Here is a 421,456-nt window from a genome sequence, read left to right on the forward strand (position 1 = left end):
ATTTTTTTTAAATAAATTAAATGCCAAACGTATTTTTTTCTATGTCATATTTGTCTACAAAACCTCAATCCAGGTATTAACTATATTTCCAGGCTTGGAGCGGGCCTGCTCATAGCACGCAAAGTTTTCCATCAAAGTTTACCAAATTTTCAGAAAACTTTACAGCATACAAGAGAAGTGTAAAACAAAAAGTTGAAGCTAAAATGTTGAAAATTTGATAAAATATGGACAATACAAGCAATTCATTTTTCACTGCGCATGCGCGAAGGTTAGCAATTTATAACTTGCATAATCTGAAACCCAACTAGATTCTTCAGCTAGGAAAAAAAAAATCCAGTTCAATATCTTAAAAATTCATAGTTATCAGTAATCTAATGAGCCGAATTTCAACAATTCTTGGATCGGCGACGAGGGATTGTTCGCAAATAATTTTTTTTTTTTTTTTTTTTTTTGTCATGAATCACATCGAACTATTGTAGCAAATGTTGCAAACTTTCGAACGACCCCTCACCACTCATCGTTTATCCAAGAATTGTTGAAATTCGGGCCATTAGATCGGTGGTAACTTTCTGAATTTTTGAGATATTGAACTGGAATTTTTTTCTGAGCTGAAGAATCTAGTTGGATTTCAGATTATGTAAGTTATAAATTTCTATCTTTCGCGCATGCGCAGTGAAAAATTAATTGCTTGTAATGTTCATATTTTATTAAATTTTCAACATTTTAACTTCAACTTTTAGTATTACACTTCTCTTGTATGCTGTAAAGTTTTTTGAAAGTTTGATGGAAAACTTTGCGTGCTATGAGCCAAAAACCTTGAAATAAAATTCCTAGTTTTGAAAAAAATGCTCATACCTTCGTGAACATCAGTGATACTTTCTCGAAAGTATGTAAAATAATTGCACATAGTAAACTGAAATTGGCAGCTTATTCTCAGCTATTTACGATGAATGATAATCAAAAAACATTTTTGATTTCCTCAACTTGTGACTGACTCCTGAAACTTGAGGGTGATATAACTTTTAATGGAAAATGACAGCTGGATCATATTTCTTTATGTGACAAAAGTTACAAAGCAATTGTTTTTTTATTTTTCGAGAAATCCTTCAAAATGTGAATTTTTGAAAGTGTCCCAATACTGTTGGTCATGTAGTGTATAATGTTAGATTAGAATGGATTTGAAATATACTATTTGATGTCTCTTTAAGCACTTTTATTATACTTATTCCAAGAAAATGTAAGTATTCCTGTAGTTTTCAAAATTCCAAGAAAATGACACCACAAACGAAGAAAAGTGCGGTTTTAGTCATTTCAAACCAAACTTTCCCAATATGAAACCTATGTGCACGTTATAACACTCAAAGTTATGATTGAAAGCTAGATAATGATAAGAGAAATTGAGTCGCACTTTTCTTCGTTTGTGGTGTCATTTTCTTGGAATTTTTGAAAACTACAGGAATACTTACTAAATTGTCCTTTCTGACCCAAAAAAGTTATTTTGTCCTTTTGAGTGCATTATGAAAAGTGCTTAGTATGTTTAAAAAAATTCTGTTATTTGTTTACTTGGCGAAACATTTTAAACTGCAGAAGAAAAAAAAACGCTTCACTCGCTAAAGGGCAGGATTACGGTAGCGTGGTTGCTTGGCGCGTTAAGCGATGAACTATACAATTGGAGGATTATTTTGAGTTTTAAAGCAACTGTGAATCTAATTTAATGTTTTGGCGAATAGTTTTAAATTGAAAAGAAACTTTAATAGGTTTTTTTTTTTTTGAAAGGTGTGTACCCCCCAATGTCACATGGGGGTGGCGGTTAGATTTGTATTTATTCAAAGGACTTCCTTTAAATTCTTAACACGTGCATCTATGGTTACTGCTAGTTCATTATAATTTAAAAGGGGAGAAAATCCTCCGAACATTATTAAAGATCGTCTAAAACTGCGTCTTTTAAAACAAAATATTCCGAGGGACAACCCCCGAAGCCCTCTATTTGTAGCGAATATGTTTAGATTGTTAGTTACTTAAATCTTGATCTAATCATGACTCCCTTCTAAACCATAAGCCGAATGCAATCTCTATCTCTATGTACTTGCACATGCATTTGAAAAAATTAAAGGACCACCAAATTCCCCGCCCCCCTCAAACACACATCACAATTGTTCTCCCTCGCAACGGCCCCAATTAAATTACTTTTTATACTTGTTTTAGTTTTCTAATCATAGAAGAATCTTTGTAATGTTTTAATTTTTATTTTATATTTTCTTTTAAAGTTATTTTCCTATATTTCAGTTAATGTGTAAATTGCGCATTATTATGTTTAAAAAATGCATTTTTATAAATAGAACTGAAACATACACCCTGTCTTTGGTTCAAGAACGAACAATATTAATGTTTCAGGAAGCTAATGTTGTTGATTTTGCTGAATGTTTCTCAATTGGTGGAGGGGGGGGGGGACGCTAATCCTAAAGTTTTCTAGAGGCTCTATACCGCACAGGTACGCCACTGTAACTGCTCATTGTTAAATTTTAAAGTTTCATAGCCACTGGATAAACACGAAAAAAAGTTATAAGGCTATAGTTCAAAGAGTTTCTTGTCGTGGAAAGATTTATTCTTCTTTTAAATTGCTTTTAAAATTCATACAGAATTCGATAATGTATTTTAAGATGATTTTAAACTTCAGTTTTTAACTAAATGAAAATATTTTGTATCTTTTTATTTCCTTTAAGTATCGTATAACACTACATTATAAACCAACAATTTAGTAACAAAAGAATTTAAAGAGATAAGTAAATAAATAAAAAATATTTAATAATAATAATAGTAAGTGGCAAAAAATTTACAATCTGATTACAAAAAAATAATTATTATAAATATTTCACAACTTTTTCTACACTTATAGTATGCTACCCCTAGATGCTGTATTCACAACTGCACCATTTTCCACCTTAGAACTAAACCACTAAAAAAAGGAGGGGGGGGGGAGAGATTTCTTAATTTAATTTAAAAAATTAAACGTTGTCATAAATTTCCTTGAATGTTCATACAATGTTTTGGAGTAATTAAGTTAATTTCCAAAAACAAAGAAGTGGCCACTATACAGAAGCATAAAATGGCTCATTACTATAAAAGTTTGCTCAAGATTAAGTTTTGCTACTGGGTTACTGCCATTACTTGAGAATTTTTCAAGATTTTTTGCTTGAAATTATCTTAGTAAAACATCACACCACGTTCACATGTACCCCCCTTTCCCCTACATTTAACGAGGTTAAGACAATGACGTTTCTTTAAAACATCTCATAATTTTTTTCATTTATTTATTAAATCATTTATTAATTTACTGTTCATTTATTTGAAAAATTCGTTCTATTAACATTCTACTTGAACAAAATATTGTATTTTTTGTTTCTTCTGGAACTATCTGGGAGTGCTTGCTTTAATTTACACTCTGCAACAATTGAAAAGTACACAGCCACAATCACGTACATAAATAAATTATTTCCCCTCTGAAACAAAAATTAAAAGTCCCCACAATAAACATATGAAAATGGCGATTTGGTTGTTCTGTAAACAATCAAACCCAACCAGCTCTCTTTTATAATTAATTTAGTTTATCGACTTCTCCTTCCACTTTATCTCAGTTGTTTATTTTTCCTTGTCGCATCACATTTTTATCATTATCTCTCAACAAATATCTTTATTTTTGTTGCTTTTAAAAATAACTTTCTGTAGCTTGTCAGAAGATTTCATCTGCGCTTTATTTCTTCTACATTTTTTCTTGGACATATTTTGTCCTCGCTCATAATTAGAATTTTAATTTCATTTCATGTTTGTTTCATTTTTTCATTTTCATTTCTTTTCCATTGAACAAAGTTTTTTTTCCTTATCTATTGGCACGTTTTTGAAAATTATATCAATGACAGAACAGCCTTAAAATGCTTATTGTGACCAGATTTTTAAAATGAAAATCGGCAGTGACTTTTTTTTTCAGAGGTTCAATTTGTGTCATCGAAGTGAAGAATTTCAGGTCTCAAATAATAAATAATTTTTAGGTTCCTGCTCCTCCAGCAGTATACATATTTTCTCTTTTCACTGAAATTGTTTTCAAATATGAAATAAAAGCAAAACAATAGTTCAGATGTTTCCATAATGAATTTATTTCAAAAACTAACTCAATGGTTTCAACTAGATAATCTTACGGTACATAATACGCTTTGTCTTGACACCTAAGTAGGTGTTAAAAGCAATCATTCATTAGCAAATTTTTATTTCTTCAAAAAATGCAAAAATTTTAAGCATAAATACAAAAGGAAATCTTGTCTTGTGATTTTTATAACAGAAACTACCAACTATATTCAACCTTTTTGTCAATACTATGAGTCAAATTTTCCACTCCTTTTTATTTTCTCTTTTAATGAAGGTGTTTTACGTTTCTGGCAAATTTTAGGTTTTTCTAAACACAGACAGATCAGCAGGGCAAAAAATCGCGTGTTCTTTGAGCCAGAACATGTGGAAACAGTTCAGTGGTCTAACTAGGCCAGTGTTCGGGAACAACCTTCGCCTGACGCCCTTTTAAAAATGTAGGAGATCGAAGCAAAGAATGTCTTTGGCAAAAGATTTGAGTATATGATTAAAAGACAATGACGAATATATAGCCTGGCTTGATTACTGAAGAGGCTCAGGAAGTTTGAGCTTTCTCTCAGAATTTTCCGGGGGATATAAAAGAGACTTAAAAACTTTGAATAATATTTCTAATTTCTGTGCTATTAAATGCTCTCCTCCCCCTAATTCTCTTCTTGAGAGATTATCAAAACGAGCGGCGAAAAACCTCCTTCAGTAACTTTTTGTACTTGAAATTGGTAAATCTTAGCGATTTTGCTCCAGTCCAGTGAAAGGATTCAAGAGCTAGTTGTAGAATTGCAATGCCACTGCAAAAAGGAATACAAAATAAAAATTTCTCTGCTAGTGAAGGAATGGGGCTTAAACTTGAATCTCAATTCTGCTGGGCCACTTTTAGAAAAAGTAATATTTGCAACCAATAGCGCAGCCAGAAATACCTTCTGGAATCTGGAGGGTTTTTTTTTTTTTTTGACTAAAAATACCTTCTGGAGGGGGTTTTTTGATCAAAAATATCTTCTGAAGGGTGTTTTTTCATCAAAAATACCTTGTAGAGGGGAATTTTTGATCAAAACAGTGTTTTCATATGTATAAACTACTTATCAGAAATCGCATTTATGTTCAAAACAATGCCTCTGTGGTGTGTTTTTTACCCCCCCCCCCCCCTTAGCTGAGCAACTGGTAGCTATAGTTAGTTTGCTTTTATTATGTGTATAATTTCGGGGAAAAACTCCAAACAAAAAGTAGGGGCTATAAAATGAGACTGCGCTTCTTCTGACTTCAGAGGTTAATCGGACCCTGCGAATAACCGAACGTCGAATAAACATCTGAACCTCCCTGCGAACCAAAAACACAGAGCAGCCATGTTAGCTGAAGAGGCCCCGTTTGTAAAAAGAAGTACTTTCTCGAAATCCGCCCCTTCTAAGCCATTCATTGTCCCCGCCCGCCGCCCCTTCCTGGGGGAAGAACATTTCGCGTGCTCACAAGCTCCCCCTCGCATTTTCTTTTTTCCTTCTAGAGATTCGTTTTTTTTCCTCCCTGTCGGGTCGGAGGAATGAGGAATCTCCACTTTTTTATTATTTATTTATGAGTATCCAGTGGCAAAGATGAGTATCAGATCGAGATTGGCGCAGGAGCTGGGAAAGGCCTCTCTCCAAAGAGTGCTGAAGGTGAGAGCCGTGTTTTAAAGGGAAACGAAAACACGTGAAAAGGAGACTGGATTTTAGTTTTGAAGTGCTTTTTGCTGGAATTGAATTTTCTCGACTTCGCCTTTTTAAATTCAATTTTGTCCCTACTTAAACTTCCATTTATTTTTGAATCAAGTCTCCGTCTGATCTTCAGAAATAAAATAATGTTTGAGGCTAAAATATGTCAAATAATGTAAACGAAAAAAAAAAAAAAAACTTCGTTATTCAGAAGGTCAAAAGCATTTTAGTTTGACTTTGGATTGATTTTTGTTGATACCTCTGAAATTCATAATTGAATATCACGAATACACCTAACCTAATTTTGATATCTTAAAATCTTTTAAAAATACTTTAAATAGTTCTACTTTTGGTTATTGACAGGCTTTTTTTAGTTTTTGCGTTTAGTTTATTGCTGAGATCAGTGGCGTAGCGAGAAAAAAAAACCTTGGGGGGGGGGGAGGTTAATTTTTTCTGAAGTTTAAAGTAAAGCTATGCCCTCAAGTTTATATATATATATATATATATATATATATATATATATATATGTGTGTGTGTGTGTGTGTGTGTTTATATAGTAAAGCACCGTTTATACGTTTTTGAAGGGACTATATGAAAAACATAACTGATAAAAACGTACAAAAGAGAAACGTATAAACGGTGCTTCACTGTATATATATATATATATATATATATATAATAAAAGTGAAAAATATTGAAAAGACCACACCAAAAGCCCATAGATGCGCAACGCAGCAAAACTAAAAAGCAAATATAAAATTAAGCAAACAGAATTTCAAATAATAAACAAATTATAAATAATTAATGATGATGAAAAGGAAAAATGCAAACAGCTATTAAGTAGGAAAAGATAAAGAGTGAATCCAGAGCTCATCAGCCGTGGAGGATTCATTAATTATGGTCAAAAGACCAAAATTTTAACCATGAACTAAAAGAGAATGTTTAAGCTCCAGTACATGCAATATAGAGTAACAATGGGCAAAAGCACCATTTGCTAAACTAAAAACAATAAACTAGAGCTCAAACCTAAAACTAAAAGCAGGGGGTTTCGCCTCGACTAATTCGGAAAACAAGTTCCGATAATTAGCCATCCACGGGACAGTACCTGCCTATAACAAAATTGTCTTACCTTGAAATCCATGTAAACAAAGCCGATTCCATTGTTCAACCTGATAAAATTCCATTCCAGTTGTCAACATAACAATAAAATAAAGATAAAAACATATCCAGAGGACCAATCCATAGACATACCGAGTCGCCTGTTTCCCACGTGTAAAAATTCATCCACCCCGGTGATTCATAAAAAATGGTTTGTCACGGTTGTATCATACATTTACACAGTTAAACAGTTTCAAAAGAAGCGAAATGCTCATCGAAGGCTATACTTAAGCAAATGTTTTCAACTATAGATTTTTAGGGAAGTTATTATTAAAAAGTAAGTTTTTGAGTACTGAAATTTTTTGCTTAAATGCAGAAATGGTATTGCAAATTCTTTTTATTCTGATAGCTTGCGAAACAATGATGCCAATAAAAACCTTTTTACTTAAGCAGGAGGAAAAATCCTGTAAGCTGTTAATTGTGAAATTAAATTCGTGTCTTTTATCATAGATTGTAGTGGAACAATTTGAGTCAATTTGTATGTTGATATCCAGGAAATTAAAGCTATTTTGATTAGAACTAGTCTTTTTGAGCGTTAATGAACTATGATAGATAGTTTTGCTAAGTTCAGAAAAATTAGGAAAATTTATACACAAAAGGTCATCGATGTATCTGCAACAAAGAGGTGTAGAGGAAGGATTGTCAATTAAATATTTCTCTCATAATATAAAAGAAAAAGGTTGGCCAATGAAGAGCTAAAATTAGCTCCCATTGCAATGCCATTAATATGTAGAAAACATGAATTACCATTTTTGAAAAAATTATTGAAAATACAAAATTTAAAAAGACCAAGAAAAATCAATTCATTAAAATTAAGGGAATCCTTGACCGAATTAAAAAGTTCTGACACAGAGGAAAAAAGTTCAATGAGTGGGATATTGGTGAAGAGGTTTTCAAAATCAAAAGTTTCTAAGTTATATATATCAAGCATATTAAGTAAATTGATCACTTCAACACTATTATTAACAATCCAAAACCAATTCATTTGTTGAAGTTTAAGTTGTTCTAGAATTTTTTTGAGAAACTGTTCAAGCTTTACACTCAGATTTTTTCCGATGGTGTTGGTGGCAGAGCATATAAAACGAAATCCAACAGGTGTTTTATGAAATTTTGGAATTGCATATATGTAAGGTAAGTTAACAGAATCAGGACGTGGCAATTTAAAAAGTTTGTAAGCAGCAGCAAATTTTTTTGATGATGGAGGATTCATTAAGTTTGGAGGAAACATAAGTGGTGGTTTTTTCTAGTTCATTTTTCAAAATATTAGCATATAATTTTTTGCAGCAGATAGAGTAATTAGAACTGGCTTTATCAACAACAGTAAAGACAAAGGCTTTTTTAAACTCATTAATGGCATTATTTTCATCAGCAGAGAGATGGAAGTATGAAGATTCTGTGTTGACAATATCACGTAAACGTGATTTCAATTCAATTAAAAAGTGGTGTCTATATTCAAGAAATGCATTAAGTGGAACATTAAAACTATAGGAGATTTTTCTTAAAAAATATTCAACTTCAAATGTAAGCTTATTATAAGCTATCAGGAAATTAATACGAAAATTAGGCCGATATTTAGTACCCAAACTAAAAAGTTTAATGAGTTTTTTTGTTTTGTAAAAAATTTAAATCACCGGTCAGAATATGACCAAGATCAGAGTTGAAGAAGATGGAATTGGAGAAATTAGCACAATTGCAATCAAAGTCTAAATATTTATCAAAGTTTTTAGCAACTTCTTGATAGTTTAGAATTTTTTTCGAGAAAGGAGGATTGAATTTGTAGCTGAAGACAATTTGTAGATCCTTGATGGGAAAAAAAATCCCATCAAGGGATTTTCCCATCAAGGGGTACACTGTTGTACAATTGTACGGGGAACGATAGGTCCCGATGCAATGAATGAATTGGCTAAACTTCGTTCATTGCATCTGGAAAAATCTTTTTTATTTATTTATTTTTTAAATAAAAAAAAACTCTAGAAGGTATTTCTGGCTGCGCTAGTGTGCCAGATCATATATATATATATATATATATATATATATATATATATATATATATATATATATATATATATACAAAAAATATGAGGTTTTCATTCACTGGTCGGTACCCTACCCCTAATTAGGAAGTATGTAGCGTCATATTGGATGACTTTACCCCAACCATCTCTCGAGGATCTCAAAAAAAAAAAAATAGTTCATTTCATCCACTACAGGTCAAATAATTTTTCATTTTTGTATTTACCCTATGCAAGTCACGACCACTTACTTTTTTATTCGTCCCCTTTTCTGCGAATTAGGAATCTTTATAAGATGAAAGATCCGACATCCTAATCTAAAGGAGAGAAAAGGAGAATAAGAAAAACGTAATACAAATTCATCTGCGGTCATGTCTCGGAGATAAGTTTCTTTTTCTCCTTACCTCCCGAAATGAGGTTAATCTCTGAAAGAAGGATTTCCGCGGAACAGAGCTTTTTCTTGTTAAGACCTTACTTATGTTTTACGGATCCGAAATCTTATTCATTTTCTGTTATTTTTCGTGGAAACCGGTTCGTAATTTTTACGCCTATTGTGATACCGTAACAAATACGAATTTTAGCGGTATTTTATTATGAGTTAAGCAGAAATTTTACATTTAAGTTATAAGAAGTAGAATAAACTTATATTAGTATAATAGTTTAATCTACTTCTTTCCTTTTTTATAATTTTCATCCCTTATTTTATTTGCATATTTTTGGGAAGAACGGTGGCTGGAGCTTATCAGGATCGACTTCGCGCCCTCATACTCACACACAATGTATGTGTGTGCAGGGGCCGTGCACAGAAATTTTGGGGCCCGCCACAAATGACTTTTCCGCCCCCCCCCCATATTGTTTAATCCTATATTTCCCAATTAGTTTTTCAAATAGTGGGCCCCCTTCGGGCCAACTTGGGCTCCTTCAGACTCGGGCTAACAGGTGTCTTCTCCCCCTCCCCCGTGCACGCCCCTGTCTGTGTGATTAAAGAACTTGTACAGAAACTTGTACAGAGAGAGTTTAAGCTTAAAGCGAAATAAAAACTATTATCTTTATTTTGTAAAATGGACACACTCACACACAGTATGCAAAAATGTGTGTGTGGGTGTTTCTTTTTGTAAAACAAAAAAAGGAAGTTTTCATTTACCTTCCAGCTTTTACTCTCCCTCTGTACAAGTTTCTTACCGTACACAATTACACATGCTTTATAATAAACAGTAAAGCGTCATTTATGCAGCCTTTAAGGGATTGGAGTGAAATCAAACGACGTATAAAATCGAAACGTTAATTTTATTTTTACAAGTTTGACACCAGTAATGCAGCTTCATACAGATGCAGCAGTTTTAAGGTTCTTATCAAGTTATTATGCACGAGCTAACAAACATTATTCTGTAATAGTTCTATGCTAAAAACAATAATCGAATTTTGAAACACAACTATTATAAAAGTGTTACAATTCATGCATATTTATTGTATGACCTGAATACTTATTTTTCAGGGTATATGTTTTTTCGTTTTGTATCCTTAATTTGATCTTCCTTATCCTTACCTGAACAGTTTACCGCTGAATAGAAACCAAGAAAGTTAGTCAAACAGTAAATTTTCAACCTCTGAGGAAGAGAAAACGACGTATACAACCGATATTTCCCGAAATGTAACCGATGCATGTTTGCAATAAAAAGAATGGAAATGAATCGGAACTTTATGAAAACGATGTGCAAATATAAAGGGCACATAATCGGAAGAGGTATAAACGATGATTTACTATAATTAAAAGCATACAATAAGAGTCAAAAACGAAAATTCAAAATCTTTTTCCTCCAACAACATATATATTATTATTATTATTATTATTATTGTTATTACATCCATTATTATATTTTCCTTCTTTCAAAAATTCTCAAATTTTCCGCCGGAGTCATTACAGAACCCTCATTGGACTAATTTGATTCAAACAAACAAACAAAAAAAAATCTCCAAGTTCCAAGTCCTGTGGTTATTTGACAATGTTTTTCTTCACTGTTGTCCTTTGTAAAAAATTTCGGAGATTCAAAGCACTTTATTAAAAGATAAAATAGAAATGTTTGAACAAAGTGTCGAGAGTAAGCGATTAACAAAAGTAGAAGCAGCGGAAATGGAATTTTTCGATTTAACTGACCAACCTGCCACGGAAATAATAATAATAACAATAATAATAATAATAATATTAATAATAATAATAATACTGCAGCTGTGGGAACTACGTTTAAATCTTTTATTTTTGTTTTCACAGGTGTAGCTGTGTTATGCATGTTTACTGCCATTAAACATTTAAACTTGTTACTTTTTCATTTATTTGCGTAATTAGATCAAATTTTCAATAGTAAAAACGTTCTAGTAACTTTTTATGTCTTTTCATTTAAACGTCACTTTATATAATTCGCATAAACGCGCGGTGATTTCACCGTACATATGAGGCAGTGAGAAGCAAGAATCAAAGGGATGTAAGTGGCAAAGTTAAAAATTTGGGAGATAGCTAGTACACATGTTAGGTGAACTTCTCCTCTGTCTTGGGGCTAGAGATGGTGTACTAGTAGCCCTGGTAGGTTCCGCCATACAGCATGATTTAGAAAAAGTTTTCAATGAAAGCCTACCAAGGACCGCAACGTTAAACGCGTTTTACTCAAAACTTGAAAATGTCCACTTACATCCCTCTGCTTTTCACTGACTCATATATTGTCCCAATAAAATGCATACACTCACACTTTGAATGGCAACAATTATTATGATACAGAAAAGTTTCAAAAATAACGTGAAGAAATCGGCTCCATTTAACGAATCTGTAAAATGGGGTTGATCCGTACATTTCGTTTCATTTCCAGCTGTTGGCTGATCCCGATATAATGTGACCATTAGTTCACAAATATCAATTACACACCGAACTGTGAGAAAAATAAACATTAATTCAATATACTTAAATCCCGTTACAACGAACTTCAATGTAATGACTATTGCAGCTGGACTGAACATTAATTTCATTAAAACGATTATTTCATTCATTGATATTCGCTGTCGTGAGATTTTACTGTACTGTGTTTCGCTGACAAAACATCGGCACAATATTCTTCTTAATTTTATTTTTCCCACTACATCTCAGAGGCTCTGACTATGTCTGCCGACAGGGGGCGCCGACTTGCAAAAATGTTTGAGGGGGCCGGACTTCACCGACGGGGGGGGGGGTCGGTAGGGCATGGAATTTTCCACGGTGGAAGGGGGCTGGGGATCCCTCCACCAGAAACTGTTCCTATATTTGTACCTTGAAAATGCCAATTAACAAATTTTCTGATGTGCGTAATTTGCATGAACCAGAAAAACATGACATGGTGTTTTCAAGACACAGGAATCTAAAAATTACTATGAAAATTTTCTGGTTCAATTACACCATGTCCCTTGTCTTAAGGACATTTTTACAGTTCAATTTCTGGGGAGCTGTGCAGTGGGGATTGCTTGTAGCTGTTAGTCTAGATCTAAAACCAACTTTTGAAGTCCAGCAAACTTCCCCCTCATATTAGACGCTACGTACTCTAAGCAATCCTCTTAGATCCAGCAAAGGCAAGTCTAGGCGTACAAGAACATCTTTTAGTAGTGTCTTTGCCTTGATATATAAAACTTCATAAATGCCTACAAATTCCTAAAAACTTAACAATTCTCATTGACGTTCAAGCAAAACGAAACTCTTCCTCAAGTAAAGCACAGGCCGTTTCCTTTAAAAAAGTCACACCCACACACAAATTACTGGGGGGGGGGGGGCGAACATTCTCAAGCCCCATGGAGTCGGCAAGGTCGGCGCTAGTGTCTGTCGAAATGACTCACTGATTCATCCAAACATCAAGGAAAATTCCTAAAACATGAATTTCTTAGAAAATATTCGTTACTGTTCCTTTTTTCTGTAGGGAAAAAAATGAATGTCCAAAGGGGATGCAACTGAACAAACAGTGGCGGCGCTAGGCGTCGGCGACGTCGGCAACTGCCGACGGCCTCGCGCAGATAGGGACTCGCAAAATTCTCAGAAGTAAATTCTCAGAAGTTTTAAGATATTTCCATGTTTTCGATTGAAGCTCTCATTAAATATAACAGACGCAAAAGTAATCAAAATTGTGCGTGCAGGAGAGACTGCACAGAGTCAGCCTTAGCAAATGTTTGGCCCAATTCTGCCGGGGCCTGAATGAAAACTATTCATTGGCAACAGCTAATTGATCAGCTAACTCTCCCCCCCCTTTCTTTTTTCTCTTCTTTTCAGTTCTTTTCTTTTTTCTTTTGTTTCCTAAGTTCATCTAAAAGTAAGAAAATATCCAAAATGCTGCTCCTCCGAAGTCTTCCCCCTCCACACACACACACACCGAAAGCATTATGGAGCAACTGAAATTTTGTTTCCAAATCTTAAACTTCGCGATATTTCCAGCTTAAAGCTACCAAATGCTCAACAACGTCGAAAATCGCTTAAAATTGCGTTTATTTAGCTTGAATTTCAAAAATTACCGAGCGTAATATTACAAAATATGGCAATACAATCGCATTTTTAAGGATTGAATTTCAGAAAATATTCGGGCAAGGGTCCCCATATCGCCTTTCTTTTATATCATAAGCAATTAGGCTTTTTAAACTTCATTAACAGAAAGTTCAAGTGGAATGGCTCCTGAATATAAAATATTCCTAAGTTTTTAGGACCATAATTTTCAAAAATTTTCGAGGGATCTCCCTTCCTTCCGGTAAAATCTTCAAAGTTTGTCTAAAATTCCGTTTTTGAAACTTCAATTACGAGAATTTGCAGGAAATTGATTTTGACTTTTTTTTTTTTTTAAGAATCGATCTGGGACAGTCTCTGACCCTAAAGTCAATAAATATGGCCTATAATTGCATTTTTAAAGCTTCAATTTCTAGAAATTTCCACCGAGACCCCCTGTACCTTTTTTACCTTAACATCAGCAAAGAAAGCACAAAATGGCGTTTTTAAACTACAAATTTCGAAATCTTTCCGGGGGAGAACCCCCAGACCCCCCTTGCTATCAGATAATTTTTTCCACAGTCAAAGTGCCGGTTCCTCCCTCCACCACGAAAAAAACTTTTTGACTGTGCTACTAATCACGGAATGTTTTTGTCCCAGCAATTAAGTGAATTGGGAACCCTAAGTGCCAATAGTTAGTACAAAAACTAATTCTATGAATTCAATTATTTGTCTCACAATATTTTATGATTAAAAGGGCCTCGCAAAACTGCATCGCCGACGTTTACTTTTGCTCTCGCGCCGCCACTGTGAACAAACAATGAAAGTGATGGATGTCCAAATGAGACTTGTTTATGGCGGCCCGAAGTACCGCTTGTCTTCAAAGCGATCGTTTCAGACAAATCCCACTCCCGTCTGCTGCGAACCGGTCTAATAATAAATGCATGTGTGATAACAACAACAAACTACCTAATCCTCGGCTGCCAGAGAGTTTGGACAATGAATACCTGTATCGTTAATGACCCCAATAAAAGGGTCTTTTCGGTCTCTCTTTTTCCTCGGTCAATCTTCTCGTTTCCCGCCCTCAACGCCAAAACCATTCCCCAGAAAGGAATTGAAAAAAAAAAAAAAAAGAAGAAGAAAAAGGTTCAAGTGAGCGTTCATCCGCGAATGGATTGACAACGGAGATTTGTCAAAGACTGGCTTTCCGGAGGCAGAAACGGTGGCGCTCAGAAACGCCATTTGCTTACAGGTGTGCTGGATGAAGTCGTCTTCGTAGATTTCAATTTTTCGTTTAAACGAAAATAATTTATCCGCTTAATCACCGGTGCATAATGCTTATAACTCAAATTATGTTCGATATTAATTTTCCTTCCATCAATGATGCATTTTTCTTTGCTTAGTAAATCTATTTATCCTAGTAGCCTTTATTCAAAACCTACAAGCTCCAGTATTCAAAAAGACTATTTTCCAGACATTGATATTGTACGTTGTGCCAGAGGAAAAATTTCCACGGACACAAAAACTAACCGTGATTCTAAAAGTGTAAAAACAAGCCGTACAACATCATTGAGTTTTCCAGCCAAAACTGCCATTTTTTTATTATCGTTCCATGGAACAAGACAAAAACTGCGCCCTCTATAAATTAAAGTTGAAGTTATGAATTAAAGTAGAAGTAATTAAAATAAAAATAGAACCAAACAGGTATTAAACTCGATTCTGATTGTGACACTGATCTTTATGACAAAAGAAGCGACTGCTTTTAATAAGGAACCTAAACAGTCTCCTAAAATTAAACTCAGCAATAATAATGTTCCTGTGGAAACGGTAGATAACATTTTAATTAACTTCAACTTTAAAGAAAGCTGTATTCAACTTCTACAGCCATTTTATGACTCTCTTTCCGACGAATTGTATTGGACTAACAGGAGATTAGACTGAACATTATTATTATTAGTGGCTTTGAACGAAAATTGGATTTTTGTACAAATAGTTTTCGATTTTTTGTTGTTGACGGACATCAAAGATCGGCATCGTACTGATACGCTTACTCGCGGTCGGTACTGTATAAGTAAATTATTTGTTAATAACATAATATTGGTTCTGTGAAGATTTTGTCATACTTTCAAGTAAGTTTCTGTTTCCGACAGAGGCAAAATGGGACGAAACCTTCCACCTGTCAGTAATCTCTCGTGTTGCAACAAGAGGTGAGATTTTCTTTTTCTGTTAGATCTAGTTTGACCTACTTATGAGTAAAAGGTGGGATCCCTCCAACACTGCACTTTTTGTTGTGTAAAAAATTAAGCCTAATGCATAATTTAAATTTATACACAAACTTAAAATGTTGTGCTAAAAACTAGAAGAAAGCATTGAGCGTACTTTCTACCCGACTGCGCCTGCGCGACGCAAAAGGGGGGGGGGGTAATGTGAATATGAGTGTGTATGTATGTTTTTTCCAATGTGGCGTTATAGAGGCTAAACGCCTTGGCCAATTTTAATGATTCTACGTCATTGATTTGTCTTAACCTCAGGAGTGTCCCTAAACACATGACAGTAATCAAAATTCACCATATCAGCAACCAGTCGCCATATTGCTCGGGATCGTCTCGCACGCTACCTGCGTGCGATAAGTGTGCGACAAATGTAGGGAAAGATTTTGCTGCCTGAATATTTTGTTCACTAAGTCTACGAATTCGATTTTCATCTCTAACATGTTGCATTTGTTTTATTTTTGTAATTCATGGGACGGAGTTTCGCGACGTGCACTTTCTTGACGGGCTTTTTTAGTTTTGCGAGAAAGATTTGACTGACGGTCGTTTCCGAGCTGAATTATACAGGCTGTTTATATAGGTAATTGACTTCAGTTCGCGCATTTTTGCTAAAAATCAAGCACATGTAGCTTTAAGTCTACTTAGGTTCCTAGAAAGACTAATAATGAGTAGTTATCACCGCAAGTTACTTAATAATCCTCACGATATAAACTCTCTCAATAAAATGACAAGATTTCGAAATTTACCGTTTTAAAATTATAATAACTAAGTCAAGAAAAATTAACTAAAAAGTGTAAAATAAAAAGTAATTATTAAATAAAAATAAAAAACCCGACTGATGCGTAAAAACCAAAAAAACTAAAAAGAAAAATATATCAGCCCAGTAGCTTAGAATGTTATTAAGTACTACTTAATAACTACACTATTGAAATAGTTTTATAATCGATACACATACATAAGACAAATCGTAAATTCAAAAGCAGAATGGATCAACTGACGGCCCCCTTCAAATTTTACGGGGTTCCTTGATTGGTCTAAAAGGAATGAATCCCGCCTGTTGATGCTTCGGTTCTGCTTTTGAATTTATGATTTGTCTTATGCGTGTATCGATTATAAAATTATTTCAATGGTGTAGTTATTCAGTAGTGTTTAATAACATTCTAAACTACTGGGCTTATCTATTTGTCTTTTTAGTGGTTTTGGTTTTTACGCAGTCGGTTTTTTTTTTTTTTTTTTTTTTTGTTTATTTATTGAAATTAAACGAGGAAAGAAGACGAAGAATAGAAATAAGAAAAAAGAAATGCCAAACATTTCTTCAGAACAAAATTTTTTCCTCTGAGAAAACTTACGAAGTGGAACCAGTAAGGAACAGAACAATTTGAAAAGGTTATTTCGACCTTGTCGAAATTCGTGGCAAAACTTAAAAGTTTCTCAAATAGGAAAATTTCTCCTGTAACTGATTTCAAGCGTACCCCGGATGCATAGTTAACGGACTGCACTTTGATTTTAGCCATAAGGCAGAGAAGCGATCATTTTAACGAGCTATACCAGAATTTAACGGGTCTCTTCTACTGCAAAAAAAAAACAGGTTAACTCCAAAACGAGAGAGCAGCGAATAGTTTCGACCAACTGAATGAATCTCTGTGGACTGAATGACGCTACGGCAAAACACCAGGGGTGGAAAACTACTATATTTTCAAGTTAAATCACTAAACGGAAAGAACGCCGGGCGAGGGGGTGGATGTTTCAGCACAATCTCGATTCCATCTCGTCTCAGTGAGTGCCAAAATTATAGAATAGGAGTTGCTTGTCGACGCCATTCTTCACAGTTGAAAAGGTGGGGATGGAGGGAGGGGGAGGGGAGACAACTGATGCCTCTTGATTCCCCGAAATCGTTGCAGATTGTGGGCAATAAAAAAATCTCGCCTGTGGGAGTCTCTTTGTGGATTTGCGAATTGCATATAATAATAACACTGGAGCGAGAGTGATGGAATGAAGGTGAAATGGAACAGTTAAATTTCAGTGTGTTTGTGTGTGTGTGTGGCCACCAAGGGGTCAAGGCTCTAGGGTCTGGTCGATTACAAAGTGGCCGTCTTGAGGAAGTCGGGGTCTAGCGGTTTAAAGTTCGGTCTCACTTTCAATTTGGCAAAAAATAAAAAAATGATATATTTTTTGTGACGTTTTCAATGTTCTTTGATCCCCAGAACTGTGACATGTCCCAAGGGAGGAGGATTTGAAGATATATCTCCCGCCCCCCCTGAAACTTAGAAATTTTCTTACGTGAATCGCAGAAAGAGACTGAAACTAACCACATACTCCTTCTCCCGAAATTAAATTACATCTCCGAAATTTTTTTTTCTGGCTGCGCCATTGCTTCAGAGAACGTTAAAACGACAATTTTGCTCAAAACGTGAAAAATGGGTCTTTGTAAAGTGTAGAAGTAGCGTGACAACCTCTCTCCAGCCCTAAAACTTGCTAAATTTATAGTATAGCACTCCGAATCCGACCCCCAAGAGTTCCGACTATAGGCTGAAATGAACTTCTTCGGGACTAAAATTTTTTTCGGGAAACACAACCCATGCTAGGGAAAATAATGTATTTTCCATGATATATTTTCTCCCAAATATATTTTCCATAGAATTTTAGGGCACCGCGGAAAACAGTTTATAGACCACAATTCTAGGCAGATAACAATTTTTCTCTAACCAATTTGTTTTTCGATGCAAGTAACTCACCAGACCCTCAGTCCAGGGTGGCTTGTTTGCTGTTTGGGGATGAGGCTTTTGGTTATCAGATCGTAAACCTACTAAAAAGCGACGATAATTTTACAACTCTTCTTATCTTCTTCCCAGATAACTACTTCTGCCGTAAATGGGCTTTTTGTCCACGAGTTAAGTGCAGCAATTGGAGAAATTATTGATACAGCATCCATTTAACAAGCCATCACTTGCTCTTATCGTTCTCAAATCCAGTTCAATAGATTTGCTCATTCAATTCTTCCGGGGGCCTTGTAAGAACATTTAGGTGTCTAATCAGAATATTGCTATTTTAGCATTTTTAGCTGGGGCGGCCACGAGCAGTTGCGGATGCAAGGGGAAAGGGGTAATGGGGGTCATGACCCCCCAAACCCACGGTAATATTTGAATGTTCGCTTGAAAAAATAAAAAAACATGTCGAAACCATGAGAAAAAGTAAACGTCTTTTTGAATTCATTTTTTAGAGCATTAAAAAATTAAAAAGTGACGGATACAAAGAGGGGCGGGGGCACGGGAGTCATGACCCCCCCCCCTACTCAATCTGCGACAATACTTTTTAATCTGTTGTAAGGCTCATTGCATTTGAGTAGTGAAAATGATTGCTTGAAAAGAAAAGAAAAGAAAACCTGGTCGAATCCACAAAAAAGAGTAATAAATAATATTGTAATTCTCTTTTTTTGGAGGTATTACATATAATTTGCTCGGTAAAATGTTCTTAAAATTGGAATAGAAAAAGAACACAATCGAATTTTCGAAAAATCGCTTCGAGGTGCTCGCTCCTATGCTACGAACTAATTCTGAACTAATTTCATGAAAATCGGTCGAACGGTCTAGGCGCTATGCGTGTAACAGACATCCAGACTTTCAACTTTATTATTAGTAAAGAGTAATTTTAATTAATAATAGTTTAAGTATTTAATTTATAATAGTTAAAATTAATTAAGTTTGCAACCAACTGGCCACGAGGAACTGCAAAATGTACCATTGAAATTTTTATAGGAGCTGGTGATTTTATAGGATTTTTGGTTCATTTGATCGGGTTCTCGTTTTAGAGGGGGGGGGGGGTATTTTGAAGCATTTGAGAGGGGGTGCCATCGTCTTTGGGGGATGGACTTATTTTATGCTTTATAATGAAAAGTTTATGCATAGTTCACGAAATTTGGCGCTAAACGTTTCAATGCATCAACCAGCCCGTAGCTGACCCCGATTTTGTAACAGTCCTATAAAATATTGATTCGTTTACATTTTTTATCAGGACAATAAATAACGTTCCCAGATGATGTATAAAGGTTTTTGAATAATATCGCTCGTGTGGTCCGTAGGTTATAGGTTGCTTGTAAATTATCACTGTCAATTTGTTCTTAAGTTGTGTAAATAAAATTGATGATAAATATTTGTTTGCAGAAACTAAAACTATAAAATACTACTCAGTGACAAGCAGTTACAAGAATCCAAGCTTCAGAATTGCGAAAGTACAGTTTATTAATCAATAGCTTTATTCCAAAGGTATATTGATAATGCCGCTTTTTAGCTCATTACATATTATAATGGGAAAAATCAACAAAGTAATACATACATGCATATTTATATTATGCTTCTGACATCTCCACCCCTTTTTCGATCCCTCTAATGACGTGTCTGATTGCTTTGTAAAATCCTTCGTATCCCTGTTGCAGAATCGTTAATTAAATCACACTTTCTGAGAGAGTTTTTCTGCGATAGAGAAATGATGGACTGAACAGGAAACGCTTATTTTTTGGTTGCTTGGTTATTCGGATGCTTGAGTGGTTTTCAACTGGTCTATTCAGAGTGAACTTTGCAGGAAATGTAGCTGACTCCTCGCCCAGGCATTTTGGCGGAAATCGCTTTTTCAGATGCATCAGAATGAGCGACGACTGCATCTCAAATCTTCTTCGTCGCTCGATGTCGAGATAATGCTGAGAATAAATTCGTTTCCACAAAGTTTCAAGCGAGTAACGTATCGATTAATTATCACCTTGACACTTGACAAAATTACATTATTTTGTGGAATAGTTAATAATTTTATTATTTTAAAAGAGTAAACTATAAAAATAATTCTTTTTGTTGAATATATTCCAAATTCAAAAGGTTTTTATACTTTTAGAAAAATGCCGTGTATTTCATTTGTTCATTTGTTTGACTTTGGGAGCAATTGTGGTTAAACGTGAAGTTATCACCATCTTAACCATTATTGCTCTACATGCACGTCGTCCATATCATACTATGTTGAAGTTAGGACGAGGCAGTATAATTTGGCTTCTGATAATTTGAACTCAAGAGGACGTAGAATTAAACAAATCCAGTTCTTAAATAATGGAAAGCCCGCTATTTCGGGCGTCATAATATATTACACTCAACGGTCCTCTGTACCTACCACTATTTGCGGTTTCAGCGGTTGACTGGGTCCCTGAAAGCTCTATTTTATTTTTTATTATTATTATTTTTTTAATCCAGGCGACAAGCCGAGCAATCCCTGGTTCAGTACCCCCCTGGGGTAGTGATTCACTTGGAGGATTTTGTAACTACGACCACGACACACTTAACTTGAACTAGTCACCATTAGTGAACACGGGTTATTCTGAGTTTACATTGGGTTTATACCCTTTCCCCTTTGGTAGGATACAATCATTCTAGTCTGAATGAACTAAGCTTATTCTATAAAAATCATCAAGGCCGTAACCAGAATTTTGTTTCGGGGAGGGTTTTACCAAACACGTCCGTCGAACGGCCTTGAAAATCGTGATGATCACCTAATCCCCACCCACGCGAATTAAATTATAAAATATACCAAAAAACATCAAAACGTAGCGAATCAAGTAAACATCAAAACGTAGCGAATCAAGTAAAAACATATTTATAACAGAAATAAAAAGATGCTTAATCGTTGCACATCAGTATTTCAGTATAAAATTTATGTATACACACAATTTTATACACACAAAACCACCCATAAAAGCGAGAAGCGATCAAAACTCAATAAGCGCTACTTTTTAAAATCCCACCCAAACCCAGCCAAGGCACCATGCTGAATCAAGTTTACAACCTTACCTTGTTTGTCAAGAAAAGGATTCAGTACACAACAAATACCACTTTTTGAAAGGGAGTCCATCTCTCTTCCGCCCTAAACAATCGTTTTTCGGGGGACAATCCTACCTCTACCCTCTACTCCCACAGTAGGCATGAAGTTGCTTTCTACTCCGTGTCTACGTTTAGCATAGCAGCAGACACAGGCAATAGACATCGACGTGGCTTCCGCTAAGGGACTTTTCGCTGGGGATCGGAAGCACAAATAAAAATGAAAAAAACCGAGGTGATTTGAAACTGCAGACGCCCTTTGCACGGCTACTCTTTCAGTCCTTAATTGGATCACCTGATTTTAAAAAAAAAAAAAAATCTCAACAGAACACGTGATTTAAGATTGTGATCTTTGTCCTTTGGGAAAAAATGACTTTAAGTATTTATACATTGCACTCATAGGTATTGACAAAAAGAAACTATTCATAACCTTAAAAAATATTCTAAGTCTACATTTCTATTCAAAAAGTGCTGTCAGGCCTGTCGGTTGAACCTTTTCCGGCCAGCAAGGAACAAAAAAATGGAGAGGAGGGGAGAAAAAAGAAGAAACTAATTTGTATTCTTTTCTGACAAATTCAAATCACATTTTTTGCCACCCAGATTGAGATGAACTTTTAAACTAGTATGTTGTGGCCATCACGAAACTGTCTTCTGTTCAGAGCTCTTCAACCTACGGCCCGCGGGTCCGGATCCGGGACGCGAACAGATTATTTCCGGATCGCGGGAAGCTTACAAACTTTTTTTATTTTTTCGGAACAGAGACAGTCTCTTTGGCAATATAATTGAGACATTTTTAATTACAATCAATTATTTAAAATCTTTTTACCGTTAATTTTAATTGTTTTTCAATCATTTTTCACTGTTTTAACTACGAGTGCAGCACTCATCTCTCTTTTTGCTCTTTCCGAGAACAAATCTCTTTTCTCCGCGCCACATTCTCCCATTAGTCCCCTGGCATTGGGCATTTATTGGCCTCAGGGAAAACATGTGCTCACTCCTGTCTTCACCAGTATTTAATTAGTGGTCAGCTCAGCCTGAGAGGGAGGCTGACACCAGATTTAAATGTTCATTGCCAAACTTTAATGCTATATACTGAATTTTGCGGGAAAAAAAACTTGATAACAGAAATCGAAAGTCTCCCACAAATAGCTTTGATGACTTAGACCGTGCATCAGACGAAATTCAACTCTTTCAAAACCCTTTTAAGTGTGATGTTGACAAGGTGTCTTCTGAAATGCAACTGGAAGTCATTAAATTAATAACTAATGACTTACTCAAGACGACTTTCCAGGAATGCCACCCCAAGGAAGACAACCTGCTTCCATTTTACAGTTCTCTACCAGAAAAAGACATTAAGAACTTAAAAAATCATGCTAGAGCTATGTTTTCTTTCTTTCTTTCTTTCTTTCTTTTTTTTTTTTTAAATTTTTTTTTGCATCCATTCACAAATGTGAACAGGTTGTTTTAAAAATTGAAGTACATTAAATCAGACGAACATTCAAAATCCTTCTTAATGATCGGAACTACTAAGTTTGTCCCTGAATGGACTGAAAATTTATTAAACAAATGTAATCTTCCTATTATTTTTTGAACTTTTTAAAATATTTTAAAAGCTTTACACAGGTGTTGTGTTCTTATTTATTTCCAAGTTTTTAATCATCATTAATTCAATAAAAAAAAAGTTGTACATTGCAATAATTTTGTCTTGTATCACTCACTCATTAGCCTTTTTAAAAGAAACTTCCACTTTATTTTGTAACAAAGAACACTTTTTATTACAGTTTTCTGTACTATTCTAAATTTTACAAGACCCCCTATCGTTATGCTATTAGAGATTTACGGGCACTTAAAATATAATTTAATTTAGCTAATTGCAAATATGTACAGTGGACGCCGGTTAATTGAATCAGTGGTTAATTGAATCAGCCGCTTTAATGAATCAAATTGACAAAAACAGAATAAAATCCAGCTTAATTGAATTATCCGCTTTATTGAATCAGCCGCTTTATGGAATCAAAGCTGTTGAGAACAAACGTGATTCATATAAGCGGCGGCCACTGTATAAGGAAACATAATAAGTCAAGCAAGCCCAGAAATTTTCAAAATCACCACTGAGCGCTTAACTAAAATACATATAGAAAAATATATTCGCGATGTATGGGTGGACAGGGGGGGGGGGGGCTAGCACTAAATAGACCATCTGAGCTAAAATATTGTTGGACCGGCCCGCCTCGTCTCCAAAAATTTACAATGTGGCCCGCGAGTGAAAATAGCTGGAGACCTATCTTACGAATTCTCTTGGATGGAACCAACGCATAATCGCTTAGGTAACTACAAAATTCTGCTTTTCGCAAAGCAGAAAGATTTCGGTAATTGCGAAATTGATGATCTTAATTCAGTGCCGTTAAATTTTTGGCGCCGTCGCCTGCGCGAGGAATGTTTTTCCTTTGAATACGAAAGCAAAAATATACAAATATCTATTTACTATTTGCACAGGGTTACCAAAATAAAATTACTCACGTAAAAATTTGACGACCGTGCCAATTTCGAATTATCGATTCAATATCCCAGCAAAAGCAGAATCAAAGAGCGAAAATTGAAAATCATTTTAAAAGCCTTGCTTGAATTAATAACAAACATTTTAATTGTCAACAAATAGACATGGCAACAGATAAAAGTTTTAAATCATTCCGTTTTTTTTTTCGATAATTTGTCGACAATTAAGTCGCGTGTACTATTAATAAAGCTGTTTGAAAACAATAGCAAAAATCAGCCCCCTTTGGAGCGATTAATGCCAAAATAGAATCAGCGTCTGTTGTCGTATAGATTGTTCTCATTTATTCCAAATTATTCTAAAACGTTGTATATTACTTTTTGAGATGTAGCACTCGCAATGAACAAGAAAGAACGTTCGATTACATCACTCGCTTTCGAGTTATTGTCGTTAAAATCAAATATTCTCTTGTACCTTTTAAGGTCTACATGTTCATCAATTTTTGTTTTATTCCATTAATTACTTCTCGAGATATAGCAGTCACGTAACTAGAAAAAAACGATCGATTGCGCAGCCCCCGTTTGAGCTATTGGCACACAAATTGAATCAGCAACTGTACCCTTTATAGGTTCATCATATGGACTAAATTTTGTTTGATTCCGCCTGTTACTTCTTGAGATACAGCAGACACGCATAACGGAGAAAACGTTCGATTACTTCACCCTCTTGGAGGAATTGGTGCTCAAAACTAATGGGCACCAATGTTTGGAAGCATTCCTCCTAGCGTTTTGAAAGATTTAAGTCTTAAAGACGCGATTGTAGATATCTTAGGTATTGTTATTACGTTAAGGAATGGGTTCATTGATTTTTCTCCGGTAATTTTTCGAAGTTAAAATTTCAAAAATGCAATTTTAGACAACCTTCGATCATGTTAGGGGTGAGGGGTTTAAAAGCATTCCTCCGAAGAATTACTACAAAATTGAAATTCTAGAACGCAAATTTAGAACGCCCCTTTCTACGGAAAAGAAAAAGAATTGGATATATCTCTATGTTTTAGTTGCTTTAGGTAAAAAAGATGTAACATCCCCTCCCATCCCTTTCCCTCAAGCGTGTGTACACCATATACGTAATAAAAGGTAAGTTAAAAAATCAACCGCCCCCTCCTTGAGAAATTTCTGGATCCGTCCTGCCATACATAGACACAGACAGACATTTTCCAAAAAATGGTTAAAATGGACTCAACACACATTAAAACGTGTAAATCGGTCAAAATTCGAAATTCAAAATTTTTTACGAGTCCCAAACTCCTATAGAAGAAAGTAAACGACCTGATGTGTGCATCACATGACTTCCTTTTACTCCAATTTAATGTCATTTCCCCATTATTGGCAATTTTAGTGTGATTCATAAGTTTACTCTCTAAATATCACCAACAATGGTCAAATTGAAACCAAATTTTACTTTAAAAAAAAATCGCCAAATTTTTCGCCAAGTTGGCGAAAAAACTTGGCGACCAAAAGACTGACGATATATAGCCAAGTGTCCGCCAAATTATAACACCATTTGAGTTTACATCGAAATTAACAATGATTTCCCCCCAAAAAGGGGCAAAGCCCCCCTTTAGAAACACCCGAATGCAACCAAAAAGGGAGGTGCACAACTAGACCCCACTAGGAATTTACGTAAACAGTTTCAACTTTCTAGGACATACCGTTCTTGAGTTATGCGACATACATACGCACATACGCGCATCCGCACATACATACGTACATACGGACGTCACGAGAAAAGTCGTTGTAATTAAGTCGGGGAATGTCAAAATGGATATTTCGGGTGTTTATACGTTCTTCGGCACCTATCCGCGTGTGGTCGGGTTGAAAAAAAAACTGAACATTAATTCGGCGGTGAGCAAAATGGAAATTAAGGCCGAATTTTGAGTGAAAATTTTTTCGCGAATACAATACTTCCTTTTTTTGGAAAAGGAAGTAAAAAGAAACACTTCGATGTTAGTAATGTCAATCTCGATTGCGAAAACTGATTTGAATTCGCCAGAAACGAATTAATTTTTTTTTTTTTTTTTACTTTCTTGAATACCAATTTTCGAATTTCGATTGGCATTTCACGATTTGATGTGTGCCGACTTCATTAAAACATATTTGGAAAATGTCGAAATCCCCTAGTTATTATTTTTAAAGTTTCATTTCCATATCGTGAAATTTTTTAACAATTATTTTTGCACACTAAGCATATTTGAATCAAAACACTTTTGGCTAATTTTTGAACTCTAAAACATTTTACACATTGCATACTTTTTTGAGAGTCTTGAACTTTTCAACCTTTTCTACATGTTTTCATTTTTAGCTCCCCTCTTTTTCACTTATTTTCCCGTTTTTTAAGACTGCTAATGATACCCTCCCCCCTCCCTCCTCCGAAAAAAATCAGTCTTAACCCTCTATCCCATGCCAGCTACGATTTCGTTACCACCAAATATGCCGACACTTTCCAAACTCGCGAGCGCAAATTGCACGATTCACATTCAATTACAAGCAAGAGCGAAACAATTTCCTAATAAATATCCCTCCGCATTTGCTCCTCCGCGCTAATGGAGATTTTTCAGCAACACCTCACCACTTCTGCGAATGACTCCGCGGCTACAGTTACAAATACCGTTCACGAGACACTGAATAAACAGTTTTCCGTTTGGCAAAAAGAAAAGCATCGTTCAAGCAGTATCTCAAACACGTTATCGACGCGAAACGAGTGCGCTCCGGAGCTCCGAGGGAAAGAGATCTATCTAAAGGAGGATAAAGGCTTATTTATTTACACTGCCGATTTCCACGAAATTCCAACAGGATTAAAGGCTCCAAACTGATTTGAATGTATCTGTGGCGGAGCATAATTTACTGCTGCAAAAGTTGTTTAAGAAACCGAATAGCAAGCGTCTAGATTAAATAATGAAAGTGAATGTAAATATTTTCACACTTCCTTTAAAAAGAAACTTGCAATGTCTGAGTAAATACTTCGCTTGTAGCCTATGATGAGCATGATAAGTAGGCTTGCCAGACGTCCCGGTTTTCGGAAAAAATTCCTTAGTCCCGTCCGGTTTATTTCACGTCCCGAAAAGGATAAACTTGATTACAGATGACCAAAAAAGTCTAAAAATAATTAGCTGTGAAGTATTTTAAATCATAATTGTCAACTCAGAGCCAGACAGACGTAAGTCCAAAAATTGAGATTTTCAGTTTTTTACTGCATTGTTCGTTAAATCTTCGAACCATGCATACGTAATTCTTGAAAAAAAAAAAAAAAAAACCCTCCGCAATTATTTACCAGTGTTAAACGAGCGCGCGTTCTATTCTTTGCATGCGCAAGACATGTTCTCCTGTCTTCTGTAAAGTAGCAATTATGTGACTTACGTTAGTTTGAGTTAGAGATACGTAACTTTGACCTGTAAAATTAATATCGGATTACTCTGTGAAGATTTTTACAACAAGATTAAAAACAAAAACGACTTTCAAAAAAGTTCTAACCAATGCAAAGAACATGTAAATATTGTTCGAATTCTCATTCCTCGTTCAACGTTTTTCTTCTTACTAAAGTAAATAAAATATTTAAAGGTATCTGCATGTATTATTTATTACAGCTGGTTTAGGCTTACAATTGATAACTATTTATTCTCAGCATTGAGAATGAACTACCCTCTAAACTCTCTAAAAACCTTCCCAGGCAGGGGCGCGCCGTCCCTATGTGCGAGGTCGTGTGACGCACGACGGCGCCAGATTTAAAAAGGCTCCGAGCTCTACCAATTAAAAATGCTTCAAAAATGGGGAGAATCTCTCTTACCAAAAAAACAAAAATGATTTTTTTTTTTCCCATTAAATCCAGAGCCTGATCAAGCCAAAGTGATGCCCAGGCCCTGGCAGAATTTAGAGCTCCACTTACAACAAAATTTCCACACTTTTCAAGTGGAAGCTTCCAAAAAAAGAAGGAAGAAATTTACCCTATTTTTGGTATCCCTAAAATTGTGGTGCCCAGGTCCATGGACCTGCCGGACCGTGCGTTTACCAGGCCCTGATTATACCCAACTGTGGCGGTGAAATTACACTGCTCATTAAAACAAGCAATCCGCTCGCTGCCTATCCAAAAGGAAAAATTAATGCTTTGTTGTGTCTAAATATGCTATGCAAAAGCGCAATCTTTTACAGTGAAAACACATGATGCTAATTATTGTACACATTAGCAGTTTTCTTCCTAATGTGGAGCAGTGAATGCTATTTCGGTATGTCTATAGTACACAAGTCTGCATATGAGGGGCAAGAAATTCATTCCCCATTTTGGTTTTGAATACTGTAAGCCCATTTGCATATATTTATTTGTGCGTCATATTCATTTATTGTGGACATCAATTTTGGTTAACTTTTTTGTTCCAAAAAGTAGCGAGTTGACCATAATTACTGGATCCCCCACCTCTCTTTTTTCTTTCGTTATTTGCGCATTGAAAGAGCTATGGACAATGAATTTGTTTTATTTATTATATTCAATGTCTTCTTAATGATTCCGTATTTTAGAAATATTGGTTTTACCGGAAAGGATTTCAGTTTCAGATTTTAGGGTGGAATACCCTCTATACTTCAATTTAGAAATATAATGAGTAGTACCCTGTTGTCATGTTTTAACAGGCATAAAAGCGTTTAAGTATTCATCAATTAGAGATTAGAGAGATATTTAGAGCGGCGCTAACTTTGACGTTTAAAATATTTTCTTTCACCAAAACACATTAGCATATCAGAGGAACTACTGGAATTTGAAATAAATTCGAGATATGAAGTAAAAACATACACTGAAATCTAAAATTTAGGACACATTTTTACACAATGGTTTTTTTTTTCTTAAATAAATTAAATGCCAAACTTTTTTCCCCATTTCATATTTGTCTAAAAAACCTGTTTCCGGGTGTTAACTATATTTTCGCCGGACGCCACTGCATAAAGGCGCTCAAAAGACATTTGCACGACGGCGCCGATCAGGGCATCCAGGGGTGTGTACCATTTTGAATACTCGCTACGTTACGCTTTTCTTACTTCTGTAACTCAGAGAGTAGGAAGGACGTAAGTCGCATTATGACAATTTTACAGGGGAGAGGAAAAACTTTTCTCTGGCGCATGTAAAGGATGGGATGAGCGCTCATTTTCAGAAATTGAGAAGGATTTTTTTTTTTTAAATGAATTACGTTCACATGACTCAGTGCGGAATAGGTTTCTACATACAATGCACCGATAAACAGAAAACTGATGAACAGATTTTTGGACTTACGTCCGTCTGGCTCTGAGGTACAGATTTTTGCTTTTCAAACCACGGCCTTTTTGCTGAGCTGCCAGGGGTAATTTCATTCTGTAGTGAACCGTTTTCTTTGTTTATGCTTAGAGTTATCATTTTTAGATTTAATTTTCTTGAAAATACACAGATTGATAGGCTCAAATTCCGACAGAATGACACGCTTTTAAGGTTTACTCTTTACTGAATGTGTTTTGCCCATTTCTCCAAAATGCATGTATACATGTGGGTGTGCTGTTGGACAAAACTAATTTCTATTTCTCCTCCAGGAGTGTCTTCGCTCCCTAAAAATGCCATTGTGCTTTTGTTCACTTGTATTTCAGTACTTTGCTATTAAACCAAGAAGTATTCAATAAGGCTGTTGATATTGCTAAGTTTTAACATTTATTTAATGTTTGATACATGGTGCAGTTTCGGCCAATGCACGTCATAAGTCGTGATCCAGGTTTATTTCTTGTAATTTTCTTATGCAACAATTTCTTTTCCGCTTATCAGTAATCATTACCAATTTGGTAGTTTGAATTCGAATTGATACACATGAATTTGTTAGTAATTTTGTTCTGTGACTGAACGACGCTCCAATCCTTGTACTTATCTTTACCCCTCGTAAAATTCCATTTTATCCCATTAAGGGTAGTTTAATTACCCTCAGGTTGGTGGTGGGGGAACCGCTGTTCAATGGTGTTGAAATTTGTCGAGAAGTCTTTGAACCGACATAATTAAGCTGATAACAGTCCAAAATTGCAATTAACTACCGTGACAAAAAAAAAAAAAATATAAGCGAAAACCTGTCATGTGACAATAAAGTAAGAGGGAAGCTGTTCATGCGATTCCAAAAGGAAGTAAATAGGCTCTCTACTGGAATATTTACTTTGAGATTGGACCGATGGATAAAGGGCAACGTAAACAGTCACCACCGGCCACAATGTAACTAAATAAAAAAAAAAAAAAAAAATGTGGATAAAAAAATCACTTGTCAATCGCCATCCGATCTGTCCTACTCGTGCTGACCTTATAGTGTACTAATAGCAATCGGTAATTAGCAAAATTTGTTCCTCCAAAATTAATAGGCAGTTTTTATGAATCACTTATTTAAAAAAATACCGTCAACTTCCGATAACTCGAAGTCACAAGGGACCGGCTAAACCTTCGAGTCATGGGAAGTTTCCACAGCTTTCTGAAGAGTTTGGGACTCAATGAAAATTTCCAGATAAAGGAATATCCAGTTATATTAGGCTTAGATCTATCGAAAGTTAACTGCATTGCTTAGATTAATTATTTTATTTCGGAATCTTCATTTCAGCAAATTTATAAAGTATCGTTTAGCACTTAGAGTTAAAAAAAAGTGGCTACTATTGATATGGTTACTGCTTGGCGTGGCCAGTGCCACAAGCGACTAAAGACTTTCCCCAGTTTTGCCCTTTACCGGTGGATGTTTACGTGACCCTGACGGAGTTAGGAATATGCGCAGAGGCACCTGGAACAGTTCGTGCACATAATGGAGTTACGCTTCCGCAATCAATAGAAAGGACCCCTCATTCACTCGTGCTGTTCACTTTTCAAAGAAATACTTTCCGACCGGTTTTTGGAGTTGACACTTCAAATCGCCCTTTTCAACTACAAGTCGGAAGTAGCGCAATATCCAATTAAGTTCAATAACTTGTTAAAAGATAATTCGAAAATAAAGAGAAAACTTCAGAACAAAACGCTTTACGAATGAAGCCAACGCCAAGAATTAAGCAAACGCACTGAATACAACACACGCAAAGTATGCAGGGGCGCCCCGACGCAAGGTCGGTCACGGGTGGTCACTGAAAAATTCCTTATTTGGCAAATTCTGTCATACGATTCGGAAAATTTATCATAATTCGACAAAATTTGGAGTTCTATTCGGCAAATTGAGACTTTCCTTCCTCCCAAAAGTTTAAGTTCGGGGCGCCCCTGAAAGTATGTACTTAAGTACTTACGGTAAAACGCACACGCAAAAGTAACTAACGAGAACAGAAATTAGAAATAAGGGTTAGAAACAGAAGTAGTTACAACAAGGGTTTTGTCCTTTGCTAAAGTCGCATTAGACGAAAATTAGGTAAATTAACCAACCACTTAAGCTAGATTGAAGTAAAAAACTTTCCTTTAAGGAGGGGAAAAAAATTTCTCTGGTCAGCAATCAGAGATAGCAGTCATCAATTAACTGTATCAACACAAGAAAATATAGTCATGAACGAAATAATTTTCTCGATCCGTTAAACAATGTAACCAAATTGAAAATCAATCATTTTGGTTCTTAAAACATTCTGAGGATTTGTCGGCCCAGTGGTTCTTTAGGCTATCATAGTTTAAATTAGAGCAATGTTTTAAGGTAAAACAGGGGTGAGTATCCCCCTAAGTGCAATGGCGGAATCCCCCCCCCCCTAAAGAAAAAAAAATCTCAACTCTCTTTCCCTTTTCTATTTTTTATCACTTTTTTATTTTATTTATTTTTTAAATATTATTTATTTATTTATTTATAATAATAATAATAATAATTATTATTTTATTATAAACGTTCTGTGCTACGCCAATGACATACAAACACACACACACAAACTAAATGTAAACAGAATAAAACAAAATCAAATAAAATAAATAATTTAAATTAAAAAAAAAATATTTTTTTAATTCCCCCCCCCCCCCAAAATGATGGCGCAACTCCATCCCCCTCCTGTGGGCACCCAAAATAAAATACTAGCTTTTATTTGAAGAAGGCTAGAAATTAAAGTGCAGTCCAAAGACGAAAAAAAAAAAAAAAAAAAACATTTTTTCACAGAACATTTAATGAATAAAAGCAATTATTTAATTACTGGTGAAAATTTGTTCTAAAATGCGAAAGGAACTTCTGCCTATTATTTACACATCAGATTTTAAGCATACGTCCCTTTTGTAAAAATTAAGAAAGCCTCAACGTTGGAGGATAAAATTTAATTGGATAGTTTCACCAAAAAAAAAAAGGCATTTTCATTCCCTTTATACTTTATTAATCAATCTCCAATTTACTCAACGCTTAAAGGGAATTTGCATTGTGCTGTTTAAAAAGAAAATGAAAGAGATGGGATTTTTAAAAAGAAAATCATAGAAGATTTCTTTTGTAAAAGAAACCATAAAAAGGGCTTAGAACGCGCACGCTTCTTTATGAGCGACTAAGAATTAGAATAAAATGGTTTCGTGCTTCCTAGCTGAGGGCAGAACGTTTTAATTCTATTAATCAAGGAATTCCTTTTATTGGAATCTCTTGGAAGAAATAGCACCCGAAATAATGCTAGAGATTTGTCTCGTGAATTTACTTATTTGACCTTCGTGGTGTGTGCTTAGATCTAAGGATGTGTGCGGCTGTGCGGGGGGGGGGGGGGGGGGCTTTCTGTGCTAAGTTGAAAATGATTTAGAACGGGTGTTCCTTCTTCAAGGTTTTAAACCTTTTCGATTTGCGGTAGCCTTTGAAGATATTTCCTCCCGCGCGGCATCCTAGTCTAAATCTGACATTACATTGAAACCATGGACACATTTGGTGGCACCTACTTTGGGGTTACTTTGGACATGTATCTTAACTTCGCGCCACGAACAACTTAGTCTTTTTTTAGTACATTTGACTTCAAACGAAGCTGCAGAAGGAGGAGGTTCAGTTGGCATGGTTATGACTAGCGATTGCAATCCTGGTATACCGGTGTACCAATATTTCGAGTTACTTTACAATTTCGCAATGCTGGTATTTGCCGAGGTAAAATTCTGGTATTTTCGGTATTAGCTAAAATAATTAATATATTTTGATTAAACAGTTTTCAATTCAACTTATTAGCCGCCTTTGACTACAACTGTAAGAGTTAGAATTGAAGCGCATTGCTGTCCAACCAAAGCTAAAGGACCAACAGGAGTGTTTTGACCCTAATCTACCCATCACCCATCTGATTCTGCTTGTACTCCATACTCAAGGAGAGAGATGATTTATTTAAATCATAGTGTAAGCATTGGCAAGAGATAAAATGGAGGGAGTGAAGACTTTCTTTCGTGAAACAAAGACCCCAAGTAACGTGATAGATTTTCAAGCGAAAGATTGGAAGAAATCAGGCTTTCTTCGCTAATTTCACGCAAAACGTGTCAACCATTCGTCGTTGTTGAGTCACTCGACTTGCGATCTTTGCATCAAATTTTGCTACGCCAGTCATTGGACTTGCTCCCTCCATTCACTAATTCCTGCTCTAAGAGTGTAAGTACTCTGTGCATTAGTGTTCAGCCTTCAACCAGTTTCCTGAAAGGAGCCACGATAACATAAAACTCCTTAAAGATTACACACATCTTTTTAAAAATGAAACATGGCGCACTTTCTTGCGGGCAAAAGGTCATTTTAGGGTTTTCAGGGAATGGGAAGGGGGGACCACAGGGGCACCCCAAAAGAGGGGGTGAGGTGCAAACTTTGCCTTCAAAAGATTTAGAGAGGTGTTTTCAGGGTAATTTTTCTCTTTTTGAGGGGGGGGGGGAGAGGTCTTTGTGCTAGTTATTGCTCTTGGGGAACGGGCACTCGAAGTGGGGGGGGGGGACAACCGGTACATACTTAAAAACACATTTCAGAGGGAGAAAAAAAATTACCTACACAAATGTTTGATTTCATTTTGTTTTCTCAAATTTCGGGGTTTGTTGCAATCGACCCCCCTTGATTCCCCAACTGACGGGACAGACTCTGTTCACATGTTCCCTTACCTTTCAAGTGAATATGGAAGTCCGTGATGTTTTAATTCAGACTAGATAACTATTATGTTCATGGAACTGAAAACAAGTGTACCTACCCTAGATCAATTGAAGCATGACAATGAAACAATTTATTCTAATTTTCAAAAGGAAACAGACTTTTAAATTGACTTACAAATTTAGGTAGCTCCCCCCTATTAAAATTCCGACAGTAAAGACAGTACAGTTCCGACAACTGTAATTGCATGCTTGCAACTAAACAAAGCACACAATAGTTTCGGTGTACATAAATTTTTTACATTCATAAATAGTTTATATTGCACTATCGCATGAAATTTAAAAAATAGTGCAAGAACTTTTCTTCGAAAAGTATCACTTTTTGAGCCAAAACTTAATATGGGGATGATTGGAGTAAATGGGGCCCTTTTTTAGAACAGTTCGTTTTTGAAGCCTTACACAAAAATTTTGAGACAAATTTTTTTTACACTTTTTGACTTATTTTATCTTGGACATTATAAAAAGTCAAAAGTTCATCTTTATTTTCTAAAATAATGCTTTAAATATTTTTTATGACTACATTTTCTAAAAAACCAAATGGGTGTCTCACTTGCACCATAAGAGGAGTTAATCCTGCCGGGCCACCCGTCTTTTATTGAAATTAAAATCAAGCATATCTCAAAAGGGGGATACTTGATTAAGTATATAAATAAAGTATATAAATTTTTAGCATGAATTATGTTTTTGTAAATGCATCCATTTATGAAATATTTGCTGTCTTTTAAATCAGTGCGACGGAAAATTTTAAAACAAAAAACGGCTCTCCTCTGATATGCACCCCTCTTGGCGAGATTTTAATTTTTCGCTCGATACGAAAATCGCCAATAAGGCGATAACTTGGCAACCCTGGTTTTGCAACTTGAACGCTGGAAAGTAGTTTCTCGAAGTTTGTCTTTTTGCACGTGTATGTGTGGTAGGAGGTAGGTGCTCATATGTTTCGCTCTTAGGGAGATTTTAAGTTGAATACTCTAAAATAAAGTTTCAATTCAAACTTTATTTTAGAGTATTCTTTTTCTTGTTGTTTTTTAATGTTAATTTAGTTGAATTTTCTATTTTAATTATGAGTTCGGTTTGTGATGTTGTCCAAATGTATCAATTGAAATTTTTGAATGAATCTTCTTTTTCTTTTTCGTCAGGTCGTCCAACGTTTGGACGTACCGGAGTCCTAAATAGATTTTTTATATTTAAACTAATTGAAAATAAAGAGGTTTTTTTAGAATTTTTAAGGGAAATTGGTTTACTTAAGAATGAAATGTTATGTTCTAGATGTAATTCTGTTATGAAAATTAAAAAAACTAAAAAATGTTCAGATGGGTTAATTTTTTTTTGTAGAAAGGTTATTGGGGGTGTTGTTTGTGGAAAAGAAGCAACGATCAGGAGTGGGTCATGGTTTAGTTCTAGCAAGTTGAAAATAGAGGAGATTTTTTTGATAACATATGAGATTTTAATTGGGACCAAAACTGCTGATATTGAAAGTCAATATTTTTTTTCATCACAAACTTTAGCCGATTGGCGAAATTATATTAATGAAGAAATATTAAATTACATTGAATTAAAATCCGAACAAATATTCCTAAGAGCGGAACATATGTGCACTGCCTCACGTGAGGAAGTAAAAGAAAAGTAAAAAAGGTAAGTGAACATATTTTGAATTATTGTGTTTTTAGTGTGTTTCTGGTAGTTTGTATTTTGGTCTGGTTGGCATTTTTGTAGCACAAAAATGGTGTTAATTTCACATAAAATCTGTGACTTTATTGTATACTGAACGGAGGAGATCTGTGACTTATATCCGACTGTGATGTATATTAAAAGTCGGAGGGATAACGGACCGAGCGGCAGCGAGGTCCTGGCGAGCCCGAGGGCTCGTATCCCGGAGAAACAACGGAAAAAAATTAATGCATTAATTTCATTAAATAATTAATGACATAATTTGAATTTTTCCTGTTGGCGCTAAAAAAGCATCGCTAAGAACGATGTATGACATATGACGTCATACATAGTTTTCTTGGCGACGCTTTTTTGGCGCCAACAGGAAAAAGTCGCCAAGAGGGGGGTATATCAGATTTGTTCCCAAAAAACAAAACAATTACATCTGTGAAATTTATTTCAAGCCTGTAGACATCAATTTTACTTTTACATGTAAAGGTGTCTTGCATAAATATAATACAGTTGATTAAGATCAATTTTGATAAATTAGCCAAAGTTGTAAGTTGAAAACGAAATTGGAAACACTAAATGACTGCGTCTATTCAAAGTTGGCTAAGAGCGAGAACCATTATCCCTTCATCCTCAGTAATAATTCCAACATTATCAGCACCAGGTCGATAAAAATTCTAATAAAAGTTTTTCAACGGTATTGATTTCCTTCACAACTAAAGTAAGAAAACGTATTTATTTTCTCTTTCAGATGAAAAAAAAAGAAGCAAACACACAAATGTATTTTGATAAAAAATAATGGTTATGCTGCTCAAAACAATCACACACAATGTAACTAAATATTCATTACTAACACTATTACATTTCTAGCAGGTGCAAAGTAGTATATTGATCTGATAACCTAAACACAGAAATTTGTTTCCTTTCCTGAAGCCGAAAAATTGTTTCTGAAACATATGGCGCTTTCTAAACCTTCATGCTTTAAATGTGATGCGAAATTCATTTTAAAATATGCATTTAAAAGGCCAATTTTGAAGTGTAAATAAGGAACTCGTTATTACAGCGTAAAGTTTGGCGTAACAACATCCGGGTCAGCGAGTGAGTGACGCGGCCATCTGTGTTCTGTCTGTGTGCAGCCGCCATTGCTGCGAAAAGGGAGAATTTGACAGTGGATTCGTTGGTGAGGACGACTGTGAGCGTCACAAAAGCTTCCCAGATAGGTATTAATTTTCGGATTTCCAACGATCGGATGGATTAGTGTTTGTGCAAGGATGTGATCTGCCATTGGGTGCGCCATGGATTATCGTGAAAGAGTGCCGCATGGATAATCGTCGATATATTTGTCGGTGAATTGTGGATAAGCTATGGAGGCAAAGCAACGAAACGCGGGGACTGGCAACAGACGCCGTCGTGACCGCGCAGCGCGAATGCAAAAACGGCAACAACGGCAGTGTGCTGCTGCCGAAGAGGCCAGTGAAAATGATGAATCGCCTCCTGTGAGACAAAAAAGGCCTCCCACCCGTAAAAAACGAATCAAAGAACCCATATACCAAGAGGATATCGTCGATGGATTTGCTTTCATGTGCTTCAAAACCTACGAGGACTTAGAGGTAAGTCAATCCCCACCCCACCCCTTCCACGTATCAGATCTTTTTCTCTGCAATTTCTGTGCCCTCTACAATCCAGATCAAATTTTCGCATTTTAAGCATTCGTCTTGGAGGCGAGAACGATATAAAGGCATTCGAGATGTGCGATTTATCGAAAGTTATTGTTTGGGTTTTTTATCCTTTGATCTAGTGCCCTTCGATTTGTTAATGATCGTAACGCAAAAGTTTCTGTACTAATTTAAAAGTTTCTGTACTAACTTGAAAATTATCCTTTGTTTTATGTTATTTAAAAAAAATCATCATAAAATTCAAAAATATTTTTTCTTGTGAACTTGGTTTCCTAGATTTTTATTTTGTTTGTTAAAAAAATAAATAAATAAAATTGAATTTTTGTTCTACTTGAAACGATTTTAAAAAATCGTCTGATAAATTAAAACCCTTCTAAGAATTCCAAGGGAGGAGAGAAAAATAGGAGAAATAGTTTTGAAGCTAGTATTTACATTTTCAGCAAATTCCTTAACTATGTTTGGATTTAAAACATCTAAACTTGTCTTCTGATTTTTTCCATATTTAGAAAGATGAATAAATAGAGAGAGTTAAAGTAGTATTAACAAAATCGTCTGTGAATCTCAAGTCTTCAATCAGTGGAAGGTAAAAATAATTATCAAGAGAGGTATTTAAAACAGGTTCATTCTTCTGTCCTTTTAAAGCTGTAATGATTTTCGTTTTTAAATCAAAATGTATCAACATAGTACTGTTTTATCCTGTCTTTTCAAATCTGGTCATGATCTTATCTTTAATAAAAACGTAAGCAACATTCTAAAGTATAATTAATCCTTTGTTCTATGTTATAACACTGTCAATTTGTAGCCATTGCTTTTCTGTTATCGACAAATGTTTGTAACAATAAGGGATAATGTTCGAAAGTAGTGTTTATTTTTAAAATTTTGAAGAGAGCAATTCTTTATTAATATCTTTATTTGAAAAAATATGCATTTATGTAATTAAATGGTGTTATTTTTCTGTATTGTGATTGATTAGTTTTGAACAAAACATTAGCATGTGAAGTTTATTTTTGAAGTTTGAAACATGATTTTCTTAACCACGAGTAGTGGAAAAAAAAAAGAGTAAAATTTTAGCATGATCTAACAATATTTAGAGGTAGCTGATGGAAAAGTTGGTAAAGATTCATACATTGCACATGCACATTATGTCTGAAAGCAGAAAGAAGACTTAATTTTTACAAAAACTGATGTACTAATTTTAAAATAACTGGGCAATATGGCAAATACATTGCTTGAAATAATTGTTCAATTTAAAATAGTTTATTATGCTAATCTTAATTTTTGTAATCTTTTGACCTTTGAACTCCTTTTAAATAAATATTTTAATACACAGCTCAAACTTTTTATTGTTTTTATAGTATATAGAACCATATGTGGTGTGCTGAAATATTGCTATCATTTTTTAATGATTTATAATTGCACAGTATTGTTTTAAATTATGAAATGAGTTTTTTCCCTTTCAGTCTATGAGATTCAGTAAACTGACAGCTGCGAGTAAATAAATTATATAACTCATTTTTTCATAATTATCTTAATGCAAACCAAAGCTGCAGTAAAAGCTGGTTAATCAAAATAAAATTTATAGGTTTTTGTTACATTTTGTTATTAGGAGTAACAGATAATACAAATATTATAATGGTGAACTTATGATATTTTGAGAGTTCAACTGTGTATGATTTTATAAAATAATCCATTAACTAGAAAAGTTACATATCACATAAAAATAGTACAGGATTAGTACATATTTTTTGTATACTTATAATTTAGAGTAGAAGAAATAACGAACAAAGGCCTTTGTGCTGGAAATTAAATGAATCAACTAACCAACGTTTTGAAACAAATATACTCCAACACACATCCAAACATATGCCTTTGATTGTATTGATTATCAGAAACAAAAAACATTCAATAAAATTATAGAATAAGTACTTAGTTTAAAAAAAATTACAATAACTAATACTTAATTAAAACAATAGAAAGCACAAGAATTACTTTTCTCATAATTAAAAGTATAAGCAGCGTTATAAAATTATCACTATAGAACAAATTATGTTCAATATAGTTCGATCTTACAGAGGAAGAAAGAAAAAAACTTTATTTTTTCATTTATTAAATCTGAAATTACTGTTACCTTTGCTTGGAATTATTTTACACATAATAGGATTATAGTCAATCAAAAAAAAAGGTGCAATAAGAGGGGTCAAGATCACCTCCCCCTGGACCCTCCCATTGTGTGCACCACTGCTGTGTATTCGTTCAAGATATTAGCTTAATGCAGTGGTGCTCAGCCTACAGCCAGTGGTGTTCCCATAGGGTATACTCCATATATGCCGTATACTCTCAAACATTTTTCAGACGCATAGCGTATACCCTCAAGTTTCAGAAATTTTCACATTGTGACATATTATGTATATAATCCCATATACGTATTGTGCATAATGGATTACTGGGAGCATGCCCCCAGAAACATTGATGGGAACTTCACTGCCTATGCCCCGTGGGCTATATGTGGCCAGCAAAGCAGACCCATAGGAGACCGTACGGCCCTTTGATGTGTTCAATCTGATGCATTAAATTTTTGGATTACTTCTAAACTGAAACCATCCTAGATTGTTTGTCAGCAGTCGTCGGCAAGTCATGACCAATTAAGTATCTTCTCATTTTGCAAGTATCTTCTCATTTCGCCAATACACTTGCTTATTCTTTCCTGATCTAGGTTTCCTAAATACAGTAGAAGACCGTTATAACGCAATTCTCTATAAACCGCACTACTTTTCAGAAGTAAACAATAGGTTTTGAAGTTAAAAAAAATCCCTCTGTTTTGCTTTGCAAAAATAAGAATTGTTAAGCAAATTAAATTTTGAAAGTTTTTTATCTTTCCATCTCATTCCAAAGCTTTTAAATTGAAAATTAGTACTCATAGTAAACAGAAAATACCATATGGCTCTTGAAAATGCAGCTGTTATGCAAACCATGAAGCTAGCAGAAGTGCAGGATTTTGATTGTGAAACATATTTATTTGTGAATAACTAATTGTAATAATGGTGCTTTAACATTCATTGCAGATAAAACTCATTCTGAAGTGCTAATATATAGATATATTCTGAATATTAGTTTCAAAATTTGAAATGATCTATATAATGCAAAAACCTGTATAACGCAAAAGCTCTGGTCCCAAGGTGTGCGTTATAACGGTCTTCTACTGTACAGGTCATTACTCACAATTTCTTACAATTGGTTTGTGGGAAACTTAAATTTTTTATAAATAAAACTGGTATCAAGCAGTGGCATAGCCAAGAGGGGATTGAGGGGGGGGGGTCATACCCATACTCCAGTGTGGCAATAAAATGATGAGTGCATACACAATGATATTTCACAGTACAAAACTTCAGTTTAATACTACACGGTTGTGATATTACACGAATTTTATGGAATTTCATTTTTGTTTAATAAACTGAAAATGTATGATAATAACTCTTATAATTTTTTACTTTGTTTTATGAAACTTTTAAGAAAAATTGTCTGGCTTCATAAATTTGGTTCTCCTGTATAAAACTAACTTTATTAAATACATTTTGTCATCAGTGCTCTGAGAACAAAAAGATGAAAATTATTTATTTTTTTTCAAATACATTGTAAGAAAATAATATTACGATTGAACAGATGGCACAAAGCGCAATTTAGCGAAGTGCCAAATACCATGTAATTCTGAATGTACTTAGTAGACTTACTACTCTTAGTTTTTTCAACATACTTACTGTGTTTCTTTCAAATTAATATGTATCACCTATTAAGATAAGATTTTACTTTTGCTTTGCACTGGTAGTACCAAGCACATTGTTTCTAATTTTTCATTAGAATTTAAGTATTGGGAAATTGGAAGCATGCTCTAAAATTAAGTTAATGTTTATAATAACCAACTGATATATTATATATGATCAAGTGTTAAATCATAGAATCTTCCAATATTAAAGTATTTAGATATATGTTAATAGTAATGTAAAGAACTAAACCTTCCTAAAATGCAAAATGTTTCACTTTTTGATGACTTTGTAAAAGTAATATCATAAATTCTTACTTACTAGTCGATCATTTCGTTTTTATTTTTAGAGAAAGAAGGATTTAACAATGTCACAAGTTAAAATATGTTGACAGATTAATGCATCTGTTTAAAAAACTGAAATATATACCTAAAATACAATTTTAAAACAAATTACTTAAGGATGCCCATTAGTTGCACATCCACTCTTGTAAATATAAATAACATCATTATTGTTATAAGTTTCAAAGCTAGAAATATTGGAAGAATGTTTAATACAGCATATTTATTGCTTCATTTTCTAAATCTTAAGTTTTTTTAACACAATTATAAACTAAATATTATTGTAAAATGTAACTTTCAGTAGATACATTTTTAATTAACATTTTATTCTGGCTCCTAGGGTTCAATACACAAATTTTAAAATTAAATATAAGTTTATTATGATTTATAATAAGGTACAATTTTGAATTTAAAAGACAGTATCTTATATGATAATATTGGTAAACAGAAATTCGCAACAAAAGCTTTCAGGCAGAAGCGGCCAAATCACAGCTCATGATTCGCTTTGCCCAAGGGGTCTGAACCCTTGGTCAAAAGTTTATTGTTCTATAATGATGATTTTGCTTTGTTGCTCTCTATTTTTATTTATGAGAAAAGTAAATACATTCATTCTTCTGCTTTCTGGTATTGCAATCAAGTGTCATAGGTAATAAAATTAATTTATTAATAACAATGCTAAGTAATTATTCAATTAAAATTTTTTCCTTTTTAATTTCCAACAATCGATAAAATCAAAAGAATATGTTTGGATTCGGGGTGTTGGAGTATGGTATGATATCAGAATGGGGGACCTTCATTTCTGGACCCCCCCCCCCCCCCTTTGAAAAATTCCTGTGTGTGCCACTGTACATGAAGAAAAAATATGAAAATTTCCCACTTTTTGGAGGGTACAAATTTCCTGCCAAAAATAAAAAACAATGTTTCAATGCAAGTTTTATCACCAAATACATTGTTCAGCATAAAATACATTCATGTACTGTACTTTTCAAAACAAATTCCCATTTTATTCATTTTGTAAAAGGTATAAGTTGTTGTCTTAACTATTTCACTTTGAACCAAATTTCCGTACTTTCAATATGGGGAGAAATTAGAAAACAATTCTTTTTCTTTGTGTAAAAGATTTTCTCTTGCTATTTTGATTGCTTGAAATAACCTTTTTCAGTATGATTTTCCTTTTCCAAATCAATTCCTTGGGGGTATTTGGCAGGGTTTGTTGATTTAAATCAGTTTGATTATTATTTGATCAGCTTGATTGTTATTTTTGTTTTCCAGTCAAAACAAAAAGCGGGTGTAAGCACAGATACACAAAAATCATAAAATCTTAAAAGCTAGGTAAAATCTGTAGGCTCCAGACAAATAATTTTTTTCAGAGTTTATGAAAAATTTAGTATAATAAAATAATATTGCTGTGCAAGAACTAATCGTCAAGGTATTTCCTTTTCAGTCAGACTTGTCCGACCCTCAAGGCAAGGGCGGATACAGGCTCCACCCACCTTAAAAAAAATCAAAATTGCATACAAAAAGTCATTGAAATAACCATTTTTAAATTTAAAAAAAAAAAGAAATTTTCAGTTTTAGAATGTGTTGTCACCCTAAATTTTCAGAAACAGCAACCCAAGATTTTCGAAAAATTCAGATCACACATGGTCATGCTTAAGAATGTAATCTCATGTACAGCAATTTCTTTGAACTTAATTTTAATTAAAATAAATTTAATTAAAATAATGATAATTAAAATAAATCTTTTGGTTTGACCTCTGAGATTGATCTAGAAATAAATTGTGGAGGAATAGTTATGATATTTCTTGTTCCAAGGGTGAACTTCGAATTTATGCTGAAAAAAAGTTTTAATCCTGTTCCAATTTACATAGCGACTTTAAATAAAAAAAAGTATTTTAGATACAAGTTGAAAAACGAAAAATGAGTTGAAAAATGAAAAATTTGTTGATATTTGTAGAAGAACCTGAAAGTTATAGATCTGGGCCTGTGAAGTGAAGGATTGTTTAGAATAAAAGTTGTGGATAAACATTAACTAACTGATGTAACTAAAAGTTATTGCACATTTATTATAATTAAACATTAAGATTAGCTTCTTACCAAGGTCACTGCTCTTTTTTATAGTTTATGTACACTGATATCTCCATAAAGAATGTTAATTTCATTCATATATCTGATTATGACATCTATCTTGTATGCAGAAAAAAACTATTAAAGCATCACTGAAAAATGCAACAAGAATCCAATTAAAGATTAAATATTTTATAAATGTAATTTAGACACTGATAAATACTCACTCACTGATTCTTTTCAGTTGTAGAATTTGCAGTGGACGAGGATGCCCTGGGCCAGTAAAGGCCGTTCTAAGGGCCCAGAGCATCAACATTTGGGAGGCACCAAATCTGTAATTTAAGTTTTTAAAAAACGGAGTGAACTCAAATCTCACAAAAGTAAATGTTTAGTTCAGAGGAAAAAAACCTACTTAAAATTGGAAATCCCAAAGCCTCTATAGGCCATATGTTATATTTTATTACATTGTAAATGTTTTATAACAGATATTTTTATATTTATGTCCTATTGCTACCGGGCAAAAGTTTAACAAATTAAAAAGATTTTTGTATTTCATAATGCAATGTAAAACATTAGCACATTTAGCATGGATGCGGTAAATAAAGTCTTAGAACCTCCGTCCAAAGAGCTGATGGCGCCGGGGGGGGGGGGGGGGAGTTTCCTGCCTCCCTTATACACACAGAAAAATCAAGTTAGGTATAACTTCAATGCATTATATACGTATACTTATTTTTTTTTTAATGAACAGAACAATCTCAGGACTATGCATAATACAAATGAGGCAGTGAGAAGCAAAGGAATGCAAGTGGACATTTTCAAGTTTTGAGTAAAACGCATTCAAAGTTTAGCTCCTAGGTAGGCTTTCATTGATTTTTTTTAAAAATTCATGCTGTATAGCAGTAACTACAAGGGCTACTAGTACCATCTCTTGCCCCAAGACAGAGGAGAGGTTCACCTACCATGTGTACTGGTTATCTACAAATTTTTAATTTTGCCACTTACATCCCTTTGCTTCTCACTGCCTCAAATTAAAACACAAGCAATGCATATGTTTTGGATATTTGTGAAACATTAATGCCGTAAAAACTTTTCGAAAAATAGAAATGTTGAAAATCCAAATATTTATCTAGTAAAATGTTATCCCACTAGATAAAAATCAAACACATAAAACTGAGTTCGTTATTCATATTGATCAAACTAAGAACACGAATAGATAATTTGCTGACTATAAATAGAAAAAGTATTTATCAAAGTAAATTACATCAAAATTAAATTTTGATCTGGACTCATCCAGTGATTCCTTTCAAGAATTTTTTGGTTTTACTTGTACCAACTTAATAAAGGATGTTTTTTTCAGAGCTAGAGAACTTTAGGTTCAAATAAAAAACAGTTAAATGTTGTTAATTGCCATGAATGTTGCTTTATTCGAAAGATGATTCTTTGCTATTTTTATTTAAATATGATTTTTGGCATATGGCCACCTCGGCTGGCTCGGAGAAAGTCCAATTTTCTCACTTTTTGCAGCAATAGAGTCCATATGTCAGTAATAAGGTGGCGAATGTTCTCTTCCAAGGCGTCAATCATCTGTGGCTTATCGGTGCAGACCAGAGACTCACATAGCCCCACAAAAAGTAGTCCAGCTGTGTTAAATCGCATTATCTTGCAGGTCAATTCACTGGTTCATTATGCGAAATTATCCATTCACCGAACGTTTCTTTCAATAAATCAATTGTGGCATGTTGCACCGCCTTGTTGTCTATTCAAGATGAAATGGTAAACCGAACTGAACACAAAACAAGTGACAGCTATCAAAATGACACACATATCAAAGAGTGTTGCCAACTTAAAGTTCTATACCTCTAAAAAAACTCTTTACCAGCTTTCATACATGTTATAAACAAAGATGTTATTCTTTTGAATCAAATACTTATGAGTTTTCGGGATAAGCCCACAAATACTCAACAACATCGAAAATTGCTCATAATAGCGTTTTTGGAGCTCTAATTTCGAAAAATCACTGGCCCTAATATTACAAAATAATATCTTGCAAATTGCGTTTTATGACTTGAGTTTAAGAAAATATTCGTGCAAGAGTCCCTATGCCGCTTTTCTTTTAATATCACAAACGGATTTTTTAAACGACACTTACAAAAAATTTAAGTTGAATAGCCCTTGAATGTAAAACATTGCTTCAATTTTTTAAACCATAATTTTGAATGATTTTCCTGGGAAATGCTCCAGATCCTCCTATCCATAAAATCTTTGTCTAAAGTTGTTTTTTTTTTGAAACGCTAATTTCGAAAACTCGCAGGGGGAGAAGGAATTGATTTAATCTATTTAAAAAAATAATCGATCGGAAAGTCTCTGAGCCTCTACTGTAACATGAATAAATGTGGCCTATAATCGCGTTTTTAAGGCTAAATTTGCGTTAAACCCTTAATGTCAAACATTTCTGAACAGTGGTGTTTCGAAACACCCATCCCTCCCACAAAGTTGCAGCATATAGCCTAAACTTCAGTTTTAAAATTTCAATGTAAAAAAAAAATTGTTAGGAGCAACCTACAATCTTTGCTCTTTTATCTAACGTGATCGTTTGGAGTTCTCCAAGAACTACCTCAATTCATCCTTACAGTTTTCGATTTCAAAGGGTTTCCAAGAGAATGTTTCTAAAGTGGGAGATTTTTCTCTCCTATTATATCTCCAAAAGTAGCCTCATAAAGTTTTTAAAGTTCTACATTCAATAAATTTCCAGGGGAGTGGCCCCTCATATCTTTCAATAAGATCACCACCGATAGTTACAAATTTAGCTTTTCGAAAATTGCACTGGACAGTCCAGCTCTCCCTTTCTGAAAATGGACTAAAATTGACGTCAGTTTCAAAAAACATTCTGGAGGATGTTATCTCCTCTTTTATCTGTTGTTATCAAAATAGTCTAAAATTGCTTTTCACACTTCAATATCTTAAAATTTTCGGGAAGTTTTTGGTTCCCCTAGTGTCATCAAAGTTATCTTAAATTTGACTTCAGTTTTGAAAAAATTCAGTTGAAAATCTCTAATCCCTTTCCCTTAATTTTACCAAAAATTATCCAAACTTGCTGTTTTTACGTCAGTTTTCAAATGTTTTCTGGGAGAGGCTTTTGAACCCCTCTTCCTTCTTGAACTTCTTTCTCCTGACTGAAACTGAGTTTTGAAGAATTTAATTTCTGATCGACCTTCCTATTACTAACATCACTAAAGACCAGGGTTTGAAAATATCGTGATATTTTGATATATGTCCGATATTCTCAATCAGTCTTTAAAATAATAAATACATCCGCAGGGTTGGCAAGGTTTTGGACACTACCGTAAAAACCCTGTTTTTTACCGTTTTGTTCAAAACTGTCCGAAAGTGTCAAACTATATTTTTAAAAAATTTGTATTTTGTGAAAAAACATTCAAAACAGAATAAAATGCATTAAATTAAAGTAATGCTTTGTATTGAACATTTATTCAATAAGAACATTTAACTTATTTCTGCAACTGATTTTAATCTAGTTACATATAAATTGAATTCTTGATTACAATTTATATTTGTATGCATGAGTTTATTTTATTTTTTATTTATTATTTTTTTGATAATAGTAACCAAATTTCCCTATGTTTATGCATGTGTCCAAATAAAAGCAGGATTGGCAAGGTTTTCACCATCCAGTTCAAAACCCTTGTTTCCGAAAGTGTCCAAAACAATTTTTTGAGAAACTATATTTTGTGAGAAAATATCAAAAACAGAACAAATTGTGCCAAAACTATTTTTTGGACTGGACCTTTGATTTTTTTAAAGGTCATCAAAAGTGATTTTCGTAGTCAAAAATGGGACTTTTAGACCTTTTCATTTTGGCCGAAATCTATTTGAGTTACATTTATGACAGTTAATTTAACGCTTTGATGTTAAAGTGCATAAGTGATAAAGTGCATAAGTCTTACATGCTGAGTTACGTAGCTGTAAGTTAATAATTAAAATAATGGCAACAGGTTCAAGTTCAAGGCCAAGTGTAAAAATTTTACTCATTTCAAAGGGTCATCAAAGTGAAAAAGGTCTCAAAGGGTCAACTCACGTAGAAGACGGAAACACAAAATGAAATACGGCAAAAACTAATCACTGGAACCATGCTAAAAAGAATATGTAACTGTTGCTGTGTGTTTGTGTACCCTTTATAGATTACATCCCCTCAAAAATCGGAAAAATGACAAAAGACATTTTTAGACCCCTTTAAACCAAAAGGGGATGGAATTAAAAATAAAATTTCCTGGCCAATTGAATATTCCATTGAAGTACTGTACATGTTATACATATTGTGTTTTGTATTTGGTTTGTAAAAAAGATACAGGTCTTTGAAATTAAGCAATTTTGCTAGCCAATTCACACACTAAAACAGAAATAAACAGTGTGAAAACTTCATGGTACCTTCTTAAATTACGTATGTTGTGCCCTATATAATACATTATACTGAAAAAAAAAAGTAATTTTCTAAATAATTATTTTAATTTGATAACTTAGAAATATTTGGACATGAATGAGTAGTTTATACTGTATGGAACCTGTATGGATTGACCCTTTTGTGAAATTACGAGAATTCAAAGAACTAGATAAACGACTAAATGATGCAAAAGTCAGTAAAACTAACATTTATTTCAATTAAAAAAAATGTACATTTCAGCATGAACTTCATAAGCATGCTTTTGAGAAAATGAAACACAAAAGAAATGATTAGTTTTGCTAAACTTACAAAATAAAAAGAAGTAACTAATGAAATTTTACCTTGGTTCAAGTTACTCTGGTAACAAAAATATGCTGATACCAATGATTAAAATTTAGTAGCATCTAAAAGACACTTCAATATGTTACGTAAAAAAAATTGAGTAAATTTATAGCTTTCCCTCATCTTCAAAAAAACATCTGAAACAATTTCGTCACTAAGAAATTCATAAACAGTTACTAAATTAGAACAGATAGTTATAGATAGTTTTTCAATCTGAATCATTTTTACTCTTACTTTTTCATTAAAAGAGCTAGAAGAGTGATTTAAAATATGAAGTAAATTGACAAAATTTCAATCTTTGTTAATATCTCAGATTCAAAAAAAGATCCGAATAAATTTTACTTTGCTCTTTCTCAATAGAGATTTTTTTAGAGAATGCGGAAATATTTATTTTTTAAGTGTACGTTTGTAACTTATGAAGTAATTGAGTCACAAACTGGCACCAATGAACTCTGAAAATTTAGGCTTAGCGTAAGCATCAACTTCTAATTCCAATAACAAAGGAACAAACAGTTTTTAAACTTCCATGCCTTGCATTACCTCATAGATATGCATGGTTTTCCTAAATAAAAATTTTCATTAAAATCTGTGACATGTCAACCACAGCTGATTTGCTCATTTCGCATGGAATGACCCATAATTACAGTTCATTAATATCTATATTTATGCATTGCGAACATTGCAATAAAAACAAATTGATTAGATTACACCCCTTTAGGTTTAGCAGTTTTGGGCAGTTAAAGACAGTTTTGGACGGTAAAAACCACCTGTCCTGTCCTAAACCAGTTTTGTACAATCCAAAACCCAACCCTCCCTCAAATCAGTCTTTATTTTCTTATATTGTTATTACAATATGTAGACTAAAAATTTAAGGTTTCTCTCATTACTTATATATAATATTTCATTTAACATTTTTATCCATTTTAATGGAGTTAATTTAGCATTAGCTGTTTTCCTTATTTTTCTTCTGTTAGCTACTTTTTCACAGTTTTATGATTCAGAAATAAAAAATATGCATTAGTTGCTGCACAGTCATAAGACATTTTCCTTTTTTCAGACCAACATTTTTTATTTAACTAGGCACTTTTTATATGGATTAAAACTGTTACATTTCTAATAATTTTAAGAACATAAAATAAGTTAAAGTAAGATAAAACAACGTTAGAAGAAGCACAAATTTGTAAATTACAGCAGACACGTGTTTCGGCGTTACAGGGAACGCCTTTTTCAATGCAAAAAATAATGAGCTTATGGATGAAAAGACATCCGAGAAAAGGGTATTTATTTATCTCATAAAATAAGTTGTTTAAATGATGTATTAATACATCATAAAAATATAGTACATAACATTTTGGTTATTTTTAATAAAAAATAAACAATATTACTATGATAAATGAACTATAACTTAAAGAAGTTGGACCCGCCAGTTACACCTAGCTGTCATGAAAGGCTTTAAAAAACCCTTTGAACAGTAATGATACATCAAATATGCAAGATACAAAAAATGTTTACAACCATACAAGCAGGAAGCAGGAAAGACACTGATTTCAAATAGTATTTGAAGCATTGTAAAAATCTATTTCGAAGATATGTTTTATATTTTCTTTCTGTCTATGCAGACCGTTTAACAGAAAAGAAATTCTAATTGGGGTCAGCAAATGGTATAATGGCAGGGTTGGCAAGGTTTTTACACTACAGTAAAAACCCTGGTTTTTACCGTCCTGTCTAAAACCCTTGTGTCCAAAACTGTCCGAAAGTGTCCAAAACTATTTTTTTTAGAAAAATTGTATTCTGTGAGAAAACATCAAAAACAATAAAATGTATCATAGTAACGTTTTATATTGAACATTTATTCAATGTGAACATTCAACTTATTTATGCAGCTCATTTTAATCTAGCTACATAGAAGTTGAATTCTTGATTAAAATTTCAATCTGTATGCATGAGTTAATTTAGTTTTTTTCACTGATATTAGTAACCGAATTTCCCTATGTTTATGCATGTGTGCAAATGAAAGCAGGATTGGCAAGGTTTATACCATGCTGTTCAAAACTCTCGTGTCCAAAAGTGTCCAAAACTACTTTTTGAGAAACTATATTTTGTGAGAAAATATCAAAAACAGAAGAAAATATGTCAAAATTATTTTTTTGACTGTTTAATATATTTATTCAATGTGAACATTCAAGTACAACTATATAAGTAACTTATTTATGGAGCTGATTTTAATCTAGCTACGTAGAAATTAAATTCTTCATTACAAATTTCAATTTGTATGCAGGAGTTCTTTTTTTTTCATAAAGCAAGTTTTTCGAAATTTATGCATGTGTGCAAAAGAAAGTGTTCAAAATATAGTGCAATAATTGACTTAAATGCAGTAAATTAGTTTTTTATAGTTACAGAATTTTTATTATATTAAAAATGTGAACTAAAAAAAGAATAGCACAAATTTTATAACCTAAGTGTTTAATCATCAACTTCATGTTCTTTAATCTATGATTTAAAAAAGAATTTTTGTTAAAACATGATGAAAAATTTATTTGCAAACACCATTAAAAAAAATCAGGCTTTTTTTTTTTTTTTTTTTGCTCCTCAATATTGCACATTTAATAACATACCTTTAAGTTATATGGAATTATTATGGAATTGAAATTAGTTGTCTTGGTAGTGTTGTGAATTATCTTTCATAACTCTACCAACTGTTACATAAGGAAATTTTTTTTAAGTAAGATATTTTTTAAATGAACATTTTGGAGAAAAATATTATCAAATACTCATTAGTTAAAGCTCATTAATATCTATATTTATGCATTACAAATATTGCAGTAAATATGAATTGATTACATTACACCGCTTTAGCTTTAGAATAGTTTTGAACAGTTTTAGACAGTTTTGGACGGTAAGAACCACCTGTCCGGTCCTACACTAGTTTTGGACAGTCCAAAACCCAACCCTGTATAATGGTAATGACATTTTAAGCAGTGTTAAATGCCTGTTAATTTATTTTTTAGGTGACTAATACATAATTTATTCAAAAAAAGAAAAGTAGAGGACACTTTTCTGAGGTGCTTTGATAATTGGGGGAAGAAATTGCACATTTCTAGAGAATAGCCGTAGTTGGAAGAAAAAAAAATATTTTGAAGGGGCACACTTTTTTATAGGGTAGTTATCGTAGTTGATGAATGAGAATTTTTTTAGGCGGAAGAAATCCGATTTAGATTCTTATGCCAGTTTACACTCAAAAAGCAAGCATTTATTTCTTAATAGGTGGTTTAAACCCAATTTACATTGAATATGCATCTGGGAACAGTGTTCCCCCAACTGTGATTTTGTTACGTTTGTTTGAAACTACGCGATTGCTCTGAATGAAATCAAATAAAACCGTTTCATCTTAAAAACTAAACACCCTGGTTGTCAGTACGATTAATAAACTTCAATGATTGCATTTCAGTATTATATGCATAGAGCGTGACTTGAAAGCCTAAGTATGATTGGTGACTAAATTAATGCAATATGACATATCTATATACTAATATTATAAAGAGAGAGAAAGAGAGGGTATTTTTGTACGTTTATATGTTCCGGGTAATCTCCGGAACCATTGTAAGTAGTTGAAAAATTCTTTCACTATATCAAAGGTGCCATCTCAAATTATGCTTATATATATATATATATATATATATATATATATATATATATATATATATTATTTATGGAAGTACATGAATTAATTTTGAAAATAATTTTTTGGCAACAAGGGGAAAAACACGATTTTTTTTTGTTGATATGAGATGTATATTTATTTTAATGAGCTTATTAGTTTTAATTCTTTTTTTTTCTTTTTGAAAGCTGTTAAAGATTTTTTTTAATGGAAAAAAATGCATTAGTAGCTGCTTTGTTTAAAAGGTGCTGCTACTTGATTTGTTCGTTTATTTATTTTTTACGCATCTAATTCTTTAGATGACCAAGGCAGATTTTATTTCTAGATGTCAGCTTTAAAAAAAAAAAAGGTTTGAAATAATTTGCGATTTTAGCTTATTTCGAGAATATCGATCATATTCTAGAAAGTCGATATTGGTATACGACGGGAAAGTAGGCTCGTTTAGTTCTGAACGGAACTTCTTGTTACTAGTGTATACCAAGTTTCTACCAGCAATAAAACAGAAATATGTGTGATTAATAAGTGTGTTTTGCAACTCTTGTACGACTTGCATTGATCGTATACAAGGGGGGGGGGGGAAGCAGAGCCTGTACGTTGAGAGCTCCTGACATAGAACATAAAGTCTAACTTTAGCACTTATGCTTTTTTTATTTGTGAAATCTCTGAGAACTAAATAATCGGCTGAATCACTGAGGACCAATCTACTTGCCATCACGTGACTCCCCATTCTTACGTGCTTGCACTACTATATTACTCTTATGTAGTATCGGGGCTACCGTGACAAAAAGTGCTCGTGTACCAATCGTTCTGTTTTGATTCCGTTTTTGAATCCCTCTCTTAATATTTTATGCTTTTGTATGTGTTTCTGTATGTATCAAAATTGTTCCAGCGAGTGCTTGATCACTAGTGACCTGTTCTGTCCCCCCCAACCCCACCAATCACCACATCCGGTTAAACCCTCACCAGTGTTGATGGGGTTTAAATAGATACCCTCCCCCCAAGTCTTGTTTTTAGAATTTCTGACGGTTGAGATGGAGGAATGGGCCCCAAAACTATGCGCCTGAATTAAACAGTTGATCAAACGACGATGTTTCGGGCCGAAGAGGTCAGGATGACAGTGGCGTGAATCCTCCCCCCCCTTTCGGTTCGTGCAAAATTGGTTTTCTTAAAACCCGTTCGTTCACTACACTTGACTCGTTTCTCTCGCTTCGGGAATATGAAAGGATGAACGGTTGAGAATCTCGGTTATGCGTGGCTGATTAAGAGGATATCCGGATGCCAGACCGGACTATTGTGCCCAGAACCAGCCAAGATTGGTTTTTCTTGCCCGCCGTCGCAGACGTAAAGCAACAAATTTAAAAACTCTTAAATTATATTCAGCGGTTTGTTTCAACACTGGCCAACTTGGAACAACAAAAAATGAGGCCTCGTCACGAGACCCTCTCCCCTCGAAACTTTTGTAGAAGATTATGTATGCTTCTACAAAATATTGTCCGGATTAAGAAGAGCTTACAAAATATTGTAAGCCCTTCTTAATCCGGATACTATTGAACCGGGCTTCGCTTAATCCGGACAGCCATTTTAGACATACTGCATAAATTAGTAGCGAGTTAAATGCATTTTTATATGCCGTATTTTGTAATTTTCACTTATGCAGTTTTGTGTTTCTTTATTTACAATTCAAAATAGATTTTTACTGTGTGCAGTCGTTTGTTAATGTACCTTGGCTCTTGGCTCAATTTATAGTTCTTTTTGTTTAATGCTTTACTTTCATTAATTCGGGCGACCTGAATCACCCATTAGTTTGGATTATTAATAAGATTCTGCTATACCTTATGTTTACGTATAATGTAAAGAAAAAAGGGAAAAACAGATGGTGAATATTAAGAATCTAAAACCTGGTTAAAAATTTCTTGAAGAGTGTACGAACCAGGGCTTAATTTCCAGGGGCTCGAAAATATTCGATATTTTGATACATATCCGGTATTTTTAATCAGCACAAACAGAAACTAAAGTAATATAAATAGTAAATCGCTCATTATTTTCTTATATTATTAGAACAATATTTCGACTTATGAAACAAATGAAACCTTAATGGTAAGGTTAACAAATGAAACCTTAATTTTATCTAATATTTCATTTAGTTAAGCTGTTTTTCATTTTGTTCTGTTTGTTACTTTTACACATTTATATGATTCAGAAATAAAATACGCATTAGTTGGTGCACAGTCATAAGTCCTTTTCTTCTTCTTTTTTTTGACCAACATTTAATATTTAACTAGGTACTTTTAATATGAATTAAAATTGTTATATTACTAATACTTTTGTGAATCTATACCAGCAGTTCCCAAACTTTTAAGGCCACACAACCCTTAGTAAGTTGTTTTTACTTTAAGGAACCCCTATTTTGTTTATGATTAAAAGACAAAGCGTTAACGAACTAGAGGTCAAATGTAAAAGACGAAAAGTGATCAGCATTCGATCACTTTCTTATGCATAGAAGAAACTATTGATTACGCGAAAGTTTTCGTTTTTTGACAGATTAACACGTTTTAAGGTATGCTGAATCTATCTTAACCATTTTAGGAAAATATCTGTCCTTCTGTTTGTGTTCAGCATGTATTTGACCGATTTCTTGAGAGCGATTTAACTCAACAAGTAATGCATGGAATTGAAAGAAACTTGGTATAAATGTGCAATTCCATGTGAGCTGGCGTTGATTAGTTTCGGCACTTATCTCTTCAGAGGTTGACCTAATTGAACGATTTCCAATTTTAGCGTGATTGGTGATTGCTGTCTATCAAACAAAAGCACAAGGATTCACATAAATATTGGAAATCGTTTAGAGATGGCACATAGTATGTTTTAGTTCATTTTTAGCTCTCTTTTTTATTACATTCATTTTTTAAAAATGTGTTTTATTTATTCATTTATTTATATTATTATTTTTTATTAGAAAAGTCCTGACTTTGAATGACATACGCACCCTCAAACTAAATAAACAAAATAAAATATAAACATAAGATAAAATAAATAGTTTAAATTGAAAATAAAAAAAATAATATACTTAAAAAATACACCTCAAAAATTTCGATGGCATAAGTTGCGCCATAACCGCTCCCCCCCCCCTGTGGGCACCCCTGGAAAAACGAAACAAGCAAATTGAGCAAAGCTTTCATACAAATTAGCGTTCCACTTTGCAAAAGTAACGTGACTCTTTTGAAGAACAGAAATGATTTAAAATACCATTTTTGATGTGTAGTGTTTTTAGCTTCTTGCCATGTTCATGTGTGAGTAGAAATGTTTTTATGTGTGGATTAGCAAAAATACCCAGCGTTGCCAGAGTCAGTAAAAATTGTGAAGAAACAATCACTTCTTTCATTCGTTTATTTTTTGTTATAACTGAAGAACTCAAAACACACCGCTTTGACGTGATTAAAAATCGAGCTTATTCCTTACCCATAACACTAAAATAGCAATAAGTATGGATAACGAAATAGTATTCAGTTAGAAACGAAAGCAAGATATGTAAGTAAATAACAATTTGAAGAATTTCCAAAATATGAACTAACAAAAACAAAGATCACCAAAAAAAAAAAAAAAAAACCCTTGAGCAATATTCATGTAATTAAATAGTACACACACACGCTCTCTGCAATGTTTTTTCTAAGCGTGCAAAAGTAAAATTTCCAAATATTGAAATGACTTTAAATTCATGTTTGCTTCCGAAGAAGCCTTGATTCGAAATTTTCATTATGATTACTATTAATATTGCTGTTGTAAGGCAACACATTTTTGTAACAATGGGGGAGGGGGGATTTTATATTTAATCATTACTGTTTTCCATCATAACCTTTTTATATTAAGTTTTTTTAGCAATAAATTATAGCCTATGTTGCTTCCTGATAATGTAGCTATCTGTGGTGAAAAAGTGGTTAAAATCGTCCAGTAGTTTTGAAGTTTACCCCGGACATCTTTACATACAGAAGTAGCCATTTTTACTTTCTTCTATATCTAATATATAGAAGAAAGTATTGGATTCGTGCAAATTTTCGAATTTCGAAGGATTCGAACGTTTTGAGGTGTGCTGAGTCCATTTCGACTATTTTTGGAAAATGTCTGTCTGTCTGTATGTGTGTGTGTATGTGTGTGTGTGTGTGTGTGTGTGTATGTGTGTCACGTCTGTGTGTGACCAGTTTTTTGTGGCCGCTCTACAGCAAAAACTACCGCGTGAAATCGAACGAAACTTGGTACACATATGTGCCCCTATGTGAACTTGTGCCCATTGGTTTTTGGCGCGAATTCCTCCAAGGGGGGTGGAGCAATGGGACGTTTTTTGAGTTACGCGTGATTGCTATTCCTCAGGAAGTAACTGGCGGAATCAAACAAAATTTGGTCCATATGTTGCCATTAACAGGAACAGGTGCTGATTCAATTTTGGTGTCAATAACTCAAACGGGGGTTGTGCTATAGAACGTTTTTCGTCGTCAATTGTGACTGCTGTATCTCAAGAAATAATGAACGGAATGAAAGAAAAATTTATCGGCAAATAGCCCTTAGTAGGTAAAAGAGCTGATTTTGTTTTGGTGTCAACAGCTAAAAAGGGGGTAGCGCAAACGCCCGTTCTTTTTTTTTCCATTGTGAGTGCCCTATCTCAAGAAGTAATGCTACGTTCTGGTTGAAATTTGGAATATATGTGAATCCATATGTAAACAGGCTTTGGTTCAATTTTGGCGCCAATCGTGCCAAGAGGTGCTGATTTATTTTTATTATCATTATTTTTTAGCGAATAAAAATAGTTTTATTAATGCAACAATAAGAAAGATAAATCGTAATAGATTGTCGTCTGCGTATTTCTCGTGATTTTAATTGTATGGAAATGATCGGAAATATTATCTCAATGATTTAAAATTTTTAACTGTTGCCATCTTATGTTAGTTTACAAATAAAATATTTGTAATTAATTAAAGCAAGGCTTTTAAAATAACTTTCAATTTTCGCTCTTTGCTTTGCTTTTGCAATAATTCAGACATTGGGATAGTGGTCAAGTTTTTGCATGTGTAATTTCGTTTTTGTTGGGAATATTGCTTCCTCGTCAAGCATGGGAAGGGATCAGAAAAAAAAAAAAGAAAAATATAGAAGAAAGTTTCGTGATGGCCACAACACACTAGTTGTATATAGATTTGTAATTTTAACGTAACTCCGAATGAAGGGAAATTTTTTTTAAATGTGTTATCAGATCATTTATTTGTCAGTGCACTGGCCTCTGTCTGATAAGTTTAAATAACAACTCATCAGCTTTGATTGCGTTCCCATTACATTCCCAGATTAGAGAGCGCGTCTAAGTATTTCCTTTGTTTGCGAATCCAGTGGGGGACGTCTCCAAATCCACCATTTCTTCAAGAGAGCATTGAGCAATACACTTTGATGAAGCCTGTGTGGCGATATTAAATTGTAGAAATTTGCAGGTGTGGACTAGCCGTCCGGCCCATCGGCCCTATGCGCCCTCCTGCCTATGTACCCTTGCGCCCTCAAACCTGAGCACCTTTTTACTTCCTTTTACAAAAAAGGAAGTATTGTATTCGCGAAAAAATTTTCACTCAAAAATCGCCCTTAATTTCCATTTTGCTCACCCCCAAATGAATGTTGACTTTTTTTTTCGATTCGACCACATGCGGAAAAGTGCCTAAGAATGTATAGACACGCGAAATATCCATTTTGACCATCACCGAGGTAATTACAACGACTTTTCTCGTGACGTCTGTATGTATGTGCGTATGTGCGTATGTATCTCGCATAACTCAAAAATGGTATGTCCTAGAAAGTTGAAATTTGGTACATAGACTCGTAGTGGGGTCTAGTTGTGCACCTCCCCTTTTGGTTGCTTTCGGATGTTCCTAAGGGGGTCTTTTGCACCTTTTTGGGGGGAAATCATTGTTAATATCAATGCAAACTTAAGTGGTGTTATAATTTGGTAAACACTTGGTGACGTATCGCCAAGCTTTTGGTCGCCAAGTTTTTTCGCCAACTTGGCGACGATTTTTTTTTCTTCTAAGAGCGAACATCCGGATCTGATTAGCTATTTGGCCTATAAAACCCTCCTTAGGGCCCTCTAGTTTCTGGGGCCCTCGAAAATATTAGACTATGTAGAGAATTATACCAAAATATGACTTCGTTTTTTTTACTTCCTTTTACAAAAAAGGAAGTATTGTATTCGCGACAAAATTTTTACTCAAAAATCGACCTTAATTTCCATTTTACTCACTCTTGAATGAATATTGAGATTTTAGTTAAAACGAGTTTTCTCGTGACGTCTGTATGTACGTTAGTATGTATGTGCGTATTTATGTCGCATAACTCAAGAACGGTATGTCCTAGAAAGTTGAAATTTGGTACGGAGACTCCTAGTGGAGTCTAGTTGTGCACCTCCCTTTTTGGTAGCATTCGGGTGTTTCTAAAGGGATCTTTTGACCCTTTTTGGGGGGGGGGGGAATCATTGCTAATTTCGGTGTAAACTCATGCGGTGTTATAATTTGGTGGACATTTGGCGATATATCGCCTGTCTTCTTCGCCAAAAAACTTGGCGATTTTTTTTTTAATTTTTCTATTTGGCCACTGTTGGTGAAAGAGAGGGTAAACTATTGAATCACATTAAAATTGCCAGTAATGGGGAAATGACATTAAATTGGAGTAAAAGGAAGTCATGTGATTCACACATCAGCTCGTTTTTTTTAATTTAAAAGGCTTGATTAAAACTCGGACAAAAGTTTTTGAGAAGGGAAAAAGCTGCAATACAGCAACTTTTGTGCATTTCTACGTTCCAAAATTTCGCATTTGATGTAGTACAGTGGCCGCCGCTTATATAAATCACGTTTGATCTAAGAAATTTTGTTTCCAAAAGCAGCTGATTCATTAAAACGGCTAACTCAATAAAGCTGGATTTTGTTCTGTTTTGACGATTTGATTCATTAAAGTGGTTGATTCAGTTATCCGGCGTCCACTGTAATTAGTTTTTCATAATTTTGTCAAAAATTTCGACACTTGCGTAATTTTGCTCTGTTTACCGAAATAAACATTCTACAATTCATTAAACGTTGTAAATAGTACACTCATAATATATAGGCTCTAGTGAATTCCTTCAAGTTCTAGTCTCCTTCCCAGACTATTATACGGGAGGAGACCTGAGTCAGGGTTCGTACTCTCCTGGAAAACCGGGAAAACCTGGAATTGTGAGGGAAAATGACATTGTTAAAAATTTCAGGGAATTTTCTAAATTTGCCCTAAAACTTTTTTCCCCCAATTTTTTCTCAGGGAATTTTGTTTTATGAGGTGTAATCTCCATTTTTGTCGATGTTTCCTGAAAAAAATTGTAAAAATTTTGAGAGCTGGCACTAAAAAAAGTGATGACCCCAAAAAACTTCTGCTGTCGCCATTTTTGACCCTCAATAGTTCCCAAGAAAAAACTTCCTCGGGTGAACAGGAATTATGCACAAACTCAACAGGGGAGAGGACTGCTTCGGAAGCACAAGCCTGAAAATGGGAGGCTTGATTGGAGAAAGTAGTTTTTTGATCAGTAAGTCTTTTCTGCTACGTGTGGAACGTAGTTGCCATTTTTGGCCATTCACAAGGTGGAAGTAGACACGGTCCTTAGATGCCTAAGTTTACAAAAACAAAGCTGAATTGGATGTTTCCTTTAAACTGCAAACAAATGAAATTAACACAAAATGTGCTGCAAATTATTATTATTATTATTTTTGGTTATTTAAACAGAGAGAGAGAGATTATTTTGCTCAAAATGTTTTGTGCCATATACTAATCAAGAAATATAAAGATGAAGGTGTTTGTTTGTACCGGATGGCCAGCGGGGGTCTGCACCTCGAAGCTCGAATTCTAAATTTCTAATTAGTTTTTTCATAATTAACTAATTAAGCTAAAATTTCACGTTTTTTTGCCTAGTTAGGGGGTAAAAAATCCCCCCCATCCCCTAACATTATATCGTTGGAAAGAGCTTTCCTTTCCGAACAAGATGATGTTCGTTTCATTTCTCTCAATTAATTAGAACAGGAGATATAAGCGATTCTAATTGCGATCCTAATTGAGCTAATTTTCAAGGCTAAAGATTTTTGTTTCTGCAGTGACGTCATCTTCGGTTTACGGTTGCGGTTCAAGCAGAAGCAGTGAATTCTTGATTTGTTTATTGCGCTGTTGTCATTTTTGTTAAGCTCATTGTGCGAATGTTAATTGATTTTCTTTTTAATTTGAAAGTCGCTTGGTGACAAGCGACTTTCAAATTAAAAAGAAAATTTGTTCAATTAAAAAAAGAATTGTTCAAACGGTGAGTGTATAAACAATGTAGTAGCGGATTATTTGTTTATTTCGCGAAATATTTTAGATTTCAAAGAATTGCATTTAGGTTTTTCAAAGGGAAGGGTGTTTACGCATTCTAGTTAAAAAATATTATTACTGATTATTTGACATCAGACGGGGGGGGGGGGAGTTTTTTTTTCTTATCTCAGACGATAACTTTTCTATAGTTAAATTTTCCATACGGGGTGTAGGATTTCCTTTTTGTCCTAGAGATATCGAGTTTTTTAATTGTGTTGTTTTTCTGCTGGGTAGTTGAATCCTTTTTCGTACAGGATATGGGATTTCCTTTTTGTCCCAGATATACCGTGAATTTTAATCGCAATTGCTTATCGGCCATACCTCGTTTCGCTCGCTAATTGGATGGGTTTCTGCAATGCGTCACTTCCGCCGGACGTTTCGCTGTATCTATTTTATGTTACATATTTGCGTACTTAAGGAAAATACGAAAAAGATTAATATTGATTACTTAATACCGTTGCCAAATTTATTTAAACTGCCGTCGTAGGCGTCAAACTTGGCGTAAAAACAATGGGGAGGGGGAGTGGATTTTTTTTATTCAACGAACTTCCTGTAAATTCTTAGCACGTGCATCGCCGTGCGGGTACAGCTAGTAAAGTATTGTAAACCAAAAGCAGATGCTCAAAGTTGCGCAATTGCAGCAAAGCGCTAATATTAAGCAAGACACGTGAGATTGAAGAAACGCGAAAATAACTTGAAAGTACTCCGTTTTCAACAAGTTGTAAACGAATTAAAACAATTTTGAACAAAATGTTTAAAAAAAAAACCCTTAGTGTTGAGAAAGGGAGAGAAAAAAATTAAATCTAAGAGGAAAAGTTTCAGTTCTTCCGCATTGCTACTTTGAACAATTTTAATTATGTTGATAATATTGCTATTACTTACCCTTCATTTTGAGTGAAGCAAGTAACCTGGAAGTTTCTGAAAAAACAACCTGGAAAAGTCAGATAATTTTTTTTAAACCACAAGTGTATGAACCCTGTTAGTGTTGACTTGAATCTCGCTCTAATTTTTGCCTCGGATACCATGTCTTTTAATGTTGTAAAAAGATGAAAATTCAAAATTAATCTCATCTTCGCAAAAAAAAAAAAAAAAAAAAAAAAAAAACGGACCCCTTACATTATCGTTGTCTGTAAGGATTCATACAGCTTTCTCCGGAGGCTGTTGGAAATCGTCCAACAGATTAGTTTGAAATAAACATGTCACTTGCGACATTTCCGTTTAACTGCCGGTTCCATTTCTTTTTTTTTTCAACCCAGGGTTGTTGGACGTGTTGGAAAGCTCTTTTTATTAAATACGTCATCCTTTTGTACACATTCAACAATGTTAAATTTCACAAATTATGGGATGACGTACGAGAAAATTTAACAATACTCCACACTGATAAACAATTTTGATATATACAGAAGAAAATAATTTTGTTCAATAAGAAAGAATATATATAAATATTTACATTAAGATAAATAAAAATAAATAAATAAATAAAAATAGATGAAAGCAAAAGAAAATAAAGTGAAACAAAAAAAAAAATAATAATAATAATAATAATAAAAATCAATAAATAAATAATAAAAATAATAATTTTAAAAAATTAATTAAAATGCTTAATACCTATATATTTAAAAAAAAAAAGTAAGTAAAAAAAATTTATCCAAAGAGAAAATGTTCGTGGTCAATTAGAAATGAAATAAGATCTGTAATTTTCTTTTTTGCTGCAGGAAACGAATAATAGTTTTTAAGTCTTGAGTCCAATTGCCAGAAGAACGAAGATGGAATGAAGAAGTGTGAATGCAATGTTGTATGTAATGTTGAGGATTTCCAATTGATTTGCATCTGCAGAGGTCACTATTTCTAATATGGAATCTTTTCAAGTATGAAGGGAAAGGGCCATGGCCAGTAAAGAAAAAAATTTCATGTCTATTTAAATTCAAAGGAGTAAGTTTAACTTTCGGACGGATTTTGTAGATTAGTCTTCCTGTTATGTCTTGTTCCCATCGTTCTTGCCAATCATTCAGTAGATCTTGTAATAATTTATGCTTTGCAAAACTTCTTGGAAATGGCAAAGGATGCTGTTTTGTTGGTACTAAGAGTCCATTTGCTGTTTGGTTTGCGAGAAAATCGGCTCTATTGTTTCCAGCTGAGGTTGAATGACCTTTAATCCAAGAAATTTTGATATTATCATGATTTATTAGTTGTTGTTGGATTTCAGCTATTAAAGAGTTTGTTGGGTTTAGATTACCAATTGATTTAATGACTGATTGGCTGTCACTGTACATAATTGATGGTAAGTTATTGTGGGTTACAGCATGATCTATTGCTTCTTTTATTGCTAACGCTTCTGCTTGAAAAATAGAGTTGGAGACATTTAGAAGAAATGTGGTTTCGTCAGTTGGAGTTGTGTTATTTAAAATAAGGAAAGCTGCCGTTGTAGCTTGTTTTGTTTTCGAGCCATCTGTGAAGTAACGGAAGGAAGAAATATTAGTGCTTGAATTTTCCAAATTTGGTGAGTTTATTTGTAATGAAGATGTTAAGGAAACACTGGGATGAAATAAAATTGTTTTGATTTTCTTTTCAAAGGAAGACGCTCGAAGAATTCCAAAACATGTGACAACGTCCTTATTAAGTCTGAGTAATGTTCCCATTTTTGCTTCGTAGGAAATTTGAATATCTAAAGGAGGTATACCGGTGATTATTTGTAAAGAACTATTTGCTGTTGTTGCATAAGCTCCTGTTAAATGTAATAACAAAGGACGTTGTAATTTCAAAAGATTTAAATTCAATCTTGTAGTTGGATTGCTTGCCCAAATTGGAGATGCATAAGCTATTATTCTGAGAAAAACAGAATCATATAAGCGAGCTCTGAAACGAATATTGTAGCCCCAATATTTTCCTGCCAGGCGTCTTAAATGTTGTAAATAATTGGTTGATTTGGTCTTTAGGTGTTGTATATGTGGTAAGAATGAAAGGTTTTCATCAAGAATGATTCCTAGATACTTTAAAGTCCTTACTCTTTTAATTTTTTCAGTCCCATATTTAATATTTTGATTCTTAGTTTTTCTTCTAAAAAGTAATAAACTTGATTTATCTGTTGAGACTTTCAAATTATAATAATCTGCCCATTTTTTGAATTGTATTAAAGCTGAGTTTGCTTCATCTCCCATGCTCTTTATTGTTTCTTTAACAACGCCAATCACAAAGTCATCTGCGAATGCTTGAATAAAAACTCCTCTTGGCATTGAAGTGTGTAGAATATCTTCTGCTATTAATGACCACAAAAACGGACCGCTGCAAGATCCTTGTGGGACGCCTATCATTTGATTATGAATTACAAATTCATTATTAGAATCCATTATTAATTTTCTGTTTTCAAGCAGACTGTGAAGGAATTTTTTCAAAATATTAGGACACTGTAATTGAGAAATTTTGTTATGGAGTTGTGGATGTGGAATGCTATCAAAAGCTCTTTGAATGTCTAAGGAAATTATTAATTTATGACCTGTTATATTATAATCAAGAAGATTTTCCCAAATATTTTGTAAAGCATCCTCTGTTGAATATCCTTTTTTGAAACCAAATTGATTTTTTGGAGAAAAATTTTGGTAATAAAATTGAACTCTTTTAACAACTATTCTTTCTAAAAGTTTTCCTAATGTTGGTAAAAGTGTTATAGGACGATATGAAAAAACATCTTTAATATCTTTACCTTGTTTGAGAAATAAAATCAATTTTCCAATTTTAAAAACATCTGGAAAATAAGAAAGCTTGAGGCATTTGTTATAAAAGCAATGTAGTAGTTGTGGTAGTTTTTCAAAGATTAGTTTAACTATTGCGTAATCTATTGAATCTAATCCGGGGGCTTTTTTACTATTACAAGAATTCAAAGAATTTTTAATTTCTTCAATTGAAATTTCTGGTTCAACATTTGAAAGATCATTAAAAGATGAATATGTAGTTGTTGAGATCTGGCAGTTAGATAACGGATTTCTTTGCGGTATTGGATAAAGTTCATTTAAAATGAATTCCAAATTTTCTTTTTGCGTAGCTCCGTCATTAAAAATTGGCAAAGTAGTTGGACGCTTAATTTTTTCAAAACAGGATTTATAAGCTTTACCAAATGGATCAGATGCTTGCTTGCAAAAATTGCGCCAACTTTCTGTCTTTTGTTTTTTGATGTTTCGGAAATATTGGGCTCTGGCTTTTTTGTATTCAATTTTGACTCTCACATTTTCTTCTGGTGTTGGCTGCTTCTTCAATTTTCTTTTTAATCTATTAAGATTTGTTTTTTCTTTTTGTAGATCATTATTCCACCATTTTACTTCAAATTTGTTTGAAATATCTTTAATTTTAAACGAATTGTTGCAACAATTCTGAATAGTAGTAATAAAATTATTTGAGAATTTATTAAGTTCAAATGGTGTTAAAATATTCTGGCAAGAATTAATGAATGGTGTTAATTTTTCTGAAATCTCTTTTTCAAAGTTTTTAATTCCTTTAGATGTGTTTTTATAGCGTTTAATTGCATAAGTCGAAAGCTCTTTTTGAAATTTAAGTGAAATAAATTTATGGTCACTTAGGGAATCTACATCATCTATAACATTCCACTGGTAATTATCATTTTGAATTAAATTTCCTTTAATAAATGTTAAGTCAGGCCAGCCATTTCCATTTTCATGTTCAAAAGTTGGTGAGTCATATGAACTATTTATTAATTGCAAGTCATTTGCTTGGTAAAAATTTATTACTCTTCTTCCTCTTGGATCTTCACCAGCATATCCCCAAGATTTACTTCTACTATTGAAATCACCCATAATTATAATATTTTTATTTGAAATATTTCTCAAAAGACTTTCGAGATTACGTAGAGGGATTCTAACATCTTCTGTTGGTGTTATATAAACTGAAATAATAACAATTGAATCTTCCTTGAAATCAGCTGATATTGCTATATGGTTTTCTTTTTGGTCTATTTGAGAAACTATTATATTTGAGTCAGTACTTATAACAGCAGCTTTTTTACTTAAAGAATAAAAAATTTTCCAATTACTAGGTTGTTCTGGTATTTGATCGTTTTTTAAATATGGTTCTTGAATAAGGAAAAACTTCGGTAACATTTGAGTAGATAAAAGTTTTAAAGAACTAGTAGCGATTCTTCTTTTGCCTAAATTTATTTGAATACAATTCAAAGAGTTAAAAGAATACTTTGAGAACTGAATATTAGAAGAAGGAAAAATTGTAGATGAAGTAAACAAATTCGGATGAGACAAATGATGAAGAGAGGAAGGAAAGTTAATAGAAAACACAGTATTATTCGTCATAATTGATATTCGATTTCAACTTTTGAAGAACAGAAAGATAATATGGACAAGATGAGTCAGAAGCAGGGTGATCAATCAAATATAAAGGAGAAGAGCTTGGAAGAGATTTAACGCAATTTGCGCATTTCGTGAAATTGCTTTTGCATTCATGTTGAGGGTGATTTCCAGAACAGAAAGTGCATTTTTGCAAATTACTTTGGCATTTGCTAGACAAGTGTCCAAATGCTTGGCAAAAATAACACCTTTTTACATTAATATATTCTCTCAATTTGTAAGTTTCCCATTCATTTTGTAAAAATTTGCATTTCATGAGTATGTTAAATGTGAAAGGTTCGCACTCTATTACGAAATTCTGTCGACCGTTTCTTGTTTTGTAATTGAAATTAATTTTGAAGTTTAAATTTTTTCCTGTATTTTCAAAAATAATGTGGTTTATGTGTTCAGTTGTTGTTTCTTTAGGTAATCCTTGAATTAAAATCTTTGGGTTTATTGTAGTTGTAGTTTTAATTCTCGTATTAAGCTGTATGTTAGGTATTGTTAAGAGAGCTTTTTGTAGTTTTTCTTTGTGTATTTTATTGTAAAGATCTATAGCCAGACCTCCATTCCTAATAACACGTAACTTGTGAATACATATGTTGTCGCTTGCTGGATTGTATTCTTTTTTCAAAAGTAATTTTAAATCGAAAGAAGAAGTATTTTCACGAAGAGGGTAGACTAAGACGGTATATAATTTTGGATTTTTCTTCATTACATCAGCATACGAATGTTTATATAAAGGAGAAGCCGTTTGATTATCGGTAGGTTTCAATTCTGTAAACGTTTTAGAAAAACTATTAAGTGAATGAACAGGAGAAAATTTAGTGTTGTCATTTTGAAGATGAGCTTTTAGAGGTGTATCAAGCTCACTCTGTGTTGGAGAAGTGTCGACTACTTCGTAAATTTCATTTTGAAAGTCTAATCCATCAGAGGAATGCGTAGGGAAAATAACATGATTAGTATTCTGAAGGTTGAAAATATTATCTTCTTCAATTCCTACCTGGTTTTCTGCATCTTTGTAAGTTGAGGTAGTTTTCATAGTAGTGTACAATAGGTTTGTGGTAGTTCGATCTTCTTGAGTTCCTACGTCTTTATACTGTTTTTTAATTTTTAAAGTGTCAAAGTCAGATATAGCAACTCCTTTCAAGGAAAAATCTTCATTTCCTGTCAGTTTAGTAATAAGTGAAGAAGGTGACAAATTATTATTTTGTGCTATAGATGAAATAAGATCTTGACAGGAAATATTATCCGAGGCAATAATTCTTGACTGCAGAATTGTTAATATATTTATAATAAAAGATCTGCATTCTTCCTTAAAGAAGTATCTCTTGTTTGCATTAGTTTTGGCATTAATAATATATTTAATACAATCAATTAATTCATTAGAAGTGTGTTTAATAGTTGGTCTCAAAACTACTTTATCTGCTGGCTGAATGCCAAACAAATCTGCTATATTTCTTTGAGAAGATGTTTCATTCACATTATCACACGAGGAATCATTTTCTGAAGATGTTAAATCAATTGCATGAATTTTCGTCTCATTAACAGTAGGTACTAGTGCTGCAGTTGAAATTAATGGCGATTTCTGAAATTCAAAATCACTTTCCATTGTTGTACTTTAAATTTGTTTTCATTAAATACTGCAATTGCATAAGCTAAGGCAAAAGCAGAAATATCGCCAACAATGAAAAGAAAAATCCGCCAATCTTTGGAATGAAGTATTTCAATTTGAAATGTTCATACAGAAGTAAAAATATGAAAGTTCGTTATGTGAAAAAACAGTTAAGACACATTAAAGTTTCACAAAGTAAATTTGTGAGTCCAGAAGCTTAATGCAAAAGTCAATTTCAAATGATATTAGCACATTTGACATGAAGCTAAGTCATTGTAAGTTTAAATTTATCGATCATATAATATCATACAAACTTCAATGTGTTTTTTCCAAAATTACATACTTTCTTTAAAATTGAGCAAAATTCATAGAAAAAGATACCTGCATGTTCCTCATTGAAAGCTTCATCAGATTACATCAGAAAAAAATATAATTAACAAAAATTTACTGCTAATATCATTAAAGTTGGAAAGCTCTGTCGTCAGGGCCGCCCGGGGCTGGAGTCCTTTCTCAGTTTAGTCGCCGGACCCCTCGTTTCCGACTAGGCTGAAATATGCAACATTCAAACAGCGTCCGCACATCACGTTCGAAACGTAAAGCGGACAGAGTAACGTTTTCCAAAAAGGGAGAAGCATTCATACTTTGCGGAACGCGAAAAAGGCACATGTCTGTCTCTCACCCAATAGAGAGAGCGCGCTCATCTCGTGGAGACCAATGAAATGCGACGCCCAACTCTACGGACCGTCAGAGCCGTCAGATATCAGGCTTCTCGTCCCGTCAACGGGTCCCGTACAATACGGCTTGCTGTCATGGCAACGCCGGTTGAAAACTGGTTTTAGGGAGAAAAGCATACGTCGGTGACGGATGTACGGACGTAGTGTGAATGTTGCGATACCCTCTCGCTCGTCGGCCTTGTCTACCGGTTAAAGGGTATTGTAGTATTAGAAACATAAATTATAGCAGTGAAACATCGGTACGGTATAGAATTGGTTTGGATGACTTTCTTGTATCTTCGCGCTAAGATCCTCTTGTATTACTGTAAATACAAATGGCAAATATTTTTTGCAACTCTAAAAATTTTATAATCGTTTTTTGCATGCTCGTATTCATGCAATGTTTTTGACATTTCGTGTTTGCATTCACGGCGAGATTTTCTTTTTCTCAGTTGTTTTAGTTTATGGAAACAAAAAACATCGACATCGATGTCGCACCTTCAATGGGAAGAGCTGCTGATTAATCTTCGGCAGTAATCGCTTCAAGGGGATTGCCTAACGAAGCGTACTCGGTCGTTTGTGTAATAGCAATAAACGGTTAGGCGAAAGTTCTTAAACATCACTATTCCTATTGCTGCAACAAAAATGTTTTTAAACGGAATTGATATGCAAGTGTCAATGAGATTATTATTTTGAATAAGTACATCATGTCTCAAAGTCGAATGCATTAATGGTTTTGTTGACGTGCGGGTTAAAAATCAAATGCAGCTGCATCAGGAAAGGTAACACAGTCCACACAGTAAAAATAATACTCCACGCAGAAGGAAAAATAACATGCTTAGCCAACGTCTATCTACCTGGGTTGGAAAATGCTCAAGGCCATTGATGCCTCTTTCATCATGGATACGATGACCTTCAGTTATAAGAAAATCCGGCCGCAACAAATCGTGGGGCGCTCTTTTGAAAGTGCACTTTCTTGATTTACGTGGAGAGTTTCCTTGCTATACTTTTCAGACATTTGTACCCGTACAAATATGATTATATTACAAAAAAGGGAAAAAATGTTCGAACTGAAATCGTATTTTCACGGATTATAATGGATTTATAAACAAGGGGTTAGTTAACCTTGATTCCCGATCCGTTTCAAACCATAACTTTGTCAAACTTAACCATAAGTTGACCTTTTGGTTTGTTACACCGTAAGTTCAGAATGTGCAGATGAGATGAGGTCGAAAAGCATTTAAGTACTTTTTCTTTCAAAGCAAGTTTATAAGTCTGAGGTGTTTTTTTAAATTTTATGTTGGTCGCTTCAGCTCAACAAGGTCAGCAACATACATCAAGTCGTTGAACAGTTACTGTCATCGCTCTTAACGGGTTAAAGCAACATCTGAATGAAATGATTCATTTAGTTAATCTCACAAACGTAATCGTTTGCTTCTTCACATCCATATATTAGTGGCCATGAAGTGTCCCGCCGTTCCGCCAACACTAAATTTCTTTCCTCACTGTTTTTCCATTTTTAATCTTACCTATTGTTGTGATATTATTATTTGTCAGAGAAAAAAGGAAACTTTGTCCGTAACTAGCGTTATCACATTTGGAGGTTTGAAATGACTATCAAAAATTTTTCTTGCGATGAACTCATTCGGCGCATAGTTCGCTCAAAACGGGAAGCATCCCCTGTCTGTCCAGCGTCTCAGTTTGATTTCTACGATGCTATCAAATAAATAACAGGTCTGAGGCGGGGGGACTCTCAGAATACTCACCTCAGTTGTTGTTTTGTGCCAAACAACAGCATATTTACACAAAGAAAGCACAAGGACAGGAGAGAGAAAGTACATTCATACCCTAGTCCAGGGGCGGCAAATAGGGGGAGCAGGAGGGGGCGGTTGCACCTCCAAATATTTTGCACAAAATATTAAGAAATCGGGAAATTCAATTCACATAACACGCGAATCAGTGATCATATGCAATAATTAAAAAAAAAAATCTGCAGACGACCTTTAGTAAAAGTTGATGAAATTCGAGACCTGTCCAGACACGAGCAACTGTTTTTCGCTATTAGGGTAATAACTTAGAAATTCATGAATCATTTTCAGAACTTCCAGAATAAAAAACAGATGGAGAAGAAGTTTGTTTCAACTGAAGAAGAAATTTCCTCATATGGGTTAAATGCCTCATACTTTTAAGTTCCGAGTTAAGATGATGCTTCTACTTCTAATGTGAAAGGGCAGTGCACAGGTGTGACTGTCCCGATTTTTACGAGAAGTTCCTTGGTATTTTGAGTTCATTGTTTCGCTTATATTTTAAATGTACGTTCAGTTAGTGAGTGAACATCGATTCCTTCTGTTAAGAGGCATATTTGAGCAATTCAATACATTGTATACTTTCATGGGAACTTCTTACAAAAGACACGCTATTTTTGAAAAAAATTCGTGCATCAACAAATACTTTTGTTGGGTTTACTTTTGTATTTCTTTAACTGAGAGGTACAAAATGGTATTCAAAAGTTAAAGCTAGAACTCTTGATTGATCTCCTATTATAAGAGTTCCTTGTTAATTTGGAATTATTAGACCCATTTAAAAAAATATTTAAAAAAGTGACAAAAATTCACATGATGATGCAAAGTCCTATGTTTGGCTCAATATTTTGTATCAAATAATAGATTCATTCAGTTATTAATGAAGTTAACACAAGATTTAGTGATAAATCTAAGTTCAATATTATATGTGCAGGTTATTGAACAAGATAAATAAAATATTTCAGTTACATGTAAAAGTTGTTGAACGAAGCAAAAAGAATTGTTTTGTGAAGAGCCAGTGTACTTCAATGATGAAAAATGAAGGCTAGAGCACAAAACTTGCGTGGTTTTTTTAAAGAGAAAATTTTTAAAGATGCATTTTCTAACATAACTTTGTAGCTTCAATTATTTTACACCGATTCCAATCAACTCAGCTAACTGTGAAAGATCATTTTCGTGTCTCAGAAGGTTAGAGATTTTTTTTCTTTTGGTGCATGATGGGACAAACAAGACTTTCATCTTCAGTTATACTGCCAAGAGCATGCCACTGGACATTGACGGAATATAGTACCAAGATTTCCTTTTTTCTGGATTCCAAGAATCGAACATTAAAAATTTACTTTAGAAATGGCAGTATCAAGATCTTTTCTGTTACAGTTTACTATAAAATAAATTAAAAGCGTGGAAATTAAAATTTGAATTTTTTTAATGACCTTACTTAAAAAAAATGAACTGGTATTTTATTCCATATTGAGAAAATTCATGTTTAAAAAATTCGACCCCCCAAATGAAATGTTGAAATGCCGCCCCTGCCCTAGTCGGGATTTGAACCCGGAACCTCCCCATGGCAATCCAACTTCTTTAACCACTAGATTAGGCGTTCGGCATTTTTTAATTTTAATGATACCTTATTTGTTTAGAAATTTTAATTTTGGAAATTTGATCATTTGGTTGACCCTATTATGGAATTGCCAGATTACGAATACTTTTTTCGCTCTTCTGTGACATCTTAACCACCAAGGCTTAACTCGTTTACAATCATTCTTCCAAAAATATTTTCTTGGACACACACTCAGCATTCTTCAACTATGAATCAACCTAGAATTTAACGATCGTGCATGAGCTAACCTTTTTCTCAGCCGAATTTCAAACATAACGTTCTTTTTTTATCTGCTGTATATTTGCATCCATCGTGGCTACTAAACACGACTCACATTTCTAGTGCTTTTTGTTGGCGGTATATTAGAGCTAGTTATGACTTTCTAAACCTCTTTAGCCCCCTGGCGTCACGCGTTATTACCCTCCACTATCCTAAACAATGCTCTACGCAAATAAAAACAAAATTTCTCTCTTGGAATCTCAGAAGTCGAGTTATTTTCGCTTTTCCTTTTTATGTAGGAACTGTGTGGGAAGTGAGGTTTTCTTTTTTTTAATTTGTTTTTGCTGTTTTTTATTTTGGCTTTCAACGTAACGTGGTTCTCTTTTTCTGTGACCTGTTAGTTTTCTTACCTTTCTTTTTCTTTCCATTTTTTTTTTTTTTTTGTTATCGCTTTAAAAAAAGGTCTTGCAGATACAAATGTTTTATTTTCCGTTGTTAGTAGCAAGTTTTTAAGTTACATTCGCGGATTCGTTAATCCTTGTAGTTTGTTTCTTGAACTAACTATATTGTTTAAAACAAATAACCTATTAAAAAGTTATTTAAAAAATCAGAAAAGCTGAAAAAATTAAATTTAAAAAAAAGAGAACAATTTTCGAAACTTGTATTTATTGTTCATTTTATGTTATTTTGTTCATAAAATTCAGTTTTTTAATTTTAAACTTTTTTGATTTTTGTGAGTTTCAGTTACGTTAACGAATGCGTACATTTATTGTTGTTGTAGACAAAAAAAAAAAAAAAAAAAAATTCTTGTAATACTTGTCTGTTTTATCCAGCATTTCTTGGGCATTCAGTAAATGTTCCAAGTTCATGAGAGTACAGTTATGAAAAATCCGTAGTAGTTCTTAAATTGTCTTAAAACTTAAATTCTTATAGGTCCATATTTTTTCGTAGAGCAGCGGTTCAGATGGAGCAAGCAACGTTGTTCAACTTCTGCATAAAATGGGTGTTCAAGCACCGTTAATTAGTTTTTACTTTCTACTAACTGGTTAATAATCCTCAGTCAAACAGATGTGTTTGGTATTGTAAATGAATCCTTCTCAAACCTTCTCCGCTCGATCACTGAGAAAAATTACGGTACATCCTACATCCTAGAGTTTTGTATATACAAATGGACAGAAACATTTGATCATACCGAAGAAATAAAAACAGCGTCGTAACCGTACATTTAATAAGTCGATTAGTAAGTTTTCATCTATGTTTCATTCGAACCCATAGCGTTTCATTTTCACCAACACTTTCCGCAAGAAAAATTGATGGCAAATATTTACACAGACTTCGGCGCGGCGGTTTCTCGGAGAATAAAGAATTGCTTCACTATGCAAATCTGTTCTCCATTTATATGTGCAGATGTTCGTCCTCTGCCAGATTCGGAATCGATGATCAAAAACCATTAAGTATTTAAAACAAATCGATGTTTGGGAAATAGTTATGAAAAGGTGTCATGTTGACATTAATCTTCTGGCTATCGGTTATTATGATTCGTGTTATCCGCAATTACATTTTCAAACGTATCTTTTCTCTCGTTTTCCAAGCGAAATGGGAATTTAATGTTCCAGTCTAATCGCTAATTGCTTGCGTGATGACGTCAAGCGATGTTAAATTTTTTTCGGACGTCGAAAGATGTAACGGACCTCACTGTCAGTTTATTATTTTTTGCTGTCGCAATTAAATGAATTGCCGTGTATGTTTCTTAAAACTATTGTCATTATAATTAGACTACTGTTTGCTCGTAACTGTTTATTTTTTTTTTCATTGAAATAAGGGAGATAACTTTTGTGCATTTTGTGATATCAATTATTGTCTACGAAATTTCAAAGGATGTCGTCTACACAAGTGATTCTCAACTACGGGCCGTAAACTAATAGTGGTCAGCGAACCGCAAGTGAAAATTAATCTATATCATTTTATAGTTATAAGAAGAACATTATTAAAGAAAACTTTTGGATTTGTCGAATTTCACCTAATATAACTGTTGTGAAAATATTATTTCTATCGTATGTAATCCGCTTAGGATTCAGAAGGGTTCCAAGTGGTCCTCAGAAGTGAAAAGGTTGAGAACCACTGGTCTACACAGGGCCGCCGAGAGCCAAGGAGGACCTCTTGTCAGTTTGATAGCCAGGCCACCTGCTCCCATAAAACTTATTAAATTGTATAACCTCCGATTCTGAGCTGGGCTACCCTGGGCCCGGTCCTGTACTCGGCTAACATGGCCTCTCGTCGGCCATGGGTCTACACAGACAAATCTAGGACAATGTTTACTTTAGTACGCAAGCAATGAATACGAAAAACAACGTCATTGTGGCTCTAATTGCAAAAAAAAATTAGACAATTGTTCAAAAAAAAAAAAAAAACATCTTCTCCAGACGCAATGAACTCGGGAGAGAAGTTTCTCCTCCTTTAATAAATTAATTTTAGGTCTTTTGTTTTAATATAAAATCATTTTGCAGCTCAAAATAACTCTGGCTATTACCGCAGCTTAGGAAACAGCGTGACGCTGCTATCATAGATTCTTGAGAAAGTCTGCAGACTATTTCTTAATTAGGAGAAACAAAATCTGGGAAATGAAATACCTACAGAGTACAGCTTACAACCTTGTTTTTCTGGACTAATTCAGACCAAGGGCAATCCGGGTAGTTAGGTATTAAGCAAAACAAATCCTTAAATAAGCAACCTCGCCTCTTACTACGATTGGAAAAAACCACGCTTTGTAATAAAAATACATACTAGAATCATTTAAAAGACATTATGTAAAAAAAATTGTTTTGACATTTTTTAATGTTCTGACAAATTAATTAGTCCACTGTCTTATGGTTCATACTCTTGTGTTGTTTGAATAAAGCTCGGTCAATCTTACGCTTTATCATTATAGCTCTTTTGCAGTGGTGTTTGTTAGATTAGTATAATTTATTGTACAATCTGTGCAGGAGTTGTACGTTTAATTAAATTAAAAAGCGAATGTTCGGCGTACTTGTACGTACTTCTTAGCTGTTATATTTAAAAACTAGCCGCCTGCGGCGACCAGCTGGTCCGCCTTTTTACGCCATTCGCCTTTTTGTGCCAGAGTTGCCGCCTTCGGCGGCTGCTTAAACAAATTTCGTGGCGGTATCAATCAATCTATATCTATGTACATCATTAGTAGTTTGAATAAAATATTTTCTAGATCTATCTCCAGTTCCGTCGTTTGGAATATTTTTAAAGGAGGGGGAGACACAAACGACGTACTCTTCATGCAAATTTTGTCGAAAAATAAACAAAAAGCACTTCCACTTTTATGTGAAAGCATTGTTTTTTCAAAGTCATGGTGTTTGTCGGGGGGGGGGGGGGGGGCACTGACACCCCGTTGAAATTCCTTAAATGACGGGCATGCCTCTTTCTTGCTGTCCATCTGCTATATCGAACTCTATATTTGTCTATCTATCAATCTATACGATCTGCGCATGTCTACCTCCTGACAGTACAATCTTTTTTTATTTATATAAGTATTAATTTGAATTTTAAATAATCTTTTTTTATTTATATAAGTATTAATTTGAAAATAAAAACATTTTTTGTCCACTCAACCTCTATCTATCTCTGTATCTACCTAACCTAACCGCCAATTCGTAACAGAAACGAAGATCATGCAAAAAATTGCGGGCTTTATTTATTTAATCAAAGTAGCCCTCAAAAATAAAGGCACTATGTTCTCCGTAATGTCCAAAAAGTAGCTCTTGCAAAAAAAAAAAAAAAAAAAAAAAAAAAAGGTGAAGAGGAGGAAAACGATTTCAGTTGGATCACGTGATGAGTTAAGCTCGGAATCAGCCGGCAAGCGAACAGCTCGCGTTGTGTTCTGCCATTAAAAAAATTGTAAAAAAAAAACTATTGCGTATTTTTCAAAACTTTTTTCTTCTGAAGGGGGCGGAATGTTTTTACTATTACCGACTAAAATTTTAGAATTGAGGGTTCAATATTTGTCGCAGGATAGGTTTCGAAAAAAACTAAACCCAGAAAAAAATGTAAAATAAAGGTTTTTTCAAAAATCTATAAAAAATACAAAAATTGCTCTATCTTCAAAATTTTTTCATTCATCATATTTAAAATTAAATTTCCTACACAATAGTACAAAAAATATCCGTCTGGCGCGATTGGTTCAGGATCTGTGAGGTCAAAAGTACTAAAAAGTGCTAAAAATTACATAAAACATTAAATAACTTTTTTTCTAATTAAAATATCAAAAATCGAAGCCCGAGGTGCACATTTTCAGCAAAAACTGCACCTGTGTACCAAATTTCATCTTTCTAGGCCTTACCGTTTTCCCAGGATGCGCGCCACAAACACACACACACACACACACACACACAAACATCTTGTTTTATTATATGTATAGATTACCTATGTAGACATATATATTTTTTTCAAGCTAAAAATTTGGTCTGGAGTTCCGAATGTACGAGGTTCTACTGTACATGAATGTGTTAAAATTAATGAGCGGAAGGGGGGGGGGGTCATTTCAGACTAAAAGCGATTTGATTTTAGATTTGTCATTTTTTAAATAAAACCTACTTTAGCATACCAAAGCTTTCTATATCATTTTGAAACATTTTATCCTGCGTTTTACTTGTAACTTTTAAGCGTTAAATGAAGCTTAACTTTATTTGCTGTGGGTATTTTAAAACATTGATTAACCTTGTAAACTATTAAATATTTACCTGCGTTGCCGCTTGCAAAAAAATTCTGCTGCTGGGGCTCTTAGCTCATGGCTACTAACGAAAATGTGGGCAAAATGTGTTTCGATTGTTGATCGGCACACCTAAATCCTCTCGGGCGCTTTATCTTCTGTTAATGGTAGTAGAAGGGCTCATTAACTGAAACATTTGCAAACTTTTTCACTTCGATTATTAAACTCGATTTACTGCTCCAAGAACCTGTTCGAGGAGCTCTTCTTGTGTGATTTACCGAAATCAGACATTGACGATTTGCTTTTGCTGTTATGGCTTTAGTCTGTAATTTATCGATCAGTTAACGGTAATTTTTTTTTAATGCTCGTTTAATCTTTTAATTGCCCATCGGAAAAGTTATTTTTAAGCGTTGAGATTGGTGAATGTCGCGTGCTGAGCTGTGCACGTAATTTTACGACGACAAACCGGTTTCCCGAATTGGTTGGGCAAAAATAACGCGACGTCGTTGATGGCGAATAATAACGTTTACGAGCGGTTATACTTGACAACAAATTGAGTTGTTGAATTTTTTGGAATTATTAATTATGAGAACGTTTTTTGGTTTCTTTAAATGGCGATAAAAAACAGGTTTTGAGTGTTCGCAAAAATAGAACCTTTTGAAAATATTGAATATAAGCTTGTATTACTTTCCTCTGTAATCCGTCGAAACTCGCTGAAGGGTTTAAAAGAAAACACATTCTTTTCACATTTCATTGCAGAATTACTAAACGTGTGAAAAAAGCTTATCGAGCTTAAGCAGATAAAAAATCACTTTGTAGCATTAGTTGTGTGCATTGTGTGTGTAGTTTTGATTTTTGCCATTTGCTCTCCTTAGTTTTTCTTTTTTTTGTCTTCAGCGTGTTTCAATTTGAATGCTTAGAGATGGGTAGATTTATTGATTAAGCAGTTCTAATATATTTTGTTTGTTTATATACAGTAAGTAGTCTCTCGAAAGTTCGAGGTTCCGCTTAATCCGAGGTGCCTCATTTATATTTTAAGTTATACTTTTATTAGCTAAAAATTTGATTTACATGAAAATTTGAAAATATAAATCTTTTGCCGCTGTAAAACTAATGAAGAACGTGCAGTAAATAAAATGCATTGAGAAGTTTGTTTTAACAACACTCCCTTAAGTGGCGCGAAATTTTTTTTTAGATTAAGAGATGCATCGAGATTATAACTGCATACGTTAAGTTGACATTGATTTGTCACAAATAACGTGTTAACATTCCTTTTGGAGTATCCGATTGTAATCAAAAAAGGAGGTGCGAAACTTGACGCCACTTAGTTGCACATGCGGGGAAATTGAAACCTTCCAATTACTAACCGTTTTTGTGTAATCCAAGATACATACATACGCACAGACGCTTATTGATACAGACGTCATGACAAAACTCGTCGAAGTGGATTCGTGTGCAGTCAAAATGCCTGATGTGGTTGCCTTGTACACAAAAATGCGTTCCTGATATCGAGGAAAAATTAAGTCAAAATTCGTTTTGACACAATCGGAAGAAAATTAGTTGAAATTTAAGTGATAAATTTTTCGTGAAGACAATAGTTCATTTTCTTTATACAAGGGTAAAAGGTGCTCCTTATGTCCTCCGAAAAGTGCAAATTTTTAATCTGGAAGAATTTTACGGATGAACTACGAGTTTTTAGTAATCCGAAGTGAGGGGAACCCCAGTTTTATATATATATATATATATATATATATATATATATATATATATATACCTCGGATTTTCGAGACTCCGCTGTATTACCATAACGGGATGGACAGTATGGTTAATAACCAAGGGATTGGGGAGGGGGGGTTTACCCAATGGTGGTTACCCCATCTCTGCGCTCCTGGTCGTATGTTGTAAAATGCAAGTTCCTATTTCAAATCAATGCCGCCAGGCGTGCTCTATCAGGGGTTGTGTAGTCGGGGCTCCCAAAAATGGTCCGTTTTTCTTGCCAAAGTTCAAATTTCAGGGTAAAGTCCGTTTTAGACCGCTTTTTAACATTTTGGTACAATTAGCCCGCATTTATATTAATTTTACTTAAAAATAATTTGTTGGAAATTTATTTTTTAATTAAAATTACTCTGTAAGATCGTTAGTTACATGCTTCCATGCTTGCTTGTTGCCCCTTACCGCTCCACTACAAATGATTGTGTAAATAATATAATTCAATGGATAAAAAGACTTCTCCCTTGTCACGTGGTATCCGATGATTCTAGTTCGCTGTTTTCGGCAGAATATATATTCAGATCATAGCATTATATTGTAAAAGTAGCGGTTTTTAAAATGTTAGAATAACTAAAATGACAACAGACAAGTGAAGCAAGTCATGTAAAGGACACTAAGACTATTTTGCACATTAAAATGCACGCCCAAGTTAAGGATGTCTGGTTTTGTTTCCTTTAGAAGCGCGTGGATTGATTACCGATCACCCCCGCGTAAAATGGAATTCTGCGATCTAGGAGGCGTGGCGAAGTGCCTCGTCGTGAAAAACGAACTTTACATAAGGCGGTAATGAATTGTATCATTTAAAATCATTATTGTGGTTAATTAATGAATTATCTTCACGGATTTAGCAGCAGGCAGCTAATTTGTCTGTTGGTGCTTCCCTGGGTTTAACTGTAAACGGTCCTCCCAAGGTCCTCTTTTTTATCTTAACTTCTCCTCTTTAGTCCCCTTTTTGGATTGAAAGTGGTCCCCTTTTACTCTTCTATAGTTAAAATGTGTTGGGAGCCCTGTGTAAAGCAAAAAAAAAAAAAAAAGTAATTTCGAAAGCTATGCTAAGAAGGGACCAGTATTTACACATTTTAAAAATTACATCTATTTACATCTTTGGTTGGAAGCCCAGCAAAAAAGTTTGCTGTCGTGTACGTTTTTGCTGTTTAGACTAGTGGCCTTTTGAAAAAGTTTTTCCGCGTTATTTTCCCGAAGTCCAATGTGGATAAATTCGCAGTTTGCGAATAGTATGCTGTCAGTGAAGTAAAAATGAGAAACACATTCGAAAATAACTGAAGCAAAAAACATGTTTTACAATAATGGTTTGTACTTCAAGTTTTAAAACATGAATTGATGTTTTATTTTCTTGTATAAAATAAAATAGACGTACTTGCGATGGATTCACCATTTTGGAAAATATCGTAGACTGATATTCCATTTTCCGGTTTTATAATTAACGGTGAGTTTTGAGTACTGATATTTCAAGACGAATTTAGAAAAATCGCTAAATCACTCGGAGTATAAAACTTGAAGTATAAAGAAGTATAAAACTTGAAAATTTAACTGAGCGAAAAATGTTTATGACTTGTGGTTCGAATTTTGTTTTAAAAACAATCTTGTTTTCTTCGCCCCCCCCCCCCTTTGTATTGTGTTTGTTTCCATCAAAGGCAAGTTTGGGAAAGCCAAGAACTTTTCGGAAAAATGGAAAAATAGAAATAATCTTGATGTTTGCTTTTTCTCTTAATAAAATCTCCTCACCCTCCCTTCCCCCAGAATGCTGTTTTTTAATCTGTTTGAAATTCGTCACATACTGTAGCGATTTTGATTCGGTTGGCTGTGCGTCAATGATTTGAGTCAGATTAGCTGTTGCGCTTGTTGTAATTTATTTATCTAATTTGCCGGGGGGGGGGGGAATCAACAGCTTTTGCGGAGTCCAAAGAAATGGCCGAGACAAGAGAAAGCGACGGAACGTCCTTTTGTGCAACGGCAATAGATTTTTTCCCTCTACCTTTCCGACCTGAAAAAATATTCCGCCGTGGAGGCCCTTGACCTACAGCGCAGTCGCTGCAACCGCCATTCCAAGGACATTCTTCGGTTGCTGTTGGCTACGCGCGCTTCTCAGGATCTTGTAATATGGTCTTAAGTTACGTTTTCGGTTTTTTAATGGATCTGTTGCTGGTTCGATTGTAAACTTATTTTATATGGAAACTATTTGAAACAGCATTTCTTAGCCATTTCACTCAGTCTGGCATTTCAGCCAGAAAGCCATTGGATTTCATGTACATGAAAGCAGGGTTGGCAAAAACCCTGGTTTTTTTAAAAAAGCCCATGGACCCAGGGTTTTTTGGGCTTTTTTAAATAAAACCCAAAAAACCCAACTAAAGTTATGTTTTTTTAAAAGAAATGTGGGGTTTTTGTCTTTTTTTAGGGAAAACGTGGGGTACTTGTAGCACATTGTAACGTAAGTATATGGGCAAAGCATAAAAATTGTCTTAGGGTTAAAAAAGCTGGAAAATTCAGCGTTTTCTGAAGAAAAGTATATAAGACGATGAAACCCAATAATGGTGAAGTTTCAGATTTTTTAGTTTCCATGATTACCAATAGTTAAGGCAAAGTTACTTCTCGAGTGATAAAATCTATTGTTAGTATGCTCGTTTTTAATTACTACATTTTTTTTTCTTTTGCATTTTACTTTATTGTATTTCATTTTGTTATACAAAACTACTGTAGAACCTCAAGTAGTTTAAATCCCTTTTTACTGAATTCCGGCTTAATCAAGACATTTCTTTGAATTTTATGTTGCCTGTTTTTCTATTTCTGTGTACAGAATCAGGAATATTAAACTTTTTGGTAAGAAAAAGAAAATACTCTACATCCTATTCTGTTTTGTTTGTAAAACCTGTTAATTTCTAAAAAATATACCTTGTGTATGTTTATTCGAGATTTGTGACGTGTTGGTTTGCAGAAAATAATTCACACGAAAGCCTTTTGGCTAGAATAGTTTCCTCTGTACAATCTACAAATATTGAGAAAATCAGACGTGACAGGACTTAGTCAAGATAATTTGAGTTATTTATTGACCAGTTAAAGAAAAAAGTTAAATATATTTATTTAAAATTTTTGAAGTACTTTTTTAATGCCGTTAAAAGTTAAGAAATACTATTAAAGTTCAAAATTCATTTTTTATGTCCATTTTCTGTGTTGAAGAACAAATAAAAAAGAATTTTAAATTGTAAAAGTATTTAAATTAATTAATCTTTTAAAAAACTTCTCAGAAAATTTTTAAAAACCCAAAAGCGGGTTAAATAATGGTTTTTTTTAGATGGGTTTTTTCAAAAAAACCCACTAGGTCCAACCCAATTGGGTCCAATCCGGCCAACCCTGCATGAAAGAACTTATGACCACCCTTCTAAGTTCTTGCTGCACTCGTGCTGTATTTAGTTTTGTGGTAAAGGACTGTCCTTCCAACTTATTACTTGTATGTTACATGTGCACTTTGATTGGCTTGGAACGAGAACGTTGCGGTCTCTATTCCGGGTACTGCTGCCTGTAGCTGTGTGAAGTTTTGTCTACTTATTTTGAAAATAGAATAGAGTAGAAAACTAATAAATTGCCTTTGCCGGCATTGGACTTTTTACTTTCTTTTTAAATGAAGAAAAAAAGCTAGTTGTACAAAGTTAGCCAACTTTGGTTCAAAGTTGTCCTGTAGTCTTAATGACTGTAATTGGTTTTATAGCACTTGCCATCAGTGCGAAACGAGAAATTTTTCATTTGGCGTATTAAAATTTTCGAAATTATAAAGTTCGAAAAGCGCAATTTTAAGCCCTTGCATGTGTATTGTTGCTTCATGGGATGTAATGACTGCCCTACCACCCCCTTGGCTAATCCACTGCTTGCCATAGACATTTTGATGAATTTTGTCTGCTGCAATAATGATTATAGGAGCTCATTTCCTCTTGTTTTGGTCACCCCCCCCGCCCCCCCCCCCCCGTTTTTTTTCCGTTCTCGATTGACTGATTCTGGCTTCTGGGTCACTACATTTGACACTTTTACAGTACCAGTCGTCGTATCATACTGATACCCTCGCCCCCATGCTGATTTATACAAATAAAAAGCAACTGTTGAGTTTTCTTCTAAAGGAACCGTTTAAGGTGCTATCAAGAGAGAGTTAGTCAATTTTTACCATTTTTCTCAAACCAGCGTGTTTAATTTACTTGACCAGCAATTCAATTTTTGATTGCGAAAAAAGTTTAATTTGGCAAAAAAATGATTCAATTTAAATACGTTATCGCGTGACAATCAGGTGTTGACTTTTTTTTTTCGTCTGCTATTTTCGAAGCTGTCGATGTTCCAAAAGAACATGTGGGCAGATATAGACGTAAGTCTTTTCTTATGGCGAAAACTGGGATGCACTTGAGCGTGCTAGATTCTAATCCTCTCTCTGCTTTGATAGACGGTAAAATGTTGTTTTAATGTGGTTACCAGCCATTGGTACAAGAAAGCTTGTTTTCAGCTTACAGTTTGCTCCATTTGGATAGCGAATTCGCTTAGTAGTTTCATGATGAGTGTTTTTGCTTATTATTATTTTTTTTTCTTCCTATTTTAGTAGCAAAAGCGACTTTTGGGCTGTTGACATGCCTCTATCTCTTATCTGATGCTAATTCAAAACATATTTATTTACGCGCACGGACATGAAGTAATCACGAAGTGTAAAGCATTAAAATGTAAACCAATGCTCCTCCCCTTCATGTTTTAATCTGACAAAGAGAATTTGATCTATCACCGTTCTCCAACCTTTTTTTATTCAAGGGTTAACATTGTAAATTTTTGGGGGCAAGGCAAGCCAACTATCCAATAATATTCCAGTTTAGAAAATTTAGTTAGCGCTAGCTCCCTCCCCTCCACACAAATTTCCTTTTAATCAAGAACCCAGTGGTGATTTTTGAGATTTTCTTGGCTCTATTAATTAAATTTTTTAAAACTTAAAAGGAAATATACTGTTGAATTCCGTTCGATAAAGTTCAAGAGATCGCAACTTTTCTTCGTTGTAATGGGAATTTCATTGTTATGGAATTTAAGCAAAATGGCAATTTTAGCGTTACTGAACATTTATTTCGTTGAAACAGATATTTTTCGTTGTGTTAGTATCCTCTGTGTAATGAGATTTTCCCGTATTTTCTTACGAAACTTTTTTTTTTTTTAGTTGGTGAGCTTCCAACGGGCCTTACAAAATCTAATCGCTGGCCGTCGGTTGAAGACGCAGCCCTTCGCTTCAGAGCTGGAAGTAACATGGTTATGCATGACAAGGGGGGGGGGGCGCAAAGTAGGACATTGTGACAAGGAGGGGGTCAAAATATTGAAGAAAAATGACATCATTTGTGAGAAGAAAAGGTCTTTTTTTTCCTAATTTCTTTAGGGTGAACTTATCTGCAATTTTCGCAATCGTGATTTCATTGACGAAATGGTTTTAAGTCGACGTTGCAATGACTTTGAAATTTTTCTCCGCAAAGAAAACGAAACTTTTCCCTTTCAACCTTTACGCACACTGTGTATTTCCCCATCTACGGTAAAGACATCTCATTAAAACATTCCATCGCTCCGTTCTGCCTACTACCTTGTTGCCGACACGCTTGGCTCGCTTCTTTTTTTCTCCTCCCTTCTCTTTCTAACCTTTGTCTTCCGCTCGAATTAGTTTTTGTTTGTTTATTTATCTTCTCATTGTGTTACAAACGAAGACAAGCTGTGGTTTGGGGGGAAAAAAAACTTTTTTTTTTGCTTTTAAAGTTCATATTGTTCGTGCGGAAAGATATTGTTACCCTTTGAGTGTTTCTATTTTCTTGTTATTTTTATGGCGGCACTACATCGCTTTTTGTGTTGTATTTACTGATTTGACGGCTGTTTTTTAATTTTAAAGTTATTGTAACATTTGGTGTGTTGTGTTCCTGGGAAAAGGGGGAATGTACCGTGTTGTCTCAGCCCTTTCATCTGGCGACCCTTGCTCAATTTGGTCCTTCATTGTGAAATTTTATTATATTTCAAATATCGTGCAAAATGCGATCGTTTAGCTATTGGTTCGGAAAAGCTCTACGTTTCATCAATATGGAACTTATAAAACTAAATGCCCTCTTTTCAAAATTGCAATCGTCATAAACGTTACGGGGCTTTTTTAGTTGCCTTTCAATAAGGCATTTGCTGCTGTCAAATAATTTAGTCTGCCCACGGTTGCTATGTAATTGGCAGGCGTCCCGTTTAGACAAGTCTATCTGAATGATGTGGAAAAGTAAAAAATTAGTGAGCCTAATATATTCATACATTTCCACCTGTAAACAGGATGTTAGTCTTTCCATCTCATCGGTTGTCAGACTGTAGACGGGAGTTCGCAGTTAAGGCCGATAAACTAGATTTGTAAGTTTTGGTACTAATGGCGTAGCTTGGGTCTTAAAGCAGGGAACGCTGAGAAAATAAACACGAACATGGACACAGGTTTTGTAATGAAAATAATATAAAATGTCTTTCTAAGTACTAGGTATTAGATTTGGATGCATTAGGTTGAGCATTTTGTGACTCCCAAGAAAAACGAAACAATGAATCGGAAACAATGAGCGTTAAAACCCTGAAGTCGGCGTATGAACAGAGAGCAGGGTTGTAGGCTTTAATTTCGTGGCTTCTCAAAGATGCTCATAACAGGTTTTCCCTAGTGGGAAATTCGTCAACAAACGCCTTTCACCAGCAGCTTCAATAGGGAAGTTGCAACCTATTAAATGTTCATATTTTGACTATTGGATATTGTTAATTGACCCTCAAAACTAAAAAATTCACCATCGCCGAATTTGAAAGCACCGTGATTGATTTTTAATGAATTTTTAAAAATCCACGCGCAAAAGTGCGCTTTTCTGAAACGTCACGAGCTTACGTCACAGGGCACTAATGGGCAGCCTTCCGCCGAAGATTCCTTGTTTTCGCTACGGACATTTTGAGCGCGCTGATATTTTTATTTTTTAGAAATTCAATAATCCTTTTGAACACACTATAGAGGCCGGATTCGTTAAAGCACAATCTAATAATCTTCCTCAAGTAACATCAATTATGATATTCGAATATTTCTTAGAGGATGAGAGGTTTAATGTTCCAGAAACGCGAGGAATTAAATGCGAGGAGGTAAGCCTTACGTTTCGTCTTCGAAGTCAACTGCACGTCCTTCAGCTTCTCACGCGGCGGAAGAGCGTGAGACGTCACTTCCTGTGCCATTTGACGTCACAATCGCTTGAACTTTAAAGATTAATTAAAAAAAAAAAAAAAAACTACTTATCGTATCGCAAAATTTTTTTCACCTATGATGTTCATACATGTTACTCTATCATATAAAAATAAAATTGAAAAATCGAAAACTTCCCTATTGCTTGTTTCAATATTTGTTTGGGTTTCCGAACTTAAGTTCCTCTTCTGTGACCTTTACCAAATTTATTAGCTCTTACCTCCAAATAATATTTTTTTTTGTCTCTCTAAAATTCTTACAAAGCATGTAAATACAAGTATATTTTGTAATTCTTCCTTTTAGCATCTACTAAGTTATTTATTATAGTTATTAATAAAGTAAATGCTCATCACACGTATCATAGAGGTCTGATAATGGGTAGAGCGAACATTGCAGTATATTCAATAACGAAAATTGAGGGGGAATTTCTGCATATATCACATTCACGTTGAGGGGAGAAAGTTTTCCATATTTGGCGTAGAGGTGGAGAATATTTTCTTTATTTGGCTAGTGTTTTTGAAATTAAAATTGTTATACGCATATACGCAGCGATGAAATCGCTGACAAGTTTTACTGCTTTGGGAAAAGGGAGGAGGGGGGGGTTGTCTTGTAACGTGAGTGAAACCTGTTTTGTGGAAGAGAAAATTTGTGTTGGTTACCTCAATGGCGAAGCCCTCTATATGATAATCTTTTTCACTAGCGGATGTAACATGACGCTATTGCGAACCCCCCTCCCCCGCTGCTATAGAGGCCCCCAAGGGATTCGAAAATGCAAATAGTAAAAGTTTTACATCTTTTCTGTGATGATAAACGAAGGGACTCCTAAGTTGCATTGTGGCGGGCTCCCAATCCTGTAAACCCGCCACTGCTTTATGCACAATATTATTGACATATGTAGCAATTTGTTGTAAAAATATACGCATGGTGATTTTATGCGTCACTGTTTCAACTAAAAATGGAATCAAAAAATCGAAAAACTCCAAGAAAACAAGATTTTCTGTTCGTTTTGGCGATCTCGCGTTGTCTTCCCACGTTCGTGATCGGAAAATTTTGTGCAATCACTTTGCAATGCAAGCATTTTTTTTCCTCCGCCATTTCGCATGCTGCGGCCTGGAATATTTATAATGCTTCTGTTGTTCGCTGAAAGGTCACTTTTCAAACGATTGTCGGTCGTAGGAAAGATCAGTGATTCAAGACGATGGTCGAAACATCGTGGTGGGTTGTGATTTTGCTACGCTTTCACAACAGGTGCGGCACATTCTACCTCACTGTTGGTTCCATAGACTTTACGGTTGGTGTTGGTACATATAGAAGACAATGTTGGTAAAAAAACCGTTTTTTTGGTTTAAACCGGGTTTTTTTTGGTTTAAATACTATTTGCGAGAAAAACAATTAATTTTCGGAAGGTAATTAAGGATCCATGTAATTAACAGTTATTCAATAGTCACATTATACCTAATTTCTTGATTAATTAAAGAGATTAGAACAAAATCTTGTAACTAAATTAAATAACTAAAATAGCTTTCTGCAGGAAAATATTGATTGAAATGTTTGACTTGATTAACATATTAGTATGCATGTATATATAGACCCTTTATGATACAAAATACTGGCTTCATTTTTGATTTCATCAAATGAAAGCCAGATTAGGTCTTTTTTTCTACCAGAATTAGACATTCTTTTTAAAACAATATGAGTAAGTAACTTTTGTAAACTGCACAGGTTAGCTAAGGCAAAGCAAATACAAAATCCCAATTCCAATGAACAAAAGGGGGGAAAAAACTAAGAATTATCTGGACCCAATAGTCATAAAGCAGCATAGGTGTATAGCCAATCAAAATCTTTTGAGCACACAGAATCCAAAAAAAAAAAAAAAAAAACACACACACCAATGGAGAGTAGTTTATATGTGAATATTTATATATTTCTCAATCAATTTTTACTCATACATTAGCATTTTGTTCTGGGAATTTAAAAATTTGACTTTTAATCTTCCTACATTATAATATAAGGAACTATTATGTATCATAATATGAAGTAGAAACTTTTTTTTTAATTTGATTCAAAAAATATTATTTGAATTTTAAAAAACATTATTAATTTTTTACTTGCAGAACAAATCTTAATTTTTAGGTGCAAACAATTAAGTTAGACTGTTGATTACCTTACAAGTCAAAGTTAAAATTCCAGGAAAGTGAAAATACAGTGGCTCCCAAAAGTCTTCGTACACCTACAACTTTCAACGAAATAGGCCCCAATCAATTGGTTAGAATTAATATTTCGGAATGGGTATTTAATTATAAAATCTATGATCAATTTTTAACAAAACTACATGAAAAGTTTAAAAAAAATATTGAAACTTAATTTTTTTAAAATCAAAAATCAAAAAGTGCCGGAAATTTTATCTCACAAAAGTCTTCGTACACTTTATGAAATGTCTATATATTATTGAATAATCTAACTTTTGATTAAGTTATTAATTAGTAGAATATCATACAGTATTCATAACACCTTTTAAACATCTGGGAATAGATTTCATTCTTTTTCTTTCTTTTTTTTTGCGTAATTTCTGAGTCAGTGTTCTACCACACTTCGAGTCTTACTGTTTCTAGCTCTATTTTCGTTTTAAAGCCCTATTTTTCTAATCTAGCTTTCAGATATCTCTAAATACGTTACATTAAGTTAAAATCTGGAGATTTAGGGGGTATTTTCTAAACTTTAGGACAATTTTCGTGGCACTAGATGCAAATGTTGAAAACCGTGTGCTTCTTATCGTTGTCTTGATAAAAAACAAAGTTGTTTCCAATAACCAAATTTTTGGCTAAGAGTTCAAAATTGGTTTTTAAAATATTTAAAGGAACAGCATGATTCATTATTTCATCAAAAAATTACAAACTACCGAGTCCTGATGCTGATATGCACCCTCACACTAGAGCACCTCCACCGTCCTGATTAGCTGATCCAAATAAGTTCTTAAGATTAAGTGCCTAATTTTTTCTTCTACTTACAGTTATACAACAATTTAACCAAAAATGTTGAATTAATTTTTATCTGTAAGTAAGACGTGATTCTAAAACGTTTTTAGCTTATTTATAATTGATTTTGCGACGAAAAGCGTAAGCTTTCTGTTTTTCGCACGACCAAGAAAATTTCTGCGGGAAGAGGTCCCATTTAATCCAGCTAATCAGAGAACTTGGCGAACAATTTTAGGTGAAAATTAAGTGTAATATGTTTCATTTAACTCTGCAGAAACGTTTACAGCACTCAGATGTGTATTTTTCATATTTTTTTTTACTTTAAATCTCCGATCACGTTTTGTCAACTTTGCCGGTTGACCTTTTCTTACCTTGTTTTCGGTCCGATTCCTTTCTTTAAAGCATTTTATCAAGCACTTTACAATACAAACGAATAAAATAACTAATTTAGAGACATTTCACACCAATTTACCATTACTGTGGGAAAAAAATTCAAATTTTGAATGGTGTTTGCGGTTTTTTACGAATACCAGCCATTTTACACTAATAAGCACAATATTAAGGAATAAATAAACAAAACATTAAAGCCAAATGACTTAAAAGGGTCAACACAATGCAAAAATATTAATAAAACGGCATTTGATAATTTTAATCATGAATTTATTCGAAAATATTTGAGTGTACGATGACTTTTGTGGCGTGTTATTTCTCTGTATCTTCGTTTTCTGACCCATTTCAAAAAGAAGATCCGTCAATATTTTGAAAAAACCAATAGGTTGTATTTAGAATGATATAAGAATGATGTGAAAAAATATTGGACTTCATATTCGAATTCAGTTTCGCGTTATTTTGATTTTACTAAAAAATTTCAAAGTGTACGAACACTTTTGGGAGCCACTGTAAATGGGCAAAAATGTCACACCCCTGCAACAGGAGTGAGCAATATAATGGATTGCATCTACAACAAAAGATTAAATCTTAACTAATCATGCAAATTAAGCATAATGATGGAAGCTGACTGAAATCTGCTTTATGGCACATATATGAAATAAAAAAAATATTTTTTTTCGATTAAAGCTTGTAACACATTTTGAAGAAGCAACTTTGCAATTTTAGTATTAATCTCTGCAACTTAGCTAGGAACTAGGAACTTTAGCTGGAATTTTACATTTTTCAATATGTGTGGGGAAATCAATGTAAACCTGTAAAATGGATTTTTTTTGGGCTTTAAAAAAAAACAAAAACATTTTTTAAAAAAACCAATTGGTTTAAACCAAACAACCCTGAAGAGAGAGAAAAATGGTGATATCTGGTAATTTGAATGGGGTAGAAGTGACATTTAAAGTGCTGAAGCGGATACAATCGCTTGATTCGTGCACTGATTATTCACAAAGTGGGACCCATTGGATACCCGAATAATAAGATAAACACTGCAAATACAGTGAAAACTCGTTACAGCGAACTTCAAGCGACCGCAAAATTTGTTCGTTGTAACGGGAATTTCGTTGTACTGGAAGCAAAGTGATGGAAACATGAATCGGGACTAAAATTTATTTGGTTTAAACAGATATTTCGTGGTCTTACTATTCATTGTAACGGGATTTCACTGTAGATGTTTTGTACATTTCACTGTCATGCTGAAATTCGTCATCGAAGCGTTTTGATCTGTTTACTTGTCGGAGGAACCTGCACGCGATGAGTAAGCGATTTCTTTCTCCTACCTTCTAAAGAAGGTGAAAGGAAAAAAAAAAAGAGGAGAAAAGACTAAGATATACAAAACGGAATTTCTCCCTCTTCCCCGTACGCTCTCTTGAATTTTTTGTCAAGTTTTTCTCATACGCTCTGTTCGCAACCTGCTCCATCGAGATTGAGCTCTTACTTCCCTTGTCGAAGGTCATACGGGAGTGGAATGTCTTTTTTGCGGAATGAATTACCCTGTTAGAAATAAAAGACAATAGAAAAGATCAACCGTTATATTTAACTTCCTGGGAGGTCATTCCAAGCTCGTCAGCTTGCGAGATCCGAGCTTCGATTAACCGAGGTTTCTGTTAACCGAGCCGATAATGAAATCTAAATTTTAAAACGAAATTTAATTTAACATTAACTGAAGAGTTTTCAATGTGAAAATAAGAATATTTTCTAGAAGTTTGCTTCTTTAAATGCATTTTTCAATATTTCACTTGCCATTGTAAAAAATAAAAAACTTTTCTTTTTCAACTTACTACAAGTTATTTTCTATTTTTAATTGTAAAACATTGCTTTTTACATGATCATTTTTATCTTTTAAAAATATTCTAGTATATTTCAGTTAATACTTTTTAAAAATATGAGATACTGAGAGGTTTTTCATACCAAGTTTCTATCAACCGAGATTTCCGACATCCGAGGCACTAGCGGTCCCAATTAGCTCGGATAATCGAGGTTCTGCTGTAGCAGTTTTTTTTTTCTTCTGGAAGGAATCTTCGATATTAAGTCGCGAACTAAAGATTAACACTCTCACTGGCATGGCAAACGGTCACTTTATAAAAAAAATCGTATCGCAGAAACGGACATTTTAAAATTTTATTTTCGTATCAGAGGCGCCGTGCTTGAAGCAAGCTTTCATGTGTAGGCTGGAGCATGGGTAGAGTTTTCATATACATGTGCTAGAATCAATTCTTCAAAAATACTTTGTTGAATGCCAGATTGAAGTAGTGTTAAGCAATGGGAACCGGTTAAAACTGTTTTTCTAAGACCCCTTAAGTATAGTTAAAACTATCCGAAATGAGTTTTTGATGTTTTTTGGACCAGAAAACCAGTGAATAAATAAATATATAAATATATAACATGAGATACAGTTTAAATACAAATTCAAATAAAATTTAAAGAAAAAATACAAAGTTGTACTGTAATGTCAGCTCAAAGCTGCTAGAAACAAAAACAGTGCAAACATATTCATGAAAATACAAGCAATAACATGGATATAAAAAGGTAGCATGTTTTAGGACCTTCCCTCTTGCTAAACAGAAAGGGCCTTTTGAAATAAGGGATTGATCTTCCCCTTGGTTAAAGTATCAATCCCTGGTTCACGTTTTTCATTTTGGTATTGTTTCCGTGTTCTTGCTTTTTGCAATTTCCTTTTTATTGCTTGTATTTTCATGAATATATATATATATATATAATATTGGGGGGGGGGTTGTTTTTTTAAAATATATTTTTAAAAATTAGTTCTTGCATTGAGTACAACACTCCCCCCCCCTCCATCCAAAAGATTCTCTCTCCCTCCCTCCCTTCCCCCCCTCTCTCTCACACACACACAGATGTTAATGTTCGTGCTCTTAAAACGTCATATTCTATGAAAAAAGCCTCTCACCTTTGAACATGTATCTCTAATACAGATCTCGGTCAAAATTATCCCTGTTAAATGGAAAAAAAAGGTGTTTTTTATTTTTACCAACCCTGTTGAGGACGCATATAATGGTCGCCGTGTCACCAACCAAGGAGTTTTAGAGTTAATAAAAAGAAATGACTTTGAATCATTCGCGTGATACTTTTTGCTGATAAACCTGCAGTCACCTGATTTTATTTTTGTCCCGACATGGAAAATCGTTTGCTCTCCTGCATGTTAAACACCTTCGACGATGCCCCTCAACACGAGACAAACTTGTTCCATCGAGGACTTACTCTCAGCTGCTCGTAAAACAGCTGCCCCGACATAATATCTTACAGCTGGTGGCGCGCGCAGCTCTTACATCTGCTCCACAATCGAATGCTTCGCACCATTAATCTTACTAATACCTTGATTTGATCAGTCAGGTGTAAGTCTCAAATTTCCACAAATCGTAGCATTTTCTTGGACATATGTCTGAATCTCTGTTTTACACTCATACAAGGAGCAGCAACTATTTTCTTACCGTAAGCAGTAAACAATAAAAAAGAACCGTAAAATATATTGTTACGAATTCTGTAAATAGTAATTATTGTAGTAACATAACCTGTAAATAGTTTCCCGTAATGAATATACAACCCCTTAACATATGGCTAAAGTATACAACCCCCTATTCTTTTTTTCTTATTTCATTCACTTATTTTATCAATGAAAGTGTAGTTGTAGAACGTTGTAGCCTTTTCTGGAATATTTGAGAGATTTCTTTCGGTGTATATAAGCCGTTAGCGCTGGATAAACAGTTGAGTTTCAATTGAGAATTCGTTAGTGTATTGGCTCTGTTTATAGCGAGGCATTTCGCTGTGTTGTTTTCGTATTTGGAAGTAAATACGTGTGTAAACGTTGAGTTTACGGTGTTGTGTGATAATTGCTTAATTGCTGATGAATAATTTAGCAGTTGTTAACGATTTCTCCTGTACATAGTGTAAATAAATTTCCTGTGCTTTATCAAGAACTGTGTCTTCATTTCAAGAAAGTGGAAGTCGCACCGAATCCGTTACAATTTGGCGCCCAACGTGGGGCTTCTTCTGGACTTTCTTGGAGTAAGTGTGACTTTGGACATTTTTTTTCATAAAGACTGTTTGAATTTATAGACTTTGTTTTTATGGTGATTACTCGCGCAATGGATGACCAATTAAAACAACTTCTGGAAGCAATTAATGCTGCGAAAAGCGACTTGGCTGAAAGTTTGGCTGCTAATCAAGAACAATTAAAAAATGATATGGCGACTAATCAAGAACAATTAAAAAATGATATGGCGGCTAATCAAGAACAATTAAAAAATGATATGGCGGCTAATCAAGAACAATTAAAAAGTGATTTGACTGCAAGTTTTACTGCAAATCAAGAACAATTAAAAAATGACATTGCGGTTAATCAAGAACAATTGAAAAGTGATATAATGGTACTGAAAAATGATTTAGCTTCTAACCAAGAGGAGATTAAAAACGACCTTACTTCGTTAAAGACTGTGATGGAAAATAAATTTAATGAGATAGAGCGTCGAGTTGATGCTTTTGATGAAAAATTTGAAACAGTAGAAAACCGTATCGCAACAGTTGAAAATCATGTGGATGAGAAAATTAAAAACTTGGAAAGGAGATTGGCGATCGCGGAAAGCAGCTCTGTACAGTTTGGCGCTCCCACATCGGTTGCTCGACCGTCCATTAAACTTGCCACATTTGATGGGAAAACTTCGTGGCAGGTTTACAAAACTCAATTCATGATAGTGGCGGAAGCGAACGGATGGGACTCTGCTACCAAGGCCTGCCATCTTGCAGCATCCCTGAGAGGTGACGCAGCGGACATTCTTCAGACACTTCCGGACAGCCAGCGCCTGGATTTCACCGCCCTCATATCTGCGTTGGAGCTTCGCTTCGGTGAGAAGTGCCAGAAAGATTTCAGCCGACTCCAGTTAAAGTCCCGTTTCCAGAAAACCGGGGAAACCCTGCAAGAGCTAGCGGCGGACGTCGAGAGACTGTCTCATCTTGCTTTTTGCGACTGCCCTGCGGATGTTCGAGACCACCTGGCACTCAACTACTACATCGACGGGGTTCGAGATCCGGAAATCCAGAAAGCTCTACGGATGGCGGATGTCAAAGACCTGAGTTCTGCTGTTGTGTTTGCGATGAAGTGGGAGGCCGCCCAGCAAGCAACCCGTGTGGATCGCCATCCCATCCGAACTCTGGAAGCTGATGAGTCTGATTCCAGGTCGTCCCACCTCGCTGAACTCGAGAGACAACTCGGTGACTTGGCAATACATCTGAGCAGCATAACAGCCGAAAAGAAACAAGAGCAGAAGTGCTGGAAATGCGGTAGTGAAGGACACTTGCGAAGGAGTTGTCCGGCTCGCCAAGCTACACGAGGGAAGGAAATCACCACCACCAGAGCTCTGCAGATTTCCTCTTCTAGTAGTGGCAGTGATGGACTTTTCATTTACGCCCATGTAAATGGAAACCCCTGCAGACTGATTGTCGACACTGGAGCCAATGTGACAATCATTAGAACAGATGTGGCTCGTGAATTTGGATTGAAACTGCTGTGGACATCGCCACGCGTAAGTCTCCAGACTGTGACAGGTGACAAAATCGAGATTGACGGTAAAGTGGACTTGGAAATAGTGTTCGGGAATGCCACCTACCATCATACGGCATTCGTCGCTAATATCACGGACCCCTTCATTCTCGGATTGGACTTTTTGTAGAAATATGACTTCACTCTCGACTTCAAGACTAATGAGCTGCACTCGATGAGAGAAGACATAGCCGTTTTCCCCGCAGAAAGTGATGTAAAATCCGCTCATCAAATAATAGCCCAAACAGATTTATCGATTCCCTCAAGGTCAGAATCATTAATACCTGGCTCCCTTGAAGAAAGCAATAGTTTTCGATTTGGACTCATTGAATACCCTAACCTAAGCAATAGCCTAAAAGGAGTGCTGGTAGCATCTACGCTTGTGGACCTTTCTAAGGATGTAATTCCTGTGAGAGTCGCCAACGTGAGTGAAAGGCCAAGGAATATCCGAAAAGGTGAAGTGTTGGCAACTTGTACTCCAGTAAACTGCATCATTAGAAGAATCAATTCCCCCGAGACTGTGTCTTCCGAGTCCTTGACATCGAAGTTAATTGGGACTGCGCCGTTATCGAAAGATCAAAGAACTGCTGCGGAACAATTGGTGGATGACTTCAAGCATCTGTTTTCATCTACATCGGAGGATGTTGGCCGTACGAATTTAACGCAGCATAGGATTTACACTGGAGAACACCCCCCTATTAAACAGCATCCAAGACGACTACCGTTTGCCAAGAAGGAAGAGGTTGAGACCCTCCTGAAAGAGATGAAGGAGAATGATGTAATCGAACCTTTATCCAGTCCTTGGGCCTCTCCCATCGTCTTGGTCCGAAAGAAAGATGGCTCCACCAGATTTTGTGTAGATTACCGACGGCTGAATGAAATCACCAAGAAAGACAGTTACCCTCTTCCACGGATAGACGACACCTTGGACACTCTTTCCGGACACAAGTGGTTTTCGACCCTGGACTTGAAGAGCGGCTACTGGCAGGTTGAGATACACCCTGATGACCGAGAAAAGACAGCGTTTACAACTGGACAAGGCTTATGGCAGTTTAAAGTGATGCCCTTCGGCCTCTGCAATGCACCAGCTACGTTCGAGCGTCTTATGGAGACAGTGTTAGGAGGACTCTCTTACGAATCCTGTCTGGTCTACTTAGACGATATCATCATCGTGGGACGCAGCTTCGAAGAACATCTGGCAAATCTTAGGAAGGTGCTGCAAAAGCTTAAGGAAGCCAATCTGAAGTTAAGTCCGTCCAAATGTAATTTGTTCCACCGGGAAGTGAACTATCTTGGTCACATCATCTCTTCTGAGGGTGTGCAAACCGATCCAGAGAAGGTATCTGCGGTCAAGAGTTGGAGTCGTCCCGAAAACATCCATCAGCTGCGAAGTTTCCTGGGGCTCTGCACGTACTATAGGAAGTTTGTGAAGGGTTTTTCCAACATTGCACGACCTTTGCATAAGCTGACGGAGAGCAAGCAAAAGTTTGAATGGTCCAAAGAATGCGAAGATGCATTTCTACGACTGAAGGAGGCTTTAACATCAACGCCTATCCTCGCCTATCCTCAGCCTGAAAAATCCTTCATCCTGGACACTGATGCGAGCAACGAGGGCATCGGAGCTGTTTTATCCCAAGAAATTGACGGAAATGAACATGTCATCGCTTACTGGAGCAAATGCTTATCAAAGTCGGAGCGAAATTACTGCGTCACCAGAAAGGAGTTACTGGCCATAGTGAAAGCTGTAGAACACTTCCATCATTACCTCTACGGCCGAAAATTTCTGCTTCGGACAGATCATGCCTCGTTAACTTGGCTTTTGAACTTCAAGAATCCAGAAGGCCAGATAGCCAGGTGGATACAACGGCTCCAGGAATATGACATGCATATCAAGCACCGAAAAGGGTTGTCTCACGGTAATGCTGACGCTTTATCAAGGAGACCCTGTCCTGAGAACTGCAATTATTGTTCCCGAATCGAGAAACAGTATGGAACGACTAGCCCTACTGCCTATCAGGTGACAGTGACTCCAACATCATCAGAACCTGATCCATGGAGTGACGACCAAGTTCGAAAAGATCAACTTGAAGACCCCGACATAAAACCAATTTTGGAGTTCATGGAAAGTGACAGTCGACGCCCTAGCTGGCAGGACGTTTCCATCTTCAGTCCTGCAACAAAAAGATACTGGGCTTTATGGAACTCACTCCATTTACGGAACGGCGTGCTACACCGGAAATGGGAATCTGACGACGGTAAAACATCTAGGTGGCAGTTACTACTTCCCCGATCATGGATTTCAGATGTTTTGAAAGAAATACATAGTAGTGCGACTGGAGGACATTTTGGTGTCTTGAAAACCCTCAATAAAGTTCGGGAGCGCTTCTTCTGGAGCAAGGCGAAGGATGACGTGGAGAAGTGGTGCCATTCTTGTGACGCCTGTGCTGCTCGTAAAGGACCGAAGAAGAGAAGCAGAGGGAAGCTACATCTGTACAACGTTGGAGCTCCTTTCGAACGAATTGGGATCGACATCCTGGGTCCTCTGCCAAGAACTGCTGATGGGAACAAATACATTCTTGTTTCCATCGACTACTTCACCAAATGGCCGGAAGCATATCCCATTCCAGATCAAGAGGCTACCACCGTAGCAGAGACTCTAGTCCAACATTGGATCTCGAGATATGGAACACCTTTGCAGATTCATTCCGATCAAGGGAGGAATTTCTTCTCTGCTGTGTTTAAGGGCCTATGTCAAATTCTCGGAATTGAGAAAACTAGGACAACACCACTACACCCACAACCGGACTTCATGGTGGAGAGATTTAACCGCACAATCCTGAACAATCTCTCGCTTATGGTATCCAGAAATCAACAGGATTGGGACAAGAAGCTACCTTTGTTCCTGCTGGCCTACCGCAGTGCTGTCCACGAGACTACCGGATATGCCCCATCTCAGATGCTCTTCGGACGAGAGCTTCGGCTACCTTGTGATCTCGTCTTCGGTCGTCCTCCGGATGCGCCTGCATCGCCTGAGGAGTACATCCAGGATCTCCAGGCCCGGTTGGAAGACGTTCATAACTTCGCACGAGAGCGAATCAACATCGCGGCGGAGGAGATGAAGACCCGATACGACACAAGGTCTACTGGACATGAATTCAACGAAGGCGACAAGGTTTGGTTATGGAATCCCATCCGACGGAAAGGTCTGTCACCCAAATTGCAGTCGCATTGGGATGGACCCTACAAAGTCCTTAACCGACTAAATGACGTCGTAGTGAGGATCCAAAAATCACCTAATGCAAAACCTAGGGTTGTACATTATGATCGGTTAGCCCCATACTATGGCCATAGTTCATGAGTATTACGTAAACAACAATGGTTGATAACATAAAAGTTGTAGATAATTTTTTTGCTTTTAATGTTTAGTAATGTTTCTTGTTATTGTTGTGTTTCCTATGCATTATTGGTTATTAATTAATGTGTATATTTGTAAACTTGTGATAGAAGTTTGCACCCTTTCTGGGGATTGTACTGCCCGGGACGTGCAGTCCTTAGGAAGGGGGCAATGTTACGAATTCTGTAAATAGTAATTATTGTAGTAACATAACCTGTAAATAGTTTCCCGTAATGAATATACAACCCCTTAACATATGGCTAAAGTATACAACCCCCTATTCTTTTTTTCTTATTTCATTCACTTATTTTATCAATAAAAGTGTAGTTGTAGAACGTTGTAGCCTTTTCTGGAATATTTGAGAGATTTCTTTCGGTGTATATAAGCCGTTAGCGCTGGATAAACAGTTGAGTTTCAATTGAGAATTCGTTAGTGTATTGGCTCTGTTTATAGCGAGGCATTTCGCTGTGTTGTTTTCGTATTTGGAAGTAAATACGTGTGTAAACGTTGAGTTTACGGTGTTGTGTGATAATTGCTTAATTGCTGATGAATAATTTAGCAGTTGTTAACGATTTCTCCTGTACATAGTGTAAATAAATTTCCTGTGCTTTATCAAGAACTGTGTCTTCATTTCAAGAAAGTGGAAGTCGCACCGAATCCGTTACAATATTGTCTTAATAATCAGTTGCATGTACAGTGTACAATATCTTTTTAGTACAAAACTTTTTTTTGCCTCAGCGGAAAGCCATGAACCGTGACATCAATCCTATAAAGAGGTAGTTTCCCTCAAATAATTTTGCCTTCTACAACACAGTCTGTAAATACACGCTCACTTTTTTCTGGAGATAAAGAAAGAAAAATTATAATTTAATTATTTTACCCTTTTGTGTATTCTTTTGAAAAAGTTAACGTTCAATGTAACATTTTGGTCTGAAATTTTGAAAATTGTTAAAGGACATTTCTCTTTCGGTATCATTTTTACCGGTTCTTTTTCAGCCCACACGTAATTGTGTATTCAAACAAACAGTTTTTTAAAGTACTGTAAAAAAATATTTATCACACTTTTAGATTAAATAATATTGATTATTTCAAAATGGGATGCTTAAGATGCAAAAAAAGTTGCGCTTTCTATTTCATAGGTGGTGTAATCGAAGTAAGAAAATGTTGAATTAGAAAAATGATGTTTATGAAAATAGATTTTTTTACATACAAATAAATAATCGGTCATCGACGACGTAACTTATACATACTCCTCGGACCTGATTAAAAATAAAAAATTTTTTTAAATAATAATATCGGTTGCTTTTCTCATAGGTAAGTATAAAAGTGTTTTGTAGAACGTGAAATAAAATGTAAAAGGCAGCTTACCTTCTTTTACACACCATTGAGTTTTAACGGAAAGACTGTTCGAAGTTCCAAGTAAAATTAACCTTTCTTGCATGCCTTGCATTTATGTTATTACTTATATTACATAAATCTTAAGATTTACAATTAGTTAATGAAATAGCTACAAAAGATTAAAGATCTTAAAGAATTTAATTTATTTTTAATTTACTTTTTTTAAATTTTAACGTTTTAACCATGTATTATTGTATTTCAACGATTGAATTATGTTATTAGTTTCGCTTTTAGATTTCTTGCTCCCCCCCCCCCCCAATTGCATTAAGTCAAACGATTTTAGAAAATATAAATTGTTCTGCAATTTCATTAAAAGGTTTCTATTCATTGTATCCTAATTTTTTAATTCATTTTTTAGGTAAGTGTTTACGCTTTGGATTACAGATTCTTTTTTGCTTGAAGTTACCGATACTGAGTGAGTAAGTTTAAATGTATGCTTATTTTTGTTTGTGCGCAATTGAAATTGCTTCTCTTTAAAATTTTCTTTGAGTATATTTAACCAGTAGAGATTGCACGTAAGGACAAGTTCAGTTTTCATATAGTGTTATCACTTTTGATGATCAGGCCAGCGTCGATTGCGTCTCTATTAAATGTTTTACCTTGCAACCCTTGTCCCCAATTATTTGTCTTTTTACGTTTTCGGAAACGTAACAATGTGAATGTTAAAACTTGTTTATTCCAAACTTTTCACGCTATTTTTGCCTAATAAGCTGTGTTTCAACACTCTTTACATGTATGTCCAATAAGGTGGTTCTGGTTTGAAAAAATCGATTTCTTTTATTTCGGAATCGCGTTACGTCTCAAAAATTGTAGTTCAGAATCTTCAATTGGGGAAAAATAATGAAAAAATTCTAAGTTGACATCTTCAGTTCGCCCATGAGGCTGAAAGTTTGAAAAAAAAAAAAAAAAATGCTAAAAATGAAATTTTTCAAGAAATAATAAAATTAGTAATTTTAAATTTTTATAACGCGACATTTAGTATATTTTTATAACGCATAAATTGTCAGTATATAGCGTACTTTGAACTTAAAAGAAATAGTTTATAGCTTTTACTTAAGGTCTTTCGTTTTCGCATATGCCTTAAATTGGGCTAAAATCACCTGCCCAATCTAATATCAGGCGTATGCGCGAACTAAAGATCCTATATAGAAGCTATAAAATATTTTTTAGGTTCAAACTACGCTATATACTGACGATTTATGGCTATTGCATCATGAAAAAATACGAAATAACTAATTTTATTATTTTTTGAAAATTCAATTTTTAGCATATTTTTCAAACTTTTAGCCTCACACGCGAACTGAAGATGTCAACTTAGAATTTTTTTCATTATTTTCCCCAATTGAGGATACAAAACCAAAACTAATGAGAGGTAACGCGATTCCGAAACAAAAAAAAAATCTATTTTTTCGAACCACCCTAATGCCCAATGGTATATATTTTCTTGGCACATTCATATTCTGCCGAAATAATTGCCGATTTCCAACGCAAAAAAACAAATTTTCTGTTTAAAATAATTACTAGTTCATGGCGTCAAAAACCATTCATCATCCTTTCACATCAGTATCCATATCTGAACCCCATATTTTATCCAATATTTTCAAATGCTTTTTGAATAGGGAAGTTGCAACATATTAAATGTTCATATTTTGGCTATTGGATATTGTTAATTGACCCTCAAAACTAAAAAATTCACCATCGCCGAATTTTAAAACACCGTGGTTGATTTTTAATGAATTTTTAAAAATCCACGCGCAAAAGTACGCTCTTCTGAAACGTCACGAGCCTACGTCACAGGGCGCGAATGGGAAGCCTTCCGCCGAAGATCCCTTGTTTTCACTAGGAACATTTTGAGCGCGCTGATATTTTTATTTTTTAGAAATTCAATAATCCTTTTGAACACACTATGGAGGCCGGATTCGTTAAAGCACAATCTAAATAATCTTCCTCAAGTAACACCAATGAGATATTCGAATATTTTCGAGAGGATGAGAAGTTTAATGTTCCAGAAACGCGAGGAGTTAAATGCGAGGAGAAAGCCTTTTACGTTTCGTCTTCGAAGTCGAATGCGTGACCTTCACTTCTCCCCTATCGGAAGAGGGGATGACGTCACTTCCTATGCCATTTGACGTCACAAGAGCTTGAACTTAAAAATTAATTAAAAAAAACTACTTATCGTATTGCAAAAATTTTTTCACCTATGATTTTCATACATGTTACTCTATAATATAAAAATAAAATTGAAAAATCGAAAACTTCCCTATTGATAAGAAGCTAAGGGATGGAAGTGGACGGTTTGAATTTTCAAGTAAAACGCGTTTGAAGTTCAGATCCCAGGGAGGCTTTCATTGATTTTTTTTTTCTTTTTAAGTCACGCTGTATAGTAGAGATGAGACGGGTTCAGCCTTAGCCCAGGCCTGAAGCGGGTTCGGGCTCTAGAACCGAAAATTGGTTTCGGGCTCGGACTCAAGCAAAGATATTCCATCGTCAATCTCCAAACAAATTCAAAGCAAATAAACATTTTCCTACTTTGAGAAAATGAAAGGAACATTTAAATCATGTGAAAATTTAACCCCCCCCCCAAATAAATAAATAAATAAATAACGCTTATTTATAGTTTTTTTTTTTTTTTTTTTGCGATTACTATTGCAATGTGTCATAACAGTAATGCATTTAAAGTGGAGCATTTTGAGAAAATTTAGAGACTTCTGTTAATGAAGAACATTTGACATAACAATTTTCGTTAACAGAGAGATCATTTCAGACTATAGAAGGCTCGGTTTTTGATACAAGAAAGTTTCCTTCGATCTCGGGCGGGCACGAATTTTGGTCCGAGACAATACCCGGCTCGGGCGGGCTCGGTTATAAATTTTCGGGCTCGGTTGGGCCCGGGCTCTCAAAAATAAGCAGAGAAGAGGTTCTCCTATCTTTTAAATTGGTTATCTGATTTTTTTTTTTTTAATTTTGTCACTTACACCACTTTTCTTCTTACTGCCTCAGTTGAATCGCACTCGAAAAGTGTTCGTCCCCATACAAAGTCTTTTTTCGAGAATTGACAAAATGCGTTCACTGTCAGGGGTGATTGTGCTCCGGTATTTTCTTACGTATTTCCGGTATTTTTAGGTCCGAAAATACCGGAATTACGTTTTTTTTTGTTATGCTTTTATCTCCCTACCTGCGCAATTTTTTTTATTATATAATACTCATCAAATATACCTGCAAGAGCCTTAAGATAAACACCTATCCCTTAAGATGGACAAATGTCAAGATAATTTATAACACCAGCTCAAAAGTAACTTTGTAACCCAATAAAAAATTTAATCAAATGTACTCACAACAATTTGACTCAGAACTATTTAATACTATGGCAAAGGTGCACTTAAGTAATAGGGGTCAAAGATTACTCCCCCCCTTCTCCTCGTTCTCGCTTTGAAACTTTCAGGTATTTTGTGATGAACTCACAATCACCCCTGGTTCACTCTAAAGATGTAAAATTTTCGGAAATTTCAAATTGGCAGAAAAAAAAGGGCTTTTTTCTAGAGAGAATGGAAAATTTGATTTTTCAAAACCGGAAATTAAAACCATATTTTAGTTTATTTTCGGACCGTCCCTATCTCTAGTTTGCCCCCGTCAAAAATCAGAAATATTCACTAATCCATTGTATACCTACCTCAGTTGCAGAAGACGGTAAAATAAGTGTAGGAATTTAGAAAGCCAGGGAAAGAAAGTAAAAAAGCTCTAATCGTCTTATGAAAGCGCATGGAGAGTATAAAGGATTAAGCTTTATTGCCGCCCGGCATTGTTCTCTGTGAGATCCATTCCGCAACAACGATGTTGCCTTTTGCGATGCTTCTTTTTTTTTTTTTTTTTTTTTCATCTCTTCTCTCTTTCCTTGGATGCAGTACTCGCGTCTTGAATCGCTGGGAGTAGAAAACGTGCGAGCATCCATTCCCGTTGTGGAGAGGGAGGAAGGGAGGGAGAGAGATGTGTGGGTATATATTGATCTGGAGGAAGGAAAGAATTAGGTCACAAAAGCTGTTAGCGGGGGGTTCTTGTTCCGGAAGATTCCTTGCTCTGTGACGAAGTTCTGGTTGTCGCATTGACAGTCGCTTAATATAGTAGTTGTACATCAAAAATGAATGAAGTGAAATAAATGTTCGCAATAATATAATCTATTCGAGAAGAATATTGGAGAGAAAATGGACGGATGAATTTTGAAATGTTATTGATTATCTACCTTAATAGTCCTTAAAATGAAAATATTTTTAAAACAAAGTAAAAAATAAAATGTCTACTCAAACCATCAGAGGGGGAGTGGGGGGACTCCGAAGTGCTGCACCAAACCCAGAATATATAGACGAGCACTCGAACGCCATTAGGCGAAAATGGTTCAAAGTTCGGCTTTCGCCAAATTTGCCGAAAATAATACTTTATTTCATAACCAATTCACGTGCCGCGGTAATAGTCGTTCGCAGTGAACAATCACCAAACGCGATTACTCGCCAGGAAAGACAACCACTCTAACACGCGCTTCGATCCAAAAAGGCTAATCTTAAGCTGATGCGCCGGCTCGTATATATAGGGGCCTTACATCACTATACACAGTAGCTTTATGTAGTTAGTGTAAAAGAGCGAAGGTGAAGATTCTTAACTATAGACTGGTGAAAGGTTGACCCCCCCCCTCGTTGGCTGCGTTTTTGCGTGGATAGAGGCAACGTAGGTACAGGGGCGCCTCGTACATAAATTTTTGGAAGGGCGGAAATTCTCATTTTGCCGAATGGAACTCCAAATTTCGCCGAATGGTCATAATTTTGCCGAACAAAACTTCCAAATTTCGTCGGATCGTCAGGCAAAATTTGTGGAGTAAAGAAATTCTTGGAAGATCACAGCGACCTCCCATCGGGACGCCCCTGCGTACGTGTGACTTCATATTAAGACAGCAGGCAAAATCTTTACTAACAATAAAGCTGAAAGTCTGGACATCTGGATCCCTGGATGTCTGTTACGCACGCACATAGCGCCTAAACCGCTCGACCGATGTTCATGAAATTTGGCACAAAATTAGTTTGTAGCATAAGGGTGAGCACTCGATGCGCTTTTTCGAAAATTCAATTTTGTTCTTTTTCCATCCCAATCTTAAGAACATTTTATCGAGCAAATTATCATAACATGGACGAGTAAATTACCATAACATAGGCGAGCAAATTAACATAGCAAATTGGAGAGAGATTCATCATCGATTATTTGTAAATATACAGGTGAACCAAATGAACTTATAATTTTCTACTACGGGCAAAGCCGTGCGGGTACAACTAATACTTAGTAAAAAGATATTTGCACATTAATCGTTTTTTTTTAAACTTGGGAGATGAAGTACCTGCATCCCGAGAAGAGATTAATTTTTCGTAGGACTTTTAAAACTGGTTTCAGTGGATCTTGGATACGACTCATAATTGTAATCGTCACGTTTATTAGCTCATTATCGTAACTGATGAGGGAATTGTTATCAAGTGTGCGGGCCCGCCCTCAATTAGTGCCTTCTGTTTGGTCTCGTGCGAGAAATCGCTCCATCCGTCATGGATGCGCTATTTTGAACTTGATCGATCCCGCGAATTAAATCCTTCACTTTTTTCTCTCCTGTGTGTGCCAAATGATGATGCATCGGCGACGGAATTTTCACCAGGAGGACTGGATCATTATGTCAGGCTTATGAACCATTAATGGTGCTTAATTCTAGATATTTGTCAAGTCAAGGCGTGTGCTTTTTTTACGGGTTAGGTCCAGCGTTGAAAGTGTGGTTAGTGGTTGTCATCAGCCCTGGATTTACGTACAAGCTAAGCAAGCTATAGCATAAGGCACCCGCTTTGTTAGGGGCCCTCAACTCTTGGAAATTAGCATGATTCGTCCGCCCCCCCCCCCAAAAAAAAAGGGAAAAGTAGACTTGAAAAAATAAATTGCATTTCCTAGTGCTTGAAAACCTTGAAAATATGGAAAAGTGTAGCTACAAACCACAAATAGGAGTGGGTAGGGAGAAGGAATGCCAATGTATGTCAAATTCAGCTCCTTGCCAACATCCTGCACCAAAAATGTAAAAACCATGGCTCTCACGTTTCTGAAACATATTACAACTTTCTGTTACTCACATGTTTCATACCTTGCTATTTATATAATTCCGAATGCAGTATTTTGAAAATTCTCTTGTTATTGCTCGCTTTTGGCTTACTTCTTCTGCATATTGTTAATCTGTTTAGCACGGGGGAAAAAAACACTACCTCTATTCCTTTTTGTTTTCTGTCCCACTTGCAACTGAAGCAAAGTTGTCATGAGAAATGTATAGTTTCTTTTTTCTTCTCAATTTAAAATAGCTTTTCTTACAAAGTTAGATTCATCGAATCAACGTTACAAAAATCAAAGTTAGATTGCCGAATCAAAAAAACTTTTGACTGTGCGTTATCTTAATTTTCGAAATAGTATATAACTTTTAAAAAGTTTTTTTTCCCTATTTCTGTCCCGATATTTTTGTAGTTCCAACTACATCTTACACGGCTTCAAAATGCAGAATTTTATATCTATTTTTCAACCCCCGGGCCCCCGATGATTGGGAATATTCTATACTTCACTTAAGGGGAGTCCTGGGCCACTTTCTTGATACCATCAAAAAGAGATGTCTAGGTCAATCCAAATAGGACATCAGGGAAAACACATTAAAACACGATCAATAAAGTAAAAGTATAGCTATATGTATGAGAGGAAAGAGACAAACATAGTAAAAGGGGAAAAAAAATAAAAAATTGCCTCTTACATCACCGAGAGAAACGATGTTCAAACTACAAAAGAGGCCCCATATCTGAAATAGTTTAGGGACCCATTAAGTCTAAATCCGGCCCTGGTTGTCATGATGCAGGTTGCTTTCCTTATGTATTTGTACCGATATTGTAAATTATTGGGAAAACACATTAAAACACGATCAATAAAGTAAAAGTATAGCTATATGTATGAGAGGAAAGAGACAAACATAGTAAAAGGGGAAAAAAAATAAAAAATTGCCTCTTACATCACCGAGAGAAACGATGTTCAAACTACAAAAGAGGCCCCATATCTGAAATAGCTTAGGGACCCATTAAGTCTAAATCCGGCCCTGGTTGTCATGATGCAGGTTGCTTTCCTTATGTATTTGTACCGATATTGTAAATTTCCGGGAAAACACATTAAAACACGATCAATAAAGTAAAAGTATAGCTATATGTATGAGAGGAAAGAGACAAACATAGTAAAAGGGGAAAAAAAATAAAAAATTGCCTCTTACATCACCGAGAGAAACGATGTTCAAACTACAAAAGAGGCCCCATATCTGAAATAGCTTAGGGACCCATTAAGTCTAAATCCGGCCCTGGTTGTCATGAAGCAGGTTGCTTTCCTTATGTATTTGTACCGATATTGTAAAGTATTGGGAAAACACATTAAAACACGATCAATAAAGTAAAAGTATAGCTATATGTATGAGAGGAAAGAGACAAACATAGTAAAAGGGGAAAAAAATAAAAAATTGCCTCTTACATCACCGAGAGAAACGATGTTCAAACTACAAAAGAGGCCCCATACCTGAAATAGCTGAGGGACCCATTAAGTCTAAATCCGGCCCTGGTTGTCATGATGCAGGTTGCTTTCCTTATGTATTTGTACCGATATTGTAAATTTCCGATTATCTGTGCACCGGTTTTTGGAGCAGTTTGAAAGTCATCTGACTATATATATATATTGTTATATTTCATGCATGTAGGGGTTAAAAAAAGGGCAGGTGGAATCATCTTTACTAATAGTAAAGCTGAATGTCCTGAAATTTGGCAAAAAAGCACAGGAGGTGAGCACCTCGAAGTGATTTTTCGAAAATTCGATTTTGTTCTTTTTCTGTTCCAATTATTTGTAAATATACAGGCGAACCAAATGACCTTTGCATTTCTACTACGGACAAAGCCGTGCGGATACCGCTAGTTGTATAAAAAAGGGAAAAGTTGCGATTGTTGTCAAAATAAAGCATTTCAATGCATGTCAGACATTACCAAAAAATTATTATCAAATTATCATGCTATGGTGCGAGTTTCACTGTTGATGACGTTAGAGCGATCAGTGAATTCGTTATTAGATATATGAAAATGGCCTAGTTTTGAGGGAAGAGACAGATATCACTCTGCCCCATCATTAATTTTTTGAGCATTCATGAATTAAATTAGTTAAACACAAAAAAAAAATTTTTTTAATAAAAGAACCTCGTTGGATAATTGAATGTACCCTTGTAAAAAAAATGGAGAGATACACCCTTCTTAGAAAGGTCCTAAGCATCGTAACCTCAATTTATACCCTACTGTAAATAGCTTTTCTTGAAGGTCTGTGTACTTTTAAAAGGACATAATAATGCGATCATCCGCACAAAAATCTCCCATTCTTCAAAGATGTCAACTTAACATGTTCAGCCAGGGTTCCCAATAGAGCGCGAGACCGCGAGAATCTCGCACTTTCAAACGAAATCTCGCATAAAAAATATTTTGATGCGAGACATTCTCGCGCCTATAAATATTTAATCAAAGTGCGAGATTCTCGCGAATTATCAGGCCACATAACCACAAAAAGAAAAAAGAAAAAAAAATCCTTTAAATCGGCGATTTCGGAAAGTTCTGACAAATTTTTCAGCCTCTCACTACAACGTATCTCTTTTCTTCATAACCAGTTTTACCACCAAAACACTTGAAACGAAGGAGAGATTTCTGAGATCTAACCTGTCTTGCCAGTACGCCCATCGATCACTAAGCAATTGTCCAACACGTCAATGGTCACCCACTAGTGGCTAGGGAGATCATTTTAGCAAATGTGCTTTGTGCATGTTTCGCCTGGAAAATATTCTCACTCATCCTTAGCAATGGAAAAGTATCTACTTGCGAGTTCTAATGTTTCAAATAAAAAGAAAATGGAAAATAGTGAGAAAGAAAATGATCAATTAAATATGCCACCGGAAAAAAAGAAAAAGCTTGACAAATATCAACCAAAATGGCAAAGTATATATGATTGGCTGGAAACGGAAGAAAAAAAATGGAGTTATCCTTATGTTTTGTAAACTTTGCCGAGCCCACAAGAAGCGTAATCCATTTGCAAAAGGTAAATTCAAAGTATTTTATTTATTAATTTTTTCATCTAATAATTACAGTAAAAACTCAATTATTTGTCCTGTATTTAAATCCAAAAGAAATCCAAATTTTACCAAAATCCAAAGTAATGATTTAATGTTTTATCAGTAAATATTTTATAAGTCGCTCAAAAAAATTATTTTTAAAATAAAAGTTGCAACTATGAACGAAAAAAAAAATTTAACAGTATACCAATGGCCTAATTTTTTTTTCTTATTCTTGGATAAGGAAATGCAAATAACGAGTTATAATATATATTTAAAAAAAAAAAAATATTTTTATATGAGTACGAAATTTGTACATTACCAAATTTTAATTCAATCATTGAATTTTATTATTATTTGGAAAAATAAAAAAACATTTTGTATTTAAAGCTTAAAACAACTGTTTCAAAGAGAGTCGCCGAATCATCTTGCAGGGATATTTTGCGAATGCTTGAAATATTGCTAAGCTTGATTCTTAGCTCGTTTCCAACACGACGTGAAATTAAAGAGAAGAAATTTGTTCCCATAAGATTTTTTAAAAATGATAGAAGTAGGAATTCAGTTAACTTGAACGAGCTTTTACTGTACATGTATTGTTTGTGAGTTTGTGACATTATTTCTGTTAATTAGTGTATCATGTAAGGGTGGATCCAGTGATTGCTTTTGGTGATATTGTTGTTGGAAGAGAGTGGCGGTGGGGAGGAGAGGGGGCATAAAAGGAACATTCGAAAGAAGATGGGGTGTAAGGGGGGAATTTTTAGAAATTCAAATTTCCAAAATAATATTTTTGGCTGTATTTGGTTGATTTTATGAAAGGGAGGGGGGGAGCATGCCTCCGTCACCCTTACTCTGGATCCGCACTTGGTGTCAAGGTAGAAAATAGTGTTAATGTTAAACAATCATCCAAAAACAAAAATTCCTAAAAATATTTTTTATAACTGCATTATCCTTAAAATAACAACGTCCATAAACAAATTTAAAAACTAAATAAATAAAAAAACCGCCAAGAAATATAAAATTCAATAATACGTAGAGTTGTGTTGTATACTTAAATTTCATTTTAAATTTTAATAGTCTTAACTATGTAGCATCTGAAAAATAAAATTAAGAAAATGAAATTATTTACTTTTTGATATTAAGCTGTCCGCCGAAAGTTAAAATGTCATTAAAATGATAAATATTACAAAAAAATAAATAAATAAATAAATAAATTCTCAGACAGCCTGTGCACTAAATTTTATAGCTGTAAATTTGGTAGTTTACTCGTAGTTTGAATTTCTTCGATACACTAACAGAAACTTTTTGTAATAAATAGATATAAATCCGAATATTCGTTTATTTTTATTCAAATTACTTTTGTTTCAGAGGGTTGTACTTCGTATAAAACAACTTCTCTGGATCGCCATGAAATGTGTAAAGAACATTTGCAAACCATTGAGGCAGAATCCTGCCAAAAAGTATGGAAGTAGCTACGGTAAATTTAGACAACAGAAATAAATCATTTTTAATTTCTTGTTTAAAAAGCGCGCTGTTCGTAGCAGTCAATGAATTGCCAAATTCGCTATTTGGTAATCTTCAACAGTTCATAAAACTCCAAGGATGTGATGTTAAAAATTCCAAAATAAGATATGAACACAGTGATTCTGTGAATGAACTTCATTCATGCATTGCTGAGGTGATTGAGGATAATCTTTTGGAAGAAGTGAAACAAGTGGGTGTTTGCTCATTAATTTGTGATGAAACGTGCGATTTGGCCAATGAAAAACATCTCGGCATTAACATTAGATATGTAACGAATGGAAAAGTAAAATGCGAATTTTTGGAAAATATTTCTATCCAGGATGGTAAAGCTGATACATTAATGTTTTCTATTCAAGAAATGTTGGATAAAAAAGGAATCAACATTTCAAAAATGGTTGCGTTGGGCTGCGATGGTGCGCGAGTTATGTTGGGAAAAAATGCAGGCTTGATTGCTCGTTTGAAAGAGGTAAATCCCTGTATAATTGCAATACATTGTACAGCTCACAGACTGGCTCTTGTTATGCAGGATGCTGTCAAAAATTTACAGAGCATTCGTTCTTATAGCGATACAGTCAGAGCAATATTCGCATACTTCAATGCTTCAGCTGTCCGATCAGCAAAGTTAGCAGCTGTTCAAAAATTAGTAAGTGAATCGGTAGTGAAATATGTAACATTTCACTCTATTCGCTGGTTGTCGCTACATAAAGCTGTAGAAGTTCTATATAAAACTTTGAACTCGCTCATGGTCTATTTGGACTCGCAAACGGAGAGAAATGACCCAACAGCACCTGAACTATTGAGATCCGTAAGACATATTAGGTTTGTGTACATAACACACATTTTGAACGATATACTACCAATACTTACTAATCTTTCGAAAGCATTTCAATCAGATTCAGCAGATTTATCTATTGTCATGCCCAAAATTCATGCTGCAGGAATACACTTAGAAAATTTAAAACACAGTCCAGGCGTGAATGAAAAGCGATTCATTCACAATATTATCGTAAATGAAGAAAATGATAGGGAAGAAATGGAAGGCGCTAGCGAAGGTTATTACTCAACGATTAATAAAAAGATAATTTCAGCTTCCTCACTGGATCAGCTCACTGCCACTAAAATGTCATTAATAAATTCAATTAAAGAAAGTATGGATTTAGATTCCCAGAAGAATCTATGAATATTATTCAAAACTTTAGCACCTTTGACCCTTTTTTATTAAAATCTGCTAACAATGAAGAGATGAAAGCAAAAGTGCTATCGTTAGGAAACCATTTTGTTACTTACGTAAATTGCGAAAAACTGATTGAAGAATATGAAGATGTTTCTGTTATGCTGAAGCATAGTTACAAAGATTTAAACCTAAGTGAAGTGGCAGAACTGTTTCCGCGAAAATACAAAAATACATACCCGAACACATCAACATTAATGGAAATTTATTTGGTGATACCCATAAGTTCAGCCTCTGTTGAGAGATCCTTTAGTACCCAAAATAGAATCAAAAATAAGTTTCGAAATAGACTTGCTCCAAAAACGCTCAGCAATTTAATACGCATATCTGATGCAGGTGTAGACTTGGAGAACTTTCCATATGATGTAGCTGCCACTAAATTTAATGAACGCAAAAATAGGCGGTGCTAAATCCTTACTATGTAAATGTGGAACTTTGTAATTTTTATGGAATAAAAAATTCTTTAAATAAATTTTCTCACTCAGTTTTTTCAAATCTCACTCAACTTTTAGCAAGTGGCGAGATTCGCCCACCCATTTTCCCGTCCCTATTGGGAACCCTGTGTTCAGCTCTACAGTGGCTGATAACGCAGCACGCAGAATGTGTTGGTCTCCGCGCTCGTTTTGCCAGAAAGGTCAATGGCAGCAAAGCACCGATCTTCTTTTTCGTTTGCTCTCGCCTGGTTTTTCTTGTCTCCGCCTTCGTCTCTCGGAGCGGTTTCGAGCTTCTAATTTCTTGTTTTCGTTGTGAAGAGAGCTTGTTTTCTGAAAGTTGTCAATTTTTAACCATATAAATAAGTTTTATTTTTGATTAATTTGAAAGTATCAGTCTAATATTCGGTGGATACAAACCGACATCTGACACAATCGAAGCGCGCTGAGTGGTAGGCTGATGCGGAGGAAAGTCGAACTTATTCGTCTCGAACTTGCCCTTTTACTCTAAAGCCTCCTTAACTTCGTTTCTAGTTGCACATTTTTACAGGGTTGCCACGCACCTGGAAAATATGGAAAACCTGGAATTGTCAGGGAAAATGAAACACTTAAAATGGTCAGGGTATTGTCAGGGAAAATCACAAATTATTGAAATTTCTGGAAATGTCACGGACTCTCTCAATTTTTGCATCTGATGGGTGAAACTGTTGCGTAAAAATGTGGAAGTGCGGTAAATGTCGCATTCAAGATAAGCGAATTTTGCAGATAGTTGAGAGGAAGAAAATTCAAGCTCATTTTTAAGTACTAAATGTAATAAGTAAAATAAATAAATAAATTTTAAAAAAATCCATACGTAAATTATGAAGCTCTGATTTATATCATCACATTTTATTTTGCTTCTTTTAGAAAAAAAAAAATCAAGCCATGCATTACTAGTATTTTTCGCAAAGTCCGTGTGGTCGTACTAGCATTTTAATAGCCTTCATTCTACTTTTTTTCTTTCTTTTTCATGAAATGAATGATCATAAAAATTTAAAGCCTTAAAATTTTAGCTTTTATAGGTTATAACTTGTTTTTTTTTTTTTTGGAAACATGCCAACATTGAAAGTGACTTTGCCGTAAATTGCTTAGTGTGTTTGAGATTTCAGTCCATATGCATCCTTCAAGTTTTTCCATCATTTCAATGGTTGGAAGTTATTTTAATTAATTTTGGATTAGAAAGACTTTATGTATTTATTTTTGCAAACTTTAACTATTATTAAGTTTGGCACTCTTGGATTCCTTAAGAGGTTTTCCACCTCCAGCTCAGTGACTCCTATGCCGGGCTGATGAATGCTAATAAAGCACGAAACTGCAGTCCTCGGTTGGAATTGACTGAGCTGGCGGTGTATTTCATGTATTATTGAGTTAATTAGCAATTACATATTTTTTTTTGTAAAAGAATAAATGAGCATTTAATTTTTTTAGTTCTTTATTTGCTTTTAAAGCTAAGGGTTAGTAAAAATCTTTTAAAAATAAAAATGAATGTCCATTTTAGAAGAATAGTGTAATAATTTTCTATATTCTTTTGCATTAAGAATATGAATTTTATTGAATTATTATTGCAGAGAATATTTGTAGCATATATTGTTATTTTTGAAACAGAATGAACTATGATTTTTATAGATCCTTGCTTGCCAAAGAAAGATGTTATGAATTTATCACAATGCGGATAATTTTTTCCCATGTTTCTGTTACAATCGAGAACAGTGGCAATGTCGATGTTTTGGAAACATCCATCGTGGTTTTTGTTAAAACATTGATGTTTTAATTTTGAACATTTTTTTTAAAAACATCAATGTTTTTTTTAAAATATGTCACACCACTTGTTGAGAGTGTAGTATCAACAAGGGCAATGTTGGTCAAATATTTGAAAGAAAAGTCTTGTAGCATTATGGACTGACGGAATGCTGTTATTCATGCTGTAATGAGGTAGACTTAAACCAAATGAGATTTCTTATAATATGCTCAGTTATGCTAGAATGGTCCCTAGTACACATCATTATGCAATAGGAAAAAGTTGCAAAGTAAGAAAAAGAGTTAAAAAAAATGCTAAAAAAAAGTTTTGAGTAATAAAAATTGCATTGAAAGGTTAACAAACTTTTGCAGAACATAATTGCAGATATGTAGAAATGAAAGTATTCATTGGAAATATCTGGTCTTTCAAAGCATTTGTAGTTATATTTTAAGTTTGTCTTGACTCAGATATTCATAACAATTATCGATAATGTTTTAAAGCATTTTTTGGTTAATAAATTAGGTTTATTTACAGTAAAAATTATATTGTATTGATATTAAATAACGTAAGTTGAGATACACTATCCTGGAATATTGTAAAATGTGTTTCTCCAGCTGTTTAATCAGATGCGCGATTTTCATGAAATACTGTACAAAACTGGCCGCTTACAGTGGCACGTGCAACCCGCCTGCTGCGGGTGGTGTACATCGCCTAAAGGCTACTTCGAGGTAGTGCCCTCTGTCGATAACGTCTCTGATATGTCATTTGATGTCAAGCGGTTAAAACCCTCGGTCTTTTTTACTTCCTTTTACAAAAAAGGAAGTATTGTATTCGCGAAAAAATTTTCACTCAAAAATCGCCCTTAATTTCCATTTTGCTCACCCCCAAATGAATGTTGAGTTTTTTTTTCGATTCGACCACATGCGGAAAAGTGCCTAAGAATGTATAGACACGCGAAATATCCATTTTGACCATCACCGAGGTAATTACAACGACTTTTCTCGTGACGTCTGTATGTATGTGCGTATGTGTGTATGTGCGTAGTGCGTATGTGCGTATGTATCTCGCATAACTCAAAAATGGTATGTCCTAGAAAGTTGAAATTTGGTACATAGACTCGTAGTGGGGTCTAGTTGTGCACCTCCCCTTTTGGTTGCTTTCGGATGTTCCTAAGGGGGTCTTTTGCACCTTTTTGGGGGGAAATCATTGTTAATATCAATGCAAACTTAAGTGGTGTTACAATTTGGCGGACACTTGGCGATATATCGCCAGTCTTTTGGTCGCCAAGTTTTGTCGCCAACTTGGCGGAAAATTTGGCGATTTTTTTTTATCTGGTTTTAATTCGGCCATCGTTTTTAATATTTAGAGATTAAACTATTGAATCACATTAAAATTGCCAATAATGGGAAAATGACATTAAAATGGAGTAAAAGGAAGTCATGTGAGGCACACATCAGCTCGTTTCATTGTATCATTGTTGCATGGGCGCCCATATGCAATTTTTTTTTTGGGGGGGGGGGGGCGGGGCTCAAAATTTTCCCCATGGAAACTGATTTCAGTGCAGATTAGAGAAATTAAAATTTGAAATTTTTAAGAACTTATTCATTAATGGTTGGAAAAGAAATTTTTATGCACTTTTGCGAAGGAAAAAACACTAAACGCAAGGAAGTTCCCATTTTTACCGGGGAGGGGGGGGGGGAGCTTGAGCTCCCACTTTCCCTTCATATGGACGCCTTTGCATTGATGTGAAATATACAGATCTTGCTATTATTCCTCAATGTTTTTGTATTTTGTGCGCATTCCTTTCCGTATTCTCTCATCAAAAAAAAAAAAAAAAAAGAAATTAAAAGCTTAATGAAAAGGAACCATAATACCTATTTAGCCAGACCCCGATCAGTTCCCATCACCTTTGAGCATAACTTTACTCATGTTTTCCGTCACACACCGCATGGTTTTATCATGGCCGATAACTTGTATCTTTCTGAAGAGAGCAGTGCGTGAGAACCCCAAGCGAGTCGAGGCATTTTAATGGATGTCATGCTCAGCCCACCGTGGGGGAGGGAAGCAGTGCTCAACCTTGGAGGAGATCCATTTTTTATTCATTCGGTGCTCCCTCTTTTCTTCTTTCGTATTCTCCGCTCATCTCTCGCTCTTTTAACCTCTGCGGCTCTGCAGATTTTTCAGGAAACGCAGCTCAAACCATTTTTTTCTGCTCTAGGTTGTTGGAGGACCGAGTTACGTTACGTAACCGCTCACTTCGTTATTCCGGATTTCAGCTATCCGAAGTGGAGTAAAATTCGGCAGTTCATGTCGAGAGAATGAAATGGGAAAAGGAATTGACTCTTAGATTATCAGGAGAAGGTCGAATGAATGTATCTTGCATTGATTATAAAGAATCGGGGGAACAAATGTTTCTTGTATGATTTTAAAGAGTAGATAAAATACTCATTGAAGCTTAATGTCAGTCATTAGTGAAATGAAATGTTTGTCGTTTGGTTCGGGCCTCTATAAAAATAGCGACTTCAGCAGCAGACCTTATACTAAATTTGTAATCGCAAAACGTAGCTGTCACGTAACTTCCGATTACAAAACGGTCATACCCGGAAAATTAAGATTGTTCAGTTATTCCTCAATGAATGGCAAAGATAGGTCCACGGCATATCCTTTACGAAATTCAACGATCACTAAGTCGGTTTCCGAAAGAATCAAGTAAAAAAGAAGTCGTATCCATGAGTAAATCAGAATATAAACATTAAACCAAATTGTTGAAATATTGCACATTCGCACTTCGTTGTTATTGGGTTCTCCTTTACCACTGCAAAAAGTTGTGACCTTTGAGACATTAGAACTTTCGCAGACACTCCCAACTCTTTTTCAAAGAAGCGTCAAACAGTGCAACAAAACACCAAAAACTATTTTTGTAATAATGAAACACATCTGTAACTTACAATCCAGAAGGAAAAGTTTCAGACCTGACCATGACTTCGTTCCATGCGCAACTGTGAAATTCAACCCGTATTCTGTTAGAGCACCATTTTAAGAGTGATCATTTTTATCGAGTGTTTTTTGCGCAAGTTTCCAACAATGTCATTTGCAACCAGGGCCGCGCCGTCCCTATGTGCAAGGTCGTGCGGAGCACGACGGCGCCAGAGTCAAGAAGGCGCCGAGCTCTACCGATCAAAAATGTTCCAAATAGGGGAAAAAATCTCTAACCGAAAAATTAAAATTGAACTTTTCAATATATAAATGGTGGTTGAAATTATACTGCTCATTGAAAAGAGCAATCTGTCTCACTGCCTATTACCTTAAAGGAGAACTTATTGCCTTGTTGTGTCAAAACATGATAGTTCTAAAGCTCAAACTTTTACACTGAAAACACTTGACGCTAACTAATGCGTAAATTAGCATGTTTCTTCCTAATGAGCAGCCGTGAATGCTTTCACGCTCTGGGCAGGGACCGATTTACACACCTGGGTGCTCCGGGCACTGACAAATATGGTGCCCCCCCACACACAAAATATGATGGTAAGTGTTGGATATTATTTTGATAGAAAGAAAACTTTAAAATATCGATTTCATACGAAAAAAGTTAATAACTAAGATGTTTTGCAAAGAAACCATTTAATATAAATCTAAAATTTATGGTTTTCATGTTAGAAAATGTTTTACAGTCGCAGATGGGAAAACTATGATACAAATGGTAAAGGTAAATCATAATGTGCTTTCTGCGCATCAATGATTCTTTATATATTTTCTCCTTTGTTGTTTTGTAGTAAATTCATCTATGATGTCCTCATAATCAAGTTTTAGGTCAAACTTCCTTCGATTGATAACACAGCTAATAAAGATAATTTACCATCAGAAATGAGAGTACGCAAACGACACTTAATTCTCTTCAATAGCGAAAATGATCGTTCTCCACAACAATTAACTAATATGCTTAAATAAAAAAAATAGTCAAATGACAATTTTTTTTTGCTTCCTTTAATTAGAGGCAACGAACACTGGTCCCTAAAAAAAAAAAAAATGACAGAAATTTGGCGTCCCCTTTCCTTTGGTGCCCCGGGTCTGGGCCCCGAATGTCCTGCCGTAAATCAGTCCCTGGCTCTGGGTGAGCATACGAGTCGGCGCAACAACTATTTTGATTACTGACTTCGAAATAACTTTGAGATGTTGTTACAAATTCTGTTATTAGTAATTATTTTTGTGATTAATTTGTTGTAATCAGGTTAAATTAGGCGTTTGTTCCATTATTTTGCAACTAAAATTATCTTAGTAACGTAACCTGTAAATAGCTTCTTGTAATGTACATACAACCCCCTGACATTCGTCTGAAGTATACGGTCCCCCTATTTTTCAATGATAAGATTGGTGAATGAATAAAAAGAAAAACGAGAATCATTTCGAATTTTGTGGAAACTTCTTTCTAGATTTATAAAAAGCCACGGCCGACGGCGGGAGTGAGTCTCGAGTTAGTTTTTACTTGTGAATCGTGTCAGCGGTGCGCTGGAGAACATGTATTAGCTCTGTTTTGTGAAGCCTCTGAGCTGTATTTTTGCTTATTTGGATGTAAATACGTGTGTAACCATTGAGTTTACGGTGTTAATTGATATTTGCTTAATTGATGATGATTGATTTAGCAGTTGTAACTACGCTTCCTGTACATAGCTGTAAATAAATCTCCTGTGTTTTCTCAAGATCTGTATCGTCATTTAAAGAAAGTTGAAGTTGTATCACGAACTCTTAACAATATGAAATAAAAATGTACACTGTATTCCAAAGTTTAATATTTGCCATTCTCCGATTTTCGGATATACGGAAAACCAGAAGCAAATTTTTCATTCGTTTATGATGTCTTAAATCTATTCTTCAAATTAGATTATTTTTTTTAAATAAAAAATGCAGAGAGTACCACCACCATCTTGAGCTATATTTGGTATGTTCATATTTTTTAATTTAACGGTTTAAGATGTATTATGAATCCGCAGTGTCAATAAAGGGTAGGGATGCGCCTCGCACTGATACCGAAGGGGATACTCGAAAATGATTTAAATACAAATTTAAAATTTTAGAGAGTAGTCAATTAATAAAGATTTTAACTTCTTGTATTTTTCACATGAAATGTTTTATGATATTCTTAATCACTTTAATTGGAAAATGTAGAAACATTTTCATTTTTAGTATTAAGATCTTCATACTTCAGCTTATAAAATGTCGGGGGGAAATTTTAGATCTGCTTTTAAAATTACAATTTTGAAAAATTAAGAGGGAGAACCTTTGATAATTTCTTCTTAATACCACTATGAACGTTTAAAATCTTCGTTTTGAGGACTTTAAATTTCGAAACATTGAGGGGACACTTAATGGAACAGAAACTTCCTAAGTCTTTCCTTTCGGTAGCAAGACTAGTCTATGATCGTTTTTTCAAGACAGCAATTTTGAAAAATATTGGAGAGATTTCCGTAACTTTTTCTCCCCTTTACATCTCCAAAGATAGTATAAAATTGCGTGTTTCGTTTGATGAAGAATTGAAGCTAAGTTCAAATGGAAAAAAAAAAGTGCCATCCCCTCTCGCCTTAAACTAATTTCCGGTTGCGTCACTGTTACGTAATTCGTAGATGATAGTGTCAATCAGTTTATTTAGTACCAGCGGTACGCACACGGCTTTGCCCGCAGTAGAAAATTAAAGGGTCTTTTGGTTAGCTTGTATATTTACAAATAATGGATGATGAAATTTTCGCCAATTTGCTGTGTTCATTTGCTCGCCCATGTTCCACGTTATGATAATTTGCTCGTCCACGTTATGGTAATTTGCTTCTCCACGTTATGATAATTTTCTCAGTAAAATGTTCTTAAAATTAGAATAGAAAAAGAACAAAATCGAATTTTCGAAAAATCGCTTCGAGGTGCTCACCCCCATGCTACAAGCTAATTCTGTGAAAAGTTTCATGAAAATCGGCGAGCGGTCTAGGCGCTATGCTTTATCATTAGTAAAGATAAGATATCTTCAGCATGGGGTAATATACATATGTATAAATTTGCTTTCAATGCTATTTTAAGAAATATATGTAAACTTATGTTTCGATAAATGTATTTAAGTGTACATTTTAACAAAGCACAAAATCCTTACATTGATTTTTAAAAATTAATTAAATGCAAAACTTTTTTCCCCAAATTGTATATGTCTTCGAAACCTCACTCCATGTGTTAACCATATTTTCCCCGAACACCATTGAATGAAGGCGCTCAAAAGACATTTGCACGACGGCGCCGATCAGGCTTGGCGCGGCCCTGTTTGCAACCCCTTCCGCATTTCGAAAAAAGTAACCGAGTTCATTTCTTCTTCAAACGGTTGTTTTTCCTCTCCTTCCTTCGAAGCAGAGTTGTTTCGATTCCAGTACTCTCGATTAACCCAGCACTTGACCGCGTGCTTTTTTTATTCATCGTTGTTTAGACAGAAAAGAACCGTTTCGCTAAATAACGTTGCTGTGTAGAGATATAATGCTCAAGGCTTGTGGACTCATTTCTTTTCTCTGATATTAGAGGTTTTTGTATAAACACTTGCATATGTTAAGGGCAGTTTTCATTTCCAATTGTAGGTTTGCTTCGTTTGTCCTTTTTGAAGCGCGAGACTATTTATTTGGATGAAATTATGTATATGTAGTCAGCGATAGTATACTGGAAAGTAAAGGATCGCCTTTTCCCCCTTTTCTAGTAGACTACTAACAGGGTATCTCCCGCAGTGGTAAAAAAAAAGAAAAAGAAAAAAAAAAAAAAAAAAAAAAAAAAAAAAAAAAAAAAACGTAACCGTTCGTGTATTCTAAGGTTTAAAATTTAAAGTGGGCTGGACTCAGGTTTAAAATTTCTCAAACACTTATCTGGACTATAGTCCGGGAGAAGACTACCGCCAATCAAGGTTATAGTATCCCATTGACTACGTTGAGTGACGTCACTTGGCTTAGTTTCCTGGTTAAATGATGCAAACAAGATCTTTGACTACGCCATGTAGAAATGAAAAATGTATGTATCATTCCAAAGAGACTAAAACACTTTTTGAGTATTAAGTGTACGTATATACCGTAAAACCTCAGAAGTCCAAACTTCCGGATAATCCAAAGAGCTCGTGAAGTGAAGAATTGAAATTAGATTTCAAAAGCGAAAAATCCATAATTACTATTCAAAAGCTTAATTAGTTTTTTAATGGCAGCTAGTTTTATTAAACATTTGAATACATCTCTGTATTTTTATGTGTAATTCAATAATCTTCTGTCAACGGTTACGAACTGTATACAAGATGTTCCTGATAAACCTGCAAGATTTTCGCAAAAGTTCGTCCGAGATGCATACTTCCAATCGCAAAAATGTTTCAATATCTTCGTTCAGCATCTGATTTTAAAGTTTGAAGTAAAAAAAATAATAATAATAATAATTTTTTTGTGTTCCTAACTAACTCTTTTGTAACCCTAAGTCCTCTAACTTATATTTAGGGAAATAATCTCTATTGAAAAACAATTCCAACACAAAGTTTCACATTAGTACTACCAATATTCAGCAAGGCAAGATACACGGCCGTCCGAAGAGCTGACGCCACCCGGAACGAAAGTTTCCTGGCGCCCCCCCCCCCCCCCCATACACATTTTTTACATATTAATGTACCGAACAATTAGAGGACTATGCATAATACAAATTAAAACACAAGCAATGAATGTGTTTCGAATATTTGTAAAACATTAATGCTCCAAAAACTTTTTGAAAAATGGAATTGTTGAAAATTCAAATTTTTATCTAGTAAAATGTTATCCCACTAGATAAAAAACAAACACTTAACACTGAAACCGCCGCAAGACGCCCTTTAATGTTATGCAATCGGGGCATTTTATGCGATGAGGGGTGCCACCAGGCGCCCCTCGTGAAAATGTCATTTTCGTGTGAATGCTGTCGTGTTCCGTCAAAATGAGGGACGCGGCAAGGCGCCCCCTCATTTTGTGGCGCCCGGGGTTATTGTCCGCCCCCCGCTTCCCTCTTTGGGACGGCCCTGGCGAGATATGAAACGCAGCGTTTTGTGACTTACACCACTTAACTCGCCGTCAATAACACCTTTTGGGGGAAAATATAGCGGCTAACGATGGTTTAAAAATATATGCGTGCATCAAGAATGTTTCTTCAAATTGTACGAGTTTTTGTTATGTATCTTTGCTTATTATGGCATAAATTTTTGGAATAGCAATGAAAAATATAAATACTTTTTTTTTTTTTTTTTACCTCGACAACCTGTCATTCCTCTGAAATAGTGATAAGCTCTAATCTCATCTTTTGGGTGATTCCTTAAAACTTTGAACTTGAATATCTCCCTGAGTTTTGTCAATTTTTTTTTTTGTGCTAGTGATACTTTCCTAAATATAAGTTGTATAAATATTAATTTTTGTTTTCGCTCCAAACTTTCAATATCTTAACTCTGCATCTGATTTCGAACATTTTTGTAATTGAAAGTATGCATCTAGGACTAACTGTTGCGACAATAGAGGTCTTAGCAGGTTCAAAACAACTGTATAAAAAGAAACCAAGAATCTTCAGGGTTCGCCGATATATATCGCTATATCGGACGATATATATTTCTTCTTCTTCTTCTTTTTTTTTTTTTTTTTTTGTTGAAAATATCATGATATTTTGATATTTTTGAATTTTTATTTTTTTCGAAATGTGACATTTGCGATACAAAAATTAAATGTATTATTATTAATAATCAAAAGTAATCGAATATATTTTTGTAACATATTAATGTATCATTAATATAATATAAATAATATAATATTCCTTCGTTATTTTTTATTCATAAAATTAATAGTAATGTAACAATTTTAATTGGACAGAAAAGAAAAAAAAATGTCTTATGGATGTGCACTCACAAAAACATTTTTTTCTGAAATATATAAAATTTATAAAAGTAGTTAACAAAAAAAAAATAAGCAAAGCATCTAATGCTTAAGTAATTCAATTAAAATTAATAGAAATGTATCAGTCATGCTATATTTTATTTGAAATAGATTAAATTACCACATTTTACAAATGGTTGTAAATATCATTTATACTTAAATGTCAAAGTATGTAAATTTTTATATAAAATGTATATTTATGATTATAAATAATTAGGGAAACTTTAGTTTTAAAATTGATGCGTTATAACAACATTAATTTGAGGAAGCAGTTACTATTTAATGATATAATTTTGTGTTGATTGAAAATATTGTATATATATCAAAATATCGGATATTTTCGAAAGTATCATATTTTCGAACCCTGTATATAATATATATATTCTGTACGTGATACATTTTGTAAATTAACATTGGGCTTTGTCTGATCAAAGTATGTTTTCTTAATATTTATCGTTCTTGACTTCAATCTCTGAGTTTTGAGCCAACTTGATTCATTCGGAAGTTGTCTCGCGATTCGTTTGGAGTGAATAGTTGTCATGGAAACTGGAGATTGGGTCTCCAGATAATTCGCTGATAATAAACTGTTGATGCATTTATTTTAAATGATTCCCGGCAATGAAAAGTGAAGTTGTGCCTTGAAATAACATTTCCAACGCAGGAAGTAATTTGTTTCAGATTAACTCTGGCGTTTTATTTACAAATGGAGAGCCGTATAATCTTATTTGAAATGAATTATATTCTAATCATTTACCTCAAATCCGAGTGAGTGTCAGAACTCGTTCCTTCTTTTGACTTATTTCCCTACATGCAAAATATTAATAAGTTTAAATATCTTGGACATTTTGTAATGGAATGGTTTCGGTCTGTTTTTGAGCAATCACGATTGCTTATTGTTCTCATTTGACCATTTTTGGTGTCCGTGCCTTTTTCAACTTGGACCAGAAGCCTATGCAGCACCACCGCTCACCGTCCTCTGCTGGCGGCGCGGCGCTGCTGCTCCGGTTTTGAGCTACCTGCTTCTCCTGGTAGGAGGCGTCCATGTCCTACACACACGCACGTTCACACACATACCCTCACACATGCCTACGTGCATACACACAGGTCTACGCACACACACAACTATGCACACGTAACCGCCCAGGAGGAGAGGTAGGCTTGGGGGGGGGGGGGGACAGGAGCAGTTTCTAGAAACAATAGCTCCAATGAGTATGGTCCTGTCTCAGTTCGTGATTGCGAAAAATATAATTTGAATTCAAAATTTTAAAATTCAAATTAATTTTTTTTTGAACATTGCTTTAACTTTCTCAAATAACAGAGCCAGTGCTATTATCCTCATGTGTATAATAGCCAAAATCACTGATCGAGTAACGCTCTGGATGAAACTTGCGCCATAGTATGCGTGACGGAATTATTTCATTGTTGAATCACCAAAAATTCAGTAAGTTATTTATAATTTGATAATATTTTTGGCAATGTTTGCCATGCAGGCAAATGCTTTATTTTGACAAGGCTGAACTGGATCCGGTAACTTAACTGTTTTATTAGCAAGACTCATTTTAGGAGAATGAAGAAACGAAGAAGTGGTCAAAATGAGCGCTATCTACTGGAGTTTGGGGTTGATCCACTGGAGTTTGGGCTAAAATTTCAAGTATCAAAATAGCATCGAACAGGCAGTTGCTTTGTTCAAATGTAGAAGCAATTTTCACCCGTCATACCTTGACGGGTGATTTTCTAGTTATAGAATAAAAAGTATTATAAGTAGGACTATATTCGCTTTAAAAACATGTTGACTATTAATTCCTATAATTTTTCCAAGCTGAAAGAACAGGGTACGCATTTGTCTGGTTTAATTAGCAAACTTACTCACTTCAATAAAATGGACATCTTTAGTTTCCATTTACGTTTTGTGTTACTGAGGTGTAACTTGTTGGATAGGGTGCAGATTCAGCTTCAAAAGCTATTAAAAACTTAAATATATTTAGTTGTATTTCAAACAAATTTACTATCTACATTGTGAAGAGAAGTTTACAGAAAAATTTCACTACAAAAGAATTATTTAAAAAAAAAAAAAAAAAAAAAAAGAATCATCATCAAAAAATATTTGGATAATTTCAAAAACTCATTGAGCGCTGACAAACTTAGTTTTACTTCTACTCAAATGGAAAAAAAAAAAAAAAAAGACATTGCAAAAATCCTGCGACAGATGGATTTTTAGACTGATAAAATAACTTGTTTACTATGTAATTGCTTTAGAAATAAAGTTTTTGTTGAACTACTTTGAAAACAGAATTGAACGGTTTGAATATCCATAGCTATTTTTACAGCATTACAAATTAGTTTAAGGAAAAATAATAATAATAAAAAAAGTCTTTAAAAACCTAATGAATTTTCTAATCCACTTGATTGATATGATTTATAAATTATGATGATATAAATTTCTAGCATGAGAATATATTATGTAAAATCCTTTATGTAAGAAAAGAAAAGTAATAATAATAGAAAGGAATGTTTTCTTGAGGTGAACGATCATGCCGTCAACGGAAAACTTTAAATTTTTATTTGGAGCGTAAAATGCATCCTTCTTAAAATTTGGGCTTTTGTGCCCTTCGATCGGCCCTAAACGTCAAGTAAGTGTCACAAATTTTATTAAGCTAACAAGCATTTGTGCTCTTCTGGACGATTAAGATACCAGGATCAAAAAACGAGCTTTTCGTTCATAATCCTGCGACAAATCACTTTTTCAGGTTCATTTTTAAATAAACATCTGCGTGAAAGATTCGACGAGCGAAGAAAAAAAAAAGGGGGGGGGGCAAGGGAGGCTGTGTAGATTAATGACTTTCTACAAAGAACCTCATTTAAGGATATTCCACCAAAAATGTTCGATCTTGCTACGTTGCCGCATGAAAAATGGGACTAAGCGTTCTTTGCCTTGTCTTGTATGGTAATTACCGACGAGCAAAAATCAATTCTTGGACTCGGGCCAAAAACGGAGTGATGTCTGGAAAGTTTTTGTAGATTTTTTTTTTCTTTTCCCTCTATCCTCTCTTTCCCGTCCCTTAAGATTTAATTCGTCTGCTTGATTCATGTTTTTTAATTATGGTGAGCGAATGAAAACGTAAATTATCGACTGCAATTTACACAGTCGGACAATTTTCACTCTCACTTTTTCTTCACATTTCCACCACGTGTGACGAAACTCGTTGGAAAGTATAAAGTTTTGAGAGAGGAAGGGAGTTGAAGGGGATGGATGCCTTTGGAGCCGGGAACTTGTTCAGATATCGATTTATCTTTCTTCGAGCTAGTTTTGTTTTACTAAAATTTTCAACCAATAAGAAACATTTTGGCGCTTTATCTAAACACAAATTTTCAAAAATAACGCTTCTGACGGAATTTAACGAAACTTTGGCGCGAGTGTGTTAAGTTGCAAAATGCTGCGAAGAAGTGAAGTGAAAAAAAAAGGTGACTGTTCTGCTGAACAAGATGGATGTGTTTTGTACCTTGTAATGTGCTATGTAGTTTTGTTTTGTACAAATGTTGATGTTCAAAGACGGATACCTTCAGTGACCCTGCAAAGGCAATTTTTCGGAATTGGAAGCTCTAAACGCAAGCGCGGGACCTTGTTGATGACGTAAAGGAAAAGAAAGGAATTCAAATCTTTCTTCCGAATCCTTCTTGAAGTTTCAAAAAGGCAATTTTAGACGACATTCGATACTGATAGGCGGAGGAAATGCTTCGAAACATTCCCGGAATAATTACGAAATTGAAGTTCCAAAATGCAATTTTAGAATACCTCTTTCAGCGGAAAAGGGGAAAAAAAAAGTTTTGAGGATCTCCATAGCAGAAAAACTCTATACTTTAGTTGGTTTAAATAAAAGTGCTGTCTAAGTCCCCCTTCCAGCATGTGTAATCAGTTACGTAATAAAAAGTTAATTAAAAATCAACCGCCCCCTCCCCCCTTGAAGCATTTCTGGATCCGTCCTTGTCTATGTTTATCCTAAACTGTGTGGCATTTCCTTACAGTTTTTAAATATAAATTTCCCCTTTCATTTGAAATATCGTTTTTGAGATCGATTGCGACGACATCCATTCGAATCGATATAAGTGAACCTACCTCAGTTGTTGACTAAAGAAAATTAATGAGCTAATTTGCTTTTATGAACTGGAAGTTCAATAACAGCTCGCACAATAATGTGTAATTTTATAATGTGTAAATGAATATCAAGTTAAGGAAAATCGAAATGAACGGATTTGTTTAAGGAATGAGGAACGCCTCTTTTGAGTTTGCCCGTTATCGATGCTTTCGTTGTTGTGTCAGTGGCGCCGACTCCATGGAGCCTGAGGGGGCCCGAGCCCCCTCAAAAATATTTTTGAGGGGGCAGAGCCCCCCCCCCCCAATAAATCAAAAAAAGTATTAATTATATTGTTTTCGAAACTCATAAATTTATCTTTTATTTTCATTGTTTGAAGATAGTTTACCTTGTAAAATACATTCAGTAATGAGTTAAAACAAATAATTATTACAGTAGTAAGCAGGTTAACTGAAAGCGAGTAGTGTGAATAATGATGATGTTATAGTGCTGCAAGCACACTTAGAATTTGTCCCAGTGCGCGAACTTACGGGTCAAATCTGTTGCCGGTGGGCAGCGCTGCGGCGAGCTCATCTAAGTGTTGCTGATCTGGGAAAAATATATGAGGGTTTGATTTGTATATTAAATGGGAGGCGTGATACTTTTGAATACTTTTGGCAGTTGTATTTAAAAGAAAAATCTTCACAAAATGATGATCCTTCGCTTCTTCGGAATCGACGTATACCAAAGTATGAAAACAACGAAGCCAGTTCACCGCACGCTTTCAAAATCCCAAAGGCACTTTATATTGAGGTTTGTGAAATGGTGCAATCTTGCATTATTGGGCGGTTTACAGCAACTGGACTCACGCAGATCATTGCAGTTGAACAAGAGTTCTTGTTTTTATTAAACAGAGGTGAAACAAATTTTGAAAAATCAATTGAGTTTTCAAAAATAATCTGGACATTGAGAGACTGCGTTTAAACTTGAATATGTTAGCCGGTATAACTAATGAAAAAACAACTGGTCTTAAAAAAAAAAAAACATGCGTAAATTAAATTACCTTTTTATGAAAATACTGTGCGTGTTTGTATTTATATTTTCCTTTTTTCAAAGCCAAAAAATATGTGTCAGGCTTGTCGAGTTTTTGGGGTTCTAATGTTGATTATCTGACTAAAATGCTTTAAAAAAACTTTACAACTCACTATTTTTCATCTCAAATTTAGAAAATTTCCCCCTGGTCTCCCCCCCCCCCGCATTTTTTTAAAAGTCGGCGTCTCTGGGAATGCTTATTCATTCAAGTCAAGTGTCCTTCCTACCTTATAGTATCAATGCTTAGCTACGGCACTGCACGGCTCCCCATAAAATAGAACAAAAAAATCTCTTACTAAGACAAGTAATATGATTTAAAAGTTGAACCAGAAAATTTGTAAACCAATTTTTTAGATTCTTTTACTTCGAAAACGCAGTGTCACATACTGTTAATTTGTTAAAATTATACCTACCAGAATATATGGCATTTTCAAGGTACAAAAATCTGACCTTTATTTGGGGTGGGGGACCTCCAAGGGATTACATAACACCCTAAACACCCGGTGATGTCCGGCCCCCCCAATAATTTTTGCAAGTCGGCGCCCCTGTGTTGTGTTATTTTCTGTGCTGCACTTATATTGGTTTTATTTGCGTTTTCATGTTTTGCAATCAACTTTTAGATCGATCATACTTTTTTTGCCGCTTATTTTGTGTACAAAATGAGTCTTTAGTATGCTTTGTAATGAACTGCGGAGTTGAACATCATCTTAAAAAATACACGCTAAAAATTCTGTTGTTGTTGTCATCATTGAACGTTTGAAAACGTTCAATGATTGCTTATTGTATTTAATGTAATTAGCAGGAGTGGTTGTATTTTAGTTGTGTATCAGAATTCCGCTACTTTTTCGAAATTAAATAACAGAGCTTCAATATCGTAGATCGTAGAGTAAGATTTTTGAACGCTTTTCTGCTGACTGAGGTACTGTTGTATTTTTATTCCTTTTACACTTTCTATTACGTTTTTATTGTTTTAATTTTTGTTCTCAGAGGCCAACAAAAACATTAATTTTCTTTCAAATTCAAATGCCATTCTCTGTATTAAACATAGGCGAGAGTCGGGAGGAATGGAGAAGCTCAGCATTTATGACGAAATAAAATGATTTTTTTAAAAATATTTTGTCCATTAGAGTAGCAGCAAGAGTCTGCTACTTCCAGTGGCATAGCGAAGGGAGAGATGGGGTTTATAACCTATCCCATGAATATGTGTCTATTTATCTACGTCTATATATCTAGCTACTTATCTAATTATATTTGCTGCCGTGAGAAGGATGAAAAACGAAACATTTGCAGAAAAATTATATATCTTCGCAACGCAGTATTAATTCTATCTATTTACTTGACCATTTTATCTATCTATTTATCTCTAAATCTATCTATTTATATCTATCTCTTTATCTGTACCTATTTATATTTTTCTATATCTGGATGTATCCTACTCATTTCTTTATATTTATGTGTTGATCTAGTTATACCTATTCATTAATCTATTTGTCGATTTTTGTCTGTTTTTTTTATATAAATCTAGCTATCTATTTATATATTGCCCTCTATCTATACCTATTTATATCTATCTTATCTTTGTTTATATCTATAAACGTCAACTTATTTCTTTATATCTGCATGTCGATCTAAGTTATGTCCTTTCCTTTATCTATTCGCTAATTTGTTTTTGTCTTTATATAGTCATTTATTTCTCTATTCATATCTGTCTGTTAACATCTATCTAGTATTTATATCTGTTCATATTTATATGTCTACTTATTTCTTCTTTATCTACTAGTCTACCTAGATTTATTAATCTATTTTTACCGATTTATGTCTGCCTGTTTATATTGATATAGTGTTATCTATTTATATCTATTTGTACCTTATCTGTCTGTCCTCGTAGTAGATGTAAAAATAAGTGAACCCCCCCCCCCTCCATGAAAACTTTCTCGCTACGCCACTGCCTTCTTACTGGGCAATAATAATAATAACAATAATAAATTTTATTTCGGCATAAATGCAGTGCTGTCCCATTCCCCTGGCTCGCCTTCTTATTTATTGGTGTAGGAAAGAGTAAATAATAATAATTAAAAAATTGTTTGAGAAGTATCGATTCGAACGCGCTTGCATGGTACATGCACTTATTCTTTTATTAAAAAAAAATCATTGAATATTTATGTAATAGGCGTACGAGGAAGGTATCCTCACCAGATTTTTTCAAGATGAACTTTTTATATTAGCTTCATTTATACTGACAACAATTCTGACGTATAAAAAAAAGAACATCGTAACGCTGTTTGTTCGAAACCTTAAAAATCAATATCATCTGTTATCAATTCGAGAGTTGGAAGAACTCAACGATTAGTTGCAAGAAAGAACCTTGAAAGATAAAACGAAATTTAATGTTGTGAATTATAATTTGAATATATTGTTGATTCGTAAATAAAAATACGGATAACTCATTAATTATGTATTAAGTTGGGGTCTTTTGAAATGACTTTTGTGAAGGGTGCAATATTTCTTTCTTCGATGCTGCAAATCGGAGCAAACAAGACTTGCTTTACAAAATTTTTCGAAAGAAATCTGGATGGGAATTTCTTTTAAACTTCGCCAAACCGACACTGGATTTGACTTCTGGTTTTTGCAGCCAAATTTGGCAACATCGTAGCTGTGTACGCCAACTTTTTCGTTTTATTTTGAAAAGTTAACATTCAACGTGTCAACAGAGTTTTGCTTGGGGGGAAAAGATAAATATAATAAATGCCGGATATAGGTGCTTTAGAAAGTGGCGATTAGTATTTTTCCTCATTTCAGTATGAATAGTCAGAAATAGATCGAGACACAAACGAAACTCGTAGTTCTTTTCCAAAGTCTTTATAGTTAGTGCGAAAGCATCATTCAACGCGAAGGGCGGGGTAGGTATCACATAGAATTACAGTGAAATCTTGTTTTTACGTCCTTCGAATCTACGTTTTCCCCACATTCAACGTTTTCCCCCATCAAGTCCCAGTTTTTTCTTTTCTAATAATGTTGATTTAACCCGGATGGAAAAATTGTTAGTGAATTTCCTGCGTTTTATGTTTTTCCCGAGAAGGAAAAGAAAAAGTTTTAAAATGAGCAATATGTTTCCTTTTGTGTTTCTTTAAAGCTAATCCGCGTTGTTGAAAGTTTTAATCTGTGAAAACAGAAACGCTACTGCTTCATACGGTCATATTACTGATTCCACTATTATGGACTATTTTAATTTTAACTCCTGGATTCGCAACTAAATGTGCTAGAGGGATCTAAAATAGTGTGTATAATGGTGTTCTTTTCATACAAGGTTCGTTGATTTAAATCAGCTTGATTTAAATCATGATTGAAATCAAGTGATTTGACTCAAGTGATTTTTAACAAAATCATTTATTAAAAATCAGTTGATTTTATTTTAAAATTAATTTTGTAATTTTAAATTGTATTGCTCTAAATTTAGCTACAGTGCACCATTACTGTCTCTCTTAACTTTAACAGGTAAAATACCTGTCAGGAATAGATCCCTCTTTCGGCGTGTGTAACTGATTTTCACTCACGCAATATTGCTTTTACTCCAAAATTACGGTTTAGAACAAAATAAAAATTTGCAGTTTTTCTTATACAGAATGACTAATATAGTTAAGAAAAGTAATTATTCAATATACTATTTTACACCAAAAACGTACATGATGATAGAAGCCTTATCTTTAAGCAAAGCATGAAACAAAATCACACCTTATCTAAGCATTATAATGTATTTATAAATCTTAAAAATTTATTGAATAATTAGAGAACGTACCTCAATTTTATAAGTAAGCTGAATTGATTCATCTATTGTATGAAATGTATTATGTTTATAAATGTAAAGAAAATTAATATCTACAATTTTTGAACATTTAAAAAATAAATGAAAAAATCTGATTTATAAATTTAAAAACATCTGATTTAAATGAAAAAAAAATCAGATTTAAATCAAAAATCCGATTTCTTAATTTTGTTTAAAAAATAAAAAGAATCACGAACCTTGTATTGTACCAAATAATCATCTTTAGAATGATATCTACTAGTTTTTCCCTATTTGATTTTTGCTTTCTATACAATTCTCGTACATAACGTTTTTTTTTTTAACCAGTCTCTTGAGAAATGTAAAATCGAGATTTCACTGCTAAAAATGGTCTTTAAGGTATGACAAGCTTTTGTCTCCCCCACCCCTCCAGAAAGTGCGAACACAAAAAACAGACCTTCATCCACTCCCTGAAAGTAGATTTTTAAAAAAAAAAAACTCGTCCATTGTTATTTTACTGGCAAAAAAGAAAACCAGATAGCGTTGTTTCATAGAATCTATTAACCGCTCTTGATTTTGCCCCCTTCAAAACAGGGTTGGCCGAATTAGACCCAATGGGTTTTTTAAATTTTCTGAGAAGTTAAAAAAAAATAATTTAAATACTTTCACAATTTAAACTTCTTTTTTATTTGTTCTTCGTCACAGACAATGAACATAAAAAATGAATTTTGAACTTTAATAGTATTTCTTAACTCTTAACGGCATTAAAAAAATACTTCAAAGATTTTAAATAAATGTATTTAACTTTTTTCTTTAACTGGTCAATAAATAACTCAAATTATCTTGACCAAATCCTGTCACGTCTGATTTTCTCAATATTTGTAGATTGTACAGAGGAAACTAATCTAGTTAAAAGGCTTTCATGACAAAGGCTTTCATGAAAGGCTTCTTTTCGTGAATTATTTTCTGCTAACCAACACGTCACAAAACACAAGGTATATTTTTTAGAAATAAACAGATTTTTCAAACGGTCAACAGAAAAAAGAACAGGTACAGTATTTTCATTATCTTACGAAAAAGTGTAATATTTCTTACTCTGTACACAGAAATAGAAAAACAGGCAACATAAAATTCAATGAAATGTGTTGATTAAGCTGGAATTCAGTAAAAAGGGATTTAAACTACTTCAGGTTCTACAGTAGTTTTGCATAACAAAATGAAATATAATAAAGTAAAATGCAAGAAAAAAATGTAGTAATTAAAAACGAACAATATCACTTGAGAAGTAACTTTGCCTTAACTGTTGATAATAATGAAAATTTAAAAATCTGAAACTTCACCATTCTTGGGTTTTTTCATCTTTTATACTTTTCTTCAGAAAACGCTCAATTTTAACTAGTTTTCCAGCTTTTTTTACCCGAAGACAATTTTTGCACTTTGTCCATATACTTACGCTACAATATGCTACAAGTACCCCACATCCCCCCCCCAAAAGTCAAAAAAACCTACATTTCTTTTAAAAACCTAACTTTATATTTGGGTTTTTTGGGTTTTATTTAAAAAAACCCAAAAAAACCATGGGTCCATGGGCTTTTTAAAAAACCCTGGGTTTTTTCCAACCCTGCTTCAAAATCTACAACGAAATCATCCCTCGCATGTTACAAAATATTACCGACGAATGGAAGCAGCAAAGTAATTCAGATTCGCAACAAATCCACCCACTGCGCAGACAGAATTAATTGCTCATCAGCAATGCGAGTTCTAGTTTCGTAAAAACAACACACATTCACCTAATCAAACCAGCAATTACACAAGACATTCTTTTTCGCTTCCGAGAATTACGGTAGAATAGCTGGAACCGCCTTCCTGGCAGAGGAGAAAAACGCTGTCAAATAAGGAACTTGAATAAAACTGGTTGTTACGCTATCGATCCGAGTTTAGAAGTTGGAAGAAGCCAAACCGCTGTTTTTATTATTATTTCTATTCTGGCATCGGTCGGAACTGATATCGATTGGAAAAAGATTTTCCCTTCACCGGAGATTTTTTTTTTTTAAATTATGCGCTTCCCTTTCTTTTCTTTTTTCAGAGTTTTTTTTCCAAATTAGATTTCTCGTGCAGGATGTGTAAGTCCACGGTACAATTGAAAATAAGACATCTGCCGAGAGAAAAAGACGCTGCGTTTTTCTTATTTATATTTAAGGAGAATTTTGTAGAGTCGCAGAATACTAAGATGTTTTAAATTCGATGACTTTTTCTCGTCACGAGATTATGAAGAAAGAAACTGATATCGCGTCTTTTAAGGAGGTTTTAAAAAAGTTTTTTCTCGACTAAAAAGATGGAATTTTGAAATGACGCGCCTAAAGCTCTTTTAGAAATAAGTTTTGAATGTATGGTATCAGTGATGAAAAATATAAATTTTTGTTAACAGTTAACAGGCATGTAAAATGTATTTGGGTTGACATTGTCCACTAGCAATCATATCGTCGCTAAAAAGACGAATGGTCGTATCTCAAAAAAATCGAAAAATTAGTTATGACCACCACAGAAATGTCCAAAGTCTATTTTATAATATGACCAATGGGCGAATGTCTACAATAAATAGTAAAAAAATCCCTCACACTTGTGGCGATCTCAAGCGATACAGTAAACTGGAAATCTTAAAATCGTTTTTCTGCAAAATGCTTAAAAGTGAGATACGCCCGTTCGTCTTTTTAGAGACGATATGATCTCATATTCATGTGATCAAAATTAATTGAAATAATTGTTATAAATTGTGCAAAATTAATTGTCAAATTAATTGATTTGATAATTGTGTCAAATCAATTAATTTCGACACTTCAGGCAGAGCTTAAGTTGCGTAGAACTTCAGCTCTTGCATTTCTTTATTTTCAGCAAATTTTTGAAATTTAGACGGTAAGCGTCGGAGCTCCTCGACATTGCGCTCAGGAGCCCACCAGTAAATCAGTTCCGAGACTGATAAACAGTCATAAGAGAAATGTTTACGTAATTACCTCGTAACTTGAAACATGAATGAAAGCTTCTTTCCGTGACCCAATAATTTCCTCTGTTAGGACGAACACAGCGATGAGGAATGTCACTATCAAACATAATCAGCAGTTGTTTCTCGTGTTTACGCTTTCGTCCCAATCTCATTCTAACAGTTCACATATTTTTAATGTTAGCGTTTTGATTCTTATCGATACAGAAAAATGCAAGTACTATTAACGTTTGTCGCCAGCCAAATTTGCTTTACTTATTTACTTACACATTTATTAGTTTTTAAAGTTCCGTATTTTAGTTATTTTACATTTGATGGGGAGGGGAAAGAGAGAGATTTTCATTCATCCAAGAACCTTCCTTTAAATTTTTAACACGGGTATCGGCGTGCGGGTACAGCTCTTGTTTAAGTATTCGCTAAAAATAAATGTTTTTATGCAACAATAAGAAAGATAAATCGTAATAGATTGTCGTCTGCGTATTTCTCGTGATTTTAATTGTATGGAAATGATCGGAAATATTATCTCAATGATTTAAAATTTTTAACTGTTGCCATCTTATGTTTGTTAACAAATAAAATATTTGTAATTAATTCAAGCAAGGAAAATAACTTTCAATTTTCGCTCTTTGCTTTGCTTTTGCAATAATTCAGACATTGGGATGGTCGTCAAGTTTTTGCATGTGTAATTTCGTTTTTGTTGGGAATATTGCTTCCTCGTCAAGCATGGGGAGGGATCAGAAAAAATAAAGAAAAATATAGAAGAAAGTTTCGTGATGGCCACAACATACTAGTTAAAACTCTTAAGTTTTCATGTGAAAGTAGATAAAGGAGCCACATTCGTAATGACCACAGTAAGCTAGCTTAGTTCATCAGTCTTTGTTTTTCTTTTCCACAAAAGCAAGTCAATAAATCACACAATAAGTAATTATTATTATTTTTTTCGCAAATTAAGAAAAGAGAAAAATAACCCTAATTCTGCAGAGACTGACCACTCTACTTTGAGTGAGGCACCGTCGCGTGGAGAGAAATGGTAGTGTGTTTATACTTCCATGACCCGTATGCCCAATGGCGCGTCTTTAGACTCGCTTCGCCGACTCCTAGATCGATCGTCGAGGATGAAAATACCTTGGGAATCAGAGCGGTTCTTTTACTCTCTCACACCGGTTAATTTCTTATTTCTCATAGGAAGTCCCTTCCTTGACCATCCGATGCGGTTGCGACAAAGATGGAGGCGTTTGGATCACGCTATAGGGCAATTCCACGGAAAGGCGATATTTCATCTTGCACATTTATATTACGTTTCAAAGCATGTAATAAACATATCTTTTTTTTTTTAACTTTTAGAAAATCACGCATGTATGTGTGATTTCTTACGCAAAAAAAAAAAAAAAAAAAAAGTTTGTTTAGGGGATCTTCCACAAAAGATGTCACGCTTTGAAGGGGGGGGGAGATCATTTAATTGTGACTAAGGTCCCTATATATACGAGGCGACGCATCAACTTACGATAAGCCTTTTTGGATCGGAGCGCGTGTTTAAATGGTTGTCTTTGCTGGCGAGTTATTGCGTTCGGTGATTGTTCACTGTGAGCAATTATTAGCGGCACGTGAATTGTTATTAAATAAAATATTATTGACTTTAAATTTGGCGAAATCCGAAACTTTGATGTGGTAACCCTAGCAGCGCAACAGTGATAAATCCGATCCAAAATGGCTAAACTTAAGCTGATGCGTCGGCCTATCTATACAGCGGCTCTAATTGTGACAAAGAGGAGAGAAGGGTGTAAGAAAAAGGAAGTGACATCACACATTTTGGTCAAAATAAAAGCATTTTATATCAATACTGCCGCGGGCAGATAAAAGGGCAGTAACTGCAAATTTTTCATTTATTTGCATTTTGGTCGTCTGTTTGTATGTAAAGGTTTTGTTTAATCCGTACTTTCGTTAATTAGGGTGACCGGATGTCCTATTAGACCTGTTGAATGAGGTTCTACTGTTATATGAAAATATGAGCAATGCAATGAGAAAGCTCAATTCTCTTAAACTATCCAGACATTCGTCTCGTCAATTAAAAATTGGTGAATATCAGTTATAAAAGGAACTTGAAATGACACGCAGTGCCTGAAATGAAATTTTGCTTTGTCCAGTTTATGCACTCAAATGTATTTGCTGTGAAAAATCCTTTTTGCGAAGCTATCGGAAGATGCGTTTTGCTGATGAGGTGTTGGGGGTTACTATTTTTCGGATACTACATCTTTTACGGAAAAATATTTGAACCTGAGATGACTGAAAATGACGTTTACCTTACCAGAACGTTTCCGTTCAACCGATATCGGGATCAATGCCCGGATGTGTTATACTGAAACGTACTGAGTTCAGTCAAAGTAATTTAAAACCAGTCGAACAGTGGAGTTGACTGCTTGCTTTTAATCAACATTCAATGCACATTTTGTAATCATATTCAATTGTTTGCTTTATAATTGTATTTAAATTGCTAATATTTACTTGCTTCACCTCCTAAACTGTCACTTTTTTCTTTTAGGTAAGTGTCTTTTCTAATGGATTGTTTTCCTTGAAGATGTCGACAGTTCGTAAGGTTTATACTTAGCAATGTTTTCTTTTTTGTGTGTTTTCAATAACATTGTTTCAGACAGTGTTCTTAGATTTCATACAAGTTTATTTCGCCTCTCAGATATATTTATTTCATTTGTTTATTTATTTATCGTTTTAAACGTTCTACATCTCTACGAAATTTCTTTACCTGAGAGGTGAAGGGTCCTTACTCAAACCACAAAACAAAAGTTTCCAGGAAGTGTGTTTCAAGTCCATTAACATCAAAACCAACGTGTGAAATGTTCTAACAAGCGCTGTTTTACCTTGTTTAGCTTGTTTACTGTTAGGAATGGAGTGTAAAAAGTTAAGTGTCAAGTGCTGTGATTTCGTGAACGTGTGATGTTTTGCCGAATTAATATGCTTAAAGCTCATTAAAAAAAAAAAAAAAAAAAAAAACTCAAAAGAAACAATAACTGGTACAATGAAATAATAATAAAAAAAGTAAACATTTCTTTGTTTGACTGGTGAAGGAAAGCGTTATCGAGTTCAATAATTTTTGTTTAAGTTGTGGATAGAATATCAGATTGTTTTTATTAAAAAAGTTATTTATTTTAATTATTTCAGTTTCATGTTTTTCCTGGCACTCTATAATCACTTCCCAACAATATTTCATAAATACTGGCGTATTTCCATATACATCGAACTCCAGATAAGCAGGTGGTTTTCAAATTATGGTAATCCGCTCACGGATAATCGGAAGGCTCTACATAAAAATATAAAAATTGTTATCGACGAAAATTTTTGAATAACGATAATAGGGCACTCACACTATGCATGTTCGAATTGGAATGCCACTGATTAAGATGAAAGAGGATTGAAACGTTTATTATTCGATCGATAGTTCGTGTTTGAGGAAATATCGAAACTTGAGGCTTCTAAATCGATTTTGCTTCTTTCCTCATATTCTTTGATGGGATCGATGTTAAATACCGGAAGTTTTGATCGACTAAAGTTTTGCAATCTTTGAGATCTTACAGGAAAGATAGAATAAAATGCGATACACGCCAGAAATCAAAATGTCGATAACTAATTCGTCTATTTTGGAGTCGATCAGATTCCGTTCACACGTTTATGCATAGGATTTCATAGTTTTGCTTGAAATGTAGAAATCTAGAGAGGTTGCTTTCCGAATATCTGTTATAACTCTGGTTTGAAGTCTTTAGGCTGTTTTTATCAACTTTATTAACCTAATAAAACCTCAAAAGTTTATGGTAAATAAATATGAACATAATAGGAGAAAAAGAGTGTATAAATAATTTCGTCAACATTACATTAGAAAATTAAGGATCTTGAGAGTTGGCTTATGAGTAGCGGAATGTGTGTGTCTCACAGTCTGTCTCAATCTCTCTCTCTGCACCCCCCCTCTCATATTTCAGTTTTCAATTTGAACAGTCACCTTTTCCATGGTGTTATTTACATCAATTGCGTTTGTCGATTATTATTTTGTTATTTCAAACGTTCATTTCATCGTGTTTCAGGTTTATATTTTCTTCGTTACACTTTTATGCTTGTATATTGAAAATAACTATTTATTAAGAAAAAAAAAAAATCTGTGATAATATCGAAAATGAATAATTTTGTGTGAGGAAAAAAATAAAATAGTTGAATTCTCTTAAATATTCCACAAATTTATCGAAGAACTGGGAAAAAGAAAAAGAAAAGTGTTGTTATCTTTTGATTTTAATTATGAGTAAATTTAACTTCTCCAATAATTACCTGAAACTGAATTTCATTTCTTGACTCGACTCGGAAGTTGCTTTGATAAATAGATGGTTGACTTTTTGGGTTGATAGCTGCTCGATGTGGACCAAGTGATGCATAATGGTAAATTGAAACGATGTTCTTCAACATTAGGTGTGTGTGGGGAGGGGGGGGGGGAGGGGGGTGTCAGCGCATGGAATGGTTTTGAAAACCAGTTAGTCAAGTTTTACAGGAAAATATTCATTCGGCACGTTTCTTTTTATGCTGAAGTCTAATCGAAATATTTCCAAGTCAACTTAACGGCCTGAACTCTAATTTTCAGTCATTTTTTTTCTTTTATGATTTAAAAATAATTTGATTATAGTGAGGGGGGAAAGCGTTAACTTATCGATCATGGTTATTGTGCCTCTTCACAAAATTGTCGGATTGTCACATATTAGTTCGATGTTCAAGTTATTTCTTTTTTTTAACGTTTTCTTTTTAATTCACTTGAAATGCCTTTTCACTTCACTCGGGCATGTAGTTTGGATTCGAATTTACTTGATTTGGTTTGGAATATCGTCAAATTCTTTGCATTTTCAAGCCTCAGTTGTTGTGTTTACGGTTCGTCCAATTACCGTTCGTGATTACTTTGATGTTCATCGCATTAATAGTACATATTTATCAAGAGACAGGGTGGGGTTATTTAGGGATACATTTTACGGGTTCTTTTAAGGCTGTTTTTGAGCCTACCTTCACAAAAGTAAAAATTGTCAAATCCACAATGATGGTAAATTTGCTCCAATTTTCAGTGTCTGATATATTCTGATAAAAAGCTCTTTTTGCGTTATTAATCATCAGTTTTCCATTAAAGATTGGGTTGATGAACGAGAAAATGGTTTCCAGAAATGGATTTTTCTCAATGCGCTGCAGACATAAAAAATAATTTGGAACAATGTACAACTACCCAATGTTCAGGAACTACATCAAAGTAGTACGAATATTACTTATCTGAATTGCAGGTCATTTACTCGAAACCCATGATTTCCCTTGCACCCGAGTTTACATTTTATAACTATGGTTCAGCCGGTATGAAATGACCCCCTCCCCCGCCCGCGCCCAACGACGATTATTCTTAAAATCAGCCAAAACCACGCATCAGGAATTAAAAACGTATCTTTTCATAAAAAGTGCGTCAACCACGTTGCTTGTCGTGAGCAATAACTAATTGGCACTAAGCAAACGGGGAAGATAGGTTCACTTTTTTACTGCAGAGAAAATCCAAAACCTCTCGCAAACTCATTTGTTTACTTTCGGTATTTTGCATCAAATTCCTAACACAGCTCGAATGAGTAGCCTGGAAACAAGTGCAACAGAGCAGTGAACATCGTTACTTAAATCATGCAAAATGTTCTGCTTGAGAAATTTTGCCGATTTCTCGCATTGAACGGCATGCAGCACATAATTTGCCATGCTTTGCTTCGATAGAAAACGCAATTGAATTTAATAGCACTCTAGCTGGCTAGTTAAAGGCTAGACGGGAGAAGGGGATTCGGATCCTGGACAAACCTCTTTTGGGCTTTGAGAAACATTATATATTTATCTTTTTGACGGTCGAGATTTTCCGTCTGGTTGTGTGACATTTAGGGGCAGATACGAAGGGAGGGTCACGGTCACAGGGGTCATCTTGGACAATGTCATGCATTCACACTGTATTCAAATACTTTATGAATAAAATGTGAGCTATCGCTGAAATATTTTCAGTGTTTTAATTATTTTTGAAAGTAAATATTTGAAATACTACTTCCTTTCATTGCTTACGAAATTAATTAGCATCGTTTGTTCCCTACTATTTGCTTTATTCCTGGCCGATTGGTGCGTTTTATGACACCCAAGCAATTTTAGAAATTTTTCGTACACAAAACCGTATATTTTTTAACGTGACCCTCTCCCTCCCCTAAAATGGTAGTATGTACCCGGCCCTTGTGACATTTTGTCATTCAGGAGCGTATAGGAATGGTTTTCAAAACTTGCCCAAGCCAAATATTATGAGAACTTCCCAAGTCTTAAGAGTGAAAATATTAAAATCCTTATTCACAATGAGTGGTTTCAAACTTACTTCGGGAGGGGCTTGCGCCCAAAAGGCCTTGTGCCTTAAATGTGCCTTGTTTTCATTTGTATTGCGCTACATTCCCTATGTGCCTGCTCGTATAAGCGAGCCTGTTTATTTAAGAAAAATTCCTATGGAGAAACGAATCGTTCCTCGACGAAAGGAGAAAAAAGGGCCTACTTGTTTGCTGCAGAAGGGCACGTATAATTAGCTCTCTGGGTGTAATGAGGAACCAGAAATCATTACCTTGCTCTTATGACTCGAATGAAGTGGAAACTAATTGTTTCCGGTTTTCCCCGCTCTGGCTGATACATCTCATCCTCTCAGAAACTTCTTTTCTTTCTTCACCAGAGTAGGTCTCCGTCCTTCGATGAGGCAAGGCAATGCTGAATTCGCAGGGGATGCTTTTAGAACAGTGGTTTTTGAACTTTGTCGATTATCGGAAGTCTTGGCACAGCGAGATTGGGGGGGGGGGGAGCAGAACCGCCCTTGGTTGTAACACGTATAGCCAATCCCGATGCAGTAGTTTATATTATTATAAGATCTGTTTTGATCCTCCCCCCGAAGGTAAATGCCTGCTGTGCTAGTGCTTAAAAATATATGATGACAAAATTCTATACCTTAAAACACTTGAACAGGAACAAAATGTCTTAAAACAGCAATTATTCACGTTTGCCGAAATTGCAGTAGGCGACAGAGACCCAACGAGCGAGGCCTCCAGCATGAAAACAACGTGCCTATTAATGTCGAAGTTAATGGACGATTCATTTTTCTTTCTTTGGCATACACAGGGCCGACGAGAGGCCATGTCAGCCTAGTCAGAAACTAGGGGCCTTTCCCTTGAGCGGGCCCGACTCAGAATCGAAGGAATATAAATTTGAAAAGTTTTATTGGGGAGGGGGAGGCAACCAAAATGACTTGGGGCCCCGATCCCCTTTGGCTCTCGGCAGCCCCGGGCATACATTTTTATTGTGCGAAACGGTCAATCATGGTAAGTTTTCTAGGGCAGTAGAGATGCAATCGATTCTGAATTCGTAAATTTTCCAGCACCGGAAAATTTCTTGCGCCTGTGATCAAGTATTGAATCCTGACCAAATTTATATGATAGAATTCATATTTCCAGAAGAGCAGTGCCATAAAAACATCGGCATTTAAATGTTTTTCAAGGCCCATGGGCCGAATTAGCATCGGCCGCCGATGCCGATGGAGAAATTTTTGAACCATCTGTGCTGATGCATCGGTCGAGTCCTATTAATTAGTTAATTGATTAATTTTGTCCCTGCATGGTAAAATCTGTATCTCAGAGCCAACTTAACGTAAGTCCAAAATTGGCAATTTTCAGACGATTACTGCTTTACATGTAGAATCTTATTCCTCGTCGAGTCATCACAACGATTTTCAACAAATAGTACTCCATCCTTTGTGTGCACCAGACGAAAGGTTTATCTCTCTTCTGCGAAGTAGTAGTAATAATGTTGGCTTCAGCCGGGGCGTAATGGGTGGGAGGGGGATTAGAGGTTATACTTCCCCAGGACTCTGAAAATTTTCCATTCTTTTTGACCATAGAAAAGAACTAAAACTACTCATATCCGCCCCACCGATTTTTTTTTTCTGGCTGCTCCACTGGCAGGCTAAAACGAATAAATTCGTGATTCTTTCCATGTGATCGTGCCACAGCTGCAGTTCATCCAGGACTCCGGGACCGATCGACTATCGGGCCGGTGCCATTCTCCTTCGTGGTGAGGGGTGGCAAGAGGGAGTCGGTTGCTAGGGCGCTCTCCTCTTCGGCAATGGCCCTAGTGGTGAATGAGAGTATGTTTATGTTGGGAAAATGTAGCGTAACAGAAGAGCTTCAGTCATTTCCCCCCGTGAATCTTGGGGCAGAGTGGAAATACCATTTAATCCTTGGAAAATAAGTTAGCAGAATACCAATTGTATTCAAATCAGGCAGCAGATACAACTTGAAAATTAGTTCGAGTTTCGGCTATGACTTGAGCAGATTGTAACTAGCTTCCTACCTGTAATGCAGCGTTTCCCAAATTGTGTTCCGCGGAACCCTAGGGTTCCGCCAAGAAATGGAAAAAATAACATTTTTTACATCATATTAATGACGTTTAGAAACGCATGTCCCCCAAATGTTGCAAATTGAATTCTTTGGTGATAGTCCTGATATGCAGATTCTTTTTAATGCTTTTCAAAGCTTTTGGCCGCTGCTTAATCTGCATATTAAAAATTCAACACTGGTCGTTAATATGGTTTTTGAATTTTGGTGCAAATATATTTTTTGTGCTATTAATTCGTCGTTCGAATTATATTGAAATCAAGGGCCAAAAATGTTTTTTTTTTTTTTTTTATAAACAAAATAGTTCTTCTAGTGAGCAAATACATTTATTTTCCCTTAAGTAATTGAATTTATGAAACACCTTTCGCACCGTAAGGCATATTAAGAGCAAGCAATATTTTTTTGCAATTTTGTTGAAATCTGTGTAGGTTTTCGGCAGAAGTTGTTAAACACAGAATTGGTTCAAAAACTGCTTTGTAAATATCTGTGCTAACTCCTGAATAAAGGTAGGAGAGTGATCAGAAAATGTGAGGCAAAATTTTGAACGGGGTGAGAGGATGTGATAACAAGAAAGAATCATACCGAAGCATAAGGTCGCAAAAACAATGCACACGAAGTCACAAATTGACAAATTTGAAAAATAGTGTTAATTTTAAACACAAAGACAACATTAACGGGACTAAATTACAGACGACAATACAAAACAGTTTTTAAAAGAGGTTTGATGCATTTGTTGAAGTTTGCGGCCAAAGGCTGCATTACAATGCGTCATAACAGCAACACATCGACCGTCGGTATAATGGCCAGCGATTTCGACGTAGATTTAACCATAGGGCCGTGCCGCGCATCCCCGAAATATAAATATAAAAAAATTATATTATCAGCATACTGAAATACGTTTTTAATCTTAGTTATATCTGTGAATGAGACTTGGGCAAGGAAGTTTTTTTTTTTTTTTTTGAAGATCTGCTGGACGACTCCGATGCAACATGTGATGCTTCCAAAATTTTTTTTACTACGTTAAAATGTTTTTGGGGCTCACAGGAGTGATTTCGATACTCCTATTGCACAGAAAAATAAGTTTAAAACCCTAGAAAAAATATTGTTTTTGGTTGTTTTTAAAGTGCTTTACCAGAGAATAAATACCACATGAGTCTCCTAACTTGCAACACAACCATCGAGTTAAGAAACAAAATGTAATTATGTAACTTGTTACGTTTTCTCAAGAAAATGTATTAAAGACAAACACTTGGCTCTTGGAAATTTTTGAAATGATGAACCTGTTCAACATACCTATAAAGCTCTTAAATTCATAAAAATTCGAAAAATTACACGAATCCAATGCCTTTATTATTATTTTTTATATATATTAGGCATGGAAAAAGTAAAAATGACAGCGAATAATTACAATTTTTGTCTGTATCAGTGACTTCCAGGTAGCATACATTTTGTCTTGTTGTGAACAATACACCGGGGTTCCTTGAAGTAAAAGTAGAGCCCTAAGGGTCCCACGGCCTAAAAAGTTTGGGAACCGCTGCAGGGACGGATTCAGGGGAGGGTCAAAGGGTCAACTGACCCCCCTGTGACATGAATTTTACTATGATTATTATTAAACTTCAATAGTTTACATCCGAAAAAAATAGTTTATGGAATCAGTGTCAACCTTTTTTGGTTTTGTAAGGTATATCTTCTCATCGCGTCACAATTCAAGGGATTGACAGAGTTCGTTTACTGATGTGTTTGAGTTGTTATGAGTTTGTTGTTAATTTTTAAAGTAAGAATAATTTCTAATTTCTCAGAGCACTCTTCCACCTCAAATCACATGTGTATGTCCTTTTTCCAACTATTTTATTACTGTAATATCATACGTTCAAAGCCTACCGTTATGTGACCAGCCTATCTGACTAAAGAAATATGACTTTCGAAGAAAATTTGAGGGAATATGATTCATGGCGTTGACTGTGGCAATGAAAAATTTAGGAGGGGCGGGGGTAGTTTAAAAGGGTTTTGATCTCATGTTGGAGTGAGGTGCTCAGTTGCATATGATGGGGTGCGCCATCATCCTTGGAGGGCAGTCCAGCTCAACTGATACTTCTTAATTTAGAAGGTATAACGCTCGCCATTGAAACTTCCCCCCCCCCTTACAAAAATTTCTGGATCCGCCCCTGAACCGCTGCTCTAATGCTTACTGAAATCGGCGATAGTTTAGAAAGGGGAGACAAGCAGATGTGCTTAGGGTGGGGGCGGATACAAGAGGAGAGTCATGGGAATCATATTTTAATCAATTGTTTTCATTTATATTTTATTCAAAGTCTTTTCAATTCAATAGCTATTTTTGAAAGTAAATATTTTAAGTACTACAGTGAAAACCCGGTTTATGTTTCTTAAGGGTGGGGGAAAAAAAAGTGAAATACGGGAAGTGCATGGGAAGCAAAATTGAAATAGAACGAAACTAAATGTAATAAAGATGATTCTTTGAAAAGGTAAAATATCGATAGTTTACGAAAAGAACATTATTGCACATACCATTTCAGACCATTTTAACACGTTTAGTTGCGAATCTGGGCGTTTAGGTTGAAAATACATAGTCCGAGTAAAACTGGATTGTTTTTAAGTCAAAGTAATTAAATGCAGCATCTTCCAGGATTGAAATACTTCGCAAGCTTTTTCCCTGGTCTCTATGAGAAAGAAAATTAGTCTTTTATTATTTGTAAGTTCTTGAACGCAATGTTTAAAAAAGGGACGAGCTACGCTTCAGATTCTTCTTGTTCATCTTTACTGGCGGATAAAAAGTCCATAAGGTCGGCTACGGATGGAGCAGAAGCATTTCTGTTCTCATAGGTTAGCTTTCAACAGCGTATATAAGGGGCCATTCAGTAATTACGTAACGGTGATTTTGGCAGTTTTCGACCGCCCCCTCCCCCATGTAAGGGTACGTAAGATTTTTCAAACCCCTTCCCCCCTGTGCTTACGTAAGATTCCGTTTCGTTTTTCAAAATAATAAAATAACGAACATTATACCACTGGAATCGAAATTAAATTCACTATTATTGAATTAAACCTTTTGGTGTAAAGAGAAATTTACTAAAATGTTGGAATCTAGACAATGTTTTTTCGACTTTCTTGTCTATATGATGCGATACTAACTAAAAGTAAACATGCCATACATAGTGCGATTCTTTTATTACATGTAACAGTATTCATTCTTTGTAAAACAAATAAAAAACAGCTCATGCTAATACGTTTTTACCTTCCAGACGCAAATGAAATATAATCCCTGACAAACTACTTGACGGCACGATTTCAATTGCAAAATATCGATTTGGAAATTATTACGTAAGAATGGGGTTAAACCCGCACTTCTCCAAAGTAAGAGTATGTAGTGATTCCCCTCCCCCCTCGGGACCCTTACGTAATTAATGAATGGCCCCTTAGCTGTAAAAAAGTACAAAAGGAAACATATCACTTATTTTAGAACATTTTTTTTTCTTTTTTACTTCCTTGGGAAAACGTAAATTGCGGAAAATTCATAAATGGCACTTTCCATCCGGGTTGAATTAACATTATTAGTATGCGGAAAAACTGGGACCTGGATGAAAAAAAAAACGTGAAATGTGGGACACACGTAGATTCGGGGAACGTGAAATCGGAGTTTCATTGCATATATTCTTGTACACGTATTTTTTAAAAATTCATGAAACACAACTTACTCAATGTGCGCAAAATATACCGAATGCGTTGCATAACAAGAAATGAGCTGTAAGAAATAGAAGTAAACAAACTTTTCTTCCTTGACGGTAGCTCGTGACGTGACTAGTTGCTGTGAATGTCATTATTTAAGTTTTGCGTTGCTAGGCGACGGGATCTTCATTTCCTTCAGGCTCTAAACGAAATGACTTGCGCATTTTATGAGTTCCTTTAGCGAATTTAATTTGCAAAATGAAAAGAAGCTATTAATCGGGGTTGTTGTCGAGTGCCAGCCAGGCTGGCAATTTGGGGTGCACTGCTTCGCTTTTCCCTACTGTAAACCGTAATTTGGTGTGAAGTTCGACTTCCTCAGGTGCACATGCCACAAGGACTTGTTTGTAAGGTGGACAACCATTCACAGTACAACAACACATTCACTCAAAGAAAGTACGAGGGTAGGAGAGAGAGAAAGTACATCAATGCTCGAGAACGAATCGAACCCAGGACCACCCCAGTCAGACGGGACCACTAGACAAGGCGGCCGGCATTAAGCGGTGATGGCAAAGCTTATATATATTGTCAAAAACTGTTCCACAACATTTATATTTCGATGCATTCTTCTTCTCTTTCTTTTTTTTTTTTTCAGCCCTTAAATGTTTAAAATTAAACTGATATCAAATTCATGCTACTGTTTCATGATTTTCAAAAAACGTGATGTATTTCCGTATGGTAGGTATTAACTTTCTTCTTGAAAGCCAAAATTAATTGTATAATAATGTTTTTAGGAGGGGAGGGGACTATTTTATTTCAATCAAAATTTTGATGCCGTGAAAGAATGAAGAAACGGAGAAATCATAAAAAGAAAACACAATGAATTAATTTCATGATACAAATCTCATTTCAACTGCGTGGAAGAAACGGAAATGAGCGGATTGATGTTACGGTTATTTTTATTACTAGCGTAGAAAAAAGGAAGTTTGGTTCCAGCTCCAGTTACATGTATCGATTTCCCCAATTCGTAAGATTCCAGTATCAGTAGAGTTAATTGAGTTTGGGAATATTGTTACTCGTTTGTCTTTCTAAATAGTTTTTCAATATGCGATATTGAAAAAGCCATTTTTAGATGGGAAAAAGCAACTTTTTCGATATTGATTTCGTTTCCAATTAAATTTGTTTTGCTAAATTTTTCGCATCCTTTCTGAAGCCACATTTTTTTTAAAGAAAATCCTTTGACGTTTTCTTTGTAACGTTACAGTATTTTTTGTAAGATCGGGAGTCTCGAATTTTTTCTTTTGTTTTTGAATTATTATCAACTAAGATTCATCACTCTAGCAGTTTACTTACGAAATAAGTGCCGGATAATTGATCAGTGTATACTTGAAGCAGCCGCTTTAAGGAATCAAATCCTCAAAAACAGAACGAAATCCAAGTTTAACATGAAAAAACTGCCGGATATTTGAATTAAACTCGCCGCTTAAAAGAATCATGCGTATGTGACTAACCATTTCCCAGAAACACGTGGTGGGTGCACCAGTGCAGTCTTTTACAGGTAGTTTTTTGACGTTAAATAAAGAGTACCTAAATCTATAAAATCATTATTTTATTTTTATCACTATTTCAATTTTTACCGTACAAAAACAGGTTTGCGTGAATATCAATCTCTAAGGTGACCACCTATGTACTATGTTCTACATATTGACGATACATCTTAAAAAAAATTTTGGACTGCGTGACTTTTGCTGGAACACTGACGATAAATATGTATGTAAAAGTTAAAATCATAGGAATAAACTCTTTTCAGGAAACTAAAATTACCCGCGTTTACTATCCTGTTGAGGTTACTAATTCAAATTTGAAAACATCAATTTCCTAATACAGTCGGACCTCGATATAAGGTCACTCCACGGTACTTCACAAAACTGACCTTTTAAGCGGGGTGACCTTATAACCGATTCATATATATATTTATTGATAAATAAGGATGTATTTGCAAGGATGTATACATTAATTCTTTTCAGAATTTAATACGTCCAAAAACGTCAGTTAATTAAATTATAATAGTTGAATTGATTTGAACCAATTGAAAATTTCGGAATTAATAAGAAATTTTGAAATGCTTTTTTAACACTTATATTTAGAATAAAACTGCATTCAAATATGCCCTAGCAAAGAACTGATATGCAACTTGCCTCGCTTAAAATTACATTAATACAGGACTGATGCGTTTTTTCTTTAGTTTAAGCACAATGGTTTCTAAATATCTTCTGAAAATTTTCTTCGGCTTCTAATGACTGGTAAAAAATTGCGATATGCACATACTGAGTGCTCACGTTACTTGCTTCATATTTTAGTATCACTGTCGTAACACTCTTTCTCTACTGTTAATTTACTACGTTAATAGGAAAAATGACTTTTCACTTTTTAAGGATCGTATATCGCGTAAAATTCTTGGAAGTGAATCAATTAGGCAATGAAACCATTTAAAGAAGTCATACAAAAGTGACCTTATAAGCGATTAATGTATTATGACCTGACCATATATCCGATAATACATAACATAGAATTCCTATTCAGCAAGCCGGGACTTTAGAAAAGTGACCTTATATGCGGGGTGACCTTCTAAGCGGGTGACCATATATCGAGGTCTGACTGTATAGTTCTTTTTGACACACGTATCGAACAAAAAGTCCTTTGAATTCCATCAAAACTTATCTGCACGAAAGTTAAGGTTTGTAAAAGGGAAGATTAACGATTGCTCCTTCTCCAATATGCCACTAGATTTGTAACAAGGCCTTAGGTTTCTCATCAATAGAAATCGCCTGCTCATTCCCTGCCTATAACAATCCTTTCTCGACGACGTTCCGACCCTCCGCGTCCTTTTCCTGTCGAGGAGCGGTGGTTGACCCTCTTGGTGAACGAATGCATCATTTTCTGGCTTGTTTTAGGCGGTTTACGTGAGTCGAGGATGTTCTTCTGTTAGGAGTCACTCGGCTGAAAATAAACAGGCGGATGGATACCTTTCACTTTTTGGAAGTGGCCTCTGCGAGTCCCATGCAGGGATTGATAAAGCGAACCTCGATCCATTGGCGCAGCGAGAAAAGTTTTTCATGGGCGAAAGTCATTCAAGAGGGGAGTTAACTTACACTTACTAACTCACACATTTATGTGGTGTCTCACTGCGATGAACTGTAGGAATCAAACTTGATAAACATAAACTGAATAAACTCCCTTATTTTTATTTGCAATAGCACGCACCATAAATGTGGCATTGCACTAGGTAGAAAAAACACTTCAACCGCTCGCAGGATAGAGTTTAAATAAAAGAGGGGACTTTCTAATGGTTTAGGCCCGTCATTTAGGGGGGGGGGGATCAGTTCCGTCTCCCCCAACTTTGAAAAATATCATGTTCTATGTATGTGGGTGATTTTTGTTTTTCGACAAGATGTGCATTAAATATAAACCCTTTGCACCCCCCCCCCGGAAAAACTCAAAATGACGGGCCTGCGATGGCTCACTAGTTAACACGCTGTTTACGGGAGGGAGAGAAGGAACCACAGAAAGGAAAAATAAGCTCGCCAAGATTGATAAATTTTGAGTTAACGCATGTTGCATTTTTAAAGATCGCGAGAGAATTCTTTTGCATAATTCTTTTTCATGCATGCAAGCACATATTCATAACACATGTAAATGTATAAATATACTGTTAGTGCTCCATGAAGGATATCGCCCTTGACAAGTATTTTTACAATAGCGGTAGTAGTTCAAAAAATGTGTAAATACAATGGCCCGGAACTATCAATGTAACCGTCATTTCGGGGATTCTATAAACGTAATGTAACTATGCATTTTCCATGTATTTTAATGTTTTTTTCCAAAAAAAAAAGCATTGAATATGTACCCCCCCTCCAGAAAATTTTGAAATAGCGGGCCTGTAAATACTCGTTTATTTTACTCACTTTTAAAACTGTTGGGACTTAGTCGCTCAGTTCTACGTATTCGATTTCGGGGGGGGGGGGGGTGCAGCACAAGTTAGAAAAAGAGAGGAAACGATTCAAAACCAAGATAGGTGGGGAAAACAACTCATATAACCGCCGAATATTTCTTTAGTTGCGGAGAAAATCAGAAACGGAAGTCACAAGGAATTAAAAGTTTTCATTATTATCCCCTCTGTCAGCAATACTCCATCTCCGTCATGTCATTTCAATTAGTGCTCTGTTCTCGCTCATTTACTGCTACGGCTTCCTTCAATTCTTTAAAGTCGTATCGATCGGCGTTCCTATCGATTGGCAGCCGCGGGAGGGTTGGCGGTGAAAACCCAATAACTTACGCCGAGGAACTTTGGAAGCATGCATCCATTCGAAAAGGGCTCATTTTTATTGAGCCGTCAACTGAAAAGGGTGAGGGATCAATGATAATAACATCCAATCAACCATTCGATTGTTAATTCGGGTGGTCGGGAATATGCGACTGCTGTCAGACTGTGATCAAAACAACCGTGGGTGGTGTTTTGATCACAGTCTGGTTGGTGTTCGCATTTATTCGTTTTGATGAATACTCAAAAAAGCAGTTATTTTAATGTCTCCCTCATATAGATATTTTTTCATGCAGTGAAACTTTTTGAAACTTGTCGAAATCCAAGATATTAACGCGCAAGACATTTAATATTGTGTATTAAATGAAATGTAAAAAAAATGGGATGCGCACTTTGTGTATTCATTTCAAAATATTGTAGTGTGCCAGTGATTGAAATGGAGCAAAATTTTGCATATAAAGCAGTGAGAAGCAGAGGGATATAAGTTCACATTTTCAAGTTATGAGTACAACGGGTTTAAAGATGCGGTCCTAGGTAGGCTTTCACGGAATTTATTTCCAAATCATTGCTGTACATCAGTACCTACCAGGGCTACAAGATAGCTTGCCCCAAAAGAGAGAATAGGTTGTCCTACCATTTGTACTGTTTGTCTCCTAACTTTAAATTTTGGCACTTGCATCCCTTTGCTTCCCACTGCCTCAAATGTGCATACAACACTTCAACTTTTTTTTTTTATTTTTTGTCACTATCATTTTGGTCAAAAAGTTACATTTAAATAACCTTTTTAACAAAATGCTTACACCACAACAATGATTTTTTAAATCTACCTTTTTGTAATTCGAATCAAACATGGCTGTAAACGAAAACGCCAATGTGGCGGAAATCCAAATGTTAAAATAAAGCAGACAGGTATTGCTTTGCTACAAGTAGCCCTCTTATCAATGCACACTGTTGAGTGCTTTAGGATGCAAATTCAGCAATTGTGTATAAATCGAAGTATGTATTTTTGGCAGAAGTTGTGAGTTCAAAAGAAAACGGTTGACAAATGCATAAAAAAAATTTTTTACTTCCCAAATTTTCAATGTTCGAGATTTTTTCTTTTTTAAACGGATATTTTGTACTAATACAGAGTTCATGCGAATTCAGGAACAGGGGTCGAAAGAGTCCTATATATCCTATATTTTCAAGAAAAGCATCAAAATCATCCTATATTTCCTATATTTTTGAAAAATATCTTATATTTCCGTTTTTTGTTGTTGTTGAACCAGGAGGACATTAATTCTACAAATTTTGGTGCATGGTACACGAAAGGAAAAGATGATTTTACCGCTTTTTGCCATTTTTGCAACTGTTCAGTGCCCATAGGCAATAGTGGATTTTCGCAATTGAGGCAGCATGCTAAAACATTAAAGCATAAAGAAGACTGAAAAACGTCAAGAGGATCCTACTCAAGCTCTGTTTGTTCTTAACACAAGTGTTAAAGGGTTCAGTTTAGATATAAAATCAAATAACAGTGGAATTAGTATTTGGATCATGAGTGAGAAAGAAAAAATAAAAATTTTCTTTGTTCAAATTTTGTTTAATTATTTCGTCTATAAAGTACACTGTTTTTTTTTTTTTTTTTTTCAAAAATTATTCTTTTAACTACAGGAAAAATCATTTCAGATGTTAGGAATAATTTTATTTGAGGTTTTTTTTTTAAACAAAATCATTGATAAGAATAAATAAATAATATATGATATGTATTATTTCTTTTTTCAAGCAAAAATATTCATATAATGTGTCCTATATTTGTCCTATATTTTTTGCGGAAAATGTCCTATATGTGACAAGTCGGTCACTTCTACCCCTGCAGGAAGCTTCACTGTTTTCATATGCAAATTTAAAAGTATAACTTGATGCTTGTCACAATACAGATGATTGTTTGTACAACGATCTATGTGCAACGAGAGTTTAAAATGATTGAGTATGTAGGAAATAAATAAATTTCAGAAAAATGACTTCAAGCTTAAAAAAGTGGGTAGCAATATCGATCACTCGATACTTCTGTTTAACAAAACTAACTATTCTTTCGATAGTTTTTAATAAAAATGTGTACTTAAATTGTCTAACTTGACTATTAGGACTTAAGCAATTGTCCAAGAGAGTAAGATATGCTTTTCAGTTATTTTCCCTGGGGAGTCGGAGTCGCAATGAAAATTCAATATCTCGCCAGCGAAAAATCAGATTGGCAGGGCCTGGAAGAGTGGGAGCTGTCTTTTTTAGATGTTCCATGGCGATGGATGTGTGGGTATTCAACTCACATGCCAGGCTTCTGCAACTGAAATCGTACCTTCGCATTCGGATGTCAAACAGACTGTGGGTTGGCGAAAATGTGGGAAGCGAGGAAGGTGAAAAAGCAATTGCTTAGTGACAAACCGAGGAATATTGTAAACTTTCCCTTTTCGCAACCTTTTAAAATGACTCGAAATCGTTAAGAATGGATTATTTTCTATCAGGGCCGTCCAAATAGGGGGGCCTGGGCTCAAAGACAAGAAAGAGCGCTATAAACTAAGCTTTTGCTGCACTACAATTTATTGTTATTGTTTTACAATGTTATTACTCATTAAAAATAGTTTTTAAAATGCTAACTCATTAAATTTAATTCCTGTTTTTATGGTACACATATATTTCAGAGGACATGTTCAACTATGTAATAATTAATATAAAAATTTTGGAGTATTTTTCCATTAAACGCTTACCACTATCTCTCTCTCTGTGTGTGTGCGTATGTATGTGTATGGGTAGGGGGAGGAAATATTCTTCCCGGGTTCAGTCATTTCTTTTGACGACCTTTTGAAAGCCGGATTAATCTTCTCCTTGAAGCTAATGCGATTAAAGAAATGGCGTCTAAGCCTTTCAGTCCCACTTTGGTTTGAAAGCAACTAAAGGAGTCATTCAAAAATAAACTCAAAGTGGATATCAGGCTTGGAGTTGATTACGAGAAAATGTAATCGATTACGATTATGATTACCAGCTAGAAAAATAGGAGATTACAATTACGATTACGATTATATACCTCTGCCAAAACGTAATTACAATTACAACAACGATTAGATTATGTCAAAAATGTAATCGATTACAATTACGATGTGCCGATTACGATTTTGATTACGATTACAGACTTGTGAGAGGAAAATACATGCACACATATACTATATTATTCTCATTATTATTTTGCGGCAACAATGTCCTAGTTAAAAAATTATGGTTTTTGATTGAGCTTTTAAATGCTACATAACTATTTTGACCATATATCCTGCACAGGTAATTAGGTGTCCCATATCCAAATGACTTGCGCCATCATAATGCATTTTGTACATGATTTAAATTTTCATTATTATTTTTCATACAACCAATACAATTTCTAAAATTTATGTACTATATTTATACATTCTGTTCTCTACAATTCGTTATAATATTATTTAACTCAACCTATTTTTTGAAAAAAAAAAAAAAAAATTTGTATTTAATTTTGCAAAACATGCATAGTATTAAAACATATTCAAATAGTATAAATAAGTGATAGGAAAATAAATGTTCAAAATTAAATAATGCAATAGAAATAATTTTTTATTGAATTTTGATAATATCAATGCTTTAAATGTATCATGTTTCATCCTCATTCTCTGTGAGGTATAAAACTTTCCGGCAATACTGAATAACCGCTCAACTGGTGCAGATGATGCACAAATTGACAAGTACTTGGGAGCAATTTTGTTCAGTAAAGGGTATACATGAATATTGGATCCCCAGTATTCTAAGGGATCAATATTATGCCCATTTGGTGCGCTAGTTTCATACTTATTTATTTCGCTTTCGATTTTCTCCTCTATTAAGGAATTATTATTTTTGTAAGTGCTGGGTGGTTTTTCTAAAAAATGCGAACTAGTTCCCTTTTTTTGCAGGCTGTTTTGGGGACACATCTTTTGTGTCCTTGGCTTCTGATTCAATGCAAATGTTATGACAGTCTTTGTTAGACTTTATTTCTTCCTTGATGATTTCTTTTATTTTATTTTTTGTGCATGAATCGTACTAGTTGCATTTGAACCTTGGGTCAAAAATGAAGCCACTTGAAATACTTCCGATTCTTCATAGTGACTCATTCTAGAAGTTAGTGCTGACAACAGCTTTTTTACTGTCGTATTCGAGTATTGCAAATTTTTGGTCAGGAGGTCCTCAAGATGGTGCTTGAACACTCTTAAAGCAATATAATTGGAAAGCACTTTGAAAAGTAAAAAAAGTGTGTAATAAGTTTTGCTATGATTTCCAGGCATTATTTTTTCCCCCACATGCATAAGCATTTTATAATAATATTTTTATACCTCAGTTTTTAAAGAACACTGAAGTGCTTCTATTTCCTCAAAAAACATGAATGTAAAACAAATTAAAATTCAAAAGGCATATATTGACAATATTCTAAGCACAAAACGATAATTAACATTTAAAAATAATTCATAGACGTTAAAACAAATGTTTTTAAAATCTTTAAATGCAAACTTTTTTCCTTTATGTACCTATTAAAACTTATCAGCATTAAAATATAAAGCGTAAATTTAAGATAAAATTAGATCTGAAAATATTTTAAAAAATCATTTACCAGAGTGATGTCATCACAAAAATCAAAGAACCGCTAAGATAGTACGCGTGAATGAGCACTGAAGTGCAAATCCAAATTCGCTCTTCTTTTGACAAAATTCCTCCTCTTCCGCTAATGAAAATTAAAAAAAAAAAAAACACCAAAGGCATATAACTGTTTTTTAGAACTTTCTCGAAACGAAAGCATGTGTTCGTACAGCACTATTGATATTGTTCTCTTTCCGAGGCGGTAGCTCCGCTTGTTTGTTTGTCATTCACAGATGAAAAGGAAAATTGATGACCAATCCAACTTGGTGACGCGTTCCTGTCAATGACACTTACACGGTACAAAACCCGCAAACTACTTTTAAGATGCGGCTTGTTTATGACCCTTCGCTAACGAGCTAAAGCAATATAATTGGAAAGCACTTTGAAAAGTAAAAAAAGTGTGTAATAAGTTTTGCTATGATTTCCAGGCATTATTTTTTTCCCCACATGCATAAGCATTTTATAATAATATTTTTATTCCTCAGTTTTTAAAGAAAAGTAAAAAAAGTGTGTAATAAGTTTTGCTATGATTTCCAGGCATTATTTTTTTCCCCACATGCATAAGCATTTTATAATAATATTTTTATACCTCAGTTTTTAAAGAACACTGAAGTGCTTCTATTTCCTCAAAAAACATTTTTTTTTTCTTTTTTCTGCCTTTCATTTCGGTGCAATAAAGAGCGACTATGTGACAGATGATGGTACAGCGTTAAATCGAATTCTTCGACGTGCAGATTTGATGACTGCAATGGGTACGACACTTAGGCTGAATGCAGCCCGTCACTTGGGGGGGGGGGAGTGTCAATTTGAAAGAGAGATGATTTATACAAAAGTGGGAGTGGGATACGTTGATAATCAAGTTCGAAAAAGCTGCCAATTAAAACTTTGTCCTTCTGTTTGTGGGAAATAAAAAAACGACGTTTCTTCGGATATCTTAAAACTTATTTTTGTCGATACTGCAGTTTACCTGCCCAGTGCCCATGGCAGGTATATTTTAGTAATTTTGACGCAATTATTGTTACAAACTCAACTTGTAAAATGCTAGACTTACTTCACTATCTCGTGCGATGGGTGCTCGCGTGCTCGCTCGTGTGGCTATGGTTTCGTCCGTTTCTAATCCTCATACTGTGTCGAATTTCAAGTGCATTTAATGGCAACAAGCAAGCAGATAAAGAGCAATTGGAATATTCATCAGGCATTACTACTTCGTGATTTCTGCCAAGTGGGCCGTCTCGCTTGCCTAATTAAAAACGTGCGGCAATGGCATCCCGCGCGACATCCATCCCACTTTTCCCCCGGCCGTCATTTCTGTTTCCGACTTCTCCCGAATCGACAACCGGAACGGCTTGTTTGTCGTCGGCAGTGGTCGGCAATTATCCGAGCATTGTTTCTAATGAAGTCATCACCTATCGGTATCCATCCACCGTTGATTTCCGCGTGCACTTGGCCGGAATCCAGGAGGAATGCGTGAGCCCGAGGGTAGCCGTTTTATTTTTAGGTTTTTGTGTCGATTTTTCTTTCTCGTCTCTTGTCGTGGAGAGAAATCTTTTCTTGTTGGGAATGTTTCCCTTATGTGTTATATTCTGCGTTTTCTTGATTTGCCGTTGTATTACGGAGACATGAAAAGAGTAATAAATTGTTTTTACGAATTTCCATTTTGTGTTCGTTCTACTTTTCGGCATAATGTAGTTTTGTTGTATAACAAAGATTTTCTATTTTGCCAAAGTGCAACGCTCAAGTTTGTTTTGAATGTACAATAGAACCTCGTTTATCCGAATCTTCGATTTTTCCGGATCAAATTTGTAGAGTTTAAAAAAAGCTTTACGTTCACACGAATAACATTTTTAAACAATGGTAGTGAACGGTAAATCGGTCAGACATTCGTTTTTTATTTTGATTATATGTACAACTCCTGAACAGATAATGAAATAAATCATTGTAATCTGATAAACAACTTGGCGTATTTGAAGGGACAGTCCACTACTGCACTATACATTATAAAGTCTTTGTGTGAAATAATCATGTAATTTGCTTACAAAGCAATTTTTCTTTTTGCTATAATGAAAGGTATGTTTGCTTACTAAAGAATGTTTTGCTTATTAATCCTATTATCCGGATTTTTTGGAATTTCGCTTATCCGGATTGCCTTTGGTCGCACTTAGTCCGGATAAACGAAATAGTACTGTTATTTACTTGCTTGTGGTTCGGACTTTTCACAATAGCTTTTTAATGTCTTTAATAAAGCCTTTCGCATTCGCTTTAAATGTCTTTACTAAATGCTGAATACATGATTGTGCTATGTTTTCAGCTTAGTTCACAACAGTCTGGTCACGGATATCATGGAATTGGCAAACGTCCAGTTAGGATGAGTCGATCTGAATCAAGGGAAAAGTAGATATTTGACGCGCGTGTGCCGCTCATTTGAATGTGAGTCTGCTTAATTTAGAGTCTAACATACATCTGCAATAGCTAACATCCCTGAAAACTAATACACTCATGTTTGTGAAAATTGCATCACTCAGAAGGAATTATGCAAATGAACTGAAATTCACAGCAAATGTGTAGCAGGACAAGATATGCTAATGATTAGATTTACAGAGACGTCGCGCATGCGTGGACCGAGCTACGCCCTCTGAACTGCGGCGTAGACTTTGTACATAAAGGGCTCTAAAGGTTTTTTTAGAATCATTGTATGATTATCTGACGATGGTAGATGTTTTTCTAGTACTCAATATGCCACGTCCAAAACGCAGAGCGTCATACGAACGAATAACGGAGCTCGAATGGGGCCGCATGATCTGCGTGAGGGTGAACTTACATATATAGAAATCAGTGCCTCCGCGTGGTGTAATGCCTCAATTGGGATGTGTATTTGTAAAAGATGGACAGAGGACGATGAAATAAGCAGAAGGATTCGCGCCAGCCCACTCAAACGAAGGACGCCACGAGATTATCGTCACCTCACCCGCCTAACTGTAATGGATCGTATAGCGTCCTGCCGTACGCTAGCGCAATGTTGGAGTATGGCTATAGGTGTCACACTTGCTGCATCCACGGTTCGTCGACGTATGCTGCACCAGTTCCCTGCATTTAAGGATTCTCCTATACAGGATTCCCTTTACTCACAACCATTGTCACTTCCAGCTTCAATGGGTTACCAACACACCCAATGGCATGCGAACTAGCAACAGGTCGTCTTCTCGGATGAGTTCAGATTTAATCTGCACTATAACGATGAACGTGTACACGTCAGACGTTACACATGGGAACATCACCTCTAAGAGTGTAATTTGACGTTATACCGGCATAACGCCAGTTCAGGGACGCTGTGACGCCGGAGGTACTACCCTTTCTTCAGAGCATTCCCGATGAAATGTTTTCTGCAGGACAATGCACGTCTACACGTCGCACGTAACGTTCTAGTGTTCATCGGTGAACGACAGATTGCGCTACTTCCTTGGTCTGCCCGTTCTTCGGATATGACACCCGTCAAGCATATTTCGTATTGCGTTGGTCGGGGATTCGCCCATGTGTCTCGTCCGGCAATTGGTACGGATGAACTTCGGCTTCAGGTTGAAGCCATTCAGAACCTCTATGATTCGATGCCAAAACGTGTACAGACTGGCATAGCTGCGCGGGGTAGTTACATTCGACATTAATTTACGCCAGTTTTTTTCTTTTCCTTGATCTGTAATTTTGATCGTTTCTTTGTAGCACTAAAAGTAATATGTGCAGTAAATGTTATCCCTTTCCAGTGAGTCCTTCATGTTGCTACAATTTTCACAAACATGAGTGTAGATGCGTCTAGTTCCGCCTGTACACCGGATATTTGCCTTTCCATCTAATTGGTGGTTAGACTGTAGTCTGTACGCTACTGTACTTAGCGTGCACAGGTTGTGAGTTTTTGCTGTGCTGAGTTTCCCTTGTTACAATGCACCTCAAGAACGCAGTTGAATGCAATTCGAGAAACGCTTTTCAATACTTTCATCCAATACTGAATCTTACGGCCTATTAGAGACAACGTTGTTGATCAAGTTAGAATTAACAGAAAGCTCTCCAATAAAGTAGAAAAGGAGCAAAGTACTTATTTTAATGATAACACTTAGTACAACGAAAACGGAACTGTTACATTAAGAAAAAAAATTATCTGTGATGATAATAAGGAGTTTCCTTTCTGATGCAACAAAATTAGATCGGCGTTTATCATCATAACGGCACAAAAATACGTCATCACTAAATCACAAAGCTGTTTAAATTATATACGATTCATCATATGCCACATTTATTTTTTCATTCTTTCGTTTTGTGGAGGTATTTGTTGTTACAGTTGGCAGTGCATTAGTAGTGTTTAAATGTTATCGATATAAGTATGCTTATTATAGATTTCATTCAGAGCAGGTTTTTTTTTTTTTTAATTTATGCAGCCCGAGGACTTTCTTTTTGATCAAAGAACTTTTTGCAGACATCATTTTATTCCTCGTCAGTTAACGTCGTCTTATGGCTTAATTTCTGGATCAATAATCTCATGGACACTAGAAATAAACGTTGATGCCAATGTATCGTTAGTTAGCATGCCCACTACTCACAACCAGTACGTTAATATAAAATGACTTCAATAGTCACACTAAGCAATCCTGTAGTGGCTTTGATATCGTCAGCACCATGCTAAACTAACAAATGTGAAAATTGGCACTTTTCAGGAGAGCCAAAACAATATATATATATATATATATATATATATATATATATATATATATTTTCTTTTTAACTGACACGTTTCGTTATTTTCATTATTTTAATTCTCACTTTGTTTTTAAAAATAACTTTAAGTGTAAAACTATCTTTTGAAGCAGTTAGTAGGTAGCCCTTTTTGAGTATTACAGCAAACCATCGAATTTGAAAAACGCGATTCGCTATTTTTCACATTCGTTAGTTTAGCATGGTGCCAACGATATGATGACTTCCAATCTGCTAAGGCTTTAAACGACTCCGTTTGTTAAAATAGTGTGTGCTGGTTTGCGTTCTATTAGCGTTGTACCAATCCAATACTTCCCCTCTTTTAACCTAAGCATAGATGAGCTCGTTCAAGAGCATCCAAGTTACTAGAGCCACACTATACGATCCCGTTTCTTTTTCCGATCTAGCTGCAAAACCACTGACCCTCAAAGGCTGCATGAATAAGCGTTTTTCAACCTGTTTTGGTAATGTTAATTGTTGGTACAGTAAAACCCCTCCTAACGGACACCTCTCAAGTGCGGACATCCCTCTTTTACGGACATTTTTTAATTCCCCGATTCCAATGCAAATAACATTATTAAACCATTGTCCTGCGGACACCCCTCTATTGTGGACAAAAAAACAAATGTTCCGTTAGTGTCCGCATTAGAGGAGTTTTACTGTAATTACTATGTAATTAAATAAACCTTTTGAGAAATCTAATAGAAAGTTTTTCATTTTTTTAAAAAAGATTTTAAGGGGAAAAAAAAGACCTTTCCACGCAAACTGCAGTTCAGTAATGAATATACAAATGAAAAGGTTTAATAAGCGACAAATAGTGTTGTGCTGCCAATATTCATTGACAAAATTATGAAATTCCAGATTCCAAAAATCTGTGGGGACTGGCCAAGTTTGCCCACGGGCCGGTGCCGGCTGGTTCGCTGGACCAGTGGTTGAGAATATATAATATGCTCCAAAACGGTCACGATTTCTGAGATGCAACTTTCAAAATGGACTTGCTGTGTACTTATCTAGTGCCCGATTTCCAATGAATGCCGAGTCAACTCGACTGAGCAGTGAGCGACATCCTCTTTTGTCTGGCCGCCTGCCAGCACCGGAATAAACGATGCGTTTCGTAGGCACATGAATGAATTTCCATCATCCATTTCCAAGTTGAAGATACAGATGCCGAGGATCGAGTTGTTATGATACTAAAACTCAGATGATACTTTTGTTTTCTTCGCACAAAATACAGACTTCTGAGTACCGCTCTTGAAAGCTATGAAGCAGAGATGAATGCTTAAACAAATGAATGCATTAATTGCCTAAATAATGCTTTAGCCCCCCCCCCCCACTTTTTTTTGAAGATGAGTGACGTGTAAATAAATTTTAACAATTATATTTACGAATAAATGTCTTCATTTGACGTTCTGAAACTTGTTTATTATTACAAAACTAGAAAATAACCCGTCATGGTATGGCAGGTGCAAATTTCTTCTTTATTAGAAAGATTTCCCGTAAAATTTGACGAATAGATACATATGAAAGAGAAATGTTTAACATTGATTGGGGAAAAAAATAAATCACCATTGCCATAATTGGAACTTAAAACGGACCGTCAAGTTTTTTTTATTCAGTGTCTGACCAGCAAAGTAGTTGCTTATTGGATGTTCCCTTTTAGAACAATCACTTCTCTTTCTTAAACGCCCAAAAAATATTATCTAATGGAAAAAAAAAAAAAAAAAACTGAATTTTAAGTGATGCATTAATGAAATAATGCTATCACAAGTAGGGTTCACCGATTATATCAGTCGATACATGTGGTGGTAATTTTGAAGTTGGTAACCCTATCTGAAGCGATCATATTTTTTCCTCATCCTTACTATTCCTTTGCAGTTCTAAGTTCATTTCGCAGATATATATTATTATTGTTTATTAAATCATGAGCGGAGAAAAGTGCTTACCAATGCCTTACCAATGCCTTTTCAGAAAAGTTTACAACACCGCCGCTAATTAGCTGTGATAAAACAAACAACCATTATATTTATTTGGCAGTAGCAATTATTTATCGCTTGCATAAGCATCGCAAGAGTGCCGATTTTTTTTTTTTTTTTTTCAAAATTAGCCGATTTTGTATAAGCTGATTTCTCTAATTTGACTTAAAAAAAGGTTCCAAAAATTATCGGTTTATACACAGAAATATGCGTTATTTTGCTTTCAGATTTGCTCTTTCAATAAAGAATTTGTGACAGATCCGATCTTGTTTATCAGAATTTTGTGAAGGGTCCGTTTTGTTTGATCGGGATTTTGTGAAAGGTCCGTTTTGTTTGATCGGGATTTTGTGAAAGGTCCGTTTTGGTTGATCGGACGGACCCAAATATCCTCTGGCCAGACCCCTGTATCATGATATATATCAAGGTATAAATAAGATATTTATTGTGAAAATATCAAGATATTTTGATATTTTTTTTCAACTACGGTATTTTGAATATAAAAATTATATTAATCATAGCAATATTGTTCATTCATTATGAAAAAATACCCAAACAGTTTTATGATGTATTAATGCTGCATCATTAATATAACAAAGTAATATATTTTATATTCAAAAAATTTTTAGCAATGTAACAATTTTAATTCATATTAAAATGCCTAATTAAATATTAAACGTTGGTCAGAATAAAAGAAAATGTCATGACTGTGCACCGACTATGCATATTTTTTATTACTGAATTACTGTGTGAACGTAGCTGGTAGAAGAAAAATGAATAAAACCGCTAATGCTAAATTAACTCCATTGAAATTGATTAAAAATGTAAAATAAAATGGTAGATATAAATAATGAAAGAAACCTTAATTTTAAGTCTACATATTGTAAGAATAACATAAGGAAACGAAGAGTGATTTGAGGATGCCTTTACTGTTTTGAAGTCTTTAGTTTGTGCTGATTGAAAATATCGGATATATATCAAGATATCTGATATAGTACAGTAAACTCCCGATTATCCGCGGAATAGGGTGGCACGGTAACCGCGGATAAGCGAAAACCGCGGATAATCCGAACAATGGGTAAAAAACAATACTACTGTATACAATAGCTAAAAAATATGAATAAAACGCAAACATACATTTAAGTTATAGCTAAAAACATTGCTATATTGCATCTACTAACATTGAATGTAAAAAAATATACGCATTTAAAGCTAAAAACGAACAGTAACACAATCATAAGTTTAAAAAATATTTAATGACCGTTAAAAAAATTAATAAAATAAATTGTGAAAAGACCCGCGGATAAGCCGAGCCGCGGATGATCCGACCGCCGATAATCGGGAGTTTACTGTATACAAAAATATCGCATGTTTTTGAAAACATCTTGGTATTTTCGAACCCTGATCACAAGCTATCGCGCGAGTTTCACTACTTTAATGAGAATGACGGGCACGAAAAATAAATAATTTGAGTATTTAATTTTATTTCATGGATTTGAAGGAGAAATTTATAACTTAGCTTATCTTCCTTCTTATTTGGGACTCCAACTTTTTTTTTCTAGGAGGGCCCAGCTTTACAGGATCTCTGTGTCCTTGGAACGCAGGCTTTTTAAAACACCGCGAGAATGCTAATAGCTTTCAAGTACTCACATAGTTTGCAGAAAATTTGAATTTGCCAACTAGAACGTCGGCTTACCCGCGTTAGGGGGGGGGGGGCTTTGCGCCCCTATTTGAACACTAATGTGTGCTCACGCCCCCCTCCCTCCCTCAATTCCCATCGACTGCCATATCGTCGCCTCTAAATAACAGTAGGATATCTTACAGTTGTATACTTACGGTAGGTGAAAGAAATCGCCATCGTGTTTTCACAACCCTTTAAGTTGGTGACAAGTGTGGTTATTGTACCGTAATTCTGCTTAACTTGGCACATTTCTTTGTCTTTTCCCGTTGTAAATGTTTGTTTAATGTAATGTTTGACCTCTTTTGGTGGCAACGGTAGCCATTCCTTTTGTATTTAGATCGCGATAGTTGACGAATCATTAACGATTCATTCGAACGTTCAGGCATTTACAAAAACTTTCGTTCGACAACTCGATTTTTGTTGACCTTATTTAAACTGCCTGCGTCACCACTCTCTAACATCATTTCGTCGGCGTTGAGATTTAAGTACTAAACCCAGAACGCATCGGGCGGATTTTTTCAATCAATTAGAATTTCCTGATAGTTATTTAATGATACAAACCGATGATGCGATTACATAAAATTACGCCAGGAAACCTAACACAGAAAAGTTATAGATCTGTCACAAATTTCTTTTTATTTATTTATATTTATTTTTTCATTGTTTTGCTCTCTGTCGTAATTTGCTGAGTGTCAGATTGCGAACTTACTGCTATAAAAAAAAAAAAAAAAAAAAAAAAAAATGTCCCATGTTCTGTGTAGTGAGTGATGCGCCGGATCGTTAATGATGTAGATCCGCGTATACGGACCTGAGCTTTTTTTTTTAGCCCAATTTGATTCCTGTCTTAGTGTGAAACTTGCGGCGGAAGGTATTCCCATGAGGCGAAGGCACACATTTTTTGAACAATCTACCTACGGTGAAAACATCAACATGATTTAAGAATGATTTATTCGTTTAATAAATTCTGAGTAAAGTAGGGAAGAGTCTAGGATTAGGAGATTGGGACCGCGCTGCATTTACGCCGAAATAAATGTAAAAAATTGTTTCTAGCTTGGTCAGTCGATGTATCAGCAAGAAATAAACTTATTTCGGCTTTGGCATAAATACAGCTCTGGCCATTTCTCCCTATGAACGAAATCGCATAGCCGAAAATACACAGTTGGAAACATCTGTTCAAACGGTAAACATTGTCTCATTTTTAAGACATGTCTAGAAAAGCCAAAATGAAGAATAATAGAATCTCCAAATCAATGAACACTGACTATTTATTTGCTGAAATGATTCTTAATAATTTTTATATAAAAAAAAAAAATCAAATGGAATTTAATAGTATTGTATAGTTTCCCATGTGTAGAATTTAAGTTTTTTCAAGTTTTTAAGTATTTTTTAAGTTATTTCAATTAAGTTGTAAAATTTAATCCTGTAAAAGATTAGTTTAATATCGGCGAAACGTTAAATGGGTAGAGACGGATTTGATACAGATCTTTAATTTCTCTCGGAAGTTCTGAGTATCGTTGTTAACAAATGCGAAAGTTATTCTCAAAATAAAAATCGCGTGCTGTTGAGCAGGCAAAAATGCTATTTTTTAAGCGCAACGATTGAAATCTGCTTAAATTGGAAAAAGACACAAATGTGTCTGTGTGTCTTTGTCATTATTACTTTCTTTTTTCGGAAATAAGTTTACTTTTTTTTTTTCATTTCCGTATTGTGTATCAATTATTTTTTTCTTTATATAGCCTAATTTCCTTAACATATTCTGTCAAACAACATTCGATATGAATTCTGTTTATGTTGGCCGTTTTTAGGTCATAGCCTGATCCCGGAAAGATGATTTCCGATGAGCGAAGTGTCAAATGAATCCATTTTAAAAGTAAGGGTGAGGAAATCCGGTTGCTTTGTCAATAACGGCTACTTACGTTAAACGCATAAAAATTTCTGCTCTTTAAATCCAAACACAACTGAACCCATCCAAGGTCAAGTGTCTTATTATTAGAGCCATACATTTTTCTTGAATGAAAATATTTAATTATATAAACACTTGATTGCGTACCGAGATATTAGTTTGTTTTATAATTCTTGTGCTCATTTTATTTTCTCGGAAAAATTGCAAGGTATCGGAAATCATTATTTTAAATTAAAAATTATTCAATGTAACAGCTATGCAAGGAAGTGATGTTGTGTCTCCGTCCAATTTTGAAAATAAATACAATGCTCTTTTTGAAGTCTTTGCATGAAGAACTAGTATTTAAAAGATGATTTTTAAACGTAAATTTTGAAAATTTTGATGAGGAGGGATAGGGTTACTCCCTCTCGTCCCCTTTGAAAAGAAATAAAAACTAAATAAAATCTGCGAGGGGGGGGAACAATAGAAACGACTTATGAAATCCGCCCTCGGGAAGAAAGCGTTTTCTTTTCATTACGCTGTGATATAAAAGAAGCATTTACTATCATGACTGTTATTAGGAAAACCCTTCCATTCCAGCAACATCTCGTCAAGTTAGTTATCCAGGAAGAGTGCCGAGGGGAGCAAAATCAAACCCATTGTTGACGCAGACGGTCGTGGGAGTCGGAGGAGCCCTCCTACCGCTTGCACGTAGGGGAGTCCCCCTCCCGCTCTTTTTGCTTTTTCTCCCCCCGTCCCGTTTTTCCCCCTGCTTCCTGCAGCATGTGCTTATTTTATTGTTATTTTCCTACACGCGTTGAAAGGTTACTTACTCCCTTCCCCTTTCGCCGGCCCACTTTCATTTTTTCTTTAAGTTTGGGTAACGTATTTGCGGTTTCTTTGACACGGTAATCCTGCTGGTCATGTTTTCTCCAGTCGATTAACTAGAGTAGGGAGACCTCTCTATTGGGAATATTTGAGCATACCGGTCAAATGATTTGGACTAGAGAGGTACCGAGTACTCGGTAACTACTCGGTACTCGGCCTATTCGGCCAATATGCCGAGTACTCGGTACTCGGCCAAATTTTGATCAGATACTCGGCCAATACCGAGTAGTTGCAAAAAATTGAATACATTAAAATTTACAAAAAAGCTCAAGCATATATAATTTTCTGCAACCATTTACAATTCAAATTTAAATTTTGAGAATAATGAAGTTTGAAATACTTCAATGAAATAAATCTTGGTTCGAATGTCTCGAAAGTTAATAAAACTTTTTTGTTGAAAATTGTGCAAATATGGAATTTTTGCTACAAACTAAAACTAGTTATAAGATATATAAATATACCTTAGCTTTAAAAATAAAAGGAAATAAAACAACGTTAGAAGCACAGTGCAGGATCACTGCAGACACGTGTTTTGGCGATACGAGGAATTTCTTTTTCAATGCACAAAATGTGAGCTCGTTGATTTAAAGGCATCCAGCAAAAGTCGAATTTTTTGTCGTATGCCTTTAGTCTTTAGTTCACATGTTATGCACTGAAAAGACGATCCTTGTAACACAGAAAAACGTGTCTGCAATGTTCCTGCGCATTGGTTTTTTTGCTTTTAAAAATTATTTATGTTTAGCGAACTAGACCTATAATGAATAAATTTGTATAATTTGTTTTAATTCCAACTTGATAAGTCATACCTTTTATTTATTCATTTTTAATTTAAAAAACATTATTTTTGCAAAATTTTGTAGTTAAATTTCAGCAGGAATTTAGTTTAAAAACTATTATATGGACAAGGAGTCTATACTACTATTTCAATAAGTTCAAAATTCATCGGTGTGTGTCGGTGGTCCTTCTTTCAGCATAATTGGTACTGGGAAACTCGGCCGAGTAGTGAAAGGCCGAGTACTCGGTACTCGGCTACTCGGCCAAAGCGCTACTCGGTACGTCTCTAATTTGGACGGTAGGAAATGTAAAACTTTTTGATCGGGGTAAGTTTAAAAGATAATTGAAGCCTTTTTCAGACACTTCATAAAATTCCGAACTGTTAAGACGGACCTTCCACAAAAATCCGAAATTTAAAGAATGGACCAATCAAGAAATTACGTACTTTTCGTGCAGTGCTTTTTTCTTTTCAACTTTGAACCTTATCACGTTTCATGCAGGGGCGTGCACAGAAATTTTGGGGCCCGTCAGAAATGACTTTTCCGGGCCCCCCTCCATATTGTTTACCACTATATTTCACCCCTAGTTTTTAAAAGCCCTCTTTAGGCTCGGGCCCGGGCCAACAGACTTCTCCCCTCCCCACTGTGCACGCCCCTGTTTTCTTGTGTTCCATTGTATAACCATGACAAAAGTTACATCGAAAATTTATGTTGTATGTATTTATAAATGCATTAAAGATCAAAGTAGATAATTTAACAAATAAGGTCACGACAGATAATATTAATTTTGCTTCAAGTTAGTTTCTTCATTGACGTTTTCTCTATCAGCGCATATAATTAAAGGAGACAGAAAATAGTTTAATACGGTAATTGACCTTTTCGGCCTGGGATGGTATAGCATTTGCACCGAAAGTAATTGCAAAACTGAAAAATCGACTCCTGCTGAGTTGTGACCCTGGAACCTGATGTTTTTAAGAAGGGAAATAATGTCGCGTAAATTCTTAAGTTCCAAGGGCCGGTTTTTAAGCTTCAAATGTATATTGATTTCTGATAACGATATTTGTGGAACATCCACAATATTGTTTTAACTCAAGCCCCCCAATGTTGGATTCGCACTTAATTACAAAGCAGTCAAGTTTTATTGTATACTGTTGCTTCTATACTTAATGTACTGAATATGTATTGGGTTTAATTTTTAAAAAAAGAGCGGCAACCCTATGGTCATCAAAACTTGAGTCGTTTGCTTCGAATAGGTACTATCTCTGGTTTTGATTCTTTTGAAAAGGGTCAAACCACTGACGATTGTTTATGTCATGAAAAGGGACCTATTTTTCGTGGCATAATCAATCAAAAATCGTTTTAATTAAGTACCCTCTTAATGAAATTACCTACCGAAACAAAATAATAAAAGGAAAGACTGGGAACGTTTTTCTTAACTTTCGTTACTTTGTTTTCTATTTCAAAGGAGAGTTATTTTTTCGAAATAAACCATTCACCTTTTATCACACTTATCACTTTTCATCACACAAACTAAAAAAACCCTATGTTTTAAGCAGGGTTGCGGAACTAGAGAAAAGATGACCCGACTCTTGACTCCGGGAATCTTAGAGCCTTCGACTCCGACCCATTACCCCAAAATCAATCCGACTCCACAGCCCTGAGTTTTAAGTAGTGCTTAAAATAATAATGATAACACATCTGTTAAGAATTCAAAAAAAAAAAAAAAAAAAGAGTTGACCGAATGTCGGATCAACTGCTGGGAATAAATAAACTCCACGATTTCCGGATGAGATATTTTTTTTCCTGCTTTCTTCCAAGCGCGTGCATAATAGAAAACGCAACCTGACCTAATTCTTCGCGAAAGGTGTAGAAGAGAGAGGGAGAGGAGGGATTTGCTCTGACCTTTACTGCCCCGGAAGGTTAACCTATTTACTCTGCTCGGGTTCTTAAATCGCTGCTCGTTCTGTTTAATCTAATATTGAAGAAAAAGTTAATGTGTTACAACTTTTATTATTGAAATGGAACTACCGATTGCGCTCTTGGAAAAGAAGTCGTGTTTTTCGCACGTCAAAAAACCACTTGTTGCGAGAAAAAGGGACATGGGCGTTTGTTTATTCAATTCGAAGGGGAGACACAAGCCCACAACGCACATTTGACTGCCGCCTTGAAAATTTCTAGTGGCGATGTGGATATGCAAAACTAGATACTATTTAAAATTTATTGTTCAAATAAAGAGATATCATATCACCGAAGTATAGATAAAATGTTGATGCCGTTTGCAATATTGACTGTCGTAATAATAGATTGACACTGCACAATTAAAAAAACTCTTAGGCATGCTATGACGAAGAGGTCTATAGCTAGCTGTTATTTGTTAATTTCCAACGCGTAGTTTATTGAGTTTGATTTTCGATTATATTTTGATGTTTGAAATTTTGTAGTAATACAAAAGTTTGAAAATAGGTCATTTTATGTTTTACGTACATTATTTGCTGGATTCTTTTTAAATTTGGTATTGATTTCATTAACATTCGTTCGAAATCATTTCAATTTTAGGAGCTTTGCTTTAAAATTGTTTTCTCTTCTTGTAAATCTCTTTGCAAGGCGTGTCAGTTTTGCGTGATATCGTCTAGCGGATACCATCTTCATTGAGCTAAAGAAGTGTTACCCCTTAAATCATTGCAGCTTTGCCCAAGTTGGAAATGAAAGCAACAAATGTCGTACACTCTTCTCTCTCTGTCTCTCTTTTTTAAAACAAGTTTGTACCATTAGTTTTGTTCAGATTGTTGTTAAAGCTTTATATATTAAAGCTTGTATATTTTAAAAACATCTTGAATACAATTATGGTTATTCTGGAATAATATTCTACATACAAATTTAAATGATTATTTAAATTTTTATTTAATGCATTTGCAGTGGATGATTTGGCACTGCTCAAAAAATCAGAAATTCATATTATCAATATGGAAATCTCTCCTCCGCCTGTTTAGAACAAAAACGTGGCTGTGTTCGAAGAAGGGCGGGTCTAGATAGAATTCTGCACAAAATTATCGTATAGCTCTTGGAAGTTGCCCGTGGAGTGCCCATTATAGAAAATGTGTGGCCAAAATAGAGAGAGAGGGGGGGGGGAGCTGATACATCATTAGCATGGAATGGTAGTCGAGTGGATGATGCCGGAAAACGGTTTCCTTGTCGCTGATTAGTGATAAAGAAACAAAAGGTGATAATGAAGCGAGTCCGAAGGGGAAGGGGCCATGCACAAAGTGCTGCTGGGTTCTGTCTGGTGTCTGTTATTCTTGCGCAGAGCTCCTCAAACAAGGAATCGTGACCCTGTAGTAGGCGTAGGTCGGGCCCGAGTAATGGCACGGGACGTGGGCCATGGTCACTATATCTTGAGGGGATCAAAAATTTCTACGAGTAAAGTTACTTGAAGCTTTTTTTTTTTCGAGAAAAACTCTAAAAAGCTTGCTTGTTGCGGCGACAGCGACGGATATTTTTAGCAGGCTCTCTTTGCGAGTCATTGGTTCGACGGAATTGAACACATCGAACACATATTCGTAGTAGCAAGCGAATGAAGAGCGAACTGGTTGATTCAATGCATGTTTATAAGGACTCTTAAGAATACGGATGCTAGTCCAGAGACCAGGAGCGCGGCTTTGGTTTTAACATTATCGCCCATGCCTATTACAGTAGTTTATACACAAGTAAGGACTGTTTAAGCAAAATACCCTTTCCAGAAAGTAATTTTGGCTGTGCTAGTGCCAGAGACGTACCAAGAAACTGCTCAAGGGGGGGGGGGGGGTGATGTTAAGACACAGAAAAGCGAAATATGATGCTTGTAATTGAAAATTGAAGCAAATTTTACATGAAGCGTAGTAGAAATTTATTAGATAATGAAGACAAACGTTTTGACAAAAGAGAATATTTTTTTTTTCTCTTTTGGAGTTCCATTTTTTAGCTTCAAGGGAGAGGGAACGTGAGCCGCTGCTCAGCTCAGGTAGTCTTTTTTTTTTTTTTTGTCATTTTTTGAGGGGGTAGCAACTTCTATGAGAATAATTTTGAAAAACCATTATACAAAAAAACATTAAGTAGAATTGTAAAATGAGAAATAAAGTACCAGTTTTGAAAGAAATATGTTTCGTTTTGAACCATGTTCTCATAAAATTTTAGTTATAATGAAGACGGAGTTATTTGTAGGGAGACCAACTTCCTATTCCGCTTAGCTTAGAAAAAAGTATGTGAAGTAAAGTTCTGTACCTCAGAGCCAGACTAACGTAAGTTCAAAAATTACGGTTTTCTTTTTATTAGTGCAATATTGCATGTAGATTCCTACTCCGCATCGAGCCATGTGAACTTAAAGCGAAAAAAAAAAAAAAAAAAAGGGAAAGCCCTTGTAATTTTTTCCCAGTGTTAAAAGAGCACGCGTTCCGTCCTTTGCGTGACAAACGTTTTTCAGCCTGTGGACCCACCCTTTTTTGGCTTCCGTCATTTCTAACTTTTCCAGAAGCGGGTGGTGGCAAAGGGTATGTAGTCCATGTGAATTATCCCGAAAAACAGCAAAAACCACACCACCTTGCATAAAATGCATTAATTTCTCAAATCATTCTTTTCTTGGATGGGGAAACTCCCCTCTCACCTCCTTCAATGACGCGCTTATTCCCCTAGCGTCCCGTGCGGGAGCTATGGGGGTAGACTGCGATGTTTTTTTATTCATATAACAGGGGTGTCATTACAATTTTTAGAGGTTGCTTTTGGGATGCTCTTAATTTTTTTCTTTTTTTTTGAGGGGGGGGGGGAGGTTGTTCTGTGTAACATTTAAGGTGATGCGCTGTCGCTCTCAAGGGGTCGCGCGCCTCCGTGATTGAATGATTTAATGAAGGATTCCAATTTCTTTATTAAAAAGAGAACCGTTGAATTAGACCACCTTACCTCGCTTGCTTATCATTGATTCATGTGACACGACATAGATCGCTGAAGAATAAAAAACGCATAAGAATCCTTTTTCTCTCTGCTCTGGTGCAGGAGTAGAGTGGAGGAACAGAAAATCCGCCAGCTGTCAAACCTGCTACACGCGGAGTGTGCAGCTGCTACCTTCCTCCCCCTGACAGTTTTCTTTTCTTCTCCTTTCCTTAATCATCCTGTTATTTCCGTAACTAATACGTGTTTATGAGATTTTTTTCTCTCTCTCCTCCTCGGCCTTTCTTTCTCTTGTTTTGCTCTTCCACAATGTGAGTGATGTAAAAGGTATATTGGAAGTTGAGTGATTCTTGGGGGGGGGGGGGGAGCGTCTTGTGACTCGGCGGTAGATAGATTAATTGTTTCATCATTTTCCGGCTCTTGTTGTTTTGCGACAGGATCGCATGGAGTGTCGAACTGTTTAATGTGTTTTTATAATCGCCCCGTTCATTGGGCTGTCGATTATCCGTCGGCCGATTATTCGTGCATTCTGAAGGGAAAAAAAATCACCTGATTATAGGTGCATTCAAACGAACTTTAATGCGCTTCATTGTTGCTTTGAAGCAACCACAGTTTTTCTCTGGGGTGGGAGGGGGCATACATGGTATCTATATTAATATTTATTTATTATTATAATAATATTTGTAGGGCATGGTCCCCACCTCTAGGCGCAGATTTACAACTTTTAAGCGCCGTCGCAATGCATTTTTGGGGTCTTCTTCAACCAAACTACCGAAAATATTTTTCATGTGTCTTTTTAGATTCCCTTTGGGCCCTTTGTCGTTGAGCATGCCCCCCTCCCCCGCCGATGCTCACTGCATCGGGTTTATCTGTGTAAATTTGCGATTAGTCTCCGGGTAGTATGGAGCTAAATTCGGTCCCGTTTCAAAGTAGTTTAATTAGACTCATTGAGAAACGTTAAATATGGCAATGACTAAAAAAACGATGACATTTTTCCAAACTGTAAAGGTAAATGTTGAGCCTTTTACATGATTTGAAAATCGAAGTTTTATTTGGAGGGAAAGTACGAACTTTCCTAAGTAGATAACTGGACTTTGAATTGTTGAGAACAAAATGATCATAAAGAAGGTCGCCAGCAGATTTTTATTTTGGGGGCGGAGGGCAAAAGGTGGGAGTTTCAGTGTATTATTGTGAAGAAAGCAAGCTAGAATGTTTGTGCCGCCTCTAATAGCGTCTGTGACGCATACGAATGGATTGAGGCAGAAGCAAGCTTGAACGTTGTTTTTTTACGTACAGTAACTCATTTTTTAATTTTTTGCAACCAATAAAAAAGGGAGTTAACATCATTGCATTCGATGCAAAAAAAAAAAAAAAAAAAATGTTGTTAATTATTTGAATTGAAACGACATCATTGTTGCTCCCTTGCCTGTTTGCCAAGATTTTCAATGTCAAGCTGATTCGTTGTCGATTCTACCGTTATGCATGACGTGTAGTATTTTCCTCTGTCACAGTTTCTATACGTCACAACAACACAATCATTAACAGCTCGTTGATGACGCGTGCTAAGTGATCACTAAGGAAGATGGGTGTCATTGCCTCGTGAGGTTGAACATATAGGAGACAGCACAAGAAAGATTCACAGCACAAAGAGGAAGAAAGAACACAGGTGGGGGTAGACTCTTTCCCAATATTCTGTTACAATTATTTTTTTAATAGTTAAATTATGAAGTGTCGAAAAGAGGAAAAAAGAAATCAATCTCATATGTGCCAGGTTTGACTCGCGTGCCAAACCAGACGCATGAGTATGTTAAAGTGTATGTCATGTCGTGTTTTAATTTTAATGTAAAGAAAACATGAAATTCCGAGGAAGGCCAAACCCATTAGGGGTGAAGACGATACATTTATGTAATCATATCCTACTTTATAGTAAGCTAACTTTTCAATTCCTCTCAAATTATTTGTGGTCATGAGGCGGCATTACTCATTCTTTCCATTCCAACGTCTCTCTCTCATGCATCCGTCATCGGCGGTTAATGACGGTGGTCTTTCGCCTTGGGGAAACCATCGATGTGTCAAGAACCTCTTTTTCTCTCGCTCTTGCTTGCCAAGTTCAAGGTTGCAACTTGACCCTCCGTTGTTGCGCGTTGTTGCGGTTTTACGGATAGAACTTTTTGCTCCTGCTCTTCGTGCTGGTTTGTGAATTACTAATTGATGCTTGTGAAGAGCCCTTTTGCGCGATAGTCAAATTGCAGTTGTCTCTGAGATGTAAAATTTGAGGATTCTTTCATTTTCATACTTGCCAACTCGACTGTTTTTTGCTTTCATCTCCCGATTTCCCGTTTTTGCAGTGTTTTCAGTCAATCATCAAAAAGTTTCACTTTCTTCTCAATAGATGGCGCCCTTTTCTAGTCTACCAATGTCAGGGAATAAGAAGTTTTCCTATTAATAACTCATTCAGTAAAAATTAAAATTTTTGGAAGCTTTCCACATTGCATGTTCAACGTAGCACGTGCTTTGCCGAAAATTGCATCAGATTTCAATACTTTTGCATCTAAAAAATATTTCAATTTATTTTGAAAGTTTGAAGTTATTTTAACATGTTTTGTATCTACTTATTTTATAGTTTATTTTTATTATATATTGATCCCCTCCTCCCGGATATCACCAGATTTTAGTAATTAAATTTTTGTAGCTACTTTTTTGACAGAGACAAGGGAATGTACGAAAGTGTAAGCAAATTCACTCCTTGTATTATTATTTGGTTTTTTCCTTTTGCAGTTTATCTTTCTTGCTGCCACCAGTTAGTTTACATCTGGAAAAATCCCCATTTCACTTTATATTTAGAATTTATATTATTTAAAACATAGTTTAATGTTTCTGTTGTGAAGATATGTCGCTGATGAATCACCTAGGTATATACCTCTAGTGGAATCTCCTGTTTTTTTCTTCTTCGAAGGTTGGCAAGTACGTATGCATTTTTAAATACTACAACTCACTTGAATTGCTGCCCAAACAACTGATTATTTAGCATCCCTATCTCAGCGATCTGTTGCAACCAATTTCACAGCGACCTAGAATCGACTACTCATGCTTTAACAGCCTAGTCTAGTGCTACCCAGTCTACCGCGACTCACATTTCGCTACCCATCTTCAGCCATCTACTGCTTGGCAGCACATTCTACAGTGACCCACTTTGTAGAAAGCAACATATTCTACTGCGGCCCACTGTGTAGAACCTGTCATCAGCAACCCATAGTTTAGCAGTTCTGTCGGCCCCACTTTATCGAATATCGTCGGTTCCAAGAAATATTATTCGATAAAGCGGGCAATTTCATCAAACGGGGAAATTTTATTCACCTTTCTAAATTGACAACATTTGTCTTAAAACGTAATAATAATAAATCAATAGCTATATAAAAGGAAATAATTATTGTTAATGCTAAACATTTTTTGAAATAAGCTAAATGAACAACAAAACAACAAAATATTTCAATAATTAGAAAACAATTACAACTTCGTATTACAGGGGTGCCCTCCCCCTTAGGGAAAGGGTGCAACCCCCCACAATATCGTGGACCCCCCCCCCCCCGAAAGCAAGCAAGAGTTCCCGCAGAAAAGGAGAAAAAATACCCCTCAAAACAACTCCCTTTAAAGATTTCAATGGCGCAGTGTGCGCCATGACCCCCCCCCCCTCTTGGTGGGCACCCCTGCTTATGAAAATTATAAAAAGTAACCTACAACTTGAGTTGTAAAATCTTTGTTTTGGCACCTTTTTTCAACATACATTATTTTTTGAAAAATTCCATAGTAGGGAATTGCTTGCTCAAGGCCTTATGGGAACACTTTTCTGACCCCCTTTTTCCCCTTCTCGCTACCGTAACTTACATTTATTATTTATCAATTTATCATCGTCTAAATTGTGTATATCTAATAAATTACCGACTGCGAAAAATTGTTTTTAATTTCTTTATAATTTATCCAAAAATTTTCTCAACAAAAATGCTTACGAAAGCTGATTATTTTCGATTATCCGGGGAAATTATTCGATTAATGCAACATTCACACTGCGTCCGCAACCGACGTACTTTTCTCCCTAAAACCAGTTTTCGGCCGGCGTTGCAATGACAGCAAGCCGTATTGTACGGGGCTCGTCGACGGGACGAGAAGCCAAATATCTGACGTCCGTAGAGTTAGGCATCGCATTTTATTGCTCGCATCTCTCTATTGGAAGGAGTACTGACGTGTGCTTTTCTGACGCTCACAAAGTTTGAATGCTTCTCCCTTTTCGGAAAACGTTACTCTGTTCACTTTACGTGGCGTACGTGATGTGCGGACGCTGTTTGAATTACGCTTAAGCGGGGTATTCGTTTATCCGATACCCGATTAAGCGAGGCTGACAGTACTCACTGTTAAGTAACCCAAAAGTGGGCATAGCTTTTGTTGCTTTCCAAAAAAAAACCATTGAGTGCATCCTTTGCCCCCAATCCCACCTCCAACCCTCACCGAAATGATGGGCATGCACTTAATATTCGCCTCATTGTCTTCAGAATATATTTCAATGTTTAAACAGCCTGAATTCTGTCCAATATGTAAACCTTCACGCAAAATTGGAAAGAAGTGCAGGAGCCGACCTCTCGTCACTCCATTCAAATTAAGCTCTGGTAGCAACTGTCCATTGGAACAATCGTATTTATTTGCCGTCGCAGTTGGTGGGAATACAGCCCTGCTGGTCGTGCGAATCAACTAAAATGGCTGTTTTAGATATTTGATGAAATGTTGCTTCATTTTTGTTTTTCTGAAGATAAAATGCACTTGCTCCGAGAAATGGGTCACAGTTTCTAACTCGGAATAAGAAGAGAGGAAAATGCTCTGTTTTGGTAGGGTGTTCGGAAAACACGTCCGCTTGAAGTGTGACTACCCTAAAAAGGTTGGGAAATCGTGCGGGGGGAAAAATGCGGTAGAGGAGAGAGAGAGAGGGAAAAAAAGACCTTCAGCAGCGTGCGACCTACAGCAAGGTCACCCACCCTTCTCACTCTCTCTCTCTTCCCCTCCCCGCGCCACCTGGCTTTGAAAGAGACGAACGACGAGCCATCGCTGAGATGGAGAGTGGAAAGGGGGGGGGGGGGGGGGGGTTCTCGTTTCTTTGTTTTAGGTTTTTCTCTCTCTCGACTTCAGGGCGTAGTCGTAATTCGTTCAAGTCAAGGGAACGATGTATTTCAGCCGAACTGTCGCACAGTGGAGTATTTGACTGAAAATCCTGGCCAAAAGTCCAAAATTAAAAATTTACCCGATTTTTATGAAAATTTATTCCATGATAGTTGACTAACTGGTGCATCGATCGGCACCTGTTTTGAAAACTTGAGTCACATACAATTTCTGATAGCCTCGGTGAAAGATGAGATTTCTATAAGAATTTTCGCTTTTTTGTTACGTTTCAGCTTAATTATTACGTTTCAATGTAGATTTTTTTGTGGCTTTCTAAATGAATGGAATTGAACCAAACCAATTTTACGGTATAAAGAAATGTCAGGGCTTAGTGCTAATTATAAATCAAAGTAAATATTTTTATTTTCTTTTAGTGAAAAAAATAAAGAAAACTTGGTACGTGAGATTTTTAAAGGCTTTTCGCCTTAATTTATAACTAGAGAAAGCTTTTTAAATGGGTGTCGGGCTTGGTCGGGCTGTTTTGAAAGTTGCATCGTATTTGGCAAAGTCTCTAGTGCTAATTTCAGCAAAAAAATCTTCCGCCTACAACTGCCCTTTTTTTAAATGATTTTTTTAAAAAAAAGTGCATAATCCGATCTTTTTGTGACAAGTCATGATTTTAAACTGAATTTACCTGCAAAGATTTAATAAATTTGCAAAAAAGTTATCATAAGTACTACTGAATCAAAAGATCGACATATTTGAGCGCACAAACAACAATAAAATTTCAGACACGAGTTTCATGGTTATGAGAAACCGCTTCATCAATGTGTAAAGATGTAAGTTATGGAATGAGAATCATCCAATTAATTTCGAAAACGCTTACCTATATGCATCGCTAAAGAGATTCACTGCACCCCTAAACCATGTGTTTGCGTTCAGTTATATTAATTTTCTCATGTACGTTAATGAGTTAATAAATTAAATTATTTTGTGATCTCGCTAAGAAAATTTGCTCTTCCTTAAAATTGAGATAGATTTTAGATAAAATAAATAAATATTTATATTTTTTCAGCTCATTGCTGCAAATAATGTGCCGGGGGAGGGGGGCTTTCCCCCTTATACGTAGAAAAAGGGGGGAAATACCCCCCCCCACACACTTGCTAGCGTTAGGAGACAATTGTAATTGTCTCCTAACGTTCCTACGCTAGCGAGCTATCCATATTTAAGACATTTTACCTACTCATTGTGAAATTAAAGTTATATAAAATTTTAGTTCCAAATTTGTTCGTACAATTTTTAGCGGGACACATCACACGATGTAAAACTAAAGATCGACCCAAGGTACGAGTACAATATATACAATTCAAAAACAAAGAGCTTTTGAATATCCATTTTCGAGTGTTTTTACAGTTAAAATATCCTAGTTCATTTATTTATTTATTTATTTTCAATAGAAAAAAGGTTCTTTGTAACCCCGAAACCCTTATCTTTAATTCTTTTTGTGCATGATTAACTCGTGGTTTTAATAATTGAAACCAAACGAAAGTAATAAAATTGATTATTTTTTTGGTTTCAAATTAGTGTTTTGTACAGAATACTAGGATTTTTTTAACCGCTTTTTGCTCTTTTCCCCCCTCGAACAGTGCACTTAATTACATATCTTCAAAGGAAAACAGCAATTCGCATCGAACATGTTTACTTATCACTTGTCTAAGCATTATTGGCAAAGAGCCAACCGTGGCATTCATTTCGGATCGAGTGAAAATTATTGAAAATTTTTATTTCAACTCATTGAAAAAAAATTCATTATAAATCAGTGAAAGAACATAACTTCACCGTTTTCGCTGTAAATGAAGGTAAGGTGTTTATATTATTTCCTTAAAAAGTTTCAGAGCCATAACATTATTAGAATATTGGATGCGAGAATTTTAGTTTACATGGATTGAATAATTGAAAAAAGTCGAAAAAGTGACCTCCCTTTGTAAATTCTTAGAAATTCGGTTAATTACGTTAGAACTTCAAACAAACCATAATCTTGAAGAAAATTATTTTTCCTATCTAGTGATGCATTGGGTTTTTTTCTACGTTTACTAGGATCGTTTTTATGGTCGTAAACATGCAAAAGTCTAAACCGTGGATAAAATATTAAATATTTCATTTTCTAATTCAAATTTTAAAAATCGAGTTTCAAATTGTAACATTAGACATTTCAGACAACTTGTATACCAAGTTTCATGTCTATAAGTGGGATAGCTTCGCCGTACAGCGCACAAACGCACACAAGGATGTCGCCTTCAGAAGGGTGAAAATTTCAAACTAGTTTTGGCCAGGATTTTCAGTCAAATACTCCACTGTGTGTCGTCTTGGTCATTTTAATGTTTCGTAGCGTCAGTAGCCACTCTATCAGTTATTTTTCCGAAGAGAGGGGGGGGGGGGGGTTGAGACCATAGTCATTCCTTTGACTGACCCGTGTAGACGCCCACCCCTTTACTTATATTTCGAAGTCTGGACTCTTTTAAAATTATTTTGAAGGCATTTCCTGATGCTCCAATGACGAATAGTATTGGAGTTGGGATTACGTTTGCATCTTCTTTATTTTATCTGTATTTTAGTTCCTTTTATGCTTTCTATTCCTTTTTGGTGTTGCAATTTTAGATTTCAGACGTCACAAAACCCTTAAATTTCTTTAAATTTGAGGGAGCTATTCTTTGCATTCCGTCCGTAGTTTTTCTATTTAGGAAGAAGAAATCAGGAAAAAATAATGTACTCGAGGTTTTACTTCAAAAGAACGTACATGAATCCATGCAGCACGCACCCATTTCTTTTGATGTAAAATGCAATACATTACGTTCATTTTTATAGTTACATTACTTTGCGATTCCCCCCCCCCCCTTCGGGGGGAAAAAAAAACTTACTTTCTGTCTTTAAAAATCGCTGGAGCTGATACAGAAATGTCATTTCTCCTGCTCCGAGATGGATATAGAAACGAAAATATGCAAGGCGATTCTCTCACAGACCGAACTTCTTTCGATATCGTTTTCGACCAGTAACGTGAACGAAATCGCTACTGATTCGCCTATTGGGTGTCACATTTGTCACGTGGAAACTGCAGAAAAGTTAAATTCGGGGCTTACAAGGATCAGGCTGATGGTTTCTCCCGCTTTAAAATCTGAAACAAAATTTTTTGCTGCAACAAAGCTGCTCCTGAAATTCTCTCTCTCTCTCTCTCTCCCCCCCCCATATATACCGCTCCTTGCCACTTCGCACTTCGATTTTCGCGGCTTCACCCTAACGCGATTTTTAAAAATCAATTATTCTTTTCTAACTAGAAAGTCGCCCGTCAAGGTAGCACGGGTGAAAATTGCTTCTACATTTGAAGGAAGCCATTGCCTGTTTGGTGATATTTTGATAGTTGAAATTTTTACCCTAACTCCAGTGGAATAATCCTTAACTCCAGTAGGTAGCATTCATTGTTGACTATTTTTTCGTTTTTTCGTTCCCCTGAAATGACACCTAGTCTTACCAGTAAAACAGCTAAGTTATTATCAAATTATCCTGCCGTGGCGCGAGTTTCATTGTTGAAACTCGCGGGTTACTCGATCATTTATAAAAATGAGGATGGACTCGTTCGTGTGTTTACTCTTTTCTTTTGAAGAGTAACAAATTATATTATTGCGAGACTATAGATGCATACGTAAATAGTTTTCAAGTGCTTGTTTAAGCGTTACCTTCAACCTTCAACAAGGAAAAAATGCAGAGGCGGGGCGAGGGAAATACTCTCCCTCATTTGCACTTATTTCATCACCAAATAAATTGCATTATTTTCATAGCTCAGTGGCAGTGTGTAGTCAATTGCAGAAATAATAACAATGTAATATTTACAACCCCTAATGTGTCTTTTCTCATGCTTTTAGTGATACATATTAGGAAAAACGAATGTAATGGTTACTAAAGGGTATTATATTATGTCTAGCAGGCTCTAATTAAGTTTTTTTTTTAATTAAGGCATTTAATGGGTCGCACATAACTTTTGTGCGCTCTAACCAGGAAAATATGCGATTAATAAATAGAGAATTCTATGAAAATCATTTATTGTGACTCTAAAATGGATAAGCGAGGGTTGGCTTACATTTTCCACTCCTGTGTCATGTGTAGCCTTAGATCTGTACGGCAGTACGTCATTCAAAGCTCGCCGACTTCTCTGCTTCCCCACCCCATCCATCAAATGCACCCCATACCCGCTCGCGTTTACCTTTCAAAAGCAGGTCATTTCCACTCATTATAGATGTCCCCTCTCTCTCTCTCGCTGGGATCAAAAACGGATTTCTCAACTGCTGCCGTGCTGACTGAATCATTTTTTTTTTAAATGCGCACGGATTTTGAGCAACGTTTTTAACCCTTAGCCTGTTTTGGTCCACAAATCATAAAAATGTGTGGAACGTTTTTGTTGACAGGTGAGGTTCTTTTTAAGCAAAGGGATTCTATTTGGTATCAAATAAAGATGTAAAATTTCCGTTTATCGCCAAAAATTATTCAAATGAGTCAAATCATCATTTGGCAGTCAATTTTCAGAAGGGCATCTTTTTTTTTTTTATAAATTAATATCTATTAAATGAATATTGAAATGAATGTCACATGCAGAAAGGTTTCTGGACATCTATCTACTCGTGACTAGTAAAATCGCAATTTTTTAAAAATACCGCTGTCCATTAATTTTTTTAATGCCATGAAAATTCAAAGTTAATTGAAGTAAGAAAAGTATTAATTACAAATCGCTCTGTTTTAAAAACTGATGAATGAATCGAATTTCAATTACTATACATATCTTGTACGGTTTTTTAGCTAATTTCGCTCAATAAGTTTCTTTTCACAAATTATTTTCCATTAACGAGCCCTGGAATTGCTATAAAATATCGTCTGATTCCAAATCTGTTTTAATTAAAGTGCTCGCTTTATATCGATCTTTTTCGCTTCCGGGCTTCCATTCTCTTCACCCTTATAATAAGTTCCAACTTGCGGTCTCTTTTTATTTCGCGGTTTTTAAAATGTTGATTAAAAGCTTCCCACGTTTCTTTGAGGAGCGGAGCAACTGCTTTGTAATTAGCCCACTTATAGAAACTTTGTTCCCTTAATGGAGTTGTGAAAATCTTCTTGTTTAAAGAGCGAGATTTAAAAAAGAGATTTGAAGTTTCGGATTAAATTTTTTTTTATTTATTTTATTACTATTATATATATATATATATATATTTTAGATTTCTACCGTGTTTTCTTTTATATTCAACTGATGTGACAAAACAAAGAAATATATTCTGATACCGGAAATACTAGAAATTTACTGGAACTTTTTTCGCATTCTGAGATTGTACTGGGATTTTTGTTGAAATATTGGAAAAATATTTAAAAATTGACTGTGGAATATTTACTCAGCGCAAATGTCGTATATGCATATGAATTCAAAATGAGAAAGAGCCGTTTAAAATTTTGCGCCACCATATATTTAATTCAGATGCAACTTTTTCAGATTTTTTAAAAACATATTTCTTACTCACAAATGACTATAAAACGAAACATTCAGGTAAAATATGTTGCCAAGAATTACCTGGTGATGGTGACCGTAACTCAATTTTGAAATGCAGATACGACTTTTGTGCCTGGCACCAGGGTTGGCAAAGTTTAGACACTAGGGTAAAAACCATGGTAAAAACCCTGGTTTTTACCGTCCTGCCCAAAACCCTTGTGTCCAAAACTGTCCGAAAGTGTCCAAAACTATATTTTTAGAAAAATTGTATTTTGTGAGAAAACACCAAAAAACAGAATAAAATGTACCAAAGTACTAATAGGTTGAATGTTCACATTGAATATTGAACATTTATTCAATGTGAACAGTCAACCTATTTCTGCAGCTGATTTTAACCTAGTTGTTATGTTACAAAGAAGTTGAATTCTTGATTAAAATTTCAATTTGTATGCAGTTATTTTTTTTTTTTAAATATTAGTAACCATATTTCCTTATGTTTGTGCATGTGTGCAAATGAAAGCAGGGTTGGCAAGGTTTTTACAATCCTGTTCAAAGCCCTTGTATCCAAAACTGTTCGAAAGAGTCAAAAACTCTTTTTTGAAAAACTAGATTTTGTGAGAAAATATCAAAAACAGAACAAAATGTGTCAGAATTATGTTTTTTTTTTGACTATTTAATGTATTTATTCAATGTGAATATTCATGTATAAATATATATGTAAGTTATTATATACAGCTGATTTTAATCTAGTTACGAAGAAATTAAATTCTTCATTAAAAATTTAATTTTGTATGCATGAGTTTTTTTTTTTTTTTTCATAAACCAAATTTTTCAACATTTATGCATCTTTAAGCTATGTTTTAAAAAATGATTTTTGTTAAAACATCATGTAAAAATTATTTGCGAAAACCATTTAAAAAATTGAGCTTTTTTCTTTCTTTCTTTCTTTTTTTTTTTTTGCACCTAAACATTGCACATTTAATAACATTCCTTTGAGTTATAATTGGAACTGAAATTAGTTGTCTTGCTAGTGTTGTGAATTTCCTCTCATAACTCTACCAACTGCTACATAAGGAAGTTTTTATGTAATAGAGTTATTGACAATTTTTTTTAAATAAAATATTTTTAAACGAACATTTTAAGAGAAAAAAATTATTGAATACTCATTAATTAAATCTCACACTAATATCTATATTTATACGTTACGAATATTGCAGTGTAAATACGAATTGATTAGATTACCCCTTTAGCTTAACCATACTTTTGGACAGTTTAAGACAGTTTTGGACACTTTTGGACAATTTTAGAAAGTTTAGGACGGTAAAAACCACCTGTCCTGTCCTAAACCAGTTTTGGACAGTCCAAAACCCAACCCTGCCTGGCACAGCTGTACTGATATGAACTGATTGGGAAAATTAACTGTAATTTATTGTAACCTTCTCTGTGATCAAAATTTTTATTTTTTTCAAATGTAGATATTTTTAGTTAACCCTGTTGAATGCCTTATCGTTTTTCAAATAAAAAGCAAATTCGCCAAACAATGCCCCCTTCTTCCCCAGTTTGATCCCTTGAAGTATTGCATTAAACTCGGTGTACTTAATTTTCAATAAATTAAACCACGTTAACGGACCTATTAGAAGTGTCAATAGATTCCTTTAGGTAGATGGCTATAAAAATTATCGCAAAATTTAAACATTAACATAAAATGTCAACCCCGCTTAATCGGGTAACGGATAAATGAATACCCCGCTTATACGAATAAAACCTCCCGGAACCGAATATTTCCTTATAGACGCAATGTTAAAGATCCCCTCTTAATAGAATGATTTCCCCGGATAATCGAATTATACTGATCTGTTTTCGCAAATATTTTTGCTGAGAAAATTTGAATAAATCAGCAATAAATTAAATAACAATAATTGTTGACGTAAAAATATAAAGTAATATTTTTCACCGACAACAAGCGAGAAAAGCAACATTCACATTTCATCGAAGTATTTCCAACGCTCTACCATTTATTTTTTTTCGTCTTTGTCATCACAAAACAATTGATAACGCAGTCGATAATTAAATTAAATAGCACAAAGAAATATACGCATTTCAGACTATAATAAATTGAACAATATTAAACATAAAACACGGTAGACGAGAAAGTTGAAAAGGGAGTCAGAAATTTGGAATTTTTCAAAAAAGAATGTATTGGGGGAAAAAAAAAATTATAACTCAAGTTGTAAGTTACTTTTTATAAGTTACAAACGTACTTGTTATAATATACTAGTTATTAAACTACTTTGTTGTTTATTAAACTTTGTTCAAAATCTTTTTACCAGTAACTTTTAATATTTCCCTGATTAATTATTATTACGTTTAAAGACAAATGTTGTCAATTTAGAAAGGTAAAGAAAATTTCCCCGCTTGATCAAATACCCCACTTAATCGAATAAAATTTTTTGGAACCGACGATAATCGATTAAGCACCCCTCATTCACCCATTGCTTCACCCACAAAAGGTTTTGGTGTGTTAGGGTATGAGTGTTAAGGTCAAAAAAATGTCTAAAAATGAATATTTCGAAACTTATTCCCACGTAGCAACCTTTATATACAGGGTGTTCCGTTTTAACCTGCAAGACCTTTATTTTCGCAACCGTTAGTCCTAGGTGTATACTTCAAATTGCAAAAATGTTCAAAATCAGATGCAGAGTAAGATATTGAAAGCTTGAAGCAAAAATAAAGAGTCAAAAAATACAAAATTTAACTTTTTATACGGGTTCCAGGTCCCCTAACTTATGTTTAGGGAAATAATCTCCATTGAAAGATATTTCTAGCAAAAAAACTTGAAATTTGTGCGACCAAAACTCAGGGAGATATTATAGTTTAAAGTTTTAAGGGACCATACAAAAGATGAGATTGGAACTTACCGCCCTTTCAGAAGAATGAAAGGTCGTCAAAATAAGAGAAACAAGGTATTTATATTTTTTATTGCTATTCAAAAATAAATGCAAATGTTATGCCGTGATACGCAAAAACACACGACAAAACCTCGCACTTAACTATTTTTAAACGCATGTTAACTGGTATATTTTCCCCCAAAAGGCGTTATTGACGGCGAGTGAAAAGTGGTGTAGGTCACAAAACGCTGCGTTTGGACCTTGGCTTAATATTGGTCGTACTAATTTCAAACTTTTTGTATTGGAATTGTGTTTTCAATGGAGATTACTTCCCTAAATATAAGTTAGGGGACATGGGGCCCGTAAAAAAATTATTTCGTATTTTTTGACTAATTTTTCTTTTCACTTCATTATCTTTATTCTGAATCTAATTTTGAAAATTTTTGCAATTGGAAGTATACATCTAGGACTAACGGTTGCGAAAATAAGATCTTACAAGTTAAAACGGGACACCCTGTATATTTAAAAAAAACAGAAAAAAAAAAATCGCGCTATTTTGGGAAGGAATTACTTTAATAAAAACTGCAAGATATTTCTTCACGCTTCGTGATTCGATTTGCTCGTCGCCGTTTGCACTTGCTGATTTACTATTCACTGATCGGAATCATTTTACTGAACTTGAAAATGGTGCTTCCTCTTGAAAGTTCACGAATTTACCGGAATTTTTGTGAAACGTTGAATGTTTACCTTTAACTTAACTGCGTACTTTTTCGGTATGCTGTTTTTATTGTTTATTAAGGGGTTCCGGTACCTCAAAAATGACCAAACGATCAAAAAAATTTTTATTGCTTATTTTGAAACTAAACACTATGCCAAACACAGGGGAAAAATTTCATTGCTTTAGTTCAAATATTTAAAAAGTTATGAATGGTGTTAGGTCACATGCTCGCTATGTGTTCTTATGCAAATAGAAAACTTTAAATTGATTTTTCTCGATTATCGTTTTTTTTTTTTGTGTTTCCGTGTCATAAGAATCCCTAAGGATATTTTTCTATTAAAGATACAATTTTAAAGTAATACTTTTTACAATTAAGATAATATATTTAACAAAACTGTGCATTGGATAAGCATTTTATAAATATTTTATACATATATTAAGCAACTTTCTCAAATGTTTAAAGCATGTTATACCTTTAAAAACCAATTTTTTTTAAAAACAAATTACGATTTTTTCCGTAATTGATTACAGAAAATTTTCTAGTTAGCGCAAAAGCAAATGAATGCACAATTTTTTAGAGATGATGATTTTGATCGTTTAGCAAAAAGATTTTTTTATATTAGTTTAAAAACAAAAGAAGCCTTAAAAGTTTTGAAATTTTCCTAAATGTTTTGAATTTTAAAAAATTAAGCAATATTTTAAAATTAAAAAAAAATTGATTATAAAGTATTTAAGCATGTTATGGTTTCAAAAAAAAAACTTTAATTAAGTTTTTTTTTTTTTTAATTTAAAAAAAAAAATTGCTTGAAAGGTGACCCCTTATACATAAAAAATGCTTTTGAACTGCTTACAACAGTATAAGGCGTTCACCCTTGAAGACAATTTCATTTCTGTTCGCAATAATTATTTGAAACGTTCCTCCTGTGTTCTAGGGGTATCATCAGTTTTGGCCAAATTTGGCCAAGTCTAAGATGATATTTTATTCCAAATACATTCCCAGTGCAAATATTTTCACCACGAGAAACTCGAATTCGTTTTTATAACGCATACGCATTCCCACTTGATAATAAATTAAACGTTTCAATTCATACCTTTTGAGCGCTTGATACACTCGCTATCCGTGATCCATACGTGACTTCGAATTAGGGTCCGAATATTACCGCTTTGTGCTCTCTCCCCCCTTCTTATTCCTGTCAAAGGATCGTGCCGCCCAACAAAGCACTCTCCTTTCCCCTTTGATGTTGCTTCCGTCCTCTTGCGCGGGCTGAATGTTCCACTAATGCAATAATGACAGGTGGCTCTTGTTTCTATCAGGGAAGGAACATAGGTTTTAGCTACCTCCCGTTTTCCATCGCAGTTTTGTCAAATTGCTTGGATAGGTAGTTATTATGGACTGTGTCATTTTGTGACTGTTAATGAATGAATTAAGCACCTTTCACTGTTGTTTGTCTTTAGTTATACTGGTCCTTTCTTCTTGATTGCGGTTTAGTTCTGATTATTAAAACTGAATGGGGTTGTTTCCATCAGTCAAAAGTATTACTTTTAGTCACTGAAGTTGATAGAATGAGCAAAAATAAATAAATAATTTTTACTAATAATAAAGCTGAAAGTCTCTCTGCCCGGATCTCTGTACGCGCATTGCGCCTAGACCGTTCGGGCAATTTTTATGAAATTTGGCACAAATTTAGTTTGTAGCATGGTGGTGTGCACCTCGAAGCAATTTTTCGAAAATTCGATGTAGTTCTTTTTCTATTCCAATTTTGAGAACATTTTCCCGAGCAAAATTATCTTAAGATGGACGAGTAAATTACGAAATTATCATAACGTGGAACCGTAACATTGGCACAAGCCAATGGGGTTGTTTCCTTCAGTCAAAAGTAGTACTTTTTGTCACTGAAATTGATAGAATAAGCAAAAAAAAAAAAAAAAAAAAAAAAAAAAAAACATGGGCCAGTAAATACTTTCATTTTTCCAACAGTTATTTTTTAAGTAATTTTTTTAAATGTCCGATTCTTCAAACAAGGCTTGGTCTTGATGACGTCACAAATGATGCTCTTTGGCGCATCTTTCTATCGCGTTTCCACGTTATGATAATCAAGAAGCGAATTAAAATTGCGCTCTACGCTTGCTATCAACCATATCGTTGAGAATATACGTGAGTAAAGATGCGAATTAAATTTTTTTTCTGTGAATGGCAACACTGAATGGCATTTCATCATTTGTGATGTCATCGGCAGAAGTATAAACAATGGAAGCAACCGATTTAAGTATTTTCGTAAAATTATTAAACTTAAACAAATTATTTAAAAAATGGTCAGATCCTATGTTTTTAAGCATGTTCTTTCAGAAAAAAATACTTTTAAAATTTTGGAAACTACCCCATTGGCGAGAAAATTCACCTAACGTTATTTAACGGCGAACCAAAAGACTTTTTAATTTTCTATTACAGGCAAAGCCGTGCGGGTGCCACTAGTAAATAAATAAATAAAAAAAAAATAACATGGAGCGGAAAAAAACTATTTTCAAAACGTTTTATTTTTAATTATTTTTTTTTTAAATGCCTGATATTTTAAGGAAGGCGTGGTGTTTATGACGTCACAAGTGATCCGCACAAGTTGGCGCGCTACTCCACAGGTGTCCTGAATGTTTGCTCTTGCTGTGTACTGCATTTCCTGATTACGATAATTAAGAAGCGAATTAAATATTGCTCTCTACGCCTTAGATCATTGAGACATAGATAAAGCAAGTGGGAGTGGTTGTTGAGGCAGGAATCTTTTAAGGGGGGGGGGAATGAGGGGAGACCACGTGACTGCGACGTTTCGCTAGAGCTACACTAATTCTCGTAGAGATTTGAATAGTCGTCGATTTTAATCTTTCATCTTCTGCCTTAAATGTTTTAGCACATTTTTTTTTTCTATCACCCGCAAGCGCATAGTTTACTGATTCATGGATAAGTTTTTTTTTTTTTTTTTCAATTTCTACTGTAAGTTTTTGAGTTATGCCGATTTAAAAAAGGCTCTTAAAGTTGCACTCATTGAGAAAAGAGTATTTCACACACGTTTTCGAAACAAAGTAAATAGCAGCTAAATAGAATTCTTCCGAATGAATGGAAATTTCTTTATTTTTTTTCTTTTTCCTTTTTTTAGTGCTAGATAGTTTTTTTTATTAATTCATTTACTATTTCATGCCTACTAAGTATGAGTAAAAAATTAAATTTGTGAAAATGATGTTAAAAGTTTTAAATGGTAGTGTATTGCAAACTATTTTTAGCCTATCTTCCCCGTAAAAGTTTTTTTTTTCTGTAAGATAAGTTTTTTTGCTGTAAGTCTCTAAATGAATAAAGATTTTATCTATTGCAAAAACAACCCCAAAAACGAAGAAGAAGAAAAAAAAAATTCAAAAGACGAATTGCAATTTTCCCTCCCAAATTTGGGTGTTTGAACCTTGTCTGTAGTTTTATTTTTCTGAATATTAGAGAATTTTAGAAAATCTAAACATTTTTTAATACTTTGTGTTCAGAATTCGAAAAAAAATCGTGAAATCTGAAATGCAATTTTTCATAGACTTCACTAATTAGAGGTTGGCTGATTTTAGAGAAGTACTTTCATTGCGCACATGATTTTATTTCGTGTAAAAGTGGTTGGTGAAAGGAAAAAAAGTATTAATATTGTTTTATAGGACAGAGAGAAAAAAGGTTTTGATAGAATAATTATTATTTTATTAAAATTCTAACAATTATTTTATTAAACCTCAACAAATGAACGTTGGCTATCAGCAGTTCGTTCTTCTAGTTTAGCAGAAAATAAGTGGAAATTTTTCAAGCAGACGCCGTTCGCTGTAGTAAATAAAATTTCCGAAATATTCCAGTGTCTCTGTTCAGAACATCCAGCATTGAACTCTCGGAAAATCGATGCCGCCGAATGGTCTGCCGTTCCTCGGGAAAGACCATTTCTGCGAGGTACAGAGGGGAGAAACGCTGTTTTGACGGGGAGAGCAAACAATGGCTTTGGGGAGTGGTAGACGATTTTTTATTTCTTCATCTACTCGTGAAACGCTTCTTCCGGATTTTGATCATCGTTTCAGAGCAAATTAAGTAGTATGCTCTGTCCCTTGATTGTGAAAATTTGATGGGATGATTAATGGGGTTATTGTTTGTTTTTTGTTTCCTGTGGAAATGTGGGAAATGTCAAGAAAGTTTTTTTGCAAGATAGAAATATTGAAAGAGTGATAAACAGAGCCAGATTAAAATATTAAGGGCCGTAGCCTAAACATTTTTTCTAGGCCTTCTGTGATCAAGTGGTTTAAAACTCGAAACGTTCACGGACGGCGCCCCATGCTTTTTTTTTTATCATTAAAGATTGCCTGAACTTTCTTTTGATTTTAATTTGAAAAAACTTCCGGGGAGATCACCCGAGCATTATCAACGATAGATTAAAATTGCAATTTTTAGATTTCGGTTTCGAAAAATTTCCAGGAGAGAACTCGCAAACATGCTCCTTCCTTCTTGTGACTTCAAAGATGCCTAAATTTGTGTTATTTAGGTTCCAATTTTGGATTTTTTTAAAGAAGAGAACCCACTTGCTTTTTACGCTTCTTACATCTGTAAAAATATGGGGGGGGGGGGATGCGTTTTTAAGACTACAATTACGGAACAAATTTGGGTGTAGGCCTCCGAAATTTCCTTTGAAGTCACCAAAGGAAGTCTAAAGTTGAGTTTTCAAGGTTATATCAGTTCCAAAGAAGAACATCCGAACTCATTCTTTCCTCATTAAGTCATTCAAAGACGTCCTGAAATAGCGGTTTTGAAACGATTCAACTTTGTAAAAATTTCGGTAGAGAACCCAGCACGACTTGCTCTCAGTTTGCTAAAAAAATGTCCTAAATTTGCCTTTTTAAGACACCAATTTCGGGATTTTTCCCAGGAAGTTACCTTATTTACATCACCAAAGAGAGCTTAAACGTTTCTTTTAATACCTCAGCTTCGAAAATTTATCGGGGAATAACTTCTGAAGCCTTAAGTTACCGATAGGTAGCCAAAAGTGAAATCTTCAGCTTCCAAAATTTTTTGCCCACAGCCTATTAGTCCAGTCAATAGATACATTTTACCTTGCAAAAAATGGGGTCAAAGATTTTATTTTTTTAATTTGTACATATTGGTGCCGACATGGAAAAACCAAGTTATCCAACACGAAAGACCCCGGGAGAACTTTTGGGGGCCGAAAAACCACCAAAATTCATGACTTTTTTTGTTTTTTCCAAAATATCTCCGAAATGGTTCAACTTAGAAAAAAGTTTTAAATGTAAAGTTTAAAGAACATAAAATTTCCTACAACTTTTGTATTTACAACTTTTTTGTAGCACAAATAACAAGCTTGCTATAGCTCTTTGAAAATAGGCAGTTTTCCTCCACTCCGAAAAAAAAAAGCTTTCACACTGAAATCAAGGCGTCATAATTATTAGAACTTCCATAGAAAACTTTAGTTTCAGAGAGTTTATCGACAGTTCGAGTAGTTTGAGTTTCTTGCTCACCTCCCCCCCCCCCGCTGGACACAGTAGCAATTCTGGCTGACAGATTAGTTTCCACTAGACTCCAAAAACAAACGATGTATTATGAAACTGAAATACATATATACGCATTCATTTAAAGCACATACGACGATGCAATAATAATTAAAAAAAAAACCTTCCCCACTGCTCACGAACTAACTTTTCTGATCTGACAGAGGTAGTCTTCATCAGACTCCAATAATAGATGATATATTGTGGTTTGTAACCGGATTACACAATATATACATTGATTTGAGGGATATAATTCGTACATTCTAGTCTAATTATTGCAAACAAAGATGCGATTTTTAAATATTGATGTGAAGGAATGAATATTAGGCAGCTAATAAGCAAACAATCAACACAGTCATGCATCCTATGCTCTGATACAATAATAATAATAAACCCTCCCCCACCGCTCACGAACTAATATTTCTAGTCTGACAGAGGTAGTCTTCAGTCAGACTCCAATAACATATGATTTATATTGCAGTTTGTAATTGAATTACAAAATCTTCTCATTCATTTAAAGCACATAATTCGTACCATCTATTCTATTACAAGCGAAAATGCAATATTCGAATATAAATGTGAATGAATAAATATTAGGGTGATAATAAGCAAACAATAGACAAAAAAATGAATAAATAAAGGTACAATAGTAATACGTAATGAACACTTTGAAAAACTTCTGCAGAAACTGACTTTTTGAGGCATGAAAAGCCCAAAAGAATTACCTTACAAAATGAAAACCCAACTGTAGAAGATTAATACATACATCTAAATTACAGAGAGATTCATTCGACCTTAAAGCAAATAGAGAAATAACAACAAAATACGCTGTTTATCTTTTTCGAAGCCGTTTTGGAGGTCCAGGTTCTCCCAGTTCAGAATCTGTAGGGGGTAGAAAGAAGCTGTGGTCCTTTAATTGTTCATCTCCTTGTTGCGGTAATTCCAAAAGCTCCTGGAACAAATTATCTTCTTCAGCAGTCTCATCCAAAGATGAAATTTCTGCAACATTTTCACAATTTGTGCCACTGCAGTGTTTGCACGTGCTGGAGCATTTTAAACCTGCCTTGTGACAAGAACATGCTCCATTACAATTTTTCTTGCAGGTACAAGGTACACTCTTCAAAAGATTCTGAGTAACTGAATCTCTTTTCGTGTCAACATGCATTAGACCTTGCGTCATGCGTTCCCAACCCCATTTCTCTGGATCAATTACGTTGCCCAATCAACTTTGAATTTGGTGGTAGAACCGATATGAGTGATAACGTCCAGCATGCCCCCCCCCCTCCCCGCACGTTGGAGGTAGCCCTGCAAGATTTATCTTAGCCCTGTATACTAGTTTTATAAAAAGATTAAATTGCAAAGTATCCAAAGATAGGTTTAAATACTTTACGTCACCTATGTATAATATTTGCAAAATGTTTTCTCCAGCTGCAGCTAAGGAAGGCAACAGGATGACAGATTGGGTCCATAACTACTTCAATACTTCCTTAATCTCAGGAGTTTTTTTTTTTTTGACTATTTTGTACAACTTAATTTTGCCTTGGCCAAAGATTGCCGAAGTCGTATCACACCCACTAGACGCATGGATGAAAAGAATATTGCTGGGGTCAAACTTAAAAGATTTAGTGGGGAAAAAAACAAATCACAAGCATTCCCTCTTCCAGGTTTTAAAAAGAACAAGTTGCTGAAAGGCTGTCCTAAAGCTGTCATCAGTCCTCTCGCTCACTATAACAACCTTTTCAATTTCTTTTGCCTTTGAAAGAGCAGTAAGTGAGTGAGTCGGCATCATCTTGAGTCTGCCTGACTTCAATGCCACACTCTTCGAAATATGTCTCAAGAAGTAGAATAAGACAATTCTTTTTGTTATAATTTGCCAGAAATCTTTCTTAAGGAATTTAGTTAACATGTTAGGTTCAACCATTACTTCAAGGGAAGAGATTGATTGCTCATTGATTTAGCATTTGTGACAGGCAGTGTGAATTGTCACTTCTTTTAAGAACTTCAAAAAACGTTGATGTTCTTCATTTTGCCGTTTTGCGCTGCATCTTTTAAGATTTTCTGCTCCCTTCTCCTTCACAGTCTTTATTTCGCATTCATGCAAACTGATTTCGCAAATAATAATGATAATAATAAAAAAAAACATCTTGGTCAGGCGTAATCATTTCTAGGAAAAAAATTGTAATTCAGAACACGCAAATTGATAAAACATACTCTCGCTCAAACCCTGAAGTGACCAACATGAGTAGCTATTGAGTCGATTCATCTCATTTGGAGAAAAAAAAGGGGGGGGGGGATGGAATGGGGGTGTTTTGTTTAAATTAAAGGGAACGGAGGCATTTACCCTCAGCTGTGAAAGACAAATGATTTCCAAGGTCAGACTGCCGGCGTTTCTCCTTTTTAACTCCGTTATCCGATGCGCTTTCACGCACTTCGTTGGAGGGGTTCAGAAAAAGTGAGACTTTCAAGAAGCTGTAACTCGCTTGCTTTTCATGCTACAAAAATGTTGTAATGACAAAAGTTGAAGGAAATTTAATCCTCTTTAACATTTGTATTGGAAGTTTTTTTGTAATTTTAACCATTTTTGAGATATTTTGAAAATACTACAAAAAGTCACAAATTTTTGGGGGTTTTCGGCCCCCAAAAGTTTTCCCGAGGTCTTTCGTGTTGGATAACTTGGTTTTTTCATATTGGCACTAGTATACACAAATTCAAAAAATAAAATCTTTGACCCCATTTTTTGTAAGGCAAGCCCGTTTTTTTCTACCTATTGACTGGACTATATGGTTCACGGGGAACTAGAAGTGCCGATTTCGGGGGTGCCGCAGTGTTCAGCCACAAGCTCAAAATATTCGTCCTGGTGCGGAACATTCCACACTTGAAATAAGCAGAGGAAAAGGGGAAAAACCTGGATTTCCTTTTCTTTCTCTAAACTAATAGACTAGAACTTAAAAACAATTTTAGTTATTTCGGGGCACCTAAAAATCGGGGATCCTAGGCCCATGACCTATTTGGTAATCATGTCCTGGTGATTAAAAAAAAGCCGAAATGGTTTGCACAAAAAATTTATAAAGTTCGATTTTATTTATTTGAATTAAGTTTTCATTGATAATAATTTGAAAAGTTCAATTCATGGTTTCTGCACCATGTGCAGACACTTCAAATGGTCCAAGCTACACTACAACTGTTCACCAGTGTTGTCTGTTTTTTTTTTTCCACCATGAAAGAAATTATCTCGCTCACTTTTTCAAGATATTAAAAGTTCTAAATTAAAATGCACAATTCAGTACAGTGAAACCTGTGTAAGTTGACCACTTGTGGTGCAGTACTTTGGTGGTCAACTTAGACAGGTGGTCAACTTATAAAGAGGGTAATGTTTTTTTTTTTTTGTAATTCTTGCACCATCATGTATTCAATATTTGACTTATTGACACTTACTCTTTCTGTTCAACTCACTTTCATTGTTTAACATTACTTTGAAACAATAATTTAAAATGTTATTCAAATATTTTTAGAGATTATTTTCCCAGAATGACGTATAATGTGTCATGCAAATTTAAAATTTCAGTAAATTGATTTTAAAAAAAAGTCTTATTGTTTATGAAAAGTTATTCATTTTATATTAATAGTTCCTAAAAATTAATATCTAATCAAAAATTGCAAATTTTTCGCTTAACAACAGAAGAAAAACAAGTTTGGAGAATAAAAGGGTTCTTAGTAGTTTTCCAATGTGGTTAAACTCAAAAGGAGGTTTAGTTATGCTGCTGTTTCATTTAGTTGGTAAAATGCTGGTCTGGCATCAGAAATATTCTTGGAAAGCTTTAAAAAAAAAAAAAAAATAATAAAAATAATTTGCTAAATAAAATTTTTAAAAATAAACCAAGTGGTCAACTTACAAAGATTTTTTTTACAATACTCCTAACCAAACTTGGTGTTCATTAGTGGTCAAGATAGAGAAGTGGTCAAGTTACAGAGGTTTTCCTTCATTATATAAGATAGGACTAATTCCGTTCCTGACAAAAGCGGTCAACATAGACAGGTGGTCAACTTACAAAGGTGGTCAACTTTACAGGTTTTACTGTATTAATAATAATGGTAATAACAAACAATATTATTTTTATTAAAAAAGCGAGAGGTTCGTAGATACTGTGCCGTTTGCCTGCCCACGGCAGATAATTTCGAGTTGCAGATGAATTGAACTAAGTGAAGTATTTTTTAGTGTTTTTCGATTCACATTCGTGGCCCCTGAGTCATGCCGGTTCCTCACAAATGTAACACTCCGCCACTGAAACGAAATGGCATTGGGAGTTGATAATAAAAGCCTTTAATTAGGAAAATATTTTCAAACAAAGGATGCGTCGACAATTCAATGAATGTTCAAAATTTTTTTTCTTTTTTTTTTTCAATTTCGTTTTCTTTTCCTTTCTAATAGGGCTGCATTAGAGGCACCGCCTTTTAAAGACCTAATGCAATCCCCCGGCGCTGCATCCACTTTTTCTCGTGCACCACTATCGGTGGGATGCTACTGCGCGAGAATTTTGACGCCCAGTTTCCCACTCGAGTTTTTTCAATATTATTTCGCCAATAAAAGGTTTAGAACAGAATGCTGATTATGGTTTATTCGTATTATTCATGTATAATCTACATAGTGTTTACTAAAACTTTCATATTTATGTGTTGTGTTGAGGTTAACTAACGCTGTGTTTTCTTTGTAGGTAAGTGTTCATTTTGACGCCGCAATACTTATTGGATTACCCATAGGATTAACAAGTTTGGATAACATTTTAAGAAGTATGTAAAAAAATTTTGCTTTTCTCTTTTCAACCCTTTGAGGAACATAAGCTTTGTGGTAGGGAATGGATTTTTTTTTTTTAATGTGAATATCACTATTAAATGGCTGCCCACATAACGAGAATGTCAAGTTTTGTTAAAAAATTGATTCAGTAGGTTTGATATGACATCTATGATCCGAAAGCGATGCAATGCTTCAACTTTTCCCCCAAATTTAATTCATTTATTATTTAACCCAGAAATATCTGGAAAATTAATCATGTTATTAGTTAATCTTCAATTAAAATGGAAAGTAATCTGGAGTGAAATTATAAGTATGACAGTATTAATGCAGGTGTTTTCCAAAAATGAAAAACATGTTTTGAAACAATTTCATTTTATTGATTTGTTTATTATTATTATCATTGCTTGGTTTTTGTTAATGTTAAGGTTTTTATGTCTGAACAATATGGAGAAAAATATAACTTATTAATTTTTTGTATTCGATAATTTATAAGAGGAGTCTCCAACCTTTTTTTTTTATTCAAGGGCCACGCTGTTAGTGTTTGAAAGCGAAGCATATCAGTTTAGATAGTCTAGTTATTAGCTCTAGCTCCCCCCACCTCTGAAAACCGTCGACGATATTATCATCCATCGCGTTTAAATACTTTATGAACAAGTGCAAACGATTTCAGATGTAAACGACTTCTCAATTCATTAATTATTTTTAGAGTTAAATATTTGAAATATTACTTTTTTGCATTGTTCATAAAATGAAGTGGTAACATTTTCCTGGCCGATTTGGAGCTTTTTATTGACACCCAAGCAGTTTCAGAATTTTTTTCGGTCCCAAACCCTTATATTCTTCACTGTGACAACCTCCCCCTTCTCCTTAAAACGGTAGCCTGTATCTGCCCCGCCTCCATACACCACAAATTCTGTTTAATTTAGCTGTCAGTGGTGATTTTAAAAACTTTCTGAGCTTAGTTTTCTTAAAAAAGCTTAAATGGAAAGATATTTTATAATATTTTTTTCTTTCGTTTGTAAGCTTCTTGCAGGCCCGTAGGTTGGAGACCCCTGATTTATTATATAAATTCTCCGGAAAACATCTGTTCCACGTATAGTCCTTAAAGGGTTGATTCGTATTCTTTCTTATTGGAGCAAAATAATGACACCCATCAGTTTTGAAATTTCCTCTGTTCATTTTGTCGAAAATAGCGGCGTGCACGGGAGGGGGGGGGGGCACCTGTTGCCCCTAGCCTGAAGGGGGAGTTTTTAAAATGAGTGGTGAAATAGAGGGGTGAACATTATGGAGCGGGGCCCGTAAAAGTCATTTGTGACGGGCCCTAAAATTTCTGTGCACGTCTCTGGTCGAGAACACAATTGATCTCATCGCCCCTCGGAAATAGCCGTTAAATGCATTGAATAATGTCGGTAAATCGGGTGTCTTTATATTGCGAATCCATTATAAAATGTCTTGTGTTATGTATACTTTGTATTTATTCTTTGTGATCAAAATCTATTATTAAAATTTGAAATTTTCCTTACGAATTATTATTGCAGTGCTGTAATTGAAGAAGAGATTACATTTAACGACCGGGAGGGAGAGGAGGTGTTAAATGGAAAAATGTAACAGTACAGATGGAGCGTGCATATTAGTGAATAAAAATGAATTTCCGAAGTTAAGAGAATTTAGTTAAACTAATTTTAGTATTGAATAATAACATTTTTACTATTGAATACTAAAATTAGCTCAAGAATAAAATAATTAGAATTAGATAATTACTTAGTTAAAATTATTTTTACTAAAAATAATTGTGGATAAAATTTGATGGACGAGTACTATCGGTTAATCGATATTAGCTTCGGTAGTTTGACTCTCCATTCTTTAACAGCCCATAAGTCAAGCGATTTTAATCGTTATATTTGTGTATTCATTCTTTCTTTGGCGACTGAAATTTGTGGCATCCTGGTAATAAATAATGCATGCGATGTTTAAAGAGGAGCTCTGAGGCTGTTAGTTACTTAAAACTTCCTCAGCCGATAATCACACGAATCGATTATAAATACTTTTCAGGAAAATGAGGAATAAATACCTCAGTACAGTGATTCTTAACCGCTGGGCCGGGGCACCGCAGAAAACTTGAACTCGTCGTAAAATTTTCATCCGTTAAAAGGGTAATCCGTAAAAATAAGTAAATTGAATGGTATTTTTTATTAATGCACAATTCAAGACCGAGAATTTATAATTATTCTCTTTGAAAGCATTTCTTTGTAGTCGGACTGTTTTTAGGGTAAAGGAATCGGAATCGTTGAAAAACATGTCGACTCCGTCTGTCTAAAGTATAAGTTAGTCCTTGTCCTTAGTATGGTTATCCCTAGAAGAAGAAACTGATCGAATTGGTAAAATACTTTTGAAAACTTTTGAAAACGAGTGGTTTGTTGATTTACGGAAAATTTTAATTTTGTGTTAAAATTTCAAAATATGAAGAATGTGAAAAAAAAAGTCCCCCCCCCCCTCCTCCTTTTTTTTTTTTTTTTTGTTGCAAAATTTTAATGAAATATTTCTTTCGACCATTAGTTGTAATAAAAAATGAAGATTTCTGTGATGGTCATGTGACAGTGCTGCCTGCCTGATTTCAAATAAAATTGCACTATTCATGTTTGTAAAAGAGTCGGAGTCTATCATTTTTCATCCGATTCCTCAGGCTTTTTAAAATGATTGAGGTTACAACTAGCATTTTCCTCGATTTTAAAAATATTCTTTTTTCAATAGTACTTGATACATAACTTTCTTGTGTACTTTCTTTTTTTTTTTTTTTTTTTGAACAAATAATTGCGAAACCGTTAATATGAGCATATTTAGGGGGAAGAAAAGCGGAATGTCTTCAAGGTTACCACGCCACAGGGAAATCTGAAGAAACAGGGAAAACACAGGGAATTAATAAAGGGGGTAAAAAAAGAGGGAAAATCCATAGAATTATGAAAATTTCCTCAAAAACCTGGAAAATACAGGGAATACATATGTATATTTTTTAAATTGAAGTTGCAAAAATCAACGCCCAAATATATAAACTTCCAAAAAAATAAATAATTAAATAATAATAATAATAACGATAATATTAATAATGTTCAAAAATAAAGTAAAAAAAATGATAATTTTGCCTTTTTATAAAAGTAAATATTAAAATGTTGATCATTTTTATTGTTTTATTTAACATGTATCTTGGATTCCATGATAAGTGTATGAAATTAGTCGTCAATATTCATTGTTCTGTTTAACTTTTAGTTTTACGTCCAAGTAATGAATGGTTAAGAGAAAGCTTTTTTTTTTTTTTTTAACTGGCATAAAGAGTTAAATATATAGATTCAAACACCATGCTATTATTTCAGTTATTATGAATTCTTATTTATTTCCCCTTATTTATTTATTTATTTTTGCTTCAATTTTATTCCCAGCGGTGAAGTTATCAAAATGTTAATGCTTGTGAAATTTACCTTCGTTTTATGTGAGAAAAGTTTTATTAGTGAATGAAAGAGAAAGTGCAGGATAATTATCATAGCTTGGTGTGAAACTAACGGAATAAAAATGCTCTATTATAAATTAATTTTGGTACACCATCAGCATGGCATATGTTCTAGTTCGCTGCATTGCCTGAATACATTTTTTTAATTGCACTCCATTAAACTGATATAAAGATGGTTCCTAGATATGGGAGGACGAAACAGTTTTTCTCTCTATAGTTGCCATAATCCAGTACAGTGCTTAGTAAAATCACAATTCTGAGGACATTTGATTTTATATAGCGGATGTTTTTTTAAATCAGCATGCCTACAGTGGCTCCCAAAAGTGTTCGTACACTTTGAAATTTTTTAGTAAAACCAAAATAACGCAAAATTGAATTCAAACATGAAGTCCAATATTTTTTCACAGCATTCGTATGTCATTCTAAATACAAACCAGTAGTTTTTTCAAAATATTACGGATATTCTCTTTGAAATGGGTCAAAAAACGAAGACACAGAGAAATAACACGTCACAAAATTCACCGTACACTCAAATATTTTCGAATAAATTCACGATTAAAATTATCATGTGTCGTTTTTTATTATTTTTGCAATGTGTTGACCCTTAAAAGTCATTTGGCTTTAATTTTTTGTTTATTTATTCCTTAATATTGTGCTTATTACTTTAAAATGGCTAGTACTCGTAAAAAACAACAAACATCATTCGAAATTTGATTTTATTTCTCACAGTAGCGGTAAATTGGTTTAAAATGTCTCAAAATTAGGTAATGTATACCATTTGATAGTAAAGTGCCAGATAAAATGCTTTAAAGAAAAGACTCGGACCGAAAACAAGGTAAGAAAAGGTCAACTGGCAAAGTTAACAGAGCGTGATCGGAGATTTAAAAATAAAAAAATTATGAACAATACACATTTGAATGCTGTAAATGTTTCTTCAGAGTTAAATGAAAAATTTTACATTTAATTTTCAGCTAAAATTGTTCACCAAGTTCTCTGATTAGCTGGATTAAATGGGACCTCTTCTCGCTGAAATTTTCTTGGTCGTGCGAAAAACAGAAAGCTTACGCTTTTCGTCGCAAAATCAATGATAAATAAGCTCAAAACGTTTTACGATTACGTCTTACTTACAGATAAAAATGAATTCAACATTTTTTGGTTAAATTTTTGTATAACTGTAAGTAGAAAACATTTTTTTGAAACCTAATCTTAAGAACTTAGTTGGATCAGTTAATCAGAACGGTGGAGGTATTGTAGTGTGAGGGTGCATATCAGTATCAGGACTTGGTAGTTTGGAATTTTTTGATGAAATAATGAATCATGCCGTTCCTTTAAATATTTTAAAACCGAATTTTCAACTCTTAGCCAAAAATTTGGTTATTGGAAACAACTTCGTTCTTTATCAAGATAACGGTAAGAAGCACAAGGTTTTCAACGTTTGCGTCTAGTGCCTCGAAAATTGTCCTAAGTTTAGAAAATACCCCCTCAGTCTCCAGATTTGAACTTAATGCAACATATTTAGAGATATCTTGTGGCTAGATAACGAAAATACGGCTTTGAAACGAAAAAAAAAGCTAGAAACAGTAAGACTCAAAGTGTGGTTGAACACTTATTCAGAAATTACGCAAAAAAAGAAAGAAAAAAGAATGAAATTTATTCCCAGGCGTTTAAAATGTGTTATTGATACTGCATGATATTCTACTAAATAATAACTTAATGAAAAGTTAGATTATTCAATAATATATAGATATTTTTTGAAGTGTACGAAGACTTTTGTGAGATAAAATTTCGGGCACTTTTTGGTTTTTTATTTAAAAAAAATAAGTTATAACGTTTTTGAAAAACTTTTCATGTAGTTTTGTTAAAAAATGATCATAGATCTTATGATTAAATACATATTCCGAAATATTAATTCTAACCAATGGATAGTGGCCAATTTCGCTGAAATTCGTAGGTGTACGAACACTTTTGGGAGCCACTGTACATTTAAGTAATTTTTTAAGTTTAAATACTCTAAAGAAGAAATCAATTACTATTTGTATATATATTTTTAAGTGTTTAAAATTCAGTTAACATTTTGACTGAACGTGATTTACAATTTTATTTCCATAACGGTCATTAACTATTGGTGTACTGCAGTTTGGTAAACAAAATGTGAATGTGGAAATTCGACATAACCTCATCTTTTTCTAAAGTGCATCATACGACTTTAAGTTCTTTTCTGACACATATATTGAAGCTGACAAATTTGGCACTATTATTTCCTTATTTTAGACACTCATTCGCTTCTCGGTGGGACACAACTTTGGAATTAATTATGTCCTTTTCAGTTTTCAACTTAGTTATTGTTCTTCCTTTTCACTCAGGAAATTCCATAAATAAATAATTCTAGACTTCAGTAAATAAATCCAAAACGTATTTAAATAAAAGAAGACATTTAATTGCATATAATATAAATAAAGTTCTCCGCCAACGAAGAGCGAGAAAATAACACAACCATTCACATTTTAACCACAAACTCAAACTGTTCCGTAACAATTCTTCTGCTGTTGCCATTATATAAAAAGAAATATAAAGCTCAGACGATAAATAGAAAAATATATTAAGCAGAACATTGCACACGATAATAAGAAGCCGTAACCAATTATTGTTGTCTTTTTCGAATTTCAGCATGTATCCTCCAAGAGCTTGATTTATACAACGACATTTGAATTTATTAAAGGATGATTTTGGCATTATAATGATTCTATTCTTCCAGATTTTATTTTAAAAAGTGGCTGACTTATAATCCAGTGATTTTAAAACGGACGGTTACTGCACCAGTGTAACTCCTTACGCGATTTGCGAAAAGCTCACGTTTCTCGTTAGTTTTTTTTCTTAAAAACAGAAAAAGGATGTTCCCTTTTTATTTCTTGAAGGCCTTTTTTTCTGTCCCCTGTTATGCTAATGACTATTCAGTGAACAATCTTTTTGCGATCATGATTTTCTCCGGATTGCTATTTTCCAATAATTTATTTGTTTGTTTGTTTATTGATTTATCTTTTTTCTTTTGCGAATTTCTTTCGATGGTAATTTTTTGTGAAAGAACCTCTTTTACGATTGTGAGTTCTGTAAAGGAATTGCTTTTACGAAGCAGATTCACCCCCCCCCCCCCCAGCTCTCCCCACAAACCGTAATTTCGTTTTTGTTAAGAAAAGAATTTTCAGATGCCAATTTAATGACGTTCTAGACCTTTCACAAATTGTTTCCCATGCGACTCTTTCGTTCTACAACCCAAATTCAAAACAAATAGAATATCAGAACTGTTCTATTAAAACTTGTCAGTGTTTCGAGTAAAATGATTGCATGCCAATTAAAGAAAGAAAAAAATGGGTAAAACGATTTCAACAACCTTGAAGGTATTATTTTAACAAGCTGAGGGTCATTAACACATTTGAAAATTATGTTTATTTTTTATATCTTTACTAATAATAAAGCTCAATGTCTCTCTGTCTGGAGGATGTCTGGATCTCTGTAACACGCATAGCGCCTAGACCGTTTGACCGATTTTCATGAAATTTCGCACAAAGTTAGTTTGTAGCATGGGGGTGTGCACCTCGAAGCGATTTTTAGAAAATTCGATTTTGTTCTTTTTCTATTTCAATTTTAAGAACACTTTCCGGAGCAAAATTATCATAAGATGGACGAGTAAATTACGAAATTATCATGACGTGGAATGGGAGAGCGAATGAACATAGCCAATTGGCGAGAAATTCGTCATCCATTATTTGTAAATATACAGACGAACCGAATGACCTTTTAATTTTCAACTACGGGCAAAGCCGTGTGGGTACCACTCGTGGGTCATTAAATTAGAATAATCAGTTCATTTAATGTGAAATTGAAAAGTAGCGAAAATGTATGCATACCTGTTAACTGTGTAGGTTGTAACAAGTGTAAAGCTTGGTGCCTGTACAATTTTACGTTATTCTTTTGCTGAAATTGGATCGTCCACGTGATAAAATCGGAAACAAGGAAATTGCTTATTGTATTATTGTTTAAAATTAGAAAAAAAGTTAATCTTGGATTAAAAGAGCGATTTTTTTATCAACGTTCTCGAAGATTTTTAAAGAACATAGAAGGACCTACCAGGGCAGTTCTCAAAAGGTGGGAACAAACACAGACCTCAACTTTGAAGCTTCAACACCAAATAACTTTCATTTTAATTAACTCAAAAATTTTTGAGTTAAATTATAATACTGTATAGAGACAAGAATTGCCATAATTTTTTGAAAAAATGCTCTTCAAATGCCCTTAAAAAATATTTTCTTTGCTAAAAGGCACAAACGTTAACTGAGCAAATGTACCATTAAAAAAAATTTTTTTTTAATTATTTCCGTGCGTTTCAAAAAAAAAAAAAATTAAAGGCAAGAATCTTACACTGAATAACTTTTTGTTAATATTTTACACAAATAACAAAAGTAAAGACAGATTATTTACTTTGTAAACGATTTTAGAAAAAAGTAAGTTTGAAATTTGATGCATGTCCAAAAGTTACGATCTTTACAAGGCTGTTTTTTGAGAACTAAGTATATGATGTTTTCGTTTTAAAGGTATTTATCGATCCTCAGAATCAATTTTCAGTTGTTTAAAAGTGTTTTCATAAGCTTTTATGCAGTATCTTAGAAGAAAAGTAATTTTTCTTAAACATACATGCGAAATGTCCAAATGGTGTTACGATCTTGACGCCGATAATTCTGCCCGTTTATTCATAATTTTTAGATGATCCACTGTCTTCTAACCTCAATAAAAAAAGGTTATTATAATGTTATCTTCTTTAATCCATCGGTATTTTGCATAATTAATACGTTACACATTGAACAATACATAAATTACAGTGGAAACGGCTGGTTATGATCGCAACGAAAGCCATTTTGCGCTAAAATCGCCAAGCAAACCTCCGTTGGCGACAACACAGTATACGATAAGCTAAAGGTTACCAGAGGGGAATTCCAGTTTGACAAATGTAGTTTATCGTCAGCTGCACCAGTTTTGGCGACGTTATCACCTGCGCTAGCATTCCCCCCCCCCCCCCCCCCCCCCCCCCCCCCGCTTTTATTATTTTAGAATTTTTTTCTCTTCTTTTTTTTTTGGAAACATAATTTAACGATCTCCAAATAGAAATACGAATTTCTTTTTTCAATAAATGTTTTAGACATCCTTTTAATTCTTATGACATTAGAAAAAATATTTTATTATTAAAACTGATGATGTCACTTTTTATATTTGTATTATTTTTAATTTGAAGCATTTTTTTACCTTTCATCAACTTCTTCAAAATCATTCCAAAATTTATTATATGTAAAGAGCAGTATGTATAGCCATTCAGGTACTTCATTAATATCCTCTTTATTATTAAATTGCAAAATTTAAAAAGTAGTAAATAAAATTTTCATTGGAAATGTTAAAAATCAGATTAACAATTGTCAAAAATGGTGAAACTTACATTATAATGATGTCCAAAATCCGTTACCTACACGACAACAATGTCCAAAATCTGTTACCTACAGACTGCTGATTTCATTTGCTAATTGGGGCATTCCAAGGTATTTTTGACATTTATGTAGAGTCCGTAACGTGACCTTTTTTGCCATAACTTTTTAGTTTACTGTTTGATTAGCATATTATTTTATTTTGATCTTTTCCTACCAACATACCAGCTCAAATTAAAATAATTTGCAAATCAAACGGTAAATTAAAAAGTTATGGCAAAAAAAGGTCACGTTACGGACTCTACATAATTTTAAAAATACCTTGGAATGCCCCAATTAACATTTTTTACAAATACCTGATGTCTTTTCATGTTCATATATTGTGTTCTAGGTATGCATACTATAGAATAAAAGCAAAATTGATGTCAAATTTGAAAATTTTTGAAATTGTTCAAAGTTAACTTTTGTTCCCAGCTTTTGAGAACTGCCCACCAATTAAAAAATAATCGAAGTAAATGAGGAGAAAGCTTGTAACAACTGGTAGAAATCAACGCAAATTAAAGCAATTCGTCAAAAATAGTCGTTTTAAAAAGGCCTCTTACATCCTTAAGTTGTTGGGAAGAATCTGTAGTTATCGTATCCAACCCAACTACAGTTACATGATTGCATAAACTGCAAATTGCAACTGCGGGTCCTCGAAGTAAAACCAAAGATGAACATGATGCAGAGACGTGCCCAACTCTCCTGGAGCAATGAGAAGCTCATTTCGGTGCAACAATGCTAGGACAGTATTTTATTATATCTGTTGAAGAAAGATATGATCGGATTTGGCATTTGAAAAGTGCAGCACTTGAGAAATCTTGTGTAAAACGTTTTCTCAAATTGAGACATCCCTTATGGCAGCGTTTCTTAATTTCTTTGATGTGTCGTGGAACCCTTCTTAATACTCCCTTTTTGTGTGGAACCCCCGGTTTTTCGTCCATAGTTTGCAGTCTGCAGTTGCGTAGCCAGGATTCTGTTTCAGAGGAGTCCCAGGTTCTTACACCAGAGACTATCACGCGAACTATTCGTCATTAAATCGCTTATTAAATAGATTTCATTATAAGTCATGTAATTACTGCTAATTGCTAACTATTATTTGTTTGAAAAAACGATTTTGCTGGTATTTGCGAGTCGGAATATATTTAAAAAGAATTAAATAATCTCAGAATGTATACATGAGTTACATGATTAAAATATTTTTTTAACAAGAAAAAGAAATACTGATCTTTTTTACCTACTCTAGCGTTAATAATTCACTTAAATTTGCACAGAAAAAGGTTTTCAGCCGTTAAAATTGAAATTTCTCACATTTTGTAACACGTTTTTTAGTTATTTATTAATCAGAGACTTTGATGTCAATGTGTGTTGACATCAGACAGAGCTAGACGCTCTTGACCTGTACTTCTTCTTAAATTGGTCCTCACTCCTTAAATGTTGAAATTGTCCTTTCCACTGCTGCCATAGATTGAGAGTGGCTATTATCAGGAGCAGAATATTTGAAATGACGTCAAAAATCATGATTTTAGGTAACATTTGGTGATCATCACCAACAGCATCACTGATACTGTTGGAAAGATAGTTTTAGGGGTGTCCTCCCGAAATTTTTTTCAATTTTGAAGTCACTTTTTCTTTAGTGATATTAGGAGGTCAGGTCAATAGCTTCTTCCAGACATTTTAAAAATATAAGTTTTTAAAACGCAATTATAGGCTATCTTTGGAAAAATCAGGTGAGAAGGAGGTGTTTTGAGCTCGGAAAAATGTTAGAGGTTGAAATTTAAAAGACACAATTTCAGGATCTTTTTGATAGCTTAAAATTTGCATTATTTTAGATAAAAAATAAAATTGTTCTTTTAGTGGCTAACCCAGGTGGGTAGTAATGCTCATATTACTATACGAAAGTAAAAGAAAATTTATTTTTAATTTTGAAAGGCGTCATTTTTATCAATATTTTAAGCGACGAATTCTAAGAGGGTGAAAAGAAAACATACTAGTCTCATGGAGCCCCTGAGAGAGCTCCGTTGAACCCAAATGTTCCGCGGAACACAATTTAAGAAATATGTTTGGGGGTGCATGAGAGTTTCTTGAACTGGGTAATTTTATGTGTCTTAAAACAATGTGTGAATTCCACTGTTTATCAAGATATATACTGAATCACTGCATGATACTCTTTTCTGAGGCACAGCAGGAACACATTTATCTTTCAGCAAGATTCCGCTTCGTGTCACATCTCGAAATCGTCTGGTACATTTTACGCAGTAAGAGCTACATATTTCGATATTAAACTGGCAAGATAATATTTAATTAAGTTTATTAGAAATGCTATGTACACTTTAAAGTGTAAGAAAGGCGACACGTTCATTTAAATACCCACTTTGCTCTTATATTTTGTTAGATTTAGCCTTTTCCCCTAAAAATAAAACTATTCTATTTTTATGAATTTTGGTTGTAGAGTCGGCAGTCTGATAAATGAATATCTTAGCATTTCATCATTTTTAGTGTATACCTATGCTTCTAGTTGCGGTTATCTCAAAAAGTATCGACTGCGCAAAAAATTTCGGCGGGTTCTCTCTCTCTCTCTCTCTCTCTCTTGCTCTTTTTTTTTTGTTAAATTTTCTGCGGCTATCCGTAAGCATTCCTCTTTTATTTCTTTGTGACGCTGTCTTGAACATTCCGACCTCCCTCCCTCCTGTTCGAATGGGATTCTTTTCCTTCGAACAGCAGAACGTGTTCCGAATTCTGAAGAAAACTCCGACTCAAATAATAACGCAATTATTTTTACCTGTCGTGACTCTTTCTCTCTCCGTTTCCCTCCCAGAAAGAGGTGTTCGCCTTCTCCCCACCCTTCTTCTTCCTCTATTTTTGTTTTCTTTGTTCTATTTCCAGTAGTCGAATTGTTAATAAAATAACACGCTCCTGTTTGCTTTACGGTAATTGAATGTTTTCTACTTCATCACGAATCAATTGCTGGTGTTAATGGACAGGCGGTGGTTTTGGCGTTCTTCCCCCCTCCTCCTCTCGTTTTTTAATGTTTTTTCCCCCCGCATTTCGCTTTTGATAACGAGGCTCTTTTATAACATTGTTAGTGTTTAATAATAGGATCTTTGCCAAGTTCACTTTTACTGAGTCTCATCGTTTTCCATCTGTCACCAAAAAGAAAAAGGGGGGGGGGAAACCCCTGCCGTAGTTTTGCCACTTAGTTAACTGGAATCTTCGGTGTGTTAAGTGTTTGTCGTCACGGCCCGAATTGAAAAATGATTTTTATCGTGACAGCGTTGGTTCGAGTTTTCTTACCCCGTAAGTTATCGTTTGACGCTCCGATAAAGAGGCATTAAAATGGCGAAATGGAGGAAAGATTGTTATGACTCTACTTGATCAAATTGGGGTGTGTAAAAATGATTCAGGAAAGAATATGCAGGTTTATGTTATTAGCACAGTTATTGCACATTTTGCGATCTTAACCTGTTTGATTGTAGTACCCTCGTCAGATGTCGCTTCCTGATCGAAAACATTTGGCACCTTCTAATCGGCAATGGCGTAGTTAGGGGTCTGAACCCTCTGCGAAATGTGTGAGAAAATTCAAGAACATTTTTCTCTCGTAGTTTTCCTATTCGTAAAATTGTGAGAAAACTATTTTGGGAAATACTATAATGGACTATATTAATAGAAGGAAATTTAATTTGAAAACGTACAACCAGTGACGTCACTAGAGGGATGGGGGGGGGGGGGACACCCAAAATGGAATTGCAAGTTTTGAAAAATATGAAGCTAAAATGCATTTTTAAAAGAGCAAATTTGAAAAAATTTCGGTTTAAAGACCCCGTGCCTTTGAGCCATCAATTTCATACACCTCCTTACTTTTTTGACCTCCCGGCAGCCTGCTCATATGGCAAGTTATATAAAAAGCGTTCATAACTTTTAGTTGTCTTTTGTCCAAGCCCACTTAAAATTTCGTTACTGCCAGGGTTGGCAAGTTTCTGCCGAGGCGGTTAAAACCACTGGTAGAAACCGGTTAAAACCGGCATGGCAAAAACCACTTTCTGCCACATTTGGCAGAAACTGGCAAAAACTCACAAAATGAAAAAAAAAAATTAAATTATTGACATGCAATAGGAAGTGCATGGAAAAAATAATGATTAAATAAAGCACAATTTAATTACGATATTACCACAATTTAAAATAAAATGCTACTGTGTTTGGACCCCGCAGTTGCTTCTTAGAAAAAGTGGTTTCTAAAATCTAAACAGTTTCTCAATCTAATATGTACAAATGAGAAACTTTACAGTATTCCTGCAACAGAAGAGCTAGCAAGCAATGCATGAAGGAACAAGCAATGTTCGTGAAACTTTCATCTATTGATTTTTTTTTTTTTTAACTGGTCCATCATGTAGTAACTGGGGTAGTGGGAGAAATTAGATTGGAAAAATAGGTTTCGAGAAATAGGGCTAATTTGTTTTGCAAAGCTCTGACATTAGGTGCAAAATCCATGTTAATATTGGCAAGTAAAATTCTAACACTTTCTTCTTGAAGCACGTGATAATTTCGATCACAAACAATTTAAATGAAGCATATAAGTGAGCAAATTAAAATCAGAAATGCCTTTTAATTTTGTATGTCACTCCTCTTTCCTGAGCACCTATATGATTTTCGTCCTTTGTTTGATTATCCCAAACATTACGAGCATCTGCAATTGAAAAGTTCCCTTCTCGAACTAAATCAAGGGCATTAGGATAGGATTTTATTTTTTTTAATGATGAAATGAAGCTTAATTTTTTAATTTGCTTAAACGAATATCATTTAGCAATCACTTAAGTATATAAAGATGCTTTTAAGTTTTTGCCGGTTTTTACCGGTTATAACCAGTTTCTGCCGGCAGAAAGCCAACCCTGGTTACTGCACAAACGTAATTGTTTCTAAAAATTGTATGAATTTCATGTTTCCCTTTTTACGTAGAATATTTGAACTTTTTTTTTGGCATTTGTAGGGGGGGGGACTTTACAAATTACCTCCCCGGGTGTCACGCTGGGTACGCTACTGCCTACAACTGCCGCCCCCCCCTTTTATTGGGCCCCCTCTGAAATGAAATCCTGATCGGGGGTTCTCAACCTGGGAGGCGCGCCCTCGGGGTTGGGGGAAGGAGGTGTAGCCGGTATGACATCACACAAGTGTTCAAAGGGGGTCACAAAATCGGAATGATTGAGAATCCCTGTTCTAAATGATCTTGGACAATTCCACGGAAAATTCCTGATGACCAAAATCCTTTTTTTTCACAAATTAGGTATCATTATGAAGCTTATGAGTTGAATTGAATGAAAATGATAAAAATTACTATAAAAGTTTATGTTTGAAGAATTACAAGCTTTTGAACAAAGGTATTTTCGACATGCTGCCAGAACGGATTTTTTTGACATCTTGTTGATATTGGTATTTCAAACTTTTGTTGCAACATTTTTCAAATTGTAACCGATTCAGATGCCTGCCGCAAAACTTGAGAACAAATGTAGCACAAAAAATGAGACTTCAATAAAATATTTTTGTCTTTAAAAGCTTATTTATAAGAGGCACTTTGATAAAATTACGTCCGACACTAAATTAACTAAAAGTTAGTGCTGTATAAAATAGAATGGAATGTTTTACAAAACATTTTACCTGCAAATCAGAACATCAGTTATTATTGAAAATGTACAACTCGAACAAAATTAAAAAAAAAAAAAAAATAGTTTTTTTGTTAGTTTATGGTGTTGGACGTAAAAAAATAATTACGTCCGACACCACATTACGTCTGTTTGTATGCGTTCGCTTAGAGGACGCTGCCACATCCCTTGCGTTCCCTCGCGACTGAACTTTGACCCCCCGGGGTCAGTTGGTTCTTTCCTCTGAGATGAGGAAGGTGTTGTTCTCGGCCGCTGAGGCGGAATATGTATTTTACTCTTATCAATAATGTAATCATATCATATATCTAAGTTCAAATTAAATAACATAAAAACTAAAGTTCTCCCAATATTTACTGCTTCGTGAACTTTTTCTCAACGTCCGACACCAAGATTTTTAAAATTATTACCTCGTTCTGATAACAGAATTTTTCTGATTTAAAATAAAAGGGCTAGAGGACAACAGTAATAACTATTCTTTATAATTTAGTCATTAAAAATGTCTTATTAATGGTTATTATTACTTAAAAGCATTTTTTCTAAATCATGAAACTGGAAATTAATTAATCACAACTGGTCCAATTTGGGACTTAATTTTTTTTCTTCTAGAAGCACTGAACTTAGGGTAACGACCCCGGTAATTGGCACTTTAAGATTTTGTTCTTAAACTTACCTCAAGTTTCATTACTTAGAAAAAAAAATATTCGCTTGCAAATATTTTTGTATCAAAGAATGCGCATCTGTGCATCTATTTAGTTCACTAAAAGCAAAAATATTTAGATATATATTTTTAAATATATGTTTTTAAAAGTGTTCTCAGTTATTGTTTGGTGTTATTTGTTATTGTTTCATTACGCGGTTTGAAAGCTGTTCCGAAAAGTGTTTTAAAGGGTTAAAAAAGAGGGCTAAAAAGGGGAGTTCAAAAAGTGTTCACGAAACGTGTACAAAAAGTCCGAAAATTTACATGGAAAACAAATGATGTCACGCTTTTTTCAACATATTTCATCCTGCCCCCCATTTATCACAAAGTCACGCTTCACCTCACCCCTCCCCTTCCCTTGTCACATGCCGCGCTACATTACATAATCATATTATGGAATTTTTTTTTAATCAAAATGTTTGATGTCACACTTCTTGTTGCCCCCTCCTTCCCTCTTGTCACAGTTTGTCACACTTTCACGACGCCCCTTCCCCCTGAACGCGTGTTATCATTTGTGGACGATCCCTAAGTTACCAGAACATGAAAAACGATGTCCTTCGTGCACTTGAATGACAATTTTATCTTATCGGTTCCTTTTATTCCTTTGACCATTTGCTGACATATTCCTGTCTGTTGATCTTGTTTGCACTGCAGTTCACTTAAACACAGAAACCTGTAATTCAGGACGAGATGGTGGAATACCCTCTGAAATTTCTTGGATCCCCTCTTCGAATATTATCCGCTGAAGGCAGGTTCATCAAAACCCATGTAGACTGAATGCATAAGGATTTTGCGCAGCTTATACGCAACCGAATCAGTTAAATTTTGGAAGATATATATCATATATGTAGTTTTTGTAAAATAGAAGAAAGCAAAATTATGAATCAAGTTGTGTTTTAAGTACTTGTAATACAAAATTGTAAGATGTAATGTAGGATTGCACGAAAGGCAATTCTGTAACTGTCCCTCCCTGTTTTGCTTTTCATGGCGGAATTTTCAATTCTTTTCATTCGCATTGGAGACAAAAGTAATCCTCCTTTTTTTATTATAAAAATATGAATATATGTGTGCTGTTTACAGTTATGATGAAAGCCAGGGTTCCCAATAGAGCGCGAGACCGCGAGAATCTCGCACTTTCAAACGAAATCTCGCATAAAAAATATTTTGATGCGAGACATTCTCGCGCCTATAAATATTTAATCAAAGTGCGAGATTCTCGCGAATTATCAGGCCACATAACCACAAAAAGAAAAAAGAAAAAAAAATCCTTTAAATCGGCGATTTCGGAAAGTTCTGACAAATTTTTCAGCCTCTCACTACAACGTATCTCTTTTCTTCATAACCAGTTTTACCACCAAAACACTTGAAACGAAGGAGAGATTTCTGAGATCTAACCTGTCTTGCCAGTACGCCCATCGATCACTAAGCAATTGTCCAACACGTCAATGGTCACCCACTAGTGGCTAGGGAGATCATTTTAGCAAATGTGCTTTGTGCATGTTTCGCCTGGAAAATATTCTCACTCATCCTTAGCAATGGAAAAGTATCTACTTGCGAGTTCTAATGTTTCAAATAAAAAGAAAATGGAAAATAGTGAGAAAGAAAATGATCAATTAAATATGCCACCGGAAAAAAAGAAAAAGCTTGACAAATATCAACCAAAATGGCAAAGTATATATGATTGGCTGGAAACGGAAGAAAAAAAATGGAGTTATCCTTATGTTTTGTAAACTTTGCCGAGCCCACAAGAAGCGTAATCCATTTGCAAAAGGTAAATTCAAAGTATTTTATTTATTAATTTTTTCATCTAATAATTACAGTAAAAACTCAATTATTTGTCCTGTATTTAAATCCAAAAGAAATCCAAATTTTACCAAAATCCAAAGTAATGATTTAATGTTTTATCAGTAAATATTTTATAAGTCGCTCAAAAAAATTATTTTTAAAATAAAAGTTGCAACTATGAACGAAAAAAAAAATTTAACAGTATACCAATGGCCTAATTTTTTTTTCTTATTCTTGGATAAGGAAATGCAAATAACGAGTTATAATATATATTTAAAAAAAAAAAAAATATTTTTATATGAGTACGAAATTTGTACATTACCAAATTTTAATTCAATCATTGAATTTTATTATTATTTGGAAAAATAAAAAAACATTTTGTATTTAAAGCTTAAAACAACTGTTTCAAAGAGAGTCGCCGAATCATCTTGCAGGGATATTTTGCGAATGCTTGAAATATTGCTAAGCTTGATTCTTAGCTCGTTTCCAACACGACGTGAAATTAAAGAGAAGAAATTTGTTCCCATAAGATTTTTTAAAAATGATAGAAGTAGGAATTCAGTTAACTTGAACGAGCTTTTACTGTACATGTATTGTTTGTGAGTTTGTGACATTATTTCTGTTAATTAGTGTATCATGTAAGGGTGGATCCAGTGATTGCTTTTAGTGATATTGTTGTTGGAAGAGAGTGGCGGTGGGGAGGAGAGGGGGCATAAAAGGAACATTCGAAAGAAGATGGGGTGTAAGGGGGGAATTTTTAGAAATTCAAATTTCCAAAATAATATTTTTGGCTGTATTTGGTTGATTTTATGAAAGGGAGGGGGGGAGCATGCCTCCGTCACCCTTACTCTGGATCCGCACTTGGTGTCAAGGTAGAAAATAGTGTTAATGTTAAACAATCATCCAAAAACAAAAATTCCTAAAAATATTTTTTATAACTGCATTATCCTTAAAATAACAACGTCCATAAACAAATTTAAAAACTAAATAAATAAAAAAACCGCCAAGAAATATAAAATTCAATAATACGTAGAGTTGTGTTGTATACTTAAATTTCATTTTAAATTTTAATAGTCTTAACTATGTAGCATCTGAAAAATAAAATTAAGAAAATGAAATTATTTACTTTTTGATATTAAGCTGTCCGCCGAAAGTTAAAATGTCATTAAAATGATAAATATTACAAAAAAATAAATAAATAAATAAATAAATTCTCAGACAGCCTGTGCACTAAATTTTATAGCTGTAAATTTGGTAGTTTACTCGTAGTTTGAATTTCTTCGATACACTAACAGAAACTTTTTGTAATAAATAGATATAAATCCGAATATTCGTTTATTTTTATTCAAATTACTTTTGTTTCAGAGGGTTGTACTTCGTATAAAACAACTTCTCTGGATCGCCATGAAATGTGTAAAGAACATTTGCAAACCATTGAGGCAGAATCCTGCCAAAAAGTATGGAAGTAGCTACGGTAAATTTAGACAACAGAAATAAATCATTTTTAATTTCTTGTTTAAAAAGCGCGCTGTTCGTAGCAGTCAATGAATTGCCAAATTCGCTATTTGGTAATCTTCAACAGTTCATAAAACTCCAAGGATGTGATGTTAAAAATTCCAAAATAAGATATGAACACAGTGATTCTGTGAATGAACTTCATTCATGCATTGCTGAGGTGATTGAGGATAATCTTTTGGAAGAAGTGAAACAAGTGGGTGTTTGCTCATTAATTTGTGATGAAACGTGCGATTTGGCCAATGAAAAACATCTCGGCATTAACATTAGATATGTAACGAATGGAAAAGTAAAATGCGAATTTTTGGAAAATATTTCTATCTAGGATGGTAAAGCTGATACATTAATGTTTTCTATTCAAGAAATGTTGGATAAAAAAGGAATCAACATTTCAAAAATGGTTGCGTTGGGCTGCGATGGTGCGCGAGTTATGTTGGGAAAAAATGCAGGCTTGATTGCTCGTTTGAAAGAGGTAAATCCCTGTATAATTGCAATACATTGTACAGCTCACAGACTGGCTCTTGTTATGCAGGATGCTGTCAAAAATTTACAGAGCATTCGTTCTTATAGCGATACAGTCAGAGCAATATTCGCATACTTCAATGCTTCAGCTGTCCGATCAGCAAAGTTAGCAGCTGTTCAAAAATTAGTAAGTGAATCGGTAGTGAAATATGTAACATTTCACTCTATTCGCTGGTTGTCGCTACATAAAGCTGTAGAAGTTCTATATAAAACTTTGAACTCGCTCATGGTCTATTTGGACTCGCAAACGGAGAGAAATGACCCAACAGCACCTGAACTATTGAGATCCGTAAGACATATTAGGTTTGTGTACATAACACACATTTTGAACGATATACTACCAATACTTACTAATCTTTCGAAAGCATTTCAATCAGATTCAGCAGATTTATCTATTGTCATGCCCAAAATTCATGCTGCAGGAATACACTTAGAAAATTTAAAACACAGTCCAGGCGTGAATGAAAAGCGATTCATTCACAATATTATCGTAAATGAAGAAAATGATAGGGAAGAAATGGAAGGCGCTAGCGAAGGTTATTACTCAACGATTAATAAAAAGATAATTTCAGCTTCCTCACTGGATCAGCTCACTGCCACTAAAATGTCATTAATAAATTCAATTAAAGAAAGTATGGATTTAGATTCCCAGAAGAATCTATGAATATTATTCAAAACTTTAGCACCTTTGACCCTTTTTTATTAAAATCTGCTAACAATGAAGAGATGAAAGCAAAAGTGCTATCGTTAGGAAACCATTTTGTTACTTACGTAAATTGCGAAAAACTGATTGAAGAATATGAAGATGTTTCTGTTATGCTGAAGCATAGTTACAAAGATTTAAACCTAAGTGAAGTGGCAGAACTGTTTCCGCGAAAATACAAAAATACATACCCGAACACATCAACATTAATGGAAATTTATTTGGTGATACCCATAAGTTCAGCCTCTGTTGAGAGATCCTTTAGTACCCAAAATAGAATCAAAAATAAGTTTCGAAATAGACTTGCTCCAAAAACGCTCAGCAATTTAATACGCATATCTGATGCAGGTGTAGACTTGGAGAACTTTCCATATGATGTAGCTGCCACTAAATTTAATGAACGCAAAAATAGGCGGTGCTAAATCCTTACTATGTAAATGTGGAACTTTGTAATTTTTATGGAATAAAAAATTCTTTAAATAAATTTTCTCACTCAGTTTTTTCAAATCTCACTCAACTTTTAGCAAGTGGCGAGATTCGCCCACCCATTTTCCCGTCCCTATTGGGAACCCTGATGAAAGCTTTATTTATTATCAACTACAGATACCGGCACGGCTTTGCCCGTAGTAGAAAGTTAAAAGGTGATTGGGTTTACCTGTATATTTATAGATACCGTCTACTGTCCTTAAAGTGATTTTTTTTTTTTTTCAAGATCTCTTCGACTTGATAACTCAGCAATACGACTACCAGTGGATTTTTCGCGATTACGACAACAACTGTATTTTTTAAGATTGGGGGGGGGGGATGTTAGGGAAATCTTAAACATTGTTGGAAGTGCTGTTGTACCTTGTACGCTAGTAATTGAATTTGGTGCTTCATTTTCGGTTTTAAAACGCAAAATAATACATTTTTCCAAAATTAAACACTATGGAAAGAAAGTTGTAATAGCAATATTTATAACATTTACTGAATGTAATTCCATAAAAACTAAGCAAATAAAAGGAGGCGACTTTTTCTTACCGTTTAAATATTTCAATTTAAGTCCTTTTCAATAAAGGAAAATAATTTAGACTAGTCTACCCGTGCGGAACTCCGCACTGTACTTCGAATCGTTTCATAAGGCATTTCGCTCTTTAAAAATTTCAAAAGAAGAACATTATAAGGAGAACCGAAAAAAAGTAAGCGCAGAAGAGAAGGCATGTAATTTAAAGACATCAGTAACAAAACCTCGTTAAATACAACGTTGTGATAATTTGATCATCGCTCACCTTTTGGTCGTACATATTTTCAATGCAAACATAAATATCATTAAAAGTGGCTGAGTAGTGACTCGTGAAAAAGCAATAATAGTGCATGTGAAAAAACAGGTTGTGGCAAATACAGTCCTGCGCATGTGAGCATCTGACAGGAAAAAAAGAAACATTAAAGAGATATTTATTGGCACGGATTCGAATTGGCGCTATTCTGATTAACAGCCTGACACCCCAACAAACCTAGCAACCTAGCAATTGTGCCTTCCTTTTCGAAAACTATTCATTGAAGGAAAGCGTAGTAAAAAACAGCAAAAAAACCTTTTGCCAAAAAAAAAAAAAAATAATAATAATAATAAGATCATGCTTCTATATTTTATCATTAACCAGCATGATACGATTTAAAATTATTCGTAAAGCATGGAATTTGATTAAAGAATAACGAAGATATCACGTAGCGATTGAAATAAGCATTCTAGAGAAGTAATAATTTAGATTGAAAATAAGTGTTCTTATCTTTGAATATTGAACTATTTCACATAGAAGGTTGCTTTAACCGTTACGGCTTAAATGCCCACACACGTTTCTCTTTTAATCGAACACTTAAAATTCAAAACCAAAAATCAGTTGAACTGAGTTCGTTTTCTAAGTGTAATTTTTCGAACGTAGACAAAATATTTTTTTTTTCGGCAGAAAGCTATTGAAGTTGATAATAATTTTAATGCTTTATATCGTATTTGCGCGAATAAAAAATTAAAGGTTTACTGGGTGAAACTCATAGTTTTAATTTGGCATAGTATTTTTTCATTTGTACAAAAGGTTGAACACTGCTATTAGAAACATCTACATTTCAGCATACAATGAAAATGTTTTTCTGCACAAAAAGGATTTCCTTTAGGTAAATCTAATACTTTTTTATGCTTATATTATGCTGAGTGATCTGGATGTAGTCAGAGCTTAAAAAAAAGGAAGGACACCCTTCGATTAACAGTCACTTATCTGAATGATAACGCGAAAAATCCACTGGTAGCCTGCATAAAGGAGTCGAAACACCAAGTAGCATTCCCACTGCATTTATTTTATTACGTGTGTATGTTATGAGTACATGTAATGCGTAATACTAATATAAATTTGATATTATGTCGGAGAGCCCAAGCTTGCCCGAAGTTCAGATAGTTTATAGCCGAACACTCTACCGAAAAAACTTATCAATTTAACCAAACAACTAATCCCAGTGCTTTTAAGCTTTATTAAAATATGAACACACACACACACAGGCCTTTTTTTTTTTTTTTTGCCGAAAGCGACGTAAAAAATTGGAAAACTGCATTAGAACTTTGCCAAAAAAAAAAAAAAAAAAAATGCATAAGAACTACAGGCTGCATCAAGGTTTTCAAACAGCAAGGGGCGTTTTCGAAAACTTGATTTTTCGAACGTAAGTCTATTTTTCTTCATTAGCTAGCCTGATAAGTTTTAAAATGAGAAGGGAATAATATATAAGATAAGATATTGAAGAGAAATGTTTTTATTTTTGAAAATTTTTACAATTCGTTACCGCAGGCTGCTTGAACCGTTATGACTTAGATGGCAGCACGTGTTCATCATTTAACAGCACGGTTAAAATACAAAATAAATTGAATTATGCTCTATTTTAAGCGTAGCTTTTAGAATGTAGTAAACATGTGATAAGCTATTTTTTTTTGCAAAAAGAAGAAAAAATATATATTTTACCCTTCAAATTGAGGTAGTAAATTTTTTATTTGTACAAAGAGTCAAAAACTCATTAGAAGAATATATTTCAATATACGATTTATTATTTTTTTTCTGAACAAAAAACAATTCTATTGTATTCTGAAATCTTAAACCTGTTACTTATATTTTCGCTTACATTATGCTTTAATTTTCTTACCAGAGCCAAAGTTTTAAAAAAGAAAAAAAAAAAACGTACAATTCAGAAGTAATTTAGCACAAAGTCACATCAAGTTTTCATAACAGCAAGGAGCGTTTCCTTCTCATTTATTCTGTTCCCTCACATTTGTTATTCACTTAATTAAGTGTTCTTGCAAAGCGCGATATTTCTCTAATTTTTTGATGCAGATTGTCCGGACGTGGGCCCGAACACTCATTCTCCTGGTTGCGAGGAGAACGCTCTGCCGACCAAGCTATTCAGCTCTGTCGGTCATAGTGCAAGTTAAATTTATTAGTTTAACCGAAAACCTCATTCTGGTTCTTTAAAAACAGGTTTTTTGGCTGAAAAAAACAATTTTTAGACCGTGGGTCTATTTTTCGTCAGTAGCCAGCACGATATGCTTTAAAATAAGGTGTAAATCAAAGAAATCGATCAAGAATTGAGGAAAATCTGGCGTAGAAACCAAAAACAGGCTTCAGAAATAATATATAAGGATTGCTATGTTTTTAAAAATGTTTAAAATAAAATGAAAAATGAATAAATAAATAAAAAATATTAATGAAATAATCAACGGGAATTTAGTTAATTTTCGTTTTGAAAATATATTCCATTTAATTTTATTCTCGAGCTTAATCATTTAGAATCGTTTGGCTTGCATAAAGTAAGCCTTGAGTTTTGGTTTCCTTTAAGCGATTCCTACAGCACTTCTAATTCTCGTAGAAACTTGGAATAAGTTTTATCTTATGCAAAAAATTCCGGGCTTTCGAATGATCTAAAACAATGAATGAAATATTTCTTCCCCATATTACCAAATTTATGTGAAAAATCAGCTTACATTTAGAATAAAAAAGAAGAAAATCGAATTATCGAAAAAAAGCTTCGAAGTGCGCACCTCTATGTTATCAACCAATTTTGTGCCAAAAACGGCCGAACGGTCTAGGCACTATACGCGTCACAGAGATCCAGACAAACTTTCTGCTATTATTACTAAAAATAAAGAAAAGTTTCTTCGTTTTCCTCTAAGATCCTCATAGATGAACCTATGAATATTTCCCTCCCGCTCTCAAAAAATTGTTGATTAAAAAAAATATATGCAATTTTACTTTGAAAATGTACATAGTATGAATTTCAAGTCGCGATAAACATTTATAATCTTTGAATATAACTTAGTTTTAAATATTATTTTTGCAACATCAAATTCCGATGATAGTAAGCATTCTATCGCAATCATTTATCGTGTATTATACTTCCTTTTCGCTTTTTCTTTCTCTCTCTCTCTCTTTTCTTTTTCTTATGTGTTTGTGTGCATGTTGTCAACTTTGAAAAATTTCTCAAAGTGATTCGCATTAATCATTTCAGTTTTTGTATTATTCAGGTGGAAATTTAAAATATGTTACGAAATTATTTCAATTACTTTGTATTGATGTTTATTTCTTTATTTATTCTTTTTTTTTTTTTTGTGTGTGTTTTAAGTGCTTAGTTATTTATGCTTCCGCATTACTACTCCATTTAGAATGGGAACAACTCATCGTCATTATTATTATTAGTTTTTCTTTGACGGCTCAAAAATTTTCTTAATTAATAAATTGAAAACTGTGAATTTAGTTCTGGCATCAACGCATTTTTTAAAGTTTATTATGCAAAATATACATTAAAAAGTTCGATGTTTTAGAACATCGATGTTTTAAAACATTAATATTTTGGGATCGATACCATCGATGTTTTTTCCATTGATGTCGCAACAATTCCTTTTTATACGGTTTCGAACAATTTTCTTTTGTTCATTCCGTCCAGTCATTTTGTAGAAGTTTTTTCCATCCACAATGGGAGCTCGTTTAATCCAGCGCATTGTTTGCAAAAAGTAAGCTAATCACTTATTTTCATGAATTCGTGAAGTCCAGATTATTTCTTCGAATTTCTTTAATTGGCTTAAAAATTGTTTTCCGCTACCTTTTTTGCCCTCTGATGACCACGTTTACTGCGGTGCCCCTTCCCCAACTCCTTTTAACCTATCATCCCAACGACCACTATTAGGCGTTGAAATGAGGGTCTTGAAACGTAAAAAGCCAATTTCCTCCGAATTGCTGTCTGTCGACTTTTTTTCTTTCCTTCCCTCCCCCTTCCCCACGCACACACACCTTTTCCGTAGATATTACTGGAATTTTCCTGCCGTCACGATTTGCAACAGGTGTCTCTCGTGCTTTTAAAGTAATTTTCTGCCGCTGTAGTGATATTATTAAAAGGGCTGTAAAAGGTGCATTTTGCAATCATCTGTTTGCCTGTATTGAAAATGAGCATTCTGAGTTTTGACTCGCTACTGTGCCTCGCGGACCTTGTCACGTTATTTCTTTCAAAAATTAGCAATGCTTTTGCTTTATTAAAATCATTTAATAGTTATTAAAAATTTTAAACATAAGGTAATGCTCCTTAGATACCAATAGAGATGCACCGAATATTCTGTTGGTATTCGATTTACTGCATCTTCGGCAGGCAAACCAAATAGTAAACAAATTTCAGTGTTCAATAATTAGTTAAAAAACAGTTTTTATGCATTGAATGAAACTTACAATTTTGTTCCACAGTGCAAAATTAATTCAAATTTTTACTTATAAATTTTGTTGCATTCAAAGTAATTTTAACTTTAGAGAAAACACTCAGATGTTAAATTTGAGTTTTGTTGCTTCAGGGGTCTGTCCAGGATTTTTCACAGGGTCCGTTTTTTTGTGAAAAATCAAATAATTTTGTGAAAAAAGAATTAATTTTGTGAAAAATCAAAAAATTTCGCAAAAAAAAAAAAAAAAATGTTAAAACGAAATTTTAGAATTTAGAGATGGCACAAACTGCATCAATTAAACTTAAAGTTGAATGTTTTCCTTTTCTATGGCGATAAAATCATTCTGGATTTTGTTTTTCTGATATTTGGCGGGGGGGGGGGGGGCATCGCTCTTTCAAGTATCAATATTTATCTACCATTCTGCATTATGTTAATTGTTATACTAGATATATTTCTGTACAATATTTAAAATATTTGTAACAAAAATATAAATAAATAAAACAAAATTCAGAATAGGGTTCAGCATTCAACTTTTTGACCCAAGACACTCTTAAAAAGCACAGAATTTCGTTTAAAACTTATAAATTCCGTGATTTTAACAAAAATAAAAAGATATTTCAATTGTTTACCTCTTAACAAAGCGTAATAATCATCAAAAATTTGAAAAATCGGATTCCCATAGCGGATGCAAAGAGATCGCAATTCTCAAAGTGAAGGCATCAAAAGTATAAAAACGGCTTGTAAAAGAAATATTTTTGATAAAATTATTTTAAAATTGCATTTTAGAGTCCTATGATAAACATATCATTAATATCTGTGGACCCAAAAAATAAAATAAAATAAACCATCTATTCAGCATTTTAATTTTTGACTCATAACAGAAAATGGAATTTTGCTTTAAAAACTTGAAATGAGAGTTCTAACAGAAATAAAGAGACTTTTCATTTATTTTAATCCTAATAAAGCGAAGTTAGCTTGAAAAAAGAACAAAATATGATTCTCATATCGGATGTTAAAAGATTGCATTTTTCAAAATGTAGACATCTAAAGAAAAAAAAACGGTAATTAAAAGGGTTTGTTTAAAGTTAATCATCCTTTTTAGCATCGAAAAATCAAAATCCATATAATTTTCTCCCAAAATAACAATTAAACATCGCACCGCACCATAAAAACGCAAATATTGACAAGCCGACAAAATGATGAGAATATTTTCTAATCAAGTCATTATAAAGGTTCAACGCCAGACGCTAAGTGGTGATAGTTTTGAAGTTGGTAACCCTATCTGAAGCGATCATATTTTTTCCTCACCCTTACTATCCCTTTGCAGTTCTAAGTTCATTTCGCAGATATATATTATTATTGTTTATTAAATCATGAACGGGGAAAAGTGCTTACCAATGCCTTTTCAGAAAAGTTTACAACAACACCGCTGCTAATTAGCTGTGATAAAACAAACAACCATTATATTTATTTGGCAGTAGCAATTATTTATCGCTTGCAGGAGCATCGCAAGAGTGCCGATTTTTTTTTTTTTTTTTTTTTTCAAAATTAGCCGATTTTGTATAAGCTGATCCCTCTAATTTGACTTAAAAAAAGGTTCCAAAAATGATCGGTTTATACACAGAAATATGCATTATTTTGCTTTCAAATTTGCCTTTTCAATAAACAATTTGTGACAGATCCGATCTTGTTTATCAGAATTTTGTGAAGGGTCCGTTTTGTTTGATCGGAATTTTGTGAAAGGTCCGTTACGTTTGATCGGGATTTTGTGAAAGGTGCGTTTTGGTTGATCGGATTTTTGTGAAGGGTCCGTTAACGGACCCAAATATCCTCTGGCCAGACCCCTGCGCTATTCAGTTTTTCTTAAATCTTTTGACTCCAATACATTAGCCTTATTGTTACAAACTCATTTAAATAGTACTGTATGATTCATTAAGTTAAAAAATAATAATTATGTACAATTTTTCACTACTTTCTTTACATTAACTGCTATTTTTATGCAAAATATGCAGCTAAACGGAAAAGAGAAAAATCACTTGAATGTTAAATTTTGCAATACTTTAATTTCTAATGTTTTGCACCATATGAAATATGAATATTTTTTTTCATCAACTAAGTTAAACTTATTCATTGTAATCAATGTTTAATAATCCATTGCTCTTAAAGAGAAGACATAAAAATATCTGGCAGTGTTTGATTTTTCTTCCTCAATTTTAATGATGATACAATTATTTATCATTTACCGAATACAGCAGAAAATCACTTGAATAAACTATTTTGTAATGATATTTTAAGCAGCTTGGGTTTGTATTTGTATGTAAGGTTGTAAAATTCTTTATTTATGACTTAACATGTTACCATGATTATCTATTATCGAATCATGTAACCATGATTATCTATTATCGAATCATGTATTGGGAAATAAATTAATTATCCATTTATGTTGAATTGCAGATTAACATGTCCCAAATTAGACATTTGTTATATTACTTTGTTTTTGTTTTTCGAGTGATTTATTTTGAATTAATGATCATTCTGAATGTAGATAAATTTGTGATGTTAAATGAAAATCTATTTACATTTTGTAAAATAGATTAATATTTTAAATTTTAAATTGGCCTAAAATTAAAAAAAAAAAAAAAAAAACAGTTAAAAATGTTTGATTACAGTAATTACTGCAGTAACAAGTATTCGGTGTTCGGCAAAATATGGTATTCGGTGCATCTCTAGATACCAGTGTTCATAATTGGTTTTTGACGTGAAGGTGAAGGTAGATAAAATCAATTTTAATGTACTACATGTCACATTTAGGTTTGACACACTTTAGGTCACATTTAGGTGACTCATGTCACATTTAGGTTTAGGCAATGAGCTATTATAATACCACACTCTAAGTGTAGACACAATAAGAAATTTTAATTAGAAATCTTTTTACATTTGAAAGCCTTTTTTTAAAGGAATCTTTTTGTATATTGGACGTTGAAGCAAACCCGTACACACAAATACGTAGAAAAGTCAAACTTATTTTAGGGTAAATTAAAAGGGAAATTTGTGTTGAAACTCGAGTAATAAACTTTTTTGAAGGCCAAAGACATCAATGGCCGGATAGTTCGAGTTTTCAATAATCCGAGGCGGCATGTGGCGACGCATGAGTCCCAATTACCTGGGATTTTCGAGACTCTTAATGTCGTTCAAAAGTCAATGCCTTGCCATTATGGTGCTAGCCTAATTTTTGCCACAGTGGAAGAATAGTGTAGGAGTAATAATCTCGAAACTTTCTGGGTGAGAGTATTCTGGGATATTCAAGGTCAAAATACATACGGAATGACCGTGAAGCATAAAACTGTTGTAAGAAAGTCCTGTAATATATCAACAAAAAGCTTTATTTCTTAGCTTTACAACGGTTTTTGAATTTTTAGCCTACTTTCCCGGTAAAAGTCAGAGAAAGAAGAAACAAGAAGTTCTGTCTAGAACTAGACGAGCCTACTTTCACGTATACCCATTCTACTCTCTAGTACCTGATCAATATTCTCAAAAATAGCTAAAATCGCAAATGTTTTCAAAATACTTTAAGTTGATTTCTAGGAATAAAATATTCCTCACCCATCTAAAAAAATAGATGCGTAAAAAAATAGCAGCAACTTTTTAAACAAAGCAGCTAATACACTTTTTTCATTAAAAAAATCTTTAACAGCTTTCAAAACGAAAAAATAATAATTAAAATTAATAAGCCCATTAAAATAAATTCATCATATAAAAAAAAACGTTTCTTTTCCCCCTGTTGCCAAAAGAATATTTTTTTTAAAATGAATTAATGCACTTACCAAAATAAATAAAAACAATAAAATGTCAACTTAAAGAAATAATTTTCATTGTCAAAAAGAAAAAAAAAATCGTCTGCGCATATCTTTATGTAGAAACATAAATGACTTCGAGTTTATTCGCCGAAAACTGAATACCTAAATTAAAACTTTAGCGTGAAAATAAAAACAAGTCATATCCACAATAATTATTTCACAGTCAAAACCATAGCTGCGGAGTCGAAGTCAATCTCATTTTGGGATAAAGGAGTCGGAGACGAATATCCAAGAATCGGAGTCAGTCATTTGTCCTCCATGTATAAATTTTTGTCAAAATTACGAAGTCAGAGTCGAAGTGAGGAGTCAGAGTCCGATTAATTGTCGGGCACAGGAGTCGGATTCGGAGTCAGGTGCCCCTAAATTCTCTTGAGTCGGAGTCTGGAGTTTGACTCCAAGAGCTATTTCAAACCAAATTTGTTTGAAAAAAATCCGCCTTCAAGTACGGAATCTACATTGACTTTCAGTTTCCCCGTAGGCGCTAATGTTAAGGGATTTGAACTGTTCAAAATTAAAAGGGAAAATTGTTCAAATCAAAAACATGTTTTATATACAAGTTTTTCATCAAAAGCTTTTTCCTACAAAGTTTGTTCGCCTCACAGTTCGGAATTGCCTTGAATTTCAACGTAGGCGATAATGTTAAGTTTTTTTGAACTGTTCAAAATAGAACAAAAAATAGTTCAAATCAAAAAGTGGGAATGAGGTGTCCTCGCCGAGATCTTTCCAACAAAAAAAAGTTTGTTCGAATCGGACTATTCATTCAAAATTTATTAGGGGGGGGGGACAGACAGACCGACAGACATTTTCCCCCATCTTAATACCCTACTTTCCAATTTTTAATTTTTAGCCTACTTTCCCAGTAAAAGTCAGAAAAAGAAGAAAAAAGCATAAAAGAAGGCTTAATGCATCTTAAAAATATCGTGAAAAACAAAAAAAAGTCAAAAATAAATAAAATAATTAAATAAATATTGAAAAATTAAAAATTGGAAAGTAGGGTATTGAGATGGGGGAAAATGTCTGTCGGTCTGTCTGTCTGTCGGTCTGTCTGTCTGTCCCCCCCCTAATAACTTTTGAATGAATAGTCCGATTCGAACAAACTTTTTTTTGTTCGAAAGATCTCGGCGAGGACACCTCATTCCCATACTTCACTTTTTGATTTGAACTATTTTTTGTTCAATTTTGAACAGTTCAAAAAAACTTAACATTAGCGCCTACGGGGAAATTCAAAGCAATTCCGAACTGTGAGGCGAATTTGCTTCAAACAAACTTTGTAGGAAAAAGCTTTTGATAAAAAACTTGTATATAAGATATCTTTTTGATTTGAATAATTTTCCGTTCAATTTTGAACAGTTCAAATCCCTTAACATTAGCGCCTACGGCGAAACTGAAAGTCAATGTAGATTCCGTACTTGAAGGCGGATTTACTTCAAAAAAACTTTGTTTTAAATAGCTCTTGACGACCTACTCCCGACTCCGACTCCGAGAATTTAGGGGGACCTGACACCGACTCTGATTCCTGTTCCCGACAATTAATCGGACTCCGACTCCCCGACTTCGACTCTGACTTCGTAGCTTTGGCAAACATTTATACACGGAGGACAAATGACCGACTCCGATTCTTGGATATTCGACTCCGACTCTTTTATCCCAAAATGAGATTGACTCCGACTCCAACTCCGCTGCTGTGGTTTTAACTGTGAAATAATTATTGTTCATATGATTTGTTTTTATTTTCACGCTAAAGTTTTAATTTAGGTATTTAGTTTTCGGTGAATAAACTCGAAAAATATGCGCAGACGATTTTTTTTTTTTTTTGACAATGAAAATTATTTCTTTAAGTTGACATTTTATTGTTTTTTTTTATTTTGGTAAGTGCATTAATTCGTTTAAAAAATTATTTTCGGCAACAGGGGAAAAAGAAACGATTTTTTTTATATGATGTATTTATTTTAATGAACTTATTATTATTTTTTCGTTTTGAAAGCTGTTAAAAAAAATTTTTAATGGAAAGAAGTGTATTAGCTGCTTTGTTTAAAAGGTGCTGCTATTTTATTTGTTCGTTTTTTTTTGAAGAAAAGTAAGGAATATTTTATTCCTAGAAATCAGCTTAAAATATTAAAAAAAAATATGTTTGAAAAAATTTGCGATTTTAGCTATTTTTGAGAATATTGATCAGGTTCTAGAAAGTAGTATGGGTATACGGGAAAGTAGGCTCGTCTAGTTCTAGACGGAACTTCTTGTTCGATACTTATTTAATTATTTTATTTATTTTTGACTTTTTTTGTTTTTTTTTTCGCGATATTTTTAAGATGCATTAAGCCTTCTTTCATGCTTTTTTCTTCTTCTGACTTTTACTGGGAAAGTAGGCTAAAAAGCATGAAAGAAGGCTTAATGCATCTTAAAAATATCCCGAAAAACAAAAAAAAAGTCAAAAATAAATAAAATAGTTAGATAAATATTGAAAAATTAAAAATTGGAAGGTAGGATATTGAGATGGGGGAAAATGTCTGTCGATCTGTCTGTCTGTCCCCCCAATAACTTTTGAATGAATTGTCCGATTCGAACAAATTTTTTTTTTCTGTTAGAAAGCTCTCGGCGAGGACATCTCATTCCCATAATTCATTTTTTGATTTGAACTATTTTTCGTTGAATTTTGAACAGTCCAAAAAAACCTAACATTAGTGCCTACGGGGAAATTCAAGGCAAAAATAAATTTTGAACTTAGAGTCGCAGTGGCACCAAACAAACTTTGTTGGGAAAAGCTTTTGATAAAAACATGTATCGAAAATATCTTTCTGATTTGAACAATTTTCCGTTCAATTTTGAACAGTTTAAATCCCTTAACATTAGCGCCTACGGGGAAACTGAAAGTCAATACAGATTCCAAACTTAAAGGCGGATTTACTTCAAACAAACTTTGTTGGAAATAGCTCTTGACGACCTACTCCCGACTCCGACAATTTTGGTGCTCCTGACTCCGACGACTGCGCCCGAAAATTACTCGGACTCCGATTTCCTGACTTTGAATCTGACTTCGTAGCTTTGGCAAAAATGTATGCACGGAGGAAAAATAGCTGACTCCGACTCTTGGAAATTCGACTCTGACTCCAACTCCTGTATTAAATAATAAGTCCTACTCCGTCTCTGCAAATATTGGCAGACTTGCGGACGTTTTGGGGAAATGACCGATTTCAACTCCGAGTCTTTGAATTTAAAACTTTCGGCTCTCGAATCTAACTCTTTTGTCTCAAAATCAGATGGACTCCGACTCTGACTCCACAGCCATGGTTTTTACTGTGAAATAATATGTTTTGATTTTATTTTCAAGCTAAACGATTTTTTTTATATGATTATTTTAATGAGCTTTTAATTTGAATTCTTTTTTTTCCCTTTTTGAAAGCTGTTGAAGTTTTTTTTTTTTTTTTTTTTTGATGGAAAAAATGTATTTAGCTGCTTTGTTTAAAAGGAGCTGCTATTTTATTTGTTCTTTTATTTATTTTTTATGCAGTTAATTCTTTAGATGAGCGAAGCATACTTTATTTCTCGAAATCAGCTTAAAATATTTAAAAAATATGTTTTAAATAATTTTACGATTTTAGCTAATTTTGAGAATATTGATCAGATACTGAAAAGTCGATATTGGTATACGGGAAAGTAGACTCGTTTAGTTCTAGACAGAACTTCTTGTTATTCTACTATAATTAGAAGAGACGGTCATTTGAAAGAACACACTTTTCTTTCCTTTTCCCGCACATTTTGAGTTTTTTTGCAGGCCTATATTTTGGACTATTTTCAAAATAGAAATCTACAAATTGACAGGATTACTTACCTTGTCGTATGTGTCATTCATGCAAAATTTTATTAAAATCGGAAATGATGAGGTCAGAAACTCGCATTTTTCGCTTGATGTAACATGAAAATTTCTCATTTGCGGAAAATATGCAAACTTTTTGTACGGTTTCTTGCCTTTGCGGTTTCAGCCTAATTTTTGGTACAGTGTAAGAATTGTGTTGAAGCAGTAAAATATGTTTTTCGAATAATTTTGGGGGGGGGGGGGGAGATATTAAAGGTCAAAAGCCACTGTGAATGACCTTGAAACCTAAATATGTCGTAATAAAGTTATGTAATGTATCAAGAAAGCTCTATTCCTTAGCTTTACAACGGGTTTTTAATTTATATAATACTGCAATTAGGAGAGAAGTTACAGTCATTTGAAAGAAGGAACTAATTATTTTTACTTCCTTTTACAAAAAAGGAACTATTGTATTCGCGATTAAAATTTCACTCAAAAATCAACCTTAATTTCCATTTTGCTCGCCCCCGAATGAATATCAAGTTTTTTTTTTTTTTTTCAACGTGGATATATGCCTAAGAACGTATAGAAACCCGAAGTATCAATTTTGACAATCCCTGAGTTAATTACAACGAGTTTTCTCGTGACGTCTGTATGTATGTTTGTGCGTATGTATCTCGCATAACACAAAAAGGTATGTCTTAGAAAGTTGAAATTTGGTACGTAGACTCCTAGTGGGGTCTGGTTGTGCACCTCTTCTTTAGGTTGCATTCGGATGTTTCGGAGGGGGTCTTTTGCACCTTTTTGGGGTAAATCATTGTTAATTTCAATGCAAACTCAAGTGGTGTTATAATTTGGCAAACACTTGGCGCCGAGCCAATATATCGCCCTTATATCGCCAAACTTTTCGTGGATAATTTGGCGGTTTTTTTTTTTTTAAATCTATTTTCAATTTTGCCATATTTAGAGAATTAACCATTGAATTACTAAAACTGCCAATATTGGGAAAATTTATCTGTATAAAACGTTTTCTTTGCTTCGGTTCGCAACAAACTTGAGGTGAAAATATTTAAGTGTTTCTTTGCTTACTCCGAGGCACTATTATCATTAAATCGGAGTAAACGGAAGTCATGTGATGCACACATTAGCTCGTTTTCGTACATTTTCAGGGTTGCCATCTGTTCCGCAAAAGTAGCGAAACTCCGCAGCTCCGCAAAAGAGTTATTTTGCTCCGCATTTCCCCGGCGAGTGTTTTTAAGCATGACGTAGTATTTAAAGCTGTTTTTTTTTCTTTCTTTTTTCTATGCTAGTTTTTAAAATGATTGTCAAAGCTCAAAAACAATTTTAAATAAGTAGTTTTAGTTTTATATTGAATTTTATGCAAAATACCGAGTTACTCCGCAAATTTTCAAAATGCTCCTCAGTTTCTCCAAGGTTGGCAACCCTGCGTTTTGAGTTTTTTTTTCCTGGCGTATATTTTGAACAATTTTCAAAATATAAATCTAAAAATTGGCAGGATTACTTTCCTTGGCATGTGTGCCCTTTATGCTAAGCTGGTGAGGTCAAGAAGGTGATTGATCTGACTTGGAATTGCCGTATAGTAAGTTTTATGTGATATTTTAGCTGAAATTCCTTTTGAAATCATAGATTAAAGAACAATAAATTGATGATTAAATGTAAGCACGTATATTGTAAAACATGTACTTTTATTATTATTATTATTATTTCATAGTATAATATACATTCTGCTACTACAATAAACAATAAAAACTAGTAGCTTGATAATTTTTAGAAACAAATTATTTTTCTATAGTAGATTTGTGGTAATTTAGTTTTAGATCATGATAAAGGGCACCATAGTCAAGAGAAAAAATTCTACACAAAGCTGTAAAAGAGTCTCAAACATATATTGTTCCTTGTTGAAAGTTGTCAATTATTTCATTTCAGTCAATTATTACGCTATATTTTGTGTACTTTCAATTGCACACATGCATAGATATAGGAAAATTTGGTTGCTGTTATTTTTGAAATAAATAAATAAAAATAAACTTATGCGTGCAAATTGAAAATTTTAATCAAGAATTCATTTGATACATTTTGATTCAATTGATACACTCTATTCTGTTTTTGAAATTTTCTCACAAAATCCAATTTCTCTAAAAATATTGTTTTGGACTCGAGGATTTTGGACAGGTCGTTAAAAACTGGTTTTTACCGTTGTGTCCGAAACCTTGCCAACCCCCAGTACAACTGTTCGTGTTTATATTATGCAGGGTTTCCCGAAAGTTACGATGCATTTTTGACCGGTCTCAAGAAAGCAAAAAACAAGATAGAAGTTTGAAATCTTCACCAAATAAAATAATTTACTCTCCAAGCTTCATACATATTCAGTGCAGTTCGATGTGGCCACCATTTGTTGCCCTACACCAGCGATTCTCAACCCATGGGCCGTGAGCAACGTTTTACTGGGCCGTGGACACTGGTCGAGAGTGAACCAACATGAATCTTAGGGTCTAATTTCCGTCTTTCGCAATAAACCACTTGTTAGTTAAGTCATCACTTCTTCGTGGCTCGTAGCCGATAAGGAACTATTTATAATAAGATTTTTCATCTTTCTTAGGAACTTCTAAGTTGAAGATGGAATCCAATGAATCAGAAACTCATTTAAGGGAAATTGCCTACCTAGTATTAACTTCAAGTTTAAATACTCCTCTTTTGTTGAACTATCACATGACCGGACAGACTTTAAAACCCCTTTTGTAAATGGCATCTTGAAATTTTAGACCTTTGCATTTTGGCCAAAATCTTTTTGAATTGCATTCATGGCAGTTAATTTTACGCTTTGATGTTAAAGTGCATAAGATGATAATCTTAAATGATGAGTTACGTGGCTTCATAATGAAAATTATGACAACAGGTTGAAGTTCAAGGTCAAATGTAAAACTTTTACTCATTTCAAAGGGGGTTGGTTAACTCGCGTAGGGGACGGAAACACGAAATGAAATATGGCCAAAACTAATCACTGGAATCACACTAATAAGAATATGTAACTTTTGCTGTGTGTTTGTTTACCCTTTAAAGATTACAGCCCCTCAAAAATCGGAAAAATGACAAAAATGACATTTTTAGACCCCTGTAAACGAAATGGGGATGGAATTAAAAATAAAATTTCTTGGCCAATTGAATATTCCATACAAGTACTATACATGTTATATATATTGTTTTGTGTCTTTGGTTTGTAAAAAAGATGCAGGTCTTTGAAATTGAGTAATTTTGCTAGTTAATTCACACACTAAAATAGAAATAAAAAGTGAAAACTTCATTGTACCTTGTTAAATTATGTATATTGAACTCTATATAATATATTATACTGAAAAAAAAAAAAAACATATTGTAAGTAAAAAAAAAAATAATTATTTTAATTTGATAACTTAGAAATATTTGGACATGAATAAGTAGTTCATACTTGATTAACAGCTTAAGTAGTTAACTTATTGACTGATCTACACACACAAATTTTCAATACATACAAACATACTCTCTGTACATTAACTTATGTAACTTGTCTAAACATATGCAAAATGCATTTGGAAAGACAACTTGGATTATTTTTTTTTATCACAATTGAAAAGATAACGCAAAGGACGTATGTGAATAATGCCCCCTTTTGGGCAAAGGAAGCATTTATCCGTCTATACCAAATATTTGGACGGAACGCGATTTTCGATTTTATTCCTCATTCTTGTGAGAAAGGCCCTTTTGGGAACGTTTTTCCCGAGGCGTGAAATTTCCATTTATTTCTCTCCTCCTTTTGGCATCATTCCCCGACAAAGTGGAAGTGCCAGTGCTTATATCACTGTTTTTTTTTTTTTTTTCTGTAGCCGGAAAGGATTTTGCCGCGAAATCTCTCCCGTTTTTTTCTCTTCCCACGTCATAAAATTGTTTTCGTTCTTTTCGCCTTTCCTACAGTTTGAGATTTTCTGCAGCCTCGGCTGCAGTTCAAAATTCAAATCTCTCGGTGCTCCGCGATTGTGAGAGCTGCGAATTTTGTTCTCGTGAAATGAATCCCTCGAATGTGATTTCGGAATGGAAATTTGGTTTCGATTAGAACCCCTATAACTGGAAAGGCCGACGCATCCGCCATATTGGAGCAAGCACACAACAAGGAAAGCTACCTTTATTGACAATCATTCGCCGAACAGGAAATTTTTGCATCACGTTTCTTTCTCGCACTGTCCGTACGTTCGAAGACAAAATTGTTTACAGGGTTTGATTGACTGATTCTTTCTATATATATATATATTAAAATAAGAAAAATACTTAATTTACGCTACTAAAAGTATCCATTTTAAACTGGGGTTTGTTACGTTTCGGCGCTGACCGTTTCGGCGCCAGATTTTTCCATTCTGAACTTTGTAAATTTTAGAAATTTTAGTTCGAAGAAGAAAAAAGATTTCTTGAAGAAGTATGTGAATTTGGAGCTCTAGAGGCTAGTTAAAATTTATTTTAAAAATTACAGTGCGGGGGAAAGAGGGGGCATATGTGATCCACGTATGTTTTACTGCGATAACATAAAGGAAAGTATCTTGAAAAAATAGCAAATAATCATTGCTGAGCCGTTTTGTGTTTCTGTGGTGATTACTTCTTTGTTGGAGCAGCTATTGGAAATAATTTCATAAATCTTCTTTACATGAAAACACTTTTCAAACTAACCGAAAAGCTCGACTTAACTATTGCAAACACATGTATGGACATCGAGGTAAATTTAAGGCAATGTTTGATTTTTTTTATTGACTAAAAAATCATTTATATTTGAAAGTTAGTTCTGTATAAACACTAGTATTTTTCTGTAATCGATTTATAAATTTATTGTAAATTACTTTTTTTTAAAGTCATTATTATTATTATTATTATTATTATTATTATTATTATTATTATTATTATTATTATTATTATTGCTTTTTTTTGTTACCAAATAGTTACTCGACAGTTTAGTGCTGTAGAACAGTTACAGGAACTAAAAAGACACAAAATATTTTATTTTAATTAAAAAAAAGTTTAAAATATTTCTTATTCATTATATTAGTCTTTATGAAACCTAAAAGCAATATATAATAATAATCTTTACATAATAAATATTATTTGTATCTGGTAGTCTTACAAGTTTTTTCTTGTCCATCCTGTGTTCAAAGCACGCTACACAACTTTATAGAGAGCAGAATTGCGGGTTATTTTCTCAACACGTTAACTTTTTCCAATGTCAAATATAAAAAATTCATCTTATTATTAGTTGACAGTTTTTAATATTTTACAGAAAAGATATTTAAACATGTGCACAAATTAATGATCAGCAACGAAAAAAATTCAATTTAAATTTAATGAGTTTTATATTTAAATTTCATAGAAAAATGTCAATGCTGTTTCCTAACTTATCTACTTCAAAACATTATGACGATGTTTTTAAACTTATATTTTTTCAACTAACAATAAAAAAAGAAAACAAAATACATCTTTAAAATTATTACTCCATAAAACTTTTTACGAAACTTAAAAAACAAAAGATATCTTGAATTTTAAAGCAATGTTTGGCATATTTGTATGCAGACAATTTCGATTTTTGAACAAGTCGTATTGAAATGGGTCGCGCCGAAACGGCGGCCCCGAAATGGGTTTCGCGCCGAAACGGCCGCGTCGAATAATCCCATTCCGTTAAACTGATATATTCGTCACGGACATTGCATACAGTCGAAACGGCAAATGAAGGAATTTAAACGATAAATAAAGATAAATTATAAAACCATTTCAATTTGTTTCTGACAAATCAAAACATTTCCAAAAAGATTAGTAAATCTTTTAGATAATTTATTGTATTTTTTGGAAGGGGGGGGGGGGGGGGGGGTGTGGAAAAAAAAAAAAAAAAAACGTGTATCCTTTCTTCTAATTACCTCCCCCTACCTTTCGATAAAGGAGCGTATGTTAAACAGCGGTCGAATGAAAAAAAATAAGCAGTCCAAAATCGCTTTTTACATAAGATTCAAGCAGTTGGGCATTAAATAGGGTTAGAAAACATATAGTATTTGTAACAAAACAGTCTTTTTTTTTTTAAATCAAATCAACTGCTCTCTTTTTTTTTCAATAAAATAAACTCGGATTTTTTTATGCGAATAAAGATAATTTAAATTTAGTAATCCTAAATGTAAAATCAAAATACTATTTATTACCTCCAAGTAATCATAAAGCCCACCAAACCTACAATTGATGGGTCTGGCATGATTAGGTGAGAAAATAGGGGGGGGGGAGGTGAGAACACTCTAATAAACTTTAATGCATTTTTTGGTTGCATGCATGTGGAATTCTTACTTTAATATTCTAGGATTTTGGAGACAAAAAAGGCAATATCAAAATTTCATAAAAGCATCTTTTCCGAGGAATAAGAATTGAGAGATCAAAAAAATCTAATTTCAACTTCTCAACAGTTTTTTCAAAATTACTGCACGAGAGAGTCAAAGAGCGAAGGTAAACATTTGGCGAAATTTTAGAAACTGTTTGGTGTCGCTTCCAGGCTGCCAGTCATTTCTTGCTCTCAATAAATTATCCATTTCTTTTTTCTTTCTGCATCTGCTGGAAATCTGAAGAGCTGAAATCCTTTTTTGGAGCTGTTTGCACAATTAACAGCCGAACAATCACTCATTTGACTCAATTTAACATATGCGAAAGAAATGTAAACATCAGCAGTAATGCGAAGCACTGGATCAAGTTTGCTCCAAAATGGCGGATGCGTCGCTCCACTGCCAGGTGCCTTATTTTCGATCCCCCCCCCCCCACCCCCTGCTTTCGCTCCGAGGAAGAAGCAGTATAAAACACTTGTTATCCGTTCTCTGGGGATTTGTTTCGTTTGATGGAAGATGCAATCTTAAGGCTTTGTGCTAAAAGATTCAGATTGGTAGAGATAGTGTAAGGTGATTATTTATTTTTTAATTCAAAACGAGAGCATCAATTTAACAATTTTGGGGAACTGCATATTTTTTTAGTTTGTGCTTCGTATAGAAAAGAACAGAAACAAACAGTTCAGAAAGACTTGATGAAGAAAGCTTGACTAAGGAGAGATGGCGGATGACCTTGAAGCAGAAAAATCATTTGTATCATCTTTAATAGGTTGTTTGTTATTATCTCTACTCTATATATTAAAAAAAGTAAGTTTCAAAGAAATTGTGAAAGGAAGTCTGTGGCGGGGTCTGCGTCAGGGGACCCTGTAGCACCTACAGCCTTGAAATTTTGTACAAAACTAGGGGGCCCAGCCCCCTGCTGTCTAACGCTCGCCATCCCCCGAAGATTGCTATTTGATTCGCAAAGATTTCAATTGTCAATTAGAAAGAAACAGATTAAAAACGTATTATGAGCTCCATTTGGAACAAAATGCACCCCTTCCCCGGGTTTTAAAACAATTTGTACCAACTTTCATATTTGTGGTCTCTAGTTAGTAATATATTTTGCTCTTTAGCTCGAGGCTTGATAAGTTGAGCCTAAGATTTTCCGTTAAAATTGAAACCCTTAAAATTTGCGAATAAGAAAGAAGAAAACAAACGAATCGAAAAGACGTGACTATGGAAACCCAAATAAAACATCAATTATTTGAATAGAAATGAGTTTTTTCGCACTTGATTACAATTGCTTGTAACTTTTTTTTGCTTTGGAGATAGAAACTTCGTTTTTCGACCATAGGCCGAGTTAGATCTGGAGTGAAAAAAGCCGCTCTTTCCAGTATTGCCAAAAAGAAAACTGTGGGACAATCTTTCCCTCTTTACTGATAGATTTAATGAATAAAGTAGTGCCTACATTTTAGCTAAGTCTAAAAAAGTTTGTGTTAAAAACGCAAGTAACTCCCGCCGTATTTAAGTTAGAGCATTGAAACAAATTGCGTAGAACGCGGAAAATTCTACCCTTTCCAACGATATGTATAATACTAATATGTGCAAGAATGTTTTCACCCTTTTAATAGGCAATTTACGCGAAATTTGAGCTTAAAAAATTTATTCGAATTTTGAAAAACAAACTCCAGGTGCAAACCACCGGGACTCGAGGTAATTTGTACGAAATTTCAATGCTGTAGAGCTGTGGGGTCTTTTGTACGCAGGCCCGCAACAGACTTACTTCCAGAATTTCTTTAAAACCTTACTTTTATTTACTATAAAAAAAGAGATTACTTCGAGCCCCTGTGGTTTGCACCTGGGGGTTTGTTTTTTAAATTTCGAATGAATATATATATATATATATATATATATATATATTAGAGACGTACCGAGTAGCACTTTGGCCGAGTAGCCGAGTACCGAGTACTCGGCCTTTCACTACTCGGCCGAGTACCGAGTTACCGAGTACTCGGCCTTTCACAACTCGGCCGAGTTACCAAGTACCAATTATGTTTTAACAAGAACCACCGACACACATGTGATGAATTTTGAACTTATTGGAATAGTAGTATAGACCTCCTTGTCCATATAATAGTTTTTAAAATTAAATTCCTGGTGAAATTTAATTATGCATTATATAAAAAAATTTTGTTTGTCAAAAATTTTGCCAAAAAATGATTTTTAAAATTAAAAATAAATAAATAAAAGGTATGATTAATCAAGTTGGAATTAAAACAAATTACAGTAAAATCCCTCTAATGCGGACACTAACAGGACAATTTTTTTTGTCCGCAATAGAGAAGTGTCTGCAGGACAGGGGTTTAATAATGTTATTTGCATTGGAACTGGGGAATTAAAAATTGTCCGCATAAGAGGGGTGTCCGTTAGGAGGGGTTTCACTGTATATCAATCAATTATAGTTCTAGTCCGCCAAACATAAATATTTTTTTAAAGGAGATAAAACAAATGTGCAAGAACACTGCAGACACATGTTCCCCCCCCCCCTTACAAGGAATGTCTTTTTCAGTGCATAACATGTGAGCTAGAGAAGGTAAAGACATTCAACAAAAAAAACCAACTTTTGTCGGATGCCTTTAAATCCACGAGCTCCCATTTTGTGCATAGAAAAAGGAATTCCTTGTAACTTCCAAAACACGTATCTGCAGTGTTCCTACACTGTGCTTTTAACATTGTTTTATTTCCTTTAATTTTTTAAGCAAAGGTATTTTTATATTTTTTATAACTAATTTTTGTTTGTATCAAATATCCATTTTTAATATAAAAATTCCATATTTTCTATACTTGCCTTTTTTTGCATAATTTTTAATAAACAAGTTTAATAAACTTTGGGGACATTAAAAGAAAGATTTATATCATTGAAGCATAACAAACTTCATTATTCTCAAAGTTTAAATTTGACTTATAATAAATTTTGGTATCTGTCTTGGACAATATTCAATTTTTTGCAACTACTCGGTATTGGCCGAGTATCTGATCAGAATTTGGCCGAGTACCGAGTACTCGGCAAATTGGCCGAGTATGCCGAGTACCGAGTAATTACCGAGTACTCGGTACGTCTCTAATATATATATATATATATTTTTTTGTTATTAATTTTTAAGCTAAAATTTCACGTCCATTGCCTATTAAAGGAATGAGAGAATTCCTACACCCCTTATCATTCTATGTCGTTCGAAAGAGATTTTGTTTTTGCATCAAATAAAACCTGTTCCAATTTTCTCAATTAATTTGAACAGCAGATATAAGGGATTATTTCTATTTTAGCGAAAAGTTCTAGGCTGAACATAATTCAAACCCGGAGAGCAAAATATATTAGTGAAGACCATGAATTTGAAAGTAACTTTTCAAATATAAACAAAACGGCCGTTGTGCTATGTTCAGGAGGCCCTTAAGCTGTAAAATTTGGTACAAGTTAGTTTGGACCTTAAGTAGAGACGTACCGAGTAGCACTTTGGCCGAGTACCGAGTACTCGGCCTTTCACTACTCGGCCGAGTATCGAGTTACCGAGTACTCGGCCTTTCACTACTCGGCCGAGTTACCAAGTACCAATTATGTTTTAAGAAGAACCACCGACACACATGTGATGAATTTTGAACTTATTGGAATAGTAGTATAGACCTCCTTGTCCATATAATAGTTTTTAAAACTAAATTCCTGCTGAAATTTAACTACGCATTGTATAAGCAATTTTGTTTGTGTCAAAAATTTTACAAAAGAATTATTTTTAAAATTAAAAATAAATAATAAAAGGTATGATTAATCAAGTTGGAATTAAAACAAATTACAGTAAAATCCCTCTAATGCGGACACTAACAGGACAGTTTTTTTTTTTTTTTTTTTGTCCACAATAGAGATGTGTTCGCAGGACAAGGGTTTAATAATGTTATTTGCATTGGAACAGGGGAATCAAAAATTGTCCGCATAAGAGGGGTGTCCGTTAGGAGGGGTTTCACTGTATACCAAATACCAATCAATTATAATTCTAGTCCGCCAAACATAAATTATTTTTAAAAGCAGATAAAACAAATGTGCAGGAACACTGCAGACACACGTTTCTGCTCCCCCCCCCCCAGTACAAGGAACGTTTTTTGCAGTGCATAACATGTGAGCTAAAGAATGTAAAGACATTCGACAAAAAAATCGGACTTTTGTCAGATGCCTTTAAATCTACGAGCTCCCATTTTGTGCATTGAAAAAGGAATTCCTTGTAACGCCAAAACACGTGTCTGCAGTGTTCCTGCACTGTGCTTTTAACGTTGTTTTATTTTCTTTTATTTTTTAAGCAAAGGTATTTTTATGTTTTTTATGACTAATTTTTGTTCGTAGCAAAAATCCATTTTTAATTTAAAAAATGCATATTTTCTATACTTACCTTTTTTGCATAATTTTTAATAAATAAGTTTTTTTAACTTTGGGGACATTAAAATAAAGATCTATTCAATTGAAGCATTACAAACTTCATTATTCCAAAATTTAAATTTGACTTATAAATTTCAATTGTAAATGCTTGCAGAATATAATGCTTGCTCTTTTTTTTTTTTTTTTATAAATTTTAGTATCTGTCTTGGAAAATATTCAATTTTTTGCAACTACTCGGTATTGGCCGAGTATCTGATCAGAATTTGGCCGAGTACCGAGTACTCGGCAAATTGGCCGAGTAGGCCGAGTACCGAGTAGTTACCGAGTACTCGGTACGTCTCTAACCTTGAGGCAGGGGAGTGACGGAAATTTTGGGGCTCGTCACTAATACCTTTTTCAAGACTCCCTCCATATTGTTTACCTCTACGTCCTTACATATATTTCGTCCCTCATTTCAAAAATCTTGGGCCCTCTTAAAGCTGGGACCAGGGCCAACAGGTGTTCCTTCATCTCCCCTGTGCACGCCCCTGGCCTGTATGAGGGATGCTCTTTGAGTCTTTTTTTTTCTTTTTAAACATTTTTGTTATACGTATTTTTATTAATTTTGTCTTCTGGTTGGAATAGGAGTTTAATATTTTTCTATGTTTAATAAGTGTTTTACTGAAACTACGAGAAAGGTAGCGTGATTTTTATTTTGTTCTAATCGTAACGCGTATTGTAACTGATTCTTTTTAACAGGCACTTTAAATCTTCGTGAATAAAATAAGATTGCGAAGCAATCTTCGGTGATTGGTGAGCGGCAGCGAGCAGCGGTGGAGCCCCCTAGTTCTGTAGGGGCTGTCTATAGATGATATACTTTCTTTCAACATTTTTGACCCCCTCCCCATTAGTCATGAAATATTTTTCATAAACTAATTTTTATATACGTATTCGTATAAAAAAATGCTTGATGCCACACTTCTTACTCTTTCCTTCCCCCTTGTCACAATTTACTGCCCCCTTCCCCCTAAACATCATTTGTGTTGTAGTAATACCCAAAAACTTCTTTATTGTCCATCAAGATAGTCGAATTCATTGAGGAAAGAGAAAGTGCGCGATCCTTTCGAGGCAGTTTGAAATTCTGTAACTGTTGATTGGTTGAATAAAATATAACAAAATAGCATTTCAAATTGAAGGCAATTTAAAGCTCTACAACTTTGTCATTGACAGTTTTCATAAATACTGATCCTGGGAGGCAGACTAGGAGCAAATGTTCCGATTTTTTAAAGATGCATTAAGCTTTCTTTCATGCTGTTTTTTTCTTTCTCTGACTTTAACTGGGGAAGTAGGCTAAAAAGCAGGGATCTCAAAATGAGACTGGGCTTCCCTTTATTTCAGAGGTTATTAGAGCCCTGATCCCTTATATTAATTTCGTGGTCGTGGATGATGGGGGACTTGAATCTTTTTCTTCCAATTTCTGTGTGAACCATTGTAATGTTTTTGGGAGGGAATCTTAAAACTCTTCATGGCTATTTTATTCCAAATTTTAGGGTCCGGACACAGATGCCGTAGCCGGATATTCGGATGGCTACAGTTCACTCGCTTGCCGTATGACTGAAGTGTTGAGTGAGTGTGCAAAGGGTGAACGCACTGCAAGAAACCACTCGTGTGTAAACCATTTCTCGAAGTCTACGTCGTATCCACCCGATGCGTATCTCGATTTACCTGTACTAAGGTTGGAAAGATTCCTTATAAGCACTTGAGATTAACAGCTGTGTGAATTTGCATCAATTGAGGAAAAGTAATTTGTGTAACTAATCAGTGATCAAATGCCATAATTTCATTTCAAGCAATCTGTGTTTTTTTTTTTTTTTTTTTTTTTTTTTTTTTTTTTACACTTTGCAACCAGGCTGAAAATTTTACGATCCTTAATTCATAGCTGCCAACTCTCCTGATTCGTTCAAGAGGCTCCCGTAATTGCATAAAAAAAGGGATTTTTCAGTAAGTCGAATTTCGGGAAAAATCCCTACAGTGAAACGATCATGTTAGCAGAAACGAAGCCCTTTCATACACAAGTGTAAAAATTGTATGTGTCCGATCATTTTTAAAACATGTTTTTCCTTTGCATACGTAAACAAAAAATTGGGAAATGTCTATTTGCATAGGGTAACAAGGTTACTAAAGTAAAATTACGTACGCAAAAATTTGATGACCGTGCCAATTTCCGAAAAAGCTTTATCAAAAGAGCAAAAATTGAAAGTCATTTCAAAAGTTTTACTTATTTTGATTTCAAACATTTTATTTGTCAACAAAAAGAAGATGTCAACAGATAAAAATTTTAAATCATTACGATTTTTCGATAATTTTCCAACAATTACATCGCGTGAAAGTATTTCTCGAGCGGACGACATTTTAATATGATTTATCTTTCTTTTTGTTGTATTAATTAAACTAAATTTATTTAAGCAATACCCCTTTGAGCGATGAACTCCAAAATTGAATCAATGTCTTTTTCCTTCTAGGTTTATTTATATATCATCTAAAAAGTAGCATTACTTTTCAAGGTATAGCACTCTCGCAAAGGACAAAAAAGAACTTTCGATTTCACCACCCCCTTTATAGCGATTGGCACCAAAATCGAATAAGCTTTTGTATCCTTTAAGTTCCGCCTGTCGATCAATTTTGTTTGATTCCGTTCATTACTTCTTGCAATTTAGCAGTCATAAGTAACGAGGAAAAACATTCGGTTGCTCAGATGCTCAGCCCCCGTTTAAGCTATTGGCATCAAAATTAAATCAGCACCTGTACCCTCTAGGGCAAGGTAAACGTATGAACCGGATTGTTCGATTCTGCCCGTTACTTCTTGAAATATAGCAGGCACGCACAACGGAGAAAATGTCCTTTTGTTTCACCTCCGTTGGAGGTTTGTTTGTTTATTTTTTATGGCGCAAGAGCCCTTGAGGGCTATACTGCGCCAAATGATTTTTTTGAATAAATTATATAGATAAATATAAAAGTAAGCGTGTTTTCACGTAAAAGGTATAAACACGGGTAGTTTAAAATAAGTAATAAAAATCATGTAGACATTAAAAACATTTTTAAATAACGTACGAAATAATATGGTGACAAAAAACCTTGAATAACAAGAAAAAGACAAAATCACATTTTGACGCCACAAACACTAAATTAAAAGAATCCAATCTCCTGGAGAAAGGAGTATAAATTGCGATGGGGTGGGTCCCGAAGCAACTCCTTCAAAGAGGGGTTAAAATTGTTAAAATATTTAAAACGTATTTGGTTAAAATTTGGGCAGTTACGTAAAATATGTAACACTTTCTGATTCACATTACATGTAATGCACGTTGAGCTGGTTCGCGACATTAGAGGTATTTATGAGTGAACCTTGTATGACCAATGCGAAGTCGTGCTAATAATACTTGTTCTCTCCTGGTAAGTAGTAAAGATTTGAAACCTTTAGCCGTGGGCTGGATGGAATGCAATTTATTTTGTGTTTCAAGATGACAAGTCTGCTACCAATGCGTGTTAAGACATTCAGAAATGACATTTTTATGTCATCAAAAGAGACAGTATCATCAACCAGGATACTTGCGGCTCTGGCAGCTGAATCGGCTGCTTCATTGCCTGCAATTCCCACATGACCCGGGATCCAACAGAAGAGAACATGAAAATGATTTTTTATAAGATTTTTGTATAAATGATATGACTCCAGGACTATAGGGTGGCTGTTATTATTGCAGTGAGTGATGGTTTCCACTGAACTCTTTGAGTCAGTGTATATCACCCATTTTTACTTCCCTTTACAAAAAAGGAAGTATTGTATTCGGGAAAAAATTTTCACTCAAAAATCGGCCTTAATTTCCATTTTTCTCACCCCCGAATGAATGTTGAGTTTTTTTTTTCGACCCGACCACACGTGGACATATGCCTAGGAACGTACAGACACCAGAAATATCCATTTTGACGACCCCCGAATTAATGACAACGAATTTTCTCGTGACGTCTGTATGTACGTATCTATGTGTGTATGTGTATGTATCTCACATAACTCAAAAACGGTATGTCCTAGAAAGTTGAAATTTGGTACGTAGACTCCTAGTTTTGCCCTTTTTTTGGGGAGGAAATCATTGTAAATGTATATGTAAACTCAAGTTTGTTATAATTTGTCGGACACTTGGCGATACATCGCCAGTCTTTTGGTCGCCAAGTTTTGTCGACAACTTGACGACAAATTTGGCGATTTTTTTTTTTTTAAATTTGATTTCAGTTGGACCACTGTTGGTGATATTTAGAGAGCAAACAATCGAATCCCATTAAAATTGCCAATAATGGGGAAATGACATTAAATTGGAGTAAAAGGAAGTCATGTGATGCACACATCAGCTCGTTTGTAATTGGTTTGGGCTATTGATTGAAGAGATGTAGATATGACTTTTATTTCTGAAGTAAATACAGAGCAAGATGGGTTTAATTTTTCTGCCGTAACGTGACCATCAACTATTGTAGAGAAGCCGACGTGATCCTCCCTTGGAGGAATTGGCGCCAAAAGCCGTTGGACATCAATTCTTATAGGGGTAGATATATGTATCGAATTTCTTTCGACTTCGTGTAGTAGTTTTTGTTTTAGAGCGCCCCCTCCCCTCAAAAAAAAAAAAAAAAAAAAAAAAAGAAAAAAAGAAAAAAAAAAAACCACGGTCATACGGAGAAGAGACATTTTCCAAAAATTATGGTCAAAATGGGCTCAGCACACCCTAAAAGGTTCACGAAAAGATTCTTGCTAAAACTCACACGATATCCTTAATTTATACTGAGAAAATTTTTGACTTTATAATTAATTCAATAACGTATGCCACTGGTTGCCAATTAAACCCGGTTATAAGCATTTTTTGCATCGCAGAAAGGAAAACGTGTATGTGTAGATATAAATGTTATTTCAGTGAAGTCCTACATGATGGTTACTATTTTGCAAGACCTGTTGAGTGGCCATCCAGAGAGATTTTTCGGCACAATTAATGTGCCGTAATTTTCCTACTTCAATTTAGGTTGTCGTTCCCTAATAGGAATATAAATCCGGTTCGCATCGAAGTTCGGGCACTCTTCTTGATTTATGTCATGTTCTATCGCATAATCAATTAATGTCGAAGGTTTTAAATTGCATTAGCTTTTAAATTGCCTAAATGACTGAAGTTGGTAAGAAAACACTCAGCTGCTTCCTCCTCCCTTCTCTCTTGGGGAAAACGTGGAGTTAAAAAAAAAAAAAGTATAGGGGAGGCTGAAAATGACGTAATGTATCTTGTTTCGAGCAAAAAGTGGTCTCTGCAACTTCGACATCATTAGTTTTCTTTCTTCTTATTTTCTTTTACCTCACTCTGCGAAATCTAATATTGCTGGAAAAAGGGGAAGACAAAAAGCTTTGCGTTATATTACCTAGATTTTTATTTCGTCCTAAGAACACTTCTTTTCCCCGCTGTTGACCAAAAGAGTTAAGGAAGTGAAAGAGTTTTTATTTTCTTTCTCGCCGGGAGAGGAGTGTTTTTGTTTCCTTTGTTGATTTTCGGTTTTATTTTGTTGTTATTTTCTCGTGTTTGTTTTTGTAGTTCGTAACTCTTTATAAAAACAGTTGTGACGTGGGGAGGGAGGAAACTTACGCTTGTTTGTTGCTGATGGGAAGAATCGAATCGTTCTGTTACTTAGGATAACTCCAGAATTCGGTAACATTTCGAATTCGAATTTCATAATCCGATGGCGAGTTATTGAGTGATTTTTCCAAATTATTATTTTAAATGATTTAATAATTAAATATCGGTATGAAGGATTGGTTTTCGTGATAGTTTTCAAAGCAGTGTTTTTTTTTTTTTGAAAATAACGTTGCTCTGTTGCTGAAATAAAAGTTTATTTTATTTTTTTTATTGCTTTTTAACCAAATCTTTTTTACATTAAAGAAGCCAAAACTTTGGAAAGTAAGTCCCCCCCCCCTCTCCCTCTTTTATTTATTATTATTTTTTAAATGCAACTTTTTCCTGTGCACTTTTCTGTTCGATTTGTTGAAGGACGTTACAGAGTGAATATGCTGAAACTTTGACAATAAACAAGAGATATAAAACCTTGGTTTTCTCTTGCTGTTGACCACTTTTTTTTCTTTTAGCAAGTGGGCATTCAGACATGTCAGAGAAAATACTTCATTTACTATGTAAAAAGAAGTAAAAGAGGAATTCTTTGTTACTTCTGTGGGGAAATAAAGCTTTAAAAACAATGAAACTGCAATGAATATTGACCATTATTCAAGATTGATGGTACACGTTAAATTTTCATGCTCGTGTATGAAAAGGTGTCGCATTTGTGATCGCAATTTTTTTTTTCTCCTAAAAGATTGTTTGTTCACTTTTTTATTCTTTTCTTTTTTGTTTCTTGTTGCCCTTTTTTTTTTACTTCGTCAGGCTTTTACTGTAATTAGTAGAGATGGAACGAAGCTTCGACCTTGCCTAATTATGAGCTGTGATTCGGCTACTTCGGCCTGAAATCTTAAACATTAAATGTTGCGGATTTTCTTTTGCAATTACAGTCAATTCGCGATAACTCGAAGTCCGATAACTCGAATATTACTATAATTCATAGTTTTATTAAGTCCTTACCTCTTTGTCTTTAATTCCATGCTAATTACTCCCAATAACTCGGAGTTAACTTTTTTTAACTCGAAGTTTTTTCCAAGATGACTCGAATTTTTTTTCGAAAGAACGGGAAAAAAAAAAGAAAGAAAGAAACAAGTGACTGTTAGAGAAAAATCATTTCACCTTCACTTGCAATTCCTGCACAATAGACCTCTAAAGCAAGAAGAGCACCTGTTGAGCCAGTGTGCGGTAGAGGAGTTACACTTGCGGAAATGAGTTAGCTTGTTTTCTTTTGTTGTACTGTACTGTTTATAGTTTGACATGTTGCTGGACTACGAATTTGCTTTCAAGCTGTCAAGTCAACTGATTGTACCTTTATTCAAAGGCTGGCTGACCTAAGTTAAGATGAGTTCCCCTTAATTCTTTAGTTCGATCTTTTGCTGATAAGTTCCTAAGAGACAGAGTGAGTTTTCATTATTATTAAAGATGTCTAAGCAAGTACTCTGTCAATGATAGTAAAAGAAAAAAGAGAAATTTCTAAAGCGGTAGAATCCATGAATCCGAATTTGAACGGAATGAAGATGTACACCTTTCCTGAACTAGAATCAGCACTATTCAAGTGGTTCCAGCAGTATCGAAATTAAAACCATGCTTTCGACTTTTTTCTCTCAATATTTTAAAGTAAACTGTGCATATTGTGCTTAAAAACTTTTAAGTTTTGTAATTTTGTCTGAATTATATGCATATTATGTAAAATATTCGATGAATTTTAATGTTAAAATGTCAAAAGCCTTACCTGCGGTAAGTCGAACTTCCGATAAATCCCTTTCCCTTTAGATTCGAGTTATCGCGAATTGACTGTATTATTATACAAGATATTGTTTTTCAAATTCAAAATTGACTTTATGATGAATCGTAATAGAAATGTGTATTTAATTTTAAAATGTGTGTGTATTGAACCCTTGGAGCCAGAATTCATTCAACAATTAATAAAATGTTTATTTATTAGCAATGTATTCAATTGAAAGTTACATTACGCTACATTTAGTGTATAATTTTATTAAAAAACTTAAGTTTTGAAATGATGCTTTATAAATGCACTGCATGAAACGTTCTTCAAGTATTTCTAGCTTTGAAGCTTATAAAAATAGTGAAGTTATTTTTTGTACAAGGGCGAGTGTACGACTAATGGGCTTCCTTAAGTGACTTGTTTTAAAATTATGTTTTATTTCAGAGTTATAGGTACAATATTTCAGTTCTTTAAATCGATACATTAATCTCTCAACATAATTTAACTAGTGACATTGTTAAATCTTTCTCTAAAAATTAATACTAAATCATAATTGACTAGTAAGAAAGAATGCATGATATTACTTCTATAAAGTATCAAAATTTGAAATATTTTGCATTAAAAATGTTTAGATATTTAAATTAATGTTGACACGTAATCTTAATAGTAGGTAAGGTACTTTATTATTAAATAATTCTATAGATTATATATTTTACCATCATACCAGTTGGTTATTATAAAAATTAATTAAATTGTAGAACATGTTCTTTATATTCAAAATAATGCTTTATATTACTTATCCTAATGAGAAATTAGAAACATGTGCTTTTCTGGTACTACCAGTGCAAAGCAAAAGTAACATCTTAATTGGTAATACAGATTAATTAAAAGAAAAAAACACACACACACAGTAAGCTGAAAATGTTGAAAAATCAAAGAGTGGTAAAGTATATGGAGAATTATATGGTATTGCATGCATTTGCTGTGCATTTAATGCCAAAACTCAACATACAGAAGAACAGCCGAAGCTTCGCTATTCGGCGCTTCGGCCAAATTGCACTTCGTACAATCTCTAGTAATTAACATCATTATATAATTAACCCAACGACCAGCAGGGTTCAAAAAATTATCATTTCTAATGAACAAAGGTTTTTTAAAAAAATTAAATCAAAAAGGGCCGGTGTAAATGAAATTTAAAAAGCATGACTATTGAGAATAAACTTAATAAAATAATTACTAATTCTAAGCTATAATAATTGTCTTATTCTTTTTCGGAAATACTTTTCGTATGTATCTACGCCTTTCATGTTCAGTAATAACATATACATATCTAAAATATCGTTAATCTAATGAAAATAATGTAGTTTCAAACTTTATAATAGTAATTCAGTTTGAATCTGATTTAAAATGTCAAGCAAGTAATATGTGTTGTTAAATGTATGTTGCAGGTATGTGCGTAAAGAATGAATACAATAACCGGGAGAAAAAAACACATTCGAATAGGAATATTTATTCCTCCAAAAGTTTGAGGAGAGGTGAGGGGAACCGAGACAGGCATGAATGTAACTATCTCAAAACCACCTCCTTTTTTGAACAATGAAAAAATTACATATAAGGCAAAACACCAGTAGTGGCCAGTGCTTAAGTAGTGGCCACTTCAAGGTTTATATTTGGAAAAAAAAAAAATAGGATTGCAAGTATTCCGATGGATTCAAAAGTGCATCAAACGTACAGAAGGCATTGTAACGGATCCCGTGCGACTTCCACTTTCTTGAAATGAAGACACAGTTCTTGATAAAAACACAGGAAATTTATTTACACTATGTACAGGAAAGATCGTCAACAACTGCTAAATTATACATCAGCAATTAATCGATTATCACACAATACCGTAAACTCAACGTTTACACACGTATTTACTTCCAAATACGAAAACAACACAGCGAAATGCCTCGCATTAAACAGAGCAAATACGCTCTCAGTTCGAAATCTCAATCGAAACTCCCCTCTTTATCCAGCGTAACGGTTTATATACACACCGAAAAGAAATCTCTCAAATATTCCACACGCTTCTGGAAAATAGTAGACCGTTATCAAATTTTATCAATGAACAAAAAGGAAATAGGGGGGTCGTATACTTTAGCCATATGAAAAGGGGTTGTATATTCATTACGGGAAACTATTTACAGGTTACGTTACTACAATAATTACTATTTACAGGATTTGTAACAGTATTACAAACTTATAACACGTTTGAATCCATTGGGAAACCTGGAGTCCTAATTTTTCAAATATAAACCTTGAAGTGGCCACTACTGAAGCACTGTCTACTACTGGTGTATTTACCTTACTTATTATTTATAATTCATTCAGCTAAGTTCTTATTCTTGGCATAAAAAAAATGAATTTTGACATTTTGAATTCAAATTATGTTTTTCGCAATCACGAGTGTGTGTGTGTGTATGTAGGCATGTGTGTTTGTGTCCAGGCATGAGTGTATGGGTAGTTGTGTGTATGTGTGTTTGTGTGTGTGTGGGGGGGGGGTATCTGTGGGTGTGTTTATGTGTTTGTGTGTTTGTATGCATGTGTGTATGTGTGTTTGTATGTGTAGTTGTCTGTATGTATAAATGTGTGTATGTGTTTGTGTGTGTAGGTATATGTATTTATATGTGTGTGTAAGTGTGTGTGTGTGTGTGAGTAGGGTATGGACGCAACCTCCAGACGGCTTTCGCTAGAGGAGCAGCATCGTGAGGAGCCGGTCGACGGTGATGCTGCAGAGGGTGCTGGCGGGAAAATAAAATCATAGGAACGCCAAAAACAGTCAAATGAAAGCAATAAGCAATCGTGATTGCTCAAAAAAAAAAAAAAAAAAAAAAAAACTTGTGTCAAAAAACATTTTTTCTTCGATTAATCGGAAAACATTGATCAATTATTAATAATCGGCTATTTGTGGCCGATGACTGCCGATTAATCGCTGTATCCTTATTAAAAAGCTTAACTTTAAGTGCTGCACAACCGTAAGCGCACCCACTTTTTTTTAAAAGTATCTCTGCTGGGTGACTACTCAAATAAATCGAAGTTTCTCTGTGATTGAAAATGAAAGTAGCTCGTAAAACTAACGGCCGTTTTTTTTTTCTAATTTCTATTCTCGCCCTTACGAAAACGAATCACGTAGCAATTCCGTGCGATTCTTTCGTTCCATCTTTTTAGCATGGTGTCTCTCCCTTTGCGTGCGAACGAAGTATTAAGATTAAAATGTTTGACGCGAAGTTAGCCGCCGTATTGTGGGCGGAAGACCACACAATGTGTTTTATTATTTCCGAAATCGGTATGTTAGATAATGTTAATGGACCCTAACTTTCTTGCCTCTTTGACGAAGTTCGAGGGAATCCGTGTGGGGTTTTTTTTTTAAATGATGTTTTTACGATTTCTAAATTCTGTGCTGAAACTGAATGTTAATGCAAATAAGTAATAAAATTCATGTTTATGTCCGGAACATTAAAACAGCCTTTGCTTATGTTTCATCTGTTTTGGCTATATAGTGAAACTCTGATAAGTTAACCTCCAACCTTGACAATGTTTACCTGTGTTTCGGGTAATAAGGAAGGGTAATTGACTCTTGAGTTTCTTTCGCAGTAGTTTTGCAAAAGCATTCCGACTCAAATCCGCGCCAATAACACGTTTATTTTTCACCGTACTCCCCCCCCCCCCCCACCAAAAAAAAAAAAAAAAAAACAGTGTCACGAGTCATGGTTCAACTAACCAAAGCTTCAATATTGGTAGGGGAGCCCATGACTCTAAATGTGGATTTACTCGAGCGTCGCGGGGACCTATTAGATTTTGTAGTTTAGGTTATAAAAAGAAAATGTTGCATAATGTTCAATTTCAGTGGTGGGTAAAGTGTGTATTGATATTCATAAATTAAAAAAAAAAAAAAAAAAAAAAAAAAAACAGTTACATGGACATACTCGAGCGTGTCAGATATTGATAAATTTGATGCTTCAACGTGTCTCTTAATTATTCTCAAGGTATGTTTATCTGGCGACTTGCTTGTGGGTGTGGCCATCCGGAAGGATAGAAAATGGAATAAAAAAATTTTCTCGAGCGCGTCAGATATTCAGGGGGGAGGTTTAGTGCCCTTTAAAAATGTCACCATTTAAAAAACTGACGTTTTGGAAGTGACGCAAGCTCGTAGCGAATTTTTGAAAATGCAAAAAAGAAAATAAAATCGACATATGGATTTACTCGAGCGCGTCAGATTTTTATACAGAAGGTTCAGTTTGATGATCCAGTCAGAGTAGCCTAAAATCTGACGATTGTTTTGAGGGGTACTCTTAATCTGACAGCGAGAAGGGAAAAAGATGACTTTTCTTGTTTTTGCAACTTTATTAGACTCCCACACCCTTGCGTTTTTTTTTTCCTCCCCAACAAATCTATTGAAACATTCAAGCGTGTCGGATTTTTAAGGGGATATCACGCGAGAGAAATTTCAGGGGATCGCAACCGCAATAGCAATTGTCAACGCTATCTGGAACTGATTTTTCTACTCAGTTCCCCCAATAGTCCGGTCAATTTAGACAATGGAAATAACAAAAGTTCCGGCAAAGCCAAATTTTTGTACAGACTTTGGGTTTATCATTATAAATAAAGTGCCAAAAGTCTCCATTGATCCAGAGTGAGCTAAAAAAGTTATTCGGGGTCGAAGGTTAAAATTTTAGGATTTTGGAATTTTTCTCGAAAACGGTAAGTTTTACCGAGAAGTACCTCTGACTAAAGTTATAGATATCAAAATTCTCTATGGTCCTTATGATTTTTTTTCTCTTAGACCAACCATTTCTCAGATATCACGTACTCTCAAAAGACAACCAGTCACTTACAGAATCCCTTCGCATGGCCTTGAATAACCGTGTACCAAGGGGTGCCCACCCCCTAAGGACAAGGGTGCACCCCCTCAATATCGCGGAGACCCCCAAAAGCAAGCCCCCCTGAAAAATGAGAAAAATACCCCTTAAAACAACCTCCCTAAAAAATTTCAATGGTGCAGTCTGCGCCATGACCTTCCCCCACCCTAGGTAGGCACAACTGACGTATCTGCTTCTTTTAGAGTTAAAGTGCAGTTGAGTGAATAAACGTATTTATTATAAGCGTCTACTGTTCGTGTGCTGACCAATATTTAAGAAAAATGTCACAATGTTGCTGTATTTGCAACGATTTTTTTTTACTGAAGGTGAAACTGTTGTGCTCAGTTGTGGATTGCCAATTTTAATCGATGCAAGTGTCTGGAGATGTGATGAGTTTGCCGATTATTTAAGAAGTCAAAAGTCCTGGAATGCAGAAAATCATACATCCGGAAAAGTCCAATCTCTGCCTCAACGTCAGGATGAACATGAACAGACCAGTACAGTCGACTCCCGCTACAACGCGATCCGACTTACGCGAAATGGCTATAACGCGATTTTTTCAACAATAAAGAATTTTAGACCTAGCGCGAATTCTTCGCCCGCAACATGAAAACTTTCGGAAGACAATCGCGGTATGTAAGTTTCCGCTTTGTTATGGGTATCGACTGTACTTCAAAAGTAATTCCACCTCGTACTGGAGCGCGATTTAGCGAATCTGAGTCCAACTTTTGTTTTAAAAAACACTGCTTATTTTGTGGCGATGAAGCGGATGAGGAGGCTAAGAAGAAAGAAAGCGCAGAATTATCGCAGAGAAATTAATAAAGCAGCGACTAAATCATGCTCAAAATTAATACGTGCAAGGACAGCTTTTGAAGCATCATCAGAACGATCTTTAGCTAATTTTAAAAGGGATTCTTTGAATGTAAATGTAGAAACTTTATTAATTTTTCTGCGATAAGTTTGCACTTTATTCTTCTCAGCCTCCTTATCCGCTTCATCGCCAAAAATAAGCAGTGTTTTTTAAAAACAAATGCTGGACTCAGATTCGCTAAATCGCGCTCCAGTACGTGGTAGAATTACTTTTGAAGTACTAATCTGTTCATATTTATCCTTACGTTGCAACAGAGATAGAACTTTTCCGGGTGTATGATTTTCTGCAATTCACGTGAATTGTTTGCAGTTTTCTGAAAATTACTCCGGACTACTGAAAAAACACTTTCTGGAATAAAATGTGTTCAATATAACTGTACCATGTGATTTCATTATAGGATTTGTACGACCATAGTGACTATGTTTTGGTCATAATATAAAATTAAAAATATTAATAGTATTAAAATAATTGAGACCGGTCCAATGTACCCCACCTCCCCCTAAGCTCCAAATGTACTAAAACAAAAGGGTGCATCAAAAATAACATAACTTATTCTCTTTTGAGTGCTCATTTCTGTTTTTGTCCTTGTATAAACTTTTTTTAAACACACGTGTGGATGCCTAAATTTGGTAAATGTCCCGTCTTGAGGAAAAGAGAAATAATTTCCTTACCGAAATATGAATTTCACTTAAGATGGTCGGTCATTTCGGGCATTCTTACTAAATATTTTGCCTATCCAGTACCCATTGTATATTGATTTTCCTAACAGCAGATTAGTTTTGAGTTGTGTGTACAGGTGCTTCATATTTTTATTTGACTACGACTGTTAATTCCTTTAATTTTCCTAAGCTGATATACAGAGTGGATTAATTTGCCACCTTGCACACTTAAATAAAATAGACAACTACAGTTAGCATTTACTTGTTAAATTTAGTCCCATTCTAAATCCGCCCCCCCCCCCCCCCGCCTCGAAGCATGTATAACAAAATAACAGTTTTGAAGCCTTTTGCTCGCAAAGTTCTTTACGAAGTTTGGAGTGGATCAATCCAAAACTGGAGAATATCATCTCGATGCTGAACTACATGAACTTTATTGACTTTTCTAGACCCTTTCCACCATGCGGTTGCTGCTGGGACACCCTGAACTGAGATGTAACTTCCAGGATATGGTACAAATTCCGCTTCAAAAGCTATTAGAAACTTAAATAATTTTGGTTAGATTTTAGGCCAATAATATCTCATTTATGAGCTGAGAATTTTCATATTAGTTAACGGAAGAATGTTACAAAAGAAAATAAATAATATCGTCAAAAATATTTAGATAATTTTTAAATAAGCATTGCTGATCAATTTAGTTTTACTTCTACTCAAAACTGACATGGTGTAAATTCTGTCGTAGAAGGATTTTTAAATTGATAGAACATTTTGTAATTATAAGCAATTATATAATGATAAGTAATCATATATATATATATATATATATATATATATATATATATATATATATATATATATATATATATATATATATATTAGTCATTAAAAAATTTTAACAGAACTACTTTGAAAACTAAATTTAACAGTTTTGATACACTGTTAAAACCAGAAGTGCCACAAGGGTAAAGAATTTCACCCTAGGGTGAAAAAACGGTGACTCAGGTTGCAACAGAGGCTAGGAAGTGTCGTTAAGGTGCTTTTGGTTCCTCAGTGGGTGAACAACGTTAACTCAAGTGCTAAAAGACCATTCAATAGGAGAGCGACTCGTTGCGCATGCGCCCTGACAACAACTCCAACGACAACTTCAGTTTGAATGGCGAACGAAGGAAGTTGCAACGAAATTTACTTTCACTTTGAATGAAGTACAAAACTGAAAATTTCGTGGATTAATCTTCGAAACCTCGCGTAAGTAAAGGCATTTGATCATATGGTAGCTCTTAGAGTTTTCGAACATATTTAAAGTGTTTAAAGTATGTTGACAACTGCTTGTTGTTCCGATTACCTTATTAAATATTTAATATCTTGCTATTTATATCCTGCAAAACTGTTACCTAAAACTATCTATCAGTACTATCTTGAACAACAACAACATTAAAAATAAAAACTTTAAATCAGCTGATAACTGAATAGCTAATTCCGGAATAAAAATGCATCGACGCGACGTGAGCAGCCTATATACCAATGTATATTTCTTCTCCAAGAAATAACTACGTAGTAAAAACGAACAGAGCAGCAAAGGCGGAGGGGGGAAAAAAAAAACGCGCAAAAAGAAATCTCTCTCACTCAGTGTGACTCATGAGTTTAACATCGTGTTTTGGTTAACGTATCTTTCTTAGGAATTATTGCATGAAGCGAATGTAGTTATCTACTCGTTTTTATTTTTAATCTGACGGAAAACTTGACATTGGAAAGGGCTTTTAAATTAGTATTTATCTTGTACGCATAAGGATACTCAAATATTGAATCTTATAATAAGTATTGATATGTTACGCTCGATTAAAATTTTAAGCGTTAATGAAACGCTTTTATTTTCCCATGATTCTAATCTAATGTTACCTAATATTTCTGGTTGTTCCAGCAAATGATTGATAAATACCTTCCTTGTTCATTTTCAGTACGGATCATGCAGTAAAAGTTGTCAACGACATATTAATTACTGAGCAGTCCCAAGTGTGAATGCAAGAAAGTTAGTGCACGAACAGACAAATTAAAGTCATGAACACTTCTAAACTATGTTCGAAAGTTGAAATGTGATCAAATGCCTTCGTATATATAAATCAAAATAAATAAAACACAATTGTATTCAAAAACTCACACAACACGGGGGGGGGGGATCTATAGGAAGCAATAAAGGTGCCATTTTTCTCACCTAGGGTACCATCTTTCACCTACAGTGCACGTTAGGTGAAGGGAGCCAGTTTTTCACCCTTGCTAAAGGTGCAATTTCGGCTCTCTTTCGGGTGCCGCTGGTGAACAAGCGTTTCACCCCTGAAAGGTGCCAAACGCAACCTGTAGTTTTAACAGTGTATCTATAACTATTTTTACAGCATAACAAATTACGTGAAAGGAAACTGTATACATTTATTTTAATTATCTTATTAATTACTTTTAATGAACTCAATTGGTATGATGTGTAAATTATAGTTAACATGAGGAAATCTTGTGTTCATAAAAATGTCAAAAATGACTTTCTTTGACGAAAATCTCAGATTTCGACAGGTTTTTGGCAGTTTTTGACATGTCACGTCAAAAACCCTACCCTGCTCCAATGGTTTCTTGAATTAAATTCCGGTACAGCCTGCTGTGTAAAAGACTGAAAATAAATTCTTCGTGGTGCAGCGATGACATGTTGTTTTTTTTTTTACATTGATACTGTTGTGGCAGAGAAACAGTTTTTACACAATAAGTAGGTATACAATTTTCGCGATCTATTAATTTCGCGAAACGAGAATGTCATTGATTTTGTGAATTTTATATGAATGAGCCGAAAGTTGAAAAACCCCGAAAGTTCCCATGTGAGTGAGCTTCTATCCAAAATGGTGGATTGACAATGGCCGCTTAGTACTTTTTGTTTTCCAATTTTCAGTTCTGGAAAAAAAAAAAAAAAAAACTGTTGGCTGTAGAAGTAATATTGTTTCGATACATAACTTAAAATAACCAATAAAAAATTTCTACCATTTGTTTTGACACCAAAAACTGAAAATTCTGTGTTCTATGTAACATGCAGCAGAACACATAAGCTACTAAATATTTTTTTACATTTTTTGGGGTATTTTTTTAAAAATATTTTCCATCATATATTCTTGTCAATAGTTGTTATTTTTCAGTAAAAAATACTATGCATGTTTGAAATAGTGCTTGTGTTTTACCAGCATTTTTCCATAAAAAGCTATAAACATATATAATCTGCAAATGGGGTCGTTTCCAAAATTTTAAATGTATTTTTTTTTCTGAAAGAGCATGCTTAAAAACATTGGATCTGACCATTTTTAAAATAATTTATTTAAGTTTAATATTTTAAAAGAATTACTTTAATCGGTGCGCTTTCATTGTTTACAAATCTTGCCGATGACATCACAAATGATGAAATGCCATTTAGTGTTGCCATTCAAAGTGCAAAATATTTAATTCGCATCTTTACTCACGTGTATTGGCAACGGTATGGTTGATAGCAAACGTAGAGCTCACTATTTGATTCGCTTGTTGATTATCATAACGTGGAACGTTGTAGAAAGATGCGCCAAAATGCATCATTTGTGACGTCGTCGACCACGCCTTCTTTGAAAAATCGGACATTAAAAAAAAAATTAAAAAATAACGGTTGGGAAAATGAAAATATTTTCTGGGTCTATATGTTTTTTTTTTTTTTTTGCTCATTCTATCAATTTCAGTGACTAAAAGTAGTACTTTTGACTGAAGGAAACAACCCCATTGTGTTTTTTGTCTGAAAATGCAAAATTTTCGGTGTGAAAATTCAATGCTGATCTATTCAGCTCTTTAAAACTACCGTAAATCGTAAAGTGGCTCAAAATTCTTTTTGTAATATTAAGTGAATTTAAAAAAAAGAAAGAAAACGAAACACTCAGGGTAACGATAGAAAATCGTCAAAAATCGTTCAAAACTTTTTGTTTAATAAAAAGATCATTGTTATCTCAAAATGGCTTTTTTTGTGCATTTTAGGTTGTAAATAATTATTCAAGAATGATTTTTTTGTTTTAATTATGTTTCCACATAATTATGTGACAAGGGAAACAATGTCGTGAAATATTACTGCCTTCAACTTTAGGAAGTTCTTTTGGGGAAGTTAAACTTCAGAAGAAAAAGGGGTTATTATTAAGAGATGAGCGTTCTGTTCAGTCTTCCACACCTTTTGACAAAGATGCTGTTGTTTTCAAATTAAACGATAATTTACGAGATATCTCAAAGATGAATTAGCCCCGCAACTACCCTCGCTTTTTGGTTTTGTTTCTCTGAGAAAGGATAAAAACACAAGCGTGGCAGCTATCATTGAATCAGTAGAGCCTTTTGATAAGCCACCCACCACCAATTTCTTTGTCCATTAAAGATGAAGGTTTTCTTATGCACTCATTGGCATGGGACAAGTCAGACATATAATAAAAACACATATGCCTCAAATACTTCAGGTATCTTCAGATAAAACTTCTTTTTAGATGAGGGGGGGGGGGGGCAGCGGTTTTTAATGGATACACTGATGCATTACCAACTAACATTGGGAAGAAACAAAGAAGGGTGATGGCGAAAATGTCTGAGACTACTGCTTTTTGCAGAAAATGTAGTGGGAACAACTATATAGACTAACTTTTGACGGAATTCTTAGAACAAGTCAAGATCAATTCAAATTATTATGAAATATTTCCGATCAGGAAGAATGACTGTTGTACAATTGGATAGAGAAAGCCAATGCATTAATTTGCTCAATTTCAATAAAAACATGCCAGAACAGCTCCAGACCAGTCGCAGTAATAGGTACTTATACAGACCTGCTTTCAATTCTAAGTGAAAGAGGTATGTCTGGAACATCACTGTATTTTTTACCCCCAAACGAATTTAATATAAAGACAAGAAGCCTTGGGTCCCTTGAAGGATCCTCTTCTTTTCCTCCACGTAACCACAGTATGTGAATCTGACTCCACGTCAGCTATATTCAAAAAGGGTAAATCTTGAGCTTTCAAGTTGCTAAAGGAGAATCTCAAACTGCTTTCTATGATCTCACAGTTTTCAGCTAGATCCATCCAGAAAAGGTCACCCAGATTGTATGGAAGTCTTCCTGAAACATCTTTTTGGTGGGAGTAACGCTTAATTCTTTAGACATCTAACGATACAACCGCTATAATAATAAAGTAACCAAAACTCCTTCTTCAAAAGTTAAAGCTTTGCAACTCTTCCAACCATAAGTGCAGTTGCTTCACAGCATCCATTTTGTGTTTATCCAAAAGTACAACAAAGTGGCTTGGGAAAAACATGAATCCAATAAAATGGGGATGTGTTACGAAAGAAGGTGGACTGTTCACAACGCTTTTGTCACTTTCCGAAGCTTCCGAAGGAATTCCGCATTTAATGTTTTGTGACCACAAATTAACAGTAATTATGTGAGACTGTGATCTAGATCAGTGCTTCTCAACCTTTTTTACTTTACGGCACACTTGATAGTTGGCTCAATTCTCGCGTCACACTAAACCAAACTTCATACGTCAATATGGACAGTGCTTTCGTCATTCTCTAGTCCAAACAAGGAAAAGAAAAAAACCTAACTTTCATATGAATATAACAATTAATATTTTAAGTATTTGAAATCTTTAAAATGTTTCAGTTTTTTTTTTATATTGATTTAAAGCTCATGAATTTTAGTGCTTATAATGACCAGCAAGTCCCAAATGTTGACTTAACATGACTAAGACACTAATGCCTATCTCGAGGGACATTGGTATTTTTTATTCGACTCTATGTTGATGGGCTAAAGGAAGTTTTTAATTCAAGGATCTAGATAGGATATTTTGTTGTTCTTGAAACGTACAATGCTAAGAGTCCCACGTCACAACTATATGTCCTTTAAAATGGTGATAGGAACAGCGTGATAAGACATTTTTAGGTACCTTTTTACTAACAGCCAATAAGCGGATAAAAACCCTTTACTGTATTCCAGTTTTAGGGAGCAGTCGCTCCTGAGATCTATATAGATTTTTCTCGTACCTTGCGGAAGAAAGTTCCTTGCTGATGATTCAACGGATCACAAACCCAGGCATATTTGTTCTATCCCAGTTAACTTCAAGCAATGTTTAATGTTGTTCAGAATCATTGCCAAATATTTCGCACCACATCAAATGGCTTTTCTTTCAGGATGTGTGTAGCTGGTCCGATTGAACATTTCCAGTGAACCACAATCTAATTCCTCTCTCCACAGCTGATTTTTTGATTTTAACCCATTTAGCTTGTCTATGCAAAAAACAATATCACCGCGTTCTTGAATCCTTTTATTCAGTTCGTTAAGATTCTTAAAAATATCAACCAAGTACGCTTGTTTTCCCAGACAAAATTTACCTTGTAACAAACTGGTTTGTTTCGTTTTGTCGTGAAGCATCAGAAATTTGTACCTCGTCACCTCAGCTTAAAAATGTTTACCTTAACCTTGCTTCTCAACCGATTCTTCGTGTGAAGAAGCAAATAATGTTGATCTGCTCCCACCTCTAGAGAAAGTACAATACAAATGTGAGAATTAAGTAGTTTTGATTGTAAGTTGACGATTTTTATGCCTTCAACCACGGCTGACTTCAGCTGATCCGGCATATTGTTTCCCAGAAGAGTTTCACGATGGAGGAAACTGATTTGAACACTTGGCTTTTGACTTTTCCATCACTGCAGTGCTTATGTAGTTATAACAATGGTTGCATATTATTTATTTAGCTGTAACTCGTAATATTTCACCACCAGTTGCAAGCTGAGAAAGTTCTTTGCAAAAATATAATGATCTTGAATGCCGTCCTCATTAGCAAGAGTAGTGCATCTTTTATGTCTGTTGATTCATCAACATTAAATAAAAAAAAATTTCTGCTATTAGCAGATTATAAACCAATGTTTTTGATGTGATCCGTCATTAATTCATCGCTTAAAAACTTCTAGAATTGGTACTCTGACCACTATCTTATTTATTGCATCGGAACCTATCTTTCCCAATATGATTTCTTTAAAAAGGTAAGTTTTTAAAGCCAAAATAAACGTTTCACCGTTGGTATGCAATTTTCAATGCAAGATGGCAATTAACTAAACTTGCAACATTATATCTGATCTCTTACGCAAGTAAAATGCATCACTGTTCTTCCTCTTTCTACAACTCCGAAAACACCGCGACACACCAAGAACTTTGTCACGGTTCACCAGTGTGCCGAGGCACACCGGTTGAGAAGCACTGATCTAGATGCTTATAAAAACGCTGACTTTTAATGTTCCTAGTCTAGCATGCATTGTTTAGGTGAAACATGTAAAAATTCAATTTCTGTGCGCAGTTTCAAAGATGAGGATGATGATATTGAATGTTGATGCTTTTAATTTTCCGGATTATTTTCTGACATTACTATCTTCTCTTAATATATTTTACATGCTTTTCAAAAAGATATTATATGTCAGTTTTTAAAGTACTAAATAAGTGATATTCTGCAATTTTTTTGAAAATTCTTTAAAGGGTCACTTTTTTTCTCTTATTCAAAAGCTAGAAATAGCAAGACTTCCTTCAGAAATGGAATAAAAGATACTTGGTTATTCAATAAATGGAATTTATCAATCATTTTGCAGTTCATATTTTAAAAAGAATACTATAAAAAAATTCTTTATCTTAGTAGCTTATTTGTTCTGCTGCGTATTAACTAGAAAATAGAAATTTTAGCTTTTGATGTCAAAACAATTGTTTGAACTTTTTTGTTGGTTATTTCATGGTATATATTGAAACGGTATCACTTTTAGAGCAAACAGGTTTTTTTCGAACTGAAAAATCTTCATTTTTGACTGAGTTATAAGGAAAAAAAAAAGGACTAGGCGGCCATCTTTTTTTTTTTGATCCGCCGTTTTGGACGGAAGCTCACATGGGATCTTAGGGGACTTTTTAGGATTTACTCTACATGCTATGAAGAACTAATTCTGAAACAATATCTGAACTAATTCTTAATTATAAATTTGTGGTGAGAAAATCCAAAATTTATTAGGCTATTTACAGTATAGTTAATCTTTGATTGGAGGCCTTTCGGAAATCTTTCCCTTTGACATAAATTTATGTGTTATTTAAAAAAATATATATCTGTCATTTACAATTGATGAGCAATCAATTTTTGAAATTTGTTAAAAAGTTTTTTTTTTTCCTTCTAATTCCGACAGTGCTTTAAAATGTTATAACTCAAGTTGTGCAGAAGTTACATAATAGTTCATTTTAAATGGAATGGTATGCAGTTCAATATGGTTTGTAACTTGAACACTTGAAAAAGAAATTAAAATAGTTCATTATATAAATTCACTACTGTACAAACATAGTTACAAAAAGAATAAATAAAAAATCAGCTGTCCACTCAAATGAAGTTATAAGCATGAGTTACGCTGAACGAACTAGAAAAACTACTGATTTTGCAGTGATTGTATTGTACTTGATACCCTTCTATAGTTTTCGCACAAACCTTTGTATTAAGGATATGTATGGGATTCATCCATATTTATGTAGAACGGGACGGGAGGATGCAGTACTTTTTATAGTCATTAGAAGTAATAAATAATAATAAAAAAACAATAATATTGAAATTTTGGCAAAAATTTCTCGAGCGACTCCTGTAATCTAGATTGTGTTATACTGTGTGATGAATAATGGCCAATGAATAGTCTAGCATCACCCAATTACCCAAAGGGGCTCGCTCAACTGTAACAGAATTCAATCGAATTGAATACGATCAATTGTATCTATCTTAGCGTAGCTCAGATGAAAATTTCTCCCTACGGTACTCAGTGGTGTTCCCACTCTCAAACATTTTTTAGACCTATAGCGTATACCCTCAAGCTTAAAACATTTTCATATGATGTACATATTATGTACATGATCGCATACACATATTGTGCGTAATGCATTATTGGGAGTCGACCCTCAAAAAAAAATTAATGGGAACATCACTGACGGTACTGGTAGATAAAATTCGATCGAATCGAACAAAATCGAGCTGGGGTCGATGATTTAAAATATATATTATCTATATACAGTAAAACCCCTCTTAACGGACACCCCTCAACTGCGGACGCCTCTCTTATGAGGACAATTTTTAATTTCCCGATTCCAGTGCAAGTAACATTATTAAACCTCTGCGGACACCCCTATATTAAGGACAAAAAAAATTTGTCCCGTTAGTGTCCGCATTAGAGGAGTTTTACTGTATATATATATATATATATATATATATATATATATATATATATATATATATATATATAATTTTTTTAAGGCTGATTGAGAGCCACCGCAATGTGTGAATGATCCCCGTTAGCGCGATCACATGTGAGTGAGTGATTGTGTTGCTACTCTAATTAACGGAATAAGCACCTCCATCATTACCGAAATCGTATTATTTTCGCTAATCACCCCTGTTCGCGTTTCTTTCGTCGCTCCCCCTTTAAATTCAAAGAAAAGTATGAGTGCATATATTTGCACGATTAATTAATTTATTTTCTTCGCGATGCATGATTTGTTAATTCTGTTATTATTAACCAGAGCCATAGAAGAGGAAGGGCTAGGTCTTAGCGCCTCGAAAGTAGGAACGGAGGGGGAAAGTGCCAGTGACGTCACTAGGTACACTCGATCTGGGACATTTGTGTTGTGCGTGCGTGCGTAATTCCTCACTCTTTTCCCGTTTTTATGTTATTTCTTGAGGGTTAAGCTTCAAAAAGGAATGAAATACAAGGGTAAATGCTTTGAGTCCCATCGACAAGTTTATAAGCGATACGAAAAACAGTAAACCTGATTAAAATCTACAATACAAATTTTTAGTTTCTCTTGTGTAATTTTGGATATTCTTTAGCCAATATTCCTGATTTAAAGGGGTAGAAAGCGGAAATTTCGCACAATAAAATTGAGCTTATAAAGAAATGAAAATAATTTACTGTGCTTGTCAAGTTTCCTCTCGTGTGTACATAATTTTGTCAGTTTAGGCTTTAAATAATATTAATAACATTGTTATTTCAATCTTGTCTCAAATAAAATGAAAGAGATAAGATTGATATAAGGAATAATTAAAACATATTTGAATTTCGCGATACCATTTGAATCTAAATACTGCCGATATGTTTTAGAGAAAATTATTTTTTACGAAGTAACTATAACTCTGAACAAGAATCTTAACAAACGTTGTTTTTGAAAACTGAAGTAGAACCTCATTAACCTGGACTAATATAGGATCCAGGTCATCTACATTGTTTAAAACGACTTAAACTAAACAACCTTTAAATTCAATCAATGTACATAAGTAAAATACTTGAACACAGTAAAAGTTGTATTTTGAATTCAAGAGAATGAAATATAAAGCTGCATTAAAGAAAATTAAAAAAATAAAAATACAGCCTTACAAGAATACATTATTGTACTAACGCGTTCTTCATTTATACCGTATGTACATTTAAATGGTTTTCCTAGATTAATGGGTGTTTACTGAAATTATTAATCAACATTTTATTCAATTTATAAATAACGTATTGAAATTTAGCAACGTAAACCAAGTTTAAAGTTTCAATGATTATCGCCAAATTTATAAAGCTAACTTATTTGTAGACTGAAAAATTTCTTCATGTCTGAATTCTACAAAACATTACGTTACAGTAATTAATTGAAATCTTTCGGAATATTCTACAAAGTTTTCTTCTGTGATAAAGTCCATTTAAAAAAAAATGTCGGCGTACCTTTTGTAATCAGAAAGTTTTTCGTTCAAATATCGGATTCTTCCAAATGTTCTTACGCGAGAAAAAAGTTCAACAGCTTTTTTATATAGGTCAGGAAATTAGTCTTCCAATACAGAAGAACAATTACCGTACTACCCCGCATTATACGGCATGCCGGAAAAAAGCGAGGTTGACCAGCACGCCGAGAAATTCGAATTGTCCGGCATGCCGGATAATTCGGGGTTTATTTCGCATTAAAACAAAAGTAAATTTCCCGTTCCGGTCCAATCAAAAGTCAAACCACTGTAAGTAAAAAAATAAATAAATCGCGAAAGTAACCTTTTTTCAAAATAAATGTGCATTTCATATAACATGTGCGTGCTATTTATGATAGGACATAACTAATGGATTTCATTACATGCCAATAAAGTAATCAGTTCAGAAACAATCATCGTTACTGCGATTTATTCATATTTTTTTTACATAAAAATATTTTAGGTTCCTTTCAGAGAGGTAAGTTTAATTTTTATTTATTGAAGAGCTATGGTAAATTATTTAGCACTGGTTTAGGGGCGGACTCTTACTGCTTAAATGTTTGCTTACATAGTTTCAATTTAATTTTTATAAAATTATTTGTTATCAAACAATATTTTTCTTGTTAAAATAACAAATGGCATTGTTAGTAAATATTTTCACAAAATTAAACTGTTTGTTAATATCAATAAGATATGAAAAGAATTCATATTCATTTTTAAGCTGATCATATATTTTTTATATTATTATTATTTTTTTCCTAACCTCGATTTTTCCGGCATGCCGGAAAGGACCAGGCAAGTGTTATTGAAAATCTGGTAACCCCCAAATTTTGCGGCATGCCGGATAATGTGGGGTAATACGGTAAATGGCCAAGCTTTTGTACAATCACAAAAACACTAATGTATCTGATTTGAAAGCTTTAAATGATCACAAAAAAAAAAAAAAAAAAAAAAAAAAAAAGAAAACAAAAGAAAAGCTCCTACAAAAATAGATACACGATTGAAATAATCACGATACGGTGCTCATTTTACATGCGAATTATTAATTATTTTAAGCATGGGGATACAGTGTTCAAGAAATTGTTTAGTTAAATCTATTGAATAATATTTACAAAGAAATTTCATGCATTACATCTAGATATTGTAATTTTACGGTTGAAGGAAACTTATTACGGTCTCACAGTGCCGTTAATAAACTTATTAAATATCATTAACTTGCAATGTGACAGGGTTGAACCAAATCCTGCATTAAAAAATAACTTCGTACACCACATTTTATGAAATTTGCCTAGCTCTTTATCTTAACTTTTTAAAATTCTTCCTCCAATTATTTATTGAAGCAGCTTCAAATTTAGTATTCCATAAAAAAAAAGCATTTAAAAACAGAAAAGAAGGTTGTATTCTCAATTTTTTGATGTGTTTTGAGCTCTTTGAAAATTTTGAAGGAAAGCTTAAGTTTCCAGAACTTTTTCAGTACTAGGCCATCAGCACGTGAAGGCATTTTCAATACTTTCAAATATAATTACACACAAATATTTTCGATTCTAAAAAATGTGACCTTTAATGTCTACTTTAGCATAACGTGGAGGAAAAATGACCTGCAACTGATCTAGCGCAGGAGCATATTTCTGAAAAAACCCTAGTCAAATGTTATGAGACATTTCCAAATTGAAAAACCTTGAAAACAATATTCATATCCTTATTCATAATAAGTGATTTTTAACCTTGTCTGGAATTGGCCTGGGCCCCTTCAACTGCTTCTTTAACAACCCTTGTACAGAGAACAAATTTTTAAATTGTATTTTAGCTAAGGCATACAGCAGTTCTTTGGGCACACACACACTGGATTGTCCCGCATAAGGCCCCTAGACCCGCGGAGTGTACCCGATGACGTCAAAAACGAGTTTTCTACTCTCGCTGTCCTTTCGGCGGTGGAAGGGAAAGATCAAAGGATTGAGCTAGCCCTTGTAACTTTTATGGCCCTGATTATTAACTGTTGGGGAGCGGAAATGGATATCTCGTCGATTATCATCGGAGAAATATCGCGGAGTATTAGATTGCAATAAATGCATCGGAAAGCCGTGATGGATGGGCTTCATGGAGGGAACCCATCGTAGTTAGCGGCTTGGGTGTTGCGGTCGGATTTATTTGGTGGAGATTATTTGTTGAGGTTTCGCGGGCAAGTGCTCGATGAGCTCATGTCATGAATCATATATGTCCGGATTTATTTTTTAAGGTGGGGGGGGGGGGAGGATAAAAGCTCAGTTTTCACCTTGGGAGTAGAGGGGGGGGGGTGCTGACATTCTTTTCCCGGGCAGGTGCATAAAAAGCACTTTTATTTATCCGTGTAAATGAACGGGTGTACAGCTTACAAAAGTCGCGAGTTTCAAAATTGGTTCAGAGAAAGTAACAAAAAAAAAAAAAGTCAGAAATGTCCATCTGATTACTTGCAAACCATTTTAATTTGCTCTGTAGATGTGTTATTATTAGGGTTGGTCGTTTTGGCGACGAAATGGTAGTTTATGCCAGATCTATGAAAGAAACTCAAAATCAAGAAAATTGGTTGAATTAAAAAAAAAAAAAAAAAAACTAAAATTTTTTGACATAGTACTGTTGAGACTTGAATTAGGATACTCATTAGAAATTCTATTGATAATTAAAACAATTTCAAATAATTCTCGAACAAGAACTCGAAATAGATTGGAAGTAATATTTCAGAAATGTTCTTTCGCGTTTTCCCCGGACATTTTTAGGAGGACGCTGCGCCCTGCCCTTTTCAGACAACCTTTGATGCTTCCTCTTTGCCCCTTCAAAATTTATCAACACTTGATGACTAAAGCAAATTTTCTTACTCGAAAGGTAAAAATTACCTCCAGCATGGCTTCGAAATTTAACTTTCACGTTCCCCTTCTTCACTAGAATGGGTGTCGGAAGATTATACTACAAAGCTTTTTATTTTTCACTTAAAAATTCTATTGAGAAAGTGCCCTTTTAATTGAAGGAGCACACTTCTATCAGGAAGCGCCCTGCCTACTTTTATGTCAAGTTGAAACACTAGTTTTCGCTTTGAAACAGCAAAAAATATATTCTGGTGCCAAAAATTCAATTACATTTGAGAGTCAACTATTTTGTGAATTTATTTTCACTGTTCCAAGTTTACCTACCTGTATTGTATCGTTTAATATGAGTTAAACTATTCTTACCCCTCATAGAGCATACTAATTGTAATTTATTTCTGTTTAAATGTCATCTGGCATCACTTATCTGTTAAAAACTAACAGATCGATAATATTTTATTTATTTTTCCCACTGAAGCAAAAAGTTACAAAACAGTTATGTTACTAGGACGGATTTTTGCACGATTTTTTTTCCACCTGCAGCAAAGATGTACCAACCCTAGTTTTTATTATTACAGTAAACTCCCGATTATAAGCGGAATAGGGTGGCATGGTAGCCGCGGATAACCGAAAACCGCGGATAATCCGAATAATAGTTAAAATACGGTACTACTGTATACAATAGCTAAAAAATATGAATAACACTTACACATAAATTTGAATTTTTACTAAAAACATTGCTACATTGCATCTACTATCATTGAATGTAAAAAATATACATATGTAAAAGCTAAAAGCGAACAAAAACACAATCATAAGTTTAAAAAACATTTAATGACCGTTAAAAAAATTAGTGAAAAGACCCGCGGATAATCCGAGCCGCGGATAAACCGACCGCCGATAATCGGGAGTTTACTGTATTTGCAGAAGAGTCCTGGCTATGGGAGATTCATAATAGGGCGTGTAAACACTTCTGTGGTGCTGCTGCAAGTTTTTTGAAGTTTATGTTAAATGTGTTACAGCAACCCAGCCAATAAAACCTGTTTCATTAAAGCTTCTTCCATACTCTGCATTTTATTTTATACTTTCGTGTCACTCCTCTTTTGGTTTCATTCTGGGTTACTTTTTTCGCTTCACTTTTTCAAAATTGTTTTATTTCAAATTCTCCTTATTTCCTTTCATTTTTTTTTCTTTATGGTATAGAAGAAAAATCGGTTGCTTATTCATCCAGTGAAAGTGTTATCTTTAAAGGCTATCCTTTACCAAATAATGTTGGCAACGCTAAATATTTCGAGCGCGAGAATATGTAACTGTAACAATTGATATAATGCTTAAGTGAGTCCGTAGACTAATAATAAGAGTAGACCGAGCTATGGCAACCCTTTTGCTGCTCATAAACCAGGGTTGGCTTTCTGCCGGCAGAAACTAGTTTTTACCGTGCCAGTGGCAGATACTGGTTATAACCGGTAAAAACCGGCAGAAACTGGCAAAAACTTAAAAGCGTCTTTAATAACTAAAGTAATTATTAAACGATATTTGTTTAAGTTAACTAAAAAATGAAACTTCATTTCATCAGTTTAAAAAATAAAATCCTATGATAGTGCCCTTGATTTAGCTCAGAAAAGGAACTATTCAATTGCAGAAGCTCGAAAAATTTGGACTAATATAACAAAGGACGAAAAATAATACGGGTGCTCAGGAAATAGGAGTGACATACAGAATTAAAGAGGCATCACTGATTGTAATTTGCTTGCTTACATACTTCATCTAAATTGCTTGTGATTGAAATTATTCTGTGCTTCAAGAAAGTGCCAGAATTTTACTTGCCAATATGAACACAGATTTTGTACATAATGTCACTGCTTTGCAAAACAAATTCGCGCTGTTCCTCGAAACTTATTTTTCCAGTCAAATTTTTCCATTACCCCAGTTACTACATGGTGGAACAGTTTAGAAAAATATACACTAGATGAAAGTTCACAAACATTGCTTGTTCCTTGATGCATTGTCTACTCTAGCTCTTCTGTAGTAAGAATATTCTAAAATTTCTTGGTTGTGCACATTAAATTGAGAAATTGTTTAGAGTTTAGAAAACACCTTTTCTAAGAGGCAACTGCGGGGTTAAAACAATGTCACATTTAAGTTTTAACTGTCAAGATATTGTAATTAAAGTGCTTTGGGGTTAACAACTAATTATGTTTTTCCATGCATTTTCTATTGTATGTCAGTAATTTTTTTTGTCATTTTGTGAGTTTTTGCCAGTTTCTGCCGCAAATGTGGCAGAAAGTGGTTTTTGCCATGCCGGTTTTAACCGGTTTCTACCAGTGGTTTTAACCGCCTCGGCAGAAACTTGCCAACCCTGTCATAAACCAAACCATGTGACTAGTGGGTATCCTAGCAACGGGATCGTAGCAGACGACGTCTTCCGTATTTAAAGAAATCATGTTTGCCAAGGGTGTATAACGTAACATAACGTAACTGACAACCCACCGAATCCTGAATTAAACACTAATTTAACTATACGCGAAATTAGTCTTTAAAACTTAAGTTACGTTAGGTAGTAGTTTATAGGAGGCCCCGACTTCAAAAGGTTATTAAAAATTAAGAGATCGTATATAATTAGTTAGGTATTTAAAATAATTCATCGTATAGTAATTTAAATCAGTGTTTATTTTATAATTCGGCGTTTAGTTTAGTTGATTTCAATGTTTGGGTAGGAAATAGAATGTAAGCGTTATCAGTTATTTTTTGCTTTTTAGTTAATGGGTATTTTTTGAAGGCGTTTTTTTTTATTATTTAAAAGTTATTTATAAAAGCTTGAAAACAAGCGTACGAATATTCTATTTTACAAAAGGAAGCTTTATTTTGTAAAGGAAAAAAAAAAGAGATATAAGCTGTTCATTTTACTGGAGTGTGTACATTCTGTGGTTGCTCTACCCAATAGCGACCTAAAATTTAAGAACTTTACTCCCCATGTAAAATTTATGGAGGGGAAATTTTTTTTTTTTTTTGCAGTTTCTACAGATTTAATGAATGACAAAATGTAACAATTTTTGAATTATAGACAAAAAAAAAAAAATCCTATGTTGTTTTTCAAAAGAAATTGTTACGTAAAAAAGCAAAAGGTTTTACGTTGTTAAATGATTTTTCACTAAACAAGAAACGATAAAACTAAAAATTTTAAAAAACCCCGACTGAGTCGCAACTGTAGAATCAAGAGGGAAAATTGAAAATCATTTTAAAGGCCTTATACTATTAAAAATCAATTTCAATTATTTTATTTGCTAACAAATAGAAACTGGTAACAGATAAAAATTTTAAATCATTGCGTTTAAAATGTCCTTGTCAGCCAACAATGAATTCGGTGATCAATCGCGTGAATGAAGGCTAGCCGATATTAAAATCTGCTTTAAAAAAACGTTATAATTCGAATGCTCGAAGTTCGAAACACATCCTATCAGACGCGGGACAAGAAATCTCTTTATTTTGGTATTAAATTAAAAAAATTTTCAAATATGTTTTCACTGCAAAAATCACAAAAAACCTTTTAGAGGTTTTTAATTAATATCTTCGTTAATTAATGTCATCCAAAGATGCAACCTAGCTAACACTCTCGATCAACTCTCCTTTCGAACGTTTTTTTGAGCAATCACGATTGCTTATTGTTCTCATTTGACTGTTTTGAATTCCTATGATTTTATTTTCACGCCAGCACCCTCTGCCAGCACCACCGTCGCGTCGACCGGCCTCACGATGCTGCTCCTCTTGCGAAAACCGTCTCCAGGTTGCGTCCATATCCTACACACACATGCATACACACACGCCTACACACACATGCATACACACACACGCCTACACACACATGCAAACACACACACGCCTACACACACATACTCATGCCTGCACACAGACAAACACATATGCCTAAATACACACACAAACGCCTACACACACACGCGTGTACACACACAGCACTGTATGCACAACACGCACACACATGCATACACACACGCACCCCACACACATGCGCCTACACAGCACACGCACATGCGCCTATACAAACACACACGCGCATTCATACGCACACACGCTCGTGATTGATAAAAAACATAATTTGAATTCAAGATGCCAAAAATTCAAATTAATATTTTAATTTTTTTTTTCCTTTCTTTCTTTCTTTTTTTTTTTCAAAATCGGTCAATCCGGTTAGGCGTTAGAGTGCCACAGACGGATACACATACACACAGATACACAGACACGTCAAAGTTATAACCCCTTTCCTTTGTGTTTCGGGGGTTGATAAATAAGCAATCTTAATCGATCAACCAACGTTGAAAGTCATTTCTTAGTCTTGTTCTTATACAAATTAGCATTTGCAGTTTTTTACTATTCACAGTTAAATTCACCGAAATTGCTCTAAAGTAAATATACGTACTTAATCTCTCAGAAATCGGCATATAGAGAAACTGGTATTTTGGCGTCGAACCCTTCAAACAAAAAATCATTCAGTTTTTACGTTAAAACCAAAATCCGACAGCTTAAAATCACCGTTAAACACGTTTTGAACTTATCTTTCCTTAACAGCTCAGTTTGAAATTGGGCATAGTTAGAAGAACAAGCAACGATGAAATTAAAAATTTTAAGAAACCCCGACTGAGTCGCAACTGTAGAATCAAGAGGGAAAATAGAAAATAATTTTAAAAGCCTTATATTATTCAAAATCAATGTCAAGTATTTTAAATGCTATTAAATAGAAACTGGCAGCAGATAAAAATTTTAAGTAATTGCGATTTATTTCCTTGACTAGACGTTAAATCCCGGTTATCACAAATTTGCCATTTCAACTGAGCTTGCGCGCAGACTTAGCTTTTTGAGCTTTCTGTTTTATGAGCTTTCTGTTTTAAGATTTCGTGTTGCTTGTTTATATTTATAGTAGGGGAGATAGCGACAGTTTTTAATACATTATTTATATAAGGCCAGAATTTTTTTAAATATTAGATTAGTTTACTTAAAAGAAGAAAACGCGAGTCTACCAAACAGTTATCGTTGCAATAATTGATAAAAAATTTTGCAATAGGTTGCAAAAACTTGTGAAATTGTCTTATATATATAAGGCTGAAACTCGGTAATATTATTGATTACGTATAAACATAACGAAAAATATATGTCTACCGCGTCCGAAGCGTTGCCGTTCCGTGTCTACCACCCACGCAAGGTGCGAAAAAATCAGTCAATTTTGACTTAAATATATAAGCCTAAATTTTTTTTTAGTAACTGTTTATAATGTATAAAATATAAAAACAAAAGTCTACCAGTTGTTAGAGGTGTAGACTAGTATTTTTCTTTGGTAGCCAGTGGCTACCAACACCAAAAACTTTGGTAGCCACTTCAAATTTTTGGTAGCCAAACATACACCCACACAAATATATATACAGAAAAGCACCGTTTATACATTTCTCTTTGGTACGTTTTTTGAATTGGTCCCTGCAGAATCCAATACATTTTAATGCATACCCATTGTACGTTTTTCCCCTTATACACTTTTTTCATACAGTCCCTTCAAAAACGTATAAACTCTGCTTCACTGTACATATATTTTATATATCTATATATTAAAAATCTTAGCACAATAAAAATCAGTACCAGTGAAGATTGGTAAGTATTTTCCTTCTCTCATTGAAGAAATCTGAGAATGATTTGGATTGAAATAGGATGGAGGAACACATTAAGTTAAAAATCTAATATTTGTTTGACCTACTGGTTTCACTTTTCATGGAATCCCCCTAGCCAACATATTTGCAAATTTAAATTTGTAGGACCAAATTTTAAAATTCAAAACCACATAATAAAAACAAACTAGAAAAATATTTGTAGTTTGCGAACAAATGGTTATTTTAAAAGTTTGAATTAGAATTGAACTAATAATAAAGTAGCTATCCACTACTCTGGAAATCTGCCTATCAACATACGACATTTAGTATCGTTTATAGAAATAATACATTTCAAATTCAACAGCAAAAAAAATATGTTTAGATTTAATATTTTATTATAAAATTAAATTGATTAAAATAAAGCCTGTAAAAATAAATATATTAACAGGATTTATTACTTTTTAGTTATTAAAATATAACTTTCAATTATCAAAACTTCTGAAGTATTTAAAAAATGCAAAAAGATTAGCAAAACTGGTGTGCAACGTCGGCACGTTTCCCGAAAATAATTGCATTTATTATTTATTTAAAAAAAACTTAAAATAAATCTGACAACTTCCGACTGCCAAAAAAATTAAAATATGTTGGTACAAGATGCAAAAGGAAATCTAAAGCACAAGATGCAATTATCCTCAAAGTGCGATTCCAAAGCTAGCATGGCTCCAAAAAAAAATTCTTTTATTAAAATGGAACATGAAACAAGCTAATCTAAGGTAACACACATCAAAATAACTTTTGCTTATAAAAAATATGAAGACAATTGTACAAGATGCAAAAAGATTGAAAATTCAACCACAAGGTCAAAGTGCGGTTACAAAGGAAGCATGGCTTCAAAAATAAATTGTTTTATAAAAATAGAACATAAAACAACTATTATAAGGTTGCATTTGTCTAAATAACTTTCGTCTGTCAAAAATATTAAGATATGTATAAGATGCAAAAGGATTTAAAACTCAACCACGTGGTTATAGTTATCCGCGAAGTTCGATTATAAAGAAAGCACGATTCCAAAAATAAATCAAGTCTTTAAAATAAACATAAAAATAAGATAATTTAAGGCAGCCTGTGCCAAAATAACTTCCGATTATCAAAAATATTAAAATCTGTACAAGATCCAAAGGGATTGAAAACTCAACCACGAGGTGCAATTCCCCGCAAAGTACGATTACAAAGGAAGCGTGGCTTCAAAATTAATTCTTTTATTAAAATGGAACATAGACCAAGCTAATCTAAGGTAGTATACGTCAAAATAACTTTCATTTGTCAAAAATATTAAGAAATGAACAAGATGTAAAACTATTGAAAACTCAACCACGAGGTGCAGTTCCCCGCGAAGTACGATTACAAAGGAAGCATGGATCCAAAAATAAATCCATTCATTAAAATCAAACACGAAATAAGCTAATTAAATTTAGCCTGCGCAAAATAACTTCCGATTTTAAGAAATATTTTTAATATTTACAAGGTGTAAAAGGATTGAAATCTAAATCACGAAGTGCAATTTTTCGCACGAAGTACGATTTCAAATTTAATATGGCTCCCTAAATAAAGTCATGAAAATTAAACATTAAATAAGCTAATTTAACGCTGCATCTGTCAAAATATTTTCAGATTGAAAAAAAAAATATTATATTAAAATATTTGCAAGATGTAAGAGGAACAAGGGAAGCAGGGGAAGCAGATTTTCGCGAAGCAAGTCGTGAAAAGTTTCATGACACCGGTGTAAGTCGGCCACTTTAAAGTAATTTGGTACTTCTAAAAATTGATTTTTAAATCGATAGCGTATTATACAGCAGAAAAATAATGTATTTGATGCCATGTTTAGTTAGTCACACACGTTACAGTAATCTTTCCAAAAAAAAAAAAAATTTTTTTTCTATAATAATGAAAAATAAACTGACTTGATGCTTGTTGTCTTCGTTTTGAAGAACTGAAATCAAGTCTGCAGATGCTGCGGTGTTGACCTTAATTGGGTTCGGGGATCATATCTGCTGGACCGCGGAAGGGAGGGGTACAGTTTTCACCCCCCCCCCCCATCAATGCTCTAAGCCCCTAACGCAGTGTAGGTGTAGCAAACGGGAAGTGGTCAACGAATCAGCGAGGAGAGGGGCAACATTTCAACTTTTCTTGCAGGTCAGTAAGTGACGTCGCGTCTAGACGAGTGATTACTAGTGTTCACTCTAGGAAAAAAAAAAGGGCAAGGTGCTGGACTTTGAAAGGGGCACTTTTTTAAAAAAAAGGGCACTATTTCAACGCGGTGTCCCCCCCCATCCAAGACCAATGATGCACCACTCAAAAAGAACTGAGCGCCCCTCAACCCTCCCCCCCCAAAAAATTAAAAGGAGAAATAACACTTAAAACACCTTGCAAAAATTCAAACAGTCTAGTCTGCACCATGACCTCCCCCCCCCCCACCTTGATCGCCGTCACCACTGACTTTAGTATTAAATGTGATTTCATCCTGAAAATGCACTTGTGTTCAGAATAGCGTTAGCTCACCCCCCCCCCCCCCACACACACACAAATGCCAACTAAGCTAAGCACATTTTCCACACTCCATAGGAACATTTAGCTAATGCTGAAACTTGGCTTTGGGTGTTTTTCAACACTTTTCAGGCCATAATTTTAACTACCTATAAGAGTAAAAAAAAAAAAAAAATTCTAGGCATTTCAAAACCTTTTGAATTTCAATTTAAGAAGAACAGTATTTAATAACTGATCCCCCCCCTTCCTACCAAAGAAACTGCCTAGTAATGTGCATTGTGCCATTAAGTATTTTAGTAGACATCAAAATTGTGATGAGTATAAATTCTTCTTTTTTAAATATATTATACTTCAAATAGAATAATTAGCTTAAAATACTGTGTGCAGTGCTTCAAAAATGCAGTGGTAGCAAGTTGCAAAACTAAAAAGATTTTATTAAAGTTCTATTTCCTAATCTTGGAGTTGTTCAAATTCATAACACAAATGTCTTCGCAGATGTATGCGCTCCTAAATGCAATGCATAAACAGCTTGGGCCAAGCTAAGATTTTAATCTCAAACAATTTTTGTGAAAATTTAATATTTTGCCATTTCAATTTTGTGATTTTTTTAAAAATCAGTTATATAATATTTATGAGTGAAAAAGAAACAGTGCAAGATTATTTCAGTTAGAAAAAAGCACAAATAAGTCAAAAGTATGCTTTTTATTATGTCAATAAGTGTTTTAAATAATCTGTTGTATGAATCATACACAAAGATAATTAAAATACTTAGCAAAAAGGAAAGAATTGAATGAACGTCCTGTCAATGCGATGTTTCCATTTCAAACGGTTTGGGGGGGGGGTTAAAAATCCGAGATATTAAAAAAATACCCTTGTATTTTAGCCCAGTAAGCTTTGTACTATGTTCTTCTTAGGAAACAATCAGAAAGTTAACTTTCCAGAAACAGATGTTAAAAGATTGCTACACAATCACTAGCAATGCGCTATAATTAGCTAAGCCTAATTTCCACGTGCAGACGAAAAACGGACACAAAGGGCTGAAATGTTAGGAAATTGTCCTATTCCCTTTCTCATTGTTGATTCTCAGAAGATCAAGGATGGGAAGGAATGAAGCAAAGATCTCTCCCTTCCCAGAAGACCCCACTCCTTCCCACAACCTTACAAAAACAAGCCCTCAGTAGAAGGGAAGAACATGCCTTTGTTTCCTACTGATAAGCCTCTTTGAATTCTGAGAATCTCATCCCTTCTTCCCCTAGGTATTTGCTTCCCCTTTTGTTTATGGGGCCGTTTTCAAGGTGAAATTCTGGGAACAAGGATAAGACATTGGCGTTTTTGCAGACGATCGCTGGACAAATAAAATTGCCCCGATATCGCGGCAGGTCGAAACGATGGTTGAGGCATTTTTTAAAAACAAAAGGTGCAATTTCTTATTTTTGAAAAGGGCAGGGCGCATTTCGCGATCTTAAAGAAGGGCATGGCGCTGCGCCCTTCAAAAACGGCGTAGCTGGAACACTAGTGATTACCACAGCATGAAAAACTGGTTCCGAAAGCACAGTGCAATCGATAACTTCAACTTGGGGGGATTTTTTTTCCCCTTTGATCACCCGGTGGCGATCGGCGCTGAAATCTTTGGTAGCCATTAAAAATTTTTGGTCGCCAATTGGCGAGTGGCGACCGCTAATCTGCACCTCTACCAGTTGTGTTATGTTGCAAAGGCATGATAGACGTCACGGAATGTCGACCTCGTACCTCTATGTACCGTTTATCGGGCCGCTAGCGCTCGCTCGAAAAAGTTTGCTTGTCGTCGCGAAATTTCAATAAATAAAGCTGATTTATTTTTTAATAAATAGTTTAAATCCTGTTTTTATTAAAATTTTTAGTCTACCGTGACGAAGAGGTTGCTTAGTCTTTGGTAGATGTTGCTTAAATTATAAAGTAGTTGGAAAAGTATGAATGATTTAAGCATATTAAAAAAAATAATTTTAACATTGAAACGAAATTAAAAAATATTAAATTAAAATTATGTACAAAATTATAGTGAAGTTCATTTCTCATTAATAATGTCTTGACCTTTTAAATTATGCCTCTTTTATTTATTTATTTTTTATGATCAAGTACTTATGAAATAAAATTTTTCGCATCGATCTTACATAACAATAAATAATTAAAAATAATCAAATAAACAGTTCTTTACGTATTAATTAATCTTTACTAGTAATAAAGCTGAAAGTCTCTCTGTCTGGATGTCCGGAGGATGTCTGTAGGATGTCTGGATCTCTGTGGCGCGCATAGTGCCTAGACCGTTCGGCCGATTTTCATGAAATTTGGCACAAAGTTAGTTCGTAGCATGGGAGAGTGCACCTCGAAGCGATGTTTCGAAAATTCGACGTGGTGAGGCAGAAGGCTACGCTTCGAATGTAACATCTTTTATTGCTTGCGGTAATTGTTTTCAGTAAACCATTTAAAAACTTTTCAGTTGTCCTCAACTTTCCACCCACAATCAAGAGGTGATAAGCTTGTCAGATTTTTTAAATGAAATCTTGTCCAAATTTGCGAAATGCAAGCTGTTCTGAGGAAATGTTCACGAAGTTCAGACTAACATAGGGTTAAGGATGACGGATCAAAACTCTTCACGTTTTCGAGAATTACTTTATCTTTTTTTCAAAATTTTTATACTCTTCTAAAAACGTCATGGTTCTTGCATCATTAATTCTTTCCATTTTATTTTGTCTGTACATTCGGCGCACAACTCTTCCGAAATTTCGAGTTGTATTCGAATTTGCGACATGCATTTTACATTGTGCGATGGCTTACTCAAATTTGTTAACGCTCCTGTGTATTCTTCCGACTTTGTAAATCGAACGTAAGGTCGAACTTTTTCTTTTCGGAAAAAAGCCGGATTTTGATCGCAACCAGTCATTGCGTGTAAAGCAACCAAGGCGGAACAAACGGTTTCTCCTAAATTCTTGTAAAGTTCAGAGACATTGATACCTCTTAATGATTTTCCAACGCCAACTTCCATCCAGACCTTTATTTAAGAATTCAAAAACTTCATGTTAGCCAATATTATAACTAATACATCAGTATCTAAACATCGTATTAGGTGGACGTCATATGGAGGCTGCAGCTCTTCAAAAATTACAAAGATGGTAAATCATTTTTGTGTCGGATTTTTCGCGGGCTGGGGCGCGATTGAGTATGATCGACTATTTTTACAACATTTCTGTTGATGGTTTCAAATCTATAACACTGTTTGTAGTTAATATACACAAATTTATCTTCAAAATAAATTGCTTTGTTATCTCGTTCCCAATTTGTTAGTAAATATTCTAGCAAATCTTCTTTAAAAGTAATATTTTTTAATTGATTCAAAAAGTCAGAGGGATGTGTTGCAGAGTCTCCTACCTGAATTTTTTGACCTCTGTGAGTTCCGCTTAATATATCGTCGCCACAGAACAACAGTAAGATATCTTAATGTTATTTCTGGGATTAGATATCTTACTGTTGCTCTGAGGCGACGATATGTTCGTTATCTTTTAATGAAGGAAACGGGGTACGTGTCGAAAACAATTACTACGAATACTGCTGAATATACTTAATAATTTTCTCAATATCATTAGATGATGGAATTTCTTTCATTAGATATAATAAAAAGAATCCATCATAGATGAGAAATTTTGGTTGTTCAGAATTGATGTTTTTTAAGCACTTTTATTACACTTGGCCTGATTGTCATGGAGTAATCTGAGGCGTACTTTTGCTTATATTTCAGCAACTAGATTACTAAGAGACTTCTGGATTTTACTAAATGATTTGCTTAATCTTAAGGTACAACTTAAGGCTGAAAATTTAAAATTCTTAAGTAACATCATTATTTCGGTTAGGATGGAAAATAGCAAATTTGATGTAATTTCCCCATTAAATGTTTAAATATAAAATCCATTGTTATAAATTTTGTTGCCTTGCAAATGTAATGTTAATAGTAATCATAATGAAAATTTTGAATCAAGTCCTCTCTGGAGCAAGAATGAAATTTATTCACTGACGTTGCTTTCTTAGGGTTTTTATCCTCATCTATGCATCTATGCCAATAATCGATAACGGGGCTAAGTAAAAAGACGTATTAGGATCTTTATCCCAAGTTACTTATATGTTGTGAACCATTCTTTTGCGTACACTCAGCAACTAGACCACTTACAGACTTCAGAATTTTATTAAATGATTTGTTTAACCTTAAGGTACAACGTAACGCCAAAAAATCAAATTCTAAAGTAAAATTTTGTTTGAAAACGAAAAACTTTAAAATAACAGATTTTTTTAAAAAAAATAACAAGCACTTTTCATAATGCACTCAAAAGGACAAAATAACTTTTCTGGGTCAGAAAGGACAATTTAAGTGTTCCTGTAGTTTTTAATTCTTTGAAGAAAAAGATTTCACAAACGAAGAAAAGTGCGCTCAAGTCATTTTAAACCAAACTTTCCCATTAAGGAAAAAAAAATGCGTGTTTCATTTCTCAAATTTATGATTCAAAGCTAGATAATGGTAAAACATTCTCTACATGACTAGAACCGCACTTTTCTTCGTTTGTGGTGTCATTTTCTTGGAAATTTTTGAAAACTACAGGAATTCTTAAATTGTCCTTTCTGACCCAGAAAAGTTATTTTGTACTTTTGAGTGCATTATGAATAGTGCTTATTATTTTTTAAAAAATCTGTTATTTTCCAGTAAATGCAGTAAGACAGATTTTTCAGTTCTGCAGATGGCTATTATCTGTTGACCCAATTTAACATATGCTAAAGAAATATAAACATCAGCAGCAACGCTATCGCCGCGAAGCACTGGATCAAGTTTGCTCCAAAATGGCGGATACGTCGGCTCCTCCACTATAGGGGCCTTACTCAGGCCCAGGCCCCAGACCCAAGGTTATTAAAGGCGTGTCCTTCCCTTCTCCATTCTTCGCAGTAGATGAATAAACAGCTTTACTTCCCCATTTACGAAATGTATTTGAAGAGGTGGTGATTCAAAATATTTTTGAAGAAGTTTATATATATATATATATATATATATATATATATATATATATATATATATATATATATATATATATATATATATATATATATATATATATATGAATAATGTAACAAAAGTATGAATATCAATTTAAATATGATAGAAAATTGTAATCATGAAAAAAAATAATAATTGAAAAATTTCCATTTATAAAGAATGAAAAGATAAAATAATCATACTTTTCCAACTACTTTATAATTTAAGCAACGTCTACCAAAGACTAAGCAACCTCTTCGTCACGGTAGACTAAAAATTTTAATAAAAACAGGATTTAAACTATTTATTAAAAAATAAATCAGCTTTATTTATTGAAAATTCGCGACGACAAGCAAACTTTTTCGAGCGAGCGCTAGCGGCCCGATAAACGGTACATAGAGGTACGAGGTCGACATTCCGTGACGTCTATCATGCCTTTGCAACATAACACAACTGGTAGACTTTTGTTTTTATATTTTATACATTGTAAACAGTTACTAAAAAAAATTTTAGGCTAATATATTTAAGTCAAAATTGACTGATTTTTTCGCACCTTGCGTGGGTGGTAGACACGGCACGGCAACGCTTCGGACGCGGTAGACATATATTTTTCGTTATGTTTATACGTAATCAATAATATTACCGAGTTTCAGCCTTATATATATAAGACAATTTCACAAGTTTTTGCAACATATTGCAAAATTTTTTATTAATTATTGCAACGATAACTTTTTGGTAGACTCGCGTTTTCTTCTTTTAAGTAAACTAATCTAATATTTAAAAAAATTCTGGCCTTATATATATTGTCGTAAAATTTCGGTCGTTATCTCCCCTACTAATTAGGCTGAGCTAGAGTCCCAACAAATTAATGAATTGCGATTAGAATACTTTCATAGCGATTTCGTAATATATTATATGAAACTACGTATATGAATAACTGATAATTTTTATAATGTAAAGAGAAAAATTACACTTCAATATTTATTGGTTTGGTAATATTTATTTAACATAAACGTAAAACACGATGTGTACTTCAAAAATGATTAAAACATGAGTATAGATATCTGTCTTTTGCGGATATTTTACTTTGTGCGTAAACAGCTTATTATTATACATTTTTATTTAGGGTTGAGGGTTCGGCTTTGTATTTAAAAATTTGGCCCTGAAAATGGCCTTTGTTTGATAGAAAATCAGACTTCGAATCCATTAATAATTAAGACGCAAAACTCAATCTTTACCGAGGCCTATAAACTAAATCAGAGAAAGCTTTGTGATTTCTAATTTTTATCTGTTGCCATCTCATATTTACAGATTTAAAATATTTGTAATTAATTTTAGTAAAATTTTTGAAATCAGCCAAGTCCGCGCGCAAGCGCAGTTGAAATGGCAAATTTGTGATAACCGGGATTTAACTTCGAGTTTTCCTTGTCGGCCAACAATGAATTCGGTTATCAATCGCGTGAATAAAGGCTTAGCCGTCATTAATATCTGCTTTAAAAAAACGTTTTAATTCGAATTCTATGAAACATGGATGTTCCAAACATTCTATGAGACGCGGAAAAAAATTCTCTTTATTTTGGTATTAAATTTAAAAATTTTTAACTATGTTTTCACTGCAATAATTACGAAAAACCTTTTAGAGGTTTTCAATTAATATCTTCGTTAATTAATGTCATCCAAAGATGTAACCTAGCTGAGAATCAACTCTCCTTTCGAACATTTTTTTTTTTTTTTCAAATCGGTTCATTTGTTTAGGCGCTAAAATGCCACAGACAGACACACAGATACACAGACACGTCAAACTTATAACCCCCTTCCTTTGTGTGTCGGGGGTTAAAAATGAGAAAAAATCATTTATTGCTTGCAGATTTCTGATAACAGAAAGATCTATAATTGATTGATAAATCATTTTTAATTTCATCGCTATTAAGTGCTTTATTTTTTCTTCTAATACATTTTTAAGAAATTATTTTGCTGTTGTGAAATTTTTGACCTAACTTTTTGGGGGTTCCTAGTCAAAATTTTAAATTGAGTTTAAATTTAAAAAATGATAGCTTTAGAGTCCCGAAAACTCTGCCTAACGTGGACCGATAAGTGGCCGAGTTTATGAAAGTTCCTGGTTATTAGGAATACCCACGCAACAAGTTTTTTTGCTCAGAGTTTTTTCCGCAGGGGCTGCGGAGTCAAATGGTTTAAAATTGCAAGAGTCAGAGTTGTCATTTTCACTTTAAGTCCGCAACTCTGCCGGTGTTTGCGAATCGAAGTCGAATTCTCTAAATGAAATTCCCGGAGCCGGAGTTGGTAGTTTTCTCTCCGATTTTGCTGTCCTGGTTTTCTGGATCCGGCCGGGTTATCGAGTATCGAGTTTTTGGGACTTTGCATAACTCATTTCATGCATATGGCTAAAAAGTGGTTAGGGGGAGGGGAGAAGAAGAATTATTTACATATTAGGATCATAAAGTGTTTTGCAATATGTTATTATTTTCAAAAATGTTTGACAGAGAAACTGGTTGTGTGTTATTCTTTTAGTAACTCAATTTGTTTCCTTCGTCTTTTACATTTCTTACGAACAAACGTTAATATTTATGCCTGTATAAATAATATTGTATTTTTGACATGCATTTCTTTTCTTTTTTAGGTAAGGATTTATGTTTTCTCCTTACAAATTGTTTCAACATGAAGAACATTGTTTCATCTTTGGATACCTTTAAATCAGGTTATGTGTTTTTCTTTTTCTTTACTCTGATACTCCGAAGCAAAATTGTGCCAAAAATATTACGTGTTCTGCAAAAAAAAAAAAAGCTTTGCCGTAGGGCGATTGCGGCTAAATTAGCTCTTTAAAATGAACCGGAATCCACGAAGCTATACAGAAACCTACAGCGTGGAGTTGCGATGGTTTAACAAAAATGCTTCGCTAGCCAGTGTGCATTAATACATTTGTCTTGATGGATCAAGCCAACCAGGACATTGTTCACTACACGAACGAGGAATTACATCCCAAAACATTTAAACTCTGTGCTATGCATGCATCAGTCACCAACTCATTTGTGTACATCAGACTATTTTAAGTCGTTTAAGAACTGCAGAACTCGGCGAAACATTTTGCTTTCGAGGCAGGCTATTGCACCTATATGCCTTAATTTGTCGGTTTATGTAACACATATTCTTAGTTATAATATTTTTTCAGAGGTCGCAGAGGCTTTACTTTGCATGAGCGAGCGACTTGCGGCGCCCCCTCATTTCGTGGCGCCCGGGCGATTGCCCCGCTCCCCCCTCCCCGTTTCGGACGGCTCTGCTTATAGCCGCTAGGGAGGTGTGCCCATATCTGCCCCTTTTTCCACTAGATTGCTGATGTGGAGAATTCCTGATTATGGTAGAACGTTCTGAAAATAATTTTTTCGATGTTACTTTTCACTGTGTAACCTATCAGTTATGAACCTAGATACTTGTAGCTGTGTATTTTCGGACTTATATTTTGCCTTGAGCCCTTATCAAATGGACTCGGAACTCTGTTTGAAGTCCACCGTGATATCCAGGGGCGCCCCAGAGGTCACGGAAGGTCACTCTGACCATCCAAAAAATTTTCTTATTCGGCAAATTTTGTCTGCGAATCGGCAAAATTATCATCATTCGGCGAAATTTGAAGTTCTATTCGGCAAATTGAGAATTTCTGCCTTCCCAAAAATTTAAGTTGGTCATATCCAAACCAATGCACTGTACAATAAATAACAGTTGTTAGATTTTGATTACCATACGTTCGATATTTTTATATGTGTATATAAATAGTATGAAACATTAAGTGTTACAAGTATTTGAATGCTTCCGTTTTGAGCTACAAATGAACTGAATATGTTTCATTTAAATCGAACTAAAATAAAATGAAGCAAGCTATTTTTTTCTTTCGACGAATGCGTGACCTTAGACGCTACCTTGCGTTACAGCATGGAGTTGCAGAAATATTTTAGGGGACCTGCATATCCCTATTTCTTGAGCGAATTTACTCCCATAGCCCTTCAACGAAATTACTTTCAACGTATGTCTCATATCCTTCAAGTGATATTATTATTTACTGACACATATCTAATGTCTGTTGAGCGAAATTGCTTTATCCTACATCTTTAGTATGAAATGACTTACACATTTCCCTAACTCCTTGGAAAAAGTTGCCGCATCTCTTTAACGAAGTTAATTCCCCAAAACGAACGAAATTAATGTTTTTTTCCTAGCCGGTGACTGTTAATCAAGGACGGATTCAGAAACTTTTAGAGGGAGGGGCGATTGATTTTATTACTTACTTTTTACTGTGTATACTGATTTTAAAATATTTATCACAAAGGTTTTAGACTTGAATTCCGAAGCAGTTCCGATATAGGGTTCCAAACTCAAACCTTCCTCTTCTTTAACGAATGAAAACCGTCTAAGTTTGCGTTTTTTGAACTTCATTTTCGGCAAATTACCGGCGGAGAGTCCGTCAACTCCCTTGTATCCGTCCCTGCCGTTAACTGAGAAACGTTTGATCTATAAAAAACAAGTTGAAAGTTTTTTCATTATTGCAGTGGAACCCCAATTTTACGTTTATTTATTTATTTTTTTTTTTTTATAAGGGACTGGATTAAATATGGGAAAACGTAAAATACGGGAAATACATAGAAAGCAAAAACTAAATAGTAAAGGTAGTAAAGATGACTCTTTTAAAAGGTATAATATCTATAGTTTGCAAAAAGAAAATTATTATACGTACCGTTTTAGATCATTTTAAGACATTTAGTTGCGAATCCGGGCGTTTAGGTTGAAAACAGTCCGTAAAAGTGGGTTGTTTTTTAGTCATTGAGTTCAAAGTAAAAGCAGCAACTTTCAAGATTGAAATACTTTGCAAGTTTTTTTCCCTTGGTCTTTATGATAAAGAAAATAGTCTTTCACTATTTATAAGCTCTTTAATGCAATATTGAAAGAAGGGATGAGCTGTGCTTCCGGTTCTTCTTGTTCATTTCAATGGCGGACGAAAAATCCATAGGATCGGCTACGGATGGAGCAGTAACATTTCTGTTTCCATAGATTAACTTTCAACAACGAGGATTATCTTTAAAAATCACAAAGGAAACACATTGCTTTTTTCAGAGCATTTGTTTCTTTTTTTTACTTCCCAGGGAAAGCGCAAAATTCGGAAAATATATAAATAATAAACTAACAATCCGGGGAAAATTAACATTATTAGTTTTCGGAAAAAATGGGACCTGATGAAAAAAACGTGAAATGCGGGAGAAACATAGATTCAGGGTTACGTAAAATCGCGGTTTCATTGTTATAAAAACGATGTCATTCAAAAGGGAATATCGTTGACGAAACGACTAATTGTCAGGGGGCTACGGGGAGAAGAAACTGCATTTTGTGATAAAATTTTGCAACTTGGCATGTTTGTAGGCATTGTATATACAAATATTTTAAGAAAGGAGACATTCCAAAATCCCTCTCCACCCCCCCCCCGGTGGCCATTTTTGATCCAAAACCAAAAATGGTGATTAAAAAAAGTAATTTATTAAAAATATTTTAAATCACTGGCTATTTGTCCAAAGGAAAGTTGGACCCACAAACATACAAGTTAAGCTAGTAAAAACGTGGCCGCCAAGAGGGGAGCAGTTGGGGGGGGGGGCTTTTAAAATGTGTCCCCTTCTAAAAATGTTTGTAAGGACATTGTCTACATGCATGCCAAGTTTCATGATTTTATCACAAAATGCAGATTTCGGCTATACTTTTTACCATAGCCCCTCTACTATAAACCACGTCGCCGGCAGTTATAAAAACGGCGATTTAGATTTTCGTTCTAATTGATGCCTGTTGTTAGCATTCGAATCACGAATTAGTCATCAAAACTGTTCTAAGTGCCTTTACGCGTAAGGCATGCTCGGGAGGTGTGCTCTTTTCTCTTTCCCTTTTCCAAGGTTTTCTAGTTCTTTCTCTTTCCCGCAAGTTCAGGGCCGTTCACATTCGCGATTCCCGTCACGAACCTCAGACGTTAGAAGTTTTCTTTACTTCATTCGAGTGCTTTAATTTCTTGTTCGCCCTTAGTTGTAAAACACAATTGGAGTGTTTAGCTGGTTTCCTAATAAGTTCGCACGCGGCCCTGCCCTCCGGTTAGTTTTATTTTACCGGTTGCTGTGATTGGGAGGTCACAATCAGACGTTTTTCTGGGGTAGAAGAGAGGGGGGGGGGGGGTTTCGAATAAATTCTTTAAATATGAAAGGTATGGGGGGGGGGAGTTACAAGCGTTTAAAATAATTGCATGTGTTCATCAAAAATTCGTCTACATACCAGGGCTATATTTAAGAGGTGGGTTTTTAAGGGTTCAAACCCCCTCCAGAAATTTTCAAAACTATTACAAAAAATGCTTGGTTGAAATGTTTTTCTCTAAAAAATATAACTATTTCATTTTATTCATTTTGTTTTTCGATTTCACTTGAAAAATGAAATTATTATTCTCAAAGAATTATACAAAGTCAGTGCTTTACCTGCAGTATTTATTTTTTGTTGCAGTTATTGCAAACACCCTTTCTTACAAAACAATTCAGAACAGTGTACCGGAAGAGGCTATAATAGGCAAGAGGGTAGGTAGCTTTAAAAGAGCCATTAATCTTCATTGGGGATTAATAAATTGACTAGGAACAGCCTAGTCAGAGCCTGTTGTTGATCTTCACATATATATTTTTATTGCAAGAACAGATTTCACTTCATGCCAACATTTCTTTTATTAATATCAAGTATTTTTTTTTTTTTAATGTGATTTTTAATGTTTTGAAACTCCAACCTTTAAAACCTTTTTATTTCTACTTTTTTATTTTATAAATGCGCTTATTTTGGGCAATGAACCCTCCGCATCACAGATAAACATCATAACATTTATGATTAGCTGATGTGCTTGTATTATAAATGCTATTACATGCATTATAATTTATTTTAACACTCATTTGATTTATTAGCACACATACATAAACTTCAACTGATCTTACTTTTTTTTATTTTCACTTTAAAATATTTTACTATCAATTGTTTATATACAGATTTATGAATGTTGAACTTTGTTTATGTTAAAATATTACTTGGAATAGGAGAAATCTAAATAATTATTTATTATTTTCGAACTTCAAATTTTTAACTCAAAACTTTCAGTTTACTGATGAAGTGGACAAAATGGACGAAATGGACAAAATGATATTTTTTCCGGGACAGTTTTTTCTAGGTTTTTAACGGGGAGGACAAAATAAGACAACCCTGATTCACCCGAGGCCTTCGAGATAGGAAGGCCATCCAACTAGCAAATGACGTCATCGTTTGTCGATCCACAATGATATTGGGAAGTGAGCACTTCGATTAATATTTTGGTTAAATAAAACTATTTGGTTTATTTATTATTGATTTCTGTTATTTTAGTAGCATTACAAGTTCTACTTTTTCATTTGAAAGCATAAAAAGGAACCGATAATCATACATTAAAAAATACACTAAGCTTAATTCATAGTATTTGACATAAAAACATTTATAAGTATTACAAAGTATTCAAATAACTAAACACGATTTTATTTTACAATCATGTTAAAACAAAGTGATAAATAAACACAGTTTTATTTTTCATTGGAAATTGTGTTTTAACTAATCGCATTTTAACTACTCGTATATTGTATTGAAACATTAAGTCTTAAGAAGTATTCAAATAAATAAATGAACTTTCATTTTACAATTACATCAAAACAAAAAATAATATTACTATTGTATTTGAATAAGAATTAAATGAAATTTTAAAAAATAAATAAACATTTTTACTTAAGAAAACGGGAAACATGACTGCAATATGTTTCAAAGACATAACATCAAATTAAAGTACATAATACCATATTATTAATGTTAACTTAGCTGAGCAAATTTATGCTTTTCAAAAGACGTGAATGCTTGGGTGCCATCCCCCAAAGTAGACGGTGCCCTACCCCCTTCAATTATGAAAACTTCAAAAAAAAAAAAAAAAAAAAAAAAACCCAAAACATCTCCATCTTCCTTAAAATTTCAAGGGCGCAGTTATTTATAACTATAGCCGTTGAAAAGCTATCATTACTATGAGACTATGATTCTGACCCCCCCCCCCCCTTCGGTAGGCACTCTCGAAAAATTACACAGGAATTCAACTTGAAAAACGTTAATTAAAGAATGTATAATACAACATCATGAATACTGTATGTTGTACATCCAAAAAATGTATTCAATATCTAAACAGCTTTTTTTTTGGAATTCGGCTACTTTTCCATTTTCAGCTTTTTCTGCTGCTAATGATTCTTGTGTGTGTGGGGGGGGGGGGGCTTTAATAGTTCATCATTTTAGGCTTTTGAAAAATTATTTTAAAAAGCATTAATTGATGACAAAGTAACCTTTTTCAAAAAACTTTTCATAGAATGACCATTTTAGTAACTTTCTTTAATAATTAAAACCTCATATATATTAAATTTAGATCAACATTTTGCTGAGTATGCTCTTTTAGGAAATCAATTATGACAGTTTTGTGACAGGGGGAAGGGAGGGGATAACAAGAAGTGTGACATCACGCGTTGTTTATAACAATATGCTCATGTTGAACAGCGTTACATGTAACAAGGAGGAGGGGGGGGGGGGAATTTGTTCAAAAGTTTGCATAATACTTTATAGACATCCCCTTAATTCAATTTATGTTACAGTTTCAGAGTTCCTGAAAGCTTATTAACAGAAAACCCAAGGAGTTCAAAAAATATGTAGTTCAAGATATTTTGCCCTTTTTAAACATAAACAAACAAGCACAGAGCATTTGGCAAAAACACGTTGTGTATCCACTGCTCAAAACTAATCTTTCGCAAGCCCAGAAATTATGAATACCGTTAACTTAACCACAATGTGTGCATAAATATCATAAAACTTAAAGACAACAGTGAAAAAAAACCGTATATATTTTTTTAATTTACGCACAGAACCAGCTTGTTTGAATAACACTGCAGGGGCGTAGTTGGGGGGAAATGTTTGAGTATCGAACCCACGACCTCCGGCGTTCAAATCTAAACTTCTATCTCAGAACTACGGAAGCCCATCAAGGAATGTTTTTTGATCAAAATAACTCATGCTAGCGTATGAAACAATTTAATCGAAACGGAAAATATAAGATTAGTTCAGTTAAAAGTCTGTTTCAATAAACTTGTTTACATATTAACTGAATATCAACACCAGGTTACGTTGCTTCTGATAGCAACAAGTATATTTGCAGAAAATTTTGACATATGTATATTGTCAGCTTGGAAAATCCATTTCGAATAAATGCGTGTACAAAGTTGAAAAAATAAAGAAATAAAAAGTTGCAAGTTAACCGTTTCAAATATTAAAGCAGTATACTAAAATTACAAATTACAGACAAAGATATCAGAAAGGAAACTGACAATTGTTTGTGTAATGGAGGAAAACTTAAGTAATCTTAACTGCATAAAATGTAAATTTGTTTATCTGAGAAAGCACTTACCTCCGAACTTTAAAATTTATTCCATGAGGCGCCCAGCTTTTTTCTTTACATGCAGGTTGTTCGGAAGCGGAAATCGCTGACTCACTTTTCACTCAGCAGACACTTAAGACTTATATTATACATATATTTTTTAATTGCCTCTACATTCCGGTACGTGGAAAGGATGATATAAATCCAACAGTATTGTATTCAAAAATGTGCAACCGAAGTTAATATTTCCTATTTCATCTATTTCAACCAGACCAAGAAGCACTATTGTTTAACTGGTAGACTGCACTGCTTTCAAAGTTTCGCGCCAAGTTCAAAGATCGACTACTGGTGGCGTAACGAAGCGGGGGGGGAGGGGAGTTGTCTGGCCTGTTATCACGTGGGTCTCGATTTACCCAACCCCAAGAGGATTCAGTGAATGACTTTGTGACTACAACGTATTTAAACCCCTTTGTCACAATTTAAGGACCCTCTCCCCCTTCCCTAGAAAGCGTCATTTGTGAACAGCCCCTTTGTTGATTTTTCACCCCTAGTTCAATGTTCAATGATTTTATTTGCATTTGCAATAGATTTTACTGTTTGGCTTGTTTTTCACTTTCCGACTGGGTTTGCCAAGTAGTCTTGTCTCTCCTCAGAAAAGACTAATCGGTGTTTTATAAATGGGTTTGAACACAATTTTCGCTTCGGGTCTAATAATATTACGCGCAACTGTAAGTGATGAAAAAGAAACTGTTCTTGAAAATAAAATTTAAACATTTGCTTAAACGATTCGTGCAATGGAAGTCTTTCCTTATAGAAATTCGTTCTACCTACATTCGTTCGAACGAAATTACGTAGCTCAGGGGTTCTCAAACTTTTCCCACTTGCAGCACCCTTTGAAGAATTAGAATTTTCTCACGGCACCCTTATTATTATTATTATTAATATTATTGAGATAAGTGCATTAGAGAGTGTACCAAATAAGGCTACTCTAAGGTTCAAAAGCTAATATCTCGCTCCTCTATAATTTTTACAGTTGCGGCTTTTGCATATTCATCAGATAACTCATAAACACTAAGAAGAAAATAAAACCAAGTGAAAATTTTATAGTTTCAGTTATGTTTTTCAGCAGTCTTACCACAGCACTGTGATTTGACCTTATTAGGTACATGGACCCTTATAAAGAAAACTCTGAGCAACGATTACTTTACTCAGAATTGAAGACAAAAACGCCAAAAAGTAGTATGAAACTAACACGAATTGAAAATCTTTACTAGCAATAAATACAAAATAAACCACATTTGATAACACAAATAAACATTTTCAGAAATTTCATGCTTACTTCGATGAAATCTTCTTCATGATCGATGAAGTCAAGATCTAACGAATTCTTACTACGCTACAACAAAACAAGTTTGTTGCGAACCGAAGCAAAGAAAACGTTTTATAAAGATAAATTTTCCCAATATTGGCAGTTTTAATGTGATTCAGTCGTTAACTCTCTAAATATTGCCAAATTGACACCAGATTTAAAAAAAAAAAAGAAAAAAAAAAAACACCGCTAAATTTGTCGACAATTTGGCGACAAAACTTGGCTACCAAAAATTTGGCGATATATCGCCAAGTGTTTGCCAAATTATAACACCCCTTGACTTTGCATTAAAATTAACAATGACTTCACCAAAAAGGTGTAAAAAGACCCTCTTTGGAACATCCGAATGAAACCAAAAGGGGAGGTGCACAACTAGACCCCATTAAAAGTCTACGTACCAAATTTCAACCTTCTAGGATGTACCGTTTTTGAACTATGCGATATACATACGTACATACGCGCATACATACGGACGTCACGAGGAAACTCGTTGTAATTAAATCAGGTGTCTATAAGTTTTAGGTATCCACGTGTGGTTGGGTTGAAAAAAAAAACTTAATATTCATTCGGGGGCGAGCAAAATGGAAATTAAGGCCAATTTTTGAGTGAAAATTTTTTCGCGAATACAATACTTAATTTTTTGAAAAAGGAAGTAAAAAGGGACGGGACAGCTTTCGATTTTGACGCATTACAACGGTCTGCTGTTATTGGACTCGACGTAAAATAGGATGCCTTTTTTGTAAAAGGAAGTAAACGAGCTGATGTGTGCATCACATGACTCTAAATATCGCCAACAGTGGCCGAATTGAAACAGATTAAACCGCCAAATTGGCGACAAAACTTGACGACCAAAAGACTGGCTATATATCGCCAACTGTTCGACAAATTATAACACCACTTGAGTTTACATCGAAATTGACAATGATTTCCACCCTAAAGGGGACAAAACACCCCTTTAGAAATAGCCGAATGCAACCAAAAGGGGAGGTGCACAACTAGACCCTACTAGGATCTACGTACCAAATAATTCGTTGTAATTAACTCGGGAATCATCAGTGTCTATACGTTCTTAGACACTTATCTACGTCTGGACGAGTCGAAAAACAAAAACTCAATATTCATTCGGGGGTGAGTAAAATGGGAATTACGGTCGAGTTTGAGTGAATTTTTTTTCGCAAATACAATACATCCTTTTTTGTAAAAGGAAGTAAAAGGGGGCTGGGGTACTTATTGGTGTGTATGACCTTATTTGGCAAACACACCCAACATATATGTTGGACACTTCGCGGTAACCCTCGCCTCTTCCGATGGCACCCAGTTTGAGAACCCCTGACGTAGCGGATTATTTTCCCCATGTCATTTTGTTTCGTGAAGGACAAAACTGAAAAACATTTCGAGCTGTTGGCGGAGGATGACCTCTAGCTCTTCCGGTCCCGTTAAACTCGAGTGCCGGGAGAAAGTGCTTTACCTCTTGCTCGCTGGAGCTTGGCCAAACACTCGTTTTGACGTTTCTGTTTTGACCATTTTTTTTTTTTTTTTGAAAATGTTGTATGTACCCTATCAACTTTAAAACAGTAAAATAAATGCGAGTTTTACAACGAAAAATGTATTTTGCCGAAAATGAGAACTGATAGCCGAAAGTATATAAAGAGGGTTGCTGTTTTGATGCCAATATATGCTACATTTACGGTTTTCTCCCTGAATGGACGATTCTGTTCGTAGAATACCTTTATTTTTTTCCTCGACCAATCACGAACCGCTTATTATCCTCTCTTGCCCCTAGCTGATGTTGCTCTGAATTTTTCAGATCACCATGACGAGAGTTGTTTTTAATATTTATTAGAGAGCGAAATTTTCTTCTTCATAGTTACAAATCGTCAGAGGATTGATTTTATTCATATTTTTTTCAGGGCTTAACTTGAGCAGACTTTACACTATAAAAGTGTTTATTTTTTTAATGTAAAATTACGTTTTTTCGGCGGGGGGAAAAACACCTGCATAGATGAACTTGAACAGCAAAACTTCATCTAAATACAAAATTTCCAGGTTACTAATTCCTATCATTTAAAATTCATTAGAAAAAAATTGCAAAATTTTATGTGCTGAAAATAACCTTTATAAGTGTACTGGTGGATATCGCCAGAAAATCTTTATCTTTATTGCGGCATCCTAATCACCAATTCTTTTTCTTTTCTTTTTTTTTATTGATATGCCTCGTATTACCTTTTCCAGAAAATCACCTTTCATAACATGACGGGTGCAAATTTCTTGGCAATTTCCATTCCATTCCATTTGTAAAAACAAGAAACCCAGCGAAAAGGGTCATGTTTTCCGCAATTCGTGATTGCGGAAAACATAATTTGAATTCAAGAGGTCAAAATTCAAATGAAGGCTGTATGTTTATCTTTTTTTTTTCTTTAACTCTTTTGATTCCGCTTCAGCCAAAGTTGCCACAGACATGAAACTCAGACAAAAAGAAAGATTGCTCTTTCTGAGTTTTAATATTTATTTTTAATGTGATGTTACAAAGGAATTGAAGAAGTCGAAAAAGTTTTATATCCCCCAAAAGCCATTCCAGGGAGCTCTGTTTTCAAAAAGATGACAAAGGCCTCCGTGAGATGACAAGAAGATAGAAGACGTTTCGTTTCACGTTTGATTGTACAGAAAATTAACCCCAAGTTTTATCTTCCGCACTCTAGATCCATTTCTCGGCTCACCCATTAATCAACCATCATATTGAAGGAAACGCTGAGGCTGTTCATCTGGGTAATTTCGGTATATTTCACTATATGTGTTGCGCGTCAAAGTAAGTTTCTAAATTCAAAAACTCTTACTATACATTTAACCTCTTCAACGCTTCCAAAAGTCGCGGGGCAATGAAATCATTTGAACTATAGACTTCCGATATTCCTTCTATGTCTTCGTGTAGAAATTGTGACACAAGCAACTTGGACAAACACTTGAACTTTTTAACTGAGAAAAACTTAATTATAACACAATAAACTACAATATAAGTTGCAAATAAAACTTGTTAGTTAATAAACACAACGTGAAGATTTCTGTAACGAACTCGCGCGAAATGTGAAGGACTGTGAACTATTACATACTGCGATGACAATTCTAAAGACTGCCACATACTGATAACAACTGCCTCGAGGTGCGCGAGTCCAGCTAATTTATAGTAACTTAACTACTCAGTTCAGTTCAGTTCTTAGGCGTTTTCCACAATATGCATTTTCCCATTACTGTCTGGTTACTCACTCGAATTTAAATCATTGACATTTGAATTTAATTGTTTTCTCAAATAAATGATAAATCGGGGACATTTCACTATTTTTTGAAAAATAAAAATTTAAAAAAAGTGGTAAATAAACATTGAAGCGAAACTTTGAAACCACATTCGTTTTCGACATGCTTTAAAAGTGATCGAACATCCGTTTTTGCGACCGTGATCGTTTAACTGTAGAATATTTCCCTGAAGTTCTAATCACTAAGACTTCCCTCTCCCCTTTTTTTTTGGGGGGGGGGGAGGGGAGGTTGTTGGGTTGATGAAAATTCGTGATACATTTAATTCATCAGAGAGCTCGGGATGAGGCATCGAAATTGGGGAGTCATCCGAACGAATCGCGAGAGTTTGCAGCTAAGGGATATTATTCTTTTCGATTCCTCTTGATTACACACCTGTTCTGTTCTTGTTTTACGTCTGTTACTTGTCCGGTTTCTGTTCAGCATCACTTTTCAAGTTTTTTTTTATGTCTAAGCCAGTTTTACCCATGAGTATTGTACCTTTCGATACCCACGCGTATCGAATAAGAAATATCAATCTGCTATTTTCAGTCTAAAATGACGGTAATGCGTTTGCCAAGCGTGGAACGAGCGAAGTTAGTGCTGCTCAGAACCACTACGAATCTCAAAGAGCGAGTGAAGAGGAAATATCAGACAGGAGAATAGCTTTTCTTTAATTGCATGTGAAGATGTTAATCCTGATAATGTCATCACTATTCATTACGCCGTCGGTAAAGATAGCGAAGGAGAATTGAATACATTATTATGGCGTTACCTTGTCATAGTTCCGCCGCCCAAAAGGCTTTTTTCTTTCCCAGTTCTCTTTCTTTTTCCCCCGATCTCTGACTGAAAAACGATTTTTCATGGCAGTTGGGAAAAGGAGAAAACGAGTTTCGATCTTCTGCAAGTAATTTATTTTGATGTTGCCGATTTTTAACACATAAAAACTTCAGATTATATTTTAGAAATTGATTGTTGGGGATCATAATAAAACCTATGCGTAGATACTCAGCTTTTATTATGCTTATCATTTTTAGAAAATGGATAGTTTTTTATAACATTTAAATGAAAATATTCGAAAATCATATTTTTGAGAATCTCCTTTTTTCCCGCTATTGTTTCTGAGAAGTTTTTCTTTCTTTTCTTTTTCTTTCTCCTTTTTTTTTTTTAAATTAGAAAGAATATTATCGGATGGGGGCTCTGTGGTAGAAGCATCTCTTCATATGCTGGAGGTCGTGTGTTCTATTCCCACCCCACCGGTGCCCTGGCTCTTATTCCCCCTCTTTATGCTGTAAGAACTCTTTCTTGTGTTGTCTTGCCTGTAGATGAATAAAGTAACTGCCTTTTGTCGTCCAATGCTCAAAACTGTTTTTCATTGTCTTTGCATTAGTGCATTTTTTTTACTGCCCCAAATGAGAACGAAACCCTCCTGAAAAAAAGAACACCTTTAAAATGGCACAGTTTTCGCTATGACCCCCCCCCCCTATTTTAAGTTCACCCTTGGTATCCTTTAACGGCTTTCAATTAAATTGCCTCTTTTCATAGTAGGGGAGCCCAGAGTGTTTTTGGGGATTTACTCGAGTGCGTCAGATAAATATAGAGGAGATACCTTACATCCTGTCGAGTACCTACCCCAAATGCTGGCCTTTTTTGCTGTTGGATGCGTCTAGGACAGCCTGTCAGATTAGTAAAAAAAAAAAAAAAGATCCTTGGATTTATTGAAGCGCATCAGATTATGGTTAAGATCAGGTGGGTTAATTACTAGCAAAAGAGTGTACATTTCAAAAATCTGACGATTTGAGCGTAACGCAAGGGTGTTAGATGGTTAAAGTTACAAAAAAAAAAAAAAAAAAAAAAAAAAACCCTCCTAGTTGTCAGGTTAAGAATACCCATCAAAATAATCGTCAGATTTTAGGCTACCAATGACTGGACCAAAAAGGTGAACCTTCTGTGTAAAAATCCGACACGCTCGAATGTTTCAATATGAAGTTTTTTTTTTTTTTTTTTTTTTTTTTTTTTTTTTTTTTTTTTGCAGTGGTCAGATTAGTAAAAGAAATTTTGATCTCCAGATTTATTGAAACTCGCCTGATTAAGATAAGGTGGGTTAATTACAAGCTAAAGAGTGTACATTTAAAAAATATGACGATTTGAGCGTAATGCAAAGATGTTAGAGGGTTACAAAGTTACAAAAAAAAAAAAAAAAAGATTTTTCCCTTCTAGCTGTCAGATTAAGAATACCCCTGAACGTAATCGTCAGAGGTAGGCTACCATGACTGGACCAAAAATTCACTACGAGCTTGCGTCACTTCCAAAACGTCAGTCCTTTAAACGGTGACATTTTTAAAGGTCACTTTACCTCCCCTCTGAATATCTGACGCGCTCGAGAAATTTTTTTAAATTTCATTTTCTATCCTTCCGGATGGCCACACCCACCACGCAAGTCGGCAGATAAACACACCTTGAGAATAATTAGAGACACGATGGAGCATCAAATTTATCAATATCTGACACGCTCGAGTACGTCCATGTAAGTTTTTTTTTTTTTTTTTTACATTTATGAATATCAGTAGACACTTTACCCTCCACTGAAATTGAACATTGTGCAACATTTTCTTTTTCTAATAACCTAAACTACAAAATCCAATTGGTCCTCGCGACGCTCGAGTAAATCCACATTTCGCATCACGGGCTCCCATACTATCACTAATGTGAGCCAAATTTTTGCCTTTCAAAAGTTTGTTTCCAATTCAAGCCTTTAAATATTACTTACATAATACTTCGTTAGTTTGAATCAAATTTTGTAGACTTAACAAAAAAATATTTTCTCATATTCTTCATTTTTGAAATGTACACCTCCTGCATTAGATTGCAATAAATTATGGTAGTACAACAAAACATCATGACGTACTTACAGCGTCAAAACTCTCTTTCAAGCTGAACTAGTCTATCTATATAAATAAAACAGAGAATATATTGATATATGTGTTAGAGACGTACCGAGTACTCGGTAAGTACTCGGTACTCGGCCTACTCGGCCAATTTGCCGAGTACTCGGTACTCGGCCAAATTCTGATCAGATACTCGGCCAATACCGAGTAGTTGCAAAAAATTGAGTATTGTCCAAGACAGATACTAAAATTTATAGAAAAAAGAGCAAGCATTATATTCTGCAATCATTTACAATTAAAATTTATAAGTCAAATTTAAATTTTGAGAAAAATGAAGTTTGTAATGCTTCAATGGAATAAATCTTTATTTTAATGTCCCCAAAGTTAATAAAACTTATTTATTAAAAATTATATAAAAAAGGTAAGTATAGAAAATATGGAATTTTTATATTAAAAATGGATTTTTGCTACAAACAAAAATTAGTTATAAAAAATATAAAAATACCTTTGCTTAAAAAATAAAAGAAAATAAAACAACTTTAAAAGCACAGTGCAGGAACACTGCAGACCCATGTTTTGGCGTTACAAGGAATTTCTTTTTCAATGCACAAAATGGGAGCTCGTGGATTTAAAGGCATCCGACAAAAGTTGGATTTTTTTGTCGTATGTCTTTACATTCTTTAGCTCACATGTTATGCACTGAAAAAGACGTTCCTTGTAACGGGGGGGGGGGGGGGGGGGGGGGGTCAGAAACATGTGTCTGCAGTGTTCCTGCATATTTGTTTTATCTGCTTTTAAAAATTATTTATGTTTGGCGGACTAGAACTATAATTGATTAGTATAAAGTGAAACCCCTCCTAACGGACACCTCTCAAAGGCGGACACCCCTGTTATGTGGACAATTTTTAATTCCCCAGTTCCAATGCAAATAACATTATTAAACCTATGTCCTGAGGACACTTCTCTATTGCGGACAAAAAAATAAAATTGTCCTGTTAGTGTCCGCATTAGAGGGATTTCACTGTAATTTGTTTTAATTCCAACTTGATTAATCATACCTTTTATTTATTTATTTTTAATATTAAAAATAATTTTTTTGTAAAATTTTTGACACAAACAAAATTGTTTATATAATGCGTAATTAAATTTCAGCAGGAATTTAGTTTTAAAAACTATTATATGGACAAGGAGGTCTATACTACTATTCCAATTAGTTAAAAATTCATCACATGTGTGTCGGTGGTTCTTCTTAAAACATAATTGGTACTTGGTAACTCGGCCGAGTAGTGAAAGGCCGAGTACTCGGCTACTCGGCCAAAGTGCTACTCGGTACGTCTCTAATGTGTGTATATTTGTACAGTGGCTCCCGAAAGTGTTTGTACACCTACAACTTACAATGAAATAGGACCCTATACATTGGTTAGAATTAATATTTCGGAATAGGTATTTAATTATAAGATCTGTGTTCTATTTTCAACAAAACTAAATGAAATTTTTTAAAAAAAATATTAAAACTTAATTTTTTAAAAACTAAAAACCAAAAAATGCCGGCAATTTCATTTCACAAAAGTTTTTGTACACTTCAAAAAATGTCTATATATTAGTGAATAATCTAACTTTTTATTAAGTTACTATTCTGTAGAATATCATGCAGTATCAACACCACTTTTTAAACGTCTGGGAATAAATTTCTTTTTTTTTTTTTTTTTTTTTTTTTTTTTGCGCAATTTTTGAGTAAGTGTTCAACCACATTTCGAGTCTTACTGTTTCTAGCTTTATTTTCATTTCAAAGCCATATTTTCGTAATCTAGATATCTAAATATGTTTCATTAAGTTCAAATCTGGGAGATTTAAGGGGCATTTTCTAATATTTAGGACAATTTTTGAAGCACTAGACGCAAACGTTGAAAACCGTATGCTTCTTATCGTTATCTTGATAAAAAGTTGTTTCCGATAACCAAATTTTTGGCTAAAAGTTTAAAATTAGTTTTTAAAACATTTAAATGAACAGCATGGTTCATTATTTCATCAAAAAATTCCAAATTACTAAGTCCTAATGCCGATATTTTCCCTCACACAAGAACACCTTCACCGTCCTGATGAACTGGTCCAAATAAGTTCTTAAGTTAAAGTTCCTAATTTTTTCTGCTATTTACAATTACGTATACAACAATTTAACCAATAATGTTAAATTCATTTTTATCTGTAAGACGTAATTCCAAAACTTTTTGAGCTTATTTAGCATTAATTTTGCGACGAAAAGCGTAAGCTTTCTGTTTTTCGCACGGCCAAGAAAATTTCTGCGGGAAGAAGTCCCATTTAATCCAGCTAATCAGGGAACTTGGCGAACAATTTTAGGTGAAAATTAAATGTAAGAATTTTTATTTAACTCTGCTGAAACTTTTACAGAACTCAAATGTGTATTTTTCATAAATTTTTTAACTGTAAACCTCCGATCACGCTTTGTCAACTTTCCCGGTTGACCTTTTCGTACTTTGTTTTCGGTCCGATTCTTTTCTTTAAAGCATTTTATTGTGCAATTTACTATAGAATGGAATAAATTAACTAATTCAGAGACATTGCAAACCCGTTTACCGCTACTGTGAGGAAAAATTCAAATTTCGAATGGTGTTAGTGTTTTTTTTACGAATACCAGCCATTTTAAAGTAATAAGCACAATATTAAGGAATATATAAACAAAAAATTAAAACCAAATGACTTTTAAGGGTCAACACAATGCAAAAATAATAAAAAAGCAACATATGATAATTTTAATCATGAATTTCTTTGAAAATATTTGAGTGTACGATGACTTTTTGTGGCGTGCTATTTCTCTGTCTTTTCGTTTTTTTTTTGAACCATTTTAAAAAGAAGATCCGTCAATAATTTTGAACGAGCTGATGTGTGTATCACATGACTTCCTTTTACTCCAATTTAATGTCATTTTCTCATTGTTGGCAGTTTTAATATGATTCAATAGTTTACTCTCTAAATATCACCAACATTGGCTAAATTAAAACCAGATTTAAAAAAAAAAAATAAAAATCGCCAAACTTGGCGACCAAAAGACTGGCGATATATCGCCAAGTGTTTAATAATTATAACACCACGTGAGTTTGCATCGAAATTAACAATGATTTCCCCCCAAAAAGGAGCAAAAGACCCCTTTCGGAGTATACAATTGCAACCAAAAAGAAAGATGCACAACTAGACCCCACTAGGAGTCTACGTACTAAATTTCAACTTTCTAGGACGTTCCGTTCTTGAGTTATGCGACACACATACCCACATACATACGTACATACAGATGTCACGAGACAACACATTGTAATTAACTCGGGGATCGTCAAAATGGATATTTCGGGTGTCTGTACGTTCCTAGGCACATATCCACGTGTGGTCGGGTTGAAAAAAAAACTCAACATTCATTTGGGAGTGAGCAAAATGGAAATTAAGGCCGATTTTTGGGTGAAAATTTTTTCGTGAATACAAGGTTTTATTTAGAATGACGTGGGAGTGATGTGAAAAAAATATTGGACTTCATATTCGAATTCAGTTTCACGTTATTTTGGTTTTACTAAAAAATTTCAAAGTGTACGAACACTTTTGGGAGCCACTGTATGTTCTCTAGACAAACCCACAGTTTACATCGAATCTCGACCAAATTTGACTGGCAGGTACTTGGGCACCCGAGAAGGAACGTAAAGGGGGGGGGGGGGGGTTAAAACGTCAAAAAGGAGCCGGACCGTTCGAATTTTAATTTTAGGACCCGAAAATGGCGTTAAATGGCTCTTTCTACCCGAAATAATTATCCGATCAGTTCGATTTTAACTCCATTCGAAAGCCCGCGAGAAATACCTACAGAGTTCATTCACTTCCTTCGAATTAAAAAAAAGGGCTAAAATCACGGGAGAAAATTAAAAAGTTCTTTTAAGCCTAATGGAACTCTATTTTCATATCGGAAAACTATCGTTTGCGCGATCTCATTTTAAATTAACGTTCAGAAGGTTGCCACTTTTTTTTTCACGGCTGTGACTAATTTTTTTTTTTTTTTGCTTTGAGATTAAAAATTTCCCCTTTTGATTGTTATTTGGTAATTTATCTTCTTCCTTTTATTTTAGGATCTTTGGTGTATTTATAGAGGTTGCGTTTAATTTATTCGTGAATTTTTGATTTGCCGCTTACTTACTTTGAAAATGATTATTTTGACGGGAAATTTTATGGTACATTTTTTTTTTCTCTCTAATTGAAGCCGATTGTTAAACATGCGTTACTTGACACAACTTTTATTTTCGAGGCAAAGCCGGGCAACGCAGCTAGTATAATAATAAAGCGTTTGTGCGTGAACTGTGCTTTATTCAAACACTTCACATGTTTGAGACAAGGCAGTGGTCCAACAATGTTACAAAATATTTACACAAATGTTTATGTTACAAAAAACGGTAAGTCTATTCATGTTAGGATTCATTTTGATTGGACCCCTTTTACTCGGATTATCCGGATTTTCGACTCTCCGGATAACCTATGGTACCAGTTAGTCCGGATAAACGAGGTTGTACTGCATTTGTTTTCTTCGTCTACTTTGCTTCGTCAATTCTTGGATATGTTTCTTTCTAAGATCGTTTCTCTTTTAAAACGACGCCCTCTGGATTTGGTCTGGTTGAGTGTCTAGACAAGCCAGACAAGGCTGTTTCATCTCCGATCACTCCAACCCAGCGGCAGTCAGTCATTAGATATCGCCTCGGAAGATCAGGTGTTTTTGTTTTCTTTCCGATTAATTAAAATTCTGGTTTTCAGACGCCTTCATTTTCCGTTCATTCTCCATGATGGTCTTTGACGCTTCCTTTAAATGGCGTGTCGTGCCAAAATCGAACTGACTTCTTTTCTTTCTTTGAAAAAACTAATGTTATTAGATCAGCTTCTCTCAACCTCTTTTCACCCGCGGCGGAGCAAAGAAAAAAAAATTGCACGAAAGAATATTGTGTGCCTGTGAAGAGATGTTTTTTAAAGGAGCCCCCCCCCCCCCGCCCTCCTTTATCAATGCTAGAGGTTTCAAAGAACTGTTACGTAAGTTAACTGGAAGATTTTTGCATGAAGGACACTTATGACAAGATAAATACTAATGCCATTTTTTAGATTTCTATTTTTGAAATTGTTCAAGATATATCGGGGGGGGGGGAAGTAAAAAAAAACTCAATGTGTCGTGGGGGGGGGGGGAGGAAAGTGTATTCTTTCGAACAACTGTAACTTCTCTCCTAATTATAGTAGAATAAAAATTCAAAAATCATTATAAAGCTATGAAATAACCTTTCTATTGATATATTACGTGACTTTCTTACGACAGATTTAAGTGCAAGCTCAAGTTCATTCACCGTAACTTTTGCATCTTGACCCCTTTTATTATATTATTTTATTGAAATTCGACACAATTATTAAAAACTAAAGGAACTCTTTATGTATTATTCTTAGATATTATTTAATAGCATTCTTTCTGATAAACAAACCGCAAAAGACCTTATTGTTTGTCAAAATATAAATAAATAAACAAATATAAAAACAAAATGCTTACATTTTTTTAAAACTGGCACCCATGATTCATTTAGTTTCCCCTACTAATCGTTTTACCTTGAATGGCCGTTGATTTAAACATTTAAATTACAATTTTACTTCAAATATAGCAACACTTAAAAGTAGCATGTTTTACGGTTTTTTTTTTTTTTTAATATAATGTCCGAAAAACAATTTCGTTTAAAATATTGTTACAAATTTTGTAAATATTATTTATTTTTATGATTAATTTGTTGTAATCTGGCTAAATTTTACATTTATTCTATTATTCTTCATCTAAAATTATGGTAGTAACTTAACCTGTAAATAGTGTCTTGTAATGAATATACAACCCCCTTACAATCGAATAAAGTATACGGTCCCCTCATTTCTGAACGATAAGATTTGTGAATTTAATAAAAAGAAAATATGAGAAATTTGTAGGATTTTCTAGCTATTTCTTCGCTTGGTATAAAACACCGAGCGTCGTGTGAATGGGGGAGTCAGTTTGTTTTTTAACTGTGGAGTTTCGTTTTCAACGTTCCGCTGGAAGTGTGTTTTTGCGCCTTTTTGCGCTGTGTTTTTGCGTATTTTGATGTGAATACGTGTGGGACCGTTGAGTTTACGGTGTTAATCAATATTTGCCTAATTACTATGGTTAATTAAGCACTTGCTAAGGATATTTCTTGTACATAGTTGTAAATAAATCTCCTGTGTTTTCTCAAGAACTGTGTCGTAATGAAAGAATTTCTTGAAGTGGCTGGACTCGTAACAATATAATAAACATAATACTTCCTTGTAATTCAGTTGGAAATGAATCTGTTATGACATATGTATTTTTATAATCTTCCCCCCCCCCCCCTATTTTCAACTTTATAAAATACTAGCTGCGTTGCCCGGCTTTGCCCGGTTCACCTTGAAAATAAAAATTGTGTCAAGTGACGTATATTCAACAATCAGGCGTAAAAATAAATTTAAAAAACATCATGATTTCCTTTCCAAATAATGACGACAGATATTAAAATACTTTTAAGAAATTAAATCCAGAAAGATGGATTTAAAATGCGTATCCATGGAAACACAAAATAAATAAGTTTAAGGAATTAAAATGCAAAAGAAAATGGTTCACAATTTGAATGGAATCGAGAATTCTTAAGTTTGATTTAAAAAGGCTTGTAACTTTTTTTCCTTTCGAGATAAAAGCTTATTTTTTCGACCATAGGTCGAGTTAGATCTGGAGTAAAAAAGGTCGCTTTTTCCAATGGCGTCAAAAAGAAAGCTGTGGGACAATTCCTTCACTTTTTATTGAGAAATTTAATGAAGAAAGAAGTGCCTAAATTTCAGCTAAGCCTAAAAAAAATTCGAGCTAAAAACGCAAATAACTCCCGCCATAATAAAGTTAAAGCATTGAAACAAATTGCGTAGAACGTGGAAAATTCTACCCTTTCTAACGATATGTAATATTACTCTTTGCGAGTAATTTTTCACCCCCATATTCGGGAATTTATGCGAAAATTGGAAGTAAATTGGAATAAGAAAGAACTATCCGAGGAATTGTTTTTGAACTGGTCTGCAAACCTTCTCAGGACTTAAAGGAACAAACTGTAAAAATTTCAGCAAAATCGGCCGGGTAGTTCTCGAGTTTTGCGAGTTCAAACACACAGACGGTTTTTGGGGACTTCATTTTATACTATGTAGAGATTACCTAATTAGTTCGCATAATCATTTCACATTATTAGCTTGTGTCATTCAGGTGGAAAAACTAAATGACACAAGAAAATTACTCCTGTTAATTTGTATGTTAGTTATAAATTATTGAATACAGACGACTGTGAACTCGTTTCTCCGTTAAAAGCACTTTTTATAGCTTACATTATATGTACTACCTGTTTTCTTGTCGATGTGTTGATTTTTATAAACATCGATGCCTTGTTATCGATTTCGCTTCTTTCTGGACAACCGTTTTCGGAATAATTTTCCATTTGTATTTATTCTTCCTGTTAGTTTTCATGTTTCCATAAGCTCTCTCAATTTCATCTCGGAACCTGAATGTATGTGTGTGTGTGTGTTGCGTTTCTTTGTATGACTCGACCGACAAATACTTGTCTGTGAATTTTAATATTGCTTGGAATCTTTTTACAAGAAAGTTAGCGAAATTATGCCGTTTGTGCCACAGGATAATTCGGTTGTTTTTTCAACCCATTAATCAATTCGTCTGCGGACGTATTTTTTTTTTTTTTTAACAGAAGAAATCATCACTTTCTGCGCTGTCGCGTAATGACGTGAATTGACAGCGGTAAGTCAAGCCGCTTTGCTTGCAGATCGCTATCGGGAGTGAGTTAAACGAAAAAAGCGAAACCCCTAATCTCCTGTAACATATCCACGAGCATCAAATTAGCGTGTCAATAATGATGATTGAAAGGAAAATGTTGACCGTCTGTGTGTGTGTGTGTCGTCCATTGAGCTGTATAGTAACCCTGGAGAGCGGATGGGGTCGAATCGGATTGGGGTAGAATGTAACCTTCGAATCTCGCCAATGTTCCCCTCGTTAGGCTTAGGAGATGGTCTTAGCATTGGAGTCTACGAGGAAGCTCGCAAGCTTTAAAAAATATTTAAAAATAACCCATTTGCTTTTTGTTATCAAATGACCGGTTTTTAACCACATCACGTTGTCGGTCTGCTGAACATGTACATCATTAAACTAAACAATTCTTTACTTTTATTTAGTAAAAGAATAAAAATTTGGCTCCTTTTCGGCAACCATTATTGCCAAGACTCGGGGTGACGTGAGATGACGTAGGAGAGGGAGGGAACTTCCATCGCTCGGAGCGCTTGGAGATATGTTTTTCTTTTCCTTCGTTTTTTGTTTGTTTCGCTTAATAAGAGTAAGAATTAACAGATAATTTGTTAATTCAAATTTTAATTGTATAATTAAAAATTTTAGTATTTTTCATTGAGAATGTAGGATTATTTAACACAGTAACACAGTACTTTTTAAACAAATGCGGATTTATTTCAATTTATTAACCATTTACCTTCTGTAAAAACAGTTACACGAGTCGTAATTTTTGCGAAAATGAACGTATCGGTGACTTTGCGAGATAAAAAATTTAGTGAATTGTATGTGAATAGAACAGAAAGTTTAAATATTTCGCGTGGCTTAAATTTTCGCGATAATGATGAGCTAGCGAAAATTAAAGTAAAACGAAAACAAGGGTTTTCACATTCACAATATTGTTTTTGTTGTTTATCTCTTTTCTGCAGGGAAGTTTTAGGTTTTCTTTCTCAAATATTCAGCAGATATTTTGTAAGTATTGAGTTGTCTTCATAATATTTATTTAAAAAAAAAAATTTTTTCAAAAACATTTAAAAAAAAAAAAAAAAAAAAAAAAACCTCCTTATTTGACTTTTAGCTATAATTAAGAGGTACATACTAATTTTTTAATCACAGATTTTTTTTTTTTTTTGATCGTTAGAAAAGAATTTATTGAAGAAAAGAACATATCAATTTTCCTTTTACACAATTCCCAGTTTTTTTTTTTTTTTTACAGATTTGTGACGTATCGCATTATATTTTCATCTTTTTGAGAACTATTTCTTTTGCAATGTAAAGAAATAGTTGGAAAAAAAGATATGTCTAAATTCCCAACTTTATTATTAATTATTTTAAATCGTTTATTCATTCATTCTTCGTTGATAGAAAAAAGTACAAATTATGTATTAATATCCTCTTGGTTTAATCATTATGAAAATGTTTCTAAGTAATACCGTGTATTTTTATACAATTATGGTAAAATTATATAAGGTTAAACAATTTATAGGTATAAAATTTCAAAAAAAAAAAAAAAAAGATTTTGCGACCACATTGGAAGAAATTAATATTGACTTTCTTTTTGAACACTCCATAATGTGAACACCCCCGATATTCTGAACACATTTTGATGGCGAATCCGTATAGTAAGATATCCTGCTGTTGCTTTTGCGGCGACAATGTTTCATCCAATCCCCCTTTATGGTGCAACCCCCCCCCCCCAATCAGAATATTTTTGTTCCATTCCATAAGTGTCCAGGTTAGAAATAATTTACTGTACAATATTTCTGCTCTTTAAAGAGGATTTATTGGCTTAAGGGCTTTTTGAAAACATTATTAAAAAACCCATGATATTGTTTATTTTATTTTTTAATTGTATCGGGGGGGGGGGGGTTACCTTTCGGTGCCCCTCCCAAAAATTATTTCTGTGTCCGCCCTTGCACGTATGGGGGATTTTTGTTTGTGAAATATTTTTTTATATTTCTAAAATAGGTTTGTGACTGAATTGAAACTCATTATTTCAATCAAGTCCATGTTCTTGTATGCTATGTATAATAGTACAATTACTTCCAATTGTTCCTAAAAATGAAGATGAAAGAAAGAATAAAATTTCAACTCAATACATTTGTAAAAAAAAAAATATGTATTTCAGTTCCTGTTCGTACTATAAATAAAACAAGTGTAATAAATCAACGAATTCAAAAATCGAAATATAAAATTCATGAAACCATTTCTTGTATACACAAAACAATACAAATGATAATAATGAAATGATACAAGTTTTCTATAGTAAGTCAAATATACACTTCTTGTTGACTTTGATTGCATGAGCAAAATATGTAGAAAGATAAATTTTTGAATTTTTAAAAACTGCGGAAAATGAAACAAAGATATGATTTTAAAGCAAAGAAATGTATTTTGTAGGGCAGAAAATAATGTTTGAGTAGTAAAATTTCCGCATTGGAGTAACAAAAAATTATTTTGGAGTGAGAAATGCTAAATTTAGGAGTGAAGGGAAGAAAAAAAAAAGCAGCTATATATTTGCCCCGCAAAAAGGGGGGGAAAAAGAACATGAGACGTAGAGAGTATAAAAGAGAATCAGGCAAAGTGAGACAGGAAGAAGAGTGAGACAGCAAAAATTTCTTTTATGTTTAGGCTAATTCCAGCCTGGTAAAAGTTTTGAAAGATCAATTCGACATTCTGTGAACAGTAGCGTAACTATGGGGTCTAGCTCCCCTGGCGAACTAAAGAAATTACGCCCCCCCCCCCAAACCCCAGTCGCCCACATTGCAACTCATTGTGTCCTCAAAAAAAAAAAAAAAAAAAAAGTTTTTTTTCTTATTTTCTTTTTTAGAATTGTTTTCAACGATGCTCAATGTTCCAATTCAGTAGATGTTATGTATGTGTGTAAATATATATGAACCCCCGCTAGCTCTTTTTGTTGAGAATTTTTTTGCAGTTTTTTAAAGCATTTTTCAATTTATACGATTAAAAAAAAACTCTTAAAATTTTTTTGTTTAATCAGCCGACATGCCGCCCCTCTTTCTGCTGCGCCCCTGGCGATAGCCACTCCTGCCAACCCCTAGTTACGCTACTGTCTGTGAACAATATTTAAACAAAAGGTTGCTTTCAAACCTGATGCAAAGTGATGTGTTCCTTGTTCACATGTTTGTAAGAGCAATTAACAGCGCAACAGCAAGGCATGATGTAAATTCAAGAGTCGGTGTGTGTATTATACGGACATTAAAGTACAAGTTATGCATACATACTTTTTTTTTCCTTACTGTAAACTTAAGAAAAAATTACTAGCGACATACAAAAAATAACAGCAATAAAAGGAGCTGAAGGAGACTGATTCTGAATGAAACTAAGCATGAGTTTAACGTCAATAGAGAATGAATGGATCGTTGGAATAGACTGGATATGGATATGTTGTGAGAAAGTGGACGCTTTGAATCAATCGTGAGAAAGTGTTTTTCTGCAATGATCAATGCTTGTTTTTCTTCTGCTTTTTATCGAAAGCATCACTTTGCTGAGGGTGTGTGTTCTTCGAATGAAACCCCCCTCCCCCGCTTGAAGATAGTAGTACAAAGAAGACAACACTTAAAAGGTCCTCTTTTCCCCTAAAACCGTAATAAAACTGTCCTCTTCCTCCTTGCGTTGACGAATTGTTTTCCGCCCATTTCCGTGGGAAAAGTAGGAAAATGGTTAAAATTAAAGGCACATTTTTGAGCCTATATCCCCATCCTTTATTTTATTATATAAAGTTGAAAGAATAAGTTAATGAAAATGTGTACGCAAACGTAAAATGAAAAATACAAAATGAAATAAAAAATGCACTTTTGTAGCTGTATGAACTAAGAAGTAAAAAATAAATATCAGTAGCGAGATCCTCAGTAAGGAACCTTCCTGTATTATAATTAATGTATTGTTATATTTCTAGGGTAATGCAACGCCCTCATAGTTTATCAAATTTTGCTGTAGTACCCCCCATGAGTGAGTACGGAATGGGGGAAGGGGGTACTCCCCTATGGGGGGATAAAGAGGGGTCCTTGCCACAAATGTTCATGCTTTTGAACGTTTTACCTCTCCTGCACCTCAGATGAATGTTCTCTTCCCCTCCAAATAAAATAATGAATATTTTATTGCCTAAATACTGGAAACTAATTATGGGGGATGCGACTTCGAAAAAGTTTTAAGTGAGGGGAGGGGGACAGTGGTCATATTTAGATTCAGGGGCTCATTTTTTCCACAAAAAAATAGTTACTGCACATCAGCAAGTTGTGGCAATCGTAAAATAATTATGAAAACGAAACAAAACATAAAAAGAATTCGCTTAGAATTAGAAAATACGTGATAAAAGAAATGTATTTGAAATTCAGAGTGATGTTTCAGAATTAATATTTCAGAATCATTCCCCCATTGTATACATTAGTGAAGGGATGACAATGAGGGACTTGCTGCAATTTGGTTTCAATAGCCAGGACCCAGGCGTAATAAATTTCTGACTTTAAGCACACAAATAATCTTAAACAAGGAAGTAACGATGATTATTCACTTTTCATGCATTGTTTTATTATACTTTTCTTATGAAAACAGCGTGGGGGAATGACAAATGTTAAAAAAACGTTTCCTGATTTGGTGAACTCGGATCTCTACTTTTTTCAGCTGTTAACTATACTAAAGGTGAATTCCAAGAAAAAGGAAACATGACACTTGAGTTTTAAAAATTAATAATCTGCCACTTGCCATATACCAGCCTCTTCAGCAATAATTGAAATTCTTGAATCTTAACCTGTTTTCCCCAAATAGTTTGATGACTTTCAGAAAATCAAGTGCAAAATCAATTTTTCTGTTTAGGTTTTTACGCAGCAAAAAATCTCTGCTTTGTTACATACTGTAATTTAAATAAACTTATTATCAGCATATAATATTTATGGTAACTTTTATCCTTTGAAGTCTAGTTAAACTTTTTGGTAAGTTTATTCAAATTTCTTTATTTCAACCATGATATAGGTCCATAACTTAAGTGACAATTTGATGTCCTCCCTTTACCGAAATACTACATCTCAATTAGTTCACGAAGAGCCTATGGGATATAGAAGCTAATGTTTTTTTATGCAAAGAAGAATTTTGACCCTTGTCAAGGAGGCATAGTTAAAATTTTAATAAATATTTAATTTATATGGTTTTTAATGGTAACGGAAGGACAAAAAAATACGGTAACGGAAGGGCATTTATCTATAAGCTGATGCAGGGTAATGTTTAAGAATGTTAGTAGAAAACAAACTATTTTTTAAAGTAAAACCTATATAAGTGATATTTGTGCAAACATTATAAGTGCTTTTATTTAGATAAACTTTTATTAAAATTTTTTAATGTTTCGTGATTTTATTTCTTCTATTGCATGAAATGAAAATCATGAAAACTACAGTTAAAAATTCCTAAGCATGTCATAATCATTTTGGTATGACATGTTTGTAATATGACGAGCCAATTCCAGCAGAAACATTTGCTTGCAAACTTGAAATTTATATTTTAACGATACAATATTGAAATTGCTTTCAGATTTGTTGCCACAAGTCACAAGAAAGGACTGTTGACAGCATTGATTTAACTGTTAAACGTACTATGAAGGGATCAGTAAATTCAAAGATCAACTTTCAAAAAGATGGAGAAATATCCATTCTCATCACAAAATACGCCCTATTTGAACCCTGTAACAAGTTATGTTATTGAATATAGTAAGTACTTCAAGAAATCGAAGGAGATTTCACTTCAAAGTCAACAGATTGAGGATAGTTTAAATAATGTTAAAAATGAAGATCAGATCCTGATTACCGCAGGGGCACGTGGGGCACAGACCCCCCCCTCTTTGTTTTCAGGGGGCCCAAAATCCTCCTAATTCATCAAAGTAATTAAAAATAAATGATAATTTCACTCAGAATCTAGAGCACAATGATATTATTGATATTTTTGCAAATGCCAAGACAAGGAAAAAAAACTTCTTATTTGTTAATAAAATATCCCCTTAAAAATTTGATATCTTTTGCAAATCGTAAAACCCACTCCCAATTTATTCTGTATTTACTATTAAAATTTATATCATAGATAATTTTTATGTTTACGGTTTACGGTTAAGGGCAAATTTTAATTACATCTTATATAATTATAACGTATTATCTCTTCTACTTTTTAAATGTACCTTTATACTATATTGTGATATGAGGTACCTCCAAATTTAGCACAACTGTGTTAATACGCAAGTATCGAAATATTTTATTGCTTCTTTAATAGCATAAGGGGGAATATATTGGGGGGGGGGGCACAGAATTAATTTTGTGTGCCAGTGTCTTCAAATATTTTGGGCCCCTCTGCGGGGGAAGGGGGGGGGGCTGAAACAGAAATGTTCCCCATGTCCAATATTAGAATGATCGGGCTCTGATGAAGATACAGCTGAATCAAAAACACCAAATCATAAAAGAATATGCCAAATGATTCATTAACGTTTGGACAAGTTTTGCTAGCTGGATGGAAAGGAAAGAAATTAACAAAGAGCAATATTTTGGACAGGTACTTCATATAGAAGATAAAGTAATACAAATAACTTGTTTGAGAATGCATAATAGTATGGGAATGATCTTTGTGTTTCCTGAGAAAGAATATAAATGTTCTATGTATTCTGATAAAATTATTGAGTATTTAAAGAATTCAGAATTGTGACAGATGGTTCAGGCTTTGGCATTAGATATCATTGTTTCAGACTGCTGTATCAGCTGAATAAATGTTTTTAAGTTGAAATTGACCAAGTTTAATTGCTTTGGACTCCTTGTTCTTCCGTTACTGTTCTTCCGTTTCCCTTAACAAACGCATAGTTTATATTCTTAAAATAATTATTTTTTAAAACTAGCTTTGAGAAATTGAATGATTGAACACTCCCGTATGTTCTCTAATTTTTATAGAATTTTCCATTTTATAATTTTGCTGAACTTTTGGGGAGAACATGATAGAGTGAAAATCATGTCGCAAAAATGTCCTCCTGTTGCCGTTTTTTAAATTTGATTTAAGAAAAAAAAAAGCAACAAACGAAAAATTCTTGGCTTTGGCTTTTTAAGCAACTTAGTATGATGTATATAAATGTCTACGCATCAGTTTTTGAAAAAAATATGTAGTTTGATAAGCTCACAGACAGAAATACATCGATTTTTTCCCCAAAAACCGTTCTTCCGTTACCGCTTGAATTCACCACCTCAACATTTTATTATTTTAATGCTATTCTGAGGGCTAATTTACTATTGTGATGGATTGAAGCAGCTCGCTGGAGACGCAAGCTTATTATAGTAAGCAAAAAATATTTGTGTGAAATTATTTTTACTTTTATTATCTTGTTAAACTGTAGCCTGAAAAGCATTTAAACTTCTAAAAATATGTGTAAATCATAAAACATTCGTAAACATAACGAGGGCATTTCTTTGAGAATGACCCAAAAATAGGATGTTTATGCGCTCATTGTCAAGGTTATTTAATTACATTACATTTTAAATAACTTTACTGTTTAGATTAGACCAATTCTAAAATTTAAAACGATCTGGCAACTAGTATTTTTTGACCCCTGAATATATGTATTGTTGACACTAGTGGATTAAATTAACTATTTTTTTTCAATAGTTATTTACAGCTTGCTGGAATTCATGGTTTTATATTTATTTTGTATTCCTGATTTTATAATTATTTATACTGTCACCAATAATGTTTTGCAATGTTTATTGGAGTAGTTTACTGTTCCAAAGAAAAAATATACATTTTCAAAATCAATGACACTGTTACTAGAGCCGAAATCATTGATAAGTTAATTCCAATTTTTTTTAAAGTTTCAGCCTTTAATTTTTTGGCTTAATTTTAAATATTTTCTATTTTTAAGGGTGCAGCTGCTCTTCCTTGCCTACTCTGACATCCGACAAAAGCTTTTCTCGGACATCTTTTCATCCATAAGCATTATCATCCATTTTAATCCTAAGCTTTTATTCATGCACGCGATTAGTGACGAGGGAAAGATCACTGATTTAAAAATTTTATCGGTTGCCAGTTTCTGTTAAATAAACAAAATACTTCTTATGTCAGCAAGAAAAAGATTTAAAATTTTCCCTTGATCCTACTTTTGGGGGTAGCAACACGTGAAAGTTTAGTTACGTTTTCTTTTCCGTGCTGTCCTCTGTTATTTAGAGAGAAAAAAATCATTTAAATTTTGATATCTTGACGTTTCCGCAAACACGAATTGCGACAGGACCCTACTCGTTGAAGTTCATATTTCTACAGATGGAATGGAAATGGTAAAGAAATCTGCACCCGTGTTATTATGACTCATGATTTTCCAGAATAGATAATACGAGGCATATCCATGAAAAATAAAATAGTGATATGGATGCAGTAATTAGGATTGTGATTTTATGGCCGATATTCACCAGTACATTTATCATAAAGATTATTTACAGCGTATTACGTTATGTATTTTTATTTCTTATCAGTGTTAACTGATGGGAATGAGTAATCGGGAAATTTTGAAGTTAGATAGTTTTATTGTTTATATTCATCCATACAGGTGTTTTCGCCTGAAAAAACACAATTTTTACCCAAAAAACCTTCTTTTTTAAATGTTAAGTCTGCTTGAGTTAGGCCCTGAAAAAAAAATAATAATAATTTTAATAATAAAACCAATCCGCCGATGATTTGTAACTATGATGACGAAAATTTCGCTCTCTAAATAAATACTAAAAACAGCCATCGTGATGGTAGTCTGTTAAAGGAGAGTAACATCCTTTTTGGTGAAGCGAGGATAGTATATAATTCGTTATTGCTAAAAAAAAACAGCCCTGAAAAAAATATAAATAAAATCAAACCGCACATGGTTTGTAACTATGAAGGCGAAATTTTCCTTCCTAAATAAGTACTAAAAACAACCATTGTCATGGAAATCTGAAAAATCAGAGCAACATCAAACTTGGGAAAGTGAGAATAGTACGTAATTCGTGATTGCTCAAAAAAAAAAAAAAAAAAATTATTATTTAATGTGTTTGGACTGACCCGTTGATAGCAATCGAAAGAACACATTTTTCCTGCTTATGAAAGCATTCGTTTGGGACTTTAGATTCATATTGAACTGAAGTTATAAATAACCTTTTTTTTCAAGTAAGTTTCAAGAACAATTCTAAACCTTTATTTACGCAATTGGTAACGATTTCATTATTGGCACACAATAGTAGAAAGCTTAATCATTTAAAATTCTTATCTACTGTCAATTCTTTTGAGTTAACAAACAAAACACTTGTAATTGGTTTTAGTAAGGGATTTTCAATTTTCTCTCATGATTCTGCTTTTACGACTAGCAAAACTCAGTAGTTGTGATTATCTTTCTTTTTTGCTTGTTTTTTCATTTCTTATAAAAAAATTTGAATTTAATGCGCGCTTTTTCCCGCGAGATTCATCTGAAAATGAGCTAAGGCAATCGAGGTCGCGATTATTTTATTTTTTTAATTTAATATAAGTTCTTGTACTACTAACTACTGTAATATATTTCACGTAAAAGTGTCAAGTCCACCCTTTATGGTTTTACAACAGGATACGGTACACAACGCAACAATACTTCATTTAAGTTTCATTTGCATCAATTATTTCCTTTCAAGAGAAAAGCAAAACTGCCAGTCTTCCCAAAAAGCGCAGCTATTACATAACTGGTTGCATCCAATGAGATCAGCGATCGCATCCTCGTTAACACGCCCTCCAGTGCATCAGCAAAAATCGTAACGCCAGCGAAACAGCGATAATCTTACAAATCTAGTCTTCCGCTCTACCCCGTTCTCCCGCCAAGCGAGCTCAAGTTTCCACTATTGTAGGTTTTCTCCATTTTATAGAGCTCACTGGTGTCGTCTGGGAGAATGATGTGAGGAGGAAAAACTGCCTTTTTCTCTTTTTGGACAAACCTGTTGGAGAGTCTTCGGATGCAGACTGACCGAGTCAGCCATGTTTGGGTTTAGAGAAACTGGGTTTGGTTTGACATTACAAGCGCCGCATCAATGTCGATTATGTATTGGTTGTCGAGTTTTGTAATATATCGACGTTTTTAGAATGTGTTTAAGTTTGAGTTCAAAAAATCACCATCTTCAAATAAATAAATAGTTAAATAATAATAATAATGATAAAAAAATAAATGTAATCAATAAAACTGATAATTTTACAAAAAAGAATTTGATTGATGAAAATTGAGGTGATGCATCGATGCGTGATGACAAAAACCGTCCCACTCAAAAAACGTCTCCCCCCCCCCCGCCAAGAGCCTTTTATAGTTAAAAAACGGAGAAAAATGATTTTACGCGGAAAAAATTATGTTTGTAAATTGTTTTGCAGATTTAAACAGAAAGTATTAAGAACTGCGGCTGTCTTTTCCCTATGCGTAGATTAATTAAATGTTTAGATTTTCTCCGTTATTTAATGCATTATTACGCCTTACGTGTTTACGTGTTTCAAATTACAGTGATTATACGCGGATTATTTGAATATATTTTACAGCAGTGCTGTTGTTGGAATAAAATGTTTTGGTTTACTCACCTTGGGTTTTGGGAGACTATAAATCAAAAGAAAAGATGGAAACCACTAATTTTACAATATTTTTTCAGGCAAAAACTAATTATTTCAGATATGCCCCCCTCCCCTCCTCCCCCACCTACAGAGCTACAGCACTGTTTTTCAGTTAAAATACTATCAACTGCTTATTCTTTTTGTTTAGTTAGGACTCGAAAATAAAATTTGAAAATATTGGTATTTCATTGTTCTCCTATTTTGTTCATGTTTTAAACTAGTAAACTAGTTCAAAAAGTTCACTTATCTTATTTATAAGTTAACAAATTTGGCTTCTGTTGAATGTAGGAATGTAGGCATGGACAATATCACTCTCTTTAATAAAACGTTCATTAGAGGATCTTTTTTTTTTTTTTTTTCTGACCCGAACATTGAAGTCGTTCATTTGTACGATTTTGTGCATTCAAAGAAGTTACTAAAATTAAAAAAAGTACACTTAAAAATCATTCAATACAAACTAGAGACGTACCGAGTACTCGGTAACCTCTCGGTACTCGGCCAATTTGCCGAGTACTCGGTACTCGGCCAAATTTTGATCAGATACTCGGCCAATACCGAGCAGTTGTAAAAAATGAAATATTGTTAAGGCAGATTTTAGAATTAATAAAGGAGTGCAACCATATAATATACTGCAATCATTTACAATTCAAATTTACAAGTCAAATTTAAATTTTAAGAATAATGCAGTTTGTTATGCTTCAATGGAGTAAATCTTTTCAATATCCGCAGAGTTAATAAAATTTATTTACTAAAAATGGAGCAGTGTAAAAAATATGAAGTTTTTATATTATTATGTTTGGCGGACTAGAACCAGGAGCGTGAACAGGGGGGGGGGGAGAAGGGACACCTGTTGGCCCAAGCCTGTAGGCGGCCCAATATTTTTTTAACTAAGCATGAAATATAGAGGTAAACAATATGAAGGGGGCGCCGTCATTTGTGACGGGCCCCAAAATTTCTGTGCACACCCTAGAACTAAAATATATTGATATTATTTGTTTTAATTCCAACTTGGTTAATCATACTAATTATTTATTTGTTAATTTTCAATTTTAAAAATTACCTTTTTATAAAATTTTTGACACAAACAAAATCTTTTACATAATGCGTAATTAAATTTCAGCTGGAATTTTGTTTTAAAAAACTGTTATATGGACATGGGGATCTGTCAGGGGCGGCATTTCAGCATTTCATTTGGGGGGTCGAGTTTCTTAAATATGAATTACCACAGTATGGAACCAAAACACATATTGGATAACAGCAAGTAGTCATGATATGGGTTTAGAATTAATAAAAATAAGTGTTCAAAAGCAATTTAAATTTTTATGACAAAATTTGTAGTTCGTTTTAGAATATGTTATCATACCAAGTGTTTTAGTACTACAGTTTTCACCTTTTAATAAAGTTTTTATGCTTGATTTTTAAAATACAGAAGAACATGAAATCTTGTTACTAATCCAGCAATGCCCAGCGTCATGCTCTTTTTTTTCAGCTAAATTTTTTTCCCCATTGTGCTTCGAAAATAATTCTCTAACCTCCTAAAACACGAAAATGATTTTTCTCTACGAACTGAACTGATTGGAAAGTTGAAAAATAATTGAAGTAACAAAGTTACGTACGAAAACACACCTTTCACATCTTGCTCTTCAAAATCACCCAAGTAACTTTAAAAATTGTGATGATCTTCATTTTTCATTATTAAATAGTCTATTTTAGGCTAGTCTCTGAACGATTTTTCTTGCCTCATGCGATAAATTTTACTCATAATTGAAACAATTCATTTTTTGCTTTCAACATCCAATCCAGAAAATAAAGAGCCAACAATGCAGAAAAATATTTATCATCAAATCTTGTGTTAATTTCATTAGAAATCAAGATTTGACTTTACATCATCACGTGCATTTTGGTTACCTCTTCTAAATTCATTTGAATATTCTTTGCACTTTTTAAAAATTCTCTGGAGTAGGAATTTTTTTGAAAAGATCCACGCTTGGTTGGAATAATTTATATTAGTTTAATATTTTTAAAAAATTACTTAAATCGGTCCGCTTTCGTTGTTTACACTTCTGTCGTGTGACATCACAAATGATGGAATGTCATTCAATGTTGCCATTCACAGAACAAAATATTTTAATTCGCATCTTTACTCACGTGTATTGGCAACGATAGGGTTGATAGCAAACGTAGATCGCAATATTCAATTCGATTCTTGATTATCATAACGTGGAAACGTGATAGAAAGATGCGCCACAAAGTGCATCATTTGTGACGTCATCAAGACCACGCCTTGTTTGAAAAAACCGGACACTTTAAAAAATTAATTTAAAAAAAACTGTTTGAAAAATGAAAGTATTTTCTGGGTCCATGTATTTTTTTTTTTTTTTTGCTCATTCTATCTATTTTAATGACTAAAAGTAGTACTTTTGACTGAAGGAACAATTGTAGCTTAAACTGTAGCTTGAACAGTCCAAAAGTTCATGTTAGCTGATTGAAGATGTTTTGATATAGTAAAGCACTGTTCAAAGACTCTCCGCAATACAAACAAAACGAATAAAAATTCATATGAAGACATGTTAAAGGATATTAGCTTCTTCATTATTCAAAGAGTTGTTTTCCAAAATCACTGCTTTGAAGTTATCGAGAAGAGTTTTTACGGTTTAAAAGACCATCTTGTGTTGTGTCTTAAAGACCCTCTTGTGTCACCTTGATATTGCATTATTAAAGAGGCCACAGAAAAGAGATATTTTTTTCAAAAATAGTATGTATTTTTAAGATGTAGCTATGAAAGTTTACTATTCATTGAGCAGTTGAAATGTGTTTTCAGAAGAAAGTGATGAACACTCATTAAATGTACACACTCAAAATATGAGCGTAACAATGGATGTAAAATACCAAGGCATTTAGTGAAAATCATGCAGCCACACCACTACACGAGCCTCTCATAACCGTCCTTACACAGAGCACACAGAAATGAAATATTTAGCCTATATGACGTTTACGTCTTTAGTTAAAATTCACCTTAATTCTTTATCATTTTTTTTTCTGTTCTGAAAAGGCCGGTAAAGTCTTGATGAATTTCTAATTATTTAAAAACATAGAAAACACTTGCTCAAATCTAAAAATAAGTCGAGTTTCTTCAACCATTCCGGAGAACCAGCAAGATTCCTTTTCCATGAACATTGGTTTGCGATTTACGAAAATTGAATTTGCTCGTTTTTTTTAATCATTCCTCCCAAAAAATTTGGGGGTGCGACCGCCCCCTCTCGAGCCCCTATTTGCCACCCCTGGGATCTGTACTACTATTCCGATAAGTTCGAAATTCATCACGTGTGAGTCGGTGGTTCTTAAAACATAATTGGAACTCGGTACTCGACCGAAGTGCTACTCGGTACGTCTCTATTACAAACAATTAATAGAGCCGAACAGTGGCTGTAAAAATAATAAAACTGAATTCATTAACTTACAATCACCTTTAAATAGTAAAATGCACTTGGCTTTTACTGATTTGTGCCATTTAAATTTCTCTTATATTTGTCCCACTCCTACCTTTTCGAAAAAGTAATAATTGTTTCGGTTTTCAACAGGATTCGCCGATATATATCAGTCGATATATATTATGATATATATCCGATATTTACTTTGAAAATATCATGATATTTTGATATTTATTTTTCAACTGCGGTATCTTCAATATAAAAATTATATTAATCATTGTAATATTGTTCATTTATTAATAAAAATTACCAAAACATTATGTACTATATTTTTATGATGTACTAGAGGCCCGTCCCACCTAGTTCGGGTTAAAAAAAATTACACAGGTCTGCAAAAAAAAGTTTTTTTTCAGCTGCATGGGATATTTTTGGTTAAGATATTTTTGAAGATGCTGAATCCAAATATAACCTCCATTTCCCCCATCACGTACGGTTTTTGAGAAAATAATAGCCGTGCAAAATATTAAAAATATCATAATGGGCAGTTCCAGGATAAGGTCAACCAGATGATCAAATTTTCAAAATTAAAATTTCTAAACAAATAAGGAGTCATTTTAAAGGTGAAGAGTTGTATATTTTGAAATGTCTGTCTGAAATTTGATCACTTCAGTTATAAATAAGTTAGAGGAGATTAAACTAAGGTCAACATCTTGAGTATTTTCAAACCATATTTGGTGACTCTCGAAGAAATTCTGTTTTTTCCAAAAAATACATACTAATATTATAAATTGAGATGAATAACCATTTAAATATACAATGTGTTGCTGGTGATTTTGCAAAAATGTGTCAAAATATAATTCATTTTGATTTGTAAAAGAATTCTCTTAAATACGGTCATCATGAAGAATAGTTCTGCTAATATTCCCCCCCCCCCTCTTTGTCAAATTTTTTTTCTATCCAATGTTTTTTGTTCGTTGTTGTTTTAACTCTTAACTTTGGAAATACGGTAATTGTGTGCAATTACTCTTTCAGTTGAGAATTTTCTAAACTAAATGAGCTTAATTAAATTCATTATCAGATGGTTCTCACTTCAATTTTAGTATAAATCAAAAACCTTAAACGATAGCCCTAACTGCATGCAAGATTGCAACTTTTAGAAACACAGATAATTATAGACTAAACTTGGAGTGATTTTGAGATTTGCAAAAAGATCAAATTTTTAAGCGGAATTTTTATCAACAAATAAGAGACTTTTTTCCTTGTCTTACAATTTGCAAAAATATCAATGACATCATTGTACTTTAGATTCTGAGTGAAATCATTATTTATTTTTAATTAGCATGATAAATTAAGGGGATTTTGGGCCCCCTGAAATCTAAGAGGAGTTGCCTGTGCCCCGCATGACCCTGCGGTACCCAGGTTCTGTCCCTGGCCTAAATTAGCGAACCAGGGGGATTGCATGGTACGGAGTGAGGCCCAGCAATAGAACTGACATGAGGGTAAAGTAGACCTTGACTCTCGGTGACCCTCCCAGGACTGCTAAAGACCAGCACTACTGATCATAGGCATTTCATCATCAAAGATCGCCTAAACGTTTAAAAAAATTCAAGTTCAAAATATTTCTGGACAGAACATCCAGACTGTAACTTCCTCGAACATAGTTTTAAAATTACAGTTTTACGACTTCAATTTCTAACAATTTCCGAGGAAGAGCCCTCGAATACACTCTCCTTCCCCCTTCCTTCAAAGGTGGTCTAAATTTGCGTTGTTAAGATTCCAGTTTTGGGATTGTTTCTAGGAAGAGTCCCCACCCCCCACCCCTTACCCTTAGTAAAGATTGCGTAAAATTGCGTTTTTAAGTCTCCAATTTAGAAAATATAAGGGGTAATCGTATCTTTTTTCGGAGGGGACCAATAGTGGTTTAAAATTGAACTTTTAGATATTTTTTCAGTTAAAAAAAATTTTGGGCAAGAACCTGCACACACAAACCTCTTTATTCCTCCTTTAGTACCCAAAGCCAACCTGAATTTAAAATTTTAATGCTTCAACTTCGGTGCATTCACGGGAGAGAACTTACGAACCTCTTGCTTTCAGAGTGCTGAAGGTGATCTAAATTTGCGTTTCTAAGACACAAATTCTGGAGTTTTTCTCAGAAATTGCCCGCCTTCACATTTCAAAAGACAGTCGAAACGTTTATTTTCTTTCTCCCTAAGATTTCAGCTTCAATGATTTCCTGAGGAACAGCATGCGAACCTCCTCTACATAAACCGATAAAGCTTTACAAACTGAGTTTTCAAAACCTTAAATCCCCCAAATATAACCTAAAGGAGGGCTGTCCAACTGGTGGCCCGCCAACTTCTTATTCAGCATATTTCTTTTTTCGACATTTTATGGTATCAAGAAGCATTCGAGATTACCGTTCTTGGTCAAGCAGGGGTTCCCGAAATTTCCTCTCAATCGCTCTTTTACTCCTTTCTTTGTATTGGGAGAAAAAGGTACAGGACATCAACAGGTCAAGGTCAAGCAGTCCAACCCTGCACGCTGGTGTTCAAACGAATTCCTAGAAATAGTATTGCCTTGCGTTGGCGGGGGAAGACAGAGAGAAACATTTCAGATAAGCAAAACCTACCTGCAGTTGGTCAAAAATAAAGCCCCCCCCCCCCCTCACTGACTCTACGGCCTTTGTGCTTTTTCGGCGATGAACTTAATCAAGAATCATCACAGGAGCTCTCTCTCCAACAGTTCATTGCAAGACCTTCTTCGGCTGGCAACGACTAACATCGATGTCGACATTCCTGCTCTTGTAAAGAGGGCAGATCGGCCTCAGTTTTCCCATTAAAATGTAAGCAAATTGTTTTATAATCCTTCTGTTACATGTTCAACTTTTTTAAACTGCGGCCCGCCAGGTGATCAGTGACCGGAATTCTGGCCCGTGGGTCTCTTTGCAGTTGGACAGCCCTGACCTAAAGTGAAGTCTTCAGCTTCCAAAAAATGTTTGCCCCCGCACTTATAATCCCCAGTCACCGCCACTGATTACACGGGCACGTTTCAAGAGACATTTACTCTAGATGTCAGTTGATTAAAAATAACATTAGGAAAGAATGAGATGTGCCTTACTAATGAGTCAAATTCTACATGGTACACTGTAAAAAAAATCTGTAAAATTTACAGAAAAAAACTGTCAGCCAGGACGCCAGTTTTCTTCCGTTTATTTTACAGAAATCTTCCGTATTTTTATTATTTATTCAAGCTGATTTATTATTTTATGAAGATTAAAAAATGAAACTATACTTTCATAAATACATTTCAATATTTATAATACTACTACGAAATACAAGTATACAAAGGTAAATTTCCGAATATGCCTCTGTAACAGATGACAAAAAAACATAATAATAAAATATTGATTAGGATGCAATGAAATGGAAGTTGCAAACGATTTAAGACTTACTCGCTTTAAATAAATATAAGATCAAAAACACGAGCACGAGAACCAAAATCCAAACACGCGGGCGAAATTTCGAAAATTCGAAGAAAAACAAAGTATAACCGGTTACAGATTCAAAAAAACAGAGAAATCCTGTATTTTATTACGAACAGTTTTTTTCTGTAAAAAATACGGATAACTTCTTCAAAATTTACAGTTTTTTTTACAGTGTACGCACTTCAGTCATAAGTTTGCAACGATTTGCGTTAACAAGAATCGACTTTCGACGTGATATTGTTACACGTTCGGTGCAGCTTCACACTTTCTTTGAATGACGACACAGTTCTTGAGAAAAACACTGGAGATTTATTTATAACTATGTATAAGAAATATCTTTAACAACTGCTAAATTCACCATAGCAATTAGACAAATATCAATTAAAACACCGTATACTCAACGATGGCACACGTACTTACATCCAAATACGCAAAAACACAGCGAAATGCCTCACAATAAAGAGAGCAACGCTCAGACGAATCTCAGACTAAAGATCATAACTAAAACTTTATCGCGCGCGGAGGCTATTTATAAATCCAAGAGGAGTTTCGACAAAATTCGCAATGCTTCTCGTATTTTCTTTTTATTCCATTCACAAATGTTACCCGGGGACCATATACCTCAGTCGATTGTTAGGGGGTTGTATGTACATTACAAAGAGCTATTTACGGGTTACGTTACTAAGATAATTTTAGATGCAAAATAATGGAACAAACGCCTAATTTAGCCAGATTACAACAAATTAAATCACAAAAATAATTACTATTTACAGAATTTGTAACAATATAAAGGCACATCCTCTTTTAATTTCATCTTTTAAAATGTTAATCCCGTAAAGGGAAAAAAGCCATGGGTTTTGATCTTATCTCCCTTCGGAACAAATGTGACCTTTTAAAGAATGCTTTGTGCTGTGACAGAACAGCAAGATGGAGCACCTGACGTGTCCTACCGGCTTCTGAATCGTTGGCGCGTGTCTTCATTATCTGTGTCTCTTCAGTGTAGGGAGTTTACATGCGCCACTGCCCCCACAGTGTTAAAAAGACAGGCGTGAAATGAAGTCGTCTGAAGAGGATGTCCTCCCACCTCCCTCTCCTCTTCCGCCTGCTGCCTACCCGGAAAGGATCTATCCATTTAAATATCGATCCGAATCGGCAGTTGCCGTGAACGGTGCTGTGGACAAGGCGTTTCAACTCACGTGATCCTGGTTTCCTGTTTTGATCAAGTTAGAGCACAACGAATTGGCGTATGCAAGGGCACCCCAATGGGAGATCACTGTGGCTTCCCAAAAATTTCGTCCTTTGGAAAATTTGGTTTGACAATTCGGCAAATATTGGAGTTCTGTCTGGGGAATTTATTTCTGAGTTTTTGAGAAGGTGGAATAGATTGAATTATGTTTGTTCATTTCTGAACATTCTAACCATTTCTCCACTCACTCAATCCTGTAACAAATTGAAGTTCTCTGTTTCCGATTAGGGCCTGATTACTGAATAGGCCACCTAGGCCGTGGCCTAGGACCCCGACGTTTTAAGCGGCTAATTTCTTTTAACCAATAATGGTTGAAAGAAAATTAAATGGCTAATGGTTAAAAGAATGGCTAATTTCTTTTAACCAATAGCTAAAACTGTTTTCGCCAATGGCTAAAATTGTAAAGATTGACTACACAGGGGCCCCGAAAAAGCATATGGCCTAGGGCCCCCTAATATCTTTATCGGGCCCTGTTTCCGATTCCAGTTGGCCCGCCGTCTCTTTGATGGCACAACTATAAAACGTGATGGTGGGTGTTGTCAACTTTTACCGACATACAATCGCCAAATCGGAGGCTGCACGAAAATGTCAGTGTATCTTACCGTCATGAAAACAGGAGAGAAAGAAAGAAACGAATAAACTTGAAGAAGTTGGTTTTCTCAAAGCGAAGAGTCGTCTCACTTTTCGATATCAAGTTTCGTGGTCCCCCGGATACAACTTCGAGACGCCTAAATCAGAACCAGAATGATTTCAGTTTGAAGTGTGATGTTTGCCGCTGTATGTCATTTAAGCCAGGGATCAGGGTTGCCAGATTTAAGAACAGTAAATACAGGACAGGCTTCTAGGAGTGAAAGGGGGGGGGGGATTTTTGAGGTAGCGGCAATTACTGGGTATTTTTTTAAGGGGGGCTTTCCGACGTAGAACGTCTCTTCGTGATAAATCTGAAAAAGTCAATCCAATCGTAACAAAGCATTAAACCTTACAAAATGTCGCCGATTCAAAGTATAAAAATAGTTTTCATTGTGATTGACGACGCATGCGCAGATATATATTTCCAACATTAGTCAATGAGCAAAGTGTAAGCAATCATTCGGCTCCTCATGGTATGCCGCCAAAACAAAAACCAAATTAAAACGAAAATAATCTTTGCGATTGCTGCCAAATAATTTTCTTATTGCTATTTATTTCAGATACTTTTCACGTTAATTTGTAATAACTTTTCATGATGTTTCCTAAAGGTTTACTGACATAACATTTATTAAGGTATAAAAAGTACATTAATTTGTTTGTAAAAATCCCCTAATTCTTCTATCTATGTTTCAATATTTTTTGGGTCCCGAAATCTATCTGTAGAAATAAAACTTGTTATTAAGTGAGCAAACAAAGGGGGAAGCATTTCCATTGTAAGAAATTAAAGAATAGCTTTGTAAGAATGAGAAATAAATATAAATTAACGTTAATGAAGCACAAAAATTACTCTTGTCGACTGCTCTTTCCTCCCAAAGCTCACGTTTTCTGCTTTGAGGAAAAGGTTCCTTATAACCATAAAGCACCTGTTTGCAATAATTCGCAATTTTTGTGCTTCATTAACGTTTATATGTTTCTTTCAATTCTAATTTTTTATTTTCAAAAAATTATTGTAGTGTAAGTTTCTAAAAAAATGTTTTGTTAAAAGAACTGTAATACACAAGTGTAATTAATGAACAGACATTCATTCATATCGTCATAGAAGCACTCCATTTTTTTAATAGATTTGAAAGGGAATTCATTTTTCCCATCTTTCAGAGAATGATCCAAACGTGTTTGTAATTAAAAAGGTTACATGCAGTCGAACCTCATTAATCAGAACTAACAGGGGATCCTGGTCGTCCGTATTAATGAAAGTACGAATTAAACAAAATAATTTATAAATCGAGCCAAGGTAGACAAAGCAAACTACTGCACGCAGTAAAAATTATGTTTTGAATCCGAGAGGATGTAGTATAAAACAGTGCATGAGAAAAAATACAAAATACGGCCTACAAAAATGCATAATTGCGCAAACTCGCCTTTTATTTACACAGTTTGTACATCAAAATGGCTATCCGGATTGAGCGAAGTCCGGTTTGATAGGGTCCGGATAAATGAGGGTTTACCCTGTTCTTCAAACCTTTACGTTTTGGGAGCAAATATTTCGCTTCGTGGTCACGGCCCGATTTACCTCTGCAATTAGGGGAAGCTCGACCTCGTTTTGGGAGCCCCCACTTTTTGATTGGGGAATTTTTCCAAACATTTTATGCATATTGATGCAGCACTGATTAATGCTATGTGGCTCAGCAGAATTCAGAGATCCCACCTTACCGACTGACTGAAATTTTGTTAATTACATATGCTGCAGTTGAATTCTCAGCAAATTTGGGTCGTAACATTTAGGGCTCGACCGATGGCATTTTTTGGCCGATGGGCCGATGCCGATTGTTGGCCGATTGTTCAAAGATGGCCGATGGCCGATTGTTTTCCTCCAAATGGCCGATTGCCGATGGCCGATGCCGTTGGCCGATGACAAAAAAAAAAAAAAAAAAATCTAACAGAAATAAATTGATAAGATTGTCAGGGATTTCAAGTATCATTGATTCATTCCACTTCACTTCTTTTCTACGAATAAGGAATTGTAATCACAAAAAAAAAAAAAGAAAGAAATCAGATTTTACTTAAATTTCTATTTTACGATCACCCAATTTAAACTTCACAAGTTTTTTCGGCACATCTGTACATGCATATGTACCGAAGAACATATAGATGACCGAAATATCCATTTTGAACGTCTCCTTAGTTAATTATTGCAAATTCTCTTGTGATGTCTTCATGCGCGTAAACTTGCGTCACTCAAAAACGTTATGAAATAGTAAGTTGAAAACTCATACGTACGTAGTATGATCTAAAAGCTCGAGGACAAGGTAAATAAAACCTTACCCTGAATAGTTCACATTACCGAAGTACATCTGTCTACGAAATACTCACCTTGAACGACTATGATGCACTTCTGCCAACGTTCGTAACATAACGTTTCGTCGGACTTAGCTCCTGTGACTTTTACCTGTTCCCAGCAAAAAACATTTGCATGGACGCCGCTTTCTTCCGTCAGGAGAACATAAAGCTGCATCACAGAAGATAGTGAAAAATGGCTTCCAGGAGTGTTTCCAAGAGTTATATGAAAACTGGCAGAAGTACATAGTTTCTCAAAGTGATCTTTTGAAGGTAGATGTGCTTCGGTAATGTGAATTATTTTGGGTAAGTTTTTATACAGCTTGTCCCCCCGAACTTTTGGATTGTACTACGTACAATCTGTATAGGGTGTAGTTTTGCTTCTCCTTCTATGACTGCTGTATAATGGAAGACAAAGAACAACAGCAAAGAAAGAAAGAAAGAAAAAAAAAGGAAGAAAAGCAAAGGGACTGTTTAATAACCTATTAATTTTTTTGAATTGAATATATAACTAAGATTTCAGTAATATTGTAATAATGTATGGATTTAGGTACACTTAGCATAGTTAAAAAACATTATATTATGTTGTTTCATCATTAAAAAAAAAGAAAACTATAAAACCGTCAACAAATTACGCAATTAAAGTGGAAAGATTGCACGTAGACATTTTTTAGTCATGAAATTAAACAAAAAAGGTAACAGATAAATTACAATATTAAATTATAATAGGAATATTTTTATACTTATTTAAAATTTATGAAAGGAAAAGTTTGCATTTTTCATAAAAGCTATAACTGACATAAATTTTGCGAAAAAAAGAAATAGCCATGAAAAGAGCGAGGTTCTTAAAACGCAATCACAATAAACAAACTCAAAATAATAATTGAATACATATATTACTTGATCTGATGTTTTCACACGCAATATTGAAAAATTTGATTGTTTAATCTTTTATGAATCACTACAAACAAGTTCAAATTAAATTTTTCAATTTAACAATAATTTTCTGAAATTTAAAAAATTGCATAATAGAAAATCCTTGAAACTTTTCTATAACATATAATTAAAAATATGATGAAAACGAAAATAACTTATTCATTGATTTTTTATATATATATATATATACATAAAAATAGTTACTTACAACAACAAAAAAAAAATCGATCGCTATTAATGATGTAAAAAAGATGGCGCATTACGAAATATAGGTGAAACAGATACGCAAAATGATATTTTTTGACGAAAATAAATAATCACTAAATATTTAAGAAGTGCTTAAAACGACGAGGGTGGGTTAGGAGGGTCACCCTCTGATTTTAGAGTAACTCACAACATTAAACTTCGGCCTCATTTTTTTAGTACAGAACCGCTACCACCACGCCTCGGAAATGTTTTTGAATCTACTTCAGCACTTCTGAAGAAAAAATTCAAAAGTCCCTTTGGTTTCCGAATTATGTTCCCATTCAAAAACGTCTTTAATCAATTTCTTATATTAATGCTTTAAATTCTTCCTAAACAATAGATAAAGCTTGAAAAAAAAGGTCTCTAATTTTATGAATGGTGTTAGTTTTAAACAACTCAGAAGTACAACTAGAGTTTAATTTCAGAAATTGAGGGATTTGGAGAAGGGGCACGCAAGTGTTCTCAGAAATACAAAAAATAGTCGTAAAAAATAGAGTTCAAAATAATCATAAACATTGAGCAGAAAAACCCTTTCAAAACTTGCACCTGAGTTTGTTTTGACGTGCAGTGGCGGATTTAAAATATAGCAAATGTTACAATTCCGCGAGAGGCCCCATAACCATAGGGGAACCGTAGGAGTTACAAAAATACTTATGATAAATGTTTTACAACTTCTGTGATAGAGAAATAGGGCCCCAAACTTGTAGCTCCGCCGAAGTGATAAAGAAAAGACTGCATTACTGTGATTCATATTACACATATCGAAAAATTAAAAATCACCGTCGTTTCAACGGGAATCTAACAAAATGAAACAAAACCGGTTTCGCCATCTCATATTTATTTCCATGGTCTCCAATTCGGCAATATATCATCAAATGATCGTCAGTTTGAGACGCTATATTAGTTTTGCATTGAAATAAGTAATTAATAGACACAAAAAATGAGTAAATAGGCTTTTTAGAACACCCGATCGAAAACAAAAAGGAAAGTGCACAACTGGTACGTACGCACACCCCAAATGCGAAAATTTATCCTTCTACAGTTTACCATTTTTGAGTTATGACTTATGAGAGATACATACGTACTTCAGCCGTAAGATACAACGCAACAATTAATTTATTTGGTACCTGAATGCAGTATTAAAAACTCTTTCAGGGGTGACTAAAATGGAAATTCATACTGAAGTTTAAGTAAACAATTGTATATGAAAACAATAACTCCCTTTACTTTGTATTAAAAAGTAAAACAACAAAGGTCCTTCCTTTTTTTCACAAACATCGGCCAATTCCATCGGCTTTTCGATGTTTTTTAAGGCCGATGGGCCAATATTTCCTGCAAGTTAGCATCGGCCGCCGATGCCGATGGCTAAATTGTTGAACCATCGGCGCCGATGCATCGGCCTGGTCGATGCATCGGTCGAGTCCTAGTAACATTTTGAATTATATTTGGCACTTCACAAAGGAAATGAAATGTCATAAAAGTACATTATAACAGAGTTGAATCAAATCCCACATTCGAAAATCATTATCAGATGTGCTTCATGTTATCAAATATGCCCTCACTTTCAATAATGTAATTCTTTCAAACAATTTTCTTTTAAGCAACACAGTTTTACATTAATATTTGGGACCTCTAAAAATTCTGAGGGAAAGCTCAAACTTCCCGATCTTTAATCAGGCCCTGTTCGTGGTTTAATCGCTGCCAGATAATCGAGAGCTTGCTGTATTTCATCGTTCCTTTTAATAAAAATGTACACAAGACTGATCCTTCCATTTCCCTCCTCCTTTGCCTTCTCGTCAACGTAATCAGCCTCCTCAACTTTATTGAGTCGTGTCAGACACGAAAAAAGAAAGTGGATGCGCACTTCATCGAGTGTGACGTCACGGACAAGCGCTTCCTTCAACTCGAAAAGAGAAAAGAAGCTGAGATTTGCTGCGATGAGAGATGCGACAGGAAGATTAAAAGGTCACTTTTTTTCTCGAGTGTTCGTTATTTTATTTTTAATACCCACTTATTTATTTATGTCTATTTTTTTCTTTTATTTTTTAATCTTTAAGAGCAAGTTTCCCGGGTTATGCTATCTTACAGATTTTACCTTTGGAAATTGAATTGTTACGAGGATAAGAAAAATGTTAAATGATGGTAAAAAGTAGAGTACCATCTATGCGCCTTTCAAGGGCCATTAACAAACGGTGTATAAAAGAGAAAATTTTTTTCGTTTCTAGGAGGCCCAGACAGTTTCTATGTTAGAACCGAACAAGTTCACACGCAGAAAACATAGGTTCAGTAGCTGTCGAGCTTGCGCTGGATTACCAACTAGCTAACTGAACCGTAAAATGGGCAAATTCTTTTGTATTTCCACTCGAGCGGGCTTCTGTAACCTTCGCCATTTGGAGCAAGTGAAATGATTCACAACACTTTCGTTACATAATGCATAGGTGGCTCGTACGGGGGGGGGGGGGGGGGGCAAGGGAGCCAACTGCCTCTCTTTTCATGAGTAAACCGGCTTTATCCCTCCACTTTTCTAAGATCAAAATTAACGGTAGATCAAAAAATGATAAAATTGATCGATTTAAAGAACGAAGAACTGATTTAATAAATGTTAGTTTTATGTTTTTCTCGAGTTATTACTTCGTAAAAAGTAAAAATGGGGCTTTAAATTCGAAGAAAGGAGTCTTCTATGGCCATCCATCGCTTTTTTGAGGTCGTGTCCCGAATGTTTTGGAGGCCATTTAATTAACAATAACGTTTAACTTCACTTAAAAAAAAAAGTCAGATGTAGGGACATCTACCATCTAACCTGCCTTCTCCCGCACCTTCTTTGACCCCCCACTTTTTCGGTGCATCAGCCGTCTATGATAATGAGTGTGGGTGCACACTTGGATCTTTAATTTTAAATGATAAACCGAATCATCTGCCTCTTTTATCTTGTTTTTAGAAAGTCGATTTTTGCTTTACTGAGGATTCAATATCTTGCCCAAAAAATGAAAAAAAAAAACATACTGCAGTGAGCAGCGCCGCAGAGAGCCAATGCGGGTCCCTTGTCAGTTTTGTCGCCGGGCCATCCCCCCCCCCAAAAAAAAAGAAAGGAAAAAGGAGGAAAAGAAAACAAAAGGGGGAAAAGAAGGAAAAAAGTGGGGAAAAAAGAAAAAAATCAAAGCTGCTTACTAGAAAACAATTAACTCTATTTTAAGTGCTACAACAGTAAAATATTGTATTTAAAATAAAGTAAATTTTACTTAATGTTTACGTTTTCTCTTATTTGGAGTCCCCCCCCCTTTTCTTCCTTCCTCTTTTTTCTTTCTATTTTTCTTTCCTTTTTTTGCGGCATTGTCGCCCTCCCCCCCAAGGCTCGTGCCTCTAGTTTCCGACTATGCTGACATGGCCTCTCGTCGGGCCTGGCAGTGAGAAGGTAAAAATCAATATCTGCATTTTTTTGTTTTTTTTTCCATCATTTGTTGTACTTTAGCTTTGTTGTGCGAGCTTGTTCATTTGACTTCCTCTGAAAATAAAACTCGATGTAAAAAGAAAGCTCTTTGGAATGGAGTTTGTTTACCTAATCGGTTACTCTGGCTGTGACGTGCGAGAAAACGTGTTATTATTTCTCATCTTTTAATTTAAAAGTGGAGATGAAATCTCCAAGCAAAAAGTCAATCCCTATTACGAGAGATCATCCTTTATTAATGAATGCCGCGGATGATGTTTATTTAATAACTGAAAAGAGATCTAATGACTTTCTCCCTCGTTGCACGCTTCAGTTTGGATAGCTGAATTGTTATACCGTTTTCTTTCTTCCGTTTCCAAGTTATGTAAGAAAAAAAAATCGAAACTATATTAAAGTTAAGTATATTCTATCCACTTTAAAATTTCCTTTCATGAACATTGGCTTAAAACTTCATGACTTTGGTAAAACAATGTAAACGGCTGGTTCTGTTCCTGGTTTCTCTGTCTCTCTTTTTCTTTTTAATTAAGGGAATCCGGCATTATTGGAAGTATAGTTTGGCTCTGAGATCTGATAAGTTGAAACTTAATCTTCACAGTGCCGGCTTTTAGTTTTTTGAAAGAAAAACGAGACTTTTTATTTCCCCGGATTAAAGTTCGAATACTTTCGCAAAACTACTACGAAAGCTATTCTACTTGATGCAGTGCCAATCACTTATCCCTATTATACGATAAGAAAGGTCAAGCTTTAACTTATCAGAGCCACTGTATAAACATTGATACAAACAATGAATTGAAAAGCGAAATGTTTAGAATACCTTCGCTCGGAAGTAAATTAAAGTAGAAGATTAATGTTATCGAAGTACGCAGTCTGAAAAAAAAAAAAAAAAAAAAGTGTTTTTCGCGTTACGATTACTATAAGGGAGCCATTTGCAGATACAAGATACCCAACGAGTAGGGTCCTATAGCAATTCGTGATTCCAAGAAACGTAATATGAATTCAAGGCGCCAACGTTCAAATGAATACCAGGGGCTGGATGCTGTTTATATTGGTATAGCTAGTGATACCCGCACGGCTTTGCCCGTAGTGGAAAATTAAAAGGTCTTTTGGTTCGCCTGTATATTTACGAATAATGTATGGTGTATTTCTCGCCAATTGGCTTACCCTTGTTACAGATCCACGTTATGATAGCTTGGTAATTTACTCGTCCATCTTATGACAATTTTGCTCAGGAAAATGTTGTTAAAATTGAAATAGAAAAAGAAAAAAATCGAATTTTCGAAAAATCGCTTCGAGGTGCACACCCCTATACTACAAACTAACTTTGTGCCAAATTTCATGAAAATCGGCTGAACGGTCTAGGCGCTATGCGCGTCACAGAGATCCAAACATCCACACATCCTGACAGACAGACTTTGAGCTTTATTATTAGTAATGAAGATGATTGTGTAAAGTCTAAAGAGTAGGGTATTTTTTTTTTTTTTTTTGTGACCCCGGGAGACGTTTTGTTCGCTGTTAGTGGATTGACAAATGTTTGAGGTTTGAGGTGTCAAAAATCAGTTTTAAAACTTTTCGGTTTTTACTATTTTTTGAAAAAAAAAATAAGTGTTCTGCTCCCGGGATCCGTTTTGGAAAACGATATCTAGTATTCACAATGCTTCTTTATTCTAGAAAATACATAATTATGTTCCATACTACAAGTTAATATGTTGTAGATAATTTTTAGTTTAAAAAGCGTGGTACAAGTTCGATGCCTTGCGTTCTTTTATTAGTTTTATCAGAAATACAGAAAACAGCTGCATTTACCAAACATAAAAACGGGAATTAAAGTTTAGGCCAGCTATTTCCGATAAAGGTTTTTCCTTTGCTTTGCAAGTACTCGGAAGGGGCAAAAGACCCGATCGATCAATTCTTTTCCCAGTCTTGCATTTCTTGATTTATTTATGCTTTTTCTTTGGCAGCAGATTTTTTTATGGATAGCATGCAGTGCCATCTTCCGGTTATTTGGATAAACTGCAATCGAAAAACTTTTTCTTTCTCCGAGCAACGATGGCTTTTTCTTTCTCTGTCAGTTCGTTTCCAAAATGCATTAAACTTCTTTCTTTTTTTTTCCCCTCCAGAAGCATTTTTATTCGAAGAGTGTTCGAAGTTTAATTTCCTTTCCAAAATCTATCATTGTTATTTTGAAAAGATAAGTGGTACTGTCTGATCGAATCGGAGCGTTTTTATTGCTGAATGAGTAGACTTGATTAAAAGAACCGAACTTTTTATGTTGTTTTAATATCAGCTTTTGCATGAATTAAACCTTTGAAAAAAAATTGATTGTTTCTTTAGTGACGTTACGACAAAGGAAAAAGGAATGTGCTAAGGTGTGAACTTACATGTCCGCAGTAGTTGCGAAATAGACTAATTTTCTCGTTACGTTTTTTATGGAAGCTCTTTGTTTGCACAGAAAAACAAAAAGAGTCCAGAAAAAATGTATCAATTTCTTTTTATATTAAAATGCACGATTTTTGAATTTAGAAGAAAGTTCGTAACATTAAGGGAATTTAGTTTAAAAAATATTAAACCAAGCAGTGGGAGATTAACAGGTCTGGCACAGTGGGTTTTTCAGAGCCCCTTTGTCTATTAATAACTGGTAGTCGAAGGAATTTGTAACTCTTTTTCAGGTTGCCATCTGAAAAACAAAAGTGGCTCATAAATGTTTAGATTTTTCCTAGTCATTGAAGCATATAACAGAAACCTTAATTTTTCAGCTTTATTTATTCCTCTACAAATGTTTAAAGTTCCAATCTCACCAGCGTTGGTTAACTAATTCCTACACCTGGTCCCAAAGTTGGACCAAATCCCACTTTCGAAAATAGCATTATAAAATGTGTTCTCCCTTTTTAAAATTCTTTCAAAATATTTTATCGAACCAGTTCTAATATTTGCCATTTCTTTAAAAGTGCATTCAAGAACAGAAACTGGAAGCTTTTAGCAGTTTTTCAGTAATGTTTGGGTTTGGGTCCCTTGAAATGTTTGAGGGGAATCTCAAGCTTCCCGTCCCGAGCCTTTTGGACAATCAGGCTCTCACTGGTTGAAAATATTCTACAGATAGACTTGCAAAACTTGCGTTGCCAATCTGAGTTAGCCAAACATAAATAGACATTTCTTAACAAATATTACATCTACGAGAAAAGCAAAATCGTTGATATGTTAAAGAAGGAAATTCGAATCAAACTTCCAAAAATATAAAACAATAAATAAAAATTAGAACTTGGGAGCAGAAATACAGCAAAAATATATCAGATTTAAGTGGAAGAAAAGAAATAAGTGAAAATTGTGAAAGAGAGGACTAAAGTCGGGGAAAAAAAAAAAAAAACACTCCTCCCACTTTAAAACGCGACAAATCGGTTTTCTGATTCTTTAAACAATAATTACAGACGTTCTAATCTACTTATAAAGTTCAAGCAATTCAACCTTTATTAATTAGTATGAAAATCAAAAGAATGCCAGGATTTCTTAGCCTCGGATAGGAAAGCTCATGTGAAAATTATGCTTATAAACGGAACAAAATCGGATTAAAAAATGTATTTTTGTTGTCCAGTGCAATTAGAGCGATGTACAAGTAAGTTCGTGCCATCATCTTATAAGTAGTACTAAAAAAAACGAGCTGATGACTCGTTTTTTTCACATAACTTCCTTTTACACCAATTTAATGTTATTTCCCCATTATTGGCAATTTTAATGTGATTCAATAGTTAACTCTAAATATCCCTAACAGTGGCCCAAATTAAAACCAGATTTTTTTTTTTTTAAATCGCCAAATTTGTCGCCAAGTTGGCGACCAAACGACTGACGATATATCGCCAAGTGTCCGTCAAATTATAACACCAGTTGAGTTTGCATGGAAATTAGCAATGATTTCCCCCCAAAGAGATGTGAAAGACCCTTTTTGAAACATCCGAATGCAACCAAAAGGAGAGGTGCACAACTAGACCCCACTAGGAATCTACGTGAAAAATTTCAACTTTCTAGGACATGCGACATACATACATACGGACGTCACGAGAAAACTCGTTGTAATTAACTCGGGGATAGTCAAAATGGATATTTCGAGTGTCTATACGTTCTTACGCACTTATCCTCGTGTGGTCGGGTTGAAAAAAAATCTCAACATTCATTTTGGGGTGAGCAAAATGGAAGTTAAGGCCGATTTTTGAGGGAAAATTTTTTCGCGAATACAATACTTCCTTTTTTGAAAAAGGAAGTAAAAAGGGACGGGACAGCTTTCGATGTTGACGCATTACAACGGTCTGCTGTTATTGGACTCGACGTAAATTAGGATGCCGGTATCTCGAAATAGTCGTGTCATCCTGGAAACGAATTTCGAAATCACTCGAGGAGACTGATGGACGGCGATCACGTAAAGTGTCTTGTTCGCAATTCGATGTAAATCCCTCGTAATAAGCGATTTCAGTGTTTGTCTTGCTAGTGGCTCCCCGAGGAGACTAAAAAGTCACGCAATCGGCCCGAGTCGCGAACAGCAATAACTCGGTTCCAGACACTTCGGCGAATGAATGCTGCAATTTCTTGAATTAAAGTTGATAGTTGAATTATTAAACCGTGTAAATTTTAGTTTTCCATATGTGTCTAAATATGTACTCAATGTTTATATCAAAATTTCATTTACTTAACTTGCCGACTCAGAAAATAATATTGTAGCTTTTGTGTGTGTTTATCCGCCATCTGAGCCTTTTGTCTTTTTCAGCGCACTGTACATAAGTATGAGAAGAAGGTGTCGGAAGGCGAGGGCAGCGCCGAAGAGGGCGCTGCGCCCCGCCGGAACAGTAGCCCTGCTGACCATCCACCGGTGCTGGAAGAATCCTTGCCCCAACTCGACAAGAAGCCCAAAATGAAAAAGAACAACATATTACCCAAGGTCAAGAAGAAAAATATCCTCCTCAATAACAAGGTTAGTGGTGGGGCTTATTGCATAGCTGGAAGTCCCGGTACGAAGAATTTTGTTGGATCGAAGAAATGTATTTGTCATTGCGTCTGCCTTATCTACTCGAGAACAAAGGCGAATTGAGAGGCGACCCAGAGGTACCGAAATTTTCGGTGAACTTCGATCGCCTAACCTCTCAGTAATGATTCCCTCGCACCGAAAATTCGGAACGCTTGCCGGCAGATTCTAATTATTCCTTTCGTGAGTAGATTAACAGTTAAAGGAGATCAAGTTAGAGGCGTGTGGCTGCAAAAAAAAAAAAAAAAAAAAAAAAAAAAAGGAGGGGGATTAATTAATGTACTGCTCAGCTCCCCCCCCCCCCCCCAAAGTGCAACGCCCAAAACGAACGCCATAGGCGGAATTGTTTCTTAGTAATATTCAAAATCACTTTTTCATATTTATGTGATTTTCAAATTTTAATCGGAAAAAAATATTTTGCTATATTTCAGTAATTGAAGACGTTTATCATTGCTTTTATTAGTTACTCTGTTATGTTTTATTGTAACTATTCTTTTTCTTTTTTTTTTTTAGTGCAGTTTTGTTTTTTATGTTTTATCGTTTCATTGGGCCTGTCATTTCGTATTTTTCAGTGGATTGGTAAATTTTATCGATGAAAATTAATTTGATTGCAAAAACCACGCCCACCTGCATGCCAGGGCATTAATCTCCCAAAGCTTTGGGGGGTGGGAGGCCCCCCGGCCCATTACTCAATCAGCAACGAAACTGAGAAACAGTAGGTCATCGAACCAGTCGAGCAAAAAATTATTCACCTTGTCATGAATTTGTCGTGTACACATGTAGCGCCATCTCGTGAGAGAAACCTAAACAAATACACGTTTTCTTTTTTTGCGATAATAAAGTTAGTTTTCGGCAAAGTTGGTTCTTAGCAGGAAATTTTGTTAGGTTTTTACTCAGCTGCAAGACTTTTAATTCAGGACTTTATTCTCATTTCGTTGCTTTTACGTTTTAAGTACTGCAATTGTTTTTACAGCACTTGGCGACTAGTTTACTAACAGAAAATAAACATATTTTAATTTTATATCTTGGTGAATCTTGCAAAGATGTAAAATTCCTGGGAGGGAAAAAAAGTTTTCCCAGTTTGTTTCTGGAAAAAAATGGAAAATTTTCACTATTTAAAATGTATTTAAAAGCTGTAAATTTTTAGAAAACATAAAAAGTTTTCAATATTTAAAGATAGGTAGAACTGATGTTAATTTTTCGTTTTAACAGAAATATAGATGAAAGTTTAAAAAAAAAAGTACAACACCAAAAATTATCTGCATTAGTCATATTTTCAGTCACCCATTAATTATATGTAAAATGTAGTTTTTATAAATGTTTCAATTAAATTTGTGGACTCTTTTTTTTGTTAATTTAGAATTTAAAGAGAGAGTTTCTTTTTCTTTCTTTTTTTTTTGAAAAAAGTTTTGATTGCACGTTTTTATGTGTGTCGTGTGTACATATATACTTGGATAATAAAGGAAAATGTAATGACATTTTTGCTTAAACATTTCCACTATTTGATATTATTGATCTACTAATTATCTTCTGTGTATGCATTTATAGTGTTAATAAGAAAAGTAGCATATAATGCTTTGATGCAAGTGAAAATTATCTTATTTTCGGTACATATTATTATATATTCAGTATTTTGCATGTATTATCTTGCACTTTGCACTAACGAAGTTAGTGTTTTTGTTTGGGATAATGAATGTAAAAAAAAAAAAAGAACAATAAAAAGCAGGTGTGCCCACCTAGGAGGGGTGCACAGGCTGCACTATTGAAATTTTTAGGGGGTGTTGTTTTAAGCAGTATTTTCCTCTTTTTTTTGGGGCGGGGGTGGACATCCCTGATAATCAGAGTTTATGTATTATAAATATCTGAACACATAAATTTGTACCAGAAATTTAAATTTTTTCTGATCAAAAATAAACTTTTTCAGAGAAAGGGGGGGGGGGCGCAAAATTTTTGGTTCTTTCCCTCTGACCATTCCTATCTCTTGGAACTTTAATTCTTTACAATAACTTGAAAGATTTATTCAACATATATTTTCACGTTTAAATAGAGCTTTTAACGCCGTTTTATTTCATTGGTAAAATTGACAATTTTCATGTTTATTTGGCAGAATGTAACTTTTTAATGGCTGAACTCAAATATTTAGCACATTAATATTCATTTTGGTGGAATGTTTAGTCTTGTCTAAGAACTTATTTTGTTTACAAATCCATTAATAAAGCAAAATAATGAACCCTGTAATTTCCTGGCAGAAAAAAACACTGAACCTGATAGTTTCTATATAATTTAGAACAATCACGGCAACAATTAATAAAGTGAATAAGATTTGCTAAGTGTTGGGAACACTTTAGAAAAGAAAAGTACCTTTATTTCTTTCTTGATCTCTTCCTCAAATATTTTTTAATTCTTTGATAACTTTCAATCATGTTGAATATCAATTCCTTTTCTTTTGCAGTCCCACAACAACTTCAAAGAGTGTTCTCTGACGAACGACGAGAGCTCGAGACCCGGTGAAGAATTACTCGAGACTCCCAGAAGTACGTCGAGGGACAGACTCAGTGATGTGAGTAACTTCTTGAAATTCTTGGTACAGTATGAGACCTCAATTTGAAATCCCAAAATCCGGAAGACCCAAAATCAAGATTTTTTTTCCTTTAATATCTACAGAAAAAAAATTATAAAATAAATAAATAAATAAATAAATATATATATATATATATATATATATATATATATATATATATATATATATATATATATATATATATTATATATATATATATATTATATATATATATTCTGTTTAAAAAAATTTCAAACTGGTAACGTTCGGCAAATGCTTGTTGAAAACAACACTTTCTGTTTTGCCTTGTTTTAAAAACGTTTTGTCAATGTCATGCGTTATGCGTAAACAATCATTTTGCTGTAATTGTTCAGCAATCTTTCAACATCCACTTTCGGATTGTGATTTTTTTTTTCTTCTCATACATAGGCAATACAAAGCCTACTGAACAAAAGTACAAAAAATTTTTTCTCTTAAAAATATTATTTATTTATTGAATTGATCAGCACATTGCATAATGATAAAAAAACAACACTGGCAGACTATGTACGTTGCTGCAATTTATCTCCTTTTTTTTGTTTTTGCATAATGAAGTATACTTTTATTCAGATTGATCACAAAATATAATAAATTTAGTGAAATCAGGAGAAACGGGACAAATACCACATGACAGGAGAGTTTTTACTTGTTTTTGAGTGACAATCAAAAATCTGGAAAGGTTGTGGTCCCATATTGTACATGTAATTGATTGTGTGTCAGTATTTTGAACTTCTCGAACCCCCTAATGAAGCACAGTACAACCTCGTTTACCCAGACTAACTTGGACCAAAGGCAATCCGGATAAACGATAATCCGGGTAAAAAGCAAAATACATTCTTAAATAAGCCGACTTTTATTATAGCAAAAAATGATGCTTTGTAATAAAACTACGTAGCGTAGTTTCTCGCAAATTCTTTATCATTTATAGTTCAGTTGCAGTGGTGTCGGACTGTCACTCCAAGTGCGCTATATTGTTTGTTAAATTAGTATTATACTTAATCGTGCGTTGTATGCTGGAGTTGTACATTTAATTGAAACAAAAACCAGATATTTGGCGTGTTTACAGTTCCATTCTTGCAATCATAATTTAAAATTAGTATTTAAGTAAATATAATATTATTATAGGAGTGTTTGTGATCGGAACATTCCAAACATTTTGGGCTGACAACACATTCCAAAACTGAAAAACAAAAAACTTTTTAAATGTTTTTTTTCCAATGATTTTTGTATGCATATTTGAAGAGTTTTAATATGGGTGGGAATAGGGGGAGCTTCCTCATGGTTTTCGAAAATTCCACACTGTCTTTAGAAAATTTTACTTAAGTCCCTATCACCCCTGACCAACAAATTTGATCCGGATAAACGAGTTGCTACTGTAAATGTATCCTGAACTTTCATTTAAACAACAAATTTCCCTGAAAAAGGGTTTTTCAGTGAGTAGAATTTCTGGGGAAAAGCCCTATGGTAAAACAATCGCAAACGCAAAAATGAAACCGTTTCTTACACCAGGATTAAAATTGTATGTGTCAAGTAACTTGTCAACTCGTTTGTTTCATTTTCCTTTTTACTTCCCGTAAATGCGGTAAAAGGTTCTAAAATTTTCTCTGAACTTCCTGAATGTTTACATCTTGCAAGAGGTGTTTATTATCATTTAAGATAAAGCAACTTTTGTCTTATTTTTAAGCATTTTTACCAAACCTAAAATTTGCAATTTTTTAAACTTCAAAAGAGTAATGATGTCCGATTTTCGAGTCCTTAATTTAAAAAACTCTGATTATGTTTTTATAATCATTTTTTGCTCTTTAGTTTCTGTAATTGAATTTATTCATGCAAAGTCTCCTTAATTTTGCAAATAAAGTCTCCCTTATTTTTAGCTTTCTATGTTGGCAGCTATGCCATTATCACAATATTTTAAACCATTCTTGTGTTTTAGTTTAATTATGTATGATCCTAATTTCCTATTACATATAAATGTACCTTTACCTTAATATTCATATTAGTTTCTTAAACGTGCACTTTATTGTTGGTTCTATTCCCACCTCTAATTTCTAAAAGAAATCTCTAGTAGCTATTCAATAGTTGAAAACTGTTAATATTTGTCCAGTAGTGGTACAATATACAATTAAAAGTGCTCCAAAAGTTGTTTACCTAATTTAAATGCAATATAATTTTAATGTAACACTCTTGGATAATTGGTTATGCACATTAATTGAAACCACTAATTGGGAGTAAATACGAGGCGTGTTTTTCAAGCAAGGTCCGTTTTGTTTTAGACATCCGTAGTTTGCGCGCATATCGCAACGAACATGTGCATCATGTACCAGCATGTCTCAGGAACAAATGTGCTCATTTTCAGCTCTGTAGCTAATCTGTAAGTTTCTGTTCTGTTGGATGGGAAGGTATGATTTAAATGAAATCTTACTCAAACAACATAATATCACTCATTTGGAAGAAGAGTGCCACAATACGAAGAAATGAAACTTTACAGGAGAAGCGTTTGAAATTGAACTCTTCCGGCAATTTGCGTCATGAAAAGTAAGTTTGCTGTGCTCTCCAGTGGTTAATATTAGAGCAAAAAATCTGTCATTTTTTTCCAAAGAAGATAACGTCCTTTGACGGCCTTTAAGCAAAAAGAAAATTAAGAATTTCGTAATGTGGCACTCTTCTTCCATACGAGCGATATATTTAGCGGAGTGTAAATTCGAGATCATGAATCAAGATATATGACTGAAGACAAAAAGTATAATTAACAGCAATTAGTTATTACTAGATAAACCATAAATGGCTATAACATAAGTAAATAAAAATATAACAGCATTTGCAATTACCCAATGGACCTAGATAAATAAGTTAATTTAAATCCCTAATGACCCGACTTTCGTTCATAAAGGAACAAAGTCTTCAATGGATAACTAATATAACTTAAAAACAAAATGGCAAACAGCTGAAGCTCGCTGAACAAACAGCAAGTTGGCTTGCCTGAATTCAAGACAACGCGTTGAGGCTGTGCAAGAAGAAGTGAGCTATCAACTGATAAAAACCACATCTCCGAATCACATTAGCATACCAACGCTACCTGATCGGTGAACCTCAGTGGTCAATCCCGAAGCATGTACAAGGGACATCATTTGTTCTAGAAAGATTGACATCAGGTATTTTCCCGAAGTAATGACGTCTTGGGCAACGCATGTGCCGTTTACTACTTTGACTGTATTTTTTAAATTGCTTAATGTATCATTTTGAGTTAATGTTATGTATTAATAATTTTTTTTTTTACAGGCCAGCAGTCACGCCAGCTTAGAGAGAGGCTATTTGGTAAAAATGATGCTTTGTACAATTGTTTTATGGATTATTTCACTTATTATTTTTATGCACAAACTTGTCATAGTCAACTCTCTCAAATACACAGCTTGGGAAAACACAATTTGGATTTTTGGTCAATGATTGGTGTACACAATTTGTAATGTTACGTTGCAAAACTTTCATCATTGTTTTCAAGTTAACTGGCACGTAAGAAAATGACACCAATACTATAGTATCTGAAGAAGCAGTTGGATTTTTTCAAAATGAATTTTAGTTCGTGCCCTTTGTTTGTTTTAACAATTTTCAGGCAATTCTTGGTTGGGTTAATGACACATGTTTTAACTTATAGCTTCACTCTATGAAGTAGTGAGAAGCAAAGGGATGTATGTGGACATTTTCAAGTTTTGAGTAAAACGCATTTAAAGTCCTAGTTAGGGTTTCATTGAAATATTTTTCTAAACAATTCTGTGTAACAGAACCTACCAGGGCTACTAGTGCTATCACTTGCCCCAAGACAAGCATAGAGGTTCACCTACCATTTGTACTGCGTATCTCCAAATTTTTCATTTGGGCACTTGCATCCTTTTGCTTCTCACTGCCTCATAGTACCATATACTTCTGTGGGCAGGTAAAGGACAGTAACTACAAATTTTTCATTTTTTATCATCTATTGTACGTTAGCTTTATTGCTTGCTTGTTTAGTTTCCGTTGAAAAAATTAATAGCGTGAAAAAAACATTGAACTTCAACATTTCCATAATGTTAGTATATTTATTCCAAAACGCAATTCTTCAAATATCTCAAAAAACTCATTTCTGAGTAAACTGCTGTTTACCTGTCTACGGCAGTATCGTCCCTAACCCAATGGATGCAGGTATGCTCAAATAAAATGTAAACATAATGAGATCGGTCTTTGAAATAATAGATAATGATGTCAGATGGCTACAGCAAATTCTGTGAAATCCGAATACCAGTACAATGAAACATCTGTTTCAACAAAGTAAATATTTAGTCCTGATTTTATCTTTTAATTTCCATTACATTCATTGAATTAAGTGGTGAGGATATTCCTATTACGAAAAAAAATTGTAGTCTTTTGAAGTTCGTTCACTATTTACTTTAGCAAATGAAACCTTAAAATAGAAATTGATTCTTCCTTTTTGGCATTGATGATCCTTGATGTAATTTCAATCTGAAATTCCTAATAAAAATTCACAGTTCTAAGTTTCTTTGTTTATATCTCAATTTCAGTCAAATGCAGATTTCTAAGTGGTGCGTTTGAGAGAGTTGACTGGTTTCTTACTTTGATTGGATATTTTATGTCTAAAGCTCTATATTTGTAAAAACATTTTTTTATTTTTGTGTAGATTTTTTATTTACATTTAACTTCAATTAGTAGAAAATAGCATGACATGCTGCCAACTTGTGCAATTTCACTGCATGGCTGCTAAAAGCAATGAGACTGTAATGTTTGACTTGTGCTTGTAGCCACTCTCTTATATGTATAAATATAGTGCTTTATTTGACAAAAAATATGTATGGAGGACCATCTTTTGAATACAGTTTTTTAACGCTTGCACTTTTTAAATATTTTTTATGTCTAAGTAATGTATTGTCGTAAGTCATATAAAACCTACCTAGGGGCAGACCGCATTCTTAGTCATTTTAACTACAACGAGATGCTGCTGTCAACAATGAATAAATTTCAAAATTTAGTTTCTGACCACAATATTATTTTTCTGCATTTGACAAATGCCACAAAGCTTTTGCTACAAGAAATGAAATATAGGAGGGTCCCTTTCTCGCTTTCCCAGACAATTAAAGCAAAGTATAATGTGATTACTTGTCACTTATCCTTTCTAATTACAGTAAAACCTCGTTAAGCCGTCACTCGAGGGACCAAAAAAATTTGACTACTTATGCGGAGTGACTACTTATGTGGAGTGGGAAGTAAGAAAGGGAAAAAAAAACTTCTCACAAGTACTTTCATGAATAGCTGTAGAATTCAGCGAGAAAAACCAAAAGCTTGTATAATCCATGTCTCTAAATTAGTGGAAACTTTAAAAAGAAGGAAAAAACACTTATTATAGTTACCTAGTTTTATTTTCTTTTACTTATACATTACCTAATCATAATAACTCATTTTAATGTACTTACTGTTCATTAAAACACTCCATCAGTGTTGACTGATGAAGTTGTTGCTTACTGAAAATAAATCTGTCTTCTAACGTGCTTCAAGATTTAAATTCCGCGTCTGTTGTACCTTTAAAGAATGTTAAATACTGACAAACGTTCTCCAGGTATTAAATTTTGTCTATCTTGCTGGATGGAGTTTGATTCATACGATTGGTACTAGACAGAGTCGCAGCAAGAAGTATGCTTTGAATCACCAGAAGTGAGAATCGAGATTTCAAGGAAAAATGACTATCACACAGCATTTCAAATAAGTCTAACGCTATTTTCTAAGATCCGATAAGAAAAGAGAATTTTAGAAAACAATTTTTGAGTGACTAGTTAACCGGAGTAAAATTAAATTTGGTGACCAGTAAAAGAGGATCATTTTACATTACTGTGAATGAGACCTTGTTGGGACCAAAGGAAAACGACGACTTAAGCGGAGTGACCGCTTAAATGGTTGACTACTTATTGAGGTTTTACTGTATTCTGTTTTTATTATGTTCCTTTCCACTTTAAACATTGAAATCATTAAGATCCTTCACAAATGATGGTCTTAAAACAAGCAAACAACTGTGAGAAACCTTCTTATTTCTGTAATTTATTGCAAAATAAAATGATGTGGTACTTTCTTCAATGTGCAAATGAGGCAGTGAGAAGCAAAGGAATGCAAGTGGACATTTTCAAGTTTTGAGTAAAACACGCATAAAGATTACGTCCTAGGTAGACTTTCATTGAATTTTTTTCCTAAATCATGCTATACAGCAGAACCTACCAGGGCTACTAGTACTATCTCTTGCCCCAAGGCAGAGGAGTGGTTCACCTGCCATGTGTACTGGTTATCTCCAAATTTTTCATTTTGCCACTTGCATCCCTTTGCTTCTCACTGCCTCAAATGTGATATGTTTTTCTTTATACTTGTAAATTGCTATAAACTTTCAGTAAGAATACTTTTTTACTTATCAGGATCTTCGTGTGGGAAGAAAATCACCTTTTTTAAATAAGCCATTAAATTAACTAAGAATTGCACAAAGTCTAGTCGGCTGTATCTTTCAAAGTAAAGACAGTTTCATTTTCTTGTAATCATGGTAATTATGGGGGGAAATATTTTGTCTACGCCAGTGGAAGCTCAAAATTCAAACAGAAAATAACAATTCAAAACTTGTGCATGTTAAGTTTTTTTTTTTCTTTCCTAAATTGAAACATTTACTTACAAAGCTATTTATTATCTATCAGCTGAATGTTAATCAACTGTATTCAATTTAAAACTTGAACTGCATTCAAGTAAAATTAGTTCATTATTATTATTATTTACTTTTTTTTGGAATTAAAGCATTTGCTTAGATTTTAGACTATTGATATTAATTTTATTTAATCTTTCTCGTCATTAAGATTATTGAAATCATTTCTTAATAACTAATTTATTCTTTTTTTGTTCTTTTAGTGTGATAGTGAGAGTGGTGATGAAAGGGTAAGTTCATTTTTGGTAAAGTATGCCACATAATTCCAAATCGCACCCATCTTGACTTGAACCTTTATCTGAAGGTAGAATTATTGAGGAAAAGTACTTTCACATTTTATTCGATTTTCAAATGATGGGTAGAAAAAAATGCCCCAAAATCTGTACACATAAAATAGCTTGTCCTGACTGACAGTTAAACAATTAACTTACAGCCAAAACTACTGAGACTAGAAAGCTGAAATTTGGAACACAGGTTAATTTTATAACAGAAGCGCATGCTAAGGAGGGATGTTTGGAAATTTCAATTTTAAGGGGGTGAAGGGGAATGGGGAACGTTCTGCATTCATATGCAAAAATTCTCAAGAATGGGCTCGAGTTGACCCTTTAGCCCTTTAACATTTAAAATATTTTTCCTCCTCCTTGGTTTTAACCCTTTTTTTCATAAAGCAGAATTTTCAGTTAGTGAGTGCTTTTACCAGTATTTTTACAAGTGGCTCCTTTTTGGCATATTTATGCATTTAAAATTCTCCACTTCCCAATAGACCCTTGAACTTTGCTACCTTTGTCTAAATTGCAGTTTGGCTGATGCTTTGGCTTAGAACTCAAAGTGTCTGTTAAAAAATAATAAATAAATGATACGTTTGTACGAAACTGTACAAAAATGAGCAATCTAATTTTTGTACAGTTTGCATAAAATATTTATAATACTAACTGCGTCGCCCAGCTTTGCACAGTCTACCTCGAAAATAAAAGTTATCTCAAGTGACTCGTGTTTAACAATCAGAGTTGAACGAAAATAATTATAATAATCAGTCAAATTTTGCGGCAGATTGCGAAAAAAATGTAAAAAGGAAACATTTTAAATCCCCCGATTATAGGAAAAGCCTCTACCCAGAATTTTATTTGTTCAAATTTGGTAAAAAAAAGGCAACAGATCCTTCTTCTCAATGATTTTCTTCACATTAAAAATTTTAATAGAAGCATTGTTATGGAAAGTTGAGATGAAGCACTGAATAATAAATTGAATGGAGGAAAATCTTCGAAAAACAGGGATTTTATGTCAAAATCCAAGTGTCATAATAAAGTTTTTAATCTGTATCTCCGCTAATTATTATCAGAGGATTATGTTAAATAGCCAAACATACAGACAGGAAGATTATGACTCCATGGATACCTGATTCAATGGTCAGTTTAATGGCTTACGAGAGAAGTTACTCAGACATAGATAGGTACATAGGCTCAGTTTTTAAATATATAAGATAATGTTGGCCCCACCGAATATCATCGGTTCCAAGGTATTTGATTAAGCGGGGAAATTTTATTTACCTTTCCAGATTGACAAGATGGGAAAGTGTTTCTTCCTTTTTCCTCTGGTCCTGAACATGATAAACAGGGATCTTTAACACAAGGTTCTTAGGAGTCATGGAAATCCTGGAAAGTCATGGAAAAAAAATTATTAAATTTCAGACCAGGAAAAGTCATGGAAAATTAATATTTTCATTAAAAGTCATGGAAATTTATTTAAAGTCATGGGAAAATGTCTTAGGCAGTAGAATTAAAATTTATAATGATTTAACAGTATTGCATGTAAAAGCTAATAATGCTTGAAAATTGAACGATCTCAAAAACAAATCTGAGTTTAGGAATCCTATTGCATCCGCTTCTGTAACACTCGCCCGCCTTTTTTTGTGATGTGATTTTACTGCTGGGACATCCCTAATTTTAAATTCACCATTTTTTTTAGAGATTCCTTTATGTTATGTTCTTTAGTAATGAGCTTAGCATGTTCTTGATTTTACCACGCCCACTAAAAAAGTGTAATTTAATTGCATCCGAGTTTATTTCAACCACTTGTAATTGTCAGAGTTTATCTTAATTTGTGAAAGCTTTAGAAAATGAAGACTTCAGTCAGGCGATAGAACATACAAATAGGGGAATTCTAATAGTCAAACAGTAGTGCCCAACGTGCAGCTCGCAAAATTGACCCATGTGGCCAGCTGTGATATCGCTGGTTCAGAAAAATGAATTTAGTGACAAACATGACTTTACTTCAATGAATGAAAATACTGTTAAGCTACATGGATGATTAGAAGCACTGTTGACACCAAATGGCAATATTTTTTTAAAAAGTAAATTTGTGATCGGAAACTTAGTAATAACTCATTAACTTTTGTCCCATTCATTAATATTTTGCCCTATTTATTAAAAAATTATTAGACATTTAAACATCAGTATATTGCATTCACTATATTTTTACGTAACTTAAGTTTATATGATAAAAGACAAATTATAGTTTATTAGTTTCAGCAGTGTGCACTGATTTTTTTTAATCAAGTAAGTGCTTTGATGAGGTAGTGGCATTTTTAAAAATTTTTTGCTAATGCCCACTTACGAAAAAATTGGCAGGTTTGACATTAAGTAGTACCATTCTCTTAATTTAACGAGGTCATGAAAATTTTTATAAAGTCATGAAAAAGTCTAAGAAAAGTTATTTAATTTTTTCATCCGAATTGAGTATGAACCCTGTTAACAGTGCATCTATGGGGAAATATTTGGTTCCGGGAGGTTTTATTCGTTTATCCGTTACCCGATTAAGCGGGGCTGACACTTATATCAAATCAGACAAGTTAATGTGGTATGTTTTACAGAAGAATCTTGCTTGTAGTTATTGCTGTAAATATATAAAAAATTGATTTTGTTATTCATTCAAACTTTTGGCACCACAAGTTACCTGTTTCTAAATGTATAAAATCATTCATTCAATGCTTATCCTTCAAACTAGCTGTTAAATGAATCACAGAAAATTTAACTCTTCTCTTTTTTGTCCCTTAGGTTTCTGAACCTGAGTGTGATTTGTTCAGCAGTAAAAGTGACAGTAAGTATAAATTATTTATCTTGAATGTAATAACAATAGAAAAACATGATTTGTTTATGCAATAGCAGTTTTAAGATGCATTAGTATGCAAGTCCAACTACATTTTAGTTCATGATTTAAAGTATGTTTCGTTCAGATTAATGCATTGGATGAAATAATGCTCAACGTAATCTAGTTTTGATTTTTGTTTCTTTCACTGATTGTCTGTAAGTTTTCGTGGTTGTATTGAAAAAGATAACTTTTTGATGGTTCATTTTGTTTTAAAAGTTTTGAAATAAAAATGGAAAAAAATTTTGTTTCTAAATTTGACTGGGCCGAAAATACGCTGATAGCATTTCAACATTTTCAAATTTAATGTAATATCAAATATTGGACTTAACTGCTGGTTGACTTGAAAAGTAGTTAACTTTGTAGGTTCTACATTCTCACCAAATTATGCATCTATTTTAAACTTTGTTTTCTTTGTATGGTGGAAAGTTGACTATTGAGGTTCTTGCATCTGACACCCTTTGAACTTGACAATCTCCAGAAAGGAATAAATCCATTTCAACTGCAATATTATTTCAAAATATGATCATTTATGTATGAAATTTTATTATCACACTCTTGTTAAGCATCACAATATACTCTGTGAAATATTTAATTTGAAATGATTTATCAAGAATTTATGTAGTATTGATCAGGGCTGTGGAGTCGGAGTTGAACTGCTTTTGGGCTAAAGGGGTCGGAGTCGTTAGAAACCGACTCCGGGCTTCTTTTTTTCTTTCATTTTCACTGACTCTCCTTGCATTTTTTAAAAACTGACTACCAACTGGTTCGATTACATGTATAAAAAGATACTAAGGAGAAAATAACTGCCATTATGGCAATCAGCTAGCCTGAATGCTTACCGAACTTACTGTAGCCATCCCATAGTTTGCTTGCTTTTTGACTTAACTAATAGCAGCTGTCAGCAAACGGTTTTACCTAACATTTTCAAGTGATCACTTTCAAATAAAAATAGAAATCTAGTGTATTGTTTGATCTCAGTCATAAAATAGTAAAAGAAACGTAACAAATTAGTAAGTCAAGGCCCGTAGCTAAGGTTGAAACATTTAAGAGTGATCGGCAAATTCAAAGAAGTTCTGGCGCAAAAGCACGAATACAAAAGATTCGATGAAATAATCTAACGTCTTTTTTCTTTATTAAGACTATTTCTATAAGCTTGGTTCTTACTAAAAAGTATGTAACAAAATAAGTGTTAATGATTTCTTGATTACAGCACTCAATAATTGCAGTTAATCTTAAAATCTTCATATTAAGGTTAATTCTAAAGCAGCCAATAAAATTTAAATTAAAAATTTAGCAAAGAAGAAATATAGGTATAATAAAAGCTGTTCGTACAAATTTGTATACCACCGCATTTTGTGTAAAGTTAGCTCTTGACGTATATGTGCCCTACTTTCGTTGGCATTTTATTAATGAAATATAATTTAAAATATATTTGCGAAAATTTTCAGAATTGAAGTACTTGTATTTTTTATGAACTCTAAAATAACTTTGGTTGTCACCTACCAGATGGGTGTCTCCTGGGGCAAACCACCCCCTCTCAAGATTTTGGATTTAGAAAAAAAGCTTTTTTTCTCTCAAATTACAGCTTTCAAAAATTGAAAGCATACGATTTGATCAATATCTATTTGTTAGACATTAAAGGGGGGCAAATTACAAATAATCATTTTCAAATTTTTTAAAAGGGATTTTTAAGTCATCTCACTTTTTAACTCGTAATTATTGGAAAATTTGATTTTTAAATTGAATTTCTAATGTTGTATGCATGTTCAGCATACAATAAAAAACAAAATGCGAAATTTTCATAAAAAGGAATTAATATTTCAATCTCTGTTTAGAGGTTTTCCCCCTTTCCCCTGAAGGGAGAGAGGGAGTTGAAAAAATACAATTTAAAAATTTTTTCAAAAATCCGGAGTCGGAGTCTGGCAATTCAAAATCCAGAAGTCGGGGTCGGAGTCGGCCATTTTCCTTCCGACTCCGCAGCCCCGGTATTGATTGCTTGTTCATTATTTTGACTCCTTACACTAATGTTAGAATTTTGTAGGTTTCTTAAAGTAGGATTTGTGAACATGGTTTGAAATAAGGATAAAAGTACGAGTAATACAAATATAAGTGTGATGACTAGCAACGTGCTCTGGGTCCAGCTAGGCTGGTCTTAGCTGGGCCCAGATGATCCGCTTGCGAGTGATTGTTTATCGTCGATTCTGATACTTGAATGGTGCGATTGGGACTCATCAACCGATCATTTTAATGTGTGACCATTCCTTAGAATCACTAAGTTGAAATTTTGACTTGTTTTCTTTTGTTCTAATAAACAACTATTTGTTCTTCCTCATTTATTTTCTGTAGCAGACAGTACTAGTGTTTACTCACTAGAATATGTGATTGCTCTTTCAGGCAGTTTTATTGCAAAGAAGAACAATCCTGGCCATTCTCAGAGCTGTCGGTCTCCTCCCGTGCTGCCGCCCATCCACCCGGTGCAGAACGGCACCCACCACCCCGAGCCGTCGACGGCAGTGGCCGCCGTGACGGCCGGTGCCAGCCCGGCAAGCACGCCCTCCGCCATGGTCGTCGGATCCACTAGTCCCAGGGAGCCCCAGATCGGCAGCCCGGCGGTTGTCCCCGTCTCCTGCGCCTCCCCTGCCTCGCCGCCCTCGGGCGTCGTCCCCGTCTCTCCCCCGCCGCCCTTCAGCCTTGGCAAAGAAAGTGCTTCCAGCAGCAACAAACTCTTGAACAACGGCTACGAGTTCGTGTCCGACACGTCTCCGCCCTCGCCGGTCCCCGCGGCGAAGCTGCCGTCGCCCAACAGATTCCTCCACAAAAGAGCCCCCCCAGTGCCTTCGTGCAGGGAGAGCGTCGGCAAGCCGGCCATCAACGTGTATGACTTCGTGTCGGACCACGAGGCGCCCTCGTCGCCCGACGGGGTCATTTTTTTATCGCAATCCAAGTTCCACCACCGGGGGGCCTCTCCCCCGGTCGTGCCGACGAACGGCAGGGAGCCCTCGGCGGAGAGGACGGCCGACGGCCACCCCCTCTGCGCTTCCCCGCCGGTGCTCTCCGCCCCGGTCATACAGAACTCTCACAAAAGTGCTTTGGACATGAGCATCAAGGCCAACCTTGCCGTGGTCAAAACGGAGCATCTCCCGCCCGCGATCCTACCTCCCGCGGCGGCGGGGGATCTCCGGCCGCAGGCGTCCCCGGGACACTCCCGGTCGTACGGCATTCCATACTCTACCTCTCGAAAAGTCTCCGCCTCCCCCGTGATGTCTCAGCCGGCCTCCCTGCCCTTGCCGGCCGTGCCCCCGGCTTCCCCCGCGAGGACTTCCGGCACGACGACGACGACGCAACCTTCCCACGTCCACCGGAGCAGGTCCCCGGCGGCGGCGGCGTCCCACTCGAACACGCCGACTCCCGTGCCGGCCAGAGACACGCACAGTTCCCACAGCAACAGCAGCCTGTCGAGCCTCAGCCAGCTGAGCACCCCCATCCACAAGGAGAGGGAGGGGGGCGGCAGCCGGAGCCACAGCAACTCCAGCAGCGTGGCCCCGTCCATGGGTGCCGCCTTTGCCGGCTCCTCCGCGTACGCTTCCGCCAGCAGCCTGGCGGGTTTAGTCTTCTCGAAGCCTCAGTGCTGGAGTGGGTGAGCACCTCCTTTTCGCATCTCTAACTAATTTTTTGATATTTATCTTTGTACCTCATCCTTTAAAAGGAACTGTGAGAAAAACTAACTTAAGTTCAGATGGGTGAAACTCTCGGATGAATCTTGGAATATAATTAATGAATCCTACTTAATATAAGAAAATGAGCATTTATCAATTCGAAATTTTTCAAACAAAAAGCGGTTAGCAGGATTTAACTTTCAAGATATATGTAAGAATATCAGATAACAAAACCACCAAATAGGGTGAGTAAACGAGTGATGGAAGAAGTTTCAGAACGATTCATCGTTGCTCCGTATGGCACCCGAGGGATGTCACTTAGACTCCTTAACATGTTTTACTGGAACCCTAGAAACTTTTGTTGAAAACCATAAGTTTCCAGCTTAGTAACACCTCGCACCGTGAGTCAATTAGGATTTCATCCTTAGGTCAAGATGTTTAACTTAAGTTAGTTTTTCTAACCGGAAAAACTAAGCGTAAGACAGATTTTTATTATTTGTATTTTCCTATCTTTTTAATTTTCCTTATTTCTTCTCCACAGCAACTCCAATACTACAAACACCATATCGACGTCCGTGACGCGGTCGTCTCCGGCCCCTCCCCGAGTGTCGCCGGCGCTGAGCGCGGGCGGCAGCAGCAGCGGGGGCATGCCCCTGCCCCCCACGCTGCCCCCGGCCCACCACACGTCCCCGTTCGGGGGCCCCGCCCCGCCACCCCTGCTCCCCGTGGCCTCCCACCACGGCATCTTCAACCCCAGCTCGCTGCCCCTGGAGGCGACGGCCGGTCCCTCGGCCTACAGGGCGGAGACGCTGTTTCCGCAGCCCAGTGAGTATAAGAAACGTGAGTGCCAACGGACGTAGGTTTCCTTTGCTTTTTATTCTTTTGTTGCCCTTTGTACGATGATTCGGGTACTGTTTGACCACGGATTGTATGTAATTCGGCAATCTGCCAAGTAAAGACGATTCCATCTGAATGAATCTAGCAGGGGAGAAGGGAAAATAACGATGGGATTTTTTGATGCACGAGCTTTATAATGTCACTAGTGCCTTATTCATTTATTGCATTTGCAGAAATAAAATAAAGGAAAACGAATAGTTACCATGGAAACAACAAAAAGAAAAAAAAATATTTTAATTTCGTTTAGGAATGTAAAAGCAAAATGGTAAGTGCAAAACTTTGTTGTGAATAAATAAATCGATTAATTTTTGCCGTGAGAATATAGATCGAATATACTTTAGATTTAAAAAATGTTGCTGTGAGCAAATTTTCATTTTTACAAAACTTAGGCTAAATAATAGAGAGGCAAAAGTCCACATCTGAAAGAAACCAACTAACATCCCTATAAACTAATAGATACGTCCATTTCCGCCTATGAACCGGATGTATGCCTTTCCATATAATCAATGGTCAGACAGTACGTGTGTCGTTAATATGCCCCATGATTTAAAAAAAAAACATCAATGACTTTATCCCCCATGCTGGCATTACTAAATTGTAATGGATGTTAACAGTGGGAAAAGATATCAATCCATTTGCCTCCCAGACATGTGTTGATTTTTTGGTTATAGCGCGTATTTGTCAATGGCACTGTCCCTTATTATTAGGGTCACTGTATTCATAAACTTTATTATTCAGTTTCTCATAGTCTTGATACATTTGTATACTGTGAAATACTTCTATTGAAGTTCGTGTTGCCAGCAAACTTTAAAATAGTCATCAATCTATGGGGCATGTTAGCGAATTGTACTCATTTTTGTAGATATGTTTAATTAATTATATTACACTCAGAGAAAAAAAGTTTCTGCACTATTTTGGTAATGGCATTGAATTGTTCCATAATTATTAGCGCAAATTAAAAACCAAGAGAAGTATAATATTATTTTATTCATTGATGTATTCGCCATGTGCAGAGTATGCTTTATTTGAAGAGCTTTGAGCGAAAAATGCCACCCCAACGGAAGTAGTCGTCACAGTAGTCGGAGAGAAATCATGTCAAAACACAGGAACCCAGTGCAGAAACGGTTTGCGATGACAGTTTGTGGCCGAGTCCAGCCCCTCAACCTGATTTTTGTCGATGAGTGAGCAAGACAATGGCATTTATCCAGTTTGACAAACTGGTCCTATTCGGAAGAAACAGTAAAAGACCAAAGTCTCGACTACAGGATTAGCCGGATTGGACCCAGTAGGATTTTTTTTTTTTTTTTTTTGAGAAAAAACATTGAAAAAAGCCTATATTTTTTGCCCACTTTTGGGTTTTTAAAAATTTCTGAGAAGTTCTTGATAAAATTAATTAATTTAAATACTTTCACAATTTAAACTTCTTATTTATATGTTCTTTACTACAGACAATAGACATAAAAAAATGAATTTTGAATTTTAATATGCTTTATAAATGTATTGGACTTTTAGTCAAGTCACTAGCCGAAAAGCTTTCATGTGAATTATTTTCTGCAAACCAACACATGTCACAAATCTCGAATAAGCAAGATATATTTTTTAGAAATTGACAGGATTCACAAATGGTCGGATAGAAAACAGAATAATAGGATGAATAGCATTTTTATTATCTTACAAAAAAGTTTAATATTTCTTACTCTATACAAAGAAAACTAGTTTTCCAGCTTTTTCCCACCACAAACGAATTTCAACGCTTTATCCATATGCTTACGCTACATATGCTGCAAATGCTCCACCTTTTCCCTAAAAAGGACAAAAAAAAAGTTGGGTTTTAGTTAACCCCCCCTCCCGCCGGGTCCATGGGCTTTTTTTAAAAAATCCTGGGTTTTTGCCAACCCTGCTCAACAGTCTGCTGAACAAAGAAGAGAATTTCCCTGAGATGTAGGTTCGGTTCAGAAACCTATTTCATATGTTCCCTTCCATGCAGCAACCGTGACTTGTTCTCGGGATTGTCCCAGAATAACCACATTTTATCACAGTGTGGATACGATGTGAGAGCAGGTCTTTAACCTCATGTCCCCATAGAAATCGAGATGTCTCCTAGTAGTCTAGACGTCGCACTTCCATCGATCGATGTCACGCCCATGTTTTGAGCCGTCCGTTGGCGCCGAATGTCGGGAGATTTTCTGTGGTTCAATGAAGAGTCGGTCGTGCCTCGACTCTTGCCGGAAAAGTCTGCGGCTGGCAGTACGGAGCCTTTCCATGGCAAACCTAAAATCTCACAAATCATGCAACAGCAGAAGAGCAAGTTGAATCCCTTATTCGTCCGTTCAGGACTCTCGGCACCGGAGTTGAGATTCTGAGCCATTTTTTTAACGGTTATTGTTACATTGCAGCAGAATTCACTCGGTTCTATTTCGTCCTCGTTTTTACTCAGTGGGAATCCATCCATTCGAACTCGGACCATCCGAATCGCTTTCGGAAATTCGGGAAAAAATATTCACAAAAAGTGGATTGACCTATATACATATTTTTTTTTGTAACTGCAAAAAAAAATAATTCTTATTTTGTAATGAGTATATCTAAGTTATGAAAGAGTACACTTAAAAACGGGGTTGAGACCCCGACTAAACTAAGCTTCCCTCGGACATTAGTAAATTCTCCACGTTTTACTTTGTTGTAGCCATCTACTGTCTGACCACGGATCGTATGGAAAGACAAACGCCGTTTTACAGCCGGAAATGGACAAATCTGTTATTTTTTTAGCGATGTCAGCTTTTGCAGCAGCAGATTCTCATTCAAATGAGCGGAATACGTGCATCAAATTTTTACTTTTACCCCTTATTCACATAGATCTGTCTTATCTGGACGTTTGAAAATTCCATGCAATCCGTGGTTGGACAGTATTTGTTGTCCCTCCGTGAAAGAGCACGGAGGGCTACAGTTTGACTGTGTTACTGACTCTTCCTTTTTGAATGATTGGTGCAGATCCCGACCTGCTGAGGAGAGAGCTGGACACCCGGTTCTTGGCCTCCCAGGACCACAGCATTCCAATCCCCCCTCCCCCCTACATGCAGAGTGAAGTGCAGCACCATGGACAGATGCACCAGCAGGGGCCCTTCATGGCCCCGCCTCCTCTCGGTGCCCCCATGGTCAACCAGCCGGCATCTCATCTGGTAAGACTCTTTTCTCGTCCTCTCTCTAGATACCGCATTATCCACAGGTCCCGAAATCGGCCCGACGAATGTCTTCCCGTGATCCGCGGGTGATACAATGTCCAAAAAGGGAAGTTGTGACACGTAGTTTTACCAACTTAGTTGGAAACAGAAAGACGAATTAATTTTAAGGTACAATGAAACCTGTGTAAGTTGCAAGGACGGATACAGGGGGGGGGGGGGGGGCGATGGGGCGATCACCCCCTCCTTGAGCCGAGAGACAGGAATTTTCTTCATGTATATTTTCAATATTGAAGTTTCAAAACCGTAATTTTACATAATATTTGATGATGTTAGAAGAAAGGGAGCTCTTTTCAGAAATTCTTCCGGAATTGAAGTCTTTAAAACGCAATTGCAGCACATCTCTTATTACTCTGGGGATAGGGACAGGAACTATTTCTACAGGAATATTTTCGAAATTGAAGTTCCGAAATCTCAATTTTAGACGATACATGATATTAGGGATAGGTGATTGAGTGGTTCAATGCACTCATTCGAAAATTTTTAGAAATTGAAGTTCTAAAGAGTAAAGAATGAGAAACAATCGCCCCCTCTTTGAGCATTTTCTGGATCCGCCCTTGGTAAGTTGACCACTTTCAGTGCACTACCTTAGTGGTCAACTTACAGAGGTCGATTTATATGGTAATGGCTAATTCCGTGTCTGATAAAAGTGGTCAACTTCACAGGTTATGCTGTATAATCAATTTTAATCAAAAAAATAATTATTTCTTCTTGAAATCGTAATTATTGTACGCTAGTTACTTAAAGACAAAGGAACAAGCAGTCTAGTCGCGAATAGAGACTGCTTCTTCCTCCACTGTAGGGTTGTTTATTTTATGTGGCCTGATTCAAGTAAGAGGGAAGTTCAAGCTACGTAAAATAAATAACGCTACAGGCGACAAAACAGTCTCTATTGATGAATCCTGCTGTAAATTGTGGTTCAATACCCTGGCATTAGGAGGGGGACACAGATAATTGGTGGCAGCTATGATCCGCAAGTTTAATTTTACACTTTTTTAACAGACAATGCGCAGGAAAATGCGGCACTAGTCTATGATTTTATGCACTTGAAGGGTACAAATTGAAAGCTACTACAGGGCTATGAATTCCTCCAGTTTCAGCCATTTAAAGAGGGGGGAGGGGGATGCTGAAGTTAATTTCATACGCATGTTAGTGGAGTTATTGCAATAAATGATAATATTTTACTGGGGAGTATGTTTCTATTTAATGCATGTTTGCCTTGCATTGTTGTTCCTTCTTTTGTGTAAATATATCCATGTCGTAATTCCATTTCTTTTCATTATTTTTTTTCTCTCCGCTCCCCAGATTGGTTTGTCTGGTTATCCTCATGTTTCTTCACTGTTTGCTCCTGGTGGTGGTGGTTCTTCCACACCTTTTGTTCCTCCTGCTCATCTCGCAGCCCTTCAGCCAAAGGTAAGAAAATATAAAGAATTAATTCACATACTTGAATCTGTTACTTGGTTCAGCAAAATTTTCCTCAACAGTAACTTGCACACCTAACCAAAACAGAAGCCATAACCAAAAACATACCAAAATAAACCAAACCACACTATCAAGCAAAATGAAGTCGTTGTCATTTAACACTATTGAATGACCAAAATTTCTGCCCAATTGAAGATCTGAACTAACTCTTCTTGAAATAATGTTACTTGCCCTTTGCCAATGAATCATTAACAACCTCTTGAAACCCTCTATTTTACAAGAAATGATAGCCGAGAAAAATAAAGCAATGTGAAACTTGACAATACTGCTCTGCCACTATGAAGACTGGTGTCACCATGTAAAATGCATTTTGAACCTAAAAAGGATTTAGACATTTGTAATTGCTTTCTCAAACGATATTAAAAATGAATAGTTGAAAAACATGTACCTGTGAAATAAAAAGTGAGCTTTCATTTCGTGTAAATTTCATGTTCAGGGAAGTTTTTGCTAATGCGTAATCAAATATTAAGCAAACGAGCATGGCCAACTAATATCAGTTGATATCGAACAGATTCTCACATTCTGAGAGCAAACCATGAATGTGGCAAATGTTGGCGATGAAGTAGCAACCCTTATGCTATCACCTCTGCTAACACTTCTTATGAACAGGATTTACTGAAATGAACAGATGTTGAATAATTAATAAACTGTACACAGTAATTTCAGTAAAAACAGGCATACTTAATTTTACTGCATTATGTGAGCAATCTTTTAGCATCTCCATGGGTTTGTCAAATATTTCATTCTATCCTAAACTAAGTTCTTCCGAGACTTCTGTGTAAAAAATGCTTTTTTTTTCTCTTATACCTGCAACAAAGTTACTTCTTTTTAAGGTTCCCTCCCCCCAAAAAATATTTTTTTGAAAAGAAAATTAGTATTCTTCTTGAAACAAAATTTATTAGTTTGAAGTAGAATGTTATGGTAATGAATAAGCTGTTTTCCCCTGTAACATTTTTCTAATTATGAGTAAGAAAGTAAAGATGGCGTATGACATTCATTCAGTGCTTTTTGGGAAATTGGCTGGAGAATTCTGCTTGTTTGGGAAGCAACCTTTATACTTTTGGTTTGCTGTATGTCTTGGTTACAAGTTAGTAGAATAGAGTGCAAGAATGCAAACCTTTACTTATTTGTTCATGAAATTTTGGCCATTATTTTTCAAATTAAAGCAATTCTCTGAAAACCACGAGAAAATAATGTTAATTGTGAAATAACCATGAAAAAAATCTTAAACTTTACATCCAGAAGCAGAAGTTTACTTGTTGCATTTGGGTTTCAATTCCTTACTTTTATTAAACGAATTCCTTGGTTTCCATCTTGTGTTTTGGAAAGGTGACACAGTTAGGCGTGAAATCTGTTTATTTGTGATATTCGATACTCAAAAGAAAGTCGCTATCTTTCACGTTGTCCTTGATGTGACATGAATTTGTTTCAACCTTGAATTGAAGTATTGAAATCATTATTAAAGAAATAAAATTTATTATATATTTTGAGCCTTGGATTTTTCTCAGTTATTGAAATTTTCTCAATATATTTAAAATTATTATCCAGCATATTGTGATCTTGTCATGTCTGAATAGTCATTCCATGACATATCATGTGTGAAAATGTAGAGGATAGAGTCATTTTCAGTCAAGACTACAAAACTTAAGAACTGAAGAGACGTTCACGAAATATGCGTGGAATGGTATTAGAGTTGCAATCGTACAAAAATCCAGGCGATTTTCATCAGCAAGACAAAATGTCAAACAATTACTATGATAAAATGCAATTTATTTATTTTGTGGCACTAAGATCATTTTGGGTATTGAATTTATGTGTGCTCTTATTTAGTTCAAATCGTTTTATGTAATAATGCAGTAAATGGCTGGAATTTTAGTAAGACTGGATAATGCATATGATGTCAATATTTCATAGAACTAAAATCTGATTTTGCATTCCAGATCAATTCTGTTCCCAAAACAAAAAGCATGGTAAGTTGGTGAATAATTTCTACCTATTGCTTTATTGTTCTTAGTAGTGTGTAGGAACTCATAGCATGTAAAAATAATTTGGACAGATAATTGTGAAAATGATTGAAAATGTTAAAAAATCCTAAGCTTCTGTAGAAATAGTTCTTGGTCATGACATTTTTTTTACAGACTTAAAAATATGTAAATATTTCAGTGGTTATGTTTCGAAAGATTTCTCAGTTGCATACTGAAGAACATGATTTTAGCTTTTTTACTTTTCTCTGCATGACTTGAAGTATTTGGTCTCCTTATCTCAAGAAAGATATTTCTTTATTGGAAAGGGTTCAAAAGAGGGCTATTAGGCTAGTAAGGGGACTTGGACAATTTGTTTATGATGCCAGACTTAAAAGACTTAACGAGTAAAAGAGAGTCAGAAGGGACACAATTCAGTTGTTTAAATTCATCAAAATGAGAGATGTTAATGAGTTAAATTTTGCACCTAACGCGGGATGAGGGACCATTGATTTAACCTTTGAAATCTCAGGCTAACCTGGAAATTTGGAAAAATGACTACTTCTGTAGGGTTGTGGGCACTCGGAACAACTTATGAAAAAAGGCTGTAATTAGTAATGAGCAGGGGGGAGCTTTAAGAGGGCCTGTAATCTTCTTTGGGGACTAATAAATTAACTAGAACCAGCCCAACTGAACCCAGACAAAAAAAATTTATTATTTATTTCAGTATGTTGCCTAAACTTAAAATTTCTTGTAATTTTTCAAAAATGTGCTTTGTCTCACTGAATATCTCTAGTTGTATTGTAACCTTATGGGGTATTTTTTGGCTCCAATAAACATTTGGTAGTTTTGATTTCGGACTGAGCGGACTCGCCGATCACCTAAGTCCAGACTGAATCACATTCATATGCAGTGAATTTCCGTTACAACAAACTTCGAGGTGTCACCAATTTTATACATCAAAATGGAAATCAAATCGGGACTGAAAATTCCTTGCGTTTGAAACAGATATTTCATTGTACTGACATTCGTTGTAACGGGATTTCAATAGTTAACTTCACATGTTTTCTCTTTATTACTTTCATTTGTGACTGCATCTTATTTTTGTTGATGGTGGAGGGAAAAAAATGTTTTGTTCTGAGTATGAATTTTTCTGTTTCAGAAGCCCGGGAAATGGTGTGCAATGCATGTTCGTATCGCGTGGGAAATCTACAACCACCAGCAGAAACACAAAGCGGACGCTCACAAGGCGGGCATCGCCATGGCATCAGTCAAGCCCCCTCCCTCAGAGCATCACCTCGCAGCTAACCACCTGTTTTGTTCCTTGCCACGACAACACGAGCTATCGCCCTTCTCCTCGTCGATACTCTCAGCAGGTGGGTCTTGACTCGTCCCCGTTTTGCAGTATTTTTGCAAAACTTTGACGTCGTTGTCATTTACTTAGAAGTATTTCTCGTTGCGAATGTTGACTTGTCCTTAAATTCAGTTTAATATAATGAACAATATTGGTAGACATTCCTGAATCAAGTCTGAGAAAAGGATGTGAAGATTGTGTTGTTTAAAATTAAATGTTTTGAAAAGCTGAGCATACATTTTACTTTTTATTGTGACTTTTCCTGCATTAAACTCATTTATTTATCATATTTTAATTTTTGTTTAGTCCTTTAAGAACTTTTTTTCTCTCCGTTTTAAATGAGTTGCATGTTATGATAGTGTAAAAATTCATTAACTCGATTTCAGCATATGAAGAGTAAGAAATGAAACATTTACCTTTTGGATTTTTTTTTTTTATATTGATGAAAAAGTTCCTTGTAACTCCAAAGTATGTGGTGGTTGAATACAATTAAAACTTTTCTCTAGATGAATTTGATATAAACAATACTTTTGCAAAGATTAGGGGGTAGACATTGCTGTTCAATGTCTAAAATAATTGCTCTTGTGGAAGAGTTGTTTTTTAAACTAAATCTTATTCCCGCTGGACAATTAAACTTATTTTCAAAATGACAAAAAATATTGCTTTTGCAACAAAGTGTGAATATTTAACCTGATACACCATCTTGTTCTTTATAATCATCCAAGTGAGCTCAAATTGCTTCTTTTTGTCTTATTTGAAAATTTGAAAACATAATCATTTGTTCATTTTAGTTTTGGTAGTTTTTTCATTTTTGTTGATTTTTGTTTTTTTGCAGCATCTCATCAAAGATCATTTGAACATTCATCTCATCATTCCACATTTCTTAACCCTACACCTGCACACCTTGGTAAGCTATCAGTTTTCATTCAATTAAATTATATGCATTTGATGATAGTGTCTGTTGCACGGCTTCCAAATTGTATGATTATGCAGTGAAATGTACGAATTTTGATTGTATCGTACAATTGTGTGCTCATTTAGCATGAATGTCGAATGCTTTGTCATTTTCATCATAAAAGGTTGTCAACCATACACAAACCTGAAATTTCCTCACCTTTTCCAGCTTTTTTTAATGCCATGCATTACATTAAAACCAATTAATAATCAGTAGGACAAACAATGATTCTAAACATCCCATGTGAGCAATTTGCTTTCTGCACCAGATTTAATGTTTGGTTTGGACAACAATACGTAGACTCCTTTCAAAAATAGGTTGATACCTTCTGTGCAGTATTGGTTTTATCCCTTCTAAGCATGAAAAGATAATCACAAATGACAGTGAGGAAGTTAATCTACTGCTGTAGAGAAGTTTGGTAAAACCTTAGGATAGCTGTATACTGTTCAGTTTTAGTTTCCTATCTTAAAAAAGCTATTATTTCAGAAAGGATTCAAAGAAACCTTTAGACTATGATCACTTAGTTATTTAGACTATGATGACTTAGACTATGATCATACTCTTAAACCAGAGTATAACTCTAGATGAGCTGTCGCCAGTCGCAACCCTTTCGTTGACAATGGATTCAAAAAAATCAAGTTCCAGTTGCCAAAAGAGGAGATCAGTTTGTTTTTTGTTTTGAAATAAAATCACATGTTTACAATCCTATTTGAACCTTTCTCTCGAGTATGTAGTCAGCATTATCTTGATTTTGTACAAACTTTTTTTTCTTTTGTTCATTTCAAACTGGATATTCTCAGTCAGAAAAATCAATGACTCCAGATATTTTTACATATGCTTGTATTTCAAAGTGATTTGTTTTATTTATTTAGTTACTAGCTGCATTGCGGGCTTTGCACAGTCTACCCACCTCGAAAATAAAAGTTATGTCAAGTGACCCATGACATGTTCAATAATCAGGCTTCAATTAGAGAAGAAAAAAAAAATACTGCAAAATTTCCCGTCAAAATAAACATTCATAAAGAAAGTAAACGGCAGATAAAAATTCCTTAATAAAAAAAACGCAACCCTCCATAAATACAACTAAAATCCTTTAAAAAAAAGAAAGAAGATAAATAGCCAAATAATAATCAAAAGGGGAAATTTTTACCTCAAGACAAAAACAAAATTTTATTTAGTCACAGCCGAGAGAAAAAAAAACCCGGCAACCTTCTGAATGTCAATTTAAAATGAGATTGCGCAAACGATAGTTTTCTGGTATGAAAATATGCTTAAAAGCGCTTTTTAATTTTTTCCCGGGGATTTTACAGCCTTTTTTTTGAAATTCAAAGGAAATGAATGAACTTCAGAGGTGTTTTCGGGAACTTTCAAATGGCACCAGAATTGAACTCATCGGATAATTATGTTGAGTAGAAAGTGCCATTTAATGCCATTTTCGGGCCTTAAAATTAAAATTTGAATGGTTCGGTTCTTTTTTAACGTTCGAAACCTCCCCCTACATTCCTTCTTGGGTGCCCAAGTACCTCCGTGCCAAATTTGGTCCAGATCCGATGAAAACTGGATTTGTATAGGGAACATATAAACACATATATACATGCATATAAATATATTTGTTTTATTTATATAGATTTCGTAAAGGTTCATTTTTGTACTTACAATCTTTTACAATCCCAAATTCTCAGAAAAGTAATTGTGCCAGGCGACAGAAATTTTCTGACTAATAATAACCCAAATCCTATGTATGAATTCTCACCTTTGTTTTCATTCAGTAGCTTGCATTTGTATTACATTTAAAAATTTGTAAAATATTTCTTTTTGTTTTATGTTTATATCTTTATATATACATAAAAAAACAGTGAGATTTTGTTTGTTGTTTTTGCGTATAACAACATAATAATTTTACAGCTGTTCATTTAATTTGTCCTTAATATTACTAGTAGCAAATAAATAATTTACTTTTTGCTCTGTGTCCATACTTTAAAAAAAAAAAGTGGCTTCAATTTTCCGTGACTTTAGGAGCCAATGGCTACTATTCAGAATTCCAAGCCTGGAGCTTTAACCAGGGCCTTTTGCAGATGGTCTCTTTTGCATTTAGTAATTAAAAAGAAACCCTGTGCCTCTGTCATGTGATCTCCAATTAAATAATTTTTACTAAGCATTTTGTCATTGCAAAATTGTGTTCTGCAAAGATAGTATTGTAATTCAATGAAAGATAATGCAACTCATGTCATTCATGTCATTCAACTATCTCCTTTTACTACTCATCTTCCTTCCTGTTAGCTTCTTGCCAATTATTTGTATTGCAGATCCAGTTGGCGAATTTGGTATCAAAAGAGATAAGAAATTATTTTGTTGTATTGACGTCTTTGATATTTTTTAAGTTAAAATTTTGTTTCATTATTTTAAGAAGTAGAGTTGCAATGATTTTCTATGATATACAAATATCTGTTTTAAGTTAAACAAACTTATATGGATTAAATTTTTAACCAGTGGGTTTTTACTTTTGCTCCCACTCAGAGATTCTCAACTTCTAGTCCAGAGAATATTTTCTCTGGTTGTCTGAGATTTTTACCTGTCTACGTCAAAAAAATAATAATAAATCTTGATTGAAAATAGTAAAAACTGTTATAATTTTTTTTTAAAATTTATTTATTACTTTTTACATCTTTCTCCTTTTTTTCTTTACAGTTTGCTTATATACTTGCAATAATTATCTTTGTATTTAATTATTATTGTGAGTAAATCATAGTAAAAAAAGTTATAATCAACTTATGTTATCAATTAAATTTTTTAAGTATGCTCAATTTAGCTAACTTTTGAAGTATGCTGAAGTTAGTAAATGCTTGAAGTATGCTGATTTCTGATACGCCCATTTTGCAGATAAGCTTACTGAATGGCAACTTCGTTTTCTTATAATGTATGCTTATATGTTATATTAATAGATTTGTTTTTCCAGGTCCCTTTGCACGCCCTGGTTACCCTACTTTTGCTGGTGCTGCACCCAGTTTTACTGGATTAGGTCCTTTAGGTGAGATTTTAAAAGTTTTTTATTTTTTGAAATCATATCTGTGCAAAATTCTTCTTGTAAATGATTTAAATAAATTTATTTGAATGAGAGAAGTGAACCAAATCAGTCAGGTGCAGGGGGGGGGGGGGCTCAGACAGAAATAACACTTGAGCCACACAAGTACTAGGACTGGCAACTGAAGCTGTTTATCAATTATTATCATTATTATTTAGTAAAATTGAGTTATATTAAAAACGTTTTAACATTACCGATTCTATGACCTTTAAAAAATGTGGAATATCGCCTCAATCATCGTGGTGGATTGCCACTGTAGTCTTTTCCCTTCCAATTCAAAGCTCTATTTTATGAAATAGGATGAAAAAAGTCCATTTATTTTGAATTTTAAATTTTTACTTTCGTAAAATAAATCAATCCACCCTATGAAAAATCATTTTTCAACCAATCATTTAAACTCTGGAAAGTGAGGGGGCAAGGCCCCTTTTCTTTCGAGAGTGAGGGAGCAGTTGCTCCCCTTGCAACTCAAATTTAGGCTATCGTTAGAGACATTTGGGAGGATGAGCTTTCGGAAGCTCCCCCGGAAATGTTTAGAAAATTGAAAATTCCAAGTAATTTTTCAACATTGGGAGTCCTAAAAATCATTTTAGACTACTTTTGATTACCTTAGAATTTTCTGGGTTCAGGGGCTCACCCCACAATGTGCTTTGAAAATGAAGTTTTAACACCGAAACATTCTGCCTTTACATGTAGAGAAATCAGGAGAGGATACAGGCAGCTCGTATGAGGGGGCAAGGGGAGAAACGGCTCCCTCACTTCCAAAATTAAAGGGACCTTGCCCCCTGACTTTTCAGAGCTAAAAATTAGCAATTGATTGGAAAACGATTTTTTACTTGGTGAAATGATTTCACAAAAAACAAAGTTAAAATTTCAAATAAATGAGCTTTTCTCTCATTATTTCATAAGAATGGAACTTAGAATTGGAAGGTAATAGTCTATGGTGGCCATCCATTCTGAATTTTAAGATCATATTCCAATTTTTTTAGAAGTCATTCAATCATTAATGTTAAAATTCAAAATCATAACCCAATTTTACAAAAAATAAGCTTTAGCCGTCCCCCAACCATTTAGACTTTTTTTGACTCCCCACTTTTTTTGAGCACCAGCCGCCTTATGGGAGAGGGGATAGGAATAGGAGTCCTCCAGAAAATTTTCGAAATTAAAGCCATAAAAATGCAAATTTATGCTCTTTTTGGTATTGTGAGCAATAGGTGTACTCAGCTAACAGCAGCTAAGTGTTCAAGTAAATAAAGTTGGCATTGAGAAATGATGTAAATAATGGAGCAAAATTTTGGAAATAATAGTTCTGTTTTGAGGCGAATGCCATAATTTCTCTCCCATTTAAAACTTTCTTTTAAGAGTAAAATACGTGTTAAATTTTATTATGTTCTTTTTCCTTTTGTTTTTTCTTTAACAAAAATCTTACACTCATGAAGTTTTGGGTGGAGCCGTAGCCCCCCTTGGCCCCTTCTAGACCCCCCTCCCCCCATGATAGTGGTTGCAAAGAAATTGCAATTTTCAAAATGAAAACTTTAAAAGTATAACTGGCATATTAAAGAATTTATTTTTAAAAATTTTTTTATAATTGCACTTAAAGTTCTATGACAAACACAATATTGATAACTATTGACATAATTAAATTAAAAACAAAATTAAACCAGCAATTCAAATTTTAACTCTTATAAGGAGCACAGAATGCTTGAAAGTTTTTAATTTATGATCTCAATCAGCATGACAACAGATCAGGGAACTTTATTAAGCAGGAAAATGTCAGGGAATTTTGAAAAAATAAAAAACTCAGAAAAAATGATTAAATGAAGAAAAAAAATTTTTTTTTTTTTTTGTCTACTTTGCAAAATAAAGTACCTTAATTTCGTATGCAATTTCCACCAAAAATCTTTTATATTAAAAAAAAGTAAGGTCAAAGAAATTGAAAGAAAATCTGTAGCAGGTCTACATACAAGAGACCACATAACACCTACAGCCTTGAAGTTTTGTAGAAAACTACCTTGAGTCCCTGAGGTTTTCTTTTTAAATTTCGAATCAGTTTTTTTGTAGTTCATTTTTTAAGCTCAAATTTCTTCCAAATCTGCTATTAAAAGAATGAAAGATTTTCCACATCCCTTGACATTTTATGTTGTTCAAAAGAGATTTTGTTTCTGCATCTAATAAAACTTGTTCCAATTTTCTCTATTAATTAGAACAGCAGATATAAAGGTTTCTATTTTAGCGAAAAGTCCTAGACTGAACTTAATTCAAGCCTGGAGATAAAGAACAAAATATATTACTAAAGACCACGAATTTGAAAGCAACTTTTCTTGTGTAGAAAACCGCCATTGTACTATGTTCAAGAGACCTTTAAGCTGTAAAATTTGTACAAGTTAGTTTGGACCCTGGGGGAGGAGTGCTCTTTGAAGCATTTCTTTAAAAACTGTTTTGTTATACATATTTTTATGAAGTTCTTTTTGCCTTCAGGTAATTATTTTTCTGTGTTTGAAGAGTGTTTTACTAAAACTATTTTTTACGGAAAGAAGAGCGTGATTTTTCTTTTGTTTTAATCGTAACGCATACTGTAACTGATTCTTCTTAACAGGCCCTTTAAATTTTTGTGAACCAAATAAGATTGTGAAGCAATCTTCGAGGATTGGTGAGTGGCTACGAGCAGGGGGCGGAGTCTTCTAGTTTGTTCTAAAAAAGTAAAATTAATGAGGTGTGATTATACACCGCCGCATGTTTGTGCATCTTTTTTCCTTATAGTACAGAGTACATCCAAACCTGTTTTTATGCTTTTTTTTGTTTGTTTGTGGGGAATATAAAAATTTTGATAAGATTGGGATTCAACTGACGAAATGATTTTTAAAACGAGTGAGAGGTAGTATCTTCAAGTGACGACATGGGTTCCCCGATAAGAAGTGACTGTGACCTCCCAAAAATTTCCTTATTCAGGAAATTCTGTCTGAGTACTCAGCAAAAATTATCACTTGGTTCATTTTGAATTCTTTTAAATATTACAATTTTGTAAGGTTTTTTATTTTCTATGTGAGACTTTTTTTATGCGGTCCCTAAGCGAGGCATAAATTTTTTTTTTTTTAACTGTGTTTCAAAAACAACTTTTTAAAGCTACTTGTGAAGTTTCGAACAATTTCTCTTTTATGGGGTCCCTATCCACCATATAAAAACAGGTTTGTGTGTATTGAATCTTAACCCATTAACCATAGGATGAATTTCCTAAGGTTGCTTCTATGTCTGTAAAGTTGTTTATTTTATGTAGCTTGAATTTTCCTTCCATGCATTTCATGCTACGTAAAATAAACAACACAAAATGACTTAGCTCCCTTGTCTTTACTCATTGTCTTAAAGTATTTAGCGTACTATAATCACAATTTCAAGAAAAAAATCTTTGTTTTTTAAATTAAAACTGATTAAAGCTAAAAAGTTATTACTTGATGTTTTTAATTTAGTTAAAATTTAATTTAAATGAAAATCAACTGTGTTTTTTGCCATCGTATTATTCGCTGTCACCTCAGATTATCCAAAGGAGATGTTTTTTTTTTTTTTTTTTTTTTTTTTTTTTTTTTTTTTTTTTTTTTTTTTTTAGGCTTTAAAATTCTTTTATTTTAAAACCAAGTTATATACACATATATATTTTGAAATTAATAACTTTTTTGCATGTTACAAAAGTAATCTAAGTTTTTTTTTCCGACAAATAATGAAACCATTTGAATTTGAGTTGTGTACTTAAGTATATAAGTAAATATTTTTACTATTTTTTAATAATTAAAACACTGAATTCATTCATTAAAACTGAAGTTCTTGATTAGAGAATAGCTCAATATGACTTTTTGTTAAAAGGTTTCAAATTGTTTTACATAAACATCTCTATTATTTCCGTAAGTAAAACTACATTACTTCTATACTTTCACTATTACTTGTTATTCATGCAGCAACAATTATACTGCTTGAAAATTCAGTTCAAAATTATTTCTATAAAGTTTAGTTTTATTATGATTAGATATGTCTTTAAGAGTGGTTTTAATAATTTCTCAGAATTATTATGTTAACTGGTTACTGGTAATAAAGTATTTGTTTTAGATTTCCAATAATATTTCTCTGTAGATAATTTGATACATTTTTTTTTTCACTAAAAAAGGGAGCATCTTTTCAAAATATTTTTAATTAACAGCTTAAAACGTTTTAAACACTGCTTTTTGTTTAATATGCAATGGTTTTCATTTAGAGCAAAGAAAGGAAACCATTATTATTGGCTACGTAAATCAGGGAAATAGATGAACTTAATCAGAGTAAGAAGTCAGGGAGATTTTTTTCACAGTTCCTGTCACCACCTTGTCAATGAAAATAAAAAAAAAATTTCACTTATTTGCCTCCTAACAAAACGTAGTAAAAAGCTTTTCTCCTCAAAATGAGAAAAATGTAATTCTCATATCGGATGTAAAGAAATAGCATTTTTCAAAATGAAGTCATCATAAGTGTAAAAACCGCAAATAAGAATTTATTAAAGCAAAATAATGTTAGAATGCCATTTTAACTGGATGGGTGATATATGATTTTTTTTTTTTTATTGAGATCATAAATTAAAAACACTTAAGTCACTGTCAAGTTAAAAAGATGCAAGCTTTAAGGACATAAATACAAATACAAAAGTGACGACCAGCAACAGGCTCTGGGCCCAGCTAGACTGGTCCTGGTCAAATTACAATCCCCAGTGAAGATCAATGGCCCTCTTAAAACCATCTACTCCCTTGCTCATTACCACCTCTTCCGGTAAGCTGTTCCAAGGTTCCACTACCCTGCTAAAATAATAATTTTTCCTAATATCCATGTTAGCCTGAGATTTAAATAGCTTAAAACAATGACCCCTTGTCCTGTTTTCAGTACTAAACTTCAACCCCGTAACATCTTTCATTTTAATAAATTTAAACACCTGAATCATGTCCCCCCGGTCTCTTCCTTTGCTCAAGACTGTACATTTTTAGCCTTCTAAGCCTGGAATCATAGTCTAAGTGAGAAAGTCCATTTATTAGACTTGTAGTCCGCCTTTGAACCCTTTCTAATACATTAATTCTTTCTTAAGATAAGGAGACCAAAACTGAACAGCATACTCCAAATGAGGTCTTACCAAACTTCTATTTAAGGGCAGAAGAACTTCTTTAGATTTGTTTGAAATAGATCTATTGATAAACCCAAGCATCGTATTGGCCATGTTACTAGCAATGCTGCACTGTTGGCTAAACTTTAAATCCTGACTTATTAAGACGCCCAGGTCAGTAACTTTTTCTGCCTGACTAATGACTGAACCTTGCAAATAATAACTTGTACACTTATTTCCATGCCCTAAATGTAGCACTTGACATTTCCCAACATTAACAGCCATACCCCATTTATCAGCCCACTCCGTAATAGGATCTAGATCCTCTTGCAGCTGATTTGCTTGTTATTCATTTTCTACAGTCCCCATAACTTTGACATCATCAGCAAAACAATTCATTTTCCCAGAAATATTTTTGTGAATATCGTTCATAAAGGATATGGTTTTGGCAAGATAATTCTGAATGATTAATACAGGAAAAGATCTTTAGCCTTCATCCTTGTAGCCCCAGAAAATGTGTATTAAATTTCATTTGTAATGTTTGTGTGTTATGATGTTGTCACTAATCTATTAAAAATGACTTCCCTCTAGGCATCCCTGGTCCAGCAATGTTGGGAGCAGATTTGCGAACGAGCTGTCTCACGCAGGATCCCTGGGGGCAGCGTACAGCCTTACCTTTTGCCGGTGGCTCCCCCTGGGGAGGTTTGAAAGAGGAGGCTGAGCGCGATCGCCTGCAACAGGAGAGGAAAAGGGAGGAAGAAAGGCAGAAGAGGGCGGAGCAGGAGAGGCGAGAAAAGGAAGAGAGGTCAGTGATGCAATTTCAATTATTTCATGTCCGCTTTCAGAAAAAAAGTTAAATGCTTCATCTCAAAGCTTCTTCCTGAGTCGGGGTTCATACAGCTGAGGGGGAACCTTGAATCACTCAGGAAATTCGAAATCTTTCTCAAATCAAAAATCTGGAAAACTTATACAACATGGAAAGCTAATTATTTTTCTGTACATAGGACCAGTGGGGGTAAAAGGAGACAGAATTTCAATGTTTCAACTTGATTTCCTTCCCTTTCTTCTGGATAAACCGAGAAATAAAATTTTGTCCATAGTGTCCAAGACGTAGCTGGGTATAAATAATTTAATTTTATGACTTTGTTAGTGATTGAAATCATGTTTTTCTTTACCCCCAGAGACTATGGACAATCACACTATATCGGAGTTCGAAAATATCATGATATTTTTAAAAGTATCCGATATTTTCAATTAGCACGAACTAATGTCTTCCAAACAATTAATGAATCCTCAAATCTATTTATTTTCTTATATTATAATTGCAATATGTAGACTTAAAATTAATGTTTCTTTCATTATTTATATCTTAATATTTCATTTCATATTTCTATCAATTTTAATGGAGTTAATTCAGCATTAGCTGTTTTACTCATTTTTCTTCTGCTAGTTATTTTACAGTTATATGATTCAGAAATAAATCATATGCATTAGTCTTTCAAGACATTTTCTTTTTTTCTGAGCAACGTTTAAAATTTAATTAGGCACTTTTCCTATGAAAAAAAAGGAATATTATGTTACTTTGTTATATTAATGATAAAAATATAGTACATAACTTTGTTACTTTTAATGCTAAATGAACAATATTACTATGATTAACATACTTTTCATATTGAAAATACCATAGTTGAAAAAATAAATATCCAAAATATCATATTTTCAAAATAAATATTAGATATATATCATGATATATATCAACTGATATATATCGGCGAACCCTGCACTATACACAATCTGTTTAGCAGCTTAAAGAGTTCTGTGCCAACAGTAATCAAACTGTGACTTGTAGGTTGCATGCAACCTGCTGAATTGTCCAAAAGTAACTTCCCTTGTGAATTGTTCAAAGTGCGTCGAAAATCCATTTCTTATACTTTGTCGCTAGGACTAAAGATTCCGATTTTTTAGTGCTGAAATTCAGAATATAATAGTTAATATTATTACACTAGAAAATCGCCTGTCAAGTTGAAATGCATCAGTTGCCTGTTTAGTGATATTTTGATGGTTGAAATTTTAACCCTTAACTCCAGTTGATTAACCCTAAACTCCAGTAGATAGCATAAAATAGTTAAGTTACCATATCCAGTTCAGCCCTGTCTAAATAAAGTTTTCCCTGCATGTCAAACATTGCCATCAAATTATCATGCTGTTTCGCGAGTTTCATTGTTGATGACTTCAACGTTACTCGATCATTCGCTATTATATATAGAATGTATATAATACAAGGGCATTTGTAATACTAAAATTCTAGGTTGCCATTTCCGAAAATTTTGAGCTGACAACACATTCTAAAACTGAAATTATTTAATAATAATAATAATAAAACTTTTTAAATGTTATTTTTCAATTATTTTTGTATGGCATATTTGAAAAGCTTTTACACAGCAGAGGGTAATTATTTATTTCTTTTATTATGGTTTTTTTTTTTAATTCTTTTGTTACTAAATAGTTGGCCAAAATTTTAGTGTCATATAATATTTACAAGGAAAAAAAGACAAAACATTTTCCTTTAACTAAAATCTGAAGTTTAAAATATTTTTTAAATTCATCATCATATTTTGTATGAAACATAAATGCACTATATAACAAAAATAAACTTTACATAATAAAATATTCTTTGTATTGTTTAGTATTTATAAGTTTTTTTCTTGTGGGTCCAGTGATCAGGACATGTTACAAAACTTTAAAATTTGATAGTGAACAGAGTCAAGTTTGAAAAAAAATATTTTTTATTGACAGTTACTGTACAATATGTCATTTTTTAAATTTTGACTTGTACAATTAGAATGCACTGTATTTGCCCCCTAGAAATTCATTTCTAATATTTTTGAAAATATTAACGTTTAGTTACCGGGAAACGAGCTACAAAGTTTTAAAAAAAAGTAAAAAATTATCAATTTCCAATTTTTTTTTTCGAAAATAAAATGTTTCAAATTCTTGTTCTGATACCATTCAAATGCTTTCTTTTAACACTCTTTACACATGTCTTTATGATTAACTACATTCTTTTAAAGCAGGGTTGAAATAGGGTTAAATTTCTAGGGGGGGAATGTCCCCCTTTACTTCAGATTCCAGGGGGGGTTGAATTTGGGGAAGAATTTTTATTTTCATAAGTGCTGAAAATTTGTTTAGAATTTTTTGATAAATCATTTTTATTTTATTTTTCTATTTATTTATTATATTAGTGAAATAACAACACCATTGTCAAATAATTATTCACTTATTTGGCGATTTATTTTGTTATTTCATTTTTTAAATAACATTTTATAACTAAGTAACATACACTCAATAATTACAGCAAGCAACGATAAAATTAAAATTTTTTAAAAACCCTGACCGAGTTGCAACTGTAAGAACGAAGGACAATTGAAAATTCTTTTAAAAGCCTTATATAATTAAAAATCAGTGTCAAGTATTTTATTTGCTATTAAATAGAAACTGGCAACAGGCAAAAATTTTTAATCATTGATTTTAATTTCGGCCAACAATCAATTCAGTTGTCAGTCGCGTGAATAAAGGCTTAGCCGTTATTAAAATCTACTTAAAAAAAACATAATTCAAATTCTATGAAACGTGGAAGTTCCAAACCCATTCTATCAGAAGCAAAAAAATTTTTTCTCTTTTTTTGGTATTAAATTAAAAAATTTTTAACTATATTTTCACTGCAAAAATCGTGAAAAACCTTTTAGAGATTTTTAATTAATATCTTTGTTAATTAATGTCATCCAAAGATGCAACCAAGCTAAGAACACTCTCAATCAACTCTCCTTTCAAATAACCTTTTTTTTAAAAATTGGTCCATTCGTTTAGGCACTAGAGTGGCACAGACAGATACACAGACACGTCAAACTCATGACCCCCTTCCTTTGTGTGTCGGGGGTTAAAATAGACCATTTTTTGGATCTAATTATCCAAATGGGGTTTGGTCCTTATTGATTAGAATAATTGGGATTCTACTAAATAAAGACTTTTTTTTTGACGCTCAAAAAGTTGAAGTAAAAAATTGCATACCCATTGAAAATGGACTGTCGTTACCAGCAGCTTTCGGATAGCATTTCAACCAGTGGATCGCATCGCAATTCATTGTAGCTGGCAGATCGGATCTCAATTCGTTGAAGCCGACTGATCAGATCGCAATTCGTTGATGCCAGTGGATCGGAATTCGTCGATGTACTTGAACTGCTTTGATTTGACTGAAATGTTTAACATACAATGTTTAAACTCTCAAACCAGGGTTCGTCGATATATATCATGATATACAGTCGACTCCCGCTACAACGCAATTCGACTTACGCGAAATGGCTATAACACGAGTTTTTCACAAGTAATGAATTTTAGAGTTAACGCGAATTTTTCATCCACTACACGAATTTTTTTGGAAGGAAGTATCGGCTTCGTTATTGGCTGCTAAATATTGATTTCGTGTGAATGTTGATACATCCCTTTGAGTATCACTGACGGCGTGACAGCGAAAGTTCCCACACTAAACTAGTCTAAAATTGATGAAATATAATTGCACCTTAGAGTGCTACTTTCACCTAAAGTTTGTGAAGATAGGAAGAAAAACAAAGTTTCTGATATAAAAAAAGGCTAAGATTCTCGATATGCTTGAACAAAAAAAAATGGCGACGGTAGGGCGCGGCAATAAGTATGACTTGAATCTCCCACATGTACAATTAGAAGTCAAAACAAAAAAATATCTGTGAAAGTGCAAAACTTAGTTTCAATACTGATGATTGTAGAACAGTCTAGCAAAGTAAATGTTAAAATGGAAGCTGCTATTGTATTGTGGATTAAATAGATCAGGAAGAGGGACTGTGTCCCCAAATTGAAACGTTATAAAAGAAAAGGTGAAGCAACCGTATTTAAAAATGTTTTTGATAAGAATAACGATTTTATAATGGAGCATAAATCATCATTATCTTTATTTATTAACTCATAAATATTGTTACTTTATTTACTGTACAGTACTATTATAATGCAGCATTTTATTATCACTTCATACTGTGTGTACCATTTTGTTTTATTTTATGTCTTTCCCTCGCATTGGCCATTCATTTTATGCATTTTGTATTTTATTTTGGACATTTTTTTTAAAATTTTTTAAATACAGTGAAAGTTCAATTCTTTATGTAGGAAACTGCAATGTATAGTTGAGGAATACTTTAGAGCAGTTTGAGGAATGTTTATAAATATCTAAAAGAATTTGGTATGCTTCTAAAAAAATTTGTATACATACGTTTTTCCACAACGCGAAATTTTGACTTACGTGAGGAGTCTTGGAACGCATATCTCGCGTAAGTCGGGACTCGACTGTATATCACGATATATATCCGATATTTATTTTGTAAGTATCATGATATTTTCGATATTTATTTTTTAAACTACGGTATTTTCAATGTAAAAATTATATGAATTATACTAATGTTGTTCATTTATTATTAAAAATAATCAAAAACTTATGTACTGTATTTCTAAGATTTATTAATACATTATTAATTCAGCAAAGTTATTCTTTTTTGTTTTATATTCATAAAATTATCAGTAATGTTAAAATTTTAATTATATTAAAAGTGCCTAGTTAAATATTACATGTTGGTCAGAAAAAAAGAAATGTCTTATGACTGTGCAGTGACAGATGCAAATTTTTATTTCTGAATCATATAACTGTGTAAAAGTAGCTAATAGAAGAAAAATGAGTAAAACAGCTAGTGCTAAATTATCTCCATTAAAATTGATAAAAATGTAAAATGAAACATTAAATGTTGAAAGTTCCCTTAATTTTAAGTCTACATATTGTAATAATAATTTAAGAGTGATTTGAGGATGCATTTACTATTTTAAAGACTTAAGTTTGTGTTGATTGAAAATATCGGATATATATCAAAATATCCAATATATATAAAAATATCGAATGTTTTCGATATTTTGGAACATATCGTGATATTTTCGAACCCTCTCGCAAACACAAAATGGCAAAATGTATTTGATGCATTTCAAAACGAGACGAGCGTTTAGAACCACATAACCACGTTGTAACCTCTGACCTCACAGAAATCACCGCTTCTTCCAACATAGGCAGAAAGAGGAGTGCCAGGACAAATTCTAAATGTTACAAGCATTCTTATGAATCAGGCGAAATAAGAGCAGAAATTGCATGGTATTTTATATTTATAACTTCATTGTACTCTTACATGCTTTTATGATTTCCACTCTTATTTGAAAAAAATATATTATTTCCCTCCTTAAAAAAAGAGAAAACGGAAATTTTGGGAAAATCACCATTCTAGCAATAAAATTGCCAAATAATGAAGGCTTGGTGATCATTTTCCCCCTCTGTTTTATTTACTTGTATGAAAGAATGGATGATGTGAGACGGGGAAATCTGGATTGTGCTGGTCGGATTGGAGGGAGGGGGAGGAAGTCATTCGCTCTTCGGCAATGCTATGCTGGGAGGAATTTTTTTTTCTTCTTTGCCACTTTACCCGTCTGGGATTCATTGTAGAGTTTGAGAATTTACATCAGGAAATCCCGCAGGGACCTTTGAGTTGTGTGGGATTTTCCGATTTTGTGTGCGTTTTGCATGCGCAATCCTGCGCTCTATTTCAAACACTGCTTTAAAGTTTTTATTTCATGAATAAGCCGTACATTATTGTGAAATTAACCAAAATTGGATTTTTTTCAGCTTTTTTTGTACATTGCAGTATTTTGTCTGAAAACATCCAGCAATATTTATTTCCCAATTATATCTCTCCCCCAATTATATCTCTCTATGCACGTAGAGTATGTCCTGCATTAATGAAAAAAAAATTTTGTTTTTGACATTTTCATTTTTTGTGATTTGTACATTTTGGATCTAATGTACTTACGCATGAGATATTCCTTTCTGATATTATTTCTGACAGTTAAACTGGCGCAGTATAGCCCTCAAGCGCTCTTGCGCCATAAAAATCAAACCAACCAACCGACAGTTAAAAATGCTTGATGATGCTCGTGTTAAGTATGTGCTTGTGATGTTTTATTTAATGGGTACAGAAATTTTTATCATCAATTAACTCATTTATTTAATAACTAAAAAGTACGGTCAATGTGAAAATTAAAAGTTGATCTGCTGCAAGATGTGAAATATCAAATAATAACGACAATTTGAATGCCTGGAAACGTTTACGCAACTTATGTCAATCTTTCACTCAGTTGCCGAAAACAATACTGCAATCAGCCACTGATAGTTATTTTTCCATCAAATTTGGAACACTTTAAGGAAGTCTTTATTTGTTCTCAAAGAAGGCTTTGCTTCTCAATTACGCAACTGAGTTCGTATGAATCCATCTCTCTTGGCACAACCACATACTGATTCTGCAACCTCGGTCAATAATTTCACCGCTCCCTCGCAACTTTGAGTGTGTATTGAATCTGGAGAATGATAACTTACGATGTTTAAACGAAAAGCCGAAGGGCAAAATTTCGTAAGTCAGTTAACAATGTTACATGCTTATACAAGCGGAGATAATACCACACAGTGGAAGGTGCAGAATCAGATGTTAATGTGAAGAAATGAACATTGGAAACTTGTTTAAAATCTTACCAAAATAAGTTTATAAGAATAAACCCTGGCCATAAGTGGAGGCGGAGTTCGCAACTCCCCAACACCTATCGGACCTAACTCACAAGAGGCTGACAAACGCAAAAGAAGAGAGAGAGAGAGAGAACGATTGGAATCGTTCACTATTTATACTTGCCTCATTTGCATATGATTGGGCATCAAAGGATGCCAACCTAAAACTGAAACTTTACACGTGCCGAAAGAGTTGAGAAGTTAATCTAATTTGAATAAAGTAAATTTTATATTACATTACATTAGGAATGAGAACGCGGATAAATATCGTTTAACGATGTCTATCATATCCCCCCTTCTCATTCAGTAATGTTATTAAGCTTTAAATTTTTATACAATTTTAATAGATTCAAAAATAAAACCCCAAAAAAATCCACAAAGGCCAGGCTTAATCTTTTACAAAAAATTTAACGATTCAACAATAAACAAATATGGATATATATCCATCATAATACATCATCCATCAGCAGATGCAGCTCAATGCATCACCACTTATTTGATTGAAGTCCTTTCTCAAAAAAGTCCTTCTTGCCTATAGATGATCCACAGTCCAAGGAACTAGTAGCAAGTCCAAGATTAACATTTCCACTGCAAACTATCTTGTCAAACTGTAATTGACAAAAATACTCGAAACAGTATCTTTGAAAAAGATGGGCACAATAATTTGACAATTTTTTTTTTCACAATGACAGAATTATTTAAAACGCTTAGTTTCCAAAAATAAACTCTTGTCATTGAATCAAATTCTTCCGTCTCAAAGATTAAACCAACGAGAAATTTGAAAAAGAATTTCAGTTGTTACAAAAATATTTATACTTTAATATCCCATTACATTTATTGTACTAAACAATTTAATACCATTAAAAATTAACAAAATATTTGTTCACAAAAACGATTCAGTTCAAAACGGGTCTGCGGCTTCGTAAAAATATCGGCCCTGTTGGATTTACTACCTACATGTTTTACGGTAAAAATGTCCCGTTGAATCAAATCACGAACAAAAAATAATTTTACATCAATATGTTTTGTACGGTGATTTTCAATCGGAGATTTAACAAAGTCAATGGCCGATTGATTATCAACGTACATTACAGATTTAATTTTACTTTTTCTAACAATTCCCCAGCGTAAACATTCACTCAATACACGGTCAAACACATCACATAATCTCTTTAGGCACTTCACAAAGGGCCACAAATTCACTTTCCATAGTGGAAAGGCTAATACAACGTTCCTTGAAGGTTCGCCATTCAGTCGGCGCATTATCCAACAAAATTAACTGCCCCCCTAGTGAAGTTCGATCATCTCGATTAGCTGCATAATCGGCGTCAGAAAAAGCTATTAATTGGGTTCTATTACAATTTAATCTAAGTTTTAAATCTTTTGTTTGAAAAACATAACCCAGAAGTTTTAAAAGACCGTTCCAATGAATGACACCAGGATTGCTTTGAAATTGACTGAAGATATTGACCGCATAACAAATGTCCGGTCTCGTTCTGCTCGCAATGAAAGAAAGACAACCCAACAAATTACAATAAGGAATCTTGGACATTTCAAATTTTTCATTTTCTGTATTAGGACAATTCAATTTCGAAAAAACAGTACCTTCACAAATCGGCAATAATGAAACCGGAAAATTAAAATGTTTGAACTTTTCAAAAACTTCAATGATATATTTAGTTTGAAACAAATTCAAACCATTTTCAGTTCTTTCAAATTCAACACCTAACAGTTTTTTCGTTTTTCCGAGAACTTTTAAGTCAAAATTTTGCTTAAGTAAATTTAAAACATGATTTAAATTCTTTTCTTTCCGTGCGAGCAAAACAATTTCGTCAACATACAACAATAAAATGACACATGAAATAAAATGATAAATATAAACACAATTACATTCTTCAAATTTCTGAAAACCAATTTTCAATAAAACACTGTTTATCTCAAAAAACCACATACGGCCACTCTGGTGCAAACCGTTAATTGCTTTATTAAGCTTTCAAACTAGATTTTCTTTCCCTTCTATTGCAAAACCCGGTGGTTGTCTCATAAAGATGCATTCTTTTAGAGGTGCATATAAATAAGCATTTTTCACATCGCACTGCAAATTGAACCAACCTTCTGATATTTTCAAGGAAAAGAAAAATCGAACCAATGAAAAATAAATCGTCGGACTAAAAGTCTGATCGTACGATTCAGGGGATTGGGCATATCCCTGAGCAACAAGTCTCCCACGATACCTAACAATTTTTCCCGATTCATCTCTTTTAACATTGAAAACCCATCTTGATCCGATTGGTTTTTCATTTGCAGGCAAAGGTGTTAAATCCCACACTTTTCTAGAATGCATAACCTCTAATTCATCCCTCATTGAATCTAACCACTGGTCCTTTTGCTTAGATTTAAGAACCTGTTTGTAATTCTTAGGAATTACAATTTCATCATCTAGTCATAAGTTACATAAATTTAACTGAACAGTTTGATCAGAAATTTCACCTTGATATAGATTTTTACCATTAAAATCAAATAAATGTGGCTTAAACAAAATAGCATTTTTAGAACAATATTTTTCAACATCATTTAATGAACGCAATCGTTTAGAAGAATGTTTCTCATAAAAATAAATATCAGTACGAGATTTATCTGACCTTGGGATTGCTTTCCTCACCCACTCTGTTTCACGCAGCTGGGCGCGTGGTGGGTTTTCCCCATTTTCACTCAAGTCAGAATTCGAATCTGATTCATCCCCGCTCGTCTCGCTTTCACTCTCATCAGAAGATAAGAGTTTAGACGGCGTACTCGGGCTTTCACTTCCGTTATCCGATTCGGAATTCGATTCATTTTCTGAATTTTCAGAATCTGATTGAATATTTGACCATTTAAGACAGGGACCCAGCACAGCTCCACTAGAATCACTCTGATATATTTTTAAAAGCTTCTTTGTAATAAACATTTTCATTAAAATTTATATTTATACTTTCAAAAATTTTTCCGCTTTCGGGAATCCAGATACGAAAACCCTTAGTGTTAAATGCATAGCCCAAAAATATACCTTTTTTGGCTTTAACATCAAGTTTATGTCTTTGCTGACGGGGTGTTCCAAGATAACACAAAACACCGAAAGGTTTGACATGCCTAGCACTTGGCTTACGTCCACCATATAACTCAAAAGGTGTTTTAGTTTGTCCTGAGCAGGGTTGGTTTTCTGCCGGCAGAAACTAGTTTTTGCCGTGCCAGTGGCAGAAACTGGTTATAACCGGTTAAAACCGGCAGAAACTGGCAAAAACTTAAAGTCGTTTAAAAAAACTAAAGTAATTACTAAATGATATTTGTTTAAACTAAAAAATTAAACTTCATTTCATCATTGTAAAAATAAAATGTTATGCTACTGCCCTTGATTTAGTTCAGAAAGGGAACTTTTCAATTACTGATGCTCGTAATATTTGGATTAATCTAACAAAGGACGAAACTCATATGGGTTCTTAGGATAGAGGAATGACTTACAGAATTAAACTGGCATTACTGTTTGTAATTTGCTCGCAAATAAGCTTCATCTAAGTTGCTTGTGATTGAAATTATGTGCTTCAAGTAAGAAAGTGTCAAATTTTACTTCCCAATATTAATCTAGATTTTGTACCTAATATCACAGCTTTGCAAATCAAATTGGCCCCACTTCTCGAAACTCATTTTTCCAGTCGAATTTTTACCACTACCCTAGTTACTACATGATGGACCAGTTTAAAAAAATATACAATTTGAAAGTTTTATGAATATTACTTGTTCTGTGATGCATTGCCTGCTAGCTCTTCTGTTGCAAGAATATTCTAAAGTTTCTCATTCTTGTATATTAAATTGAGAAACTATTTAGATTTTTGGAACCACCTTTTCCAAGAAGCAACTGCAGGATCCAAACAATGTAACATTTGATTCTGAATTGAAATAATATTGTAAATTAAACTGTGCTTTGGTTAACAATTAATCATTTTTTCCATGTGTTTTCTACTGTCTATCAATAGTTTTTTTTTTTTTTTTGTCATTTTGAGAGTTTTTGCCAGTTTCTGCTGAAAATGTGGCAGAAAGTGGTTTTTGCCATGCCGGTTTTAACCGGTTTCTACCAGTGGTTTTAACCGCTCTGGCAGAAACTTGCCAGCCCTGGTCCTGAGTGACAAATCCTATTCCAAGTATAATTGAAATAAAGCATAGCATCCGGCCAAAATCTTTTACTTAGCCCGCTTTCTTCCAATAATACTGTTGCAGCATTAGCGGCTGAGCGATTGTACACTTCGGCCAAACCGTTCATCTCTGGACTGAAAATATTGGTTAACTCATGTTTTATACCGTTATCCAAACAATAATTGTCAAAAACTTTATTTACGAATTCTCCCCCGTTTTCAGTTCTAACAGCTTTTACTTTGAGATTTAAAAATCTTTCAGCACGCTTTATGTGCCTTATGAAAATTTCTGGTACTTTGCTCTTTTCACTAATTGGATACAAAGCAGATTTACGTGAAAAATCATCAATGATTGATAAATAAAAACGTTCCCCCTTATTTCCCTTAATATTACATGGACCCCACACATCAGCATGAAGTAATTCAAGAGGACACTTGGACAGTATTTTACCTATTGGTTTAAATGAAACACGTTTAAATTTACCAATTTTACAATTTTCAATCTATTTTTACATTTTTGAATTTAGGCAGGCCATGGACACACTCAAATTCACCGCTCTTTCTGATACTATCGGTGTTAATATGTGCCAGCCTTCTATGCCACAGATCTAATTTTTCTACATTAGAACATTCAATTTTTTCATTTTCGAAATGATCATTACTATTATTTGGTTTTATACTTTCTTGATACGATTTATTATACAAAATTTGAGGTTTTTCAAAATAAATGCCATTTCTTAAAATTGCTCTAAATATAAATCCATTTCGACCAGATATCGCCACGGAGCCGTTTCCCCCTTCAAACTTAGCACCCCCCTTATCGAATTTAGTACCCAATAACAAATTTTGACGCAGATTAGGAGAGTACATTACATCTTTTAAAACAATGATAGTATCATCAAACTTTAATTTCACAGTTCCCATCCCCTAAATGGGGAAAGTTTCATTTCTAACGGCTACAGCCATTTCTTTGTTTCGCAATGGTTTAAAGTCCTCAAAAGCACTACAAATGTTGACGAAATGATGGGTGGAACTAGTGTCGAAAATAAAGTCATCTGGGTCTTCTGATACTTCATTTAGATGTACTTTGGAAATGAAAAAGTTCTGGTACTTACATGCTTCTTTTTCCACTGATGGGGAACTGCACCTTGCCGTTTTCTTGTTTGCCTTCCTCTTATTCCGGATTGGGGATCTTGACTTTCTGTTTCGTTGTTCGAGGTCCTTGTCAACACTTTTTTTTTTACATACATATCTCTTATGACCGGGTTTATTACAATTAAAACAAACTAGTTTCTTTTTTCCTCCTTTCTTGTCAAAGTTACCCGGTTTCTTTACAAAGTTAGCCCTGCCGATAATTTTATCATCCTCATCTTTTAGTCGAATTCGCAATTCCTTGGCAATAAGTTCGCTAACTATTTTATTAAATGTGAATTCCTGTGCAGTAGTTCTAAGACTAACTTGACAAATATTGTCAAATTCTGAGGGCAAATGACGCAAAATTTGAAAAATCAAATAATTTTCTGAGAAATTCGCGTCTATAGCTTTAATTCTTTCGAACATTTCCCGAGTACGGGCAGCGAAAAGATTTATCCACTCTTCCTCTTTTATACGACATTGGGATAACTCTGAAAACAATGTCATATGCTGACAACGATTGTCAGGAAAGAAGTGATCTTTCAAAGCCTTCCAGGCATCGGCCACATTGACCTGATTTTTGATTATCTTTTTGAAAATTTTCTCCAAATTTAAATAAATTATGGATAGAGCCACATCCTGTCGATTTTGAAAATTACGAATCTCTTGCTCAGTAGCCTTTTTTTCATCATTAGAAAAAGGTTCCTTTTCAATGCCATTTACAATCTTCCACAGACCTCGTTCCATCAGGACAAATTTAATATCCAATGACCAACTCACGTAGTTGTCAGACCTTAATTTTTCGATAGGAACACTCTGGGATGCCATGGTTGATAAGAACACGAAAAACGCCAAAAATAAAAAAAGCCTAGTTTCAAAAAAAAACAACCAACAAAATCTCAAAATATCCCCGAAAAAAAAACCTAAATAGTGCAACTGTTACAGCTTTCCCCCTGGAACAAGTCCAGGTCTTCCGCTGAATTTAGCAGCCACTATTCTGCCTAACACCAAACCAACTATATCCCCCCATAAAAATGCAAACGAAACGTCAGAGAAAAGTTTACACTACACATAGCTTAAAGATTCGATACAAACTTCCAAAAAGTAAAAGAAAAACTTCTATTTTCACAGTTTTCATTCAACGCCGATGCGGGGAAAACAAATTGAAAAGATTTCCAAACACTTGTCATCTACCGATTCAGAAAAAAGACAAGTCAGTTACAACATTCCATTTCATCACAAAAACACGAAGTCTAATACTCTACTCTGCTGACAATTCGAAAACATCTTAATACATTTATATTGCTTATGATACTGAACACGTAATTATTATGATACAATTGGGTAGGGCTGGGCCCATAACCCTTATGATAACTTACGATGTTTAAACGAAAAGCCAAAGAGCTAAATTTCGTAAGTCAGTCAACAATGTTACATGCTTATACAAGCAGAGATAATACCACACAGTGGAAGGTGCAGAATCAGATGTTAATGTGAAGAAATGAACATTGGAAACTTGTTTAAAATCTTACCAAAAATTTATTGGTCCATAGAAACTAAAATAAATAAACTAACAAAATAAGTTTATAAGAATAAACCCTGGCCATAAGTGGAGGCGGAGTTCGCAACTCCCCAACACCTATCGGACCTAACTCACAAGAGGCTGACAAACACAAAAGAAGAGAGAGAGAGAGAACGATTGGAATCGTTCACTATTTATACTTGCCTCATTTGCATATGATTGGGCATCAAAGGATGCCAACCTTAAACTGAAACTTTACACGTGCCGAAAGAGTTGAGAAGTTAATCTAATTTGAATAAAGTAAATTTTATATTACATTACATTAGGAATGAGAACGCAGATAAACATCGTTTACCGATGTCTATCAGAGAAAGTTCCAGTGGGAGAGCATTCAATGCTTTAAGCTGTTCCAAAGATAAATTTGCTGTAAAAATTGGTTTTGTGAGGATCTGTGCGTTCCAGTCGATCTGTTCAGTAAGATGGCAAGCATCAAGATTTATCGACTGCGGAACTCTAAAAGACCATACTGATGTTCATCCTTGCTCATTTCGTACCCTAATTGACATCAATTTTTCAACTGCAAAAGCTCTTTCGTTTGTGTCATGAGAGCAGAGGAGAACAGCATTACGTTTATATTGCAATTGCAAACACAATGGGCCTGGGCATTATAAGTTTGCTTGCATGGAGCATCATCCTCACCGCATAGTAAAATTTTACATGTGCACAAAGCTATATTGAAAAATTTATCAAGTTTAAGCTCAAACTGTTCTTTAATAGTTTTCCGTGCTTTGTTTCAAGCTATCTCAGAGAATACTGACCAACTCCGGCAAAGTCTTTGTCCTATATCTTTTGTGCTATAAACAATAGGTTCCTTTAACTCGCAATTAGAAATTGACCATTCTTCTGCAATCTCAACAGCAACACTGGAAAAGATATTTCTTTCTGAAACATTGCACTGGTCTTGATCGCTCATGAGCATTTCATCTTGCTGTAATTCGAGGCAACTCTGCAAACAGTCACGTAAAGTTAGAAACTCAGTTAGTAGGAAATTTTTGGAGCCTCCTAGATACTCACTCAACTTAGTGCTTAAAGCTTGTCTGGTTTTTTGGCAGCAGAAGATGCTATTGTGACTAAATAATTATAAAAATAATATATGAAGTTTTCTACGTGTCTTGAGTACCTGAAAATTGAAATTCACAGTGTAGCATACTGAAGTTGTGCAGATGAGTGTTCAGATGAGCAGGAAATTTATCAGGGGTAAAACTCAATGAAATATATTGGAATATTTTGTGCCGATACCTCACAAAAGTTCACAGGATATTTTGGGATCATGATATAACACGATGACAGTAGATTTCGGGAGAGTCAAAAGTTAAGTCCGACTTCTCCGAAGTTTAAAATCGCTAGTGTCTTTTGCTCTCCGGGTTTTTAGTGAAAATCAACCCCTCCCTTTGACAAAACACAAAGGAAACGCCATACTGTCTTTTGTCCGAAAATGCAGCTGGCATTAAAAGATTGGGAAGGATGAGAGAAATTATTACCAAGTTGAGCCCGCTGGTCAAAGATTATGTTGGGGGAGTAAAATGTTGTCGCTGCACGAGGTGCAGGTGGCTTCAAAACACCCCCGCAGATCGGCGAGCTGCGTAACGAAGACAGTAGTGTCAATTGACCGGTCATTGGTTTCAACAGGAAAGATTACGCATGGTGCACATTTATTGAGAAATAAATATTTCGGCACATTTTCTGCCGAAATACTGCTATGTACAAGAAAAGCTGAAAAAATCGAATTATGGTTAATTTCATGAAAATGTACTGCTTTTTCGCAAACTAAAAACTTTAAAGGAATGTAGTTAATCATAAAGACATGTGTAAAGAGTGTTAAAAGGAAGCATTTGAATGGTATCAGAACAATAATTTTAAACATTTTATTTTCGTAAAATTTTTTGGAAATTGACCATTTTTTATCTTTTTTTTTCAAACTTTGTAGCTCGTTTCCCGGTAGCTAAACCTTAATATTTTTCAAAAATAATAGTAGAAATGAATTTCTAGAGGGCAAATACAGTGCATCCTAATTGTGCAACTCAATATTCAAAAAAAAAAAAAAAAAAATATGACATAACCTAACCCACAATAATTGAAACTTCCAAAATAACTAAAGCAAGTATAAGGGGATTACGGACAGCTACATTTTTAAAACAGTTTGTACTTCAATAGCCATATAGGGAAGGTTTTAGACTATGTAAAAAAATGTTAAATTTTAACTGGTGAAGTTTAATTTCATATTTTGAAAATTCTTCAAATTTCTATATACTTAAAATATTGTTTTTTTTTGTCCCTAAAAAAAATACTATTTTGTTCTTCATACTTATTGCCATTTCATTTTTATGGGTAAGGAAGAAGCTTGATTTTTACTTACGTCCAATTGGTGTGCTACGAGTTCTTTCAGTTAATTTAGAAAACAAATGAAAGTAGCGGTTGTTTCTCATAATTATAACTGACCCAGGCAACGCCGGATATTTTTGCTAGTGTTTCATATTTTAAAGATTTTTTGCTGAAATATATTGCTCTCCTCTGTCAAGAGATGGTACTAGTAGCCCTTGGTAGTTGCTGCTATACAGCATGATTTAGAAAAAAATTTCAATGAAAGCCTACCTAGGATGTTATCTTTAAACGCGTTTTACTCAAAATTTGAAAAAGTTCACTTACATCCCTTTGCTTCTCACTGTCTCATTTAAAGAAAATATTTCATTATTTAGTTTATTTAGATTTTTTTTAGCTATATATTTTTTTACATACATCAAGCTTTCTTTCCTTTTTTTCAACAAGAATTTTTTGTTTTAAGCTACAAAACACTAGTTGGCATTTAATTGATGTTTTGATTCTCTTCCAGGGAAAGGAGAGAGCAGGAGCGACGAGAACAGGAAAAGAGAGAGATGGAGAGGAGAGAACAAGAGAGAAAAGAACAAGAACGTAGAGAAAAAGAAAGGAGGGAGCAGGAACAGCGAAGGAGAGAGTTGGAGAGGAGAGAAATGGAAAGGAGGGAGCAGGAGAGGAGAGAACAGGAAAGAAGAGAACAAGAAAGACAGAAAGAAAGGTGAGAAGCACATGCAGTTCTGTTGCTTTTCTCATATAACTTCAAATGCTCAAAGCATATATTTCCTATGAATCTTATATCTTCTAAATGAGCAATTCTTGTATGTATGTATATATTTCGTATCTCGAAAACGGCTCTAACGATTTGGATTAAATTTTGGATTTAATTGTAGTTTTGCATTCTAAGTTCATCTACATCAGTGTTTTTTCTGTAAAAATGCGATTTTTTTACAAAAAACAGTTTTTTTAATATAAAGTCTAAGTTAAGCCTTGAAGTAAACTGTGAATTGACGCATCAGGCAGACAATTTATACAAATACAAATACAAAAGTGACGACCAGCAACAGGCTCTGGGCCCAGCTAGACTGGTCCTAGTCAATTTACAATCCCCAGTGAAGATCAATGGCCCTCTTAAAACTATCGACTCCCCTGCTCATTACCATCTCTTCCGGTAAGCTATTCCAAGGTTCCACTACCCTGCTAAAATAATAATTTTTCCTAATATCCACGTTAGCCTGATATTTAAATAGCTTAAAACAATGACCCCTTGTCCTGTTTTCAGTGCTAAACTTCAGCCCCGTAACATCTTTCGTTTTAATAAATTTAAACAGCTGAATCATGTCCCCTCGGTCTCTTCTTTGCTCAAGACTACATTTTTAGCCTTCTAAGCCTGGAATCATAGTCTAAGTGGGAAAGTCCACTTATTAGTCTTGTAGCCCGCCTTTGAACCCTTTCCAATACATTAATGTCTTTCTTAAGATAAGGAGACCAAAACTGAACAGCATACTCCAAATGAGGTCTTACCAAACTTCTATATAAGGGCAGAAGAACTTCTTTAGATTTATTTGAAATAGATCTATTGATAAACCCAAGCATCTTATTGGCTTTGTTGCTAGCAATGCTGCACTGTTGGCTAAACTTTAAATCCTGACTTATTAGGACCCCCAGATCAGTAACTTTGTCTGCCTGACTAATGACTGAACCTTGCAAATAATAACTTGTACACTTATTTCCATGCCCTAAATGTAGCACTTGACATTTCCCAACATTAAGAGCCATACCCCATTTATCAGCCCACTCCGTAATAGGATCTAGATCCTCTTGCAGCTGATTTGCTTGTTCTTCATTTTCTACAGTCCCCATAACTTTGACATCATCAGCAAAACAATTCATGTTCCCAGAAATATTTTTGTGAATATCGTTCATAAAGACAATGAACAAAACAGGCCCTAACACTGATCCTTGAGGAACCCCGCTTAAGACCTCACTCCAATTAGAATAATTTCCCCTTACAACTACTCTTTGTTTCCTTCCGGTCAGCCAATTTTTTACCCAAATGAAAGTTTTCCCTCCTATTCCTATATCAGCTAATTTGCTAAGTAGAGCAACATGCGTTACCTTATCGAAAGCTTTTTGAAAATCAATGTAAACAACATCTACAGGCTTCTTATTGTCCAAAGCCATGGTAACTTTGTCATAGAAATGAAATAAATTAGTTGCACAAGATTTACCTTTCCTAAAACCGTACTGAAAACTAGTCAATAGATTATTAGTCTCTAGAAAATTTACTATCTTAATTTTCATCAATGTTTCAAAAATTTTGCAAACCACCGAAGTTAGACTCACAGGTCTATAATTTCCCGCACTCCCTTTAGACCCTTTCTTGAAGAGCGGTGTAATGTTAGCCAGCTTCCAGTCCTCTGGCACTGTCCCCGAATTATAAGAAGCATTGAAAATGTTTGCGATTACATCTGCTAATTCCTCTGCACATTCAACTAAAATTTTCGGATAAATATTATCTGGCCCCGGAGCCTTAGTCTCTTTAATTTTTTTCAAATGAAGTAAAATGTCATCCATGGAAAATACAAAGTCCTCAAGCTGTACTATAGCTTGTGTCTTGTTGGTGTCAACTGTTGAGATACAATTATTGTTAAAAACACTCGAAAAAAAGTTATTAAGAACATTAGCAATATCACTATCGTCCTGAATTAAAATTCCGTGCTCATCAACCAGTGGCCCAATATGACTATTTCGAACTTTCCCCGAATTAGCGTATGCAAAAAACCTCTTGGGATTCCTGTTTATGTGCCACAACAATTTTCATTGTTGTGGTTATGCAACCACAACAATGAAAATTTGCCAGGCTTGTCTGATATTGGCCACTTTGGCTAATTTCAAACACACTTGGCTGAAAACAAATTCAAAAGCATTGTAAGTCGATGTAAGACTTTTTTCTTTTTTTAAGTGAAACTATTGCTTGACCGTCCTATTTTATTTATTTATTTTCTTTTTACACTACAAATAGTTTAACATGTTTTTTTAAATCACGCATCTAAATTTTATTTCGAAGAAACATAAGTCTTGAGACTGTTTATGTTTTGTTAAGACAATTGTTATCATTTGTTGGAATGGTTTGTGGATCATCAGTTTTGATGAATATCATGCTGCATGTAGCATTTTCTGGCCTAAAAAGACCAACTACACTAAAAGAACTTATTCAGAAAGAAAATTTAGATTGGAATAAAATCGTGAAACGCATCATAGTATGAAAGGAAGTATTCGGTTAAAAACCGATTTCACCATAGCAAAACTGACTCCAAGGTCAAAATATTTTAACTACTGACAAGAAAATTGTATAGTGGAAACAAATGTAACAGATAGTTGTAACAGTTTGTTGATTTTATTACATTCAGAATCTTCTTTGTTTGGTACTTTAGTGTTATAAGAAGGTCGAGTGCTTAATATTTCGTTAACGTGAAGCTTTTCAAGTATATTTGGAAAAGTATTGAACCTTAAAAAAACACAAGTTGACAAAAAATAATTCTTTTAAAGCCGAGCGAGGCTCGGTCGTCCAGGTACTATTACTAAATAGGGGAGACTTGGTGTTGACCTAACAATTTGTGTCTAACTCCCGTAAGGAAGGTAAACACCAAGTTTAGCAGATGCCTTTCTATTTCACATTTCTGTAGCTATCAAGTGAATGAAATGTCAGAACTCAAATTGAAAGGCTAAATCATTTTATTTATAAATCTAATAATTAACAACTGTAAATAAAATCCAACTTCAGTAAATGGTATAAACAAGTATGAGGGATTTCAACAATACTCAAATCAATCTTCATGTTCCTAAAGAACATCTTTCCAAAAAAGTATTTGACACCCTAACAAGAATTATTCTAAAATGTTTCAAAAATTTTAAGTCCCTAACTCTCATGGCGAAATCCTAAAAGCCATCTCCTCAGTGCAGGACGTCGCTTCAACAGCGAACGATCCTCTTAAAAATACGACTATCGTCAGTGGAAAATGAGAAACGCGAGCAGAAGAGTGATTTCCTTCTCATTCCATCTGCTTATATCCTACCCCGCACTCGATGCATGTCACTCCGCATATGCTTACGCAAGAGCCCATCTGGATCTTTCCAGAACATTCGATTTGCCGCGGAGCCATCGGGAGATTACATCACACCTCCGCTCGTGCTCTGACGTCACATCTTTCTACCTGACGAAACACGTCGTTCGAAGTCGTTCCGGTGTTTACACGTTGATTCTCCGATACGTGATTTGAAACAAACGTCCTTTAAGGGACAAGATTAACTGCCTTTTCATTATTAAAGAAATACAAATGAGTAAAAATATTTACACTTAGTTTACACTTAGCTTTTAAAATGAATTGGTGAGAATATTTCTCAAATAGACATTTTGTGGCTATCACTTGAGAAGAGAGTGTGTGTGTAAAAGACATTTCATAAGGTTTTTTTTAAAACAAAATTTTAATGTATGCGCCGCACCTTCCATAAGTGTGCATCCAATATTAAACAACTTAAAAGCACAATCAGTGCTAGATTAGATACAGTTACAGATCTGATGCAAATATTACAGTTCTGACAACTGTTACAAATTTTCATACTTCATGGGCATGATACATTACCTGTATAGTTTATATGAGTTATCCATACTAATATTATAAAGAGAGAGGACGAATTTTTGTGTGTTTATATGTTCGAGGTAATCTCCGGAACCACTGCACCTATTTGAAAAATCCCTTCACTTTATGGAAGGTGCTTTCTTACTGAGTGACATAGGCTATAATTCGAAAAAATCTGATAAATAATATTTTTTTTTTTAATTTAGGCCCAAATTTCACAAATTCCTGAATATGGGAGTGAAAAATTACTTGCACATAATAATATTATATATCGTTGAAAAGGGTAGAATTTTCTGCGTTCTAAACAATTCGTTCCAATGCTCTAACTTGATTACGACAGGAGTAATTTACAATCTTTAGCTCGAACTTTTTCAGGCTTATCTGAAATTTAGGCACTACTTTCTTCATTAAATCTGTCAATAAAAAGTGAAGGGATTGTCCCACCCACAGTTTTCTTTTTGACACCATTGGAAAAGCAACATTTTTTACACCAGATCGCTCTCGACCTACGGTCGAAAAACTTAGCTTCTATCTTCAAAGGAAAAAAAGTTACAAGCGTTTTTAAACCAAATTCGAAAAATGTCGTTTTGATTCAGGTTGTCAACCATTTTATTTTTGTGTTTCCACGGTTACGCTTGTTGAATCCATTGTTTCTTTCCTTATTTTGCATCTGATTTCTTAAACTTATTTTATTTCATGTTTCCATGGTTACGCTTTTAAAATCCATCTTTCGCATTTTAATTTCTTAAACGTATTTTAATATATGTCGTCATTATTTGGAAAGGTAATTTTGCATGTTTTTTTTTTCTTTTATTTAAGCCTGATTGTTGAATATATGTCACTTGACAGAATTATTATTCTCAAGGTAGACCGGGCAAAGCCGAGCAACGCAGCTCTTAATATATAAAGATTTGAAAGCTACTGTTAATGTGATTTTATACCTTTTTGTTTGTTTGGCGAAACATTTATTATTGCCAAAGAAAAAAACATCCACTTCACTCGCAAAAGTGCTGGGTTTCGGTAGCATGGTCGCTTGGCGCGTTAGGCGCTGAACAGTTCAATCTATAGCATTATTATTTTAAAGCAACCGTTAACGTAAGTCAGTGTTTTGGCAATTTGTTTCGAAAGAAAAGAAATTTTTTGATATGTTGTTATCCGAGTGAAAGGTACAACACTTTCTTCTTTTTTTCTGACGATGATTCTTGAATGTTCCACTGGATTTTTTTTTTTTTTTTTTGTTTAGACGGATGGATTTTGATAGCATGGTTGCTGGGCGAGTTTGGCGATAAACAATAGAGTTGCGGAACTATTTTTACATTTGAGAGATATCATTGGATGTCTTTTTTTGTTTATTTGGCAAAATATTTTAAGTTGCAGTAAAAACCATTTCACTCACTAAATAGAGTTTTTAAGCTACTGTAAATCTAATTTAATAATTTGACAAAAAGTTTTAAATTCCAAAGAAACTTAAAAAGATTTTTTTTTTTTTTTGAAAAGGTGTGTATGCATTTTATACAGAGAAAAACAATCATTTCACATCAGAGGGGAAGGGGGCATCAATTTTTTTTATTCAAAGGACTTCCATTAAATTTTTAGCACAGACATTGCTGTGCGGGTACTTCTAGTATAATATAAATATGTAGTAAATATATGTAATATCGATAGCTATTGAATTACACAATCATAACATCTCGCGTTGAAAATTTCAATAAAAAAATATTTTTAGAAACTGAAATTATTAATTATAGATTGAGGAAAAAATAACACATAAGTTAATAGTTTTTTTTCTGGAAATTTTTAAAAAAAACTTAAAAACAAGCTTAAAAAACAAAACTAATTCAAGACAGTCAGAAGATTTGCACAAATTAACAGATTTACATTTTTAAAAATAAAATTATGTTTTTTGGGGCCGTAGTTTCAAACGAAGTTCTTAATATTTATGTAGAAGAGAGGTTGAAAAAACGGAAGAAATTTTGTTAGACAACAACTCAAATTTTTGGGAGAAAATAATGTTTCAGATGCATATTTTAAGAAATTAAACTTTACAATTATGAGATAGTCAACCAACTTATTACATAAAGAAAGAATTGTGAATATACTTATGTGCTACCGACATGACGAATTTTCCGGATTTTTGATCACAACATTAATTAAAGATTTGAAAATGAAAATAAATTATTATTCTCATGGCAGAAAAAATAATTATGCAAAAATAGTTTGCGAAATAAATTTATTTTGCATTTTAATTTGTGCTACCGACATAATCCTTCATTTGGTAGAAACAGAAAACTATGGAAAATTCTTACCTGGAATTCTATACAACTGAAGTGAAAACTTTGATTGGAACATCACATAAAAGGCTTCATCCTGTGCAATCCATTATAGCCAAATAACTTTTTTTTTACTAGAAATAACCATCTTGAAAGTTTGTACTCCAGACATGATATGAAAGTTTGGGAGGAGCATAAATTGCTTTTTTATCGATGTCAATTCATTTTTGTTTTCTGAAAAACAAGAGTCAATTCTCCATTTTGTATTTGTTTCTGCAGAGATGTTTTATAAATAATGCACAGGATTTTTTGAAATTTGTGATACGATTGTGGGGCAGTTACATCATATTGTCGCCTCAGAGCAACATTAAGATATGTTAATGTTATATTAAAGTAAAACCTCAAAATTTTGTCATGGATTGCATGTGTGACGAAGTTTACTATATGAAAAAAAATTTTTTTTTTGGATTTTAATTGGAAGTGATTGGAAAATACATCTGGGACCTAAATTAGCACTTTTCCTGATAGTCATCCTTATGATTGTTGATTGGTGCTGCCAGTTTTTGGTCTATTATAAATACATAAAGGGTAATTAATAAGACCAAACGGACTATCCTCGGCTTATGAGCTGAAAAATATTGTTTACGGCAAATGATAGTGATACGCAGTGTGCACCAAAAAATACAAGAAAAGATCGTAGTGAGAAAAATTTTTAAAAAGAAAAAACTTTATAAAAAATCTTACTCTGTTGCAATCCCCCCCCACTCCCTCCCTCGTTTATGTGTCAGGCATTTTCAGGTCAAAAGGCAAGCGATAACTTTTGTGTAGTTGTTTATGATACGTCATTCACTTTAACGTACATACGCAATGAAACACTCAACAATGTAAGTTTGGCTGAAAATAATGAATAAAAATATTCATTCCCACCATAGAGATAAGTGTCGAAAGCTCTCTGAAAAGACTACTAATTCCTGACGAAGATGCAAAAAGATTGCGCATTTCAACATGCAAGTTCCTCCGTTTATCGTCTGCACAAAACGAAACTAATATTGCAGAACTCGTCACTTGCTTGTAATTACGAGCGAGAGGGGCAAACAATCAAAGCAGCTACAGCTCCTGTGTTGTTTGTTAACTCTCAATGGTGATCGACTAACAGAGCGCAGATACAGAGGGGGTCATGTGACTAAATATTGCCTAAAGATGTATTTTATGGATTTATCAAAAGTTTCGCTATTTGAGCTTGAAATTGCAGATTGATTGACCCCCCCCCCCTTCCCTTTTCCAATAATAAATGCCTCCAAAACCAGACGCTTGATCCTCTTCGTTATCAACCTTCATGCAAATTAAATAATTTTCGTCAATTCAGAAGGATAACCATTGTCATAAAAACAAATGTTGAAATAAAGAAAATAAGACAAGTGAAATATAATTAAAACATGCCTTACTTTCTAGCATATTGTTGAGTGGCGGCGAGTATCTTGCATTGTCGAATCTAGATGGTTATTGAGTATTTTAGATTCATGTCGTTTTTCTGTTTCAGGGATCGGGAGTTGAGGTTCCATCATCAGCTGCAGAAGAGTTCCATAGTCATGAATGGTGAAATCAGGGATCATCATCTTCACCATCCGCACCATCACGCCGCCGCCGTTGCCAGAGAGTGGGAGCGGGCGGCCAGGGAACTCCCCCGGTCGCCGATCGTGCCCCCCGGCAACCCCGTGAAGTACGAGAGCGCCCTGGACAGGCACCTGTACGTCACCGCCGCCCCCTCCCAGCCCCGGATGGAGGTCAAAATCAAGCAGGAGCGGAAGGACGACGAGCCCCCGGCCGCCGTCTCCCGGAGCTCCAGACCCCCCGCCGAGGACAGGACGCGGAAGAGGCCCGGGAGCCTGCCCAGGTCCGAGGATCCGGTATCGCTGGTGTCGTCCAGAAACAACATAACGCACAACCTCGGCCTCAACGCCATGGAGCACTCCCGGGTCATGGGACTCGTGCCCTCCCCGGCCAAGGACCCTCTGGTGCACCACTCCCAGACCTCTCCCCTGTGGGGGCCCCTCACGCCCAGCCCCACCGTCACCGTGGACCATTACCGCACCCGGGAGATGCTCCAGGCCAGGACAGAGCACGACGTCAGGAGGTTCGACCCCCTGGTCATGTCCCCGAGGGACAGCGAGCTGTCGCGCCAGCTCACCAACGCCGCCCTCGACATGGAGCGGACGGCGGCCTACGACCGCGCCAAGCTGCTGCCGCCGCCCCTGCGGACGAACGAGTCTCCGTACGCCACGCCCCCGACGCTGCCCCCGGCCTCCGCGTCCAGCTTCTTCTCGCCGCCCGTCTCGCCCTACCTGTGCACGTCGGGCCGGTCGAAGCCCGCGGCCATGCTGAACGGGCTCCCGCCGCCCCTCATCCCCTGCACCTTCCCCGTGGTGCAGAACTTCTCCGGCGCCCGGACTTCCTCGCCCATGGCGGCGCACAAGCTGATGGGCCCGGGCGGCCTCGCCCTGCCCGAGTCCTACTTCCCCAAGGAGCGGCGGGAGGTGAACGGGCACCCCTCGGACTTTGACGCCCACCTGCGGTTATGACAGACGTGAGGGGGCGCAACGCTTAGCTCTAGTACAATTCGACGGAGGTTCTGTACATATTTCCTTGTGTGTAAGATAAATGCACCGGATAGAGAGAGAGTTTTTATTAGGCATAATTTATATTTTGGTGTTCTGTTCGTTCGTTATGTGATATGTGGGCGGCGAGCGTCGGGGTCCGGCCGGCGGAATCGGGCTTTCGTATCGACGTCATTTGCTGTCTTTTCGGGCCCGCGGGCTCCTTTCTGTAAAGTGATAAGAAATATGGCAATATCTTTTATGCAAAACGTACTATGCAAATGAGCAACAAATGACGGCGATTTCAACTTTTTTTTTAATTTTAAATAACTTGCACAATTTTTGTTGTAAATAAAAAGAAATCATTGACAGTACCTGTGCCTCTCTTTTTCTTTTTTGTTTTCGTTTATGTGAATGTGTGTGATGGGCTATAATTCTCCAGCATATTGCATGAATAGTAATAGCCCAAGTTTTTCGAAGAATACTAATAATTCAAAGCTAATAAATTAGCAAAGTGTGATGTGTAAGTAGAGCAGCCAAACTATCATTTAGAAATTCATTTTCTGTTGCGTGAATCATCTTAAACTAATACAAATACAAAAGTGACGACCAGCAACAGGCTCTGGGCCCATCTAGGCTGGTCCTAGTCAATTTACAATCCCCAGTGAAGATCAATGGCCCTCTTAAAACTTTCTACTCCCCTGCTCATTACCACCTCTTCCGGTAAGCTGTTCCAAGGTTCCACTACCCTGCCAAAATAATAATTTTTCCTAATATCCATGTTAGCCTGAGATTTAAATAGCTTAAAACAATGACCCCTTGTCCTGTTTTCAGTGCTAAACTTCAGCCCCGTAACATCTTTCATTTCAATAAATTTAAACTACTGAATCGTGTCTCCTCGGTCTCTTCTTTGCTCAAGACTGTACATTTTTAGCCTTCTAAGCCTGGAATCATAATCTAAGTGGGAAAGTCCATTTATTAGCCTTGTAGCTCGCCTTTGAACTCTTTCCAAACATTAATATCTTTCTTAAGATAAGGAGACCAAAACTGAACAGCATACTCCAAATGAGGTCTTACCAAACTTCTATATAAGGGCAGAAGAACTTCTTTAGATTTGTTTGAAATAGATCTATTGATAAACCCAAGCATCTTATTGGCTTTGTTACTAGCTATGCTGCACTGTTATCTGAACTTTAAATCCTAACTTATTAAGACACCCAGGTCAGTAACTTTGTCTGCCTGACTAATGACTGAACCTTGCAAATAATAACTTGTATACTTATTTCCATGCCCTAAATGTAGCGCTTGACATTTCCCAACATTAACGGCCATACCCCATTTATAAGCCCACTCCATAATAGGATCTAGATCCTCTTGCAGCTGATTTGCTTTTTCCTCATTACCTACAATTCCCATAACTTTGACATCATCAACAAAATAATTCATGTTCCCAGAAATATTTTTATGAATATCCTTCATAAAAACAATGAACAAAACAGGCCCTAACACTGATCCTTGAGGAACCCCGCTTAAAACCTCACTCCATTTAGAATAATTTCCCCTCACAACTACCCTTTGTTTCCTTCCGGTCAGCCAGTTTTTTACTCAAATAAAAGTTTTCCCTCCCATTCCTATATCAGGCAATTTGCTAAGTAGAGCAACATGCGTTACCTTATCGAAAGCTTTTTGAAAATCAATGTAAACAACATCTACAGGCTTCTTATTGTCTAAAGCCATGGTAACTTTGTCATAGAAATGTAATAAATTAGTTGCACAAGTTTTACCTTTCCTGAAACCGTACTGAAAACTAGTCAATAGATTATTAGTCTCTAGAAAATTTACTATCTTAATTTTCATCAATGTTTCAAAAATTTTGCAAACCACCGAAGTTAGACTCACAGGTCTATAATTTCCTGCACTCCCTTTAGACCCTTTCTTGAAGAGCGGTGTAATGTTAGCCAGCTTCCAGTCCTCTGGCACTGTCCCTGAGTTATAAGAAGCATTGAAAATATTTACATTTACATCTACTAATTCTTCTGCACATTCAACTAAAATTTTCGAATAAATATTATCTGATCCCGGATCCTTAGTCTCTTTAATTTTTCTCAAATGAAGTTAAACGTCATCTCTGGAAAATACAAAGTCCTCAAGCTGTATTATACAAATACAAATCTGATGACCAGCAACAGGCTCTGGGCCCAACTAGGCTGGTCCTAGTCAATTAATTAGTCCCCAATTAAGATCAATGGCCCTCTTAAAGCTATCCACCCCCTTGCCCATTACCACCTCTTCCATGGGCGCCCATATGCAAAATTGTAAGGGGGGGGGGGCTCAGAAATTTCAACCATGTTTTAGCAGGATATTTTCCCCATAGAGGCAGATGCAAGTCAATAAAATTTGACATGTTTAATTATGTATTCATTAATGACTGGAAAAGAAATATTTTTAAATTTTTGCAAAGAAAAAAGTATTAAAAGCAAGGAAGTTCTAATTTCCAAGGGGGGCTCGAGCTCCCCTTGCCCCCCTATATGGGCGCCCTTGGCCTCTTCCGGTAAGCTATTCCAAGTGCCCATGACCCTGCTAAAGTAGTAGTTTTTCCTAATTGTTGGGAAATGTGTCTTTACCTTAAGTTCATAGAACTAAATGAAAAGGTTTACAGAACCCCAACATCAAAAAGCCGTGCAGTCTGCCAGTAAGAAATAAAACATACTCAAAGTAATTTTAAATAAATAACATTTATTAAAATATCACAGTATACAACAATAAACATTTGTTAAATACCAAAAATAATTTAGAGTGTACAAAACCCCCAATAATCACAGAAATTTCAAAGTTAAATTATTAAATAAACACTTTCAGAAAAAACGCGAAACATTTTAGAAAAAATTGTAAAAATGTCACCTTCCAGCGCTAAATGCGCATGTTTACATTGCTGAAGACTTCTTGACCAAGTGTAATCAAAGAAAACAGTTCCATCATTCACCGGCCGATAGGCTTGCTTAGTTCTAGAAGAACCTTTTCAAATACCGGAACACAAACTTGTGCACGCCCAGGAATCACACCGGAACCTTCTGGAACTCTGGTAGGAACGTCTAGGAAATCCAATCATGAAGGTCACTCTGAAGGACATCGATGATTTCAAACTGATGACTGTCCCACACCACCACAGGAGCACCGGTAAATCAATCCAGGTATTGGCCAAGTTTAAGTGTTATGCCTAATGGCAATGAACTTCATCTCCTGCGAACTTCTTCAGCAATGTTGACATTTTTCCCTCCATTAGCCGGAGTAATTTAGAACATTCTTAAACCTTAAATACAACACTTAACACTGAACAAAACTTATCTCAAGCCCAGCTTGAATTCAAAAACGTTGCATCATCAACGGCTCGAGCGCGCCGCAACTTCAATCAACAACCTAGCATGGTTGCCAAACCTTCAAAGACCAATCCCTGATTGGTCAACAAAAAATGGCAAGATGCCAATGGGGAGTAAACACAAAACAAAAGTGAGCACTGAAAATATTTCGATCAATCTATTTATACGTTCTATGACCGTGATACGTCATCCCATGACACACCCTACTTTGCATTGGAGATATACATCTCAACTATTCCTGATTGAGTGATTCAACAATCTTTCTATTCGTTTTTTCGGCTCAAAGTAGCCAAAAACATCACAACCATCGGGTGTTACGTCATAGGATGATTCCGATGTTGCACGATCATGCCCGAATCAATTTCAGTTATCCGCCGCTGGGACACAAGACGCGGAGTGGCAAAAACATATCGGAGGTAAGTTTCAAAAAATACTTTAACATTTGTAATTAAATTAAAAGCGCTCCAAGATACTGAATAAAGGCTTTTAAGCCCAACATGTTCCCCCCTCTTGGAGACCTATTATTAATTACATACATGAAACAATTTAAATACTATATACAATATAAACATACACATGAGCTTACAATTTGAAAAAAATTATTTTTTACATTCCACCCCCCAATTAAAAATAATTCTGCATAAGGAGTTTAGACTATATTTAGATAATGGCTTCGTGAAAATGTCAGCTATGTTTACATTCGTCCTAACATATTCAATAGAAAACAATTTTTGTTCAATTAAATTTCTCAGAAAATGATATCTGACATCTATGTGTTTAGTTCTCGAGTTTTCAATTGGGGATTTCGAAAAATCAATAGTTGCAATGTTATCACAAAAAATTACAGTTTCTTTTAGTTGAAAACCTTCAATTCCTAAGTTGTTGATCTCATCAATTATTCTTTTCAACCAAACTATTTCTTTAGCCGTTTCTCCCAATGAGATGTATTCGGCTTCCATGGTTGATAATGAGACACATTTGTGTTTAAAGGTTCTCCAACTTATCGGAACTTTATCAATACAAACTATTGAACCCCCCATTGATACTCTATCCTCACGATTTGCAGCATAATCAGAATCTGAAAAACCTCTAATTCTGATACTGTTAATAGCACTTAAATTAAATTTATAGTTACAGGTGTATTTCAAATAGCCTAATAATCTTAAAAGAAAATCCCAGTGTTTCTTACCAGGATTAGCCTGGAATTGTGAAAATATATTAACTGCATATGAAATATCTGGACGAGTTTTTCCGGCAATGTATGCCAAGCACCCTAGCAAATTCCGGTACGGGAGTTTCTCCATCTCTTTGATTTCGTACTCGGTCTTAGGACAATCATCCTTAGACAAAACCGTACCTCTTGAAATTGGAAGGGTAGATATAGGCACATTATACTCAGAAAAAAGGTTTAAAATTTTGGAAATATAAGAAATCTGGTGAATGAAAATTTTATCATCATTCTCAATAAATTCAATTCCCAACAGTTTTCTTGTTTTCCCCAGTTCTTTAATATCATATACAGTTTTAATTTCATCAATTACATTTTTAACTAAATTTTTATTCTTGGCAAAAATCAAAATATCATCCACATATATTAACAGGAAAATTTCACTGTTCCTCACGTAAACACAATTACATCCTATTATTCTTTTAAATTGGAATCGCTGGAGAACACCATCAATTTCATGAAACCAATTTCTCCCGGACTGGTGTAGTCCATATAAGGATTTCTTAAGTTTACATACATAGTTAGGATGAATTTTACTTATAAAACCTTCTGGTTGCCTCATAAAAATATTTTCCTCCAGGTCAGCATATAAATATGCATTCTTTATATCAATTTGAAAATGACACCATTTTAATAAAGATACAAAAATTGTGAAAAATAGTCTTACTAAAGAAAATTCCACCACCGGGCTGAAGACCTCAGAATAAGACTCGCCAGGGACCTGGCGATTTCCGCCTGCAACAAGCCTTGCCTTATATCTTACAATCTCATCACGATCATTCTTCTTCAAATCATACACCCACCGGTTCCCCAGAATGGGCTGATTCTTAGGTGGAGGTACAAGTTCCCACACACCTCTCTGTTTGATGACTTCTAGTTCATCTTCCATAGCAAGTCTCCAGTTCTTCAGCTCGGGGGTGGATAAACATTGTTTATAGGAATTGGGAATTAATACTTCAACCAAACTAGCCTCAGGGACTTCTTCCTCACTTTCATCAGAAGTAACAATTTCTTCCTGGGGTTGATCCCCATTAGAAACCTCCCCACTTACAGGATTTTGGAAGAAAAGTCAAAAAATTTGGGGTCATATTCTATTTTGTGGTCATCACAATATTTTAGTACTTCCTTTGGGGATCTCAATCGAACTTTCTTATTCCCCGCAATTGTGTAATAATAGATATCTTTTTTCTTCCCCGTTTTTCTCTTCTTCACTTCCCTAATCCATTTAACCTTATTACAAGGAGTTCCCTGAGTACTTTCCTTAATTCCTTGATCCAACTCAATTTCACTTATAGGTTTGATAAAATTAAAATTTCTTTCTGATTTGGATCTATTTAACGATTCCCCCCATTTGACATTCTCATTAAAGTTAACATTCATGGTTTCTGTTATAGTTCTGGTGTTAGGATCCCAAATCCGGTATCCTCGAGTCCGAATGGCATATCCCACCATTATCCCCTTTTTAGCTCTCATATCTAATTTCCTTAATTTAGACTTTGGTAATCCTATGTAGGCTAAACAGCCAAATACTTTCAAATGTCTAACAGAAGGCTTATTCCCACAAAAAAGCTCAAAAGGGGTTTTCTTTTCATTTCCGACTACAGTCCTGTTTCTTACGTAATTAAAGCACATAGCTGCTTCTGCCCAAAATTCCTCTCCTAGCCCGGAGTCTCTTAACATTGCTCTAACACCATTCATAATCGTGAGATTATACCTCTCCACAACGCCATTTTGCTGAGGCGTATAAGTGTTAGTCCTCTCAATTTTTATCCCCTGGCTAGTGAGATAACTTTCAAATTTATCATTAACGAATTCTCTCCCGTTGTCGGAACGAACAGCTTTAATTTTCCTATCAAGAAACCTCTCATTTCTTTTCTGAAAATTCAAAAAAACATTGAATGCCTCGTCTTTACTCTTTAAGAAAAATACGAAAGATTTGCGAGAAAAATCATCAATTAAACAATAAATGTATCTTTTCCCCCCTAAGGATTCAGTCTGAAAAAGACCGGCCAGATCCATGTGAATTAGATCAAGAGGAACTTTTGACCTACGCTCAGGAACAGACCTAAAAGAGCATTTTCTCTTTTTACCCAATTTACAAGGTTCACATTCAAATCTGGGCCCCCTTTTAATTTCAAGACCTTGGGTGGCTCCTAACTTACTTGTTAAATTAATAGTGTCCATATTTGTATGAGCAAAACGTTTATGCCACAGCTCCATGTCTACATTCACAGCATTGGCCCTTTCAAAGTGATTCTTAACAGTAGGGGTATCAACAAAATTGGTATTTTCACAATTTACATAAAAACTTGGTTTTACATAATAAAGTTTATTAATTAAGACTGCAGTAAACAATTTAACATTTTCTTTATTAAAGACACAAATTTTACCCGGATACCATCTTATTTTAAAACCTTGTCGGTCAATACATGATCCGGAAAGTAAATTGCGGCGCAATGTTGGAGCATAGAATACATTATTTAAAGTTATTGTTATCAGCTTCCTATCTGACTCTATTTTGAAAATTACCCTACCTATTCCTTCGACTTTACTTTTAATATTACCAACTGCCACCTCCATTTGGGTATTTTGAACAGGCTTTAATTCTGTGAACAAATTTTTGTCCCGGCAAAAATGTGCCGTACTTCCTGAATCAAAAAGCCAGGAATTTTCACATTTTGGAATAGTAGAGTTAGCCGAGATTTCGTCAGATTCTTCCACTGAACAAAACATGCCAGCAGCTTGAGCGTCTGATTTAGATTTATTATTTACTTTTTTATTTTGACTATCTTTATTCCTGCTCCAACACCGCGAGGCAATATGACCCTTTTTCTTACAATAATGACAAATTTTGTTTTTAAAAAAAGGTTTACTCCTTTCATTTGCCACTCCGTGTCTGTTGGGTTTAGAAAAAACATTCATTGCCGAATTTGATGTATCAGGTTCTTTAGTCAAATATTTGATTCTGCCCTCCTCGGCTAATAACTCATCTTTTACTTTGGAGAAGGTAAACATACTTGCATCCCACCGGTAAATAGCCTGGACAATACTGTCAAAGTTGGAGGGCAGATACCTAATCAATTGAAAAGTCCGAATCTTTTCTTCCATTATATAACCATTATCAACAAGTTGTTTATGGATTCCCCCCAACCTGGCAGCGAATAACCCAATTGATTCGTTTTCATTTAGTTTACATGAAAAGTAGGACTCCCACAATGTCGCCATCCTGGCCAGAGATGGGGGTTCAAAATTACCTTTCAGTGTATTCCAAGCTTCGCTTGGGTCTTCTATATCGTCTATCAGCCTTTTTACTTCGCCTTCTAAGTTTAAATAAATTATTGCCAAAGCTTGACCACATTTCTTCCGGTCAAGTGCAGGAATGTTTTCCCCCTCTAATTTCTTTTGGGTTACTTCCCATAGGTCTCTTTCAATAAGGACCATCTTAATATCTCTGGACCAGGTGGCCCAATTATGGGATCCCAACTTTTCTATATTTCTATAATCTTTATCCATTATCAGAAAATATTTTATTTCCCACGGGCAGACTCAACCACGCACTCTGCTACCACTTGTTGGGAAATGTGTCTTTACCTTAAGTTCATAGAACTAAATGAAAAGGTTTACAGAACCCCAACATCAAAAAGCCGTGCAGTCTGCCAGTAAGAAATAAAACATACTCAAAGTAATTTTAAATAAATAACATTTATTAAAATATCACAGTATACAACAATAAACATTTGTTAAATACCAAAAATAATTTAGAGTGTACAAAACCCCCAATAATCACAGAAATTTCAAAGTTAAATTATTAAATAAACACTTTCAGAAAAAACGCGAAACATTTTAGAAAAAATTGTAAAAATGTCACCTTCCAGCGCTAAATGCGCATGTTTACATTGCTGAAGACTTCTTGACCAAGTGTAATCAAAGAAAACAGTTCCATCATTCACCGGCCGATAGGCTTGCTTAGTTCTAGAAGAACCTTTTCAAATACCGGAACACAAACTTGTGCACGCCCAGGAATCACACCGGAACCTTCTGGAACTCTGGTAGGAACGTCTAGGAAATCCAATCATGAAGGTCACTCTGAAGGACATCGATGATTTCAAACTGATGACTGTCCCACACCACCACAGGAGCACCGGTAAATCAATCCAGGTATTGGCCAAGTTTAAGTGTTATGCCTAATGGCAATGAACTTCATCTCCTGCGAACTTCTTCAGCAATGTTGACATTTTTCCCTCCATTAGCCGGAGTAATTTAGAACATTCTTAAACCTTAAATACAACACTTAACACTGAACAAAACTTATCTCAAGCCCAGCTTGAATTCAAAAACGTTGCATCATCAACGGCTCGAGCGCGCCGCAACTTCAATCAACAACCTAGCATGGTTGCCAAACCTTCAAAGACCAATCCCTGATTGGTCAACAAAAAATGGCAAGATGCCAATGGGGAGTAAACACAAAACAAAAGTGAGCACTGAAAATATTTCGATCAATCTATTTATACGTTCTATGACCGTGATACGTCATCCCATGACACACCCTACTTTGCATTGGAGATATACATCTCAACTATTCCTGATTGAGTGATTCAACAATCTTTCTATTCGTTTTTTCGGCTCAAAGTAACCAAAAACATCACAACCATCGGGTGTTACGTCATAGGATGATTCCGATGTTGCACGATCATGCCCGAATCAATTTCAGTTATCCGCCGCTGGGACACAAGACGCGGAGTGGCAAAAACATATCGGAGGTAAGTTTCAAAAAATACTTTAACATTTGTAATTAAATTAAAAGCGCTCCAAGATACTGAATAAAGGCTTTTAAGCCCAACACTAATTTCCAAGTTAGCCTGAGATTTAAATAGCTTAAAACAATGACCCCTTGTCGTGCTTTCCCCGCAAAAATTTAATCTATTTCTTTCATTTTGATAAATTTAAATAACTGAATCATGTCCCCTCTGACTCTCCTTTGCTCAAGGCTATACATGTTACTCCTTTTAAGTCTGGTATCATAATCTAAATCTGAGAGTCCCCTTACTAATTTAGTTACCCTTCTTTGAACACTTTCCAATACAAAAATATCTTTCTTCAGATAAGGCGACCAAAACTGAACAGCGTACTACAAATGAGGTCTTAGTAAACTCCTATATAAAAGCAGAAGAACCTTCTTTGATTTGTTTGAAATAGATCTATTGATAAACCCAAGCATTTTGTTGGCTTTGTTACTAGCAATACTACACTGTTGACTAAACTTGAAGTCCTGATTTATTAAGATACCCAGATCCATAACATTTTCTGCCTGATTTATGACTGAACCCTGTAAACAATATCTCATACGCTTATTTCCATGACCTAAGTGTAGCACTTGACATTTCTCTACATTAACTGCCATACCCCATTTATCTGCCCATTTAGTAATATGATCTAAATCCTCTTGCAGCTGTTTTACTTGTTCTTCATTTTCGACAATCCCCATAACTTTTACATCATCAGCAAAACAATTCATGCTTCCAGAAATATTTTCATTGATGTCATTCATAAATATAATAAACAAAAGAGGCCATAAAACTGATCCCTGAGGAACCCCACTTAAAACATCACTCCAATTAGAATGTTTTCCTCTCACAACTACTCTTAGCTTCCTACCAGTGAGCCAATTTCTAACCCAAAGTAAAGTTTTTCCTCCTATTCCTATGTCAGCTAACTTGCTGAGAAGAGCAGCATGCGGTACCTTGTCAAAAGCTTTTTGAAAATCAATATAAACAACATCCACACATTTTTTGTTTTCTAAAGCTGAGGTAACCTTGTCGTAGAAATTCAATAAAGTAGAGGTACAGGATTTACCTTTCCTGAAACCATACTGCAAACTTCTCAACAGACTATTAGTCTCTAAGAACATCATGATCTTAATTTTGATCAAAGTTTCGAAAATCTTACTAATCACCGAAGTCAAACTTACAGGTCTATAATTCTCAGCATTACCTTTAAACCCCTTCTTGAAGAGTGGCGTTATGTTAGCCAGCTTCCAGTCCTCTGGCACCGTCCCTGAGTCAAAAGAAGCATTGAAAATGTTTGCGATTACATCTGCTAATTCCTCTGCACATTCAACTAAAATTTTCGGATAAATATTATCTGGCCCCGGAGCCTTAGTCTCTTTAATTTTTTTCAAATGAAGTAAAACGTCATCCATGGAAAATACAAAGTCCTCAAGCTGTACTATAGCTTGTGTCTTGTTGGTGTCAACTGTTGAGATACAGTTATCGTTAAAAACACTCGAAAAAAAGTTATTAAGAACATTAGCAATATCACTATCATCCTGAATTAAAGTTCCGTGCCCATCAATCAGTGGCCCAATATGACTATTTCGAACTTTCCCCGAATTAGCGTGCGCATAAAACCTCTTAGGATTCCTGTCTATGTTATCTGCCAGTCTTTGTTCCAACTCTCTTTTCTGAATCCGTACAAATACTTAAATTTACGCCTTGCCCTACAGTATTGGAGCATATCTGCACAGTGACCAGTTTATTTAAACCTATGAAAAGCTGCTTGTTATTTAAAGCGTGTTTAGTTTCCCTGGAGAACCACATCGGCCAAATTTTAGTGTTGACACCCTTTCTCCTAAGAGGAACATGATTCCCAACCGTTTTCGCTAGATTTTCTTTAAACTCTACTCACTGAAGATTCACATCGCTGATGTCCAATCCCGAAGAAAAAACTGCTTTCAAACTCTGCCTAAGTGCCACAAAATCAGTATTTCTGAAATTGGGCACAAACCTAAAATTTTCTACTTTGTGCACGTCAAATTTAATCCCAAACCTAATACTGTAATACTTGAAAGGTGCCTAAAAATGAGTAATTTACCCTCATCGAGTTTCCGAAAATCGATATCGTAAATGAAGAGTAAAAGCTGGAAATAAAACGCTGAACTATAAGGTTGTGTGATATTTTTATTCTTGTTATTTGGCAACAAATGTATTCATATTTCTCACTGGCAACACTTTAAACTTTAATTTAAATTAGGATTCAAACTACGATCATTTGTAAGATGTAGTAGCAGTTTATAGTTATTAAAAGCTAAGTTTTCGTGTCTTATCTTTAAGTAATAAAATTAGTACAGGTTGTTGACCTTTTTCGGCTCCTTAGATATCAGGATTGTCAGGGGATAAAAGATTTTCAATGAGGGAGTTAATTTTACCCCTCATCAATTCCCGAAATTGTTGTCATAAATGAAGAGTAAAAGCTGTAAATAAAACGCTAAAGTAAGGTTGCCTACCTTTTTCCGGTCCTTAACCAGGGCTAAAAGGTGCTCAAAATGAGTAATTTACCCTCATCGAGTTTCTGCATAAGTTATATAAAAATATTACCGAACCGATGGTATAGGGTTGCCTCAGCAAAAGTGCTCCAATCATAGTGTTGCCGTTGTTCGAAAATTCAATATTGAAACTTTGAATAGCGGCAATCCTATGGTTGGAGTACTTTTGCTTAGGCAACCCTATACCATCTTTTTGGTAATATTTTTACCTACATTTTTTATATGACTTATGTGGAAACTCGATTAGTGTAAATTACTCATTTTTGGGCATCTTTTATCCCCTGGCAACCCTGATTAGTTCACACGCAACAGGTAGGCAACCTTACTTTAACGATTTCTTTTACTCTTCATTTATAACAACAATTTTTGTAAACTCGATAAGGGTAAATGACTCATTTTGGGGCACTTTTTAGCCTCTGGCAACCCTTCTTAGGGACCAGAAAAAGGTAAACAACCTTACTTTAGCGTTTTATTTACAGCTTTTACTCTTCATTTATGGCAACAATTTCCGAAAATTCAATGAGGGGTAAATTAACTCCCTCATTGAAAACCTTTTATCTCCTGACAATCCTGATATCTAAGGCCCCTATCTATACGAGCCGACGCATCAGCTTAAGATCAGCCTTTTTGGATCGGAACGCCTTTTTGATTGGTTGCCTTTTCTGGCAAGTTATCGCGTTTGGTGATTGTTCACTGCGATCAATTATTAGCGGCACGCGAATTGTTTATTAAATTAAATAATATTTTCGGCGAATTTGGCGAAATCCGAAACTTTTGCTGTGGTAACCCTAGCAGTGCAACAATGAAAATCCGATCCAAAATGGCTCAACTTAACCTGATGCGTCGGCCTATCTATATAGCGGCTCTACTGATAGCTAAGGAGCAGAAATAAGTCGGCAACCTTAGTTTAGCATTTTATTTCCATCTGTTACTTTTCATTTATGATTGTTGCATTCTCATGCCTTATTGAAATTATACTAAAAACTTGTAGCTATACTTAACAATACACGCAAAAGACTAGACTCTAGTTATAAGGTTAACAGGATAATAATTTTATTTGCTCCTTTTACATTGTAAACTCTGCTCTCTCAATCATCCAAACAAGCAATTTAAACCAAAGCTATTGTTGCCTTGACAACAGGGATGCCGACACACGCGACTCAAACATAACTTTATATAAACTATTTCCAAGGCTTAACAATGATAACGATTTTCAAAAACTCGATGAGGGCAAATTACTCATTTTTAGGCACCTTTCAAACACTGGCATCCCTCTTTCAAGCTTTATTTACAACTTTTACTCTTCATCTAATGGTAACAATTGTAGGAAACTCGAGGAGGGTAGGTCAAATCTAGTGGGATCTCGTACTATTGTGGCAGTACCTCCTTCCAAAGTTCTATTGCAATATATTTTGATTTAACTGCAAGTTGAATGATTTTTCCAAATTATGCCATTGTCAAGGGCGCTCATATGGGGGGCAAGTGGAGGCTCAAGGCCCCCCCCCTTTGAAATTAGAACTTCCTTGCTTTTAGTAAGTTTTTCTTTGCAAAAATGTAAAAACATTTCTTCTCCAGCAATTAATGAATAAGTTATTAAAAATGTCAAATTTTAGTAACTAATCTGTACTGAAATCGGTTTCTAAGGGGAAAATATCTGAGCGCCCCCTTAAAATTTTGCGCCCTTGGCCATTGTACCTTTCAACTTGGCTATTACCTTGTTCGTTATATGGTGGGCAGTGGGGTACTGGGCCGCCGAGACACCGGAAAAATTGCCGATACCTTCGACTCTTTTTTTTTTTTTAGGATTTTGTACCGGATGTTGCGGCGCTAGTTCCCATCCGAATCTATCTCCTTCACCCAAAGAAAAAATAGTGGTGGAGTTTTCCCCTCCTTTTTCAAAATAAAAGTGACATTATAGGATTTTTTTTTTTTTTTTAATTTGAAGTTTAAATTTGCGAATAGTAAAAACAACAATTAGTAGCCATTCAGCGCCGACTTGAACTTAGTTGAGACTATAAACCTTTCTATTAAAATTTTTGACTAACGCCGTCGTTTTGAAACAAGGCGGCAAGACCCCATCTCTCTACAACTCAGGGGCATCAACAAGGGCATGTTGATCCTAGAAAATTTTGATCCTGGAAAATTTTACAAATTCAAGTCCTAAAACGAAAGTTTAGACAATCATTAATGATGGATAGGGTGCGTTTCTCGGGGATTTTAGTAAGAAAATATCTTTCTTTGAAGTTTTTTGGAATTGGACGTCCTAAATATGTAATTGTAGGCCATCTCTGATGACGACAGGGGAAAGGATGGGGCTTGGAAACTTTTAAATTTGTAATTTTTATCTCCGATTATGTTGGGACGCTCTATCACAGAAATTGCTTGAAATTGTAGTCCTTACTATGCAATTTTAGACGATGTTCAGTAAATTACACCATTAGCCAGGGCCAAAGCAGAAATACATGAAATACACCGCCAGCTCAGTCATTTCCAGCCAAGGACTGAAGTTTCGTGCTTATTAGCACTCATCAGCCCGGCATAGGAAAGTGACTGAGCTGGAGATGGAAAACCTCTTAAGGAAGCCAAGAGTGCCAAACAAACTGGTAGCTAATATAGAATTAGCACAGACAATTATGCCTTGCCTTCAATCTTCGAGTTGAACCGAACCATTGCTTCGGTCACTCGCCTGGTCTGTGCCTGGCTGATGAGTGCTAATAAGCACGAAACTGCAGTCCTCGGCTGGAAATGACGGAGCTGGCGGTGTATTTCCTGTAATTTTAGACGATCTTTGATGATGTAGGGAAGAGAGATTCGGGGGCTCTCCCTTAGACAGTTTTCGAAATTTAGCTATTAATGCAATTGTAGATAATCTTCAATGATGTTATCAAGGAGTTCGGGTGCTCTCCCCCGGAAATTTTTTCGACATTGAAGCCCTAAAATCGAAATTTTAGACCATCTTTAAAGTGGATCGGGGATCCCAAAAATTTTTTACAAATTAAAGTCCTAAAACGAAAGTTTACACAATAATTAATGATGGATAGGGTGCGTTTCTCGCATATTTAGGTGGGGCGTTTCTCGGGGATTTTAGTGGTTGCGCTCTCTTTGAAGTTTTTCGGAATTGACGTCCTACATATGTAATTGTAGATTGTAGGCCATCTCTGATTACGATAGGGGAAAGAATGAGGCTAGGAAACTTTCCACCGGACTTCTTTCAAAATCAAAGATTCAAAAACCCTCTTCTGTACTAGCTTTGGTAACGTAAAATGAAAGGATAAATTTCGAGGACTTCCCTTTCTTTGCTATGTCCCTATCTTCTTTTTTGTGTCAATTATTGATATAAATATTGTGGAAACCCATTCCCGGAGTTTTTCTTCTCCAAAACCATTTGAGTGCTTTCGTTTTAAACAATGAAATTTTCAATTTCCATCCTGATATTTTTATTTGTTTGAAATACGAGCGTTTGCGGTCTCAGTAAAAATCACGGAACGCAGGAGCGTCCCGGCCGCCAAGAAAACCAAATACCTACCGCCAAGGAAACCAAACGTCAGCAGCAGGGCGGACTGGCTGACTTTGGCTCAGTCGGCAAAAGAGTATTTTGAGCCACCTCTGTAAATTAAAAAAGTTAAATTAACCAGTACCGTATCTCGATTCTTCCAAGTCGAGCAAAGACATTAAACTACCACTAGTTCCTATTTTCCTTTAAGAGGAAAGGGAGGAATCATGTAAATTCCCCCGGAATTTTTTAAAAATTGGTTGATCTATATAGGCATAAGAAGAAAAGGAAACGGGAGGAGGGGTTCTAGTTCCCTTTCCATGCGATATTTTCAATGTTGATGTGAAAAATTGCAATTTTACAATTTTCGGTAACTTTGAGGAGAGGGAAAAGAAAGGCCCCCACGATTTTGTTTTCTTATTTTTTTTTCTTCAAAATAAAAGTCTATTTTAGCCTATCTTTGTTTACAATAGAACGTCGAGGGCTCTACCCAGAAATTCTCTGAAGTGGAAATTTTAGAAATGCAATTTTAGGTTACCCTTGGTAAAATTAATGGAACAGGGAAGTATCAGGAGCTCCACGAAAACGTTTCGACTTTGAACTATTAAAAAACGCAAAACTGTCATTGGTCATGTTTGAGAGAGGAGGAGGCTCAGTGATCTCATTTGGAAGCATTTAGAAACTGAAGTATACTCTACCCAATTTTAAACTTCATTTAGTTCCTATAGGGAGGGAATCCAGCGACTCACCTTCGAAATTTTTCGATATTGAATTTTTAAAAATATACTCTTATAATATGTTTGAAAACATTAAAAGGAAAGGCGACAGGTTTCCCGAGTGTTTCTCCCCCAGATTTTTTAAGATGGAGCCGTGCCCTTCCACTTTTAGCTATTCTTTGACCCTTAACTTGATCAACCCTTCTTGCCCCTTAAAAGTTTAAACAAAACTTCACAAAAGCGAAATTTTTTTTTCAAAAGTTAGATTCACACAAGCCTGTCCTTGAAACGTCACTCTCTCGTTCACAATAATCTGATTAGAATATATATCTGAATGTTTTTTTGCATTACTTTTAAAACTAAACATCAAAAAGCATTTTAATATTTTAAAAATCATTACTATCGAAAACAATTGAACTTTGTATGTACCTAGAGTACAAAAATGAAAAAGAAGCAACTTTTTTTTTTTTTTGGACCAAACTTCTCTTAAAAAGTACCCTTTTATCTGAAAGCACACTGCCCCTTTTTTGATCTGAGGGAAACACTAGTTCCCTTTAGGCATTTTTTTCTGAAACTGAAATCAATTTTAGGCCATAGTAGAGATAAAAGGGTTACGGAGTTCTCCCACAAAAATTTCAAAAAGTGAAATTTTAAGCTATCTTTAGTGACTTTAAGGGAATGGCGAGGATTCGAAGACTTTGGCAATTTTTCGATATTCAAATGTAAAAAACACAATTGAGGGCCTTGATGTTAGAACCAAGTACCAGGAAAGTCCAGATTACTGATTTTTTGGTAAGACCAACAAATAACATCAATGTCCAGTAGAAAGGCTAATATATTTCCCACACTATTTACTAGAAAGCACAGGTCTGATCTTGCATTTGTGTCCCGTTGTTGCACCAATCGGAACATCTATATTCTCACACGTAAAAATGAAATTAAAAAAATAAATAAAATAGAAGAAGTTTGGACTAAACTGGTTCTTGCATCAAAGTCCTCAATTGTAGGCATCATTGGAGACTTTAGGACAAAGAAAGCTCACACCTGAAATACCTTAGGTACCCCATTATGTATAAATCTGGCCTGATAATAACTAATGTTGCTGAACCCCCCCCCCCCCAGGAACTCAGTCTTAAATCCGCCTATGTTCAGGAGCTCTCTTCAAAGTCGAAATTTTGTCCAGTTTCTCGTAGTTCAGACTTGCTTTCCCGTATGCGATTCTGAAATGAAAATACCCACATAGTGATAATTTACAATAGAAAACGAAATATCTTGCCAACTGACAGCTTTTCGTTGAATCTGTCACAACCAGTGAATATACCAAGGGAGTGCACAGAAATGTTGGGGCCTGTCATAAATGACTTTTACGCCCCCTCCTCTATCTTGCTTACCCCTACGCCGCTTTGTCTAATGATGCAGGCCCCTTCAATTTTTGTTAATAGACGTACAAATATAAGTTTTTAACTAACTTTTTTCGTCCCGGACCCCAATTTCTCTGCCCCCTCCCGTTTCCTCAATGCGGGAGACATGGCCCAGTGATAAGAGAGGAAAGCATTTGCAAATGTGAACTTCGGCTATTTACGTACTTTGTTCTCTGCTTAGGATGGGAAAAAATAAATAAATAAATAAACCCGTTTCCAAACGCTTTTTTCATATAGCGTGAACGAGTTACATGTTTTTTTATATATTTTTATTTTGACACTTTCAAAAATGTAAGGTGCGAATTTAAATGTATTAAGTTTAATAAAAAAATTGCTTGAAGTGGCCCACTCGGCGGTTTGCCCAGTCGAGGATTCCCGACTAGCCGACCTGGCCAGTCCGCCCCTGGCTCAGCAGCCAACAAAAGTAAATCCACTGCCAAGAAAGACGAAAGAAAGTAAACTCGACTAAGTACAGTTTATATGACAGAACAAGTTGGGGGTTTCTGGGATTTTCACTTCTCTGTATCTCAGCCCCATGAAGACACCCGGGGTTGATTTTTGGTATACTCAATCTCTAGTGGGCCCTGACGACGTTAACCAAAATATAATCCCCTGGACCATCAAGGGGAGGAGGAATTTAAGTTAGAAAATCGCTGTTCAAAAAAGTTTTCGCTTTCTTTTTACAGGGCTACAGCCCAGACGAAAACAGGAATCAAGCTGAAATTTCGCACACATATTCCTTGTGCCCTACTGATGTGAATTTCGTGCCATTTGACCCCCCCTCCTCCCTCGTTTTCACCCCCCAAATTGTACTTTCCCGGTGTTCTGTCACAGCCCCCCGGAGGGATATGGTAATGATTTTTTGTATACATATTCTTGGGGGGGGGGGCATTGAGTACATGCACAAAAATTCAACTCCCAGGGACATTATGGGCCGGAGCTATTGAAGTTTGAAAATCACCAATTTCCCATAAATTTTTATGTACCTGTTCTCAGCTCACGGGGTTTGTTAATTTCCGACTGTAATTGCAAGGTTAGAACAGATCTAACAGTTATTCAAATGTTGACTTAGGAAATGAAATCAATCAAGACTAAAACAGATCCAACTGTTGCAAATAGTCTTGAAATCGCGGATATCAAATTTGCCACAGCGACTGCGCAAGCGCGCAGACTTAGCTCATTGGGCTTTCTGGTTTAAGATTCCATGTTGTTTCTTTATATTTGAGCAGAGAAACAAATTAATGAATGAGATTAGAATGCTGCCCCCCCCCCTCCCAAGTTTTGCCGATACGAAATTTAACTCCCCCTGTTTTTCAGTTTTGATACATTTAAGGGGGAAGAAATTTTAAATGTCGGCGCGAAACTGGGGTTAAATCATTAGTATATTTTGCTTGACGTAGTATATGAAACTATACGCGTATGAATATGATACATCTACATCTAACTTTATAATTGAAAACGAAAAATAGCACTTTTTTTATTGGTTTGCTTATTTTCTAAATTAATGCATTTTTCACAAACATAACACATTATGAACTGAAAATATATGAAATACGTGTATGAATATCCGTGCTTTGCGTGTTTAACAGACAAAATTTTTGCAATTAATTTAAGCAAGATTTTTAATGAGCTAAGTCCGCGCTCATCATGCGCAGTCGACTCCCTCTACAACGCGATTCGGCTTACGCGAAATGGCTATAACGCGAACATTTTGAGTTTATAGCTAACGCGAATTCCTCGTTTACAACACGAATAATTTTCGAAAGAAGTATCGGCTACTAAATACTAATTTCGTAAATATTATTACATACGTTTTTGCATCACTGACAGCGAAAGTTCCCACACCAAACTAGTCTACACATCGCGCTGTTATTTCATCAAATAACTACTCAGTATCTTTCATTTATCTTTTATTCATTGTAAATATTAAAGTTGATAAAATATAATGGCATCTTAGTTCGCGATTTTATCTAAAGTTTGTGAACATGGGAGGAAAAACAAAGTTTCTGACAAAAAAAAAGGACTTAGATTCTAGATATGCTTGAATAACTACCAAACGTCAACGGTAGCTCGACGTAAATATGAATGAATCTAACATACATAAAATTAAAAAGTCGAAACCAAAAGATATCCAGAACTTAGTTTCAATATGGTAGAATTGCGGTAACCGGGTTGCGTTGGCGGATATTTTTCATCAACAGCCAAATTTGGCATCAATTTAAACAAAGTACTTCAATGTAAACAAAGGAAGTCTACCAATAAGAAAAAAACCCAAAGAAAATGGGCGGAGCTTCTCAAACTATCACCTTGGTAACAAAGAATCTGTTAATTTTTTTCTTTCTCTGATCGTAACCGTAAAAAAAATATTAAAATTATTTTTCCTCTTTCAAATGATCATAATATAAGGGCCGTGGTAGCCCGATCGGTAGAGTGTCGGATTCGGGGCCGGAGGGTCCTAAGTTCGAACCTTGATGGTCGAAGAACCACCGTCGTCATTAAAGGGGACTGGGCGACGTTAAATATGCTCGTGGTCTCAATGTTCTCCAATTGAAATGATACCTCTGGGGGTGCTAGCACCAGGTAGCTATTAGCTCCTGGTCTAGTTCCAAATTCTCATTAACTGTTCGATCCGGTGATGGTGCTGCCATTTATCGGTATAAAAAATAATGGAGGCAAGGCACTTAGTATGCAATCCTCGACATAAATACAGTTGTAGTCAGTTGTGACTCGGAATCGAATCGAAATGATAATATAGCAAAATATACAAATAAACATATTTTCGAACCTAAATTAAGAAATCGTAGAGCATAGCTAGCATTTTTTTTTAATAGAGATAACAATTAAATACTTGAAAAAAGGGGGTAAGTAAATTAGAAATGGGTAATTAACAGTTTTTTGAAGAACATTTAATGCAAAAAAATAACTTAAACTGTTTTTGGCTAGCGTGCACATTTTATTCGAACTAAATACATAATTAGCCATTAGCGAAATAAAGGAAACGAAACATTATGAAACATTAAAAATAAATTAAAATTCAAATAATTTGCTAAATAAATTGAAATAACTGCAAAATAACGTTAAAGTTTTGTTAACATGTAAAATAACATTCTAAATAAATGATTCAACATCTCCATTAAAATTTAAATTGCCCTACCAAACCATATTAAAACACATTCTAAGGAACATTAAAATGTAAAATAAATTTCTAACAAAATTTTAAAACATTAAAAGTTGGATCTGAATTTTTTTTTAAATAATTCGTAAAGTAAACGGAAAACGCCATTAAGTACAGGAAAAGTGAAACAGTAAAACTTAAAATAATCTAGTAAATAAATTAAACCACATTAAAAGATCTATTCAGAGAACGTTATCATAACTGCAAATTTTTGTTCAACCATACTGAATGAATGGAACAAATCTGATATACCCCCCTCTTGGCGACTTTTTCCTGTTGGCGCCAAAAAAGCGTCGCCAAGAAAACTATGTATGACGTCATATGTCATACATCGTTCTTAGCGATGCTTTTTTAGCGCCAACAGGAAAAACTCAAATTATGTCATTAATTATTTAATGAAATTAATGCATTAATTTTTTTCCGTTGTTTCTCCGGGATACGAGCCCTCGGTCTCATAGTACTTTCGTAATGAGACCTCGGCTCGCCGGCCCTGCCTCGGTCTCATTACGAAAGTACTATGAGACCTCGGGCTCGCCAGGACCTCGCTGCCGCTCGGTCCGTTATCCCTCCGACTTTTAATATACATCACAGTCGGATATAAGTCACAGATCTCCTCCGTTCAGTATACAATAAAGTCACAGATTTTATGTGAAATTAACACCATTTTTGTGCTACAAAAAAGCCAAACAGACCAAAATACAAACTACCAGAAACACACTAAAAACACAATAATTCAAAATATGTTCACTTACCTTTTTTACTTTTCTTTTACTTCCTCACGTGAGGCAGTGCACATATGTTCCGCTCTTAGGAATATTTGTTCGGATTTTAATTCAATGTAATTTAATATTTCTTCATTAATATAATTTCGCCAATCGGCTAAAGTTTGTGATGAAAAAAAATATTGACTTTCAATATCAGCAGTTTTGGTCCCAATTAAAATCTCATATGCTATCAAAAAAAAATCTCCTCTATTTTCAACTTGCTAGAACTAAACCATGACCCACTCCTGATCGTTGCTTCTTTTCCACAAACAACACCCCCAATAACCTTTCTACAAAAAAAAATTAACCCATCTGAACATTTTTTAGTTTTTTTAATTTTCATAACAGAATTACATCTAGAACATAACATTTCATTCTTAAGTAAACCAATTTCCCTTAAAAATTCTAAAAAAACCTCTTTATTTTCAATTAGTTTAAATATAAAAAATCTATTTAGGACTCCGGTACGTCCAAACGTTGGACGACCTGACGAAAAAGAAAAAGAAGATTCATTCAAAAATTTCAATTGATACATTTGGACAACATCACAAACCGAACTCATAATTAAAATAGAAAATTCAACTAAATTAACATTAAAAAACAACAAGAAAAAGAATACTCTAAAATAAAGTTTGAATTGAAACTTTATTTTAGAGTATTCAACTTAAAATCTCCCTAAGAGCGGAACATATGAGCACCTACCTCCAACCACACAGACACGTGCAAAAAGACAGACTTCGAGAAACTACTTTCCAGCGTTCAAGTTGCAAAACCAGGGTTGCCAAGTTATCGCCTTATTGGCGATTTTCGTATCGAGCGAAAAATTAAAATCTCGCCAAGAGGGGGGCATATCAGAGGAGAGCCGAATGAATTTTTACGATAGTTACTAAATTTTTAATTAAAGATGGAATAATATATGAAACAAAGTACTTACGGCGAGCAAAATCTAAAAAAAAAAGTATCCAAATGACGAATTTTTAAATCTACAACTTAAAATAGTTCAGGGTGAAAAGCATTCCACGATGTAAAATTTTATAAAATGTTTCGACGATCTAAAAATTGAAACAATATTGTTTATGTTGCCAATTTTTTGAAAAAAATAACCTTTCAAAAAATTAATAAAATAATTCTACGGAATAAAAAAAAATATATTTTTCAGTCAAATCAATTACAATTTTTTGTATCGCCGATTGGCCAAACGAATAGCAAATCAGCTTTGTTGTAGGGTTGCCGAAATAGCTCCGTCGCCAAGTTTAGGTAGCGGGTTACCGGAATGAAATATTTATCGCCGCGACCCGGTTACCGTACCGCATTGTGAAAAGTGTTCGGTATTTTTGAAAAAATTCTGTTATTTATGAGTGAATTAAAAACTGTAATTAGAAATTAATCAGTTTATGTGGTAAATTTACTGAAATAAAATTTAATCATCAAAGTCAATGAAGATTTAATTGAGTTATGTATGTATTTAGCAA

The 421,456-nt window shown here is 34.6% G+C and overlaps 1 protein-coding gene across 1 annotated transcript; it reads left to right on the top strand.

The window, feature by feature from the left end:
- Nucleotides 1-36,999: 36,999 nt before the first annotated feature.
- LOC129228310 (autism susceptibility gene 2 protein-like) lies at nt 37,000-398,863 on the top strand. Its single transcript, XM_054862988.1, has 17 exons — nt 37,000-37,455; nt 337,667-337,870; nt 340,374-340,481; nt 343,800-343,835; nt 347,442-347,468; nt 350,292-350,334; nt 352,780-354,022; nt 354,583-354,881; nt 357,927-358,114; nt 359,480-359,587; nt 361,597-361,626; nt 362,780-362,993; nt 363,807-363,878; nt 366,883-366,954; nt 372,707-372,920; nt 389,500-389,703; nt 397,436-398,863. Exons 1-17 carry the CDS (start codon nt 37,210-37,212, stop codon nt 398,472-398,474), a joined length of 4,347 nt encoding a protein of 1,448 aa, XP_054718963.1. The 5' UTR covers nt 37,000-37,209; the 3' UTR covers nt 398,475-398,863.
- Nucleotides 398,864-421,456: the final 22,593 nt, after the last annotated feature.

Source organism: Uloborus diversus, chromosome 1, assembly GCF_026930045.1.
Source record: "Uloborus diversus isolate 005 chromosome 1, Udiv.v.3.1, whole genome shotgun sequence".
In the NCBI taxonomy this organism is placed as follows: domain Eukaryota; kingdom Metazoa; phylum Arthropoda; class Arachnida; order Araneae; family Uloboridae; genus Uloborus; species Uloborus diversus.

Coding starts and splice junctions, on each gene's coding strand:
- LOC129228310 (XM_054862988.1), top strand. CDS start 37,210: ATGGAGGCAAAGCAACGAAACGCGGGGACTGGCAACAGACGCCGTCGT. Junction 337,871..340,373: donor ATATCCTCCTCAATAACAAG/GTTAGTGGTGGG, acceptor TTTCTTTTGCAG/TCCCACAACAACTTCAAAGA. Junction 350,335..352,779: donor GTTCAGCAGTAAAAGTGACA/GTAAGTATAAAT, acceptor TTGCTCTTTCAG/GCAGTTTTATTGCAAAGAAG.